This window comes from Phyllobates terribilis, unplaced genomic scaffold (genome assembly GCF_046119375.1).
Source record: "Phyllobates terribilis strain yellow unplaced genomic scaffold, ASM4611937v1 Scaffold_2__4_contigs__length_985480577, whole genome shotgun sequence".
Lineage (NCBI taxonomy): Eukaryota > Metazoa > Chordata > Amphibia > Anura > Dendrobatidae > Phyllobates > Phyllobates terribilis.
The window spans coordinates 920,781,273-921,357,988 of NW_027362762.1; positions in this window are offsets into that span (position 1 = coordinate 920,781,273).

Consider the following 576,716-nt stretch of genomic DNA (forward strand, 5'->3'; position numbering starts at 1 on the left):
ACACATTTTGCGCTTCAGTGTTTTTAGGTCTTTTAATTAACAACCAGAAAGAGAAAAAAACTAAAAACAATAATTTTATTCAAATAACAAGTTAAAAGCACTACAACTAAACACCACTACAACTAAATACCCCCAAAAAAGTCCATACACTAGATGGGATACTGATTTGACACAATGTAATAATGGTATTGGAGGGGAGAAGGAGGGAAGAATGCCTGTCCTAACCCTAAGGTCATCCTTTGCTGACAACGAAGGTTGGAACCCTAATAAAGCAATATGGCGCCCCTGTTGAACGTCAAGTATCCTTTGACTAACCCTTATGTAAAGCTAAACTGTCCCTATAGATTAGTGTTAGTCCAGGATCTGTGATCATGAAGGGACGACCTTAGGGTCAGAATAGGGATTCTTCCCTTCCTCTCCCCTGCAATATTATTATTACATTGGGTCGAATTAGTATCCCATCTGGTGTATTGACATTTTTTCTATCTGGTCCTCTGGTGTTTATATTTGTTTAGTTGTAGTGATTTTAACTAGCTATTTGAATAAAGTTATTGTTTTTAGTTTTTTTTCTCTCTTTCTGGTGGTTAATTATTAAGTGCCCCTGACATATACATCTTCTTTGGTTGTTTTAGATCTTTTTTGGTTGGATGTTTCTATGGTTACTGAAGAACAATTATCAGCATTTCTTAATTTTTTAAACTTTTATTGGCAAATACATAACATTTATGGAAAGACTAAATATTTATAGTGTTGACCCTTATAGACTTCTGCTCTTCGCCCTGGCAGCTGGATACCAGCGTCTGGGCCAAATCCTGACTAATGGCGGTGTAAAGTGGTGTGGAGTGTTAGACATGGGCGAGGTACTCGTCTTTCATGCCCCGGCACATTACATGAAGATGGGGGTCCTTGCTGGGTGTGTGGGCTTTGTCTACAGGGATGATGCGCCCTTGCAGGCCGCATGATGCCAGTGACTTTGGGTGGCCAGGAACAGATGGTGTAAAGTCCAATGAGGGAGACCACCAGCCAACAATAAACAGTTTTTTACTGGACAGCAATTTAGTGGGAACTACGTACAATAGATAGTGGGTGCATAACTTCACTAACTTTTCCTTTACAACATGGAGCATCTTCACACACAGTCTCTCTACGGGTATGTGCACACTATCAGTATTTGCTGATGATTGGACGCAGCACACTTGCACTGCATCCAATCCGCAGCAGCCAGATGTTACAGCATAGTGGAAGGGATTTCTAGAAATCCCATGTCCACTATGCGTCTCCGTACACCAGCGAAAACTGACATGCGGCGCGTCTTTCCAGACCGCAGCATGTCAATTTCTCCTGCGGGTCCAGATGCGGGCTTTCCCCATAGACCTAACCTCTATGGGGAAAGTCCACATGTAAAAAAAAAAAAGCCTCCACTCATTAGCATGTTGAGCGGAAGCCGCCGCCTCCGGCTTCTCTGCAGGCGGTGAGACATCGTGTGCACATACCCTACCTTTTCCAGGCTTAATTTTTTTCTGCACCCAAGTTCTTCTGCCTTCACCACCACCCAATACAGTCCAGTTAGTGAGAGTCCTATTCTTCACCCCGCGATTCTGCATCCTCCTTTCCCTTAAGGGAACTAGTTTGCCACTATGGCCATTACTTTGCTTCTCTGCTTGCTGATGCTTTGAAACTACCGCCCAGGAAACTCTCTTTGTCTCACGTTCCTTGTCCCTTCCTGGCCCGTTATCTCTTTGCCTGCTAACTTGGGGCCATACTGCTAAGCATGCTGTCCCAGGACCCGTGTCCGGTAAATCACTCTGTCCTTCCATACCTTTTCCTTTCTCTGCTCAGAATCATGCTATCCACTGCCTCGGTCTCCACTCACTTTGGAGGCACCCAACTCATGCAGCACTGCTGAGTACTCAGACCAAAAGTCTGCTCTAACTGCAAGCTAGGCCCTGTCTCACTCAATACCAGGAAGTTTTCTCTGATCTTGCTACATAGCCACTACCTCTCTGGGCTAGTCCCAACTTTTAACTCTATTTGTACCTACTCACTACCTGTTGCTGGGCACAACACAACTCTATCACATAACAATGTAAAACACAATGCATCACATCACAGCCCATATCAACAAGGGGGAGCGTGGACACAAATTCCATCTTTCTACAGCGTACCCATTCTTGTCAAATCAGTGCTTGGAGTTTATCATAATTTCCGTGTTTTTGTTTGTCTGTCCATTGTTTGAGGATTGACCACAGGTTCTCAATGGGATTTGAGATCCGGAAAGTATCCTGGTCATGTACCAAAAATGTCAATGTTTTGTTGGCTGAGTACACCTCAGTACTGTTCAACTTTCCTATTTTTAAAAGTTAGAAGGTATGAAGTTACTACTCAGAGAGCAAATACTTGAATAGTGCACTTATATTTCCAGTTTTTGGCTTTGATAAAGGAACGAAAAAACAAAAACAATGGCATTGTTGGATTCATTATGTGATGGACACCAGTGGTGCCAGAGGGACCCCATTGACTATAATAGAGTCCGTTGGGCTTCCGTCATGTTGTCTGACTTGACTGTGAAAGATATGTCTGCGGATGAGCTATATCTCCAGTTTTTCTGACAGATATGAACCTACTCTTACTAACTAGAGCCTCATATTATAGTCATAAGTACTGTAAAATACTTGAAAATGGTCACAAATGGCAACACAGGAACCCCACACATCTGTAAGGTTGCATCGATTGGGCTTTGACCCAAATAACTGTAAACATTTGCATTTTGTTTCCATTATCGAGCCTGATGTACCGTTATAATGAGCATCAAGGAGTCTAATGTCTTACAACAGCTTCATCTGCCACACTCACATTGAAGTGCAAAAGTCTTATTCATATGAAACAGCTGATTTCCACATCACACGGACCTCGTCTTTTCATTTGAAAATCCCATTTGAATTATTAATGACGAGTGTTATTAGACTGAATTAATGTAACTCCAATCCATTCTTTGAATTTTAATAGGATGTAAGAAGTAATATTTCTACAGAAAGCAACAGCAGCGATGGGACAAACATCTGTTCCCCTGTAAAGAGGAAATTGTCACTTTGCTTGTGATTTACTAAGAACATTGTATATCTACAAGAGCTGAGAAAAAAGATTCACAGGGCCCTGGTTAGGTGGCCACGTCGGTAGTCTGTGGTTCCTGGGCAAAGTCATGCGAACCTTTTCATACCCTGCAGTATGATGTTACTCTGGACCTACTAATAGTAAGAAAAGCCAGGAAGGACGATAGGAGGATGATCATCGGGTTCTGATCCGGTAACCATATACTACCGAAGTGGCCACTGGCCAAACTCTAACATTTACAGTACACCTTTGGCATAATATTCTTGTTACAATACTGGTTTAGCATGGCTAGAATCCAATGGTTGGATGAGCATGAGTAGCACTATCTGCATAGATGTTGGTAAGGAAACCATTCCTTTTGGTTACCCGAATCTGCAAATTTCATCCCTCGGCAGATTTCATGGTGAAGGCTTGAATATCCTGTTACGATGCTGGTAGAGCACAGATGAAATCCAATGCCTGGAGGAGCACGATCAGGACACAGCAAGAGGTAGTTAACGTTCTTGGAAGTAGCATTTGGAATAGTAGGAACAATCCAGGGAGGAGTGGGAGCAGTCTGGGTAATACAATTCTCTGCAGCTGAAGATTGCAACTAGACTAAATGTTAGACACAATACTCAAGCAATGAGTGAGAATTCCATGTGGTTTTAAGTGAGCCCAGACAGGAAACAAGATGGCTTCCACAGGTTCAACATCGGCCATCTTACTAAAGGCCGATTGCAGAAACACAATAACAGCCTCCAGTGGTAAGAAGTGGAGATGCAGCATAATTTATCAAAGTGAATAATAGCAGCCACTAGTGGTCAATCTGCAGAAGGACAATAGAATCGTGACATTACTCCCCCTTTCAACAGCAGCATTTGGACAATGCTTGACTTGGTTTTTATGGATATCTTTGGTGAAACTATTTAAGCAGTCGGGGAGCATTAATATTTTCAACAGGTTACCAGGAATTATCCTCAGGATCATACCTCTGCCATTTAATTAAATACTGCAACCTTTTTCTGAATATTCTGGATTCCAGGACCTTTCAACAGTGTAATGTTCTTGTCCATCCACTTGAACAGGAGGAGGAAGACAACGACCTGGAAAAGGATTTGGAACAAATGGCAGTAGAGAGACATGGAACACTGGATGTATCTTCATTATCCTGGGAAGTTGAAGACGAAAGACTACTGAGCTAACTTGTCCAATGATTTTGAAAGGACCAATACATTTTTGGTCTATTATTGGTGAATGCATATGAAGTCTCACATTCTTGGAGGAAAGCCATGCTTCCTCTCTCATTTGGAAGCTTGGAGAAGGTCTGCAAGATTTCCTTATATTATCCATGGGCAAGTCTTAACATGTCTTAGCGTTTCCAGATTCTGTTGCAGGGATTTTATTCTGTCAGTGACTGCAGGAATAGGCATTTCTCTGGGAAAATTAGGAAGAATACTTTGATGAAAACCCAAATTTGTGAAGAATGGTTTCCGTGCGGTCAAAGTATTTTGAGAATTGTATGAAAACTCTAAAATATGAAGCAAATCAACCCAGCCATCATGAAGATGGCAAATGTAGCAACAGAGATATTGCTCTAAGGTTTGGTTAGTGCGTTCCGTCTGACCATTAGCATTAGATTGGGGGTGTAATGCAGAAGATAAGCTGACATCAATAGGCAAGGCTGCACAAAGATTCTTACAGAATCTTGATGTAAATTGAACCCCACAATGAGAGACGACTTCTTCTGGAGATTCATGAAGACGAAACACATTCTGAATTACGAGATCGGCAGTTTCCTTAGCAGAGGGAAAACCAGTACCGGAAACAAAATTTGCTACTTTGATGGGTTGTTCAGCCATGACTAAGATGGAATTCTTCCCCTTTGAAACTGGTAGTTCAACAATAGAGTCCATAGACATAGAGCACCAAAGACGCGATGGAATTGACAAAATCTTCAATAAACACATTGGTGATGTTCATTGAGTTTTATACATGGCACAGGTGCCACAGGAAGAAGCATATTCTTTAACATCTTTTTGGTAATTGGGCCACCAAAAGAAGTAGGACAGAAATTCTTGTATTTTTTTTCAAATTCCTTTGTGCCCTGCTAACTTAGAGTTATGGATCAGTTTTAATAACTTTAGTTTCACAGTTTCTGAATCATAGATGCAATGATTACGAGTCCATACCTTATTTTGGAAGGTAAGAGATATATATGTCATGCCTCAGGATTTGATCCGGGGGTCCTGTGTTCTCCTGTCGGCATATCTATCCACTGAGCCACAGCAGTATATGTTGCTGTCCAGGTGATGATTACTTTTTGACTTTTGGTCCATTCCTTTTGGCCAGCAGGTGTTTTCCATGTGTTATCTAGCCTGTCCTATCACACTGCAAGTGCTTCTATTTAAACTCCACTCCTTCCTGTGTTCCCTGCTGGTGGTAGTCTTTAGTGGATTCTGCTTTGAGTATCAAGACCATTCAGATAAGTTTACTGCTGGGGTTTCTTATATGATGCACTCTCACTCCGTTTCTTAGGAGGTACGAGATACATTTGACAGTGTATTAGGGAGCCAGGTCTGAGTAGTCATCTGTAGTTTTTCCTGCAGGGGTTATCCAGATTGTGCTGAAGCCAGGTGGGTTTTTCGTGCAGTTTGCTCATAGTTAGTTCTTTTTACCCCGTGTTTACTACCACGTGTGCATAACAATATCATCTGGTGGGTGAAGAAGAATTCCCATATGCTTCCCATATGTCTTCAAGCAGGTCTTTGTTAAGTATCACCCCAAGGAAGTTGCATTCAGATACAATAGTTGTTGGTGTTGCTAATGGAGAGGGATCTTTGGAGAACATCCTAGCTAAAGCATCAGCTTTTCCATTATGGGAACCAGGTCAGTAAGAGATAAAGTTAAATCGGTTAAGAAAAAGACTCCATCGAGCTTGACGTAAAACAAACACTTGGCAGACCTGATAAATTCAAGGTTACGATGGTCAGATAGAACAACAATTTGTTGGGCTACTCCTTCCAGATGACTTCTCCATTCATTGAAAGCAGAAATAATGACCAGGAGCTCCTTGTTCCCCACATCATTGTTCATTTCTGACATGGTCAAACTTGGGGAAAAATAAGCACAAGGATGTACAGTAACCAGTTCTTTTAATTCAGTTTTATTTTTTAGAAAGAATGGCCCAGACTGCACCATCCTAAGCATCCACTTCTACAGTAAAGCCATGTTCAGGATTGGGATGAATCAGTATAAGAGCTGTAGTGAACTTCGTCTTCAGGCAAGAAAAAGCATCTTGTGCTTGAGGAGGCCAAAGAAATGGTATACCTTTCCTTGTTAACTGGGTGATTCTTAATGAAATGTCTGTAGAAATTAGCAAAGCCCACAAAGCGGTGTATCTCTTTCACGTTTTTGGGGTTTGGCCAGTCAATGATGGCTTGAATCTTGCTAGAGTCCATTTGTAACCCTTTTTTAGAGATTATATAACCCAGAAACTGGATCTCTGATGAAATTCACATTTCTCCAGCGTAATGTAGAGATAGTTAGTTCTTTGACATTCCAACACTAATTTTCACATGATATTCAAGGTTCTGATGTACTTAGAATTAGAAAAGTACTCAGAATTAGAAAAGATTAGTATATCATCCAGATAAATGACCACAAATTAATCAAGCAAGTATCTTAAAATGTCATTCACAAAATGCTGAATCATTGTAGGAACATTGCAAAGTCCAAATGACATGACTACATAAATGTCCATAACATGATCTAAATTATGTTTTCCATTCATCACCTGATCTAACATGAACCACGTATTATGCTCCTCAAAGTTCCAGATTCGTGAACATCTTTGCTTGACAAACTTTGACCAGCAATTCAAGGATCAAAGCCAGAGGGTAACGATTCCTTACAGTAATTTTATTCAATTCTCTGTAATCAACAAATGGTTTTAAGAAACTATCTTTCTTTTTGACAGAAAATATAGGCGCACTTGCTGGTGATGAAGATGGACTAATAAACCCTTTCGCTACATTTTCATCTATATATTCTTTGAGGGCTTTTAATTCCTGCTCTGCCAGTAAGTTAAAGAAGTTGTCCACAACTTTTACATTGATGCCCTATCCGTATCACACGGCACCCCTGCCGATCAGCTTTTATCTGCCTCCCATTCAATTGAATAGGAGGCGGATGTACAGTACACCGCGGCGGCAACTACCACTTGACGGTGGAGCCCCGCAGGTGAGCACTTCCGGCCCCATAACAGCTGATCGACGGGGGTGCCGCGTGCGGGACCCCGGCCGATAATACATTGATACCCTATCCTATGGATAGGGCATCAATGTAAAAGTAGTGGACAGCCCCTTTAATGCTTCCAAAGGGTATAGCTGCTCCAGGCAAAAGATCAATTGGACAATCATATGGGCGTTGAGGAGGGAGCTTATTGGTGTTTTTCTTGTCACACACATCAAAAAATTCTTTATATACGGGTGGCAGTTTAGAAGATTGTCCAGAATCCTCTACAATCTCTTAATTTGGGAAGTCTGTGGGGAGTGGACAGCAAATGGAAAAGACACTTCTTTGGTTTCCCGGTAATTGTGGGATTTTGAGCTTGTAACCATGGCAACCCCAGGATTATTGGAAAATGTTGAGATGAGATTAAAGAAGCATAAGCCTTCATGTTGATTAGGTTCCATAACTATCTCTTAGGGTTCAGTTTCTTGATTCACTGGTCCTGAGCTCAGTGGGGATCCATCAACAGTTTCCATAATAATGGATGATGGTCTGTTCTAAATTGTCATCCCATGAATTTTGGCAAAAGAAATGTCCATAAAATTTCCGTTTGCTCCCGAATCAACCAAGCCAAGTGTGAAAATCAAGAGAGAATGTGAAATTTGATAGAAATTAAGCATAGAGAGTCTTTGTTTTCTTTTTTAGCATTAGGTGCAATAGAAGAAATTGAATGGATGATGGCATTCACTGGAGGCACTGGTTCAGATGAGACCGATGCTTCGTCAGAAAAGTTGGGATCCGTTACCACTGCCACCGTTTTAAGTAGTCAACTGGGACAATTAATAAGGAAGTGGTCTCAGATTAAGTGGCAAAAACCTAGTCACACATTCCATTTAACTGGACATTTCAGAGTTTTATTCTTGGGATAAGTGTTGGTCTCAGCGGTTGAACAGAATGGCCAATTTTTAACAAAGAGTGAAACTCCAAGACCCGGTAAAGGAAATGTGTTGGGTTAGGATCTATGGATTAGGACCTATGACCGGATTTTTTATCCCTGCAGACCAAGATGAGTATACAGAGGTGGTTTAGGGAGTGTGCATGTCTATATTGCTAGTTTACTGTTGGTTGCACAAAGCACATTTGCTCTTTACAATAGTTTGATGCACCTATTAAGTCTAGGCTTATGTGTGTGCATATATTACTGGCTGCGAATAGCTGTGCACTGCAACATGCGAGGTTTGTTTTGTATGACTGGAGATTCCTTGTCCATTGCAAAAATCATGCACTTTTACATGTGAGGCAATTTTTTGCCTAATTATCTTATACCCTTAGTCTTCTTTTTGCTGATTTAAACTACCATTCTGTAGGGTCAATAAGGGACTATAGCAATGTCAGACGATGAGGAGTGGGGGCGCCATTTTATTTAATATTATTAATGTGACAACTCCTGTGGCCACGTAGGGACAGCTAGGCTGGGGGTAAAAGAGGGTCAGATATAAAGTGGTGTGAAAAAGTGTTTGCATGTTTGTCACACTTAAATGTTTCAGATCACAAAACAAATTTAAATATTTGAAAAAGATAACACAAGTAAAAACAAAACGCAGTTTTGAAATTAAGGTCTTTGTTACGAAGGGAAAAAGAAATCCAAACCTACAGGGCCCAGTGTGAAAAACTGATTGCCCCTCCTCCCTTAAAACACCAATGAACTGTGGTTTATCACATCTTTGGGAATCTGAGTTCAATTTCCCTAGCCACACACAGGCCTGATTACTGCCACACCTGTTCTCAATCAAGAAATCACTTAAATAGGAGCTGCCTGACAAAGTAAAGTAGACCAAAAGATCCTCAAAAGCTAGACCTCATGCAGCAATCCAAAGAAATTCAAGAACAAATGAGAAACAAAGTAATTGAGATCTATCAGTCTGGAAAATGTTATTAAGCCATTTCTAAAGCTTTGGAACTCCAGCGACCCACAGTGAGAGCCATTATCCACAAATGGCGAAACCATGGAACAGTGGTGAACCTTCCCAGGAGTGGCCAGCCCACCAAACTTACCCAAAGACCGCAGCGACGACTCATCTAAGAGGTCACAAAAGACTCCACAACAACATCCAAAGAAGTGCAAGCCTCACTTTCCTCAGTTAAGGTCAGTGTTCATGACGCCACCATAAGAAACAGACTGAGCAAAAATGGCATGCATGGCAGAGTTCCAAGACAAAAACCACTGCTGAGCAAAAAGAACATAAAGGCTCGTCTCAGTTTTGCCAGAAAACATCTAGATAATCGCCAAGACTTTTGGGAGAATACTCTGTGGACTGACGAAACAAAAGTTTAACTTTTTGGAAGGTGTATGTTCCATTACATTTGGCATAGAAGTAACAGCATTTCAGAAAAGGAACATCCTACCAACAGTAACATATGTTGGTTGTAGTGTGATGGTCTAGGACTGTTTTGCTGCTTCAAGACCTGGTAAACTTGCTGGGGTATATGGAACCATGAATTCTGCTGTCTTCTAAAAAATCTTGAAGGAGAATGTCTGGCGATCTGTTCATGACCTCAAGCAAAAGCGCACTTGGGCTATGCAGCAGGACAATGATCCGAAAGATACCAGCAAGTCCACCTCTGAATGCCTTAAGAAAAACAAAATTAAGACTTTGGAGTGGCTTAGTCAAAGTTCTGACCTTAATCCAATTGAGATGCTGTGGCATGACCTTAAAAAGATGGTTCATGCTTGGAAACCCTCCAATGCGTCTGAATTACAACAATTTTGCAAAGATGAGTGGCCAAAATTCCTCCAGAGCTTTGTAAAAGACTCATTGCCAGTTATCGCAAACACTTGATTGCAGTTATTACTGCTAAGGGCCCAACCGGTTATTAGGTTTAGGGGCAATCATTTTTTCACACAGGGCCCTGTAGGTTTGGATTTCTTTTTCCCCTAATAATATAAACCTTCATTTAAAAACTGCATTACATGTTTACTTGTGTTATCTCTATCTAATATTTAAATTTGTTTTGTGACCTGAAACATTTAAGTGTGACAAACATGCAAAAGAATAAGAAATCAGAAAGGGGGCAAACACTTTTTCCCTCCCTACAAGATGACACGCCCCCTGGGCCGTGGGGTACTCGGTAGCCGGGCCGGTCGTTGCTAGGGGAGATGTCACAGTGGCGGTGACCCGGTCCGTGACCCAGGGCGGTCAATAAAAGGGATTATTTACAGGGGATTTATAGTTCTTATATAATGTTTGTGACGCTGACTAGCCCAGGGGATGGGGATGACTCGGTACCCGGGCCTTTGCCTGGCCTTTGGGGATATCGCGGTGGTCGGCTCCAGGGCCCGTACTCTTGGGTCACTCTTTAAAAAGGGGCTAATAGATTTCTTAGTATTATGAAAGTTCGTGACGCCACCTATGGCTTCTGATGAGAATCACCAGCGCTGCGCAGTCCACTGAGGCCGATGATAAGGCAGCTCAATGGTATAGCTCCCCACAGGTAGAGCTGGGCCTCAGGGCAGAGTACGGAAAGGGGAATGCAGGGCAGGCGAGACCCAGCCGGGTCAGAGCAAGAACAGGAACGGACACGATAGTCACTTCAGCACCTTTTACTGATGGAAATTTAGGCACATCCCGGAGCACTGTTGGGTGAAGGGTGCATATCAGGATCCTCCCCAATGAGCATGTGTAGGGCTTCCTGTTTCTTGCCTCTGCGTAGTAAGTTTCTGACCTGCCTGGAGCTAGGCCTAACTTTTTCTCTGTCCTGCGCTGGCTGACGTTGTGGTAGGGCCTTCTCTTGGAATACACGCTCCTCAGCTTGCGGGGCCTATGCGTTTCCCGGCTTTATTACATATCAGCACTTTAGCGATCCTGGGACTTGTAGTTCTCCAGGGATTCCGGTTATGCCTTACTGGGTCATAGAGATCCCAGTAAGCTCGGACCCGGTGTCCGGTAACTTCTTCGGGGTGAGCTAGTTAAGCTCCTCTGCCCCCTATGTACTAACTCTCCCCTCGTCTTTGGCCTACTCGGGCCCTCACTAGGCTATACACACTAACGGCAGCTTGCCGCGCTTCACCGATCTTATGGCGCCAACACACCTAAAGCTCCAACTGAGCTATAACTGAGTCTAGACTAGACTTACCTCTGCAGACAGACTTCTACAGGAACCAAACTGAGAACTCTGTCCCTCTCTGGCTGTGAGCAGGAACTCTGTTCTGGCTAGACTGAACTGCCTGGCTCCACTTTCCCTACTTATATCCCTAACGGGCTCCCTCTGCTGGTCTGAGGTGGAAGGTGGAGATGTGTGAATGTTTATGGGGGCCTTTTGTGGAGGAATCCATCAATGCACTCTTCTAGGATCTGTGATACCAAGCGCAGCTGGGCGTCACATTTCCCCCTAGCAAAGCTCAGCACTCCCGGGCTGAAGTACATTTTAAAACAACAATAGGAAACATGAACAATCTTCCCTTTATGGGAGGCACCAAGCTTAAACGTTGAATAGCAATATAAACTAATACAAAGCGTCCTCAGAATTCAAGTCTCTTGTGGTTAGGTTCCCAGACAGGATGTTCATCTTACAGGGTAGAGTACTTGGTGGTTTGAGGGACCTGTCCCAAACCCTCAACGTAGGCCCTGGGGTGGCTGCAGGGCATAAAGATCCCGAGTTGGACCTCCAAGAGAGCCACTCCAGACAGGTTTTCCTTCTGAGGTCACCTAAAGGGGCACTCCAGGGAGCGCAATTATATACAAAAAGCAGTTTTTGGGCTGCACATAGTCCTTAGCCACAGAGTTCTTAGGTAAGCAATAAAGGAATTAATAAGGTAAAGTGTCCATATCACTTGAATTGTCTATTAACAAAGCAAAGCACAAAATAATACACATTTGCATGAAAATACACAATTAATACAGATTTTTACAATTTAATACTCGAAGGGTAACTATCTACATTTTCAGAAATGTGACTATTTTACTGAGTGTATCTGACAGGGGTTTTACCTCGCGTGCTACGTGTTGATCTGCGTAGTACCGGGATGCGTGAAGTGCAAGTAGGTACACTACCTACCAATGTGTCAGTACTAGGTGTGGAGGGGCTACATACAGTTAGGTCCATATATATTTGGACAGAGACAACATTTTTCTAATTTTGCTTCTAGACATTACCACAATTAATTTTATACAAAACAATTCAGATGCAGTTGAAGTTCAGACTTTCAGCTTTCATTTGAGGGTATCCACATTAAAATTGGATGAAGGGTTTAGGAGTTTCAGCTCCTTAACATGTGCCACCCTGCTTTTAAAGGGACCAAAAGTAATTGGACAATTGACTCCAAGGCTATTTCATGAACAGGTGTGGGCAATCCCTTTGTTATGTCATTCTCAATTAAGCAGATAAAAGGCCAGGAGTTGATTTGTGGTGTGGTGCTTGTATTTGGAAGGTTTTGCTGTGAAATAAATATGCTGTCAAAGGAGCTCTCCATGCAGGTGAAACAAGCCATTGTTAAGCAGCAAAAACAGAAAAAACCCATCCGAGAAATTGCTACATTATTAGGAGTGGCAAAATCTACAGTTTGGTACATCCTGAGAAAGAAAGAAAGCACTGGTGAACTCATCAATGCAAAAAGACCTGGGCACCCACGGAAGGCAACAGTGGTGGATGATCGCAGAATAATCTCCATGGTGAAGAGAAACCCCTTCACAACAGCCAACCAAGTGAACAACACTCTCCAGGAGGTAGGCGTATCAATATCCAAATCTACCATAAAGAGAAGACTGCATGAAAGTAAATACAGAGGGTTCACTGCACGGTGCAAGTCACTCATAAGCATCAAGAAGAAAAAGGCTAGACTGGACTTTGCTGAAAACCATCTAAAAAAGACAGCACAGTTCTGGAAGAAAATTCTTTGGACAGATGAAACCAAGATCAACCTCTACCAGAATGATGGAAAGAGAAAAGTATGGCGAAGGCGTGGTACAGCTCATGATCCAAAGCATACCACATCATCTGTAAAACACGGCGGAGGCAGTGTGATGGCTTGGGCATGCATGGCTGCCAGTGGCACTGGTTCACTAGTGTTTATTGATGATGTGACACAGGACAGAAGTAGCCGAATGAATTCTGATGTATTCAGAGCCATACTGTGTGCTCAGATCCAGCCAAATGCAGCCAAACTGATTGGTCGTCATTTCATACTACAGATGGACAATGACCCAAAACATAAAGCCAAAGCAACCCAGGAGTTTATTAAAGCAAAAAAGTGGAATATTCTTGAATGGCCAAGTCAGTCACCTGATCTCAACCCAATTGAGCATGCATTTCACTTGTTAAAGACTAAACTTCAGACAGAAAGGCCCACAAACAAACAGCAACTGAAAACCACCGCAGTGAAGGCCTGGCAGAGCATCAAAAAGGAGGAAACACAGCGTCTGGTGATGTCCATGAGTTCAAGACTTCAGGCAGTCATTGCCAATAAAGGGTTTTCAACCAAGTACTAGAAATGAACCTTTTTTTTACAATTATTTAATCTGTCCAATTACTTTTGGTCCCTTTAAAAACAGGGTGGCACATGTTAAGGAGATGAAACTCCTAAACCCTTCATCCAATTTTAATGTGGATACCCTCAAATGAAAGCTGAAAGTCTGAACTTCAACTGCATCTGAATTGTTTTGTTTAAAATTAATTGTGTTAATGTCTAGAACCAAAATTAGAAAAATGTTGTCTCTGTCCAAATATATATGGACCTAACTGTAACTGTATTGACCTCTCTACTAGACTTGCAAGCATACCATTGGCTGGGCCTTCTTTCTCTGTTCCTACCGGGGATCCTTCTTCCGGGGATTCTGCTTGAGCAGGCACTTCTGCAGCACTTATAGGTTCTTCTTGCTGTGGGTAGAAGGCAATTACAGGGATGACTACTGCTCCTCCTATTTGAGGCCAATCTGCCGGGAAATCTCCTAAGTCAGTGTGGATCACTGTTTCTTTAGGCCAGGTGTTTCAAGTGGTCCTCGTACGTTCTGGAGTAAACTATTACATCGTCCAAGTAAAGTAACACAGTCTCGAAGTTGCGGTGTCCCAGGCAGCACTCCATCAATCTCTGGAACGTTCCAGGGGCATTGCAGAGTCCAAAAGGCATACTGTTGAACTCGCAGAGTCCCATCGGGGCAGTGAAGGCCGTCTTTTCCCGATCCTCCTCAGCCACAGCTACTTGCCAGTACCCACTAGTGAGGTCAAGGGTGGAAAAGTAATTTGCAGATTTTAAGGCAGCTAGGGACTCCTCTATGTGTGGTAAAGGGTATGCATCTTTATGTGTAATGCGATTTACTTGTCGGTAATCCACGCACATTCTCATGCTCCCGTCCTTTTTCCTAACTAGCACTAGGGGAGCTGCCCAGGGACTACAACTATCCCTTATTACCCCCGCCTTTCTCATGTCGTGGAGCATTTCCTTAGCCTTCTGGTAGTGAGCTGGTGGTATAGGCCTGTAACGTTCTTTGATGGGTGGATGGTCGCCTGTAGGGATATGATGTTGAACCCCCTTAATCCTCCCGAAGTCAAGTGGATGTTTACTGAACACCTGCGAGTATTCTTGAACCACCCGGTGTACACCCTGTTTTTGATGAGCAGGAGTGGTGTCTGTCCCAACATGGAGCTGTTGACACCAATCCTCCACCTGGGTTGCAGGGTCATAATCCTACACTTCATCTGGTGAGCTTAAGGACTCCGCCTTGTGAATGCAGTTGTTATTTACAGCATGTAATTTGGCAACAGTGGCATAACGTGGCAATCTGACCTCATCTTCCCCACAGTTGAGAAGACGGACGGGCACCCTCCCATTGCATACATCTACCACTCCCCTGGCGGTTAAGAGCGTGGGTCTATGCTCGGAGCAAAGGGGTTCTACTACCGCCTGGTAGCTCTGTCCTCTAAGACCTATAGCAGCTCGACACCAGATGAGCATTTCACTCATTGGGGGGATGACAATGGGTATTGGGTCCGTTACCTGCACATTACCGATTTCACCTTCTGTTAATCTTACTTGCTGTTGGTACATCAGGACTCGGATCTCCTTCTGCAGTGCCCTCCTCTGTCTTGGTCTGGCAGTGTCAGCTATCTGTTGGAGCAAGAACACAACTTCTCCCAAACAGTTACCAACAATATTAGTGCCAAGTACCATATACGGATTGGTGTCATCAGGATTAGTCTCTACTACAATTAGCCCCTGGTCCTTCAGCTCCACTCTCCCCACCTTTACAGTCACATTCTTAACCCCGATTAGGTTAAGGGGGAGTCCGTTTGAGGCATAAACAGAAAGATTTGGAGCTGGCGGACGTAGGTCGTCCATGGACCAGAACCTCTTGCAGAGGACGTCAGGCATGATGGTTACCTGAGATCCTGTGTCCAGCAGAGCGTGCGTCGGGATCCCGTCCAACACAATGGACAGGAAAGGTCTTCCTCCGACGAACCTGTTGTACCCGTCTGATGGGCCTGGTGAGTTTACTCCTGGGTGTCGGCCCTCGGCCCCAGGGTTTTCTCGTTTAAAGGACAATTCTGGGCGGTGTGTCCGGTCTTGCGGCAGCGGTAGCAGGTAGGGTCCTTCTGTGGACGGCGCTGGTCACTGATCCTCGAAGAGGGTGGTGTTGGCCTCCTCCTCCTTCGCATCCAGGGGACATCCTCAGGGCTATCGTCTAACAGGATTTTCCCTCCTTCCTCGGGCTCCGTCCTCTGCTGCAGAGCACTCAGCACAGTGGTCAGGGTTTTGCTCAACTGACACACCTCAGAGCGCAGACTGTCCAATTCTCTAGGGGAGGTTGTTGGAACCTTAGCTTCAGCAGCCACTGGGGAAAAGGTGGGTGTAGCAGGTACTGGGGTAGCCCCACCCTGGTAACATTGGATGGCATTTGTTTCCAGGGGCTGCAGTCCTTTTATAGCCATGTCCTTAAGATTGTCAAAGGTGGCATCTGGATGATCCAGGGACCACCAACGCACAGTCCTGCTCTCCTCTGGAGACCTCAGTCCCCGGACAAACTGTTCCTTCAGCATTTTGTTCTCATTTTCGATGCTGGTCGGACTAACCTGTTTCAGAGCCCGCAGGGCCCCTTGTAGACGCCAGGCGTAGTCCCGAACATTGTCCTCCGGCTGTTGAGAACAGTTGTAGAACCTAATCCGGAGATCCGCCTCAGTAAGATCCTCAAAGACAGTCTGTAGCTTTTGAAATATTGCGGACACTGACTCCTGGTCTGCGGCCGACCATGTTTCTACTACCCGTTCCGCAGCACCAGTCAGTTGTCCCAATACAACAGCGGCTCTTTGTTTGCCTGTCATAGAGTACATGTCTAAGATACCGCATATCTTCCGTTTGAATCCAGACAGGGTATCTGGTTTGCCGTTGTACTGGGGAAGCCACTTTGCTCCAGGAATGTACGGTAAAGTTATAGGAATGACAGGGGTTACAGGCGCTGCTGGTGGAGCGGCCGCCTCGGCCTGCTCGGCGTCGGGCGCGGGTTGGACATCAGGGCCGTTTACCGGTTTTCCGGCGTTGTGCTGTTCGTCGGACATTCTGGCGCCCCCCTAGCTAACCGTGGCCTACCTTCTTGTTTTTCTTCCGGTAGGCCTCAGCTCCGCAGGTGACGGTCGTCTTCAGGACCTTGCATCCCTTGCGTCCTACGTCAGAGCGTTTGGCGACGCTCCTTACAGGACCTGGCGCTTCCTGGTTTGACGTCGAGGCGTGGGGCGTGTCCAGGGCTTCGCGCTCTTTTGCAGGTACGCCCCTCAGTTTCCCGCGGTTACGTCCTTATTCTCGCTCGGCGGCCCAACAATGGCGGCACTCTTCACCACAGTCAAATATACAGTTAACTTCAATAAAGGCGCACAGTACCCGGTGGCAACGGGCATATCACTCCGTCGTTGCAGCGGGCATGCGTATCCTGTTCGTGACGCCAGGAAGAGATGACTAGCCCAGGGGATGGGGATGACTCTGTACCCGGGCTTTTGCCTAGCCTTTGGGGTTGTCGCGGTGGTCGGCTCCCGGGCCCGTACCCTGGGGTCACTCTTTAAAAAGGGGCTAATAGATTTCTTAGTTTTATGAAAGTTCGTGACGCCACCTGTGGCTTCTGGTGAGAATCACCAGCGCTGCGCAGTCCACTGAGGCCGATGATAAGGCAGCTCGATGGTATAGCTCCCCACAGGTGGAGCTGGGCCTCAGGGCAGCGTACGGAAAGGGGAATGCAGGGCAGGCGAGACCCAGCTGGGTCAGAGCAAGAACAGGAATGGACACGATAGTCACTTCAGTACCTTTTATTGATGGAAATTCACGCACGTCCCGGAGCACTGTAGGGTGAAGGGTGCATATCAGGATCCTCCCCAATGAGCGGGTGTAGGGCCTCCTGTTTCTTGCCTCTGCGTAGTAAGTTTCTGACCTGCCTGGAGCTAGGCCTAACTGTGGTAGGGCCTTCTCTTGGAATACACGCTCCTCAGCTTGCGGGGCCTATGCGTTTCCCGGCTCTGTTACGTATCAGCACTTTAGCGATCCTGGGACTTGTAGTCCTCCAGGGATTCCGGTTATGCCTTACTGGGTCATAGAGATCCCGGTAAGCTCGGACCCGGTGCCCGGTAACTACTTCGGGGTGAGCTAGTTAAGCTCCTCTGCCCCCTATGTACTAACTCTCCACTCGCCTTCGGCCAACTCGGGCCCTCACTAGGCTATACATACTAGCGGCAGCTTGCCGCGCTTCACCGATCTTATGGCGCCGGCACACCTAAAGCTCCAACTGAGCTATAACTGAGTCTAGACTGGGCTTACCTCTGCAGACAGACTTCTGCAGGAACCAAACTGAGAACTCTGTCCCTCTCTGGCTGTGAGCAGGAACTCTGCTCTGGCTAGACTAAACTGCCTGGCTCCACCTTCCCTACTTATATCCCTAACGGGCTCCTTCTGCTGGTCTGAGGTGGAAGGTGGAGATGTGTGAATGTTTATGGGGGCCTCTTGTGGAGGAATCCATCTATGCACTCTTCTAGGATCTGTGATACCAAGCGCAGCTGGGTGTCTCAACGCCACCTGTGGTATGCGGCTAAAGGGAGCCGCCGCTGCGGAACAGGACCTCTGGAGCTGTTGTTAATGCAGCAGAGTTGGTTTAGCTCTCCACAGGTAGAGCTTAGCTCCAGGGCAGTGTATATGTTGCTGTTATGGAAGTAGCACTTGTGGTGCAGTGTAGTGCAGGGGGTGATGGTGCAGCAGTAATAATTGACAGAGACAGTAGGGTGCAGTCTTCCGGATTTATTCACAGTTCTTACTTTGCTCCTGGTTACAACTGCAGATGATAACTTCCCACGTCGTGCTGCGTTCACCGGTCAGGGGTTCAGCCAACCCTCAGGTACCTCCAGAGTACATAACGGGACCCCCTTCTGTGTGTTCCTTCTGGCCGTCTCCCTGCACCTCAAACCCAGTGTCCCAATCGAGTGGCCGCAGGCCTTGTCGGGCGATGTCTTCTCTGTCCCCTGGGCCCTCTATGGCTACCTTCTCGGTGAAATAGATGTGGTTTTTGGGCTGCAGCACTTGAAATGCTGCACCCTCCGGTTACCTAGTTGAATATTGTAATTCTCACTAGTTAGGGGCCGGTCCCCTCTGCGACCCGATCCCTCCATCGCCTGGTAGACTCGGGTGTACGGGTGGCCTCCAGCACTGCCCGTACCCCTGGGATCCTTTTTTCACTCCTGGAGCCTTCTCTCTGCTCCCGTTCTTTCCTTCTCTCCTTCTCCTGGGCCTCCTCACTCAGGCCAGCTCTTTCCTGAGCAGAGCTTCTACAGAGCTCCTGCTCCTCTCACTGTCCTCCTCTGACTGAACTCAACTCCCAAGATGGCTTCCCTCTTTATACTATTCCTAACAAGTGCTACCCTGATTTACTTCCTCCACCCACACCCACTACATGGTTCCCCCTACTTTGGTTCCCCCCACTCTAGCCAGGGACAGGGCTCAGCAGGAAAGCGACGTATCTTGCCCCTCCAGCTGGTCTGGAGTAGTGTAGTGTTGGATGCAGGTGTTAGGGTCCCAGGCAGCACTCTATCCTTACTTGAGAGTGAGATACCACACCTCTGGGTGAGATGCAGTACCTCTGTGGCGACTCAACCCGCAGGGGCGCCACACTTACATTATACAATCTCTATATCTCATTATCTCATACATATATTTTTTATTCTTCACTAATTTGGGGTATTGTTCTAAGCTATCAGAATAAAAGATACATTTCCTCCAACATTATAATAAATTCCCATTTTAAAAATAAAAAATCAATGTCAGACACCAGCTGTGCAATCGCAGCCAGGTAAATCTTAATCTCAAATGCCGCAACATTCAGACTAAACTTACATTAAAATGTAGTCCGGGTATTGTGTCTCCACTAACAAGTGCAAAGAATGTCTGTGTGCACTTCTCCCTACCCTGATCCTTTTTACTAATAAGTCTCTCCCTGTCACTAATGTCCTAACTCTCTATGTGCCAAACCAAGCGTCATCTGAATGGGGAGTGCAAGGAAACTGGGCGTAGCTCGCAATTAAAACCTTGTATGGAACAGCTGAAGGAATAAGGAGGCTGAGCCCTGGAGGGGATCTGCCATTCACAATAGGTGATGTCACAGCTCACCTCCTCCTGTACAATGACTGACTGATAACTCCTCTATATACAGTAGATTACAAAGGATTCGCCATTCACAATAGGTGATGTCACAGCTCACCTCTTCCCCCTCCTGTACAATGACTGATAACACCTCTATATACAGTAGATAACATAGGATGCACCATTCATTATAGATGTCACAGCTCACCACCACTGGCATAGAGGGAAACTGTATCTACCCTGTGTGTCATTTCTCCCAGGAAGTCCTGTAATTGAGCTTGTTGCAGAAGCAATGGCAGCCCGTCCAACATCAACTTGCACTTGTCGGAGGTGATTTGACACACACATCTTTCTTTGCGCATTTAATTTCTTGAATACAGAGTTGGACAATGGCCTGATCTGTAATGCGTTTTGAGAAATAACATGCATAAGCATGGCCGATCCACATTAAAAAAGCAGCCATAGAGTGTCCGGGAACCTTACCCCACACTTTTCTTTTAGCCAGGGCTGCTTTTCGGCAGGGTTGGGCGGGCCCACCAGAGAACCGGAGACTCCTCCGGCGGGCCCTAGCTTCTGCTTCAGGAGAGTTCATAGTGCCGAGGTGAGGCCATGATGATGATAGAGGCCACCATCTGCTTAGCTTTCTGTTACTTGGAATGCAAATGCAAGTATGCAGCCACCCACCCACCCACCTACCCACAGGCCGCAACACTAAACTGCCAGATTTCTGGGCAGCTCTTTGCACTTGAAATATGGCCTTTTAAGCTCGTGGAGGCGGAAGCTTTTCATAACCACATGCAGGCGGCGGCCGGGTGTCCATACTCGGTCCCCAGCCGCCACTATATTTCCCGGTATCGCCTCCGCCTTCCACAAGCATGGGTCCCACAACATTACCCGTGCCCTCCCCAGTGCACTTACTGGGAAGGACCGCCTAACCACAAACACGTGGACAGGTGAATGTGGCCAGGGATGGTACGGAGCCAGTCCACAACTTTTTTTGCTAAGAATTGTATTTAGCTCGGTGAAAGGACTGGCATAGAGGGAAATCGTATGTACCCTGCTTGTCATTTCTCCCAGGAAGTCCTCTAAAGCTGCTTGCACTTGAAATGTGGCCTGAACATTACTGCTTGTACTTTTCTGTGGGAATTTGCTTGCCTCCTACCAGCCTGGAATATTTTCAGCAAACTATGGTACGACGCCATGGTATTAGCACTGCCCCCATTACCAGTAGCGAAGCCATCCCCAATTTCCTTCTCAGGAATTTTATTTGGTAGACTGAGTGGCTGCCCAAATACATTTTCTCACAAAGGAGCTGAAGATAGAGTGGCAGTAGGTGCAAGTTTCTCCAGCCTGTTAGATATTAGAGGGTGAACGGCAGCACATTGGATCATTGGTTAGCACTGAAGCCTTGCAGCGCTGGGATCCTGGGTTCAAATCCCAGCAAGGACAACATCTGCAAGGACTTTGTATGTTCTCCCCGTGTTTGCGTGTGTTTCCTCCTCAGTAAAAAAGCAGCCATAGAGTGTCCAGGAACATTCCCACATACTTTTCTTAGCCAGGACTGCTTCTCGGCAGGGTTGGACGGTCCCACCAGAGAATCCTCTAGTGTGCCTTGGCTTCTACCTCAGGAGAGTTCATGATAGCGCTAACTTTGCAGCTGCTATGAGGCTCTTGAGCAGGTGAGAAAGGTTAGCCCTCAGAATCAAATCCTCTGGTGGGCACAATGTTTTTCAATCTGAAACAGCTTCTCAGCGAGAGTTGTATTTCACCACAGCCATATTCTTTAGCTCGGTGAAAGGACTGGCATAGAGGGAAACCGTATCTACGCCGGCTGTCATTTCTCCGTCACCAGGTTCCGCTCATTGTCACACACGACCATGCCTGGCTGTATGTTCAGCGGTGAGAGCCACAGATCAGGCTGCTGTGTTACAGCTTTCAACAACTCTGCAGTGCTGAGCGGTTTGTCAATTAAGCATTAAGCATGTTTTCTTCAGCACAGCCTGTTGCCTCTTGGCCACGGCAGTGCTGCAGTGCTGTCAGCTTGTGACTGATATGGTCATTTTGGAGATGGAGGGGGAGGTGCATGAACTGAACAATGTGATTACATTGAGGTGAAATTGGTGCCGCTGTTTTTTATACTAAAGAAAGATCCTATTGTTTTGTTTTTTTAACATTATTTTTTAAGACAAATGCATTCACCGGGAAATGTCATTTTAACATTTTACAACCTTATCTGGCAATGTGGTGTGTGATACCTCATCAGACACATCCTTTTTTATTTATGATGGAGGGACTCTGAAAGTCATAAAGCATATTTATATAGGGACATCAGATGGCCCTTACTATTCTTAAAAGGCCAGCAGTCGGCCCTAGCTATTGTTAGAGAGCCATCAGCCGGCTATGCTTTGTTGTTCCCATTATTAACAAGTGGGTCTCCTATACTGTTATTGTATATCCAGTGAATGCAAGGGCTGCCAAAAATTTGGACGCAACCCAATACCCCTTTGAAGAGACATAGAGGAGGGTCTCAGTAAAAAAAATGTTCCAATTATAAAGGAGCGGGTCTCCTATAGTGGTAATGCCCATGCTGTGACTGCAAGGGCTGCCAAAATTTGGGAAAAACCCCACTAAGAATTTAAAGACACATAGAGCAGGGCCACAGTAACAAGGTACGACATGTTCCCATTAGAAAGGAGAGGGTCTGCTATACAGTTATAGAGTATGCAGAGAGTCCAACGGCTGAGCAATTTTAGGAAAAACCCCACTAAGAATTTAAAGAAACATGGAGCAGGGCCACAGTAACAAGGTACGACATGTTCCCATTAGAAAGGAGAGGGTCTGCAATACAGTTATAGGGTATGCAGTGAGTCCAACGACTGACCAATTTTAGGAAAAACCCCACTAAGAATTTAAAGACACATGGAGCAGGGCCACAGTAACAAGGTACGACATGTTCCCATTAGAAAGGAGAGGGTCTGCTATATAGTTATAGGGTATGCAGAGAGTCCAACGGCTGACCAATTTAAGGAAAAACTCAACTAAGAATTAAAAGACACATAGAGCAGGGCCACAGTAACAAGGTGCGACATGTTCCCATTAGAAAGGAGAGGGTCTGCTATGCAGTTATAGGTATGCAGAGTCCAACGGCTGACCAATTTTAGGAAAAAACCCACTAAGAATTTAAAGACGCATGGAGCAGGGCCACTGTAACAAGGTACGACATGTTCCCATTAGAAAGGAGAGGGTCTGCTATACCGTTATAGGGTATGTGTGGCGCCCCTGAGGGTTCGACCGCCACAGGGATGCTGCACTTTTCTAATGGAGTGCAGTGTTCCTCCTCTGAGGTAAGAACAGTGCGATGGTCAGGACCCTTCCTTCACATCCAACACCACACTTCTCCCACCAGAGGGGGCTAAAAGGCACCAGGTGCTGCCCCTACTGGAAGTTGGGAGACTGGGGAACCAAAGATAGGGGAACCAATTAGTGGGTGAGGGTGGAGGACTCACATTTAGGTTACATTTAATAATTCATATTTAATACACAGCCATTTTGGCTCGCTGTTCTTTGACTGCCTTTTGATCGTGATCTTCATCACTGAGCGTGGATCCTGTGTGGTCCTGCAGTGGATGGAGTCACAGCCCTCGTACCCTGGCCTTGGGTCAAGGGGCAGGTTGCAGATAATGAATATCTCAGCCCGGTCAAGGACCATGACCAAGAAGGCCCAGAGCTTAAGAGTTTAGCTCCACCGCAAGTGGATCACAGGGAGGATGCAGACGGAGCGGTGTACGCCACCTGTCCTCTCTATGCTGATCTAGTCAGAGGGATTCCGGCTGCAAAAGGGATTCCGGCCCCCGACACCTGATCTTGCTACTCTACGTCCTGGTCAGGGAAGCCTGGGTAGGCCCTGAGGATCCCACTGGGTAACGGAAGGAGCGAAGTCGCCACCCGGACCCTTTTTCTGAGTGAAGTTCAGAGGGAGACCCGGCCTATCTACACACACAGACAGGAAAGAACTCAGTCTGAAGTCTAGGAACACTCTGGTGCGGGGTCCTGATTAAGCACTTGAAATACTCAGAGGTTGTCGGACCCCCCCGTCTCTGGTGACCGCAGAACTCCGCAAGGAGCAGGGAGTCGCCTTCCTACTGCCATCTCTTTCGTGAGTAAAAACTCTGGAAGTTCACCCCTATGGCCACCGGACTCTTTATTCTGCACTGCACCGCACTATGCGGCACCAGACCTCCTAGACTACTACCTCCTCCATCATGCCCTTCTGCCCTGAGGCCCTGCTCCGCCTGTGGGGAGTAGTAACAATGACGGCTGCCATAACACCATGCCTCGGCGGACTGCAGCAGCGCAGGTGGCCTTCACCAGGTGCCACAGGTGGCGTAGTCGAAATCAGCCACTCAACCCGGATAAGCCCATACCATCCTTTTTAATGTGACGGCCCTGGGCAAGGAGCGGGTCCGGGCCATGGCTGCACCCCACCTCTCCATCACAGGACCCGACTCCGAGTCCCCCATCTCCCAGGCTAAAGGGGCTTACAGAAGGCTTTGAGGCGTCACATACTTGGCGTAGTCGGCAGGATCGCGTGCCCGCAGCAAAGGAAGGAATTACCCATTGCTACCGGGTACTGTGTGCCTTACACCTTGGACTGTTGTTTTTTCACTTAAAATGGCGCCCACCCAAGAAGAACAGGCGTCATAATGCTGTGAAAAGACGGTCTTTAAACACCTCCCATCGTGGTCCAGGCTCCTACATGGCGCTAAAAGTGTGGACCGCCCCTTCCATCAGAGACTGTCTGCGGGGTAATGCCCATCAAACCGGATGGGCTGAACGAAGGCGGGCCTGTCAGCATACCGCCTAGGAACCGCCCCGAAAGAGGAGAAAAAAGAAAAACAACATGGTGCGGCCATTGCAGTTGGAGTTTGGCGGTCTTCAGGAGCGGACATGGACGCTTCTGGAGCGCAACCAACGGAGCCTTCCGAACCCGGTCCATGTCCTTCTCCCGGAAGGGAGCGAAGTGGCAGAGTTCTTACAGCGGACGATATAGAGTTTCTCCACCGGGAGGCCCCGGGTCTTGTGCGGAGACTGAATGAGGCCCAGAAGGCGGCGTCTGCTGCATGGCGGGAAGAAATGCTGCTGCGCATCCGGACCCGCCGCCAAGGAGCTGAAGCTCAGGGAGAAGCGGTGACAGAGGTCGCGAGCAGCCCTGAGGCGGGTGAGTGTGCTACCCCTGCCCTGGCTGCTGAGCCTACCGTGCCCATACTGGACCTCATGACCGAGTATCTCCTGCCCGGCGCGGTCACCTGGGAGCAGGTCTTTGCCCCAGAGCTGCAAACTTCGGCAATCAGCGGAGATCTGCATTGCCGCCCAACTCCCGAATCGGAAGCGCCTGAGGCTGCTGGGGTGTCCACCGACCCCAACCCGGACTGGTCCACACTTTCAGAGGACCCGCAGCAACCCCTTATGACACCGCTACCCGCACCGACAGTCACCTGGCCGTAGGCTGAGGAGTGGGCCTGGGACAACCAGGGGGGGGACCTGATGGGCTTCCCCCAGGAGTCCCGGGCTGAAGCGCAGAGGATGAGCGAGCGGTGCCATGAGCAGATTCTCCAACTCAGCCGGGAGCAACGCCAGAGGGGGAACCGCTGCGAGCTCCTCGAGGTGCGCGCCAAGGCTGCCAAGTCCCGGGCCCGACAGGAGGAAGCTACCCGTCCGAGCCCCCATGTGGAAGGGCAAGTTGTCTGCTTCCACCATGAGGCGGGGTGGGGGTTCATAAGGAGTTCCCATCATGAGGACGACGTTTTCGTCAGCCGGCGGGACGTTGAGGCGTGTGTGAAAAAGGGACACCCTGGCCGGAACCTCTTCCCGGGTGATGTAGTTACGTACACCCGCCACCACGGGGTGCAGGGGTGGTACGCCCTGGATGTCCACATGGTGTCCGGGAGCGAAGCCTCCTCGCGCTCAGCCTCAGAGGACCGGTCAGCCTCCGTCTGGAGGAATGAGCCTTTTCCCAGGAGGGAACCCGAGAGTTAAGCAGCCCCGGCGACTGTAACTTGTTATAATGTTGATGTTTACTTTTATGTTTTTGACTTATATCCCCAGTTTCTAGAGACATTGGTCCCTGCAGACTTGCAGCAGACAGACTCTTACCCTGTAAATAGTTTGCATCTCTTTAGGTGCTCCTTATTGGTTTTATGTAAAACCGTGTATATGTCTACCTCAGACCTCAGAAGAAAAACCTGTCAGGGTGGCTCTCTTGGAGGTCCAACTTGGGATCTTCATGCCCTGCAGCCACCCCAGGGCCCACGTTGGGGGTTTGGGACAGGTCCCTCGCGCTTCTGAACTGACTCTTCATCCTTGCACTTTAACCCGCCTGTCTGTGCATAAAATGTCTCTGAAAAATGCTAGCACTTTTATAATTTTACACTTTTATACGTTTGTGCTCTTTTATTATGTATGCTGTTTGTAACGTTTAAGAAGATGTGCCTCCCATAAAGGGAAGATGGTTTATTTTTAAATAAAAAGAACTCTACCAGGTATTACTCTTTTGCAGCCCGTGGACGTGCTGTGTTTCACCAGGGGGGAATGTGACGCCCCTGAGGGTTCGACCGCCACAGGGATGCTGTACTTCTCTAATGGAGTGTAGTGTTCCTTCTCTGAGGTAAGAACAGTGCGATGGTCAGGACCCTTCCTTCACATCCAACACCACATTTCTCCCACCAGAGGGGGCTAAAAGGCACCAGGTGCTGCCCCTACTGGAAGTTGGGAGACTGGGGAACCAAAGATAGAGGAACCAATTAGTGGGTGAGGGTGGAGGACTCACATTTAGGTTACATTTAATAATTCATATTTAATACACAGCCATTTTGGCTCGTTGTTCTTTGACTGCCTTTTGATCGTGATCTTCATCACTGAGCGTGGATCCTGTGTGGTCCTGCAGTGGATGGAGTCACAGCCCTCGTACCCTGGCCTTGGGTAAAGGGGCAGGTTGCAGATAATGAATATCTCAGCCCGGTCAAGGACCATGACCAAGAAGGCCCAGAGCTTAAGAGTTTAGCTCCACCGCAAATGGATCTCAGGGAGGATGCAGACGGAGCGGTGTACGCCACCTGTCCTCTCTATGCTGATCTAGTCAGAGGGATTCTGGCTGCAAAAGGGATTCCGGCCCCCGACACCTGATCTTGCTACTCTACGTCCTGGTCAGGGAAGCCCGGGTAGGCCCTGAGGATCCCACTGGGTAACGGAAGGAGCGAAGTCGCCACCCGGACCCTTTTTCTGAGTGAAGTTCAGAGGGAGACCCGGCCTATCTACACACACAGACAGGAAAGAACTCAGTCTGAAGTCTAGGAACACTCTGGTGCGGGGTCCTGATTAAGCACTTGAAATACTCAGAGGTTGTCGGACCCCCGTCCCTGGTGACCGCAGAACTCCGCGAGGAGCAGGGAGTCGCCTTCCTACTGCCATCTCTTTCGTGAGTAAAAACCCTGGAAGTTCACCCCTATGGCCACCGGACTCTTTATTCTGCACTGCACCGCACTATGCGGCACCAGACCTCCTAGACTACTACCTCCTCCATCATGCCCTTCTGCCCCGAGGCCCTGCTCCGCCTGTGGGGAGTAGTAACAACGACGGCTGCCATAACACCATGCCTCGGCGGACTGCAGCAGCGCTGTTGGCCTTCACCAGGTGCCACAGGTGGCGTAGTCGAAATCAGCCACTCAACCCGGATAAGCCCATACCATCCTTTTTAATGTGACGGCCCTGGGCACAGAGCAGGTCCGGGCCACGGCTGCACCCACCCTCTCCATCACAGGACCCGACTCTGAGTCCACCATCTCCCAGGCTAAAGGGGCTTACAGAAGGCTTTGAGGCGTCACATATGCAGTGTTCCAACGGATGACCAATTCTAGGAAAAACCCCACTAAGAATTTAAAGACACATAGAGCAGGGCCACAGTAACAAGGTACAACATGTTCCCATTAGAAAGGAGAGGGTCTGCTATACAGTTATAGGGTATGCAGTGAGTCCAACGACTGACCAATTTTAGGAAAAACCCCACTAAGAATTTAAAGACACATGGAGCAGGGCCACAGTAACAAGGTACGACATTGTTCCCATTAGAAAGGAGAGGGTCTGCTATACAGTTATAGGGTATGCAGAGAGTCCAACGGCTGACCAATTTTAGTAAAAACCCCACTAAGAATTTAAAGACACATAGAGCAGGGCCACAGTAACAAGGTACAACATGTTCCCATTAGAAAGGAGAGGGTCTGCTATACAGTTATAGGTAAGAAGTGAGTCCAACGGCTGACCACTTTTAGGAAAAACCCCACTAAGAATTTAAAGACACATGGAGCAGGGCCACAGTAACAAGGTACGACATGTTCCCATTAGAAAGGAGAGGGTCTGCTATACAGTTATAGGGTATGCAGAGCGTCCAACGGCTGACCAATTTTAGGAAAAACTCCACTAAGAATTTAAAGACACACGGAGCAGGGCCACAGTAACAAGTACGACATGTTCCCATTAGAAAGGAGAGGGTCTGCTATACAGTTATAGGTATGCAGAGAGTCCAACGGCTGACCAATTTTAGGAAAAAACCCACTAAGAATTTAAAGACACACGGAGCAGGACCACAGTAACAAGTACGACATGTTCCCATTAGAAAGGAGAGGGTCTGCTATACAGTTATAGGGTATGCAGTGAGTCCAACGACTGACCAATTTTAGGAAAAACCCCACTAAGAATTTAAAGACACATGGAGCAGGGCCACAGTAACAAGGTACGACAAGTTTCCATTAGAAAGGAGAGGGTCTGCTATACAGTTATAGGGTATGCAGAGAGTCCAACGGCTGACCTGTTCCCATTAGAAAGGAGAGGGTCTGCTATACAGTTATAGGGTATGCAGTGAGTCCAACGGCTGACCAATTTTAGGAAAAAACCCACTAAGAATTTAAAGACACACGGAGCAGGGTCACAGTAACAAGGTACGACATGTTCCCATTAGAAAGGAGAGGGTCTGCGATACAGTTATAGGGTATGCAGTGAGTCCAACAGCTGACCAAGTTTAGGAAAAACCCCACTAAGAATTTAAAGACACACAGAGCAGGGCCACAGTAACAAGGTATGACATGTTCCCATTAGAAAGGAGAGGGTCTGCTATACAGTTATAGGGTATGCAGTGAGTCCAACGGCTGACCAATTTTAGTAAAAACTAGTGTTGAGCCACCCCCGTAGTGTTCGAGTTCGGTTCGGTTCGTCGAACACCCGTGTGTTCGCCGAACTGTTCGTCGAACACCTTCGAACACCGTTAAAACCAATGGCAGGCAAACAAAAACACATAGAAACACATAGAAAACACCTTCAAAGGTGTCCAAAAGCTGACAAACTGCTCAGAAGACAAAACTAACACATGGAAAAGTGACAAGTACATATAGTCATGCGAAAAGAAAAGAGGTGGAGGAGTAAAAGGAGGGGGAGACACAGATATAGGCATGTCATGCCCTTCTAAAATCCAAAAAGTGAGAAGCCGACACGTTCAGTCCGCTCCTGCCCGTGCCACCTCCGTGTCGCCGGGTTTGTGCCAGAGCCGCGGTGAACCCTGACGGCCAGCCCCCCTCTGCCAATACTGGTGCCTGTCCGCTGGTGGGTCGAGCGAGCCCCCCTGTGGTGGAGGCAGCTCTAAGCTTTTTAATTTAAATTGTCTCTCTAATTTGAATAAATACACTTTAAATCCATTTACAAGGATCTATTGGAGGGCAAGTCTCATGCCAGCAGCCGCGTAATTCCAGCTCCAGTAGCGTCCACTAAAGCTGCTGCAATTAAAAAGCTTTTATAAGGATCGAGCTCGGCTGTCCACCGCAAGGCATCCTACTGCCAGTCCGAGCCCCTATGCCTTGGGGTGCCTCCTGATGCTCTTCACTGAGTATCCCGTGGTCCCGAAGCATTTCCTTTGAAAAAATGAAGTGTCCAAACTACAGGTGGTGTAGCTTGCTTAACAGCCGGGATAATCCGCTGACTAGCAGACCCTGCTACTAGGTACAAAGTATTTCCTGGGCTAGATGCAGTTAAAAATTTGTAATTAGATACTCTCGTTGGATGCTGAGAAAGCATTCCATAGAGTCTCCTGGCACGCCATATATGATTCTCTTAAAAAGCTTGGGGTAGGGGTCTAGGGGACCCTTTTATAGCCAAAATCACGGCCCTGTATCGCAATACGTCACCTAGGCTGAAGATAAATGGAACTGTAGCACCCTGAGGGCTCGGTTGCTACAGAGGTATTGCACCTCACCCAGAGGTGTGATATCTCACTCTCAGGTAAGGATGTAGTGTGGATCAGGACCCGACACCTGCATGCATTACACCACATTGCCATGGGGCAGGGCGACCAATATGCCCCTGAGATGGGCACGACAGTCCCTGTCCCTGGCTGGAGTGGGGGGAGGGAACACTGAGGAAGGGGAACCCTGTAGTGCAGGAGCAGGGAGGAAGCAGTTCCTGGGTGCATTGAGAAGGGAGTATAAAAGGTGGGCACCATCTTAGTTCAGTGCAGAGAAGTCTGAGCAGAAGTGGCAGGGAGCAGGGGCTCTGCATGAGCTCTGCTCCGGAGGCGGGCCTAGTAACAGAGGCCCAGGCCTGGAAGAGGGAGAAGGAAGGAAGAGGAGCGGAGAAGGCTCCAGGAACGAGGAACGAAGGGATCCCAGGGGTGCGGACGGGCGAGTCGCCACCGCACGCCCGAATCCACCTGCGTGGAGGGGTCAGGCCAAAGGGGGAGACCGGTCCCCGAAACTAGTGGAGGCAGGAAATGACCCTCAGCTAGAAACAGGAGGCTGTGACATTTTATGTGGCGCAGCCCCTCGCTACACCCGCTAGGAAGGCACCACATAGGGTCAGGGAAACTGGCGCCAAGTTTACCAAGAGGAGGCCCGAGGCAGCCGGACAGAAGGGTTGGTAAGAAAGGCCAGACAAAGGACACACAAAGGGGGTCCTGTGAAGCGCTCCAAAGTTATCTGGGAGTTGTCTGAGCCCCTCACCTGGTGAGCACAGTACGACGTGGGCAGCCGTTACCTGCAGACGTGGTCTGGATAATAAGAACTGTGAGTAAAGGCCCTGGACTGCATCACTGACTCCGTGTCGTTACTGCTGCTGCCCTGCACCATCACCCCCATCCTCCGCATACACTGCCCTGAGGCTATACTCCTCCCGTGTGGAGTTATGCTACGCTCTGCTGCACCCACAACACCAGCCTCAGCGGTCTGCACTCTGACCGCAATCCACGGGTGGCGTAGTCGGACATTTAAACATCAAAACCACATAAATAGTTCCGCCACTGGTTTGACCGCCCTGAGCCACGGAACCGGGTCGCCGCCACGGAGACTACAACCACCAGCATCCACCAAAAAGGGTCCGGCTCCGGGTGTCCCAAGGCCCAGGGGGCGCGTCAGAACATTTTCATCACCTTTCACAATCACCAATGGGACAAGGCAGGGATGTTCTCTGTCCCCTCTCTTATACATCCTAGTGACGGAGCACCTGCTCTCATCAATTCGCCATAACCCCAATATTAGGTGGATTGAGGTGGGAGGCACCGAGTACAAGTGCTCTCTATTTGCTGATGATGTCCTAGTATATATCACTCAATCGCATATATCCATCCATGCTGTTATGGCTGAAATAGATCACTTTGTTACATGGTCAAATTTTAAAATCAATGCAGCGAAGTCTGAGGCCCTCGATGTCTCCCTCCCCAAATCCATATAGGATTCCATCCAGTCCAACTTTCCCTTTGCCTGGCCCTCACAGGGTATCAAATACTTAGGAATTCCTATTCATAGAGACCTCTCCCATCTATGTTATCTTAATTTTGGGCCCTTTATTGAACAACTCCATACAGACCACGGTTGGCAAGTTAGAACTGTAAGATTCACTACGTGAACCACTGGTGTTTTGTGGAAAAGCACATGTACACTGTGTTCCAAATTATTATGCAAAAAGTGTTTAGGAGTGATAAGGGAAGAATTTGTTTGTTTGTCAGTTAAACTCATTGATGGTGATGTGTGTCAGGGCTCTTTATATCACTGTAAGCAATTGCAGACACCTGTGCTAATTAGTTTGGCAGGTGTGTCCAATGAAAGGCAAGACTACTTAAGAAGGCTGTCTCACATTATTAAGCAGCCTACATTTTCTGCCAAAATGGGAAAGAAAAAGGATGTGTCGGCTGCTGAGAAGCAACAAATTGTGGAGTGTTTAGGTCAAGGCATGACTACAATCAACATTGTGCGATGATCAGGATGAAGTGTCTTGGCAATCAAGAAGTATGTAGCTGATTCACAGTACACACATGTGCGTGCTGATAAGGGCAATTTGAGGACTCTTTCCTACAGGCAATTACGTCAGGTTGAAAGAGCAGCGGCAAAAAAGCCTTGTCATAGCAGCAGACAAGTTTTTGAAGCTGCTGGTGCCTCCAACGTCCCCCGAACAACAAGATGCAGGGTCCTTCAGAGGTTTGCAGCTGTGCATACGCCATCCTGTCGACCTCCTCTATCCACTTCACACAAGCAGAAACGGCTCCAGTGGGCCAAACATTACATGAAGACTGATTTCAAAACTGTTTTGTTCACGGATGAGTGCCGTGCAGCGCTCGATGGTCTAGATGGATGGAGTGGAGGATGGCTGGTTGATGGACACCCCACGCAAACACGGCTACAGCGCCAACAAGGAGGAGGTGGAGTAATGTTTTGGGCTGGAATCATGGGGAGAGAGATTGTCGGCCCCTTTAGGATCCCTGAAGGCGCTAAAGATGAACTCCATAATGTATGTGGATTTTCTCAAACAGCACTTCCTGTCATGGTTCAAGAAGAAGAACCGTGTATTTCACAGCAAGATCATTTTTCTGCATGATAATGCACCATCTCATGCTGCACATAAAACATCTGCATCTCTGGCTGATATGGGCATAAAAGGGGACAAACTTATGGTGTGACCCCCATGCTCCCCTGACCTCTACCCCATTCAGAACCTTTGGAGCATCATTAAAAGGAGTGTCTATGATGGCGGGAGGCAGTTCACATCTAAGCAACAGCTCTGGGAGGGTATTCTGTCCTCATGCAAAACAATTGAAGCAGAAACCATCCAAAACCTGACAAATTCAATGGACGAGAGAGTTCAGAAGCTCCTTTCGAAGAAGGGGTCCTATGTGAAAATGTAACATCACCTAGAATAAAGTTTTGAGTTGAAAACTGTTTGATTTCAGTTTCTAACAACCTGCTAATGCTTATAATTTAAAAAATTACCATTTTTTTGGTCTTTATTAAAATGAAAAGGTTGATCGAAAAGTTTGGGGGATCTAAGAGTGTGGCAACCCAGTAGTCATGATTACTTCGAATTCTGACAATATGAGGGTCATGCTGCAGGTAGTGCAGCAAGAAGGCACTTATGTGTCTTGCGCATCTCAGAGCCCCAAAATTATTTTCCGGGCTAGATGCAGCTAAAAATTATTATTAATTTTAAATCTGGTGAAGCTTTAGTATAGATGGCCTAATAGGATCAGTGCTGCACACTGCTACAAAGCCCAAATTATTTTCCAGTCAAGATACAGATAAACATGATTAGTAATTTTAAATCTGGTGGAGCTTATTATAGATGGCCTAATAGAATCAGTGCTGCACACTGCTACAAAGCCCAAATTATTTTCCAGCCAAGATACAGATAAACATGATTAGTAATTTGAAAGCTTAAAACGGTTGGTAGGGTGATTTTAACCAATCATCAAGCTTTTACTCTCCCCAGGATGACACAGGGGTAGAAAAGTCGTTTCGGATCCATGATTTGTTCATCTTTATGAACGTGAGTCTGTCTACATTATCAGTGGAGAGCCGCGTGCGCTTATCTGTCAGCACACCACCAGCAGCGCTGAACACACGTTCACACAGAGCGCTGGCTGCGGGGCATGACAAGATCTCCAAGGCGTAAGTGGCTAGCTCCGGCCATTTATCCAGATTGGAAGCCCAAAAAGAGCAAGGGTCCAGTGACACAGTCATGGCTTCAATGTTTACTTGGAGATACTCCTGTACCATCGTCTCTAGGCGTTGACTATGTGTCAGACTTCTTGTCTCCTGTGGCCTTGCAAAGGATGGGCTAAAAAAGTGGTGAAATGATTCCGCAAAATTGATGTTACCAGCAGATACTGTGGTTCTGTTACGGTTTGAGTGCTGAACACTTGACGGTCCCACGGTTGGCAAGTTGGAACTGTGAGATTCACTACGTGCACCACTGGTATTTTGTGGAAAAGCACATGTAAGATTCTGCAACAGTCTCTGCTGATACTCCTGCATGCGTGCATCCCTTTCTATGGCAGGAATAATTTCTGCAAATTTACTTTTGTACCGGGGATCTAACAGTGTGGCAACCCAGTAGTCAGGATTATTTCTAATTCTCACAATTCGAGGGTCATGTTGCAGGTAGTGCAGCAAGAAGGCACTCATGTGTGTTGCGCATCCAGGAGCACCAAGTCCCTGTTGTGTTGGTGGCGAGGTAACAATCATGCTTCCTTCCTCTGTCCTCTCCCCCCAACCTCGCACAACAGAAATGTGATCAAGGTCTCCCTCATCTGATGAGTCTTCCATCAGTTCGTCCTCCACTTCTTCCTGGGCTCCTGCACCTTCCTCACTAGTTTGGCTGCTACCATGCGCCCTGGTAAAACCATCTCCCCCACCCTCACATGCCTGCCGCCTTGGTGCTGCCGACCGTCTGGACCTTGCAGATGTTAGCCCTTCCGCATACAACTCCTCCTCCTCTACTTCCTCCACCTCCTCTTGTGCCACCACCTGACTCCGAATTCTGTTTAACATGTGCTCCAGCATGTAAATCACCGGAATAGTCATGCTGATAATGGCATCGTCAGCACTAAACATCTTCGTCGCCATTTCAAAACTGTGCAGAAGGGTGCATAGGTCCCTGATCTGAGACCACTCCTCCAGCGTGATTTGCCCCACCTCTGGATCTCGTTGGCCCAGGCTATACGTCAGAACGTATTGCACCAGGGCTTGTCGGTGCTGCCACAGTCGCTGCAACATGTGCAGAGTTGAATTCCACCGGGTAGGCACATCGCATTTTAGCCGGTGAAGTGGCAGGCCCAACGACTTCTGTAGAGATGAAAGTCGCTGAGCTGCGGGATGCGAACGGCGGAAGTGAGCACACAGCGACCGTGCCCTCTGCAGAAGGCCATCTAGTCTTGGATAGTGGGCTAAAAATTGCTGGACAACCAGGTTCAACACGTGAGCCATACAAGGCACGTGTGTGACATTGCCCCGGCGAAGGGCCGCACCCAGGTTTGCAGCATTGTCGCACACGGCCTTCCCTGGTTTCAGGTCCAGTGGAGACAACCATTCATGAAATTGGTTCTCCAGAGCTGACCACAACTCCTCAGCTGTGTGACTCACATTTCCCAGACATTTCAATGTAAAAACCGCCTGATGACGTTGAGCCCTACTGCCAGCATAGTAAGGAGGTGTGCAGGATCCCTTCTGCGCAGTTAGAAAGCTTGTGGCATGACCAGACAGGCTTTGGGTGCAGGTGGAAGACCGAGAGGAGGTTGAGGAGGCAGAAGCAGTGGAGGAACTTTGACATAAAGAGGATTGACGCACAACTCGTGGGGACGGCAAGACTTGGACAGCAGCCCCTTGTCCTGCTGTCACCATAGTTACCCAGTGCCCAGTCAGCGACATGTAACGCCGATGTCCATGCCTACTCGTCCAAGTGTCTGTGGTGAAATGCACCCTGTCACACACAAAGTTTCTCAAAGAAGCGGTGATGTTGTGTGCGACATGCTGGTGGAGCGCAGGCACACCTTTCTTTGAGAAGTAGTGCCGACTGGGCATCTGGTACTGGGGCACTGCGACGGACATAAGGTCTCGAAAATCCTCTGTGTCCACCAGGCGGAAAGGCAGCATTTCTGTAGCCAAGAGCTTGCAGATGGTGAAATTCAACCTCTTAGCTTTCTCATGGCTAGGAGGAAATGGTCTTTTACTTTTCCACATCTGAGGGACCGAGGGCTGGCTATTGTGCTTAGACGGGGTTGATAAGGGTGTCCCCGGCAAACTGCCGGTCTGTGAGGAAGATGCAGGCGGACATGTTAGGTTGCCTTGATCCAAAGGTGGTGCTATCGATGTCGGACAGCGCTCAACACCAGCTGGTGTTACCACCTCCAAAGAAAATGATGACCTGCCAATCACGCTGGCTGTTGCGGGTAAAGAGGTGGCAGGTCTGCGCCCCAAAACAGGTGTGACTGCTGTCCCCCCAGTCACAGAGGATGAAGAGGCCGCGGATGCACAAGATATGGCAGACGGTGGTTGGCCCGGCCGGCTAGGCCGCATTGTAGCACACTGAGCTTCCCACTGCAACTTATGCTTCATGTCCATGTGCCGGTTCATGCATGAAGTACTCAAACTATGTATTTTTTGGCCTCTACTTAGCTTTTGCTGACAAATGTTACAGATAACACGAGTTGGGTCATCTTTATCGATCTGAAAAAATGCCCAGGCTATGCAAGGCTTAGCACCCATGCGACCTGAAGAGCCACCACGACTTGTGGTGAGAGGCAGAGTTGTGTTTGAGGATGCAGTTGTTGACGTGCTTCCAGTACTACGTCTCTGTCCAGGAAGGCGCAACCTGACCTCGTCGTCACTAGCATCTTCCTCCACCTCCTCTGCTGACCTCATCTCTTGGCTGACTGTGGGTTTACAGTAAGTGGGATCTCCAACCTCATCATCATCACCCTGTGCGTTATCACACCCGTTGTCCTCAGAGCCAACCTGTTCCTGCCCTGACAAAAAACTAAAGTTGTCGCTCCAATCAGGTATTTGAGTCTTATCATCGTCTTCCTCATTGTCTCCACCAACAGGAGTTACAGTTTGGGAATGAGGGTCTACATTATGGTCAGAACCTTCTGCGTCTGGTCCTGGATCTGACTCATAAAGATTCTGGGCATCAGTGCAGATCATTTCCTCGTCTGGATTCACAGAAGCGCTGGAGTCGACCTCTGATTCCCAGGCTATAGTATGAGTAAACAGCTCTGCAGACTCAACCATCTGTTCTACCTCATACTGAGACGGGCAGCTGGAGATTTGGGAGCTGTGAGGAAGCAAGTGCGATTGGGGTGACACCTTTGAGGACTGGAGTATTTGTGATGTTGAAGTTGATGTGGAGGAGAGCCCACTTAAAGGAGCACTTGATATCCGTTGAAGCACCTGCTGTTTTTGTGCCTCATCTGGAATTTGTAGCGATTGGCGTGGCCGTAAGAAAGGGATCTTATCACATTGTCCGCTAAAAGAAGTAGACATTTTAGTTTGGCTGGAAGATGGTCTATCTTCTGCAGATGTTACTGTTGCTTTAACACCTACCCCACGGACACAACCTTTTTTCCCCTTCCCAACACGCCTATTCCCCTTTCCACCAGCAGCAGGCCTTTTTCCACTCATTTTGGTGGTTAACTAATTAACAACTCTGGAGTTGTTTGCACAAAAAAACAATGGATGGGAACCGAGCAGAGCTGAGTGGCCAAACTGTGGTATTAGGCCAAAACTATTGGCTGGGTTAGATGCAGAAAAAAATTATATTCAATTTGCAACCTGATGGAGGTCAGTATAGATGGACTAATAGAGAAAGTCCCATACACTGCTAGAAGGCCAAATATTTTTTCAGATCTAGATGCAGATAAAAATTATTTTTAATTTGCAACCTGATGGAGGTCAGTATAGATGGACTAATAGAGAAAGTCCCACACACTGCTAGAAGGCCAAATATTTTTTCAGAGCTAGATGCAGATAAAAATTATTTTTAATTTGCAACCTGATGGAGGTCAGTATAGATGGACTAATAGAGAAAGTCCCACACACTGCTAGAAGGCCAAATATTTTTTCAGAGGTAGATGCAGAAAAAAATATATTCAGTTTGCAACCTGATGGAGGTCTGTATAGATGGATTAATAGAACAAGTCCCACACACAGCTAGAAGCCCAATATTTTTTCAGAGGTAGATGCAGAAAAAAATATATTCAGTTTGCAACCTGATGGAGGTTGTAACGGGTCTGCGAGGCGGAACCTCTGAGCTACTATACAAGGGGGCGGTCCTTGTAAGGGAGCGGGTGGCGACCAGGGTAGACGGGCAGGCAGTCACAGCAGGTGACTGGGACAGTCTCTGAATGAACGGACAGGAGGTCACGGCAAGTGACCGGGGCAGTCTCTGGATGAACGGGCAGGAGGTCACAGCAAGTGACCGGGGCAGTCTCTGGATGAACGGGCAGGAGGTCACGGCAAGTGACCGGGGCAGTCTCTGGATGAACGGGCAGGAGGTCACGGCAAGTGACCGGGGCAGTCTCTGGGTAAAGGATTGGTACGACCTGTGGCGGCAGATGATAGACGTGAGCTCCCAGGTGAGCAGGCGAGAGTCTCTGGATAATCGGGTGGTCACAGCATGTGACGGCGGAGCCTCCAGGAAGACCAACAGACAGGTAGCAGATGAGCGCTCCCAGGTGAGCGGGCAGGAGTCTCTGGACAGGCGGGTGGTCACAGCACGTGACGGCAGAGCCTCCTGGTAGGCTAGCAGACAGGCAGCAGATGAGCGCTCCCAGGTGAGCGGGCAAGCTGGTCCTTAGACAGACTGACAGGAGTTGGAAGGCAGACCGTCGGACCTCAGGCAAGCAGGCAGGTAGAAGATGTGCGCTCCCAGGTGAGCGGGCAAGCTGGTCCTTAGACAGACTGACAGAAGTTGGAAGGCAGACCGTCGGACCTCAGGCTAGCAGGCAGGTAGCAGGATATCAGGCAGGAATTAGACAGTAGACTGGCAGGAATCTGGCAGGTATCTGGCAGGTAACTGGCAACGGGACCTGAGGGCTGAAGCAGAGTAGTGAACAGTGCTACAACATTGCTCGGGCACCTCCATTTTGGAGGAGGTGCCTTTTATATGGGAGGTCCTCCGGCAATTGGCCGGGGACTCCTTAGGACGGCGCGCGCGGTCCCTTTAAGAGAGGGGGAGCGCGCGCGCGCGCGCCCTAAGCACACTGCTGGGGAAGGAGCGCGTGCCGGAAGCAGCGGGGAGAGAAGCGCTGGAGGACGCCGCGCCAGGAGCGGGGAGGTGAGAGGGACGGCATCTCTGCCTAGAACGGGGCAGAGACGCCGATGCTACAGTACCCCCCCCTTTAGGCCCCCTCTTTTTTTGGCCAGGAAGAAATTTCTCAAGGAGAAGCGGGGCGTTGATGTTCTCCCTGGGTTCCCAAGTTCTCTCCTCAGGACCAAACCCCTTCCAATCTACCAGAAAAAAGGTTTTTCCTCTTACCCTCTTGGAGGCCAGAATACTCTCTACCTCAAAGATGTCATCAGCGGAAACCGGAGCAGGAGGGGCACCTGGATTTTTGGAAAAAAAGTTAAAGACAACGGGTTTGAGGAGAGATACGTGGAATTAGTTGGGGATCCGTAGGGTGGCCGGGAGTTTTAATTTGTAGGCCACAGGGTTAATTTGCCTGAGGACTTCGAAGGGGCCTATGAATCGAGGACCCAACTTGTAGGAGGGTACTTTGAGCCGCACATGTTTGGATGAGAGCCAAACCTTGTCTCCCGGACGGAATTGGGGCGGATCCAGACGTCTCTTATCAGCATATCTCTTCATCCGCTCAGAGGAGAGAAGAAGAGCGGACCTGGTGCTCTCCCAAATAGTAGAAAATTCGCTGACAAGAGACTCCGCAGCAGGGTTGTCCACAGAAACGGAGACAGGAAGTGGAATCCGGGGATGTTGGCCACCGACTATAAAGAACGGGGATTTGGAAGAGGACTCGCTCTCATGGTTGTTATAAGAGAACTCGGCCCATGGTAGGAGATCCACCCAGTCCGAGTGGTGAGCATCAACGGAGTGCCGGAGGTAGCTGGACAAGATCTGATTGATCCGCTCCACTTGACCATTGGACTGAGGGTGGTAAGCGGAGGAGAAATCCAGGGTAATGTCCAGCAGCTTACATGTGGCTCTCCAGAAGCGAGAGGTGAACTGAACCCCACGATCCGACACGATGTGGAGGGGCAGACCATGGAGACGGAAGATGTGGCGGATAAAGTCTTTAGCCAGCTCGGGTGCAGACGGAAGACCAGGCAGGGGAATGAAGTGGGCCATCTTAGAAAAACGGTCAGCGACAACCCAAATGACAGTACAACCGGCAGAAACTGGAAGGTCGGTGATAAAGTCCATAGCGATGTGTTGCCAAGGAGCAGCAGGTACAGGAAGGGGCAGGAGATGGCCGGCAGGTAGATGTCGGGGAACTTTGTTACGGGCACAGGATGAACAGGCCGCGACAAAGTCTACCACGTCCTTACGCAGGGTAGGCCACCAGTAATGCCGGGTAATAAGTTGGAAGGTCTTCTTTTGGCCAGCATGGCCAGCTAGTTTAGAAGAATGTCCCCAGCGAAGAACCCTCTCCCGATCTGGCACAGCTACGAACGTCTTACCGGGTGGAAGACGAGTCAGATCCAAGGGGGCCACATTCATCACCTTGGAGGAGTCGATGATGTGCGTAGGTTCCTCCTCTTGATCGGAGGACAGGAAGGACCGGGACAAGGCATCAGCTTTGACGTTCTTGTCCGCCGGACGGAAATGAAGAATGAAGTCGAAGCGGGCAAAAAACAACGACCACCGGGCCTGGCGAGGATTGAGTCTCTGGGCATTTTGGAGATATGCCAGGTTTTTGTGATCCGTGTAGATAATTACCGAGTAGAGAGCCCCTTCAAGCAGATAGCGCCACTCTCCCAGTGCCAATTTGATGGCTAGCAATTCCCGGTCTCCAATGGAGTAGTTGCGCTCCGACGAGGAGAAGATTTTGGAGAAGAAGCCGCACGTTACCATTCTCCCGGTAGAAGACTTCTGGGTGAGCACCGCTCCGGCTCCGGAGGAGGAGGCATCAACCTCCAGGTAGAATTGTTTATTACAGTCCGGACGGTGCAGGACGGGAGCAGAGGCGAAGGCTTTCTTTAGGGAAAGGAAGGCCTCCTCGGCTTCAGGCGACCATGTCCTGGGGTTAGCCCCCTTACGGGTAAGTGCAGATATGGGAGCAGTCCGAGACGAGAAGTGTGGGATGAAAAGACGATAATAATTAGCGAAGCCCAGGAATCGCTGTATCGCCTTCAAACCTTCAGGACGAGGCCATTTTAGAACGGAAGAGAGCTTCTCGGGATCCATTTGCAGACCTGTTTGGGAGATGACATAGCCCAAGAACGGAAGGGAGGTCTGATCAAAGAGGCACTTCTCGTATTTGGCGTAAAGGTGGTTCTGCCGAAGCCTAAGCAGGACCTGACGAACATCCCTCCGGTGTGTGGGGAGATCCGGAGAGAAGACCAAGATATCGTCCAGGTACACCACCACGCAGGAGTACAGGAGGTCACGGAAGATGTCGTTGACTAGTTCCTGAAAGACCGCGGGAGCATTACAGAGACCGAAGGGCATCACAAGGTACTCGTAGTGACCGTCCCGGGTATTGAATGCCGTCTTCCACTCGTCTCCTTGACGGATACGGACCAGATTATACGCTTCTCGTAGATCCAGCTTGGAGAAGATCCTGGCGCCCTTGAGACGGTCAAACAATTCGGAGATGAGTGGCAGGGGATATTTGTTTTTTACCGTGATGAGATTGAGTCCTCTGTAGTCAATACAGGGACGTAGAGAGCCGTCTTTCTTTTTGACAAAGAAGAATCCGGCTCCAGCCGGGGAGGTAGATTTTCGGAAAAATCCCCTAGCCAGATTCTCTTCAATGTACTCAGACATGGCTCGGGTCTCGGCTGCAGACAACGGGTAGATACGCCCACGGGGAGGAGTGGTGCCAGGTACCAGGTCGATCGGGCAATCGTATGGCCTATGGGGTGGCAACGTCTCAGCTTCCTTCTTACCGAAGACGTCCGCATAGGGCCAGTAGGGAGCCGGGAGACCAGGTAAGTTAGCTGGAGTAGGCTGAGGGCGAAGTGGACGGACCGGGACCAGGCAGGTCCTAGGGCAGTCAGGACCCCATCGGAGTACTTCACCGGACCGCCAGTTCAATACGGGTTCATGTGTCTGGAGCCAAGGTAGACCTAGCAACAGGGAGTGAGAAAGTCCGGACAGCACATGGAATGAGATCTCCTCAGAGTGCAGCATTCCCACCTGCAGGGTTATGGGTTCGGTGACGAGCAGGATGGTCTCCGAGAGAAGTCTTCCATCCACGGAGGCGACTGACAATGGTTCAGCCAAGGACTTGGTGGGAATATGGTATCTCTCTACCAGAGACTGGGAGATGAGGTTTCCAGCAGCTCCAGAATCCAGATGGGCGAGTTCAAAGAGACGGTTTTCTCCATAAGCAATAGAGACCGGTAAGGTCAGAGACGGAGAGGGCTTACTTTTGTCTAGGACGACCTCTCCGAGTGGTCCTAGACACTGGAGTTTCCCGGCTTTTCCGGGCAGGAACGGATGAAGTGCTTCATACTGCCACAATAGAAACAGCTTCCCTCGGCTCGGCGAGATTCTTGGCGAGAACCGACCATCTTGGTCTGGTCGACCTGCATAGGCTCAGGAGAGTGTAGCTGAGGAGAGACGGAGGGAGTGACGGGTTTCTGAAAAGTAGGAGCTAGACGTGGAAACCTCCTCTCACGGGTGACCTCTTTGGCACGCTCCTGGAACCGCAGGTCAATCCGGGTGGTAAGAGTTATTAGGTCATCGAGAGTGGTAGGAATGTCCCGACCGGCAAGTTCATCTTTAATACGGCCGGACAGACCCTCCCAGAAGACGGAAACCAGAGCGTCATTATCCCAGGCCAGCTCCGAGGTAAGGGTACGGAACCGTATGGCATATTGGCCCACGGTGAGACTTCCCTGACGGAGGCGTAGCAGAGATGATGCGGATGAGGTCTTCCGTCCGGGTTCGTCGAAGACTTTCCGGAAAGCCGTGAGAAAGGCAGGCAAGTCGGACACCAGGGGGTCTCCTCTCTCCCATAGAGGATTTAGCCAGGCCAGGGCCTCTCTGGTGAGATGGGACATGATGAAGGCAATTTTGGCCCGGTCGGAGTTAAACTGGTGAGACAGGAGTTCAAAGTGCAGGGTGCACTGATTTATGAAGCCCCGAGCCTGGGCGGAGTCGCCTCCGAAACGAGGAGGTGCAGAAAGCCGGGGTCCGGGGTAGGATACCATGTTATTAGTGGGCAGTGGAGCTGCCGGATTGCGAGTCATGGCACTGGCGGTGGTTGCAGGCAGAGCAGTCAGAGTGTCCAGGCGAGAATTGACATTCCGCAGGTGACCCAGGATGGACTCCTGTTGGGACCTCTGACGGGACAGTTCATGACACAGGTCCGAGAGCGAGGGAGCTTGGGTGCCACCGGGTTCCATGGCCCGAGCAAACTGTAACAGGTCTGGGAGGCGGAACCTCTGAGCTACTATACAAGGGGGCGGTCCTTGTAAGGGAGTGGGTGGCGACCAGGGTAGACGGGCAGGCAGTCACAGCAGGTGACTGGGACAGTCTCTGAATGAACGGACAGGAGGTCACGGCAAGTGACCGGGGCAGTGTCTGGATGAACGGGCAGGAGGTCACGGCAAGTGACCGGGGCAGTCTCTGGATGAACGGGCAGGAGGTCACGGCAAGTGACCGGGGCAGTCTCTGGATGAACGGGCAGGAGGTCACGGCAAGTGACCGGGGCAGTCTCTGGGTAAAGGATTGGTACGACCTGTGGCGGCAGATGATAGACGTGAGCTCCCAGGTGAGCAGGCGAGAGTCTCTGGATAATCGGGTGGTCACAGCATGTGACGGCGGAGCCTCCAGGAAGACCAACAGACAGGTAGCAGATGAGCGCTCCCAGGTGAGCGGGCAGGAGTCTCTGGACAGGCGGGTGGTCACAGCACGTGACGGCAGAGCCTCCTGGTAGGCTAGCAGACAGGCAGCAGATGAGCGCTCCCAGGTGAGCGGGCAAGCTGGTCCTTAGACAGACTGACAGGAGTTGGAAGGCAGACCGTCGGACCTCAGGCAAGCAGGCAGGTAGAAGATGTGCGCTCCCAGGTGAGCGGGCAAGCTGGTCCTTAGACAAACTGACAGAAGTTGGAAGGCAGACCGTCGGACCTCAGGCTAGCAGGCAGGTAGCAGGATATCAGGCAGGAATTAGACAGTAGACAGGCAGGAATCTGGCAGGTATCTGGCAGGTAACTGGCAACGGGACCTGAGGGCTGAAGCAGAGTAGTGAACAGTGCTACAACATTGCTCGGGCACCTCCATTTTGGAGGAGGTGCCTTTTATATGGGAGGTCCTCCGGCAATTGGCCGGGGACTCCATAGGACGGCGCGCGCGGTCCCTTTAAGAGAGGGGGAGCGCGCGCGCGCGCCCTAAGCACACTGCCGGGGAAGGAGCGCGTGCCGGAAGCAGCGGGGAGAGAAGCGCTGGAGGACGCCGCGCCAGGAGCGGGGAGGTGAGAGGGACGGCGTCTCTGCCTAGAACGGGGCAGAGACGCCGATGCTACAGAGGTCAGTATAGATGGACTAATACAACAAGTCCCACACACAGCTAGAAGCCCAATATTTTTTCAGAGGTAGATGCAGAAAAAAATATATTCAGTTTGCAACCTGATGGAGGTCTGTATAGATGGATTAATAGAACAAGTCCCACACACAGCTAGAAGCCCAATATTTTTTCAGAGGTAGATGCAGAAAAAAATATATTCAGTTTGCAACCTGATGGAGGTCAGTATAGATGGACTAATACAACAAGTCCCACACACAGCTAGAAGCCCAATATTTTTTCAGAGGTAGATGCAGCAAAAAATATATTCAGTTTGCAACCTGATGGAGGTCTGTATAGATGGATTAATAGAACAAGTCCCACACACAGCTAGAAGCCCAATATTTTTTCAGAGCTAGATGCAGAAAAAAATTATATTCAATTTGCAACCTGATGGAGGTCAGTATAGATGGACTAATAGAATGATGCTATGCCCAAAAGATTTTACTTCACTAGGTGCAGTAAAAAAATTGGTATTCTATACACAGGTGGTATATCTTGCAACACAGATAGGCTACTCCACTGACTAACACACTCTGCAATAGGCCAAAAAGGATTAGCTTTGCTAGATTCAGCCAAATACTGTGAAAAAAACTTGCACAGCACTGGCACAGACCTGCCTGGCAAAAACTGATAGGAACTGATGTAACCTAGTCCTGAAAAGGACTCCAATTACAATTAGTCTTTACTCCCACAATCTATCTATTTAAGAGCACAGACCTGCCTGATAAAAGTCGTAGGAAATGCTGTAACCTAGTCCTTAAAAGGACTGCAATCACAACTATTCCCTACTCCCAAGCTATCTGTAGATTTGTGCGAAAATTGGCTTGAAATTAACAAGGTATAGCGCACACAGCAACAGCGGTGCCGTCTAACACGCAGCTGCAGCAGTGAGAAAATGGTGGCGACGGGGAAAATGGATTGGTCTTATAGGGCAAGGACATGTGACATACACTGCCAATGACACATGCCCTTGCTTGTGTGAAAAAAAGCACTTCGCTCCGTGTGTGCGCTGCTGATAGGCTGACAGATTGCACCTCCCCACTGTAAATGCGGGAAAGAGAAAAAAAAAATGGAGATCTTCATTGTTCCTGCAGAGATCCATCCCCTGCCCCTCCCCCCACCCCGCTGTACACTCAAACTGCATATTAACATTAATTTTCATCATTACTAAGAAAAAATCCAGTTATGATTTTGGTGCACGAACAGTTATCGAACATAACCTGGAACAGCCGAATTTTTCTCAAATTGTTCGTGTTCGCCGAACGGCTCGAACACCGCCCAAAACAGCTCGAATTTGAGATTGGCGAACAGTTCGAGTAGAACAACGCTCATCTCTAGTAAAAACCCCACTAAGAATTTAAAGACACATAGAGCAGGGCCACAGTAACGACAAATTCCCATTAGAAAGGAGAGGGTCTCCCATAGTGTTGGCCTACGCAGTGAATGCAAGGGCAGCCAAAAATTTGAGCCACTTCAATGCCCTTTGGAAGAGACGTGGAGGAGGGCCTCATAAAAAAATGTTCCCCTGGGCTGACAAACATTTACCCCTGGGGGGCTATACATGAACATACTGTATAAAAAAATTTTTTTACGGGCATCATAAACACCCTTTAAAAAAATTATGTGGATGTTGCATCATGGACCACGGTCACCCTGGTGATATGGTGGTGGAGGATGAGGAGAAGGAGGAGAACAAGAGCAAATAGACAAAATCAGGAAGCTTATACCCGTGTGTGGGTGTGAAAAGGTGCATGGGAATACAACTCCCAAGAAAAGACACTGGATTGGAGTTTATGTTAAGCTGCTATCATTCGGTGGTATTGAGAAGTCTGGACCAATCCAGCCCTTTTTCATTTTTATAAGAGTCAGCCTGTCAGCATTTTCAGTTGACAGGCAGAAGCGCTTATCAGTTATAATTCCACCAGCGGCACTAAAAACCCGCTCTGATAAAACGCTGGCGGCAGGGCAGGCCAGGACCTCCAAGGCATAGAGAGCCAGTTCATTCCACGTATCCAGCTTGGATATGACGCACCCCTGGGCCTGTGTCGCGCAGCGTTGCGCACGCGGGAGCTTACCCGGAGCCGGATCTGTTGAGGGTAGTAGTCTCGTGGCGGTGACCCGGTCCGTGCCCAGGGAGTCAGACTAAGTGGCGCTGTATTAGCGGTAGATGTTGGACGACTACGCCACCCGTTGAATGCAGCTATGGAGCTGCCGCTGCAGGGCAGACCGCTGAGGCCAGTGGTAGGATTGTGCAGCGTGATAGTATAACCCCCAACGGGAGGGGTATGGCCTCAGGGCAGCCGACATGGACGATGGGGGTAGCAGGAACCACTCGGAGACGGTACGGTGTAGTTCAGGGTCTTTACTGGTGACAAAGATAGACCCTCCCGGAGTACTGGCTAGCGATTGGGGCCTGGTCAGTCCTTGAGCAGATGGGATCTCCCCTGGCCAGGCGGAGTTGTAGGCCTCCCAAACTAACTGTACTCTTCTGGCTACCTTGCTAGAGGCGGGTAAAAGTAGCCCACGTCCCTGAGTGTGCCGTGTGGTGCTCACCCGTATGGCCGGTGACTCGGGGCCTTCTAGTAGCTTCCGCTCCACGACGGCGGTGCTGGTCCCATGCGTGTGACCGTGCCTTCAGGTTTCTTGGCCAGAGGACCTGGAATCCCCTGCCTGACGGATTCTGCTGCTGGGTAGGAGTTAGTCCCCACAGCCTCGGACTCCGGGTCCGGTAAGAAATCTTCTCAGTCAGGGCGAGCTCTGCAGCTGCCAGCCCATGACTCCTTGTAACACTGCTCCCACAGAGCTCCTGATGTTCTGTTCCTATATTTGCTTCTTTTCTCTGTCTCTACTTCTTCTCTACTCACTAACCCTGCCTCAGCCCCAGGTTTATATAGGGGAAGTCCTTCCCCTCCCAGGACTGGGCAGGAGGTGTGGCATGCATAGGATTCCTGACCAAGAGACCTCCCACCTGCTCTCAGACATAACATTGCTGTTACTGTGGAAAACCAGACCCCTGGGGTGCCACATTCCCCCCTAGTGAAATTTAGTACTCCGGGACTAAACATATTTTAGAAAAACATAACAAGATATAACAATAACAATACAATAAAGAAACACATAAAGGTGGTCACGGCATGTCCGTAACCGGGTGCAGTCTTTGAAGAAAGCAAGGTGTCCATTTCACCAAAACAGGGAGACGTAACCAGGTAGGGGTCTGTCCTGCCCCGAGTCCTTAACAGTCTTTAGTCCGTCCTGGGTTACGCTCCAACTATGTACACAGGATTCCCGGTAAATCCACCAAAGACTCCTATAAACAACTAGAAACACATAATTATACACAAGCAACAAGAAAAACAGGTAACCACAAATAAAACAATTTATACACTTCAAATCCTCCAACGTGCGGGTAACTGGCCTCTAGTGGCCCTAGTGGACCTACAGAGCTGACTGTCTGGCCCTGAACTACAGGGTGTAGGAGCTGTTAAGGGTAAACTGGGCAGCGGTCTACGGGCCCTTTGGCTCACTAGGGATATGGCAGGCTCACTGCAAGCAGAGGGTTGATCCTCCTGGTCTGCTGGTGTGGGGTCTTCTGCCTCCTGGACCGGCTGTTCTTCCAGCTCTACCTGTTGCTCCGTAGGTGCTTGGGATGCTGGTTGGAGGAAGGTGAGTACGGGTACCACAACTGCACCATTGACTTGAGTCCAAGACCGAGGGAAGTCTCCGAGCACAGTACTAACCATATCTTCCCTTTCCTCTACGGGTCGATGGTCTTCTTGTTCCTCTTCAGGGTTCCGTAGCTGTTCAGGACACTTCTTCAGGTGATCCCGGGATACAATGGCTGTGGTCTCCCCTCCGTCTTTACTGATGGTACAGACCTTCGGGTTCTCGTGGCTTGAGGGCAGTACGGTGTACGGGTCCTTCTCCCACTGGTCGTCCAACTTGTGGAGCCGTCTTTTCCTCTTCAAGACCTGCTCTCCGGGCACCAGGGGAACAGCGGGAGCATACTGGTTGTAAGTTTTCTCTTGTCTCTCCCTAGCCTGACAGAGACTTCGCTCCACGCTCTCCTGTACTTTCCGGTACTGCTGCTGCCTCTCTGTGTCCCAGTCTGCTTCTGGTGAAGTGTCCTCGGGTGTCAGGACTCCCATTTCCAGGTCAACAGGTAACTTACCAGGTCTCGCCCTCATTAGGTAAGCCGGGGTACAGTTGGTGGAACCTACCGGGATGTGGTTGTATAGGTCCACCAGATCGGGCAGCTTCTCAGGCCACAGACTGCGTTCTTCCAGGGGCAACGTTTTCAGAAGATCCATTACCACCTGGTTCATTTTTTCACAAAGTCCATTAGTTTGCGGATGATAGGGTGTCGTCCTTATCTTCCGGCAGCCATACAGATTGCAGAATTCCTGGAAGACCTCCGCTTCAAAGGCAGGTCCCTGGTCCGTCAGCACTTGGTCCGGGTACCCGTGTGGATGGCAGAAGTGCTGCTGGAAGGCTCTAGCTGCTGTTTGAGCCGTTAAGTCCTTGACAGGGACGACAACCAAGAACCGGGAGTAATGATCCATGATGGTTAACGCGTAGACGTAGCCACTTCTGCTTGGGGTCAGTTTTACATGATCCAAGGCTACCAGTTCCAACGGCTGCCGGGTGACGATGGACTGCAGGGGAGTCTTCTGGCTGGCACGGTCCTTCCTCCTCAGGTTGCACGGGTTAGTATCTCTGCGACAGTCCTCCTCCCAGGTGGCCAGGACTTTAACCCCCTTTGGGCTGCCCCGGTTAATTGGGCCACCAGGATGCTCACTTTTTGCTCCTCGGTGAGGGGGTACAACTGGAAGAGGCTATCCAGCTTTTCTCTAAAGTCATGCAGGGTATGTGACTCCCCTGAGTACTGGGGTAGCCAGGCTGCCCCCGGGATATAGGGCATGGTGAAAGGCATGACCGCAACAGCGGTGGCGCTGGCGGGGGTTGAAGCGGTGAAGCTCTCCTCCGTATCCGACATCCTTCTCCCCCCTAGTGGACCGTGGCCTACCTTGCGATGATCCTCTTCCGTAGGCCGCGGCTCCGCAGTGGATCGTCAGGGTTGAGGACCTTCCGTCGCGCTCCTGTGACGTCGGCGTCTGCTGGGCTCCTTCCAGGACCTTACGCAACGTCCGGACGTGAGGCGGGGCTTCAGTTCTCGCGCGCTTTTGGAGTCCACGACCCTCTTCTTCCTGCGCGGCGTCTGCAAGATGGCGTCCAACGGCGGGAAAACTCCACGGAAGGCGGGAAGAAGGCTGAAAATGGCGCCGGATGGCGGGAATCTTCACCGATGGCGGGAAGAAGGCTGAAGATGGCGCCGGATGGCGGGAATCTTCACCGATGGTAAGTTTAAAAGTCTCTTTTTTCAGGCACGCAGTACCCGGTGGTTGCGGGCACGGAATCCTGCCGACTACGCCAAAAGTTGACGCACCCCTGGGCCTGTGTCGCGCAGCGTTGCGCACGCGGGAGCTTACCCGGAGCTGGATCTGTTGAGGGTAGTAGTCTCGTGGCGGTGACCCGGTCCGTGCCCAGGGAGTCAGACTAAGTGGCGCTGTATTAGCGGTAGATGTTGGACGACTACGCCACCCGTTGAATGCAGCTATGGAGCTGCCGCTGCAGGGCAGACCGCTGAGGCCGGTGGTAGGATTGTGCAGCGTGATAGTATAACCCTCAACGGGAGGGGTATGGCCTCAGGGCAGCCGACGTGGACGATGGGGGTAGCAGGAACCACTCGGAGACGGTACGGTGTAGTTCAGGGTCTTTACTGGTGACAAAGATAGACCCTCCCGGAGTACTGGCTAGCGATTGGGGCCTGGTCAGTCCTTGAGCAGATGGGATCTCCCCTGGCCAGGCGGAGTTGTAGGCCTCCCAAACTAACTGTACTCTTCTGGCTACCTTGCTAGAGGCGGGTAAAAGTAGCCCACGTCCCTGAGTGTGCCGTGTGGTGCTCACCCGTATGGCCGGTGACTCGGGGCCTTCTAGTAGCTTCCGCTCCACGACGGCGGTGCTGGTCCCATGCGTGTGACCGTGCCTTCGGGTTTCTTGGCCAGAGGACCTGGAATCCCCTGCCTGACGGATTCTGCTGCTGGGTAGGAGTTAGTCCCCACAGCCTCGGACTCCGGGTCCGGTAAGAAATCTTCTCAGTCAGGGCGAGCTCTGCAGCTGCCAGCCCCTGACTCCTTGTAACACTGCTCCCACAGAGCTCCTGATGTTCTGTTCCTATATTTGCTTCTTTTCTCTGTCTCTACTTCTTCTCTACTCACTAACCCTGCCTCAGCCCCAGGTTTATATAGGGGAAGTCCTTCCCCTCCCAGGACTGGGCAGGAGGTGTGGCATGCATAGGATTCCTGACCAAGAGACCTCCCACCTGCTCTCAGACATAACATTGCTGTTACTGTGGAAACCAGACCCCTGGGGTGCCACAGATACCCAATAATTATAAGGCACAAAGGAATCACAGAGGACGTTGGTACGGTCGGCAAGGTACTCCCTCAGCATCTTCCCAAACTTTGTACTCCTTGTGAGAGTACCCCTCGCCTCAGGGCTTGTCCGATGGGAGGGTCTGAGAAAACTCTCCCAGAACTTTGACAGTGTTCCCCTGCCTCTGCTGGATTGAAGTTGTGTCTCTCTCGCCTGTACTCCTTGGTTGTCCGGCGAAGTGTGCCCTCTGCCGTCAGCGTTTTCAGATGGGAATTTTTTTAATAGTTCCGCAACAAGGGCCTTATGGTACTGCCCCATTTTTGTACACCTGTCCGCCTCAGGAATAAGAGATATAAAGTTCTCCTTGTAGCGTGGGTCTAGAAGTGTCACCAACCAGTAATGACTGTCACCCAAAATTTTGAGAAAGCGAGGGTCATGGGAAAGGCAGCGTAACATAAACTCAGCCATGCGTGCCCGACTACTAACAAGCAAGACTTCCGTGTCCTCACCAAGAAGATGACTGACCATGTTCTCCTCCTCCTCGTCCTCCTCCTCTCTGTCCTCTGGCCATCCATGCTGAACAGACGGTATGACAGCTGTGCAGGTAGTACAGTCTATAGTGCATGAAACTAGCTCCTGTCCTTTCTCCTCCTCCTCTTCCTCATTGTCACCCAATCCACGTTGGGATGAGATGAGGCTTGGCTTTGTGTAATCACCCTGTATGGTTCCTTGCTCCATCTCATCGCATCGTGCTCCGGCTGCAAAGTATTCTCTTTGATTGTGAGCAGAGAGTGTTTCAGAAGACAGAGAAGCAGGATGGTAACGCTAATTATGGCGTCATCGCCGCTCACCATCATGGTGGAGTTCTCAAAGTTTTGGAGGATGGTACATATGTTTGACATCCATGTCCACTCCTGAGGTCTTATGTGTGGAGCCTGAACTGAATACCGACGGCCTTATTGATGCTGGCACTCAACAACTGCCCTCTTCTGCTCACAAATCCTTCCCAACATCTACAGTGTAGAGTTCCAACGCGTGGGGACATCATACACCAGTCTGTTAGCCGGAAGCTGCAAACGCTGCTGAAACACTGCAAGGGCAGCGGAAGCTGTAGCTGACTTTCTAAAATGGGCACACAGGCGGCATACTTTAACAAGCAGATCTGGCAGCTCCGGGTAGGATTTGAGAAACTGCTGAACTACGAGGTTAAGCACATGGGCCAGGCATGGTACGTGTGTGAGCTCGCCTCACCTCAGAGCCACCACCAGGTTCCGGCCATTGTCACACACGACCATGCCTGGCTGTAGGTTCAGCGGTGTGAGCCACAGATCTGCCTGCTCTATCAGAGCTGTCCACAACTCTTCAGCATTGTGCGGTTTTTCACCTAAGCATATTAGCTTCAGCACAGCCTGTTGCCGCTTGGGCGAGGCAGTGCTGCAGTGCTTCCAGCTTGTGACTGATGTGGTCATTTCGGAGATGGAGGCTGAAGAGGAGGAGGAGGCTGAGGTGGATGAGGTGCAGGAGCTGTAGACCATGGGGGCAACCCTGATTAACCTAGGGCCAGCAATCCTTGGCGTCGGGAGGACGTGTTCCGTACCAAGGTCCGACTGGGTCCCAGCTTCCACTATGTTAACCCAGTGTGCCGTCAGCGAGATGTACTGTTCCTGCCCACAAGCACTTGTCCACGTGTCCATAGTTAGGTGGACTTTACCGGTAACTGCGGTGTTGAGAGCATGGCTAATGTTTTGGGATACATGCTTTTGTAATGCGGGGACGGCACACCGGGAGAAATAGTGGCGGCTGGGAACCGAGTACCGAGGGATGGCCGCCGCCATCAGGTTGCGGAATGCTTCCGTCTCCACGAGCCTAAAAGGCAACATTTCGAGCGCAAGCAGTCGTGAAATGTGAGAATTTAGTAGTGTGGCCTGTGGTGCATTGGCTGCATATTTGCGCTTGCGTTCCAAGGACTGGGGTATGGACAACTGAACGCTGCGCTGGGACAAGGACATGGACGTGCTTCCTGATGCTGCTACTTGAGAGTGTGCAATGACAGGTGCAGGGCAGGAGGCATCTTCGCATGCACCATGGACAGGGAATGGACTTGCATGCACAACAGCGGAAGAAGCAATGGTGCCACCCGCAGACACTGTTCCTGTACCCTGGGGTTTGACCCACAAAGTCGGGTGCTTTGCTACCATGTACCTGATCATGCTGGTGGTGGTCAGGCTTGTCGTTTTGCCACCCCTGCTGATGCAGGCCTGGCAGGTGGTACAAATGGCCTTTTTGGGGTTATCGGCAGAGTCTTTAAAAAACAACCAGACTCGGGAAGACCTAACAGTTGTACTGGCAACTTCCTTCGTGTTGGTGTTACGGGGAACTCTTGCCTGCCTTCTGTCTGCGGCCACCACACTGCTTCTTCCTGCCTGTTGGGGTGCTCTGCCTACCTCCCCCTGTGTGCTGCTGTCCTCACTCTGCATGTCCTCCTGCCAGGTTGGGTCAGTTACTATATCATCCACCACCTCGTCTTCCACTTCCGCACCCTGGTCCTCCTTCTGATTTTCTGGCAATTGTGTCTCATCATCGTCCACCTCTTGTGACACTTTCCCACCGTCTCCTTCATGTGACCATGGCTGCTCAAATATTTGGGCAATGCTACACGCGATCTCCTCTTGCCCCGCTTCAAGTGGACTGGGCGAGAGGCCCGAATATATAAATGGAAAAGTGAACAGCTCTTCAGAGTGTCCAAGTGTGGGATCACTTGTCTCTGGGTACTCGGCACGGTGGGAGGAAGGAGGATCAGGGTGAGGAATATGCGGTCCAGACTCACGGCTACTGAGACTTGACCATGTGGAAGACAGGGTGGTGGTGGCTAAGTGACTGGAAGCATTATCCGCTATCCAACCAACAACCTTTTGACTCTGCTTAGGGTTCAATAGTGGTGTGCTGCGGTCTCCTAGAAATTGTGACAGGAAGGTCAGGCGAGAAGATGTGGGTGTTTGTTGTGGCACAATTTCAGCTTGCCCACGGCCTTGTCCTCAGCCTCTGCATGCACCATTAGCATCACGTCCAGTTCCCCGTCCCTTGCCATGTGCCTTGCCCATTTTAAATGGAGGACCGTATCTTCCACGCTCACTACAAATGACTGAGTTTGGAGCAAACTTATATGTGATCCGTGTGATGGAGAAAACAGAGTTTTAAATACCTGGCCTGTAGGTAAGTAGTTTGAACAGCAAACTGCGGTGAATTGCTTCACTGACACACTAAAGGGAATTTTTAATGGAGGCCAGAAATGGCAGTATTTTCAGACAACGTATATGTTATCCACTTGACGGAGAAAACACAGTTTTAAATAGCTGGATTTCTAGCACTCTAATATGGAAAGGACCTGGCTGTATTCTGTAGTGCCAACAAGCAAATGGCGCAGAAAAAACAGTGTTCTCTGGATTGCTTTTTAAGCAAATAATGAGGATTAAGATCCAAAGAAAAGTATTCCTGGCCCCTGAGACCTGGGCCTTTGTATCGAAATATCTAACAGCAGGAGAAGGCAGAATTGGAATGGAGCCTCTTGTTCTATATGCACTGCAGTCTGCTATATACACTGCCTGCCTATACACCCTGCTTGCCTGATATCTCTGCAGATGGATTAGTCCTCAAAACGACTGTTTGTTAAGATGGATATGTGTAATGTACGTTTTTTCTCCCTACACTACCTAATACACGATCGAATCTCTCCCTGACACAGCAGAAGGTCTCCCTACACTGTCTGATCCGGAGTGACTGTGACGAGCATGGCGGCGCCAGGTCTGATATAGACCTGATGACGCTGATCGGCCAGCCAATCACTGTAATGCCCACAACCAACATGGCTACGGCATTACAGTGCATGGCAGGCAATCCTTGCATGTTCATTGGCTCTCTAAAGAGCGCCAAACATGCAGGGAGGGTACCCGAGTTCCCGCCCGAGCAACCCGGAAATACTCGGCGAGCGCCGAGCATCTCGAGCAGTGAGATGCTCGGGCGAGCACCGAGCAATAGCGAGCATGCTCGCTCATCACTAGCAGGTAACTATTACTGTGCAAAATTATTAGGCAACTTAATAAAAACCAAATATAATCCCATCTCACTTGTTTATTTTCGCCAGGTAATCCAATATCAGTGCACAAAATTTAGAAATAAACATTTCTGACATGCAAAAACAAAAACCAAAAAATTAGTGATCAATATAGCCACCTTTCTTTATGATGACACTCAACAGCCTTCCATCCATAGATTCTGTCAGTTGCTTGATCTGTTTTCGATCAACATTGCGTGCAGCAGCCACCACAGCCTCCCAGACACTGTTCCGAGAGGTGTACTGTTTTCCCTCCCTGTAGATCTCACATTTTATGATGGACCACAGGTTCTCTATGGGGTTCAGATCAGGTTATAGGATCCAATTTAAATTGCTTGTTCTCACCCACAAAACTCTCCACAGTGTGGCACCCCCCTACATCTCTTCCCTCATTTCTGTTTATCGGCCTACCCGTTCTCGACTAACATCCGCAAGCAACTTTCGACTAACATCCGCACTAATCCGTACCTCCCACTCCCGGCTTCAAGACTTCTCCCGAGCTGCACCTATTCTTTGGAATGCTCTACCCCAAAAAATTAGGATGAACCACAACTTACACAGTTTTAGGCGCTCCCTAAAAACACACCTGCTTAGGGCAGTCTATCACCTTCCCTAATCGAAGTCCTTTTATCTTCTTATAGCCCATTCCCTATTTCTCTAAACATAACTCTCCACCGAACCAAAAAGCACTACAGATACTGGCTGGTGATGAGCTCATGCAGCCTTTATCTATCCTTCATCCCCTCAAGATGGCTGGACCATCCTTGTAAATAAGCCATTGTACTTTGTGTCACCCCCACCTCATTGTAGACTGTAAGCTCTTACGAGCAGGGTCGTCATTATTTTTGCTGTAATTATTGTAACTAAAGATTATTCTTATTATTATTAGGTGAACAAGGGGGCCATGTCATTATTTTTACTTCTTTTAGACCTTTACTGGCCAGCCACGGTGTGGAGTAGATGGATGCATGTGATGGAGCATTGTCCTGCATGAAAATCATGTTTCTCTTGAACGATACCGACTTTTTCCTGTACCACTGCTTGAAGAAGTTGTCTTCCAGAAACTGGCAGTAGGTCTGGGAGTTGAGCTTCACTCCATCCTCAACCCAAAAAGGTCCCACAAGTTCATCTTTGATGATACCAGCCCATACCAGTACCCCACCTCCACCTTGCTGGCGTCTGAGTCGGAGTGGAGCTCTCTGCCCTTTATTGAACCAGGCTCTGGCCCATCCATCTGGCCCATTAAGAGTCACTCTCATTTCATCAGTCCATAAAACCTTTGAAAAATCAGTCTTAAGATATTTCTTGGCCCATTCTTGATGTTTTATCTTATGTTTCTTGTTCAAAGGTTTTCAGCCTTCCTTACCTTGGCCATGTCCCTGAGTATCGCACACCTTGTGCTTTTTGATACTCCAGTAACGTTGCAGCTCTGAAATATGGCAAAACTGGTGGTGAATGGCATCTTGGCAGCTTCACGCTTGATTTTCCTCAATTCATGGGCAGTTATTTTGATCCTTTTTTGGCCAACACGCTTCTTGCGACCCTGTTGGCTATTTGCCATGAAACACTTGATTGTTCGGTGATCACGCTTCAAAAGTTTGGAAATTTCAAGACTGCTGCATCCCTCTGCAAGACATCTCACAATTTTGGACTTTTCAGAGCCCGTCAAATCTCTCTTCTGACCCAGACTAGAGAAACTCCACAGCAGGTAAATTCTACACAAAGTTACAGACTGTACATCTGCTTTAATCATACCGTCCCAGATTTAGTGGGACTGTCCCGATTTGAGGGCTCAGTCCCGCTACATCAGGGCTTTGTCCCGACTTCAAATACTTACCCCTCTCCAATGTCGTCATGGCTCCTCCTACTATGGTTTGCAGGGCTGCATCTATCTGCATAAAAACAAATTAAACAAACTATTCTCTTGGGATCTGGCTCCCCAAGACTTAAACTCGCTGGCAGCAGCTCTAGCTATGAGCCACAGCCAATAATGATAAATTGGAGAATTTGGTAATCTTGAGCTGTATTGTAGGCAGTGAACCCAGAAGCAGATTATACAGGTGCATAGACATACATTATATATAGCAGTGTATTTCTATGTCCCTGGATTCAACAGGTGAAGAAAAGTCAGATTTTTTTATTACTATAAGGGTATGTGCCCATGATGTGTACCAGCCTGTGGCCCCAATGCTCCGGAATAGCCATGCGGCTTCCTCTCATTATGGAAATGAGCGGTGCACATTTTTTTTTTCACCTGTGGACTTTCCTTATAAAGGTTAGGTCTATGGGGAAAGCCAGCAAGTGGACCCGCAAAAAAGGAATTGACATGCTGCAGTCTGGAAAGACGCTCCGCATGTCAGTTTCCGCGGGTGATTCACAAGTGCCCAGATACGTATAGTGGACATGGGATTTCTACAAATCCCATATACTATGCTGTAACATCTGGACGCATTACACACAGCGTCAAAATTGCAGCTGCTCCGGATCGTGTGCACATACCCTAAAACTATTAAAAATAATAATAAACAATTACAAAAATGTAATTTTCTTATTTTCTGTACCTTTTTTCTGAGACTTAAACCCACAACCTCTATAATTGCTGACAAGAGCTAAAGCTATTGTGCCACAGGCTCCAGTGATGTCAGTAGGAGAATTTTGTATATTTGATCTGTACTGCAGGCAGTTTATACTGATACATAGAGATACATTGCATAATACAGTGTATTTCTATGTCTCCATATTCTAGAGGGAGAATAAAAAAATGTTTTTCTTCTCATAAAATTACTAACAAATAATGAAAAACAATTACAATAACTTCATTTTTAATGCACTTTTTTTAAATAATAAACATCACAAATCAGCAAATAACAGACATATTTGGTGTCATTATAATCATAATGATCTGTACAACACAGTGATCAGATCGGTAATTGGCATAAGAAAATGATATTTTTTCTTTATTAAACTCATATCAAGTAATAAAAATGTAATTCTGAGAGCGTGTTCATACGTAGCGTAAATGCTGTGTATTTTCTACTGGGATTTCTGCACGTTTTCTGCACCACAAAATGCAATAACAATCTTTTCTGATTATTGTGTGTTTGCTGCATTTCTTTTATTCGCTTCCCCTTTATTTTATGCGTTTTTGGTGCAGATGTGAATCTGTGTTTTTAATGCTTTTTTTAATAATACAGAAAAGCTTTGATTCTGTGCTTAAAAATGCAACGGTGTTTTTTTTTTAGTATGTGGCCATAAGTTTTTTTGTAAATACCTTTAGTTGTATGTATTGCCTGTGAGCGGCGCTATCACTGGCCACTCACAGGCATCACGTGACCGTTGGCTCTTTATTCCGCTGATGTCACGTCAAGTGAGGCGTGACATCAGTGATGTGGTTCCCGGGGTGGATGCTGGGCTGTGGGCGGGGTTTCCCAATGAATGAGGAGAGGGAGAGCGAGCGGTGGACGCTGGGTGTGATGCGCGGGGTAACCCCACCTACAACCCAACATCCTACGTTTAATGCAGCACTGAGTCAGGCCTGGCTGCAGCCGGAACTTGATGTGACATCAGCAGATGTCAGCGCCGGCTGCAGCCGGGGGTGACGTGATGCCTGTGAGCGGCCAGTGATAGCGCAGCTCACAGGCAATACATACAACTAAAGGTAATTACAAAAAAACTTATGGCCACATACTAAATACATTGGACCAATTCAAAAAAGTACTGGACAACCCCTTTAAGGCAATGTTCAAATATAACATGAATGCAGCATTTTTTAGGCTGCTTTTTTTGCCCAGAAATCCTGGTGTGTTTAACTGCCCAAGGAAAGTGGATGTGATTTCATGAAAACTGCACCACCTGTGGTCTAAAGACGCTGCGGAACTTTGCGGTTTTGGTGCTTTTTTTCTCACTTCATGTGGGCGTCACATGATTCGTCTATGCACCTGTTTCTGATTGGCAGATTGTACAGTCATGGCCAAAAGTTTTGAGAATGACACCAAAATTATATTTTCACATGATCTGCTGGCCTCTGGTTTTTATTAGTATTTGTCTGATGTTTATATCACATACAGAAATATAATTGCAATCATATTATGAATACTAATAGGTTATATTGACAGTTAGAATGAGTTAATGCAGCAAGTCAATATTTGCAGTGTTGCCCCTTCTTCTTCAAGACCTCTGTAATTCTCCCTGGCATGCTCTCAATCAACTTTTGGACCAAATCCTGACTGGTAGCAGTCCATTCTTGCATAATCAATGCTTGCATTTTGCCAGAATTTGTTGGTTTTTGTTTGTCCACCCGTCTCTTGATGATTGACCACAAGTTCTCAATGGGATTAAGATCTGGGGAGTTTCCAGGCCATGGACCCAAAATCTCTATGTTTTGTTCCATGAGCCATTTAGTTATCACCTTTGCTTTATGGCAAGGTGCTCCATCATGCTGGAAAAGGCATTTTTGGGCGCCAAACTGCTCTTGGACGGTTGGGAGAAGTTGCTCTTGGAGGACATTCTGGTACCATTCTTTATTCATGGCTGTGTTTTTAGGCAAGACTGTGAGTGAGCCGATTCCCTTGGCTGAGAAGCAACCCCACACATGAATGGTTTCAGGATGCTTTACAGTTGGCATGAGACAAGACTGGTGGTAGCGTCACCTCTTCTTCTCCGAATAAGCTGTTTTCCAGATGTCCCAAACAATCGAAAAGGGGATTCATCAGAGAAAATGACTTTGCCCCAGTCCTCAGCAGTCCACTCCCTGTACCTTTTGCAGAATATCAGTCGGTCCCTGATGTTTTTTTCTGGAGAGAAGTGGCTTCTTTGCTGCCGTCCTTGAAACCAGCCCTTGCTCAAAGAGTCTCCGCCTCACAGTGCGTGCAGAAGCACTCACACCAGCCTGCTGCCATTCCTGAGCAAGCTCGGCACTGCTGGTAGTCCGAGCCCGCAGCTGAAACAGTTTTAAGATACAGTCCTGGCGCTTGCTGGTCTTTCTTGGGCGCCCTGGAGCCTTTTTGACAACAATGGAAGCTCTCTCCTTGAAGTGCTTGATGATGCGATAGATTGTTGACTGAGGTGCAATCTTTGTAGCTGCGATACTCTTCCCTGTTAGGCCATTTTTGTGCAGTGCAATGATGGCTGCACGTGTTTCTTTAGAGATAACCATGGTTAACTGAAGAGAAACAATGATACCAAGATCCAGCCTCCTTTTAAAGTGTCCAGTGATGTCATTCTTACTTAATCATGACTGATTGATCGCCAGCCCTGTCCTCATCAACACCCACACCTGTGTTAATGGATCAATCACTAAAACAATGTTAGCTGCTCCTTTTAAGGCAGGACTGCAATGATGTTGAAATGTGTTTTGGGGGTTAAAGTTCATTTTCTGGGCAAATATTGACTTTGCAAGTACAGTAATTGCTGTTAAGCTGATCACTCTTTGACATTCAGGAGTATATGCAAATTGCCATTACAAAAAATGAAGCAGTAAACTTTGGAAAAATTACTATTTGTCTCATTCTCAATACTTTTGGCCATGACTGTATATCAGATCGGAGAGATTTCATTAACACTAGCTCAAATTAAGGATGCAGGACAGAGATTGAAACCTGTAGCTGCTACACGTTGGCCATATTCATGGAATTCATATGAAATCATATTTTTAATTCTTCTTCAATAAAGTTCATGTTTTTAATTGGAGCTGAAAATTCACCGTTTTCTACTTGCATATGTCTCAGCCTTAAACTTTCACCAGGGCTGTGGAGTCGGAGTCGTGGAGCTGGAGTCGGAGCCCATTTTGGTGGAGTTGGAGTCGATATAAAATGGACCGACTCCGACTCCTAAAATATATAATAAACTGCGTACAGTAGTTCAATGCAGTTTATGGGGAGTATTTTTTCTTAAGAATTTGGAAAAGTTCTGTAATGTCCTATAAATGTCTGTCCTATTCCTGATCTAAGGGTTTAGACTTTTAGCTGAGATGAATCTGTGCTACAGTAAATTTATCACTTAAACATGAGCCATGTGTGAGGGGGTCGGTGTCGTGCAGTCGGAGTCGGTGTCATGAAAATTGAGGAGTTAGAGGTTTGGCTTACCGACTCCACAGCCCTGTGTTTATCCATCCTTCTGGCTCTGTGTTTTCTGATGTTCCTGTGTCACATAGATACCGCGACAGAGTGGGGTCAGACGATCGCAGCGTCTGGTAACACATACACCTGCGGTAGTTAGAACGGCTTTACCATCCTATTAGCAGTTCTGACTTTCTTTGCTCTGGTGCTGCAAGGGTTAAGCTGCTAGTTTTGCTACCCCTGCTGATGCTGGTCTGGCAGGTGGTGCGAATGGCCTTTTTGGGCTATCTGCAGAGTCTTTAAAAAAATAACCAGACTCGGGAAGACCTAACAGTTGTACTGGCAACTTCCGTTGTGTTGGCATTGCGAGGAACGTTTTCCCGCCTTGTGTCTGCGGCCACCACGCTGCTTCTTCCTGCCTGTTGTGGTGCTCTGCCTCCCTCCCCCTGTGTGCTGCTGTCCTCGCTCTGTATGTCTCCCTGCCAGGTTGGGTCAGTTACTATATCATTCACCACCTCGTCTTCCACTTCCACACCCTGGTCATCCTTCTGACTTTCTGGCAATAGTGTCTCATCATCATCCACCTCTTGTGACAGTAATTTCACTTTCCCACCGTCGCCTTCATGTGACCGTGGCTGCTCCAATATTTGGGCATCGCTACACGCGTTCTCCTCTTGACTCGCTTGAAGCTGGCCGGGAGAGAGGCTCGAAACTACAAATGGAAAAGTGAACAGCTCTTCTGAGTGTCCAAGTGTGGAATCAGTTGTCTCCAGGCACTCGGCATGGTGGAAGGAAAGAGGATCAGGGTGAGGAGTATGCGGTCCAGACTCACGGCTACTGAGACTTGACCGCGTGGAAGACAGGATGGTGGTGGTTCTATCTAAGCGACTGGAAGCATTATCTGCTATCCAACCAATAACCTTTTGACACCGCTCTGTGTTCACTAGTGGTATTCTGCAGTCTCCTATTAATTGGGACAGGAAGGTCGAGCGACAAGATGTGGGTGTTTGTTGTGGCACAATTTCAGCTTGCCCACGGCCTCGGCCTCTGCATGCACCATCACCATCACGTCCAGTTCTCCGTCCCTTGCCACACACCTTGCCCATTTTTAATGGAGGACAATATTTTCCACGTTCACGAGAAATGGCTGATTTTGGAATGCAGTTATATGTGATACGTCTGACAGAGAATCACAATTTTTAATTGCAGGCCTGTAATTTACTAATACTATTCTTCACACACACCTAGTGTGAATAGCTTGACTGACACACTGCAACGGAATGAAAATTGAAGAAATGTCAGATTTTGGAACACTCCTATAGGTGTTATGTCTGACAGAGAACCACAATTTTAAATAGCAGGCCTGTAATTTGCTAATACTATCCTTCACAGACACCTAGTGTGAATAGCTTTCCACGTTCATGACGCACCCCCAGGGCAGTGGGATACTCTGTGTCCGGGCCTATGGATGCTGGGGGGGGGAATATGTCACAGTGGCTGGCCCGTTCCGTGGCCCAGGGCGGTCAACAAAAAGGGGATAGTTTATATGGGATTTGTAGTTTGATTGTGACGCCACCTGTGGTTTCTGGTAATTTGTACCAGCGCTGCTGCAGACCTCTGAGGCAGTTGATAGGCAGCTAGGATGGAACAGCTCCCCACAGGTGGAGCGGGCCTCAGGGCAGTGTAGAGTTTGATGGTGGGTGGTGATGCTGGGGCTTGTAGTGCAGTCGGGATGTCACAGCAGGAGTAACTGACAGAGACAGGGGATTCGCTTCAACACCTTTACTGGTGCAGATGTCAGGTACGGTCCAGGGTACTCAGTAGGAAGGGTGCACTTCAGGACTTCTCCCCAGTGAGCGGGTATAAGGCCTCCTGGTCCGTGTCTCCCTCGCTCTAAGCTCCTGGCCAGCATGCAACTGGGCCTAGCTTTTTGTGTCGTGTTGTTCCTTCACCTGTCGCTTGGTAGTAGGACCTTCCGCTGGCAACCACTATCCCTTGGCGCCGGGGCCTTCGTGGTTTCTGGTCCTGTAATGGGTTTAGCTTCAGGTCGGCCAGGAACTTGTAGTCCTCCTGGTATGCCGGTGATCCCTCCTGGGTGTAAAGGGACCCTGTAGGCGCGGACTCGGTGTCCGGTTTGTATACTCGGGGGGGTGAGCCTATGATGCTCCTCTGCCCCCTCAACTCCTCTCTCCTATCCTCTTTGCCTTTGGCCACACTCGGGGCCCTCAATACAGCAGCAGACGTGCTGCGTCTTTGCTGCTCTCAGCGTCAGCACGCTCTCACTGGCTGCCTGGCTCCACCCTCCATATATATCCCTATCCGGGCTCCCTCTGGTCGTATGAGGTGGAAGGGTGGAGGTGTTTGTATGTAATGAGGGCCTCTTGTGGAGAAGTCCGTCCATGCACCCTTTTGCACCCTTTTGGGTCCTGTGGTACCTGTGAACAGCAGGGTGCCACATTCCCCCCTAGTACAATTCAGTACTCCAGGACTGAAGCATTTTTTTTTTTTTTCAAAACATAGTAACATAGTAACATAGTTTGTAAAGCCGAATAAAGACTTGCGTCCATCAAGTTCGACCTGTTAGTTCTGTAATTGCTAAAGTTCATCCAGAGGAGGGCAAAAACCCCAAATGATTTAGCCAATCTTCACCTGAGGAAAAATTCCCTCCCGACTCTGAAACCAGCAGTCAGAATAAATCCCTGTATCAACCTACTATTTTATTTTATTTTTAAATATATGCTGAAATCTGCCTGGTATCTAGAAATGCATCCAGTCCCCGCTTGAACTGGTGTAGTGAATCTGACATTACCGTCTCCTCCCTCAGTGAATTCCATATTCTCACTGCTCTTACCGTAAAGAACCCCTTCCTATGCTGGTGCTGAAACCTTTTCTCTTCCAGTCTTAGTGAATGCCCTCTTGTTACCGTAATATCCCTCCTTTTGAACAAATCCCGGGCAAGATCTCTATACTGTCCCCTAACATATTTGTACACATTTATTATGTCCCCCCTCAACCTTCTCTTTTCCAGGCTGAATAGTCCTAGTTTTGCCAACCTCTCTGGGTATTGCAGTCCCTCCATTCCCTTTATTAATTTTGTTGCCCTCCTTTGTACCTTTTCAAGCTCATTTATATCCTTTCTATATATTGGGGCCCATAACTGAGCACAGTATTCCAAGTGTGGTCTGACCAGTGCTTTGTACAGTGGAAGAACAATGTTCTCATCCTTTGCAGCTATACCTCTTCTGATACATCCCATTACCCTGTTTGCCCTTACAGCAGCGGCCTGACTTTGGGCACTCCAATTAAGTTTGCTATCAATCAAGATGCCCAAGTCCTTCTCCATCTCTGAATTCCCCAATGATTTCCCATTCAGTGAGTACTGGTGACTTCCATTTTTCCTTCCCATATGTATGACCTTACATTTCTCCTCGTTAAACCTCATTTGCCATTTAATGCTCCACCTACCCAGCTTATCCAAGTCCCTCTGTAGGTCTGCACTGTCCTCTTTTGTATTAATTGTTTTACATAACTTTGTGTCATCTGCAAATATTGATATTTTACTATTTTATTTTACAGGTAACAACAATAACAATAACAAGTATAATAATAATAATAATAATAATAATAATAATAATAAAGTTACAGCATGTCCCGTAACCAGGTGTCCATTTCACCGAAGAAAGTGTAACAAGGGTAACATGAGGGACCCGCCTGAAAACCCTCAACGTAGGCGTTGGGCGTGGCTACAGGGCATAAGTGATCCAGGTGCTGGACCACGTCATCGGCCACGCCAAACGGGTTTTTGTTCTGTGGTCTTATAATGGGGCACTTTTGATGAGTGCAACTATTTACAAATAAAGTTTTTGGCTGCTCACAGTCCTCAGCCTACAAGTCTTTATACCCTTACGGGTAACTAAATGCACATATTATTTCTGTTCATACAGTAAACAATAGACAATACCCAACTGGGTAACTATTTATACTTTAGGCATTTTGTATTTTAATCCCTAAACCTGGCAGGGATTTGGCCTTGTGTGCTGCGTGTGGACCTTCGTAGCACTGGGGTGTTACTAGTGTCTGTGCATGCACTTTCTGTTAATCTAGCAGGTGTACGTGCTGGTAGATTATAAAACTGCCTTAATCTCTCTATGGGACTGGCAAGTGCACTGTCCACTGGGCCTTCAGGCTCTGCTTCAACGGGTGATCCTCCTCTGACTGGGACTCTTCCTGTTCCTGAGCAGGTTCCTCTAGGGCGCTCACAGGGTTTCCAGCTTCTTCCAGCCAAAGTGACCTGCTTGGTCGTGGTAGGCCTCCAACACCATCTGGATATCCGTCCTGGGTACAACAATCTGCCACACCATTTCATGGGTCTTGGGGTTGACATACCTTCTGCACAGCTTCTCTCTGTAGATGAACAGCCGGCTTCTCTCATTCCACAGGTGCTTGGCTTGTGGAGGAGCATCCTTCTCCAGGTGAGAACCTTCTTGGGTTATCAGTCTTTTGATGAGGCTGACAACCGGGTCACTGTCCTGGGTCTCCTTCCAGCTGTGATGAGGTAGAGGGTTTGGCGTCCTACCCTGACATCTTCTGGAGGCGTGTTGCTCGTGGACCATTCAATTTCTGTAGAAAGCAGGTAGTTCAATTTCTTCGAGATCATCCACTTCATCCTCGGTGTCTGACTGGTGAGGCATCCTTGACAAGGCATCAGCATTGGTATTTTTGTGACCTGCCCGGTACTTGATTGTGAACTGATAATTCGACAGTCTGGCCACCCAACGCTGTTCCATAGCTCCCAACCTGGCTGTCTCCAGGTGTGTCAAGGGATTATTGTCAGTAAAGGCTGTGAATTTCATTGAGGCTAGGTAATGCTTGAACCTTTCAGTGATAGCCCAGACCAAGGCCAGGAACTCCAGCTTGAAGGAACTGTAATTCTCTGGGTTCCTCTCAGTAGGGCGAAGCTTCCTACTGGCATACGCAATTACCTTTTCTCTGCCATTTTGCTTCTGCGACAACACAGCTCCCAGTCCCTCGTTGCTGGCGTCGGTGTACAGCAGAAAAGGCTGGCTGTAGTCAGGGTAAGCCAGGTTAGGACTTCTTTCATTACTGCAAAGGATTCAGCCTGCTCTTTGCCCAACTGGAATGGGGGACTCTTTCCTCTTTTGGACTGTCCTACCAGGAGGTCTTGTAGAGGTGCTACCTTTTTGGTATAGTCCTTTATGAACCTCCTGTAGTACCCGACCAGTCCCAGGAATTTCCGTACTTCTTTGATGCTTCTTGGTTCAGGCCACTTCTGGATGGCAGTGACCTTCTCCGGATCTGGCGCTACTCCCTCTAAGCTGACCACGTGTCCCAGGTACTGAACCTTCTGCTTGAGCAATTGGCATTTAGAAGGTTTTAGTTTCATCCCATACCGGGACAATACTTCAAATACCTCCGCCAGGTGCTTCAGATGGTCTTCATACGTCCTCGAGTACACGATAAAGTCATCCAGGTACAGCAGCACTGTCTCAAAGTTCCAGTGTCCCAAGCAACATTCCATCAGCCTCTGGAACGTTACGGGTGCATTGCAGAGTCCAAACGGCATGCTGTTGAACTCGCATAATCCCATCGGGGTGGTGAAGGCTGTCTTCTCTCGGTCTTCCTCAGCAACAGAGACTTGCCAGTACCCACTAGTGAGATCCAAAGTAGAGAAGTAATTGGCAGATTTTAGTGCAGCCAGGGATTCCTCTATATGGGGCAAAGGGTATGCATCTTTATGTGTTATTTGATTAATTTGTCTATAATCTACACACATCCTCATGCTACCGTCCTTTTTTCTGACCAGGACCAGGGGTGCTGCCCAGGGGCTACAGCTATCCCTTTCTACCCCTGCCTTTTTCATGTCATGCAACATTTCCTTGGCTTTTTGGTAATGTGCTGGTGGTACGGGTCTGTAACGCTCCTTAATGGGTGGATGGTTAACGGTGGGTATGTGATGTTGTACCCCTTTAACCCTTCCAAAATCAAGTGGGTGTTTACTAAACACTTGTTCATATTCCTGAACCACTCTGTAGACACCGTGTTTTTGATGGACAGGAGTGGTGTCAGTCCCAACATGGAGCTGTTGACACCAATCCTCCAGCTGAGCTTCGGAGTCATTGTCCTCCACTGTGTCTGGTGGGGTCAAGGAGTCCACTGTGTGTATGGCATCATTATTGACAGTATACAATCTGGCAACAGTGGCGTATCTTGGCAATTTAACTTCCTCCTCCCCACAATTTAGGAGACGTATGGGTATCCTCCCATTGCGGACATCAACTACCCCTCTAGCAGTTAAGAGTGTAGGTCTGTGCTCTGAGCTAATGGGCTCCACTACCACCTGGTAGTTCTGTCCCTTGAGACCTATTGCCTCCCTACACCAAATCAGCATTTCACCCATTGGGGGAATCACAATGGGTATCGGGTCTGCCACCCGTACATTACCAATCTCACCACCTATTAGCTTTACCTGTTGCTGGTACAGGAGAGCTCGAATTTCTCTCTGGAGCACCTTCTTCTGCCCTGGTTTCGCAGTGTCAGCAATCTGTTGGAGTAAAAACAACACTTCTCCCAAACAGTTACCAACATTATTTGTGCCAAGTATCATATACGGATTGGTATCACAAGGGTTAGAGTCTATAACAATTAGTCCTTGGTCCTTTAGTTTCACTCTCCCCACTTACACCGTCACGTCCTTAACCCCTACTAGGTTAAGAGGATGGCCGTTAGAGGCATACACAAAGAGGTTCGGGGCTGGCGGGTGGAGTTCATCTATGGACCAGTACCTTTTGTAGAGGACATCAGGTATGATGGTTACCTGTGAGCCGGTGTCCAGTAACGCAGGTGTTGCTATGTCGTACCAGCTTGATGGGCCTGGTTGAGTTACTCCTGGGTGTCGGCCCTCGGCCCCAGGGTTTGCCCGTTTAAAGAACAGTTCCGCGTGGTGTGGCCTGCCTTGTGGCAAAGGTAGCAGATGAAATCTCTTGGAGGGCGACGTTGGTCGTTGGTCCTCCCACGGGGTGGCGTTGTACTCCTACGGGGTGGCATTGTCCTCCTTCGGGGTGGTGTTGTCCTCCTTCTTCTCCTCATCCAGGGGACATCTTCAGGACCGTCGGCGAGTAGGATCCTTCCTTCCGGTTCGGGCTCCGTCTGTAGCTGCCGGGTGCTCAGGACAGTGGCCAGGGTTTTACTTAGCTGACGCACTTCAGAGCGCAGGCTGTCCAGCTCGCTAGGGGGCACTGTTTGCATCTTTGTTTCAGCCGTTAATGAAGGATCAGTGGGTGCTGCGGGCACTGGGGTGGCCCCACCCTGGTAACGCTGGATAGCAGTCCCTGATGTTTCCAGGGGCTGAAGGCCCTTAATAGCCATGTCTTTCAGGGTGTCAAAGGTGGCATTTGGATGATCTAAGGCCCACCACCGTACTGTTCTGCTCTCCTCCTGGGACCTTAACCCCCCCATGAATTGTTCTGTCAACATTTTATTCTCATTTTGTATGCTGGCTGGACTAACCTGTTTCAGGGCCCGGAGGGCCTCTTGTAGATGCCAGGCATAGTCCCGGATACTGTCCTCAGGTTTCTGGGTACAGTGGTAGAACCTCATCCGAAAATCTGTCTCAGTGCGGTTTTCAAAGACAGTTTGTAGTCTCTTAAAGATAATGGATACTGATTCCTGGTCTGCGGCTGGCCAGGTTTCAACTTCCTGCTCTGCAGCACCTGTCAATTGTCCCAGCACAACAGCGGCTCTCTGCTTACCAGTCATTAAATACATGTCCAATACACCGCATATCTTTCACTTGAATCCAAACAGGGTGTCTGGTTTGCCATCATATTGGGGAAGCCATTTTGCTCCAGGGATATAGGGGAGGGCCATGGGTATTAACGGAGTCATGACCCCTGCTGGTGGGGCGGCCGCTCCGGCCTGAGCAGCGCCGGGCGCAAGTTGAGCATCAGGAGCGTTATCCGATGCTCCGGCGTCTCGCTGGTCTTCGGCCATGGTTGCGCCCCCGTAATGAACCCTAGCCTACCTCCTTTACTTTTCTTCGGATAGGCCGCAGCTCCGCAGACGACAGTCTCCTTCCAGGACCTGACGCTTCCAGGTTCTGCGTCAGAGCGTGAGGCGGGGCTTGAGCTTCGCACTTCTAGCAGTCACGACTCTCCGATTCCCGCGGTTACGTCCCTCTTCTTCCCGCGTGGCGACGCGGTAATGGCGGCGATGTTCACCACAGTTTAAACACAGTTCAAATACGGCACACAGTACCCGGTGGCAATGGGCACGAAATCCTGTTCGTGACGCCAGAGATGACGCGCCCCCAGGGCAGTGGGGTACTCTGTGTCCGGGCCTATGGATGCTGGGGGGAATATGTCACAGTGGCTGGCCCGGTCCATGGCCCAGGGCGGTCAACAAAAAGGGGGATAGTTTATATGGGATTTGTAGTTTGATCGTGACGCCACCTGTGGTTTCTGGTAATTTGTACCAGCGCTGCGGCAGACCTCTGAGGCTGTTGATAGGCAGCTAGGATGTAACAGCTCCCCACAGGTGGAGCGGGCCTCAGGGCAGTGTAGAGTTTGGTGGTGGGTGGTGATGCTGGGGCTTGTAGTGAAGTCGGGGTGGCGCAGCAGGAGTAACTGACAGAGACAGGGGATTCGCTTCAATACCTTTACTGGTGCAGATGTCAGGTACGGTCCAGGGTACTCGGTAGGAAGGGTGCACTTCAGGACTTCTCCCCAGTGAGTGGGTATAAGGCCTCCTGGTCCGTGTCTCCCTCGCTCTAAGCTCCTGGCCAGCCTGCAACTGGGCCTAGCTTTTTGTGTCGTGCCGTTCCTTCACCTGTCGCTCGGTAGTAGGACGTTCTGCTGGCAACCACTATCCCTGGTAACGCTGGGGCCTTCGTGGTTTCTGGTCCTGTAATGGGTCTAGCTTCAGGTCTGCCAGGGACTTATAGTCCTCCTGGAATGCCGGTGATCCCTACTGGGTGTAAAGGGACCCTGTAGGCGCGGACCCGGTGTCCGGTTTGTATATTGGGGTGAGCCTATGATGCTCCTCTGCCCCCTCAACTCCTCTCTCCTTTCTCCTCTTGCCTTCGGCCACACTCGGGGCCCTCAGAACTCGCGCTGCGTCTTTGCTGCTCTCAGCGTCAGCACGCTCTCAGACTCTCTGACTCTCTCTGACTGATCTACTAACTGACTGAACTGCCTGGCTCCACCCTCCATATATACAGTGCTGGCCAAAAGTATTGGCACCCCTGCAATTCTGTCAGATAATACTCAGTTTCTTCCTGAAAATGATTGCAATCACAAATTCTTTGGTATTATTCTCTTCATTTAATTTGTCTTCAATGAAAAAAACACAAAAAGAATTGTTCTAAAGCCAAATTGGATATAATTCCACACCAAACCTAAAAAAGGGGGTGGACAAAAGTATTGGCACCCTTTGAAAAATCATGTGATGCTACTCTAATTCCTGTAATTAACAGCACCTATAACTTACCTGTGGCATCTAACAGGTGTTGGCAATAACTAAATCACACTTGCAGCCAGTTAACATAGATTAAAGTTGACTCAACCTCTGTCCTGTGTCCTTGTGTGTACCACATTGAGCATGGAGAAAAGAAAGAAGACCAAAGAACTGTCTGAGGACTTGAGAAACCAAATTGTGAGGAACCATGAGCAATCTCAAGGCGACAAGTCCATCTCCAAAGACCTGAATGTTCCTGTGTCTTCCGTGCGCAGTGTCATCAAGAAGTTTAAAGCCCATGGCACTGTGGCTAACCTCCCTAGATGTGGACGGAAAAGAAAAATTGACGAGAGATTTCAACGCAAGATTGTGCGGATGGTGGATAAACAACCTCGACTAACATCCAAACAAGTTCAAGCTGCCCTGCAGTCCGAGGGTACAACAGTGTCAACCCGTACAATCCGTTGGCGTCTGAATGAAAAGGGACTGTATGGTAGGATACCCAGGAAGATCCCACTTCTTACCCCGAGACATAAAAAAGCCAGGCTGGAGTTTGCCAAAACTTACCTGAGAAAGCCTAAAACGTTTTGGAAGAATGTTCTCTGGTCAGATGAGACAAAAGTAGAGCTTTTTGGGAAAAAGCATCAACATAGAGTGTACTGGAAAAAAAAAGAGGCATTCAAAGAAAAGAACACGGTCCCTACAGTCAAACATGGCGGATGTTACCTGATGTTTTGTGGTTGCTTTGCTGCCTCTGGCACTGGACTGCTTGACCGTGTGCATGGCATTATGAAGTCTGAAGACTACCAACAAATTTTGCAGCATAATGTAGGGCCCAGTATGAGAAAGCTGGGTCTCCCTCAGAGGTCATGGGTCTTCCAGCAGGACAATGACCAAAACACACTTCCAAAAGCACTATAAAATGGTTTGAGAGAAAGCACTGGAGACTTCTAAGGTGGCCAGCAATGAGTCCAGACCTGAATCCCATAGAACACCTGTGGAGAGATCTCAAAATGGCAGTTTGGAGAAGGCACCCTTCAAATATCAGGGACCTGGAGCAGTTTGCCAAAGAAGAATGGTCTACAATTCCAGCAGAGCATTGTAAGAAACTCATTGTTGGTTACCGGAAGCGGTTGTTCGCAGTTATTTTGGCTAAAGGTTGTGCAACCAAGTATTAGGCTGCCAATACTTTTGTCCGGCCCTTTTTTGGAGTTTTGTGTGAAATGATCAATGATTTAATTTTTGCGTCATTCTCTTTTGTGTTTTTTCCTTGCAAGCAAATTAAATGAAGATAATAATACCAAAGAATTTGTGATTGCAATCATTTTCAGGAAGAAACTGAGTATTATCTGACAGAATTGCAGGGGTGCCAATACTTTTGGCCAGCACTGTATATCTCTAATGGGCTCCCCCTGGTGGTATGAGGTGGAAGGGTGAGGGCCTCTTGTGGTGAAGTCCGTCCATGCACCCCGGGTCCTGTGGTACCTGTGCGCAGCAGGGTGCCACATTCACATCCTACGTTGGTTTTACTAGTAATAATTCCATTTTGCCATGCACTTGTGTATAGAACTTTTTACTCTGTATCCCTAACTTTGTCATTTGTACAAGGCTTCACCCTCTAACTGTTCGCCGAGGATGGCTTTTCTTAAGAGGTGGAATATGTGGCATCCCGGTACCCGTTCTACTGCTTCTAAATGAGAAAGTTGTATTTTTCCAGTAGATTTGCTCCATTGTGTGTACTGAGTTAGGGGATATAATACATTGCATTGTAAATTGTACTTTCCTTCCATCTGCTGTCCAATGTGTGTATATGAAGTAATAATTAATCTCCACATAACAGGTGGCCATAGCAACGGCTGGGAGGAACCTCCCAGCTCAGAGCTCTCACTCTGACTGAACACTGGTACTGACCAGTTGTGGACGGTTCCTCAGGAAGATTGAGGAGACACATTATTCTCTCAGAGAAAAGATTTCAATGCCAGTCTATGCTGAGGGGACATTTTTCCTCACATAATCTCCTTCACAAAAAGAGTGAAGTGTCTTCTAGTCAGGAGAGATAAAGCTGTACATGGACTCTCCTGCTCTCTGGTTCTCCTGATCGCTTCTAGCCAGGACCAGATCCACGTGGCTGCCACGCTACCGACTTAGCTTAAACCTACCCTCTGCGAGAGGGAATGGTGGGCTAAAAAAAACTGTGAGTACATCCCCTCTTTAGTGGGTTTCCACAGAGAGTCAATCTGTGAAGGTCCCTCCATCAGGGTAATATTTCTTGGACTGCGCATAGCATTTCCTCTACTAGCAAGCGAAGAGAACTCTGCTCCAGCCGCCCTGAGTGGCCATAACAATGCTTGTCTCATGACTAGAAAACCATAACTTCCATATACACAATATAATGTGAACTTTGCCTGGAATAGAGACAGCACCCCGTTACCTCCTTCAGTATAATTGTTATGTTTCCAAGTTCACCTGCGTGTCTGGCTGCTTGAGATTGCACAAACATCACGGGCATTCCAGCAACCTGCACGCAGACACCACTGCTACAGGAGTGCCCCTGGGGGGTCCTATACCATCCACAAGTGTCACCTCCCACTTTTGAAATTGTTGTGGGCACGAGGGAAGTGTTGAGGGGTCCAGCGACCCACTCCAGCTACCGTGACATAATTATCTGCTGCCAGTGAGGCTACACACTCCAGCTGGCCCTTCTACAACATCTGATGCCTCCCCAGTTGCCCACCACAATAGCAAGGTACGAGACCCTGGCATCTTCACCATTTGGGGTAATTTGGGGGACAGAGAAAGACTAGAGCATCCCAAGTTCGAAGGATCGGGAAGGTGCCCACAGTCCCTTGTTACTAGGTAACATCCTGCTCCACTTGTCTGCCTGCCGTCTTGCATGCTGTCCTGGTCCTGCTGATCCATATGCGATCTTGCAAGTCCTTTCCATTGTGCCATCGCCTTTAGTTTGTGTTGCTCACTGTGATCTACAGGTTAGAGAACCCACCTCACAAGGTGAGCCCACAGCAGAAAACTCTCGAAATAACTGTTTTAAGGCACTTTTTTGTCAGGTTCTGCTTGGCCTGGGAGATTTGATGACTTTTTCAGGGAGTGTTTCAGATATTTTCGGGGAGTCGGAAAATACGTCAGTACCGTAGAACATCAAAATTACTAGTGATATCACATACAATCACTAAGTCTTAAGCTAATCTCCTGAGTAAAAAAGGTATAATAATATTTGGAAAAGTGTGGGGGTACATTCAGGGGTGGATTAAGAGTAGCAAGGGCCCCGGGCAGTTTAGAAAGCGCGCCCCCCCCCCCACACTTATCACGTGACATGTCACATGATCCCCTGTAATAGATCATGTGATAGTTCACGGGAAATTAATTTGGCTGCCTCATCTGAGAGCAGCACAATAATGGGGCAGATACCCTGATTCCAGCGATGTGTCACTTTTTCAGCTGCTTGTTGTCATTTTGAGAAAATCATCGTTTTATCTGCTGCAGATCTAGCAGCTCTCTGAATGCTGCGCTCTGTATAGCCCCGCCCACACCACTGATTGGCAGCTTTCTGCCCATACTCAGTGTACATAGAAATCTACTGATCAGTGATGGGGGTGGGGTCCTACAGAACTTACTAGTCATCTAGTGATAATTACCTTCTGACAAATCAATGATTTTATCTAAACAACACTAAGCAGCCCAGTAAGTGACACATTACTGGAATCAGTGCCTCTAACCCTACATTATGCTGCTCTCAGATTAGGTGGCAAAAACCTGATGACAGATTCCCTTTAAAGGAGCTGTAAACACAAAAAAGTTTGTATTAAAAAAAATACAAGCCATTTGTGAAATTAACTTTTTTTCATTGTTAATTCACATTAGACTGTATCTTCAACACTTTTGTCAGCAGGTCTTATTACAGACTCTGAATAGGGCAGCTCTCTCCCTCTCCCTCAGCAGAATGTCACAACATGGTTAAAAAACGGGATCTTTTATGATTTTTTTCATAATAAATAAAAAAGGACATGCAAGTCCTCCAAACTATTTTCCGTTTCTCTATAGGGGAGGTCCTAAATCTTTCTTGTTCTTTAGTTGATCACATGTCAAAAAGGCAAAGCTTTTACTATAAACTCGCCTAAAAAAATATACACTTGGAGAGTAATATCATCATCTGCATGTAAATATTCCTTGACTCTAAGGGCTCGCTCACACTGTCGTATAACACAGCCGAATGCTATGTGATGTTTTATCGGATAGGACTCGGGCCTATGTTATACTATGGGACAGTGCGATTATTGGCATGAGAAAATAGTCTCATTCGATATTCGGACCATGTGCACCCATACAAGTCTATGGGTGCACGTAAAACATTGGACTGCACTCGGATGTCATCCAAGTGCAGTCCGATGAATACTCACAGAGACTATGGAGAAGATGGAGAAATTAAGTTCTCCATCTTCTCCATATCTGTGCTGCGAGAGAATCGGATCACACTCAGTTGAAGCTCTGACAGAGTTTGAGCCGAGTGTCATTAGCATAATTGGCCCTATTCTCTTGCATGAGAGAATATATGGCTTAGTGAGTGGACCCTAAAACTGAATAGTAGTGACGGACAGGCACCTCACAAGCGGGATCCATGTAGCTCTCAGATGTCATGTAGGTAGGGCTTCATTCCATGGGGTAGGGCTTAATTTCAAGGTATATAAAAAAATGGACTTCAAATAAAAATTAAATGAACACAAAAAGCACTAATTGAATTATTTTTCTCATATTTATGTTTGCAGCCCCTTTAAAAACCCTTTGAGGACCAAGGCACATATATGTCCCATAGTTTTAAACTGGAAAAAAAATTGATTGAATAAAATTTAAGGTCCTTGAAGGTTTAAGTAGGTCATAAATTCATATGAATACTTGCTCATACAATTGCACATGCCAAAAGATGAAGAAGAACAGAATAAAAATATGAAATTAAGTGGAGCACTTACAGGTATTCAAGGTGAAAGAGACCAGCAAAGGCATCGTCTCGAATGACAGTAAATGAGTTAGAATTCAGCAAGCTGAAAATGAAGACAGCAGGTTAGAAGCGAACCAGACTTTATGGTGCTCAGAATTAGTCAAGCAGAATTTATTGACTGCTCTTGCAAAGCACTGAGACTCCCGCTGTGTATAGATGGCGCCCTGCGGCCTCCCGCTGTGTATAGATGGCGCCGTGCGGCCTCCCGCTGTGTATAGATGGCACCGTATAGATGGCTACGTGCGGCCTCCTGCTGAGTATACGTGTATAGATGGCTACGTGCGGCCTCCTGCTGAGTATAGATGCCGCACGGCGCTCCCCCCAGAGACAGCAGGAGGCCGCACAGTGCCATCTATACTCAGCGGGAGGCCGCACGTAGCCATCTATACACAGCAGGAGGCGGCATGGCGACATCTATACTCAGCGGGGGGCCGCATGTAGCCATCTATACACTGCGGGGGGCGCACGTAGCCATCTATACACAGCGGGGGCCGCACGGCGCCGTCTATACACAGCGGGGGGCCGCACGTAGCCATCTATACACAGCAGGAGGCCGCACGGCGACATCTATACTCAGCGGGGGACCGCACGTAGCCATCTATACACAGCGGGGGGCGCACGTAGCCATCTATACACAGCAGGGGGCCACACGGCGCCGTCTATACACAGCGGGGGGCCGCACGTAGCCATCTATACACAGTGGGGGGCCGCACGTAGCCATCTATACACAGCGGGAGGCCGCACGTCGCCCCCCCCAGAGACATCAGGAGGCCGCACGGCGCCAACTATACTCAGCAGGAGGCCGCATGCAGTCATGCACACACACAAACATATACAGACACGCATAAACACATTTGAAACACAAAAATACATACAAACAGACATCACACAATGACATCTGCCCACACACACACACACACACACACACACAAACAGACAGACATCACACACACACACCTGCCCACACACACACACCTGCCCACACACACACACCTGCCCACACACACACACACCCGCCCACACACACATGCCCACACACACACATCTGTGTGTGTGTATGTATAGTGTGTGTGTGTATAATGTGTGTGTATGTATAGTGTGTGTGTGTGTATTATTTGTGTGAGTGTGTATAATTTGTGTGTGTGTATTTTTTTTAAGTTAAAAACAAGTAAAATGCATGTGGCATCAATATCAAGACTCCAGATATAAGGGCCTATTCACACTGAATTTTGCAATGCATTCATCTCCCCTTTCCAGGCTTCTATCTAAATCCCTGAAAAATGGCATTCAGATGGGCCTTGACATCGCCATTGATTTGAACAAAGGCAAACCGAGGCTAAAGTCTGAATCTTTAGGCTCCATTTGCTCTGCTTTCAGATGTCTCATTTCAGACAGCACAATCCTGAATTTCAGGGATTCAGTTGTAAGCCTTGTGTAAAGACCTGAATGCAGCGCTGAATGTAGTGTGAATAGGTCCTTACATCCTACACCACCTCAGGGGATTGTTGTTATAGAGTATTGCCCCTGGGTGGCCGCAGTTATGACCACCACCAGGGCTCGCGGTCACCCACCCTAGCTTTGGTATTCTGGGGAGCTGGTATAATGAATATCTGAGAAGAGCCCTAGAGAAGCCAGAACATTGGAGAACCAAGAGGTGGTGGCCTCAAGTCTGGTGTAGTGTCCAACAGGGCAAGACTTTCTAACCTGCCCACACACACACACACACACACACCTGCCCACACAGACACACACACACACCTGCCCACACACACACCCACACCCACACACCTGCCCACACACATACCCACCTGCCCCCAACCTCCACACACACCCACCTGCCCCCCCCCACACACACACACCTGCCCCACCCCCCACACACACACCCACCTGCCCCCCCCTCCCCACACACACACCTGCCCCCCCCCACACACACATCTGCACACATACACACATCTGCCCACACATACACACTCACCATCCCCCGGCTCCATTCCTCCTGCCTGCTCTCTCTCTTCTCCGGTGCAGCACTGCAGGCCGGGGCGCACTGCGTGACGTCAGAGCTAGGAGACACGGCCGCGCACAGGGCCGTGTCTCCTAGCAGTGACGCGGCCGGGCCAGCACAGGGAAGTTAACTGCTGCAGTGCTGGCCCGGCCGATGAAGAAGTAGCGGCGGCCGCTGCTGGGGGAGCGGTACGGGGCCCCCCCTCCCGCCACTGCTACCGGTATGTGCCGCAGCGGCCCGCACATATAATGAGGGCAATCCGGCATTAGACACCCCGCCCGGAGCCGCGGGCCCCCTGCAGGCTCGGGGCCCCGGGCGGTCGCCCGGATGCCCTCATTATAATCCGCCTATGGGTACATTTATCTTGGGTACTAATGTACTTTACCCCTCCCTTGTCCAGGCTACACCTTTGATTAACATCATCCCAGTTTTGTTTATTCACTTCCCTCTTTCAAGGAATCTGATTTTTTACCAATAGCAGAATGCTCATACATGTCATGGACAGCCCATGACTTTCAATTAATTTTCATTCTTTTAGGCAACCCTTGTAATAGACATTGCTTTAGACAAAACCTATTTGTCAGAATAAAAAACTGACCATAAGTGTCCCATTGCTAGAACCCCAATCGATCAGTTGTAAGGAAACCCACTAGTTGTGTTTAATTTCTCTGCAGCACCCTGCAAGTAATAAGCATTATACTCTTTTCATATAAATTAGTGGGTTGTCATTGTAATGTAGAATAGGACAGCTCCTCCGAAGCGAGAGACACTCTTTGTAACTGGTCATCTTTTTGGTTAAAAAATGAGGATGCTGAACAGGGAGTCCCCTCTATTAACTCAAAATTCTCTGAAAGGGTAGCTAAAAATTGTTTTTCCAAATTGGATAAACCCTTTAAATGGTTTGAAAGACTTTTGATATGTTCTGGCCTCCATTCAGTATTTCTCAGGTCCTGAGATGCACACACAGATTGTTTCAGTGAGCACAAGCAGAGCAGATGGGGCAGATGCACACGGCTGATCCTAAAGTCTATCAATCCGTACACCGCTCTGCTTACGCTCAGAGGATTAACTGTGCAATTTTGTCTGTTGCTTTAAATCGAGATGGTGCAGATGTTAGAACCATGTCCCACACCAAGTAAAACTACAGAACAGTGGTTGTAATACAGGTGCATCTCACTAAATTAGAATATCATCAAAAAATAATTTATTTCAGTTCTTCAATACAAAAAGTGAAACTCATTATATAGAGTCATTACAAACAGAGTGATCTATTTCAAATGTTTATTTCTGTTAATGTTGATGATTATGGCTTACAGCCAATGAAAACACAATAGTCATTATCTCATTAAATTAAAATTATTAACAAAAAACACCTGCAAAGGCTTCCTAAGCGTTTAAAAAGATCCCTTAGTCTGTTTCAGTAGACTTCACAATCATGGGGAAGACTGCTGACTTGACAGATGTCCAGAAGGCAGTCATTGACACACTCCACAAGGTCCCAGAGTTCCAATTTTCATTTGGAAATCAAGGTCCCAGAGTCTGGAGGAAGAGTGGAGAGTCACACAATCCAAGCTGCTTGAGGTCTAGTGTGAAGTTTCCACAATCAGTGATGGTTTGGGGAGCCATGTCATCTGCTGGTGTAGGTCCACTGTGTTTTATCAAGACCAAAGTCAGCGCAGCCGTCTACAAGGAAATTTTAGAGCACTTCATGCTTCCCTCTGCCGACAAGCTTTTTGGAGATGGAAATTTCATTCTCCAGCAGGACTTGGCACCTGTCCACACTGCCAAAAGTACCAATACCTGGTTTAAAAACAACAGTATCAATGTGCTTGATTGGCCAGCAAACTTGCCTGACCTTAATCCCATAGAGAATGTATGGGGTATTGTCAAGAGGAAGATGAGAGACATTAGACCCAACAATGCAAACAAGCTGAAGGCTGCTATCAAAGCAATCTGGGCTTCCATAACACCTCAGCAGTGCCACAGGCAGATCGCCTCCATGCCACATTGCCGCATTGATGCACTAATTGATGAAAAAGAAGCCCCGACCAAGTATTGAGTGCATTTACTGAACATACATTTCAATAGGCCAACATTTCGGATTTTGAAAACATTTTTCAACCTGTTGTTATAAAGTATTCTAATTTACTGAGATAATGATTTTTGTGTTTTCATTGGCCATTATCCATAATCATCAACATTAACAGAAATAAAAACTTGAAATAGATTACTCTGTGTGTAATGACTCTATATAATATATCAGTTTCACTTTTTGTACTGAAGAACTGAAATAAAATAACTTTTCGATGATATTCTAATTTAGCGAGATGCACGTGTATATCAAAAGTTTTTCTTAAAGTTTAATTACCGTTCACCTAACACCTACTCATATTGTACATTACTAGTGATGAGCGAGCACTAAAATCCTTGGGTACTCATTGTTCTAGTTGAGCAAATTGGAATGCTCGAGTGCTCGGAGCGAGTAACGAGCCCAATGTAAGTCTAAGGAAAACTTGAGCATTTTTCCGGCGGCTCCCCCCGGTGGTCTGCAGAGGGCCTAAAAATTGCCCAAATCGATGGGAACAGTGCTCAAATGACATGGGAACAGAATGGGGAAGAACCCTGAAAGCATCTCTGACTCCCAGGTCACTGCTGTCAACAACGTTGTCAGAGGTATTACGCCACTTTTACGGACTCACAATAAAACATCCAAAAACTAAACCAAAATGGATTTTCCTGTGAAATATGTTATGGAACATCCTTTCCAGGGTAATGACTTGTATATAAGGCAAAATAAATAACATAAAACAAAAATGCTTCTCCACACCTTGGGCTGTGTTCACATGTAGCGTTTTTGATGCGTTTTTGAACTTTTGCATTGCTTTCAACGGTGAAAAAACATTTATCAGTAAATAATTTTACTACCTTATCTGGCCATGTGGTGTGTGACACATCATCAGACACATCCTGTTTCATTTATGATGAAAGTGACTGCAACAGCTGCCAAAAATTTGGAGGAACTCCAATTCCCTTTGCAAGAGACATAGAGGTTGGAGGGCCTCCTGCAAAAAATGCTCCTATTGTTAGGAAGTGTGTCTCCCATGCTGTTTGCCTATGCAGTGAAGCAACAGCTGCCAAAATTTGGAGGAACTCCAATGCCCCTTGAAAGAGACATAGATATGTTGATATGGTACATATGGTGGTGATATGGTGGTGGAGGATGAGGAGAAGGAGAAGGACAAGAGCAAGTAGACAAAATCAGGAAGCGTATACCCATGTCTGGGTGTGAAGACAGAGGTGCATGGGAATAGAGTTAGACCTCCCCCAAAAAAAGACACTGTATTTGAGTTTATGCTACGCTGCTAGCATTCGGTGGTGTTGAGAAGTCTGGCTCAATCCAGCCTTTGCTAATTTTTATAAGAGTCAGCCTGTCAGAATTTTCAGGTGAAAGGCGTATGTGACTGTGACGGATCAACCCTGTACTCCAAGATTTTGCCACATGGGGGTTGTCGTAGTGCCTATGCAGCTGATGGGACATAATGTTATAAAGTGGGGTGAATATTGTGGATCGCATATTGTTGGACATTCTGTGATGTGACCGAAGAACTCTTGGCCCTCACCTTCCTGTGCTCACTTAGCAGTGGCAAACAGACAATGTGCTGATTAATGGGTTGTTGCATAACTGCTGTCTGGGAGCCTACTGTGGGTATTGTCTGGTGAGAACAATGAGTGCTAAAAATAGCCTGTGTGATTCTCTATAAAACCTGCTTGCGAGAATAAAAGTTAAGTTCATCTTGGAGACACTGTGCGATAGTCATATTTTATATATCCCAGTGTAAGAAAAGCCTTTCCATGTCAGGGGCCTGCAGAAGAAGATTGGACATCTGCGGATGGGGTAACTAGCTCCCGTCACACTGGTGGCAGCGGTGGGATGCGGTCCATCTTCTTCAGGAACCAAGGACTGAATGGAAGACATCTACCAGAAGCTAAAGAGAAATAGGTTGAAGGACCTTGTGGAAGCTCGAGGGTTAGCCACCAGCAACAAAACAAAAGTGGATTTGATAGCAGCCATTATGGAGCTCGACAACGCAATAACCTCCAACGGGAACGTGGAAGAGATTGAATTCCAGAGGGAGGTAAAGAGCAGACTGGCACTTTATGCTCCCAACCCGGCAGTACAGATCATAGATAAGGTGATAGCTGATGTGCGTACTGATCTGGATAAAAAGATGGCGATGGAGAGGGCAGAGCGGATGGAGCTAGCCAGGATGGAAATGGCAGAGCGGACCAAGATAGAGCTAGCCAAGATGGAGATGGCGGAGCAGCGAGAGGAGATACAGCGAGCAGGGGGAGCCTTGGCTTCCTCCCCGGTACCAGCAGGGGTAAGCCACAAAAAGATCCAATACAATGCCTTCCGACAGTTGGGGGAGGCAGAGGAAGACATTGATGGCTTTCTGCAGGACTTTGAGCGGCAGTGTACCCTTCATAAAGTGGAGCCGGAGGATTGGGTCCAGATTCTGGCCAGCAAGCTGACAGGCCGGGCAGCGGATGCCTATCGCACTGTATCGGATAAGGACTGTATGGACTATAAGCGAGTCAAAGAAGTGATCTTGGCCCGGTATGCACTAACACCACAGGCATACCATCAAAAGTTCCGCAAAACCACAAAACGGGAAACGGATACCCACGCTGAATGGGCCTGTAAACTATGGCGGTCACTGCTACAGTGGGTACAAGGTAGCAAAGCAGACACAAGGGAGGACGTCCTACAGCTCATCGCGTTAGAACGATTCTTTACTGGGTTAACTCCCGAGACGCAAGAATGGCTTCGGGACCGACGACCGACGACTCTTGAGGAGGCCGCACGGCTGACCGATGAACATTATGATGCCAGGAGGGCCCAATTGTCAGGGTACAAAACTGTCTCAAGGGGCCCTCCCATGGGTCTGGAGGCCCCTAAACCACAGAAGCTTGGCGGGGGACCCACCAATACCTAGTCCTACCAGAGTCCTCCTGGGGTGCAATGCCACACCTGCCGTCAGCTGGGTCACCTGCAGAGACACTGTCCCAACCGGACCCAGCGCACCCAGTGGCCAAAACCGGAAACGGCTACCTTCAACTGGGCCGCTGTACACTGCTACCAAGGCGAAGCCGACCCGGCATCGGTGGCTATGGCTAATTATGGGATGGAAGAGATAGAGGGAGTGCTGCATGAAGTGGGCCCTGTGCAGGCAGCCCAGGCGGATAATCGACAACAACATCAACAGTCGGTGTGGATTAATGGGAAATGGCTGCAGGGATTAAGAGATTCCGGAGCTACTCTGACCCTTGTGAAGTCGCATCTCGCCCAAGACCAAAAGACGGGTCGGACAGTGGCGGTCCGTGTAGCAGGGGGAGCCATACATCGACTGCCCACGGCCAAGATTCACCTGAACTGGGGGGTCGGGGATGGCCTTGTCGAGGTCGGCATGATGAAGGGTTTGCCTGCAGATGTCCTGCTGGGAAATGACTTGGGGCCCATGTTGTCTTCCTTCTCGGTCGCCCCCCTGGCTGAGACATATCCTGTGACTACCCGGAGACAAGCTCGAGCTGCGGAGGCGGAATCACACTCGGAGGAGGCCCAGGTAAGACACTACAGCCCTTCGCGTATTCCCATAGCCAGACACATTTCATGGGACACCCCAGCAGAATTTAGGAGGGAGGTACTAGAGGATCCCTCATTGCAGAGGTATCGTGGGAAGGCACAGGAGGGGAGAGGGGTACTGGAAGGTGAACAGTTTATATGGCATCAGGGACTCCTCTACAGGGTTACAGAGCAGACACATTCAGGGACGAGCCCCACTGTAAAACGACAGCTGGTAGTTCCCAAAAAGTATAGGCAGGAGTTGCTGCGAATCTCTCATGACATACCCTTGGTGGGGCACCTTGGAGTCAGCCACACCAGGCATCGTCTGACACAAAACTTCTTTTGGCCAGGGTTATCCCATGATGTTTGTCAGTACTGCCAGACCTGTGACAGTTGCCAGCGCATTGGCAAGAGGGGAGATCGCTGCAAGGCCAAATAGCGGTCGACCTAATAGGGCCGTTAGCCAAACCCAGTCCATCAGGGAAAAGGTATATATTGACAGTGATAGAATACGCCACGCGGTATCCAGAGGCGGTTGCTTTACCTAACATACTGGCAGAGACGGTGGCGGCTGCCCTGCTCCAGGTTTTCTCACGGGTTGGATTTCCCCAGGAGATTATCTCGGATCAGGGCACCCAATTTACGGCAGAGGTGACCAGCCAACTGTGGAGACTGTGTGGTGTAAAGTCCATTAGAAGCGCCCCATACCACCCGCAAACCAATGGGTTGTGTGAGCGCTTTAACGGAACGTTAAAACAACTCATTGGGATGTTCACCTGGACCTACAGGGACTGGGAGAAATTCTTGCCGCACCTCCTGTTCGCCTATCGGGAGGTGCCCCAAGAATCTACGGGGTTCTCCCCATTTGAACTGTTATATGGGAGGCGGGTGAGGGGGCCCCTAGACTTAGTGCGAGAACTCTGGGAAGGGGAGGAAACCTTAGCAGGAACCCCTATCGTGCCCTTCGTGCTGGAACTCCGGGACCGCCTGCAGGAGTTGACTCAGGCGGCCCAACGGCGCCAGCATGTATGGTATGATCAGAGGGCTAGAGAACGCACCTTCGAGATAGGACAGAAGGTCCTGGTACTAGAACCGGTTAGGCAGAACAAATTCCAGGCCGCATGGCAGGGGCCTTACCGGGTAGTGGGGAAAATAGCTGACACCACCTACAATGTTGCCGATTGTGACTACCCCAGGGTTATCCGCATGTTCCACGTGAATATGCTGAAGCTCTACCGGGAGCACCCTGAAGAGGTAGCTGCCATCTGCGCACCCGAAGCAGAGGATTTAGCCGAACTCCCCTTGCCTGATGTCTTAGGTGAGAGGACTCAGTCGAAAACCTGGGACCAGGTACACTTAGAAGAAAACCTAGGGGTCCGGGAGAGAGAGCAGGCAACTCTCAGAGAGACTGGAGTTCACCCGACTTGCACAACACAAGGTTGAGACACAAGATCAGACCCCCCTGAGACAACCCCCCTTCCGTGTCCCGGAGTCTGTACGTTAGACTTCATCATCCACTATAGACCCGGCAAGCAAAATGGTAACGCCGATGGACTAAGCCGACAAACTGACCTGCTACCAACCTCATAAATCGTGGACCTCCTGCAGCTGATCCGTCGGGGAGCAGACTTGGTAGGCCGATCCTGTCTGGGTAGAGGGAGCATTGTGACGGATCAACCCTGTACTCCAAGATTTTGCCACATGGGGGTTGTCGTAGCGCTTATGCAGCTAATGGGACATAATGTTATAAAGTGGGGTGAATATTGTGGATCGCATATTTTTGGACATTCTGTGATGTAACCGAAGCACTCTTGGCCCCCACCTTCCTGTGCTCACTTAGCAGTGGCAAACAGACAATGTGCTGATTAATGGGTTGTTGCATAACTGCTGTCTGGGAGCCTACTGTGGGTATTATCTGGTGAGAACAATGGGGCTAAAAATAGCCTGTGTGATTCTCTATAAAACCTGCTTGTGAGAATAAAAGTTAAGTTCATCTTGGAGACACTGTGCGATAGTCATATTTTATATATCCCAGTGTAAAAAAAGCCTTTCCATGTCAGGGGCCTGCAGAAGAAGATTGGACATCTGCGGATGGGGTAACTAGCTCCCGTCACAGTGACTATCAGTTATAATTCCACTGGCGGCACTAAAAACCCGCTCTGACAAAACGCTAGCGGCAGGGCAGGCCAGGACCTCCAAGACGTAGAGAGCCAGTTCATGCCATGTGTTCAGCTTGGATACCCAATTATTATAAGGCACAGAGGCATCACAGAGGACATTGGTATGGTCGACAAGGTACTCCCTCAGCATCTCCCGCAACTTTTCCCTCCTTGAGAGAGTACCCCGCGCATCAGGGTTTGTGCGATGGTAGGGTCTGAGAAAACTCTCCCAGAACTTTGGCAGTGTTCCTCTGCCTCTGCTCGATTGCATGTGTGGCTCTCTTGCCTGTACTCCTTGGTTGTCCAATGAACTGTGACCTCTGCTGCCAGCATTTTTAGATGGGAATTTTTTTAATAATTCCGCAACAAGGGCCTTCTCGTACTGCACCATTTTATTAGACCTATCCTGCAATAAGAGACAGAAAGTTCTCCTTGTAGCATGGGTGTAGAAGTGTCACCAACCAATAATGACTCACCCAAAATTTGGACAACGCGATGGTCAAGGGAAAGGCAGCGTAACATAAACTCAGCCATGTGTGCCAGACTGCAAAGAGGCAAGACTTCCGTGTCCTCACCAAGAGGACGACTGACCTTGCTCTCCTCCTCCTCCTCCTCCTCCCTGTCCTCAGGCCATCCATGCTGAACAGACGATACGACAGTTGTGCAGGCAGTACCGTCTATAGCGCAGGAAACTAGCTCCTATTCTTCCTCCTCCTCCTCCTCATTGTCAACCAATCCACATTGGGATGAGATGAGGCTGGGCTGTGTGAAATCACCCTGTATGGTCCCTTGCTCCATCTCATCGGGCTCCGCCTGCAATGCATCCTCTTTAATTGTGAGCAGAGAGCGTTTCAGAAGACAGAGAAGTGGGATGGTGATGCTAATTATGACGTCATCGGTGGTCACCATATTGGTGGGGTCCTCAAAGTTTTGGAGGATGGTACATATGTCTAACATCCATATCCACTCCAGAGGTCTTATGTGTGGAGTCTAACCTGAATACCGACGGCCTTGTTGATGCTAGTAGTCAACAACTGCCCTTTTCTGCTCACAAATCCTTCCCAACATCTGCAATGTAGAGTTCCAACGCGTGGGGACATCGCAGATCAGTCGGTGCTTCAGCACAGCCTGTTGCCACTTGGCGAAGGCAGTGCAGCAGTGCTTCCAGCTTGCGACTGATGTGGTTATTTCAGAGATGGAGGCTGAAGAGGAGGAGGTGCAGGAGCTGAAGAATGTGGGGGCAATCCTGGTCGACCCAGGGCCCGCAATGCTCGGCGTCGGGAGGAAGTGTTCCGTTCCAAGGTCCGACTGGGTCCCGGCTTACACTATATTAACCCAGTGTGCTGTCAGCGAGATGTACCGTCCCTGTCTGCAAACACTTTTCCACGTGTCCGTGGCTAGGTGGACTTTACCAGTAACTGCGTTGTTGAGGGCACGTCTAATGTTGTGGGACACATGCTCGTGTAATGCGGGGACGGCACACCGGGAGAAATAGTGGCGGCTGGGGACAAGTACCGAGGAACGGCCGCTGCCATCAGGTTGCAGAAAGCTTCCGTCTCCACGAGCCTAAAAGGCAACAGTTCGAGCAAGCAAGCAGTCGCGAAATGTGTTAATTTAGTAGTGTGGCCGGTGAGGCATTGGCTGTGTATTTGTGCTTACATTCCGAGGACTGGGGAAGGGACAACTGAATGCTGCGCTTGGACAAGGACGTGGACGTGCTTGCTGATGGTGCTCATTGAGAGTGTGCAACGACAGGTGCAAGACGGGAGGCATCTTGGCATGTGCAATGGACAGGGGATTGGAGTGCATGCACAACAGCGGAACAAGCAGTGGTGTCACCCGCAGACACTGTTGCTGGACCCTGGGGTTCAGCCCACTTAGTCGGGTGCTTTAATGCCATGTGCCTGATCATGCTGGTGGTGGTCAGGCTGCTAGTTTTGCTACCCTTGCTGATGCTGGCCAGGCAGGTGGTTCAAATGGCCTTTTTGGGGTTATCTGCAGAGTCTTTAAAAAATAACCAGGCTTGGGAAGACACAGTGGTACTGCCAACTTCCGTCGTGTTGGCGTTACGAGGAATGCTTTCCCGCCTTGTGTCTGTGGCCACCACACTGCTTCTTCCTGCCTTTTGTGGTTCTATGCCTCACTCCCCCTGTGTGCTGCTGTCCTTGCTCTGTATGTCCCCCTGCCAGGTTGGGTCAGTTACTATATCATCCACAACCTCGTCTTCCACTTCTGCACTCTGGTCCTCCTCATGACTTTCTGGCAATTGTGTCTCATAATCATCATCATCCACCTCTTGCGACAGTAATTGCACTTTCCAACCATCACCTTCATGTGACCGTGGCTGCTCCAATATTTGGGCATCGCTACACGCTTTCTCCTCTTGACTCGCTTGAAGCTGGCCGGGAGCGAGAGTCCCGAATCTACAAATGGAAAAATGAACAGCTCTTCGGAGTGTCCAAGTGTGGGATCAGTTGTCTCCGGGCACTCGGCATGGTGGGAGGAAGGAGGATCAGGGTGAGGAATATGCGGTCTAGACTCATGGCTACTTAGACTTGACCATGTGGTGGTGGTGGCTAAGTGACTGGAAGCATTATCTGCTGTCCAACCAATAACTTTTTGACAATGCTCTGTGTTCAATAGTGGTGTTCTGCGGTCCCCTATTAATTGGGACAGGAAGGTTGAGTGAGAAGATGTGGGTGTTTGTTGTGGCACAATTTCAACTTGCCCATGGTCACGTCCTCGGCCTCTGCATGCACCATCACGTCCAGTTCCCTATCCCTTGCCACCCACCTTGTCCATTTTTAATGGAGGACAATATTTTCCCCATTCACGAGAAATGGCTGATTTTGGAACGCAGTTATATGTGATACGTCTGACAGAGAACCACAATTTTAAATTGCAGGCCTGTAATTTGCTAATACTATCCTTCACAGACACCTAGTGTAAATAGCTTGACCGACACGCTGCAATGGAATGAAAATGGAAGAAATGTCTGATTTTGGAACACTCTTACAGATGTTATGTCTGACAAAGAACCACAGTTTTAAATAGCAGGCCTGTAATTTGCTAATACTATCCTTCACAGACACCTAGTGTGAGTAGCTTAACCGACACACTGCAACAGAATGGAAAAGGAGGCCAATATTTTCCACATTCAGTCCAAATTTCTGGATTTTATCGCTGAAATATGGAACAGATCTGACTGTATTCTGCAGTGAGAACAAGCGAATGGGGCACAAAAATGGTGTACTCTGGATTGCTTTTTAAGCAAATAACCAGGTTAAAGATCAAAAAAAACTTTTCCCTAGCACCTGATATCTGGAGCTATGTCTACAAATATCTGTAAGAACAGCAGCAGCTGGAACATTTAATTGACCCTCTTGCTATATGCACTGCAGTCTGCCACATACGGGAATTGGATGTTTCGTCCCCAGCGGATTGCCCCCAGCAGTTCGCCTCCAGCAATTCGCCCCCGGGTACATTTCTCCCCTGCACATTTCGTCCCCAGCATTTAGCCTTCAGGATGTTTTGCCCCCGCACATTTCACCCCTGCACATATTGCCCCCAGTTCGCCCCGGTCCGGGGGCGAAACATGTGGGGGTGAAATGTGCTAGGGGAATCTTCCTGGGGGCGAAATGATAGGGGGCGAAATGTACCTGGGGGCGTACTGCTGGGGGCAAATTGCTGGGGGCGAACTGCTGGGGGCGAAACTTCCTATAACCGCCACATACACTGCCTGCCTGCCTAATTCCTTCTATTACCACTGAATATATGCAGCTGGATTAGTCCTCAGAAAGACTGTTAGTTCAGATGGATATAGATATATGTTGTGGAATACCTATACCAACAGGATGTTCAATGGACCCTCTTGTGCTTGGGGGTGGGGTTAGAACAGTCAATATAGTAAGAAGGAATAGAGGTACAGAAAGATACATAAAATGCATGTACACTAATGCCAGAAGCCTCACCAACAAAATGGAGGAATTAGAATTAATTTTGTTGGAAAATAATTATGACATGGTGGGGATATCTGAGAGATGGCTGGACAAGAGACATAACTGGGCAGTTAATTTACAGGGCTATAGTCTGTTCAGAAATGAACGTACAAACAAGCTAAGGGGGGAGGGGTGTTTATATGTAAAATCATCCTTAAAACCTGTCTTGCGGGAGAATATATGTGAATCTAATGAAAATGTAGAGTCCCTGTGGGTGGAAATAAGGGGAGGGGGAAAAAATAATAAATTACTGATAGGGGTTTGTTATAAGTCTCCAAAAATAATGGAAGCAGCGGAGAATATCCTCGTAAAGCAAATAAATGAAGCAGTGACTCAAGGAGAAGTCATTATTATGGGAGACTTCAACTACCCTGAAATACATTGGGGGACAGAAACCTGTAGTTCCAGCAAAGGTAATAGGTTTTTGACAACTATGAGAGACAATTACCTTTCACAACTGGTTCAGGTCCCAACAAGAAGGGGGGCACTGCAAGACCTAATATTAACCAACAGGCCAGACCGCATATCAAATATACGAGTTGGGGGTCACTTGGGTAATAGTGATCACAAAATAATAAGTTTTCATGTATCCTTTAATAAGATGTGTAGTAGATGGGTTACAAGAACACTAAACTTCAGGAAGGCAAATTTCCAGTGGTTGAGAGATGATCTTAGTGCATTAAACTGGGACGATATCCTGAAACATAAAACTACACAAAGCAAATTGGAGGCATTTATTAGCATCCTGAATAGGACCTGTGCACAATATATACCCTATGGGAATAAACATGCAAGAAATAGGAGGAAACCACTATGGCTAAATAGAGCTGTAAGGGGCACAATAAGTGACAAAAAGAAAGCATTTAGAGAACTAAAGCAAGTAGGTAGTGATGAGGCATTAAATAAATATAGAAAATTAAATAAATTCTGTAAAAACCAAATCAAGGCAGCAAAGACTGAGACAGAGAGACTCATTGCCAGAGAAAGTAAAAATAATCCCAAAATATTCTTTAACTACAAAAATAGCAAGAAACTAAAAAATGATAGTGTTGGCCCCCTTAAAAATAGTCTGGGTGAAATGGTGGATGAGGATGAGGAAAAAGCCAATATGCTAAATAATTTTTTTTCAACAGTATTTACACAAGAAAATTCATGACAGAAAACATGATCAGTGATAACAAAAATTTTCCATTAAATGTCACTTACTTAACCCAGCAGGAAGTACGGCGGCGTCTAAAAATCACTAAAGTTGACAAATCCCGGGGCCCAGATGGGATACATCCGCGAGTACTGCAGGAATTAAGTAACGTCATAGATAGACCATTATTTTTAATCTTTAAAGATTCCATAATAACAGGGTCTGTACCACAGGACTGGCGTATAGTAAATGTGGTGCCAATATTAAAAAAGGGGACAAAAACTGACCTTGGAAATTATAGGCCAGTAAGCTTAACCTCTACTGTGGGTAAAATCCTGGAGCGTTTCCTAAGAAATGCTATACTAGAGTATCTGAAGAATAACCTCATGACCCAATATCAACATGGGTTTACGAGGGACCGTTCCTGTCAAACTAATCTGATCAGCTTTTATGAAGATGTAATTTCCGGATTGGACCAAGGAAAAACAGTGGATGTTGTGTATATGGACTTTTCAAAAGCGTTTGAAAGGTTGATACATAAAATGAGAACAATAGGGATAGTGGAAAATATATGTAAGTGGGTTAAGAACTGGCTCAGTGATAGGAAACAAAGGGTGGTTATTAATGGAACACACTTAGACTGGGTCACAGTTAACAGTGGGGTACCACAGGGGTCATTATTGGGCCCTCTTCTTTTTAACATATTTATTAATAACCTTATAGGGAGCATACAGAGTAGTATTTCAATATTTGCAGATGACACTGAACTCTGCAGGGTAATCAATACAGAGGAGGACAATTTTATATTACAGGAGGATCTATGTAAACTAGAAGCTTGGGCTGATAAATTGCAAATGAGCTTTAATGGGGATAAATGTAAGGTAATGCACTTGGACAGAGGAAATAAAATGTATAATTATATGCTTAATTGTAAAACATTGGGCAAAACTGTCAATGAAAAAGACCTGGGTGTATTGGTGGACGACAAGCTCACGTTTAGTAGCCAGTGTCAGGCAGCTGCTGCAAAGGCAAATAAAATAATGGGATGCATTAAAAGAGGCATAGATGCTCATGAGGAGAACATAATTTTACATCTATACAAGTCACTAGTACAACCACACTTAGAATACTGTATACAGTTTTGGTCTCCGGTGTATTAGAAAGACATAGCTGAACTAGAGCTGGTGCAGAGAAGAGCGACCAAGGATATTAGAGGACTGGGGGGTCTGCAATACCAAGACAATTACTCTTGGGGTTATTTAGTTTGGAAAAAAGAAGGCTTAGGCGTGATCTTATTACTATGTGCAAGTATATGAGGGGACAGTACAAAGACCTTTCTACTGATCTTTTTACTCTGAGGCCTGAGACGGGGACAAGGGGGCATCTTCTACGTCTGGAGGAAAGAAGGTTTAATCATAATCACAGACGGGGATTCTTTACTGTAAGAGCAGTGAGACTATGGAACTCTCTGCCGCATGATGTTGTAATGAGTGATTCACTACTAAAATTTAAGAAGGGCATGGATGCCTTTCTTGAAAAGTATAATATTACAGGTTATATATACTAGATTCCTTGATAGGGTGTTGATCCAGGGAACTAGTCTGATTGCCGTATGGAGTCAGGAAGGAATTTTTTTCTCCAATGTGGAGCTTAGTGTTTGCCACATGTTTTTTTTTTTGCCTTCCTCTGGATCAATATGTTAGGCCATGGGTTGAACTAGATGGACTTAGTCTTCCTTCAACCTTAAAAACTATGTTACTATGTATCATGCACTGTAGTCTGCCACATACTCTGCCTGCCTGCCTAACTCCTGCTAACACCACTGAATATATGCAGCTGGATTAGTCCTCAGAAGGACTGTTAGTTCAGATGGATATATACAGGGTGGTCAAAAAGTAGGTGGACAGAAAGTATAATAGAATGTTCCTGTGCTGAGATAATCTTATAGATGTGCCCCTGCTGTGTACTGTGTAATGGCTGTGTCTGACCGTGCAGGAACATGGTCTGATCATACCACATCTCCTGGACGGGGTGGGGGGAGAGCAAAAGAGTATACAGACATTACAGCACGGGATCACAGCTGATTCATTTTGTGAGGTAAAACATTTCCCTGCCTGTTTTTAAGCAATGTTTTTCTTCAAAGAAAGAATCAGCTGTGATTCCCGTGCTGTAATGTCTGTATACTCTTTGCTTTCCCCCTGCCCAAGTGATGTGGTATGATCAGACCATGTTCCTGCACAGTCAGACACAGCCATTACACAGTACACAGCAGGGGCACATTTATAAGATTATCTCAGCACAGGAACATTCTATTATACTTTCTGTCCACCTACTTTTTGACCACCCTGTATATACTGTATATGTTGTGTAATACCTATACTAACTATGAAGAAGCAAAACTCTTCCTGACGCAGCAGCACCTCTCTCTACTCTGTCTGGCTCCAGAGTAGACTGTGACGAGCTTGGCGGCGTCAGGTCTGATATAGACCTGATGATGTGCGGCCAGTCAATCACTGTAATGTCCACAACCAACATGGCTATGGCATTACAGTGCATGGCAGGCAATCCCTGCATGTTCATTGACTCTCTAAAGAGCGCCAAACATGCAGGGAGGGAACCCGAGTTCCCGCCTGAGCAACCCAGAAATACGCGCCGAGCTTGTCAAGCACCGTGATGCTTGGGTGAGTACCGAGCAGTGGCAAGCACGTTCGCTCATTACTATACATTACCCTTTCAGATTAAAGTGTACCTACTACCTATCATTTCAGATGACTTTTAGAATAGGCTGGGTGTGTTCATGAGTAATAATACCACTTCTGGTCATTGTGTGACTTGTTGCCTCCATTTTCACCAGTTTTCAACTCTGCAGGCTCTATCTCCTATTTTCAGTTGTCTCTGAGCTGGTGGATGGAGACTAGTTGCTATGATGTCTCCTAAACACAATACACACTGAAAGGAGAGATTCCTGCTCTTCTGTCTCTATTTAGCTCATAATTGTAATCCGGAGCATGGGAGACATTATATAGCAGTACTGAGCAGTTTAGCTGTGAATCCATAATTGGGGTGAGATAGAAGACCTACTATAGTAGAAAGCAAAATTTCCTATCTGTTTTTCTGCTTCACTCATTCTCACTCCTCTGCCCTCTCCCCTTGTAATTATTTATTATGCTTACTTATATAGCGCTATCATACTCCACAGCGCTTTACAGATATCATCAACTCTGCCCCCATTGGGTTTCACAAGCTAATTTCCCCAATGTCTTTGGAGTGTGGGAGGAAACCTGAGTACCTGAAGGAAACCCATGCAAAAACATGGGAAGAACATACAAATTCCTTACAGATGTTGTCCTTGGTGGCCCCTCTGTATTGACTTTAATAGACAGCTGTAACCTGATTTCTCAGTGAGATGATGGTCCATCTTGTTTTGCCCAAGATGTATTTCAGCCATTTTTCAGAGTGATTGATGGTGGCCTTGGTGGCCCCTCTCTATAGACTTAAATAGACAGCTGTAACCAGATCTCTCACTGAGCTGGTGGTCCATCTGGTTTGCCCAAGATGTATCTTAGCCATTTTTCAGAGTGATTGATGATGGCCTTGGTGGCCCCTCTCTATAGACTTAAATAGACAGCTGTAACCTGATTTCTCAGTGAGCTGGCGGTCCATCTTGTTTTACCCAAGATGGATTTTAGCCATTTTTCAGAGTGAATGATGAGTTCAGGAGGCAGGAGAGAGGGGAACAAGAGGTTTATAAGTGGAGAAAGAATCAGATTTTACTGATATATTTTACATATTTTCTTTTATATTTGCTTGTACTATTGATATATGCAGTTTGTTGAAATGACAATGACCATTTAATGCCCTATATTTTGCTCTGGCATGCTACCTTGACCCTATATTTTTTATTATAGGTTGCAAGCTTGTAGAATAAGTAACATCCAGTGAGTTGCAAATGAAGCGGATTGACAGCTATTGGGTTCGTGCACAGTATTCCTTAATGCAATTTTCCGCATAAACACATCTTTGTGATATGTTTTCTGGCATCGGTATAAGGCTGCATGTATTTTTTATATTTCCATGACAACCTTTGCTGGAACGAGAGATAAAGATGCTTCTGTAATGTATTCAATATTTCTTTGTACACTGGCTGAGCAAAGGTGACATGATTTCCCAATCACATAATGAGCATAGGACTGATTCACCGAACAGACCTCCACCGCAGGGGCTGCCAAGTGTTCCTGCCAGCCACCAATTCCCCACTCATTATCTTGTGCTATGTTTCAACAATATTTTAAATTGAATTGGCAAGTCAGATTCAGCCGTCTGTAGGTGCAGAAACGAAGTACCTCCTGTGTGTAGCCTGTTGTAGGTCAGAAAGAATCCCCCCGGAGTAGATGTGTGACCCCTGTAACCTTTCTCTACTTGTGAATGTTGGATGCCGCCCTTATTACTGGATAGCACCAAACGATGTGTACAAAAATGAAAAGTCGCATTTGCAGAACGAAAAATAAGATCCGAGAAGAATAAGACTCCACAGCTGAAACTAGGGGGAAAATATGACTGTCAAATTCAGTCCATAGATGTGGGAGAGCTGATAATGTTATACAGGTGACCAGACATCTTAGGTAACTGTTCTCATGACCCTTACCCTTACACATGCATGCCAAGGGAGCATATAGATTTAGCAAGCATACATTGACATTGTGCTTACGTTACTTGCGTAGCTTGGGCGCCCATTATAGTCTGAAGGGGGCTCCATCAGAGAAAATAACTATACCCAAGACCTCAGCAGTCCAATCCCTGCACTTTCTGCAAAGTTTTTTTTCTCTGATGAAGCCAACTTCAGACTGTTTGGGATATCTGGAAGAATGGATGTTTGGAGAAGAAAAAGGTAAGCGTTGCCATGAGTCCTGTGTTATGCCAACAGTGAAGCATCTTGAGACCATTCATTTATGGGAGCTTTTCACCCACGGAGTGGGTCCACTCAAAATTTTGCCTAAGAACACAGTCATAAAAAAAGAATGGCATGTATACATCCTCCAAAAGCAACTTCTCCCAAAGATCCAGGAGCAATTTGGTGATGTGCAATGCTTTTCCCAGAATGATGGAGTCCATTTCACAAGGCAAAACTGAATGCTAAGTGGCTCCAGGAACAAAACATTGACATTTTGGATCCATGGTAGAGAAACTCCCCAGACTGCAATCCCGTTGAGAATCTGTAGTCAATCCTCAAAAAGAAGATGGACAAAGAAAACCTCAGAAATGTTGATAAACTCCAAGAATAGATTAGGCAACAATGGGTGGTCATCAGCCAGGTTTTGGCCCAGTAGCTGATTTCCAGCTGCTGGGGCGAAGGGCAGAAAGTTTGAAATATAAGGTTCAACCCTGTAGAGAAGGAGGAGAAGGAGGCAACTGCATAAAGTGAGAGACACAGACACATACAAAGGCTGATGCTGCTCCTAGCAAGTGTTTTATTATCTCACCCAGGGCTGGATTTACGCCAAAACATTTCATTAATGCGGAATAATGTCCTCCATGATGTTGTTGTTCTGAGAGTGTGTGCGAGAGAAATAGGGGAGCAGGATCTACTCTTCTCTGTGTGCTGCATATAGGAGATATAGCTGCTAGACTTCTCCAGATTCTTTCTCCTTCTCCTCATCCATAGATTTTTATGGGCTGCAGCTGTAAGGATTTCTAAGTGAATCTGGTAGTTTGTCTCCTTTTTGCTTCGTTTGTGAGGATGTTCGCAGTGAATTTAGAGTCAATATTTACAGTGTACTTATCATTTCAAGTGACTTTTCAGAATAAGTTGTTATATGGGTTTACACAAGAAATAACACTATATCTGGTTCTGAAGCAGAATCAGTAGCACAGCAATACTGAGAGGTGTAGCTGTGAATCCAGCTTTGTGGCGATATTTTGTCTCCTCTCTGCCTCATTTTCGCTGATTTTATCAGTGAATTTAGAGTTAATATTGACTTTACAGTGTGTAGGGTGCCTCAGCGAGGTAGTCGTGGGCGAGTTGTAGCCCCTGCTCACTTTGACACCCTACAGACAATTTGTGTCCTCCCTCTTATGTGTGGCTATGCATGTAACATTCTTCACTAACTTCACACCATCCAGTCACGGCTGTCTCCAGACATTTATCTTCTGGGACCAGGGCAATAATAATTTCAGTGGACACAAAGTTATTAACCATAACTGGGGTTTTACTTGGGGGAAAGGTTAATTACAATATTTACAGTCTGGTAGATTGGATAAGGCCCAACAGGTTCTTGTCTCCCATACAGGTGCTAAAATCATCTTCAGCCCTGGTGCCCTCTTTAGGTGAAGCATCTCTCTGTTTCTATTCCTTAGCCTAAGAGACGGTTCCTCACCAGCAACAGTGTGCCAAGATCCTGTATCTCCCTCACGGCTCATCCTGGAGTCCTATTTTCCTCTGCTACCTGCAGACTAGAAGTGCCCCGGGTCCTCAGTACCTCCGTTCAGTTTCTCCGGCCGGCTAATGGGACTCCTAGAGGGTAGCTCCTGTCTACCCTAGCAGCCAATTTCCCTGACTGTCCGTACATAAGAGTTTCTGTCACATCCCTAACAGGGCTTCAACTGAGTCAAAAATAACGGTTGCAGCTATTTTTAGCACACCCAGATGGCTTAGCAACTGTCTTGCCTCTCACTGACAACTGTGCCCAGCAGTGGCATTTTATGGCTGATAAAAATTACTGCAGCCCCACAAGGAATTATATCTAACCTCTAGACATGCCCAATGTCTATCCCTGTCACTACGTTTCCCCCTTACTCCACTGACTGCGCCACTGAAATTAACCCCGTAACTTGACCTAATAGCAGTTCAGAGAGTGCCTAACTATGGGGATATGTAATTCTAATTACTTCAGTCCCAGGGGAAGATTACACCCTTCCTCACTATTACAAGTGTACCTATCATTTCAGGTGAATTTTCTAAAAAAGCTGTTATATGTGTCTGTTTACACAAGGAACAACACTATTTCTGGTTCAGAAGCAGAATCAGTAGCATGGAGGATATTACACAGCAATACTGAGCAATGTAGCTGTGAATCCAGCTCTGTGGCAAGATAAATGCTTAGTAAAAAAACAGCAGGAAAGCTGTATCTCTTTTCCTTTCTCACTCTGCTCTTTCCTCCTCCTCCTTTCTCCACAGACTTCATTAGGCTGCTGTAATATGATCAGTCAGTGAGCTGGCAAGCAAACAAGATGGATATGAACTGTTTTTCAGAGTGAATGATGAGTTCAGTGCAGGAAAGTGGCTCATTTGTGAACAAAGAAGCATATTTTCCTAATAAGATATATTGCAAAGTTTCTTATATTCGCTTGTACTATTGATTTATGTTGAATGTTTCTGTAGAAATGGCAGGGCTAATGTCATGCTCCACTAAGGAGCCAGACGGATGGGAAGGGAAGCACTGCAACTAGGGAAAGATCAAAGGGGCACTCCTGAATCTTTGTGACGCGCCCCTGGGCCTGTGTCGCGCTGCGTTGCGCATGCGGGAGCTTACCTGGAGCCGGATCTCTTGAGGGTTGTAGTCTCGTGGCGGTGATCCGGTCCGTGCCCAGGGAGTCAGACTAAGTGGCGCTGTATTAGCGGTAGATGTTGGATGACTACGCCACCCGTTGAGTACAGCTAAGGAGCTGCTGCTGCAGGGCAGACCGCTGAGGCCGGTGGTAGGATTGTGCAGCGTGATAGTATAACCCCCAACGGGAGGGGTATGGCCTCAGGGCAGCCGACGTGGATGATGGGGGTAGCAGGAACCACTCAGAGACGGTACGGTGTAGTTCAGGGTCTTTACTGGTGACAACGATAGACCCTCCCGGAGTACTGGCTAGCGATTGGGGCCTGGTCAGTCCTTGAGCAGATGGGATCTCCCCTGGCCAGGCGGACTTGTAGGCCTCCCAAAACTAACGATACTCTTCTGGCTACCTTGCTAGAAGCGGGTATAAGTAGCCCACGTCCCTGAGTGTACCGTGTGGTGCTCACCCGTATGGCCGGTGACTCGGGGCCTTCTAGTAGCTTCCGCTCCACGACGGCGGTGCTGGTCCCACGCGTGTGACCGTGCCTTCGGGTTTCTGGGCCAGAGGACCTGCAATCCCCTGCCGGTCGGTTTCTGCTGCTGGATAGGAGTTAGTCCCCACAGCCTCGGACTCCGGGTCCGGTGATAACTTCTCAGTCAGGGCGAGCTCTGCAGCTGCCAGCCCCTGACTCCTTGTAGCACTGCTCCCACAGAGCTCCTGATGTTCTTTCCTATATCTGCTTCTCTTCTCTGTCTCTACTTCTTCTCTACTCACTAACCCTGCCTCAGCCCTAGGTTTATATAGGGGAAGTTCTTCCCCTCCCAGGACTGGGCAGGAGGTGTGGCATGCACAGGATCCCTGACCAAGAGACCTCCCACCTGCTCTCAGACATAACATTGCCGTTACTGTGGAAACCAGACCCCTGGGGTGCCACATTCCCCCCTAGTGAAATTTAGTACTCCGGGACTAAACATATTTTTAGAAAAACATAACAAGGTATAAACAATAATAATACAATAAGAAAAACACATAAAGATGGTTACGGCGTGTCCACAACCGGGTGCAGTCTTTGAAGAAAAGCAAGGTGTCCATTTCACCAAAACAGGGAGACGTAACCAGGTAGGGGTCTGTCCTGCCCCGAGTCCTTAACAGTCTTTAGTCCGTCCTGGGTTACGCTCCAACTATACACAAAGGATTACCGGTAAATCCACCAAGGACTCCTATAAATAACTAGAAACACATAATTATACACAAGCAACAAGAAAAACAGGTAACCACAAATAAAACAATTTATACACTTCAAATCCTCCAACGTGCGGGTAACTGGCCTCTAGTGGCCCTAGTGGACCTACAGAGCTGACTGTCTAGCCCTGAACTACAGGGTGTAGGAGCTGTCAAGGGTAAACTGGGCAGCTGTCTACCGGCTCTTTGACTCACTAGGGATACGGCAGGCTCACTATAAGCAGAGGGTTGATCCTCCTGTTCTGCTTGTGTGGAGTCTTCTGCCTCCTGGACCGGCTGCTCTTCCAGCTCTTCCTGTTGCTCCGTAGGCACTTGGGATGCTGGTTGGAGGAACGTGAGGACGGGTACCACAACTGCACCATTGACTTGAGTCCAGGACCGAGGGAAGTCTCCGAGCACAGTACTAACCATATCTTCCCTTTCCTCTACGGGTCGATGGTCTTCTTGTTCCTCTTCAGGGTTCCGTAGCTGTTCAGGACACTTCTTCAGGTGATCCCGGGATACAATGGCCATGGTCTCCCCTCCGTCTTTACTGATGGTACAGACTTTCGGGTTCTCGTGGCTTGAGGGCAGTACGGTGTACGGGTCCTTCTCCCACTGGTCGTCCAACTTGTGGAGCCGTCTTTTCCTCTTCAAGACCTGCTCTCCGGGTACCAGGGGAACAGCGGGAGCATACTGGTTGTAAGTTTTCTCTTGTCTTTCCCTAGCCTGACAGAGACTTCGCTCCACGCTCTCCTGTACTTTCCGGTACTGCTGCTGCCTCTCTGTGTCCCAGTCTGCTTCTGGTGAAGTGTCCTCGGGTGTCAGGACTCCCATTTCCAGGTCAACAGGTAACTTACCAGGTCTCGCCCTCATTAGGTAAGCCGGGGTACAGTTGGTGGAACCTACCGGGATGTGGTTGTATAGGTCCACTAGATCGGGCAGCTTCTCAGGCCACAGACTGCGTTCTTCCAGGGGCAATGTTTTCAGGAGATCCATTACTACCTGGTTCATTATCTCACAAAGTCCATTAGTTTGCGGATGATAGGGTGTCGTCCTTATCTTCCGGCAGCCATACAGATTGCAGAATTCCCGGAAGACCTCCGCTTCAAAGGCAGGTCCCTGGTCCGTCAGCACTTGGTCCGGGTACCCGTGTGGACGGCAGAAGTGCTGCTGGAAGGCTCTAGCTGCTGTTTGAGCCGTTAAGTCCTTAACGGGGACGACAACCAAGAACCTGGAGTAATGATCCACAATGGTTAACGCGTAGACGTAGCCACTTCTGCTTGGGGTCAGTTTTACATGATCCAAGGCTACCAGTTCCAACGGCTGCCGGGTGACGATGGACTGCAGGGGAGTCTTCTGGCTGGCACGGTCCTTCCTTTTTAGGTTGCACGGGCCACAGTCTCTGCACCACCTCTCGATGGTTCCTCTCATGCCTACCCAGTGGAACCGCCCACGCAGCAGGAACTCCAGCTTCTTCCATCCGAAGTGTCCAGCCCCGTCGTGGTATGCTTCCATCACCATGGCTGCGTCTCTCCGTGGCACCACTACTTGCCAGATTAGTTCATGCGTCCGGGAGTTAACCATTCTGCGGCACAACTTCCCCTTGCAAAGGAACAGTCGACTCTTCTCAGCCCACAGTTGCTTGGCTTCCTCCGGAGCGTCTGGGTCAAGGCGAGCCTCTGGCCGAGTCAGCATCTCCTTCACCAGCCGGACGGCAGGGTCACTGTCTTGCGTTTCCTCCCAGTTGTAGTGAGGCAAGGGGTTAAACGTAGCGGCTTGCTTACTCCTTACCCGATGGGAATACTGGATAGTCCCATGACGGTGGAACGCGGGGAGTTCGACTTCTTCCAGTCCCTCTGGATCTTCTCCTACGTCCGGTAGGTTTGGCATCCTGGACAGGGCGTCCGCGTTGGTATTGGAGCGTCCTGCCCGGTATTTGATTGTGAACTCGTAGTTGGACAGACGGGCCATCCATCTCTGCTCTAGGGCACCGAGTCTTGCAGTGTCCAGGTGTGTCAACGGGTTGTTATCCGTGTACACGGTGAACCGGGAAGAAGCGAGGTAGTGCTTAAAGCGTTCGGTGACTGCCCACACCACTGCCAGGAACTCTAGCTTAAATGAGCTATAATTCTCAGGGTTTCTTTCGGTGGGTCGCAGTTTTCGGCTGGCGTAAGCGATTACTCGTTCTTTCCCCTGCTGGATCTGGGACAGCACGGCTCCTAGCCCGATGTTACTTGCGTCGGTGTAGAGGATAAAGGGCTGGCTGTAATCAGGGTACGCCAGGATTTCATCCCCCGTGAGGGCCATCTTCAGCTGGCGGAAGGACTCTTCTTCTAACTTCTCCCATCTGAAGGGTGACTTCTGGTTCTTGGCCTTCCGGGACTGGCCTATCAGGAGGACCTGCATAGGAGCTGCCTTTTTGGTGAAACCGGGGATGAATCTGCGGTAATAGCCTACCAACCCGAGGAACTGCCGCACTTCCTTTACACTGGAGGGACTTGGCCATTCCTTAATTGCGGTGATCTTATCAGGGTCGGGAGCCACTCCATCAGCGCTCACCACGTGTCCCAGGTACTGCACCTTTGGTTTCAGGAGGTGACACTTGGAGGGTTTCACCTTTAGGCCGTAGCTTGCCAGAGCTTCGAACACTTCCGCCAGGTGTTTCAGGTGGTCCTCATACGTCTTGGAATATACGATGACATCGTCCAGGTACAACAGGACCGTCTCAAAGTTTCTGTGGCCCAGACAACACTCCATTAATCGTTGGAAGGTTCCTGGTGCATTGCAGAGTCCGAACGGCATGCAGGTAAACTCGCTAAGTCCCATCGGGGTGGTGAATGCGGTCTTCTCCCGGTCCGCCTCTGCTACAGGAACCTGCCAGTACCCACTAGTGAGATCCAAGGTAGAGAAGAAGTTAGCAGATCTTAAAGCAGCCAAAGACTCCTCTATCCTTGGTAAGGGGTACGCATCCTTGTGTGTGATATGGTTGATTTTCCGGTAATCTACACACATCCTCATGGTGTTGTCTTTCTTTTTGACTAAGACTAGTGGAGCTGCCCAGGGGCTACAGCTATCCCTGATCACCCCAGCCTCCTTCATGTCTCTAAGCATCCCCTTGGCGTGTTGGTAGTGTGCAGGGGGTACGGGTCGATACCTCTCTTTTATGGGAGGATGGTCTCCCGTGGGGATGTGGTGTTCTACCCCCTTGACTCGCCCGAAGTCTAACGGGTGTTTACTAAACACTCTCTCGTACTCTTGCACCACCCGATAGACTCCCTGTTTCTGGTGTGAGGGAGTGGAGTCAGTACCCAAATGTAGTTGCTGACACCAGTCCTCCATTGTTTTCTGAGAGCCGTTACCTTCCTCCGGGGAAGATGGAGGCAAGGGTTCTACGGACTGTATGGAATCTTGATTGATGGTATACAATTTGGCTAGCGTGGCATACCGGGGCAGGTACACTTCCCTCTTCCCGATATTTATTATGCGAACGGGCACCCTCCCATGGCGTACATTGACCACCCCCCGTGCTGTCAAAATGGTGGGCCTACTGTCTGAGTAAACTGGTTCTACCATTGCCTGGTAATCTCTACCTCTCAGACCAATAGCTGCCCGGCACCAAATCATCATTTCACTTTTCGGGGGCATGGCAATAGGGAAAGGGTCACACATTCGCACGCTACCAATCTCACCACCGGAGAGTTCTAGCTGTTGCCGTCGCATCAGTGCCCGGATCTCTTTCTGGAGCACTCGCTGCTGGCCGGAGCTGGCGTTCTTGGCAACCTGCTGTAAAAGGAAAATCACCTCTGCAAGACAATTTTCAATTACATTAGTTCCTAGAGTTATCTTTGGGTGACTCTCGTGTTTGTCAATGTCTACAATGATCAGTCCCTGTGCTGCCAGTTCGACTCTACCGATTTTAATGGTCACCTCTTTAAATCCAATCTGTGGCACGGGCTGACCATTGCTGGCGATGATACTCAAGTCGTCGTCAGGGTAGTGGGTGATATCCGAGTCATTCCAGTACTGCTTGAAGAGCACGTACGGGATGGTGGTGACCTGTGACCCGGTGTCCAGTAGGGCACTCATAGGAATGCCATCCAGTACCACGGGTAAGACTGGACGTCCTCCCACATATTTGTCGCGCCAGTTCGATGGGCCTGGTGATCTTTTTCCTGGGGGTTGGCCCTCTACCCCAGGTTGTGCCAGTTTAAAGGACAGTACCTTGCCATATGTCCGGGTTGATTGCAGCGGCGGCAGATGGGTCGTCCGTCCTCGTTGTATCGGTCGCTGGGTCTTCCTCTGGCCGGTGGGGTCCTCCTTGGTCGACGCCACGGGATATCCTCCGGTCCGGATGCCAGCTGGATCTTCCCTGGAGTGGAAACCTGTAAAGACTGCACAGTTCGGGTTAGCGCAGCAACGCTTTTAGCTAGCTCTTGGACCTGATGGTGCAGGTCTGGAGCCGGGTCATTGTTCAAAGCCTGCGCATCAGCTCCCACAGGCCCTGCCGACAAGGGCGCCGCCTCCTGGTGGTAAGTGGTAGTGGGGCGTCTGGGGGTCACAACGCCACCTGGTGCCGGTTCTCGAAGCACCCGGATGGCTCTGTCCTTGAACTGTGCAAATCCCAGATGAGGGTCCTGTAAGGCCATTGCCCGCAACTGGGTTCGGTGGGCATTGCAATATAAACCCTCTATAAATTGTTCAGTCAACAGCCTGTCCTCGTCTCCCACGCCGTCAGGGTCGGTCTGCTTAATGGCTCTCAGGGCCTCTTGTAGGTTCAGGGCATAGTCCCTTATACTCTCATGTGCCCGCTGTTTGCACCCGTAGAATCTAAGCTTGATCTCGGCTGAGGTGCGGGTATCAAAGGTGTCCCTCAGCCGGGTTAGTATCCCTGCGACAGTCCTCCCCCCAGGTGGCCAGGACTTTACCTCCCTTTGGGCTGCTCCGGTTAATTGGGCCACCAGGATGCTCACTTTTTGCTCCTCTGTGAGGGGGTACACCTGGAAGAGGCTATCCAGCTTTTCTCTAAAGTCATGCAGGGTTTGTGACTCCCCTGAGTACTGGGGTAGCCAGGCTGCCCCCGGGATATAGGGCATGGTGAAAGGCATGACCGCAACAGCGGTGGCGCTGGCGGGGGTTGAAGCGGTGAAGCTCTCCTCCGTATCCGACATCCTTCTCCCCCCTAGTGGACCGTGGCCTACCTTGCGATGATCCTCTTCCGTAGGCCGCGGCTCCGCAGTGGATCGTCAGGGTTGAGGACCTTCCGTCGCGCTCCTGTGACGTCGGCGTCTGCTGGGCTCCTTCCAGGACCTTACGCAACGTCCGGACGTGAGGCGGGGCTTCAGTTCTCGCGCGCTTTCGGAGTCCACGCCCCTCTTCTTCCCGCGCGGCGTCCTCAAGATGGCGTCCAATGGCGGGAAAACTCCACGTATGGCGGGAAGAAGGCCGAAGATGGCGCCGGATGGCGGGAAAACTCCACCGATGGCGGGAAGGAAGCGGAAGATGGCGCCGGATGGCGGGAATCTTCACCACAGGTAAGTTTGAACAGTCTTTTTCAGGCACGCAGTACCCGGTGGTTGCGGGCACGAAATCCTGCCGACTACGCCAAAAGTTGACGCGCCCCTGGGCCTGTGTCGCGCTGCGTTGCGCATGCGGGAGCTTACCCGGAGCCGGATCTCTTGAGGGTTGTAGTCTCGTGGCGGTGATCCGGTCCGTGCCCAGGGAGTCAGACTAAGTGGCGCTGTATTAGCGGTAGATGTTGGACGACTACGCCACCCGTTGAGTACAGCTAAGGAGCTGCTGCTGCAGGGCAGACCGCTGAGGCCGGTGGTAGGATTGTGCAGCGTGATAGTATAACCCCCAACGGGAGGGGTATGGCCTCAGGGCAGCCGACGTGGATGATGGGGGTAGCAGGAACCACTCAGAGACGGTACGGTGTAGTTCAGGGTCTTTACTGGTGACAACGATAGACCCTCCCGGAGTACTGGCTAGCGATTGGGGCCTGGTCAGTCCTTGAGCAGATGGGATCTCCCCTGGCCAGGCGGAGTTGTAGGCCTCCCAAAACTAACGATACTCTTCTGGCTACCTTGCTAGAAGCGGGTATAAGTAGCCCACGTCCCTGAGTGTACCGTGTGGTGCTCACCCGTATGGCCGGTGACTCGGGGCCTTCTAGTAGCTTCCGCTCCACGACGGCGGTGCTGGTCCCACGCGTGTGACCGTGCCTTCGGGTTTCTGGGCCAGAGGACCTGCAATCCCCTGCCGGTTGGCTTCTGCTGCTGGATAGGAGTTAGTCCCCACAGCCTCGGACTCCGGGTCCGGTGATAACTTCTCAGTCAGGGCGAGCTCTGCAGCTGCCAGCCCCTGACTCCTTGTAGCACTGCTCCCACAGAGCTCCTGATGTTCTTTCCTATATCTGCTTCTCTTCTCTGTCTCTACTTCTTCTCTACTCACTAACCCTGCCTCAGCCCTAGGTTTATATAGGGGAAGTTCTTCCCCTCCCAGGACTGGGCAGGAGGTGTGGCATGCACAGGATCCCTGACCAAGAGACCTCCCACCTGCTCTCAGACATAACATTGCCGTTACTGTGGAAACCAGACCCCTGGGGTGCCACATTTGCCCTGTGAAACCCTGAGCTCCCTGACGGCCCTAAATGGGTTCTTTCACTCTGTGCGGTGATCACGTTCCTAATCACTGTCTTGCCCTAAGCACGGCCCTGACTAGTGCATGGGGCAGCAGGAATGTGATTCCTGCTCTATAATACAGAAACAAAGGGAAACAGACAAGGGTAAAAGAAAGCAGCAATTACCCTAACTGCACCCTGACTAAGGAATGATATATTACAGGAGAGGAAGGGAGGCAAACCAAAAAGGGAGATAAGGAGTAGGATAACACCAAACAAACTTCCAGACATCAACCTCCAGAGATGACTCCTCAATGGCTTCTCTTTCCACAGCTCACAGTTCCAAACAGCCACGCAAGCTATCACTGGCAACTACTAAAGCTAAGAGATGAGTACTTATACCAGAGGGGAGTGGAGAACTCAGAACTGCTGAGATATCTCAGGAAGGAGAGCTCTAGGAGACACACAGAGCTGTTTAACCCTTACAACAACAGAGCAAGGGAAATCTGCACAGCTTAACCCTTGCAACACCAGAACAAGGGAAATCTGCACTGCTAACTGGAAGGCAAAGGAGATCCATCCCAGTACAAGTGTATGTGTAGCCAGACGCCATGATCTTTTGACCCATCTGTCGCGGTATCACAGTGACAGATTATTTCAGCAACTGTATGGAAGTATTATTTGACCAATGTATGGCGGTGCAATATACACATTATACTGTATGATTTAATTATACATTGTATGACCGTATACCATATGAAACGCATAAACAGAATGTACTGTACCAACAAAAGCCCTTCTAACATAATGCCGGCCCCGAGTGAATCAGCAAGAATATAAGTTTCCAGCTCCCACCCAGTAGCAAATGTCATGTGTGCGGCAACTACTGATATCCCGACCATTCCCAGCACAATGCAGCAGCATTCAATATTCAATATCCCGCATAGCCATATAATTTCCTCTAAACTTAAATTAGCGTTTTCTGACAATTTCAATGAAGGGTTTACATAAAACACATAAAGAGAAATGATTCATTTTTTCAGGTCTTTTCGTCTGTAATTTACATAATGTGAATATTTCCAGTGGTAATTACATGTACTGCAGTACTAAGTGAGCATTCTGTGTCAGTCCCGGTAAACACAAGTGTCACGAGTCTCGAGTAATTGACGCTAAGAATACGTTCCATTCATTAAGATGTTCGCCATCTGAATTCCACCACAAGATTTACTGTTCCCCTGCATGAGAAATGTAACATGACAAGTTTTCCCACAGTAATTAGCACTTTTGTTCTTTGCTGAGTACTTACTCTCATTCTGTATTTAGATCGGGGCTGGTACTCACTTGGAGCAAAATTCGATTTCATGGGGACAATGTGTTATGTACCCCCTTATTCTCTGATGTGCACTGGCAGGTTTGGAGTTAATGGCGGTGTATCTCATCAAATACCACAAAAAAGGAGAAAAATATAATATATTTAACAAGCAGGGGTGTGACTTAAATTGTTGGGTAGAAATAGAAGTCGACCAAGCCCTTGTGCCTGAGGAGACACCAATGTTTAAGGAAGAATATTTTGAATGTCCCAAAATTTGCAGATTATAGCATATTCAAATTTTTGGGAATTCGATTCCACCAAAATGGTTTTATATAGACCAGAAAGGGGTTAAACAAATATATAAAATATCATACTCACCTCACCCCTCCCTGCCGCTGCAGCTTTGTGCCGTTAAATAAAAAATTAACCCAATCGGTAAACACCGTAAACGAAAAAAAAATCAAGAATGCCAAAAGTACGTTTTGTTGGTTGCTGCAGTTCCACAATATATGTTGTAACAAGCGATCAAAAAGTCACATTTATCCCAAAATGGTATCAATAAAAACTTTTGTCCAGCCCCATAAAAAATAAGCCGCCACAAAACTCGACCGAAAATTACTGTCCTTGGTAAATGGCAACACAACCACCCCCCCCCCCAATTTTTTTTACAAGATTTTTTTTTTCACCACTAAAATAATAAAAAAACTGGTTTGAAGTCGTCATAATTGTACTAATGTGCAAAATCATATTGCGAGGTCATTCTTACCACAAAATGACAAAATGAACACCGTGAAAACAATTCCAAAAAAAACAATGTCAGAATTGCGTTGTTTTCCTGATTTCACTGCATTTTTTTTCCATTTTCCAGGACACTATGGTAAAATGAATGGTGACATTCAAAAATACAACTCATCCTGCAAAAATCAAGCCCTCATATGTCTATTTGGTCAGCAAAAAATAAACAGTTATGGCTTTGGGAAGAAGGGGAGGAAAAAAATAAAAACTCAAACGGCGCCTTCCGGACTCGCGGTCTCTTAACACAGGCGCCGCACGCAGATGCTGAATCAGGTATGTGAACATAATAGGACAAAAGGGGTATTTAACATCAGCCTCAGCCTTCTGATGAAGCTTGAGGCGAAACGTGCGTCAAGGGGTACTGGATGACACATTACTAAGGTGGGTCTGCATGCTTGAGTCTGTTATACTTTCTATTGGATCTCGGAGGATCAAGGTAGTGACTGACTGACGTATTGTTACTTTACAGCACTAAGCGCACTAAGCACTTTATTCTTATTAGTACGATGTGTCAGTCTATTGTATCTATACCATATCTATACCATCTATACCATCTTTAATTCTTATACGGTCATAGGTGAATGATCTGCTAATTGACCGACCTGTACATTGGTATTGCATGGCACTATCGCAGTTTAATCTTACTATTACCAGCTGTTTTGGCGTGCTCCATAGAACCCTACCTGTTTACATAGGATATTACACTTTGTTTACAAGATACCCTATGCAGCTTTATGGTTCCCACCACCATGGATGATGTCCTGGATTTTTTGCACTGATTCCCTTATACCGTATGTGCTTTTGTGATTATCATTTACTTGTATAAAGATTTTGAACCACTAGGTGGCACCTAAATACCTGGTCTATAGGAATCATTGCATTTTGTTACTTGAAAAAATTAGTAAGTCTTTACGTTATGGCTAACTAATTATGATTATGTATATTATTGGTCAGACATGATTTAGAACTTTTAGCCAGACTGCATCTATGGAATGTTAGTTTTCATCCAGTGTACTGTTCTTTCATGGTTCATTGTCCCGGAATATGTGTTTTTTATTGCTTTTCAAGGTAATGTCCATTTAAAAGGCTGCAAAGAAAAAATGTTCCAAATATCATCAGGAAATGCTTCAGTAAAAGAAAAACTCAACTTCCCAAAGTAGGAGTGCTTCCTAAACCAGAATAAACTATATCTCTGTGGAAGTGGCAAATAGGATTAAATGGAATCAGTGCTGACTGCTGATATATAACTGCAGTGTATGAATGGATGACAAACGGCTACAGTACAGTACAGTAGTGTTCACTCCATTACATAATCTGCCATCTAGTGGCCAAACAACAGAATACTGCTTAATAGTATTATTTCCTTTTTTTTGTAGTTTTTTTTCTAGTTTTCCTAGCTATATGATTAGATCAAGTTACATAAATTACAGAAAACAGATGAAGTCTGAGACTGATATAATGCATAGTTTGTGTTCTCCAGGTTTGTTTTATGGAAAGCGCAGCTACGTTTGCTCTGAAATTTACAAAAAAAAAAAAGTATATTCTTGTACCGTGTTAGCCAGTAGATAGAAAAATATTTAGATTTGAGAGTCCTCAGTGGTTGATACCTTTTAATGGCTAACTGAAAAGATGGTAACAAATTGCAAGCTTTCGAGACTACTCAGGTCTCTTCATCAGGCATAGTATACCACAAAATCTGAAGAGTCATATATTTATACACAATAAGACACACAAGAGAAAAAAAAATGCAATAGGTAAGACAGGTGATGAAAAGCAGAGTTATTATGGAAGAAATAAACAGTTCTGGCTATAAATATTTTAGCAGTTAATAGATAAGGAGTGTGAAGGTTTTATTGTCCTGTGTCCAGTGTTGTGATGACCTCACAGGTCTGAGAGTCTGAGGAGCACGTTCCTTAGTTGATGTAGAATGACATAAATCCATGCGACACATTCATTCCTGCTCTGAAAGTGTTAAAGGTCATCATCAGTTTATATTCTGAGACTCTTCTTTCTCTTTGAGATTTGAAGTTACCTTTTAATACCAGTAATTTCATATCTTCATGCTGTGATCAGGGGAACAAAAATGCTTGGCTACAGGCAGATCTAATCTTTTTTCTTTTATTGTGTGGCGATGATGATTCATCCTTGTTCTAAGTTTTTGCCCTGTCTCCCCTACATAAAACACCCCAGTTGGACATTTGGTGCATATAATTAAGTTTACTACATTAGATGTGATAGCTGAACGTACCTGGGATCTTGTAGTCCTGATGTGAGTTGGGGTCTCCTCATCTTGTCTGTGGTCGTTATAAACGGACAGGTTTTACATTTTTTCTGGTTGCAAAGAAAGGTTCCTGTAGCTGGTGGAGATGACAGGGAGCTTCTGACAATGATGCTTCTTAGATTTGGGGGCTGCCTGAAACACAGAAGTGGGGGATCTGGAAATATTGATTGTAATCGGGCATCTTTTTGTAGTAAGGGTTGTAGTTTCTGTGCAGCTCTTCTTAGCGCCTCCAGATTTGGATTGTAGGTGACTACTAGAGGCACCCGGTTGCTTTCTTGTTTAGTTTTGTAATGTAGGAGATGACTCCTCGATATTCTGGTGGCTCTTGTAATCTGGTTCTCAATTGTTCTCGGATGGTAGCCCTGTTTCAAAAAGGTCTTTCTGAGGCCATCACGGTGTTTGTCTCTATCCATCTGGTTGGAACATATCCGATTGTATCTGATGGCTTGGCTGTAAACAATAGAGTTTTTTATGTGTTTTGGATGGAAACTCTCCCATTTAAGGTATGTAGGACGGTTGATTGGTTTCCGGTACAAGGATGTCTCTGTTTCATTGTTCCGTAGCTTGATGATGGTGTCCAAAAAGTTAATTTCAGTACAGGAGTAGTTGAGTGTTAGGTTGATGGTGGGATGAAATTGATTAAAGTGTTGATGGAACCTCTTCAGCTGTTGCTCAGACCCCGTCCAGATGATCAAAATATCGTCAATGAAACGATAGTAGGCCAGAGGCCTGATGGGACATGAGGACAAAAAGTCACTTTCAAGCTTGGCCATGAAAAGATTTGCGTACTGTGGAGCCATTTTACTTCCCATCGCTGTACCAGTCTCCTGTAGATATATGTTGTTATCAAATTCAAAGTAATTGTGGGTGAGGATGAATTCTGTAAGTTTGACCACAGAATCAGCAACAATTCCTGTATTTTCTATGAAGATTTTGCAGGCATTTAATCCATCCTTGTGTGGGATATTAGAATACAAAGATTACACATCCATGGTGGCCAGAATGGTTCCTTCTGGTAGAGGACCTACTGCTGTTAGTTTATTCAGTAGGTCTGTCGTGTCCTGAATGTAGCTGGGTGTACTCTTTACCAGGGGTTTAAGAACACACTCTACCTATCCAGAAACTTGCTCAGTAAGGAGCCCACACATGAAATAATTGGTCTTCCTGGATTTCCAGATTTGTGGATTTTGGGGAGCATATAGAATGTCCCTATTCTTGGACTCTCTGGTATCGGGTCATCGGCTCTTATGGATTCGTCAGGCAGACAAGATACCAACTTGTTTAGTTGCTTGTAATAGTCCTGTGTAGGGTCAGACTCCAGTTTTTTGTAGTAGCGCGTGTCCACCAGTTGTCTGTTTGCTTCCTTCATGTAGTCTGATGTTTTCATCATGACTATTGCACCACCCTTGTCAGCAGATTTAATGATGATTTCTTTGTTGGTTTTCAAAGATTGTATGGCCTTTCTCTCCTGGGCACTGATGTTGGATGCTTGTCTCCTGTTTGTGTCTAAGATGGTGGATTTTATCACATGTCTGAAGGAGTCTATATATGTATCCAAATGAGGGTTTCGTCCAGGTGGAGGTGTCCAATCTGACCTCTTCTTGGTTGTCAAAATCCCTTTTCCTTCAATTAGGGTCGGTTCTGCATCTTCTGTAGCATTGAAGTATTCCCTCAGGCGCAGTCTCCTGAAATAATTTTCCATATTAGATGCTTCTGTGTCTGGAATGGAGTGGTTGTCCAAATTGTCAGGTTTTGGCTTTGTTTTAAAACTGTTTGTATAGCGTCCTGAGTTTAGGCGCAATCTGTGCAGCTTCTTTTCCTTGTTATGAATCAGAAGGGTCCGTAGTTTGTTATAGTATTGCTGTAACTTTTGCTCTGTGTTTTCTGTAAGTGTTTTCCTCCGAGACCACAGACAAGATAAAGATCCCCAACTCACATCAGGACTATAAGTTCCCAGGTATGTTCAGCTGTATCACATCTAATGTAGTGTACTTAATTATATGCACCAAATGTCCAGCTGGGGGTCTTTATGTAGGGGAGACAGGGCAAAAACTTAGAACAAGGATGAATCATCATCGCCACACAATAAAAGAAAAAAGAATAGATCTGCCTGTAGCCAAGCATTTTTGTTCCCCTGATCACAGCATAAAAGATATGAAATTACTAGTATTAAAAGGTAACTTCAAATCTCAAAGAGAAAGAAGAGTCTCAGAATATAAACTGATGATGACCTTTAACACTTTCAGAGCAGGAATGAATGTGTCGCATGGATTTATGTCATTCTACATCAACTAAGGAACGTGCTCCTCAGACTCTCAGACCTGTGAGGTCATCACAACACTGGACACAGGACAACAAAACCTTCACACTCCTTATCTATTAACTACTAAAATATTTATAGCCAGAACTGTTTATTTCTTCTATAATAACTCTGCTTTTCATCACCTGTCTTACCTATTGCATTTTTTTTTCTCTTGTGTGTCTTATTGTGTATAAATATATGACTCTTCAGATTTTGTGTTATACTATGCCTGATGAAGAGACCTGAGTAGTCTCGAAAGCTTGCAATTTGTTACCATCTTTTCAGTTATCCATTAAAAGGTATCAAACACTGAGAACTCTCAAATCTAAATATTTTTAAAAAAAAAAATGTACATTTTGCCTTTATTAAAGCATTCTACCTAAAATTTAACTTGCCTAAAGAGCGATGTTCTGGATGACCTCTAGTGATCTCTATTCTAGTGACTCTATTCTAGTATTCTAGCGACCTCTATTAGTCCTGGATAACATATAAGCATAAAATAAATGTAAAGATGTAGGAACTCAGAATGCAGATTATTGATCTCTTTTCCTGTATATTTTCTTTGTTTTGCAGAAGATTTCATATACTGTTGTTATGATCCACCTCTACTACAGTGGCAGCTGTTGCTCAGTGCATGGGTTGACTCCATCTGCCCACTGTCCCTCTTCTCTCCATGCACTGTCACATGGCCACTGATGCTCTATTCTTGCTGGGACCTCTAAAATTGCCACTAGGGCACGCTCTCAGCCCCCTAGTCACTGAAAGGGCCAGTGCATATCGAAACTTATCTCCCCAACTAATGGTCTGTAGATACAGATTTTTTATCATATTTTTCCCTAATTGTTCTTCACTTAATCAATAAGGTTCTTAGATTTCTTTCTCTACAAAAGTGATCTTCTGAGATGTCTTTTGTTACAAACCCGGCTTGAGTCTTAACATTGATTCTTGTCTGCAGCATGCCCTGTATTACTGTTAGTTTTTAATTTTTTTAAAAAAAATATGTATATTTGTTTTCAATAAAGTAAAATATGAAAAATAATTTAAAAAGGTTTGGTATTTCTTCTTTTAAACTCTGGGGGGAGCAGCTGCTAAAATTTGCCATGAAAACCTAGTGTACAACTAGCTCACATTACAACTGCAGTAAATGTGGGCGGGGTCTGGTCACATGGGTGTGACAGCACTCCTCTCCTCCCCTTATGGGTGTTTGCAAAAAGATAAGAAAGGATGATGTTTAGGATCGCAGTGAGGAGCCATTTTGTTGGTGACTGCAAAGTGATACTGACAAGTAGACAGTGTCACCGAGTGTGAGGGGTGTGTGGAGAGGTCCTACTCCACTCCCCTATAGACCTGTTTAGTAACTATGTGTGTTGCAGTCATCATAAAATATGTTATTATGATATGGCCATTAGATGGCAGCAGGTTGCATATTTATACTACTGTCTCCTGTATGTAGTTGGGATACAGGGAGTTAACTAGTTTGGGCCACCCCCAGTGCCAGGGACTGAAGGATTACTGGGAGTTGAGTCCCACCATCTTAGTTAAGGGAGTTAAGAAGTGACAGAAGTAAGAAGTAAGAAGAGAGGTATCAGGAGAACGGGAGGAAGAACGAGGACGGGTATGTGTGGGAACATGGAGGATTAGCAGCAACGGGCACACTAAAGTACAATCTACACTCATTCACTCATTAAGTCAATTTGTGGACTCTGGCCTCTCTCAGCCAGTGGGCATTATTGAAAAAGTCAGGACTGGGGCAGCCTCAGTGGCGAGGTGATCCCTGATATATAGTCTGGCAGCGGGAGCCGTGGGATGAAGCAGAAGCTTCCCCACATGTAATTCCAGAGGCAATTTCCCCTAGGGCTGAGACACACAGTGAGGAGCACTGTGTGGGGACTGTGACTGCATCCTAACACCAAGTGCCGTTATACACAATCTGTGTTGTATCTGTAATCCCCTGTTTTCCAAGGCCGTGCTGGTAAAGTAAACTGGACTATGTTATTTTTAAAGTACTGTGTCGTCTCTCATTCAAGGCTCAGAACTGCATTTGCCTGAACAAAGTATGACAGTGAGCAGAGACTCCCACCAAGTACAGCACCCAGTACAGCAAACCACACACACCCTGGGACAAGCAAGTCTCCATATTCCTGTAGCGGGCCAGGGTGAAGAAAACCTACCACTGACTACCACTCTGCCCCCCTTTACATGAGGATGGTCTGCAGCACCGCTTCTGTTAGATGGTACTGCTCACTGAATCATAAGCTGGCGTTAGATACGAGGAGTGTATCACTTGAGCAATTAGATATGCTTAGAGTAACATGCTGGGATTGGATACTGGGCTAAGTGTAGTTTATCACATGATGGGATTAAATTATAAGGTGGCTAATGGTGGCGTAGTCGATGGGAGGTACAATGTGTCACAGAGATGGCTGTCCTCTGTGATGTAACCCAGAGTGTTTCTCTAGTGCACATAAGCACTAAGAGGTTCGTTTGGTGCACCTGGGACCAGGTTACGGGTAGCTGAGAGAGTTGGGCGGGTCTAGCTACCCACATACCTCATCTCTGGGTGTGGTTAACAGCCTATATAATGGAGGCTGTTGTTTGGCACATGTGCTGTGTGTTTGGAGGGAGAAGGCCTCCTGTGTATGTTTGTCTCCAGACCAAGCCAGGATACTGGACGGTACCCCAGCCTGTGTGCCACACAGGCCTGGCTGAGCAGAGACCTGCAAAGGACATTTTACTTTGTTTTACTGATCTAAAGGCTGTTTGCGTTTTTGTTTGGCTTCTGGGTTTATGATGTAATAAACCCACATGAACTTTTAAAGGAACAAGCCTCCTGTTTCCCTCCCATCACACCCAAGTGAGTAAAACCCCTACAATTGGTGTTAGACCTGAGGGCAGCATTCTCAGCAGAGACATGTGACTGCTACAGAAACAACTGCATATCCTGGGTTAAGTCTGTCTCAAGCCAGCAAGCATCGACCAGACAAAATGGAGGACCTGCTGAAACACCTGGTCCAGTCGCAGCAGCACCAGCAGAAGACCAACAGGCTGTTGTTACAGCAGATACAGCAGCACCAGCAGGAACAACAGCAGCAGATGAAGCTTCTGGCAACTGCCATCCAGGGCAGGACGAGTGCCCCAACCCCAAGTCCGGCTGATGATGCCCACGTCCGGAAGGCAGTAAGACGGGCCTTGCAGAAAATGACACCGGGGGTGACGTTGAAGCCTTTCTGACGATGTTTGAAAGGGTCACAGAGAGGGAGAAACTTTCGCCAGAACAGTGGGCAGAGGTACTGGTGCCATACTTGACGGGAGAGCCCCAGAAGGCGTACTGCGATTTAGCTTTGCAGGACATCAAAGAGTATGGCAAGCTAAAAACGGAGATTATCGCATGCTTGGGGGTGACAATCAGAGAGCAGCATGTTCACAGCTGGGCATATCACTGGGACCAGCCACCTCACTCCCAAGTGTTTGACATGTTTCACCTGGTCCAGAAGTGGCTGCAGCCAGAGTCCTCTACGCCTGCGCACATGGTAGAGCGGGTGGTGATGGACCGGTTTGTGCTCTCCCTGCCGAGGGCCATACAGGCTTGGGTTGCCCAGGGTGATAACCGGAATGCCGATGAACTGGTCAGACTGGTCGAGAGATACCAGGAGGTTTAAGGTTCCTTGCGAAGGCAGCCCACTCCATATTGGTGGTACCTAACAGGGAGTGGCGGCCCAAAAGAGGGAGGTGCATCCAAGGTCCTAAGGGGCAGGGGAGGTGGTGCTCAAGGTCCCTACAGGTGATGTTTTTGCTGAAGGTGCCACGGTCCAGGCCATATAGCCGCCCGTTGTCCCCTGACCTCTGAGCAGATGGACTGCAGCATAGAACGCCGTTGTTCATATTATGCGTATCCGCCCTGCAGTGTGAACTGTCCACCCAGCGAGGGGCCTCAAGCGTGTCCCGTGAAGGTGAACGGGTGGGAGGTAACAGAACTGCTTGACTCCGGGAGTCTGGTTACCCTTGTGAGGGCCACCCTTCCTCTCAAACTGATCCCGGGGAAAAAAGTCGGCATTCGGTGCATTCATGGTGATGCTAAGGACTACCGTATGGCCAGAGTGGACATTGAAATGGCCCACGGTCCCATGAGCTTGGCGTCGTTCAGGACTTGTTGCACCCTATTATTATAGGCCGGGACTTTTGTTTATTTTGTGATCTGTGGGGGAAGGGTTCTGGGTTCGCTGGTTCGGATACGGAACCAGTTAACCCTAATGAGGTATCACCACACCCAGAGTCAGACAGATTTCCCTTTTGTGACCTTGTGGGAGATGAGGCGGTAGTATCCCTTGAGTCTGACATTCCAGAGTTAGGGGTGACCAGGAGAATTTTGGGTCTGCCCAACATAGGGACCTAACTCTGAAGGAAGCCTTTACTTTTGTCACCGTCATAAATGGGGTTGCACAGAAGCCGGGGGCCGAAACAAGTTTTCCCTATTTTATGATGAGTGGGGAGTAGTGTTCAGCGAGCATGCTCGACACTGCTCGGTACTCGCCTGAGCATCACGCTACTCGGGATGTTCGGCAAGCACCGAGCATTTCCGGGTTACTCGGGCGGGAGCTCGGGTCTCTGCCCTGCACGTTTGGCGCTCTTTACAGAGCCAATGAACATGCAGGGATTGCAAGCCAGTCACTGTAATGCCGCAGCCATGCTGTTTGTGGGCATTACAGTGATTGGCTGGCCGTACAGCGTCAACTCGAGTATTTAAAACCGGGCGCCACCATCTTGGACACAGTCGCTCCAGATCAGCCAGTGTAGGGTCAGTGCTGCTGAGTTAGGGAGAGATATATAGTGCGAAATAGGTAGTGTAGGGTCTCTAAAGGCTGCCAAATCAAACAAACAGTACTTCTCAGAACTAATATCCATTCCAGATATCAGGCAGGCAGGCTGTATAGGAGACGCAGTGGTTATACCAGGGAATGCTGCATTACAGTCCTGTGTGCTCCTGTTGGTCAAATTGCTAGACTTATCACCCCGGTCTCAGGGACCAAGAAAAATCCTTTTTTTTTTTATCTAAATCCTGTATTTTTTTTTTTTCCTCAGTCAGACTGTCCAAATATGCGTCTTATTAACCTTTTGGTATTCCCTCCCCCCCAAAAAAAAAAAAATGAGTGTGTCTGTGACTGTTCAGACACCAATATATCTGTTTAAAAGAGTCTGGTGTAGGCCAGAAAAATAGAACTGTGGTTTTGCAATTCCACGGGTCAAATCTCTGTATTATCCTGCTTTTGGCATTTTTTGCCGTAAAAAAACCTGTAATAGTGTCTCCCTGACTGGTCAGACACCAATATATCTGTTTAAAAGTGTCTGGTGTATGCCACATAACTATAACTGTGGTTTTTCAGTTCCACGGGTCAAATCTCTGTATTATCCTGCTTTTGGCATTTTTTGCTGCAAAAAAAAACTGTAATAGTGTCTCCCTGACTGGTCAGACACCAATATATCTGTTTAAAAGAGTCTGGTGTATGCCACATAACTATAACTGTGGTTTTGCAGTTCCACGGGTCAAATCTATGTATTATCCTGCTTTTGGCATTTTTTTGCCGTAAAAAAAACTGTAATAGTGTCTCCCTGACTGGTGAGACACCAATATATCTGTTTAAAAGAGTCTGGTGTACGCCACATAACTATAACTGTGGTTTTGCAGTTCCACGGGTCAAATCTCTGTATTATTCTGCATTTTGCATTTTTTGCCGTAAAAAAAAGCAATAATAGTGTCTCCCTGACTGTTCAGACACCAATATATCTGTTTAAAAGAGTCTGGTGTAGGCCACATAACTATAACTGTGGTTTTTCAGTTCCACGGATCAAATCTTTGTATTATCCTGCTTTTGGCATTTTTTGCCGTAAAAAAAACTGTAATAGTGTCTCCCTGACAGGTCAGACACCAATATATCTGTTTAAAAGAGTCTGGTGTAGGCCAGAAAAATAGAACTGTGATTTTGCAGTTCCACAGGTCAAATCTCTGTATTATCCTGCTTTTGGCATTTTTTGCCGTAAAAAAAACTGTAATAATGTCTCCCTGACAGGTCAGACACCAATATATCTGTTTAAAAGAGTCTGGTGTAGGCCACATAACTATAACTGTGGTTTTGCAGTTCCACGGGTCAAATCTATGTATTATCCTGCTTTTGGCATTTTTTGCCATAAAAAAAAACCTGTAATAGTGTCTCCCTGACTGGTCAGACACCAATATATCTGTTTAAAAGAGTCTGGTGTATGCCACATAACTATAACTGTGGTTTTTCAGTTCCACAGGTCAAATCTCTGTATTATCCTGCTTTTGGCATTTTTTGCCGTAAAAAAAACCTGTAATAGTGTCTCCATGACAGGTCAGACCCCAATATATCTGTTTAAAAGAGTCTGGTGTAGGCCAGAAAAATAGAACTGTGGTTTTACAGTTCCACAGATCAAATCTCTGTATTATCCTGCTTTTGGCATTTTTTGCCGTAAAAAAAACTGTAATAGTGTCTCCCTGACTGGTCAGACACCAATATATCTGTTTAAAAGAGTCTGGTGTAGGCCACATAACTATAACTGTGGTTTTGCAGTTCCACTGGTCAAATCTATGTATTATCCTGCTTTTGGCATTTTTTGCCATAAAAAAAAACTGCAATAGTGTCTCACTGACTGGTCAGACACCAATATATCTGTTTAAAAGAGTCTGGGAAGTATAGGAAGGCTGGTTCAGAACCGGCATTATTGGAGCACGACAGATCCTCTGACCGCCGGGGGAGTGTATGCTCCAGTAATGAGGGGGAGGGGGGAAGTGTAGGGCAGGCTAGACAGGTCCTGGTAGTGGGTGACTCTATTATTAGGGGGACAGACAGGGCAATCTGTCACAAAGACCGGGATCGCCGAACGGTGTGCTGCCTCCCAGGCGCTCGAGTCCGGCACATCGCGGATCGGGTTGACAGGTTACTGGGAGGGGCTGGCGAAGACCCAGCAGTCATGGTCCACATTGGCACCAATGACAAAGTGAGTGGTAGATGGAGGGTCCTTAAAAATGATTTCAGGGATCTAGGTAGGAAGCTTTGGGCAAGGACCTCCAAGGTAGTTTTCTCAGAAATACTACCAATCCCGCGAGCCACACAGGAGCGCCAACGGGAGGTTAGGGAGGTGAATAAGTGGCTAAAGAGTTGGTGTAAGGCAGAAGGGTTTGGGTTCATGGAGAACTGGGTCGACTTCGCGGTCGGCTACAGGCTCTACCGTAGGGACGGGCTGCACCTCAATGGGGAGGGTGCAGCCGTGCTGGGGAAGAAGATGGCTAATTGGTTGGAGGAGTATTTAAACTAGAGACGGGGGGGGGGGGAACCAAGGAAATAGGTGGGATGTGAGGCAAGCAAGGGGGAAGGGGATAAGTGAATATAATGAGGGTGGAGAGGGGGGTGGGGATAGCACAGTTAGATCATTAGAGAAGAGTAGGATGCTAAATAACCCCAAAATTTTATCTTGCATGCTGACCAACGCAAGAAGCCTGACCAATAAGGCGGATGAGCTACGGGCGCTTATATCGGAGGAGAGGTATGACATCGTAGGTATAACAGAGACTTGGCTAGACGATAGCTACGACTGGGCGGTAAATTTATTAGATTATAGTTTATTTAGAAGGGACCGGAAACAGGGGAAAGGCGGAGGAGTCTGCTTATATGTAAAGTCATGTCTAAAGCCCAGACTAAGGGAAGATATAGGAGAGGAAGAAGAGGGGGTCGAGTCCATGTGGGTAGAGATAGAGGGAACTAAAAATAATAATAAAATATTACTGGGGGTCTGCTATAAGCCACCCAATATAACAGAGGAGAATGAGAAACTGCTATTAGGACAAATAGACAAAGTAGCAAAAAATAATGAAGTGATTGTAATGGGGGATTTCAACTACCCGGATATTGACTGGGAAACTGAAACCTGTAGATCTCAGAAAGGAAAAAGGTTCTTGACAAATATTAAGGATAATTATCTCTCCCAACTAGTGCAGGAACCAACAAGAGGGAAGGCCGTGTTGGACTTAATATTGACTAATAGGCCTGATAGAATAACTGAGGTACAGATAGGGGGGCACCTAGGTAATAGCGATCATAATATTATCAATTTCAAAATGCCCTTCAGAAGGGTTATCAATAAGGGAACAACTAAAACATTAAACTTTAGGAGGGCGAAGTTTGATCAACTGAAAGAAAGCCTTCAACTTATAGACTGGGACAAAGTTCTTAATCAAGGAAATACGAATAGTAAATGGGAAACCTTCAAAATAATTCTGAATACTCAGTGCGAGAGGTATATACCGTATGGGAATAAAAGGGCCCGAAATAAGAGGAAACCAATATGGTTGAATAAGAACGTAAAAGGGGCGTTAAATAGCAAAAAAGAGGCATTCAAGAGATTAAAACAGGAAAACAGTAAGGAGGCACTAATGTGTTACAAGGAAAAAACGAGAACCTGCAAAAAACAAATAAAAATAGCAAAGGAGGAAACAGAGAGACGTATTGCTAGGGAAAGTAGATCAAATCCCAAACTGTTCTTTACGTATATAAATAGTAAAAGGATTAAATCGGATAATATTGGACCGATAAAAAGTGATGAAGGCAAAATCATAGAGAAAGATGAGGATAAAGCTAACCTATTAAATACATTTTTTTCGTCAACTTTCACAAAGGAAAAAGAACTAACAGGTGAAATGAGAAGGGACAAACTTAATCCTCCACTAAGTATGACAAATCTATCCCAAGCTGGGGTACAGAAACGCCTCAGTAACATTAAAATAAACAAATCACCAGGACCTGATGGCATACACCCACGGGTACTAAGGGAACTAAGTAATGTGATAGACAGACCGTTATATCTCATATTTAAGGACTCTTTTGAGACTGGGTCTGTACCACTTGATTGGCGACAGGCGAATGTAGTGCCAATATTCAAAAAGGGAGCAAAAAGTGACGCCGGAAACTATTGGCCGGTGAGTCTGACGTCCGTTGTGGGCAAAATTTTTGAAGGCTTTATTAATGAGGCAATTATGGAGCATCTTAATGCTAATAATCTATTAACCCCGAACCAACATGGATTCATGAGGAATCGCTCCTGCCAAACAAACCTGATTGACTTCTACGAGGAGGTTAGCTCTCGAGTAGATCAGGGGGAACCAGTGGATGTCGTGTATCTCGACTTCTCAAAAGCGTTCGATAGCGTGCCACATAATAGGTTGGCATACAAAATGAGAATGATGGGGCTGGGGGAAAATGTTTGCAAGTGGGTAGCTAACTGGCTAAAGGATAGAAGGCAGAGGGTGGTTATAAATGGAATATACTCAGATTGGGTAAGCGTCACTAGTGGGGTACCACAGGGGTCTGTACTAGGCCCAATGTTATTTAATATCTTTATTAACGACATAGTCAACGGGTTAAATAGTAAAATATCAATATTTGCAGATGACACAAAGTTATGTAAAACAATTAATACAAAAGAGGACAGTGCAGACCTACAGAAGGATTTGGATAAACTGGGTAGGTGGAGCATTAAATGGCAAATGAGGTTTAATGAGGAGAAATGTAAGGTCATACATATGGGAAGGAAAAATGGAAGTCACCAGTACTCACTGAATGGGAAATCATTGGGGAATTCAGAGATGGAGAAGGACTTGGGCATCTTGATTGATAGCAAACTAAATTGGAGTGCCCAAAGTCAGGCCGCTGCTGTAAGGGCAAACAGGGTAATGGGATGTATCAGAAGAGGTATAGCTGCAAAGGATGTGAACATTGTTCTTCCACTGTACAAAGCACTGGTCAGACCACACTTGGAATACTGTGCTCAGTTATGGGCCCCAATATATAGAAAGGATATAAACGAGCTTGAAAAGGTACAAAGGAGGGCAACAAAATTAATAAAGGGAATGGAGGGACTGCAATACCCAGAGAGGTTGGCAAAACTAGGACTATTCAGCCTGGAGAAAAGAAGGTTGAGGGGGGACATAATAAATGTGTACAAATATGTTAGGGGACAGTATAGAGATCTTGCCCCGGATTTGTTCAAAAGGAGGGATATTACGTTAAGAAGAGGGAATTCACTAAGACTGGAAGAGAAAAGGTTTCAGCACCAGCATAGGAAGGGGTTCTTTACGGTAAGAGCAGTGAGAATATGGAATTCACTGAGTGAGGAGATGGTAATGTCAGATTCACTACACCAGTTCAAGCGGGGACTGGATGCATTTCTAGATACCAGGCAGATTTCAGCATATACTTAAAAATAGAATAAAATAGTAAGTTGATACAGGGATTTATTCTGACTGCTGGTTTCAGAGTCGGGAGGGAATTTTTCCTCAGGTGAAGATTGGCCAAATCATTTGGGGTTTTTGCCCTCCTCTGGATCAACTTTAGCAACTACATAACTTACAGGTCGAACTTGATGGACGCAAGTCTTTATTCGGCTTTACTAACTATGTAACTATGTAACTATGGTGTATGCCACATAACTATAACTGTGGTTTTGCAGTTCCACTGGTCAAATCTCTGTATTATCCTGCTTTTGGCATTTTTTGTCGGAAGAAAAAACTGTAATAGTGTCTCCCTGACGGGTCAGACACCAATATATCTGTTTAAAAGAGTCTGGTGTATGCCACATAACTATAACTGTGGTTTTGCAGTTCCACGGGTCAAATCTCTGTATTATCCTGCTTTTGGCATTTTTTGCCATAAAAAAAACCTGTAATAGTGTCTCCCTGACTGGTCAGACACCAATATATCTGTTTAAAAGAGTCTGGTGTACGCCACATAACTATAACTGTGGTTTTGCAGTTCCACGGGTCAAATCTCTGTATTATCCTGCTTTTGGCATTTTTTGCCATAAAAAAAACTGTAATAGTGTCTCCCTGACTGGTCAGACACCAATATATCTGTTTAAAAGAGTCTGGTGTACGCCACATAACTATAACTGTGGTTTTGCAGTTCCACGGGTCAAATCTCTGTATTATCCTGCTTTTGGCATTTTTTGTCGGAAAAAAAAACTGTAATAGTGTCTCCCTGACTGGTCAGACACCAGTATATCTGTTTAAAAGAGTCTGGTGTAGGCAAGAAAAATAGAACTGTGGTTTTGCAGCTCCACGGGTCAAATCTCTGTATTATCCTGCTTTTGGCATTTTTTCCCGTAAAAAAAACATGTAATAGTGTCTCCCTGACTGGTCAATTGCAAAAAGAACTTCGGCACTCCATACATGAAAATATAAGAAATATTGTATCTAGACTAATGTCACTTTGAAAAATGAAGGTTTTTTGCGCATAATTTGGCCAATTTATGTGTGCCCATCAACCACGACAAGGTCACCTTCGTATGATGGGAAACTACGCTACTCTACCACTGGATATGCCACTCATGGGCTGTAAGCCTGTATGGACAATATGTCTATGCTTGGGCTTTTAACCTACAATATTGTCCATACAGGCTTACAGCCCAAGAGTGGCATATCCAGTGGTAGCGTAGCGTAGTTTCCCATCATACGAAGGTGACCTTGTCGTGGTTGATGGGCACACATAAATTGGCCAAATTATGCGCAAAAAACCTTCATTTTTCAAAGTGACATTAGTCTAGATACAATATTTCTTATATTTTCATGTATGGAGTGCCGAAGTTCTTTTTGCAATTGAGATTACTCTTTTCTTCAGAGCACCCGAATAGACCAGTGAGCGACCCCTCTCTTTTTTCTATTAATCATTTTTGGGATCCCGCTCCTGGAGCATTGCAGCAGGTACGTGTTCACACTATTAGAAGTTTGACAGCCTTTTTTCTGACCATGTGTCCCTCCCATTCAGTCACAGGTGGTTTTAACTAGCTCTACCAGCCCATACATTGTAGGTTAAAAGCCCAAGCATAGACATATTGTCCATACAGGCTTACAGCCCAAGAGTGGCATATCCAGTGGTAGCGTAGCGTAGTTTCCCATCATACGAAGGTGACCTTGTCGTGGTTGATGGGCACACATAAATTGGCCAAATTATGCGCAAAAAACCTTCATTTTTCAAAGTGACTTTAGTCTAGATACAATATTTCTTATATTTTCATGTATGGAGTGCCGAAGTTCTTTTTGCAATTGAGGTTACTCTTTTCTTCAGAGCACCCGAATAGACCAGTGAGCGACCCCTCTCTTTTTTCTATTAATCATTTTTGGGATCCCGCTCCTGGAGCATTGCAGCAGGTACGTGTTCACACTATTAGAAGTTTGACTGCCTTTTTTCTGACCATGTGTCCCTCCCATTCAGTCACAGGTGGTTTTAACTAGCTCTACCAGCCCATACATTGTAGGTTAAAAGCCCAAGCATAGACATATTGTCCATACAGGCTTACAGCCCAAGAGTGGCATATCCAGTGGTAGCGTAGCGTAGTTTCCCATCATATGAAGGTGACCTTGTCGTGGTTGATGGGCACACATAAATTGGCCAAATTATGCGCAAAAAACCTTCATTTTTCAAAGTGACATTAGTCTAGATACAATATTTCTTATATTTTCATGTATGGAATGCCGAAGTTCTTTTTGCAATTGAGATTACTCTTTTCTTCAGAGCACCTGAATAGACCAGTGAGCAACCCCTCTCTTTTTTCCCTGACTGGTCAGACACCAATATATCTGTTTAAAAGAGTCTGGTGTAGGCCACATAACTATAACTGTGGTTTTGCAGCTCCACGGGTCAAATCTATGTATTATCCTGCTTTTGGCATTTTTTGCCGTAAAAAAAACCTGTAATAGTGTTTCCCTGACTGGTCAGACACCAATATATCTGTTTAAAAGAGTCTGGTGTAGGCCACATAACTATAACTGTGGTTTTGCAGTTCCATGGGTCAAATCTATGTATTATCCTGCTTTTGGCATTTTTTGCCATAAAAAAAAACTGTAATAGTGTCTCCCTGACTGTTCAGACACCAATATATCTGTTTAAAAGAGTCTGGTGTATGCCACATAACTATAACTGTGGTTTTGCAGTTCCACGGGTCAAATCTCTGTATTATCCACTTTTGGGTCTTTTTTACATAAAAAAAACAGTTTGTGTGTCGCTGACTGTTCAGCCCCAAATATATCTATTTAAAAAAGTCTGGTATACGCCAGTAAATTAGAACTGTGGTTTTGCAGTTCCACGGTTCAAATCTCTGTATTATCCAGCTTTTGGCCTGTTTTACGTTAAAAAAACAGTAATAGTTTCTCCCTGTCTGTTCAGTCACAAATATATCTGTTTAAAAGATTCTGGTGTAGGCCAGACAAATAGAACTGTGGTTTTCCTCCTCCACGGTTCTAATCTCCTTTTTATTACCCTTTTTCCATTGATAGTGCGAGTGTAAGCTATTTTACTTCATTTACAATGGGCAAGGCGCGTGGCAAGGGACGTGGAACTGGTCGTTCTGGAGATGGTGCGTGTAGAGGACGGGGCCGTGGCCAAGGTGAAAATGTGCCACAACCAACAGCCACATCTTCTCGCTCCCACTTCTTGACCGAATTACTGGGGAAGCACACTACAACACCAGTATTGCGAACTGATCAGTGTGAACAGGTTATTAATTGGATAGCAGATAATACTTCCAGTTACCTGGGCACCACCACCTCCGGTCTGTCTTCCACACGGTCAAGTTTTAGTAGCCATGAGTCTCGACAGCATACTCCTCCTCACCCTGTTGCTCCTTCCTCCCACCATGCCAAGTGTCGTCAGACAGCAACTGATCCCACACTTGGACACTCTGAAGAGCTGTTCACTGGTCCATTTCCATATTTGTCCCCCTCGCCTGCTCCGCTTGAAGTGGAGGAAGAGGAGATCCCATGTAGCGATGCCCAAATATTTGAACAGCCACGGCCACAGGAAGTCGACGCTGGCAATTTGTCACAAGAGGTGGACGATGACGAGACACAATTGCCACGAAGTGAGGAGGAGGATTGTGGTGCGCAAGTGGAAGAGGAGGAGGTGGTGGATGATCTAGTAACTGACCCAACGTGGCAGGAGGACACGCAGAGCGAGGCCAGCAGCACACAGGGGGAGGGAGGCAGAGTACCCCAACAGGCAGGAAGAAGCAGTGTGGTGGCCGCACACAGAAGGCGGGCAACAGTTCCCCGTAACACCAACACGAGGGACATTGCCAGTACAACCGGTAGGTCTTCCAATGTCTGGAATTTTTTTAAAGACTCTGCTGATAACCCCAAAAAGGCCATTTGTACCACCTGCCATGCCAGCATCAGCAGGGGTGACAAAACTACCAGCCTGACCACCACCAGCATGATCAGGCACATGGCAGCAAAGCACCCGACTTTGTGGGGCGAACCCCAGGGTCCACGACCAGTGTCAGCGGGTGTCACCACTGCTACTTCCGCTGTTGAGCGTGTGATAGAACCCCCTGTTGTGCGTGCAAGGCAATCCCCTGTCCATACTGCATGCAAAGATGCCCCCTCCTCTCAGTCTTCACTTGTTATGGCAGTTTCTCAAGAAACAGCATCAACGTCCACGTCCACGTCCCACCGCAGCGTTCAATTGTCCATATCCCAGAGCTTTGAACGAAAGCGCAAATTCGCAGCCAATGCCCCACAGGCCACAGTCCTAAATTCGCACATTTCACGACTGCTTGCGTTGGAAATGCTGCCTTTTAGGCTGGTGGAGATGGAATCCTTCCGCAACCTTATGGCGGTGGCCGTCCCTCGGTACTCGGTCCCCAGCCGACACTATTTTACCTGGTGTGCCATCCCCACCCTACTCAAGCACATGTCCCAAAACATCTGCCGTGCCCTCAACAACGCAGTTACTGGGAGAGTCCACCTGACAACGCACATGTGGACAAGTGCTTGTGGCAAGGGACGTTACATCTCCCTGATGGCACACTGGGTAAACATAGTGGAAGCCGGGACCCAGTCAGACCTTGGGACGGAACACATCCTCCCCACACCGAGGATTGCGGGCCCTATGTCAGTCAGAGTTGCCCCCACAGTGTACAGCTCCTGCACATCATCCTCCTCCTCCTCCTCCTCATGTTCAGCCTCCATCTCAGATATCACCACATCAGTTACAATCTGGAAGCACTGCAGTACTGCCTCAGCCAAGCGGCTACAGGCTGTGCTGAAACTCATAAGCTTAGGTGATAAACCTCACACTGCTTGTGAGTTGTGGACAGCTGTGAAAGAGCAGGCAGATCTGTGGCTGAGACCGCTGAACCTACATCCAGGCATGGTCGTGTGTGACAATGGCCGTAACCTAGTGGCGGCTCTGAGGCGAGGCAAGATCACACACGTACCATGCCTGGCTCATGTGCTTAACCTCATGGTTCAGCGGTTTCTTAAATCGTACCCTGAGTTGCCAGATCTGCTCGTCAAAGTACGCCGCCTGTCAGCTCCTTTTCGCAAGTCGGCTACACCTTTCGCCGCCCTTGCTGTGTTGCAGCAGCGTTTGCAGATTCCGGCACACCGACTGGTGTGTGATGTCCCCACACTTTGGAACTCTACCCTCCCTATGTTGCAAAGGATTTGTGAGCAGAAGAGAGCAGTTGTGGAGAACCAGCTGCAACAAGGCCGTCGATATTCAGGTCAGACTCCACACATAAGACCTCAGGAATGGACCTGGATGTCTGACATATGTACCATCCTGACAAACTTTGAGGAGTCGACCAAGATGGTGAGTGGCGATGACGCCATCATTAGCGTCAGCATCCCACTTGTCTGTCTTTTGCAACGCTCTCTGCAGAGAATTAAAGAGGAGGCATTGCAGCCAGAGTATGATGAGATGGATCAAGAAGTCGTAGCGGGCGATTACACACAGCCCAGCCTCATCTCATCCCAACGTGCATTGGGGGACAATGAGGGAGAGGAGGAGGAGGAGGAGGAAGAACAGGAGCTGGTTTCATGCGCTGTAGATGGCAGTACCTGTACAACTGTCATACCGTCGGTTCAGCGTGGGTGGCCTGAGGACAGGGGGGAGGAGGAGGAGGAGAGCATGGTCAGTCGTCATCTTGGTGAGGACACGGAAGTCTTGCCCTTTACCAGTATGGCACGCATGGCTGACTTTATGTTACGCTGCCTTAACCGTGACCCTCGCGTTGTCAAAATGTTGGGTGACAGTTATTACTGGTTGGTGACACTTTTATACCCCCGCTACAAGGAGAACTTTCACTCTCTTATTCCTGAGGTGGAGAGGTCTACAAAAATGGGGCAGTACCAGAAGGCCCTTGCTGCTGAACTATTAAAAAAATTCCCATCTGAACACGCTAGCGGCAGAGGTCACAGTTCATTGCCCAACCAAGGCGTACATGCGAGAGAGACGCAACTCCAATCCAGCAGAGGCAGGGGAACACTGTCAACATTCTGGGACAGTTTTCTGAGACCCGCCCAGCTTACAGGCCCTGAGGCGCGGGGTACTCTCACAAGGAGTGGAAAGTTTCAAAAGATGGTGAAGGAGTACCTTGCCGACATTCCAGCATCCTCCGTGATTCCTCTGTGCCTTTTAATTTTTGGGTATCCAAGCTGGACACTTGTAATGAACTCGCTCTGTACGCCTTGGAGGTCCTGGCCTGCCTTGCCGCTAGCGTGTTATCGGAGCGTGTTTTTAGTGCCGCTGGGGGAATTATAACAGATAAGCGCACTCGCCTGTCAACTGACAGTGCTGACAAGCTGACCCTTATCAAAATGAACAAGGACTGGATTGGGCCAGACTTCTCATCACCACCAAATGACAGCAGAGTAACATAAAGTCAAATCCACTGTTTTATTTCGGGAGATGTATTCCTATGCACCACTTCACACCCACACATGGGTATACGCTTCCTCATTTCGCCTGTATTTTGCTCTTCTCCTTCTCCTCAGCCTCCACCACCACTATACCACCAGGGTGACCTTGGTCCGTGTTGCCAGCATTGCAAGTTCCTCCGTCCTAATTTTTGGCAGCTTTTGCATGGAAGGCTGAGGAAAAGACTATGGGAGACCCACTCCCCAATAATGGGAATAATGTTTTTAAGATGCTGTACTGCATGGCTCTTGTTTGCCAGCATTGCAAGTTCCTCCGTCCTAATTTTTTACAGCTTTTGCTTGGAAGGCATAGGCAAAGACTATGGGAGACCCACTCCCCAATAATGGGAATAATGTTTTTAAGATGCTGTACTGCATGGCTCTTTCAAAGGGCATTTAAACCGTCTTGTTAAGCTACTGCAACCTCCACATCTCTTCCAAGGGGCATTAAAACCGTCTTGCTAAGCTACTACGACCTCCACCATTTTTCCCAGGGGCATTGATATTGTCTTTTTATTCCACTGCAACCTCCACGTCTCTTCCAAGGGGCATTAAAACCGTCTTGTTAAGCTACTGCGACCTCCACCACTTTTCCCAGGGGCATTGATATTGTCTTTTTATTCCATTGCGACCTCCACGTCTCTTCCAAGGGGCATTAAAACCGTCTTGTTAAGCTACTGCGACCTCCACCACTTTTCCCAGGGGCATTGATATTGTTTTTTTATTCCACTGCGACCTCCACGTCTCTTCCAAGGGGCTTTAAAACCGTCTTGTTAAGCTACTGCAACCTCCACGTCTCTTCCAAGGGGCATTAAAACCGTCTTGTTAAGCTACTGCGACCTCCACCACTTTTCCCAGGGGCATTGATATTGTCTTTTTATTCCACTGCGACCTCCACGTCTCTTCCAAGGGGCATTAAAACCATCTTGTTAAGCTACTGCAACCTCCACGTCTCTACCAAGGGGCATTAAAACAGTCTTGTTAAGCTACTGCAACCTCCATGTCTCTTCCAAGGAGCATTAAAACCGTCATGTTAAGCTACTGCGACCTCCACCACTTTTTGCAGGGGCATTGATATTGTCTTTTTATTCCACTGCGACCTCTACGTCTCTTCCAAGGGGCAATAAAACCGTCTTGTTAAGCTACTGCGACCTCCACCACTTTTCCCAGGGGCATTGATATTGTCTTTTCATTCCACTGCGACCTCCACGTCTCTTCCAAGGGGCATTAAAACCGTCTTGTTAAGCTACTGAGACCTCCACCACTTTTCCCAGGGGCATTAATATTGTCTTTTTATTCCACTGCGACCTCCACGTCTCTTCCAAGGGGCATTAAAACCGTCTTGTTAAGCTACTGCGACCTCCACCACTTTTCCCAGGGGCATTGATATTGTCTTTTTATTCCACTGCGACCTCCACGTCTCTTCCAAGGGGCATTAAAACCGTCTTGTTAAGCTACTGCGACCTCCACCACTTTTCCCAGGGGCATTGATATTGTCTTTTTATTCCACTGCGACCTCCACCATTCTTCCAACGGGCATTGCATTTCATCCTAATTTTAGTCAGCTTTTGCTTTTCAATGCATAGGCGAACACTAAGGGAGACCCACTCCCCAATAATAGGTAGAAGGTTTTTAGTATGCTGTAATCCACGTCTGTTTCAAGGGGCATGCAGTTCCTCATAATTTTTGTAAAGCCTTCCATTCACTGCTTAGGCCAACAGTGCACAGGAGACCCAGTTGCTATAAATGGAAAAAACGGTTTAGTTAAGGCCCTCTGACCTCCATGTCACTTCCAAGGGGCATTGGAGTGCCTCTAAATTTTTGTTAGGCATTGCACTCACTGCATGCCCTATAACTGTGTAGCCGAACCGCTCCTTTTGCTACAGAAACATATCCTACAAGACATGTGTGGTTGACTGGCCTGATATTGATGTGAATAGTCCCTGTTCCTCCTGCTCTTTCTCCTTTGCCACCACCTCATCCATCATTCATCACCTGAAGCTTTGTTTTAACGGGAGTCATAGAACTGGGATAGTAGCAGGAAAACATCCAGCAATCCTCGGAGGAGGTAGGATATGCACCAAAATGCTTACCACCTCAGGCCTAGCCCCTACTACATACATGCGCTTGCATTCCAAGAAAACAAAGCAGACGCTAACTTCTATCATCATCATCATGCTCCTCACCTTGGCACTCTCAACTCCCCTGATGGAGAAGCCAGGGCCCACCGGAGGAGTCTGGTTCTCTGGTGGGCTCGTCCAATGCTGCCCTAAAGCAGGCCAGGCTAAGAAAAGTGTGGGGGAAGTTCAGCGGAGAAATAGGGGCGGCTGGGGACCGTTTATGGACACCCGGCCGCCCCCTGGCGGCTGGTGACCGAGCGTGGACTCCCGGCCGCCGCGTGGCTGGGGACTGAGTATGGATACCTAGCTGCCGAAGCAGCCATGAGGTAGTGGCCAGCTTCGGCCTCCTCCAAACTAAAAGGCCCCATTTCACGTGCAAGCTAGCAGTATGGTATTGTAGCCTGGGGGTGGGTGGGTGGCAGGTTGCACACTTACGCTTGCATTCCAAGAAAACAAAGCAGATGCTAACTTCTATCATGATCATCATGCTCCTCACCTTGGTACTCTCAACTCCCCTGATGGAGAAGCCAGGGCCCACCGGAGGAGTCTGTTTCTCTGCTGGGCTCGTCCAATGCTGTCATAAGGCAGGCCAGGCTAAGACAGGTGTCGGGGAAGTTCAGCGGAGAAATAGGGGCGGCTGGGGACCATTTATGGACACCCGGCCGCCCCCAGGCGGCTGGGGACCGTGTGTGGACACCCGGCCGCCCCCTGGCGGCTGGGGACCGAGCGTGGACACCCGGCTGCCGGGTGGCTGGGGACTGAGTATGGATACCAGGCCGCTGACGCAGCCATGACATGGTGACTGGTGTCTGCCTCCACATGCCTAAAAGGCCCAATTTCAAGTGCAAGCAAGCTAGCAGTATGGTATTGCAGCCTGGGGGTGGGTGGGTTGCAGGCTGCATACTTGCACTTGCATTGCAAGGAATGGAGGAGGTACAATTGAACACTGCTCTGGGAGAAGGACTTGCATGGGGATAGTTGCAAGTCTGCATCTTCTGATGCGGCAAGGATCACTTCTGATGGGCACGCTTTTAGGCAGTGACCTGGGTGTCAGAGATGCTTCCAGGGGTGTTCCCCATGCTGTTTCCATGTCTTTTCAGCACTGTATGCATGTGTCACACAGCACATGGCCAGATAAGATTGTAAAATGTTAAAATGACATTTCCCGGTGAATGCATTTGTCACGGTTGAAAGCAATACAAAAGAGCAAAAACGCATAAAAAATGCTACTTGTGAACATAGCCCAAGGTGTGGAGGAGTATTTTTGTTTTTAGTTATTTATTTTACCTTATACACAAGTCTTTACCCTGGAAAGGAAGTTCCTTAACATATTTCACAGGAAAGCACTTTCAGTTTCGTTTTTGAACGTTTTCTTGTGAGCCCGTAAAAGTGGCTTAATACCTCTGACCACGTTGTTGACAGCAGTGACCTGGGGGTCAGAAATGCTTCCTGTGGCGATGCCCATGCTGTCCCCATGTCTTTTGAGCACTGTCACTATCGTTTTGGGCACTTTTTAGGCTTTCTACAGACTGCCGGGGGTGCCTCCACAAAAATGCTCGGGTCTCCCATAGACTAACATTGGGCTCGTTGCTCGGGTCGAGCACCCGAGTATCAAGGTGAGCTCGGCCTGAGGTTCGAGCACCCGAGCATTTTAGTGCTCGCTCAACACTAGTGGGGAGTTGTTGTAACGGATCACGAAAGTGAGGGAGTAGCTGATGGAACAGTTAATAGTGCTGGGACCCTATAGGCGGAATGTGTTGGACATAGCCCATTCACATATCTTGGGGGGACATCTGGGAGTGGAAAAAATGCAGGAACGGATCGTGCAGAGGTTCTATTGGCCCGGGTGTCACCGGAAAATATTAAACTATTGCAGGTCCTGCCCTACATGTCAGTTTACCGCCCCCACCTCTCACTTTCGAAATCCTCTCGTACAATTGCCCATTATTGAAGTGCCTTTCGAGAGAATTGCTATGGACTTGGTTGGTCCCCTGGTTAAATCTGCTCGTGGGCATCAGTACATATTGTTCATCCTGGATTATGCCACACAATATCCTAAAGCAATTCCCCTGAGAAACTTCTCCGCAAAGAGTATAGCCCACAAATTGGTCCATGTTTTTCCCCGGACAGGTTTACCAAAAGAGATCCTGACCAATCAGGGAACACCTTTTATGAGTAAGGTGATGAGGGAGTTATGCAAGGTCCGGCAAATCTCCCAGTTGTGGACTTCAGTGTACCATCCTCAGATAGATGGCCTTGTGGAAAGGTTTAATAAAAGGCTGCAAAGTATGCTGAGGAAAGCCATAGAAAAGGATGGTAGAGACTGAGACTGTCTCCTACCGTATCTGATGTTCTCCATCCGTGAGGTTCCACTGGCCTCTACGGGGTTCTTGCCATTCGAACTTTTGTATGGCTGACATCTGCGAGGTCTCCTGGATATAACCAAGAAAACCTGGGAAGCTGAAGTTATTCCCCACAGAAGTGTCATCGAGCACGTGGCATTGATGCAGCAGAGGATTGCGAAGGTGATGCCCATTGTAAAAGGACATCTCCTCCTGGCACAAGAAGCTCAGGCCAGGGTCTACAACCAGTCAGCCAGAGTGAGGCAGTTCAATCCGTGAGACCGAGTCCTTGTGCTAATTCCTACTGTGGAGAGCAAGTTCTTGGCAAAATGTCAAGGGCCGTATGAGGTGGTGGAGAAGCTTGGTGATGTGAACTATAAGATTCATCAACCAGGAAGATGGAAACAATATCAGATCTACCATGTCAACCACATCAAGCCATGGCAAGACAAAGAGCCGGCTGAAACTCCATGCTTGCTGGGCAAGCCAGAAGGAGAGGTTGGAGGTGTCACCATAGTGGAGACGCTGTCGAAGGCCCAAAAACAGCATTGCCGGGAGTTGCTCCAGAAGAGCAGGGACCTGTTCTCGGAATTGCTGGGGTGCACAAAGGTCGTAGAGCAGGAAGTTCTGATGGAGCCACATAAACGTGAAGCCCTATCGCATTCCAGAGGCCCGACGAGAAGTTATCTCCAAAGAGGTGGAGCGTATGTTGAAACTCGGGGTCATTGAGGAATCTAAGAGCGGTTGGTCGAGCCCGATTGTCCTGGTCCCAAAGCCTGATGGTGAATGGAGATTCTGCAAAGACTATCGGAAGTTGAATGAAGTCTCCAAGTTCGACGCATATCCACTGCCACACGTCGATGAGCTGATCAAGAGACTTGGGCCAGCATAACCACCTTGGGTTTGATGAAGTGATATTGACAGATCCCCATGGCACAGGGAGCCAAGGAGAAGACTGTGTTTTCTACACCGGACGGATGCTTCCAGTATGTCTGGATGCCGCTTGGACTGCAAGGGGCCCCTGAAACCTTCCAGAGAGCTATGGATCGAATCCTTGCACGCCATAAGCAATACGCCGCGGCATACCTGGTACGATATTGTTATCCTCAGCCCGGACTGGGAGAGTCATCTGGAAAAGTTCCAGGCAGTGTTTGATGCTCTAAGGAAGGCGGGTTTTCAATAAACCCGAAGAAATGTGCCATGTGGAAAAAAGAAGTCAAATACCTGGGATATGTAGTGGGTAGAGGCGAAATCAAACCCCAAATTAGTAAAGTGGAGGCAATCCAAACCTAGCTGAGACCGCTGTCAAAAAAACAAGTTAGAGCCTTCCTGGGGATCGTCGGATACTACAGGAGGTTCATCCCAAACTTTGCCATGATGGCCGCACCCCTGACTGACCTCCTTAAAGGGACGAAATCGGCAATGGCCAAATGGTTTGAAGAGGCAGAGACGGCCTTTCAACAAATGAAAGGGGCTCTGTGTAAGCAACCAGTCCCGGTGGCCCCCGACTTTAAGAAAGAGTTTATACTCCAAACAGATGCCTCAGATGTCTGTTTAGGAGCAGTCTTTCCCAGGAGATACACGGGGAGGAGCACTCTGTTCTCTACCTGAGTAGGAAGCTGTCCTCATGTGAGAGGAATTATTCAGTCATAGAGTGAAGTGCTTGGCTATAAAGTGGGCGGTGGACACATTACGGTACTATCTGGTAGGACGTAAGTTTAGATTGGTATCCGACCATGCCCCACTCAGATGGATGAGGGAAACAAAGGGTAAAAAAGCTAGGGTCACTCGCTGGTTCTTAGCCCTACAAGATTTCAACTTCCATGTAGAGCATAGAGCAGGGAAGCTACATGGTAATGCCGATGCCCTCTCGAGAATCCCTTGTCTGATAGTAGAAAGTGCCAAGCCCCATGGCTTTAGGTAGAGGGGGAGGTATGTAAGGTGGCTAATGGTCATGTAGTCAATGGGAGGTATGTGTCACAGAGATGGCTGTCCTCTGTGATGTAACCCGGAGTGTTTCTCTAGTGCACGTAAGCACTAAGAAGTTCGTTTGGTGCACCTGGGACCGGGTTACGGGTAACAGAGTTGGGCGGGTCTAGCTACCCACATACCTCACCTCTGGGTGTGGTTAACAGCCTATATAATGGAGACTATTTGGCACATGTGTTGTGTGTTTGGAGGGAGAAGGCCTCCTGTGTATGTTTGTCTCCAGACCGAGCCAGGATACTGGACGCTACCCCAGCCTGTGTGCCACACAGGCCTGGCTGAGCAGAGACCTGCTAAAAACATTTTACTTTGTTTGATCTAAAGGCTGTTTGTGTTTCTATTTGGCTTCTGGGTTTATGATGTAATAAACCCACATGATCTTTTAAAGGAACAAGCCTTCTGTTTTCCTCCCGTGGTACCCAAGTGAGTAAAACCCCTATAAGATATTCAGCTCAGCGAAGTGTGTCACACAGGATGGGATTAGATACACAGTATCTAATGTATGCAATGTGTGACCCTGCTCAGTTTACTTCTATGTGAGCAGTAGGGTAATGTGTGACATGCAGTAGCATAGCTACTGGGGGGCAGAGGGGCCCACCCAGAGCTTTGCTACTGTAAATTGTATTGGCGTGCGCTGATGCAGTTAAACTCTGTGGAAGAGCAGGGAGACATGATCTCCCTGCACTACCACTCGGCCACTGTGGGCACATGATCTCCCTGCACTACCACTCGGCCACTGTGGGCCCGTGAGCCTCGGGGATGGGTTGGGAGGCCCAGCTCAAGGCCCCCCACCCGTCATCACAAATTCAACTGTATCTGCTGGATGCCGATACAGTTTAAAGCAATGATGAATGATGGAGCGTGAAGCTGCTACCTCTCCCATCAATCGCCCTCTGCATCTGACATCACTGACGCAGACACTGACAGCAGACGCAATGACGTCACTACATGGCGTCCGCTGTGCTGTGATGTGTGGTCACTCACTGCAGAGACCTGAGCAGCAGGGGAACGAGGAAGAGAGGTGAGTATTGTGTATATAAATATATACATACAGTGGTGTGAAAAAGCATTTGCCTCCTTCCCTATTTCAAATTCTTTTGCATGTTTGTCACACTTAAATGTTTCAGATCACAAAACTAATTTAAATATTAGACAAAGATAACACAAGTAAACACAAAATGCTGTTTTTAAATGAAGGTCTTTGTTATTAAGGGAAAAATAAATCCAAACCTACAGGGCCCTGTGGGAAAAAGTGATTGCCCCCCCCCCCCCTTAAAACATAAATTAACTGTGGTCTATCACATCTTTGGGAAGCTGAGTTCAATTTCCCTAGCCACACGCAGGCCTGATTACCGCCACACCTGTTCTCAATCAAGAAATCACTAAAATAGGACCTGCCTGACAAAGTGAAGTAGTCCAAATGATCCTCAAAAGCTAGACATCATGCTGCGATCCTAAGAAATTCAGGAACAAATGAGAAACAAAGTAATTGAGATCTATCAGAGTGGAAAAGGTTATAAAGGCATTTCTAAAGCTTTGGGAGTCCAGAAAATCACAGTGATAGCCATTATCCACAAATGGTGAAAACGTGGAATAGTGGTGAACCTTCCCAGGAGTGGCCAGCCAGCCAAAATTACCCCAAGACTGCAGTGACGACTCATCTGAGAGGTCACAAAAGACCCCACAACAACATTTAAAGAACTGCAGGCCTCACTAGCTTCAGTTAAGGTCAATGTTCATGATTCCACCATAAGAAAGAGACTGGGCAAAAATGGCATGCATGGCAGAGTTCCAAGATGAAAACCACTGCTGAGCAAAAAGAACATAAAGCTTTGTCTCAGTTTTGCCAGAAAACATGTTGATGATTGCCAAGACTTTTGGGAGAATACTCTATGGACTGGGGAGACAAAAGTTGAACATTTTTGGAAGGTGTATGTTCCATTACATCTGGCATAGAAGTAACACAGCATTTCAGAAATGGAGCATCATACTAACAGTAAAATATGGTGGTGGTAGTGTGATGGTCTGGGGCTATTTTGTTTCTTCAGGACCTGGAAGACTTGCTGTGGTAAATGGAACCATGAATTCTGCTGTCTACCAAAAAATCCTGAAAGAGAAAGTCCAGCCATCTGTTCGTGACTTCAAGCTGAAGCACACTTGGGTTATTCAGAAGGACAATGATCCAAAACATACAAGCAATTCCACCTCTGAATGGCTTAAGCCAAACAAAATTAAGACTTTGGAGTGGTCAAAGTCCTGACCTTAATCTAATTGAGATGCTGTGACATCATGACCTTAAAAAGGCGGTTTATGCTCGGAAACCCTCCAATGTGGCTGAATTACAACAATTTTGCATAGATGAGTGGGCCAATATTCCTCCGGAGCGTGGTAAAAGACTCATTGCCCGTTATAGCAAATGCTTTATTGCAGTTGTTGCTGCTAAGGGTGGTCCAACAAGTTATTAGGTTTAGGGGGCAATCACTTTTTTCACACAGGCCCCTTTACGTTTGGATTTATTTTTCCCTTAATAATATAGACCTTCATTTAAAAATTGCATAATGTGTTTACTTGTGTTATCTTTGTCTAATATTTAAATTCGTTTTGTGATCTGAAAAATTTAAGTGTGACAAACATGCAAAAGAATAAGAAATCACGAAGGGGACAAACATTTTTTCACACCACTGAGTGTATATATATATATATATATATATATATATATATATATATATATATATATATATTTTTATGGTCGAGCATTATAATGTATGGAGGCCCATGGGGAGTGAATTATAGTATATGGAGGCCTATGGGGAGTGCATTATACTATAATGAGACCTATGGGGAGTGCATTATGCTATATATAGACCTATAGGGAGTGCATTATACTATAAGGAGGCCTATGGAGAGTGCATTATACTATAATGAGACCTATGGGGAGTGCATTATACTATATGGAGGCCTATAGGGAGTGCATTATACTATATGGAGGCTTATGGGGAGTGCATTATACTATATGGAGGCTTATGGGGAGTGTATTATACTATATGGAGGCTTATGAGGAGTGCATTATACTATATGTGGGCTTATGGGGCATGCATTATACTGTATATAGACCTATGGGAAGTGCATTATAATACATGAAGGCCTATGGGGAGTGCATTATACTATATGGAGGGTTTTTGGGAGTGCATTCATCTACATATAGACCTATGGGGACTGCATTACACTATATGGTGGCATATGGGGTGTGCATTATACTATATATAGAACTTCTATATTTCTGCTAATCTACTGCACTGAATGAACTGCCCTGATCTCGTGCTAGTCTACTGCATTCACTCAACTCCAACTGCCCTGACCTTCTGCCAGTCTACCGCATTGAGTCAACTCTGCCTTCCCTGATCTCCTGCTAGTCTACAGCATTCAGTCAACTCCAACTGCCCTGACCTTCTGATAGTCTATTGCATTGTCAACTCCAACTATTCTGACCTCCTGTTAGTTTACCATATTGAGTCAACTCCAATTAATCTGACCATGACTCATTAGACTATGCTTCATGGTTGACGTCTTAGCCCAAGATTTTGGATTTATTCATCTGTCAGCAATTGCTTTCAGACACTACTCTGAGCTCGTGTCCAGATCCCTGTCAAGGAGGTTGAATATCAGGTAGTCGCTCAGTGTTCACATTTAGGCTGTGTGCCCACTATGCGTTTTTCAAGCGTTTTTGATGCGGAATTTCCGCAGCGTAAACGCTTGCAAAATGCTTGGTAATCCGTGCCCCATGATCCCCAATGAAAATCTGCATGTTCTGTGCCCTTGCGGAAAAATCCGCAGCATGTCCATTATTTGTGCTTTTCTGCATGCGGATTTGAGGTCCCAATGCATTTGAAAAACGCAAGTCAAATCCGCATGTAAAAACACTGCAAAAACGTGTGTAAAATCCACAAGCGTTTTTGACTGCCAAGAACATGCAGAAACGCTGCAGAAATTTTCTGCTTCATTTCTGCATCGTGGGCACATACCCTTTGGCTATGTGCCCACGATGCAGAAATGCTGCATATTTTTTCCGCTTCTCCCTGGCAGGAAAAACGCATGCGGTTTTTACATGCATTTTTCCCGCCAGGTAGAAGCGTTTGTCAAGCGTTTTTGCATGTATTTCTGCATGCGGGTTATCAAGCGCTTTTCCAAGCGATTTTAGCATCACTTGGAAAAGTGCTTGACAACTTGGTCACACTATATAAATCCATGAAAACGGCATGGATTTATAGTAGTGTGATCAAGTTAGTTTAAAAAAAAAAGAATAAGAATGGTAAAAAATAATAAAAAAAAGATTATACTTACCTTCCGATGTCCTCCCGGTGTTTTCTCCGCTGCGTCCGGTGTCTTGGGCGGCTTGCGGTAGTGTGAAGGACCTGCGGTGAAGTCATTGAGTCATGTGACACGTCACTTGGTGTCATTGAGTCATGTGACACGTCACATGACTCAATGACGTCATGTCAGGTCCTTCACAACACCGCGACCCATACAGCAGACCAGACGGAGGGGAGAAAACACTGGGAAGACATCGGAAGGTAAGTATAATCTTTATTTTTTATTTTAAATAATTTTTTTAACAGGTTCTATGGTACCCCGGTCTGGATGAGAGTCTCCTCTCCTCCAGACCCAGGTACCATCCGCACATTGAACCGTGTGATATCCGCATGTGCAGATGCAGTGATGCGGATGTCACGCGGTCCAATGAAAGTCAATGGCAGCGATTACGCTGCGTGTCCACAAAATTAATGGACATGCTGCGGATTTTTCCGCAATGATAATCCGCAGCGGAAATTTCCGCAGCATGTGCATAGCACATGCGGATTATCATTTGGGACCATGGGGCACTTATTACCAAGCGTTTTTTAAGCGTCAAAAACACTTGAAAAACGCATAGTGGGCACGCAGCCTTAAGTTTAGACCCACATCAGATCCACTTCAACTCAAGGGTCTCAATACTCCCAGGTAGAACTTGTGTCAGGTGTATTATACTAAATCTGTTCTAATGCATCACAACCCAAGGATAAAGATATACTCCCCAGGTTAGAAGAGAATCATGTGGAAGAATTTTGATTGAAAGTTATATCTTTAGTGAAAACAAATATTAATTAACAGGGATTGCCTCATAGTGAGGGACACTTAACTCGCCTGGAGATGTGGGGGTCAAGCAGCAAGATGGGTTGTGATGTGTGATATTAGCGAAGTGTCATGCACTCATTGTAGTATTTAGTCCTGTGTATTGATCTAAAATTGCTGTAAGTCAGAAAGGCTGAAATTCACAGACATTTATAAGAATCAATTGTTGAAGTTGCAACTATCTACCTCTGTTTATTCAGTTGCCTTTTTGAAGAATGTTTGTAATCACCAAGCGCATTGCCTCTTAGAAACTCATCAAGCTTGTTGCGCGATTAAAGTTATTCTTGAATATTCCTGAGTACTGAACATTAGTGATGGGAGAACCCAAACGCTAAAGTTCGGCGTCCATACCAGACATGGATTTCTCATGGAAGTCCGTGTTACTGTTTGGGTTCGGCAGCCCGAATAAACCTTGTTGAAAGGATGCAGTGCAGCCAATCAACGAGCTTTTCAGGTATAGGTACTTCTGACCCCATCACAGCCATGCCAAGTATTAGTATGGCTGTGATTGGCATGCACACCATTTCAAAAAATAAATAAAAAAAGATGTGGAGTACCCCCTATTTTTGATAACAAATGCAGGTAAAACAGACAGCTACAGGCTGCAGCCCTCAGCTTTATCTTGGCTGGCTATCAAAAATAGAGGGGCCACCATACCGTTTTTTAAAATTATTTAAACAAATAATTTAAAAAAACGGTGTGGGGTCCCCCCATTTTTGATAACCTTACCAGTCAAGGTAAAGCAGACAGCTGGGGGCTGGTATTTCAGGCTGGGAATGTCCATGGTTATTGGGCCCTTCCCAGTCTAAAAATAGCAGCCCGCAGCCACCCCAGAAAATGTGCATCTATTAGTTGCTCCAATTCTGGAGCTTTGCCCAACTCGTCCCGCTTGCCCTGGTGTGTTGGCAAAGGGGGTAGTATTTTGAGGTTGATGTCAGCTGTGTAATGTCCACTGACATCAACCACAAGGGTTAGTAAAGGGCCGGCATCTATCAGACACCCTCTTTACTAACCCGGTAAGTGAGTAATTAAAAAAAAACATAAACAGACAAGAAAAAAATACTTTATTTGAATAAAGACTCCCCCCACCCACCCTCTTCCACCAATTTATTATTAAAAATGCTCCCACGAAGCTCCAATGGTAATCCAAAAAGGAATTGGACTCCATCACTCCCTCATTTACCAACTTATTAAAAATAAATTCAAGAAGTTCCGACGGTAATCCAAGAGTGTAATGTCCCACAACGTCCATCGAATCTTATGGAGTCTCGTTCTGAGAAAGTCCTCAGAACAAGTCTTCATAGTTCACACCCGTTCAGCGGCAAGCACGGAAATTTTCACGCTCATGCCTGCCGCTGACCGCAAGTGACCCTATTGAGCCTCGTTCTGAGAAAGCAGCTCAGCAGACTGGAGCAGCAGCCACTGCTGGGTCTCGCTCTGTGCTCCATGCAGCGTGTCCAAACTTTTGCATTGGTCCATTTTCTTTTCTGTAATTTTTAAAATGTGAAAAATGAAAATATTATATATATATATATACCGTACAGACCAAAAGTTTGGACACACCTTCTCATTTAAAGATTTTTCTGTATTTTCATGACTATGAAAATTGTACATTCACACTGAAGGCATCAAAACTATGAATTAACACATGTGGAATTATATAACCATCAGTTGTGTTGTGCAGAAGTCAGGTGGATACACTACTGAATAGACTGTTAGAATGTGTATTATGGCAAGAAAAAGGCAGCTAAGTAAAGAAAAATGAGTGGCCATCTTTACTTTAAGAAATGAAGGTCAGTCAGTGCGAAAAATTGGGAAAACTTTGAAAGTGTCCCCAAGTGCAGTTGCAAAAACCATCAAGCGCTACAAAGAAACTGGCTCACATGAGGACCGCCCCAGGAAAGGAAGACCAAGAGTCACCTCTGCTTCTGAGGATAAGTTTATCCGAGTCACCAGCCTCAGAAATCGCATGTTAACAGCAGCTCAGATTAGAGACCAGGTCAATGCCACACAGAGTTCTAGCAGCAGACACATCTCTTCAACAACTGTTAAGAGGAGACTGTGCAGCAGGCCTTCATGGTAAAATAGTTGCTAGGAAACCACTGCTAAGGACCGGAACAAGCAGAAGAGACTTGTTTGGGCTAAAGAACACAAGGAACGGACATTAGACGAGTGGAAATCTGTGCTTTGGTCTGATGAGTCCAAATTTGAGATCTTTGGTTCCAACCACCATGTCTTTGTGCGACGCAGAAAAGGTGAACGGATGGACTCTACATGCCTGGTTCCCACCGTGAAGCATGGAGGAGGAGGTGTGATGGTGTGGGGGTGCTTTGCTGGTGACACTGTTGGGGATTTATTCAAAATTGAAGGCATACTGAACCAGCATGGCTACCACAGCATCTTGCAGCAGCATGCTATTCCATCCGGTTTGCGTTTAGTTGGAGCATCATTTATTTTTCAACAGCACAATGACCCCAAACACACCTCCAGTGATGGGGTGCTACGCCAGATGACCTGGCCTCCACAGTCACCAGACCTGAACCCAATCGAGATGGTTTGGGGTGAGCTGGACCGCAGACTGAAGGCAAAAGGGCCAACAAGTGCTAAGCATCTCTGGGAACTCCTTCAAGATTGTTGGAAGACCATTTCCGGTGACTACCTCTTGAAGCTCATCAAGAGAATGTCAAGCGTGTGCAAAGCAGTTGTGGCACCCCAGGGGTCGGGTTACCACAGTAATAGAAATTTTATGTCTGAGAGCAAGTGGGAGGTTTCTCTGGTCAGGAGCCCTAAGCATGCAACACCGCCCGCCCAGACCTGGGAGGGGAGGAATCTGCCCTTATAAACTGGGTCTGGGGCGGGATTAGGTGAGTCAGAGCCTGGAGACAGTTCCAGACACAGGGAAAGTGTCAGCAAGGAGCTCTGTAGAAGCAGGAGCCAGTGCCAGGGGCTGGAAGCTAGATAGCTCGCCCTGACTGAAGACATTAAGACCGGACACGGAGTCCGAGGCTGTGGGGACATCCAGGTCCAGCAGCAGAATCCAACCGGCAGGGGATTCCATGTCCTCTGGCCAGAGAAGCCCGGAGGCACGGTCACAAGCAAGGGACCAGCACCACCATCGTGAAGCGGAGGCTAACAGAAGGCCCCAAGTCACCGGCCGTACGGGTGAGCACCACACGGTATACTCAGGGACGTGGGCTACTTCTACCCGCACACAGCAAGGTAGCCAGGAAAGAGTGCAGATAGACGGGGAGGCCTACAACTCCACCTGGCCAGGGGAGATCCTGCTAGCTCTCAGACTGACCAGGCCTCTACTGCTAGCCAGTACTCCCGGGAGGGTCTGCTTTATAACATCAGTAAAGACCCTGAACTGCACTACACGGACTCTGAGTTATTCCTGCTGCGCTCGTGCACCATCACTCCCATCATCCACACTAACTGCCCTGAGGCTATACTCCTCCCGTGGGGAGTCATCTCGTTCTTAGCTGCACACACAACACCGGCCTCAGCGGTCTGCCTTGCAGCGGCGGTCCCCACTGGGTGGCGTAGTCGAACTATTATCTCACTAATAAGACTGCCACTGAATTGACCACCCTGGGTAGGGACCGGGTCAGCGCCACGGAGACTACAACCCCCAGCGATCTGGCTCCGGGTATTCCCTGCACAACACAGGCCCAGGGGGCGCGTCAACTTTGGCGTAGTCGGCAGGATTCAAACCAACCCGCCCCAACGGGTATTGCGTGCCTGAAAAAAAAAAAGCCTTTTGCACTTACCTGAGAGAAGTTTCCCGCCATCTTGGGTCGTTTCCCGCCATCTTCTGCCGTCTTCCCGCCATCCGCAGCCGCTTCCCGCCATCGGACGCCATCTTCGGGACGCCGCGCGGGAAGAAGAGGGGCGTGGACGCCGAAAGCGCGCGAGATCCGAAGCTCCGCCCTACGCGCTGATGCAGCGCAAGGTCCTGGAAGGGAGAGGGAGCGACGCTGACGTCACAGGAGCGCGACGCAAGGTCCTCAACCCCAACGATTGACTGTGGAGCCGCGGCCTACGGAAGATGATCATCGCAAGGTAGGCCACGGTCCACTAGGGGGGAAGGAGGATGTCGGATACCGAGGGGAGCTCCACCGCCACACCGGCCGCCAGCGCAACCGCTGCTGCGGTCATGCCATTCACCATGCCCTATATCCCGGGGGCAACCTGGCTATCCCAGTACTCAGGGGAGTCACATACCCTAAGTGACTTTAGGGAAAGACTGGATAGCCTCTTCCAGGTATACCCCCTCACGGAAGAGCAAAAAGTGAGCATCCTGGTGGCCCAGTTAATCGGGGCAGCCCAAAGGGAGGTAAAGTCCTGGCCACCTAGGAAGAAGAGGACTGTCAGAGAAATACTAGCCCGGCTGAAAGACACATTTGATACCCGAACCTCAGCCGAAATAAAGCTCAGATTTTACGGGTGCAAACAACGGGCACACGAAAGTATAAGAGACTATGCTCTAAACCTACAAGAGGCCGTGAGAGCCATTAAGCAGGCAGACCCTGACAGCGTGGGGAATGAAGACAAGCTGTTGACCGAACAATTTATTGAGGGTCTACTGTGCAATGCCCACCGAACCCAGTTGCGGGCAATGGCCTTGCAGGACCCTGACCTGGACTTTGCACAGTTCAAGGACAGAGCCATCCGGGTTCTCCGAGAACTGGCAACAGGTGGCGCTGTGACCCACAGGCGCCCTGCTATCACTTATCACCAGGACTCGGCGCCCTTGTCTGCAGGGCCTGTGGGAGCTTATGCGCAGGCTTTGAACAATAACCCGGCTACAGACCTGCACCATCAGGTCCAAGAGCTGACTAAGAGCGTTGCCGCGCTAACCAGAACTGTGCAGTCTTTACAGGTCTCTTCTCCAGAAAAGATCCAGCTGGCATCCGGACCGGAGGACGTCCCGTGGTGCCGACTGAGGAGGACCCCACCGGCCAGAGGAAGACCCAGCGACCGATACAACGAGGACGGACAACCCATCTGCCGCCGCTGCAATCAACCCGGACATATGGCAAGGTACTTTCATTTAAACGGGCACAACCTGGGGTAGAGGGCCAACCCCCAGGCATAAGATCATCAGGCCCATCGAACTGGCGTGATAAATATGTAGGGGGACGTCCGGTCTTGCCTGTGGTACTGGATGGCATTCCTATGAGTGCCCTACTAGACACTGGGTCACAGGTGACTACCATCCCGTACGTGCTCTTCAAGCGGTACTGGAATGACTCGGACATAACCCGCTACCCAGATGACGACCTGAGCATTATCGCCAGCAATGGTCAGCCCTTGCCACAGATAGGATTTAAAGAGGTGACCATCAAGGTCGGTAAGGTTGAACTGCCGGCACAAGGACTGATCATTGTGGACATTGACCGTCGCGAGAGTCACCTAAAAATAACCCTAGGTACTAACGTAATCGAAAACTGTCTTGCAGAGGTGATTCTTATTTTGCAACAGGTTGCCAAGAACGCCAGTTCCAGCCAACAGCGTGTCCTCCAAAAAGAGATCCGGGCACTGATGAAACGGCAACAGGTGGAACTATCTGGTGGTGAGATTGGTAGCGTGAGAATGTGTGAACCGTTCCCTATTGCCATGCCCCTGAAAAGTGAGATGATGATTTGGTGCCGGGCAGCTATTGGTCTAAGAGGTAGAGACTACCAAGCAATGGTAGAACCCGTCTACTCAGACAGTAGGCCCACCATTTTGACAGCACGGGGGGTGGTCGATGTACGCCATGGGAGGGTGCCCGTCCGCATCATAAATATCGGGGAGAGAGAAGTATACCTGCCCCGGTATGCCACGCTAGCCAAATTGTTCACCATCAACCAGAACTCTGTACAGGCCGTGGAACCCTTGCCTCCATCTCAACCAGAGGATGGTAACGGCTCTAAGAAACCAATGGAGGACTGGTGTCAGCAACTGCATTTGGGTACTGACTCCACTCCCTCACACCAAAAACAAGGAGTCTATCGGGTGGTTCAAGAGTACGAGAGTGTGTTTAGTAAACACCCGCTGGACTTCGGGCGAGTAAAGGGGGTAGAACATCACATCCCCACGGGAGACCATCCTCCCATAAAGGAGAGATACCGACCCATACCCCCTGCACACTATCAACACGCCAAGGGGATGCTAAAAGACATGAAGGAGGCTGGGGTAATTAGGGACAACTGTAGCCCCTGAGCAGCTCCACTAGTCTTAGTGAAAAAGAAAGACAACACCATGAGAATGTGTGTAGACTACAGGAAGGTCAACCGTATCACACACAAAGATGCGCACCCGTTACCAAGGATAGAAGAGTCCTTAGCTGCATTAAAATCTGCTAACTTCTTTTCTACTTTGGATCTCACTAGCGGGTACTGGCAGGTTCCTGTAGCAGAGGTGGACCGGGAGAAGACCGCATTCACCACCCCGATGGGACTCAGTGAATTTAACTGTATGCCGTTCGGGCTCTGCAACGCACCAGGAACCTTCCAATGGTTGATGGAATGCTGTCTGGGACACCGGAACAATCTTGTAGCTAGTTGCACATTGTGCCTCTTGCGAACACGGCCGCGGAAGAGAAAACCTGTCTGGCGTGGCCTCCTTGCGGCCCAAAGTAGCTAGCTTCTGCCTTGCAGCCACGCCCAAGGCCAACGCAAGGGGTTTTCTTTGGACAGGCCCCCTACCTTGCTTAAAACTTCACCTTGGGTGATATGGACACCCGGTTACGGAAACGCCGTGACCACAAAATGTACTTTTTCATGTTGTCTTGTTATTGTTATACCCTGCATTTATGTTTCTTTAAAAATATGTTTAGTCCCGGAGTACTAAATTTTACTAGGGGGGAATGTGGCACCCCAGGGGTCTGGTTACCACAGTAATAGAAATATTATGTCTGAGAGCAAGTGGGAGGTTTCTCTGGTCAGGAGCCTTAAGCATGCAACACCGCCCGCCCAGACCTGGGAGAGGAGGAATCTGCCCTTATAAACTGGGTCTGGGGCGGAATTAGGTGAGTCAAAGCCTGGAGACAGTTCCAGACACAGGGAAAGTGTCAGCAAGGAGCTCTGTAGGAGCAGGAGCGAGTGCCAGGGGCTGGAAGCTAGATAGCTCACCCTGGCTGAAGACATTAAGACCGGACACGGAGTCCGAGGCTGTGGGGACATCCAGGTCCAGCAGCAGAATCCAACCGGCAGGGGATTCCATGTCCTCTGGCCAGAGAAGCCCGGAGGCACAGTCACAAGCAAGGGAGCAGCACCGCCATCGTGAAGCGGAGGCTAACAGAAGGCCCCAAGTCACCGGCCGTACGGGTGAGCACCACACGGTATACTCAGGGACGTGGGCTACTTCTACCCGCACACAGCAAGGTAGCCAGGAAAGAGTACTGATAGACGGGGAGGCCTACAACTCCACCTGGCCAGGGGAGATCCTGCTAGCTCTCAGACTGACCAGGCCTCTACTGCTAGCCAGTACTCCCGGGAGGGTCTGCTTTATAACATCAGTAAAGACCCTGAACTGCACTGCACGGACTCTGAGTTATTCCTGCTGCGCTCGTGCACCATCACTCCCATCATCCACACTAACTGCCCTGAGGCTATACTCCTCCCATGGGGAGTCATCCCGTTCTTAGCTGCACACAAAACACCGGCCTCAGCGGTCTGCCTTGCAGCGGCGGTCCCCACTGACCGCAATCCACGGGTGGCGTAGTCGGACTATTATCTCACTAATAAGACTGCCACTGAATTGACCACCCTGGGTAGGGACTGGGTCAGCGCCACGGAGACTACAACCCCCAGCGATCCGGCTCCGGGTATTCCCTGCACAACACAGGCCCAGGGGGCGCGTCACAGTCATCAAAGCAAAAGGTGGCTACTTTGAAGAACCTAGAATATAAGACATATTTTCAGTTCTTTCACACTTTTTTGTTAAGTATATAATTCCACATGTGTTAATTCATAGTTTTGATGCCTTCAGTGTGAATGTACAATTTTCATAGTCATGAAAATACAGAAAAATCTTTAAATGAGAAGGTGTGTCCAAACTTTTGGTCTGTACTGTACATTTGCCTAAAAATACAAAGGAAATTTGTCATAATTAACTTTGGGCCTTTTGGAGATCATTTAATCTTCAACTTGCTTAACTGTTCACAATAACAGTAATTTTGACCAGGGGTATCCAAACTTTTACCTGCCACTGTATGCTTCTATATATTAATACACTAGACAGTTTGTTAAATGAATGATTAGATGCTGTAATTTTTTGTATCTAGTGAATTGAGTGTATTTTGTCAACTACTACTGATATAAAGGCGGGTGGGGAGACCACTCCTGTACAGGGACCTAGTGGAGGATTTCCCTGTGGGTCAGTGTGAGTCTGGAGGAGGGAGTTAGTTGAGGGGTCAGGCTGAACAATATTTGAGTTATATTAGAATAATTTTAGGATAAAACGGTGGGAGAGGCTTCTGCTGCTCAAGTTTCTGAAAGCCAAGCTGATCTTCCACTTATAGTAGATTTGTATAGAGATGTTTCAGCTGTGAATGCAATATAGCTTAGTGTAAAGGTCACAAATCTTTTTTGGTTTTAAACGAACGACAAAAAAGCTCATGAGATGGTGTTTAGTCACATTAAATATTAATGGGGCTGTCTCATCAGATTGGAGCTACTGTTTCAAGCAGCTACTTGCAGTGGGTCCAGCTCCTGGGATCAACAATCAGCAGATGCCAAAAGAAGCTTTTAATAGCCAAGTGTTTCCCTTACTTTGGCCAAAGCACGGGAAATGAAATATTACATGGAATATACGAACAGTCTGTTCTGCTCATAGAGAGAAGTTGCTGACCAGTTGACACCTCTCTACAATGCTGTATGCACATAGTCATGAGTTTTCTTCATAAGGCAACCTCTTCGACAAGAAAAAAGTCTTGATGCTAGAACCAATAGCTGTGGAGCCACATGCAGGCAGCCTAAGAGCCACATATAGCTGCCAAGTTAGTGGTTTGCAAACAATAGTATAAAGTGGAACAAGTGAGCCTTATAGGGAATGAACGGTGAAAACAAGTTATCACCGATTCACAGGATAGGAGATAACTTATTGATCGGTTGGGGTCTGACCACTGGGATCCACACTGACTGGCAGATTGGGGTGTGACGCCCAGCTGCACTTGGTATCACAGATCCTGGAAGAGTGCATTGATGGATTCCTCCACAAGAGGCCCCCATAATCATTCACACATCTCCACCTTCCACCTCAGACCACCAGAGGGAGCCCGTTAGGGATATAAATAGGGAAGGTGGAGTCAGGCAGCAGTTAGTCTGGTTCAGCAGTTGAGTCTAGTAAGTCTGTTGAGAGAGTTCCTGCAGTGGAGAAGCCTGAGAGAGGTTAGCCTGCAGTGGAGCACAGTCCAGACTCAGTTGTAGCTCAGAATATAGAGCTTTAGGTGTGCCAGCGCCATAAGATCGGTGAAGCGCGGCAAGCTGCCGTTAGTGTGTATAGCCTAGTGAGGGCCCGAGTAGGCCAAAGGCGAGTGGAGAGTTAGTACATAGGGGGCAGAGGAACTTAACCGGCTCACCCTGAAGCCTTTACCGGACACCGAGTCCGAAGCTTACCGGGATCTCTATGACCCAGCAAGGCATAACCGGAATCCCTGGAGAACTACAAGTCCCAGGATCGCTAAAGTGCTGATACGCAAAAGAGCCGGGAGAGACATAGGCCCCGCAAGCTGAGGAGCGTGTATTCCAAGAGAAGGCCCTACCACAAGGTCAGCCAGCGCAGGACAGAGACAAAGTTAGGCCTAGCTCCAGGCAGGTCAGAAACTTACTACGCAGAGGCAAGGAACAGGTGGCCCTACACCCGCTCATTGGGGAGGATCCGGATATGCACCCTTCACCCTACAGTGCTCCGGGATGTGCCTGAATTTCCATCAGTAAAAGGTACTGAAGTGACTATCGTGTCTGTCCCTGTCCTTGCTCTGACCCGGCTGGGTCTCGCCTGTCCTGCATTCCCCTCTCCGTTCGCTGCCCTGAGGCCTAGCTCTACCTGTGAGGAGCTATACCATCGAGCTGCCTTATCATCGGTCTCAGCGGACTGTGCAGCGCTGGTGATCCTCACCAGAAGCCACAGGTGGCGTCACAAACTTTTAATAAAACTCATAAACAAACCAATCCCTTTTTAAAGAGTGAGCCCAGAGTATGGGCCCGGGAGCCGACCACCGCGACATCCCAAAGGTACAGGCCCGGGTACCGAGTCATCCCCATCCCCCTGGGCGAGTCAGGGGCACTGAATGGAGTGACAGTGCGCATGTGGTCCAGTGGCGACATCAGTGGTCTGTGACAATCAGACGGGAAACCATCACCACAGAAGAGGCCGAGAGCTGTCAGATGCCAGAGAATGCCTGAACTGTTAGGAAGACATAAGCAGCACCAGTAGAAGACTGTAAGCAGCGCCAGTAGAAAACTGTAAGCAGCGCCAGTAGAAGACTGTAAGCAGCGCCAGTAGAAATCTGTAAGCAGTGCCAGTAGAAGACCTTAAGCAGCTCCAGTAGAAGACCGTAAGCAGCTCTAGTAGAAGACCGTAAGCAGGTCCAGTAGAAGACCGTAACCAGTGCCTGTAGAAGACCCTAACCAGTGCCAGTAGAAGACCATAAGCAAAACAAGTAGATGACCAGATCCGAACCAGGCTCTGGAGGTGATCCGGCTGTAGCAGAGGACCGTTCCTGTGGGCCGTTACTTCCAGCGTAGACATGCGGTACAGGGTGTGGGCTGGTGCCGTGCTTCAGAGAATGGAAACTACCGTGACTCGCATATCTAGGACTTGCAGCGTAGCAGAAATACCAGTGACCCCCACTAGGGCCAGTGTAACAATCAGAGGAGCTTACAGAGACTACGACAGGGACAGACCTAGTACTGAGAGTGACGCCCGTTAAGCTGAGACATAAAGACATTAATAGTCGTTGAACTGCTAGATATTAAGAACAGTATATGTAATAGAACATTGCATAGATATTATATTTAGTCGCATCACTGTGTTCTGATAGTGTCATAACATATTTTATTGACTTTTCTACTGTTACCCATAATATAGTGCTTACTTGTATATATACTGATAGATAGATTTTCTTTTTGTGTTAGTGAAATAAATAGTGTTGGTTTAGTACCACTGTCTCCTCATTGTCTGCGCTGTAGCATCCAAGTAACCTGCTTCCAACCTGCTGCAGTCCCAGCGTTGCTTCTGAATTGTAGGCTCATTGCGATGTCATCATTGCGGTGTGACGCACACATCATGTCGCGACAGGCCTACTAGTCACAAGATGCGCTGTGAATGCTCGCAGGTAGGTGTCACGGCCACGGACAACTGAAGTGGCCGCTGCACCAGGGACCAGCAATTCGATGTGCTCATCTCTGATAGCACAGCATTGCGCTGCAGGTCACGCGCCCCTATGTGTATATGGGTTACATTCAGTATCAGTTCACAACATCATCACCTCCAATCACTCCTCTAGAATATAAATAGCCTCCGTTGATTGCATACCTGACATTTTTGTTTTTTTTACGCCTACTGCTATTTTTGTATCTGGGTTTATTTAACATGTACTCAGGTCACAAGAGTATTCACTTATAGGGGCTATTATGTTTTTCTAAGACACTGCGGGGGTGCAGCTAGCTAACTCTCATGCCCATTGTGACGGACAGGACGCTTTATTGTACCGCCCCGGCACCAGCATTTAGTTCCACAGCTGAATGACGCAGAAAATGTCAGCGTATTGGAAAGAATGTGAACATTAAACAAGATAAAGCAGCGATGATGGAGCCATGCCGAATATGCAACACTGTTTGTTACCTAAATTATTTGTTGGCATGCTGGATATGATTCATAACGTGAAGTAACACAGTTCACTCACTCATCAGTCACCGGCAGGGAGGGGAGCGGTGGAGGGGGATTAACATGTGGAATGAATTGCGCTCAACACATAAATAATCACCATCATATTTTATACCCAAATATCCTGCAATTGCTGCAGCTGGAACAAAAAAATCAAGAATCTGAAGGGAATTTCAATTAATAAAGTGATTTATATTCGGTTGCATATTCTCATTTGTGAAATTTGTGAACAAACATCCAAAACGAAAGTGAGGTCAGCGCTTTAACCCCTCCTGCACCATGCATGAAATCTAATTTTTACAGGATAACTGGACATTGGCGTTGAGTTCTAAAAATCACAATTTTGCCATTATTTTTTCATTAATCTTTTTTTTTTTTTTTTCAATGTACGTTTTTCTTAAAATGTTGCATGGATGTGTAAAATACTTTGCAATGCTGTATATCTGCTGATCAGTCTTAGAATTAGACTGTTCAAAAACTGGAAAGACGACAATGTAATTCAATATTCTGGCCAGCAGGGGGGCCAGTTCCTGTTTCAAATCTGGCTTTTTTTTTTGTTAAAATAATTTTACAACATAACAATAAATATTCTAACAGTTACCTGACGGAAAAAAAGGATAGGAGAAGCAAGCTGAGAAAAAACTTTAGTGAAGGGGAGGAATAAAAAACAATGGGAGGGGTAATACAAACAAACTGGGGTAATACCCAAAATGATTCTCCCTTTCCACCTGCAACTTGCAGCAGGCTGTTTTCTCTCTGTAAATCCTGATTTCTCTTTTCTGTAGGATGTCTCTGCTCTGAAGGATGTCTCTGCACACCATCTCTATAGATGTAGTTTATCCTCTGCAGGCCATCTTTCTTCTCCAAGCTTTCTCTTCTAAACAGGTTGTCTCTTGAAAGGACCCTGCTCATCACAGTTATGCTCCTGTTCTACACAGTCGTGCTCCTGCTCTGCAAAGTCGTGCTCCTGCTCTGCACAGTCATGCTCCTGCTATGCACAGTCATGTTCCTGCTCTGCAAAGTCATGCTCCTGCTCTGCACAATCATGCTCCTGCTCTGCAAAGTCATGCTCCTGCTCTGCAAAGTCATGCTCCTGCTCTGCACAATCATGCTCCTGCTGTGGCGCCCTGCTGCGCATTGGTGCCACAGAACCCAGAAGGGTGCATGGATGGACTTCTCCACAAGAGGCCCTCACACATTCACACACCTCCACCCTGCCACCTCAGACCAGCAGAGGGAGCCCGTTAGGGCCCGTTAGGGATATATATAGGGAGGGTGGTGCCAGGCAGCTCAGTCTCAGTTCAGTTTAGTAGTCAGTGAGAAGTTAGTCTCTCAGTCAGAGAGGGAGAGAGCTCAGAGTTGAGCTGAGAGCGTGCTGACGCTCAGAAAGCAGCGAAGAGGCAGCGCGCTGGCTGCTGTGCTTAGGCAAGTCAAGGCCTACAGCACGTGTGAAGGCCTAGTGATGGCCTTGAGTGGGCCGAAGGCGAGAGGAGAAGGAAGAAGTAGCATACCAGGCTCACCCCGATATATATACCGGACACCGGGTCTGCGCCTACAGGGACCCTTTACACCCAGTAGGAACCACCAGAACCCCTGGAGGACTACAGGTCCCAGGTTCACCAAACGCTGACTACAGTACCAGGGCTAGGAGTCACGGAGGCCCCAGCATCCAGGGAGAGTGATCTCCAAGAGAAGGCCCTACCACCAGGTCAGCAGGTGCAAAGAGAGACAGTAACCAAGCTAGGCCTAGTTCCAGGCAGGCCAGAAGCTTAGTGAGTAAAGCAACAGATCAGGAGGCCCTATACCAGCTCACTAGGGAGAGTCCAAAAGTGCGCACTTCGCACGGAGTACCCTGGACCGTGCCTGCACCATCACAAGTAAAGGTACTGAAGCTTACCCCCGTGTGAGTGTCCGTCTTTCCTCTGGGACCATCCTGCCGTCTCTCCCCTGCACCACCATCCATTATACCCCATGCTGCCCTGGAGCTAGCTGTGGAGAGCCACACCATCCCTGCTGCCATAACACCATCTCCAGAGGACTGCTCCGCAGCCGCGGCACCCCTTAGCCGCATTCCACAGGTGGCGTCACGAACTTTCCAAATCCCCTATAGATATCCCCCTTTTTACTGACCGCCCTGGGTCACGGACTGGGCCAGCTACCGTGATATCCCCCAGCAACCGGAGGCCCGGCTGCCGAGTACCCCACGGCCCAGGGGGCGCGTCACTGCTCTGCAAAGTCATGCTCCCGCTCTGCACAATCATGCTCCTGCTCTGCACAGTCATGCTCCTGCTATGCACAGTCATGCTCCTGCTCTGCAAAATCATGCTCCTGCTCTGCACAGTCCTGCTCCTGCTCTGCAAAGTCATGCTCCTGCTCTGCACAGTCATGCTCCTGCTATGCACAGTCATGCTCCTGCTCTGCACAGTCATGTTCCTGCTCTACAAAGTCATGTTCCTGCTCTGCAAAGTCATGCACAGGCTCAGCACAGTCATGCTCCTGCTCTGCACAGTCATGTTCCTGCTCTACAAAGTCATGTTCCTGCTCTGCAAAGTCATGCACAGGCTCAGCACAGTCATGCTCCTGCTCAGCACAGTCATGCTCCTGTTCTGTACAGTCATGTTCCTGCTCTGCAAAGTCATGCACAGGCTTGCACAGTCATGCTCCTGCTCTGCAAAGTCATTCTCCTTTTCTGCACAGTCATGTTTCTGCACAGCACATTCTCCTGTTCTGCACAGCCATTCTGTTCTGCACAGTCATGTTTCTGTACAGCACAGTCATGTTTCTGCACAGCACAGTCATGCTTTTGGGGCAGGAAACCTAGCTATGCAATAACAAACTTGCAAGTCCAGGCGGTAACAGGACGGAACACAGCAGGGAACGTGAGCCGACGAGAGTGCCCCAGTGGTAATTCCAAGGCATTGGCCAGCAGATAAGTTGAGTAATGGCCGTTCTGGCCTAGTAGCTCTCCTAAGGGGAAAAGGGCATAAAACCGCTGGTTGAAGTACAGGACTCTCACTTACTGACTGTAGTATCATTATTGGGGAAAGAGAAGTTCCTGAAGTATTGTGCTGGGTTATGGTGAAGAGAGAGGACTAAGCAAGGCTGAACTGATTCATTCCTGGAAGGACGGAGAGAATATGTATAAAGAAGTTCCATGTACTAAGAGAAACGTTCATGAAGTTATGCACCCACTATCTGCTGTATATAATTTCCACCAAGCTATTGTTCAGTAAAAGACAGTTTATCCTTAAATGGTGGTTTGCCTCATTGAAGTTTACAAGACCTGGTCCAGGGCAGTCGAAGTCATCGGCATCATGCGGCCCGCAGGAGCGTAACACCTCCATAGTTAAAGTCCACATACCAAGCCAAGACCCCATTTTCATGCAGCGTGCTGGTGTGTACAACACGAGTACCTCGTCCACAGCTACCGCCCCATGCCACGTTACGCATGCTCCTGCTCTGAACAGTCATGCTACTGCTCCGCACAGGCATGCTCCTGCTCTGCACAGTCACAGTCATGATCTTTCTCTGCAGAGTTATGCTCCAGCTTTGCACAGTCATGCTCCAGCTCTGCACAGTCATGTTCCTGCTCTGCATAATCATGTTCCTGCTCTGCATAGCCATGCTCCAGCTCTGCACAGCCATGCTCCTATTTTTCATGGTCATGCTCCTAATCTGCACTGTAATACTCCTGCTGTCTGCAGTTATTCTCCTGCTCTCCACAGCCATGCTCTTGCTCTGCGCAGTCACGTTCCTGATTTGCACAGTCATGCTCATGTTTTGCACAGTCATGCTCCTGCTCTATATAGTCATGCTCCTGCTCTGCACAGCCATGCTCCTGCTCTGCATAGCCATACTCTTGCTCTGCACAGTCACATTCCTGATTTGCACAGTCATGCTCATGTTTTGCACAGTCATGCTCCTGCTCTGCATAGCCATGCTCTTGCTCTACACAGTCATGTTCCTGATTTGCGCAGTCATGCTCATGTTTTGCACAGTCATGCTCCTGCTCTACATAGTCATGCTCCTGCACAGCACAGTCATGCTCCTTCTTTTGCAAAGTCATGCTCCTGCACAGCACAGTCATGCTCCTGCTCTGCTACTTCTCCAGCAGAGTCCAGCACATTGCAGCCAAGTATATGTCTGAAGTTCCTCACTGTGATTTATATAACAGCTTCTCTTGCCTCCTGAGCTTTTGACAAGCTTTTAAACCACATGCCATTTATCTTGTAAGTGGATTGGGTCATGTCAGAGATGCTCTCTCAGGCTAATTTGTGTGCAGCTTCAAAGCTTGATTCCTCAGCGCTGGCACATTGGATTACTACAGGACAGGCATCATTTTTTATAGCTGTACTAGAACCTATACAGCACTAGATTAAATAGTAAAATCGTTCTGACACATTGTCTTTAATTAAAAAAATACATAGCCTACTGTTTTATGATTGAGTTCAATATCTGGTGCCTGCAGGCTGTCAAAACTTTTATCATTTTATCTTGTCCTGCAGGGAATTTGGAGCTATAATTAATTGGAGCTTGTAGGGCTATAAATAGAGGTGAGAGATTTTTAATCAAATTTGTTACAAATTCGTAGAAAAATTCAGATTTGTCAAATTTCGAAATTTGATTTGCAAGAATTCAGTCGGCCGCTGTTTTGCTTGACTCTTTCAATGGCTAATAAAGAGTTAAAGTGAAATATCTTTAAAATCATCGTCCCTCACCTGTTATGCCGCCTCCACTGCTGCCGCACCTCACTCTTGATGGTCTTACTCGACAATCCTATTTTCTTCCCTCACTCTATTCAGGTTTTCCTAGTCTTGTATTGTGATCTTTGTTGCTCGACCTCGGATTTGCCTTGATCATCCGTTTGCGTAGCCTTTTTGTCATGATCCACTACCTTCTTGGAATTCTCATTCCAGAATGTTCCCTGACTGCTCCTTTGTCTCGCCCCTCTGTCTATGACTTACCCTGTTGGCTTTTGACCTTGGACCTCTTGACTACTCAGCCTCACGGCTTGTCCGTGAGTAGTGACTAGCATAACAATATCAAGTTCAAACTTCTGACATTGACCTACAAGGTCGTCCATAATCTGTCTTCTCCATCTTTCTCCAAACTAATCTCCCGATATCTTCCAATACACAAACTCCGGTCCTCCCAAGACCTCCTTTTCTTCTCCACACTTGTACATTCCTCACTCAATCACCTTCAAAACTTCTCCCAAGTATCCCTTATCCTCTGGAATTCTGTGCTGCAACATATCCGATTATCCACCACATTCAAAACTTTGAGATGGAACTTGAAAAACCATCTCTTCAAGAAGCAGGCAATTACCCCTTGCCACCTCACCACCATCAGAGCTTTTGCATCCCCAACCGTCTTCAGTCTGTCATTGTTAGTTTGTACACCGTAATTTATATTTGTATTTTGTGTGTACGCCATTCTCATGTACAGCACCATGGAATCAAAGATGCTATATAAATAAATAAATAATAATAATATACAATGGATGCAACTTTATTTTTCCCTGGATGTGTCACAAAATGTTAATGTTCCCCTTAATGAACACCAGATTCTCAGTCATTTTTGGCAGTTTCTATTTAGTGGTCATTTTGGTATGGAAAATAGTTTTATCTCTCCAAGTCCCAGATTCAATAGAATTACAAGTTTACATTTGTTTATTTGCAGGATGAGAGGTAAGGGGTTATACCTACCTTCACAAACATTTTTGCTGTAAAAAGGACCTGTCACTTTCCATAAATTGTATGTCATTTTATACCTACTGTAAAGCCCTCTGTTCTGTTGTTTTTCTTTTGTTCCTATCCCTCTCTGTTCCTGAGAGATGGCTCCCTCTTCCCTGTATGTTCAATGTCCTCTTGTTTTACAAGTGGGTGTGATCATGGACTTCTCTCTTTAGGACGACATCCAGTTGGATAACAAGACTAGATTTATATAGATGTAAAAGGGGCCACATGTCAGGAAGGAAGAAGGTCAGGATAAAAAGAAAAACAATGCTGGATTCAGGAGAACCATAGCATTTACACCAGATAAATAAATTACATATTTATAACAAGTGACAGGTTGTCGTTAAGATCCATTAAAAAAAAAGACAAGCAACCGAGTAAATCTATTTGATTAAAAAATCCTGCTGTGTATACAGCTCCTATGAAGATTTTTGTGACTCCACAGTGACGGATCATTAACAAGCCCATGGGTTTCTTCACACAATCGGCCAACTCTTCTATAATTTGTAGATCAAGCAGAAAAGTGGGTAGATATAAGAGTACTAGGTGGATGCAGTGAAGCTGGCACGGCAGCAGACTCAGCTGGTAAGTAATGTTTGTTATGATATTTTAAAGCATTACCAATCCAATTTTGTCCAATTGGAGAAGACTTGTTTACATTCTCCCATACACATTAGATAGCTGTTCGGCCAACAACTACTCTCTTGACTCCTGCATACGTAGGAACGTTTGGCTCAGCACTGCTGTGTTTATTATGAGGCAGTGGCTCACCTCCGAAGAGAAAAAAAAGATTGGCCGTTGAAATTCAACAGGCTGGATTGTTCCCTCCCTCCAACATCATCTGTCGGCGAAGAGTCAGGAGGCCTGCCTGTAAGCATTAGACTGTTGGCCAAACCTGCCAATATCAGCTGTGTATGAAGGCCTTAAGAAATTTAGAGGATTGTAGTTGTATGACAAAGGTCCTTATTGGTTGCCACCAAGATGTTTCCCATTACAATGCAGAATGATCACTTACATAGTGGAAAAGTGGACAGAAAAAAAGCCTTTACTTACACACAATCATTATAAGGCTCATTTTGAGTTTGCTAAAAGACATGTGGGAGACTCCACAATTGTATGAAGGAAGGTGCAGTGGTGAGATGAGACCAAAATGTAAATATTTTGGCCACCAAAGTAATCACTATGTCTGGCGCCAAACCAACACAGCTCATCACCCCAAGAACACCATCCCCACAGTGAAACATGGTGGTGGCAGAATCATGCTGTGTGGATGTTTTTCAGCAGCAGGGACAAGGAGAATGGTCGAAGGGAAGATGGATGATTTGAATTACAGGGATATTCTTGAGCAAAACCTGGTTCAGTCTGTCAGTGATTTGAAACTGGGACGGAGGTTCACCTTTCAGCAAAACAATGATACAAAGCATACTACTAAAGCAAAACTCCAGTGGTTTAAGGGAAATGTGTAAATGTTTTGGAGTGGCCTAGTCAAAGCCCAGACCTTAATCCAATTCAGAATCTGAAGTCAGACTTGAAGATTGCTGTTCACCAAATGAAAACATCCACCTACTGTCTCCTTTCCCACTCCTGTAGAATGTAAGCCCGCAAGGGCAGGGTCCTCTTCTCTCTGTACCAGTCTATCATTGTTAGTTTGTTTACTGTAAGAGATATCTGTATTTGGTATGTAACCCCTTCTTATGTACAGCGCCATGGAATCAATGGCACTATATAAATAAATAGCAATAATAATAATATCTGTGTCTGTATGCGTATCTGTGTGTATGTGTCTATATATCTGTATGTGTGTTTGTGTATGTTTGTATAAGTGTGTGTGTATGTGTCTATGTATCTGTGTATGTTTGTGTATCTGTGTGTCAATGTTTATGTGTGTATATATGTTTATGTATGTCTGTGTATCTGTATGTGTTTGTGTATCTCTGAGTTTATATGTATGTATGTGTTTGATTGTGTATCTGTGTGTGTATGTATGTATATATATGTTTCTGTAGGTTTGTGCATCTGTATGTGTCTATGTATGAGTGTGTGTGTATCTTTGTGTGTGTATTTATACTGTCCCCATGCACGTTAACACGGTGTGTAGTGAGACATGTAGCTAAACCCCCGTCTTCTTTAAGAAAAGAGGCCGTGAAGTTGTAACCTTCTTTTATTGATTGTAGATTATGACAGGAAAAGGTGAAACTATGAGATGTAATAACAGGAGTATTTCAGAATATAACTGTACAGTGCATAAATACAGATAGTGTGCAATACACAGTATGACATGAGGTAATAAAACAAGGTGATGATTACCTATCTAATACAGCAAGCATACTTATAACAGCACAGCATTGTAACACAAACAGGTGCTTCTCACAAAATTAGAATATTGTCAAAAAGTTAATTTATTTCAGTTCTTCAATTTTAAAAGTGAAACTCATATATTATATAGAGTCATTACAAACAGAGTGATCTATTTCAAGTGTTTATTTCTGTTAATGTTGATGATTATGGCTTGCAGCCAATGAAAACACAAAAGTCATTATCTCAGTAAATTAGAATAATTAATAAAAACACCTGAAAAGGCTTCCTACGCGTTTAAAAAGGTCCCTTAGTAGTCTGTTTCAGTAGGCTCCACAATCATGAGGAAGACTGCTGACTTGACAGATGTCCAGAAGGCAGTCATTGACACACTCCACAAGGAGGGTAAGCCACAAAAGGCCATTGCTAAAGAAGATGGCTATTCACAGAATGCTGTATCCAAGCATATTAATGGAAAGTTAAGTGGAAGGAAAAAGTATGGCAGAAAAAGGTGCACAAGCAACCGGGATAACCGCAGCCTTGAAAGGATTTTTAAGAAAAGGCCATTCAAAAATTTGGGGGAGATTCACAAGGAGTGGACTGCTGCTGGAGTCATTGCTTCAAGAGCCACCTCACACAGACGTATCCAGGACATGGGCTACAAGTGTCGCATTCCTTGTGTCAAGCCACTCATGATCATCTTACCTGGGCCAAGGAGAAAAAGACCTTGACTGTTACTCAGTGGTCCAATGTGTTGCTTTCAGATGAAAGTAAATTTTGCATTTCATTTGGAAATCAAGGTCCCAGCGTCTGGAGGAAGAGTGGAGAGGCACACAATCCAAGCTGCTTGAGGTCTAGTGTGAAGTTTCCACAATGAGTGATGGTTTGGGGAGCCATGTCATCTGCTGGTGTAGGTCCACTGTGTTTAATCAGGGCCAAAGTCAGCGCAGCCGTCTACCAGGACATTTTAGAGCACATCACACTTCCCTCTGCCGACAAGCTTTTTGGAAATGGAAATTTCATTCTCCAGCAGGACTTGGCACCTGTTTACACTGCCGAAAGTACCAATACCTGGTTTATAAACAACAGGATCACTATGCGTGATTGGCCAGCAAACTTGCCTGACCATAACCCCATAGAAAATCTATGGGGTATTGTCAAGAGGAAGATGAGAGACACCAGACCCAACAATGCTGACGAGTTGAAGGCTGCTATTAAAGCAATCTGGGCTTCCATAACACCTCAGCAGTGCCACAGGCTCATCACTTCCATGCCACGCCGCATTGATGCAGTAATTGATGCAAAAGGAGCCCCGACCGAGTATTGAGTGCATTTACTGAACATACATTTCAGTAGGCCAACATTTTGGATTTTAAAATCATTTTTCAAGCTGGTGTTATAAAGTATTCTAATTTACTGAGATAATGACTTTTGTGTTTTCATTGGCTGTAAACCATAATCATCAACATTAACAGAAATAAACACTTGAAATAGATCTGTCACAGGTGTGTCAGAAGTGACAGACAGTCACCCTGCAGTTGGTTGCAGGAGATCTCTACGTTTGGCATTACAGACATCTTCTTAGAGGCTGCCTCTAGGACCCTACCTTCCTCTGGCTAATTAACTCCCTAGTCTGGGTGTATAAATAACTGCTGTGTATCAGAGGGAGGTGCCGGCGATATTCATTACTACTTGTGAATGCTTCATCCTCTCTGGAGCTTGGGGAAGTGTGCGCATTTGTCTGGAGTCATGTAAAGCTAAGCAATTTCCCCCTGTTTGTGTACCCTTGTTTCCCATGATTAAGGCTAACACCTAGCTGAAATGTGTTGGGACTACCATGCTCTGTGGATTAGTACTCCGTGTGTTGTCCTTGTGACATGGCTGCTTTTATATGTTTCCAATAAAAGCTATATTTTAATGAAGATCCGCTGGATACCTGGTGCTCTCTTTTTCCTTGTTGTCTAGTGTTTAGTAGAGATCAACTAGTGCTCATCTCCTCCCTTGCCTAGCCATAGCCATACGCCAGGGAAAGACAGGGCGAGGCACGCATGCGGCGATTGGTGAAGAGCCAATACAGGGACGTTAGGGGAGACAGGGTGATGCTAGATCAACCTAAGAGGTCTCCACTTCCCCATTTCTCTAGAGTCTGGGCTCCCTTTCCCTTTTTGCTTTGTGTTGAGCTAAGTCTTTCCCACACCTTGCTCGCCAGCCGAGCATATTTTGAGAATGGGAAAAAAAAAAAAAAAGAGAGACTGACATTTTTGTTTTTTTGTTTTCTTCTGTGTGTTTTTGGGCTTGGACCTTTTTTTTTTTCCTTTCTCCCTTGCTATGGGTTCAGTTGCAGAGCTCGCAGAGTGGCTGAACAGGCTGTCTCTGGAGGTGAATGACCTCCGCTGTGAGGTTCAACAGCAGCATCAGCGGTTACAGGTCGCCAATGTGGGAGCCTCTGCAGGTAGGCCTGTCCAGCTTGAACCCAAGGTTGCCCTCCCGGACAGGTTTTCAGGAGGTAGGGACAAGTTTTTTGTTTTCAAGGAGGCCTGCAAACTGTATTTTAAACTTTGTCCCTATTCCTCCGGAAATGAGGAGCAACGAGTTAGAATTGTGATCTCCGTACTGCAAGGAGATCTTCAGTCATGGGCGCTTTCTTTACCGCTGGACTCTGTTTGTCTCCAGTCTGCGGAGGTTTTTTTTGGGGCTCTGGCCCTCATCTATGAGGACCTTGACCGAGTTGCCTTGGGTGAGTCTAGGCTACGTCGCCTTCAGCAGGGGAATCAGTCAGTGGAGACATCCAGTTCGGATTGCGTAGATGGGCAGCGGATTCCAAATGGAATGGCTCAGCCCTTAGAATTCAATTTTGTGAGGGCTTACTGATAGGTTGAAAGATGCCTTGGCAGCATATGAAACCCCTCAGTCCTTGGGGGCTGCCAATCGTTGGCCATACGTCTTGATAGACGCCTTCGGGATAGACGGGTGATAAAACCTTCTCTGGGGACTTCTTGTCGGGGTTATGTGCCTCTGCCGGGAATGGGTCTGGGGGTGAACCAGTACTGGAGGAGGTGGAGGAATCCATTCAGTTAGGTGGTGTCTATGCATCATACATCTCCCTGGAGATTCACAAGAAAAATGGCGTATGTTTTTTTTGTGGGAAAAAGGGACGTTTTGTTGGGACCTGTCCTTCTATTCCTAAACAAAAGGAGACTCGATTAACTCTTGTTAGTCTGGAGTTGGATAAACAAGGGGTGCATTTGTGGCCAAACTGCAGTTCCTGCTAAGTCCTGACAGCAGAGGTGGTGTTAGAGAGCAAAACCGAGAAAATTTCTGGTTGTTGACAGTAGAGCCAGAGTCAGCATGGTTGATGCTGAGTTTGTGAAAACTCATGGTCTTGCTTGCTATACTTTAGATAAACCTATTTCCATTTTCGCCATCAACTCGGCGCCACTTGCACAGAAAGCATTTACGCAAATTGTACATAATGTAAAACTGAGGGTGGGGTCAGTTCATTGTGAAATAATCCCTTGCTATGTCCTGGACTATCTTCCCACACCGATTATTTTGGGTATTCCGTGGCTTATTAAACATAACCCATTGGTGGATTGGCAAGCCGGGGAGATTATTGAATTTGGAGATTACTGCCATGAGAACTGTTTAGATATTTCCCTTGCTACTGTCTCTACGGAAATAGTACCTGCTTTTCTGTCTGGCTTTGAGGACGTTTTTTCTGAGAGGTGGTGTCAGGATTTGCCTCCTCATCATGCTTATAACTGTCCTATTAACCTGACCCCCGGAGCTAAACTTCCGAAGTCCAGATTGTATAATCTTTCTGGCCCTGAGAGACAAGCATGAAAGAAGGATTTCATTGTGGAAAGTCTGGAGAAGGGACATATCAGACCCTCATCTTTGCCCGTGGTGGCAGGATTCTTCTTTGTAAAGAAAAAAGATGGCGGTCTACATCCCTGTTTAGATTTCCAGGATTTAAATCAAATTACTATCGGTGATCCATACCCTCTTCCTCTGATTCCTGATTTGTTCAGCCAGGTTGTCGGAGCTAAGGTATTCTCCAAGTTGGATTTAAGGGGAGCCTACAATCTGGTTAGAATCAGAGAAGGGGACGAATGGAAAATAGCGTTCAAAACCCCGGAAGGACATTTTGAGAGTCTGGTTATGCCTTTTGGTTTGACCAATGCACCTGCAGAATTCCAGCATTTCATAAACTATATTTTTCATCATTTAGTACTGTCACGGGTGTGTCAGAAGTGACAGACAGTCACCCTGCAGTTGGTTGCAGGAGGTCACTAAGATTGGCATTACAGACATTTTCTTAGAGGCTGCCTCTAGGACCCAGCGGCTACCTTCCTCTGGCTAATTAACTCCCTGGTCTGGGTGTATAAATACCTGCTGTGTATCAGAGGGAGGTACCGGTGATATTCATTACTACTTGTGAAGGCTTTAGGAAAAGCAGTACTACTTCCTCTCTTGAGCTTGAGGACATGTGTGCATTTGTCTGGAGTCATGTAAAGCTAAGCAATTTCCCCCTGTTTGTGTAACCTTGTTGTCTGTGCTCATCTCATCCCGTCCCTAGCCATAGCCATACGCCAGAGAAAGACAGGGCGAAGCACGCGTGCGGCGATTGGTGGAGAGCCAATACAGGTACATTAGTGGAGACAGGGTGACGCTAGATCAACCTAGGACGTATCCACTTCCCCCTTTCCCTAGAGTCTGGGCTCCCTTTCCCTCTTCCCTTTGTGTTGCACTAAGTCTTTCTCACACCTTGCGTGACAAGATCACTCTGTTTGTAACGACTCTACATAATATATGAGTTTCACTTTTTGTATTGAAGAACTATATATAAATTAACTTTTTGATGATATTCTAATTTTGTGAGAAGCACCTGTAGATAGTGGCTTACCAACTATGCTTGGAGCTGGCTGTTTCCAAGGAGCACAATATAAAAAACAAGTGATAAGGTGTTTCTCCTCAGAAGTATACAGGAAAAATGTCTGCTGATCTTTCACAGTGTCAAAACAAGACCATAATGCAACAGGAATAATCCCACAATGCCTTAGGAACTTCCCATAATATATAGCAAACTGAAACTAGAGTGAATACATTAAATTGCCATAAGATGGTTCTGTTACCAAACAATATAAAAAACAGACAGGATTCGAATTACATAAAAAAGTGGTAACTGCGATAGACACAATATTATACCTCACAACTTTTGAAGAAGTGAAAGAGGGACAGACTATTCTCCTGGCCACACTCAAATCCACGCCCATTTACCATTTCTTTCTCCCCTGGCAAGAGTAGTTGTCAAGGGGGCACTGGTAATGAGGGGCACTCAGCAGGCGCCTGAGACTACAGGGTGCAATCCCAATTCCAGGACTTTCCGCTGTATCCGGGACAGTTGGGACTAGAGATGAGCGGATGCATCCCGGGTCTCTGGTCCAGCATCCAGGTCTCTGTTACCTTGCGGCTGAACAGAAGGCCATGAATCTCTAACGTTCCGGTGTCCCTGGCCGCTTTTGATCACCCAGGGCAGCGCAACGTCATCTCTGCATCCTGTTCATCTCTAGTTGGGACCTCTGGATTATTTTTTGCTCCTTCATTCACAGTCGGAGGCGCCAGAACATTCTCATCTTTATGTAGCTTCACTATACGACATCTTGCTTTTTTGTGTCTGTAAGGCCGTGTTCACGTGTCGCAATCCTGGTATGCATGGCCCCCTTATCCCCAATCCTGGTAAGCATGGTCCCCTCATCCCCAATCCTGGTATGCGTGGCCTCCTCATCCCCAATCCTGGTATGCATGGCCGCCACATCCCCAATCTTGGTATGCATGGCCCCCTCATCCTCAATCCTGGTATGCATGGCCCTTTCATCCCCAATCCTGTTATGCATGGCCCCCCTATCCTGGTATACATGGCCCCCATCACTGAACACATGAAAAAAATAAACACTTCTACTCACCTTCCTTCCCTCTGCTCCAGCGCTGCGTCTTCTCTGCCAGCAGCTCACCTCAGCATCTGAGCAGCGCATGATGTCACTGCCATGCGCCCTTAGATGCTGAGGTGAACTGCGGCGACATTCACTCCTCCTCCTGGGTGTGGAGAGGAGTGAATAGTCATTCTCCTTAATAGCGCGCACTGTCAGCACTGCCACAGCTCCTGCTGCAGCTCAGTGATCCTGTTTTTCCGCTAGTAAAGGTAATGAATATTCACTCTTCTCCACGCCCATGGGAGTGGAGAAGAGCGAATATTCATTCTCTCTAATAATGGGCACACAGGATCGCCCAGCCACTTCAGGAGCCGGCGGTTGCAATTGACAGTGAGCTGCCTGCAACAGAGGATACAATCCATCGTGTCTTCTCCTCAGGGTCCCTCCAGCAGCAGCTCCTGTGTGCTGCTTTGTGTGGCTGCTATCTGAGACCCTTGTCCCTGCTTCTTCAGTGCTGTGTGACTGCTGCAGGCGCACATGGATTGAGAGAGCATCCACACAACGGAGCACACGGGAGCTGCTGCTGAGGTGATTGCAGTTTTGCTGCTGAAATTATTACCTCAGACTAGTCCAGGAAAACACCAGAATCATGATATGTGGTGAGTTCGCTCTCTGAACCACTGGAAGAAGAGGAGGCGGAAGGGGCGTAGCCTGATACAAGGATGGGGCGTGTCGGGCTGTCGGCTGCTTCTCACTGTGCGGGAAAAGTAAGGTCCCAGCCGAGACTGTGAGGCAGAGTCTTCAAATCGGGATTGTCCCGCAGTATGCGGGATGGTTGGGAGCTATGCAAAATTACTAAACTTTCTAGATAGGTGAATTTACTGCTAGGACAGAACAATATGTGTATATGTGTCAAATTATGTTTTTATATTGATGTATTTGACTCGCCCAGGGGGATATGGGGGACTCGGTACCCGGGCCTTTACCTTCTGTGGGATGTCACGGCAGTCGGCTCTCAGGCCCGTACCCTGGGTCACTCTTTAAAAGGGGGGTTTTGTTACTTGATGGGATGAATAACAGTTTTGTCTCGTGACTAGTGTTGAGCGATACCTTCCGATATCAGGAAATATCGGATCGGATTGGATCGGGCCGATACCCAAAAAGTATCGGATATCGCCGATTCCGATACCGGAAACCAATGCAAGTCAATGGGACACAAATATCGGAATGAAAATAAACCCTTTCTTTCCTTGTAGGTTAATTCTACATGAAGGAAAACAACTAACAATAATGTAGAATGTATTGGGGGAGGTGGTTGTGTAGCGCCCCGAGGGCTCGGCCGTGACAGGGGTATTGCACCTCTGCCAGAGGTGTGATATTCCACTCCCAGGTAAGGATGGAGTGTGGACCAGGGCTCAGTTAGCTGCATACAGCACACACACCCCATTTCCGAGGGACAGCTCAACGGTGCTCCCACTAGACAGAAGTGCAGGCACGACCGACTATGTCCCTGCCTGGAGTGGGGAGGGGGGTGGAACACCCAGTGCTGTAGGAGCAGATAGGGGTTGGTTCCTGAGCGTAGGAAGGAGCCCATTGGTTGCTGGTCACCTGGGCTCATGGTCAGAGGGAGGTATAAAAGGTGGGCACCATCTTAGTTCTGAGTCAGTTTAGCCAGAGGAGAAGACAGGGAGTAGAGGCTCTGTAGGAGCTCTACTCCAGGAGGGCCTAGTGAGAGGCCGAGGAGGAGGTGAAGGGGAGCTGGGATTTTGGCTCATCTCAGCTCCAAGAGAACGGAACAGAAAGGAACAGAAAGGAACAGAGAAAGAGAAGGAGAGACAGAGAAACAGAAGGGCTCAGGAACAGGAAGGTGGAAGGGACCCTAAGAACCCACGAGAATCCAGGGTGAAGGGTCAGGCAGATTAAGGGTACCGGATCCCAAGTTGGTGGAGGAGAAACAACCCTCAGCCAAAGACCGGTCGTCGTGATCATCTATTGGTGCGACACCTCATCAAATCTGCTAGGAAGGCACCATATAGGACAGCGGAGGACGGGGCCCACGTTTAACCGCACAAGTCCGCGGCAGCCGGACAAAAGTGGGTCACTGGTGAGGCAGGCCAGAGAAAGGATTAAAGGGGGTCCTGTGCCATGCTCTTGACTGCTTGGGAGTTGACCGAGCCCCGAACCTGGTGGACGCAGCACGGCTCGGGCGGTCACTGCCGACGGAAGTGACCCGGAACAAACGAACTGTGAGTAAAGACCCTGGACTGTAACTTGTTGTCCGTGTGCTTCTTTGCTCCTCCGGCACTACCGGTACTGGGACCTTCACCACCATCACTCCCACCATCCACTACACTGCCCTGGGGCCGCACTCTTCCCGTGGGGAGTCACACTACCCTAGCTGCACACCTCATCAGCCCCAGCGGTCTGCATGCAGCGGCGGTTCCTAATAACCGCAATCCACGGGTGGTGTAGTCGGACATTATTTGAAGCACGTAGCAGACTACCATTGGCCTGACCACCCTGAGCCGCGGGACCGGGCTGCCACAACTACTACCCCCATCGTTCCCCTATCGCCCGGATCCGCGTGCCCCACGGCCCAGGGGGCGAGTCAGTTGCCCAAATCGATGGGAACAGTGCTCACAGTGAAACATGAAAAGCCGGCAATTCAGCAGCGGCATATAGAAAGAATAGAGCTTCACACATAGATTAGATAGATAGAAACATGTCAGTCAGATATATAAGAAGTACAGTGACAGTGTTGCTTACTGTACTTGTCATTTAGTGTAAAGGATTTATTTAAAAAATAATAGTGTTTTCATGCACTGTCTCTTTAAAAAAGCCGGCCGGCAATTCAGCAGCGGTACCCGAAAATTTCTAACAGAAAGAATAGAGCATCACACATAGATTAGATAGATAGAAACATGTCAGTCACATATATGATAAGTACAGTGACAGTGTTGGTTACTGTACTTGTCATTTAGTGTTAAAATAAAGGATTTATTTAAAAAAAAATTGGCGTGATTTTCCCCGGAATTTTAGTCTCTAGCGGAGGTTAAGCAGATGGCTGGGGCAGATGTTTGAAGCCTGGGAAGGGGGTAATACCCACAGAGCTTCCCAGGCTACTAATATCAGCCCCCAGCTGAATATCTAGCCTTTACTAGCTATTAAAATGGGGGACCCCCCCAAAAAATGATGTGGGGTCCCCCCTATTTTAATAGCTAGCAAAGGCTAGGCAGACAGCTGGAGGCTGATATTAATAGCCTAGGAAGGGTGCCATGAATATTGGCCCCCTCCCAGGCTAGAAACACCAGCCATCAGCGGCCCCAGAAATGGCGCATCCATAGGATGCGCCAATTCTGGCACTCAGCCTCGCTCTTCCCACTGCCCTGTAGCGGTGGCAGTGGGGTAATAGGGCTGGGCTTGATGTCAGCTTATAATGCCAGCTGACATCAAGGCCAGGTTAGTAATGGAGAGGCGTCCATAAGACACCCCTATTACTAACCCCATAGTCAAAATTAAAAAAAACACAAACACCCAGAATAAAGTCCTTTAATTGAAATAAAGACACAATTCTTTATTGTTCTAAATTAAACCATACTTACCATCACGCCCATTCCAACTGAAGCCAACGATCTCCTGGAATAAAAGAAAAATAATAAACCATCATCATCCTTACCTTTCGATGGTTCCCAGGACAGCTCCAGTTCTGCTACATCGAGATGACAGACTGGACCGCAGCAGAACGCTGCCATCCAGCTTGCCATGCCGCAGACACTGAGAAGCGCAGGCATGCTTGCGCTCCTCAGTGTCTGGCTGTGACGGCATCCAGATGAGCTGACAATGAACTCAGCTCACCTCATGCACGTCACTGACAGCGTGGGAGAATTCTCCTGCGCATGCGGTGAGCGTGAGAGACTCGGCTCATCTGGATGCCGTCACAGCCTGACACTGAGTAGCGCAAGCATGCCTGCGCTTCTCAGTGTCTGCGGCATGGCAAGCTGGACGGCAGTGTTCTGCTGCGGTCCAGCCTGTCATCTCGATGTAGCAGAGCTGGAGCTGTCCTGGGAACCATCGAAAGGTAATGATGATGATGGTTTATTATTTTTCTTTTATTGCAGGAGATCGTTGGCTTCAGCTGGAATGGGCGTGATGGTAAGTATGGTTTAATTTAGAACATTAAAGAATTGTGTGTTTATTTCAATTAAAGGACTTTATTCTGGGTGTTGTGTTTTTTTTTAAATACTTTACTAGAAATTCATGGCTGTCATGTCTAATATTGGCATGACCCCATGAATTTCGGGCTTAGGGCCAGCTGATAATACCAAACTGGCCCTAACCCCTTTATTACCCAGTGAGCCACCGTACCCGGGCCCTGGATGAGTTGGGTACAGCGCCAGAAGATGGCGCTTCTATGAACGCGCCATTTTCCGGGGTGGCTGCGGACTGCAATTTGCTGCGGGGCGGGTGGGGGGCAGAAAGCTTGGGCCTCCCTGCGCTGTGGATTCCAGCCCCCAGCTGCCTAGTTGTACCTGGCTGGACACAAAAATAGGGCGAAGCCACACGTATCTTTTTTTTTAAAATTATGTCATGAAATAATTTTTTAAAAAAGGGCTTCCCTATATTGTTGTGTCCGGCCAGGTACAAATAGGCAGCTGGTGGTTGGGGGCAGCCCATTCCTGCCTGCTGTACGAGTACCTGGCTGGACACAAATATTGGGCGAAGCCCCACATCAATTTTTTTTTCATTATTTCATGAATTTCCTGAAATAATTAAAAAAAAATTGACGTGGGGCTTCGCACTATATTTGTGTCCAGCCAGGTACAGCAGGCAGGAACGGGCTGCCCCCAACCACCAGCTGCCTATTTGTACCTGGTTGGACACAACAATATAGGGAAGCCCTTTTTTTCTTAATTATTTCATGAATTTCATGAAATAATTTAAAAAAAAAATACGTAGGGCTTCGCCCTATTTTTGTGTCCAGCCAGGTACAACTAGGTTGCTGGGGGCTGGAATCTGCAGCGCAGGGAGGCCCAAGCTTTCTGGGCCCCCCCCCGCAGCAAATTGCAGTCCGCAGCCACCCCGGAAAATGGCGCGTTCATAGAAGCGCCATCTTCTGGTGCTGTACCCAACTCATCCAGGGCCCTGGTGCGGTGGCTCACTGGGTAATAAAGGGGTTAGGGCCAGCTTGGTATTATCAGCTGGCCATAAGCCTGAAATTCATGGGGTCACGCCAATATTAGACATGACCGCCATGAATTTCCAGTAAAGTATTTAAAAAAAACACAACATCCAGAATAAAGTCCTTTAATTGAAATAAACACACAATTCTTTATTGTTCTAAATTAAACCATACTTACCATCACGCCCATTCCAGCTGAAGCCAACGATCTCCTGCAATAAAAGAAAAATAATAAACCAACATCATCCTTACCTTTCGATGGTTCCCAGGACAGCTCCAGCTCTGCTACATCGAGATGACAGGCTGGACCGCAGCAGAACGCTGCCATCCAGCTTGCCATGCCGCAGACACTGAGAAGCGCAGGCATGCTTGCGCTCCTCAGTGTCAGGCTGTGACGGCATCCAGATGAGCCGAGTCTATCACGCTCACCGCATGCGCAGGAGAATTCTCCCACGCTGTCAGTGACGTGCATGAGGTGAGCTGAGTTCATTGTCGGCTCATCTGGATGCCGTCACAGCCTGACACTGAGAAGCGCAAGCATGCCTGTGCTTCTCAGTGCCTGCGGCATGACAGGCTGGATGGCAGCTTTCTGCTGCGATCCAGCCTGTCATCTCGGTGTAGCAGAGCTGGAGCTGTCCTGGGAACCATCGAAAGGTAAGGATGATGTTGGAAGCTGTTTATTTCAATTAAAGGACTTTATTCTGGGTGTTTTTTGTAACTTTGACTATGGTGTTAGTAATTGTGGTGTCTTATAGATTCCTCTCCATTACTAACCTGGGCTTGATGTCAGCTGGCATTATAAGCTGACCTCAACCCCAGCCCAATTACCCCACTGCCACCGCTACAGGGCAGTGGGAAGAGCGAGGCTAAGTGCCAGATTTGGCGCATCCTATGGATGCATCATTTCTGGGGCGGCTGATGGCTGGTGTTTCTAGCCTGGGAGGGGGCCAATATTCATGGCACCCTTCCTGGGCTATTAATATCAGCCCCCAGCTGTCTGCCTAGCCTTTGCTAGCTATTAAAATAGGTGGGACCCCACGTCATTTTTTTGGGGGTCCCCCATTTTAATAGCTAGTAAAGGCTAGGTATTCAGCTGGGGGCTGAAATTAGTAGCCTGGGAAGATCCGTGGGTATTACCCCCTTCCGAGGCTTCAAACATCTGCCCCAGCCGTCTGCTTAACCTCCGCTAGAGACTAAAATTACGGGGAACCCCACGCCAATTTTTTTTTAAATAAATCCTTTATTTTAACACTAAATGACAAGTACAGTAACCAACACTGTCACTGTACTTATTATATATGTGACTGACATGTTTCTATCTATCTAATCTATGTGTGATGCTCTATCTTTCTGTTCTAAATTGTCGGGTACCGATGCTGAATTTCCGGCCGGCTTTTTTAAAAAGACGGTGCATGAAAACACTATTATGTTTTTTAAATAAATCCCTTAACACTAATTGACAAGTACAGTAACCAACACTGTCACTGTACTTCTTATATATGTGACTGACATTTTTCTATCTATCTAATCTATGTGTGAAGCTCTATTCTTTCTATTCTAAATTGTCGGGTACCTGTATATGCCGCTGATGAATTGCCGGCTTTTCATGTTTCACTGTGAGCACTGTTCCCATCGATTTGGGCAACCACTGTAATGCCACAACCACCATGGCTGTGGCATTAACGTCTTAAAAAAATATTAATTCCTGCTATTCCATTTAATTGTAATGTAAGGGAGATAATGTAATGTCAGCGCTTGAGCAGGAGAATTCTCCCACGCTGGGATGGCATTCTGATGACAGGCTGGATCGCAGCTGTGCGCTGCCATCCAGCTTGTCATCCTTCAGAGACACTGCAGAGCGCAGGCATTATGGGAACTTCCGATTCCGGTATTCGATATTGTAAAAGTATCGGAACTCAGTATTGGAACTCCGATACAGCGAATATCGGTCGATACCCGATATTTCAGTATCGGAATGCTCAACACTACTCGTGACGCCACCTGTGGTTTCTGGTAATGGGTACCAGCGCTGCTGCAGACCTCTGGAGCAGATGTTGGGGCAGCCTGGTTGGTGCGGCTCTCCACAGGCAGAGCACAGCTCCAGGGCAGTGTAGGTGCAGATGGTGATGCTGGGCGTTGTAGTGTTGGAGGGATAATGTGGTGGAAATAACTGACAGAAGCAATGGGGTGCAGTCATCCGAGTTTACTCACAGTTATTTATGTTCTTTAGATGGCACTGTACAGGTGTCAGTCTCCCACGTCACGCTGCGTTCACCAGGCAGGGGTTCAGCACTCCCTCAAGTATATCAGAAGCACTTAACGGGACCCCCTTTCTGTATGTTCCTTTCTTAGCCGACTTCCCGCGCTGGGTCTTCTCCCTCCTGCCCTGCGCCTCGCCACACAAAGTCCCGAACGGGTACCTTGAGATCCCTCTGGGCAACTTGAAGTTCCCAGACCTGACTTGGTGCCCTTTTCGGCGGCTTAGGTGCGAATTTGGCAACTGCACCCTGAAAGTGCAGAAGCCTCTGGTTTTCCAGCCGAGACTTGAAGTAACACGGCTGGTCCAGGGACCGGTTCCCTTCTTGTGGCCTGATCCCTCTGACACTTGGCAGATTCGGGCATACGGGTGCCATCCTGCACTCAACGTACCCCCTGGGATCCCTTCTATTCCTGGAGCCTTCCTCCCTGACTTCCCTCTCCTCTCTTTGGGCCTCGCTTACTAGGCCCCACTCTGGAGTAGAGCTCCTTAGGAGACTCTGCTCCTCTCCTCTTCTCTCTCACTGTATCCACTCACTAACTAACTCTAACAAGATGGCTTCACCTATATATACACCTCCTATTCAAGTGCTCCCCTGGTCTACGTCCTCCACCGACACCCACTACTGGTTCCCCCTCACTTTTGGTTCCCCCCACTCCAGCCATGGACGGGGCGGCAAAGAAGTGCATAATGCCCTTCCAGCTGGCCTGGAGTAGTGTAGTGTTGAGTGCAGGTGTTGGGGTCCCGTGCAGTACTCCATCCTTACCTGAGAGAAGGAGATGCCACACCTCTGGGTGAGATGCAGTACCTCTGTGGCGACTGAACCCTCAGGGGCGCCACATTCCCCCCGGGCAAAACTCAGCACGTCCACGGGCTGGAACAGAGTATAGCACAGTATATTACAGACTTGCAATTTTTAGAATGCATTCACATATAAGATTACAAACAAATGTTTTCTTCCCTTTATGGGAGGCACTTTTTCTTAAACGTTACTGGTTACTTTTTATCAAAAATGTATTAAACTTTCTTCAAATATATAAAACATTTTTCATATAAGACATTCTTCTTAAAATTACAGTGAGTCCCATAACCAGGTGTCCATCTCACTGGTGAAGGTGCAAAATGAGCAGCATGAGGGACCCGTCTGAAAACCCTCAACGTATGCGCTGGGCGTGGCTACAGGGAATAAGGAATAAGTGAACCAGGTGTTGGACCACGTCTTCGGGCACGCCAAACGGGTTTTTGTTCAGTGGTCTTTTAATATAAAACCAATAGGGGGCACTTTAATAAGTGCAACTATTTACAACGGACAGTTTCTCGGTTATTCACCATCCATAACCTGCTGTCTCTATACCCTCACGGGTAACTAAATGCACATACTATTTTCCAGTTCACACAAAAACAAATTTTAAATTTTCCTACTGTACCCTTATGGGTAACTATTTACACAGTGTCCACTCACTCTTACTCAGTAGTGGTATCCCCGCCTGGGGTCATCAGCCTCAGGCTGCAGGGGCAAGTCCTCCTCGACCACACGATGCACTTGGAGAGCATACCACCCGCGTTCCCCGTGGTGCCTGGTATAAGTGACATGGTCACCGGGGTAAAGGTTTCGGTCGGGGTGGCCCTGTTCCAGGTGGGGCTCGACATCCCGCCGATTAACAAAAATGTCTCTGTCGAATCGCGGATCACGGATAAAGCCCCATCCAGCTTCTAGATCGAACTTTACTATTAGTCCCTATGCACAGGGACTAGGCCGGACAGACTCTGCTTGATGGACGTGGGTTTTGGCGGCCTTGTTCCTGGCCTCCAATTGTTCCCAGCGCACCCGCCGGGTGCGCCGTTCCTTTGCCAGCTGCAGGAGCCCCTGTCTGCAGAACTCCCTCTGCAGAGCTTGGGCCTGGGTCTCCTGCGGGAACCCCATCAGGTCCCCCCCCCGGTTGTCCCACCTAAATACTTCTCCTTCTTGGCAGGCAGCCGGGGGTGCTGGTGCGGGCACTAGAGGGAGTTGTTGCTGGTCCTCATACTTTGCGGACCAGTCAAAAGAGGGCGCTCTGTACACCCACTCGGGTGCCGGGGCTGGTGGTTCTGGGAGGGAGCTGAGCAGCAGGTCCGCGGAGTCGGCGCCCGGGGTTGGCGGTTCCGGTCTCAGGAGTTGCTCCAGGGCGTACGCGGCCGGGGATGGAGGGTTCTGTAGGAGGCCCAGGAGCAGGCCGGCGCTTCCAGCGCCCTGGACAGGGGAACTTCTCCTACCTGCTCCTGTGCTGCACATGGTCTCCTGACGCTCATCAGGCTCCGCCGGGGCTGGGGTGCCGCTGGTGGCATGCCGCGCTGGCTGACGCCTGGCTGTGATCTTCGCCAGGAGCTCCTCCTTCCATCTTGCGACCACCGCTTGCTGGGCCATCTCTATTTGCTGGCTCAGCTCCTGCTCTTCAGCCTGGAGGAATTCGGCATCCTCCGGGGACAGCTTAGATATCGCTCCCTCCAGGGTGAGGGGGGTCGCTAGTTGCTGCAGGCCAGAGGCGGAGGCTTGGTCCTGGCTTCCGTCCATGCTGGCTGCCGGGTGCGGTCTGTCTAGACTGGTGAAGACCACACCCTGTCTCCACTGCTTTTCTCTTCCGCCTCTCCCATTTCGGGGGCGGTTCTATGGCAGCCTGTTGTCAGTCACTCCTAGGAGCGGCCCCCCCACTTTGATAGACACATCTACATTAATGGTCACTGTTGTTTGGGGCGGGCCTCGCTTTTGGTGCCATTCTGGGACCCGGCCCACGATGGGAGGTGATTCCTTGTTGTCTTTGAGTATGCACGTAATGGCGCCCATTCTTCTGGGGCGTGCGCCAAATTCAGTGTTGAAAAACAGTCTCTAGGCACACAATACCCGGTGATAACGGGCACGAAATCCTGTTTGTGAATCCAGGAAGAGTATGACTCGCCCAGGTGTGGCGCCCATGAGGGTTCAGTCGCCACAGAGGTACTGCACCTCACCTGAGGTGTGGCATCTCCTTCTTTCATGTAAGGATGGAGTACAGCCTGGGACCCCAACACCTGCATCCAACACTACACTACTCCAGGCCGGCAGGAAGGGCAAGATGCACTGTGTTCTGTTGAGCTCTGTCCCTGGCTGGAGTGGGGGGAACCAAAGAGAGGGGGAACCAGTAGTGGGTGTGGGTGGAGGACGCAGAACAGGGGAGCACTTTTATAGGAGGTATATATAAAGGGAAGCCATCTTAGGGAGGCAGTGCAGTACTGTGCAGTGAAGTGAGCAGTACGGAGAGGAGGGGAGCCGAGTCTCTTCAGGAGCTCTGCACCAGAAAGGGGCCTAGTAAGATGGAGGCCCAGGAGTGCGAGGGGAGTCAGGCAGGAAGGCTCCGGTAACAGAAGGGATCCCAGGGGGTGTGGTGAGTGCAGGACGGCACCCGTATGCCCGAATCTGCCAGGCGTCAGAAGGGGACCGGCCCCTGAACCAGCCGTGTTACTCCAGGTCTCGGCTGGAAAAACCGGAGGCTTCTGCACTTCCATGGTGCAGTTGCCACAGCCTCACCCTAGTCCATGAGGATGGCAGCAAGTAGGTCCGGGAACTCCAGGTTGCCCAGAGGGACTTCAGAGCACCCTATCGGGACTTTGTGTAGGGAAGCGCAGGGCAGGAGGGAGAAGGCCCAGCGCGGGAAGTCGGCCACGGAAGGAACATAAAGACAGGGGGTCCCGTTAAGTGCTTCTAATATACCTGAAGGAGTGCTGAACCCCTGCCTGGCAAACGCAGCACGACGCGGGAGTCTGACACCTGGACAGTGTACCTGAGGAACCTAAAAAGAACTGTGAGTAAACTCGGATGACTGCACTCCACTGTCTCTGTTGGTTATTTCCATCACTCCACCGTGCCTGCACTACAATGCCCAGCATCAACATCTGCACCTACACTGCCCCGGGGGCCTGCTCTGCCTGTGGGGAGCAGAATCATCCCAGCTGCCATCCTATCACCCCCGGAGGTCTGCAGCAGTGCTGGTAACTATTACCAGAAACCACAGGTGGCGTCACGAAACGAACCAAAAACATTAAAATCCCTTTTAAAGACTGACCCAGAGGACGGGCTCGGGAGCCGACTGCCATGACATCCCACAGAAGGTCAAGGCCCGGGTACCGAGTCTTCCCCAATATTCCCCTGGGCGAGACACAGGGAAATATGGGGGACTCGGTACCCGGGCCTTTACCTTCTGTGGGATGTCACGGCAGTCGGCTCCCGGGCCCGTACCCTGGGGTCACTCTTTAAAAGGGGGGTTTGTTACTTGATGGGATGAATAACAGTTTTGTCTCGTGACACCACCTGTGGTTTCAGGCAATGGGTACTGTGGCGCCCTGCTGCGCACTGGTGCCACAGAACCCAGAAGGGTGCATGATGGACTTCTCCACAAGAGGCCCTCACACATTCACACACCTCCACCCTACCACCTCAGACCAGCAGAGGGAGCCCGTTAGGGACATATAAAGGGAGGGTGGAGCCAGGCAGCTCAGTGAGTTAGGCAGAGAGTTCCCACTGAGACACAGAGAGGGACAGAGCTCAGAGTTGAGCTGAGAGCGTGCTGACGCTCTGAGAGCAGTGAAGAGGCAGCACGCTGGCTGCTGTGCTTAGGCGAGCCAAGGCCTACAGCACGTGTGAAAGCCTAGTGAGGGCCCTGAGTGTGGCCGAAGGCGAGAGGAGAAGGAAGAAGTAGCGAGGGGGCAGAGGAGCATACCAGGCTCACCCCGATATATATACCAGACACCGGGTCCGCGCCTACAGGGACCCTTAATACCCAGTAGGAACCACCGGAACCCCTGGAGGACTACAGGTCCCAGGTTCACAAAATGCTGATTGCAGTACCAGGGATAGGAGTCACGGAGGCCCCAGCGTCCAGGGAGAGTGATCTCCAAAGAGAAGGCCCTACCACCAGGTCAGCAGGTGCAATGAGAGACAGTAACCAAGCTAGGCCTAGTTCCAGGCAGGCCAGAAGCTTAGAGAATAAAGCCACGGATCAGGAGGCCCTATACCCACTCACTGGGGAGAGTCCAGAAGTGCGCCCTTCGTCCGGAGTACCCTGGACCGTGCCTGCAACATCACCAGTAAAGGTACTGAAGCTTACCCCCGTGTGAGTGTCCGTCTTTCCTCCGGGACCCTCCTGCCGTCTCTCCCCTGCACCGCCATCCATTACACGCCCCCACACTGCCCCGGAGCTAGCTCTACCTGTGGAGAACCACACCATCCCTGCTGCCGTATCACCAGCTCCAGAGGACTGCTCCGCAGCGGCGGCTCCCCTTAGCCGCATTCCACAGGTGGCGTCACGAACTTTCCAAATCTCCTATAAATCATCCCCCTTTTTCATTGACCGCCCTGGGTCACGGACCGGGCCAGCCACCGTGATATCCCCCATACCGGCATCTGTAGGCCCGGCTGCCGAGTACCCCACGGCCCTGGGGGCTCGTCAGCCTTGGTGTCACGAACAGGATTCCATGCCCGTTGCCACCGGGTACTGTGCGCCTTAAAAGACTGTAGTACTCACTGTGGTGAAGGTTTCCCGCCATTCCCGAGATTTCCCGCCATTGTCCGCCATCTTCCTGTCGCCGCGTGGGAATCGGAGGCGTAACCGCTGGAAGCGCGCAAAGCTCAGGACACGCCCCGCCCCTGATGTCGAACCAGGATGCGTCAGGTCCTGGAACGAGTCCAGAGGACGCTCTGACGTCAGACGCGAGTGACGCAAGGTCCTGGAAGAAGACCGTCGCCCGCGGAGCTACGGCCTACCTGGTTAAGAAAGTGAAGAAGGTAGGCTCCGGTTCACTAGGGGGGCACAACCATGGCCGACGACCAGCAAGCTGCCGGGGCACCGGTTATCGCTTCTGATGCCCAACCTGCACCCGGCGCTGCACAGGCCGGAGCGGTGACCCCACCAGCAGGGGTCGTGATCCCGTTAATACCCATGGCCCTGCCGTATATCCCTGGAGCGAAGTGGCTCCCCCAGTATAATGGCAAACCAGACACCCTGCCTGGATTTAAGAGAAAAATATGCGGTGTACTGGACATGTATTCTATGACCGGCAAGCAGAGAGCCGCTGTTGTGTTAGGACAATTGACTGGTGCTGCAGAGCGGGAAGTTGAAACCTGGCCAGCCGCAGACCTGGAATCGGTATCCATCATCTTTAAGAGACTGCAAACTGTGTTTGAAAACCGCACTGAGACGGATCTCCGGAAGAGGTTCTACCACTGTGTCCAGAAACTTGAGGACAGTATCCGGGACTATGCCTGGCGCTTACAGGAAGCCCTGCGGGCCCTGAAACAGGTTAGTTCAGCCAGCATACAAAATGAAAATAAAATGCTGACGGAACAGTTCATCCGGGGGTTGAGGTCCCAGGAGGAGAGCAGAACTGTACGGTGGTGGGCCTTAGACCATCCAGATGCCACCTTTGACACCCTTAAGGACATGGCTATAAAGGGTCTGCAGCCCCTGGAAACAACAGATACTGCTATCCAGCATTACCAGGGTGGGGCCACCCCAGTGCCCGCAGCACCCACTGCTCCTTCATTGACGGCTGAAACAAAGATGCAAACAGTGCCCCCTAGCGAGCTGGTCAGCCTGCGCTCTGAAGTGCGCCAGTTAAGTAAAACCCTGGCCACTGTCCTGAGCACCCTTCAGCTACAGACGGAGCCTGAGCCGGAAGGAATGATCCTACTGGCCGACAGCCCTGAGGATGTCCCCTGGATGAGGAGAAGAAGGAGGACAACACCACCCCGGAGGAGGACAACGCCACCTCGTAGGAGGACAACGCCACCCCGTGGGAGGACCAACGACCAACGTCGCCCTCCAGGAGATTTCATCTGCTACCGCTGCAACAAGGCAGGCCACACAGCGCGGAACTGTCCTTTAAACGAGCAAACCCTGGGGCCGAGGGCCAACACCCAGGAGTAAATCAACCAGGCCCATCAAGCTGGTATTACCGGTTCGTAGGAGGAAGCCCTTTCCTGTCCGTCGTGCTGGACGGGATAGCAACACCTGCATTACTGGACACTGGCTCGCAGGTAACCATCATACCTGATGTCCTCTTCAAAAGGTACTGGTCCGTAGATGAACTCCAGCCGCCAGCCCCGAACCTCTCCGTGTATGCCTCTAATGGCCTTCCTCTTAACCTAGTAGGGGTTAAGGACGTGACAGTGAAGGTGGGGAGAGCGGAACTAAAGGACCAAAGACTGATTGTAGTGGAGTCTAACCCTGGTGATACAGACTTGTATATGATACTAGGTACAAATATTGTCGGTAACTGTTTGGGAGAAGTGTTGTTTTTGCTCCAACAGTTTGCTGACACCGCCAAACCAGGCAGAGGAAGGTGCTCCATAGAGAGATACGAGCCCTCCTGTACCCATTGTGATTCCCCCGATGAGTGAAATGCTGATTTGGTGTAGGGCAGCAGTAGGTCTCAAAGGACAGAACTACCAGGCGGTAATGGAGCCCATTAGCTCAGAGCACAGACCTACACTCTTAACTGCCAGGGGGGTGGTTGATGTACGCAATGGGAGGGTACCCGTACGTCTCATAAATTGTGGGGAGGATGAAGTTAAATTACCAAGATGCGCCACTGTTGCCAGGTTGTACACTGTGGATAACAACGCCATACACACAGTGGAGTCCTTAACCTCACCATATACAGTGGAGGACAATGACTCCGAAGCTCAGTTGGAGGATTGGTGTCAACAGCTCCATGTTGGGACTGACGCCACTCCTGTCCATCAAAAACAAGGTGTATACAGGGTGGTCCAGGAACACGAGCAGGTATTCAGCAAACACCCACTTGATTTTGGGAGGATTAAAGGGGTACAACACCATATACCCACAGGTGACCATCCACCCATCAAAGAACGTTACAGGCCCATACCACCAGCACACTACCAGAAAGCGAAGGAAATGTTGCATGACATGAAGAAGGCCGGGGTAATAAGAGATAGCTGTAGCCCCTGGGCTGCTCCCCTGGTCTTGGTCAGGAAAAAGGATGGAAGCATGAGGATGTGTTTAGATTACAGACAGGTAAATCGCAAAACACATAAAGATGCATACCATTTGCCCTGTATAGAGGAATCCCTGGCTGCACTAAAGTCTGCAAATTACTTCTCTACCCTTGACCTCATTAGTGGGTACTGGCAAGTAGCAGTTGCTGAGGAGGACCGGGAGAAAACGGCCTTCACTACCCCGATGGTACTCTGCGAGTTCAACAGTATGCCGTTCGGACTCTGCAACGCCCCTGGAACATTCCAGAGATTGATGGAGTGCTGTTTGGGACACCGTAACTTCGAGACCGTGCTGCTATACCTGGATGACGTGATAGTGTACTCCAAGATGTATGAGGACCATTTGAAGCACATGGCGGAAGTATTTGAGTCGTTGTCCTGGTATGGGATGAAATTGAAACCTTCCAAGTGCCACCTGCTCAAACAGAAGGTTCAGTAGCTGGGGCACATCGTCAGTCCAGAAGGAGTAGCACCAGACCTGGAGAAGGTCACAGCCATCCAGGAATGGCCAGAACCAAAGAATCTCAAGGAGGTACGTCAGTTCCTGGGACTAGTCGGGTACTACTGGAGATTTGTGAAGGACTACACCAAGAAGGCAGCGCCTTTACCAGATCTCCTGGTAAGGCAGTCCAACAGAGGCAAGAACCCCCCCTTCTAGTGGGGTAAAGAGCAGGCTGAGTCCTTTGCAGTGATGAAAGAGATCCTGACTGGCGAAGAGATCCTGGCCTACCCTGACTACAGCCAACCTTTCCTGCTGTACACTGATGCCAGCAACGAGGGACTAGGAGCTGTGTTAAGCCAGAAGCAGTATGGCAAAGAGAAGGTGATTGCCTATGCTAGCAGGAAGCTTCGTCCGACTGAGAGGAATCCGGAAAACTATAGCTCCTTCAAGTTGGAGCTCCTGGCCTTGGTTTGGGCCTTCACTGAATGATTCAAGCACTACCTAGCCTCCACTAAGTTCATGGCCTATACTGACAACAAGCCCTTGACACATCTAGAGACAGCCAAGTTGCCAAATTGGGAGCCATGGAACAGCGTTGGATGGCCCGGTTGTCAAACTATCAGTTCACCATCAAGTACCGGGCAAGCCACAAGAACGCCAACGCCGATGCCCTATCCAGAATGCCTCACCAGTCAGACACTGAAGAAGAAATGGATGACCTGGAGGAGATTGAGCTACCTGCCTTCCACAGAAATGGGATGGTACACGAGCAGTGCACCTCCAGGAGGTATCGTGGTAAGACACTAAACCCTTTACCTCATCACAGTTGGAAGGAGACCCAGGACAGTGACCCGGTTGTCAGCCGTATCAAAGAACTGATAACCCAGGAAGGTTCCTCCCTGGAGAAGGACGCTTCTCCACAAGCCAAGCAACTGTGGAATGAGAGAAGCCGGCTGTTCATCTATAGAGAGAAGCAGTGCCGAAGGTATGTCAACCCCAGGACTCATGAGATGCTATGACAGATCGTAGTGCCCAGGACAGACATCCAGATGGTATTGGAGGCCTATCACGATCAAGCAGGGCACTTTGGCTGGAAGAAGCTGGAAACCCTCCTGAAGAATCGGTTTTATTGGGTTGGAATGCGGAGTTCCATAGAGAGGTGGTGCCGGGATTGTGGACCCTGTAGCCTCAGAAGAAAAACTACAGCAGCTAGAAAGCACCCCTGCAGTCCATCAAGACTACCCAGCCCCTGGAGATCGTTGCCCTGGATCACGTCAAGCTGTCACCTAGCAGGTCAGGCTACTCGTATGCCCTGACCATGGTGGATCGCTACTCCCGGTTCCTGGTGGTAGCCCCCGTCAAGGATCTGACGGCAGAAACTGCAGCAAGAACGTTTCAAGCATACTTCTGCAGGCCCCATGGATACCGGGAAAAGGTGTTGACGGATCAAGGCCCTGCCTTTGAAGCCGAGCTGTTCAAAGAGTTTTGCCATCTGTACGGGTGTAAGAAGATCCAGACTACACCGTACCACCCCCAAACCAATGGGTTATCTGAAAAGATGAATAACATAGTCATCGACCTGTTGAAGACCTTACCTCTAGAAGAAAGAAACCAGTGGCCAGACAAACTACCTGACCTGGTAGATCTATACAATCACATACCTGTGAGTTCCACCAATTTAACTCCAGCGTACCTCATGAGAGCAAGACCCGGAAAGTTGCCTATGGACCTGGAGCTTGGAGTGGTAGAGCCAGAAGCAGATATGTCCACTGAAGACTGGGATGCGACTCGACAGGAGCAGTACAGGAGAGTACAAGCCTGTGTCGAAGACAGTCTAAATAGGGTGAGAGATAAGCAGGAAGCGCAGTACAACAAAAGTGCACCAGCCGAACCCTTGACACCTGGAGAAGTTGTGCTGAAACGAAAAAGGAGAAGGCACAAGCTTGACGACCAGTGGGAAAGGGAGCCTTACACTGTGTTGGATTCCAGGTTCGACAATAGGAAAACCTGTCTAATTAGCAAAGACGGAAGAAGAACAACTGCAACGGTATCAAGAGACCATCTGAAGTTGTGCCCAAGTCCGCTTAAGCCCCAGGAGGAAGTGCCTCTCACCGTACCGGAGGAGCCTAAAGAAGAAGTACTCCATACTGTCTTAGGAGATTTCCCAGCAGATTGGCCTCAACTGGATGGAGCGGTAATAATACCTTTGCTACACTTCTACCAACAGCCAGAAGACTCTCCACTGCAAGTAAGACCTGTAAGCGCCCCGGAAGAGCCTGCTCAGGAAGAATCCCCGGAAGAAGGATCACCGGTGGAAGCAGAGCCAGTAAGACCAGTAACCAGTGTACTTGCCAGTCCCGTAGAGAGGTTAAGGCAGTCTTGCAGTCCACCAACACATACAGCTGATAGAGCGGAAAATAGCGCACTACACGCATCCCAGTACTACGTAGGTCATCGCATAGCACAAAAGGCCAGACCCCTGCCAGGTATAAGGAGTAAGTTAAAAATACCTGCAGTGTAAATAGTTACCCAGCAGGGTATTGCATAATGTTTATTGTATAAACTCAAATGAAATATATGTGTTTATTTAGTTACCCGTGAGGGTACAAGGATTCGTAGGCTGAGGACTGTGAGCAGCCCAAAAACTGTTCATGCACATAGTGGCATAGTGCCTTTTAGTGACCACTGAACAAAAACCCTTTTGGCATGGCAGAAGACGTGGCCCACCACCAGTATCACCTATGCCCTGCAGCCACGCCCAGGGTCTACGTTGAGGGTTTTCGGACGGGTCCCTCGTGCTGCTCATCTTCACCATTGAGATGGACACCAGTTAATGGATCTCACTGAGACTTTAAGAAGAGTGTTTTGTATATAAGAAAATGTATTAATGCTATTATTGTATTATAATGTTACCTGTAACATTCAAGAAAAGTGCCTCCCATAAAGGGAAGAAATGTTAATTGTTTAACCTGTTTTTGAGAAAAATGCTTCAGTCCAGGAGTACTGAGTTTTACTAGGGGGGTGATGTGGCGCCCTGCTGCGCACTTGTGCCACAGAAACCAGAAGGGTGCATGGATGGACTTCTCCACAAGAGGCCCTCACACATTCACACACCTCCACCCTACCACCTCAGACCAGAAGAGGGAGCCCGTTAGGGACATATAAAGGGAGGGTGGAGCCAGGCAGCTCAGTGAGTTAGGCAGAGAGTTCCCACTGAGACACAGAGAGGGACAGAGCTCAGAGTTGAGCTGAGAGTGTGCTGACGCTCAGAGAGCAGTGAAGAGGCAGCACGCTTGCTACAGCATGTGTAAAAGCCTAGTGAGGGCCCTGAGTGTGGCCGAAGGCGAGAGGAGAAGGAAGAAGTAGCGAGGGGGCAGAGGAGCATACCAGGCTCACCCCGATATATATACCGCACACCGGGTCCGCGCCTACAGGGACACTTAATACCCAGTAGGAACCACCGGAACCCCTGGAGGACTACAGGTCCCAGGTTCACCAAATGCTGATTGCAGTACCAGGGCTAGGAGTCACGGAGGCCCCAGCGTCCAGGGAGAGTGATCTCCAAAGAGAAGGCCCTACCACCAGGTCAGTAGGTGCAATGAGAGACAGTAACCAAGCTAGGCCTAGTTCCAGGCAGGCCAGAAGCTTAGAGAGTAAAGCCAAGGAACAGGAGGCCCTATACCCGCTCACTGGGGAGAGTCCAAAAGTGTGCCCTTCGTCCGGAGTACCCTGGACCGTGCCTGCAACATCACCAGTAAAGGTAGTGAAGCTTACCCCCGTGTGAGTGTCCGTCATTCCTCCGGGACCCTCCTGCCGTCTCTCCCCTGCATCACCATCCATTACACCCCCCCACGCTGCCCTGGAGCTAGCTCTACCTGTGGCGAGCCACACCATCCCTGCTGCCGTATCACCAGCTCTAGAGGACTGCTCCGCAGCGGCCCCTTAGCCGCATTCCACAGATGGCGTCACGAACTTTCCAAATCCCCTATAAATCATCCCCCTTTTTCATTGACCGCCCTGGGTCACGGACCGGGCCAGCCACCGTGATATCCCCCATACCGGCATCCGTAGGCCCGGCTGCCGAGTACCCCACGACCCTGGGGGCGCGTCAGGTACCAGCGCTGCTGCAGACCTCTGGAGCAGATGTTGGGGCAGCCTGGTTGGTGCGGCTCTCCACAGGCAGAGCACAGCTCCAGGGCAGTGTAGGTGCAGATGGTGATGCTGGGCGTTGTAGTGCTGGAGGGATAACGTGGTGGAAATAACTGACAGAAGCAATGGGGTGCAGTCATCCGAGTTTGCTCACAGTTATTTATGTTCTTCAGATGGCACTGTACAGGTGTCAGCCTCCCACGTCGCGCTGCATTCACCAGGCAGGGGTTCAGCACTCCCTCAAGTATATCAGAAGCACTTAACGGGACCCCCTTTCTGTATGTTCCTTTCTTAGCCGACTTCCCACGCTGGGTCTTCTCCTTCCTGCCCTGCGCCTCGCCACACAAAGTCCCGAACGGGTACCTTGAGATCCCTTTGGGCAACTTGAAGTTCCCGGACTTGACTTGGTGCCCTTTTTGGCGGCTCAGGTGCGAATTTGGCAACTGCACCCTGAAAGTGCAGAAGCCTCCGGTTTTCCAGCCGAGACTTGAAGTAACACGGCTGATCCAGGGACCGGTTCCTTCTTGCGGCCTGATCCCTCTGAAACTTGGCAGATTCTGGCGTACACCGTACCCCCTGGGATCCCTTCTATTCCTGGAGCCATCCTCCCTGACTCCCCTCTCCTCTCTTTGGGCCTCGCTTACTAGGCCCCACTCTGGAGCAGAGCTCCTTAGTAGAGATGAGCGGTGTTCGACTAGAACTGTTCGCCAATCTCAAATTCGAGCTGTTTTGGGCGGTGTTCGAGTTGTTTGACGAACCCCAACGATTTGCAAAAATTCGGCTGTTCGAGGTTATGTTCGATAACTGTTCGTGCACCAAAAGCGTGTCCTGCATGTCTGGCGCTATTTAGAGCACCAATCATGCAGGGATTGTCTGCCACTCACTGTAATGCCACAGCCATGGTGGTTGTGGCATTAGAGTGATTGCCCAAATCAATGGGAACTGTGCTCACAGTGAAACATGAAAAGCCGGCAATTCAGCAGCGGCGTACACCGGTACCCGACAATTTAGAACCGAAAGAATAGAGCTTCACACATAGATTAGATAGATAGAAACATGTCAGTCACATATATAAGAAGTACAGTGACAGTGTTGCTTACTGTACTTGTCATTTAGTGTAAAGGATTTATTAAAAAAATATATTAGTGTTTTCATGCACCGTCTCTTTAAAAAAGCCGGCCGGCAATTCAGCAGCGGTACCCGACAATTTAGAATGGAAGGAATAGAGCATCACACATAGATTAGATAGATAGAAACATGTCAGTCACATATATAGTAAGTACAGTGACAGTGTTGATTACTGTACTTGCCATTTAGTGTAAAGGATTTATTAAAAAAAATATTAGTGTTTTCATGCACCGTCTCTTTAAAAAAGCCGGCCGGCAATTCAGCAGGGTACCCGACAATTTAGAATGGAAGGAATAGAGCATCACACATAGATTAGATAGATAGAAACATGTCAGTCACATATATAATAAGTACAGTGATAGTGTTGGTTACTGTACTTGTCATTTAGTGATAAAATAAAGGATTTATTTACAAAAAATTGGCGTGGGGTTCCCCGTAATTTTAGGCTCTAGCGGAGGTTAAGCAGACGGCTGGGGCAGATGTTTGAAGCCTGGGAAGGGGGTAATACCCACGGAGCTTCCCAAGCTACTAATATCAGCCCCCAGCTGAATACCTAGCCTTTACTAGCTATTAAAATGGGGGACCCCCCAAAAAAGTGACGTGGGGTCCCCCCTATTTTAATAGCTAGCAAAGGCTAGGCAGACAGCTGGGGGCTGATATTAATAGCCCAGGAAGGGTGCCATGAATATTGGCCCCCTCCCAGGCTAGAAACACCAGCCATCAGCCGCCCCAGAAATGGCACATCCATAGGATGCGCCAACTCTGGCACTTAGCCTCGCTCTTCCCACTGCCCTGTAGCGGTGGCAGTGGGGTAATAGGGCTGGGGTTGATGTCAGCTTATAATGCCAGCTGACATCAAGCCCAGGTTAGTAATGGAGAGGCATCTATAAGACACCCCCATTACTAACCCTGTAGTCAAAGTTAAAAAAAAACACAAACACCCAGAATAAAGTCCTTTAATTGAAATAAAGACACAATTCTTTATTGTTCTAAATTAAACCATACTTACAATCACACCCATTCCAGCTGAAGCCAACGATCCCCTGCAATAAAAGAAAAATAATAAAGCAACATAATCCTTACCTTTCCATGGTTCCCACGACAGCTTCAGCTCTGCTACATCGAGATGACAGGCTGGACCGCAGCAGAAAGCTGCCATCCAGCCCGTCATCCCGCAGACACTGAGAAGCGCAGGCTTGCTTGCGCTCCTCAGCGTCTCTCTGTGACGGCATCCAGATGAGCCGAGTTCATGTCCAATGAACTCGGCACACCTCATGCACGTCACTGACAGCGTGGGAAAATTCTCACGCTGAAGCGCTGAGTGCAGGAGAATTCTCCCACGCTGTCAGTGACGTGCATGAGGTGAGCTCATGTCCAATGAACTCAGTTCACCTCATGCACGTCACTGACAGCGTGGGAAAATTCTCCTGCATTCAGCGCTTCAGCGTGAGAATTCTCCCACGCTGTAAGTGACGTGCATGAGGTGAGCTGAGATCATTGGACATGAACTCACCTCATGCACGTCACTGACAGCGTGGGAAAATTCTCACGCTGAAGCGCTGAGTGCAGGAGAATTTTCCCACGCTGTCAGTGACGTGCATGAGGTGAGCTGAGTTCATTGGACATGAGCTCACCTCATGCACGTCACTGACAGCGTGGGAGAATTCTCCTGCACTCAGCGCTTCAGCGTGAGAATTTTCCCACGCTGTCAGTGACGTGCATGAGGTGAGTTCATGTCCAATGATCTCAGCTCACCTCATGCACGTCACTGACAGCGTGGGAAAATTCTCCTGCACTCAGCGCTTCAGCGTGAGAATTCTCCCACGCTGAAGTGCTGAGTGCAGGAGAATTTTCCCACGCTGTCAGTGACGTGCATGAGGTGAGCCGAGTTCATTGGACATGACCTCGGCTCATCTGGATGCCGTCACAGCGAGACACTGAGGAGCGAAGCAAGCCTGCTCTTCTCAGTGTCTGTGGGTTGACAGGCTGGATGGCAGCGTTCTGCTGCGGTCCAGCCTGTCATCTCGATGTAGCAGAGCTGGAGCTGTCCTGGGAACCATCGAAAGGTAAGGATGATGTTGGTTTATTATTTTACTTTTATTGCAGGAGATCGTTGGCTTCAGCTGGAATGGGCGTGACGGTACGTATGGTTTAATTTAGAACAATAAAGAATTGTGTCTTTATTTCAATTAAAGGACTTTATTCTGGGTGTTTGTGTTTTTTTTCACTTTCACTATGGGGTTAGTAATGGGGGTGTCTTATAGACGCCTCTCCATTACTAACCTGGGCTTGATGTCAGCTGGCATTATAAGCTGACATCAACCCCAGCCCTATTACCCCACTGCCACCGCTACAGGGCAGTGGGAAGAGCGAGGCTAAGTGCCAGAATTGGCGCATCCTATGGATGCGCCATTTCTGGGGCGGCTGACGGCTGGTGTTTCTAGCCTGGGAGGGGGCCAATATTCATGGCACCCTTCCTGGGCTATTAATATCAGCCCCCAGCTGTCTGCCTAGCCTTTGCTAGCTATTAAATTAGGGGGGACCCCACGTCATTTTTTTGGGGGGTCCCCCATTTTAATAGCTAGTAAAGGCTAGGTATTCAGCTGGGGGCTGATATTAGTAGCCTGGGAAGCTCCGTGGGTATTACCCCCTTCCCAGGCTTCAAACATCTGCCCCAGCCTTCTGCTTAACCTCCGCTAGAGACTAAAATTTAATAAATCCTTTATTTTAACACTAAATGACAAGTACAGTAACCAACACTATCACTGTACTTATTATATATGTGACTGACATGTTTCTATCTATCTAATCTATGTGTGATTCTCTATGCTTTCTGTTCTAAATTGTCGAGTACAGATGCTGAATTGCCGGCCGGCTTTTTTAAAGAGACAGTGCATGAAAACACTATTATTTTTTTAAATAAATCCTTTACACTAAATGACAAGTACAGTAAGCAACACTGTCACTGTACTTATTATATATGTAACTGACATGTTTCTATCTATCTAATCTATGTGTGAAGCTCTATTCTTTCTGTTCTAAATTGTCGGGTACCGCTGCTGAATTGCCGGCCGGCTTTTTTAAAGAGACGGTGCATGAAAACACTAATATTTTTTTTAATAAATCCTTTACACTAAATGACAAGTACAGTAACCAACACTGTCACTGTGCTTCTTATATGTGTGACTGACATGTTTCTATCTATCTAATCTATGTGTGATGCTCTATTCCTTCTTGTCTAAATTGTCGGGTACCGGTGTATGCCGCTGCTGAATTTGCCGGCCGGCTTTTTTAAAGAGAGTGTCTTCTGAGCAGTTTGTCCGCTTTTGGACACCTTTGAAGGTGTTTTCTATGTGTTTTTGTTTGCCTGCCATTGGTTTTAACGGTGTTCGACGGTGTTCTAAGGTGTTCGACGAACCGAACCGAACCCGAACACTATGGGGGTGGCTCAACACTACTCCTTAGGAGACTCTGCTCCTCTCCTCTTCTCTCTCACTGTATCCACTCACTAACTAACTCTAACAAGATGGCTTCACCTATATATACACCTCCTATTCAGGTGCTCCCCTGGTCTACGTCCTCCACCCACACCCACTACTGGTTCCCCCTCACTTTTGGTTCCCCCCACTCCAGCCAGGGACGGGGCAGCAAAGAAGTGCATAATGCCCTTCCAGCTGGCCTGGAGTAGTGTAGTGTTGAGTGCAGGTGTTGGGGTCCCGGGCAGTACTCCATCCTTACCTGAGAGAAGGAGATGCCACACCACTGGGTGAGGTGCAGTACCTCTGTGGCCACTGAACCCTCAGGGGCGCCACATATTTATATATCACAGTGTGTATTTGTGTGTTTTTCTGCAAGTATATTTGTACTATGTGTCCATTTTCATACATCTACCCTGTTATGTTTGTTCCACTACTTGTTTTTTGGGCTTAGTGCTAGTAAAAGAATGACACCATGTTGAAGGATACATCTGATAGATATCTATCAGCAATGTATTTGAGCAGTGCTATAGAAGCCCTGTGGGTGTAGTGTTGAGTCTAAGGCTGCGTGCCCACGTAGCGTTTTTCAAGCGTTTATGCTGCGGAATTTCCGCAGCGTAAACGCTTGTAAAACGCTAGGTAATCCGCACCCTATGGTCCCCAAGGGGATTCCGCATGTTCTATGCACATGCTGCGGATTTTTCCGCAGCGTTTATGCTGCGTACAAAAATCCGCAGCATGTCCATTAATTTTGCGGAAGCGCAGCGGAATGGCCGCCATTGACTTGCATTGAGACGCATAGAATGCGCGTCTGTACATTTCTACAAGCGAATTCTATGCGTCTCTATGTGCGGATGGTACCCAGTTCTGGAAGAGAGGAGACTCTCATCCAGACCTGGGTACCATTGTACCTGTAAAAAAAAGAATAAAATAATAAATAAAGTTTATACTCACCTTTCCGAAGGCTTCTCTGCATGCCGGCATCACTGAAGGACCTTCGGTGACGTCACAGTCATGTGACCGCAGGCCCTTCACCGCTCTGTCTCGCGATATGCCGGCAGCCAGGAACCAGCCAGGAAGCAGCGCTGCAGCCACGCCGGGACATCGGGGGTGAGTATAACTTTATTTTATTTTATTTTTACGGTTCACACTGTATAAATCCATGCTGGTTGCATGGATTTATACAGTGTGACCTAGTTGTCAAGCACTTTCCAAGTGATGCTATCGCCTGGAAAGCGCTTGTCAATCTGCATGCGGAAACGCATGTGGATCCGCATGTATTCTGCAGGAAAAACACATGCACAATCTGCATGCTTTTTTTCTGCCAGGGAGATGCAGAAATGCTGCAGAAATTTTCTGCTTCATTTCTGCATCGTGGGCACATAGCCTTATGGGGCTGCCATGTCGATTCTACACATATATTTTGTTTTGGGTGTAGGGGTGTGACGCGCTCCTGGGCCTGTGTCGCGCTGCGTTGCGCACGCGGGAGCTTACCCGAGCCGGATCTCTTGAGGGTTGTAGTCTCGTGGCGGTGATCCGGTCCGTGCCCAGGGAGTCAGACTTAGTGGCGCTGTATTAGCGGTAGATGTTGGACGACTACGCCACCCGTTGAATGCAGCTATGGAGCTGCCGCTGCAGGGCAGACCGCTGAGGCCGGTGGAAGGATGGTGCAGCGTGGATGGTATAACCCCCAACGGGAGGGGTATGGCCTCAGGGCAGCCGACGTGGATGATGGGGGTAGCAGGAACCACTCAGAGACGATTCGGTGTAGTTCAGGGTCTTTACTGGTGACAAAGATAGACCCTCCCGGAGTACTGGCTAGCGGTTGGGGCCTGGTCAGTCCTTGAGCAGATGGGATCTCCCCTGGCCAGGCGGAGTTGTAGGCCTCCCAAACTAACGATACTCTTCTGGCTACCTTGCTAGAAGCGAGTATAAGTAGCCCACGTCCCTGAGTGTACCGTGTGGTGCTCACCCGTATGGCCGGTGACTCGGGGCCTTCTAGTAGCTTCCGCTCCACGACGGCGGTGCTGGTCCCATGCGTGTGACCGTGCCTTCGGGTTTCTTGGCCAGAGGACCTGAAATCCCCTGCCTGACGGATTCTGCTGCTGGGTAGGAGTTAGTCCCCACAGCCTCGGACTCCGGGTCCGGTAAGAAATCTTCTCAGTCAGGGCGAGCTCTGCAGCTGCCAGCCCCTGACTCTTTGTAACACTGCTCCCACAGAGCTCCTGTTGTTTCTTCCTATGCTGCTTCTCTTCTCTACTTCTGGCATGGCCCAGGAGCTGGGCCCAGCCGGAGCCACAGCTCCCTGTCAGCCCTCCTGGCTGAACTCTCCCTCTCAACCCTCTAACCCTGCCTCAGCCCCAGGTTTATATAGGGGAAGTCCTTCCCCTCCCAGGACTGGGCAGGAGGTGTGGCATGCATAGGATTCCTGACCAAGAGACCTCCCACCTGCTCTCAGACATAACATTGCATTACTGTGGAAACCAGACCCCTGGGGTGCCACATTCCCCCCTAGTGAAATTTAGTACTCCGGGACTAAACATATTTTTTTAGAAAGACATAACAGGGTATAACAATAATAATACAATAAGAAAAACACATAAAGGTGGTCACGGCATGTCCGCAACCGGGTGCAGTCTTTGAAGGAAACAAAGGTGTCCATTTCACCAAAACAGGGAGACGTAACCAGGTATGGGTCTGTCCTGCCCCGAGTCCTTAACAGTCTTTTAGTCCATCCTGGGTTACGCTCCACTAACTGTACAAAGGATTCCCGGTAAATCCACCAAGGACTCCTATAAATTACTAGAAACACATAATTATTTACAGGATATGGCCGCTCTCAGTCCTCGGCCAGTGGGGATAAGGATTGGCTGCTCACAGTCCTCAGCCTGGTAAGGGATAGGGGATGGCTGCTCACAGTCCTCAGCCTGGTAAGGGATAGGGACACACGGGGAACAATTCACTAATCCCAACGGGGACCATATTTTAATTAGCAGCAGTCCTTGTACCCTAACGGGTAACTATGTACAGCTCTTTATTCACGCTACTTCCCTTCAGTAGCTATGTCCTCTTCGTGCTCCCTCCTGAGGGTAGTCCTCAGACCCGTCCGGGTCCTCTTGGCTTTCCTCATATTGGTAGTACTGCAGCTCCTCCTCGGTTAGCTGGGTTAGTATCTCTGCGACAGTCCTCCTCCCAGGTGGCCAGGACTTTACCTCCCTTTGGGCTGCCCCGGTTAATTGGGCCACCAGGATGCTCACTTTTTGCTCCTCTGTTAGGGGGTACACCTGGAAGAGGCTATCCAGCTTTTCTCTAAAGTCATGCAGGGTATGTGACTCCCCTGAGTACTGGGGTAGCCAGGCTGCCCCCGGGATATAGGGCATGGTGAAAGGCATGACCGCAACAGCGGTGGCGCTGGCGGGGGTTGAAGCGGTGAAGCTCTCCTCCGTATCCGGCATCCTTCTCCCCCCTAGTGGACTGTGGCCTACCTTGCGATGATCCTCTTCCGTAGGCCGCGGCTCCGCAGTGAATCGTCAGGGTTGAGGACCTTCCGTCGCGCTCCTGTGACGTCGGCGTCTGCTGGGCTCCTTCCAGGACCTTACGCAACGTCCGGACGTGAGGCGGGGCTTCAGTTCTCGCGCGCTTTTGGAGTCCACGCCCCTCTTCTTCCCAAGCGGCGTCTTCAAGATGGCGTCCAACGGCGGGAAAACTCCACGGAAGGCGGGAAGAAGGCTGAAAATGGCGCCGGATGGCGGGAATCTTCACCGATGGCGGGAAGAAGGCTGAAGATGGCGCCGGATGGCGGGAATCTTCACCGATGGTAAGTTTAAAAGTCTCTTTTTTCAGGCACGCAGTACCCGGTGGTTGTGGGCACGGAATCCTGCCGACTACGCCAAAAGTTGACGCGCCCCTGGGCCTGTGTCGCGCTGCGTTGCGCACGCGGGAGCTTACCCGGAGCCGAATCTCTTGAGGGTTGTAGTCTCGTGGCGGTGATCCGGTCCGTGCCCAGGGAGTCAGACTAAGTGGCGCTGTATTAGCGGTAGATGTTGGACGTCTACGCCACCCGTTGAATGCAGCTATGGAGCTGCCGCTGCAGGGCAGACCGCTGAGGCCGGTGGAAGGATGGTGCAGCGTGGATGGTATAACCCCCAACGGGAGGGGTATGGCCTCAGGGCAGCCGACGTGGATGATGGGGGTAGCAGGAACCACTCAGAGACGATGCGGTGTAGTTCAGGGTCTTTACTGGTGACAAAGATAGACCCTCCCGGAGTACTGGCTAGCGGTTGGGGCCTGGTCAGTCCTTGAGCAGATGGGATCTCCCCTGGCCAGGCGGAGTTGTAGGCCTCCCAAACTAACGATACTCTTCTGGCTACCTTGCTAGAAGCGAGTATAAGTAGCCCACGTCCCTGAGTGTACCGTGTGGTGCTCACCCGTATGGCCGGTGACTCGGGGCCTTCTAGTAGCTTCCGCTCCACGACGGCGGTGCTGGTCCCATGCGTGTGACCGTGCCTTCGGGTTTCTTGGCCAGAGGACCTGAAATCCCCTGCCTGACGGATTCTGCTGCTGGGTAGGAGTTAGTCCCCACAGCCTCGGACTCCGGGTCCGGTAAGAAATCTTCTCAGTCAGGGCGAGCTCTGCAGCTGCCAGCCCCTGACTCTTTGTAACACTGCTCCCACAGAGCTCCTGTTGTTTCTTCCTATGCTGCTTCTCTTCTCTACTTCTGGCATGGCCCAGGAGCTGGGCCCAGCCGGAGCCACAGCTCCCTGTCAGCCCTCCTGGCTGAACTCTCCCTCTCAACCCTCTAACCCTGCCTTAGCCCCAGGTTTATATAGGGGAAGTCCTTCCCCTCCCAGGACTGGGCAGGAGGTGTGGCATGCATAGGATTCCTGACCAAGAGACCTCCCACCTGCTCTCAGACATAACATTGCTGTTACTGTGGAAACCAGACCCCTGGGGTGCCACAGGTGTAGTTCGCTTTAATAATGAATGATCGTCTCTTTAATAGAACAGCCAACTGAAGCAAACTGACAAAAGGTTTATGCAGTTTAATCAATTTTGCTCTAGTGGAAAAAGGAAAACATGTCCCCTGTACCGAGCTATTCTAAAAAGGTCTCAAAATAGAGTTTCTGGAATTAATCATCAAAAAGTAAACCTAAGCAGCGGCTTCTGTCAGTATGATGTAGAGAGCACAAATTCCAGCACATTGCACTGATTTAGGCCCTTGTAGTAGATGTTTATGCAGAATATGTGCATATGGCATTTTCTTTTATTTTGTTAACGGCCTTCGTCACGATCTTAAGCCATGGCAATTTGATGGATGAACACTCTGTAGGAAGATCGATCTTGTGCAAGCCTAAATAGGTCCCCCAGGGTCATTTCCGACGTTATTTTGATTGTATCAAGCCATCGGGTTGCTGGTCTTTCTCTTCACTTTGTTCCTTCTATTCTTCTAACCATGATGTCCTTCTCCAGTGATTGCTCTCTTTGTATGATGTGTCCAAAGTAGTCAAGTCGTAGCTTGGTGATCCTTGCTTCCAGTGACATGTCTGGCTTGATTTGTTTCAAAATTGATGTTTTTTCTTCTTGCCATCCATGGTATTGATAATATCCTTTTCCAGCATCACATTTCGAAGGTGTGGATTCTTCTTCTGTCTTGTTTCTTTATCGTCAAGGTTTCGCATCTTTATGTTACCACAAAAAAGACCAGACTATGTAGAAGCCGTGACTTTCATCAGTGAAATGTTTCTCAATTTGAAGACTTTGTCCAGTGACTTCATTGTTGATCGGCCCATAGCTATTCTCCTATTGACTTCTGGTGTCATCGATGCATCCTGAGTGATTATTGAGTAGGTCTGTTGCCGTCCATCTTAAATGTGTCCCAGTCGTACCTGGCAGCAGTCAATATCTTTGTCTTCTTTGTATTGAGTAGGAGTCCCATGTTCGAGCTTTCCATCTTGACACTTCGTAATAAGTCCTTCATTCCATCTACACTTGTTGCTATTTTATACCTGAAGTGCCCTTTCTGACATCTTTTTGGATGGCTTTTGCTGGGAAATACCCGATATCTTAAAGGGAATCTATAAAACCTGAGAGCAGTATGATGTAGGGGCAGAATCCTGATTCCAGTGACGTGTCACTTATTGGGCTGCTTAGTGCAGTCTTGATAGAATTCCTGTTTTCTCTGGTGTAGATGAAGCAGAGCCAAGACTTCTAGGCTGTGTATAACCCCACCCACACCTCTGATTGGCAGTTTCTTGTGTACTCAATACATTGACAGCATGCTGTCAATCAGTGTAGGAGGCAAGGTTACACAGATTAGCTGGACTGACTTGCACGATACACCTAGTCCTGTAGTGATAATCTCCTGTTGATAAAACACTGATTGTAGTTTTAATACAACACCCAGCCACTTTCCTGGAATCAGTGTTTCTGCCCCTACATTATGCTGCGTCCAAATTGCATAGCAAAAATCTACTGATAGATTATTTTTAAACACAGTGAATTTTTTTACTACAATCCTTTTGGGTTCAGATTAGTTGAAGTGGTTCATTTTTGAACTTTATTAGCCCCAAAGTCCGTGTAAATCTAAGAAAGTCCCTGCCTATGCTAAATGAAATTAGGAATTTACTGTGTATTGTAGATTTGTTCCAAGGAACAGCCAAGTGTGTCACTTCTCAAAACTTATAGTGGTAGAGACACGGCTCTATACAAACAGTCCATCATCTGGTACAGAGAATGACAGATCTTCTCCCTCAAGTTAATTCTGTTTATGTAATGTGAATCTCGCTGCTAAAACAAGAGTCTTGGATGACGTTTTATTGTGCAATTTGTACTCTTTGGCTTTACTTTATGTCTTTGAATTATTGAGCATTAGTACATAGTTTTCACTCTATTACACTAAATATTACCGTCTCGTATTACTGTGAGCGGCTGTCAGTCAGCTCATCATCCCGTACCAAGCACTGCCTACGTAAATGCTGGAAAGCTTCTAGATCCAGGACATGTCAGCCATGCGTGACCCATAGAATTTTTTTTTCCTTCTTTTACACAGACACTAGTTTTTCTCTTTTCTTTTTTCTAGTCCCATCACTATATTTTTTATATTTCCCAAATTGTGATACAATTAAACAAATTTTCATGAGAATTTAGCAATATTTGATCTTCATTTCATCACTATTTAAAAAAAAATGGTGTACTGAGCAAACAACTCCTTATATGCAAAAAATAAATATACCCCGATTTTAATCAGCACCTTAAAGAGAATCTGTCATGTACCCCAAAGCTATTGACCTGCAGATATAGGGTTAATCTGCAGGTTCATAGCTGGCAAGTCTGGGAGTATGGGAACCAGTGGACCCCTATTGTGGACAGTATATCTCCAATATATTTATCATCTGTGTATGGACCAGGCGATTTTTTTAATTTGCGCATTTTTTTTTTAATTTTTCCCTCCAAGAGCCATACATTTTTAATACTTTTCTATCGACATAGCCGTATCAGGACTTGTTTTTTTTGCAAGGCAGAATTGTGATTTTGTGGGACACCATTTATTTTACCATACAATGTAATGAAAAATGGAAAGAATTCCAAGTGAGAAGAAATGGTGAAAAAAATGCATTTCCGCCATTGTTTTTTTTTGGGGGGGGGGGGTTTGTGTTTACGGTGTTCATTGCATTGTAAAAATGACCTGGCATCATTATGTAAAGGATGACAAAAAAATCAGAAGTTTGATGTTTTCATTGATATAATTTTGAAATACGTATTATGCTTTGAAAGATTTTTGTTGTATTTTTTTAGAGAAGTGTAGTAATGAAAAAACGCAATTCTGGTGGAACAGTTTTTTTCTCTGTATAGTATTTAAAGTAAGGGTTTATTAATTTTATATTACGATAAATCAGACTTGTACGGACAATATAAATCATATCAAATATGTCAATATTTAAATCTTTCTTTATTTTTAATGGGAGAAAAGTGAGGAAGATCTAAATGCATATGTCACGACACAGCTGTCGAAAGATCCGGGACCAGGGGCACCTACCCTGTCCCTAACGCTAGGGGGCACCCTAGCTCACCCTATTCCCCTGGATTTCTCTGAAGGTGAGGATGCTGGGGGTTCCGCCCTCATCCTGTCTCCTAAATAAGCCCTCCGTCTATTCACCTTCCCCACCCGGGGAAGAGGGGTGCTATTGTGCACCGTAGTATACTAACCCAACGAACAGGGCAACACAGACAAGGGTAAACAGAAAAACTCCAGGCACACAAAATATTCACTCACATATAACAGAGGAATGCACCAGGGTGTGAAGGTAAAGGAATAAACCAAAGTAGAGAAGGTTAAGGGATAATCACGCATGCAAACCAAACAACAGTCACTGATTACACCAACTCTCCTTCTCATTACAACGCCTCTCCCTCCGTTAGCCATGCAGCAAAAGCTAGCTCTGACAAGGATTAGTATCAGGGCCCAGATCATAAAGGGAAAAGGAGTTGCTAACCGAGCTCAGTTGTGAGCACAGGGATTTCCAACATGGCCGTTTAACCCCTGTTCTGCCAGAAGAAAATAAACACTTTTAAAATGACAGAGAAGTACTTCTTCTCGGAGCTGGAGTAGGAGCCATCCGACGCTGTGACCCTCTGTCTCCACACTGTTGTGGTAACCCTGTGATAGTATAGTATTTATAGTATATGTATATATACTATATATATGTCATTTTTGTTTTTTAATTAATAAAACGTTTTAAGTAGCTTTTTAAATGAACGTAGTAGTCCCCTTAGGGCAGGGTTCCCCAACTCCAGTCCTCAAGGCCCACCAACAGGTCATGTTTTCAGGATTTCCTTAGTATTGCACAGGTGATAATTCCATCATCAGCACAGGCAATAGTTACATCACCTGTGCAATACTAAGGAAATCCTGAAAACATGACCTGTTGGTGGGCCTTGAGGACTGGAGTTGGGGAACCCTGCCTTAGGGGACTTAAGCCTGCAATTCTTTGATCCGATGTTCTATATACCGCAATACCACAGTGTATAGTGTAAATTATGGTCTCTTGCGAAGCTCATAAATGCAATAAAACCGCATATGTATTTTTTTATCTAGATTTACTCCATCTCATTCAAGTGAATGGGGAAAATCTGCAATTAAATCGCATATTTACTGCAAGAGAAACTGACATATTGGGATTTAAAAATCAGGCGGCAGATCAGTTTCCACAGGGTAAAAAAAAAAAAGAACATTTTTTATATGAATCCTATCATCTTTACCGAAACTGTAATACGCTACTTTTTTTTAATGCATGAAAATACGCAGTGGAAAAAAACGCATCAAATACTCGTGGGAACTCAGCTTCACAGATTTTTTTCCCAGGAGCTTCAAGCTAAGCCTCTGCTTAGAAATGAAAAGGTTAAACTATTTCATATGATTTTCATTTTTCTGCCCTCACTTCTTATTGCTCGCACAGAGGAATAATGCATTTTGTTATAATTAAAAACATTCTGCATTAATGTCCGAGACAGTTTCTAGACGTTATAATTATGTGTGCTGTGGTTCAGTATTAAAACTGAAAGTGTTCGCTTTGTGGATTGTTCTCATTGATCTAGAATTTGTAGAATAGGAATTGTTTTAATTTCAGCCCGAAAACAAAGATCTTTATTCTTACTTCAATCCAGACTTGTGACTCACAAACAATGCGCCATCACATAAACTTTTCCAAACTCATTCTTTTTCCAGTGAATGAGATAAACAGTGCACTTCCAGTTCATGGAAAGCAGAATAGCCTGGGTTCATTAAAGGGGTATTTCAATCTCCAATATCCTATCCCAATATGTAGTAGGTGTAATAATAATAATAATAATAATAGCAAATACCTCCAATTAGAAATGTAGTATAGTTTTTCTGATTTGGTATGTCGCTTACCCCATGTGCAGGGCATTGCAGGACCTTAGGTATCCATGGTTACCGCTACTAGCAACTAGCTAACTGTCACTATATCAGTGGTTGTAACCATGGATACCCAAGGTCCTGCAATGCCCTGCATATTGGGTAAGTGACATAGCGAATCAGAAAAACTATTCTACATTTCTATTTGGAGGTATTTGCTAATATTATTATTATTACACCTACTACATATTGGGATAGGATCTTGGAGATGGGAATACCCCTTTACTTCTGATGTTGTCCACGCCAACGAGGCAGCTTGAGTAAGATGTGCCATATTCATTAAGAGATGCAGGCCACTTAATGAATTGGGCGTATCCTACAAATTCCATATGCCTTAGCAGAAATGTACTGGAGTACATTTCTGGAGTAAGTTACACCACTGAAGTAGCATAGCTTTTCATGAATTTGACGGGTGGGCTTAGCTGTTCCCCGTCCCGCCCATGCTCTGCCCACTTGGCGTCCAAGTTTTTGTGACTTTTGAAGGTATTTTACACTACAAAACTGGCATAAACACCTTCATGAATAGGAGCCAATGTATTCTGGCATTCAGAAAACAACATAGCAACATGCACTCAATAGCCACTTTATTAGACACACCTGCACTTTCACAATTAGAGCCTCAATGCATGGAAATTAGACATGAGACCCTAAGAGTGCAGCAAAAAATCAAGTGAACAAGGTTCCTGTACATCAGTTTTAATGTGAACTACAATGGAAATATCAAGTCATCTGACTGACATCAAATAAGGCATGGTCATCAGTGCTAGACTAGCTGAGCACAGTATTTAAAAAATGACGATCTTATGGAGTTTTCTTGCGCAACGTGTCAAGAGTATAATGACTAGTATAGACAGGGGAAAACATCTTGTGAAAGGGAATCTTGTGGATGCACACAGTCAACCAAAAAATTTGGAGGAGGATGTGAGCAATTGTTCTGAACAGACAGTGCATAGTCAAGAAAATTGTAATAATTGTAATGCGTTGGAACATTCAACTCGTCATTCCCTAGCATGGATGCTCTATAAGAGCAGATGACTAGTTGAAGTGCCCTTGTTGTCTGCCAGAAATAGGAAGTTACAACTCTTGTGGGCAAATAAGCAAAAATTGGATCAACGAGCTGTGAAAAAAATCCTTAGAGGAATCCATCCACATGTCTGTTGTGCCATGCTAATGAGAGGGTCAGAATTTTGGGCAACAGCTTGAATTGATGAACCCTTCATGTTAGGTGTCCGCATCTCAGGCTGGTGGAAGTGGAATATGTGAAGCTGGCCACAGACTAAAGACTATTGGACCAATGGACATGGAGTCCACGGCTAAGGGATGCAGACTTTTTCCAGCACGAAGCACCGCATAAGTCAATCTTGTTTTATTAGAGATTTGCTTGCTCCTCAGTTTAAGGTGCACAATAAAATGTTAATGGATTGGGAAGGGCACCGTGGGAGACACAGTTCACACGTACACATACCATGCTCATCTGGACCCCGCATCCATGAGGTGGAGGGATGCGGGCTGGATCTTATGTATACATAAGAACAGACACGAAATTGGTAATCAGGTAAAGCTATCATTCCATTACTCTCATTAGTGTTTCAAGGGCCTCAATTAAGCCATTGTTCTCCCAGCCACTAGCTCCATTATGTGGATGTGGATAGTAAACCCAGTGAAGACATCACCACCGGGGATCTCACATGCAGTCCCAGGTGAAGGGGCTCGGTCTCAGAAAAATACCTCCACCAATGCACAGTCAGCTTTGGGGGGGAGTGTTTCCCGAGGGCCATGCTTAATGCCGGGGGGGCAGCTTGGGGTACTTAGGACACTGACAAGGGAATGGGGGGTTCTTGCCAGCTGGAGCTGGATATATGCGCTAGGGTCATAGTATACGTCATCTTAAGGAGCATAGGCAGTGACTGCCGACTGTTCCAGAGGGAGATACGAAAGCTGTAGGTCAACCAAAAGTTGGAAGACAGTGGGTATTGCCTGGTACAGGGACAGTGGAACTACCGGCCCCTGGTTGGAATCTTGTGGACTGGAGGCATCTCATTGTGGCCATCAACTTGAAGTGGGTGTAAGACCATGGATGAAAGAAATAAAAATAGTTGCATTGTTAACCTGCCTAGGTGATTAATACAACCCATAACCACAGATCCTCACATGGGTAAAGTTTTCTGGGCACATACATGGTCCCCTGATACCTGTGGTTGGATGTTTTTTTACAGTAAGAATTACCTCAGCATTGTGGCAGACCAAACTCATCCCTTTATGGGACTTCCGTGTTGGGCAGCAATGTGGCTGCGGTATTAGGTTCAAATCCAATCAAGGATTGCTTCCAGCAACATGACAGCATGCTTTCCTTTTTCCTGGATGTCACAGTTTCCAGATTTTAACCAGGTTGTTACACACCTGTCACAGGTCCCGGCTCTACTCCCTTCAACTCGGTCCACTGCTGTCTGTTGTGCTCCATATTATATCAGGTTTTGCAGGTTGCCTGGAGTGTGACTTCATATCCCTAGGCCTTTTAAGGCCTGTACAGACACACACTTGTGTCTTCGGATTGTTATTCAAGACTTTAGTTTGTTACTCTCCTCTTCCTGTGCACATTGTGTTACTGGCTTCTATCCTTGCTGTCCTGCTGACTTCCCTGCATCCATTCTGCTGTTGTTCCCAAGATTCCTGAGGGTGTCTTGTCCTCACTCTCCACGTCTGGGGCTTAGTGGGTCTACTTCACAAGGTGAGCCGTAATACAGACCTCAACCCAGATCATAATCCTGTATCTCTGGGACAATGTAGAACAAGGTTCAGATCAAATCTGTACCTCCACCCAATTTGCAGCAAGTGAGAGTTATCCTTCCACATAGGACAATATTCCTGCAGAATAATTTCATCACCTAGTGGAATCTCAAGGCCAAAGGACGTCCAGCTACCTACTAGAAGGGTGTCGCTAATAAAATGGAAATACGATGTGGATCAAGCAGCTATAATTCTATTTAAGCATTTGCACCTTTGCAGACAATATTAGATTACAGCTATAGAACTGGTAAGTGGTAAACAGGAGCAATGACACATCATTAATATCATGTTTGCAGATCTGATGCAATGTGATGCTATCACTTATTGTGAAACTATGATTATCAAAATAAAGCTTTTGTAATGAGGAACAACGACTTCAATCTTAACGTCTGGTCAAGGTCATCACTATGTTCCACCATACTTAATTGCTATGTGTTGGGAATTCTGAAATGTATGAAGAGAACTTCTAATTGGATAAGATGGGAAGTAGCTGAGAGATGACAACCATATATGTGAGCCATGATATTCTCAAATAATTTGTCCCATCCAGTGGTAGACACAGACAGAAAAGGGCCCATGTGCATGATTACTATATGAGTCCCTTGTAGTGTTGAGCGATACCTTCCGATATCGGGAAATATCGGATCGGATTGGATCGGACCGATACCGAAAAAGTATCGGATATCGCCGATTCCGATACCGGAAACGAATGCAAGTCAATGGGACATAAATATCGGAATTAAAATAAACCCTTTCTTTCCTTGTAGGTTAATTCTACATGAAGGAAAACAACTAAGAATAATGTAGAATGTATTGGGGGAGGTGGGGGAGACAATAAAGGCATAGAGGTTTAGCCCAATCAAATGGAATAGCAGGAATTACTATTTTTTTAAGATGTTCTGAGTTACGGAAATATTAACTATGTTAAGTATTTTTATATTTTGTCAGATATTTATGTTTCACTACTTCCATGCTCTTCACCTTCTTTTTTACTTCTCCCACACTTTCTCCTTCATCATCCTCAGCATCTTTTTCATCCACTTCTTCTTCACCTTCTTCTTCTTCACCTTCTTCGTATTATTCTTTTTTTTACATTCTTCACATTCTACTTCTTCATGTTCTTCATATTCTTCTTCTTCATCATATTCTTATTTGTGACAGGCATTCCTGTAGTTGTTATCTATAAAAGGTTGGACATTACACCTTTCGTTCTGCCCGTCACAAAAGATTCACAACAGGATTTGTCCGCGTTCAGTTTGGCCTGCAGCAGCAGGTCTTTTCCAGGGGCACCACGAGGAGGAACGGACTCACCCCCATACACTGCTTAGTCATATTCTGCTTATAATTTAGATATTATCTTTTGCTCTGAATTTTAATCTTATGCTTAATGTTCTTCCGCTTTTTGTTCTGCAGCTTCTTTTATTTCTGCTTCTTGGTTTTCTGTCTCTTGTTCTTCTGTATCTTGGTACTTGTCTTCTCTTCTTTGTCCTCTTGGTCAACTTCTTCAGGGTCATCTTCTTGGTCTTCTTCTGGGTGGTCTTCAGGGTGGTCGTCTTCCGGGTCCTCGTCTTCGGGTTCCTCGTCTTCTTCGGGTTGGTCTTCTGGGTCCTCGTCTTCGGGGTCCTCGTCTTCTTCGGGGTGGTCTTCAGGGTCCTCGTCTTCTTCGGGGTGGTCTTCAGGGTCCTCGTCTTCTTCGGGGTGGTCTTCAGGGTCCTCGTCTTCAGGGTCCTCGTCTTCTTCGGGGTGGTCTTCAGGGTCCTCGTCTTCAGGGTCGTCGTCTTCGGGGTCCTCGTCTTCTTCGGGTTGGTCTTCGGGGTCCTCGTCTTCAGGGTCCTCATCAGGGAGATCCAGAGTGATTACCAAGAACCATTTCAAAAAGCTTGAACTTGGAAATGTAGCAGAAAGTACAAGAAGGCTGAGGAACTACCGAGGACCAGCTGATGGTACTGGAACCCGGATGGGTAGCAGAAGGTACAAGAGCCAATGGAACTACCGAGGACCAGCTGATGTTACTGGAACTCGGTTACTAAGCAGGAGGTACCTGTGCCAGAAAGCACTACCAAGGACCAGCAGACGTTGGTGGAACTTGGATACCGAGAAGGAGGCACCTAATCCAAAGGCACTGCCGAGAACCAACTGACGGTACTGGAACCCGGATGGGTAGCAGAATGTACAAGAGCCAATGGAACTACCGAGGACCAGCTGATGTTACTGGAACTCGGTTACTAAGCAGGAGGTACCTGTGCCAGAAAGCACTACCAAGGACCAGCAGACGTTGGTGGAACTTGGATACCGAGAAGGAGGCACCTAATCCAAAGGCACTGCCGAGAACCAGCTGACGGTACTGGAACCCAGATGGGTAGCAGAAGGTACCCATGTAAAAAAAAGTTCAAGTCCGCGAGCCGGCCGCAGTTACCAAAACCCACAGTCCTACAGGGGGTGCTTGTCCTATTGGCACTATGGAACCAGCCTTCATTGCCAGATCCCGCAGCCCACATAGGAGTCACCTAAACTGCAGGCACCATAGAGTCGGCTAACCCGACCGCAACACGACAGGACAACGCATTGGAGGCAAAGTGACGTTGACACTAACCGGAAACAGCTGGCGTGCTGGAACCAGGCTGGGCAGGAGGGAGTACCCGTGCCAAAGACACTGCCGAGAACCAGCTGGCTGTGCTGGAACCCAGGGTAAATAATAAAAACAGAGTGGAGTCAGAGGCCTAATTGGAGCAAGTTTTAAATAAGTAGCACAGTGAATGTGGACAGAGCAGGAGAAATTGCCGTGAACACAGCAGGGGAACAGCTGACGTTACTGAACCCCAATAACACCGCAGCAAGTGTTGACTGTGCAGACGGCACTTCTGAGCGCCAACTGGCGGTGCTGGAGCCCAGGGATAAGAATAAAAACAGAGGAGCCAGAGGTGTAATTGGAGCAACTTTAAAATGTGTAGTACAGTGGATGTGGACAAAGCAGGAGAAATTGCCGTGAACACAGCAGGGGAACAGCTGACGTTACTGAACCCCAATAACACCGCAGCAAGTGTTGACTGTGCAGACGGCACTTCTGAGCGCCAACTGGCGGTGCTGGAGCCCAGGGATAAGAACAAAAACAGAGGAGCCAGAGGTGTAATTGGAGCAACTTTAAAATGTGTAGTACAGTGGATGTGGACAAAGCAGGAGAAATTGCCGTGAACACAGCAGGGGAACAGCTGACGTTACTGAACCCCAATAGCACCGCAGCAAGTGTTGACTGTGCAGACGGCACTTCCGAGCGCCAACTGGCGGTGTTGTAGCTCAGGGATAATACTGAAAACAGAGGAGCCAGAGGTGTAATTGGAGAAACTTTCAAATCTGTAGTAGTGAGAATGTGGACAGAGCAGGAGAAATTGCCGTCCGCACAGCAGGGGAACAGCTGACGTTACTGAACCCCAATAACACGGCAGCAAGTGTTGACTGTGCAGACGGCACTTCCGAGCGCCAACTGGCGGTGTTGGAGCTCAGGGATAATACTGAAAACAGAGGAGCCAGAGATGTAATTGGAGAAACTTTCAAATCTGTAGTAGTGAGAATGTGGACAGAGCAGGAAAAATTGCCGTCCGCACAGCAGGGGAACAGCTGACGTTACTGAACCCCAATAACATGGCAGCAAGTGTTGACTGTGCAGACGGCACTTCCGAGCGCCAACTGGCGGTGTTGGAGCTCAGGGATAATACTGAAAACAGAGGTGTAATTGGAGAAACTTTCAAATCTGTAGTAGTGAGAATGTGGACAGAGCAGGAGAAATTGCCGTCCGCACAGCAGGGGAACAGCTGACGTTACTGAACCCCAATAACACGGCAGCAAGTGTTGACTGTGCAGACGGCACTTCCGAGCGCCAACTGGCGGTGTTGGAGCTCAGGGATAATACTGAAAACAGAGGAGCCAGAGGTGTAATTGGAGAAACTTTCAAATCTGTAGTAGTGAGAATGTGGACAGAGCAGGAGAAATTGCCGTCCGCACAGCAGGGGAACAGCTGACGTTACTGAACCCCAATAACACGGCAGCAAGTGTTGACTGTGCAGACGGCACTTCCGAGCGCCAACTGGCGGTGTTGTAGCTCAGGGATAATACTGAAAACAGAGGAGCCAGAGGTGTAATTGGAGAAACTTTCAAATCTGTAGTAGTGAGAATGTGGACAGAGCAGGAGAAATTGCCGTCCACACAGCAGGGGAACAGCTGACGTTACTGAACCCCAATAACACGGCAGCAAGTGTTGACTGTGTAGACGGCACTTCCGAGCGCCAACTGGCGGTGTTGTAGCTCAGGGATAATACTGAAAACAGAGGAGCCAGAGGTGTAATTGGAGAAATTTTCAAATCTGTAGTAGTGAGAATGTGGACAGAGCAGGAGAAATTGCCGTCCGCACAGCAGGGGAACAGCTGACGTTACTGAACCCCAATAACACGGCAGCAAGTGTTGACTGTGCAGACGGCACTTCCGAGCGCCAACTGGCGGTGTTGGAGCTCAGGGATAATACTGAAAACAGAGGAGCCAGAGGTGTAATTGGAGAAACTTTCAAATCTGTAGTAGTGAGAATGTGGACAGAGCAGGAGAAATTGCCGTCCGCACAGCAGGGGAACAGCTGACGTTACTGAACCCCAATAACATGGCAGCAAGTGTTGACTGTGCAGACGGCACTTCCGAGCGCCAACTGGCGGTGTTGGAGCTCAGGGATAATACTGAAAACAGAGGAGCCAGAGATGTAATTGGAGAAACTTTCAAATCTGTAGTAGTGAGAATGTGGACAGAGCAGGAGAAATTGCCGTCCGCACAGCAGGGGAACAGCTGACGTTACTGAACCCCAATAACACGGCAGCAAGTGTTGACTGTGCAGACGGCACTTCCGAGCGCCAACTGGCGGTGTTGGAGCTCAGGGATTACAGTTCAGGTGGTAGAAACATGAACAGAACAGGAGACCTGGATACTGTTGCCAACCAATTATTTATTCTGGAAGAGGACTGGCAAATTCATGAGAGATCCAGGCCTTGTTCATTTTGAGAAAAGTAAGCCGGTCAACGTTATCGGAGGATAGTCGCATGCGACGGTATGTTAGTACACCACCTGCGGCACTAAAGACGCGTTCCGATAATACACTAGCAGCAGGGCAAGCTAGCACCTCCAATGCATACTGACTAAGCTCTGGCCATGTATCCAGCTTACAGACCCAAAACTTGAAGGGAGAAGAGCCGTCTGGGAGTACACTAAGAGGGCAAGACATGTAGTCTGTCACCATCTGACGGAAACGTTGCCTCCTGCTGACTGGAGCCGTCTGTGATGGTGTAGACATTTGTGGCGGCGGGGACACAAAACTTTGCCACATTTCGGCCATACTGATCTTGCCTTGTGCTGAGGCGCTGCTTCTGCTCCCTCTTTGTGCAGAGCTTCCTCCACTGCCTCGACGCACTGAGCTGCTTTGTAAAGCACAAGCAGCACTGCTCTCGGTTGGAATGGAGAACATGATGGAATGCACCAGTGCGTCTTGGTACTCCCGCATTTTACGCTCCCGGTTCAACGGTGTTATGAGGCTTTGTAAGTTGTCCCAGTAGCGAGGATCTAGGAGGGTGGACACCCAATAATCAGCCGTGTTGAGAATGTGGGCGATGCGGCGGTCGTTTCTCAGGCACTGCAGCATGAAATCAACCATGTGCTGCAGACTGCCAACTGGCCAAGAAACGCTGTCCCCTGCTTGAGGCGTGATCTCTGCCTGCTCTGCATCACCCCACCCTCGCTCTAGATACTGACTACTAGAGCATTGTGTACCTCCCTCCTCTGGACAGATGTCTTCCTCATCCATTGACTCCTCCTCATCCTCCTCACAAAGTGTCCCCTGCCTAGGCCTTTGTGAGGAACCACATTGCGCAGACTGTAGAGAAGCAGATGGCATTTGTGACTCCTCATCCTCCACCTCTTCCAAAACCTCGTCCCTTAGTGCTTGCAGTGTTTTTTCAAGCAGGCAGATAAGGGGGATAGTCATGCTGACTAGTGCATCATCTGCACTCGCCATCCGCGTGGAATAATCGAAGGCACGCAAAACGTGGCAAATGTCCTTCATAGAGGCCCACTCAGTGGTGGTGAAGTGTGAACGACGCGCACTGCGACTTGTTTGCGCCTGCTGCAGCTGGTGCTCTATTACTGCTGCCTGCTGCTCACACAACCTCTCCAACATATGTAACATTGAATTCCACCTGGTGGGTAGGTCACATATGATGCGATGTTCCGGAAGACGTAATCGGCGCTGCAGAGCTGCAATGCGTGATCTTGCATTGCTGGAATGCCGCAAGTGAGCGCACTCTATGCGGACCTTGTGAAGCAGTGCATCAAGATCCGGATAGTCCCTCAAAAAACTCTGCACGACCAAGTTGAGCACATGTGCCAGACATGGGATGTGAGTGAGGTTGCCTAGGCCCAGAGCTGCCACCAGATTTCGGCCATTGTCACACACTACCATGCCTCGCTGGAGATTCGCTGGCACAAACCACACGTCGCTCTGCTGCTTGATGGCATTCCAGAGCTCCTGCGCTGTGTGGCTTCGATTCCCCAAATAAATTAATTTTAATACGGCCTGTTGACGTTTGGCCACGGCTGTGCTCATATCGGTCATCATAACAGGTAACCGTTCACGGGTCGATGTGGAGGTAGACCGTGACGGCTCCTGCAGCGCTGATTCAGAGGAACTGGAGCATGAGGAGGAGTCAATGTGTACAGACTGGATTCCTGCAATCCTTGGAGTTGGCAGAACACGTACAGCGCCACTCTCAAGATTTGTACCCGGCTCCACAACATTTACCCAATGGGCAGTGAGGGAAAGGTATCGTCCCTGTCCATGCTTACTGGTCCACGCATCGGTGGTCAGGTGGACCTTGCTACTGACGGCGTTTTGTAGCGCATGTTTAATTTTTCCCTCCACATGATGTTGCAAGGCAGGGACGGCTTGCCTGCTGAAATAAAAGCGGCTGGGCACGTTGTATTGTGGGACTGCCAATGCCATAAAGTTACGGAATGTGTCAGTCTCCACCAGCCTGAATGATAGCATTTCAAGGGCCAGTAGTTTAGCAATGCCAGCATTCAGAGCCTGTGCTCGGGGGTGGTTTGCCGAGTATGGGCGCCTTTTCTCCCATGCCTGTGCTAACGATGGCTGTAGACTGGCCTGGGAGTGTGAGGATGACTGGGAAAGTGGTGCTGTGGGTGGAATTACACTGTGTCTCTGTACAACAGTGCCAGAGATTCTTCCATGGCGATCCTGTGAGGAAGCCGAACCAGCTGTGTGTGAGCTGGAGGAAGAGGCTACAACACGAGCTGAAGAGGTGGTAGGTGGCGCTGTAGGTTGGCCTAGGTCTTCAGTGTGTTTTTGTAACTCCACCACGTGCTTGGTCCGCACATGTTTCCACATATTTGTGGTATTGTGGTTGCTGACACTTTTCCCTCTTTTCACCTTCTGATTACACAGCTTGCATTTGACAAAGCAAATGTCATCTGCAACTGTGTCAAAAAAGGACCAGGCACTGCAAGTCTTGGGAGCGCCCGCTTTGGATTTTGGAAGAGCCATGCTCCTAATGGGTGCCGAAGTGGAGGCTACAGGCAACCAAGTCTGCCCCCTCCCTCTCCCTCCTTTTTGGGCCGTTCGGGGAATCTCTTCCTCAGAGCTGCTCCCACCACCTTCCTGTCCCTCACGCCATGATGGGTCAAGGACCTCATCATCTACACCACCCTCTTCAAACAACTGCTTCTCCTGGGTAGTCTCGACAGCACAGTACGCACCAGAAAGTGGCACCTGAGTCTCATCATCAGATGCGTACTGAGGTGTGCTGCTGACCATAGGCACTGGCCCACCCGCCTCTTCAGATTCAGAGAGACAAAACGGTTGCGCATCACTGCATACTACCTCTTCTTCAAATTCTAGAATTCTGCTTGGCTGGCCCCCTCTTTCCAAGCCAAGAGATTCAGAGAAAAGAAGTAGAGATGGCTCCTGTCCAGGGCTCTCTGACTGCCTGGGCAATTTGGCAGGTGGTGAAGAGACAGATGGGTGCTCTTCAGTGCTCAGGACCTGAGAGGATCTGGAACTAATTGAAGTCGATGAGTTAGCTGCCATCCATCCGACAACGGCTTCAATTTGGTCCTCGCGCAGCAGTGGGGTACGGCTAGCTCCTACAAAGCTGCGCATAAAGGACTGTTCCCTGGTAAAACTGGGGGATGCTGAGTCACTGGTGCCCGCAGCAGGCACAGAATCCCCACGTCCTCTCCCTGCAGGCACAGAATCCTCACGTCCTCTCCCTGCAGAAACTCCACGCCCACGCCCACGCCCACGCCCACGACCACATGCCTTACTCCCTGCCTTCTTCATCTTGGTAGACTGATAAAGATAGGCAGAAAAGTACTAAGGGCTTAGTGCGCTTATTCCTGAACAGCTGCTAACAGGTATAAGAAACACTAATTTTATAAAGTGTGGACTAGACTTTAATATGAGCTAATGTGGCCTACACAACTGTAAAGTGGAGTGTTTGGTGAACTTTATTTAGGTTTTTTTTGTCACAAAAAGACACTGGATGTGCCTAAAGATGTAATAACGATAGTATCACAAACTTTTTGTAGCTATTACAATGTAGGAAGGTAACCTACAATGCAATAGATGAGGCTGCAAAAAATAGGCTAATACTAATCTGGCTGGGGCTGCAGGGCCCAATGCTGCAGAAAGGCTCCTCTATCTACTCCTATATAGTGTGTTTGGAACCAATTTAGCTGAATACGGATGGAACCACCACACTAATAGGAGATATCAGGAAAATTTATGAATTGGCAATAAAGGACAATGTATGAGGCAGTGACACACACTGAGTGCACTACAACCAGACGGGGTTGAAGCACACACTACAGGGTGAGCTGCACTCACACACCAGACCTTGCAGACAGCGGTGAACAGTACAGATGCAGAGCACTGTGCACTAGCGCTGCAAGACCAAAAAAATTTCTCTATCTACTCCTATATAGTGTGTTTGGAACCAATTTAGCTGAATACGGATGGAACCACCACACTAATAGGAGATATCAGGAAAAATTATGAATTGGCAAAAAAGGACAATGTATGAGGCAGTGACACACACTGAGTGCACTACAACCAGACGTGGTTGAAGCACACACTACAGGGTGAGCTGCACTCACACACCAGACCTTGCAGACAGCGGTGAACAGTACAGATGCAGAGCACTGTGCACTAGTGCTACAAGACGGAAAAAAATTTCTCTATCTACTCCTATATAGTGTGTTTGGAACCAATTTAGCTGAATACAGATGGAACCACCACACTAATAGGAGATATCAGGAAAAATTATGAATTGGCAAAAAAGGACAATGTATGAGGCAGTGACACACACTGAGTGCACTACAACCAGACGTGGTTGAAGCACACACTACAGGGTGAGCTGCACTCACACACCAGACCTTGCAGACAGCGGTGAACAGTACAGATGCAGAGCACTGTGCACTAGCGCTGCAAGACCAAAAAAAATTCTCTATCTACTCCTATATAGTGTGTTTGGAACCAATTTAGCTGAATACGGATGGAACCACCACACTAATAGGAGATATCAGGAAAAATTATGAATTGGCAAAAAAGGACAATGTATGAGGCAGTGACACACACTGAGTGCACTACAACCAGACGTGGCTGAAGGACACACTACAGGGTGAGCTGCACTCACACACACAGACCTTGCAGACAGCGGTGAACAGCACAGGGAACTGTGCACTAGCGCTGCAAGGCACAGTGATTTAGAAAGCAGCTTGGGTAAAGCAGTATAGAGCAAATAGGTAGCTAAAACTGTCCCTCAGAACAACAGCGTCCTATCCCTAACTGAATTCACAGCAGAGTGAGCTCAAAATGGCGGCGGCGGCTTTTATAGTGCATCATGACATCATTTCAGCAGCCAATCACAGCCATGCCATTAGTTAAGATGCCTACATGCCTAACAGGATGTGCCCACACTTCTTAGGATCCTCATTGGCTGAATAAAATGAAAATGGCTCATTGCATTATGGGAACTTCCGATTCCGGTATACGATATTGCAAAAGTATCGGAATTAAGTATCGGAATTCCGATACCGCGAATATCGGCCGATACCCGATATTTCAGTATCGGAATGCTCAACACTAGTCCCTTGCAGTCCAATAGTTCGACTGTATCTATGGCAGAAACTACTTGCGGCTTTGGAGGTGGAGGTGGTCCCCTTACCTCTTGGGTCCCTGTGTGGCTACAGAGGTTACATCAATGATATGTCCACCCTTGGTCTCATCTCTTTCTGAATTCAGGTGCAAAAGGGATCAGGACGTACTGTATCTATAGGGTGTACATAGACCCTGATGTCCAAGGTAGATTCAAATTCCATCTTCCAAATAAGACACCAGTATTATAAATGGCAGATGGTTAGTGGGTCTGCTATTAGTTTTGCATTGGCTTTGATGGGGTGCACATTTTAAACGAGGATAATTATGATTCTTGTATTCAGGACTTATTGGAAATTAAAGGGTTTTTAATTACAGTATTTTATGAGAAAGTGGATGCATACATGTTATTTAGTAATGACTATTGAAACACCAATCTTGTAACAGGTTTTCTATTATGGTGTATTGATATAGTAGAGGTGGGTTCCTCACTTAGAACCTGCACAAAAAAGGTCCACTAAGCTAGGTTGTGTTACTCACTTGCATCGACATCAGTGACAAGCCCTGCTCCTTTTTATGGAAGCCTCCCTTTTCTCTGCTCCACGCTGGGTTTCTCAAGTAGTCCATTGAACTCCTGTGAAATCACCACCCAATCCCTATTAAGGCCGACTCAGAGCTATGTGTGTCTGAAGATTCAATATGCTTTGTATTTAGTTATCCTGTGCCTCACCATCCATTTCTCTTAGCTGGCAATCATCTTTTCAGCAAACTAATTATTTCACAACCATCTGCCTTTACTTCTGGCTCTTTGTCTGCTTTAAGCAAAACAAACTTTTCTCTGATGCTGTTCACACTACAAACACTGCTACAACACTGTGTATCTTATCTATAAGCAAGTATTAATTTTCCTATTCATTAATATGGCCTAGGTCCTTGCCAATACCCTCTGTCTGCTGATAGCATGCAACTCTTTCTTTTGCTATCTGTTTGTTGCATGTTCTGGATTGTCTTACATCTGCATTTCCTGTTCATGTCTACACTCTTGGATCCTTATGGATCCTTGTCTTCTGGTCTTTTCTACACCACTTGTCTGCCTGTCATATAGCATACCTGGCTGTACTACTCCTCATTATTCTATGAGCTATCCGGCAAGTGCAACCCGCGGTGCCATCACCTTCATTCCATGTCGCTTTCCCGGCTTTGGGAATCCGCCTCACCAGATGATCCCTTAATAGAATGCCTTTGGCTCAGGCATACTTACTAACATTTTAACAGCCAAAATAGCAACATTTATGCCTTGTCCACAAAAACTCCCGCAAACAACCACTTTTCGGCTGCCTTTACATTAATTTGGCCCCTTTTTTGTTCCAGTTTATGTAATTGTCCAGGCAAGATCATGACTGTTGACATGTTGAATCTGGGGACCCGGACTTTTCCATTACTTATACAATGTTCCATTTATTTAAAATTTTAATATGTAATACTACATTTTCTCTGCAGTGACCAATGAGCCGGAGGAAATTGTATAGTATCATAATAATACTGTGTAGTAACCCAGTTATGAGGGTAACGTTTTTTGATAATGCTCCCTCCTTGATGTCTCTTTATTTTAATGTTTATACTCAGGAATTTGCTGAGACAAGTCTGGAAGCTACAGGTTGACTTTGATTGATTATAATCATAATATTGGATGACTGATTGTCGAGTCTTCCCTTAGATTAATATTGAAATATAATAAATATAATTTCATACGACAAGACCTTCTGCTAGACATGCTGCACTTTAGGCGCAAGTGTAAAAGTTCAATTCTTGGATCCGTACCAATTTGACATTGATGCCATATTCTTTAAAGTACCACCTGCATTTATAGTGAAATTGGGATACATTTCTAAGAAGTGTAATTTTCTCCTTCATCAGTCCAGATCGTAGAACAGGTAGTGCAAGAAAAACATGTACAAAATGTACTAAAAGTACAAAAAGATTGCAAAATACATTTATGGTACAAGGTTATGAGCTATTTAACCCCATAATGATCATATTATTTTGGTATTAAATGACAAGGCACTTTTTTAGCCAGATGACTTTTTTTTTACTGTGATACCAAAATTAATTTTACTTATTTATTTTCCTTAAAAAGCCAGCCTTGCTTTTTAAAGTGGAAGACCACCACCTATGGAGTGGAACACATCCTCGGCACACTGTTTAGTGGCCGCTGCCGAGTACGGCATATTAACTCCTATTCCAATGGGTATGGCATGTACGAGTCCAAACATGGCTTCTTAAAAGAGTATTCCACCACAAAGATATCCTTAGAATAGGTCATGAATATCAGATTGGTGGGGGTCTGTCACTGTGCACCCCTACCAAATAGCTGCCAAATGGATTAGAGCTGATCTACAGTCCCCAGTAGTGGCAACTAGACAGTGCGTCGGAGCTGTGGTCTTCCACTTTTAGTAAATAGGTGGAGTTTCCAAATTACTTGTATCCTTATTCCTAACTTCTTAAATGCTACTGTCATGAGGGGAATTTAAGATGTTAAACTGTTGCAATTGAAGTCAACGATGAACGCACTCTTACTCTTCGGTACTGGCTGTATAAGTCAGCCAGCACCCATGCTGTATAGAGAATACTCCACTCCTCAGCCCCCTCCAAATAGTGATGGCTCATCATAGTGCTCGTCTCCAGGGAATTAACATTAATTAAATACATTGTATTCAGGAATGGTGATAAGGGCAGCAAAAAGGTATCTTGCTGGTCAGCATTCAACAAAACGCTGGCCCTTTCTAATGGTTTTAAGGCTTCGGATGTTAAAAGCGTTCTCTGAGAATGAAATAAAATGGTGTCCCTGATATAATTCAAACTGCAACCTATCCCAGTCAAGTGTCAGGACAGACTGCAGGCTGAAGACATACTGCTCCCTAGACCTGTGTCTCAACTGATAAGAGCTGTATCACACATACATTGGCTGCCAGGAGCCTGGCTGTGATATATGAAGAATTATATGTATTCCTCACTGAGCACAATGGGGTGGTTGTCTGCAGATCCATCCTCTTCAAAGTTTTCCAGTTGGGCACAGTCAGTCTTTGTGCACTGCTATAAACTTGTCAAGTTAACGAAGGAGAAGGAGAATGAAGCTGGAGATCTCCTTACCGAGCACAACGTGGGTTAAAACGTATCTCTTCACATATCACAGCCATGCTCCCGGCCGGCCGACTGAGATATATATGATACATCTCTTGTCAATTGAGATACAGGTCTCAGGAGCAGTACTGTACATCTTCAGTCTGCAGCCTGTATTGACATGTGTTTAGGACGGGCTGCACCATTTTATCTCATTCTTGGGAAATCCCTTTAAGAAAAATGTCCATTTAATCAATAAGTGGAGACCTAATGAAACACTGGTGGATGTGGACCCACAGCGCCACAGACCGGACTTACCCTGGAGGGGCGTAACTAAGTTACTAGATCCCCTGATGGTGAGGATAGGCTTTGCCGCTGGTAGCCACCAGGTACACTCCAGGGCAGTCTCCGGGTCTGCAGCAGCTGACCGGAGGGTCAGAGGCGTGGATGCGAGGTACTGAGGTGCGAGACAGAGGGGTGTAGTCAGATGGTCCGAGGTCGGGGTAGGCAGCACATGATCAGTAAATGTAGCCGAGGTCAAGAGCCGAGAGGTCAGACAGGAAGAGTAAACAAACCAGGTCAAAAACGGGAGGCGCTGGGGACGCATGCGAGTTACTGCTGTGACACATTTTTACACAAAATATATTTGTTTCAGAACTTTTCATCAGTTTTCATCTAAAAATTAGAAATTGTATGAATTCTTTGCCCTTTGGCTCTGGCCATCACTTCTCTAGGAAATAGTTGGAGCTTGGCTAAAGGGACATTTCTGTCAGTAACTGCAATTGAGTGAATGTGAATATAAGTGTTTCTAACATGTAACGTCAAGTAGTTCCAAAATCTACTTATATTGAAAAATCCTGTAGACATACAGTATATCCCAATAGCTGTGGGAATTTCCAAATACCGCACACAATGATCGTTTGATAACACCCAAAACAGATACCACAGAAAAGCAAAACATTACCGTCATGCATGCAAACCTCAAAGCTACCTACTGCTTCTGAACCGAGCGCTACCTCTGCAGAAGCATGCCCATAGGATTCATTATGAATGCAAATACCATATAGTGTTACATGATCTCTCTGAAAAGATAAAGCCCAGAGCGAATGTGTAGTCAGGGTTAAAGCTGATCTTTTTGACAGATTCAAGAATAATTATAAATAATAAAGTTTGTAAGGATTTTCCTCTTTTTCCAAGAATGACACAATGACTGTCAGCTTGATTTCTTCATTAATCTCATACTTAAGGGCGTACACACATTGAGGCTGCTCGGGGGCGCCCGAAGAAAGGGAGTATGGTGCTAAATGGTTCCATCCCCTTTGCTTCTGGGTGGCTTAAACATGTTAGAGGTGACTGACTACAATCTCTAGAGGACTGCATCTTTAGCAATTAAATCGGTTTTCCAAAAATTTCTAGGAACAACCAAAACTGCTACTTTGAAGAGCCACATCTTAAATGGAGCAGAGGTGCGCATGCTCTGTCTCTGATCCATTCATTGTCAAAAGGTCTTCAGGGAATAAGATAATCATGACCTGCTTCTGAATTCGAACCCTTGATTCTGTGTTCTTTGGTCGGCGTCTCTTTCCGCTGAGCCACAATATATACACCTTTTTTTTGGTGTTTTAGTTATGTTATTTTTGTTTCTGTCGGTTTTGAGTAACAGGTGTTTTTAATTTACTCTGCTTGTCTGTCCTTTCTTCTTTCGGGTGCAGCTTTAAATACCTTCCCCTACTGGTGTTTCCTGCTGGTGATAGACTTTGTTGGATTCATTCACTTTGCTGTAGTTTGTGTTGTTTGCAGTAGTTTTGTGTGATTCCTTTATTCCTTGGGGAACTCTTATTGGGGAACTGTTTTTGTAGCGATCCTAGGAGCTTCTAAGGACATTCAGGGTAGGCTGTCGTGGAGTGTGGGGACCATTATGTTATCTTAGGATGCCAACCTCCGCGGTCAGGCAGGAACAGACCTGGGTCATAGAATAGTTTTTTGAATTTCCTAGCCTGAACAGTGACCCGTCAGGTTCAGATATTGGTCTTCCTGGTTTGTACGTTTCCCATGTGAATGTTCTTTTGTCAGTCAAGACATTATGATCAGCCCACTCCATTTGTTGTGTGCCGAGAAGTCATCATAGACGCCCTGATCGGGCATTTGCAGACTTTGTCTTTGGAAGTGGCAAACGTCAAGCAGCAATAACAGCTTGCATTTTCCACCGCTCCACAGGTTTTATTCCACTCTTATCAGTCATCTGAGCCTAAGGTAAAATTATTAGACTGTTTTGACGGGAACCAAAGTAACATTTCCATATTTTTTGCTTCATGTAAATTGTATTTTCTTCTCCTCCATACCTTGTCCGGGGAAGACCGTCAATGTGGGTATAGTTTTGTTGCTGCTTCGTGGAGACCCTTAGGCTTCGGCATTTTTTTGCCAGAGGATTCTCCAGTGTTTTCCTCTGTTGATGCTTGTTTCTCTGCTCTTGGACTCATTTATGATGATCCAGACAAAATTTTGGTTGCTGAATCAATGATCAGTAGGTTGATTCAAGGAAATCCTAAAGTGGAGGACTACTACTCTCAGTTCAGATGCTGGGCGGTGGAGACCTCCTAGAATGACCCAGCTCTCTGCAGTCAATTCTGCCAGGGTCTCTCTAGTAAAATATGTGATATGATGGTTTACAGTTCCTATTCATTGTTGCTGGATGAGGCCATGTCTCTGGCGGTGCGTCTGGACCGACATCTTAGGGATAAGGACACATTTGAGACTGTTTCTGTGTTTACTCCTTCTCATCCTATTGAGGCAGGTGAACCCATGCAAATTTGGGCCTTCAGAAAGTCCAATGAGGGAGTTGAATGTGAAACACCAGCTTTTTTCTGTTTATCCTGCGGTCGAATGGGTCATGTTATGATTCAGTGTTTCAAATTCAACAATGAATTTTTTAGGTAAAGGCAAAAAAAAACCATTAAGCTGTAAGGACACTGATCCTAACAGTTTAAAGTTTTATCTCATGCCTACTATTGGTTATTTTCTACAAGTATCTTTGGTTACCAAATCTGGAGTTATAAGTACCTCTGCATTTGTTGACTTAGGTTTCGCCTTAGAGTTCATTGACAGTGATTTTGCTATTGAGTGTGGGTACACACTGTCAATTCTCGGTCATTGATAATTCTCCCCTTACACAAAGTCATGTTACTTCTAACAGGACCGGCTCCAGGTTTTTGTGGGCTCTGGGCGAAAGAGTCTCAGTGGGCCCCTTTAACACATACCACAATTTATGATGCACAGATACGGCAGAGAAATATATATATAGTACAAGGCCAAAGATTTCACTTTTTACATTACATGAGTGATATCTATTGTAAATTTTACAATAGCTCAGAAACCGGCGAATCCTTGCAGTGCACAGTGCAGACCGGACAGTATAGTCCTCCATACCGTATTATGGGCCCCATATATTGCTCCATACAGAATAATGACCCCACATAGTCCTCCGTACAGTATTATGGGCACCACATAGTCCCCCATACAGTATTATGGGCCCCATATATTGCTCCATACAGAATAATGGACCCCATGTAACGCTCCATGCAGAATACTGGTCCCCATATAACACTCCATGCAGAATACTGGTCCCCATATAACACTCCATGCAGAATACTGGTCCCCATATAACGCTCCATGCAGAATACTGGTCCCCATATAACGCTCCATGCAGAATATTGGTCCCCATATAACGCTCCATGCAGAAAACTGTTCCCCATATAACGCTCCATCCAGGATACTGGTCCCCATATAACGCTTTATACAGGATACTGGTCCCCATATAACGCTCCATACAGGAATGGTCCTCATATAACGCTCCATACAAGATACTAGTCCCTATATAACGCTCCATACAGGATACTGGTCCCCATTTAACACTTCATACAGGATACTGGCCCCCACATAATGCTCCATAGAGGATACTGGCCCCCTTATAATGCTCCATACAGAATACTGGCCCCCACATAATGCCCCATGCAGGCTGTGCCCCCACATAATGCCCCATGCAGGATGTCACTTCCCCCCATATGATGCCCCATGCAGGATGTCACTCACCCCCACCCCCCCATTTAATGCCCCATGCAGCATGTCACTCCCCCCCATATAATGCCCCATGCAGGATGTCACCCCCCCATATAATGCCCCATGCAGGATGTCACTCCCTCCCCCATATAATGCCCCATGCACAATGTCACTTCCCCCCATATAATGCCCCATGTAGGATGTCATTTGCCCCCCCCATATAATGCCCCATGCAGGATGTCACTTGTTCCCCCCTCATATATGACCCATGCAGGATGTCACTTGTCCCCCCCTCATATAATTCCCCATGCAGGATGTCACTCATCCCCCCCATATAATGCCCCATGCAGGATGTCACCCCCCCATATAATGCCCCATGCAGGATGTCACCCTCCGATATAATGCCCCATGCAGGATATCACTTCCCCCCATATAATGCCCCATGCAGGATGTCACTTGTCCCCCCATATAATGCCCCATGCAGGATGTCACTTGCCCCCCCATATAATGCCCCATGCAGGATGTCACTTGTCCCCCCATATAATGCCCCATGCAGGATGTCACTTGTTCCCCCCCATATAATGCCCCATGCAGGATGTCACTTGTTACCCCCCCCATGTAATGCCGTATGCCTCAATACATATAAAAAAACAAACAAATACTCACCTCACCTATCCTCAACTGCTGCCACTGCTCTGGACTCCTCACCCGCGCCAGCGTCTTCCCGCTCTGTGCTGTGACTGCTCAGGAGAGAGCGTGGTGTAAAGACATCACCGCGCCCTCTGACCTGAGATGTTACAGTGCAGAAGCCACGGAAGACACCGGAGCTGCTGCGGAGGCACGGGGAGAGATAAGTACTGTGCTGGCTGCCGGGGCCCTGAGCAAGCGGGGGGGGGGCGCTGGCACCGGCACCGCATCGCTCACAGGTCCCATAGCGTGCAGGAGTGCCTGGCGACGAGTGGGCCACCCCGCGGCTCAGGGCCCCAGCACTTGCCCGGTTGCGCTGGGTGCTGATGCCGGGCCTGACTTCTAAGGTTCAGAATGTGTGCATGAGAGTGGGAGTGTTACTCACAGAATCAGTGTCTTTCATGGTCTTTTCTTCATTACCAGCTAAAGTTGTGTTGGGTATGCCCTGGTTGGCGAAACACTATCCTTCCAACAATTGGGAAAATCGTGAGGTTAAGTCTTGGGGAATTTTTTTTCCAATTGTTTGTCTAAATGTGAAGTTCTTCCTCCACATAGGTCAGATGATTATTCTATCAAAGTTACCTCATGGGCCAAAATGCCTAAATCCTGTCTGTTTAATCTCTCTCTTCCAGAAAGAGATGCCTTGAAAACATACACTCAGAAGAGTCTCTTCAAGGGTCAAATAAGGCCTTCCACCTCATCAGTCGCCGTGGGATTTTGCTTTGTCAAAAAAAAAGATGGAGGTTTGCGTCCTTGTTTTAATTTTAGAGAGATTAATAAGATGACTGTATGTAACCCTTACCCTTACCTCTTATTCCTGATCTGTTTAATCAACTAGCGGATCTGAGAGGGGCATATAGCCTTATACGTGTGTGCCAAGGTGATGAGTGTAAGACTGCATTCAATACTCCCGAGGGTCACTTTGAGAATTTGGTGATGGCATTCGATTTGACCGAATACTCCTGCTGTATTTCAAAACTTCAGAAATTACATTTTTTCTTCTTTAGTGGGTAAATTTGTGGTGATATACTTGGATGATATTTTGATCTACTCAGGTTATGAGGAGCATCGGTAGCATGTTCGACAAGTTCTTCAGGTTCTTTGTGAAAATCATAATCAAACTAGAGAAGTGTTAGTTTGAGATGCACCAAATTCAGTTTTTGGGTCAAATGGTTTCTGCTGAAGATTTTCAAATGGACCCCGTTAAGGTACAGACCGTCCTGCTAATCTTAAAGTTTTACAGAGGTTTTTGGGTTTTGCTAAATATTATTTTAAGTTCATTAAAAACTTCTCAGTCACAGTCAAACCTCTTACTGATAAGACTAGAAAAGGTGCTGACTTTACCACTTGGTCTTCTGAGGCTGTTGATGCTTTTGCTAGCCTTTTCAAAAGCTCTGGTCCTCAGTCAACACGATGTTTATTTGCCTTTTGTGGTTGAGGTAGACTCCTCTTCTGTAGGGATGGGTGCTGTTCACACAGAAGAAGGATGGTTACTTTCATCTTTGTGCTTTTTCTCGCGGTAATTCTCACAAGCAAAGTCCAACCATGATATAGGCGATCAGGAACTCTTGGCGGTTAAGAGAGTTTTCAAGGAAGGGAGACATTGGTTGGAGGGGGTTAGGCATAAAGTAATGGTCTTTACTGTTCACAAAAATTTACTGTATGTTGACGCTGCTAAGTGCCTGAATACTAGACAATCCCAATGGGTTCTCTTTCACTCGGTTTGATTTCTCTGTGACTTATCTCCCTGGTGCTAAGAATGCTAAGGTGGATGCATTACCACATAGTTTCGTTCCAGAGTTGAGGGACGAAAATCTTATCAAAATTCTTAGTGAAGGGGTGGTGGTGGTGGGTGCTTTGGGTATCGATCTCAGACCGCGCATTATGGATGCTCAGGATGGGGCACCGGAGGGCTTGCCCTCTAGCAAGTTTTTTTGTGCCTTCCTCACTTTGCACTGATCTTCTTAATGAGGTACATTATTCAGTGTTGGCTAGAGATTCTGGTTCCAGGTCTTTTTGGTGGCAAAGTGCACGAAAAGATGTGGATGAGTATGTCCTTAAGTGCAGGATTTGCACCAGGCCCCGGCAGGGTTTCTTTTGTCTAACGGGGTTCTTTCTCGACCTTGGATCCACTTGTCAATGGATTTTGTCACGGATTTACCTAATTTTGGTGGTAATGCTGTGGTATGGGTGGTGGTTGACGGTTTTAGCAAGATGGTTCACTTGGTTCCTCTACCAAAATTGCTTACGGCTTGTAGTAGATCTGCTCATTCAGCTGCTTCAAGAGGTATTCACAGGAACACTTTCCATTTAAGTTTTCAACTGGTTTATTAAAACGAACTGCATAACCCAGTGCCAAGTTAAGTAAATAAACACTGCCCTTCTGGTATAACGGGGAAAAACAAAATAACATAAAGTACAGTCTGTGTGACTGCGGAGATCTGCTCGCTCAGCGAAAAACATACGGTTCAGTTCTCTTTTACACAAGCACAGCTCTGGAGATGTCATCTCCAGACACAACGAATACTGAAGAAATCCAAAGGCTTCACATTTAGCTTCTGAACCACACCCTGAAGTGGAGATATGGTGAACAGCCCACTGTTCAGCTGTTCACTAAACCCAGCCCTTAACATGGCCGATTAACCCCTCTCAGCACTTAGTATGCTGGGGCATTTTTGCCCGGTTCATATCACTGAGGCTAACATCCTGAGTGACACATATCTACCCTCCAGTATTTTACCAGTGACATTCTCACAGGCTAAACATTTAACTACTTTATCTCCCCATCGTTAAACTACATGGTGTTCCTAAAAACATTATTTCCGATATAGGGGTTCAGTTTGTGGCTAGCTTTTGGCGTAGCTTTTGCTCTAGGTTGGAAATTAAGCTTTCATTCACTTTAGTTTATCATCCTGAGACTAATGGTTAGACCGAGAGAGTGTACCAGGAATTGGAACAATATTTAAGATGTTTTCTGTAATCTAATCAAGAGGATTGGGTGGATTTTCTTCCCCTGGCTGAGTTCGCATTCAATAAGCGCACCTCCACTGCCACCGGTGCCTCATCTTTTTGTTGTTGTTGGGGTTTTCATCCAGTTTTCAGAGATTTTTATGGTTTGCAGTCTGCAGTTCCAGAAGAGGAAAGATATTCTTCTCGTTTGGTTAAGGTTTGGAGAGAGGTTAAAAGAGGCCTTTTGACAACTTGCAATCAGACCAAGAGAACTGCCAATTGCAGACGAAGGAGGGCTCCTGTCTTTAGAGTGGGAGATTTTGTCTGGTTATCCTCTAAAAATCTCTGTCTTAAAGTTCCATCCAGAAAATTTGCTCATAAATTAGTTGGACCGTATAAGATAATCAAGATCATTAATCCAGTAATGGTTAAGCTCCAACTCCCGGTTGCATGGAGGATTAATAATTTCTTCCATGTTTTGCTTCTTAAAAAGTTTGAAGGGATGCTGGGTCCTCGGGACAGTATTGAGGTAGACTTGGAAGAAGACAAGGAGTATGAGGTGGAATGAGTCTTGAAATCCGGACAGACTTCAGTTTCTTGTTAAATGGAAGGGTTTTGATCCAGAGGATAACTCCTGGGTGGGTGAATGCTAAAGACCAACATGTCGATCGCCTAGTGAGGGAATTTTATCTGTGCCATCAGCAGTTGGGGATCTCGGTAAGTCCAGTGGCCCCTCCTTGAAAGGGGGGCACTGTCATGCTTCTCGATTTGAACCCTTAATTCTGTGTTTGGCATCTCTTTCCACTGAACCACAACATATACACCTTTTCTTTGGATGTTTTAGTTATGTTAGCTTTGTTTCGTTTGGTTTTGGGTAACAGGTGTTTTTCATTTACTGTTTGTTAGTGATGAGCGAGTATATTCGTTACTATTCGCTATTCTCACGGATAGTACAGTATTCAGGTTACTCGTTATATTGCGAGTACTTGTGTACTCGCCTCGCTATATTCGAATGTCCCGCCCTGCACTTTTGGCGCCTCCTTTGCAGCCACTAAACATGCTGGGCTTCTTAACCAATCATAGTAATGCCGCAGACATCTTGGTTGTGGCATTACTGTGATTGGCTGGCCGCCCAGCATCATAGGGTCTATTTAAGTCCTGCCGCAGCCATTTTGTGCACATTGAGTCCGGAGCCTGCGTTCTATAAGCATAGGGAGAGATCGCTGAGCTGCTAGGGAGAGTGTTTAGGCCTCTTGATAAAACAAAAGCCCTTTTAAGGGCTACCTGCAGTGTATACTAGGTTAGTGTTTAAAGGAGCCGCTCACTAGCTCCATAATACCACCAAAAAAATAGCTCTTTTCAGAGCTAAAGACACACAACAAAGTCAGAGTACTGGGAGGGACAGATTGTGTATTAGGTAGGGAGAGGTTAAAGTTTCTTCCAGTGTCCATCTTAAAACAGCTCTTGTCAGAGGCAAAGCAATATTTTTCCACCACACAGAGTAGTAGCATTTTGTGCTGCCTTTTTTTTTTTTAAAAGCATCGGTCTATTTTCCCCACTGTTTTAGGGGTCAGAGCCTGGCTTCTGCTGTCCACATTAGTGCACTTAAAAAGGCGGTTAGTGCCCAACGCAAAGTAGTAGTCCAAACATTTTCCACTGCCTGCTACCAAGCACGCACCAGCCCATTTTCCCCGCTGTTTTTGGGGTGACAGCCTGCCTTCTGTCCACATTAGTCCACTTAAAAAAGCGTTTAGTGCGCTACACAAAACAGTAGTCCAAACATTTCCTACTGCCGGCTACAAAGCACACACCAGGCCATTTTCCCCGCTGTTTTTGGGGTGACAGCCTGCCTTCTGTCTACATTAGTTCACTTAAAAAAGCATTTAGTGCGCTTCACAAAGCAGTAGTGTTACGATACTGCAACTAAGAACTAGGACAAGAGGGGGAAAGTTGTCCCTGCACTAGGTCTAATCTGTAGCCCTACGATGGAGTGGGCAACCTATTCCTGGTGAATAGACCCACCTACTTTTCCTAGACTACACTCAATAGAAGACCGAAAAGAAGAGGGAAGGGAACCCTGAAAAATCTAATGGCTGGGATAACAAACAGGTGACCTCCTAGCAGGAAAAGAGGAAGCTGCAGTAGCGAAAAATGACTAAAAGGAATCTCAGCAGGCAGAACTAGAAGATCCCAGAACTGCACAAAACTAAACACAGAAGCACTACTATCAAACCTCCTGGCCAGAAAACTAATGGATAAACACTGTTGTCCGGCAAGGACTAGGAGGCAGGTGGTGGGTAATAAAGGGTGATACAATCACCTGAGCAAAACAAACCCAACACTAGGGGAAAAGACCAGCAGCCAGAAACCACAACAAAATGGCGGATGGTCAAAAAGACACAGATTCTAACAAGTAGTCCAAACATTTCCTACTGGCTGCTTCTAAGCACGCACCAGGCCATTTTACCCACTATTTTGACTGTGACAGCTAGCTTGGCTTGTGCCATCAACATCTGAAAATCTGTCAACAAAACCCAAAATGCCAAAAAAAGCCTGTTGTTAAGGGATGTGGACGTGGTGTTGTCAGTGGTGCGCAAGAAGGCACTCAGTCTGTGTCAGGTCAGAAGAAGCTTGATGCATCCACTATGTTTCTGGAAAAATTTCCCTGTCTTGAATGTAAACATGTGTGGAAGCCAGAAGAGCGAGAGCCGATTCTGTCTTGGATAGCAGACGAAGCCTCTACGCATTTGCCAAGCAGCAGCAAATCTTCCACGACCACACAGTCTACTGTCGATACACAAAAGGCTGGCCCATCTAATCCTGAAGCTGGTTCTTCTTCCTCCTGCCATTATCAGTCACAGGAGACATGTAATCCCAAGCTTGGCCACTCCGAGGATCTGTTTGGTACATATCCTTTAGTTGGCTCTGGCCTATCACCGTGCAGCAGTGAAGAGGGACAAGAGGAGGTGGCGTACGTTGATGCTCAAGTATTTGAGGACCTACGGCCAGAAGAGAGCCACTTGGAGGAACGTCATTTACTGTCTCCAGAGGTGGAGGATGATGATGATGAGGCACAGTTGCCCTCAGGTCTGCCTACAATGTCAACTGGGAAGGCGGATGAGATGGAAGACGAGGTGGTCGATGATGAGTCCACTGATCCAACGTGGACCGTTAGCACGCATAGCCATTACAGCAACACAGAGGAAGATGGATATGTAGCACCAACACAGGCACCAAGGGGTCGTGGTTTGCCCAGAGTGAGAACTGGGTCAACTGTTCCCAAGAGCATCCCCGCTGTGCACCAAGTCAGGGCAAGGGGGCGTTCAGCTGCTGTGTGGAATTTTTTTTCTGAAAGTCCTTAAGAGAAAAACATTGCAGTCTGTAGCATCTGCTATACCAAGTTGAGCAGAGGCAAGGGCAAAGGCAACCTGAGCACCACCAGTATGCGAAGCCACATGGCAGCCAAGCACCCCAGTATGTGGGCAGAACACCAGGTTACCAAATCTTCGTCTGCGGGTCAAATCAATGCCATGTAGCCTGGGCTATGTCCTTCAGAATCTGCTGTTCAGGAAGCAGGCGCTCATACCTCCTGCCCACAAGCCGCGGTTGCTCACACACAACAAACATTAACCACATCCACTTCCTTGTCCCAGCAAAGCGTCCAATTGTCCGTGCCTGAGAGCTTGGAAAGAAAGCGTAAATACCCAGCCACACACCCACAGGCACAAATACTAAACTCGCACATTGCCCAATTGCTAGCTGTGGAGATGTTGCCGTTTAGGCTTGTGGGAACACAGTCTTTCCGTGATCTCTTGGCTGTGGCTGCCCCACGATACAGTGTTCCCAGCCGCCACTGTTTTGCCCGGTGTGCCTTCCTTGCGTTACAAAAGCACATGTTAAACAATCTGAACTGTGCTCTCAACAACGCCGTAACCGGGAGGGTCCACCTAACAACAGACACCTGGAAAAGTTGTTGTGGACAGGGACGATACATTTCTGTCACGGCACACTGGGTGAACCTGGTGGATGGTGGGACAAAGGCGCAAACTGGAACATCACACATCCTACCCACAAGAATAGCGGGCCCAACTTCTTTCAGGGTTTCTTCATATTCCACTTCCTCTCTCCCCTCCTCCTGCTCCTCATCCTCTGCTGAATTACCCTCCCCATCACTGCCAAGCTGGGACCTGTGCAGCAGCGCCTCGGCAAAGCCGCAACACGCTCTGCTGAAGCTGATCTGTTTAGGTCAGAAAGCACACACTGCAGTAGAGCTGTGGCAAGCTTTAAAACAACAGACAGATCAATGGCTCTCCCCGCTGCACCTCCAACCCGGTTTGGTCGTCTGCGATAATGGGCGTAACCTGGTTGCTGCTGTAAAGGTCGGCAAGCTGGTACACGTGCCATGCATGGCTCACGTGCTGAACCTAGTTGTTCAGAAATTTCTGAAAACTTACCGTGACTTGCCCTACCTACTTGAGAAGGTGCACTGTATTAGTGTCCATTTCCGCCATTCCTCTACCGCTTTTGCTGCTCTTACAGTGCTGCAAAAGTGCTTGAATTTGCCAAGTCACCGACAAATTTGCGACCTGCCCATGCGGTGGAACTCAACATATCATATGTTGGTGAGGATTAGTGAACAGCAGAGGGCAGTAGCTGAATACCAGCTTCAACATGCCCATCAGACTGAGAGTCAGCCACCACACATAACAACTGTCGAGTGGGTGTGGATCATTGACATTTGTGAGGTTCTTGAGAACTTTGAGTACTGCACCAACCTCGTGAGCGGTGATCAGGCTATTATTAGCATAACCATCTTGCTGCTGTGTCTCTTGAAACAATCACTGCATAATCTCAAATAGGAAGCTTTGAGTGTCCAGCATGTTGGTATGGAGACAGATTTCCCAATGGGTGATACTACCCAGACCAGCCAATATTCTGCAGCAACATTGAGTGATGAGGAGGAAGATGAGGAGGGAGAGGACTTGTTTTTCTGTGCTACCGAGGGGACTCGTAATGCGCCAGAGGGGACACCCAACCCAAGCTTCATGTCTGTCCAGCCTCCATGGGCTGGAGAGGAAGAGGAGGCGAGTCAGCGTGAGGAGAGGATGGGTGCTGTTTCTACTGTTGGGGACACAGAACATTTGCCTTTTTGCAGCTTGGCCCACATGGCACAGTTCATGTGTAAGTGTCTGTGGCAAGACCCTCGCGTGATACACATTTTATCCAACAACCTATACTGGTTGGCCACCTTTCTCGATCCATGGTACAAGGAGAAATTTCCTTCTCTCTTTTTAGAGTCACCAAAGAGTTTAACAATGGAATCGTTCAAGAGGGCCGTTGTAGATCAGTTGCTGAAAACATCACCCTCAGACAATGCTTTTGGCAGAGATAGCGGCTCTTTTCAATACCAGGGGATAATGGGGAGAGACAAGAACACCAGCTCCAACAGAGGTGGGGGGAAAATGTGCACAAATTGGGCAAGTTTCAATAAACCAGCACAACAGCAAGGGCTATCTGTGCCTGTAACAATGGCAAGGAGGGATAAGTTGCAGAACATGGTCAAGGGGTACTTAAGTGACCATACGTGCGTCCTTTCTGACGCTTCAGTTCCCTTTCATTATTGGGTGTCTAAGGTGAACAATTGGCCCGACCTCTCCTTATATGCCTTGGAGGTGCTGGCCTGTCTGGCTGCTAGTGTGGTGTCTGAGCGTGTTTTCAGTTCCGCTGGGGCAATCATCACTGATAGGCGCACACGCCTCTCCACAGAAAATGCAGACTTACTTACTCTGATTAAATTCAACAAGGACTGGATATCTCCACAGTTTGTAATCCCTCCAGATGACAGCAAGCCAACCTAAATTCACCCTCTTCCCATAAAAACCCATTTCTTTCCTTCGTCAGCCTAACTACTATTTGTGATTGGAGGCCCTTGGGATGGTGGCTTCCTGCGTCAACCATGACTCAGCCCATAGGGCTAATTTTTACAAACCCTATGCACATTGTGCAGTGGACAAATCTGGAATGTACAGAGGTCCTACCAAACTAATATTTGTCATTGGAGGCCCTTGTCACAGGTTGTGCCACATTGTGACTGAGATAGGGGATACATATTCAATAGAAATGTACTATCAGTCACCCTATTTGGCAAAAAACATGCATGGCTTGTGCCACATTGTGACTGAGATAAGGGATACATATTCAATAGAAATTTACACTGACTGTTGATGACCGACTGATGGCCCTCTGAAAACTTGAATTGAGGGCCACAACTACTACAGTACTCCATCGTAGATAATGTTTGTCAAGGGAGGCCTTTGTCATGGAATCTCCCTGCACCTATGACACAGCCCCCAGGAGTAATATTTGGAAATAGGATGCACATTTTGCACTGGACCAAGTAGTACAGTATCAAGAAGTCTTCTCTTCCTATATAATCTGGGGAATATTGACATTCAAAATCTCTGAGCCATTTGGAGAAGATTCTCCAACCAATCCTGGAGGGGGGGGCACCATATATCCTTTGTCCTTTGACTTGCACAAGTGATATATTTGAGCTCGTCATCCCGTTGACTAGTGCAGCTTTATTTTTCTGGTTCACAGAGTTCAGCCATACCTGAGGGTCGCAGGCCGCACTCACTGCTACCTTCTAGTACTACATGTCTCTTGGCCTTTTTCTCTGTAGTCTCTGTCCTTAAATGAGTTAAATAATAGCGCGAGGGCCCTACAATATGAATAAGTGAGGGCACTCTCAAATGTACACAAGAGGGACCTCCAAAATTTCTAGAGGAGGGCACTTCAAAATGTATGTTACAGGGCCACACGAGGGCTCTCACAAAACTCAGCTTTCCTGCCTACTGCAGGCCCTCTGAACATTTGAATTTAAGGCCGCAGTATAACATAGTGGTGGAGGAGGAGGAGGGTCAAGCCCAACGCTACAATGGGCACATTGTAAACTGCTATGGAATATGTATTCCACTATCTGAGTGTGAATGATGGAGGGACCGCCCAAATGTCTAAGTAACAGCTGTCCCTCCAAAACTCATGTTACAGAGCTACCTGAGGCCTCTCAGGTCAAAGATCAACATACCTACTAGTATGTTCTAGCTGTGCTTGTAAAGTGCTGGGGAATAGCGACCTAAAAATGATGTATGACAGAGGGACCTACGAAATGTATAAGTCAGGGCCCTCCCAATTGTAAAAGGCGAAAAAAAGCCACAACAGTATGTGTGAACAAAGGCTAAAAGGGATATTTTTTTGGTTTCTCTGGTTTATTTAGCCTTATATACAAGTGATTATGCAGGAAAAACTGCTTCTTTACCTTTCTGGCCTGTTAAATGCAATTTAGGTTAGGTTTGGTAGTTGGTCTTGTGTGTCTGTAAAAGTGGCGTAATACTGCTACAAACTTATTCCCACAAACCATATCTGAGTCAGAAATGCATGCAGGCACATTCTCCAGGCTCTTCCCATTCTGTTTCATCACTTTCCCATCCATTTCAGCCTTTTCCTCAGGCCCCCAAGCCCCTTTGTAGGGTCCAGCAGAAAATTACTCTCATTTCCCATTGACTTACATTGTACTCTCTATTCGGAACAAATACGCGATTATTACAAAGTACTCGTTACGAGTATAGTGATTATAAATGTTACGGTACTCGCTCATCACTACTGTTTGTCTGTCCTATCTTCTTTCAGGTGCAGCTTTAAATACCTTCCCCTACTGGTGTTTCTTGCTGATGATAGACTTTGTTGGATTCATTCACTTTGCTGCAGTTTGTGTTGATTGCAGTAGTTTTGTGTGTGATTCCTTTATTCTTTAGGGAACTGCTACTCTAGGATCCTAGGAGCAGCTAAGGACATTCAGGGTAAGCTGCCATTGAGTGGGGGCACCATTACATTATCTTAGAGTGCCAACTTCTGGGGTCAGGCAGGGACAGACCATGGTCAGAGAGAGGTTTTTTTTCCTAGTCTGAACAGGGACCTGTCAGGTTCAGGTATTGGTCTTCCTGGTTTGCACGTTACCAGTGTGATTGTGCTTTGTCAGTCATAACAATCACAGCTGTAATCCAGGTCATATACTGGCAGCTCAAGTTCACCATTTTCCTGCAGTGCCACCACAGGGAAAATCAAGTATTTCATGCTCCTCGTTAATTTTATCGATTGCCCATTTTAAACTGTTCTCCCAAGTGAGGGTTTTCAAGACTCTTTGTTGCTGCTCTTCAACCCTGGCCAATGGATGAATAGAGGGCCCTCTTCTATGAAGCATAAACCCCTAATAAAGTGTTCACTAATGTATATAAAAAAACACGAAAAATCAACATTCCTATAAGGAATAATTATTTTATTCTGGTTGAAAGTTTTCTTTTGAAAAGTCTCTATTTTAAAAAAATAAATCTAAATCTCCAATGAGAATTATTTTGTCTCCAGTTGCGTAATTTGGAATTGACAGATGAGAGAAGAACAACATGTGGTCGTCTTCTGAAGTTATAATTTATCCCAGCTCCCAATTGTGTAACAATGAGCAAAATATATTAATATGCAATTCAGATTTCAACCCACTTCAGGACTTTCTCCATAAATGTTTGTAGATGTCAATGAGATTATAACTCATTAATTAAAAAGAAGGGCTTTTCAGTGCTGTTTGCATCTGTACCCAAGGGGTAAAATGTAACTTACATAATAAATTTGTTCTAGGAAAGTTCTAGTAAAGGGAGCAATTCTGAAAATACCAGTTTACAGGGGTGGGATTCAGCAGCTTTGGGAAGATTCTTCTGATGCAGATGTTAAAATCACAGTTGGATTGCAGAATTGATTGCGTCCAAATCCCACCAGTGCTCGTTCTGCTGTCAGTTAGTAATAGACGTATAAGGCACTTCCAACTCCCCTGCTTTACGTGCTATCCCTTCCGCCTTTCTCCACTGTCTGGCAGCTGCTGGACTATTCACAAGACTGACAGCCAGTTGATAGTCTTCTGCATTTGACGTCAGCACTCACACTGTATAATTCATCAGAGATTAACGCATTACCGGCTCCTCTGCCCAACTGGACACTAGACAATTCACCTACCCCTATACCATTTGTTTTGAACTGACTATATCCATTTGCTTTGCCCTGTCTAGGACTTCAGCCTTATCTAATACCTGCTTTCGATTAGGTTTACACAATGCTCCCATCACTTAAAGTCTACTTTAGGAATGGCCTACATGCTTGCAATGTCCACAGCTCCAACGGGACATTATCATTGGGGTGCAATGCAAATATGATGCTGCACTAAGGCTATAAATATGTAGAGGTGACGGGCAATTAGGAGGAGGGCAAATCTCATGTCCGGTACCCACAAACTACCAATATGACTGATGGACTGAATACTTCTAGTTAAAGAGGTTGTCCAGGATTATCACAAAAGTCTGTAGCCACTCAGTGTGACTGGAGACTTGTGAATCCTCACACCACATGCAACACAGGTTGTCAGAATTCTCCAGTGAGAGTGGCAAGACTGAGCGGTCATGTGATCACAAGTATGCGATATGAATGCTCACTGCCACATTTTGAGTAGACATGCGTGACCTCACTCATTTCACTTGTATAGTCTCAACACCGGCACCAGAGACTTTTCACAGCACACACTGCGCACGGTGTAAGGATTCACAAAACTTTTGTGATGAGCCTGGACAAACACTTTAATTCTTATTTTTTGCCCATATTAGCCAAACCCAACTCAGCATTCATTTTGTAAGAAAAGTCAGTATAAACCCTTTAAAAGAGTCAGGCCTTTTCCTTTTGGAAAAGATTTGGGTTTTGTTTTACATTCTAAGTCATGTGACAAGGAAAGGATGGATAATGACCGATATTGGGGAGTTTCGGCTGACAATCTAATGTGTATGATTGTCGTAGGAGATAAGGATCTGGCATGCCAGATTTTGACTGATGATGCTTTTGTTCTTGGTGAGACAAACCGCTACCAGAGAGATGAAGGAGTGGGGCAGGATAGCTGATGGCAAAACAATCGGCTGAACCATTGTTTGGCCAACAGTTATCTAAAGTGTGTCGGAGAGCTTTCAACCCTAAATTGTCACTTACAGTTCAAATCTTCATACTCATAATTAACAGGTAGTGAACACAAATCAAATAACATTGCCTTTACCTGGCGCCAAAGATAAACCTGTCAGTAGGACATGTCATAAACCAATGATCAATATGGTTCCTTCTTTTGGGATCCAGGGTTATCAGAGATCTCCACTTATCAAGAAAATAGAGATCCCATTACCCAGTGCCACCAGATGAGCTTGTCCAGCCACAGATTGAATGGAGCTTGCTTGACTCATGTTTTCAATACAGTTAACTTAGAGAGAGATAGACATAAAATGATAGACTTACAGTGGTGGCCAAAAGTATTGGCACCCCTGCAATTCTGTCAGATAATTCTCAGTTTCTTCCTGAAAGTGATTGCAATCACAAATTCTTTGATATTATTATCTTCATTTAATTTGTCTTCAATGAAAAAACACAAAAAGAATTGTCCTAAAGCCAAATTGGATATAATTCCACACCAAACCTGAAAAAGGGGGTGGACAAAAGTATTGGAACTGTTTGAAAAATCATGTGATGCTTCTCTAATTCGTGTAATTAACAGCACCTGTAACTTACCTGTGGCACCTAACAGGTGTTGGCAATAACTAAATCACACTTGCAGCCAGTTAACATGGATTAAAGTTGACTCAACCTCTGTCCTGTGTCCTTGTGTGTACCACATTGAGCATGGAGAAAAGAAAGAAGACCAAAGAACTGTCTGAGGACTTGAGAAACCAAATTGTGAGGAAGCATGAGCAGTCTCAAGGCTACAAGTCCATCTCCAAAGACCTGAATGTTCCTGTGTCTTCCGTGCGCAGTGTCATCAAGAAGTTTAAAGCCTATGGCACTGTGGCTAACCTCCCTAGATGTGGACGGAAAAGAAAAATTGACGAGAGATTTCAAACAAGTTCAAGCTGCCCTGCAGTCCGAGGGTACAACAGTGTCAACCCGTACTATCCGTCGGCGTCTGAATGAAAAGGGACTGTATGGTATGGTAAGATACCCAGGAAGACCCCACTTCTTACCCCGAGACATAAAAAAGCCAGGCTGGAGTTTGCCAAAACTTACCTGAGAAAGCCTAAAACATTTTGGAAGAATGTTCTCTGGTCAGATGAGACAAAAGTAGAGCTTTTTGGGAAAAAGCATCAACATAGAGTATACAGGAAAAAAAAGAGGCATTCAAAGAAAAGAACACGGTCCCTAAAGTCAAACATGGCGGAGGTTCCCTGATGTTTTGGGGTTGCTTTGCTGCCTCTGGCACTGGACTGCTTGACCGTGTGCATGGCATTATGAAGTCTGAAGACTACCAACAAATTTTGCAGCATAATGTAGGGCCCAGTGTGAGAAAGCTGGGTCTCCCTCAGAGGTCATGGGTCTTCCAATGACCCAAAACACACTTCCAAAAGCACTATAAAATGGTTTGAGAGAAAGCACTGGAGACTTCTAAGGTGGCCAGCAATGAGTCCAGACCTGAATCCCATAGAACACCTGTGGAGAGATCTCAAAATGGTAGTTTGGAGAAGGCACCCTTTAAATATCAGGGACCTGGAGCAGTTTTCCAAAGAAGAATGGTCTACAATTCCAGCAGACCATTGTAAGTAACTCATTGATGGTTACCGGAAGCGGTTGTTCGCAGTTATTTTGGCTAAAGGTTGTGCAACCAAGTTTTAGGCTGAGGGCGCCAATACTTTTGTCTGGCCCATTATTGGAGTTTTGTGTGAAATGATCAATGATTTGATTTTTGCTTCATTCTCTTTTGTGTTTTTTCCTTTCAAGCAAATTAAATGAAGATAATAAGACCAAAGAATTTGTGATTGCAAACATTTTCAGGAAGAAACTGAGTATTATCTGACAGAATTGCAGGGATGCCAATACTTTTGGCCACCACTGTAAAAGGAGAGAGACATAGAGACATGCTTTTTGATAGGTTGAGATGGCCATGTACTCCTGAGATGGGATAACCCAATCATATCATTATTCTAAAACTCTACCCATGAGAGGAGCCATTTAGTGGAATATACACTGCTCAAAAAAATAAAGGGAACACTTAAACAACAGAATATAACTCCAAGTAAATCAAACTTCTGTGAAATCAAACTGTCCACTTAGGAAGCAACACTGATTGACAATCAATTTCACATGCTGTTGTGCAAATGGAATAGACAATAGATGGAAATTATTAGCAATTATCAAGACACACACAAAGTTGGATCAGCCTGTAGTGTGTTTTTCCACTTTAATTTTGGGGGTGACTCCAAATCCAGGCCTCCATTGGTTGATAAATTTGATTTCCATTGATGATTTTTGTGTGATTTTGTTGTCAGCACATTCAACTTTGTACAGAACAAAGTATTCAATGAGAATATTTCATTCATTCAGATCTAGGATGGGTTATTTGAGTGTTCCCTTTATTTTTTTGAGCAGTGTATATGGCATTGCATAAATGATGATTTACTTTTATTGTGTTTTTCAATTAATTTTTATAATGCATTATGCTATAATTATTATTATTTATTATTATAGCGCCATTAATTCTATGGCGCTTTACATGTGAAAAAGGGGTATACATAGCAAACCACAAGTACAATAGTTTGAACAAAAACAAGTCACCGACTGGTACAGGAGTAGAGAGGACCCTGCCCGCGAGGGCTCACAATCTACCAGGGATGGGTGAGAATACAGTAGGTGAGGGTAGAGCTTGTCGTGCAGCAATATGGTGGAGCGGTGGTAACTGCAGGTTGTAGGCTTGTCGGAAGAGTGGGTCTTCAGGTTCCTTTTGAAGGTTTCCACAGTAGGCGAGAGTCTGATGTGTTGGGGTAGAGAGTTCCAGAGTAGCGGGGATGGACGGGACTGTGGAAATTATCACATTTGCTTCTTCTTCCAAATATACAGTGCCTTGAAAAAGTATTCATAACTAGTGAACTTTTCCACATTTTTTCATGTTACACCCATAAGCCTTAATGTATTTAATTGGGATTTCATGTGATATACCATCACACAGTAGCAAGTATTTGTGAAGTGTAAAGGAAATGATACATGGTTTTCTAAATAGTTTAACAATATAAATCTGAAAATTGTGACGTGCATTTGTACTCAAGTCTTCCTACAGATTCTCAGTGGGATTTAGGTCTAGACTGCGACTGGGCCATTCACACTCATGAACATGCTTTGATCTTAACCATCCATTGTAGGTCTGGCAGTATGTTTAGGGTCATTGTCCTGCTGGAAGGTGAACCTACGACCTGGTCTCAAGTCTTTTGCAGCATCTAACAGGTTTTCCTCCAGGATTGCCCTGTATTTAGCTCCATCCATCTTCCCATCAACTCTGATCAGATTCCCTGTCCCTGCAGAAGAAAAGCATCCACACAGCAGGGTGCTGCCACCACCATGTGTGATGGTGGTGATGTTGTTTTCAGGGTGATGTGCAGTGTCTCATCTTACCAGAGGACCTTCTTCCACATGCCCACTGTGTCCCCTACATGGCTTTTTGCAAATTGCAAATGGGACTTCTTATGGCTTGCTTTAAAAAATGACTTTTTTCATGCCACTCTACCATAAAGGCAGATTTGTGGAGTATATGACTAATAGTTGTCCTGTGGAGAGATTCTCGCACCTGAGCTGTGGATCTCTGAAGATCGTCCAAGTTAGCAAGGGCCTTTTGGCTGCTTCTCTAATTAATGCTCTCCTTACTTGAGATGTCAGATAAGGAGGATGGCCATGTCTTGATAGTTTTGCAGTTGTGCCACGCGCCTTCATTTATGGATGATGCATTGAACAGCGCTCCATGAGATATTCAGTCATTTTTTTAACCTAACCCTGCTTTACTTTTCGCCACAGTTTTATCCCTGACCTGTCTGGTGTGTTCCTTGGTTTTCATGAAGGCGTGTGATCCCAAATGCTCTCAAACAAACCTTTGAAGCCTTCACAAAACAGTTATAGTTATGCTGAGATCAAATTACACTCAAATGGACTCAAATTCCTAATTATGTAAGTTCTGGAGGCAGTTGGTCACTCAGGATTTTATGTGGGGGTATCAGACTACAGGGGGCTGAATATAAATGCACATTACAATTTTCAGATGTACTGTATATTTTAAAAATGTATCATTTCCTTTACACTTCACAAATACTTGTTACATTGTGTTGGTATCTAATATATATAATTGTCTTATCCCGTCTGTCTGTCTGTCCAGGAAATCCCGCGTCCCTGATTGGTCCGGCCGCGACCAATCAGCGATGCCAGATTTCAGAAAAAAGATGGCGGCCGATAGCGGCTCATCTACCGCACGGAGGTCAGCGGCGATGCAGCTGGGAGATGACCGACACCAGCCGGTCATCTCCCGGCTGATCGCAGCAGAACTACCCCGACTGGCGGCGCCGCTGACCTCCACGCGGCTACCGTCGGGAGATCAGCGGCTAGGACCACTGATCTCCCGACGGTAAGTGTGAAGGGAGGACCGGGGTGCGGCGGCGCCGCCAGTCGGGATGCTTCTGCTGCAAGCAACTGGTCATCTCCCAGCTGCTCGCAGCGGAAGTACCCGCACAAGCAGCGCCGCTCCTGGGCCCACACTAATACGACGCTGATTGGTCGCTGCAGACGGCTGCGACCAATCAGCTATATTGGCGCCAAGTCTAAACACCGTTCTGCGCCAATCAGCACAGCGGTTTTTAAATTTGGCGCCAATATTGCTGATTGGTCGCGGCCGGCATTTGCGACGGTAGCCGCATGGAGGTTAGCGTTGCCGCCGGTCGGGGTATTTCGGCTGCATCGCCGCTGACCTCTGTGAAGAGCGGTATTTAAAGTTGCGCCAATATCGCTGATTGGTCGCGGCCATCGGCTGCGACCAATCACCTATTGGCGCCAAATTTAAACACGCTCTCCAGCCCTCACTAACACGGTTCGCTGATATTGGTGCCAAATGTAAAAACCGCTGTACTGATTGCTCGTGGCCGCCGGCCGCGACCAATCAGCGATATTGGCGCCAAATTTAAAAACCGCTGTGCTGATTGCGCCCGGTGTACCGCATACATATTCTAGAATACCCAATGCGTTTGATGCCACCATCTAGTATCACATAAAATCTCAATAAAATACATTTAAGTTTGTGGGTCTAACTTGAAAAAATGTAGAAATGTTCATGGGATATGAATAATTTTTCAAGGCGCTGTATATTTCTCCTTCTACTGGTTTCTGTGCATGCTTTGGAGCTATTATCCACACTATAGCCTACGTACATCTACAATAAAGCGAATCCAAGGCACCAGAGTTACTTTCAAAATGCTTAATCAAAATGTAAATAAGGCAGAAAGTAATTTTTCAGTTACAATTAGCCTTTGTCAAGACAATAAATACAAGAAAAAAACAAGTTATTGATGTTTTTATAATGCAGTACATTTTGAGAGTAACTCTGATGTCTTGGATTCTCTTTACTAGGGACATTTGGTTCTGCAGCCATGAAATCCCGAGGAGGCTGTTTTATGAACCCTTATTCAGGGATCAGACTGAAATACGGAGTCTAACAGGTGAGCATGACATCTTATAGTCCCAATAACTATGATACGACTGGCCTACCGGGGTACCTGAAGGCCAAGGTTCTGGCACAGCAATGGGTCTCAAAGATCTAGCAGAAGACATTTCCATTTGAAAATGACTTTGTCGAAGTCACTTGCCCTTAGGATCTATTTTTTTATGGGATGGAAGAGATAACCTATTAGAATTTGAAGAGGTTATGTCTCATTCTTTGAGTATCTACTTAACAGACAATAGGGCACTAGATGCTGTAGGACATTAATTATCTAGGAAAGCCACTTAACAAATCTATAGAATTGTTTCCCAAAGACATACAGCAGAATGAAAAGATTGGACTGGTAGAAGACTGTGGATTGAGCGACTTCTAGGTTTCACTTGCTGTGTACGAATGTTTATAGAGTCTGGAGTGAGTCATCTTTCCACTTAGCTGGAATGTGCACCCTGTCTGGAGGCGATATTCACATGTGTATCAATCCCTCTTCAATCTCCGCTGCCATATAATTCTAGGAATTCCTTACGGACTTACTAGCTCCTAGAAATGAACATGTTTTAGCGCTAATATTTTACTGTGACAGTGAAAAGTTGCACGTACAGCTGCTTCTAAATGTATACATCTCCCCTCATTATCTCCCAAGGCTGAGATTCTCAATTAAAAGCTATGGGTTTTTGAAGTCACAGCCAATGGAAGACTATACTACACATCCTACATTTTGTATTGATTTAGAGTATTTTACTGCAGGCATGAAATTATAGCCGCACCAAAAGAGTTAAAGGGTTATTCCCAACTTGGCAAGTTTTCAGCTCCATCGGCAGAGGTGTATAAAATCCATCCCCCCGCCATGCTGTCTGCCTTTTATTTACATTTGTGACAGAATGGCTGGTGGTAAAGAGCTCACTGATACCAGCGAGATCTTGTGATAGAACACCACCGATGTAATAAATAATTTCATAACATTTCTTCATCAGCCATGAGTAGAAACCACAGCAACTCAGCCAGAGTCAGACCATGCAAAGTTACTGAGCGAGGTCACCGAGTGCTGAGGACTGAATGCAGAAAAGTCCTTAACTGCAGAGTCCAAACCTCCACTGGCATTAATATCAGCACAAGAATTGGGCCCCCGCCTGAATCTTCATGGCATTGGTTTCCATAGCTGAGCAACTGCATGGAAGCCTTACCTTACGAAGCACAAAGCCAAGCATTGGACAGAGTGGTGTAGAACAATTGATTTTGAAGCAATAGAAACGTGTTTAGTTAGATGTTGACTCACGCTTCTCTATGCAAGGAGAATGTTACCTTCCTGATTGCATTGTGCCAACTCCACAGTTTAATGGTGGGGGAATAATGTTATGGGCTTGTTTTTTAAGGTTTGGGTTCAGCCCCTTAGCTCCATTGAAGTGAAATATCAATGTCTCAGCATACAAGACATTTTGGACAATTTTAGCTTGCAGCTTTGTAGGAACAGTTTGGGGAAGGTTCAGTACCCAGTGCTCAAATCACTCAATAAAACATCGGATAGCACTCGTCCGAGTTATACGCTTGTGTGAGCGAGCGTAAGGGTTTAGAATGGGAGAACATAAAAGCTCCTGTAGTTAGAATGTGTAGATTTACCAATGCTTTTCTCCATGTAGTGTAATTTCTGTTAACAATAGAACATTGGAAGCAATTATTGAAAAATTAAGTGACAGGGACACTTCCTGTAGGAAATAGTGTAATGCTGAAGTTGATATGCAGATTGAAATACTTCATAATGAATTCCAGTGCTCCTCATTGATGACAGATTTTAAAAGTGATTTAAAAAAACATATGACATTATTGCATCATGATTTCTCAACCTAATAAGGAAATATACTGAATAGACATGAATCAACTTGTGTCTCATTATCTAAATGAAAAGTGAATGAGAGACAGTGGAACTCGCACTGCATGACTTTCAGTACTAGGAAATGTGGTTACAGCTATTGACGATATAGACTGGAAGTCTACTGTAACTTATTCTGGGGAAAACACTCAGGTCCAAACTCTTCATTGGTTTTGCTCCTTTTCTTGTGGATTAAAAATGGTTCTCATATTTACTTTTATGTTTGCGCTTTACTAATTAGTACAATTTACACCTTTTTCTATGTTAACTTTAGATAATTTTGTCTGTTTTTTTTTAAATGTGGGCATGGTTTTTCATATCCAGATGGTTACATTATTTGATATTGTTATAGCAGAAGATGAGGTCCCTCAAGTTTAAAGGCCCCATCTATGCTATATAAGTCTGACAGTTACTTTATGTCAAAACAACACCAGCTAAAATGTTCCTTCCTTGTATCAATAGAGACTAACGTGTCCTTGCTAGCCATCAGAATGTATCTGATTAAATGTGTCTAATCAAATGTGTCCGATTAAATGTTTCAACACAAGCACGAGAATAGAAATCAGTCTTTGTTTGCTAAATTGTATAATCGGACCATATATGGTAAATCCGTTTCCTGCCTTCAGGGTGTATATAAACCCTATGCTTTGTAATAAAGTTAGAGCTTGTTTGACACATACATCCTGTCCTGTGTCTCATTCTCTCCGATATCGTAATCCAAGGATAGAAGACCCAGAAAGCAGTGACGTCAGCTGGCGCCCAAACAGGGACCTTGAGTTAATCTACCCAGGGGTGCTCGACCGGTCCGAGACGTGGGACGAGTGAAGCTCTCTGTTGGTGATATATACAGTGCTGAGGTAAGAATAACTGTTATATTCTACCTAATTATATCACTACATAGAAGAGACTCCCTCACCCCCGAGCGGTCGGCTCCCCAGGTAATTCACAGATTGTTGTCTGGCTCAGGTCCCTTTGAACCAGTAGAATCCCCTCAGATAAATTGTCAGTCCTGCCTTCTATCCTTTGGAAAAATTTAAGAATGAAAGTATGGATCCAATGATTGTGTTGTGGGTGTGTATCGGGATCGGTGTTTTTGGTCTGTTTTTCTGGTTGGCGTATAAGTCCTGGAGGGCAAGTAGTGGAATGGTTCAGAAACCTTTGTGGCCCATTGTCTAAGTGACTGAGGAGTCTACTCTAAGTGAGGAGAACCGAAAGAATGGGGAACCAAAATGCCAAGGAAGGCATTACTGCCAAAGACTTAGTAGTATGCAGAGAAGGGAAACAGGCACTGATTGGAATTGACAAAATATTGTGTAAAGCGGGAATGAATGAAAATGGAGAGATGAACGGAGAGAAATGGAAATCCTTCTTTAACTCCTACCATGGATGGCTGAAAGATAAGGGTCTGTTGAAGATAGTGGATGTATGGATGAATGCATGCGCTCATTTTGAAGGAAAGATTGAAAAATTAGGAGACGGATGTTACAGACTGACAAAAACCGGAATGACAGATTTTTCTCCCTATCCGCTCCCGACGTCACTCCCACCCCAGTACCAGAATTCTCAGGAACCCAATTGCTGGGTTTGCCCCAGATGTGGACAGCAGAACCCCTTGACAGTAGACATCTGTGTGGCATGTGGAGGACCGAGACCCCACCCAGCTAGTCTATTCCCAATGAGAACGGTAGTTGTGCCAGAAGCACCAGGAGCAGCAGGAGTAGCAGCAGCAGCAGCAGGGGGGGGGTGCAGGAGTTCCAGGTCAGGAAGCTCGCACAATGTTAATGTATAGACCATGGAGTCCTTCAGAGCAGTTGGCGTTGATTTCCCAGTTGCCAGATCCGTCCCAGTCCCCGATGGGTTTTGCCAGAAAGGTAAGAACCATACAGGATACGTACAATGCAACTAGGTTGGATTTACAAGGGGTAATTAAGGGAAAATTGTCAGATGAAGCCCGCTATGATAGGTTGATAGATGAGACAAAAAAACAGTATGCCAATAGAACTGAACCCGTAGATGCAGAACCTAATGATGCAGCAGCTGGAGTCCTATTCGCAGCAGCGTTGGAAAAGGCATGTAAAGACAGACAGGCAGAGAGGCAGGTTACACTAGAAGACCGGGTTCAAGGTAAGGAAGAAGATCCCAAAGACTACTTTTGGGCACTAAGGAGAACTTGGTCAGAAATGGGATTTATTCCCGAAAATAAGACTAGTGAGAGGGTATTAGCAAGTGATTTCATGAATGGACTAAAGAAGGAGATTGCAGAGAAGGTAAAAGCAAGTAGACCAGACTGGAGATCAGTGAAAGCAGAGGATTTGGCTAGAATAGCCCAGGGGGCACAGCATGACATAGCGCAGGCAAAGAGAGCTGCCAGAGTACACATAGTAGAGACTACCCCTAGAAACAACAGAGACAAAGGACGGACTGCAGGAGGGGGACAGAGACTATGTTACGGATGTAAAAAGCCAGGACATTTTAGAAAGGACTGTAGGACTAACCCGTATCCAAATGCTCAGAGTACGGGTCCTCCAGCCGACCAAACAACACCCCCATAGGATGAGGTTAGCTTGCACATGAACCCCCTCATCTCCTTACCCCCAACTCCCAGTTGTATAGTGCAGGTGAACCTACCAGGGGGATATGAAATCGATTTTCAAGTAGATACGGGGGCCGACAATTCAGTAATTACACAAGGTGATTGGCTATACACTGACATTGATTTTTCACATCTTGTCATTGCCACCCCCTTCAATTCCCCGTCTGTCCTGCTCCCTGTCACCAAGAGAATTCCCCTGCAAATTCAAGGAGCTACTGTACATAGCCAGCTCATGGTATCGCCCCGAGGCCAATGTAATCTTTTGGGAAATGATGTGTTGTCCCAATTACAAGCACATATTGAATATCATCCCGATGGCACTGTCACCATGACCCCAGGTTTAAAACCAAGTACCCTTTGCAAAATTATGTCACTAGATATTGCCAGCATAGAAGAGACAAATGAGTTTCCCCCGATATTGGAGCATGCTGTGCCACATGATTTTTGGGCCTCAGACAAAACAGATGTTGGTAGGTTAAGAGTTCAACCAGTAATGGTAAAATTAAAACCAGGAGCAATCTTACCTCAACAGAGGCAGTATCCCCTTAGCTCGGCTCAGGAGAATGCCATAGCCCAACTAGTCCAAAAATTACTACACAGGGGAGTCCTAGTCAAAACCCAGTCCCCTTGCAATACTCCCCTGTTCCCTGTAAAGAAAAAGAGTGTGCCAGGACAACCAGCCGCATATAGAATAGTCCATGACCTCCGGTTGGTTAACAAAGCCACAGAACTTCTAACACCAGTTGTGCCCAACCCGCATACTCTTCTGTCACAGATGCCTTCTAACTCTCTTTGTTTTACAGTGGTCGATTTGGCAAATGCATTTTTCAGTGTACCATTACATCCTGACTGCCAGTACTTGTTTGCTTTCATGTTCCAGGGCAGTCAATATACATGGACAGTGTTGCCACAGGGTGCCCAGAATTCACCCACAATGTACACTGCAAGACTGCAGGAAATACTGGAAGGATGGTCTGAACCACATATCGTTGTTTTGCAATATGTCGATGACCTGCTCATTTGTGCCCCTTCTAGGAAACAATGTCATAGTGCAACCATATCGCTTATGTTGTTTCTCTATCACGCTGGCTGCAAGGCATCGAAAGATAAGCTTCAGTTTTGTAAATCTTCAGTCACCTTTTGGGGACATTACATTACACCAGGAGCCCGTCATTTAACAAATGCACGCAAACAAGCAGTACAGGCATTCACCGTCCCTAACAATGTTGCAGCCCTCAGAACTTTTCTTGGACTGGTCTCCTATTGCAGACAGTGGATTCATGCCGTCTCTGTTTTAATGCAGCCCCTCTATGACTGTCTTACCCCAACACCTTTTGTACTAACAGCAGAGGCAATAGACTGTTTTTATTCTCTCAAAAACCGTATTTTGGCTGCTCCAGCTTTGGGTACCCCTAACTATGAGCTCCCATTTACTCTGTACCTTCATGAACAAGCTGGACATGCAGCAGGAGTTTTAACTCAAACACACGGTGTTAATCAGAGACCTGTTACCTACTTTAGTGGCAGATTAGACGCGGTAGCCAGAGGTGCGCCATCCTGCATACGTGCTCTGCATGCTGTTGGACTATTACTCCATAAATCCGGAGACATTGTTCTTGATCACCCGCTCACCATTAACACCTCATGATGTCTACACTATATTGAACCAAGTGCAACCCGCTCACCTCTCAGCAGCACGTCATCTCAGGTTACAATGTGCACTGTTAATGCCTCCCAATGTTTCTTTACAGAGGTGTACTACCCTGAATCCAGCAACTTTGTTACCTCTCTCGGATCTAAAGGAGGGGTCAGGTACTGTGCTTTTTAAGGAAGATCCAAGAGAGGAAGTTCCTCATGACTGTGTACAAATGATGGCACAAGAAACAGCAGGTTTACCTACTGTATTTGAACATGAATTACAATATGCAGATTTTGAATTTTTTGTAGATGGATCCCGTCACCAGGACGATTCAGGTACTTTCCATACTGGATATGCAGTTGTCTCCCTCAATGCAGTAATCAAGGCAGAACCAATGCTCCCACACCAGTCGGCTCAAGAGGCCGAACTTAGGGCCCTAACCGAGGCCTATAAACTAGCAGAAGGTAGTATTGTTAAAATTTACACGGATTCTAGGTACGCATTCGGTATATCGCATGATTTTGGTCCCATATGGAAGTCAAGAGGTTTCCTGACGGCAGCAGGACACCCCATAAAGAATGCTGATGCGGTCCAGCAGTTAATTGATGCACTACAACTACCCAAAAAAGTAGCTGTCATAAAGGTAAGAGCACATACCAGACGCACCGACCAGGTGAGTAAAGGAAACGCGATGGCAGATGCAGCAGCAAAAACAGCAGCCTGTAAGCCGCAACAAGGGCCCACAGTACCTCAGTTAAGTGCCCCTTAAAACCCCTTTGTGTCGGAGGACATCTTATCCCAATTGCAAGCTCAGGCTCAAAAGGAGGAGGTTGATAAGTGGTTAAAGGAAGGTGCATGCCTGAATGAAGCAAATGGGGCAAGGGGGAAAGGGACACGACAATGCCTTCCAAGGGCACTGTACCCAGCGGCTGCCCAGATGCTACATGGACCGGTACACCAATCTAAAACGGCTGTGATGAGTGTGATGCAGAAACATTGGGTGGCACCAGAATTCTCCACCTGTATAGAAAGCCTGATACAAGGGTGCATGATATGTGCTACACATAATCAGGGTAGAGTAGTTAAAACACCACCCAAACACACCCCTCGGCCCCTCTATCCATTCCAGAGACTGCAAATTGATTATATTCAGCTGCCAAAGTCAGGATCATGGGAATATGTGTTGGTCTGTATTGATTTGTTCTCAGGATGGCCAGAGGCTTTCCCAATTGCCAAAGCCACGGCTGCGGCAACCGCAAAGAAACTGCTTGCGGAGGTGGTCTGCAGGTATGGGGTACCAGAAGTAATTGAGAGTGACAGAGGTACACACTTCACAGGTGAAATAATGAATGAAGTCATGTCAGCTCTAGGAATTCAACAAGCATTCCACACCCCATATCACCCGCAAAGTAGTGGTAAAGTGGAAAGACTGAATGGGACATTGAAATTAAAAATTCAGAAAGCCATGGCTGAGACAGGAAAACCATGGCCGGACTGTTTACCGCTTGCTCTGTTTTCAGTAAGATACACGCCTAATAAAAAGACTGGACTCTCTCCATATGAGATATTGTTTGGCAACGTACCCAGAAATGAACAACCCTGTGCTAAGTTCCTACGTGAGGGCTTTACACAAAGAGATTAAGCAAATACATGATAATGTCTTCAGTTCTCTTCCAGATTCAGATCAAGACTCTAGCAGCCATACGCTGCAACCTGGAGACTGGGTGGTTATAAAAAGACACGTGAGGAAAAGCCTAGATCCACGGTTTGACGGACCCTTTCAAGTTCTGCTGACCACAAGTACAGCCGTTAAGCTAGAGGGAAAAGAAACCTGGATCCACGCGTCCCATTGCAAAAAGATACTAGGAGAACCGGCGGACAAAGAATGAAGACATTGTTTATACTTACCTGCATACTTACAACCACAGGTACATGGACTAGGTTGAGCACCACAGATGGAGACGACAATAGATTCATTAAACACCATCTTGCTCTAATCGATGGACTAAAGGAGCAAAACCAGACTATTGCTAATTGTTGGATATGTACACATGCCCCTGTGACGTCCACTAGCATACCCTTTCTCGCTGTCCCAGTCTCATGGGAAGAGATAAACTTTTGGGTGAACTGTTCAGATACTTGGGCCAATAATGCCACCCAGAGACTATGGAATACCACCATTGGGATTCCTGTGGTAGGGTGGACAGAATTTCCCTGGTGGCAAGGGAACCTGACGGGTCAAATAATTCCCAGGTTGTATATAGCATTTAAAGGAGGGTAGTGGGTACCTCGTAACAACAAAGAGGAATGTGTCAGATAATAGGGCCCGCATGCTGCCATTATATAGACAATTCTAGTGTATTGACGCTGAAACATAAGTTAGAAGACGTGGTAAAATTAAGGAGACTTTATGATGAGGCTAACCTCAAGAATCAGGATTCCTGGTGGGCAAACACCTTTTCCTTTTTAAATCCCGTTAATTGGTTTAGAGGTATCGGTGGGTGGTTGGCTGGTATAATGCAAGCTATTTTTCAGGTTTTGATAATGTGTCTTGCGGTTTATTTGGTTTTTAAGTTTTTTCTAATGTGTATTCAGCGTTGTACTAAAAGAAAATATAGAAATTCATATTGATAAATGAAGGAACAAAAGGACGGAATGTTATAGCAGAAGATGAGGTCCCTCAAGTTTAAAGGCCCCATCTATGCTATATAAGTCTGACAGTTACTTTAGGTCAAAACAACACCAGCTAAAATGTTCCTTCCTTGTATCAATAGAGACTAACGTGTCCTTGCTAGCCATCAGAATGTATCTGATTAAATGTGTCTAATCAAATGTGTCCGATTAAATGTTTCAACACAAGCACGAGAATAGAAATCAGTCTTTGTTTGCTAAATTGTATAATCGGACCATATATGGTAAATCCGTTTCCTGCCTTCAGGGTGTATATAAACCCTATGCTTTGTAATAAAGTTAGAGCTTGTTTGACACATACATCCTGTCCTGTGTCTCATTCTCTCCGATATCGTAATCCAAGGATAGAAGACCCAGAAAGCAGTGACGTCAATATAGTCGCACTATATATCTCACTTAGTCATACCAAAGATTTAACGGTAATATGTGAGAGCTTGAATAAAACAACATATACATCTAACAGTATTGAATTCATAATAGATCTACTTAAAATTGTGTTGTATAACAATTACTTTCTATTTAGTGATAATTTATACATACAACAACAAGGGACCACGATGGGTGCCAATTTGGCGCCTATTTATGCTAATCTGGTTATGATGTCATTGGAGGAGGTCCTCATCTATGTATCCCACCACTTTTCTCATTTGCTTAAGTGGTGGAGGTGCATAGATGATGTTCTCCTCCTTTGGACCGGCTCTATCTCTGAACTATATGAATTTCATAATTCTCCTAACAAATTTGACTCAGATATTAAGTTCACGCTGTCTTATTAGACTAAAGAGCTACAGTTTTTGGATGTACTGGTTTCATAAAATTCTGGTTAACTAACCACTGAACTATACAGGAAACCCACTGGACAGAAATAATGTATTAAGATTTGACAGTCATCATTCCAGAAAAATGATTAATTCATTACCCTATAGTCAATTTTTTTCCTGTTAATAGAGTAATCAGTGACATAGATGTTAGGGATGCATCACTTTTGACCATGTTGGATAAAATCAAGGACAGGGATTATCCTGGTTTGATGATAAATAAATGTAAGGAAAAAGCAATGAACACTGATCGGATTACTTTATTGACGGCTAAATCCCACAAAAAATAAGACGCATCCTATTTGTTTCAACATATAGTGAGGAAAGTCATGAAATAGCTAAAGTTGTCAAATAACATTGGCCGATGTTGGGTAAATGTTGCTTGCTCTCCTCAGTGACTCGCACTGCCGTCAATAAGCTGAGCTGAGTCCATGTTACATGAACTCAGTTCAACTCATTGACGTCAGTGTGAGCGTGGGAAAGTTCTCATGCTCGCTGTGCCGACAAATGACGATGAGGTGAACTGAGTTCATGTAACATGGACTCAGCTCAGCTTATTGACAGCCCGCGTGTCACTGAGGAGCGCAAGCATGCGAGTGCTCCTCAGTGTCTCTGCAGGATGTCAGGCTGGATTATCGCGTCCAGATACTATGCAGTCTGCCATCTAGATGTAGCAGAGCTGGAGCCGTCGTGGGACACATGGATTCCGTTCTGCATGTTGGAAAGGTGAGGATGAGGTTGGTTTATTATTTTAATTTTATTACAGGCGACAATGGATTCAGATGGAATGGGCATGATGGTAAGTAGAGTTTAATTTAGAATATTAAAAGAGTCAGTGTCTTTATTTCAAATAAAATATTTTATTCACGGTGTGGGTGTATTTATTTTACATGACTTCCAATATGTGGTTAGTAATGGGGGTGTCTTATAGATGCCATTCCATTACTAACCTGGGCTTGATGTCAGCTGGCATTATGAGCCTATAACCCCACTTGCCACCACCACAGGACAATGGAAAGAGCGAGGGTAAGTGCCAGAATTGGCGCATCCTATGGATGCGCCATTTCTGGGGCAACTGAGTGCTAGTGTTTCTAGCCTGGGAGGGGGGCAATATTCATGGCCCTTTCCTAGGCTATTAATATCAGTCCCCAGCTGTCTGCATAGCCTTTGCTAGCTGCTAAAATCAGGGGACACAACGTCATTTTTTTTCTGGGGTCGCCCATTTTAATAGCCAGTAAAGGCTAAGTATTCAGCTGGGGGCTGATATTAGTGGCCTGGGAAGCTCCATGGGTATTACCCCCTTACCAGGCTTCAAACATTTGCACCAGATGACTGCTTAACCTCTGCTAAAATATAAAATTACGGGGGACCCCACGCCATTTTTTTTTAAATAAATTCTTTAATTTAACAATAAATGACAAGTACAGTAACCAACAAAGTTACTGTACTTATTATATACAGTTTCTAACAATACAACCCTTCTATTAATATATTGGTGTGTGTGGGAGGAATTACCTCCCACAGGCACCAAAAAATGCCGACTCATAATAAGCATATTAAATGAGAAACAAGGAGTTTTTACGGCATAAAACGTGTATAAATTTTATTACATAATTGGTATAAAAGAGTATGCAAACAGTAATAGGAATAGGGTGCATAGGGATAGCAGCAACAACCACCGGTACAAGTAGTTCTATATTTCAATAGGGCTCACATGTTCCACAGCAAGTGGGTACAGAAGGAATATAACTCTGCTATATTGAGTAACAATTGGATCAATCATAAATTCAATATATAACTTGTCAGTATAATTCTCACTAAATAGCTTAAGTTTCCAACAAATAATTTACCCATACACTATACTAGTGTTTGATATATGGTAAAAAGCAGATATCTATTGCGAATGATAGACCTAAATGTCGCACAATTTTTTAAAGTTCAGCATAAGAAGAATGTATGTGGCAATTAGGGCAATACATCGCAAGTGTTACCAGGTGAATACACAGCACAAGCACCGATGGTTGTAGGAGCGCAGTAGCGTGCCCCGACGCGCGTTTTGCGACCACCAGGGGCCGCTTCCTCTTTTATACCAATTATGTAATAAAATTTATACACGTTTTATGCCGTAAAAACTCCTTGTTTCTTATTATATACAGTACAGACCAAAAGTTTGGACACATCTTCTCATTTAAAGATTTTTCTGTATTTTCATGACTATGAAAATTGTACATTCACACTGAAGGCATCAAAACTATGAATTAACACATGTGGAATTATATACTTAACAAAAAAGTGTGAAACAACTGAAAATATGTCTTATATTCTAGGTTCTTCAAAGTAGCCACCTTTTGCTTTGATGACTGCTTTGCACACTCTTGGCATTCTCTTGATGAGCTTCAAGAGGTAGTCCCCTGACGAAGGACCCCGCGTCCGAAACACACGTCGGGGTTGCTCAGCATTCAGATATAGGACCGTCCATCAGGTATGCCAATCAGCATTTCTTTTTTCTGTAATGAGCCCTCTACATCATTTACATTGATCATCAAATCTTTTTTCCTCTTTTTTATTATGAGGTTATCACACATCAGTCATCATTCATTACGGGTACTGTAGTGGTTTGGTAGCGTCACATCATCATTAATTACTGGTCTGTATGGGGTGCCCATTAGTATCGCACTATCGGTATGTTTATTGAATTATTTATATTTCTATATTTATTATCATCAAAGTACTAATTTTTTTGCGAATTTAATGGGCACAACATACCATCAATTGTGCATCTATTGATGGTGCCTTAGTTTCCATACACCACCACTTCTTATAGTCTTTGGTGGTGCTTTGGTTCTTATATATTATTACGCTTCGCATTGGCTGGTAGTACCTGTTTTTTATACACCTTATATTGATATTGCTTTCATGTACATTCTGTATTTGATCCACTATTATGACTTATATGTCTAATTTTTGTAATTGAATGTGGGCATTCTTGTGCTTGTAGTGTCACTTTTTAACCAGTACTTTAATAAAGGTTTTTTATGTATACCAATTTACGTCATACTGATAATTGGACCCGACGTTCGGTGGTTCTCTTGTTTGTTCTATTCTATGTGTGTAGATCTATTCTTTCTGTTCTATATTGTCAGGTACCGCTGTGTCGTAACTGTATGCGGTTGATGAATTGCCGGCTTTTAAAGAGACGGGTGCCTGAAAATCGGACGGCACTTGCATGGTCCGAGTGCCGTGCAATTTTTTTTTCACGCACCCATTGACTTGCATTGGAAATTCTCGTCCGAGATACATGTTGTGATTTTTTTCTCAGCCCGATTTCAGCTGAGAAAAAAATCGCAGATGAAATGTCACTCATTGATTAACATTGGTCCGAGTGCAATCCGATGTTTTATCGGATTGCACTCATCTGTTTTACTCGCAAGTGAGTATGAGCTCAAAGGCAACAACATGATCAAGGGTAATTAATTTAAACATCCAATCACCCACAATACTTTTCCTATAAACCATTTTCTTCTTTGCAATTCAGATTATGTTATTTATATTCTTTAATGTCCATGCAAATTTTGGTATGTAGGAGAGACTACCTGCGGCTTCAAGACTAGGATTATCCATCAGCGTTATACTATTCATAAAAAACGCCTTGATTTGCCCGTATCTAAACATTTCACTGAATTTAAGCACACTGAAAAACAGTTGAAGTTTTGTATAATTGATCATATAACTCCCCTTAGAAGAGGAGGAGATTGAGGTAAAATGCTAAAAAAGAAAGAATTGATGTGGATTTCCAAATTAAACACACTGAGACCGAATGGCCTTAATGTGGAGTTCAAAATGACTTGCATCTTATAATGAGATGTGTTTTTTGCCCTTGTCTCTTCAATATTTTCCTCTACAATCCTGCAGAGTATTTTATAGGGATTTTTAATCCTCTTTTCTTTTTTTCTATAAAAAGATATATCCTATGTTGGACATCACTTATCTATATGATCTTATATAAGAAACAATATTCTTTGAAGACCATGCGCCCCTTCAATAAATATTTACTTTATTTTGTCATATTTGGGATGTGCATCACTGTTTCCAATTTTGGCTTTTGTTATATATTCCTGTACGCTCCCTGTACTTAGGGTTATCGTACCCTTCATGGATTGTTAGTTGAGTACTGTGTCTTTAACAAGATGCAGTCCCCCTCCCATAGCCACGTCTCTCACATGTACCAGCCCCAGTCTCTTTAGGTTTCTTTAGGATTCCTTGGGTTATCTTTATACTTACTTTGGAGGTTAGGATCTATTTTTCCCATTTACCATGTGATGATGCTACTGCCATTAGATTTGCCCTAACATCATCTATCTTTTTATCCTTGTCTTTGTCTTCCTCTGTATGTGATGATGCGTAGTAACTCATTCCTTCGACTGGGTGAGTACGCGCATGTGAACTTTAATCTTCTCCAAGATGGTGCCAGGTACCCCAACCTGTTATCGCGCATACACGAAAATGCATTATACACCTGATCTTTACTCTGTTATGCGCATTTGGTTAATCAGAACGACAAACAAACCGGTTTTAAACTATAATGGTTCTTTACTCTATAGGGCAAGTCATCCAAGGATAATTTAATTACTGCAATTTTCTGCACCTTTTCTTTACTTGAACTATTAAGCAGTATTGCACTTTATTGCACATTATGATGCTATATTTTCATTCATTTACAGGTACTTTATTGTATATGCACAGTATGTGGCTATTTATCTAAACACTGTATACTTATTTTGCATCTGCATATTTTTATATACTTGCAATTGATGCACAATCACTTGTTTAATTGTCTTGACTTTAAATATATGGCATGTGTATCTTATCACTACTTGAGGTAGGTTCACACTTCAGATCTGAAACGTTACCATCACCTATTATCTAATAAAACACATTTTTTTTGCCAAACTTTTTTGGTGTGCTGCCTCCAAGAGTTGTTTTCTATCTATCTATCTATCTATCTATCTATCTATCTATCTATCTATCTATCTATCTATCTATCTATCTATCTATCTATCTATCTATCTATCTATCTATTTATCTATCTATCTATCTATCTATCTATCTATCTATCTATCTATCTATCTATCTATCTACAGTATATTTATATATCCATGTCTATCTATCTATCTATCTATCTATCTCCCTCTTTTTCTGTATTCAAAAATAAAAATGAAAAAATAAAGACATTTGGTATTGTCGAATCCATAAAAGTATGATTTAACCAAACATAAAATTATTGAAAACTCTATGTGAAATACCTACGAGAAATAAATATTAAAACACGAACATTACCATTTTTTTGGTTGCCAGACCCCCCCCCCCCACAAAAATTACAATAAAAAGCAATTAAAACTACAAATGTACCCCAAAATTATATAACTAAAAACTATAGCTCAACATGCAAAAACCAAGCACCTAAACAGCTCCATCGACAGAAAAATAAAAGAAGTTACAGGTTTCAGAATATAGCGACACAACATTTTTTTTACAAAGTTCAGAATTTTTAACCACTAAAATATAAAAAAAAATATGTTTGGCATCGGCCTAATCTTATTGACCTGGAGAACCATGCTGCCAGGTCATTTTTACAGCATGATGAATGCCGTAAAAGCAAAACCCAAAAAAACAATAGAAAAATTGCATTTTTTTCAACATTTCAGAGCACTTTTCAAAGCTTTGAACTCCTTTAGAATATCTTGTTAAGACTAATAATGAGGAAGTTCAAAGGTTAGAAACGGATAATAACTTCAAGGTCTTATGGACCTTGTACATAATCTTTTTATGGAATATACACTGATGAAGATTAGTGATGGGCGAGCACTAAAACGCTCGGGTGCTCGTTGCTCGGGTCGAGCAAATTGGGATGCTCGGGTACTCGATTCGAGCAGTGAGCCCAATGTAAGTCTATGGGAAACTTGAGCATTTTTCAGGCGGCTCCCCCCAGCGGTCTGCAGAGGGCCTAAAAATTGCCCAAATCGATGGGAACAGTGCTCAAATGACATGGGAACAGCATGGGGAAGACCCCTGAAAGCATTTATGACTCCCAGGTCACTGCTGTCAACAACGTTGTCAGAGGTATTACGCCACTTTTACGGACTCACAATAAAACATACAAAAACTAAACCAAAATGGATTTTCCTGGGAAATATGTTAAGGAACATCCTTTAAAGGGTAATGACTTGTATATAAAGCAAAATAAATAACCAAAAACAAAAATATTCCTCCACACCTTCGGCTATGTTCACACATAGCGTTTTTGATGCGTTTTTGCACTTTTGCATTGCTTTCAACCGTGACAAATGCATTCACCGGGAAATGTCATTTTAACATTTTACAACGTTATCTGGCCATGTGGTGTGTGAGATATCATCAGACACATCCTGTTTCATTTATGAAGGAGGAACTCTGAAAGTCACAAGGACTATTTTTATAGGGCCATCAGGCGGCCTTTACTATTCTTAAAGGGCCAGCAGTCGGCCCTCACTATTCTTAGAGAGTCATCAGACGGCTATGCTTTGTTGTTCCCATTACTAAAGAGTGGGTCTCCTGAACTGTTATTGCGTATGAAAAATTAGGATGCACCCCAATACCCCTTTGAAAATTTGGACGCACCCCAATACCCCTTTGAAGAGACTTAAAGGAGGGCCTCCTGAAAACAATGTTCCCATTATTAGGAAGTTCGTCTCCCATACTGTTTGCCTATGCAGTGAATGCAAGGGCTGCCAAAAATTTGGACCTACTCCAATGCCCCATGGAAGAGACGTAGAGGAGGGCCTCCTGAGAAAAAATGTTCCCATTATTAGGAAGTGGGTCTCCCAATGTGTTTGCCTATGCAGCGAATGCAATGGTTGGCAAAAATTTGGAGGCACTCCAATGCCCTTTGGAAGAGACATAGTGGGCCTCCTGAAAACAATGTTCCTATTATTAGAAAGTGGGTCTCCCATAGTGTTGACCTAGGGTTCGCAATCCTCAGCATTGGGAGGATGTGTTCCGTCCCAAGGTCCGACTGGGTCCCGGCTTCCACTATGTTTACCCAGTGTGCCGTCAGGGAGATGTACCATCCCTGGCCTCAAGCACTTGTCCGTTGTCAGGTTGACTCTCCCAGTAACTGCATTGTTGAGGGCACGGCTAATGTTGTAGGACACGTGCTTGTGTAATGCGGGGATGGCACACCAGGAGAAATAGTGGCGGATGGGGACCGAGTACCAAGGGATGGCCACCGCCATCAAGTTGCGGAAAGCTTACGTCTCCACACGCCTAAAAGGCAACATTTCGAGCGCAAGCAGTCGCGAATTGTGGGGATTTAGTAGTGTGGCCTGTGGGGCATTGGCTGCGTATTTGCGCTTGCATTCCAAAGACTGGGGTATGGACAACTGAATGCTGCGCTGGAACAAGGACGTGGACATGCATTCTGATGGTACTAGTTGAGAGTGTGCAACGACAGGTGCAGGGCAGGAGGCATCTTCACATGCGCCATGGAAAGCGGATTGGCTTGCATGCACAACAGCAGAGGAAGCAGTGGTGTCACCCTCAGACACTGTTCCTGGACCCTGGGGTTCAGCTCACAAAATTGGGTGCTTTGCTGCCATGTGCCTGATCATGCTGGTGGTAGTCAGGCTGGTAGTTTTGCTACCCCTGCTGATGCTGGCCTGGCAGATGGTGCAAATGGCCTTTTTTGTGGTTATCGACAGAGTCTTTAAGAAACAACCAGACTCGGGAAGACCTAACAGTTTTACTGGCAGCTTCCGTCATGTTGGTGCTACGGGGAACAGTTGCCCGCCTTCTGTCTGCGGCCACCACACTGCTTCTTCCTGCCTGTTGGGGTGCTCTGCCTCCCTCCCCCTGTGTGCTGATGTCCTCGCTCTGCATGTCCTCCTGCCAGGTTGGGTCAGTTACTATATCATCCACATGTCTTCGGAGTGTCCAAGTGTGGGATCAGTTGTCTCTGGGCACTGGGCATAGTGGGAGGAAGGAGGATGAGGGTGAGGAATATGCAGTCCAGACTCATGGCTACTGTGACTTGACCATGCGGAAGACAGGGTGGTGGTGGTGGTGGCTAATTGACTGGAAGCATTATCTCCTATCCAAACAATAACCTTTTCACACAGCTCTGTGTTCAATAGTGGTGTTCTGCGGTCCCCTATTAATTGGGACAGGAAGGTTGAGCTAGAAGATGTGGGTGTTTTTTGTGGCACAATTTCAGCTTGCCCACGGCCTCGGCCTCTGCATGCACTATCACCATCACGTCCAGTTCCACATCCCTTGCCACATGCCTTGCCCATTTTAAATGGAGGACAATATCTTCCACACTCACTACAAATGGCTGAATTTGGAGCAAACTTATATGTGATCCGTGTGATGGATAAACCACAGTTTTAAATAGCTCGCCTCTAGGTAATTATTTTTAACTGCAAACTGGTGTCAATAACTTCTCTGACACACTGAAACAAAATTTTCATGGAGGCCAGAAATGGCTGAATTTTCAGCGCAGTTATATGTGATCCATGTGATGGACAAACCACAGTTTTAAATAGCTGGCCTGTAGGTAACTATTTTTAACAGCGCTGACCTCGTGTCAATCAGTTCACTGACACACTGCAACAAAATTTAAATGGAGGCCAGAAATGGCAATATTTTCAGCGCAATTATGTATGATCCGTGTGATGGACATACCACAGTTTTAAATAGCTGGCCTGTAGGTAACTATTTTAGCAGCAAACTGGTGTCAATAGCTTCACTGACATACTGAAACAAAATTTTAATGGAGGCCAGAAATGGCAATATTTTCAGTGCAATTATATGTGATCCGTGTGACGGACAAACCACAGTTTTAAATAGCTGGCCTGTAGGTAACTATTTTTAACAGCGCTGACCTCGTGTCAATCAGTTCACTGACACACTGCAACAAAATTTAAATGGAGGCTAGAAATGGCAATATTTTCAGCGCAATTATATATGATCCGAGTGATGGACATACCACAGTTTTAAATAGCTGGCCTGTAAGTAACTATTTTTAGCAGCAAACTGGTGTCAATAGCTTCACTGACACACTGAAACAAAATTTTAATGGAGGCCAGAAATGGCAATATTTTCAGCGCAATTATATACGATCCATGTGATGGACAAACCACAGTTTTAAATAGCTGGCCTGTAGGTAACTATTTTTATCAGCAAACTGGTGTCAATAGCTTCACTGACACACTGCAACAAAATTTAAATGGAGACCAGAAATGGCAATATTTTCAGTGCAATTATATGTGATCCGTGTGACGGACAAACCACAGTTTTAAATAGCTGGATTTTTAACGCTGTAATATGGAAAGGACCTGGCTGTATTCTGCAGTGCCAACAAGCAAATGGCGCAGATAAAAAGTGTTCTCTGGATTGCTTTTTAAGCAAATAATCAGGATTAAGATAAAAAAATATATTCCTCGCCCCTGATACCTGGGGCTATTTCTACAAATATTTGTAAAAGCACCAGCAGACAGAACTGGAATGGACCCTCTTGCTATATGCACTGCAGTCTGCTATATACCCTGCCTGCCTGCCTAGCACTGATATCTGTGCAGCTGGATTAATCCTCAGAAGGACTGTTAGTTGAGATGGATATGTGTCTCTAATATAGTCTGTATTCCTACAATTACTAGAAACAAGCAAATCTCTCTCTAGCTCAGCAGCAGCTCTCCCTACACTGTCTGATTCCGGAGTGACTGTGACTAGCATGGCGGCGCCAGGTCTAATATAGACCTGATGACGCTGTGCGGCCAGCCAATCACTGTAATGCCACAACCAACATGGCTGCAGCATTGCAGTGTGTGGCAGACAATTCCTGCATGTTGGTTGGTGCTCTAAAGAGCACCAAACATGCAGGGAGGGGACCCGAGCTCCCGCTGAGCAACCCCGGAAATACTCGGCGAGCGCCGAGCATGCTCACTCATCACTAATGAAGATGTTTTTAAGAATTTTGGGATAAACATCGATTTTATCTACACACGTACTGGATCCCCTACTACCTTGGTTCCTTCTGCGTGGGGTTGACTCTCCAAAATGCTCCTGTGTACTGTGTTTCTTGTGATTGATGGCCGATACTAGGGTGAGCTAAAGAATCTTTCTCTTCCTTTTTATAAATGGTGAACTAAGAATACTATTATTAAATAAGACAGAAACCCAGAGAGCGCTCAGGGACAAAGTGAGAGTAAAGGGAAAAGAGGGTGGGGAAATATGCCATGATAGCAGCAGTACGTAGTCTATCTATTCTGAAGAAAGAAAAAACAGAGTAAGGAACACGTATAACAGACATGAGATTATAGAAAATTTGAAATGCCAAATGGCCTGTTCAAACCCCTTGGCTTTAGAGTTTGTAATTTGTAGATCCAGAAAAACTTTCCTTTTGAATAGTCTGACCCAATCTCCCCTTTGTCTGGGTGCTTCAATCTGTTCAAGGACCTGAAACCTGAGTTGAGCGGTGGTATGGGTCATTCTGTGACAGTGGTGGGAGAGTGGTTGATGTAACTTCTTGCATCTTATATTGTATTTATGCTGATAGATTCTGTCTTAGATTTGCTGTATAGTCTCACCTATGTACATTAAGCATTTAATGGCATAGACTACAAATCTGGAATTGCAGGTAAAGAAACCCCAAATAGTAATGCCTATTCCCGTGTGAGTCTGGTGAATCTTTTCACATTTGAGGACATTGTTGCATTGAAGGTAATTCAGGCAAAGGAACGTGTCCTTCTTTTGTGATTTAAGGAATGTTTGGGTTGGCACTTTTTGTGTTGAGCCCTCATTAGCCCTCAGTAATTTATCCCTCAAGTTAGATGTTCGCCCGAAGCATGGGAGAAAAGATGACTGAAACTCCTAAACTGAAGGATATCCTTTACTCAAGATAGACCAGTGTATATGAATTAGCTTATGTACCCATTACAGGCAGGATGGAAGGTGAGAACAAATGGGATACTTGATTGTGTTGTAGTGGCCTTTCTGGGTGTCCATGAAGTCTTAATTATTTGAAGGGCTTCTTACGGTACCCTCTCTGGGAAAAGTTACATATCATCTCATTCAAGCAGACATCTGTTATCTTGTCTTCTGAAACTATCTTGCTAACTTGCTCAATTTGTAAGACAGGAATAGATTTCTTTCTGGCAGTAGGGTAAAATGCAATAGGTTGTTTTGATAGTTTATTTTAATATACAAATTAATGGATAAATTGTTTTCTCTGTTTTGACAATGGTGGTGTCTAAAAAGTTGAAACTGTGGGGATCTGAGTAAGGGTTCGTGGACACGACCATATTTTCGGCCGAGTGCTATCCGTTAAAAAAAACGAACAATGTCAGACCAATGTTATTCAATGTGGCAGTGTAGATAAGCAAATCTGTGTGTGAAAAGACCACATGCATGATTTTCTTCTAGAAATCCGATGAGACTCACCCATTCATGTCTATGGGTCAAGTAAAAAAAAAATCGGATGACGTACAGAGCCAAAGTATAACATCAGATTTTTACGGATACATTGCAGTTTGTGTCATAAACTGTAAATGGTCTTGTAAATTATTAATAGCTACTGCTGTAAAAAAAATGGATTGTATACGAACTGCACATGAATGACAAGTGAGAAAAAATAGTCCCACTTTTCTGGATGCAACTCTGAATGATTTGTTTACACTATTGTGTGAACCTACCCTAAAGGATAAACAGGAACTCTGACCCGATGTTTTTAAGATAAGTATAGAAAGTCTTAAGGGTGGCCAATATGGCCTCCCATTTGCAAAAAAAGTAATGTAGCAATGCCATATAATGGAATGTGACTGATAGAGTTCACTAGAGAAAAAAAAAATGTTCTTCAAAGTATAATATGAAGCAATTTTCATATGAGGGACCACATTGGACCCCATTGCAGTCTCCTACAACAGCAAGTAGAAGGTGTTCTGAAAGAAATAAAAATTGTCCTTGAGGACAAGACTAATAAGATCTATGGAAAAAGCCTTCATTTTGTTGTGAAAGCTGTATTTTTATAATAGTGCTCAATCTGCCTACAAGCCCTTCTCGTGTTCAATTTTAATATTTAGAATTCCTTTATAGACAGCTACCTTTCCAACATTCTGACATTAATCTTATTGTCCATTATTTAAACACATGGACACAATTGTTGGTACTCTTCTGGTAAAGTACACTGACGAGCAAAAAGGTAGCAATGTTTTGAACTTTTTACTTTCAGGCTCCATATCTCTCCATTCAGTACTGCGTTCAATGTGAGACTACCATAATTTTATAGATAATCATCTTGACTATCTCATACATAGATTTCGCTTGCAACTATTTAGCATATGATTAGTTATGCAGATTCTTGTTATGTCACTGCATTGTTACTGTTTTGCTCCTGGTGGTGGAAAAATCTTTTTCTTACTGTATACTAGAAATTACAACCTATTCTCACATTCCCTTTCCCAAGAAAAGAGAAACAACATCATCCAGCTCATTGATAATGCTCTCTCGGCCAAGAATGTTGCCAAACTGCATTATGGGAATGTCATGACAGTTGTAAGAATTCGAAATGAAGTCAGTCCATCCATTCCAAAGCCCAGAGGTGTACGTATTGGCAAAATATTGGAGTCAACAAGTCGGCTCATCACAAGGTTTATAAGTTCTGGCGCGACAAACATGGCAGAGGAGGTGGTTCGCATGCTTTGTGATAGTGAGATCACAGATATCCATGCAAGCACCGTGCGATGCATGTTACACAAGTCTGAAATGGTGGTCCAAAAAAGGTGAAGAAGCTTCAACTTCAATATCGTCATAAGAAGCTTCGGTTCAAATTTGTAAAAAAAAGTACGAAAAGTGAACAGTAGAAGACTGTAAATGGGTGATTTGGAGCTATGAGTCAAAAGTGAACAGTCTAGGCTCTGATGGTTGCAAATGGGTCTGAGAGAAACAAGGGAAAAAGGGGCTCAGGAAATTGAAGGAACTGTTAAGTTCGGTAGAGGAAGCCTGATGATATGGGGTTGTCTCATGGCCAAAAAAAGCATTGGATACTTGACCAAGATCGATATTGGCCTCAATGCTGAGCTATATGTGAGTATCCTACAAGACGAGTTACTTCATACACTTGACTACTATGGGTATGAAAAGGACGACAGAGTATTCGAGCCGGACAATGACTTGAAGCATTTGATGAGATTGGCGAAGAAATGTTTCAATGACAATATAATAAAAATTTTAATTTAGAGTTTTAGGAGCAAAACAGTAACAATGCAGTGACATGACAAGAATCTGCATAACTAATCATATGCAAAATAGCTGCAAGTCATATTTATGTATGAGGTAGCCAAGATTATTGTCTATAAAATGATGGTAGTCTCACATTCGAAGCAGTAGTAGATGAAGCAGTAGTGGATGGTGAGATATGGAGCCTGAAAATGAAAAGTTCAAAACATTTTAAACCCAATAAAAATAATTGAAAACAAAAGTTCAAAACATTGTTACCCTTTTGCTCGTCAGTTTAAAAAAAACCTCAGTGGTCACGGAAATAGCTTGAAACTGACAAATGTAATTTTCCATTTAAATTTACTGAATATCAACTAATGAAAGGCAGGCATTGCATTTGAATTGTGGTTCAGCAACAACAAAAAACTAATGACAACATTTTGTTGCACATTCTTTTGAGACAATCACTGCAAACAAATGATTTCTGTAACTATCAATGAGACTCAATCTGCACCCGTCCACAGGTATTTTGGCCACTCCTTGTGACTAAACTGCTACACCTGTCTCAGGTGTGAAGGAGTCTTCTCCAGACTGCAGTTTTAGGCCATGTGCCCACGTAGCGTTTTTGTAGCGTTTTTGTAGCGTTTTTGCGGCATTTTTACAGCCGCGAAAATGCCACGAAAATGCTTGTAAATCCGTCTGCCATGCAAAGCAATGTGAATTCGAATGTGCTGTGCACATGATGCGCTAATTAGCGCGCCGAATTCGCATTGCGTTGCAAAACGCAGCATGACCATTTCTACCGCGATTACGCTGCAAATTGGCGGCCATTGGGGAACATTGAAACGCAGCAAACCCGCAGGTATATGTGGATTTGCTGCGTTTCAATTAAATTCAATGACCGCGAATTTGCAGCGTAATCGCGGTGCGTGTGGTACCCAGGATGAAGAGGAGACTACAACTCTTCTTCATCCCGGCTACCACGCGGTGAAAAAAAGAAATAAAAAAGTTAAAAATAAAAAAAACCTGTATATTCATCTCTCCAGTCTCCTCCCGGCAGCAGCGATCCTCTCTACTCGGCGTCCCGCGGTGTACTGGCAGGACCTGCAGTGATGTCATTTAGTCAGCTGATGTTCACACGACCGTTGAGGTCAGCAGTCAGGTGATGGTCGCGTGACCATCAGCTGACTAAATGACGTCATCGCAGGTCCTGCCAGTACACCGTGGGACGAGGAGGAGAGAGGATCGCTGCCGCCGGGAGCAGACTGGAGAGGTGAGTATACAGGTTTTTTTTATTTTTAAATTTCTAATTCTTTTTTTTATTACTATAGATGCAGCATTTAAAGCATCTAAGTTGGTCACACACTATAAATCCATGCCGGTTGCATGGATTTATATTATGTGACCAACTTGTCAAGCACTTTTCCAAGTGATGCTCAAAATCGCTTGGAAAAGTGCTTGAAAAAAACGCATGCGAAAACGCAAGTAAAAGCGCTGAAAAGCTTCTCTCTGGCAGAAAAAATGCATGTAAATCTGCATGCGTTTTTTTTCTGCCAGAGAGAGGCAAAAATGCTCTGCATCAAATCTGCTACGTGGGCAAATAGCCTTAAGCTGCTTCCACAGATGTTCAATAGGATTTAGATCAGGGTTCATAGAAGCCATTTTAGAATAGTCCAATGCTTTGCTGTTAGCAATTCTTGAATGCTTTTAGCTGTGTTTTCGGTCAATATCCTGTTGGAGGCCCCATAATCTGAGACTCATATCAAGCTTTCTGACACTGGACAGTACTTTTGGCTCCAGAGTGATTTGATAGTCTTGAGATTTCATTGTACTCTGCACAGATTCAATACACCCTCTGCCAGATGCAGCAAAACATATCCGAGCCTCCTCCATATTTCACAGTAGGTACAATTTATTTTCTTTGTATGCTTAATTTTTCTATCTGTGAACATAGAAAGCCAAAAGCTCTAGTTTTGTCTCATCTGACCAAAGGACATTCTCCCAAAAGCTCTGTGGCTTGTCAATATGCATTTTGGCAAATTCCAGTCTTGCTTTCTATAACTTGCCTTCAACAATAGTTATTATTATTTATTTATATAGCGCCATTGATTCCATGGTGCTGTACATAGGAAGGGGTTATATACCAAATACAGATATCACTTACAGTAAACAAACTAACAATGATAGACTGGTACAGAGGGAAGAGGACTCTGCCCTTGCGGGCTTACATTCTACAAGAATGGGGAAGGAGACAGTAGGTTGAGGGGTTGCAGTAGCTCCGGTGTTGTTGAGATGGCAGCAAGCAAGGTCATGGCAGGCTGTAAACTTGTTTGAAGAGATGGGTTTTCAGGTTCCGTCTGAAGAATCCAAGTGTGGCGGATAATCGGACGTGTTGAGGCACAGAATTCCATAGGATGGTGGATATTCGGGATAAATCTTGGAGGCGATTGGGCGAGGAACGAATAAGTGTGGAGGAGAGAAGGAGGTCTTGGGAGGACCAGAGATTACATAAGGGAATGTATTGGGAGATTAGTTCAGAGATGTATGGAGGAGAAAGGTTATGGATAGCTATGTAGGTCAGTGTTAGTAGTTTGAACTGGATACGCTGGGCAATTGGGAGCCAGTGAAGGGATTTGAAAATGGGAGTAGCAGAGGAGTAGCGAGGCGAGAGATGGACCAGTCGTGCAGCAGAGTTAAGGATGGACTGGAGGGGTGCGAGAGTGTTAGCAGGTAGGCCACAGAGGAGGATGTTGCAGTAGTCGAGGCGGGAGATGATGAGGGCATGCACAAGCAGTTTAGTAGATTGAGGGTTGAGGAAAGGATGGATTCTGGAAATATTTTTGAGCTGGAGGCGACAGGAGATGGCGAGAGCTTGGATGTGGGGTTTGAAGGACAGGGCAGAGTCAAGGGTTACTCCGAGGCAGCGGATTGCCGGTACAGGGAAAATTGTGATCTCATTTATTGTGATAGAAAGAACAGGTGGGGAAGATATGCGAGATGGGGGAAAGATGATGAGTTTAGTTTTGTCCACATTGAGCTTGAGGAAGCGGTAGGAGAAGGAGGATATGGCTGTTAAACATGATGGGATTCTGGTCAGCAGAGAGGTGATGTCTGGGCCAGATAGGTAGATCTGGGTATCATCAGCATACAGATGGTACTGGAAGCCATGGGATTTTATGAGCTGTCCCAGGTTAAGAGTATAGATTGAGAAGAGTAGGGGTCCTAGGACAGAGCCTTGAGGGGCTCCAATAGAGAGGGGGCGTGGTGAGGAGGTAGTGTGGAAGACACTAAATATGCGGATGGAAAGGTATGAGGAGATCCAAGAAGGGCAAGGTCTTTGACACCAAAGAAAGAGAGGATCTGTAGTAGGAGGCAGTGGTCAGCTGTATCGAAAGCAGAGGACAGGTCAAGAAGAAGGATTACAGAGAATTGTCTGTTAGCTTTGGCTGTAAGTAAGTCATTGGTGATTTTGGTAAGGGCAGTTTCGCTGGAATGGTGGGGGCAGAAACCTGATTGTCGGTTGTCGAAGAGAGAGTTAGAAGAGAAGTGGGAGGAAAGTTCAGCGTTAACGTGTTGCTCAAGTAGTTTGGAGGCAAATGGGAGCAGCGATATGGGGCGGTAACTGGACAAGGTGGTGGGGTCGAGGGATGGCTTTTTGAGGATGGGCGTGATTGTGGCATATTTGAAGGCAGCAGGGAAGGCACCAGCAGTTAGTGATAGGTTTAAGAGGTGAGTTAAGGATGGGATGAGTGTGGGGGTGACGTTGAGGTGGGATGGGATGAGGTCAAGTGCACAAGTGGTGAGGTGTGATTTGGAGAGGAGACCAGTAAGGTCTCTTTCCATGATGTTGTGTAACACAAGACTTTAGATGCATTGACACAGAAGCACAGAGCAGCCAATACAGGGTTAATAAACAGGGAAAGTTTATGATAACAAGATGAATCTCCACGCAGGGAGTAACAGGGGAAAATATGGGGAAATAGCAGGTATGAGTCTGTAACTGACAGTTTACAGTTTAAATAGATGTAGCAGAGTCAAACCGGTAACAAACGACAGTTTTTTCACTTACCTGACTAGTATCCTCTACAAGGCAGTTGCCAGCTGGTGCTGGTGACGCTGTCTTCAGGCTTCCTTGCCCAAACAATGCTCCATCTTCTGGCGGCAGCGGGCGGTCTCCGGTTTTACCCGCTGAGCCCCTAGTCCATAACAGTGCACCTCACGTGCTCAGCTCCACGGACCCTGCGTCTCTTCTCCCTACAGTCAGCTTGACTCCTCCGGTCCACTGCACTCGGATCCCTTGCTCCAAGTCCTGTAGCTAGGAGCCTGGACCCTCTCACACTGCTCTGCTAAGCAGAACCCAGCTCCGCTTTCCCGCGCAAACGTCCTCGTCTCTCCCTCTCTCTCGTCACACCAGGAGTCCCTCTGTCACCTGACCTCCCAGCTCTCTCTCTCGACACACCCGCTGGTTCCCTGTCACATGACTCCTCTGCTTGCAGTCTGTCTTCCCCCTGCAACAAGAGGTACGGCCCCGGCAGTTCCGGATCCCTTGCTCTGAAAGTACTTACACCCGGTCTTCCCCCTTACACTCCCGCTCTCCTTTAACTCGCCATTCCATGGGTGAGAGTTCCTTCATCAAATGTTCACATTCTTGGACTTCCTGGACAATACGGTACCATATGAATTGATCTTGTTCGTAACGGTGAGGATGCACTCCTGCTGTTGTCCGTTCTGACTGGCGTAACTCAGTTTGACCAATGGGGGGGTGCAGGGTCACTCGGATTTCCAATCTCCGCCTGCCCGGTAGCTTCAACCGATGTTGTTCCCTCGCCACCTGCACTGGGGACTGCAGGTAATCGAGTGCGGGGGCTCGGAGGTAGAATCAACAACTCTTCTTCGTCCACATCGTGGCTTGGGGCAACTGTTACAGGACCCTCTCTAGAAGCAGGTGATTCTTCTACATCCTCGTCATCTTTAGACAGACAGGGTCGCAGCATACTACGATGAACCACTCTGGTAGGGGCTCCTTCAGCCCCCTCGGGTTGAACTTCATACACAGGTCCTTCAACGCCAATCCTGCGCTTCACTCGGTGCGGGGTCCGTTCCCACCGCCTACTCAATTTGCTCCGGGGCCACCTGTCCCCAACCAACACCCGCTCCCTGGGCCTCAGAGCTGTCCCTCGAAGAGGCAATGTCTCATGATGTTTGAGCTCCTGAAACTTTTGTTGTACCAACTGTCGGAGGGTCTGCAGTCGATGCTGATGTTCTCGGACCCAGGAAGACAACCCCGTCCGTGGGTAGTCCTCCTTGGGGTCAGCTTTAACTCAGTGATCTCTCGCCCCTTTCATCCGAACAGCAAGATATAAGGAGTGAACCCCGTCGTACTATTCACTCGGTTGTTGTAGACCCATATGTCCAGCTCGGCCATAAACTCAGGCCATCATACCTTCCGATCTTCCTCCAACGTGCGGAGCATTTGGATCAGTGTCCGATTAAAGCATTCACAGACCCCAATTCCTTGAGGGTGGTAAGGAGTAGTTCGTGACTTCTCAATCTTGTACAACCGGTGCAGCTCTTCCATCACCCGGCCTTGGAAGCAGGAGCCTTGATCGGAATGAATCCTCTTTGGGCAGCCGTGCACCCGCATGAAGTCTCGGCAGATGGCCTGCGCAGCTGACTCGGCGGTCTGGTCTCTGGTCGGGGTCACTACCGCAAACTTGGTGAAGTGGTCTGTCATTACCAGGCAATGTTCATACCCGAGATGCGCTGGTCCAACAGTCAAATAGTCGATCATCAGCACCTCCAAGGGGGCAGAAGTCACAATAGTTTGTATGGGGACCCGCTGCTCCAGGGGCTTTACCAACTCACAGCTCCGACATCTTCGACAAGTGTCTTCTATTGTTGCTTGCAGTTGGGGATGATACACCAGCCTCTGCAACCACTGAAACATCTTCACTGGTCCGAAGTGAGCCCCTCGTTCATGAGCCTCCTTAGCCACTACTCCGACCAACTTCTCTGGGATCACCACTTGCCAGATGGTCCCGAACTCTCACAGTAGCTGCACCCATCGGTACAGCAGCCTGTCTCGCAAACACAGTCTCTCCCATTGTCCCAGCATTTTCAGTGCTCCCGAGGACAGGGTACTCCTCTCTTCTCGACTGGGGACTTGCCGCAAAGCCACCCATTAACGTAATTGAGCAACTTCTCTGTCAGTCTGTTGAAGTCGGATCCAGTCATCTCTTGGCCGTCCTAGCACTTGTTCTTCCGACGTCTCTCCGATCTGTCCCTGCGCCACAGCCAGCGGTCCCACGAAACTTTGAAAGCTAGGGGTCTCATCCTCCTCCAAATCTTCATCGCGGTCATGATCAGGCCGTTCATATGTCACTCTGGAGAGGGCGTCGGCGTGAGTATTCTCTGCCTTAGGCCGGTAGTCGATCTTATACCGGTACCTAGCCATGCGGGCCACACACCGCTGTTCCAGGACCCCCAATTTCGCATTCTCCAGGTGGGCCAGCGGGTTGTTATCTGTTCTCACCAGTACTTCGGACCCGGAAAAATGCTCCAAAAACTTCTCGGTCATTGCCCAAACCAGAGCCAGCAACTTTAATTTGAAAGAGCTATAATTATCTGGGTTCCTCTCGGAGTCGTGAAGGGAGCGGCTGGCGTACGCAATCACGCGCTCTTTCCCCTCATGTACTTGGGATAACACGGCTCCCAGACCATGTAGGCTCCCATCAGTGTGGAGTATGAAGGGTTGGGAGAAATCCGCATAGGCAAGTATTGGGGCCTCGGTCAGGGCCATTTTTAGGGCATGGAAGGCCTCTTCCTGGCTGCTTCCCCACGGAATCGTCTGATTCTTGGAGCCCGCCGGCACTCCCTTAAGTAGCTCCAGCAATGGGTTGGCTATGCGGGTGAAGTTCTTCACGAATCTTCGGTAGTACCCGGCAAGTTCCAGGAAGGCCCGAACGTCCTTCACTGTCTTCGGGGTAGGCCACTCCTGTACAGCGGCCACCTTTTCCTGGGTGGGCCTGACTACTTCACCGGACACAGTATGACCGAGATATTCGATCTGTTTGTGGAACAGGTGGCACTTCTGGGGCTTCACCTTTAGGCCATGACTCTGTAGGCGACTCAGTACTTGCTCCAGTCGCTGGAGGTGCTCCTCGAAGGTGGCGGCATAGACAATTATGTCGTCAAGGTAAATCAGTGTCGCCTCGAAGTTCAAATCGCCCAGGCACCTCTCCATCAGATGCTGGAATGTCCCGGGGGTGTTAGTCAGGCCGTAGGGCATCCGATTGAACTCGAACAGTCCCATGGGTAATATGAAGGTCGTCTTCGCATGGTCATGTTCGGCCACGGGCACCTGGCCAGATTCAAGGAGGAGAAGTATCTTGCCTTCCCTAAGGCCGACAGGGACTCTTCGATTCGGGGTAGTGGGTAAGAGTCCCGTACTGTACAGGCATTCAGTCGTCTATAGTCCACACAGAACCGCAGGGTCCCCTCTTTCTTCCGGACCAGGACAATTGGGGCTGCCCACGGACTCTGACTCTCCCGTATCACACCATTCTGTAACATATGGGTTAGCATCTCCTTAACCTCTTTATACATCTGGGGAGGTATCTGCCGGTATCTCTCCCGCACTGGGGCAGCGCTCCCAGTAGGAATCTCGTGGGTAATGGCTTCGGTGCAACTAAAATCATCCTCATGGCGAGCAAAGACTTCCTGGTACCGCTACAGCACCTCCTCAACCTGCTGCACCTGTAGAGGTGTAAGTCCCGTCAATTCAGCCCGCATTCGTTCTAGGATTCTTCGTCCCCCCTTCGCACTAGCCCAGTGGGGTTCCAGCGGCATGGTGACCGCCAGAGTCCAGGGGTCTCCTCGTACAGCGGACAGCTGTACCACATCAGGTCGCACCAACTTCTCTGGCATTCCCAGAATCTGGGCTATTTCCACCCTGGGAGGGAGTGTGAGATCATCTTCGCCCAGATTAACACACTGCACTATAACATTGCCACCCTGGACGATGGCCAGTGTCCGAGCCACCAAGAGTCTGGGGGGTACTTTGTCCATCGATGTTGGTTCTATCTGAACTTTGACCCCCCTCATGAGGTGTACAGGCCCGTGCGGGTAATGTTAGTACAGTTTGTCCGGGCGGTAAGGTGAGCGCCGTAGCTGCTGGCACTATTATTTTCCCCAGGATCTTCCCTTCACTCGACGTCTCCTGAGCCTGGGCAGCTCGGATTAGTTGTTGAAAGACCCTCCTTTGGGGAGTTCGTGGGTCCCACTGGTCTAGAGGAATCTCTTTCGGCTCACTAAGCAGGATTTGCCTGATCTCTTTCAGCACATTCATTCTGAGGGTCACCGGGGGTCCACTTCCGGTTCCCCCTGCGACCAGGACGTCTCCTTTTTTCCCCACATCTTTTCCACACACTCGTATCTTCATCCACAACACCCCTGCGACCGGTATGGGTAATTGATTAGCTGCCGTGAGTCTAATTACTGGTCCCCATTCAGGCCACGCTATCTCTGGAAATCGCTGTTGAAAGTAGGCTTCCGTCATCATAGTCACCTGGGATCCCGTGTCAACCAGGCAGTGAACAGCCCGACCGCTTATTTCGGCCCAGACAGTCGGGCTGCTGTAAACTTGGTCCTTGGGACTTCCTCTTTTTCTTTCCCCTTCCTCAGGCTGTGTCCCCCGAACACGGAGCCCGCTAGTTTAACGGCTGTCGCGACAGGGGCCGCCCTCGGCTAGCACAGCCCCTGGCGTAATGTCCTGCGCCTCCACACTTCCAGCAGGTAATGTCTCTGTCTGTGTAGGGCAGCCTCCTTCCTCTATGGAACTCTCCTGCAGGGGGGGGGTCCTGAATTCAATTCTTTCCATAACTGGGGCAATCGATCTGGGTATCTCTGGTGTCGGGGCAGGGGTCTTTTTGAGACTGGACCATTCATCCCGCATCTCCTGTATCTCCTTCTGCATCTCTCGAGCCCATTCCGGTTCAGCTGCAGGCGGGGTGGGTACCTCATTACTCCGGACCATCCCTGCCAGGGCCTTCACCCCCATCTCCTGCTCTCTCACATGTGCCTTCGCCCCCACTTCTAGAATAGTCATACTCATACGTGGGTTGGCGCGCAAGCGCTCCCGCAAGGCCTGCTTCAGCTGCACATTCCTGAGGCCTGCCACAAACTGGTCCCTTAAGATCACATCAGGGGGGCCCATTCCCAAATTCCCCATGTCGTCTTTTATAGTGATATAGGCATGCACCCTCTCTAGGGCATTAGCATACTGCGTCACAGTCTCCCCCTCCTGCTACACTTGGTGAAACAGTCGTATCCTCAGCTCTCCTACATTGGTGGGATCCCCATGCATTTCCTCCAGTATCCGCACCACTTTTTCTAAAGTATAACGGTCATGGGGAGGGTGGTACATCACGGACTGTCGAGCCTCGCCGTCCAGGGCCAGTAAGGCTATTTCGGCTTGCATAGCTGGGGTCATCGGGTGCATACATAACATACTCCTAGCTCTCTCAATCCAGTCCCACAGCATCATATTGTCCCCGGTGAACTTTGGGAAATTGCTGAGCATGGCCCCCAGCAGCAAGATAGATTTAGGGGCTCCCAGGATGGACTGCTCTGCAGTGTCTGTGTCTAACGACTGCAATCCTGCCGACTATGCCAAATGTAACACAGGTACTTTAGATGCAGTGACACAGAAGCACAGAGCAGACAATACAGGGTTAATAAACAGGGAAAGTTTATGATAACAAGATGAATCTCCTTGCAGGGAGTAACAGGGGAAAATATGGGGAAATAGCAGGTATAAGTCTGTAACTGACAGTTTACAGTTTAACTAGATGTAGCAGAGTCAAACCGCTAACAAACGACAGTTTTTTCACTTAGCTGACTTGTATCCTCTACAAGGCAGTTGCCAGCTGGTGCTGGTGACGCTGTCTTCAGGCTTCCCTGCCCAAACAATGCTCCGTCTTCTGGTGGACTCCGGTTTTACCCGCTGAACCCCTAGTCCATAACAGTGCACCTCACGTGCTCAGCTCCACGGACCCTGCGTCTCTTCTCCCTACAGTCAGCTTGACTTCTCCGGTCCATTGCACTCGGATCCCTTGCTCCAAGTCCTGTAGCCAGGAGCCTGGACCCTCTCACACTGCTCTGCTGAGCAGAACCCAGCTCCGCTTTCCCGCGCAAACGTCCTCGTCTCTCCCTCTCTCTCGTCACACCAGGAGTCCCTCTGTCACCTGATCTCCCAGCTCTCTCTCTCGACACACCCCCTGCTTCCCTGTCACATGACTCCTCTGCTTGCAGTCTGTCTTCCCCCTGCAACAAGAGGTACGGCCCCGGCAGTTCCGGATCCCTTGCTCTGAAAGTACTTACAGCCCGGTCTTCCCCCTTACACTTGGAAAGGGAGGTTATGGGGGAAGGGCAATGATGTGGAAAACAAAGGGGTTGTGGTGGTCGGACAGTAAAAACTTGTCGTGTTTGGTCAATCTTGCTTTTGAAGTGTATGGCAAACTCCTCAGCAGAGATGATGGAGGTTTGAGGGGGCAGTGGAGGGTGGAGGAGAGAGTTAAAAGTGTTGAATAGCTGTGTGGGGTTGTAGGATAGGGAAGATATGAGGCTTGTGAAGTATGCCTGTTTAGCAGAGGTGAGTGCTGATTTGAATGTGAGTGTTGCTTGTTTGAATGCAGTGAAGTCATCTTGAGTATGTGTTTTCTTCCAATGCTGCTGCACAACCCTGGACGCTTGTCGAAGTTGTTTAGTGAGGTTGTTGTGCCAGGGTTGCCTGTTGACTCGTCGCGCTCTACCATGCACAAGAGGGGCGACCGAGTCAATAGCTGATGCGAGAGTGGCATTGTAGAAAGCAGTCGCGCTTTGTGTCATGGAATGAGGATATGGATGTCAGTAGTAGAATAGAGTATGAGAGTGTGTGCATGTCTAGATGTGCAAGGTTTCTGCGGGGGTGTGCTAGTTGCTGGACATGGGTGACAGGTGAGGGTGACAGGGATGAAAAGGTGAGTAAATGGTGGTCAGATAGGGCTAGGGGGAGGTTGTGAGGTTAGATAGGGAGCAGAGTCGGGTGAAGATGAGGTCTAGTGTGTGTCCGTCTGTGTGGGTGGCTGAGGAGGACCACTGAGTAAGTCCAAAGAATGAAGTAAGCAACAGGAGTTTGGATGCTGTTGACTGGCAAGTGTCAGTGGGGATGCTGAACTCGCCCATGATGATTTTGGGAATGTCAGCAGACAGAAACAAAAGAAGCCAGGTGGAGAATTGGTCAATAAAGACAGTGACCGAGCCTGGAGGTCGGTGTATGACAGCCACTAGTAGGATGGAGGGAGAGTAGATGCGGACAGAGTGGACTTCAAAAGAAGGGAGAATAAAGGAGGGTAGAGGAGGAGTAGGGGGGCTAAAGGTGCAGTTGTTAGAGAAGAGAAGATTCACTCCTCCACCATGTCTGTTTCCAGGACGAGGAGTGTGGGTGAAGTGGAGGCCACCGTAACACAGCGCAGCAGGGGAGGCAGTATCGGAGGGTGTCAGCCATGTCTCTGTGATGCCCAGGAAGGAGATTGAGAGAAGCAAAGAGGTCGTGGACAAAATGGAGCTTGTTGCAGACAGAGCGGGCATTCCAGAGTGCTCCAGAGAGAGGGAGCAGGGGGGTGGGCGTCAGGGGCATGGATTTTACGTTAGAGAGGTTGCAGTAGTTTGCAGTTGGTTTGAAGCGATAGGTGGGGGAATTGATGGGAGGTGCAAGCTGTGGGGGTCCAGGATTGGGAGATATGTCACCAGCAGTGAGTAGAAGCAGAGAGAGGGAGAGCAGGTGGGAGAAGGAGAGTGTCCGTCTTTTTTTATGTTTTGGTAGGATAGATTTGAGATTGAGGAGCAGGTCTGCAGATGAGGTCAGGTGGGGAAGTAAGAGGGAAGAAGAGATGATTATTTGATTAGAGGGTGTTGGGGTTTGGGGATAGCAAAGGAGAGTAAGGATTAGTAGTGCAAAGACAGTAAGAGCATATGTAAGCATAATGAATGTTAAGTGTGAATGAGAAAGAGAATCTAAGTACAAGTAGTAAATAGTTATTCATACCTTCTGGTCACTTCTGGCTCATTTCTGGCTTATTTCATTTTTTGACCCTTAAAAGCGACCCTGCATAGCCAGACCAGTCTGTACCAGACTTGGCTTGCTTAATTTATGGAGCTCTGAACAGCACATGAGGTGTGTCAGGTGTGTGCAGGAGGGGAAGAGCCACAGGAAGACTGCTCACAAAAGCATGGGTGGAAGGGAGGGGGTAATTAGGAAACAGAGGCTAAATGTATTCAGGAAACAGACAGTTAGGGTCCAGTGTGTATTGGGATCAAAGGATTGAGGTGATAAACGTGCAGACGTTTCCTCCTCAGACATCTTCCATGAAGTCCACTTTGGCCAAGACAGCAACAGACAGTGCGATCTGACACTGATGTACATTGACCTTGAAGGTCACCTCTAATCTCTTTGGAAGTTCTTCTGGCGTATTTAGTTTCTATTCGTATTATCTGTCTATTCATTAGCAGCAGGGATCCAATATATCATTGAAAAGTAGCTATTAATAGATAATTTTAATTCGGGGTACAACAGGGAAATCAGGGTGCCCTTGTATCCATGCCTCCTCCTGAATATATGGACGGCCTCTTCAGAAGACTACAAGTGGTGAGATTGTACCATTTTTAGTATTGCACTGGTTCACTTTTGCACTTTATATACATTTTTTGTGTCTGTTTAGATGGCTATTTGTTGGTTTAGCTGCAGTTTTAAAATTATCTATTAAGTTACTTTTTAATTATATTACACAGCATGATATCAAACAGCACAGTGACTACTTTTCACCCTTAAAATCGGCAGGCTGACTGATTACAAGTTTGTAGACACCTGTGAGGCTTAGCTTCTCTGAACTTTCAACAAAAAATGCAATAAAAAATGATCAAAACAACACATGTACCAAAAATAGTATATAAAAAATGACAACTCGCCAAATAAAAAAACAAGACCTCACAATGCATCATGGATGGAAAAATACAAAGTTATGGGTTTCAGAAAACGGTGACTCGAGATTTACGAGCATGCTTGGGTGTTTCCCGAGTATCTTCGGCGTGCTCGGGTGTTATGTTTGAGTTGGGCTCTGTGCATGATTTGCGACTGTTTGACAGCTTTAATACATGTGAGGAATGCCTGTTTGTTAGGCATTCCTCACATGTATTAATGCTGTCAAACAGTCGCAAATCATGCACACACAGTGACTCAAACATAACATTCGAGCACGCAAAAGATACTCAGAAAACATCCGAGCATGCCCGCCGAAAAAGTTAACAGAACACGCTTGCTCATCACTAATTGCCATAATTTAAACTGCAAAATAAACACAGAGAAAACAAGCACAAGATTCTTTTTAATACTTTGTTCAAATTACAGGTTGTCTCACAACATGCAAGCTCTCGTACGACTATGTGTGCAGAAAAATAAAAAAGTCATAACTCTTGGAAGAAGAAAAAAAATTGCAAAAAAAATAAATAAATTACCTGGTCGGAAAGGGGTTAAAAAATTTTTTTTTGCAACATCTAACAAAGGGATTAAATATTCAGGAAAGGGTAAAGCACTTTTAAAATAGGACCATGTTCAGATATCACATTTTCCCCCAGATACTTCCATTGGATGACGTTTTGTGCTTGTCATCTGTCAGAGGTCGTAGCTAAAAACAACTATAGTAATAGCAACAGAATCAGCAAACTTTCTGCAATAACAATCAGTCATCATCACATCCCATCACTTATATAAAGAGTCTTTCATTTAATAAATGTGATGAATCAGTCACTAGCGTTTCGGTTGGCTGACCCAAGAACAGATCCTGAAACATGACATATGTGTTGTCTTAGGTTCTCTAGTCAGTGACTAAGATAACAAGGAAAATGTCACCTGTAAGAAATAGATACAGAACATTAGCATCTCCGAGAATATGACCTCATTTACACTTAGGGTAGTAGATGCAGTATGGTCTGTCCAACAATATAGTATAAAAAATCCTAAAAAAAAGTGGCTTATTTTGGGTTCACATATGGCCGGTACTGGGTCATTGTTTCCATAAGGCGTTTGGCAATAACTCTTGATGGCAACTGGTGGAGGACTTGACCTCATGTCTTCAATGGATTGTTCCCTCCAGTCCAGTGCATCAGGTGCATTAGTTTTCATATCACATTGCGAACCCACCAGGGAGCGACACCTGAGGTAAAATGGTAAAACAGCTTAATCAAAACTGATGCACTTTTACATTAATTTTGCCATCAGTTCTGATCACTTGAATTGTATGATGCTCAAATAATTCAGCCTGATGCAACAGATATATGTGAACCCGGCCGTAAGAGAGTAGTTACAACCACTGGAAAAAATTATGGAATCACCGGACTCAGAGGATGTTCATTCAGTAGTTTAATGTTGTTGAAAAAAAGGAGATAACAGACATGGCACAAAACTAAAGTCATTTCAAATGGCAACTTTAGGGCTTTAAGAAACACTAAAAGAAATTAAGATTAAAAATGTGGTACTCAGTAAAGGTAATTTTTTTCAGACCATGCAGAGGGAAAAAATTATGAAATCACTCAATTCTGAGGAAAAAATTATGGAAGCATGAAAAACAAACACACAAACTAACACTCCAATACATCACTAGTATTTTGTTGCACCACCTCTGGCTTTAATAACAGCTTGTAGCCTCTGAGACAAGGACTTAATGAGTGACAAACAGTACTCTTCATCAATCTGGCTCCAACTTTCTCTGATTGCTGTTGCCAGATCAGCTTTGCAGGTTGGAGCCTTGTCATGGACCATATTCTTCAACTTCCACCAAAGATTTTCAATTGAGATCGGACTATTTGCAGGTGATGACATTGACCTTATGTGTCTTCTTTCAAGGAATGTTTTCACCATTTTTGCTTTATGGCAGGATGCATTATCATCTTGAAAAATTATGTCATCATCCCCAAACATCCATTCAATTGATGGGATAAGAAAACTGTCCAAAATATCAATGTAAACTTGGGCATTTATTGAAGATGTAATGACAGCCATCTCCCCAGTGCCTTTACCTGACATGCAGCCCCATATCAATGACTGTGGAAATTTGCATGTTCTCTTCATGCAGTCATCTTTATAAATCTCATTGGAACGGCACCATACAAAAGTTCCAGCATCATCACCTTGCCCAATGCTGATTCGCGATTCATCACTGAATATGACTTTCATCCAGTCATCCACAGTCCACGATTGCTTTTCCTTAGCCCATTGTAACCTTGTTTTTTATTGTTTAGGTGTTAATGATGGCTTTTGTTTAGCTTTTCTGTATGTAAATCCCATTTCCTTTAAGCGGTTTCTTACAGTTCGGTCACAAACATTGATTCCAGTTTCCTCCCATTCATTCCTCATTTGTTTTGTTGTGCATTTCCTGTTTTGGAGACATATTGCTTTAAGTTTCCGGTCTTGATGCTTTGATGTCTTCCTTGGTCTACCAGTATGTTTGCCTTTAACAACCTTCCCATGTTGTTTGTATTTGGTCCAGATTTTAGACACAGCTGACTGTGAACATTGCGTGATTTTGCAACATTGCGTGATTTTGCAACATTGTGTGATTATTTATCTTCTTTTAAGAGTTTGATAATCCTCTCCTTTGTTTCAATTGACATCTCTCGTGTTGGAGCCATGATTTATGTCAGTCCACTTGGTGGAACAGCTCTCCAAAGTGTGATCACTCCTTTTTAGATGCAGACTAACGAGCAGATCTAATTTGATGTAGGTGTTAAGTTTTGGAAATGATAATTTACAGGGTGATTCCATAATTTTTTCCTCAAAATTGAGTGATTCCATAATTTTTTCCCTCTGCTTGATCTAAAAAAAATTACCCTTACTGAATACCACATTTTTAATCTTGATTTATTTTAGTGTTTCTTAAAACCCTAAAGTTGCCATTTGAAATGACTTTAGTTTTGTGCCATGTCTGTGATCTGCTTTTTTTCAACAACATTAACCAACTGAATGAACATCCTCGAAGCCCGGTGATTCCATAATTTTTGCCAGGGGTTATATACGTGCTGCAGTGGAAGCAAGTTAAATGTCTGCATTTATTGGGGTCATATTGCTGATAAAATTACCTGTGAAATAATTCAGACTGTTATAAAACAACCCTGGAATAATACTTACCTTTACGGTGCCTTGAAAAAGTATTCATACCCCGTGAACTGTGCTACATTTACTCACTTTACACCCACAAAGGTAAATGCACTTTATTGGGATTTTATGTGATACCAACACAAAGAAGCAAGTATTTATGGAGTGCAAAGGAAATGATACATGGTTTTCTACATATGTTAAAAATATAAATTTGAAAATTGTGACGTGCATTTGTATTCAGCCCCCCGGAGTCAATACGTTTTAGGACTACCTTTTGATGCAATTACTGCTGCAAGTCTTTTGGGGTCTGTCTATACCTGCTTTGCACATCTAGAGATAAGATTTTTTCCCTTTTCATTGCACACTTGCTCTCGCTCAGTGACATTGGATGGAGGGGTCTGTGAACAGCAATTTTCAAGTCTTGTCACAGATTCTCACTGGAATTTTGGTCTTGACTGTGACTGGGCCATTCACACGTATGAATATGCTTTGTTCGAAACCATCCATTTTTAGCTCTGGCAAGTTTTTTTAGGGTCGTTCTCCTACTGTAAGGTGAACCTACAGTCCCGTGTTTTGCAGCCTCTAACAGGTTATCCTCCAGGATTGCCCTGTAATTAACTCCATCCATCTTCCCATCAACTCTGAAAGCATCCCCACAGCTTGATACCACCACCATGTGTGACTGTGGGGATGATGTTTTCAGAGTAATGTGGAGCATTATTTTTCTGCCACACATAGCAGTTTGCATTTAGCCCAAAAAGTTCTACTTTGGTCTCATCGGAGCAGAGCACCTTCTTTCACATGCTAGCTTTGTCTTCTACATGGCTTATCGCAAACTGCAAACTGAATTTCTTATGGCTTGCTATCAAAAATGCCCTTCTTCTTGTCACACTTCCATAAAGGCCAAATTTATGGCATATACGACTAATAGTTGTCCTGTGGACACATTCTCCCATCTGAGCTGTGCATCTCTGAAGCTCCTCCAGAGTGACCATGGACCTCTTGGTTGCTTCTCTAATTAGTGATCTCCTTGGTTAGGATGTCAGTTTAGGTGGACGACCATGTTTTGGTAGGTTTGCAGTTTTGCCATACTCCTTCCATTTTTGGATGATGGATTGCTCCATGAAATGTTCAGAGCTTGGGCTAGTTTCTTATAATCTAGTCCTGCTTTACTCTTCTCCACAACTTTATCTATCCTTTATCTGTCTGGGATGTGCCTTGATTTTCATGATGCTGTTTGAACAACAAACAGCATCTAATGTTCTCAAACAGCAACTAATGTTCTCAAAAAAAACTCTGAGATCTACTCTCTCCAAAAATGAGACATGCTCTCCTTTAAATGGAAACTGTTAGGTACTACTAAACATAGTAGTATGGTTGTCCAGGTCTTAGAGCAACAATAAAAACAATAATTGTATTGTACACATGTGAAAGAGAACGGTCGGCAATAAATGTGACAATAGGCAGAAACAGCTCCAAATTTTTCCCTGAATTCGGTTCTTGTAGCCTTCATTGTATTCTTTGTGATTTTCCTTCTATGCTTTAGTTCTCTCTGCCTTCAGTAAGTCTCAAAATAAATATATGTGAAATGTTACCCATAATAACCTGCAGGATTATGCTTCTATGGTTTATCTATCCGGATAATGGATTCCATGAAAGAAACAGATGCAGCCAGCTGTGTGTTAAGGATAAAAATCCCTATGATAAATAGTATGGGGGCTCTGAAGAGGTCAAGGAGGGTCCGGATGTGTCTTGGATGCAGATGTGGAAGATATCTTAGCTTCCTCAGAATATTCTCCACTCGATTCCATTATAATGAATGTAATGCGCATAAACAACTCTATTGAAATGATAATGGCTGATTTTAGATTTGATTTTATCTGAAAGCAAATGATCATCTTTATTATAATTGCCTTTTATTGTTATTTATTTGTGATTTATACATTAAGATGATCAGTCAAATAAAGCACCTTTGTCATGGAAACATTTGTTTATTCAGTATATGCATATTTGGAGAAATTTAAGTTGTATTATATTGTTGGCTGATTTGTGTTTGCTTCTATTATTTATAAAGGCCTACTTTTTCCTATATTTTTGCTTGCGAAGCTGCAGACTCAGAGCTCAGTGGGTGTTCCCTGTAAAGGATGCTCCTTCATTCTCTTCTTAGCATGCTGTTTGCCTTTGTCTCTTCCTTCTTGCTTTCTCACATTGACATAGCTGGGTGAGCTGTGACTTCTGGGAGAAGCTGCAGATCAGGGGTCTCTTCAGGGACATGTAACATGCTATTTGTGAATATTCATGTGACGCTAATCACTACTCACCGGCAAGTCGTGAGCCTGGGTACTCAAAAGGTCCGGGATCAGATACCAAGAGGGCTCGTCATAAACAAAGGGGTAAGGTAAAGGTTAGGTCACAGTCTGAGGTCAAAAGGTAGCGGATCAAGACAAAAGGGCAAGGCAAATGGATGGTCAAAGGCAATGTCCAAGTTTGGGCAACAAAGATTAAATACAGTAACACAGAGAACAGAGCAAGCGTACACCATTTGAGCTAAGCTATAATTGGCACTAATTGACGGCAGCGAGCCAGCTAAATAGCCAGGTGACCCCTCGAATAGCAGACACATGGTGGAAACTCCAACACGTCCCGGCCCTGATTGGACAGCTGAACTGTCATTCAACACACTGACAGTTCAGCATGCCCCAGCCTGCGACTGGACGACTGAGCTGTCCATCACCATAATTACAGCTCAGTGCGCCTCTGTTCTAGATTGGACAGCTGAACTGTCACTCACTGTTTCCAGACACACCTACAGGCAGAAATGTGACAGTACTCCCTCTTCTAAGGAGGTGCATCTGACCCCCTGGTTTCCCAGGAAACCTATGATGGAAGGCCCTGACTAGACGATCAGCCTTCACAGAACGAACTGGAACCCAGGATCTCTCTATTATGGGTCTGCATCCCCTCCAATGAATGAGATATTGGAGAGAATTTCGAACCCTCCGAGAATCCAAACCTCCATTGACAGAAACAGGAGGAGGCGGATACGAGGCAGACAACACCATTAGAACAAACTCTTTCAACAAGCATATAAACCTTAATCTAAAAGCCACCAGAATAATTACCTCCAGAATCTCATACAGGCCAATAAATTTAAGACCCAACTTCGCTGATGGTACTTTCAGCTTAATATTTATGGAAGATAACCAAACCTTATCACCTACTTTAAAGATGGGACCTGATGGACGTTTCCTATCAACGTTCCGTTTTTTGTGAAGCTAAGCAAGCCTAAAATTCTTCTGAACCTCCCTTCAGACATCCCCCAAATTTCTATATGACAACCTCTACTCCAGGACACCCAGAACTCATCCTAGAAAATTCTCCAAAATGGGGCCAAAATAACCACAATTGCAAAAAAAGGCGAAGTTTCAGTGGACTGACTGACCCGACTGAAAAAGGCGAACTCAGCAAGAGGCACAAATAAGGACCAGTCCTCCACACACACCTATAGGCAGAATCATGACAATTCGGGGAGCGTTTTCAGGACACTCTAAGGCTATGTTCACACATTGTGTTTTTGCAGTTTTTTTCTGCAAATTTAAAAACGGGTTTTACAGTGCCAGCAAAAGCTATGAGACTTCAGGAATCTCATTCACACACATAGGTTTTTTATTCCTGACTGTTTTGTCAAACAGCTGCGTTTTTGCAAAATGCAGCGTGTCACTTCTTTCAGCGTTTTTGCAGCATTTTTCACTTATAGAAAGCAATGGGTAGTGCAAAAGCGCAGCAAAAACTGCAGGTATCAGGTTTTGCTGCATTTTTGGTGCCAAAACCTGAGGAAGTTGAATCATGTTTTTTTTATGCACTAAACTTTCTCAACATGCACAAGAGACAAATGTACCCTGACATAAAGGCAGTAAAAAAACGCAGTAAAAACCCAGCAAAATCTGCTTTTTTGACGCGGCTTCTTTACTGCCAAGAGAACAGATTTTGCCTGCAGAAAAAATGCAGCAAAAACGCAACATGTGAACATGTCTGTTTGCAAAAATAGACTGTGCATATTTAACATGTGACATTGGAGCTGTAGGATATTTTGAGTCAAGGCAATTTTTAAATTTGCTACAATACTTATTTTAAATGTATTGGAGTAAAGAAAGAGGAATTGAAAAGGTACAATAGTCATATTAAAGAGTATGGACACCTTTAGGAGCAGTTTTTTTTTCATGCAAATATTTTGGGCTAAAAATTGTTTCATTAAATATTTTGCACTGTGGCTTTCTCAGGCTCTTTGTTTCCCTGCATATTTCTATATGCAGAATGAGTTAACTGAGAATCTCTCAGTGAGCTTGTTATAAGCTGATTTATGGCCACATCATAGTTTGATAAGCTTTCATGTGATCTGTGGCACTGAATCAGCACAGAGATTGGAAAACGACACATACTGTAAGAATGCGCTCACTTATGGTCCAAGCACAACACCTTTAAATTCTAAAAACAGAATGTCAGAATAAAGACAGCAATAAAAAAATAAAAAAATGCAACATTTTTGCATACAGTGCTATGAGTGATACCACCCCAAGGGCTCATACATGTAAGGGGAGATTTCGGGTGACATCTATATCAGCGCTCCTAAACACCTTACATAGGGGTGCCCGGGTGCGGTTACGTTTCTGTTAAGGACACCTTCAGACTATGTTCTGTCATGATTAGTGCAGCACCAGACCAGATGAAGAAATAAAATAACTTCCTGATGAAAAAAAAACTTTGAAAAAACTTTAAAAAAGCAAAAGTTTTTTTTGGGTGCATTTTATGCTGTTTTTGTGTATGGGCTGCTTCAATTGATTTATTCATTGAATTTGTAGTAAAAAAGCTCAAGCATTGACAGATCGATTCTTTTTACACATTGAAAACAAGACACGGAGTAAAATAAAAAATGGCGCCACATGCACTATAGGGGTTATTTTTCATTGATTTTAATGGGAAGCTTATTCAAAGTGTATTTGGAGCGAGTTTTCAGAAGAGTTTTAGAGCGGACTACACTCTAAAATCCAAGTAAAAAATGTGGACATATTATTGGTTTTCACAGTAGCCTTCTATTGTCTCCTGTTATAAGCACAGCTTTTATCCATGAAGAATAACAGCTCTAAATAGGATTTTCTCTTGCAGACCTGCTTCATGTGGTTTTACTATGACGTCTCACTCAGTGGGGAATTCCAAAGTTTTCGAGAAGGCATGTTATACCAAGCCAAGCGGCTGTAATTCTCCATAGCGTTATTCACATTGTGCTCAGGTTTTACTGTCCAGATATAAACTGAAAAAATATATATATTTAAAATAAAAAATGTATATGTATAAATACTATAATGCCGAATCCATCAGCTACAAAGTTACTTGTGTAATTATCTTTTCACATGTGATTTTTATGTAATCCTGTGCAATAAATCACCAGCCTTACAGTGAAGCTCAGTCATGCGGGATTAACAACATTTTATATTTATGAGCCATGTAATGTGAAAGGGAAAGAAAAAAAATGTTGGCAACTCGATTAGACTAGGTTCATTTTTATATTGTATTCTGCTCGATATATACACATGAATTACAGAAAACTGTATTCAGAAGTATATGACAATGTATCCATAGATTAAAAAAAAAAAGTAGTTGACCACATCGTTTTTGTGTTCCCCCAAAAAACGAATAAAACCCTTTTACATTTTTTCTCAATTGGAGACATATTGAAAATAAAAACAATACATTTCAATTGTTAAGACTGAGCCCTCAAACCAGCTGAAATGTACAACCTGCACAGCACAGGTTCCTATACAGACTAGGCAAATCCCTAACTTGACTCTGATTTGTCCCTGCCTAACCGCGGAGGTTGGCATTCTAAAATTACACCATGGCGCCCCCACTCAGAGTCAGCCGACCCTCAGTGACCTTAACTGCACCCTCAACTATACACAGAGTGTAACCCAAAACAACAACAACAACAGAATGTAATGCACATAGACAGAGAATGAAGCACATGGCTAAGGATGTGTTCACACAGTCATACATGAAAGACAGAAGAAAAAGAAAGGAACCCAAAAAGACCTTTGGTATACGTGGAAGCCCCCAGACCCTAAATGTAAAAAAATGGGAAGAGTACTGGGAAGGGGAACACATAAACAAACCGCAGGAGAAGCAATAGAGAAAATCTCAGCAATATAATCCTTGACTTGGGAGCTGGGACTTCAAACATCCATCTAACTTGGAATATAGACAGCAAATACTGCATGTGCCGGGAGAGTATAAATAGACCCTCCCAAGATTTGATAGGGCAAAAAAGCAGCAAAGCAAAAGAAAGATAAGAGCATTATTAGCAGGTGGACAGAGACAACACAGGCTGCAGTCCAACAGAGAGGGAAACTGACCCACTGCCAGGAGTCACCGGATCGAGCCATGATATCAATGTGACAAAAATAAAATAACATAGGAGAAGAATAAAAAGACTTTTACTTTATGTTTAAAAAAAAACAAAAAGCTTATATAGATGTCAAGTTGTCAATGATAAATGTCAACTTCGAAAATTCAGATGAAGTTCAATGTATGAGTCATGCATGCATATGTTTTGCCTTACAGTTATATGAAAAAGTTTGGGCACCCCTATTAATCTTAAGCTTAATGTTTTATAAAAATTGGTGTTTTTGCAACAGCTATTTCAGTTTGATATATGTAATAACTGTTGGACACAGTAATGTTTCTGTCTTGAAATGGGGTTTATTGTACTAACAGAAAATGTGCAATCTGCATTCAAACAAAATTTGACAGGTGCATAAGTATGGGCACCCTTATCATTTTCTTGTTTTAAATACTCCTACCTACTTTTTACTGACTTACTAAAGCACTTTTTTTGGTTTTGTAACCTCATTGAGCTTTGAACTTCATAGCCAGGTGTATGCAATCATGAGAAAGGCTACTTAAAGTGGCCACTTGCAAGTTGTTCTCCTGTTTGAATCTCCTCTGAAGAGTGGCATCACGGGCTCCTCAAAACTACTGTCAAATGATCTGAAAACAAAGATTATTCAACATAGTTGTTCAGGGGAAGGATACAAAATGCAGTCTCAGAGATTTAACCTGTCAGTTTCCACTGTAAGGAACATAGTAAGGAAATGGAAGAACACAGGGACAGTTCTTGTTAAGGCCAGAAGTGGCAGGCCAAGAAAAACATCAGAAAGGCAGAGAAGAAGAATGGTGAGATCAGTCAAGGACAATCCTCAGACCACCTCCAGAGAGCTGCAGCATCAACGTGCTGCAGATGGTGTCACTGTGCATTGGTCAACTATACAACGCACTTTGCACAAGAAGAAGCTGTATGGGAGAGTGATGCGAAAGAAGCCGTTTCTGCAAGCACGCCACAAACAGAGTCGGCTGAGGTATGCAAAAGCACATTTGGAGAAGCCAATTTCTTTTTGGAAGAAGGTCCTGTGGACTGATGAAACCAAGATTGAGTTGTTTGGTCATACAAAAAGGCGTTATGCATGGCGGTAAAAAAACACAGCATTCCAAGAAAAACACTTGCTACCCACAGTAAAATTTGGTGGAGGTTCCATCATGCTTTGGGGCTGTGTGGCCAATGCCGGCACCGGGAATCTTGTTAAAGTTGAGGGACGCATGGATTCCACTCAGTATCAGCAGATTCTTGACAATATTGTTCAAGAATCAGTGATAAAGTTGAAGTTACGCAGGGGATGGATCTTTCAGCAAGACAATGATCCAAAACACCGCTCCAAATCTACTCAGGCATTCATGCAGAGGAACAATTACAATGTTCTGGAATGGCCATCCCAGTCCCCAGACCTGAATATCATTGAACATCTGTGGGATCATTTGAAGAGGCTGTCCATGCTCGGCGACCATCAAACTTAACTGAACTAGAATTGTTTTGTAAAGAGGAATGGTCAAAAATACCTTCATCCAGGATCCAGGAACTCATTAAAAGCTACAGGAAGCGACTAGAGGCTGTTATTTTTGCAAAAGGAGGATCTACTAAATATTAATGTCACTTTTCTGGTGAGGTGCCCATACTTATGCACCTGTCAAATTTTGTTTGAATGCAGATTGCACATTTTCTGTTAGTGCAATAAACCCCATTTCAAGACAGAAACATTACTGTGTCCAACAGTTATTACATATATCAAACTGAAATAGCTGTTGCAAAAACACCAATTTTTATAAAACAATAAGCTTAAGATTAATATGGGTGCCCAAACTTTTTCATATAACTGTATACGTCCAATTCACTAATGTAACTTTAACCTTAAATGTTTACTGTCGTTTCAATAAACTTTGGATAAATCAATAGTATAAGCGACAATAATAAACTTTATAATACATCTTATCAAAGAAATCTGCGTCTTTTTCCATTTATGACATAAACCAACAGCAAGATGATTAAGAACAAGACTAGGGGTTTGTAGAAAATATCCACAAAAAATAGAAGAAAAAAACTCTTAGAAATTGACACTACTTAATTATTAAAAATCACCTGTTTTTAAATAAATGCAATAATATTACCTATGTCAAAAAATTATCTAAGATTAGGTCCAAAAATTAAGGGCTGAGGTAGAAAAATAGGGAGATCAAGAAGGATAAGTAATAAACCAATGATAGCAGAGAATGCCAAGTAATTATATCTAGCATACAGGCCCCAAATTACACAATTTACAAAATTCCATACATTACAATAAAAGAAGAGGGGACAGTAAAAATACAGAGATAAAAACAGAAAGCTATCACTGGGTAGAGATACCACTACCTTACCATAGAGTCTGGGACCCTAAAGCTGGCCATACACATTAGACTTATGTCGGCTGAACCAGCCAATATCGACGGGCTTGGCCGACAGTCTAATGGTTATGGGGGCGCGCGACAAATAGTGGTCAGGAGTGATGTCGATCAGGCATGTTTGAGTTTGAATTGCCGATTACATTGTTCACCCTGAGATAAGCCGCCGGCCAAATGATTAGTAACACAAAACCCGCAAGGTATGACATTCGTATAATAAGGAGGTCAGTTTGGGACACATGCCTCCGATGACCCCACTCAAGCATCTCTTCAAAGTAGTAATATCAAAAAGGAGAGAATTTGGAGTTTTAATTGATTTAAAAATTTAACAATCTTTATTAAATATAAATGTTAAAAGTACACAAAAAGCTTTTGACCGAGTATCCTGGCTTTACCTACATAAACTGTTACAATTTCACAATTTTGATCCACAATTCTGCAAGGCTGTCAAACTAATATATAAAAAACCTACATCCCGACTTTACATAAACAATACATTTTCTGAACATTTCCAAATACAACGAGGCACAAGACAGGGATGTCCACTGTCCCCATTAATATTTAACTTAGCATTAGATCCTAACTTTACAAAATCTACCCGCCTTCCAAGGAATCATGGTGGGTAATTCATGAGTTAAGCTACTAGCCTTTGCTGATGACATATTGTTGTTCATTGCTAACCCGACTCAAGCCATTCCAGCTATAATGAGGATACTGGACTTATATGGGAAAAACACTGGCTTTAAGGTGAATTATAGCAAATCAGACGCTTTAGCATCGTTTCGTTCGGACAGAATAACAGACACAACATTCCCATTCCAATGGAGTGAGGAATCCATTAAATACTTGGGCATACGTCTTCCATCAGTTCCTTCAAAATTATATTCTATTTTTAATAATCAGCCTCCTGAACTCATGGAAACACTTTACACTATCCTTCTCAGGTAGATGTTATCTGACAAAAAAGGTCATCTTCCCAAAGTTATTGTACTTATTTCAAACCCTTCCATTGCTATTGACACAACCAGACATTAAACAATTAAATGCAACATTTAGGAGATTCATATGGGGCGAAAAGGGTAGAACGCGGATAGGTTTACTCAAGTTACAACTGCCCAAGAGGGAGGAATCAATCTGGCAGCGAACTTTAGATATATAGTGGATTGGATCCGTGGACCTCCCATTTTGCCAACGTACAATTAGAGAAACAGTTGAGTCCCCGGGTATCATTAACCACCCTGATCCACCAAAGTAATGATGAAATCCCTGATGATATCAGAGAACATCCAGTCCTATGGCAAACTATCTTGACATGGAGGAGAGGAAGGAAAATTTGTGGAGGGTCATGGAATACATCTCCCTTTCAGACATTTCTAGGCAACCCAAACTTCATGAATAACTGTCCACCTACATATTATGTAACCTTGGCAAAACAGGGATGCACCATGGTGGCCGACATGCTGGACCAAAAGTTCTCTCTACTACCTTTTGCAACAGCAGGTAACGCTTCCCCCTTTTTAGACATAGGCCTTTCCTCTTTTGGGCGCAGCCTAGCCCAAAAATATATTAGTGGTAGGAAAGACAATCCTCAGTTGAATAACATGGAGGTTTCTCTTAAAACCTCAAGGTTGCAAATTACTTCAACGAGCAATGTATACTCTATACTACGTCAATGCTGGTCATGGGAGGAGAAGAACAGTGGACCTTCCAAATGGGTAAGAGATATCCCAGGATTTGAAGGGGGAGACTTTTTCAATGCTACGATATCACAAAAGAAATATATCCCCTATTATAGTTACACAAACATGGCTCTATTAATTCTTCATAGGACATACATAACCCCGGAAAAACAGGCTAAAATGACACCTACAACATCGTATATATGCTCAAAATGTGGAATACACAATACGGACATACTTCATCATGTATGGAATTGTTCAAAGATGCAGAATCTGTGGCATGAGATACACATAGAAATACAGAATACCCTAAATATTACATTTCCACTTACCCCGCAATGGGCAATCTTTAACATACTGGGGGAGCCCCAGCAATCTTTGCCCAAACATACAAAAGAAGCTCTGGTAATATGGGCATCAGCAGTTAGGAAAAGTATACTACACCATTGGCTGAACCCTAATGTACCATCCAAATCATTGATACAGACAAAAATAATGTTCTTCTTCAAAATGGAATGGCTAGAAACATTAACTGACAAGGAAAGATTAACGGGGAGATTCCTCACAACTTAGTCTTTCCTTATTCTCACATTATCACTGGCTATCAAAGATAGATTGAGAGTCCAACTAAAGGACATCAAATGGTATCTCCTTAAATACATTGAAGGTTATGTCTCGATTCCATCAATTCTAGTTTTTTTTTTTGGGGGGGGGGCGCACAGAGGGGAGGGAGGTGGAGAGGGGGTAGGGAATATAGAATAAGTAAGGTTTGAATAAAATTCTGATTGTACTAAGTTAAATGCATATCAACATGGAATGTAAATGACAAAAATACATAAAATTCATGATATGCTATTGGATTAATCTGTATTGCTTGAAAACAATAAAAAAAAGTTTAAAAAAAAAGAAGTACACAAAAATACAAAACATGAAAAGATGCTGACACACAAAAAGGTACTGACAACTCAATCCCGTGGTTCACAGGTATCACAAATCACACCAAAAGTGGTTAGGTATGCTTCCAGGTATGGACTTTCACTAGGAAAATTAGCAAATGTATAATAGAATGCAAAATGACTCATGCATAGTGATTGCCTAGATGACATGTCCAACTTAAAGACTCCCCCATGATGAAGCAGCACATTTGAGCAGGGAAACGCGCGTCGGGGATCACTGGGGGTCTATTTTTTTTGCTCACAATCTCCTCCCAGGTCATTCTGGTATGTTCCAAACTTTCCCTTGTGCACATTATCCTTTTTGCAGTCTAGTGCATACTAATGTGGAGACCTTTCCGTTCTTTTTCATATGCATACAGATTTATTGATGGAAGCTGGTAGCCATTGTGATAGCCTGTCTTCCACTACGATGTATTTATTATAGATAACAACTAGTGTTGAGCGAGCATGCTCGCTACTGCTCGGTGCTCACCCGAGCATCTCACTGCTCGAGATACTCGGCGCTCGCCGAGTATTTCCGAGGTTGCTCGGCGGGAACTCGGGTCTCCTCCCTACATGTTTGCCTGCCACTCACTGTAATGCCGTAGCCATGTTGGTTGTGGCATTACAGTGATTGGCTGGCCGCATAGTGTCATCGGGTCTATATCAGACCTGGCGCCGACATGTTCGTCACAGTCACTCCGGAATTAGACAGTGTAGGGAGAGGTGCTGCTGCGTCATGAAGAGATTTGCTTGTGTATTAGGTAGTGTAGGGAGAAAAACCATACATTACACATATCCATCTTAACAAACAGTCCTTTTGAGGACTAACTAATCCATCTGCAGAGATATCAGGCAGGCAGTGTATATAGGCACGCAGGCAGGGTATATAGCAGACTGCAGTGCATATAGCACAAGAGGCTCCATTCCAATTCTGCCTTCTGCTGCTGTTAGATATTTCTAGACAAAGGCCCAGATCACAGGGGCCAGGAATACTTTTCTTTGGATCTTAATCCTCATTATTTGCTTAAAAAGCAATCCAGAGAACACCGTTTTTCTGTGCCATTTGCTTGTTGGCACTGCAGAATACAGCCAGGTCCTTTCCTTATTACAGCGCTAGAAATCCAGCTATTTAAAACTGTGTTTTCTCCATCAAACGGATCACATATACGTTGTCAGAAAATACTGCCATTTCTGGCCTCCATTAAAAATTTCTTTCAGTGTGTCAGTGAAGCAATTCACAGCAGTTTGCTGTTCAAACTACTTACCTACAGGCCAGGTATTTAAAACTCTGTTTTCGCCGTCACACGGATCACATATACGTTGTCAGAAAATACTGCCATGTCTGGCCTCCATTAAAAATTTCCTTTAGTGTGTCAGTGAAGCAATTCACACCAGTTTGCTGTTCAAACTACTTACCTACAGGCCAGGTATTAAAAACTCTGTTTTCTCTGTCACACGGATCACATATAAGTTCGCTCTAAACTCAGTCATTTGTAGTGAGCGTGGAAGATACTGTCCTCCATTTAAAATGGGCAAGGCACGTGGCAAGGGACGGGGAACTGGACATGATGGTAATGGTGCATGCAGAGGCCGAGGACAAGGCTGTGGGCAAGCTGAAATTGTGCCACAACAAACACCCACATCTTCTCGCCTGACCTTCCTGTCCCAATTTCTAGGGGACCGCAGCACACCACTATCGAACCCAGAGCAGTGTCAAAAGGTTGATGGTTGGATAGCGGATAATGCTTCCAGTCACTTAGCCACCACCACCCTGTCTTCCACACGGTCAAGTCTCAGTAGCCGTCAGTCTGGACCGTATATTCCTCACCCTGATCCTCCTTCCTCCCACCATGCCGAGTGCCCAGAGACAACTGATCCCACACTTGGACACTCTGAAGAGCTCCCCCGGTCCACTTGAAGCGGGGCAAGAGGAGATCGCGTGTAGCGATGCCCAAATATTTGAGCAGACACGGTCACACGATGGCGACGTGGGATAGTGTCACAAGAGGTGGACGATGATGAGACATAATTGCCAGAAAGTCAGGAGGAGGACCAGGGTGTGGAAGTGGAAGACAAGGTGGTGGATGATATAGTAATTGACCCAACCTGGCAGGAGGACATGCAGAGCGAGTACAGCAGCACGCGGGGGGGGGGGGGGGGGGCTGACTACCCCAACAGGCAGGAAGAAGCAGTGTGGTGGCCGCAGACAGAAGGCAGGCAACCGTTCCCCATAACACCAACACGAAGGAAGTTGCCAGTACAACTGTTAGGTCTTCCTGAGTCTGGTTGTTTTTTAAAGACTCTGCCGATAACCCCAAAAAGGCCATTTGCACCACCTGCCAGGCCAGCATCAGCATGGGTGGCAAAACGACCAGCCTGACCACCACCAGCATGATCAGGCACATGGCAGCAAAGCACCCGACTTTGTGGGCTGAACTCCAGGGTCCAGGAACAGTGTCTGCAGGTGGCACCATTGCTTCTTTCCGCTGTTGTGCATGCAAGCCAATCCCCTGTCCATGGTGCATGCGAAGATGCCTCCTGCCCTGCACCTGTCATTGCGCACTCTCAAGTAGCAGCATCAGGAAGCACGTCCATGTCCTTGTCCCAGCGCAGCGTTCAGTTGTCCATATCCCAGTCCTTGGAACATAAGCGCAAATATGCAGCCAATGCCCCACAGGCCACACTACTAAATTCTCACATTTCGCGACTGCTTGTGCTCGAAATGTTGCCTTTTAGGCTTGTGGAGATGGAAGCATTCCGCAACCTGATGGCGGTGGCCGTCCCTCGGTACTCGGTCCCCAGCCGCCACTATTTCTCCCGGTGTGCCGTCCCGCATTACACAAGCACGTGTCCCAAAACATTAGCTGTGCCCTCAACAAGGCAGTTACCGGGAAAGTCCACCTAACCATGGACACATGGACAAGTGCTTGTGGGTAGGGACGGTACATCTCGCTGATGGCACACTGGGTTAACATAGTGGAAGCCGGGACCCAGTCAGACTTTGAGTACCTCCCGACAAAGCAGAACGTGAAACGCGCGTTGGGGTACGAGGCAGTGTGGTCGTTCATAAAATGGCACATGGTCTGTATGGGTACTCTGGTGACTTGGATTCTTAATAAGTTATGGGGGTCATAGCATGTCTGTCTGTTATACTTATGACCTAAATCTACGGTGCTTTATTTTTTATATCTAAATGGCTGCTTTATCTATAACCTAAATCTGTGATGTTTTATTCTTGGGTATATCATCTATATTATCAAATTACTTAATAACCCTCTGAGATAATTTTATATTATGTACCTGTGATTTCTATACAAACTCCTGTGATTACACTAATGATATGACTAATTGTCATTAATTGTTACCTCTTCAGCTATATACATGCCAAAAAATACGCTATTTATGTAACCATACTATGTGTATTACATTTCTATCAAATATCATATTGATTCATATTACATGAATTAATCATGTTGCCATAATATACTGTCATCTTGAACCACACTGCCCTAGTCTTTTTTAATGGGTCTCTTTTTTAGGGGCAATTTTTATAACAAGGATGTCTGTTTTTGTGTATTGTTATCCTTGATGCAATAAACTTACAAATTTTGATACATATCTGAATCTCTTTATTATCCTTGGATGAGGAATGAGAATTACTATAAATGATATTGGTTATCCTCATTTTCAATTTGAAATAGTGTGTAATATTTGAAATGAGCTTGACTGTTCAATTAAGTGTATTCATAGTGGAAGCCGGTACCCAGTCGGACCTTGGGACGGAACACGTCCTCCCAATGCCAAGGATTGCGGGCCCTAGGTCAATCAGGGTTGCCCCCACGGTCTACAGCTCCTGCACCTCATCCTCCTCAGCCTCCTCCTCCTCTTCAGCCTCCATCTCCGAAATGACCACATCAGTCACAACCTGGAAACACTGCAGCACTTCCTCGGCCAAGCGTCAACAGGCTGTGCTGAAGCTAATATGCTTAGGTGACAAACCACACAATGCTGAAGAGTTGTGGACAGCTCTGAAAGAGCAGGAAGATCTGTGGATCACACCGCTGAACCTACAGCCATTCATGGTCGTGTGTGACAATGGCCGGAACCTGGTGGCGGCTCTGAGGCGAGGCGAGCTCACACATGTACCATGCTTGTCCCATGTGCTTAACCTCGTGGTTCAGCGGTTTCTCAACTCCTACCCGGAGCTGTCGGATCTGCATGTTAAAGTACGCCGACTGTGTGCCCATTTTAGAAAGTCAGCTACAGCTTCCGCCGCCCTTGCCGTGTTTCAGCAGCGTTTGCAGCTTACGGCTCACAGACTGGTGTGTGATGTCCCCACACATTGGAACTCTACACTGCAGATGTTGGGAAGGATTTGTGAGCAGAAGAGGGCAGTTGTTGAGTACCAGCATCAACAAGGCCGTCCGTATTCAGTTCAGACTCCACACATAAGACCTCAGGAGTGGACATGGATGTCAGATATATGTACCATCCTCCAAAACTTTGAGGACTCCATCAAGATGGTGAGCGGCGATGACGCCATAATTAGCGTCACCATCCCGCTTCTCTGTCTTCTGAAACACTCTCTGCTTACAATCAAAGAGGATGCATTGCAGGCAGAGCACGATGAGATGGAGCAAGGAACCATACAGGGTGATTACACACAGCCAAGCCTCATCTCATCCCAACGTGGATTGGGTGACAATGAGGAAGTGGAGGAGAAGGAGGAAGGACAGGAGCTAGTTTCATTCAATATAGATGGTACTACCTGCACAGCTGTCATACCGTCTGTTCAGAGTGGATGGCCAGAGGACAGAGAGGAGGAGGAGGAGAGCATGGTCAGTCATCCTCTTGGTGAGGACACAAAAGTCTTGCCTGTTAGTAGTCTGGCATGCATGGCTGAGTTTATGTTTCGCTGCCTTTCTCATGACCCTCGCGTTTTCAAAATTTTGGGTGACAGTCATTACTGGTTGGTGACACTTCTAGACCCACGCTACAAGGAGAACTTTATATCTCTTATTCCTGAGGCGGACAGGTCTACAAAAATGGGGTTGTAACCAAAGGCCCTTGTTGCAGAACTATTAAAAAAATTCCCATCTGAAAACGCTGGCGGCAGAGGGCACACTTCGTTGGACAACCAAGGAGTACAGACGAGAGAAACACAACTCCAATGCAGCAGAGGCAGGGCAACACTGTTAAAGTTCTGAGAGAGTTTTCTCAGACCCTCTCATCGCACAGGCCCTGAGGCACAGGGTACTCTCACAAGGAGTGCAAAGGTTTGGAAGATGCTGAGGGAGTACCTTGCCGATCGTACCAAGGTCCTCCGTGATTCCTCTGTGCCTTATAATTATTGGGTATCCAAGCTGGATTTGTGGAATTAACTGGCTCTCTATGCCTTGGAGGTCCTGGCCTGGCCTGCCGCCAGCGTTTTATCAGAGCGGGTTTTTAGTGCCGCTGGTGGAATTATAACTGATAAGCGCATCCACCTGTCAACTGAAAATGCTGACAGGCTGACTCTTATAAAAATGAACAAGGGCTGGATTGGGCCAGACTTCTCAACACCACCGAATGATAGCAGCGTAACATAAACTCAAATCCAGTGTCTTTTCTTGGGAGGTGTATTCCCATGCACCTTTTCACACCCAGACATGTGTATACGCTTCCTGATTTTGGCTATTTGCACTTGTCCTCCTCCAACTCACCAGGGTGACCGTGGTCCGTGATGCAATGCCCACATAATTTTTTTAAAGGGTGTTTTATGATGCCCGTAAAAATTTTTTTTTATACAGTATGTTCATGTAAACCCCCAAGGGGTAAATGTTTGTCAGCCCATACACTTAGAGCATGGGCATTACAAGTATAGGAGGCCCGGTCCTTTCTAATGGGAGCATTTTTTTTATGAGGCCCTCCTCCACGTCTCTTCCATGGGGCATTGAAATGCCTCCAAATTTTTGGCAGCCCTTGCATTCACTGCATAGGCCAACACTATGGGAGACTCTCTCCTTTCTAATGGGAATTTGTCGTTACTGTGGCCCTGCTCTTTGTGTCTTTAAATTCTTAGTGGGGTTTTTCCTAAAATTTGTCAGCCGTTGGACTCCCTGCATACCCTATAACTAGTGATGAGCGAGCATGCTCGCCACTGCTCGGTACTCGCCCGAGCATCTCAGTACTCGAGATGCTCAGAGCTCGCCAAGTACTTGTGCGAAGCTCGGGCGGGAGCTCGGGTCCCCATCCTGCATGTCTGGTGCTATTTAGAGCACCAATCATGCAGGGATTGTCTGCAACTCACTGTAATGCCACAGCCATGGTGGTTGTGGCATTACAGTGATTGCCCAAATCGATGGGAACAGTGCTCACAGTGAAACATGAAAAGCCGCAATTCAGCAGCGGCATACACCGGTACCCAACACGCGTGCAAGGATGCCTGCGCTCTGCAGTGTCTATGAAGGATGGCATGCTGGATGGCAGCACTCAGCTGCCATCCAGCCTGTCATCTCAATGCCATTACAACGTGGGAGAATTCTCCTGCGCTCACCGCATGCGCAGGAGAATTCTCCCACACTGTCACTGACGTCCATGAGGTGAGCTGAGTTCATTGGACATGAACTCGGCTCATCTGGATGCCGTCACAGCGAGACACTGAGGAGCGCAAGCATGCCTGCGCTTCTCAGTGTCTTCAGCATGGCAACCTGGATGGCAGCTTTCGGCTGCAATCCAGCCTGTCATGTTAATGTGTGTCACCCAGGGGAATATAGGGGACTCGGTACCTGGGCCTTTTACCTTGTTTAGGAGGTCACGGCAGTCGGCTCCCGGGCCCGTACTCTGGGTCTCTCTTTAAAAAGGGGTTTTAGTGTACAGTTTGTCTCGTGACACCACCTGTGGTTTCCGGTAATGGTTACCGGCGCTGCAGCAGACCTCCGGGGGGTGATGGGATGGCAGCTGGGATGTTTCTGCTCCCCACAGGCAGAGCAGGCCCCCGGGGCAGTGTAGTTGCAGATGGTGGTGATGCTGGGGCTTGTAGTGCAGGAGAGATAGCGCAGCAGGACTAACTGACAAAGACAGGGGATTCACTTCAGTACCTTTACTGGTGCGGATGTCAGGTACGGTCCAGGGTACTCGGTAGGAAGGGTGCACTTCAGGACTTCTCCCCAGTGAGCGGATATAAGGCCTCCTGGTCCGTGTCTCCCTCTCTCTAAGCTCCTGGCCAGCCTGCAACTGGGCCTAGCTTCTGTGTTGTGCTGTTCCTTCACCTGTCGCTTGGTCGTAGGACCTTTTTCTGGCAACCACTATCCCTGGACGCCGGGGCTTTCATGGTTCCTAGTCCTCTCAAAGGTTTAGCTTCAGGTCGACCAGGGACTTGTAGTCCTCCTGGTATGCCGGTGATCCCTACTGGGTATAAAGGACCCTGTAGGCGCAGACCCGGTGTCCGGTTCGTGTCTTGGGGTGAGCCTATGATGCTCCTCTGCCCCCTCAACTCCTCTCTCCTCTCCTCTTTGCCTCCGGCCACACTCGGGGCCCTCAATACAACAGCAGACGTGCTGCGTCTTCACTGCTCTCAGTGGCAGCACACTCTCTCTCAGACTGAGACTCTGACTGAACTGCCTGGCTCCACCCTCCATATATATTTCCCTATCAGGGCTCCCTCTGGTGGTATGAGGTGGAAGGGTGGAGGTGTTTGTTTGTAACAAGGGCCTTTTGGGGAGAAGTCCATCCATGCACCCTTTTGGGTCCTGTGGTACCTGTGAACAGCAGGGTGCCACAAATGTAGCAGAGCTGAAGCTGTCCTGGGAACCATGGAAAGGTAAGGATGAGGTTGGTTTATTATTTTACTTTTATTGCAGAAGACATTGGCTTCAGCTGGAATGGGCGATACGGTAACTATGGTTTAATTTAGAACATTAAAGAATTGTGTGTTTATTTCAATTAAAGGACTTTATTCTGGGTGTTTGTGTTTTTTTTAACTTTGACTATGGGGTTAGTAATGGGGGTGTCTTATAGACGCCTCTCCATTACTAACCTGGGCTTGATGTCAGCTGGCATTATAAGCTGACATCAACCCCAGCCCTATTACCCCACTGCCACCGCTACAGGGCAGTGGGAAGAGCGAGGCTAAGTGCCAGAATTGACGCATCCCATGGATGCGACATTTCTGGGGCGGCTGACGGCTGGTGTTTCTAGCCTGGGAGTGGGCCAATATTCATGGCACCCTTCTTGGGCTATTAATATCAGCCCCCAGCTCTCTGCCTAGCATTTGCTAGCTATTAAATCAGGGAGGACCCCACGTCATTTTTTTTTTGGGTCCCCCATTTTAATAGCTAGTAAAGGCTACGTATTCAGCTGGGGGCTGATATTAGTAGCCTGGGAAGCTCCATGGGTATTACCCCCTTCCCAGGCTTCAAATATCTGCCCCAGCCGTCTGCTTAACCTCCGCTAGAGACTAAAATTATGGGGAACCCCACGCCAATTTTTTTTTTAATAAATCCTGTATTTTAACACTAAATGATAAGTACAGTAACCAACACTATCACTGTACTTATTATATATGTGACTGACATGTTTCTATCTATCTGATCTATGTGTGATGCTCTATTCTTTCTGCTCTAAATTGTCGAGTACCGATGATGAATTGCCGGCCGGCTTTTTTAAAGAGACAGGTGCATGAAAACACTATTATTTTTTTTTAATAAATCCTTTAGCACCAAATGACAAGTACAGTAGCCAACACTGTCACTGTACTTCTTATATATGTGACTGACATGTTTCTATCTATGTAATCTATGTGTGATGCTCTATTCTTTCTGTTCTAAATTGTCGGGTATCTGTGAATGCCGCTGATGAATTGCCGGCCTTTTTAAAGAGACCGGGTGCATGAAAATCGGAGGGCACTAGTGTGTTCCAAATGCCCTGCTATGTTTTTTATGCACCCTCCTATATACCCTGCCTGCCTGTCTGCCTATATATTTTGCCTGCCTGACGTTTAATTGAGCACTGTTCCCATCGATTTGGGCAATTTTTGACCTTCTGCAGACCGCCGGGGGGGACCGCCAGAAAAATGCTCGAGTTTCGCATAGACTTACATTGGGCTCGCTGCTCGGGTCGAGCACCCGAGTATTCCAATGTGCTCTACCTGAGCTTCGAGCACCCCCATTTTAGTGCTCGCTTATCACTACGTATAACTGTATAGCATACTCTCTCCTTTCTAATGGGAATTTGTCGTTACTGTGGCCCTGCTCTATGTGTCTTTAAATTCTTAGTGGGGTTTTTCCTAAAATTGGTCAGCCGTTGGACTCACTGCATACCCTATAACTGTATAGCAGACCCTCTCCTTTCTAATGGGAACATGTCGTACTTGTTACTGTGGCCCTGCTCTGTGTGTCTTTAAATTCTTAGTGGGGTTTTTCCTAAAATTGGTCAGCCTTTGGACTCACTGCATACCCTATAACTGTATAGAAGACTCTCTCCTTTCTTATGGGAATTTGTCGTTACTGTGGCCCTGCTCTATGTGTCTTTAAATTCTTAGTGGGGTTATTCCTAAAATTGGTCAGCCGTTGGACTCACTGCATACTCTATAACTGTATAGCAGACTCTCTCCTTTCTAATGGTAATTTTTCGTTACTGTGGCCGTGCTCTATGTCTTTAAATTCTTAGTGGGGTTTTTCCTAAAATTGGTCAGTCTTTGGACTCACTGCATACCCTATAACTGTATAGCAGACTCTCTCCTTTCTAATGGGAACATGTCGTTACTGTGGCCCTGCTCTATGTGTCTTTAAATTCTTAGTGGGGCTTTTCCTAAAATTGTTCAGCCGTTGCACTCACCGCATACCCTATAACTGTATAGCAGACTCTCTCCTTTCTAATGGGAACATGTCGTACTTGTTACTGTGGCCCGGCTCTGTGTGCCTTTAAATTCTTAGTGGGGTTTTTCCTAAAATTGGTCAACATTTGGACTCACTGCATACCCTATAACTGTATAGCAGACTCTCTCCTTTCTAATGGGAACATGTCGTACTTGTTACTGTGGCCCTGCTCTATGTGTCTTTAAATTCTTAGTGGGGCTTTTCCTAAAATTGTTCAGCCGTTGGACTCAGTGCATACCCTATAACTGTATAGCAGACTCTCTCCTTTCTGATGGGAACATGTCGTACTTGTTACTATGGCCCTACTCTGTGTGTCTTTAAATTCTTAGTGGGGTTTTTCCTAAAATTGGTCAGCCGTTGGACTCACTGCATACCCTATAAAAGTATAGCAGACTCTCTCCTTTCTAATGGGAACATGTCGTACTTGTTACTGTGGCCCTGCTCTGTGTGCTTTTAAATTCTTAGTGAGGTTTTTCCTAAAATTGTTCAGCCTTTGGACTCACTGCATACCCTATAACTGTATAGCAGACTCTCTCCTTTCTAATGGGAACATGTCGTACTTGTTACTGTGGCCCTGCTCTATGTGTCTTTAAATTCTTAGTGGGGCTTTTCCTGGAATCGCCGGGTCCGAAACAACCCTGTCTATAAAATTGTCTCACTAATTAACTCCTTCTGTGCACACCGGAAAAAAAATAAATAAAAAATGGAGCAAAAACCTATGCTTTTTCATCATATCGCCAAACAAAAAGTGTAATAAAATGCGATCAAAAAGCAAAATGGAAATAAAAATGGTACCGCTGAAAACGTCATCTTGTTCCACAAAAAAAAAGCCGCCATACAGCTCCATCAGCCGAAAAATAAAAAGTTATAGCTCTCAGAATAAAGCGATGTAAAAAAATATATTTTTTCTATAAAATTGTTTTATTGTGTAAAAGCGCCAAAACATAAAAAAAAATACGGTAAGTGTAGTATCACTGTAAATGTACTGACCCGAAGAATAACGCTGCCTTACCACTTTTACCCCACGCAGAACGGCATAAAAATAACCTCAAAAACAATTCCTGAATTGTTGGTTTTTGTTCATTTTACCTCCCAAAAAACGGAATAGAAAGCGATCAAAAAATGTCACGTACCCAAAAATGGTACCAATAAAAATGTCAACTCGTCCCGCAAAAAAACAAGCCCTCACATGACTCTGTCGGCCGAAATATGGAAAAATTCTAGCTCTCAAAATATGGCGATGCAAAAACTAGATTTTGCAAAAAAAAAGCGTCTTTTAGTGAGTGACAGCTGTCAATCATAAAAACCCGATATAAATCTGGTATCGCTGTAATCGCACCGACCCGAAGAATAAAGTAATCTAATCAGTTATATCACACTAGGAACGGCGTAAAAAAATAAATAAAACCAATTCTTCACCTGCTACTGATTTGTTTATTATGTCTCCCAAAGATCGCAGTAAGGCTCTGCTCACATTTATCCTGCGCTCTGCGCTGCGCACTTAAACCAGAGTTTCCGTGTAAATCTCTGAAATACGTGATTCAGACCGAACCCATGAGGGAAGATTCCCTGTAATGAGGCAGATATAGACCACTGTGGATGCTGTCTGGCCTGTGATCCCACGGTGTCAGTTTTTTTAGGCGTGCATAAAAGTGCGGTTGGCCACAATTTTGTGCACTTCTGAAAAAAAGGACACCGCTAAACAGAGGCCAGACAGAGTCCAGAATAACTCTGCTGCCTCATTATAGTGAATGGATCCCGCATTTAATGGAAACCCCGATGTAAGTGCTCAGCCTAGAGCGCCGGATAAATGCTATGTAAAATGTTCCCAATAAAAGCTTCAACTCAGTCCTCAAAAAAATCTAGTCCCCACTCAGGTCCGTCATCTGTTAAAAATATACGGGACTTCCAAGTTACTGGTAGTAGAAAGGCTCTAGAAAAGTGAAATGGCCCTTGCCCCCCAAAAGAAATTCAGAAAATGTTGTGCTCCCAAATCCAAATGCCTCCCTCCCTTCTGAGCCCTACAATGTGCCTAAACTACATTTACGGTCCACATGTTTGGCATTCCTGTAATGATGAGAGCTTGCCTAATTTACAGGTGCATGTCTCCAGAAGCACAAGTTGGGCACAACGTACTGGTCACTACAGCGTACTGGTCACTTCAACGGCAGTTTGAAATTTTCACTCAGCAACATCCACTGCTGCTTGTTTCTGGAAAAGACCCATGGAGTCAAAATCGTCACTACACCTGTAGGTAAATTCCCAAAGGGGTATAATTTCCAAAATGGGTCACTTGAGGGGGTATTCTGCTCTTCTAGCACATAGGGGCTGTGTATATGGAGTCTGCAAACTATTCTACAATAATTTGTTCTCCAATTGTCAAATAGCGCTCCATCCCTCCCAGATCTCGCCGTATGGCTAAGCGGTATGGTACAGCCACATATGGGGTATTGCCATGTTTAGAAGAAATTTTGTGACACATTTCGGCACCATTTTTACCCATTGCCCTGTGTGAAAATGTAAAATCTGAGGGTAAAACATTTTTTTGTGGTAAAAATATAATTATGTTTTCTTCACTGCCCAATGGTATAAATTTAAAAATTAAAAAATACTCACTACTTCCCTAGATGAATTCCTTGAGAGGTGTAGTTTACAAAATGGGGTCACTTGTGGGGGTTTCTGCTGTTTCGGCATGTCAGCGACTCTTCAGATGTGACAAGGTGTCTGCAACCTATCCCAGCCAACATAGCGCTCCTTTCCTTCCGAACCCTACCGTACACCAAAGCCGTGGTTTTCCCCACATATGGAATATCGACGTACCCAGGAGAAATTGCACAACAAATTTCATGGTGCAATTTCTCCTGTTACCCTTATGATAATGCAAAATTAGGAGATGAAAAACATTTTTTGTGGGAAAATTGTGAAAATTTTATTTTTACGGCTCAATATTATAAACTTCTGTGAAGCACCTGGGAGTGCAAGGTGCTAACCACACATCTAGATAAGTTCCCTAATGGGTCTAGTTTCCAAAATGGTGCCACTTGTGGGGGGGTTTCCACTGTTTAGGCACATCAGGGGCTCCCCAAATGCGACATGGCGTCCGCTAATTATTCAAACAAATTTTACATTCAAAAAGTCAAATGGCGCTCCTTCCCTTCCGAACCCTGCAGTGCGCCCAAACAGTGGTTTTCCCCCACATATGGGGTACTGGCATACTCAAGAGAAATTTCACAGTAAATTTCATGGTGCAATTTCTCCTGTTACCCTTATGATAATGCAAAATTAGGGGATGAAAAACATTTTTGTGGGAAGAATGTGAAAATGTTATTTTTACGCCTTAATATTACAAACTTCTGTGAAGCACCTGGGGGAGCAAGGTGCTCACTACACATCTAGATAAGTTCCCTAAGGGGTCTAGTTTCCAAAATGGTGTCACTTGTGGGGGGTTTCCACTGTTTAGGCACATCAGGGGCTCCCCAAATGCAACATGGCATCCGCTAATTATTCAAGCAAATTCTACATTCAAAAAGTCAAATGGCGCTCCTTCCCTTCCGAACCCTGCCGTGCGCCCAAACAGTGGTTTTCCTCCACATATGGGGTATCAGCGTGCTCAGGAGAAATAGAACAACAAATTTCATGGTGCAATTTCTCCTGTTACTCTTATGATAATGCAAAATTAAGAGATGAAAAACGTTTTTATGGGAAAAATGTGAAAATGTTATTTTTACAGCTCAATATTATAAACTTTTGTGAAGCACCTGGGAGTTCAAGGTGCTCACCACACATCTAGATAAGTTCTCTAAGGGGTCTAGTTTCCAAAATGGTGTCACTTTGGGGGATTTCCACTGTTTAGGCACATCAGGAGCTGTCCAAACACAACATGGCGTCCGCTAATTATTCAAACAAATTTTACATTCAAAAAGTCTAATGGCGCTCCTTCCCTTCCGAACCCTGCAGTGCGCCCAAACAGTGTTTTTCCCTCACATATGGGGTATCAGCGTGCTCAGGAGAAATTGAACTTCCAATTATGTAGTCCATTTTTTCCTGTTACCCTTGTGAAAATAAATAAATTGGGTCTAAAGTAACATTTTTGTGAAAAAAAGTTAAATGTTCATTGTTTTCTTCCACATTCCAAAAATTCCCGTGAAGCACCTGAAGGGTTAATAAACTTCTTGAATGTGGTTTTGAGCACCTTGAGGGGTGCAGTTTTTAGAATGGTGTCACTTTTGGGTATTTTCTATCATAAAGGCCCCTCAAAGTCACTTCAAATAAGATGTGGTCCCTAAAAAATGTTTTTGTAAATTTTGTTGGAAAAATGAGAAATCGCTGGTCAACTTTTAACCCTTAGAACTTCCTAACAAAAAAAAATGTTGGTTCCAAAATTGTGCTGATGTAAAGTAGACATGTGGGAAATGTTATTTATTAACTATTTTGTGTGACATATCTCTCTGATTTAAGGGCATGAAAATTCAAAGTTTGAAAACTGCAAAATTTTCAAAATTTTTGCCAAATTTCCAATTTTTTCACAAATAAGTGATATCAAAGAAATTTTACCACTATCATGAAGTACAATATGTCACGAAAAAACAGTCTCCGAACCAGGGAAATCCGTTGAAGCGTTCCAGAGTAATTACTTCATAAAGTGACAGTGGTCAGAATTGGAAAAATTGGCCTGGTCACGAAGGCGAAAACAGGCTTTGGCGTGAAGTGGTTATCTTAGTGGGGTTTTTCCTAAAATTGGTCAGCGTTTGGACTCACTGCATACCCTATAACTGTATAGCTGACCGTCTCCTTTCTAGTGGGAACATGTCGTACTTGTTACTGTGGCAATGCTCTGTGTGTCTTTAAATTCTTAGGGGGGTTTTTCCTAAAATTAGTCAGCCGTTGGACTCACTGCATACCCTATAACTGTAGAGCAGACTCTCTCTTTTCTAATGTGAATTTGTCATTACTGTGGCCCTGCTCTATGTGTCTTTAAATTCTTAGTGGGTTTTTTCCTAAAATTGGTCAGCCGTTGGACTCACTGCATACCCTATAATTGTATAGCAGACTCTCTCTTTTCTAATGGGAATTTGTCGTTACTGTGGCCCTGCTCTATGTGTCTTTAAATTCTTAGTTGGGTTTTTCCTAAAATTGGTCAGCCGTTGGACTCACTGAATACCCTATAACTGTACAGCAGACTCTCTCCTTTCTAATGGGAATTTGTCGTTACTGTGGCCCTGCTCTATGTGTTTTTAAATTCTTAGTGGGGCTTTTCCTAAAATTGTTCAGCCATTGAACTCACTGAATACCCTATAACTGTATAGCAGACCCTCTCCTTTCTAATGGGAACATGTCGTACTTGTTACTGTGGCCCTGCTCTGTGTTTCTTTAAATTCTTAGGGGGTTTTTTCCTAAAATTGGTCAGCCTTTGGACTCACTGCATACCCTATAAAAGTATAGCAGACTCTCTCCTTTCTAATGGGAACATGTCGTTATTGTGGCCCTGCTCTATGTGTCTTTAAATTCTTAGTGGGGTTTTTCCCAAATTTTGGCAGCCCTTGCAGTCACAGCATGGGCATTATAGGAGACCTGCTCTTTTATAATGGGAACATTTTTTTTACTGAGACCCTCCTCTATGTCTCTTCAAAGGGGTATTGGGTTGCGTCCAAATTTTTTGCAGCCCTTGCAGTCTCTGGATATGCAATAACAGTATAGGAGACCCACTTGTTAATAATGGGAACAACAAAGCATAGTCGGCTGATGGCTCTCTAACAATAGCGAGGGCCGACTGCTGGCCTTTTAAGAATAGTAAGGGCCGTCTGATGGCCCTATAAAAAAGGCTTTATGACTTTCAGAGTCCCTCCATCATAAATAAAACAGGATGTGTCTGAATATGTGTCACACACCACATTGCCTGATAAGGTTGTAAAATGTTAAAATGACATTTCCCAGTGAATGCATTTGTCACGGTTGAAAGCAATGCAAAAGTGAAAAAACGCATCAAAAACGCTATGTGTGAACATAGCCCAAGGTGTGGAGGAGTATTTTTGGTTTTGGTTATTTATTTTGTCTTATATATAAGTCATTACCCTGGAAAGGATGTTCCTTAATATATTTCCCAGGAAAGTTAATTTTGTTTTTGTTTTTGTATGTTTTATTGTGAGTCCGTAAAAGTGGTGTAATACTCTGACAACATTCTTGACAGCAGTGACCTGGGAGTCAGAAATGCTTCCAGGGGTCTTCCTCATACTGTTCCTTTGTCATTTGAGCACTGTTCCCATCGATTTGGGCAATTTTTAGGCCCTCTGCAGACCGCCAGGGGGAGCCACCTGAAAAATGCTCGAGTTTCCCATAGATTTACATTTGGCTCGTTACTCTGGTCGAGCACCCGAGTATTCCAATTTGCTCGACCCGAGCAACGAGTACCCGAGCAATTTAGTGCTCGCTCATCACTAATAACAACAGAAAATCGCCATACATAATAGTTCATCAAAATAGAGTGGGCAGTACCCTGTGAGTGAACAGGCTGCTGTCCCTATGCAAGCTGAGCAGGCAAACTTAATAAAAAGAGGAGTATAGCACAGCAAAATTTTGCATACAAGTGACAATGTTTTATTAAACATAAAAATCACAAAATTGATAGATTACAGACAAGGAGGTGTTGCCAGGTGATATTATGCATCGAGGTAAGATAAATGGAATGAAATTCATAATGATACTGGGAGACGATACAATTGCGCTATGCCCATAAAAGCCACACTGTAAATATTAAATATTGATTTACAAAAAATTATTATCATCAACAAGGCAGAGCTAGAATCACAAATGTGTCATAAATGCCCCAGAGTGTTAATAGAAGAGCCCACTCTCCCCTATGGCCACATAAATGGTGAATGGAAACGAGCACATCAAAAAATAAAAAAAAAGGTCAAGGCCTATAGCTCATTCAAAACCATGTATCAAAAAGAAGTGGCAAGAGGAGAGGTAACCTACCAAGTAAGCACAGCTGGTCACATGGGGAGCATGGAGGTTAGGAAAAAGGGGTGCCCAAAGCACGTTTCCCGGCGTCCCAAGCCGCTTTCTCAAGGGCAGAGAGTGTATGTTGGTGGTTACCCATGATCTCTCTATTTATCCTCACTGACACTTAAGGATCCGGTCACGTGGTCGGCGCGGCGCGCACCCGGAAGTGGCCAGCTGAAGCCGAGGGCGCGTCACACGGACCACATGATAATAAAGTGAATGACGCCACAGTGGCGCAAGGTGGTAAGAACATGTCGCGCGCACACCCCAGCCGTCAGACCGCCTGATGCGCATGCGCGGGAAGTGGATCCCACACAGGAGCAGAGCGGCCAAATACGGCCGGGCGCACGCGCACCATGTCCCCACCGCACGCACGCGCACGGCGTCCAGGAGACAGCAATAGGTGAGGTCAGATGGCAACATATAGCCCTATTGAATGGGAGATGGAATGGAAAGGAAAGGGATAAAAATAAAGGGCATGGCCAGAAGGAAACAAGATGACAAGAGCATATAAAACAGTCAAACACAATAGGCTCATGATAATAGCATATGTATATAAAACGCGTCATCTTGTCCTGTGAACACATGTCCATAAGGGCCACCAGTCCAATGTAAACATCCGATTTCCACCATTGTCCATAATGGGCAACAATCACAAAACTTCAAGTATACAGATGTGCTCTGACAAAGGAGGAGAAAAAAGAGAGAAAGCAATAAAAATGCACAAAATTAAAGTTAAAATCACATAAAATACAGATCCCCCTTGAGATCACCTCCCTCACTTCTGACAAATAAGAAATAAATGTAGGGATGAGCATGTACAGGGTCAGCTGCTAAAGTCACAGAAATGAGAAGAAACTCAAGGACTCATTGAGGCCATTAGGTGTCATCGTGTTTAATCGCATAATCCATTGTGCCTCCCTCTGGGCCAGCGCTTTCCTAATGTTGCCCCACCGAATCCCCATATGTATCACATCGATACCACACACCATAAAAGAACGAGGGTTACAGTTATGTTTGGCCCTAAAGTGACGTGGGATAGTCTTAAGTAGCATTGGGTCTTCTGCTGAGCTGGCTGCCCCAGTGTCCATTACATGCTCACGTGTACGTACCCACAGTTCCCTAGATGTCAGACCGACATAAATTAGAGGGCAACTGCAGGTAGCGTAATAAATGACATTAGATGTACCACACGATATGTGATGTCTAATGTCAAATGATCTATTACCATCTGCAGAACAGAAACTCGTGCATCGAAGGACATTGGGGCAAGCCGCACAATGACGACACCTAAAACTACCCATAGTCGGACCCCTTGAGCCGAAGGGGCATGGTACCGGTGATACATAGTGGCTATTAAAAAAAATATCTCCGAGATTGCGGCATCTACTGGGTGTCATGGATGGAAAGTCCCTGAGGCATCCCCTCAGGGCGGGCTCCATCATCAAGATCTCCCAGTGTTTATTTAGAATCATTCTCATATTAGACCATTTGTGGTTATAGGTAGAGATGAAACAAATCGTTTCCTCCCCCTCTGCCAAGGGTTTCCTGGGGTGGAGGAGGGAGACACGGGGGGTCCTCCTTGCCCTGTCGTATCCCCTTTTGATAAATCTCTGACTATAACTACGTTGTGTAAATCGGTGTTTCAGGTCTTGTGCCTGACGTTCAAAATTTTGTTCTGTAGAGCAGATCCGCCTCATCCTTAGGAACTGTCCAACCGGGACAGCCCCAATGGTTGCTGGACTATGGGCAGACCCAGCGTGAATCAGTGAGTTAACAGCAGTGGGCTTCCTAAAAACATCTGTCTGGATACTCCCATTGGTGTCAACATTAAGGGAGATGTCCAGGAAGTCCACTCTTTGGGTATCAAAGACATATGTGAATCTTATATTATACTGATTCACGCTGAGAGAGTCCATGAACTCCCTGAGCTGCTGGACCAAGCCCCGCCACAAAAACAAAATGTCATCAGTATATCTAAGCCAGCACAGCACATGTCTGACGGCCGGCACGCCCTCCCCTCCAAAAATCTCTCTCCCCCACTGCCCAAGGAAGAGGTTGGCATAGGATGGCGCGCAGGCCGCCCCTATGGCTGTGCCACGCTTTTGAAGATAAAAGTAATCCTTGAAGACAAAAAAATTGTGGGTTAGGACAAACTCCAGCAGCTCTAGGATGAGTTCACACATGGGGCTGTCCAGGTTGGAGGCCCCCAAGAAGAGGCGGACCGCATTTAGACCATCTATGTGGTCAATACTAGTATATAAGCTCTCAACATCAGCAGTGACGAGGAGAGTTCCTTCATTCACAAAGACCCCGTCGACCCTGGTAAGGACGTCCGTCGAGTCCTTTACATAAGATGGCAAGGTCGCCACCATTGGTTTCAAATAGTGGTCAATAAATTTGCATATGGGCTCACAGAGACCCCCGATGCCCGACACGATCGGACGTCCCGGTGGGTCGATGGGGTCCTTGTGGATTTTTGGTGAGAGATAAAAGGTCGGGATCCTGGGGAAGGCGACCGTCAATCCCTCCAAAACCTTCTTGGATATGATTGAATCCTCAAAGGCTCGCATCAGAATGTCCTGAAGTTGTGACGAGAAGGAGGCCAGCGGACAGGACGTTAATTTAGTATAAGTATGTGGGTCCCTCAATTGCCGGAATATCTCAAGTTCATATTTCTGGCTAGGCCAGATCACGATATTGCCCCCCTTGTCCACCGCCTTAATAACTACGTCACTGATTGTTTGAAGTTCTTGTAACGCCTGACGATACCTATGTGTCAGGTTATCAAATCTGCGTTTCGTAGATAACTTCATAAAGTCCTCAGTGACGAGACTAGTAAAGATATCTTCTGCTGGGCAAAGGGACAAGGGGGGGAACCTCGTAGATCTAGGCATAATGGATTGAGGGAACCCACCTAGCGGAAGATTGTTCTGCTCATCCGACAATTCCTCCAAATATCTCAAGGCCTCCTCCTCATCCACCATGGTACCCAGAACAACAGAACCCTTGTGATGCAACTTCCTCAAAATGAGTTTGCGGGAAAAAAAGATGTAAATCCTTTATCGCTGAAAAAGAATTAAAGGCGTTAGTAGGAGAGAAAGAGAGCCCCCTCCCCAGGACCTCGACCTGTGCCTTAGTCAGTATATGAGAGGACAAATTGAGTACCTGGAGCCCCCCTTGTCCGCCGCCTTAATAACTACGTCACTAATTGTTTGAAGTTCTTGTAACGCCTGACGATGTCTATGTGAAAGCGGCTTGGGACACCGCGAAACGTGCGTTGGGCACCCCTTTTTCCTCACCTCCATGCTCATTCAAGATCGAGAACCAGGTCGGCACAAACTAATATATCCCAAGAGAAGACCCATTCTACCACTTTACAGGATCCTAGTTTGACAACATCTACTACCCTCAGTAAGATGCAGACCAGACAGTCTAACAAGACGAAAGGTCCAACGTCTGCTGGCCCTACTGTCTCCTCTCAGGGAGGGCTCCAGGTAATCAATTTTTCCTCTCATATACTGACTAAGGCACAGGTCGAGGTCCTGGGGAGGGGGCTCTCTTTCTTTCCTACTAACGCCTTTAATTCTTTTTCAGCGATAAAGAATGAGTCCTTGAGTTTCTCCTCATTTCTGTGACTTTAGCAGCTGACCCTGTACATGCTCACCCCTACATTTCATACATGGTTTTGAATGAGCTATAGGCCATGACCTTTTTTTTATTTTTTGATGTGCTCATTTCCCTTCACCATTTATGTGGCCATTGTCGCAGAGTGCATCTTCTTACAGTCACCGCTGTACTTACGAGAGTTTCAATCAGCAAGATATCTTGAGTAAACAGTATTTACTTCATACTGGTTAAACAAGAGATACAATTCAGTGTCACACAGTCCGTGTGCTGCTGACATAACACATTCAGGAAAAAAAGAAAAAAACACAGGAAGTAAAAGCAACCAACAATTGAGAGCTTTCCTCCCCTCATTACAGCAAGCATATAACTTTACACACTATCGTCATCTGCTGTCTGGTTAGTATAAAGTCCTCCTTTCACTTATAATAAGTTCTAATCTGTTGCATATGCCAACACCCTTTCTCAACAGTAAGGACTTATTCAATCAAACCCAACTTTTTTATTAGTCTCTGGTGTTTATCAGCATTCAACGCCTTCGTGAAGATGTCTGCTGTCATTTCTTCAGTAGGACAATACTCTAACTTCAAGACTCCTTGTTCCTGATGATCTCTCAAGAAATTATATTTCACATCAATATGCTTGGTTCTTGGATTGACTCTTTCCATCTGAGCAAGAACAAGACATCCTTGATTGTTCTCTTTCAGTTTTGTTGGTTACAACTGTGGTTGTCCTAATTCTGTCAACAATTGTCTTAACCACAGTACTTCTTGACTCGCATGTGCTGCGGCAACATATTCTGCTTCTGTTGAAGACAGTGTCACAATTGACTGTTTCTTACTTGTCCAACTTATTGGTCCACCTGAGAGAAAAAAAATATGTCCACTGGTAGATCTTCTGTCAGTTGGATCTCCAGCCCAATCTGCATCAACATATCCTATTAAAATGCAATTATCACTTGTGGGTAATTTCAGCTTAACATTGCTAGTTCCTTTCAAATAATGCATTACTCTCTTCACGGCATTCCAATCAGCTTTATTTGGTTTTGATACCTTTCTACTCAGGATTCCTACTGCTGCTGCGATGTCTGGTCTTGTAACGGTCGCTAGATACAGTAGTTTTCCTATTGCTGTTCTGTATTCTTCATTATTTGGTAGCATATTTTTTTCACAGTTCATCTCTTTGAGATAATTAGTTTCCATTGGAGACTTTACTGTTTTTGCATCCGCTAATCCAAATTTTTCTGTTATGTCTTGAATCATTTGATTTTGATTCAGTAGGAAACTTCTGTCTTCTTCTCTTTCTACCTGTATTCCTAGGTGCTGTTTCACATTTCCCAAGTCTTTGATTTCAAAATGTTGCTTCAGGATTTTTAGAATGTTTTCTTTATCCCTTTCTTGTTTAAAACCAATCAAAATGTCGTCAACATATATGAGTACATAAATCCATCTATTAATCAGCCTTTTTGTGTACAAGCATGGATCAGCTTTGCTTCTTTGAAATTTTTCATTTGAAGTACTTCCGTGATTTTGTCATTCCACGCTTTAGCTGCTTGCTTTAAACCATATATGCTTTTCTGTAGTTTTCAAACTTTGTTTGGATTTCTTTCATCTTTGAATCCTGGAGGTTGTTCCATGTAAATGTCTTCTGTTAAATCTCCATTCAGAAAAGCTGTCTTTACATCCAGATGTCTCAGTTCCATCTGTTTCTTTGCTGCAACTGTAAGTAAAGTTCTTATTGTAGTGTGTTTGACAACTGGAGCAAATGTCTCATCATAGTCTTCTCAATATTTTTGAGAATACCCTTTAGCTAAGTATCTTTCAGCTGTGCCATCTGTTTGGTATTTTACTTTAAAAATCCATTTACATCCTATGGCTTTTCTTCCTTCTGGCAAATCTGTTAGTGTCCATGTATATGAATCATGCATGTATTTAATTTCTGTTTCTGTTGCTTCTATTCATTTATTAGCTTCTTCTTCAGGAAGTTTAGATATGTCTTCCCAAGAGGTAGGCTAATAGATTTTTCTTATGCTTGTCTTGTATGAGAGACGTTTTGGTGGTTTTCCTTTGTTCTCTCTCATTGAACGTCTTGGTTCTGTGTCTGTTTGTAGTTGTGATTCTTCACTTTCAGTATTTTGTTCTTCATTGATTTCTACTTCTTTCTCATGAGATATTTCTTCAGTTATGTCACTATTGTTTTTCTCATTTTTTGTTTCAACTGAAATCATAATGTTTTCATTTAAATCTTCAATGAATGTCACACTGTTACTCACCGTAACTCTGTCTGTTTTGGGATCTAGGATTCTATATCCTTTACAATTTGCACTATATCCAACGAATATTCCTTCCATGGATCGGTTTTGAAGTTTGGAACGTTTTTCTGTTGGAATGAATATAAAAACTTTAGATCCAAAAACTTTTACATGATTGACACTTGGTTTCATACCTTGCCATAGTTCATATGGAGTTTTCGTCAGTTTTCTGGAAAAAAAGTCAGTTCTGTAGATATGTAGCTGTCATTGCTGCCTCACCCCAATATTTCTCTGGTAGTTTGGAATCTGTCAGCATACATCTTATCATTTCTATTAGAGTTCTGTTTTTCCTTTCTGCTACTCCATTTTGTTCAGGTGTGTATGGAACAGTTTTCTGGTGTTCTATTCCATTTTGTCTTAAGTAGTCTTCTATTCTGTGACCTGTAAATTCACCTCCATTATCACTTCCTTTGAAATTTGTTACTTGATCTTGTTACATAGTCTACAAGTTTATCAAAAACTTCACTTTTGTTCTTAATTAAGTATGCGACTGTGTATCTTGAGTAGTCGACTATAAAAGTCAACATGTATCTATGGCCTCCTGATGTAGTCACTTTCATGTCCACATACGTCAGTATGCACCAAATCAAGTGGTCTTTCGCTTTTCATCTCACTTTCTTTTGGAATAAATATCCTTGTGGCTTTGGATTTTATATAACATTCACATCTTACGGTAATTGAGCAATCTTATATCTTTAAATCTTTTGTCAATTCTTTTCTCTGTAGTTCCCTTATACTGTCAGGGTGTCTATGTCCTAGATGTCTATTTCACAAGTGAATACAGATTTTGTGATCATGTGTACATACCTTCATCTGTTCCTTTGGTGTGTCAAAATGATATAATTGTTCATCTGCCTTGACTTTGGTGATCACCTTATTTCCTGCAATAATTGGACACTCATTGTCTTTGAATTTTACTGTAAGTCCTTTTGCTGTTAAACGTTTCACAGATAATAATCCGCCTTCCAATTTTGGAACATACAACACATCCTGTATAAGTATCTTTGAATCTTGTCCGAACTTGTGTGAACAATTTAGCATACCTTGTCCGATACCTTCTGCGGTTATTTTGCTTCCATCTGCAAGATAAATGGCTTCTTTCTTATCTAAATCAAGATCAGTAAACAAATTCTTGTCACTTGTCATATGACTCGTTGCTCCTGAATCAATAAACCAACCAAGTGATGATTTCTTGTCTGTTACGTTAAATGTGCCATTCCAATTATTCTCACATGAATCGGAAATTGTGTTTTTTACTTTCTGTGTATGCTTTTTATGTTGTAATTTTTCTTGTTCTGCTTTCCATATGGTACAGTCTTTCTTTAAATGACCTTTTTTCTTACATCTGAAGCATTCTCTTGTCTCTTTATTATAGGGTTTTTTAAACTCTGTAGCTTTAAGAGCGTTTTCACTGTCCTTGTTATGAACTGCTACAAGCACTAAGGAAAGAAAGGAAAACTGTCCCTACAATAGGCCTAAGCTGATTCCCTACGATGCAGCGGGGGACCTGTTCCTTGTGAACAGACCCGCCTAAGTCCTCAGCTAGTCTGAACGCAGACCTATAGATAAAGGGAGGGGTACCTAGAAGAACTAAGGACTGGGATATAGTTGGACACCTCCTAGCAGAAATTGTAGCAGAGCAAAGACAAACAAACAAAAAGTACTAGTGGTCTAAAGACCAAGCAAACTACAGAGTTAGGTACAAGGCACCTGGCTAGCTTAAGAGTAAAAGTAACACTGAAGTCCAGCAAGGCCAGAAGGGCGGAGCTGGATTATATAAGCAGAAAGTCATGTGACCAACAAAATAGAAAAATAACTAACAGGAGGGTTCTAACAGTACCCCCTCTTCTATGAGGATCCTCCGGATCCTCCAGGCCCAGGTCTGTCAGGAAACCTCCTGTGAAATGCTCTGATAAGTCTAGGAGCAGAGACATCATCCGCCTTTACCCAGGAGTTATCCTCGGGACCGAAACCTTTCCAAGTGACGAGATACTGCAATCTCCCTCTATGCCCTCTAGAATTAAGAATGCGAGAAATTTCATATTCACCATCTTCCACCACCGGAGGAACGGAGACAGTGGCGTCCCTATCCGAGACCTCAGCTTTTTTCAATAAGGAAACATGAAACACCGGATTAATCTTCCAGGAGGTGGGAACCTCCAACCTAACATCAGATTGGTTAACGACCTGAAGTACCTTAAATGGCCCTACAAATTTCGGGCCCAATTTCTTAGAAGGAATCCTCAACCGCAGATTCTTAGAGGACAACCAAACCATGTCACCAACCGTAAACAAAACCTCTTGACGTTTCCTGTCAAAGTACCTCTTAGATTTTTCGTTAGCCTCTTGAAGGTTACAACGTACATCAGTCCAAACTCTCTCCAAATCACCGGAAAAATTCTCCTCCTCAGGCACAGCCGACACCAATTTGGAGAATGACCCAAACGACGGATGTCTCCCAGTACAACAAAAAAAAGGAGAACACCCAGCAGAACAGGATGCATGGTTATTAAGAGCAAATTCAACAAGTGGCAGAAACTCAGACCACCCCTCTTGATTGTCAGCCACAAAACAACGCAAAAACTGCTCAACATCCTGGTTCTTTCTTTCTGTCTGTCCATTAGACTCAGGATGATATCCAGATGAAAATGACAAATGAACTCCCAACCTGTCACAAAAGGCACGCCAAAAACAAGCCACGAACTGAGGTCCCCTATCCGAAACAATGTCGGTAGGAACGCCATGGAGTCTGACAATTTCCTTAACAAAAGCCTTAGCGAGTGTCTTAGCGCAGGGCAGTTTGATGAAAGGAACCAAGTGACACATCTTGCTAAAACGGTCCACGACCACCCAGATGACAGTGAAACCCTCAGAGGCAGGAAGGTCAGTAATAAAATCCATAGCAAGATGCGTCCAAGATGCACTAGGAACCTCCAGAGGGCAAAGCAACCCCCAGCAGGAGCATGTGAAGACTTAGATCTAGCACACACAGTACATTGACGCACCCACTTAATGACTTCCTTCTGCCACCCAGGCCACCAAAAACTGCGACCTACAAGTCTCTTAGTCTCAGAAATTCCTGGATGACCTGCCAACCGAGACTCATGACACTCCACAAACAAATCTCTCCTAAAGTTCCTAGGCACAAACAACCTCCCATGGGGAGTGTTAGACGGGGCATCCTCCTGGGCTTTCAGAATCCCATCTTCCAAAACGGAGTCAAATGCTGCTATCACAACACCTTCCTGTAAAATGCTCTCCTCCTCCTCGGTACCAACCATGGGAGAAAAGCTGCAAGATAAAGCATCAGCTTTTACATTCTTGGTACCCAGGATGTAAGTAACAGAAAAATTAAACCGCAAAAAAAAAAGGGCCCACCTAGCCTGACGGGCATTCAAGCGCTTGGCAGCATCAAGATAGATCAGATTCTTATGATCAGTGAAAACCTGAATGGGAAATTTAGCACCTTCCAAGAGATGACACCAATGTTCAAATGCGAGTTTAATAGCCAGCAATTCCCGATTACCAACATCTTAATTAAGTTCGGTCTCAGAAAATTTTTTTGAAAAAAAGGCACAGGGATGTACTGCATCCTTGTCTTCCTGAGACAAAACAGCCCCGACCCCCACCGAAGAAGCATCAACCTCGACCAAAAAAGGCTTGGTCTCATCAGGCTGCATAAGGATGGGGGCAGAACTGAACCTCTCCTTGAGCTACACAAAAGCTTCAATGGCCTCCGTAGTCCTCTGAACCGTATTCGCACCTTTCCTGGTGAGATCGGTCAGCGGCTTAACAATTATAGAAAAATTCTTAATGAATTTTATGTAATAATTGGAAAAACCCCAAAATCTCTGTATCGATTTCAAACCAATAGGCCTAGGCCATCCTGCACCACCTGAACCTTCACCGGGTCCATCTCAAAGCCCTCGCTGGAGATAATGCAGCCCAAAAAACTAATTCTCTGCACAGCGAACTCACATTTCTCCAGCTTAGCAAAAAGCGAATTGTCACTTAACAACTGCAATACCTCACGTATGCTCTGCCAATGAGACTCCAGATCCGGCGAATAAATCAAAATGTCATCCAAATACACCACCACATTCTTACCAATCAACGGTCTTAGGATGTCATTAATAAGGTTCTGAAAAAACGCTGGTGCATTGGTAAGACCAAAAGGCATAACCAGATTCTCAAAATGACCCACCGGAGAGTTAAAAGCAGTTTTCCATTCATCACCTTCCTTCATATGTAACAAATTGTATGCCTCCCGGAGATCAATTTTAGAGAACCACTTGGCCCCCACTAACTGGTTGAACAAGTCAGGAATTAATGGCAGTGGGTAGGAATTGCATACGGTAATTTTATTAATTTCGCGAAAGTCCAGACATGGACGTAAACCGCCGTCCTTTTTTTTTTGCAAAAAAAAATCCAACAGCCACAGGAGACTTAGAAGGCCTAATGTGACCGGCGGCCAAGCTTGTCTGTATGTATTCCTCCAAGGCCTTTCTCTCAGGGATAGTCAGATTAAATAAGCGACTCTTGGGAAGAGTAGCTCCAGGAACAAACTCAATGGTGCAATCATAGTCCCTATGAGGTGGCAAAACTTGCGACTCCTCCTCAGAAAAAAACTTCTAAAAATCCTGAATAGGTACAGGTAATTCCCCTCTTTCCACAGCAGCAATGCGACCGTTACAACATTTATCATGACACTTAGGACTCCAAGACTTAATTTCATCGGTAGACCAGTCCAGTACAGGATTGTGCAATTTTAACCAAGGTAACCCCAAAACCACTGGAGAAGGTAAATTATTTAATACCGCCAAATCCAAATTCTCTTGGTGAATACCTTTAATGGTTAGGGGAAATTCAAAAACCTTGAGAGTAATACATTTCAAGGGAGAGCCTTCAACAGCAACCACAGAAATAGGAGATGACAAAAGTTTGGATTCTAATTTAAATTTTTCCAAAAATCCCTTATCAATCACATTGAGTGTAGAACCACAATCCACAAATACCCGAAATTCAATCAACTCCTCCTGGAATGAGGTGCTTCCAGAAAGAAATACTACTTTTGAGTTTAAACAAGCTATACGGGCGTAACTGACCTCTTTTTTTTTTTCTTTGTTCAAACGAAGCACACAGTTCTTAATAAAGTGGTCAGATTTACCGCAATAAAAACACAATCCCTTAGCAAACTTGCGGTCTTTTTCCTGAGAGTGGGGTGACATCGCCCCAATCTCCATCGGTTCTCCACCTTCCCAGCAGACCCTCTGAAAACTAGGAGCTGCCATAGCAGTAGATTTCTCCTCATTAATCCTAGCACGCAGTCTCCTGTCCACACGTATAGCTAATTGCATTGCCTCCTGCAAGGTTCCAGGTTTTGGGAAGGCAATCACCAGATCCTTAACCCTTTCACCTAGACCAGCAAGAAACAGATATTTTAATACTGAGTCATTCCATTCCACTTCGACCGACCATCTTCTGAAGTATGTACAATAATTTTCCACATCACCTGATCCCTGCTTCAAACGTCTTAATTCCGTTTCAGCAGATGAGACTCGATCAGGATCATCATACAACAACCCCATAGCAGAAAAAAAATCTTCCAGAGATCTAAAACATGGATCATTAGGTTGTAGAGAAAAGGCCCATCCCTGTGGTTCTTTACGCAAAAGTGACATTATAAACCCAATGCGCTGTGATTCATTCCCCGAGGATCTGGGTCTTAAACAAAAATATAATAAACAAGCATTTTTAAAGGAAAAAAAATCCTGCTGTTTACCATAAAAAAAATCTGGCAGTCCTACCTTTGGTTCGACAAAATGCGCTCCAGGACAGCTACTCACGTGTTGCTGGAGCTCGGCCACCTCCAAAGACAGTCCCTGCAGGCGTTGAGCCAACTCCTGAACCGACACCATGCTGAATCTGGATTACTTTCCTTAGAGTGTTTTATTTTTGGCTGGACTTACTGTTATGAACTGCTACAAGCACTAATGAAAGAAAGGAAAACTGTCCCTACAATAGGACTAAGCTGATTCCCTACGATGCAGTGGGGGACCTGTTCCTTGTGAACAGACCCGCCTAAGTCCTCAGCTAGTCTGAACACAGACCTATAGATAAAGGGAGGGGTCCCTACAAGAACTAAGGACTGGGATATAGTTGGACACCTCCTAGCAGAAATTGTAGCAGAGCAAAGACAAACAAACAAAAAGTACTAGTGGTCCAAAGACCAAGCAAACTACAGAGTTAGGTACAAGGCACCTGGCTAGCTTAAGAGTAAAAGTAACACTGAAGTCCAGCAAGGCCAGAAGGGCGGAGCTGGATTATATAGGCAGAAAGTCATGTGACCAACAAAATAGAAAAATAACTAACAGGAGGGTTCTAACAGTCCTTTTCGGTAGAAGAATCATTTCTTTGTTCTTTTTCTTCTCTGATATTCATCTATTAGTCTTGTTTTCACAAAATCTAATGCAATGTCAGTTTCTGGTCTCGTCTCAAGGGCATTTATCAAGGCTGTATACGAATCTGGTAAACTGCACAATAATATAGCTGCTACATGACTTTCTTTAATGTCTTCACCAATAGATCTAAGCTGTGATATCACTTCCATCATTGAGAATATGTGCTTCTGCATGTCGTCATTTGCACTCAATCTCATACTGTAAAGCTTTCTTAATAAAAATAACTTGTGATTCAAGCTAGGTCTTTCATACAGTTTTCTTAATTCTTCCCACATTCCTTTAGCTGTTTCTTCATTTCTTATATGTTTTAATTGAGCATCATCCACTAATAAGCTAATGGTGGCTCTCGCTTGTCTATTCTTCTTATCCCATGTCTGATTATCTTGATCTGGTCTTTCTGTAACAATTACTTCCCATAAATCATCCTTAGAAAACAACATCTCTACTTTGAATTTCCATAACTGATAATTTTCACTATTCAGTTTAGCTACTGTGAATTTCAGTTCTGTGTTACTCATCATCTTTATATAGTCTTACTTGTTTAGAGAGTTGTACTGAAGATATTCTCCTGTTTTTCTTGCTGATAGTTCCTGTATGTCCTGCCTGTGTTGAATTCTCTGTAATTATATCCAGCTCCTGGGATCATGAATTCCTTTGTCACTCTGTATCTGGATTTATTTCCTTCTGTTTACAGAGCTTATCTGTGTGCTCCGTTATCTGTGGTTATAAACCAGGATCCTCTTGTAGTGCGGGCCTGTAGTGTCTGGGTTCCGGCCTGGGCTTTAGTGTCTGGGTTCCGGCCTGGGCCCATAACCTGTCGCAGAGTGCATCTTCTTACAGTCACCGCTATACTTACGAGAGCTTCAATCAGCAAGATATCTTGAGTAAACAGTATTTACTTCATACTGGTTAAACATGAGATACAATTCAGTGTCACACAGTCCGTGTGCTGCTGACATAACACATTCAGGAAAAAAAGAAAAAAACACAGGAAGTAAAAACAACCAACAATTGAGAGCTTTCCTCCCCTCATTACAGCAAGCATATAACTTTACACACTATCGCCATCTGCTGTCTGGTTAGTATAAAGTCCTCCTTTCACTTATAATAAGTTCTAATCTGTTGCATATGCCAACAGCCATAGGGGGGTGGGGGGGGGGGGTTCTTCTATTAACACTCTGGGGCATTTATGACACGTTTGTGATTCTAGCTCTGCCTTGTTAATGATATTAATTTTTTGTAAATCAATATTTAATATTTACAGTGTGGCTTTTATGGGCATAGTGCAATTGTGTCGTCTCCCAGTATCATTATGAATTTCATTTCATTTATCTTACCTCAATGCATAATATCATCTGGCAACACCTCCTTGTCTGTAATCTATCAATTTTATGATTTTTATGTTTAATAAAACATTGTCACTTGTATGCAAAATTTTGCAGTGCTATGCTCCTCTTTTTATGAAGTATTTATCATATCTTTAAGCGGGACATGTTGTCATATACTCAATCGCTATGCATGAGTCAATTTGCATTCCATTATACATTTGCTAATTCTCTAGCACAAGTCCATACCTAGAAGCATATCTAACCACTTTTGGTGTGATTTGTGATACCTGTGAATTAAGTTGTCAGTACCTGTTTGGTTGTCAGCTTCTTTTCATGTTTTGTATTTTTGTGTACTTTTAACATTTATATTTAATAAAAATTGTTACAGTTTTAAAACAATTAAAACTCCAAATTCTCTCCTTTTTGCCGGCCAAATGATGTATGAGAGAGTTGGTTGACAAGGCTTTCAGCGGAACGATCTTTCAGCCAATAGCCAACTAATATGTATGGCCTGCATAAGAGTAAGCAGCAACGTGGCGTTCCAGCTCAATGTTTAAAATGATGAGTCACCATACAGACTATAAGTCTATGGTGTGGTGTGCGTTCAACCACAGTATGCATGGCAAACTGTAAGAAGAGAAGGCAGAGATAATGATGTCAGCTTCTTAACAATGTTGTCTTTTTTCCTGCATGAGTCATCACTGCAAAAGTCTCTGGCAGGGGGGAGGGGTAGAGTAGCTGGGTCAGGAGATGAAGAGGGAGATGACTCATGCAGGGAAAAAATACCTCCTGTTTCTACCTAGAGCAGAGAAAAGAGAAGAATTAACTGGGTAGAAAGGGAAAATGAGCAATTGTAAGCACTGTAAGATTTCTTCTCACTCAGTTGCATTTTGAGGTAGGCACTGGAAGCGGTTGCAGTAAAACGGACAACAAAACAAAAACAGCCTTTTCCAGCACAAAGGGAAAACATAAAGTAAATAGTCCATACAGTAGTGTGAGTTCTCCAACTCGGGTTAGTGTCCAGCTCTTCAGTCCTTAGTAGGGATGAGCGGACCCGTGGATGTTCGAGTTCTAGTACCTTTCTGTCCAAGAACTTTACCCAAACTTGAACATGAATCCGAACCCCATTGAAATGTATAGGGACCCAAACTTCGGAGCTGGAAAATTCTCTTTCTCTCTCTCTCCTTCTCCCCGGAACTCCGAACATTGAAACGGTCTTCCGGGAGAATTCCATGTTCATCAGCACCAGACACTAAGTTCAGGTTCGCTCATCTCTACTCCTTAGCAAAGACAAGCAGCACTGGAGGTCTACACATCTCCACTTACAGACATTGAATGAGACAACTGGTCTCCTTTTTATCTGCCGTGCCACACCCTGGGATGGGGATATGTGAGCAATCAGTCCCATTCATCTCTCTGACTGCTTGTACCGTAAATCCGGTCCTAACACTCCCTATTAACTCTCTCAGCACTATACTTGCTGTAGCCTGTTTTTCCAGGCTTACATCACTGAGGCTACCAACCTCAATGATACATATCTCCTCTTGATGACCTGTCCAGCTGCCATCTTATAGTACACAGTGCTATATAATATAATGACTGCAATATATTAAGAGGTTAAAAACTTTGATGGGAGGAGGAGTGCTTCTTTAATGGCTCTTTCTAAAGATAGGTCATCAATATTGTTTTCACAAAAAATCCCTTTAAGGTGTTTAGAATACGACCAGGTGTGTGATCCAGTGGTGAATTATATAATAATGAATGAATTAAATTGCATTGACTCCTTAAGGCCAAAACACAGAGAAGAAATGCTCAGTAACCGTACAGGTGTATCAGTGAAGTATGCCGTATACAGAGAGCATCAGGCTTACACAACCTTACATCGCCTGGAGCTGAGATACCTCTAAAGGTTCATACACACTATTATATTAAAACCATTAAATAACAAGCATCACACTGACACGATTATCACTTATCAGAATAACTCCTTCAGTGACAAGTAGCATTAGCACTTATACGGTTGATATCAACCAAGCTTTCTAGATGAAAACCTGCCTTAAAATAAATCTCCAGCAGTTATTATCATGTCATATAGGGTCCAAATCTGTGTTCTGATTAGTTTCTTACTTTAACTTTATAGAAGTTGAGGCTCTATTTTTCTAGTGCAGGACTCTGCATAGGCATAAAAATAAATGATAATATTTTGGAAACCTGAGGCCTCCACTAGAGGGAGCTCATTAATACATAAGTATGCAGTAAGCTCCTAAGCTTCCCTTAATGGTGGCTGCAGTCAGTCAGAATTTTTTTTATTCAAGCTGGAGTGGTGCTTTAAGCATAAGATCTCTACCCCCGGTCATATACTCACCCTCCGGCGTCTTCACCATTTTTCAGCGCCAGTCCGATCCCAAGGCGCCGTCTTGTGGCCGGAATTCAGAAGCTACGTCACATGCTCTCAATACAAGTCTAAGACAGCCAGAACGAGGCCAGAACGGGGCTCTCATAGACTTACATTGATTGGTGACCTCTGGCTCGCTCCATGAAACACTGGAGCAGCCGGCAGGTCACAAATTGCAGGAGACCGACCGGAGCAGCGGCAAAAACAGATGAAAATGCCTGGAGGTGAGTATCTAAGGATAGGGAATAACTTCTAAACTTGGTATAAGTCAAAATTAAAGGGAATCTGTCACCAGGTTTCTGCTTATCTGAGAGCAGCCTGATTTAGGGGCAGAGACTCTGATTCCAGCAATGTGTCACTTAATTTACTGGATGCAGCAGTTGTGACAGTATCAGAGTTTTTAGATGTAGAATGAAGCAGAGATCATAAAGCTGCCCCCGCCCACACCATAGCTCTCTATGTAGATTGTCTATTGACAGTCAACTGCTTATCAGAGGAGGGAGCGTAGACAGTCTAGCAGTCACACAAGCTGTAGTCCGGGCAGTGATAATTTCCCAGTAATAAAACCTACATTGTAAGTAAACAACAGCACACAGCCTAATAAGTGACACATCACCAAATTCAGTGTTTCAACCCCTACCTCATGCTGCCCTCAGATTACATAGCAAAAACCTGCTGACAGATTCCCTTCAAGTATACTTAGGTCTACACCTTTTGTGAAGTATTGATGTTCAATACTGTTTATTTCAATGGAATTGAGCTGTAATGCCAAACACAACCCGTAGACAGGTGTGGATCAGGTTTTGGAAGAAATCAGCCATGTTTTTTGAATACTGGAAAACCCATTTCATTTGTATAGTTTTATGGAGTGTATTGTGTAAATCAATTATCTTAATAATAATAATAATTTTACAGAGCAAAATTTCATTGCAATTAATGGCCTCTTATAATTAATTCATTGTTATTAGAGAATCTTAGAAAATTTGCTTTGCTTGCACTTGTCTAGTATAGAATTTATTATTATGGATCTATACATCCTTCCTGTAATATACCGGTCTCTTCTCCATCTTTCTCAGCTTGTGACCATTGAAGCCAAAGCGATTCAGTGGCCACTGTAATTTCTGACCACAAAGGAAGAAAAGGAGAGCAGACCGGCGGGGGGACACGGGCAGCCGAATAGAGGACCGGCTGGCCATCAATAGCTGAGTATATGCTATTTTTTTTTTTTTTACAACACTGGGGTCATATATAACCTTAAGGGGCAGAAAAAAAATTAATTTATAGTGAAACTAGTGCTTCACTCGTCACTAGGTCCTGATTACCAGATATTTAGGATTGCGGGCAGTCATTGAAAAGTATATAGAAGTCTCTTGTAATAGTAGCGCACCTGCAGTACCAGGGTGAAATATGCTCTTCGTTTTCTCCGTCTTCTTCTCCTTACATATCTCCCCTTTAGAGATTGTTCTCAGTTTTGCACAGGATGACATGAAGCTTCTTTTTTTAACTTTCCATTATCCGCAGGTTAATACGCTTTGACCTTGCTCTATGATACACAGGCTTGAATTACAGCTTTCACAACTTTTTGTTTGGGGTGGAAGAGTTCATGGTGTATTTTATCTCTCTGCACGCTCCACTAGCTGGATGTCATCACACATCCTAGGTGACAACACCTTCATTTTCTCCTCCAGTTTGGCATTAAGAAACTTGTGGAGCGTTTCCTGCGCTCACCTATCCTTGACTTTCTCTATTCTTCTCAACATTTGCTGCGCGGTGAAGAAACTCAGTGTATTCCATATTTACTTTTTACTTCTGTCGGCTAACCATGGCTTTTACAGTGATCCGCCACTCATAACTGAGCTTTTACCCAAAATGTCAAAGTATATTTTCTCAGAAAAATTAAACATGGCTGAAATCGTGTAGCCCGGCACTGATTTATGCTGCCCATAACAGCAGGTGACAGCTTCCCTTTACATGCCCATAAAATACAATGATACAAGTATGCATAATAATAATAAGAAGAAAAATAATTTTTATTTTTATATAGCGCTAACATATTCCGCAGCGCTTTACATACATTATCGTCGCTGTCCCCATCGGGGCTCACAATCTACATTCCCTATCAGTATGTCTTTGGAGTGTGGGAGGAAACCCACGCACACACGGGGAGAACATACAAACTCCTTGCAGATGTTGTCCTTGGTGGGATTTGAACCCAGGACCCCAGCACTGCAAGGCTGCAGTGCTAACCATTAATATTACCTACCAATAGTATTATAAATAACCCTAATTACCAAGTGCCATTTATAATACTATGCCCCTGGTAATCTATCTGCTCTTAGCCACCATGCTTCCCAAACTTTTCCCCATTCTTCGCAAAATTTTCCCCATTTTTCCCAAAATTTCCCCCATGCTTCCCAAACTTTTCCCCATGCTTCTAAAACTTTTCCTCATGCTTCTCAAACTTTTTCCCATTCTTCCCAAACTTTTTCCCATTCTTCCCAAACTTTTATGCCTGCTTCCCAAACTTTTCCCCATTCTTCCCAAACTTATCCCCATTCTTCCCAAACGTTTCCCCATTCTTCTCAAACTTTTCCCCATTCTTCCCAAACTTTCCCCCATTCTTCGGATCAGAATGCTGTTTTTAGCGCTAAGGGTGCAAGTATTTCCCCTCTATTAGATACACATTTCCCTATGATGAAATACAATATAACAGCGGGATGGATACAGCGGATGACCATTTTTTAAGAAAATTGTTTTAAAGAGTTAAATGCAATTTTAATTTTTTATCAATAGGTGGCAGCAGAGATTCACTTTTGAAAGTACATGGCTGCTCCTCTGTGGGTGGCAATGGCTAATTCTTCCATCATACTAATGAAACCGGAGGATCCATTTCTATTGTCAATACGAAGGACTCAGCAGTACATTTTGGAACTAATTTTTTAACCCAAATTGTTGGGATGCTTTCTCCTAATTATAAACTTGCAACTGGTTTTATGTAGATAAAGATTTGTTTTCTAAGTCCAGACATTGACGACATGTTGGATTCTCTACTAATTTTAGGGCAGGCTGCAATGTTTGCAATCAGAAGATGGCCAGAGCTAAAACTAGCAGTAAAGATGTCACCTTCTTAACATCTTGGCAAATTTGTAGAACTCTTTATATTAAGATTTGTTATAACTTGTGGGAAAACTAGACCAGACCCCAAAATCCCTTAAGACCCCAGTCCCCTAAACTCATACAGACACAAAATCAAACCCCTAAAATAAATACAGAGTCCAGACCAGGATGACTAAAATTAATTCACACCCCATACCAGACCCCTAAAATGAATCAATCTCTAGAAAAGACCCCTAAAATTATTCACACCCCTGACAAAACACTTAAAATATATCAGAATTCAAATAAGGCTCTTAAAGGAAATCTGTCAGCAGGTTTTAGCTATATAATCTGAGAGCAGGATGATGTAGGGACAGAGACCCTGATTCCAGCAATGTGTCACTTATTAGGCTGTGCAATGTTGTTGTAATACTATCAGTGTTTTATCAGCAGTGGATTATCACCATGGGCTATCTCCAACATGCCTCCTTGTCCAACTCTGCCCCCTGATTAGCAGCTTACTGTCAATATACAATGTACACAGAAAGCCTGGTGGGGGCGGGGGCAGCTTTCTGAGCTCTGCTGCATGCTACATCTAAAAATTCTGATTGTGTCACAATGGCTGCACCCAGTAAATTAAGTGACACATCGCTGGAATCAGGGTCTCTGTCTCTATCATGCCTTTCAGATGTGGTAGCCAAAATCTGTTTACAGATGCCTTTTAACTGAATATGTAAAGCTATTAAAAAAATAATGAAATTATATATGTGATATGGATTTCTGTATTGTTAGAAACTATAGTACATTTTCTTTATTCAAGTTAATTAACCATCTTTGCGAATTATAGAACCTCAGGATCAGTAACATAACATCGACATCATGGGCCCCAAAGCAAAATCACCAAAATGTCCCCCAACTATAATGGGTTTTTAATTGTAATGGTTCTCTCCCAAGGGCTAAAGTGACTTTTTGGGCCCCCCAAATCTCCAGGGGTGAGACAGCAACCCTTCACTTATTATAGTTACACCCATGCTCAGGATGTGTCCTTATAGGAAACCTTTCACCAATTTTTCATGTTGAACTGGACAAACACAATGTAATAGTTGCAGCAGAGTGGAATTTTTTTTTTATGCCCCTCCATGTGGAGATATTAGCATAAGCATGCAGCAACACTCAAAGGAAAGAAGAACATGCCCCCAGCATAGCTTAGAGCAGATTTCTCAGTGTATGAGATGTATAAAAGACAGCTCTGATCTCCTGGTCTAACCTCCTGCGTGATTAGAAAGCACAGACGATGAACAGTCTAACGGTATGCGCACAAGTTCAATATTTGCAATAGAAAAATCTGCTGCAAATACTGATGTGTTGCAGAAAAAATGCTGTATAAAATTTGTGCGTTTTTACATGAGTTTTTGATGCTTCATGTTCCTATTCATTAAAATTAGTGAAAAACGCTGCAAAAAGGCTGAAAGAATTGACATGCTGCTTCAAATCTCCAAGAAAATAATAAACAACATGTGCAAGAGATTTCAGAAATCTCATTCACTTTGCTGGAACAGTAAAATGCTGCAATTTTCAAGGCAATGATGAGCGGAAAAATTGCAATGTTTGAACATAACCTAATACCTTTCAGATAAGGTCCCTGTGTGAAGAAGGTCAGCACAGCTGAGTTTAGCTGTGTCACATTACAAACTCTTACCTCAGCTCCCCTTTTCTCATAGCACAGTCACCTCCGTTGTACTTCCTTTTTTTCACACTGTCTGTCCATACATGTGTCACTTTCACACTTAAAGGGAACCTGTCATGTCCTAGTTGCTATGTACACTGCCCCCATTGGTTTGTTAGTGATGCAGTGTTCATCACTAACAAGCTGGTTTCATGAAAATCGGTGGTAGTATAATGATGTTATAACGTTTTATATACTTTGTCCTACCTGCTCGTATTCAGTCATAGGGGTGTGATTCTCAGATTCAGTCATGGGCAGTTGCCGCATTCAGTCAGTGCTGGTGCCGCCCATGACATTTGAATACTGCTCCTTGCAAGCGCTATGTTTGTGGGGCGCATGCGCATTTGCACACGTTGGGCCACTGGTCCGGCGCTTGTGCACTGAGGCTATGTGATTACCAGCTTCAGTGCGCACGCGCTGTGACCTGTGGCTCCCGGCGCGTGCGCAGTCAATGTATCTTGTGGTCACAGCACGTGCGCACTGAAGCTGGTAATCACATAGCCTCAGTGCACAAGCGCCGGACCAGTGGCCCAACGTGTGCAAATGCGCATGCGCCCCACAAACATAGCGCTTGCAAGGAGCAGTATTCAAATGTCATAAGCGGCGCCAGCACTGACTGAATGCGGCGCCCGCCCATGACTGAATCTGAGACTCACACCCCTATGATCGAATATGAGCAGGTAGGACAAAGTGTATATAATGTAAAAAATCAATATAACACCACCGATTTTCATGAAAACAGCTTGTTACTGATGCACATTGCATCACTAACAAACCAGTGGGGGCAGTGATGATAGTAACTAGGACATTACAGTTCCCCTTCAAATCTCTTGTGCTCAACTTGTACTTGCTCTGCAGTGAGATTAGAGCAGGCTGTCATTACATTTGACACAGTAGCCCAGAACATATAGGTTACTCCTGTATGAGATATAATGACGGCCTAATCTCACTGCAGAGCAAGTACAAGTTGCCCTGAGCACAGCAGACATAAGTGTGATTACATCTCGCACACTGATGAAACCTGCTGAGAAAACTGATCTAAGCTATGGTGAGGGCGTGTTCTTCTTTCCTTTGAGTATTGCTGCCTGCTTATGATTGGTCAGGATTATACAGGGGGAAGAAGTACACGCCCCCCCAGTGAAAACTAGCTGATATCACCCACTTGGACTTAAAGAAGTTAACTCATTAGGTGCCAAATACTTTAATTGCTAATTTCTCTGCAATGACGAGGTAAGTGTAAAAAAAAACACGTTTTATTCCGCTCTACGGCCACTATTACATTGTGTCCAGCTGAACATAAGAAATTTGGTGAAAAGTCCTCTTTGCTGGGCCTGACTATTGGTCATACTGGCAAGCTCTGGACACCATCTATTCTGCATTGTGGTTATATTATTACATGCATTGTTGTGCTGCAGGGAAGACACAAGAGACCTTTGTACCTGAATTTTAAAGCAAAAATGTAGCCATTCCCCAAATACCTTAGGCTATTGCCTACTGCTGTGTTCTAGGGTCAAATGTCACTAGTCCTTTAATGCCTTGCAGGCTGTGTCTCTAATTCTAACTTCCACCTTTACAATGTGAGGATATAAAACTTGGCATTCACAAATCTAGCATCTCTCTGTCTGTTTCTCTGTCTCTCTCGGTCTCTCTCGAGTTGGAGGGTATGGAAATGGTTGCATAAAGATGGAAAACCTGGGGGCTTTTATACAGCACCCAATGATTGTATGTGTAAACAGGCGCTTGAGATTCAGAAGATGAGGACACAGCGGGAACGTAACCAAGGATTATTTATGACTCTAGCACAGCAATTTGAGTGATTCAGATACAAGGTTAGCAGATTATTAGAGTGCGACAAAATATTTTACAGTTTAAATGTAAGTCACTTCTTGAGATTGAAGCAGCGATAACGGATATAACAATTAAACCCTAAACATTTACAATACTGTAGATACAAGCGGCTCTATTCTCTTATTCTGTCCTATGGAGCAATACAGTCAGTCATGTATCACGTTCATTACTCTGTCACTCTGGTAGTAATGACACACACCGTCCTGGCCCTAACGGGGGTCTATACTACTGAACCGTTAATCCGCAAGTCCCTTCTTGGTGAGTCGCTTACAGCACACGTTGCGCTGTCCGTCTCTATCCCCTGAAAAGTGGACCCGGTTCCCTGTGTACTGTACTTCTGCTCCTCACGTCATGGATCTCTAGGATGTCCCTCTAACACATCCTTGTTTCTTGTGGTTCTGGTCACTCGATCCTCCACTCTGGTCTAGTCACTCATTTTCTCTCTCGGATCTGGTCACCTGTTTTTTCTCTCGGATCTAGTCACTCGGTTCTTCTCTCGGTTTGGGTTTCGGTCTGGTCACTTGATTCTTCACTCGGATCTGGTCAAATAGAGGTTATTTTCCATTTGAAATGGAGCCTGTAGGCAAAAAAAGGATCCTTCTTAAATAAAAGAGAAACGGATGGCTAATTAACAGATCTGTTGTACATGGACTTCAATGTGTGTCTGCACAACTTTTTTGCCTACGGATTTCTACTGGATCCATTCTCACGAATAACGACTGGACATGTGAACATAGCCTAGGACAAAGACAGCCTCAAAATTGTTCTTTCATGGAGAAAAAGAAGTATAGATTAAGAGTTGGGCTTGTTCATGCTCTCTTTTTTGTGATCTTGGGGAATAGGAGTCCTAGGGGAACTCACACTGCCTGAGTGTTCTTCCATTTCATAGGACCTCTTATAAAGTATGTATACCCTACAGCAGGGGTCCCCAACCTGTGGCTTCGGAGCAACATGTGGCTTGTGGGCCCATGATGTGTAGCTTGTGGCTATTTTAAGCTAGATGCATTCGAACCAAGTCTAGCAAACATCTATGAGGAAAAAGTCTCAAGATGGTGACTATTGTGAGTAGCCCTGCCTAGAAGAGAAGATGTTAGTACAGGTTGTGGAGAAAAGATAAATATAGTAAACTGAATATAGGATAATATTGCCAGATAGAGGTCATTGAAGCTGGCTGAAAAAGTGTGGTGAGCGTTCTTGATGCGAAAATACCAAATGGGGGTAAAGTGGAAACTCCTGGATGGTAAGTATAATGCCTATAAGGAAGGCACAAGGTCTTAACGTGGCTTCTGTGGAGGGAGATTTGGCTGTTAGTGGGGGACTCTGGGTCACTACTGGGGAAGGAGGGCGCTGGATATGGCTCATGGGGGAGGAGGGCGCTGGATGTGGCTTATGACTATCTCTCAAAGCTTAATGTGGCTCTTCAGGTAAGAAAGGTTGGGAACCCTACAGCATAATACTGTGTCTTGATATTACTCACCTTACTTCCCAGAGCCCTGAGATCTATCACTCGCAAAGGTTATTACCCTAAAACAACCCCCTTCATGTGCCCTAAAATTGTGTATAAATTCCATAGAGAAAGTTCCTCTGCTCACAAATCTCCTTCGGTCTGATGGATATGCTCTAAGAGTTTTTCCAATTAGAGACATTAGTGTCATACTGATTGACTTTGCTCCAGTAAAGCTCCACTCCCAACTAGAATATCTAATAAAGCTTTAGAACAAAGCCACATTTCTTACAGCTACCATGTTCTAGACATTAGTGGTGGTCCTGCTGACATGACATCACTGCCAGTACATATGTGTAAATGGTGCAGCCCCTGGCCACCTGCCTCATTTTCCGTATTTGACAGTTGGGTAGAAAGCTTTACTCATTCTGTAATTATTAGTCTGTAGGTAAGCTGTCTATGAGTATGGTTACACTCACCCCCTCCTCCTGAGTGATGGATGTTTTGGAGTTTAGGTTTATATGAATTACTATTGAGGACTACATGTTAGGGACTGAACAGAGGATAAGGAAGGATGATAGTTGAGAGGGATTGTTTCATCACAAACAACTCTTTTAATATAGGAGCCATGGTTTCAGTTCCCGAGAGACCAGGTAAACGGTTGATTTTGGGAAACCAAGGCCAGGCAGCCATTTCAGATGAACAGTTGTCAATGGCTTTCCAAAGCCCACTAGAACAAAAGCCAAAGATAATATTTTTGAATCCTGGGGTAACAGTTTTGATTGTTATCTTTTTAAAGAGTTGTTACCAAGAATATTCATGACTTAACCTTCCCAAAAATAACATCCATGAAAAAAGAAATATGGCTGATATCCAACAATTACATCACCAAAATTTCTGTGTCCAAGAAACCCTAGTGTGTAAAGTGAGTCAGACAGAAATTTTTAAAGGGGTTTACATCTTTATTGTTATGTGTTGGGGACAAGATTTTGTGGCACTATTATATAAGTATTACAGATTACTCTACTGCACTTATTAGTGCCGCCTTCCTCACATATTGCACAGTCTACACCTGTTCTGAAAATGGCCACTAATGAGGGACACATGAACAGACCTGTCCACCAGCCACCTCTAATCGTAAAGCAGAAGCAGCTTTTTCATGTGAAGCATTTTTCGATTGAAGGAGGCAGATGGACAGGTCCGATCACATATTCATCAATCAGAAGCCATTGTGAGAACAGGTGAGTTGTGCAGTCTGTGAGGAAGGAGAAGACCCCGTAATACTTATAAATTAGTATTGTGACTGTAAATGTAGATATAAAATAGACAACCCCTTTAAATATTGAAATGTTATAAGACCCATAAAGAACATGGTCTCATAAACAATATAGGCAAGACTAGGCATGTTAAAAAATCAAATGATAATAATTTAGCATGGCAAGTAGTTGGTGGAGAGCTCTTGCTAGTTAAGCTTATCAGGGGCGGATATGTGGCACCCCAGGGGTCTGGTTTCCACAGTAACAGCAATGTTATGTCTGAGAGCAGGTGGGAGGTCCCTTGGTCAGGAATCCTATGCATGCCACACCTCCTGCCCAGTCCTGGGAGGGGAAGAACTTCCCCTATATAAACCTGGGGCTGAGGCAGGGTTAGGGAGTTCAGAGGGAGAGTTCAGCCAGGAGGGCGGACAGGGAGCTGTGGCTCCGGCTGGGCCCAGCTCCTGGGCCATGCCAGAAGTAGAGACAGAGAAGAGAAGCAGCTATGGGAAGAAACAACAGGAGCTCTGTGGGAGCAGTGTTACAAGGAGTCAGGGGCTGGCAGCTGCAGAGCTCGCCCTGACTGAGAAGATTTCTTACCGGACCCGGAGTCCGAGGCTGTGGGGACTAACTCCTACCCAGCAGCAGAATCCGTCAGGCAGGGGATTTCAGGTCCTCTGGCCAAGAAACCCGAAGGCACGGTCACACGCATGGGACCAGCACCGCCGTCGTGGAGCGGAAGCTACTAGAAGGCCCCGAGTCACCGGCCATACGGGTGAGCACCACACGGTACACTCAGGGACGTGGGCAACTTATACCCGCCTCTAGCAAGGTAGCCAGAAGAGTATCGTTAGTTTGGGAGGCCTACAACTCCGCCTGGCCAGGGGAGATCCCATCTGCTCAAGGACTGACCAGGCCCCAATCGCTAGCCAGTACTCCGGGAGGGTCTATCTTTATCACCAGTAAAGACCCTGAACTACACCGCATCGTCTCTGAGTGGTTCCTGCTACCCCCATCATCCACGTCGGCTGCCCTGAGGCCATACCCCTCCCGTTGGGGGTTATACTATCACGCTGCACAATCCTACCACCGGCCTCAGCGGTCTGCCCTGCAGCAGCAGCTCCTTAGCTGTACTCAACGGGTGGCGTAGTCGTCCAACATCTACCGCTGATACAGCGCCACTTAGTCTGACTCCCTGGGCACGGACCGGGTCACCGCCACGAGACTACAACCCTCAACAGATCCGGCTCCGGGTAAGCTCCCGCGTGCGCAACGCTGCGCGACACAGGCCCAGGGGTGCGTCAGCTTTTGGCGTAGTCGGCAGGATTTCGTGCCCGCAACCACCGGGTACTGCGTGCCTGGAAAAGACTGTTCAAACTTACCAGTGATGAAGTTTCCCGCCATCCGGCGCCATCTTTTGCCTTCTTCCCGCCATCCGCGAAGTTTTCCCGCCATCCGGCGCCATTTTCAGCCTTCTTCCCGCCTTCTGTGGAGTTTTCCCGCCGTTGGACGCCACCTTGAAGACGCCGCGCGGGAAGAAGAGGGGCGTGGACTCCGAAAGCGCGCGAGAACTGAATCCCCGCCTCACGTCCGGACGTTGCGTAAGGTCCTGGAAGGAGCCCAGCAGACGCCGACGTCACAGGAGCGCGACGGAAGGTCCTCAACCCTGACCATCCACTGCGGAGCCGCGGCCTACGGAAGAGGATCATCGCAAGGTAGGCCACGGTCCACTAGGGGGGAGAAGGATGCCGGATACGGAGGAAAGCTTCACCGCTTCAACCCCCGCCAGCGCCGCCGCTGTTGCGGTCATGCCTTTCACCATGCCCTATATCCCGGGGGCAGCCTGGCTACCCCAGTACTCAGGGGAGTCACATACCCTGCATGACTTTAGAGAAAAGCTGGATAGCCTCTTCCAGGTGTACCCCCTCACAGAGGAGCAAGAAGTGAGCATCCTGGTGGCCCAATTAACCAGCGCAGCCCAAAGGGAGGTAAAGTCCTGGCCACCTGGGAGGAGGACTGTCGCAGAGATACTAACCCAGCTAACCGAGGAGGAGCTGCAGTACTACCAATACGAGGAAAGCCAAGAGGACCCGGACGGGTCTGAGGACTACCCTCAGGAGGGAGCACAAAGAGGACATAGCTACTGAAGGGAAGTAGCGTGAATAAAGAGCTGTAAATAGTTACCCGTAAGGGTACAAGGACTGCTGCTAATTAAAATATGGTCCCCGTTGGGATTAGTGAATTGTTCCCCATGTGCCCCTATCTTAAACCAGGCTGAGGACTGTGAGCAGCCATTCCTTATCCCCACTGGCCGAGGACTGAGAGCGGCCATATCCTGTAAATAATTATGTGTTTCTAGTAATTTATGGGAGTCTTTGGTGGATTTACCGGGAATCCTTTGTACATAGTTGGAGCGTAACCCAGGACGGACTAAAGACTGTTAAGGACTCGGGGCAGGACAGACCCCTACCTGGTTACGTCTCCCTGTTTTGGTGAAATGGACACCTTGCTTTTCTTCAAAAACTGCACCCGGTTGCGGACACGCCGTGACCATCTTTATATGTTTTTCTTATTGTACTATTATTGTTTATACCTTGTTATGTTTAAAAATATGTTTAGTCCCGGAGTACTAAATTTCACTAGGGGGGAATGTGGCACCCCAGGGGTCTGGTTTCCATAGTAACAGCAATGTTATGTCTGAGAGCAGGTGGGAGGTCCCTTGGTCAGGAATCCTATGCATGCCACACCTCCTGCCCAGTCCTGGGAGGGGAAGAACTTCCCCTATATAAACCTGGGGCTGAGGCAGGGTTAGGGAGTTCAGAGGGAGAGTTCAGCCAGGAGGGCTGACAGGGAGCTGTGGCTCCGGCTGGGCCCAGCTCCTGGGCCATGCCAGAAGTAGAGACAGAGAAGAGAAGCAGCTATGGGAAGAAACAACAGGAGCTCTGTGGGAGCAGTGTTACAAGGAGTCAGGGGCTGGCAGCTGCAGAGCTCGCCCTGACTGAGAAGATTTCTTACCGGACCTGGAGTCCGAGGCTGTGGGGACTAACTCCTACCCAGCAGCAGAATCCGTCAGGCAGGGGATTTCAGGTCCTCTGGCCAAGAAACCCGAAGGCACGGTCACACGCATGGGACCAGCACCGCCATCGTGGAGCGGAAGCTCCTAGAAGGCCCCGAGTCACCGGCCATACGGGTGAGCACCACACGGTACACTCAGGGACGTGGGCTACTTATACCCGCCTCTAGCAAGGTAGCCAGAAGAGTATCGTTAGTTTGGGAGGCCTACAACTCCGCCTGGCCAGGGGAGATCCCATCTGCTCAAGGACTGACCAGGCCCCAATCGCTAGCTAGTACTCCGGGAGGGTCTATCTTTATCACCAGTAAAGACCCTGAACTACACCGCATCGTCTCTGAGTGGTTCCTGCTACCTCCATCATCCACGTCGGCTGCCCTGAGGCCATACCCCTCCCGTTGGGGGTTATACTATCACGCTGCACAATCCTACCACTGGCCTCAGCGGTCTGCCCTGCAGCAGCAGCTCCTTAGCTGTACTCAACGGGTGGCGTAGTCGTCCAACATCTACCGCTGATACAGCGCCACTTAGTCTGACTCCCTGGGCACGGACCGGGTCACCGCCACGAGACTACAACCCTCAACAGATCCGGCTCCGGGTAAGCTCCCACGTGCGCAACGCTGCGCGACACTGGCCCAGGGGTGCATCAGATATATCATTGCTGCAACCTGTGCAGCCGTATTTGGGGACCAAGAGATAAGAGGGCCTACTTCTACCTCCAATGCAGGTGAAATTGTGAATTATGATGAGCTATTGGACTTCAAAGGACCCATATATTGTTCTTGCACAACGGCCCTCTTCTGTCTGTGTTAGCCAGTGAAGCTTATTATGGGCATTGTAACGTGGCCTATGCTAAAGAAGACTCATCATGTAGACAGGTTCCATTTAAAGGAATATAAAAAATAAATAAGTAAAGGAATTGGCATTATAATTAAATAGATAAATGCTGTTTAATTAGCATATCACCCTTGTTTAGTCCAGGAAGGTAATCACTATTGAATTTAAAAGGCTGTAGTCTTGTTACATTAACAGAAACCTGTCTATTAATGTTACTAGGACAAGTGCCTGTGAGAATGTGGAGTAGGGAGCTCCACTGCTGTGACCTGGAAATAACTTACAATGCATACTGTCAAACTGTCTCCAGGACACAACAATCACCCAGCATTCAGAAAGACATGACACAGCAGTGTGAGCAGCCTCTTCTTACCTCAGCACCCCAAGTATCACCAGTCTTAGATAAGATAGACAGGGTGGACTGCAGTGTGGGCAGCCTCTTCTTACATCAGCAGTCCTGGTACTTACAATATTAGATCAGAGAGACAGGGTGAAGAGCAGTGTGAGCAGCTTCTTCTTACCTTACCAAGATTGTTGTCTCCAGTATTGGATCTGAAAGATAGGGTAGACAAAAGTAAGAGCTGCCTCTCCATACCTCAATAACAATGTTATCTCCATTATGAGATCAGAAAGACAGGGTGGACAGCAATGTGAACAGCCTCTTCTTACATCGGCAGTCCTGATATCTACAATAATAGATCAGAAAGACAGGGTGGACAGCAGTGTTTGCAGCCTCTTCTTATCTTACCAATAATGGTATCTCCAGTATTAGATCTGAAAGACAGATAAGACAAAAGTATGAGCTGCCTTTCCATACTTCAGTAACAATGTTATCTCCATTATGAGATCAGAAAGACAGGTTGGACAGCAGTGTGAACAGCCTCCTTTTACCTCTGCACACCTGGAATCTCCAGCATTAGAGAGCAATGTGAACAGCCTCTTCTTATCTCAACCCTCCTGGTATTTCCAGTATTACAACAGAAAGACCAGGGTGGACAGCAGTTGGGTAGCCCGCATGATCTAATAGTGTGAGAGTGACCAATATTTTGGAAGCTGGCATGATGCACTACACATACCTGTGTGATTGGCACCCATTTCTTATCTCAGGATTCTTGGTATCTCGAATATTAGATCAGTATATCCACTGGGAGCACATTTACATATGAGGGGCGCTGGGGAGTGAGGGGGTTCCCTACTGCACATGCTCAAAGGCATGTGTCGTATTAACATTCTATCAGAGGGTTTCTGTTAGTATAACAATGTGACGGTCATTATAATTCTATAATGATTTTCTCCCCAAACAAAACAAGTGGGATTTGCTTATTACAAGTATTTAGGAATTTAGTTATAATGACAATTCCTTTATTTTTTTCTAATACCGGGGAATTCCTTTAAGCTACACACAATCTTAGTAAATGAAAGCTTAATGTCACATTAGCAGTCCCATCCCCCATTCTTCCCAGTCCTGTGCATAACTCAGTATAAGAAATAACATTATTTGAGCAGACACTTTCCATTGCAGCAGAGTTCACATGATCACCGAGAAGGTGAGAAGTATATCGTCTACATAAGCTGTAACTCTTGACCTTTACATTTACGACTGAAATCATTTTACTTTAAAGTTCCCCCGAGCCAGAAAAATCTGCTCCGAACTGAACCTGAGCAAGAAAATTCTGAGAAACCACCCACCTAGTAAAGACACATTCAACTATTTAGAAGGGGAAACAAAGGGAAAAAGTTCACAAGGTCTTTACCAGTGATTTCTGGTAGTCAGGGGATGCTGGGAGTTATACTTTTGCAACAGCTGGGCAGTCTGAGGTTGGTACCAGCTGGTTTACACAATGGATGGTTTCTTTACATAAAAAGATTATGAAGGGAGCTAAGACAATCAGGGCTCACGCACTTGCCAGTGTGCACAGTGACTACCAAACTTTCAAACTTTTAGCCAAGTAGGGATGACCTACTTATTAACCCTCAACTACCAATGTATACTTTTTAAGCTTCCTAAAAAAATGATACATTCCAAAACGCACTTTTAAAAAATACAACTAGTCTAGTTAATAATTGATTCTCGTTCATCTACATCAACATAAAAATAAAAAAGTGAAAATACATAAAGAAGGCTTGATCTTTAAATGAGAATCTGTTAACAGATTTGTGCTTCTCATATTGAGGGCGGCATAAAATAGGGACAGATACCCTGCTATTCTTGCAACATGTCACTTATTTAGCTTCTTGTCGTAGTTTTGATACATTATCTCTTTTAGCTGCAGCAGCTTTGCTAGTTTTCTCAATGAAGAGCTCAGTCTAGTTTGGATACCGCCATTGATTGACAGCTTTCTGCCTACACTGTGCATAGGCAGAAAGTTGTCATTCAGATGTGGGTGGGTAGCAGGGATAGTTGATGAATATCCAGGACTATATAGTAGGAGTTCAACACTGAAAGTACTAACAGAGCTGTTTTTATTAAAACTACAGCAAGGAGCCCAGTAAGTGACTCAGCACTGGAATTAGGATCTATGCACCTATTTAACACTGCTCTCAGATAGGGAAGCAAAAGTCTGGTGATAGACTATATAAAAAAGGTTCCAAATATTTAAAAATAATAAAATCATCATTACTTAACCACCAACCCTCTGCTACTGCCTGTGATTGCCTCGGCCAATCACTGGGCTCAGCAGTCTTGCGCTATTGACCAAGGCATGACTGCTGAGCCCAGTGATTGGATGCAGCAGTCAAATGTTGTCCATACCTTGACATGACCGCTGAGCCCAGTGATTGGATGCAGCAGTCACAATCGCCTCCAAGACTTCTCCCGAGTATCCCCCATCCTCTGAACTTCTGTGCCCCAACATGTCCGATTATCCACCACATTCAGAATTTTCAGGCAGAACTTGAAAACCCATCTCTTCAAGAAAACTTACAGCCTGCAAAGACCACCTGCCAACTTAACACCCGTGGAACTGCAAAAACCCCCACACCTACTATCCCTTTCCACATTACCCTGTAGACTGTAAGCCCAAAAGGGCAGGGCCCTCTCCTTTCTCTTCCAGTTTGTCATTGTTTGTTTGTCTATTGTAATTTTTTTGCATTTTGTATGCAACCCCTTCTCATGCACAGCACCATGGAATCAATGGTGCTCTAAATATAAATAATAATAATAATAATAATAATAAGGAAGCTGATTTATTTTTTATCTGAAAATATATTCTACATTTCTTATATTTGCCTGAACTATTGATTTATGCAAAATGTGTTGAAAGTACAGTTCCATTTTAAGCTCCATGCATAATCAGTATGCAGTAAGCTCCCAAGCTCCCTCTAGTGGTGGCTGCAGACAATAAAAGAGTTCATTTTTCAATTTATGTCGATGTACATCTGCTATGTACTGTTTTCTCATTTTTAATGTATTTGAAAGGTGCTTGCTCTCTTGCCCAATAATACAGAATTCTGTCTGTCTTCATTGTGCACCTTAGCAGAGCTAATTTTTGCACTGATATAGCAGGTATTACAATATAGATAGCAAAAAGAGAAATTGGAAAAAAAAGCATTGCCTTTAATCCTTCATTCTCGAAAGGTAAAGAGTTTTGTGCAGTAGCGTAGATACCGTGGGGGGCAGAGGGGGCGGTGGCCCCGGGCCCCGCGCTCTGAGGGGGCCCACACAGAGTTACACTAGTGTAACTGTATCTGGCGTGCACAGCACGCCGATACAGTTACACTCCAGGACAGAGCAGGAAGACTGGATGTCCCTGCACTGCCCGGCGGCTACTATGCGGCCCTTGAGCAGGAGGGGGGGCCCCCGGTGCTAGCTTCGGGCCCCTCCCGTCTGTCACCGCACGTTCACTGATGAAAGAGGGAGCGCGACGCTCCCTCTCCCATCAGTCCCCCCTCTGCGTCTGACATCAGTGACGTCATCACTTGGCGCCTGGCCCGCTGTTCTGAAGATGTGCGGGCCGGGCGCGACATTCAGTGTAGCGAGGAAACGAGGAGGAGAGTGAGTATTGTGCTATTCATTTTTTTGCCGGGGGTGAGGGAGGGTGACATTATACTACAGACTCTGCCTATGAGGGAGGAGCACGTTATACTACAGACTCTGCCTATGGGGGGGCACATTATACTACAGACTCTGCCTATGAGGGGTGCATTATACTACAGACTCTGCTTATGGGGACGACGACATTATACGACCCACCCTGCCTATGAGGGGGGGGCAAAATTATACTAAATACTCTACCTATGAGCATAATACTACATACTTTGCCTATGGGGGGGCATTATACTACATACTCTGCCTATGGGGGGGGGCATTATACTACAGACTCTGCCTATGAGGGGGACGATGACATTATACTACAGACTCTGCCTATGAGGGGGGGCGACATTATACTACATACTCTGCCTATGGGGGGAGCGACATTCCACCTTTGAATGATTATCCCTTTAATCCAGACAGTCACACGACACACAATACTTAATATATAACATTTCCCTCATGTCTACTTTACATCAGCACTATCTGTAAAATGTTCTTTTATTTTTTTACGATATTAGAAGCTTTAAAATTGTAGCAGCAATTTTTCATTTTTTTCGAGGAAATTTTCAAAACGTATTATTTTTTTAGGTACCTTTTCAGTTTTGAAGTGACTTTGGGGGACCCATATATTGGAAAACCCCCAAAAGTGATACTGTTTTAAAAAGAGTGTCTCTTAACATATCCAAAACTGCTGTCAAGTAGTTCATTAACCCTTCAGGTGCTTTTCAGGAATTAATACAAAATGGCATAACAGGAAAGAAAAATGTTATTTTCACCACCTAAATGTTGGTAACTTCTGGACAGGCTCCTATAGCCGACAGACTCCAAGGCCATTATTTGGCCATGGCGACCATCAGGACCACACAATCATGAACTCAAGTTGCCTATGGGGGTTGAAGATGGAGCCCCCACATCTAGATGCCAGAGTCACTATTGACTGCAGCTTCAAAGGGGTTTATTGGCTATGGTCGGTGCCAACACCAATTGTGGCTGATGCTAAAGGATCTCATCTATAGGGAACAGCTGACAGCTGCGGCATTTTCACCCATCGGGGGATTCTATTCTCTTATACCTCAGGGTGGTCTATGATGACTTTAATAGAAAAGTAACTTGTATGCACCTATGTGATGGAGAACCCCAGGCTATTCCCCTTTTGTGCCCAGCCCAAAAACGTACACTACATTATGTACTTAGATAAGTAAATTCTGGAATTGCAATTCATGAAATACGCTAATATTTTAATGAAAGTGAACCTGCACTACCAGAACACCATGTTAATAGGAAGAATGTCAAACACATCCTTATAAAGTTTATACCTATTATTTCTAAAAGTTCCCTTTGTCCTGACAGCAGTGAATGGGTCAGACATCGCATATTACATTACATACCCAAAGTCCCCATTTAATGAACGTAAGTTGGGCAGCAGCTTTCTGCGAATTAAGTTTGTGACCACTTAAGACATAAATTACCCCCGTTCTGAAATAGAAATATCTCATTAACAGGTTAAATGATCTTTTTGAGACTTTCCTTTCCCCGTGGAACCTTCTCCCTGCTTCCGCTACTCATACATAACACCATAAGTTCTTACCTAATATTTTCCAGTAACTATGGGAGATACCTTCATACACAACTATATTATGTTACAGTGGAAAATAATATACTCTGTAATGTATGGAAAAGTAACCTATTGTAAGTCAGGCGACGAAAAGTTAATGACGTGCTCCGCTCAGAGAAATCTTTCAATATAAGCTATTAATTTGGGATTTTTATGACATGAGTGCCCTGCACAAAACATTAGCCTGATGATAGGCAGCATCTGACTTCTCCAATCCCATCCCAGTATACTATACCAGGCTGTTCAGTAGGAAATGGGTGCTGGCACATATAGATGCACTGCAACCCCGTTGATTCACTACCATAGTGGACCCGCTGAAGCGCAGGACTCGCGCGAAACGGCCGTTGTCCTCTTACCCCCCGCACCCCAGAACCTGCACCACTCCTCCGCAGTGTAATCCCGAATAAACAGGACTATTAGCAAGCAACACTGTTGGTGAGTGCATTATCTGTTCCTTTTCTATAGCTTTTATGGCTCTACCATTAGTGTCCAATAGATGTAGGTCGAACTAGAATGGGGTCCGGATGTGCACTCTCATGGAAGCAGCTCATGACTGAGCATCAGTAACACTATTTGTTTCTTTGGGTGTGATACAAAATGTCAAGCTTGAGCATATCATGGAACGGTCTGTAACGGGTCTATAATGGTGGCCTACAACAGGACCAGTTTGTGACAGTATCCCCATAACAGGATCAGTATGCAACAGTGCTGTCAGAAAAAGTCTGTAACAGTGACCATAAGTATGTATCAGTGTTTACATAAAAGAACTATTCTATAGTATTGCTCCCATATCAAAACCAGTCTGTAATAGTATTAGTAACCACAAAAAATAACCACTCTGTACCAGTGCCCCCATAAAATACCCTGTTTGTAATAGTCCCTCATAACAGAACCAGTCTGTAGAAATTACCCCACATAAATAACCTCACAACAGAAGCAGTCTATAACAGTGCCGCCATAACAGTAACAGTCTGAACCAGTGCCCTATAAGAGAATCAGTCTGCATCAGTGTCACAATGACCGAACAACAGAACCAAACTGTAACAGTGCCCCTGACGCGCCCCTGGGCCTGTGTCGCGCTGCGTTGCGCACGCGGGAGCTTACCCGGAGCCGGATCTCTTGAGGGTTGTAGTCTCGTGGCGGTGATCCGGTCCGTGCCCAGGGAGTCAGACTAAGTGGCACTGGATTAGCGGTAGATGTTGTACGACTACGCCACCCGTTGAATGCAGCTAAGGAGCTGCTGCTGCAGGGCAGACCGCTGAGGCCGGTGGTAGGATTGTGCAGCGTGATAGTATCACCCCCAACGGGAGGGGTATGGCCTCAGGGCAGCCGACGTGGATGATGGGGGTAGCAGGAACCACTCGGAGACGGTACGGTGTAGTTCAGGGTCTTTACTGGTGACAAAGATAGACCCTCCCGGAGTACTGGCTAGCGATTGGGGCCTGGTCAGTCCTTGAGCAGATGGGATCTCCCCTGGCCAGGCGGAGTTGTAGGCCTCCCAAACTAACTGTACTCTTCTGGCTACCTTGCTAGAGGCGGGTATAAGTAGCCCACGTCCCTGAGTGTACCGTGTGGTGCTCACCCGTATGGCCGGTGACTCGGGGCCTTCTAGTAGCTTCCGCTCCACGACGGCGGTGCTGGTCCCATGCGTGTGACCGTGCCTTCGGGTTTCTTGGCCAGAGGACCTGGAATCCCCTGCCTGACGGATTCTGCTGCTGGGTAGGAGTTAGTCCCCACAGCCTCGGACTCCGGGTCCGGTAAGAAATCTTCTCAGTCAGGGCGAGCTCTGCAGCTGCCAGCCCCTGATTCCTTGTAATACTGCTCCCACAGAGCTCCTGTTGTTTCTTCCCATAGCTGCTTCTCTTCTCTGTCTCTACTTCTGGCATGGCCCAGGAGCTGGGCCCAGCCGGAGCCACAGCTCCCTGTCAGCCCTCCTAGCTTAACTCTCCCTCTGAACTCTCTAACCCTGCCTCAGCCCCAGGTTTATATAGGGGAAGTTCTTCCCCTCCCAGAACTGGGCAGGAGGTGTGGCATGCATAGGATTCCTGACCAAGAGACCTCCCACCTGCTCTCAGACATAGCATTGCTGTTACTGTGGAAACCAGACCCCTGGGGTGCCACATTCCCCCCTAGTGAAATTTAGTACTCCGGGACTAAACATATTTTTATAAAAACATAACAAGGTATAAACAATAATAATACAATAAGAAAAACACATAAAGATGGTTACGGCGTGTCCGCAACCGGGTGCAGTTTTTGAAGAAAAGCAAGGTGTCCATTTCACCAAAACAGGGAGACGTAACCAGGTAGGGGTCTGTCCTGCCCCGAGTCCTTAACAGTCTTTAGTCCATTCCTAGGTTACGCTCCAACCATGTACAAGGATTCCCGGTAAATCCACCAAGGACTCCTATAAATAACTAGAAACACATAATTATTTACAGGATATGGCCGCTCTCAGTCCTCGGCCAGTGGGGATAAGGAATGGCTGCTCACAGTCCTCAGCCTGGTTTAAGATAGGGGCACATGGGGAACAATTCACTAATCCCAACGGGGACCATATTTTAATTAGCAGCAGTCCTTGTACCCTTACGGGTAACTATTTACAGCTCTTTATTCACGCTACTTCCCTTCAATAGCTATGTCCTCTTTGTGCTCCCTCCTGAGGGTAGTCCTCAGACCCGTCCGGGTCCTCTTGGCTTTCCTCGTATTGGTAGTACTGCAGCTCCTCCTCGGTTAGCTGGGTTAGTATCTCTGCGACAGTCCTCCTCCCAGGTGGCCAGGACTTTACCTCCCTTTGGGCTGCCCCGGTTAATTGGGCCACCAGGATGCTCACTTTTTGCTCCTCTGTGAGGGGGTACACCTGGAAGAGGCTATCCAGCTTTTCTCTAAAGTCATGCAGGGTATGTGACTCCCCTGAGTACTGGGGTAGCCAGGCTGCCCCCGGGATATAGGGCATGGTGAAAGGCATGACCGCAACAGCGGTGGCGCTGGCGGGGGTTGAAGCGGTGAAGCTCTCCTCCGTATCCGACATCCTTCTCCCCCCTAGTGGACCGTGGCCTACCTTGCGATGATCCTCTTCCGTAGGCCGCGGCTCCGCAGTGGATTGTCAGGGTTGAGGACCTTCCGTCGCGCTCCTGTGACGTCGGCGTCTGCTGGGCTCCTTCCAGGACCTTACGCAACGTCCGGACGTGAGGCGGGGCTTCAGTCCTCGCGCGCTTTCGGAGTCCACGCCCCTCTTCTTCCCGCGCGGCGTCTTCAAGATGGCGTCCAACGGCGGGAAAACTCCACGGATTGCGGGAAGAAGGCCGAAGATGGCGCCGGATGGCGGGAAAACTCCACCGATGGCGGGAAGGAAGCGGAAGATGGCGCCGGATGGCGGGAATCTTCACCACAGGTACGTTTTGAACAGTCTTTTTCAGGCACGCAGTACCCGGTGGTTGCGGGCACGAAATCCTGCCGACTACGCCAAAAGTTGACGCGCCCCTGGGCCTGTGTCGCGCTGCGTTGTGCACGCGGGAGCTTACCCGGAGCCGGATCTTTTGAGGGTTGTAGTCTCGTGGCGGTGATCCGGTCCGTGCCCAGGGAGTCAGACTAAGTGGCGCTGGATTAGCGGTAGATGTTGTACGACTACGCCACCCGTTGAATGCAGCTAAGGAGCTGCTGCTGCAGGGCAGACCGCTGAGGCCGGTGGTAGGATTGTGCAGCGTGATAGTATCACCCCCAACGGGAGGGGTATGGCCTCAGGGCAGCCGACGTGGATGATGGGGGTAGCAGGAACCACTCGGAGACGGTACGGTGTAGTTCAGGGTCTTTACTGGTGACAAAGATAGACCCTCCCGGAGTACTGGCTAGCGATTGGGGCCTGGTCAGTCCTTGAGCAGATGGGATCTCCCCTGGCCAGGCGGAGTTGTAGGCCTCCCAAACTAACTGTACTCTTCTGGCTACCTTGCTAGAGGCGGGTATAAGTTGCCCACGTCCCTGAGTGTACCGTGTGGTGCTCACCCGTATGGCCGGTGACTCGGGGCCTTCTAGTAGCTTCCGCTCCACGACGGCGGTGCTGGTCCCATGCGTGTGACCGTGCCTTCGGGTTTCTTGGCCAGAGGACCTGGAATCCCCTGCCTGACGGATTCTGCTGCTGGGTAGGAGTTAGTCCCCACAGCCTCGGACTCCGGGTCCGGTAAGAAATCTTCTCAGTCAGGGCGAGCTCTGCAGCTGCCAGCCCCTGACTCCTTGTAACACTGCTCCCACAGAGCTCCTGTTGTTTCTTCCCATAGCTGCTTCTCTTCTCTGTCTCTACTTCTGGCATGGCCCAGGAGCTGGGCCCAGCCGGAGCCACAGCTCCCTGTCAGCCCTCCTAGCTGAACTCTCCCTCTGAACTCTCTAACCCTGCCTCAGCCCCAGGTTTATATAGGGGAAGTTCTTCCCCTCCCAGGACTGGGCAGGAGGTGTGGCATGCATAGGATTCCTGACCAAGAGACCTCCCACCTGCTCTCAGACATAACATTGCTGTTACTGTGGAAACCAGACCCCTGGGGTGCCACACCCCCCCAACAGGATAAGTCAGCAATAGTGACCCCAAAAAGAACTACTCTGTGACAGTCTCCAATAATAGAACTAGTTTATAATTGTGACCTCATAAAATAAATAGTCTATAACAGTGCCCCCGTATAAGAAACAGTTGTTACTTTGCCCCATAAGGTCTGTAATATTGACCCAACAATAGAACCAGCCTGTAACAGTGACCGATAATAGAACCAGTCTGTAAGAGTCCCCATAACAAAACCAGAGTGTAATTGTACCTCAGGGGTGGGGAACCTTTTTTCTGCCGAGGACCATTTAGATATATATGATATCATTCGCGGGCCATAAAAAAATATCAAGTTAAAAAGTAGCTTGTTATATTTGGTCAAACATTTAATTAACTCCACCTTAACGTGATGGCTTGAGCTGCTTCTCTTTGGTGAGACTTGTGATGTTAGGTAGTATTGACGATGTTGCTACTTGCAGTTCTTTTTCCGAGTTTGCATCGGCCTGGAGCGCAGGTGACTCTTTGTGATGATGAGTTTTGTACAGAACTGATCACAACAGTAAGTTGAACACAGATGTATATTTCACTGCAGGTCTCCACGAAGTCGGAAATTTATCACTGCTTACATTACATTTATAGAACTCAATCAGTGGGAGATCTGCTGTGTACATCACATATGGGACACCAAGGCAGCTTTATATACATCACATTGGAGACACTGAGACTGTTGTATACATCACATAGAAGACACTGCTATATATACACATCACATAGGATACACAGAGACTTTAGTATATATCAAATAGGGTACTTTGAGACTGCTGTATATACTTCACATAGGAGACACTGAGACTGCTGTATGTACACTGAAACTCTGGTGTATACACATTACATTGGAGATACTGAGACTACAAAATGTACATCACATAGGAGACAATGAGACTGTTGTTGACATAGGAGACACTGAGGCTGCTGTATATAAAGTACAGACCAAAAGTTTGGACACAGCTTCTCATTTAAAGATTTTTCTGTATTTTCTTGACTATGCAAATTGTACATTCACACTGAAGGCATCAAAACTATCAATTAACACATGTGGAATTATATACTTAACAAAAAAGTGTGAAACAACTGAAAATATGTCTTATATTCTAGGTTCTTCAAAGTAGCCACCTTTTGCTTTGATGACCGCTTTGCACACTCTTGGCATTCTCTTGATGTTAATTCATAGTTCTGATGCCTTCAGTGTGAATGTATAATTTTCATAGTCATGAAAATACAGAAAAATCTTTAAATGAGGTGTGTCCCAACTTTTGGTCTGTACTGTACATCACATAGGAAACACTGAGATATACTTCACTGAAACAGATGCATATTTCACTGCATATCTCCTCAAAGTGGGAAATTCATCTCTGCTCATGTAACATTTATAGAACTCAAGCACTGAGAGATCTGCTGTATACATCTCATATGAGACATCGATGCTGCTGTATATACATCACATAGGAGACACTGAGACTCTTGTGTACATCACATAGAAGACACTGAGACTGCTATATACAGTGAAGGAAATAATTATTTGATCCCTTGCTGTTTTTGTAAGTTTGCCCACTGACAAAGACATGAGCAGTCTATAATTTTAAGGGTAGGTTAATTTTAACATTGAGGCTATGTGCCCATGATGCAGAAATGATCAGGATTTTTTCCTGAGCGTTTCTGCATCTCCCTGGCAGAAAAAAACGCATGCGGATTATACATGCGGATTGTACATGCGTTTTCCTGCCAGGGACATGCGGAAGTGAAGCGTTCTTCACTTGCATTTCCGCATGCTGGTTCACAAGCGCTTTCCAAGCGATTTTAGCATCACTTGGAAAGTGCTTGTCAACTTGGTCACACTATATAAATCCATGCAAACGGCATGGATTTATATAGTGTGACCGAAAGAATGGTAAAAAATAAAAAAATAAATATATACTTACCTTTCAATGTCTCCCGGAGTCTTGCTTCCCTCCGTTCTCCCTTGCCGGCAGCGGTACACTGAAGGACTTGCCAACGTCAGCGTCGCGTGACCCGTCACATGACTATGACGTCAGGGCAGGTCCTTCAGTCCATCGTGAACTGCCAGCATGCGAGGAGGAGTGCACCGCGGGCCGCCAGAAGGTAAGTATATATTTATTTTTTATTTTATTCTGTTTTTTTTACAGTTTTCTATGGTACCCAGGTCCGGAGGTGAGTCTCCTCTCCTCTAGACCTGGGTATCATCCGCACATTAGAACGCATGGAATGCGCATCTACATATACAGTGATGCATAATCCATGCGTTCTAATGCAAGTCAATGGTGGACAAAACGCGTCACTTCCACAAAATAATTGGTAGTGCTGCGTTTTTTCCGCAATGATGATCCGCAGCGGAAATTTCCGCAGCATGTGTACAGCACATGTGGATTGTCATTGGGGAACATGGCAGGCCTTCTACCATGCATTTTTTAAGCGTTTCTGCAGCGTTTTTGCTGCTGCAGAAACGCTTAAACGCATTGTGGACACAGCCTGAGAGATAGAATATCCAAACAAAATCAAGAAAATCATATTGTATAAATTAGATAAATTTATTTTCATTTTGCAGTGAGAAATAAGTATTTGATTCCTCTGGAAAACAACAATTAATACTTGGTGGCAAAACCCTTATTGGCAAGCACAGCAGTCAGACGTTTTTTGTAGTTGATGATGAGGGTTGCGCACATGTCAGGAGGAATTTTATTCCACACCTCTTTGCAGATCATCTCTAAATCATTCAGATTTTGAGGCTGTCGCTTGGCAACTCAGAGCTTCAACTCCCTCCATAAGTTTTTTATGGGATTAAGGTCTGGAGACTGGCTAGGCCACTCCATGACCTTAATGTGCTTCTTTTTGAGCCACTCCTTTGTTGCATTGGCTTTATGTTTTGGGTCATTGTCTTGCTGGAAGACCCAGCCATGACCCATTTTTAATGTCCTGGCCGACGGGAAGGAGGTTATCACTCAGGATTTTACGGTACATGGCTCCATCCATTCTCTCATTGATGCGGTGAAGTAGTCCTGTGCCCTTAGCAGAGAAACACTCCCAGAACATAATGTTTCCATCTCCATGCTTGACAGTGGGGACGGTGTTCTTTGGGGCATAGGCAGGATTTCTCTTCCTCCAAACACGGCAAATTGAGTTAATGCCAAAGAGCTCAATTTTTGTCTCATCTGACCACAGCACCTTCTCCCAATAACTCACAAAATCATTCAGGTATTCATTGGCAAACTTCAGACGGGTCTGCACATGTGCCTTATTGAGCAGGGGGACCTTGCGGGCACTGCAGGATTTTAAACCTTTAAGGAATAATGTGTTACCAATAATTTTCTTGGTGACTGTGGTCCCAGCTACCTTGAGATCATTAACAAGTGCCCCAAATGTAGTTTTAGGCTGATCTCTCCCTTCCTCATGATCAAGGATACCCCACGAGGTGAGATTTTGCATGATGCCCCAGATCGATGTCAATTGATAGTCATTAGTGTTGAGCGAGCACTAAAATGCTCGGGTGCTTGAAGCTCGGGCCGAGCTCACCGTGATACTCGAGTGCTCGACCCGAGCAACGAGCCCAATGTTAGTCTATGGGAGACCCGAGCATTTTTGCGGCGTCACCCCTGGCAGTCTGTAGAAAGCCTAAAAAGTGCCCAAAACAATAGTGACAGTGCTCAAATAACATGGGGACAGCATGGGGATCGCCCCAGGAAGCATTTCTGGCCCCCAGGTCACTGCTGTCAACAACGTGGTCAGAGGTATTAAGCCACTTTTACGGGCTCACAATAAAACGTTCAAAAATGAAACTGAAACTGTTTTCCTGTGAAATATGTTGAGGAACATCCTTTCCAGGGTAAAGACTTGTGTATAAGGTAAAATAAATGACCAAAAACAAAAACACTCCTCCACATCTTGGGCTATGTTCACAAGTAGCCTTTTTTATGCGTTTTTGCACTTTTGTATTGCTTTCAACCGTGACAAATGCATTCACCGGGAAATGTCATTTTAACATTTTACAACCTTATCTGGCCATGTGCATACAGTGCTGAAAAGACATGGGAACAGCATGGGGAAGACACCTGGAAGCATCTCTGACACCCAGGTCACTGCCTAAAAGTGTGCCCATCAGAAGTGATCCTTGCCACATGAGAAGATGCCGACTTGCAACTATCCCCGTGCAAGTGTGGCACCCCAGGGGTCTGGTTTCCACAGTAACAGCAATGTTATGTCTGAGAGCAGGTGGGAGGTCTCTTGGTCAGGGATCCTGTGCATGCCACACCTCCTGCCCAGTCCTGGGAGGGGAAGAACTTCCCCTATATAAACCTAGGGCTGAGGCAGGGTTAGAGAGTAGAGAAGAAGTAGAGACAGAGAAGAGAAGCAGATCTAGGAAAAGAACATCAGGAGCTCTGTGGGAGCAGTGCTATAAAGAGTCAGGGGCTGGCAGCTGCAGAGCTCGCCCTGACTGAGAAGCTATCACCGGACCCGGAGTCCGAGGCTGTGGGGACTAATCTTTACCCAGCAGCAGAAACCGCCCGGCAGGGGATTTCAGGTCCTCTGGCCAAGAAACCCGAAGGCACGGTCACACGCGTGGGACCAGCACCGCCGTCGTGGAGCGGACGCCACTAGAAGGCCCCGAGTCACCGGCCATACGGGTGAGCACCACACGGTACACTCAGGGACGTGGGCTACTTATACCCGCCTCTAGCAAGGTAGCCAGTAGAGTACAGTCAGTTTGGGAGGCCTACAACTCCGCCTGGCCAGGGGAGATCCCATCTGCTGAAGGACTGACCAGGCCCCGATCGCTAGCCAGTACTCCGGGAGGGTCTATCTTTATCACCAGTAAAGACCCTGAATTACACCGCATCGTCTCTGAGTGATTCCTGCTACCCCCATCATCCACGTTGGCTGCCCTGAGGCCATACCCCTCCCGTTGGGGGTGATACTATCACGCTGCACAATCCTACCACCGGCCTCAGCGGTCCGCCCTGCAGCGGCAGCTCCTTCGCTGCATTCAACGGGTGGCGTAGTCGTCCAACATCTACCGCTAATACATCGCCGCTCAGTTTGACTCCCTGGGCACGGACCGGGTCACCGCCACGAGACTACAACCCTCAACAGATCCGGCTCCGGGTAAGCTCCCGTGCGCGCGATGCCGCGCGACGAAGGCCCAGGGGTGCGTCACAAGTCCTTCTCCCAGGGCAGTGTTCAATTGTACCTCCCCCATTCCTTGCAATGCAAGCGCAAATATGCAGCCAACCACCCACCCGCAGGCTGCAATACTATACTGCTAGCTTGCACTTGAAATGGGGCCTTTTAGTTTGGAGGAGGCCGAAGCTGGCCACTACCTCATGGCTGCTTCGGCAGCGAGGTCTCCATACTCAGACCCCAGCCGCCACTATTTGTCCCTGTAACCTTCCCCACACTTTTCTTAGCCTAACCTGCTTTAGGGCAGCATTGGCCGAGCCCACTAGACAACCAGACTCCTCCGGTGGGCCCTGGCTTCTCCATCAGGGGAGTTGAGAGTGCCAAGGTGAGGAGCATGATGATGATGATAGAAGTTAGCATCTGCTTTGTTTTCTTGGAATGCAAGCGTAAGTGTGCAGCCTGCCACCCACCCACCCCCAGGCTGCAATACCATACTGCTAGCTTGCTTGCACTTGAAATGAGGCGTACATCACTAACACAATTTTTCATTAAAATTAGTGGTAATATAATGAGAATATAACATTTTATGTACTTTTAATCATACCTGCTTGTTCAGTCATATTGGTGTGATTCTCATATTAAGTCATGGGTGGGCGCAGCATTCATTCAGTGCTGGCGCCACCCACGTATTTGAATTTTGCTCTCGGCGAGCGCTGAAGTTGTGGGGCACTTGTGCAGTATCACGGCCAGGCAGTAAAGCTTCCAGCGCTGGGAACCACACATGCGCTATAATGAGCGGCTCCCCGCGCCTGCGCAGTGAGGCTGTGTACTTTCTAGCTTCACTGTGACGAGCGGCTCTGTCGGGAGCAGCTCGTCTTAGTGCATGCACAGTAAAGATGGAAAGGACACAGCCTCTCTGCGCAGGCGCTGAGAGCAGCTCATCATAGCGCATGCGCGGCTCCCAGTGCTGAAAGCTTTACTGCCTGACCGTGATTCTGCGCAAGTGCCCCACAACTTCAACGCTCGCCGAGAGCTAAATTTAAATACATGGGCGGCTCCAGCACTGACTGAATATTTTCCACCATTTTTGTTCGGGCCATTTTCATTAGTTTGTTTTAGTTTTGTATTGTCTTTTTTCTGTTGCACCACAATTCAAAAGCAATGTCTGATTTTCATTAGTTGATATTCAGTAAATTTAAATAGAAAACTACTTTTGTAAGTTAATCCAGTGACCATTGTGGGTTTTTCTTACTTGACCAGAAGGGAACAAATAATTTTGTCCATCTATGCACATCCCATAGGATACGCTGAGACTTCTGAATACATCACATAGGAGACACTACGACTTTTGTATATGCATAACATAGGATATACTGAGACTGTTGTATGTACATCACGTAGGAGACACTGAGACAGTTAGTCTCAGTGTCTCCTATATGATGTATGTACAGAACTCTGAGACATGGAGACTGCTGTATATTCATCACATAGGAGACTTTATGGATGCTGCATTCATCACAAGATGGAACAGGACAGGAGTGCAGAACGCGCTAAAGCTACCCACAATGGCCATTGCCAGCGTCAGGACGTAATCCTGCATTGTGTGCACTACGAAGTTCAGTAGTGAACTTTGTGGACTTGTGCATGCACTCTAGGGAAAGATTAATGGGCCGAGAGCAGGGAAATAGGACCCCGCAACCCAACTACTAAATCTACCTGAGGGCCGGATCACATGACATACCCTACAATACCCTCTAACAGATCCAATTTGCAACAGTGACCCCATAAAAGAACTAGCCTGTTTTTATAAAAATACTTAAGAGCCATCCCACCATGTCAAGGTGACCCTACTCGAGACGTTCCTAACCTCTAGTACTAAAACCTACTTTAGTTTTTTTGCACTCTGTGCAAATAAGGGCATGGCATCCTTTTCTTTCAGCTGGGCATTACATTTATATAGATCCCCATGGCTGGGTGTCCAATAGTCAGGGTCACGGTCCCTTATTCACATTTATGCCATTTGACAAATGGTAAAGTTTTAATGCTAGAGGTTAGGACCATCTCGAGTAGGGTCACCTAGATGCAGTGGGATGGATTTTACGTTTTTTTGAAAAAAAGAATGTTTACTAAGTACCCTATGTTATTTTCATACACTGTTGCCATTTATTAACTTACTGCAGGGTATTTACTCAATTTGTTTTTTTCCTAGGTTTTGTCATAAAATAACCAGTCTGTAACAGTGACCCCATAAAAGAACCAGTCAATAACAGTGGCTTCATAAAAGTACAACAGTTTACTTAAACCCCTTGCATATATTGACCTGTCTTTCTTGCAGCCTTTTCTGACCCTATAACAAAACCAGTCTGTAAAAGTGCCCCCTTAATAATACATATCAATAAAAATGCAATTATAACAGAACCAGTCAATGGCAATATCCCCATAAGAGAACCAGATTTGAACACTGCTTCCATAAGAAAACTAGTGTCCCTATAATAAAATTATTCTATAACAGTATCTGCATATAAGAACCAGTCTGTATGTTGATGCCGTAATAAAACCAGTTTGCATTAGTACAGTTAATATAAGCAATTTACAATACTGATAAAGTAGGATAAGATCTATAGGAGAACCATGATCTGGTGGCACCATACTTATTCCTTACACCTGTGCCCTAAGGTACATGAACCACAATTAACAAATTGGAAGTTATGTTAGCCAGGTTTTAAGGTGGTAAAATGATGTGACATACTGTAAGTCCATGGTCTTCCCTATTTATTCCAAACAAATCCTCCTGAATATCTCGGAGATGCCAGTAAAGTTAATTGCTCCACTGATCACTTTTCATTTTACGCGTAACCTCACTGTAGTCAGCAAGTTGCCTGGGAAATGACTCCAAACAGACATCAATGATTCCAGCCTCTCGTGCTCTCTCAGACGGTGTCATAAATGACTGGCATATTTTTGTACATATTTAGAATCTACATGCATTGATTTCCAGCTGTAGCTCCTACAATTAATGAGACATTGCCTCTAATTTAGCTTAATAATTATCCTAAGAGATTCCCTGTGGAGCGTAACAAAACCTTCTAGGACATGAAGGTTATTTTTATCTTCACGGTTCCCCTTCTCGTCACCTTGGAGAATTAATTAATGTGCTTACTAAAAGGGGTTAACTGTTTTGCACAATCATGTTTTGTTATTAGATTCCCAAAGGCAAACTAATCAATGGATGTCCTGCTGTTGAGACTCCCCAGTAATCAGCAGTAATCTGTCTGGAAATCTGGAAGCAAGTGATCAATTTCCCTGCAGCGCGCCCAAAGGGGAAATGAAACATTACACTTTTTGTCATTGAAATCAGTGGGTTGTCCATTTTGTACGCAAATGTCCTCCAGATATGGAGATGTTCTTTGTAGCTAAGTCTCTGCTTTGGACTTTAGATAATGGATGAATATTTTAGAGAATGGATTTTGTAAGCTAAAGAACCTCTATAATTATCTAGCCATATGGGATACACGGTTAATATAAATTAAGGCGTACCTGCTTTGGTGACATGTTATTGACTTTTTATGAGACCTGGGTTTCTTACATCAAAAATCCAATCTAAAAAACCCAAACTCAATGCTTGGGGAGATGTGCTTCAAAGCCAAAAGCCTCGTTCCTATCAGATACTTATGCTCTACAGATTCTAGATTCTAGATTCTAGACCACTGGTGTACAACAATTTCTGGCCCGAGGACCACATTGTGAGACCGAATCAATCCCAAAGGTGCAATAAAACAAAAAGGGTTATTAATATCTGATATACTTATATCATGTTCAAATGTTGTATGCAAATGTCTGAAAGGTGTAGGTCCACTTTGAGGACTACCACCCATAGTAAAAAACAGGGCCACCTTCTTCTGTGCTTGCATCCCAGAAAGGAAGAGACTGTGAATCTCTCTTTATTGTAGTTAAAGGGGTTGTTCGGGACTTTAACATTAATGGCCTATCCTTAGGATAAGTCATCAGTGTCTGATCAGTGGGGATGCAATATCCGGTACCCCAACTGATCAGCTGTTTCCGGTGTCGGCGGTGACTTAAATTACTCAGTTATGGAGCTGACCAGCACAGCTCTGTTGTCCAAATAGTGGCCGCAGCTGGGTACTGTATAGCAGCCATCTTTTTAAATCAATAGGGGGTGGATGTGCAGAACAACCTCATCCTATGAACTAGAAGAAAGACAGACACATGCATGACCACCCCACTTTTTTTTGTATAGCCACATAAAGATAAGAAATCCCTTAAGTGCCGTTATAAGAGTGTCCCAGAGATGATCATAAAATGCACCATTTAGTTTAGGTGCCCATGATGCAGAAATGCTGCAGAGCATTTGTGCATCTCCCTGGCAGAAAAAACGCATGCAGATTTTACATGCGTTTTTTCTGCCAGGTAGAAGCGTTTGTGAAGAGTTGTGAACATGCGATTTCGCATGCGGGTTGTCAAGCGCTTTCCAAGCGATTTTAGCATCACTTGGAAAAGGGCTTGACAACTTGGTCACACTATCTAAATCCATGCAACCGGCATGGATTTATATAGTGTGACCAAGTTACGATGCTGCAAATGCAGCATCAATAGTATAAAAAAGAATAAAAGTGGTGAAAAATAAAAAAAAAACATTATACTCACCTTCTGATGGCCCCCGGTCTCCTGTACGGTGTGTCCAGTGTCTTCGGCGGCTCGGGGTGGTGTAAAAGGACCTTCCATTACGTAATTTAGTCATGTGACAGGTCATGCGACCTCCGACGTCAGCGGTCTCGTGACCTGTCACATGACTAAATGACGTCATCCCAAATGTACGGCCATGGAAGAATTGCAGAGGATTGTATGGGGCAGCTATTTATCATGTTTTCTCATGTGGTTGAGAAGGTATGCAGTGGTGTTTGTTCATGGTCATGGAAGTGGAGATGCTCCAAGAGTACTAATCCTCCTGAGTGGTACACCCTTAGCTATAATAATAATAGTACAGCACAGTGTGCAATGTATTCATATTACTTTCTTTCTAATAATGGGAATGCGCTTTTGGATACATTGATTTAAGGTGATTTTTTTTATGAGACAGTTCATATTTTATGCACGCTCCGGACAAAGAAATGAGAGTTCTGTCGAAAGCTCGTCTAAAAAATGAACTGTTAGTCTAAATATAAACTTATATTACTCAACTTTGTGCTAATAAACAGAGAGAGGATGTTCTGAATTCACAGAAACATGGCTGATGTCTGAACTTAGCCAGAATGATCCAGAACAAACGTGTATGTGATCCCAATGTTCTGTCTTGGCTTTTCACATGTAGCAGTGCTTAGTTATCATTGGGGCTTAACTTATACTTACAGAATTAAGAACTATACACATAAAGTATGCAAGTGTTTTCCACATTTGTTAATGAAAATATTTTAGAAGGAAAAATATTTCTAGGATCTGTCTTTTTAAAGCACCATTCCAGCATTTTTTTATTCCAGCACTGGAGTGGTGCCATTAATGTAAGGTCCCTGCACCTAGTATTATATTCACCATCTGTTGTTTTCAGCTCTTCCCGGTGGCGCCATCTTGTAACCGCAACTTCTGACTGATCGGACGTCAGAGTTTACAGTCACAAGCTCTTAATATACTCGTTCTGGCCTCATTCTGGCTCTCATAGACTTACACTAAATAGAGACACAGCGAGCACTGGAACGATCCGGGAGGTCACAACGTGCAGAAGATGACGGGAGTGGCGCCGATAAAAGATGAATATGGCAGCTGGTGAGTATGGGACTAAATTCAGGTAACTTAGATTAGTGGCACCACTCTAACGGTAAAATAAAAAAAACACTGGAGTGGTGCTTTAAAAGGTGAAAACAAGGGTAGAATGTAGCTATGTAGGGGTGCAGCGGTAGCAAATGCTTGTTGTTTGAGACTGGCATTATAAGTGCCATATGACAGGTTGAGGTTCCTGTTACAGATTTTACATTAGGTCTCAAGAGCTTCCAGTTACTCCTGTGCTGAAGGGATTGTCCCACTCCAAACTCTAAGCAGCCGCACATTTCCAGCATGAGGTGAGGTGGCTTTTTTAAATCGCATGTGTGTGGCTCCCCTGCGGGTTCAGTCACCACAGAGGTACTACATCTCATCCAGAGGTGTGGTATCCCACTCTCAGGTAAGGATGGAGTACTGCCCGGGACCCAAACACTTGCATCCATTACACTCCACTTCAGAGGGAAGGACGAGATTGCTCCTAAGGTAGAGCACAATCCCTGGTCCCTGGCTGGAGGGTGGAACCATGTAGTGGGTGTGGGTGGAGGAAGTAGTTTAGGGGAGCACTTCAGAAGGAGTATAAAAAGTGAACCATCTTGTAGGAGTCAGGTCAGTCTGAGAAAGAGAGAGAGAGTTGGGAGCAGGAGCTCTGGAGGAGCTCTCCTCAGGAGGAGAGGAGGACGAAGCGGGCCTAGTCTGGGAGGCCCAGGAGGACTGGCAGGATGAGGAAGGGAGCAGAAGGAAGGCTCCAAGAGGAACAGAGGGGATCCCAGGGGCACGGGAAGTGCAGGAAGCCACCCGTTTTCCCGAATCTGCAGGAGCGTGGAGGGATCAGGCCGCAAAGGGGACCGGCCCCTAACTAGTGGAGAACTACAAGGCTCAGCTAGAAACTGGAGGCTTCTGTACTTTCAGGGTGCAGCTGCTCACAACCGCTACTACATCGCTAAAAAGGTAGCCGCATAGGATTCAGGGAACTGCAGGTTGCCCGCCAAAATCCGAGGTTACTGGCTTGGGGCACTGGTTGTGAGGCGCAGGGCAGGAGGGTGAGAGCCAGCGCAGGAAGACGACCAAGGAAGGCACACAGAATGGGGTCCCGTTATGTACTCCTGAAATACCTGAGGGATTGCTGAACCCCTTCCTTGGTGAACACAAGACGACGTGGGAGGTTACCCTAGTACTGGTAGCCTGGAGTTCAACAACTGTGAGTAAAGCTTGAAGACTAGAGATGAGCATTGTTCGACTCGAACTGTTCGCCAATCTCAAATTCGAGCTGTTTTGGGCGGTGTTCAAGACGTTCGGCGAACACGAATGATTTGAGAAAAATTCGGCTGTTCGAGGTTATGTTCGATAACTGTTCGTGCACCAAAATCATAACTGGATTTTTTCTCAGTAATGATGAAAATTATTGTTAATACGCAGTTTGAGTGTACAGCGGGGCGGGGGGAGGGGCAGGGGATGGATCTCTGCAGGAATAATGAAGATCTCCATTTTTTTTTCTCTTTCCCGCATTTACAGTGGGGAGGTGCAATCTGTCAGCCTATCAGCAGCGCACACACGGAGCCAAGTGCTTTTTTTCACACAAGCAAGGGCATGTGTCATTGGCAGTGTATGTCACATGTCCTTGCCCTATAAGACCAAGCCATTTTCCCCGTCGCCACCATTTTCTCACTGCTGCAGCTGCGTGTTAGACGGCACCGCTGTTGCTGTGTGCGCTATACCTTGTTAATTTCAAGCCAATTTTCGCACAAATCTACAGATAGCTTGGGAGTAGGGAATAGAGATGAGCGTTGTTCTACTCGAACTGTTCGCCAATCTCAAATTCGAGCTGTTTTGGGCGGTGTTCGAGCCGGTCGGCGAACACGAACAATTTGAGAAAAATTCGGCTGTTCGAGGTTATGTTCGATAACTGTTCGTGCACCAAAATCATAACTGGATTTTTTCTCAGTAATGATGAAAATTAATGTTAATACGCAGTTTGAGTGTACAGCGGGGCGGGGGGAGGGGCAGGGGATGGATCTCTGCAGGAACAATGAAGATCTCCATTTTTTTTTCTCTTTCCCGCATTTGCAGTGGGGAGGTGCAATCTGTCAGCCTATCAGCAGCGCACACACGGAGCGAAGTGCTTTTTTTCACACAAGCAAGGGCATGTGTGATTGGCAGTGTATGTCACATGTCCTTGCCCTATAAGACCAAGCCATTTTCCCCGTCGCCACCATTTTCTCACTGCTGCAGCTGCGTGTTAGACGGCACCGCTGTTGCTGTGTGCGCTATACCTTGTTAATTTCAAGCCAATTTTCGCACAAATATACAGATAGCTTGGGAGTAGGGAATAGTTGTGATTGCAGTCCTTTTAAGGACTAGGTTACAGCATTTCCTACGACTTTTATCAGGGACGTCTGTGCTCTTAAATAGATCGGTTGTGGGAGTAAAGACTAATTGTAATTGCAGTCCTTTTCAGGACTAGGTTACATGAGTTCCTATCAGTTTTTGCCAGGCAGGTCTGTGCCAGTGCTGTGCAAGTTTTTTTCACAGCATTTGGCTGAATCTAGCAAAGCTAATCCTTTTTGGCCTATTGCAGAGTGTGTTAGTCAGTGGAGTAGCCTATCTGTGTTGCAAGATATACCACCTGTGTATAGAATACCAATTTTTTTACTGCACCTAGTGAAGTAAAATCTTTTGGGCATAGCATCATTCTATTAGTCCATCTATACTGACCTCCATCAGGTTGCAAACTGAATATAATTTTTTTCTGCATCTAGCTCTGAAAAAATATTTGGGCTTCTAGCAGTGTGTGGGACTTGGTCTATTAGTCCATCTATACTGACCTCCATCAGGTTGCAAATTAAAAATAATTTTTTTCTGCATCTAGCTCTGAAAAAATATTTGGGCTTCTAGCAGTGTGTGGGACTTGGTCTATTAGTCTATCTATACTGACCTCCATCAGGTTGCAAATTAAAAATAATTTTTTTCTTCATTTAGCTCTGAAAAAATATTTGGGCTTCTAGCAGTGTGTGGGACTTGTTCTATTAGTCCTTCTATACTGACCTCCAGCAGGTTGCAAATTGAATATAATTTTTTTCTGCATCTAGCTCTGAAAAAATATTTGGGCTTCTAGCGGTGTGTGGGACTTGGTCTATTAGTCCATCTATACTGACCTCCATCAGGTTGCAAATTAAAAATAATTTTTTTCTGCATCTAGCTCTGAAAAAATATTTGGGCTTCTAGCGGTGTGTGGGACTTGGTCTATTAGTCCATCTATACTGACCTCCATCAGGTTGCAAATTAAAAATAATTTTTTTCTGCATCTAGCTCTGAAAAAATATTTGGGCTTCTAGCAGTGTGTGGGACTTGGTCTATTAGTCCATCTATACTGACCTCCATCAGGTTGCAAATTGAATAAAAAAATTTTCTGCATCTAGCTCTGAAAAAATATTTGGGCTTCTAGCGGTGTGTGGGACTTGGTCTATTAGTCCATCTATACTGACCTCCATCAGGTTGCAAATTAAAAATAATTTTTTTCTGCATCTAGCTCTGAAAAAATATTTGGGCTTCTAGCAGTGTGTGGGACTTGGTCTATTAGTCTATCTATACTGACCTCCATCAGGTTGCAAATTAAAAATAATTTTTTTCTTCATTTAGCTCTGAAAAAATATTTGGGCTTCTAGCAGTGTGTGGGACTTGTTCTATTAGTCCTTCTATACTGACCTCCAGCAGGTTGCAAATTGAATATAATGTTTTTCTGCATCTAGCTCTGAAAAAATATTTGGGCTTCTAGCGGTGTGTGGGACTTGGTCTATTAGTCCATCTATACTGACCTCCATCAGGTTGCAAATTAAAAATAATTTTTTTCTGCATCTAGCTCTGAAAAAATATTTGGGCTTCTAGCGGTGTGTGGGACTTGGTCTATTAGTCCATCTATACTGACCTCCATCAGGTTGCAAATTGAATAAAAAAATTTTCTGCATCTAGCTCTGAAAAAATATTTGGGCTTCTAGCGGTGTGTGGGACTTGGTCTATTAGTCCATCTATACTGACCTCCATCAGGTTGCAAATTAAAAATAATTTTTTTCTGCATCTAGCTCTGAAAAAATATTTGGGCTTCTAGCGGTGTGTGGGACTTGGTCTATTAGTCCATCTATACTGACCTCCATCAGGTTGCAAATTAAAAATAATTTTTTTCTGCATCTAACCCAGCCAATAGTTTTGGCCTAATACCACAGTTTGGCCACTCAGCTCTGCTCGGTTACCATCCATTGTTTTTTTGTGCAAACAACTCCAGAGTTGTGAATTAGTTAACCACCAAAATGAGTGGAAAAAGGCCTGCTGCTGGTGGAAAGGGGAATAGGCGTGTTGGGAAGGGGAAAAAAGGTTGTGTCCGTGGGGTAGGTGCAGAAGAAAGACCATCTTCCAGCCAAACTAAAATGTCTACTTCTTTTAGCGGACAATGTGATAAGATCCCTTTCTTACGGCCACGCCAATCGCTACAAATTCCAGATGAGGCGCAAAAACAGCAGGTGCTTCAACGGATATCAAGTGTTCCTTTAAGTGGGCTCTCCTCCACATCAACTTCAACATCACAAATTCTCCAGTCCTCAAAGGTGTCACCCCAATCGCACTTGCTTCCTCACAGCTCCCAAGTCTCCAGCTGCCCGTCTGAGTATGAGGTAGAACAGATGGTTGAGTCTGCAGAGCTGTTTACTCATACTATAGCCTGGGAATCAGAGGTCGACTCCAGCGCTTCTGTGAATCCAGACGAGGAAATGATCTGCACTGATGCCCAGAATCTTTATGAGTCGGATCCAGGACCAGACGCAGAAGGTTCTGACCATAATGTAGACCCTCATTCCCAAACTGTAACTCCTGTTGGTGGAGACAATGAGGAAGACGATGATAAGACTCAAATACCTGATTGGAGCGACAACTTTAGTTTTTTGTCAGGGCAGGAACAGGTTGGCTCTGAGGACGACGGGTGTGATAACGCACAGGGTGATGATGATGAGGTCGGAGATCCCACTTACTGTCAACCCACAGTCAGCCAAGAGATGAGGTCAGCAGAGGAGGTGGAGGAAGATGCTAGTGACGACGAGGTCAGGTTGCGCCTTCCTGGACAGAGACGTAGTACTGGAAGCACGTCAACAACTGCATCCTCAAACACAACTCTGCCTCTCACCACAAGTCGTGGTGGCTCTTCAGGTCGCATGGGTGCTAAGCCTTGCATAGCCTGGGCATTTTTTCAGATCGATAAAGATGACCCAACTCGTGTTATCTGTAACATTTGTCAGCAAAAGCTAAGTAGAGGCCAAAAAATACATAGTTTGAGTACTTCATGCATGAACCGGCACATGGACATGAAGCATAAGTTGCAGTGGGAAGCTCAGTGTGCTACAATGCGGTCTAGCCGGCCGGGCCAACCACCGTCTGCCATATCTTGTGCATCCGCAGCCTCTTCATCCTCTGTGACTGGGGGGACAGCAGTTACACCTGTTTTGGGGCGCAGACCTGCCACCTCTTTACCCGCAACAGCCAGCGTGATTGGCAGGTCATCATTTTCTTTGGAGGTGGTAACACCAGCTGGTCTTGAGCGCTGTCCGACATCGATAGCACCACCTTTGGATCAAGGCAACCTAACATGTCCGCCTGCATCTTCCTCACAGACCGGCAGTTTGCCGGGGACACCCTTATCAACCCCGTCTAAGCACAATAGCCAGCCCTCGGTCCCTCAGATGTGGACAAGTAAAAGACCATTTCCTCCTAGCCATGAGAAAGCTAAGAGGTTGAATTTCACCATCTGCAAGCTCTTGGCTACAGAAATGCTGCCTTTCCGCCTGGTGGACACAGAGGATTTTCGAGACCTTATGTCCGTCGCAGTGCCCCAGTACCAGATGCCCAGTCGGCACTACTTCTCAAAGAAAGGTGTGCCTGCGCTCCACCAGCATGTCGCACACAACATCACCGCTTCTTTGAGAAACTCTGTGTGTGACAGGGTGCATTTCACCACAGACACTTGGACGAGTAGGCATGGACAGGGGCGTTACATGTCGCTGACTGGGCACTGGGTAACTATGGTGACAGCAGGACAAGGGGCTGCTGTCCAAGTCTTGCCGTCCCCACGAGTTGTGCGTCAATCCTCTTTATGTCATTTTTCCTCCACTGCTTCTGCCTCCTCAACCTCCTCTCGGTCTTCCACCTGCACCCAAAGCCTGTCTGGTCATGCCACAAGCTTTCTAACTGCGCAGAAGGGATCCTGCACACCTCCTTACTATGCTGGCAGTAGGGCTCAACGTCATCAGGCGGTTTTTACATTGAAATGTCTGGGAAATGTGAGTCACACAGCTGAGGAGTTGTGGTCAGCTCTGGAAAACCAATTTCATGAATGGTTGTCTCCACTGGACCTGAAACCAGGGAAGGCCGTGTGCAACAATGCTGCAAACCTGGGTGCGGCCCTTCGCCGGGGCAATGTCACACACGTGCCTTGTATGGCTCACGTGTTGAACCTGGTTGTCCAGCAATTTTTAGCCCACTATCCCAGACTAGATGGCCTTCTGCAGAGGGCACGGTCGCTGTGTGCTCACTTCCGCCGTTCGCATCCCGCAGCTCAGCGACTTACATCTCTACAGAAGTCGTTGGGCCTGCCACTTCACCGGCTAAAATGCGATGTGCCTACCCGGTGGAATTCAACTCTGCACATGTTGCAGCGACTGTGGCAGCACCGACAAGCCCTGGTGCAATACGTTCTGACGTATAGCCTGGGCCAACGAGATTCAGAGGTGGGGCAAATCACGCTGGAGGAGTGGTCTCAGATCAGGGACCTGTGCACCCTTCTTCACAGTTTTGAAATGGCGACGAAGATGTTTAGTGCTGACGATGCCATTATTAGCATGACTATTCCGGTGATTTACATGCTGGAGCACATGTTAAACAGAATTCGGAGTCAGGTGGTGGCACAAGAGGAGGTGGAGGAAGTAGAGGAGGAGGAGTTGTATGCGGAAGGGCTAACATCTGCAAGGTCCAGAAGGTCGGCAGCACCAAGGCGGCAGGCATGTGAGGGTGGGGGAGATGGTTTTACCAGGGCGCATGGTAGCAGCCAAACTAGTGAGGAAGGTGCAGGAGCCCAGGAAGAAGTGGAGGACGAACTGATGGAAGACTCATCAGATGAGGGAGACCTTGATCACATTTCTGTTGTGCGAGGTTGGGGGGAGAGGACAGAGGAAGGAAGCATGATTGTTACCTCGCCACCAACACAACAGGGACTTGGTGCTCCTGGATGCGCAACACACATGAGTGCCTTCTTGCTGCACTACCTGCAACATGACCCTCGAATTGTGAGAATTAGAAATAATCCTGACTACTGGGTTGCCACACTGTTAGATCCCCGGTACAAAAGTAAATTTGCAGAAATTATTCCTGCCATAGAAAGGGATGCACGCATGCAGGAGTATCAGCAGAGACTGTTGCAGAATCTTACATGTGCTTTTCCACAAAATACCAGTGGTGCACGTAGTGAATCTCACAGTTCCAACTTGCCAACCGTGGGACCGTCAAGTGTTCAGCACTCAAACCGTAACAGAACCACAGTATCTGCTGGTAACATCAATTTTGCGGAATCATTTCACCACTTTTTTAGCCCATCCTTTGCAAGGCCACAGGAGACAAGAAGTCTGACACATAGTCAACGCCTAGAGATGATGGTACAGGAGTATCTCCAAGTAAACATTGAAGCCACGACTGTGTCACTGGACCCTTGCTCTTTTTGGGCTTCCAATCTGGATAAATGGCCGGAGCTAGCCACTTACGCCTTGGAGATCTTGTCATGCCCCGCAGCCAGCGTTCTGTCTGAACGTGTGTTCAGCGCTGCTGGTGGTGTGCTGACAGATAAGCGCACGCGGCTCTCCACTGATAATGTAGACAGACTCACGTTCATAAAGATGAACAAATCATGGATCCGAAACGACTTTTCTACCCCTGTGTCATCCTGGGGAGAGTAAAAGCTTGATGATTGGTTAAAATCACCCTACCAACCGTTTTAAGCTTTCAAATTACTAATCATGTTTATCTGTATCTTGACTGGAAAATAATTTGGGCTTTGTAGCAGTGTGCAGCACTGATCCTATTAGGCCATCTATAATAAGCTTCACCAGATTTAAAATTAAAAATAATTTTTAGCTGCATCTAGCCCGGAAAATAATTTTGGGGCTCCGAGATGCACAAGACACATAAGTGCCTTCTTGCTGCACTACCTGCAGCATGACCCTCATATTGTCAGAATTCTAAGTAATCATGACTACTGGGTTGCCACACTCTTAGATCCCCCAAACTTTTCGATCAACCTTTTCATTTTAATAAAGACCAAAAAAATGGTCATTTTTGAAATTATAAGCATTAGCAGGTTGTTAGAAACTGAAATCAAACAGTTTTCAACTCAAAACTTTATTCTAGGTGATGTTACATTTTCACATAGGACCCCTTGTTCGAAAGGAGCTTCTGAACTCTCTCGTCCATTGAATTTGTCAGGTTTTGGATGGTTTCTGCTTCAATTGTTTTGCATGAGGACAGAATACCCTCCCAGAGCTGTTGCTTAGATGTGAACTGCCTCCCGCCATCATAGACACTCCTTTTAATGATGCTCCAAAGGTTCTGAATGGGGTAGAGGTCAGGGGAGCATGGGGGTCACACCATAAGTTTGTCCCCTTTTATGCCCATATCAGCCAGAGATGCAGATGTTTTATGTGCAGCATGAGATGGTGCATTATCATGCAGAAAAATGATCTTGCTGTGAAATACACGGTTCTTCTTCTTGAACCATGGCAGGAAGTGCTGTTTGAGAAAATCCACATACATTATGGAGTTCATCTTTAGCGCCTTCAGGGATCCTAAAGGGGCCGACAATCTCTCTCCCCATGATTCCAGCCCAAAACATTACTCCACCTCCTCCTTGTTGGCGCTGTAGCTGTGTTTGCGTGGGGTGTCCATCAACCAGCCATCCTCCACTCCATCCATCTGGACCATCGAGCGCTGCACGGCACTCATCCGTGAACAAAACAGTTTTGAAATCAGTCTTCATGTAATGTTTGGCCCACTGGAGCCGTTTCTGCTTGTGTGAAGTGGATAGAGGAGGTCGACAGGATGGCGTATGCACAGCTGCAAACCTCTGAAGGACCCTGCATCTTGTTGTTCGGGGGACGTTGGAGGCACAAGCAGCTTCAAAAACTTGTCTGCTGCTATGACAAGGCTTTTTTGCCGCTCCTCTTTCAACCTGACGTAATTGCCTGTAGGAAAGAGTCCTCAATTTGTCCTTATCAGCACGCACACGTGTGTACTGTGAATCAGCTACATACTTCTTGATTGCCAAGACACTTCATCCTGATCATCGCACAATGTTGATTGTAGTCATGCCTTGACCTAAACACTCCACAATTTGTTGCTTCTCAGCAGCCGACACATCCTTTTTCTTTCCCATTTTGGCAGAAAATGTAGGCTGCTTAATAATGTGAGAGAGCCTTCTTAAGTAGTCTTGCCTTTCATTGGACACACCTGCCAAACTAATTAGCACAGGTGTCTGCAATTGCTTACAGTGATATAAAGAGCCCTGACACACATCACCATCAATGAGTTTAACTGACAAACAAACAAATTCTTCCCTTATCACTCCTAAACAATTTTTGCATAATAATTTGGAACGCGGTGTACATGTGCTTTTCCATAAAACACCAGTGGTTCACGTAGTGAATCTTACAGTTCTAACTTGCCAACCGTGGTCTGTATGGAATTGTTCAATAAAGGGCCCAAAATTAAGATAACATAGATGGGAGAGGTCTCTATGAATAGGAATTCCTAAGTATTTGATACCCTGTGAGGGCCAGGCAAAGGGAAAGTTGGACTGGATGGAATCCTATATGGATTTAGGGAGGGAGACATCGAGGGCCTCAGACTTCGCTGCATTGATTTTAAAATTTTACCATGTAACAAAGTGATCTATTTCAGCCATAACAGCAGGGATGGATATATGTGATTGAGTGATATATACTAGGACATCATCAGCAAATAGAGAGCACTTGTACTCGGTGCCTCCCACCTCAATCCACCTAATATTGGGGTTATGGCGAATTGATGAGAGCAGGTGCTCCGTCACTAGGATGTATAAGAGAGGGGACAGAGGACATCCCTGCCTTGTCCCATTGGTGATTGTGAAAGGTGATGAAAATGTTCTGACGCACCCCCTGGGCCTTGGGACACCCGGAGCCGGACCCTTTTTGGTGGATGCTGGTGGTTGTAGTCTTCGTGGCGGCGATCCGGTTCCGTGGCTCAGGGCGGTCAAACCAGTGGCGGAACTATTTATGTGGTTTTGATGTTTAAATGTCCGACTACGCCACCCGTGGATTGCGGTCAGAGTGAACCGCCGCTACAGGGCAGACCGCTAAGGCTGGTGTTGTGGGTGCAGCAGAGCGTAGCATAACTCCCCACGGGAGGAGTATAGCCTCAGGGCAGTGTATGCGGAGGATTGGGGTGATGGTGCAGGGCAGCAGCAGTAACGACATGGAGTCAGTGATGCAGTTCAGGGCCTTTACTCACAGTTCTTATTATCCAGACCACGTCTGCAGGTAACGGCTGCCCACGTCGTACTGTGCTCACCAGGTGAGGGGCTCAGACAACTCCCAGATAACTTTGGAGCGCTTCACAGGACCCCCTTTGTGTGTCCTTTGTCTGGCCTTTCTTACCAACACTTCTGTCCGGCTGCCTCGGGCCTCCTCTTGGTAAACTTGGCGCCAGTTTCCCTGACCCTATGTGGTGCCTTCCTAGCGGGTGGAGCAAGGGGCTGCGCCACATAAAATGTCAGAGCCTCCGGTTTCTAGCTGAGGGTCGTTTCCTGCCTCCACTAGTTCGGGGACCGGTCTCCCCCTTTGGCCTGACCCCTCCACGCAGGTGGATTCGGGCGTGCGGTGGCGACTCGCCCGTCCGCACCCCTGGGATCCCTTCATTCCTCGTTCCTGGAGCCTTCTCCGCTCCTCTTCCTTCCTTCTCCCTCTTGCAGGCCTGGGCCTCTGTTACTAGGCCCGTCTCCGGAGCAGAGCTCATGCAGAGCCCCTGCTCCCTGCCACTTCTGCTCAGACTTCTCTGCACTGAACTAAGATGGTGCCCACCTTTTATACTCCCTTCTCAATGCACCCAGGAACTGCTTCCTCCCTGCTCCTGCACTGCAGGGTTCCCCTTCCTCAGTGTTCCCTCCCCCCACTCCAGCCAGGGACAGGGACTGTCGTGCCCATCTCAGGGGCATATTGGTCGCCCTGCCCCACGGCAATGTGGTGTAAAGCATGCAGGTGTCGGGTCCTGATCCACACTCCATCCTTATCTGAGAGTGAGATATCACACCTCTGGGTGAGGTGCAATACGTCTGTAGCAACCGAGCCCTCGGTGCTACAGTTCCATTTATCTTCAGCCTAGGTGACGTATTGTGATACAGGGCCGTGATTTTGGCTATAAAAGGGTCCCCTAGACCCCTACCCCAAGCTTTTTAAGAGAATCATATATGGCGTGCCAGGAGACTCTATGGAATGCTTTCTCAGCATCCAACGAGAGTATCTACTTACAAATTTTTAACTGCATCTAGCCCAGGAAATACTTTGTGCCTAGTAGCAGTGTCTGCTAGTCAGCGGATTATCCCGGCTGTTAAGCAAGCTACACCACCTGTAGTTTGGACACTTAATTTTTTCAAAGGAAATGCTTCGGGACCACGGGATACTTAGTGAAGAGCATCAGGAGGCACCCCAAGGCATAGGGGCTGGGACTGGCACTAGGATGCCTTGCGGTGGACAGCCGAGCTCGATCCTTATAAAAGCTTTATAACTGCAGCAGCTTTAGTGGACGCTACTGGAGCTGGAATTACGCGGCTGCTGGCATGAGACTTGCCCTCCAATAGATCCTTGTAAATGGATTTAAAGTGTATTCATTCAAATTAGAGAGACAATTTAAATTAAAAAGCTTAGAGCTGCCTCCACCACAGGGGGGCTCTCTCGACCCACCAGCGGACAGGCACCAGTATTGGGAGAGGGGGGCTGGCCGTCAGGGTTCACCGCGGCTCTGGCACAAACCCGGCGACACGGAGGTGGCACGGGCAGGAGCGGACTGGCCGTCTCGGCTTCTCACTTTTTGGATTTTAGAAGGGCATGACATGCCTATATCTGTGTCTCCTCCTCCTTTTACTCCTCCACCTCTTTTCTTTTCGCATGACTATATGTACTTGTCACTTTTCCATGTGTTAGTTGTGTCTTCTGAGCAGTTTGTCAGCTTTTGGACACCTTTGAAGGTGTTTTCTATGTGTTTCTATGTGTTTTTGTTTGCCTGCCATTGGTTTTAACGGTGTTCGAAGGTGTTCGACGAACAGTTCGACGAACAGTTCGGCGAACACACGGGTGTTCGACGAACCGAACCGAACTCGAACACTACGGGGGTGGCTCAACACTAGTAGGGAATAGTTGTGATTGCAGTCCTTTTAAGGACTAGGTTACAGCATTTCCTATGACTTTTATCAGGCAGGTCTGTGCTCTTAAATAGATAGGTTGTGGGAGTAAAGACTAATTGTAATTGGAGTCCTTTTCAGGACTAGGTTACATCAGTTCCTATCAGTTTTTGCCAGGCAGGTCTGTGCCAGTGCTGTGCAAGTTTTTTTCACAGCATTTGGCTGAATCTAGCAAAGCTAATCCTTTTTGGCCTATTGCAGAGTGTGTTAGTCAGTGGAGTAGCCTATCTGAGTTGCAAGATATACCACCTGTGTATAGAATACCAATTTTTTTACTGCACCTAGTGAAGTAAAATCTTTTGGGCATAGCATCATTCTATTAGTCCATCTATACTGACCTCCATCAGGTTGTAAACTGAATATAATTTTTTTCTGCATCTAGCTCTGAAAAAATATTTGGCCTTCTAGCAGTGTGTGGGACTTGTTCTATTAGTCCATCTATACTGACCTCCATCACGTTGCAAATTCAAAATAATTTTTTGTCTGCATCTAGCTCTGAAAAAATATTTGGGATTCTAGCAGTGTGTGGGACTTTCTCTATTAGTCCATCTATACTGACCTCCATCAGGTTGCAAATTCAAAATAATTTTAATCTGCATCTACCTCTGAAAAAATATTTGGCCTTCTAGCTGTGTGTGGGACTTGTTCTATTAGTCAATCTATACTGACCTCCATCAGGTTGCAAATTAAAAATAATTTTTGTCTGCATCTACCTCTGAAAAAATATTTCGGCTTCTAGCAGTGTTTGGGACTTGGTCTATTAGTCCATCTATACTGACCTCCATCAGGTTGCAAACTGAATATAATTTTTTTCTGCATCTAGCTCTGAAAATATATTTGGCCTTCTAGCAGTGTGTGGGACTTTCTCTATTAGTCCATCTATACTGACCTCCATCAGGTTGCAAATTAAAAATAATTTTTATCTGCATCTAGCTCTGAAAAAATATTTGGCTTTCTAGAAGTGTGTGGGACTTTCTCTATTAGTCCATCTATACTGACCTCCATCAGGTTGCAAACTGAATATATTTTTTTTCTGCATCTAGCTCTGAAAAAATATTTGGGCTTCTAGCAGTGTGTGGGACTTGTTCTATTAGTCCATCTATACTGACCTCCATCAGGTTGCAAACTGAATATAATTTTTTTCTGCATCTAGCTCTGAAAAAATATTTGGCCTTCTAGCAGTGTGTGGGACTTGTTCTATTAGTCCATCTATACTGACCTCCATCACGTTGCAAATTCAAAATAATTTTTTGTCTGCATCTAGCTCTGAAAAAATATTTGGCCTTCTAGCAGTGTGTGGGACTTGTTCTATTAGTCCATCTATACTGACCTCCATTATGTTGCAAATTCAAAACAATTTTTTGTCTGCATCTAGCTCTGAAAAAATATTTGGCCTTCTAGCAGTGTGTGGGACTTTCTCTATTAGTCCATCTATACTGACTTTCATCAGGTTGCAAATTAAAAATAATTTTTATCTGCATCTACCTCTGAAAAAATATTTGGGCTTCTAGCTGAGTGTGGGACTTGTTCTATTAGTCCATCTATACTGACCTCCATCAGGTTGCAAACTGAATATAATTTTTTTCTGCATCTAGCTCTGAAAAAATATTTGGCCTTCTAGCAGTGTGTGGGACTTTCTCTATTAGTCCATCTATACTGACCTCCATCAGGTTGCAAATTCAAAATAATTTTTATCTGCATCAAGCTCTGAAAAAATATTTGGCCTTCTAGCAGTGTGTGGGACTTTCTCTATTAGTCCATCTATACTGACATCCATCAGGTTGCAAATTAAAAATAATTTATATCTGCATCTAGCTCTGAAAAAATATTTGGCCTTCTAGCAATGTGTGGGACTTTCTCTATTAGTCCATCTATACTGACCTCCATCAGGTTGCAAATTAAAAATAATTTTTATTTGCATCTTGCTCTGAAAAAATATTTGGGCTTCTAGCAGTGTGTGGGACTTGTTCTATTAGTCCATCTATACTGACCTCCATCAGGTTGCAAATTAAAAATAATTTTTATCTGCATCTAGCTCTGAAAAAATATTTGGCTTTCTAGAAGTGTGTGGGACTTTCTCTATTAGTCCATCTATACTGACCTCCATCAGGTTGCAAACTGAATATATTTTTTTTCTGCATCTAGCTCTGAAAAAATATTTGGGCTTCTAGCAGTGTGTGGGACTTGTTCTATTAGTCCATCTATACTGACCTCCATCAGGTTGCAAACTGAATATAATTTTTTTCTGCATCTAGCTCTGAAAAAATATTTGGCCTTCTAGCAGTGTGTGGGACTTGTTCTATTAGTCCATCTATACTGACCTCCATCACGTTGAAAATTCAAAATAATTTTTTGTCTGCATCTAGCTCTGAAAAAATATTTGGCCTTCTAGCAGTGTGTGGGACTTGTTCTATTAGTCCATCTATACTGACCTCCATCATGTTGCAAATTCAAAACAATTTTTTGTCTGCATCTAGCTCTGAAAAAATATTTGGCCTTCTAGCAGTGTGTGGGACTTTCTCTATTAGTCCATCTATACTGACTTTCATCAGGTTGCAAATTAAAAATAATTTTTATCTGCATCTACCTCTGAAAAAATATTTGGGCTTCTAGCTGAGTGTGGGACTTGTTCTATTAGTCCATCTATACTGACCTCCATCAGGTTGCAAACTGAATATAATTTTTTTCTGCATCTAGCTCTGAAAAAATATTTGGCCTTCTAGCAGTGTGTGGGACTTTCTCTATTAGTCCATCTATACTGACCTCCATCAGGTTGCAAATTCAAAATAATTTTTATCTGCATCAAGCTCTGAAAAAATATTTGGCCTTCTAGCAGTGTGTGGGACTTTCTCTATTAGTCCATCTATACTGACATCCATCAGGTTGCAAATTAAAAATAATTTATATCTGCATCTAGCTCTGAAAAAATATTTGGCCTTCTAGCAATGTGTGGGACTTTCTCTATTAGTCCATCTATACTGACCTCCATCAGGTTGCAAATTAAAAATAATTTTTATTTGCATCTTGCTCTGAAAAAATATTTGGGCTTCTAGCAGTGTGTGGGACTTGTTCTATTAGTCCATCTGTACTGACCTCCATCAGGTTGCAAATTGAATATAATTTTTTTCTGCATCTAGCTCTGAAAAAATATTGGGCTTCTAGCTGTGTGTGGGACTTGTTGTATTAGTCCATCTATACTGACCTCCATCAGGTTGCAAACTGAATATATTATTTTCTGCATCTACCTCTGAAAAAATATTGGGCTTCTAGCTGTGTGTGGGACTTGTTCTATTAATCCATCTATACAGACCTCCATCAGGTTGCAAACTGAATATAATTTTTTTCTGCATCTAGCTCTGAAAAAATATTGGGCTTCTAGCTGTGTGTGGGACTTGTTCTATTAATCCATCTATACAGACCTCCATCAGGTTGCAAACTGAATATAATTTTTTTCTGCATCTAGCTCTGAAAAAATGTTTGGCCTTCTAGCAGTGTGTGGGACTTTCTCTATTAGTCCATCTATACTGACCTCCATCAGGTTGCAAATTAAAAATAATTTTTATCTGCATCTACCTCTGAAAAAATATTTGGGCTTCTAGCTGTGTGTGGAACTTGTTCTATTAGTCCATCTATACTGACCTCCATCACGCTGCAAATTCAAAATAATTTTTTGTCTGCATCTAGCTCTGAAAAAATATTTGGCCTTCTAGCAGTGTGTGGGACTTTCTCTATTAGTCCATCTATACTGACCTCCATCAGGTTGCAAATTAAAAATAATTTTTATCTGCATCTAGCTCTGAAAAAATATTTGGGCTTCTAGCTGTGTGTGGGACTTGTTCTATTACTCCATCTATACTGACCTCCATCAGGTTGCAAACTGAATATAATTTTTTTCTGCATCTAGCTCTGAAAAAATATTGGGCTTCTAGCTGTGTGTGGGACTTGTTGTATTAGTCCATCTATACTGACCTCCATCAGGTTGCAAACTGAATATATTTTTTTCTGCATCTACCTCTGAAAAAATATTGGGCTTCTAGCTGTGTGTGGGACTTGTTCTATTAATCCATCTATACAGACCTCCATCAGGTTGCAAACTGAATATAATTTTTTTCTGCATCTAGCTCTGAAAAAATATTTGGCCTTCTAGCAGTGTGTGGGACTTTCTCTATTAGTCCATCTATACTGACCTCCATCAGGTTGCAAACTGAATATAATTTTTTTCTGCATCTAGCTCTGAAAAAATATTTGGCCTTCTAGCAGTGTGTGGGACTTGTTCTATTAGTCCATCTATACTGACCTCCATCAGGTTGCAAATTCAAAATAATTTTTTGTCTGCATCTAGCTCTGAAAAAATATTTGGCCTTCTATCAGTGTGTGGGACTTTCTCTATTAGTCCATCTATACTGACCTCCATTAGGTTGTAAACTGAATATATTTTTTTTTCTGCATCTACCTTTGAAAAAATATTTGGGCTTCTAGCTGTGTGTGGGACTTGTTCGATTAGTCCATCTATACTGACCTCCATCAGGTTGCAAATTGAATATAATTTTTTTCTGCATCTAACCCAGCCAATAGTTTTGGCCTAATACCACAGTTTGGCCACTCAGCTCTGCTCGGTTCCCATCCATTGTTTTTTTGTGCAAACAACTCCAGAGTTGTGAATTAGTTAACCACCAAAATGAGTGGAAAAAGGCCTGCTGCTGGTGGAAAGGGGAATAGGCGTGTTGGGAAGGGGAAAAAAGGTTGTGTCCGTGGGGTAGGTGTTAAAGCAACAGTAACATCTGCAGAAGAAAGACCATCTTCCAGCCAAACTAAAATGTCTACTTCTTTTAGCGGACAATGTGATAAGATCCCTTTCTTACGGCCACGTCAATCGCTACAAATTCCAGATGAGGCACAAAAACAGCAGATGCTTCAACGGATATCAAGTGCTCCTTTAAGTGGGCTCTCCTCCACATCAACTTCAACATCACAAATACTCCAGTCCTGAAAGGTGTCACCCCAATCGCACTTGCTTCCTCACAGCTCCCAAATCTCCAGCTGCCCGTCTGAGTATGAGGTAGAACAGATGGTTGAGTCTGCAGAGCTGTTTACTCATACTATAGCCTGGGAATCAGAGGTCGACTCCAGCGCTTCTGTGAATCCAGACGAGGAAATGATCTGCACTGATGCCCAGAATCTTTATGAGTCGGATCCAGGACCAGACGCAGAAGGTTCTGACCATAATGTAGACCCTCATTCCCAAACTGTAACTCCTGTTGGTGGAGACAATGAGGAAGACGATGATGAGACTCAAATACCTGATTGGAGCGACAACTTTAGTTTTTTGTCAGGGCAGGAACAGGTTGGCTCTGAGGACGACGGGTGTGATAACGCACAGGGTGATGATGATGAGGTTGGAGATCCCACTTACTGTCAACCCACAGTCAGCCAAGAGATGAGGTCAGCAGAGGAGGTGGAGGAAGATGCTAGTGACGACGAGGTCAGGTTGCGCCTTCCTGGACAGAGACGTAGTACTGGAAGCACTTCAACAACTGCATCCTCAAACACAACTCTGCCTCTCACCACAAGTCGTGGTGGCTCTTCAGGTCGCATGGGTGCTAAGCCTTGCATAGCCTGGACATTTTTTCAGATCGATAAAGATGACCCAACTCGTGTTATCTGTAACATTTGTCAGCAAAAGCTAAGTAGAGGCCAAAAAATACATAGTTTGAGTACTTCATGCATGAACCGGCACATGGACATGAAGCATAAGTTGCAGTGGGAAGCTCAGTGTGCTACAATGCGGCCTAGCCGGTCGGGCCAACCACCGTCTGCCATATCTTGTGCATCCACGGCCTCTTCATCCTCTGTGACTGGGGGGACAGCAGTCACACCTGTTTTGGGGCGCAGACCTGCCACCTCTTTACCCGCAACAGCCAGCGTGATTGGCAGGTCATCATTTTCTTTGGAGGTGGTAACACCAGCTGGTGTTGAGCGCTGTCCGACATCGATAGCACCACCTTTGGATCAAGGCAACCTAACATGTCCGCCTGCATCTTCCTCACAGACCGGCAGTTTGCCGGGGACACACTTATCAACCCCGTCTAAGCACAATAGCCAGCCCTCGGTCCCTCAGATGTGGACAAGTAAAAGACCATTTCCTCCTAGCCATAAGAAAGCTAAGAGGTTGAATTTCACCATCTGCAAGCTCTTGGCTACAGAAATGCTGCCTTTCCGCCTGGTGGACACAGAGGATTTTCGAGACCTTATGTCCGTCGCAGTGCCCCAGTACCAGATGCCCAGTCGGCACTACTTCTCAAAGAAAGGTGTGCCTGCGCTCCACCAGCATGTCGCACACAACATCACCGCTTCTTTGAGAAACTCTGTGTGTGACAGGGTGCATTTCACCACAGACACTTGGACGAGTAGGCATGGACAGGGGCGTTACATGTCGCTGACTGGGCACTGGGTAACTATGGTGACAGCAGGACAAGGGGCTGCTGTCCAAGTCTTGCCGTCCCCACGAGTTGTGCGTCAATCCTCTTTATGTCAAAGTTCCTCCACTGCTTCTGCCTCCTCAACCTCCTCTCGGTCTTCCACCTGCACCCAAAGCCTGTCTGGTCATGCCACAAGCTTTCTAACTGCGCAGAAGGGATCCTGCATACCTCCTTACTATGCTGGCAGTAGGGCTCAACGTCATCCGGCGGTTTTTACTTTGAAATGTCTGGGAAATGTGAGTCACACAGCTGAGGAGTTGTGGTCAGCTCTGGAGAACCAATTTCATGAATGGTTGTCTCCACTGGACCTGAAACCAGGGAAGGCCGTGTGCGACAATGCTGCAAACCTGGGTGCGGCCCTTCGCCGGGGCAATGTCACACACGTGCCTTGTATGGCTCACGTGTTGAACCTGGTTGTCCAGCAATTTTTAGCCCACTATCCCAGACTAGATGGCCTTCTGCAGAGGGCACGGTCGCTGTGTGCTCACTTCCGCCGTTCGCATCCCGCAGCTCAGCGACTTACATCTCTACAGAAGTCGTTGGGCCTGCCACTTCACCGGCTAAAATGCGTTGTGCCTACCCGGTGGAATTCAACTCTGCACATGTTGCAGCGACTGTGGCAGCACCGACAAGCCCTGGTGCAATACGTTCTGACGTATAGCCTGGGCCAACGAGATCCAGACGTGGGGCAAATCACGCTGGAGGAGTGGTCTCAGATCAGGGACCTATGCACCGTTCTGCACAGTTTTGAAATGGCGACGAAGATGTTTAGTGCTGACGATGCCATTATCAGCATGACTATTCCGGTGATTTACATGCTGGAGCACATGTTAAACAGAATTCGGAGTCAGGTGGTGGCACAAGAGGAGGTGGAGGAAGTAGAGGAGGAGGAGTTGTATGCGGAAGGGCTAACATCTGCAAGGTCCAGACGGTCGGCAGCACCAAGGCGGCAGGCATGTGAGGGTGGGGGAGATGGTTTTACCAGGGCGCATGGTAGCAGCCAAACTAGTGAGGAAGGTGCAGGAGCCCAGGAAGAAGTGGAGGACGAACTGATGGAAGACTCATCAGATGAGGGAGACCTTGATCACATTTCTGTTGTGCGAGGTTGGGGGGAGAGGACAGAGGAAGGAAGCATGATTGTTACCTCGCCACCAACACAACAGGGACTTGGTGCTCCTGGATGCGCAACACACATGAGTGCCTTCTTGCTGCACTACCTGCAACATGACCCTCGAATTGGGAGAATTAGAAATAATCCTGACTACTGGGTTGCCACACTGTTAGATCCCCGGTACAAAAGTAAATTTGCAGAAATTATTCCTGCCATAGAAAGGGATGCACGCATGCAGGAGTATCAGCAGAGACTGTTGCAGAATCTTACATGTGCTTTTCCACAAAACACCAGTGGTGCACGTAGTGAATCTCACAGTTCCAACTTGCCAACCGTGGGACCGTCAAGTGTTCAGCACTCAAACCATAACAGAACCACAGTATCTGCTGGCAACATCAATTTTGCGCAATCATTTCACCACTTTTTTAGCCCATCCTTTTCAAGGCCACAGGAGACAAGAAGTCTGACACATAGTCAACGCCTAGAGACGATGGTACAGGAGTATCTCCAAGTAAACATTGAAGCCATGACTGTGTCACTGGACCCTTGCTCTTTTTGGGCTTCCAATCTGGATAAATGGCCGGAGCTAGCCACTTACGCCTTGGAGATCTTGTCATGCCCCGCAGCCAGCGTTCTGTCTGAACGTGTGTTCAGCGCTGCTGGTGGTGTGCTGACAGATAAGCGCACGCGGCTCTCCACTGATAATGTAGACAGACTCACGTTCATAAAGATGAACAAATCATGGATCCGAAACGACTTTTCTACCCCTGTGTCATCCTGGGGAGAGTAAAAGATGGATGATTGGTTAAAATCACCCTACCAACCGTTTTAAGCTTTCAAATTACTAATCATGTTTATCTGTATCTTGGCTGGAAAATAATTTGGGCTTTGTAGCAGTGTGCAGCACTGATTCTATTAGGCCATCTATAATAAGCTCCACCAGATTTAAAATTACTAATCATGTTTATCTGTATCTTGGCTAAAAATAATTTGGGCTTTGTAGCAGTGTGCAGCACTGATCCTATTAGGCCATCTATACTAAGCTCCACCAGATTTAAAATTAATAATAATTTTTAGCTGCATCTAGCCCGGAAAATAATTTTGGGGCTCCGAGATGCGCAAGACACATAAGTGCCTTCTTGCTGCACTACCTGCAACATGACCCTCATATTGTCAGAATTCGAAGTAATCATGACTACTGGGTTGCCACACTCTTAGATCCGCCAAACTTTTCGATCAACCTTTTCATTTTAATAAAGACCAAAAAAATGGTCATTTTTGAAATTATAAGCATTAGCAGGTTATGAGAAACTGAAATCAAACAGTTTTCAACTCAAAACTTTATTCTAGGTGATGTTACATTTTCACATAGGACCCCTTGTTCGAAAGGAGCTTCTGAACTCTCTCGTCCATTGAATTTGTCAGGTTTTGGATGGTTTCTGCTTCAATTGTTTTGCATCAGGACAGAATACCCTCCCAGAGCTGTTGCTTAGATGTGAACTGCCTCCCGCCATCATAGACACTCCTTTTGATGATGCTCCAGAGGTTCTGAATGGTAGAGGTCAGGGGAGCATGGGGGTCACACCATAAGTTTGTCCCCTTTTATGCCGATATCAGCCAGAGATGCAGATGTTTTATGTGCAGCATGAGATGGTGCATTATCATGCAAAAAAATGATCTTGCTGTGAAATACACGGTTCTTCTTCTTGAACCATGGCAGGAAGTGCTGTTTGAGAAAATCCACATACATTATGGAGTTCATCTTTAGCGCCTTCAGGGATCCTAAAGGGGCCGACAATCTCTCTCCCCATGATTCCAGCCCAAAACATTACTCCACCTCCTCCTTGTTGGCGCTGTAGCCGTGTTTGCGTGGGGTGTCCATCAACCAGCCATCCTCCACTCCATCCATCTGGACCATAGAGCGCTGCACGGCACTCATCCGTGAACAAAACAGTTTTGAAATCAGTCTTCATGTAATGTTTGGCCCACTGGAGCCGTTTCTGCTTGTGTGAAGTGGATAGAGGAGGTCGACAGGATGGCGTATGCACAGCTGCAAACCTCTGAAGGACCCTGCATCTTGTTGTTCGGGGGACGTTGGAGGCACCAGCAGCTTCAAAAACTTGTCTGCTGCTATGACAAGGCTTTTTTGCCGCTGCTCTTTTAACCTGACGTAATTGCTTGTAGGAAAGAGTCCTCAATTTGCCCTTATCAGCACGCACACGTGTGTACTGTGAATCAGCAAACATACTTCTTGATTGCCAAGACACTTCATCCTGATCATCGCACAATGTTGATTGTAGTCATGCCTTGACCTAAACGCTCCACAATTTCTTGCTTCTCAGCAGCCGACACATCCTTTTTCTTTCCCATTTTGGCAGAAAATGTAGGCTGCTTAATAATGTGAGACAGCCTTCTTAAGTAGTCTTGCCTTTCATTGGACACACCTGCCAGACTAATTAGCACAGGTGTCTGCAATTGCTTACAGTGATATAAAGAGCCCTGACACACATCACCATCAATGAGTTTAACTGACAAACAAACAAATTCTTCCCTTATCACTCCTAAACACTTTTTGCATAATAATTTGGAACACAGTGTACATGTGCTTTTCTGCAAAACACCAGTGGTTCACGTAGTGAATCTTACAGTTCTAACTTGCCAACCGTGGTCTGTATAGAGTTGCTCAATAAAGGGTCCAAAATTAAGATAACATAGATGGGAGAGGTCTCTATGAATAGGAATTCCTAAGTATTTGATACCCTGTGAGGGCCAGGCAAAGGGAAAGTTGGACTGGATGGAATCCTATATGGATTTGGGGAGGGAGACATCGAGGGCCTCAGACTTCGCTACATTGATTTTAAAATTTGACCATGTAACAAAGTGATCTATTTCAGCCATAACAGCATGGATGGATATATGTGATTGAGTGATATATACTAGGACATCATCAGCAAATAGAGAGCACTTGTACTCGGTGCCTCCCACCTCAATCCACCTAATATTGGGGTTATGGCGAATTGATGAGAGCAGGTGCTCCGTCACTAGGATGTATAAGAGAGGGGACAGAGAACATCCCTGCCTTGTCCCATTGGTGATTGTGAAAGGTGATGAAAATGTTCTGACGCGCCCCCTGGGCCTTGGGACGCCCGGAGCCGGACCCTTTTTGGTGGATGCTGGTGGTTGTAGTCTCCGTGGCGGCGACCCGGTTCCGTGGCTCAGGGCGGTCAAACCAGTGGCGGAACTATTTAGGTGGTTTTGATGTTTAAATGTCCGACTACGCCACCCGTGGATTGCGGTCAGAGTGAACCGCCGCTCCAGGGCAGACCGCTGAGGCTGGTGTTGTGGGTGCAGCAGAGCGTAGCATAACTCCCCACGGGAGGAGTATAGCCTCAGGGCAGTGTATGCGGAGGATGGGGGTGATGGTGCAGGGCAGCAGCAGTAACGACACGGAGTCAGTGATGCAGTCCAGGGCCTTTACTCACAGTTCTTATTATCCAGACCACGTCTGCAGGTAACGGCTGCCCACGTCGTACTGTGCTCACCAGGTGAGGGGCTCAGACAACTCCCAGATAACTTTGGAGCGCTTCACAGGACCCCCTTTGTGTGTCCTTTGTCTGGCCTTTCTTACCAACCCTTCTGTCCGGCTGCCTCGGGCCTCCTCTTGGTAAACTTGGCGCCAGTTTCCCTGACCCTATGTGGTGCCTTCCTAGCGGGTGTAGCGAGGGGCTGCGCCACATAAAATGTCACAGCCTCTGGTTTCTAGCTGAGGGTCGTTTCCTGCCTCCACTAGTTTCGGGGACCGGTCTCCCCCTTTGGCCTGACCCCTCCACGCAGGTGGATTCGGGCGTGCGGTGGCGACTCACCCGTCCGCACCCCTGGGATCCCTTCATTCCTCTTTCCTGGAGCCTTCTCCGCTCCTTTTCCTTCCTTCTCCCTCTTCCAGGCCTGGGCCTCTGTTACTAGGCCCGCCTCCGGAGCAGAGCTCATGCAGAGCCCCTGCTCCCTGCCACTTCTGCTCAGACTTCTCTGCACTGAACTAAGATGGTGCCCACCTTTTATACTCCCTTCTCAATGCACCCAGGAACTGCTTCCTCCCTGCTCCTGCACTACAGGGTTCCCCTTCGTCAGTGTACCCTCCCCCCACTCCAGCCAGGGAGAGGGACTGTCGTGCCCATCTCAGGGGCATATTGGTCGCCCTGCCCCACGGCAATGTGGTGTAATGCATGCAGGTGTCGGGTCCTGATCCACACTCCATCCTTACCTGAGAGTGAGATATCACACCTCTGGGTGAGGTGCAATACCTCTGTAGCAACCGAGCCCTCAGGGTAATACAGTTCCATTTATCTTCAGCCTAGGTGACGTATTGCGATACAGGGCCGTGATTTTGGCTATAAAAGGGTCCCCTAGACCCCTACCCCAAGCTTTTTAAGAGAATCATATAAGGCGTGCCAGGAGACTCTATGGAATGCTTTCTCAGCATCCAACGAGAGTATCTAATTACAAATTTTTAACTGCATCTAGCCCAGGAAATACTTTGTGCCTAGTAGCAGTGTCTGCTAGTCAGCGGATTATCCCGGCTGTTAAGCAAGCTACACCACCTGTAGTTTTGACACTTAATTTTTTCAAAGGAAATGCTTCCGGACCACGGGATACTCAGTGAAGAGCATCAGGAGGCACCCCAAGGCATAGGGGCTGGGACTGGCAGTAGGATGCCTTGCGGTGGACAGCCGAGCTCGATCCTTATAAAAGCTTTTTAACTGCAGCAGCTTTAGTGGACGCTACTGGAGCTGGAATTACGCGCCTCTGGCATGAGACTTGCCCTCCAATAGATCCTTGTAAATGGATTTAAAGTGTATTCATTCAAATTAGAGAGACAATTTAAATTAAAAAGCTTAGAGCTGCCTCCACCACAGGGGGGCTCGCTCGACCCACCAGCGGACAGGCACCAGTATTGGGAGAGGGGGGCTGGCCGTCAGGGTTCACCGCGGCTCTGGCACAAACCCGGCGACACGGAGGTGGCAAGGGCAGGAGCGGACTGAACGTGTCGGCTTCTCACTTTTTGGATTTTAGAAGGGCATGACATGCCTATATCTGTGTCTCCCCCTCCTTTTACTCCTCCACCTCTTTTCTTTTCGCATGACTATATGTACTTGTCACTTTTCCATGTGTTAGTTGTGTCTTCAGAGCAGTTTGTCAGCTTTTGGACACCTTTGAAGGTGTTTTCTATGTGTTTCTATGTGTTTTTGTTTGCCTGCCATTAGTTTTAACGGTGTTCGAAGGTGTTCGACGAACAGTTCGACGAACAGTTCGGCGAACACACGGGTGTTCGACGAACCGAACCGAACTCAAACACTACGGGGGTGGCTCAACACTATTCAGCACTCAAACCGTAACAGAACCACAGTATCTGCTGGTAACATCAATTTTGCGGAATCATTTCGCCACTTTTTTAGCCCATCCTTTGCAAGGCCACAGGAGACAAGAAGTCTGACACATAGTCAACGCCTAGAGACGATGGTACAGGAGTATCTCCAAGTAAACATTGAAGCCATGACTGTGTCACTGGACCCTTGCTCTTTTTGGGCTTCCAATCTGGATAAATTGCCGGAGCTAGCCACTTACGCCTTGGAGATCTTGTCATGCCCCGCAGCCAGCGTTCTGTCTGAACGTGTGTTCAGCGCTGCTGGTGGTGTGCTGACAGATAAGCGCACGCGGCTCTCCACTGATAATGTAGACAGACTCACGTTCATAAAGATGAACAAATCATGGATCCGAAACGACTTTTCTACCCCTGTGTCATCCTGGGGAGAGTAAAAGCTTGATGATTGGATAAAATCACCTCAACAACCGTTTTAAGCTTTCAAATTACTAATCATGTTTATCTGTATCTTGGCTGGAAAATAATTTGGGCTTTGTAGCAGTGTGCAGCACTGATTCTATTAGGCCATCTATAATAAGCTCCAGCAGATTTAAAATTACTAATCATGTTTATCTGTATCTTGGCTGGAAAATAATTTGGGCTTTGTAGCAGTGTGCAGTACTGATTCTATTAGGCCATCTATACTAAGCTCCACCAGATTTAAAATTACTAATCATGTTTATCTGTACCTTGGCTGGAAAATAATTTGGGCTTTGTAGCAGTGTGCAGCACTGATTCTATTAGGCCATCTATACTAAGCTCCACCAGATTTAAAATTAATAATAATTTTTAGCTGCATCTAGCCCGGAAAATAATTTTGGGGCTCCGAGATGCGCAAGACACATAAGTGCCTTCTTGCTGCACTACCTGCAACATGACCCTCATATTGTCAGAATTCGAAGTAATCCTGACTACTGGGTTGCCACACTCTTAGATCCCCCAAACTTATCGATCAACCTTTTCATTTTAATAAAGACCAAAAAAATGCTCATTTTTGAAATTATAAGCATTAGCAGGTTATTAGAAACTGAAATCAAACAGTTTTCAACTCAAAACTTTATTCTAGGTGATGTTACATTTTCACATAGGACCCCTTGTTCGAAAGGAGCTTCTGAACTCTCTCGTCCATTGAATTTGTCAGGTTTTGGATGGTTTCTGCTTCAATTGTTTTGCATGAGGACAGAATACCCTCCCAGAGCTGTTGCTTAGATGTGAACGGCCTCCCGCCATCATAGACACTCCTTTTGATGATGCTCCAGAAGTTCTGAATGGGGTAGAGGTCAGGGGAGCATGGGGGTCACACCATAAGTTTGTCCCCTTTTATGCCCATATCAGCCAGAGATGCAGATGTTTTATGTGCAGCATGAGATGGTGCATTATCATGCATAAAAATGATCTTGCTGTGGAATACACGGTTCTTCTTCTTGAACCATGGCAGGAAGTGCTGTTTAAGAAACTCCACATACATTATGGAGTTCATCTTTACCCCTTCAGGGATCCTAAAGGGGCCGACAATCTCTCTCCCCATGATTCCAGCCCAAAACATTACTCCACCTCCTCCTTGTTGGCGCTGTAGCCATGTTTGCGTGGGGTGTCCATCAACCAGCCATACTCCACTCCATCCATCTGGACCATCGAGCGTTGCACGGCACTCATCCGTGAACAAAACAGTTTGGAAATCAGTCTTCATGTAATGTTTGGCCCACTGGAGCCGTTTCTGCTTGTGTGAAGTGGATAGAGGAGGTCAACAGGATGGCGTATGCACAGCTGCAAACCTCTGAAGGACCCTGCATCTTGTTGTTCGGGGGACGTTGGAGGCACCAGCAGCTTCAAAAACTTGTCTGCTGCTATGACAAGGCTTTTTTGCCGCTGCTCTTTTAACCTGACGTAATTGCCTGTAGGAAAGAGTCCTCAATTTGCCCTTATCAGCACGCACACGTGTGTACTGTGAATCAGCTACATACCTCTTGATTGCCAAGACACTTCATCCTGATCATCGCACAATGTTGATTGTAGTCATGCCTTGACCTAAACACTCCACAATTTGTTGCTTCTCAGCAGCCGACACATCCTTTTTCTTTCCCATTTTGGCAGAAAATGTAGGCTGCTTAATAATGTGGGACAGCCTTCTTAAGTAGTCTTGCCTTTCATTGGACACACCTGCCAAACTAATTAGCACAGGTGTCTGCAATTGCTTACAGTGATATAAAGAGCCCTGACACACATCACCATCAATGAGTTTAACTGACAAACAAACAAATTCTTCCCTTATCACTCCTAAACACTTTTTGCATAATAATTTGGAACACAGTGTACATGTGCTTTTCCACAAAACACCAGTGGTTCACGTAGTGAATCTTACAGTTCTAACTTGCCAACCGTGGTCTGTATGGAGTTGTTCAATAAAGGGCCCAAAATTAAGATAACATAGATGGGAGAGGTCTCTATGAATAGGAATTCCTAAGTATTTGATACCCTGTGAGGGCCTGGCAAAGGGAAAGTTGGACTGGATGGAATCCTGTATGGATTTGGGGAGGGAGACATCGAGGGCCTCAGACTTCGCTGCATTAATTTTAAAATTTGACCATGTAACAAAGTAATCTATTTCAGCCATAACAGCATGGATGGATATATGTGATTGAGTGATATATACTAGGACATCATCAGCAAATAGAGAGCACTTGTACTCGGTGCCTCCCACCTCAATCCACCTAATATTGGGGTTATGGCGAATTGATGAGAGCAGGTGCTCCGTCACTAGGATGTATAAGAGAGGGACAGAGGACATCCCTGCCTTGTCCCATTGGTGATTGTGAAAGGTGATGAAAATGTTCTGATGCACCCGCTGGGCCTTGGGACACCCGGAGCCGGACCCTTTTTGGTGGATGCTGGTGGTTGTAGTCTCCGTGGCGGCGACCCGGTTCCGTGGCTCAGGGCGGTCAAACCAGTGCCGGAACTATTTAGGTGGTTTTGATGTTTAAATGTCCGACTACGCCACCCGTGGATTGCGGTCAGAGTGAACCTCCGCTGCAGGGCAGACCGCTGAGGCTGGTGTTGTGGGTGCAGCAGAGCGTAGCATAACTCCCCACGGGAGGAGTATAGCCTCAGGGCAGTGTATGCGGAGGATGGGGGTGATGGTGCAGGGCAGCAGCAGTAACGACACGGAGTCAGTGATGCAGTCCAGGGCCTTTACTCACAGTTCTTATTATCCAGACCACGTCTGCAGGTAACGGCTGCCCACGTCGTACTGTGCTCACCGGGTGAGTTGCTCAGACAACTCCCAGATAACTTTGGAGCGCTTCACAGGACCCCCTTTGTGTGTCCTTTGTCTGGCCTTTCTTACCAACCCTTCTGTCCGGCTGCCTCGGGCCTCCTCTTGGTAAACTTGGCGCCAGTTTCCCTGACCCTATGTGGTGCCTTCCTAGCGGGTGTAGCGAGGGGCTGCGCCACATAAAATGTCACAGCCTCCGGTTTCTAGCTGAGGGTCGTTTCCTGCCTCCACTAGTTTCGGGGACCGGTCTCCCCCTTTGGCCTGACCCCTCCACGCAGGTGGATTCGGGCGTGCGGTGGCGACTCGCCCGTCCGCACCCCTGGGATCCCTTCGTTCCTCGTTCCTGGAGCCTTCTCCGCTCCTCTTCCTTCCTTCTCCCTCTTCCAGGCCTGGGCCTCTGTTACTAGGCCCGCCTCCGGAGCAGAGCTCATGCAGAGCCCCTGCTCCCTGTCACTTCAGCTCAGACTTCTCTGCACTGAACTAAGATGGTGCCCACCTTTTATACTCCCTTCTCAATGCACCCAGGAACTGCTTCCTCCCTGCTCCTGCACTACAGGGTTCCCCTTCCTCAGTGTTCCCTCCCCCCACTCCAGCCAGGTACAGGGACTGTCGTGCCCATCTCAGGGGCATATTGGTCGCCCTGCCCCACGGCAATGTGGTGTAATGCATGCAGGTGTCGGGTCCTGATCCACACTCCATCCTTACCTGAGAGTGAGATATCACACCTCTGGGTGAGGTGCAATACCTCTGTAGCAACCGAGCCCTCAGGGTAATACAGTTCCATTTATCTTCAGCCTAGGTGACGTATTGCGATACAGGGCCGTGATTTTGGCTATAAAAGGGTCCCCTAGACCCCTACCCCAAGCTTTTTAAGAGAATCATATATGGCGTGCCAGGAGACTCTATGGAATGCTTTCTCAGCATCCAACGAGAGTATCTAGTTACAAATTTTTAACTGCATCTAGCCCAGGAAATACTTTGTGCCTAGTAGCAGTGTCTGCTAGTCAGCGGATTATCCCGGCTGTTAAGCAAGCTACACCACCTGTAGTTTGGACACTTAATTTTTTCAAAGGAAATGCTTCGGGACCACGGGATACTCAGTGAAGAGCATTAGGATGCCTTGCGGTGGACAGCCGAGCTCGATCCTTATAAATGCTTTTTAACTGCAGCAGCTTTAGTGGACGCTACTGGAGCTGGAATTACGCGGATGCTGGCATGAGACTTGCCCTCCAATAGATCCTTGTAAATGGATTTAAAGTGTATTCATTCAAATTAGAGAGACAATTTAAATTAAAAAGCTTAGAGCTGCCTCCACCACAGGGGGGCTCGCTCGACCCACCAGCGAACAGGCACCAGTATTGGGAGAGGGGGGCTGGCCGTCAGGGTTCACCGCGGCTCTGGCACAAACCCGGCGACACGGAGGTGGCACGGGCAGGAGCGGACTGGCCGTGTCAGCTTCTCACTTTTTGGATTTTAGAACGGCATGACATGCCTATATCTGTGTCTCCCCCTCCTTTTACTCCTCCACCTCTTTTCTTTTCGCATGACTATATGTACTTGTCACTTTTCCATGTGTTAGTCGTGTCTTCTGAGCAGTTTGTCAGCTTTTGGACACCTTTGAAGGTGTTTTCTATGTGTTTCTATGTGTTTTTGTTTGCCTGCCATTAACGGTGTTCGAAGGTGTTCGACGAACAGTTCGACGAACAGTTCGGCGAACACACGGGTGTTCAACGAACCGAACCGAACTCGAACACTACGGGGGTGGCTCAACACTATTGAAGACTGCACCCCACTGTGTCCTGGAATTATTATCTGCGCCATCCCCTGCACTACACTGCACAGCAACATCTACCTCATTAATCATCACTTCACCGCCTTGGAGTTTAGCTCTACCTGTGGAGAGCTGAACCAACTCTGCTGCGTCACCATCATCTCCAGAGGATCTGCACTGCAGTGGCGGCTCCATATAGCCGCATACCACAGGTGGGGTCACGAACATTAAACTATAAAAACTATAAACCCCTTTTATTGACCGCCCTGGGTCACGGACTGGGTCACTGCCACTGTGACATCCCCTGCACTGACCGGCCCGGCAGCACTGAGTACCCCATGGCCCAGGGGACGCGTCATACTTGGCGTCACGAACAGGATATGAACCGACCTGTTGTAACTGGGTACTGTGCGCCTAGAGACTGTGTTGTATACTGAATGTGGCGCCCGTCCCAGAAGAACGGGCGCCATTATGTGCATCATCAGGGACAACAAGGAACCTCCCATCGTGGGCCGGGTCCCAGAATGGCGCCAAAAGCGTAGCCCGCCCCATGCGCCTTTGGCCATATACCTAGACTTGTCCATCAGTCTGGGGAAGCCGCCCCAGGTGTGGCCGACAGCAAGCAGCCATGGGACCACCCCAGAAAGGGCAGAGGAGAAGAGAAACCTTGGAGACAAGACGGAGTCTCCAGCAGTGCAGACCGGCAGGTGCGATGGAGGAAGACCAAGCGGTGACTCCGGCTCATGGCCTGCAGCCTGCAGCTGCACCCCTCAACCTGGAAGGGGTACTGGCTCAACTATCTCTAGAGGATACGAGCTTTCTCCGTGACGAGGTACAGGAGCTGGGCCGGCGGATGGAGGAGGCCCAGCAGGCTGCCATTACCATTTGGAGAGCCGAGCTACTGGAGAAATTGCTGACCCGGCAGAAGTCCACGCTGCATGTCACCAGCAGTGCCCCTGCCCCGGCGGAGTCTCTCCTGGACCAGGAGGTACCGAGCAGTGCTGGAGCAGCTGCAGGAGAAGGTAACGACGACACCCCTGTCCCGGGCGCTGAGAGCGCCGACCTACTCCTAGGCCCTTTGCCAGAACCTCCTTCCCCGGTTACTTACCACGCCGATCTGCTCCTAAGCCTTGTACAGGAACCCCCTGCCCTGGGTGCCTGCAGCAACAACCAGCTCCTGGGCCCTCTACTGGAACCTCCTCTTGCCGCACCCACATGGGTGTATGGACGCCCTGCGTGGGACTGGTCAGCCAAGTTTGAAGACCAGCAGAGAGCCCCTCTAGTGCCCACGCCTGCGCCCCTGGTTGCCTGCCAGGGAGGGGAAGCCTACCAGTGGAACAACCCAGAGGGTAACCTCATGGGGTTCTCGAGGGAGACGGAGTTCGAGCCCCTCAGGAGAAAGGAACACTGCAGGCGGGAACTCCTTCAGCTAGAGGCGGAGCGGTGGACCCGGCAGATGCGCTGGGAGAGGATGGAGGCCCGCAATATGGAGGAAAAAACCCGGCCCGCAAAGCAAAGACGGTCACACCCAGTCCCTGTGCAGAAGGGACTGTTGTGAAATTCGACCTGGACTCTGGGTGGGGCTTCATCAGAGAGCCACATGCCGCCAAGGATCTCTTTGTCAATAGGAGGGACATGGAGTCCCACCTCCAGCAAGGACATCCCAGTCGAGACTTGTACTCTGGTGACCGTGTCACCTATACCCGGCATAAGGGAGAGCGTGGGTGGTATACCCTCCATGTGCACAGGGTAGTGGAGGAGGAAAAGGACATGCCCCTGCAGTCCAAGGCTGATGACACGGCTGGTCCAGCCTACAGGCTGGGAGCACCAGGAGGGAGCACCACCGTTGAACTCCCTGTTTGAAAACTGTACTGTATATAGTTACCGGGAAGGGTAAAGCAGGAATGTTGCGTGTTTGAGAAGTTTTGTTTATTTACCTATTGTACCCGGTTAAAGCACAAAGAGCTGACAGGCTGAGGACTGTGAGCAGCCAAAAACTTTTAACTGTACATAGTTTGCACTTCTTAAGGTGCTTCTTATTGGTTTTATACAGACCACAGAACAAAAACCTGTTTGGCGTGGCCGAAGACGTGGTCCAACAGCTGGATCACCTATGCCCTGCAGCCCCGCCCAGGGCCTACGTTGAGGGTTTTCAGAGGGGGCCCTCAAATTGCACCTTCTTCAGTGAGATGGACACCCGGTTATGGATCTCACTGTATTGAGCTGAAAATTGTTTTATGTGAAAAATGTTTTATTAATGTGAAGAGAATTTTATTGGAAAAAGTTTTATAATGTCTTGATAAAGAAACATGTAACGTTTAAGAAAATGTGCCTCCCATAAAGGGAAGAAAAGTTTTGATTATTCTAAAAATTTTTGTATGTCTAAAGTACCTTGTTTTTACTCTGTTCCAGTCCCCGAATGTGCTGTGTTTTACCAAGGGGGTATGTGGTGCCCCTGCAGGTTCAGTCGCCACAGAGGTACTGCATCTCATGCAGAGGTGTGGTATCCCACGCTCAGGAAAGGATGGAGTACTGCCCGGCACCCAAACACTTGCATCCATTACACTCCACTTCAGAGGGAAGGGCAAGATTGCTCCTAAGGGAGAGCACAATCCCTGGTCTCTGGCTGGAGGGTGGAACCATGTAGTGGGTGTGGGTGGAGGAAGTAGTTTAGGGGAGCACTTCAGAAGGAGTATAAAAAGTGAACTATCTTGTAGGAGTCAGGTCAGTCTGAGAGAGAGAGAGAGTTGGGAGCAGGAGCTCTGGAGGAACTCTGCTCAGGAGGAGAGGAGGACAGAGCGGGCCTAGTCTGGGAGGCCCAGGAGGATGGCAGAACAAGGAAGGGAGCAGAAGGAAGGCTCCAAGAGGAACAGAGGGGATCCCAGGGGCGCGGGAAGTGCAGGAAGCCACCCGTGCACCCAAATCTGCAGGAAAGTGAAGGGATCAGGCCGCAAAGGGGACCGGCCCCTAACTAGTGGAGAACTACAAGGCTCAGCTAGAAACCGGAGGCTTCTGTACTTTCAGGGTGCAGGTGCTCACAACCGCAACTACATCGCTAAAAAGGTAGCCGCATGGGATTCAGGGAACTGCAGGTTGCCCGCCAAAAACCGAGGTTACCGGCTTGGGACACTTGTTGCGAGGCACAGGGCAGGAGGGTGAGAGCCAGCGCAGGAAGACGACCAAGGAAGGCACAAACAATGGGGTCCCATTATGTACTCCTGAAATACCTGAGGGATTGCTGAACCCCTTCCTTGGTGAACGCAGGACGACGTGGGAGGTTACCCTGGTACTTGTAGCCTGGAGTTCAACAACTGTGAGTAAACCTTGAAGGCTGCACCCCACTGTGTCCTGGAATTATTATCTGCACCATCCCCTGAACTACACGGCACAGCAACATCTACCTCATTAATTATCACTGCACCACCCTGGAGCTTAGCTCTACCTGTGGAGAGCTGAACCAACTCTGCTGCATCACCATTAGCTCCAGAGGATCTGCACCGCAGTGGCGGCTCCATATAGCCGCATACCACAGGAGGCGTCACAAACATTAAACTATAAAAACTATAAATCCCTTTTATTGACCGCCCTGCGTCACTGCCACAGTGACATCTCCTGCACCGACCGGCCCGGCACCGAGTACCCCACGGCCCAGAGGGCGCATCACATGGATAACCTGGCCTTAATTCGACAGCATAGATTCTCCACTCAGGAATGGCAAAAGTAATGCAAATGGACACCAGCAACAGTTCAAGTGAATTTTAGTCACTGAGAGCTTGTTGGTTACAATGTCACTTTAAGAGGTAACACGCTTTAACAGAGGTAGGCGGTTTGTTTAAAGTTAACATCGGCGATCCTTTGCTCATACTTGTAACATTTTGCTGTCAAACACTTCAGCAACACTTCTTTCACCAGACTAATTTTTTTTTTCTCCTTCACATCTACAGCACTAGTCATGGTCATTTTCATGGTCACCTCTTTTGGCACTTATGGCATGCTGTACCTTTTGTCTAACAGCTTGCTTGTTCTTGCGTCATACTCGGTACTGCTTTACAGTTCCTCACATACACAGACAATTGTTTTTGCTGTGTCAACGGACATACTTCACTCAGGAATAAACTTCTATGCTTAATTTTTTGGTGGCAATCCTTGCTCTTTTTTTGTATTGGCAGCTCTCTCATCTAGGAGGATTAGTCTTTTTCTTCTGGGGCAGAAAACAACTTCTTACATGCTCCTATATGGGATGTCTCACCAAGTAGCATGCGTTACTCACTCCCACTTGCTAGCTACCTAAGATGCAGACATCCTCCCAGCTTCAGCCTGCAGTTTATCGCAAAATTCCCTATGGCTCAGCCAATTTACACCTAGATCTCTCACACACATAGGAACATGGACAGACATGCTAATGTGGTGCCCTGCTGCGCATTGGTGCCACAGAACCCAGAAGGGTGCATGGATGGACTTCTCCACAAGAGGCCCTCACACATTCACACACCTCCACCCTACCACCTCAGACCAGCAGAGGGAGCCCGTTAGGGATATATATAGGGAGGGTGGAGCCAGGCAGCTCAATTTAGAGTGAGTTCAGTTAGTGTTCAGTCAGACAGAGCTCAGAGTTGAGCAGAGAGCGTGCTGACGCTCAGAGAGCAGCGAAGAGGCAGCACGCTGGCTGCTGTGCTTAGGTGAGCCAAGGCCTACAGCACGTGTGAAGGCCTAGTGAGGGCTTTGAGTGGGCCGAAGGTGAGAGGAGAAGGAAGAAGTAGCGAGGGGACAGAGGAGCATACCAGGCTCACCCCAAGATATATACCGGACACCGGGTCCGCGCCTACAGGGACTCTTTATACCCAGTAGGGACCGCCGGAACCCCTGGAGGACTACAGGTCCCAGGTTTACCAAACGCTGACTACAGTACCAGGGCTAGGAGTCATGGAGGCCTCAGCATCCAGGGAGAGTGATCTCCAAAAGAAGGCCCTACCACCAGGTCAGCAGGTGCAAAGAGAGACAGTAACCAAGCTAGGCCTATTTCCAGGCAGGCCAGAAGCTTAGCGAGTAAAGCAACGGATCAGGAGGCCCTATACCCGCTCACTGGGGAGAGTCCAAAAGTGCACCCTTCGCCCGGAGTACCCTGGACCGTGCCTGCACCATCACCAGTAAAGGTACTGAAGCTTACCACCGTGTGAGTGTCCGTCTTTCCTCCAGTACCGTCCTGCTGTCTCTCCCCTGCACCACCATCCATTACACCCCATGCTGCCCTGGAGCTAGCTCTACCTGTGGAGAGCCACACCATCCCTGCTGCCGTAATACCAGCTCCAGAGGACTGCTCCGCAGCGGCGGCACCCCTTAGCCGCTTTCCACAGGTGGCGTCACGCACTTTCCAAATCCCCTATAAATATTCCCCCCTTTTACTGACCGCCCTGGGTCACGGACCGGGCCAGCCACCGTGATATCCCCCATACCGGCAGCCACAGAGGCCCGGCTGCCGAGTACCCCATGGACCAGGGGGCGCGTCAGCCTTGGCGTCACGAACAGGATTCCGTGCCCGTTGCCACCGGGTACTGTGCGTCTTAAAAGACTGTAATACTCACTGTGGTGAAGTTTTCCCGTCATTCCCGAGATTTCCCGCCATTGTCCGCCATCTTCCTGTCGCCGCGCGGGAAGAAGAGGGGCATAACCGCGGGAATCGGAGAGGCGTAACCGCTGGAAGAGCGCGAAGCCCAGGAGACGCCCCACCCCTGACGTCGAACCAGGAAGCGTCAGGTCCTGGAAGGAGTCCAGAGGATGCTCTGACGTCAGACACGAGCGACGCAAGGTCCTGGAAGAAGACCGTCGCCCGCGGAGCTGCGGCCTACCTGAAAAAGAAAGTGAAGAAGGTAGGCTCCGTTTCACTAGGGGGGCGCAACCATGGCCGACGACCAGCAAGCCGCCGGAGCACGGGTCGTGACTCCGTTAATACCCATGGCCCTGCCGTATATCCCTGGAGCGAAATGGTTTCCCCAGTATAATGGCAAACCAGACACCCTGTCCGGATTCAAGAGAAAAATATGCAGTATGCTAGACATGTATTCTATGACTGGTAAGCAGAGAGCCGCTGTTGTGTTGGGACAATTGACTGGTGCCGCAGAGCGGGAAGTTGAAACCTTGCCAGCCGCAGACCAGGAATCAGTATCCATCATCTTTAAGAGACTGCAAACTGTGTTTGAAAACCGCACTGAGACGGATCTCCGGATGGGGTTCTACCACTGTGTCCAGAAACCTGAGGACAGTGTCCGGGCCTACGCCTGGCATGGACAGGAAGCCCTGCGGGCCCTGAAACAGGTTAGTCCAGCCAGCATACAAAACAAAAATAAAATGCTGATGGAACAGTTCATCCGGGGGTTGAGGTCCCAGGAGGAGAGCAGAACTGTACGGTGGTGGGCCTTAGACCATCCAGATGCCACCTTTGACATCCTTAAGGACATGGCTATAAAGGGTCTGCAACCCCTGGAAACATCTGATACTGCTAACCAGCGTTGCCAGGGTGGGGCCACCCCAGTGCCCGCTGCACCCATTGCTCCTTCACTAACGGCTGAAACAAAGATGCAAACAGTGCCCCCTAGCGAGCTGGACAGCCTGCGCTCTGAAGTGCGTCAGCTAAGTAAAACCCTGGCCACTGTCCTGAGCACCCTGCAGCTACAGGAGGAGCCCGAGCCAGAAGGAAGGATACTAGTCGCTGACAGCCCTAAGGATGTCCCCTGGATGAGAAGAATAAGGAGGACAACGCCACCCCGTAGGAAGACAACGCCACCCCGGGGGAGGACAATGCCACCCCGTGGAAGGACCAACGTCACCCTCTAGGAGAATTCATCTGCTACCGCTGCCAGAAGGCAGGCCACACAGTGCGGAACTGTCCTTTAAACTAGCAAACCCTGGGGCCGAGGGCCGACACCCAGGAGTAAATCAAGCAGGCCCATCAAGCTGGTACCATCGGTTCGTGGGAGGAAGACCTTTCCTGTCCATTGTTCTGGATGGCATCGCGACACCTGCCCTGCTGGACACTGGATCTCAGTTAACCATCATACCTGATGTCCTCTACAAAAGGTACTGGCCCGTAGATGAACTCCAGCCGCCAGCCCCGAACCTCTCCGTGTATGCCTCTAACGGCCTTCCTCTTAACCTTGTAGGGGTTAAGAATGTGACAGTGAAGGTGGGGAGAGCGGAACTAAAGGACCAAGTACTAATTGTAGTGGAGTCTAATCCTGGTGATACAGACTTGTATATGATACTTGGTACAAATGTTGTCGGTAACTGTTTGGGAGAAGTGTTGTTTTTGCTCCAACAGATTGCTGACACCGCCAAACCAGGGCAGAGGAAGGTGCTCCAGAGAGAGATACGAGCCCTCCTGTACCAGCAACAGGTAAAGCTAATGGGTGCTGAAATTGGTAATGTACAGGTGACAGACCCGATACCCATTGTGATTCCCCTGATGATTTGGTGTAGGGCAGCAATAGGCCTCAAAGGACAGAACTACCAGGCGGTAGTGGAGCCCATTAGCTCAGAGCACAGAATTACACTCTTAACTGCCAGAGGGGTGGTTGATGTACGCTATGGGAGGTTACCCATACGTCTCCTAAATTGTGGGGAGGATGAAGTTAAATTACCAAGATACGCCACTGTTGCCAGGTTGTATACTGTAAATGATGAGGCCATACACACAGTGGAATCCTTGACCCCACCAGAAACAGTGGAGGACAATGACTCCGAAGCTCAGCTGGAGGATTGGTGTCAACAGCTCCATGTTGGGACTGACGCCACTCCTGTCCATCAAAAACAAGGTGTACACAGGGTGGTCCAGGAATACGAGCAGGTATTCAGCAAACACCTACTTGATTTTGGGAGGATTAAAGGGGTACATCACCATATACCCACAGGTGACCATCCACCCATCAAAGAACGTTACAGGCCAATCCCCCCAGCACACTACCAGAAAGCGAAGGAAATGTTGCATGATATGAAGAAGGCAGGGGTAATAAGAGATAGCTGTAGCCCCTGGGCAGCTCCCCTGGTCCTGGTCAGGAAAAAGGATGGAAGCATGAGGATGTGTGTAGATTACAGACAGGTAAATCGCATAACACATAAAGATGCATACCCTTTACCCCGTATAGAGGAATTCCTGGCTGCATTAAAGTATGCAAATTACTTCTCTACCCTTGACCTCACTAGTGGGTACTGGCAAGTAGCAGTTGCTGAGGAGGACCGGGAGAAGACGGCCTTCACTACCCCGATGGGACTCTGCGAGTTCAATAGTATGCCGTTCAGACTCTGCAATGCCCTGGAACGTTCCAGAGATTGATGGAGTGATGTTTGGGACACCGTAACTTCGAGACCATGCTGCTATACCTGGATGACGTGATAGTGTACTCCAAGACGTATGAGGACCATTTGAAGCACCTGGCGGAGGTATTTGAGTCGTTGTCCCGGTATGGGATGAAATTGAAGCCTTCCAAGTGCCATCTGCTCAAACGGAAGGTTCAGTACCTGGGGCACATCATCAGTCCAGAAGTAGTAGCACCAGACCCGGAGAAGGTCACTGCCATCCAGAAATGGCCGGAGCCAAAGAATCTCAAGGAGGTACGTCAGTTCCTGTGGCTGGTCGGGTATTACTGGAGATTTGTGAAGGACTACACCAAGAAGGCAGCGCCTTTGCAAGATCTCCTGGTAGGACAGTCCAACAGAGGCAAACCCCCCCCTTCCATTGGGGTAAAGAGCAGGCTGAGTCCTTTGCAGTGATGAAAGACAACCTGACTGGTGAAGAAATCCTGGCCTACCCTGACTACAGCCGACCTTTCCTGCTGTACACTGATGCCAGCAACGAGGGACTAGGAGCTGTGTTGAGTCAGAAGCAGTATGGCAAGGAGAAGGTGATTGCCTATGCTAGCAGGAAGCTTCGTCCGACCGAGTGGAATCCGGAAAACTATAGCTCCTTCAAGATGGAGCTCCTGGCCTTGGTCTGGGCCATCACTGAACGATTCAAGCACTACTTGGCCTCCAGTAAGTTCACGGCTTACACTGACAACAACCCCCTGACACATCAAGAGACAGCCAAGTTGGGAGCCATGGAACAGCATTGGATGGCCCGGCTGTCAAACTATCAGTTCACCATCAAGTACCGGGCAGGCCACAAGAACGCCAACGCCGATGACCTATCCAGAATGCCGCACCAGTCGGATACTGAAGAAGAAGTGGATGACCTGGAAGAGATTGAGCTACCTGCCTTCCACAGAAATGGGATGGTCCACGAGCAGCGCACCTCCAGGAGATATCGTGGTAAGACATTAAACCCTTTGCCTCACAACAGTTGGAAGGAGACCCAGGACAGCGACCCGGTTGTCAGCCGTATCAAAGAACTGATAACCCAGGAAGGTTCCTCCCTGGAGAAGGACGCTTCTCCGCAAGCCAAGCAACTGTGGAATGAGAGAAGCCGGCTGTTCATCTATAGAGAGAAGCTGTGCCGAAGGTATGTCCATCCAAGGACCCATGAGATGGTATGGCAGATCGTAGTGCCCAGGGCAGACATCCAGAAGGTATTGGAGGCCTATCACGATCAAGCAGGGCACTTTGGCTGGAAGAAGCTGGAAACCCTCCTGAAGAATCGGTTTTATTGGGTTGGAATTCGGAGTTCCATGGAGAGGTGGTGCCGGGATTGTGGACCCTGTAACCTCTGAAGAAAGGACTACAGCAGTCAGAAGGCACCCCTGAAGTCCATCAAGACAAACCAGCCCCTTGAGATCGTCGCCCTGGATCACGTCAAGCTGTCACCCAGCAGGTCAGGCTACTCGTATGCCCTGACCATGGTGGATCACTACTCCCGGTTCTTGGTGGTAGCCCCCGTCAAGGATCTGACGGCAGAAACTGCAGCAAGGACATTTCAAGCCTACTTCTGCAGGCCCCATGGATACCCGGATAAGGTGCTGACGGATCAAGGCCCTGCCTTTGAAGCCGAGCTGTTCAAAGAGTTTTGCCATCTGTACGGGTGTAAGAAGATCCGGACTACACTGTACCACCCCCAAACCAATGGGTTATGTGAAAAGATGAATAACATAGTCATCGACCTGTTGAAGACCTTACCTCTAGAAGAAAGAAACCAGTGGCCAGACAAACTACCTGACCTGGTAGATCTGTACAATCACATACCTGTGAGTTCCACCAATTGTACTCCAGCGTACCTCATGAGAGCAAGACCCAGAAAGTTGCCCATGGACCTGGAGCTTGGAGTGGTAGAGCCAGAAACAGATATGTCCACTGAAGACTGGGATGTTACCCGACAGGAGCAGTACAAGAGAGTACAGGCCTGTGTCGAAGACAGTCTAAATAGGGTGAGAGATAAGCAGGAAGCACAGTACAACAAGAGTGCAGCAGCCGAACCCTTGACACCTGGAGAAGTTGTGCTGAAACGAAAGAGAAGAAGCCACAAGCTTGACGACCAGTGGGAAAGGGAACCTTACACTGTGTTGAATTCCAGATTCAACAATAGGAAAACCTGTCTAATTAGCAAAGACGGAGGAAGAACAACTGCAATGGTATCAAGAGACTATCGGAAGTTGTGCCCAAGTCCGCTGAAGCCCCAGGAGGAAGTGCCTCTCACCATACCGGAGGAGCCTAAAGAAGAAGTACTCCATACTGTCTTAGGAGATTTCCCGACAGATTGGCCTCAACTGGATGGAGCGGTAATAATACCTGTGCTACACTTTGACCAGCAGCCAGAAGACTCTCCACTGCAAGTCAGACCTGTAAGTGCCCCAGAAGAGCCTGCTCAGGAAGAATCCCCGGAAGAAGGATCACCAGTAGAAGCAGAGCCAGTAGGCCCAGTAACCAGTGTACTTGCCAGTCCCGTAGAGAGGTTAAGGCAATCTTGCAGTCCACCAACATATAGAGCGGAAAATAGCACAAGCATCCACACTACACGCATTTCAGTACTACGTAGGTCATCGCGTAGCACAAAAGGCCAGACCCCTGTCAGGTATAAGGAGTAAGTTAAAAATACCTGTAGTATAAATAGTTACCCAGTAGGGTATTACATATTGTTTATTGTATAAACTGAAATTAACCATATATGTTTATTTAATTACTAGTGTTGAGCGATACCTTCCGATATCAGGAAATATCGGATCGGATTGGATCGGACCGATACCGAAAAAGTATCGGATATCGCCGATTCCGATACCGGAAACCATTGCAAGTCAATGGGACAGAAATATCGGAATGAAAATCAACCCTTTCTTTCCTTGTAGGTTAATTCTACATGAAGGAAAACAACTAAGAATAATGTAGAATGTATTGGGGGAGGTGGGGGAGACAATAAAGGCATAGAGGTTTAGCCCAATCAAATGGAATAGCAGGAATTAATATTTTTTTTAAGACGTTCTGAGTTACGGAAATATTGACTATGTTAAGTATTTTTATATTTTGTCAGATATTTATGTTTCACTACTTCCATGCTCTTCACCTTCTTTTTTACTTCTCCCACACTTTCTCCTTCATCATCCTCAGCATCTTTTTCATCCTCTTCTTCTTCACCTTTTTCATCTTCTTCTTCTTCACCTTCTTCGTATTATTCTTTTTTTTTACATTCTTCATATTCTACTTCTTCATCTTCTTCATATTCTTCTTCTTCATCATATTCTTATTTGTGACAGGCATTCCTGTAGTTGTTATCTATAAAAGGTTGGACATTACACCTTTCGTTCTGCCCGTCACAAAAGATTTACAACAGGATTTGTCCGCGTTCAGTTTGGCCTGCAGCAACAGGTCTTTTCCAGGGGCACCATGAGGAGGAACGGACTCACCCCCATACACTGCTTAGTCATCTTCTGCTTATAATTTAGATATTATCTTTTGCTCTGATTTTTAGTCTTATGCTTAATGTTCTTCCGCTTTTTGTTCTGCAGCTTCTTGTATTTCTGCTTCTTGGTTTTCTGTCTCTTGTTCTTCTGTATCTTGGTGCTTGTCTTCTCTTCTTTGTCCTCTTGGTCAACTTCTTCAGGGTCATCTTCTTGGTCTTCTTCGGGGTGGTCTTCAGGGTCGTCATCTTCGGGGGTCCTCGTCTTCGGGGTCCTCGTCTTCTTCGGGTTGGTCTTCTGGGTCCTCGTCTTCGGGGTCCTCGTCTTCTTCGGGGTGGTCTTCAGGGTCCTCGTCTTCTTCGGGGTGGTCTTCAGGGTCCTCATCTTCTTCGGGGTGGTCTTCAGGGTCCTCGTCTTCAGGGTCGCTGTCTTCGGGGTCCTCGTCTTCTTAGGGTTGGTCTTCAGGGTCGCTGTCTTCAGGGTCCTCGTCAGGGAGATCCAGAGTGATTACCAAGAACCATTTCAAAAAGCTTGAACTTGGAAATGTAGCAGAAGGTACAAGAAAGCTGAGGAACTACCGAGAACCAGCTGACGGTACTGGAACCCGGATGGGTAGCAGAAGGTACAAGAGCCAATGGAACTGCCGAAGACCACTGGAACTCGGTTACTAAGCAGGAGGTACCTGTGCCAGAAAGCACTACCAAGGACCAGCAGACGTTGGTGGAACTTGGATACCGAGAAGGAGGCACCTAATCCAAAGGCACTGCCGAGAATCAGCTGACGGTACTGGAACCCGGATGGGTAGCAGAAGGTACCCATGTAAAAAAAAGTTCAAGGCCGCGAGCCGGCCGCAGTTACCAAAACCCACAGTCCTACAGGGGGTGCTTGTCCTATTGGCACTATGGAACCAGCCTTCATTGCCTGATCCCGCAGCCCACATAGGAGTCACCTAAACTGCAGGCACCATAGAGTCGGCTAACCCGACCGCAACACGACAGGACAACGTATTGGAGGCAAAGTGACGTTGACACTACCCGGAAACAGCTGGCGTGCTGGAACCAGGCTGGGCAGGAGGGAGTACCCGTGCCAAAGTCACTGCCGAGAACCATCTGACGGTACTGGAACCCGGATGGGTAGTAGAAGGTACAAGAGCAAATGGAACTACCGAGGACCAGCTGACGGTACTGGAACCCGGATGGGTAGCAGAAGGTACAAGAGCCAATGGAACTGCCGAAGACCAGCTGACGGTACTGGAACTCGGTTACTAAGCAGGAGGTACCTGTGCCAGAAAGCACTACCAAGGACCAGCAGACGTTGGTGGAACTTGGATACCGAGAAGGAGGCACCTAATCCAAAGGCACTGCCGAGAACCGGCTGACGGTACTGGAACCCGGATGGGTAGCAGAAGGTACCCATGTAAAAAAAAGTTCAAGGCCGCGAGCCGGCCGCAGTTACCAAAACCCACAGTCCTACAGGGGGTGCTTGTCCTATTGGCACTATGGAACCAGCCTTCATTGCCTGATCCCGCAGCCCACATAGGAGTCACCTAAACTGCAGGCACCATAGAGTCGGCTAACCCAACCGCAACACGACAGGACAACGCATTGGAGGCAAAGTGACGTTGACACTACCCGGAAACAGCTGGCGTGCTGGAACCAGGCTGGGCAGGAGGGAGTACCCGTGCCAAAGACACTGCCGAGAACCAGCTGACGGTACTGGAACCCGGATGGGTAGTAGAAGGTACAAGAGAAAATTGAACTACCGAGGACCAGCTGACGGTACTGGAACCCGGATGGGTAGCAGAAGGTACAAGAGACAATGGAACTGCCGAAGACCAGCTGACGGTACTGGAACTCGGTTACTAAGCAGGAGGGACCTGTGCCAGAAAGCACTACCAAGAACCAGCAGACGTTGGTGGAACTTGGATACCGAGAAGGAGTCACCTAATCCAAAGGCACTGCCGAGAACCAGCTGACGGTACTGGAACCCGGATGGGTAGTAGAAGGTACAAGAGCAAATGGAACTACCGAGAACCAGCTGGCGGTGCTGGAACCCAGGGTAAATACTAAAAACAGAGTGGAGCCAGAGGTGTAATTGGAGCAAGTTTTAAATCAGTAGTAAAGTGGATGTGGACAAAGCAGGAGAATTTGCCGGACACACAGCAGGGGAACAGCTGACGTTACTGAACCCCAATAACACTGGATCAAGCGTTGACTGTGCAGACGGCACTTCTGAGCAGCAACTAGCGGTATTGGAGCCCAGGGTAAATATTAAAAACAGAGGAGCCAGAGGTGTATTTGGAGGAGGTTTTAAATCAGTAGTACAGTGGATGTGGACAAAGCAGGAGAAATTGCCGTCCGCACAGCAGGGGAACAGCTGACGTTACCGAACCCCAATAACACGGCAGCAAGTGTTGACTGTGCAGACGGCACTTCCGAGCGCCAACTGGCGGTGTTGGAGCTCAGGGATAATACTGAAAACAGAGGAGCCAGAGGTGTATTTGGAGGAGGTTTTAAATCAGTAGTACAGTGGATGTGGACAGAGCAGGAGAAATTGCCGTCCGCACAGCAGGGGAACAGCTGACGTTACTGAACCCCAATAACACGGCAGCAAGTGTTGACTGTGCAGACGGCACTTCCGAGCGCCAACTGGCGGTGTTGGAGCTCAGGGATAATACTGAAAACAGAGGAGCCAGAGGTGTAATTGGAGCAACTTTAAAATCTGTAGTAGTGAGAATGTGGACAGAGCAGGAGAAATTGCCGTCCGCACAGCAGGGGAACAGCTGACGTTACTGAACCCCAATGACACGGCAGCAAGTGTTGACTGTGCAGACGGCACTTCCGAGCGCCAACTGGCGGTGTTGGAGCTCAGGGATAATACTGAAAACAGAGGAGCCAGAGGTGTAATTGGAGCAACTTTAAAATCTGTAGTAGTGAGAATGTGGACAGAGCAGGAGAAATTGCCGTCCGCACAGCAGGGGAACAGCTGACGTTACTGAACCCCAATGACACGGCAGCAAGTGTTGACTGTGCAGACGGCACTTCCGAGCGCCAACTGGCGGTGTTGGAGCTCAGGGATAATACTGAAAACAGAGGAGCCAGAGGTGTAATTGGAGCAACTTTAAAATCTGTAGTAGTGAGAATGTGGACAGAGCAGGAGAAATTGCCGTCCGCACAGCAGGGGAACAGCTGACATTACTGAACCCCAATGACACGGCAGCAAGTGTTGACTGTGCAGACGGCACTTCCGAGCGCCAACTGGCGGTGTTGGAGCTCAGGGATAATACTGAAAACAGAGGAGTCAGAGGTGTAATTGGAGCAACTTTAAAATCTGTAGTAGTGAGAATGTGGACAGAGCAGGAGAAATTGCCGTCCGCACAGTAGGGGAACAGCTGACCTTACTGAACCCCAATGACATGGCAGCAAGTGTTGACTGTGCAGACGGCACTTCCGAGCGCCAACTGGCGGTGTTGGAGCTCAGGGATAATACTGAAAACAGAGGAGCCAGAAGTGTATTTGGAGGAGGTTTTAAATCAGTAGTACAGTGGATGTGGACAGAGCAGGAGAAATTGCCGTCCGCACAGCAGGGGAACAGCTGACGTTACTGAACCCCAATGACACGGCAGCAAGTGTTGACTGTGCAGACGGCACTTCCGAGCGCCAACTGGTGGTGTTGGAGCTCAGGGATTACAGTTCAGGTGGTAGAAACATGAACAGAACAGGAGACCTGGATACTTTGGCCAACACTTATTTATTCTGGAAGAGGACTGGCAAATTCATGAGAGATCCAGGCCTTGTTCATTTTGAGAAAAGTAAGCCGGTCAACGTTATCGGAGGATAGTCGCATGCGACGGTCTGTTAGTACACCACCTGCGGCACTAAAGACGCGTTCCGATAATACACTAGCAGCAGGGCAAGCTAGCACCTCCAATGCATACTGACTTAGCTCTGGCCATGTATCTAGCTTACAGACCCAAAACTTGAAGGGAGAAGAGCGGTCTGGGAGTACACTAAGAGGGCAAGACATGTAGTCTGTCACCATCTGACGGAAACGTTGCCTCCTGCTGACTGGAGCCGTCTGTGATGGTGTAGACATTTGTGGCGGCGGGGACACAAAACTTTGCCACATTTCGGCCATACTGGTCTTGCCTTGTGCTGAGGCGCTGCTTCTGCTCCCTCTTTGTGCAGAGCTTCCTCCACTGCCTCGACGCACTGAGCTGCTTTGTAAAGCACTAGCAGCACTGCTCTCGGTTGGAATGGAGAACATGATGGATTGCACCAGTGAGTCTTGGTACTCCCGCATTTTACACTCCCGGTTCAACGGTGTTATGAGGCTTTGTAAGTTGTCCCGGTAGCTTGGATCTAGGAGGGTGGACACCCAATAATCAGCCGTGTTGAGAATGTGGGCGATGCGGCGGTCGTTTCTCAGGCACTGCAGCATGAAATCAACCATGTGCTGCAGACTGCCAACTGGTAAGAGAAACGCTGTCCCCTGCTTGAGGCGTGATCTCTGCCTGCTCTGCATCACCCCACCCTCGCTCTAGATACTGACTACTAGAGCATTGTGTACCTCCCTCCTCTGGACAGATGTCTTCCTCATCCATTGACTCCTCCTCATCCTCCTCACAAAGTGTCCCCTTCCTAGGCCTTTGTGAGGAACCACGTTGCGCAGACTGTAGAAAAGCAGATGGCATTTGTGACTCCTCATCCTCCACCTCTTCCAAAACCTCGTCCCTTAGTGCTTGCAGTGTTTTTTCAAGCAGGCAGATAAGGGGGATAGTCATGCTGACTAGTGCATCATCTGCACTCGCCATCCGCGTGGAATAATCGAAGGCACGCAAAACGTGGCAAATGTCCTTCATAGAGGCCCACTCAGTGGTGGTGAAGTGTGAACGGCGCGCACTGCGACTTGTTTGCGCCTGCTTCCGCTGGTACTCCATTACTGCTGCCTGCTGCTCACACAACCTCTCCAACATATGTAACGTTGAATTCCACCTGGTGGGTAGGTCACATATGATGCGATGTTCCGGAAGACGTAATCGGCACTGCAGAGCTGCAATGCGTGATCTTGCATTGCTGGAACGCCGCAAGTGAGAGCACTCTATGCGGACCTTGTGAAGCAGTGCATCAAGATCCGGATAGTCCCTCAAAAAACTCTGCACGACCAAGTTGAGCACATGTGCCAGACATGGGATGTGAGTGAGGTTGCCTAGGCCCAGAGCTGCCACCAGATTTCGGCCATTGTCACACACTACCATGCCTGGCTGGAGATTCGCTGGCACAAACCACACGTCGCTCTGCTGCTTGATGGCATTCCAGAGCTCCTGCGCTGTGTGGCTTCGATTCCCCAAAGAAATTAATTTTAATATGGCCTGTTGACGTTTGGCCACGGCTGTGCTCATATTGGTCACCATAACAGGTAACCGTTCACGGGTCGATGTGGAGGTAGACCGTGACGGCTCCTGCAGCGCTGATTCAGAGGAACTGGAGTATGAGGAGGAGTCAATGTGTACAGACTGGATTCCTGTAATCCTTGGAGTTGGCAGAACACGTACAGCGCCACTCTCAAGATCTGTACCCGGCTCCACAACATTTACCCAATGGGCAGTGAGGGAAAGGTATCGTCCCTGTCCATGCTTACTGGTTCACGCATCAGTGGTCAGGTGGACCTTGCTACTGACGGCGTTTTGTAGCGCATGTTTAATTTTTCCCTCCACATGATGTTGCAGGGCAGGGACGGCTTGCCTGCTGAAATAAAATCGGCTGGGCACATTGTATTGTGGGACTGCCAATGCCATAAAGTTACGGAATGTGTCAGTCTCCACCAGCCTGAATGATAGCATTTCAAGGGCCAGTAGTTTAGCAATGCCAGCATTCAGAGCCTGTGCTCGGGGGTGGTTTGCCGAGTATGGGCGCCTTTTCTCCCATGCCTGTGCTAACGATGGCTGTAGACTGGCCTGGGAGTGTGAGGATGACTGGGAAAGTGGTGCTGTGGGTGGAATTACACTGTGTCTCTGTACAACAGTGCCAGAGATTCTTCCATGGCGATCCTGTGAGGAAGCCGAACCAGCTGTGTGTGAGCTGGAGGAAGAGGCTACAACACAAGCTGAAGAGGTGGTAGGTGGCGCTGTAGGTTGGCCTAGGTCTTCAGTGTGTTTTTGTAACTCCACCACGTGCTTGGTCCGCACATGTTTCCACATATTTGTGGTATTGAGGTTGCTGACACTTTTCCCTCTTTTCACCTTCTGATTACACAGCTTGCATTTGACAAAGCAAATGTCATCTGCAACTGTGTCAAAAAAGGACCAGGCACTGCAAGTCTTGGGAGCGCCCGCTTTGGATTTTGGAAGAGCCATGCTCCTAATGGGTGCCGAAGTGGAGGCTACAGGCAACCAAGTCTGCCCCCTCCCTCTCCCTCCTTTTTGGGCTGTTCGGGGAATCTCTTCCTCAGAGCTGCTCCCACCACCTTCCTGTCCCTCACGCCATGATGGGTCAAGGACCTCATCATCTACACCACCCTCTTCAAACAACTGCTTCTCCTGGGTAGTCTCGACAGCACAGTACGCACCAGAAAGTGGCACCTGAGTCTCATCATCAGATGCGTACTGAGGTGTGCTGCTGACCATAGGCACTGGCCCACCCGCCTCTTCAGATTCAGAGAGACAAAACGGTTGCGCATCACTGCATACTACCTCTTCTTCAAATTCTCGAATTCTGCTTGGCTGGCCCCCTCTTTCCAAGCCAAGAGATTCAGAGAACAGAAGTAGAGATGGCTCCTGTCCAGGGCTCTCTGACTGCCTGGGCATTTTGGCAGGTGTGAAGAGACAGATGGGTGCTCTTCAGTGCTCAGGACCTGAGAGGATCTGGAACTAATTGAAGTCGATGCGTTAGCTGCCATCCATCCGACAACGGCTTCAATTTGGTCCTCCCGCAGCAGTGGGGTACGGCTAGCTCCTACAAAGCTGCGCATAAAGGACTGTTCCCTGGTAAAACTGGGGGATGCCGAGTCACTGGTGCCCGCAGCAGGCACAGAATCCCCACGTCCTCTCCCTGCAGGCACAGAATCCTCACGTCCTCTCCCTGCAGAAACTCCACGCCCACGCCCACGCCCACGACCACATGCCTTACTCCCTGCCTTCTTCATCTTGGTAGACTGATAAAGATAGGCAGAAAAGTACTAAGGGCTTAGTGTGCTTATTCCTGAACAGCTGCTAACAGGTATAAGAAACACTAATTTTATAAAGTGTGGACTAGACTTTAATATGAGCTAATGTGGCCTACACAACTGTAAAGTGGAGTGTTTGGTGAACTTTATTTAGGTTTTTTTTGTCACAAAAAGACACTGGATGTGCCTAAAGATGTAATAACAATAGTATTACAAACTTTTTGTAGCTATTACAATGTAGGAAGGTAACCTACAATGCAATAGATGAGGCTGCAAAAAATAGGCTAATACTAATCTGGCTGGGGCTGCAGGGCCCAATGCTGCAGAAAGGCTCCTCTAACTACTCCTATATAGTGTGTTTGGAACCAATTTAGCTGAATACGGATGGAACCACCACACTAATAGGAGAAATCAGGAAAAATTATGAATTGGCAAAAAAGGACAATGTATGAGGCAGTGACACACACTGAGTGCACTACAACCAGACGTGGTTGAAGCACACACTACAGGGTGAGCTGCACTCACACACCAGACCTTGCAGACAGCGGTGAACAGTACAGATGCAGAGCACTGTGTACTAGCGCTGCAAGACCAAAAAAATTTCTCTATCTACTCCTATATAGTGTGTTTGGAACAAATTTAGCTGAATACGGATGGAACCACCACACTAATAGGAGATATCAGGAAAAATTATGAATTGGCAAAAAAAGGACAATGTATAAGGCAGTGACACACACTGAGTGCACTATAACCAGACGTGGCTGAAGCACACACTACAGGGTGAGCTGCACTCACACACAGAGACCTTGCAGAAAGCGGTGAACAGCACAGAGAACTGTGCACTAGCACTGCAAGGCACAGCGATTTATAAAGTAGCTTGGGTAAAGCAGAATAGACCAAATAGGTAGCTAAAACTGTCCCTCAGAACAACAGCATCCTATCCCTAACTGAATTCACAGCAGAGTGAGCTCAAAATGGCGGCGGCGGCTTTTATAGTGCATCATGACATCATTTCAGCAGCCAATCACAGCCATGCCATTAGTTAAGATGCCTACATGCCTAACAGGATGTGCCCACACTTCTTAGGATCCTCATTGGCTGAATAAAATGAAAATGGCTCATTGCATTATGGGAACTTCCGATTCCGGTATACGATATTGCAAAAGTATCGGAATTAAGTATCGGAATTCCGATACCGCGAATATCGGCCGATACTCGATATTTCAGTATCGGAATGCTCAACACTATTAATTACCCGTCAGGGTATATACAAAGGACTTGGTGGCTGAGGAGTGTGAGAAGCCCAAAAACTGTCATGTACATAGCTGCACTCCCTGGAGTGCCCCTTAAGTGACCACGGAACAAAAACCCGTTTGGCGTGGCCGAAGACGTGGTCCAGCACCTGGATCACCTATGCCCTGCAGCCACGCCCAGGGCCTACGTTGAGGGTTTTCAGGCGGGTCCCTCATATTCTTTCTTCGGTGAAATGGACACCAAGTTACAGGACTTGCTGTAACTTTATTGTTATTTAAAGTTGTAATTATTGTATTATAATGTTACCTGTAACGTTCAAGAAAAGTGCCTCCCATAAAGGGAAGAAATGTTATCTGTTAACCTGTTTTGCAAAAATGCTTCAGTCTAGGAGTACTGAGTTTTACTAGGGGGGGAATGTGGCGCCCTGCTGCGCATTGGTATCACATAACCCAGAAGGGTGCATGGATGAACTTCTCCACAAAAGGCCCTCACACATTCACACACCTCCACCCTACCACCTCAGACCAGCAGAGGGAGCTCGTTAGGGATATATATAGGGAGGGTGGAGCCAGGCAGCTCAGTTTAGAGTGAGTTCAGTTAGTGTTCAGTCAGACAGAGCTCAGAGTTGAGCAGAGAGCGTGCTGACGCTCAGAGAGCAGCGAAGAGGCAGCATGCTGGCTGCTGTGCTTAGGTGAGCCAAGGCCAACAGCACGTGTGAAGGCCTAGTGAGGGCCTTGAGTGGGCCGAAGGCGAGAGGAGAAGGAAGAAGTAGCGAGGGAGCAGAGGAGCATACCAGGCTCACCCCAAGATATATACCGGACACCGGGTCCGCGCCGACAGAGACTCTTTATACCCAGTAGGGACCACCGGAACCCCTGGAGGACTACAGGTCCCAGGTTTACCAAACGCTGACTACAGTACCAGGGCTGGGAGTCACGGAGGCCCCAGCATCCAGGGAGAGTGATCTCCAAAAGAAGGCCCTACCACCAGGTCAGCAGGTGCAAAGAGAGACAGTAACCAAGCTAGGCCTAGTTCAAGGCAGGCCAGAAGCTTAGCGACTAAAGCAACGGATCAGGAGGCCCTATACCCGCTCACTGGGGAGAGTCCAAAAGTGCACCCTTCGCCCGGAGTACCCTGGACCGTGCCTGCACCATCACCAGTAAAGGTACTGAAGCTTACCACCGTGTGAGTGTCCGCCTTTCCTCCGGGACCGTCCTGCCGTCTCTCCCCTGCACCACCATCCATTACATCCCACGCTGCCCTGGAGCTAGCTCTACCTGTGGAGAGCCACACCATCCCTGCTGCCGTAACACCAGCTCCAGAGGATTGCTCCGCAGCGGCGGCATCCCTTAGCCGCATTCCACAGGTGGCGTCACAAACTTTCCAAATCCCCTATAAATATTCCCCCCTTTTACTGACCGCCCTGGGTCACGGACCGGGCCAGCCACCGTGATATCCCCCATACCGGCATCCACAGAGGCCCGGCTGCCGAGTACCCCATGGCCCAGGGGGCGTGTCATTAATGCTATCTACATTTCCCAGAAATTCATCCTTTACTTTAGACATCACTCCTGCTACTCAGTGACAACCTGTCCAGGTATGTGAGATCTTGGGCATTTCTCATGGAAAATGTAAATGGAGCATTGTATTTGGCTAACTTCAGCTATCCCATAGAGATTGAATGGAATGGGGTTGAACATGCACAATGCCACTCCATTCAACAGGGAAACAAAAATACCCTATTCTAATAATCGGTAAGATCTCAACATTCGGAACCCCACCGATCTAGAAGCTATAATCTATCCTGTTGATACTGGAATACTCATTTAAGTTTATTGTTATGCCTGATACTTGAACATGTGCCTATTGTTCGTTTGTTGTAAAAGCTAATGAGCTCAGTGTCACTGTGCACCAGGAAGGTTTCCTAGCTGTCAGCATGCAAGAGAGGTTGCTGAGAGTCTGATGCTGAGGGGTAGAGGATAAAAGAGATTAAAAGGAGGAAGGTTGGTGTCAAAATGCAGTGTGCTTAGTGACCAAATATACAAATTACCTCTTCAGAGAGGAAGAGGACTTTAACTCTAGTGCCACCTCTTGGAAGTAGCAATCTTAAAAGTCAATATTAACTCTTAACGAGCCTTATACATGACTTAGGATAAAATCCAAAGTAAAATTTTAAATTGCAGACACTTGTTTCAGGATTTTGCCCCTACTAAGTGCAAAGCTTGAGATCTGACCAAGTGATGTGCCAGAGAGTAATGTGTAGCTGCCATAGTAAGAGGCAGCGGGTTGGAGACATAGGTTATGGGGACAGTCAGCGCCTACAAGATGCTGAACAGCAAAGTTATAGTATAGCTACCATTACACAAGCCAACATCCAAAGTTGGAGAGACCATAATACTGAGAGGGGCTTTCTCCCCTAAAGTTTACATTGAGCCATATGTATGAAAGTTTGTGAAAGTGAGTAAACTTGAAGAAGGGCATTGCCAAGCCCAGTAAGATCTAGCTGGATAGGTCTGTGTAAAAGTGAATTATCCCGTCTACTATATAACAAGTTAAGATTAAAGTGTGATACTGTGTTTTCTACTGTAAAGTTGATATCTAAGTTAAAGTTGCAGGTATACTGTTAATGAAATCTCTATCATTACATCTTCATTGCAGACTCCTTCACTCGTAGCTTTTCATAGAAAGCTTCAAGATTTTATTATGCTTTTTAAAGAATAAGTGCGTTCTCTTCAGTGAAAATGTTGCGTTGATATCATCTTGCAGTTTTTGTATTTGGCTAATCTTATGTAATGCTAGTGGTTGCGCATGGATGAGGACATTTATCTAGCCTGTGGACACATGCTGTGACTTCACTGAACATATATGGCTTTGCAATTATATTGTGTTTATGGCTAAACCATAAATCAAGCAAGCGCATCCGTGAAGCGAGCAGTGTAAGAATAACACATGACGCAGGATCTGGTTGAATAGATTATTGCTTCAAAGTTTGGCTATAAACAGAAGGGACATTATTAGGGTTGGATGATGCATATATATATATGTTATTGTATAGCACACAGAGCATGTGATTTGGCATTTTGAAGAGACAGATAATTATTAATGAAGTATATCTGTAACTCTCACTACAGCTGCCACTACACAGTTGTGATCACTTACTTTCCAAAGATTCATTTTTTTCCCTTGCCCTGTATCTGAATACCCCTGCCATGTAGAGTAAATTCTAGGCACCACTCTTTACAAGATTTATCATAGAAATTCCCCTGCCATCATTTATATTGCCAAGACTAATACGTTGTAACAAATGCTCAGCAGTGCAAGCATGACTAGGTCACTCACAATGGTCACCTACTCTTTCAATGTTTACTCTTCTCATTGCTGCACATCTACTTTTACATTCGCTCCAATCATAGAATGACCCGTGACTATCACCCTTCATCATCCCACCATATCTTTCCGAGGCTTCTCCCATGCTGCACCTGTTCTCTGAAATGCTTTGCCTTTGATCATGAGTCTTAAGCTAGTCATACACACCAGCTGAACCTAATGATATCAACGGGTTCAGCTGACGGTCTAACGTGTATGGTGGTGCCGGCCAAATGATGGTCAAAAGTGATATCGATCAGGCATGCCCGTTTTCGGACTGCGAATTGCATTGTTCTCCTAGAGATAAGCTGCCGGCTGACGTGTCAGTCAGTGGCTTTCTCATAGAGAACACAAGAGCTCTCGGACACAGTGAGCGCTCGGACGAAAGAGCTCTACTGTGTATGGGAGAGTCAGCTCAGGTGGCTGTATCTTTCGGCTAAAAGCCATCTAATGTGAATGGCTGGCTTTAGGCTCCATGAAGGGCTATGCGCACAGAGCCTGCACTGCGTATTCTGTTATATGGGGCCCAACGATTGACACCATGGTACTAACTTTTCTGCTCATATTGATAAACATTGGCATTTTATCGAACAAACCAGATGGAAAAACTTCCATATGCCTTCAAATTAAATCAGAAGCATGATGCAGTACAGTGGATACCGATAGACCTAGCTTTGTATACAGAGATGTATTACACCTTGTTACAGCCCTAACTCTAAAATTACAGCTTACAGCTACAACCTGGTGGCCACTCAAAAAGGTCACATTTTACCGAACTGCCTAAGCCAAGTTAGAATTTCTAACCATTAGATTAATCTAAGTTATACATACATTAAAGGGGAAGGAACTTAGATTTCGATGGCCTATCCTTAAAATAGACACTTGGCACCTCCACCAATCAACTCTTTGAAGCTTCAGTTGCACTCAAAGTACAGAGCTGGAAGAGTAAAGCGCCGTTCACCGTGTAGTAGTTATTCTCAGGTACTACAGCTGAGACCACATTCATGTTAGCGGGAGCTTCACTGCAGCACCTGTTGCCATATGTCCAAACCAGAATTTGATCGTTGCAGCCAGGGAAGTTAAGTAAGTTTTGGGGGCATATACTGAAATGATAAATAGGTTTGTATTAGGAAGGGCTGAAATGGAAGATATTGTACTAACATTCTGAAACTGAAGAACATGTAGAATAGCAGCTTTCAGTAATATTCAATTTTACAAATATCTTGGCAAGCACTCAATGCACTGATCAAGAAAGTTAAAGGTGGTGATCTTCAGAATGACCTCAAAATTGCCATTTCATTGGAAAGCCAGTGCACATTAAGAACACATTTCCATCAGCTTCAGACAATTCTAGGAACGGTTTACAGCAAGAAATTACTGTGTGTTCTTAGCACAGGGAGGAGCTCGGGGTAAAGTCGTTGGGCTCCTTGATTTGTATCTGCTCTATGTACTTCCAAGTGTCTATGTTTCCAATTTAGAGAATTACAGTACAAGATTTGCAAAGAAGGCTTTACGTACATAATGTTCAATTTCATCGTGCTTAGTCATCTTTAATATCTTATTACCATGAAATCTAAACTGAACAGCCCGAGATTTTCCATATTTATGAGACAGGGTAATTAGATTACTATATACATGAAGAACATATATTGTCCCAACCAGATGACTGATTTAATAGTGACATGTACAGAATAATCAGTGAAAACCAAGTTAGTGAGCATTGTTACTATCTTGTAATATGCTTGAGAAATGTCTTCCTCAGTGTCGGATATTATTGTCTTCTAAGGCGCCATTCATACTGGAATTTGGGCACATACGTATGTCCGCTAATAGTACTTTTTTTTCAAACACTTAGTGCATGGTAAACATTATTTTGTGGAAAACAGTTAGAAACGATGTTCTGATGGACACCAGCGAGATACACGGCGAAAGGACATTATTTTTGTATATGGTTGTTTATTAAAGGAGTCTGGCTGCCCAAACTAACAGTATAAACTATGTCTTGCCCACTGGATTTGCATGTCCCTGCCCCATCACTGGTGATTGACAGTGCTGACTTGCTTACACATGGTGCCTGCTCTAGAAATGCCAATACTGTCAATCACCATTAAGGGAGACAAAACCAGTGGGCGGAACGGAAGACTGCGCCTCTTGGCCCCGCCAAGCATATTTGATTAATCTCCCATTTCAGCAGAATAGGGGCAGCATTTTTTAATGAGACTATATCCCCTATAAGGCTGGAGTAAGTTCAGAGAAGAGCTACCAGGATGGTTAGCGGACTGCAAACTATGTCCTCCGAGGATCGGTTAAAAGATCTGGGAATGTTTTGCTTGTGACGCGCCCCCTGGGCCGTGGGGTACTCGGTGCCGGGCCGGTTGTTGCTAGGGGAGATGTCACAGTGGCGGTGACCTGGTCAGTGACCCAGGGCGGTCAATCAAAAGGGGAATTATTTACAGGGGATTTAAAGTTCTTATATACAGTTCGTGACGCCACCTATGGTATGCGGCTAAAGGGAACCGCCGTTTCGGAGCAGATCCTCTGGAGCTGGAGTGAATGCAGCAGAGTTGGTTTAGCTCTCCACAGGTAGAGCTTAGCTCCAGGGCAGTGTAGATGTTAAAGATGTTGCGGTGTCGTGCAGGGGGTGATGGCACAGCAATAATTTCACAGAGACAGTGGGTGCAGTCCTCAGGGTTTACTCACAGTTGATAAGTTCCTCAGGTTACACTTTCCAGATTGCGACCTCCCACGTCGCGCTGCGTTCACCGAGCAGGGGTTCAGCAAACTCCCAGGTGTTTCAAGAGTGCCTGACAGGACCCCGTTCTATATGACCTTCTCTGCTGTCTTCCGGCGCTGGCTCTCACCCTTCTTGCCCTGCGCCTCGCCAAACAATGTCCCAAGCCGGTATCCTCAGGTCTTTCTGGGCAACCTGGAGTTCCCTGGATCCTATGTGGTTACCTTTTTGGCGACTTGAGTGCGGATGTGGCAACTGCACCCTGAAAGTACAGAAGCCTCCAGTTTCCAGTTGAACTTTGTAATTCTCACTGGTCAGGGGCCGGTCCCCTCTGCGGCTTGATCCCTCCACCACCTGGCAGATTTGGGCATACGGGTGGCCTCCAGCACTGCCCGTACCCCTGGGATCCCTTTCACATTCCTGGAGCCTTTCACCTGCTCCTCTCTCCTTCCTCCTCTCCTTCTCAGTCTGTCCTGGGCCTCTCTCTAGGCCCTCCTCCTGAGCAGAGCTCCTACAGAGCTCCTGCTCCTTTCACTGTCCTCCTCTAACTGATCTGTGCTTTCAAGATGGCTTCTCTCTATATACTATCCCTAACAAGTGCTCCCCTGATTTACTTCCTCCACCCACACCCACTACATGGTTCCACCTCACTTTGGTTCCCCCCACTCCAGCCAGGGACAGGGCTCAGCAGGGGAGCGACGCATCTTGCCCCTCCCGCTGGTCGGGTCTGGAGGGTCCTGGGAAGCACTCTATCCTTACCTGAGAGTGAGATACCACACCTCTGGGTGAGATGCAGTACCTCTGTGGCGACTGAACTCGCAGGGGCGCCACACTTGCAAAAAAGAAGGCTAAGAGGAGATTAATAGCTGTCTACAAATATGTGAAGGGATGTCACAGTGTAGAGGGATCATCCTTATTCTCATTTGCACATGGAAACATGAGACGCAATGGAATGAAACTGAAAGGAAGAAGATACAGATTAGATATTAGAAAATACTTTTTGACAGTGAGGGAACAGGCGGCCACGAGAGGAGGTGAGTTCTCTTTCAATGGAAGTCTTCAAACAGAGGCTGGACAGAAATGGTCTGTCTGAGATGGTTTAGTGAATCCTGCATTGAGCAGGGGGTTGGACACAATGACCCTGAAGGTCCCCTCCAACTCTAACATTCTAGGATTCTATGGGCTTAGTTTATGCTGTCAGTTTGGACTGATAATCCGCCTGTGAAATCTATAGGAACATCCATTCTCTGGGGAATGGGATGTAAAGCCAGACTTAGCTAGTGATGATGAGACATTTCTAGAGCAGACCTGATGGGGAATCCATCCTAGAAGTTCATAGCTAATGTAATTACAGTAAGGCTCATGCACAGAGTTGTATTATGGCACTGTGTTATAATACTCTGACAGAGAAATATGAGTTTTTTTCTCTTTCTATTTGCTTTTATCCGAACCCAAAATATGTGGCATGCTTCATTCGAAAGCATAAAGCTGACTTATTACTGGAGGAATTGCATCTCCTACATACGCCATCTGATGAAGCATGATATTGTAACACATATACAGTGTCTATTTTAGGACATGATCAGATATCAAAGTCAAACATCGGAATAATGTCAGTTTGAGGCTAAATACCCTGTCTGAGAACTGACTTTGATATGTGACTTTGACATCTGACTTTGATAAGTGACTTTGACATCTGACTTTCATATGTGATTTTGATAAGTGAATTTGACATCAGGCTTTGATATTTGACTTTAATATGTGACTTTGACATGTGACTGCTATCTGATGTTGGCATCTGGCTTTGACATCTGACTTTGATATCTGACTTTCATATGTGCCTTTGACATGTGACTTTGATAAGTGACTTTGACATCTGATTTTGACATATTGGGGCTTAAAACCAAAACTCTATGTCTAGAAGCCAGTACACTTACCATTGAGCTATGCACTTAGTTGAAGAAACTTAGGCATTCTATTTGGTTATGTGATTTTCAGTGCAAACTAGTCTGAAGCTCATTGGGACTTTCTCACAGACATCCTCCAAGCCAAATTCAAATGATGTGTGACTTTGATATCTTACTCTGATATCTGACTTTCTTCAAATATCAGAATCACAATGACTTTTAGACACCTTGAGTATTTTCATAGTTATCCTATAAGCCAAGAAAAACTGCCAGCCACTATCATTTGAACCGATGGCTGAATGGTAAAGCTTCAGCCTTATAGAGTGGAGCTTCTGGATTTAAATCCCCGAAGCAATTTCTTAAACTGAGTGTATAGCTCAATGGTAAGCGTACTGGCTTCTAGACATAGAGATTTGGGTTCAAGTTCAGCAGCATACAGTGTATTTTTGTATTATTATTATTATTATCAGTTGTAAAAATCAGATGTCAAAGTCAGATGTCAAAGTCACATGTCAAAATCACGTTTTGAAAGTCACATATCAAAGTCACATATCAAAATCAGTTCTCAGACAGGGTGTTTAGCCTCAATCTGACATTATTCTGATGTTTGACTTTGATATCTGATCATGTCCTAAAATGGACACTGTACAGTAAGGTGATTCCTCAATTTTCAGGATCATTGAAGGTTTTAGAGGTCAAAATTAAGGTACATGTTAGTCATATGCTAGTGACATGCCATGATTTTATAAGATGGGAATACCCACACTTTTATAGAACCGAATAGTAAAAGTTTCAAAGACAGTTCTGCTAGTGTATTACTGCCTCCAGCAAAGAATTTGTCACAAAAATGAAACTAAAGTAGGCCATGCACAAGATATCTTTCAGTTGAATGCATACTATCGAGAGATGAACGGATCTATTGAAATTCAATACTGCGTTTGCCAAATGTTCCCCGGGAATTTGATTTGCAGCAAATAAATTTGTGCAGATCTCAAAACTGGAAAGGTTGTAATTGCTTGGAAAATACACATGAGGGAAAGGAGAGAGAAAGAGAGAGAGAGGACCCCAGTGAACATAAGAGTTTACACTCTGCAGAAGACAGAGAGAGGACCCTGCTGACCATAAGAGCTTACATTCTACAGAAGAGAAAGGACCCTGCTGATCACAAGAGCTTATGTGGCACCCCGGGGGTCCGGTTGCCACAGTGGCATTGCTTCCCTCACAAGAGGTGATGCCATGCCTGGAAGCAAGCAGGGGTCCCCTAATCAGGTTTTACTAAACATGCAACACTTTCCTGGCTCCAGACAAGCAAGGGGAGCTCCTCCCCTTAGCAACTGGGATCTGGGGGCGGGGTTAGTGAGACTTTGTGTGAGAAGTTGAAGTCAGGACATCGAGGAGAGAGGAGCTGGGGACTAGAGCTGCGCGGCAGCTCACCCCAGAAGAACCAGCACAGAAGAAACGGACACGGGAGTCCGAGGCTGTGGGGCACCAAAGGCCCAGCAGTAGAAACCGGAGGGCAGGAGACTGCAGGTCTCCTTGCCTCATCAGACACCCAGAGGCTCAGCAGCACCACAGGGTCCAGCACCGCCACGTGGGAGCGACGCACTAGCAAGACCCGAGCTTCCTGCCATACGGGTGAGCACAGAAACGTTGCACTCAGGGAAGAGGGCCACCGCACAGCTACAAGCAGCAGTGCCAAAGAGATTAGTGGAAAGGGTAGGCCTCCAACTTCACCTGGCAATGAGGATTCTTTACTTGCTTCCAGGCTGCCCGGACTTCCACTTCTAGCCAGTACCCTAGTCCCGGTTTGCCTAATCACCGCCAGTAAAGATAAGAGGAAACCGCCATTAAGTTGTGGACTGATTATTGCTGCGCCATTAAACCCTACACTACAACGCCCAGCATAACCCATAACATCTACACTGCCCTGGAGCTAAGCTCTACCTGTGGAGAGCCACACCATCCCTGCTGCAGTAACATCAGCTCCAGAGGACTGCTCCGCAGCAGCGGCTCCCCTAGCCGCAATCCACAGGTGGCGTCACGAACTTTATACAATCACTATAAATCCCCTATCAATAACCCCTTTTTATTGACCGCCCTGGGTCACGGACCGGGTCACCGCCACTGTGACATCACCCAGCATTTACAGGCCCGGCACCGGGTACCCCACGGCCCAGGGGGCGCGTCACCTACACTCTACAGAAGAGAGAGAGAGGACCCCCTGATCATAAGAGCTTACACCCTATAACAGAGAGAGGACCCTGCTGACCATAAGAGCTTACACTCTACAGGAGAGAGAGGACCCCTCTGACTATAAGAGCTTACACTCTACAGAAGAGAGAGAGAGAGGACCATAAGAGTCAGTTGAATCTCAAAATGTTCAAATTCATGTGAAACAGCGAATTTCATGAAATTCAACTCGAACTTGATCCTCCAACAGATCTAGCCGCTCATCTTTGATGATATCTCAACCAAGCCAAGTTCCCTTTTTGCCACAACATTTTCATCAAGAGAAAGTTTAGATGTTCCGCCTATAGGTTATCTTGCCGACAAATTTGCTGACTTTTTGCTTCAACTGGCTGTAATATGGCAGCATTTCACTGATAGCCCCGAACCCCAAGGGTGCTTTTAAATGGTAAAATTAGTTTTCATTCCTGTTTAATAAAAAAATGTGATGATCATGGTCAGGCAATGCAGCATCTGCAATCTATGCAAGCCACCTGGAATACCTTTACACAAAATAATGCATGTAATAAACCTTCTGCCAAAAATGGAATTTGCCATCTCTAAAAGGGTGCGTTCCAAATGAAGTCCCATTCAGCCGCCTTAATCTTTCCGCATACACAACAATGAATAGACGTGGCAAACATTGAAAAGATGGATAGTTTGTATACTGTCAGAAGAAATTAGACACCACTCCCCAGAAGGAGCACTTCACTCCCCTGCATATAACATTAGAAAATCCAGCAATAACTGAGTTTAGTTACAATCCAGCGTCTCCGTTAAGATTTACGTAATAGTTGCATTCTCCATATGTGCCGTCCTTAGGGAGAGCGGGAATTATCTCATGAAGGCTGAGAAATTTCTTAGAAAAACGTTCTTTTTGATGTAAATGAAGGCAGGGCTGCCGTCTACACCGGGCGCTATCACTTTCAATTTTAATAAAAGTTAGGCTTGATGGAAAAAATTGTGGCTACAAATTACATCGATGCTATACTGCTCAGCTGAAAAATATCATCTTACCTTTCATATGGTTTTTATGTGCTGTATATTCTGTAAGTACTGCGTGGGTTATATGCCCGTGCTTAGCAATAGGCATATCCTTCCTGCCTTCTTATATTGTATTCTGTTATGTTTGACAACATGTCTATATACAAGTAGCAATCTAAAGCACCATTTAAAGGGATTGTCTACTTTGGACAAACCCTTTATGTTAGAAGGAACACCTAACAGTAAGCTGATCAAGACCTTCCTTGGCAAGTACACAAAGTAAGAAAGCCAGCAGCAAATTTTTCAGTTTCTCTGTAGTGCCCCTAGTGGATTAATTAAAAATTACACAGAAGAGATTAAAAATGATTTGCATTCAAATGAGATCTAAATGGGACCCCTTTTATTAGCTTATAATAGATGAACTAGGTATTTAATATAAAACTTTCAAAACCAGACAATCCTCTGATTGATGTGGGTTGGGTGATATCTGCACTATTAAGGGCAAAAGGTACCATAGAGACAGGGCAAAAAAGATGTGGGCAATTACTTTTTTCCTGATCATTCTGTTCTGTCTCACTTGATGAAATGTATCCTAGAAGCCCTTGATCTGGAAAAGATGCTCTTATGCAGCACGGATATATGATGTTGGTGCAGCAGAATGATCCAAATGGAACTAGGGAGGCCAATGCAGCAGAATGGTATCCAATCTAGCAGAGAGAAGTCTTGGCAAATGGCACAGCAGAGTTGAAGGGTTACCTAGTTATGTAGTATAGCTGGTTTTGTCATGGACTCCTATAGACTTCAGAGTCCCGGTGCAGTGACATCATCGCACCTCGCCGGGACACTAATGTCCTGTGCGTGCGATAACAGCACGTCAATCTGCCCAAGCTTTGCAGGGTTGACTTGTCAGGATCCTGGATTAGGTGAGTATATGATGTCTTTTATTTTACTTAAAACATGGGGTGGGACTGTGGGTGCATCATGAAGTATGGGGGACCCTCATAAAATGAAGGGATACTGTGGGACGACCCCTCATACAATATGGGAGATAATGCAGCTAGTATACAGCGTGGGAGCTAATGCTGGGGACCTTATACTGAGTGGAAACAAAAGCGGGGGGGGCCATTATACAGTGTGGGATTTAATGCCAAGCCCATTATACAATTTGGTAACTAATGTCGGGGCCAAAAGACAGTGTGGGAGCTAATGGGGGGGGCCAATATACAGTGTGGGAGCTAATATGGGGGCCATTATACAGTGTGGGTGCTAATGTGGGGGCTATTATACAGTGTGAGAGCTAATGTGGGAGCCATTATACCATGTGGGAACTAAAGCATGTAGAGGCCATTATACAGCATGGGAGCTAATGTGGGGGGCATTATACAGTTTGGAGCCTACTTTTGGGGCCATTATACGATGTGGGGACTACCGTGGGGGCCACAATACAGCGTGGGAGCTAATGGAGAAGCCATTGTGGCGCCCCTGAGGGTTCGACCGCCACAGGAATGCTGCACGTCTTTAATGGAGTGTGGAGTTCCTCCTCTGAGGTAAGGCCAGTGAGATGGTAGTTACCTAGCCTTTTGCATCCAACACCACATTTCCACCAGAGGGGGCTAGTATGCACTAGTTGCGGCTCCCCTGGTTACAGGGAGACTGAGGAACACAAAGTGGTAGGAACCAGTTAGTGGGTGTGGGTGGAGGAGCAGTTAGTTAGTGACACTTCTAATTTCATATTTAATAGAATGCCATCTTTGATCTTGGTTCTTTCTTTCTGGTCCTTCAATCTTTGATGGTTCAAGCCTGGTCCTGTGTGGACCTGTCCTTCTTAGTGGTCGGACTGGGCTGTCATGAACTGTCTGTGATGTGACTTCCCTCCGGGAGCACAGATCCTGTGTGGGCCTGCACCGGCTTGGGACAGAGCCCTCGTACCCCGATCTTTGGGACGAGAGGTAGGTTGCAGACAAGGAATGTCTCAACCCGGCAAAGGACCAGGATCAAGAAGGCCCGGGAGCTTTAGAGTGGGTCTCCCTAGCAAATGGGTCCCGGGGAGGATGCAGACGGAGTGAAGTACGCCACCTGTCCTCGCCTACCTGATCTATTCAGAGGGATTCCGGCTGCAAGAGGGGTACCGGCCCCCGACACCCGACCTTGTACTCTATGTCCTGGACGGGAAAGCCCAGTTAGGCCCTGAGGATCCCACCGGGCATCGGATGGAGAGGAATTGCCACCCGTGCCCTAGTCCAGAGAGGAGCTCAGAGGGAGACCTGGCCTATCTACTACACATGCACAGACGGGAAAGGGTGAAGTCTGTAGTGCAGGAACACTCTGGTGTAGGGTCGCTACCGAACACTGGACCTCCTCGGAGGTAGTCGGACCCCCGTCCCTGGTGGCCGCAGGACTCCATGAGGAGCAGGGAGAAGCCTTGCGCTGCTTAAGAGAACTGTGAGTAAAGCCTTGGAAATTCATCCCTATGGCCTCCGGACTGTTCATTACGCGCCATACCAAGCGACGCGGTGCCTGTACTCCCCACACCACTACCCCACTTCTATCCTGCCTTGCCTGCCCTGGGGCCCTGCTCCGCCTGTGGTGAGCAGCGTGAACTTTAGCCGCCATGACACCGGGCCTCAGCGGACTGTAGCGGCGCTGGTGGCCCTTCACCAGACACCACAGGTGGCGTAGTCGTTAATCAGCCACTCAACCTGGAATAGCCCACACCATCTCTTTCTAATGTGACGGCCCTGAGCACGAGTCGGGCCCGGGCCATGGCTGCATCCCATCTCTTCAATGCAGGGCCCGACACCGAGTCCCCCATCACCCAGGGTAAAACACGGGCTTTCTGAGTAGAGGCGTCACAACCTGGCGTAGTCGGCAGGATATCGTGCCCGCAGCAACGGAGAAGAGTGCCCATTGCTATCGGGTACTGTGTGCCTAACACCTAGAACTGTTGTTTTACACTTAAAATGGCGCCCGCCCAAGAAGAACAGGCGCCATTATGCTGTGAAAAGACTGTCTTTGTACACCTCCCATCGTGGGCTGGGCTCCCGCTTGGCGCCAAAAATGTGAACTGCCCCTTCCATCAGAGACTGTCCGCGGGGTAATGCCCGTCAAATTGGATGGACTGAACGAAGGCGGGCCTGTCAGCATTCCGCCCAGGGACCGCCCCGAATGAGGAGGAAGAAGAAGCAAAGCAACAAGGTGCGGCCATTGCAGTCGGACCTGGGCAGTCAACGGAGGCAGACATGGATGTCTCTGGGGAGCGAGACCATGCAGCCACTGAACCCGGTTCAGGCCCTTCACCCGGTTCAGGCCCTTCACCCGGCAGAGAGCAAGGCGGCAGCGTATTGACTCCGGGAGATATTGAGTTTCTCCACATGGAAGCTCTGGGACTTGCAAGGAGACAGAAAGAGGCCCAGGAGGCAGCGACGGCAGCGTGGAAAGCGGAGATGCTGCAACGTATCCGAGACCGTCGCCGAGGAGTGGAGGTTCCAGGACTAGTAGACTCAGAGGTCGAAGTGGAGAGTGACCTAGCGGCGGGTGAGTCTGCAACCCCTGCCCCGGCTGCAGAGCCAACGGAGACTATCCTGGACCTCATGGCGGAGTACATAGTCCCCCACGCGGTCACCTGGGAGCAAGCGCTAGCTCCTGAGCTGCAATCGGTAGCCATCGGTGGGGACCTGCGCTGTCGCGAAAGCTCAGAAATGGAGGTGCCTGGAGCTGCGGAGGAGGCTACCGGCTCCAACCCGGACTGGTCCGCATCATCCGAGGACTTGCAGCAACCCGTCCTCACCCCGCTACCTGCACCAGCGGTGACCTGGCCCGAGGCCGAGGAGTGGGCCTGTAAAAACCAGGGAGGCGACCTAATGGGCTTCCCACTGGAGACCCGATCGGAAACGCGAAGGAGGAGCCAATGGTGCAGCAACCAAATCTTCCAGCTAGCACGGGAGCAACGTCGGCGGGAGCAACACTGCGAGCGCCTCGAGGTCAGGACCAAGGCTGCGAAGACTCGGGCGCGTCAGGAGGAGGCCACTCGTCCCAGTCCCCGATATGAAGGCCAGATCGTACGTTTTCACCATGGAGAGGGCTGGGGGTTTATCCGGTGTCCCATGTTCCAGGACGATGTGTTCGTCAGCCGGCGGGACGTCGAGCCGCGCCTTAAGAAGGGACAACCCGGCCGGAACCTCTTCCCGGGCGATGCTGTGACTTTCACTCGCCACCAGGGGGAGCAGGGGTTGTACGCCCTGGACGTCCGCAAAGTGTCTGGGAGTGACACCACCCCGCCCTCAGGCTCAGGTGACCGGCTAGCCTCTGTCGGAAGGAATGAGCCCTTCCCTCCACGACAGCCCCAAGTCTAAAGCAGCCCCCGGCTGCTGTTGTTGTTTAAGGTTTAGATAAATGCTGCTATTTTTGTGTTCTTTTTCCTCGATACAGAGACTTTGGTACCTGCGTACTATGGCAGGCGGCGGACTGCATTGTAAATAGTTATGCATCTATTTAGGTGCTTCCTATTGGTTTTATACAAAATCGTGCCTTCCTTCTACCTCAGACCTCAGAAGCAAAACCTGTCTGGAGTGGCTTGTGTGGGGGTCCAGCTCCGGATCTTCATGCCCTGCAGCTACCCCAGGGCCCACGTAGAGGGTTTAGGGCAGGTCCCTCTTGCTACTGAACTGACCGTCGTCACCTTTAAGCAGTCCGCTGCCTTGGTCAAAAAGTCTCTTCTCTTAATTTATAATTTTGCACTTTTATATATTTGTATTTTTATAATTTTATACTTTTGCACTTTTGTATTCTCATAACTGTTATGCAACGTTACAAGAAACGTGCCTCCCATAAAGGGATGATAGTTTTATTTGTTGTTATAAAAAGAATTTTCCAGGGTGTTGCTTCCTTTGCAGGCCGCGGACGTGCTGTGTTTTACCAGGGGGGAATGTGGCGCCCCTGAGGGTTCGACGCCACAGGAATGCTGCACTTCTTTAATGGAGTGTGGAGTTCCTCCTCTGAGGTAAGGCCAGTGTGATGGTAGTTACCTAGACTTTTGCATCCAACACCACATTTCCTCCAGAGGGAGCTAGTATGCACTAGTTGCGGCTCCCCTGGTTACAGGGAGACTGGGGAACACAAAATGGTAGGAACCAGTTAGTGGGTGTGGGTGGAGGAGCAGTTAGTTAGTGACACTTCTAATTTCATATTTAATAGAATGCCATCTTTGATCTTGGTTCTTTCTTTCTGGTCCTTCAATCTTTGATGGTTCAAACCTGGTCCTGTGTGGACCTGTCCTTCTTAGTGGTCGGACTGGGCTGTCATGAACTGTCTGTGATGTGACTTCCCTCCGGGAGCGCAGATCCTGTGTGGGCCTGCAACGGCTTGGGACACAGCCCTCGTACCCCGATCTTTGGGAAAGAGAGGTAGGTTGCAGACAAGGAATGTCTCAACCCGGCAAAGGACCAGGATCAAGAAGGCCCGGGAGCTTTAGAGTGGGGCTCCCTAGCAAATGGGTCCCGGGGAGGATGCAGACGGAGCGAAGTACACCACCTGTCCTCGCCTACCTGATCTATTCAGAGGGATTCTGGCTGCAAGAGGGTTACCGGCCCCCGACACCCGACCTTGTACTCTACATCCTGGACGGGAAAGCCCGGTTAGGCCCTGAGGATCCCACCGGGCATCGGATTGAGAGGAATTGCCACCCGTGCCCTAGTCCTGAGAGGAGCTCAGAGGGAGACCTGGCCTATCTACTACACACGCACAGACGGGAAAGGGTGAAGTCTGTAGTGCAGGAACACTCTGGTGTAGGGTTGCTACCGAACACTGGACCTCCTCGGAGGTAGTTGGACCCCCGTCCCTGGTGGCCGCAGGACTCCGCGAGGAGCAGGGAGAAGCCTTGTGCTGCTTAAGAGAACTGTGAGTAAAGCCTTGGAAATTCATCCCTATGGCCTCCGGACTGTTCATTACGCACCATACCAAGCGACGCGGTGCCCGTACTCCCCGCACCACTACCCCACTTCTATCCTGCCTTGCCTGCCCTGGGGCCCTGCTCCGCCTGTGGGGAGCAGCGAGAACTTTAGCCGCCATGACACCGGGCCTCAGCGGACTGTAGCGGCGCTGGTGGCCCTTCACCAGACACCACAGGTGGCGTAGTCGTTAATCAGCCACTCAACCCGGAATAGCCCACACCATCTCTTTTTAATGTGACGGCCCTGAGCACGGGTTGGGCCCGGGCCACGGCTGCATCCCATCTCTTCAACGCAGGGCCCGACACCGAGTCCCCCATCACTCAGGGTAAAACACAGGCTTTCTGAGTAGAGGCGTCACACCATCATACAGTTTGAAGGCTACTATGTGTCATACAGTGTGGGAGCCATTTTACAGTGTGGATTCTACAGTGGGGGTCATCATACAGTGTGGGGACTATTGAGAGGACCATCCTACACTGTGAGTGTCTTTATACAATGTGGCAGCTACTCTGGGGGGTGGGCTGTTAAACTGTGGGAACCATTATACAGTGTGGGGACTATTGTGGGAGCTACTGTGGGCGGCAGTCATAAACTTTGGGGACTACTTAGGGGCCATTACACAATGTGGGAGCTAATGTGAGGGACGTTATACAGTTTGGAGGCTACTGTGTGCGCAAGTTGGGAATAGATGGGGACGGTGCTGGAAATGTGAGAAGTCAAATGTGTCTTTGTTGTAATCTCTGCAGATGAGTCCTGGCTGGAGGAGTTGTCATGTCGAACTGAGCAAGATGGAAAAGACAGGAAAAGTGAATGAGTCCATCAGAAAGAACTTTAGCTGTAAGTCACTATCTGTAACTGTACTATGATCTCTTACATGTTCTGCAGCACTAGTATATACCACTATATGGTCACCATATAGTGATAATATCAGTGTTGGTCTTTGTGTAGAGATTTATTTTCAGTATCAGCATGGTCATCTGCTAAGGTTGCCCTATACCCACAATTTGTTACGATACTGGCATAGTACTGCTGTAAACCAGTGGCCAAAGGAGCACGAGCAGGAACAGCAAGCGGTAGTAGAAGTTCTTGGAGTTAGTAAAGGAGTTGTTGGAAACAATCCGTAGATAGTTACGAACAGTCTGGGTAAGAATGTTCAGGAGCTGGAGACTGGAATTAGGCTAACTGCTAGATACAATACTACAGCAATGAGTAAGAGATCCATGCGTCTTTAAGCAGGTCCGAACAGGAAACATGATGGATTTCACAGGTTCAGAATCTGCCATCTTAGTATAGGGCAATTGCAGAACACAACAGCAGCCTACAGTGGTAAGGAGTGAGACTGGAGCACAATTATTAAGGTGAACAATAGCAGCCACATGTGGTCCAACTGTAGAAGGACAACAGGAATTCTAACACAATAAGGGTGCGAAAGCACAGTTGTAATCAGGGTTACCGGTTAGGGGCCCACTCAGATGTTTCGCCCCCTCTGAGCTTTACCCCTAGCTGCGCTTCTGGATAAAGCAAGGTTATCGAGCAACCTACAGCAGAGGATTACCCTCTGCTTAATCACTAGGGCTCATTCTTGTGTTCAATCCTTTGGTGCGCAGGTTTGATCCTGGTCGCGATATGAATTTATGAAGACGTGGAAAAAGGTGAAGGCACAAGCACAGAATTTGTACAAGGAGTCTTTACTGTACTGCACTGAGGATGTAATGCTCCCTAGTGCAGAATTACATGGCCAGGGGTTGAATCCCCCTAGAGTATTTAAAGGTAGAGGCCTTATGCACCTCTACGGGAGGCCTAAAATAGCTCCACACAAGACATGTCCATGTCTACGGTATTGAGATCTAAAAATGACAAGATTTTGTATAATTGGACTTTTCTTTAAAATACTGTGTTCTCACTGATTACACAGAATATATAGTAAACTTTTCATGTTTTAAAAACCTTTTATAAAAACTTTGTAAAATTGTAAAATTTGATCTTTTTTTACCAGATAAGAGATGGCAAACTAGGCAACTGCTCAAGGTCCCAATCTTTTAGGAGGTCTTTAAAGGAAGGGACCCCTAAGACAATTGACATCTACAATTAACATCTTCACTACCCTCAACCACAAGGATTTTAACATTTGAAGAAAATGTTTTAAAAACTGGCGAGCAATAGGGTCAGGGGAGGACAAACCATTAGTGCAACCTGTGCAGTCGGAGAAGTGCCCAAGTAGTAAAGGGGCCCACTTCCTCCTTCAAAGTAGCAAGCGTCTCCGATCCCAGACACATAAGGCTATGTGCCCACTATGCAGAAATGCTGCATATTTTTTACACTTCTCCCTGGCAGGAAAAATGCATGCGGTTTTAACATGCGTTTTTCCCGCCAGGTAGAAGCGTTTGTCAAGCGCTTTTGCATGCATTTCTGCATGCGGGTTATCAAGCGCTTTTCCAAGCAATTTTAGCATCACTTGGAAAAGTGCTTGACAACTTGTTCACACTATATAAATCCATGCAACCTTCATGGATTCATATAGTGTGATCAAGTTAGTTAAAAAATAAAGACTAAGAATGGTAAAAAAATAAAAAATAAAGCTTATACTCACTTTCCACTGTCCTCCCGGTGTTTAGTCTGCTCCGTCCTGTGTCTTGCATTGCTCGCGCTGCTGTGAAGGACCTGCGGTGACGTCATGCAGTCTGTCACATGACTGAATGACGTCACCGCAGGTCCTTCACAACAGCGCGAGCAATGCAAGACACAGGACGGAGCAGACTAAACACCGGGAGGACAGTGGAAGGTGAGTATAAGTTTTATTTTAAATTCTTTTTTTACAGTTTCTAAGGTACCCAGGTCTGGATGAGAGTCTCCTCTCCTCCAGACCTGGGTACCATCCGCACATAGAAGCGCATAATATCTGTGTGTACAAATGTACTGACACGGATATTATGCGTTTCAATGCAAGTCAATGGCGGCGATTACGCTGCGTGTCCGCAAAATTAATGGACATGCTGCGGATTTATGAGCGCAGCATAAACGCTGCGGAAAAATCCGCAGCATGGGCACTGACATTGCGGCTTGTCATTGGGGACCATGGGGGACGGATTACCAAGCGTTTCCCAAGCGTTTATGATAAACGCTTGGAAAACGCATAGTGTGCACACAGCCTTAAGGGGTGCATTATGATGAGCTTTTTGACTGTCCATATTCTATTGAGCATAGGGGCCTTTTTCTGTCTGTTTCCACCTCTGAATAGGAACCTATTTTGATTGTTGACCTCAGCTGTATTTTTTTTATATTTGATCCCTGCAGCAGATTTAATCTGTGACTTATACTGAGCGGTGGTGAAGTTTTTTTTTTTTCTTTCAAAATATTGATATAAAAGCTGATAAGAGAAGCAACGAAGTGTGCAAAATGAGGTTATATAACTGCATAATCTGGCATGTACAGACCTGCTTCTCTAGGATAAATGCCTTCCTGTTTACACACTATATATTTAATGTGAATGTCCAATTTTCAGAAGCTTTACAACTTAATTCTTTATACAGTTCCTATGAGTTATGTATTGTATAATGAGCCGGGAGAAACAGCTGTACTGTTCTTTATTACAGGTCCCCGGTGAAGTGCTCTGGGCCCAAACACAAAAATTGAACTGGTAGCAATGTAGCCCAAAACACCTAGGACTCTTGTAGAACAAGATAAAGGGAGCTGTCAATCAGTAAACAGAGATGGTGGGGTACGTAGTACCCTTCAAGGCAAATAATAAACTTGACATAATGTTTTACGGTCCTGATGCTTTGTGATTACAGGAGCCAGGAAAGGAATGGGTTAACTGTGTTGGGAGCGATGATCCAACTTGTTATTGGGGCCCTACTGAGAGGATATGAAATATACACCTATTTCCACACCCTGCAGTCTACTGGGAATAATTCACATACCTAATAAATAGATTTTTTGATAAAAAATAGTTTGAGCTATTTTTAAATGGTTTTCCAATATTGATGACCTATCATTAGGGAGCAGAGAGACAGCATTATAGATTGGGGTGAGACGCAGTGCCCGGACAGGTTGGCAGCTCTCCCTACCTAAGTGTGACAGCTGCATAGAAATACATGTGACGCACCCCCTGGGCTGTGGGGTACTCGGTGCCAGGCCGGTCGTTGCTAGGGGAGATGTCACAGTGGCGGTGACCCGGTCCGTGACCCAGGGCGGTCAATAAAAGGGAATATTTACAGGGGATTTATAGTTCTTGTATAGAGTTTGTGACGCCACCTGTGGTATGCAGCTAGAGAGAGCCGCCGCTGCGGAGCAGGTCCTCTAGAGCTGTAGTTAATGCAGCAGAGTTGGTTTAGCTCTCCACAGGTAGAGCTTAGCTCCAGGGCAGTGTAGACGTTGCTGTTATGGTGTAGTGCAGAGGATGGCGTAGTTAATAATCAGTCCACAACTTAATAGTGGTTTCCTCTTATCTTTACTTGCAGTGGTTAGGCAGACCGGGGCACGGGTACTAGCTGGTAGTAGAGGACCGGGCGGCCTGGAAGCAAGTTGGGGGATCCACCTAGCCAGGGGGAGTTGTAGCCTTCCCTTTTTCACTACTTCTTTGGCCCTGCTGTTTGTAGCTATGCTGCGGCCCTCGTCCCTGAGTAAAACGTCTTTGTGCTCACCCGTATGGCAGGCAGCTCGGGCCTTCCTGGAGTGTCGCTCCCACGTGGCGGTGCTGGGCCCTATCGTGCTGCTGAGCCTCCGGGCGTCTGATGGGGCCAGGAGACCTGCAGTCTCCTGCCCTCCGGTTTCTGCTGCTGGGCCTTCGGTGCCCCACAACCTCGGACTCCGGTGTCCGGTTCTTCTGCGCGTTCCTCTGGGGTGAACTGCCATGCAGCTCCACTCCCTAGGTCCTTCCTCGTCGACGTCCTGACTTCAACTCCTCTCTGCTCTCCTCACACTAACTAACCCCGCCTCCAGATCCCAGTTGCTAAGGGGAGGAGCTCCCCTTGCTGGTCTGGAGCTAGGAAAGTGTTGCATGCTAGCAAAACCTGATTAGGGGACCCCTGCTTGCTTCCAGGCATGGCATCACCACTTGTGAGGGAGGCAGTGTCACTGTGGCAACCGGACTCCTGGGGTGCCACATTCCCCCCTAGTTAACTTCAGTACTCCCGGACTGAGGATGCCTTTTAAAATTAACAATCAACAATAACAATTCACATTACAAACAGTTTACAAAATCTCAAAAAACAAAAACTACAAAAAGCCAACAAAAACGTTCAACAGTCACTGCGGCGCTTAGTCTTTACGCCACAATCCGGGTAACTGAAATTTGGCTGGTGGGAACCGCATCAACCCACTTTGTGTATCGTCCCTGGGCGTGGCTTCAGGGCACTCTTTCGGTGGGCCTGGTCTTCGGCCACTCCTGCGGTTTATTTTCTAGGCCAATTTGTAACTATATCCAACATTGTCCTGACCACACCTAGTCCTGTGGTCCAATTGTCCATAAATTTAACAAATATACAGTATATATTTCTAGCATTATTTAACGATTACAACTATTTATAACATACTCTTTAGTTCTCTTACACTTTAGTTCCTCCAGCGAGCAGGGAGCTGACCTTTAGTACTCCGGGTCGATCTGCGTAGTACATTTGTTGTCACTGACCTACCCTGGTCCCTAGTGTCTACCCCTGGTGTGGTGGGTTCAGTGTGAACTACACTACGGGTAGTCTGAGGTAACACCGGTAGGCCGGGTAATCTCCTACGAATTCTTTGACTCACCCTGGGTACGACAGGTTCACTGCTAGCAGAGGGTAGATTCTCCTGATCTGCTGCCGATGAAGCATCTGTCTCTGGGGCGGACTGGTCTTCGAGATGTTCTGGAGCCTCTGCAGCTTCCGGTGAGGCTGCTTGGAGAAAGGTCAGGACCGGTACCACAATTGCTCTGTTCACCTGCGTCCAAGACCTGGGAAATGCTCCAAGGACTGTCTGGACCGTTTCCTCCACTTTTTCTGTGGGCTGAGGGCTGTCTTGGTCTTCTTCTTTGTGTTTCAATTGTTCAGTGCATTTCTTCAGGTGGTCTCTTGAGACTGCCGCTGAAGTTTCTCCTCCATCTTTACTGATGAGGCACACCTTGGTGTTATCGAAATTTGAGGGTAGGACGGTGTATGGCTCAACCTCCCACTGGTCATCTAACTTGTGGACTCGTCTTTTCCTCTTAAGTACCTGTTCTCCAGGTAATAAGGGAACTGCAGGTGCATGCTGATTGCAAGTTTTCTCCTGCTTCTGTCCCGCCTGGGACAAACTTCTCTCCACGCATTCTTGCACCTTGTGGTATTGTTGCTGCCGCTCTGTATCCCAATCTGCATCTGGTGATGTCGTCTCTGGTGTTACAACTCCCATGTCTAAGTTGATGGGTAGCTTACCAGGTCTTGCTCTCATCAGGTAAGCGGGTGTACAGTTGGTGGAGTTCACCGGGATGTGGTTATATAGGTCCACCAAATCTGGTAACTTCTCTGGCCACAGGCTACATTCTTCAAGGGGCAACGTCTTCAACAGGTCTATTACCACCTTGTTCATCTTCTCACACAACCCATTGGTCTGGGGATGATACGGCGTCATCCTGATTTTCTTACAGCCGTACAAGTTACAGAATTCCTGGAACACCTCTGCTCCAAAGGCTGGACCTTGGTCGGTAAGCACCCGTTCAGGATAACCGTGCGGGCGACAAAAGTGCTGTTGGAATGCTTTGGTTGCCGTCTGAGCCATCTGGTCTTTCACTGGCACTACTACCAAGAACCGGGAGTAGTAGTCTACTATGGTGAGAGCGTAGACATAGCCTGACCGGCTTGGGGCTAGCTTCACGTGATCCAAGGCTACCAGTTGAAGTAGTTGTTTGGTGATAATGGGCTTCAGGGGAGCCCTCTGGCTATCACGGTCTTTTCGTCTCAGGTTGCATGGACCACATTCTCGACACCATCTCTCGATTGCTTTCCTCATGCCAACCCAGTAGAATCGCTCACGTAGCAGGACTTCCAACTTCTTCCACCCGAAGTGTCCTGCTCCATCGTGGTACACTTCTAAGACCATTGGCGCATCCCGCCTTGGGACTACCACCTGCCAGACCAGTTCGTGTGTCCGGGAGTTGATACTTCTTCGACACACCCTTCCCTCATAGATGAACAGCTTGCCCTTCTCCTTCCACAACTGTTGGGTCTCCTGTGGAGCATCTGGACCAGGGTGCGAGTCAGCTTGTGTCAGCAACTCCTTTACCAGGTGGACAGTTGGGTCGCTATCCTGCGTCTCTGTCCATCCATGATGGGGCAATGGGTTGAACGTGGCCTCTCTGCTGACGGAGCGCTTGTCCCTCACACAGTGGGAGCACTGGATCACCCCATGACAATGGAAAGCGGGTAGCTCTATCTCCTCCAGATTTTCCGGGTCTTCTCCCCCATCTGGCAAGTTAGGCATCCTGGACAGCGCATCAGAATTAGTGCTTTTATGCCCCGCCCGATACTTGATGGTAAACTCGTAGTTAGACAGTCGGGCCATCCATCGTTGCTCTAGGGCACCAAGCTTCGCTGTCTCCAGGTGCGACAGCGGGTTGTTGTCTGTGAAGACTGTAAATCTGGAGGAGGCGAGGTAGTGTTTGAAGCGCTCTGTTACAGCCCAGACTATGGCTAAAAGCTCCAACTTGAAGGAACTATAGTTGTCGGGGTTCCTTTCCGTATGACGGAGCTTCCTGCTGGCATAGGCAATCACTCTCTCTCTGCCCTGCTGTACCTGGGACAGCACCGCTCCCAATCCCACGTTGCTGGCATCCGTATGAAGTATAAAGGGTTGGCCAAAGTTGGGGTAGGCCAGGACTTCGTCTCCAGTAAGAGCCATTTTCAGTCGAGTGAAAGATTCGTCTTCTGGTTTACCCCATTTGAACGGAGGTTTCGGGTTCTTGGCCTTCTTGGACTGGCCCACTAAGAGGTCCTGCATGGGTGCCGCTATCTTGGTGAAACCCTTGATGAGTCTCCTGTAGTAGCCCACCAGCCCGAGGAACTGCCGCACTTCCTTGATAGTGGAGGGTCTTGGCCAGTCCTTGATCACAGTGACTTTTTCTGGGTCTGGTGCTACACCTTCGGCGCTTACCACATGACCTAGGTACTGCACCTTGGGCTTCAATAGGTGGCACTTGGACGGCTTTACCTTCGGGCCATAACGAGATAGGGCTTCGAACACCTCGGCCAGGTGCTCCAGGTGGTCTTCATATGTCATTGAGTAGACGATTATGACGCGCCCCCTGGGCCGTGTTGAGGGGAAACCCGGAGCCGGATCTGGATAGGGGTAGTAGTCCTTGTGGCGGTGACCCGGTCCGTGCCCAGGGTGTCAAACTCAGTGTGTGGCAGTCTTGATAGGTGTTGTTTGAGTGTCGACTACGCCACCCGTTGATTTGCAGCTATGGAGCTGCCGCTGCAGGGCAGACCACTGAGGCCGGTGTAGAATTGTGCAGCGTGATAGTATAACCCCCAACGGGAGGGGTATGGCCTCAGGGCAGCCGACGTGGAGGATGGGGGTAGCAGGAACCACTCAGAGACGGTGCGGTGTAATTCAGGGTCTTTACTGGTAATAACGATAGACCCTCCCGGAGTACTTGCTAGCGAACGGGGCCTGGTCAGTCCTTGAGCAGATGGGATCTCCCCTGGCCAGGCGGAGTTGTAGGCCTCCCAAACTGACTGTACTCTTCTGGCTACCTTGCTAGAAGCGGATATAAGTAGCCCACGTCCCTGAGTGTGCCGTGTGGTGCTCACCCGTATGGCCGGTGACTCGGGGCCTTCTAATGGCTTCCGCTCCACGATGGCGGTGCTGGTCCCACGCGTGTGACCTTGCCTTCGGGTTTCTGGGCCTGAGGACCTGAAATCCCCTGCCGGTCGGCTTCTGCTGCTGGGTAAGAGTTAGTCCCCACAGCCTCGGACGCCGGGTCCGGTAAGAAAGCTTCTCAGTCAGGGCGAGCTCTGCAGCTGCCAGCCCCTGACTCGTAGTAGTATTGCTCCCACTGAGCTTCTGCTGTTTCTTCCTATGACTGTTTCTCGTCTCTACTCTCCTTGACTCCTCACCCTGCCTCAGCCCCGGGTTTATATAGGGGAAGTTCTTCCCCTCCCCAGACTGGGCAGGAGGTGTGGCATGCACAGGATCCCTGACCAAAGGACCTCCCACCTGCTCTCAGACATAACATTACATTACTGTGGAAACCAGACCCCTGGGGTGCCACAATTACGTCGTCTAGGCACAGCAGGACAGTTTTGAAGTTTCTGTGTCCTAGGCAACACTCCATTAACCGCTGGAAGGTTCCTGGGGCATTGCAGAGCCAGAATGGCATGCAGTTGAACTCGCTGAGGCCCATTGGTGTTGTAAACGCGGTCTTTTCTCTGTCCGCCTCTGCCACAGGAACCTGCCAGTACCCACTGGTGAGATCCAAAGTGGAGAAATAGTTAGCTGATCTCAATGCTGCTAATGATTCCTCAATTCTGGGTAATGGGTAGGCGTCCTTACGTGTAATGCGGTTAATCTGCCCGTAATCAACACACATCCTCATTGTACCATCCTTCTTTTTAACGAGAACTAATGGAGCTGCCCAGGGGCTACAACTATCTCTGATCACCCCAGCCTCGTTCATTTCCCGTAACATTCCTTTGGCACATTGATAGTGAGCTGGGGGTACAGGCCGGTACCTCTCTTTAATGGGCGGATGATCTCCTGTGGGGATATGATGTTGGACCCCTTTTACCTGCCCAAAGTCTAGTGGGTGTTTGCTGAAGACTCGCTCATATTCTTGGACCATCCAGTATATTCCATGCTTTTGGTGCAAAGGGGTGGAGTCAGTGCCTACTTGTAGCTTCTGACACCAATCCTCCATCTGCCCCTTGAAGCCGTTATCCTCCACCGGTTTGGATGGAGGCAAGGGTTCCACTGCCTTTATTGCATTGTTACTGACAGTGAACAGCTTAGCAAGGGTAGCATACTGGGGTAAATGGACCTCTTTCTCCCCACAATTCAGGATGCGTATCGGTACTCTCCCCTTGCGGACATCGACTACCCCCCTGGCTGTCAAGATGGTGGGCCTACTGTCAGAGTACACGGGTTCTACCAGGGCCTGATAATCTTGACCCCTGAGACCTATTGCTGCCTGACACCATATTAACATTTCACTCCTACGGGGCATTGCAATGGGGAATGGATCACTCATCCTGACACTGCCAACTTCTCCACCAGACAGCTCTACCTGTTGTCTTTTCATCAGGGCTCTGATCTCCTTCTGCAGAACTCGCTGCTGACTGGAACTGGCTGTCTCTGCGACCTGCTGCAACAAAAGAATAATTTCCCCAAGACAATTCTCTATCACATTGGTGCCTATAGTTAACATAGGATAACTTTCTCGGCGATCAATATCAACAATAATCATTCCTTGTGATGGCAGTTCTACTCGGCCAACTTTTATGGTCACCTCTTTATACCCAACCTGAGGCAAGGGCAGACCATTGCTGGCATAGATACTAAGATGTTCATCTGGACGGCGGGTAATGTCTGAATCAGTCCAGTATTGTTTATAAAGGATATATGGCATCCTTGTCACCTGGGACCCAGTGTCCAGCAGTGCGTTCATCGGGATGCCATCAAGCACGACAGGCAGGACCGGTCGTCCTCCCACGTACTTGTCTCGCCAACTTTGTGGGCCTTGTCATCTTACTCCTGGGGGTTGGCCCTCTGCCCCAGGGGTTGCTCGTTTAAATTACAGAATCTTGCGTAGTGCCCCTCCTTTTGACAGCGGCGGCAGATGGGTTGTCCGTCCTGGTCTTAGCGGTCGCTGTTCCTTCCTCTGGTCGGTAGAATTCTTCTCTGTCGTCGCCACGGGACGTCATCTGGGCTGGAAGCCAGCTGGATATTTTCCTTTGGAGACACTTGCATGGCCTGCACGGTTTTAGTTAGTGTAGCCACACTTTTGGTCAGCTCCTGGACCTGAAGGCGCAGGTCTGCAGATGTGTCATTGTCTAGAGTTTGCGCGTCAGCCTCCACAGGTGCTGGGGTAAAGGACGCTGCCTCCTGGTGGTATGTGATAGCTGGACGCCGGAGGGATGCAGTGCCGCCTGGGGTTGGTTCTCGCAGCACCCGGATGGCTCGGTCTTTAAATTGCGCAAAGTCCAGATCAGGGTTTTGCAGAGCCATAATGCGCAGCTGTGTCCGGTGAGCGTTAGACAGGAGCCCCTCAATAAACTGCTGTTAGCAACCTGTCCTCGTCTCGCACACTGTCGGGGTCTACCTGTTTAATGGCCTGCAGCGCCTCCTGCAGGTTTAGAGCGCAGTCCCGTACACTATCCTGCACCCTTTGTTTGCATCCGTAAAACTTCATTTTAATTTCTGCTGCGGTGCGGGTGTCAAAGGTATCCTTCAACCGGGCCAGTATTTCTTTTACAGTGCCTTTGTCACTGCCCGGCCAGGACTTCACCTCTCTCTGGGCTGCACCGATTATCTGTCCTATGAGGATGCTGACTTTTTGCTCCTCAGACAGGGGGTACACTTTAAACAAACTGCGCAGTCTCTCCTCAAAGTCGTTCAGGGTGTGCGACTCCCCTGAGTACTGGGGCAACCTCTCCGCCCCTGGTATATACGGCATCGATAACGGCATTACAGTGGCGGCGGCCGTGGCTGAATCCTCTCCTCGGTTGGGCATCCTCCTCCCCCCTAGTGAACCTCAGCCAGGTCCTGGGCATCTGCTGACATACCAGTATGCTGCTCTGCAGGCGGAAGGATCTCTTACCCGGCGGTTCAAGATCGGGGCCTCATGCGTCCCCTCGGCTGACGGCAAATGACGTGATAACACAGTTCAGTACAGTCTATGGCACACAGGACCCGGTTATACCGGGCTTCGTGAATCCTGTTCGTGACGCCAAGTTGACGCGCCCCCCTGGGCCGTGGGGTACTCGGTGGGGGGCCGGTCGTTGCTAGGGGAGATGTCACAGTGGCGGTGACCCCATCTGTGACCCAGGGCGGTCAATAAAAGGGAATATTTACAGGGGATTTATAGTTCTTGTATAGAGTTTGTGACGCCACCTGTGGTATGCGGCTAGAGAAAGCCGCCGCTGCGGAGAAGGTCCTCTGGAGCTGTTGTTAATGCAGCAGAGTTGGTTTAGCTCTCCACAGTCAGAGCTTAGCTCCAGGGCAGTGTAGACGTTGCTGTTATGGTGTAGTGCAGAGGATGGCGCAGTTAATAATCAGTCCACAACTTAATGGCGGTTTTCCTCTTATCTTTACTTGCAGTGGTTAGGCAGACTGGGGCACGGGTACTAGCTGGTAGTAGAGGTCCGGGCGGCCTGGAAGCAAGTTGGGGGATCCACCTTGCCAGGTGGAGTTGTAAGCCTTCCCTTTTGCGCTACCTCTTTGGCCCTGCTGCTTGTAGCTATGCTGCGGCCCTCGTCCCTGAGTAAAACATCTTTGTGCTCACCCGTAAGGCAGGCAGCTCGGGCCTTCCTGGAGTGTCGCTCCCACGTGGTGGTGCTGGGCCCTATCGTGCTGCTGAGCCTCCGGGCGTCTGATGGGGTCAGGAGACCTGCAGTCTCCTGCCCTCCGGTTTCTGCTGCTGGGCCTTCGGTGCCCCACAACCTCGGACTCCGGTGTCCGGTTCTTCTGCGCGTTCCTCTGGGGTGAACTGCCATGCAGCTCCACTCCCTAGGTCCTTCCTCGTCGACGTCCTGACTTCAACTCCTCTCTGCTCTCCTCACACTAACTAACCCCGCCTCCAGATCCCAGTTGCCAAGGGGAGGAGCTCCCCTTGCTGGTCTGGAGCCAGGAAATTGTTGCATGCTAGCGAAACCTGATTAGGGGACCCCTGATTGCTTCCAGGCCCTTGTGAGGGAGGCAATGCCACTGTGGCAACAGGACTCCTGTGGTGCCACACATGCAGCTGCCCGCTCGGGTCAGGATAGCCGCCAGCCAGTCCAGGCCATTCCCCATTCGATTTATAAGGCTGTCTGACTTTTCGCTTAGGAAAAATCTTCAATATCAAATCTGAGGCAGTCAAACTCCTGCTTTCCCCATCAATCAACTGATTGATGAGGCCGCAGCATACCAGGAGTATTACAGCTCTCTACGTGTGGATGGGAGAGCGCTTGCAGTGCCATTTATGGCCACTACACTATATATGGTACTGTACCACTTCCAGTAGGGTCCCCTTTGATCAGCTGTTTGGTGAAGTAGGCGGAAGTTGGACAACCATCAGTTTTATATAGACCTAAGAATAGGTCATCAATGTTAGAGACCTGGAGAAAACTTAAAGAAATGGCTGAAAATGGGGGTACCAGGAATTAAACCCCTCATCAACTTAATATTGTCGACCTATCTTAAGAATAAGTCATTAAAGAAGTTGTCCACTATTAGGACAACCCCTGTCATACCCCGCGCATGGCCAATTTTTTCACAATGAACTAGACAAATGATGTTTTAGGCGCTGCAAATCAGAATAAAAGTTTTTTTTGTTTTTTTTCCTCTCTGTTGCAAATATATTAGCAAATTAAACATTTAGTACCTAATAAGAGTTATCAGATAGTGTTCACTAAGGGCATGTACTTCTTCTCCCTGTATGATGTTGACCAATCATAAGCATCCAGCAACAAACTAGAGAACGTTCCCGACAATAGCTTGTAGCAGTTTCTTAGTGTGTGAGATGTAAGGATACAGCTCTGGTCTCCTGGTCTAATCTCACACATAATTAGAAAATGCAGCTGAAACTCAACTGTGCTGCCCCTTCGTTCCCAGGGACTTTATCTGAAAGGTGATAGTCATCTGTGCTTTCTAATCATGCAGGAGGTTAAGGCCCTGTCACACATAACGAGATCGCTAGCGATCTCGTTGATGCGTCACGGTTTTCGTGACGCAATAGCGATCTCGCTAGTGATCTCGTTATGTCTGACAGGCAGCAACGATCAGGCCCCTGCTGTGAGATAGCTGATCGTTACAAAGCTCCCTGGACCATTCCTGGGTCGTTGCGCTCCCGCTGGGCAGTGTGCATCACTGTATTTGACACCTTATCAACGACCTCGTTAGCGATTCAGAACTGAGACACGTAGGCGTACATAAATTGGACTTTTCCGCGCCCCTCGTCCTCGATTGGTGGTTGCTACTGCGTCCTTGTTTTTTGGATCCCACCAGCGTTCTCCGGCTGTGACTCCACTTTGAAGAAATCAGACATCTTTAGCGTGGTAGATATTGTTTGGGGTCTCAAATGAGTTTCCATTTTTAATTCATTTATAGGACATCTACCAATTGTCTGCTATCATTGCTCTTCAGGGAGGGAGGGCTTGGCTTCTATCTGTATATATATGCTTTTCCATGGGCAGATATTTTAGGGGTCTCGTGCACACACACCCACACAGCACGTTTTCTGACACGCTGTCCTGGCCAACCGCTTCAGAGCTTTTCACACGCCAATTAACATGAAGCTTAAATCAATAGACTCTGTTGTTTTGGCCTGTTGCACGCTTCACAACTTTCTTCGTCGATGTGATGCAATTACGTACTGTCCGCCTGGCTTCATGGACTCTGTGGACCGAGCCAATGGGGAAGTGGAGCTCCGTGAATGGCGTGCAAACGATCCTGCAATTGCAGGCCTTCAACCAGTGGGACATGGCAGAAACACCCATGATGCGAAGACCTGCCGCGAAAACTACTGCCAGTATTTTAACGGTCCTGGTGCTGTTCCTTGGCAGCATCAGAACCTATAGTGGGCAACTACTCATGTTTCTACACTACTGACATTTCTGTACTGATGTGTCTAATAAACTGTGTGTTCTACTATGCAAAAGCTTTGTTTCTCATTCCTTCAGTAGTAGCAGTAGTCACCGCAGTAAGCAGTCCATATATATATATACATATGTATACACATGCGTATACAGATACATACATACATACATACATGCATATACATTCGTGTACTCGTATGTAAACAGATTCATCCATGTACTCATACATATTTTTAAGTACATAAATATATACACACACACTCATATACACATACAGATACAGATAACTATATATACACATACATACTCTCAAACATACAGATATGCATACACATAAATGGCCATTTACATCTCTATACAGTTATATGAAAAAGTTTGGGCACCCCTATTAATCTTAAGCTTAATGTTTTATAAAAATTGGTGTTTTTGCAACAGCTATTTCAGTTTGATATATGTAATAACTGTTGGACACAGTAATGTTTCTGCCTTGAAATGAGGTTTATTGTACTAACAAAAAATGTGCAATCTGCATTCAAACAAAATTTGACAGGTGCATAAGTATGGGCACCTCACCAGAAAAGTGACATTAATATTTAGTAGATCCTCCTTTTGCAAAAATAACAGCCTCTAGTCGCTTCCTGTAGCTTTTAATGATTTCCTGGATCCTGGATGAAGGTATTTTTGACCATTCCTCTTTACAAAACAATTCCAGTTCTGTTAAGTTTGATGGTCGCCGAGCATGGACTGCCCTCTTCAAATGATCCCACAGATGTTCAATGATATTCAGGTCTGGGGACTGGGATGGCCATTCCAGAACATTGTAATTGTTCCTCTGCATGAATGCCTGAGTAGATTTGGAGCGGTGTTTTGGATCATTGTCTTGCTGAAAGATCCATCCCCTGCGTAACTTCAACTTTGTCACTGATTCTTGAACATTATTGTCAAAAATCTGCTGATACTGAGTGGAATCCATGCGTCCCTCAACTTTAACAAGATTCCCGGTGCCGGCATTGGCCACACAGCCCCAAAGCATGATGGAACCTCCACCAAATTTTACTGTGGGTAGCAAGTATTTTTCTTGGAATGCTGTGTTTTTTTGCCGCCATGCATAACGCCTATTTGTATTACCAAACAACTCAATCTTGGTTTCATCAGTCCACAGGACCTCTTTCAAAAAGAAATTGGCTTCTCCAAATGTGCTTTTGCATACCTCAGCCGACTCTGTTTGTGGCATGCTTTCAGAAACGGCTTCTTTCGCATCACTCTCCCATGCAGCTTCTCATTGTGCAAAGTGCGTTGTATAGTTGACTGATGCACAGTGACACCATCTGCAGCAAGTTGATGCTGCAGCTCTCTGGAGGTGGTCTGAGGATTGTCCTTGACTGATCTCACCATTCTTCTTCTCTGCCTTTCTGATGTTTTTCTTGGCCTGCCACTTCTGGCCTTAACAAGAACTGTCCCTGTGTTCTTCCATTTCCTTACTATGTTCCTCACAGTGGAAACTGACAGGTTAAATCTCTGAGACAGCTTTTTGTATACTTCCCCTGAACAACTATGTTGAATAATCTTTGTTTTCAGATCATTTGACAGTAGTTTTGAGGAGCCTATGATGCCACTCTTCAGAGGAGATTCAAACAGGAGAACAACTTGCAAGTGGCCACTTTAAGTAGCTTTTCTCATGATTGCATACACCTGGCTATGAAGTTCAAAGCTCAATGAGGTTACAAAACCAAGAAAAGTGCTTTAGTAAGTCAGTAAAAAGTAGGTAGGAATATTTAAAACAAGAAAATGATAAGGGTGCCCATACTTATGCACCTGTCAAATTTTGTTTGAATGCAGATTGCACATTTTCTGTTAGTACAATAAACCTCATTTCAAGGCAGAAACATTACTGTGTCCAACAGTTATTACATATATGAAACTGAAATAGCTGTTGCAAAAACACCAATTTTTATAAAACAGTAAGCTTAAGATTAATAGGGGTGCCCAAACTTTTTCATATAACTGTATATATTCATATAAATATATGGACATCCATACATCTGCACAGGAACAATGCACACACCAGTGTTCCCGTCTGACCGGAGACGCAGTAGCGATCCCATCTGACCGGAGACGCAGTAGCGATGTTAAACCAAGGCCGCCCAATCAGAACGCAGTAGCGTCCACCAATCAGAGATGAGGGGGAGCGGAAAAGTGATTTTATGCACGCCTTTGTGACACAGTACAGTCCCTATCAAGGTGTGGATCGTTGAAATAGCTGCTGTGTGAAAGCGTCCCAACGACCGCCGAGATCGTTAGTTAGATCGCTGGGGCGGCCGAAATCGTTGGTAAGTTCTGCATGTTTGACAGCTCCTCAGCGATCACGAAACGACTCTCCAGTGATCCCAAAACCGTGACGCACTAACGATCTCGCTAGCGATCTCGTTATGTGTGACGGGGCCTTTAGCCCAGGAGATCAGAGCTGTACCAATAAACATAGGCGGATTATAATGAGGGCAATCCAGGCGACCGCCCGGGGCCCCGAGCCGGCAGGGGCCCGCGGCTCCAGGCGGGGTGTCCAATGCCGGATTGCCCTCATTATATGTGTGGGCCGCCGCGGGACATAGCGGTAGCAGTGGCGGGAGGGGGGGGGCCCGGACCTCTCCCCCAGCTGCGGCCGCCGCTACTTCTTCATCGGCCTGGCCAGCACTGCAGCAGTTAACTTCCCTGTGCTGGCCCGGCCACGTCACTGCTAGGAGACACGGCCCTGTGCGCGGCTGTGTCTCCTAGCTGTGATGTCACGCAGTGCACCCCAGCCTGCAGTGCTGCACCGGAAAAGAGACAGAGCAGGCAGGAGAAATGGAGCCGGGGGATGGTGAGTGTGTGTGCATATGTCTTTGTCTGTGGGCAGATGTGTGTGTGGGCAGGTGTGTGTGTGTGTGTTTGTGGGCAGGTGTCTGTGTGGGCAGGTGTGTGTGGGCAGATGTGTGTGTGTGTGGGCAGGTGTGTGTGTGTGGGCAGGTGTGTGTGTGTGTTTGTGGGCAGGTGTGTGTGTGTGTGTGTAGCCATCTATACACGTATACTCAGCAGGAGGCCGCACGTAGCCATCTATACGGTGCCATCTATACACAGCAGGAGGCCGCACGGCGCCATCTATACACAGCGGGAGGCCGCACGGCGCCATCTATACACTGCGGGAGTCTCAGTGCTTTGCAACAGCAGTCAATAAATTCTGCTTGACTAATTCTGAGCACCATAAAGTCTGGTTCGCTTCTAACCTGCTGTCTTCATTTTCAGCTTGCTGAATTCTAACTCATTTACAAAGACGATCCCTTTGCTGGTCTCTTTCACTTTGAATACCTGTAAGTGCTCCACTTAATGTCATATTTTTGATTCTGTTCTTCTTCATCTTTTGGCATGTGCAATTGTATGAGCAAGTATTCATATGAATTTATGACCTACTTAAACCTTCGAGGACCTTAAATTTTATTCAATCAAATTTTTTTCCAGTTTAAAACTATGGGACATATATGTGCCTTGGTCCTCAAAGGGTTTTTAAAGGGGCTGCAAACATAAATATGAGAAAAATAATTCAATTAGTGCTTTTTGTGTTCATTTAATTTTTATTTGAAGTCCATTTTTTTATATACCTTGAAATTAAGCCCTACCCCATGGAATGAAGCCCTACCTACATGACATCTGAGAGCTACATGGATCCCGCTTGTGAGGTGCCTGTCCGTCACTACTATTCAGTTTTAGGGTCCACTCACTAAGCCATATATTCTCTCATGCAAGAGAATAGGGCCAATTATGCTAATGACACTCGGCTCAAACTCTGTCAGAGCTTCAACTGAGTGTGATCCGATTCTCTCGCAGCACAGATATGGAGAAGATGGAGAACTTAATTTCTCCATCTTCTCCATAGTCTCTGTGAGTGTTCATCGGACTGCACTTGGATGACATCCGAGTGCAGTCCAATGTTTTACGTGCACCCGTAGACTTGTATGGGTGCACATGGTCCGAATATCCAATGAGATTATTTTCTCATGCCAATAATCGCAGATCTGCACTGTCCCATAGTATAACTTAGGGCCGAGTCCTATCCGATAAAACATCACATAGCATTCGGCCGTGTTATACGACAGTGTGAGCGAGCCCTTACAGTCAAGGAATATTTACATGCAGATGATGATATTACTCTCCAATTGTATATTTTTTTAGGCAAGTTCATAGTAAATGCTTTGCCTTTTTGACATGTGATCAACTAAAGAACAAGAAAGATTTAGGACCTCCCCTATACAGAAACGGAAAATAGTTTGGAGGACTTGCATGCCCTTTTTTATTTATTATGAGAAAATCATAAAAGATCCCGTTTTTTAACCATGCTGTGACTTTCTGCTGAGGGAGAGGGAGAGAGCTGCCCTATTCAGAGTCTGTAATAAGACCTGCTGACAAAAGTGTTGAAGATACAGTCTAATGTGAATTAACAATGAAAAAAAGTTAATTTCACAAATGGCTTGTAATTTTTTTAATACAAACTTTTTTGTCTTTATAGCTCCTTTAAAGGGAATCTGTCATCAGGTTTTTGCCACCTAATCTGAGAGCAGCATAATGTAGGGTTAGAGGCACTGATTCCAGTAATGTGTCACTTACTGGGCTGCTTAGTGTTGTTTTCATAAAATCATTGATTTGTCAGAAGGTAATTGACTAGTAAGTTCTGTAGGACCCCACCCCCATCACTGATCAGTAGATTTCTGTGTACATTGAGCATGGGCAGAAAGCTGCCAATCAGTGGTGTGGGCGGGGCTATACAGAGCACAGCATTCAGAGAGCTGCTAGATCTGCAGCAGATAAAACGGTGATTTTCTCAAAATGACAACAAGCAGCTGAAAAAGTGACACATCGCTGGAATCAGGGTATCTGCCACTATATTGTGCTGCTCTCAGATGGGGCAGCACAATTAATATTGTGCCAAATTAATTTCCTGTGAACTATCACATGATCTATCACAGGGGATCATGTGACATGTCATGTGATAAATCAGGTGTGGGGGGGGGCTGCGCCTTCTAAACTGCCCGGGGCCCTTGCTACTCTTAATCCACCCCTGCCAATAAATATCACACACTAAGAAATCTGCTCTAAGCTATTGTGGGGCGTGTTTTTCTTTCTCCATTGTGTTGTTGCCTGCTTATGATTGGTCAACATCATACATGAAGAAGAAGTACACACCCCTAGTGAACAGTATCTGATAACTCTCATTAGGAATCAAATATTACAGTGGGGGCGTGTTCTTTTCTGCTGTATTGCTACTTGCTTATGATTGGTCAACTCATACACAGAGAAGTACCAGTGAAAACTCTGATAAAACCAACTTGGACTTAAGAAAAGTTAACTAATTAGGTGCCCAATACGTTGATTGATAATTTCTCCGCAGCACAGGTGCAATCTTTAAAATATAAATAAATAAAACATTTCATTCCTCTCTGCATCCACTATTACATTGTGTCCAGTTCAACATGCAAAATTTGATGGTTGTTTCTTTTTAAGCTTCAGGAGACAAAGTTGTATACAGTTATAGATGAAAAGAGCCAAAAGGACACACAAGGAGAAAGCAACACAGATATCTCCTCTAACCATGATGGAGACTATGTTTGTAATATGCAACAGGGGGCACAATATGTACCAAAATATTTCGCTCTCTCTGTAATCTCCACTGTTTGGTAATTACATGTATTTTGTGACTTTGTATCTGTTCTCAGAAATCCTGCAGCTCCAGACATGGATCCACGCTGCTGTAATTGTATATGCATGCCCGATAGAGGGAAAAGCGCAGCGGTGTGCAGTGATAGAGGAAGGCTGGGCTCTCCCCTATAGTCATTAAAAATACTCATGCCTTTTAAGGGTAAAACACCCAGCACGCACAGCTTTTACTACAGCCTTTAAAAGGTTTTCCAGCTCCCTCTCCACCATGTCTTTGAACTGTACAGCTTTACACATATAGAAATCAGAAACAACTAGGTCCTCACAGACCAGCAGCCACAGACACAAGATAGCAAAGGCGATAATCACATTTTATTTGTTTGCCGTATTTCTCATCTTTGTCCTCGTTTCAACTTTATGAATGCAATGCAAACAGCAGAGAAGACTGACATGTAAGCTGTAGATGATAAGGAGTGGGAGAAAAAGACCATTTAAAGGGCATTAAGGGTCTGGGTAAAGCTGCACGACAACATTACTGAAGTGGACACTATTATGCTCGTCCATAGTGGTTGTTGCACAGTGTTGGAGAAAGTGATAATGACTTTGTATATCTCTGGAGAGACCTCAGATCCAAATAAACATAAGTGTCAGGATCAGGACAATTTCAATTTGAATAAAATCTGCCAAAAACAAATTTTTGGGAGATTTGCTCATCTCTATAATAAGCATATTATTGGTCTATGTGCAGAATGAATATCACACAGACAGCACATGGATCCATGTTCAGATCAGGGGCGTACATAGAAATCATGCGGCCCTATAGCAGAAGTTCTGATTGGGTGCCCCCCCCCCCAAAAAATAAATAAATAAATAATTGTTGAGGTGATAGAAGAGCAGATCTCACAACTTTCCAGCCTTTACATAGTAATTTTCCTCCTGCTGAAGTCCTAGAGTCCTCTTTCATTGCCCCCGCAAAGTATTATGCAAACAAAAGTGGCCCGCCCCTCCCCAAACACAGTATGATACCCCCATGGTGAATTCCTCCACATGCACATTATAATGACCCTAATGTACCCCATCTCAACTCTCAAGGCATAGTATTGTGACCCCAACACAGTATGATCCCCCAACTGTGACCCCCACACACCACCATGGTTCTCCACACAATATAATGCACCCCCATAGTCCTCCATACAGCATAATGCACCCTCATGGTCCTCCATACAGCATAATGCACCCCCATGGTCCTCCACACAGAATAATGCACCCCCATGGTCCTCCATACAATAAAATGCACCCCCATGGTCCTCCATACAGTATAATGCATCCCCATTGTCCTCCATACAGCATAATGCACCCACATGGTCCTCAAAACAGTATTATGCATCCCCTTGATCCTCTATACAGCATAATGCACCCTCATGGTCCTCTATACAGTATAATGCACTCCCATGGTCCTCCACAAAATATAATGCACCCCCGTTGTCTTGCACCCATATATAATGCGCCCCCCATGATCCTCCACACAATTTAATGTGCCCACCATGATCCTCCAGACAGTATAATGCACACCCATGGTTCTCCACACAATATAATGCATCCCCATTGTCCTCCATACAGCATAATGCACCCACATGGTCCTCAAAACAGTATTATGCATCCCCTTGATCCTCTATACAGCATAATGCACCCTCATGGTCCTCTGTACAGTATAATGCACTCCCATGGTCCTCCACAAAATATAATGCACCCCCGTTGTCTTGCACCCATATATAATGCGCCCCCCATGATCCTCCACACAATTTAATGTGCCCACCATGATCCTCCAGACAGTATAATGCACACCCATGGTTCTCCACACAATATAATGCACCCCCATTGTCATCCATACAGTATAATGCACCCCCATGGTCCTCCATACAGTATAATACACACCCATAGTCCTCCATACAGTATAATGCACCCCCATGGTCCTCCATACAGAATAATGCACTCCCATGGTCCTCCATACAGTATAATGCACTCCCATGGTCCTCCAGACAGTGTTATTATTATTATTATTTATTATTATTTATTATTATAGTGCCATTTATTCCATGGCGCTTTACATGTGAAAAAGGGGGTAAACATAGCAAATACACTTACAATAATCTTAAACAAAACGAGTCAGCGACTGGTACAGGAGGAGAGAGGACCCTGCCCGCGAGGGCTCACAATCTACGAGGGATGGGTTAGGATACAGTAGGTGAGGGTAGAGCTGGTCATGCAGCGGTATGATGGAATGGTAGTTTCTGCAGGTTGTACGCTTGCCGGAAGAGGTGGGTCTTCATGTTTCTTTTGAAGGTTTCCACGGTGGGCAAGAGCCCGATATGTTAGGGTAGCGAGTTCCAGAGTAGGGGGGGATGCACGGAAGAAATCTTGTATGCGATTGTGGGAAGAGGAGTTAAGAGGTGAGTAGAGAAGGAGATCTTGTGAGGATCGGAGGTTGCGTGTAGGTAAGTACCGGGAGACTAGGTCACAGATGTATGGAAGAGACAGGTTGTGGATGGCTTTGTATGCCAAGGTTAGGGTCTTGAACTTGAGTCTCTGGGTAATGGGGAGCCAGTGAAGTGATTGACAGAGGGCGAAGGCCGGGGAGTAGTGGGGGACAGGAGGATTAGTCAGGCAGCAGAGTTTAGGATAGATTGGAGGGGTGCAAGAGTGTTAGAAGGGAAGCCACAGAGCAGGAGGTTGCAGTAGTCGAGGCGGGAGATGATGAGGGCATGCACTAGCGTTTTTGCAGCGTCTTTGCTGAGGAATGTGCGGACGTGAGAATGTGAGATAGCAGACAGATATTGTGGGATTCTGGTTAGTAAGGAGTTGATGTCGGGTCCAGAGAGGTAGATCTGTGTGTCATCAGTATAGAGGTAATACTGAAAGCCATGAGACTCTATGAGCTGTCCCAGGCCAAAGGTGTAGATGGAGAAGAGCAGGGGCCCTAGAACTCAACCTTGGGGGACACTGACAGATAAAGGGCGAGATGAGGAGGTGGTGTGTGAGAGGGAGACGCTGAATGTCCGGTCTGTTAGGTATGAAGAGATCCAAGATAGGGCCAAGTCTGTGATGCCAAGAGAAGAGAGTGTCTGTAGTAAGAGGGAATGATCCACTGTGTCGAAGGCAGATTACTGGTCCAAGAGGAGGAGGACAGAGTAGTGTCACTTGGATTTGGTGGTTGGTAACTCGTTGGTGACTTTAGTCAGGACAGTTTCAGTGGAGTGATGCAGTCGGAAGCCTGATTGTAAGCGGTCGAAGAGGGAGCAGGAGGAGAGGTGGGAGGACAGTTCAAGGTGGACGTGTTGTTCTAGTAGTTTTGAGGCATAGGGGAGAATTGATATGGGGCGATAGCTAGACAGAGAGGATGGAACAAGAAAGGGTTTTTTGAGGATGGGTGTGATCGAGGCATGTTTGAAGCATGAGGGGAAGACGTCAGTTGTTAGTGACAGGTTGAAGAGGTGGGTTAGGGCTGGGATGAAAACTGTGGTAAGGTTAGGGATGAGGTGGGATGGGATTGGGTCGAGTTCACAGATGGTGAGGTGTGATTTGGAGAGTAAAGAGGAGATCTTGTGTAATGATGGAGACCTTGGTTTTGGAGGAGGAAGGGTTGGGTAGATAGGCGGAGGGGCTGTGGGGTATAATGCACCCTCATGGTCCTCCATACAGTAGTATGCACCCCCATGATCCTCCATATAGTATAATGCACCCCCATTGTCCTCCATACAGTATAATGCACCCCATGGTCCTCCATACAGTATAGTGCACCATTATGGTCCTCCATACAGTATAATGCACCCCCATGGTTCTCCATACAGTATAATGCACCACATGGTCCTCCATTCAGCATAATGCACTCCCATGGTCCTCCATACAGTATAATGCACTCCCATGGTCCTCCAGACAGTATAATGCACCCCCATGGTGTTCCTTATAGCATAATACACCCCCATGATCTTCCATACAGAATAATGCACCCCCAAGATCCTCCACTCAATATAATGCACCCCCATGGTCCTCTATACAGCATAATGCACCCCCATGGTCTTCCACACAATATAATGCACTCCCATGGTCCTCCATTCAGCATTATACACACCAATGATCCTCCACGCAAAATAATGCACCCCCATGGTCCTCCATACAGTATGATGCACCCCCATGGTCCTCCATACAGTATAATGCATCCCCATGGTCCTCCATACAGCATAATAGCCCTCCCCCATGGTCCTCCACACATTATAATGTACCCCCATACATTATTATGGCCCCTGGCTACTGATTTAAAAAAAATAAACACAGTACTCACCTCTCATTGTTTCCACCTGATGCTCCAGTCTCCTGAGCGTGGGGTGTGAAGCGCCGGACATCTCAGAGCCACAGGCGCCCTCCAATAATGTAATCGCGCCCTCTGCTCTTACATGTCAGACATCTACATCATCATTGCTCGCACTGGACCTCACATCCAGCCGTCAGCACGAGCAATGATGATGGAGGAGGGAGCATCAGCAGACACTTCCACCCCCATCGTTCTGTGCGGGCGGCGGCCGGGTGCTAATGGGCGAACCCCCCGGTGCATGGGTCCCACAGCTGTGGTGTGGCCTGCCGCCATTGGCGGTACGCTAGTGGTTCAGATGAGTGTTTTTTCCACAGTAGTATGTTACCATAGAACTCAATGTGTATTTTCCAAAAAATAGGCTCCTGAACATGAACAATATATGGGCACTTTGCAGTACAATAGTTCATCATAATGCACAATTCCACTTGTTTTAGGGAAGAGTCACACGGTCATATAAATCGGACAGAAATCGGAACTCAATGTTTAAACTGTAAGGTGGCTATCCGACCCAAGTGTGACAGCTTGTATTTCTATACAGCAGTCACACTCGGGTCAGGAGAGCTGCCGGCCAGTCCAAGCATTGTGTTACGATCCCTGTCAAATATATACGGCCGTCTGACTCTTCTCTTATAAGTAGAAATGATTTCCCTTAGCCCTTGGCCCTCTGAGTGACTGCAGCAATGATATGTCTACCAGGGGTGTAACAATTGCGGTTGCAGAGGTCATGTCTGCAATTGGGCCCATGCGAGTGAGGGGCCCGCCGACAAAAGAACAAACTTCAACTGCATGTGCATCCTCAGACGCACATTCAGTTGAAGTGTAGCGGTGCAGAGACCTGTCGGGTCCGTGCACAGCAATACATACTGCCGACCAATCAGAGGCTAGCAGCTAACAGCGCCGTGCACGTGACTGGGGGCGCATGGCAGTGATGTCATGCGCTCCCATCACTTGCACGCTGAAGTCAGCTGCTGGCTTCAGGAAAGGACGCCACGTGGTGTGAGAGCGGAGGGAAGGTGAGTAGAATCATTTCTTTTTTTTCTATGCATTAGAGAACAGCGGCAGATGGGAGACATATACCAGGAGAATCATATATATACCATATATACCATCACTTGATTCATTTTTTCAGTAGATATTCCACGATGAGCAGGACTGTATATATATACAGTATATACCAGGATTGGGCCCAGGATAAGGGACATATACACCAGGATGGGGAACGTACAGTGGGGAAAATATGTATTTGATACATTGCCCATTTTGCAAGTTTTCCCACCTACAGAGAATGGAGAGGTCTGTAATTTTTATCATAGGTACAATTCACCTATGAGAGACAGAATCTTAAAAAAAAATCCATAAAATCACATTGTATGTTTTTTACATAATTAATTTGCATTTTATTGTATGAAATACGTTTTTGATACAATAGAAAACCAGCACTTAATATTTGGTACAGAAACCTTTTTTTGTAATTACAGAGGTCAGACGTTTCCTGTAGTTCTTGACAAAGTTTTCACACACTACAGTAGGGATTTTGGCCCACTCCTCCATACAGATCTTCTACAGATCTTTCAGGTTTCGGGGCTGTCGCTAGTCAACATTGAGTTGCAGCTCCCTCCAAAGATTTTCTACCCCACGAGGCGAGATCTTGCATGAAGCCTCAGACTGAGGCAGATTGACAGTCATCTTGTGTTTCTTCCATTTTCTAATAATTGTGCCAACAGTTGTTTCCTTCTCACCAAGCTGCTTGCCTATTGTCCTATAGCACATCCCAGCCTTGTGCAGGTCTACAATTTTGTCCCTGGTGTCCTTAGACAGCTCTTTGGTCTCTGCTATGGTGGAGAGGTTGCAGTGTGATTGACTGAGTGTGTGGACAGGTGTCTTTTATACAGGTAATGAGTTCAAACAGGTGCAATTAATACAGGTAATGAGTGCAGAGTAGAAGGGCTTCTTAAAGAAAAACTAACAGGTCTGTGGGAGCCAGACTTCTTGCTGGTTGGTAGGTGATCAAATACTTATTTCATGCAATAAAATGCAATTGAATTATTTAAAAATCATACAATGTGATTTTCTGGTTTTTATTTTTAGATTTTAGATTCTGTCTCTCATAGTAGAAGTGTACCTACGATAAAAATTACAGACCTCTCTATTCTTTGTAGGTGGGAAAAGTTGCATAATCGACAGTGTATCAAATATTTATCTTACCCATTGTGCATACCAAGATGGAGGACATATATGTATATATACCAGGATGGGCCAGGATGAGAGACATATATACTAGGATGGAGGACATATATATATATATATCAGGATGGGGCCAGGGTGAGAAACATATATAGTAGGATGGAGGAGATATTTACTAGGATGGGCCCAGTATGGGGAGCATATATACCAGGTAGAGCATAAGATGGGGGACAGTACTACAAAATGGGGGAGGGGGTGCAACTTCTATGTCCTTACGGGATTATAGGATTTAGAACGCTACAAGGGCCCATACTTCTGACCAACATGCGGGGGGCATGGGCCCAGGTCCAAATTTTGCACTAGGGCCCATTGGGCTCTAGTTACGTCATTGATGTTCATCAATGCTTTTAATGGATCCATTGCAAAGATTACATAAGAAAGTGAATTGGGCATTTTAATTATTTATATTTTTAAATTGTGGATGAAAAAAAGCTATTTTTCATGTGCTCATCTGCAGCCAGATAGATGATGACGTCTTGTAACCAGAATATTCCTTTAAAAATTAATCCTAAAGGAAACCTGTCAGCGTGGTTTTACATATAGATGAAGTACTCTGTTTAGGTGCTTGCTCTTCAATAAAAATGAACACCACTAACACCTTTTTTGTAGATATCGATGTGTCATTCATGAGAAAACTAGTGTAGAAGTCATATGCGAAACAGACTAAAAGTTCACTGGGGGCGTGTCAATATACATGGAAGGAGCTGCTCAAGTGTGCTAACATCCTCCCCAATGCACTTCCAACCTGATTTGCAAATTGCCTTCTACACATCGAATCTCTACAAAAAAGGTGTCATTTTTATTGAAGAACAAGCACCAATGCAGCCATACTACTACCTTATACGTAAAAACATGCTGACTGGTTTTCTTTAACTGTTGTGCAGACATGGTTTTGGTCACTAGATGGCACTGGTGGCAAGTAGGAATTTTCAGTTGCATTGTAGAAAGTGAACAAAATAGTCCAATTTCTAATATAATTGCTAAATTATACTTTAAATACTGATTTTGAAAATGAAGACACTTTGGTTTTGCTCCAGGTTTTTTCCTATCTACAATACCATTGTGCAATAAAGTAGGGCACTATACATAGTATTGCATTACAGTCCCATCACTCTATATGTGTTTATAAATATGGATATTATATAATAAAAAATGACGTTGCTATGTACTGATCTAGTATCAAATATCCACATGTATTTCCATCTCTAATCTCTATCCTCAGCTCTCATATCAGGGTACATGGTGAAACTGTTAGAAGGTGCGGGTCCAACTTGCGGATTTCCAGTTGGTGTATGGATCTTAGAGGCAATGCTCATTATTATAATGGAACATAATAACATGTAATAATAATTTTAATTATATAGCGCCAATATATTCTTCAGCACTTTAGAATTAAGCTGGGACATATACAGACAATAATTTCAATACAAGGTAAGACAGTTTAAACAGTAACATTAGGAATGAGGGCCCTGTTCGCAAGCTTACAATCTATAAGTGAATAGGGCAGACACAATAGGTGAAAAGTGTGTTGCACAGCTTCTGAATCTCCACAGTTGCGGTAGAAACTTCACAGAGCAGATTACATGGGATAACAAGCTTTTACTTCTCAGAACATGAGGTAAAGGAAAAAACACACAGTCACATAGTACTGCACCAAGAAGTAAGAACAAAACAGAAAAAGCAAGAGAGACTTTTTTTCTTTTTACAATGGAGTAAACAAGGAAACTTTACACAACATCGCCATCTACTGATCAGCATAAAGTCCTCCTTCACACAAGCAAAGAAGTCCACAACTGTTGCATATACCAACACCCTTTCTCAACAGTAAGGAAACCCAATTTCTTCATTAGTCTCTGATGTTTTTCAGCATTCAATGCCTTTGTGAAAATGTCTGCTGTCATATCTTCAGTTGGACAATATTCTAATTTCAGGATTCCTTGTTCCTGATGGTCCCTCAAGAAATGATACTTCACATCAATGTGTTTGGTTCTTGGGTTAACTCTTTCCATCTGAGCAAGAACAAGACATCCCTGATTGTCCTCATTTAGTTTTGTTGGTTCCAACTGTGCTTGTCCTGGGTCTGTTATCAATTGTCTTAACCATAGAACTTCTTGACTCGCATGTGCTGCTGCAACATATTCTGCTTCTGTTGACGACAGCGTTACTATTGGTTGTTTTTTACTGGTCCAACTAATTGGTCCACCTGAGAGAAAGAAAAGATGGCCACTGGTAGATTTTCTGTCAGTTGGATCTCCAGCCCAATCTGCATCAATGTATCCAGTTAAAATGCATTTATCACTTGTAGGCAGTTTCAGTTTAACATTGCTGGTTCCTTTCAAATAATGTATTACTCTCTTCACAGTATTCCAATCCGCTTTATTTGGCTTGGACACTTTTCTACTCAGAATTCTTACTGCTGCTGCAATGTCTGGCCTTGTAACAGTCGTTAGATACAGTAATTTTCCTATCGCCATTCTGTTCTCTTCATTATTTGGTAACACATTTTTCTCACTACTCATCTCTTTAAGATAATTAGTTTCCATTGGAGACTTTGCTGGTTTTGCATCCTTTAATCCAAATGTTTTGGTTATGTCTTGAATCATGTGATTTTGGTTAAGTAGGAAACTGTTAACTTCTTCTCTTTCTATCTGTATTCCTAAGTACTGTTTCACATTTCCCAAGTCTTTGATCGAGAAATGTTGATTCAGGATTTTTAGTATGTCCTCTTTATCCCTTTCTTTTTCAAAACAAACTAAAATGTCATCAACATATATGAGTACATAGATCCATCTGTCCATTAGTCTTTTTGTGTACAGGTAAGGATCAGCTTTCCTTCTTTTTTCATTTGTGAGCACCTCCGTGATTTTATCGTTCCACCCTTTAGCAGTTTGTTTTAAACCGTATATACTTTTCTGTAATTTGCAAACCATGTTTGGGTTACTTTCATCTTTGAATCCTGGAGGTTGTTCCATGTAAATATCTTCTGTTAAACTTCCAATCAAAAATGCTGTCTTTACATCCAGATGTTTCAGTTCCATTTATTTCATTGCTGCAACTGCAAACAAAGTTCTTATTGTAGTATGTTGAACAACTAGAGCAAATGTTTCATCATAGTCTTCTCCATATTTTTGAGAATAACCTTTAGCTATGAGTCAGCTGTGCCATCTGTTCGATACTTTACTTTAAAAACCCATTTACATCCTATAGCTTTTCTTCCTTCTGGTAATTCTGTTAGTGTCCATGTTTTTGAGTCATACATGGATTTTATTTCTATTTCTGTTGCTTCTATCCATTTATTGGCTTCTTCTTCAGAAAGTCGAGATATGTCTTCCCAAGAGGTAGGCTCATAAATTTTACTTGTACTTGCCTTATATGAAAGGCGTATTGGTGGTTTTCCTTTGTTTTCTCTTATTGAACGTCTTGGTTCTGTGTCTGCTTGTAGTTGTTTCTCTTTACTTTCAGCATTCTGTTTTTTATTAATTTCAACTTCTTTTTCATCAGATATTCCTTCAGCTATATCATTGCTGTTTTTCTCATTTTTTGTTTCCAGTGAAATCATAGTGTCTTCATTTAGATCCTCAATAAATGTCACACTGTTACTCACCATAACTCTGTCTGTTTTGCGATCTAGGATTCTACATCCTTTGCAGTTTTCACTATATCCAACAAATATTCCTTCCATGGACCTATTTTGAAGTTTGGAACATTTTTCTGTTGGAATGAATACAAAAATTTTACAACCAAAAACTCTTAAATGATTTACACTTGGTTTCATACCTTGCCACAGTTGATATGTTTTTTTTTTCAGTTTTCTAGAAAAAAGTCGGTTTTGTAGATATGTAGCTGTCATTGCTGCTTCACCCCAATATTTCTCTGATAGTTTGGAATCTGTCAGCATACACCTTATCATTTCAGCCAGAGTTCTGTTTTTTCTTTCTGCTACTCCATTTTGTTCAGGTGTGTAAGGAACAGTCTTTTGATGCTCTATACCATTTTTTTCTTAAGTAGTTTTCTATTTGGTGTTCTGTGAATTCAACTCCATTATCACTTCTAATGACAATTGGCTTCCTCTGAAACTTGTTATTCGACTTTGTCATGTAGTCTACTAGTTTATTGAAAACTTCGCTTTTGTTCTTGATCCGACTTTGTCACTTAGTCTACTAGTTTATTGAAAACTTCGCTTTTGTTCTTGATCAAGTATGTGACTGTATCTTGAGTAGTCATCTATAAAAGTTACCATATATCTTTTGCCTCCTGATGTAGTCACTTTCATAGGTCCACATACGTCAGTATGCACCAAATCAAGTGGTCTTGTGATTTTTGTTTCACTTTTTTTTAGGAATAGATATCCTTGTGGCTTTTGATTTTATACAACATTCACATCTTACGGTAATTGAGCAATCAGATATCAATAGATCCTTTGTCAATTCTTTTTTTGTAGCTCCATTATACTTTCAGGATGTCTGTGTCCTAGACGTCTATGCCACATGTGAATATAATTCTTGTGATCATGTGTACACAACATCATCTGTTCCTTTAATGTGTCTAGATGACATAATTGTTCATCTACCTTGACATTAGTTATTACCTTGTTTCCTACTAGGATTGTACACTCATCATCTTTGAATTTTACAGTAAGTCCTATAGCTGTTAGACGTTTTACAGATAACAATCCTCCTTTTAATCCTGGAACAGATAACACATCCTGTACAAGTATTTTTGAATCATGCCCAAACTTGTTAGAACAGTTTAGCATTCCTTGTCCAACACCTTCTGCTATTATTTTGCTTCCATCTGCAAGATAAATGGCTTCCTTCTTATTTAAATTAAGTTCAGTAAAGACATTTTTATTACTTGTCATGTGACTTGTTGCTCCTGAGTTAATAAACCAACCCAAAGATGATTTCTTATCAGTCACTTTAAATGTGCCATTCCAATTATTTTCACATGAATCAAAAAATGTGTTTTTCACCTCCTGTGTATTCTCTTTATGATGTAGTTTCTGTTGTTCTGCTTTCCATATAGTACAGTCTTTCTTTAAATGTCCTTTTTTCTTACATCTGAAACATTCTCTTGTCTCTTTATTATAGGGTCTTTTTGATTCTGTAGCATTAAGAGCATTTCCATTATCTTTTTCAGTAGAAGAATCATTTGTTTGTTCTTTCCTTCTTTGATATTCATCTATGAGTCTGGTCTTCACAAACTCTAATGTAATGTCTGTTTCAGGTCTTGTCTCTAGCGCATTTATCAAAGCAGTATATGAGTCCGGTAAACTGCACAATAATATTGCTGCTACATGGCTTTCCTTAATATCTTCACCAATTGATCTCAGTTGTGATATCACTTCCATAACAGAGAATATATGCTTCTGCATGTCATTGTCTGAACTTAGTCTCATACTTAGCAGAAATAACTTGAGATTTAAGCTGGGTCTTTCATGTAGCTTTCTTAGTGCTTCCCACATTCCCTTTGCTGTATCCTCATTTCTTATGTAGATTAATTGAGCATCATCCATTAATAGGCTGATGGTAGCTCTTGCATGTCTATTTTTTCTTTGTTGATTATCCTCAACAGGTCTATCTGTAGTGATTACTTCCCATAAATCATCTTTAGACAATAACATTTCTACTTTGAACTTCCATAACTGATAATTCACATTATTCAGCTTAGCTACTGTGAGTTTTAGCTCTGTGCTACTTGTCATCTGTAACTTGTCTTACTTGTTTGGAGAGAATTGTACTAAAGAATTCTTCTGCATTCACCAGGGTCTTGCTGAGAGTTACGGTGTCCTGGGTGTCTGGGGTCCTCGGTGCCTGGGCCCATAACCTGTTGCACAGCTTCTGGATCCCCACAGTTGCAGTAGAAACTTCATAGAGCAGATTACATGGGATAACAAGCTTTTACTTCTCAGAACATGAGGTAAAAGAAAAAATGCACAGTCACACAGTACTGCACAAGGAAGTATGAACAAAACAGAAAATACAAGAGAGACTTTTTTTCTTTTTACAATACAGTAAACAAGGAAACTTTACACAACATCGCCATCTACTGTCAGATCAGCATAAAGTCCTCCTTCACATAAACAAAGAAGTCCACAACTGTTGCATATACCAACAAAGTGCTTGTTATTTCAGGTCTAGCAATTATAATAAATAGGGATTTTCATATAGAGCTGCATGATCCAGTCAGCCAATATGTTTAAGAGCAATTGTCAAGTGCAGTTATCGTGTGCATGGAGGGTGTGGAGACAAATGAATAGGAGTGAGCAGATTCTGAATAATATTTAAAGGAGGGAACAGGGGAGAATTAGGTTAGTGAGTTGAGGTGATAGGTTTATTCACTGGCCAAATATTTCTTGACCTAACTGTACATGACATAAATATCTGATCAATACGGATCCCACCGCTGGAACTCGCATCTATCTTAGAGAGATGAATGAATGTGTGCCTCTCTCCAGTGAGGTCTGAAAACAGCACAAAATGCCTCTGCGCAGCACAACATTACCACCATGGCGATGCCAAATAACTGCCACAGTATTGCACTAAATACCTCCTCAGCAACACAAAACACCACAGTGCAACCAAAAATATGCACTAATAAACCAATCTCCTTTCCCATCCACACCACTTACTGGTGGCATCATCATCATCATCATCATCATCATCAGTTATCTGATTCCAGCCCCCTTATCACCTGTCATGTCCCATGATTTAGGAATCAAACAGTATTGTATTGTTATTATCATTGTGTTGTTGTTATGCTGCCTTGCAATAGGGTTTACCCCTTTTAGAAGTTGCCCTCTCTCTCTTCTCCATGTGACTCTGATGTAGCTCTGATATCAGTAACGCTTCCCTTCTTCTTCCCCATTCTATATGTCAGCCATGTTAAAAAGCACATATGTCTGCATCTCTGGTTCAAAATAAGTTATTTTTACCTACTGTAATTGTGCATAATTACAAGAATTCAGCTGGAAAATAAACCTTCTTCTGGAATCTTCACACGTGCCTCCTGCAGTCGAGTTCAAGCTATGTGGTGAAATCAATTTGTGAGTAATGGTACATAGAGAGCCACAGAAACAGTCTCTCAAGTGCTACACACACTCGGCCTAGTTATGGAGTCAGAATATCACCCCTCTCCACACCCATCACCAATGGTAGCAGCATAAATACCCCTCTTCATAGTATTAGCAGCTCAATCTCCCAACAGATAGCAGATCAACACTTACCAATGCTGATAGCTGAGTAATCTCTCCCCTCTCCCCACTGGCAGCAGATCAACTCCCATGCAATCAACACCACCCCACCCCCACTGAGAGCAGATCAATGCCATTCCTTTCTTCTGGTGTCAGCATTTCCTGTAATTTACTGGCACTGCCAATACGCTGCTAAGGCCAGCAGTCATATGATCATTAAATCTACACTGGTCCTTTAAATTGTCTAGCCACGGAGATTTCACTGATAATGCAGGGCAGGCATTATCAGTGCAATCGATCAACAGACTGATCGGCCCACCAGGAATGTGCCCAGTCCGGGCTTGCATCATACAATACAGTTTAGATCACTGCTGTCTGCTGAAGATAATTCCTTCCAGCATAAGCCTGCAGCTGTTGTATTTTACAATACACCCAATCCAAGCATTTGCAGAAATGGACCACTGTGTTTCCCCACAATGCTATAGAAAAGAACTTATCTAACCTGACACTGAATTGACACTCTTGTCTTGGGTCCTGGGTACAAATTCTTTAATGAACATATTGACATCAAGTCTGTATGTTCTGCCCTTTATTTGGGTGGGCTTCATTTAGGTACTGATTAGGGATGAGCGAACCTGAACTGTAAAGTTTGGGGTCTGTACCGGACACCTAATGTCCGGTACTAAACCCCAAACGCATACTTTTAACAGGATATCCAGTTTGCTGTACTGATTTGGATGCCTAATGTTGTTGAAAGGCTGAAGAGCAGCCAATCAACAAGCTTTTAGGATGTGGGCACTTCCAGAGCCATCACAGCCAGACCAAGTATTGGCATGGCTGTGATTGACGGGCGCACCACATGATCCGGCCTGTACAAATGCTGGATCATGAGTGCTGCTCACATTCTGCTCTGATTAGTGTAGGGACAGGGCGCTGCTGGAGTAAGGGACAGAATTAGACTGTTACTCTGCAAAAAAGCCGCTGTGATTACTCTGCGACCATATCTGTGGGAGTATTATTTTATTCTACCGCTGGGTCTATATGATTAGTGTGTCTAAAAATTGTTCTACTATGCAGCCATCTTTTAGTGAGTAGTGTGTCTAAAAAAAATTCTAGTATGCAGACATCTCTTTCTTACTTGTGGGCTGAATTTTTTTCATTCTACTGCTATGTCTATACATGTAGTGTTTTATAAAAAAAAAAAATTCCACTATGCAGCCAACTCTTTCCCATTTGTGGCTGGAAAAATAATTTTATTCTACCGCTTTGTCTATATGATTAGTGTTTTTAAAACGTGTCACTACTATGCAGATGTCTCTTTCTTTGGGCCGAAAAAAAATATTTTATTCTACCGCTGGGTCTATACCATTAGTGTGTCTAAAATAAATTTCTGCTCTTCAGCCATCAGTTTGTGAGTAGTGCTTCTAAAAAAACTATTTTAGTATGCAGCCAACTTTTTTCCCATTTGTGGGCCTAAAAAATGATTTCATTCTACAGCTCTGTCTTTACGAGTAGTGTTTCTAAAAAAAAATTCTACTATGCAGCCGTCTTTTTGTGAATAGTGTGTCTAAAAAAAAATTCAGCCATCTCTTTTCCATTTGTGGGCCAAAAAGACTCTGTGTGTACTGTGCCAAAATGCCTCTGGGAGTAGTGTGCCAAAAAACCTCTGGGAGTAGTGTGCCAAAAAGCAACTGGCAGTAGTGTGACAAAAAGCCTATGAGAGTACTGTGCCATGAAGCCTCTGTGTATACTCTGCAACCTTGCCTCTATGTGTACTGTGCCAAAAAGCCTGTGTGTGTAATGTACGTGTCTGGATGCAATGCACAGATAACACAAGGCAATGACAGTCAGTGATCGATATAGTTCTATTAAAATGCAGTAGTAATTTTACAGTGAAATTAAAATAATTCTGAACTATTAGTGATAATAACAAGGTAAATCAACAATGTAACGAATAACAATAAGCTTGGAATATCAAATAAAGTCTTTCACTATATAACGCTAATGTTCCCTTAACAAACTTGGTGCGCCCATTCGTGGGAGTTACCACATAAGTTTTTTCTGCAGTTCTGGCCCTAGCAGGGGTCACCAAGTTTTCCCGCTAGGCCGCAAGTCTCTCTCTGATGTAGTCTATCAAAGCCCGTTAAGCCTCCCATGCACCAACCGGCCCATTCCCAACCTGCAATCCTAGTTCCTGCCGACCCCGGTACTGTAGATTATATATCTGGAAGTGACAGCCTTGCTCACGTGCGCTGTCCCTCCGCAATAGCAGGTGTGCCTTGCCTGTCGCAGTCTCCTCACTGATCTTCTCGACTTGCCTGTTGGTGGAAGTCTCTTAAGATTGTAGCTGAACAGACTAGGCCTCAGCTCCTGACAGGCAACATCTGTTCTCTGATGATTAACCTGCGCATGGCGTGGATCCTGGTCCTGACCAGCACAGGAGGAATTTGGAGTCCTCCTGAGCGGAATACGGGTCTTGCCAGGCGGAAACCGGCACCTTGGTGGCATAGACTTCCCACTGAGGCCTGTCATGCTGGCCTCAGTGACATCCCTGGAGCGCGTCTGCTCCACTGTCTTGTCTTGCGCCAAATCTCTCTGCCGTTTGGTGAGCAGGCCTTTTATATTCAGGAACTCTGGACTGCCACTCACCTGATAGGGTCCAGCACCCAAATCTGCTCCCCCTGAAAATCTTCTGGTGCAAATTTGTTCCTTCTCACTTCGCCTGACCAGCAGATGACAGTCTTTCTCCACTAATGTGACCTCCCACACGGATTCTTCAGGGATATCTCTACTTCTCCTTACACGTGTATTCTGCAACCCTGCCTCTGGGAGTACAGTGCAAAAAAGCCTCTGTGTGTACTGTGCCAAAAAGCCTCTGGGACTAAGTTGCCAAAAAGTTTCTGTTTGTACTATACCCAAAAGCCTCTGAGAGTACTGTTACAAAAAGCCTTTGTTTTACTGTACCAAAAAGGCTCTGGGAGTATTGTGCTAAAAAGTTTCTGTGCGTACTGTGCTAAAAAGCCTCTGTCTGTACCCTGTCTCTGGGAATATTGTGCCAAAAAGCTTCTGTATACACTGCAACCGTGTCTGTACGAGTAGTATGATTAAAAAATAATTATACTCTGCTACTGTGTCTGTACGAGTTGTGGGCCTTAAAAAAAGTAATACTCTGCACCCATGTCTGTGGGAGTACTGTGCCAAAAAAACTGTGTATACTCTGCATGCCCCTCTGTGGGAGTACTCTGATAAAAGACTCTGTGGGGGTACTCTGCAAAACACTTTTTTTTTTAATTTAGTTAGGCCCCAAAACATTGTGAATGGAAAATTGAACAAACAAACTGCGGTGGAGTCTAACAATGGCTGGGTGCATCTGGTATACTTCTATATTCAGACAAAGGTCCGGACAAGTCCTCTAGGGTCCATGCGTGGTTCATTTTAATGAATGTGAGCTTGCCCACTTTGGCTGTGGACAGGCACATGCGCCTGTCTGCGATCACATCTCCTGCTGTGCTAAGCACTTTCCACAGGGAGACCAGCACCTCCAAGGTATAAAGTGCAAGCTCAGGCCATGTGTTCACTTTGGAGATCCAGAAGTTAAATGGGCCAGACCCATCACTCAAAATGTGATGTGTGGATACACATTCTTCCAACATGATGTGGAAACTGTCATGCTCATAGATTTGATTCCTTGAGCTTGTGTTCTGTGGTTGGCATCTCTTTCTGCTGAGCCATAGGAGACACACCTTTTCTCTGGGTGTTTGGGTTCTGTTTTCTATCTGCAGTCTGTCTAGCTTAACACAGGTGTTTTCAAATGTCCATCTATACCTCTTTTAGGCCATGGCCCCACTATCAGTGTTTGGTCAGTATTCGGTCAGTATTTTTTTTCAGGAGTGGGAGCCAAAACCAGGTGAGGAACAATCACAGCAAAGGTATAATAGAAACAAGTGCACCAATTCTGCATTTATCACCCACTCCTGGTTTTGGCTCCCACTCCTGAGAAAAAATACTGACCAAATACTCATAGTGGGGCTGTGGCATTAGTGTCTAACCTATTAATGCCCAGTGAGTTGCTACACAGGCGTAACCTAAACTCTGCCTCTTGCTAATAGGGACCGTATCCGATGGTGGTGGTGGATTTTGTGAAGTGCTGAGTTAGGTTTTTCGACATTTCTGGCATGCTAACCATCCCTTCCGAGGTGGTGCCGGTGCCACAGTTGCATTAGCGACTTCATTCTCCTCTGCTTTGTGCTTCCACTGAGCCCCTGCTGTTAGGTGAGGACACCGGCAGTAGTCCGTCTTCCAGCGTGCACATGTATTCCCGCATTTTCCGATCTCGCTCTAGTGACGGAAGTAAGGACGGTGGGGATCCAGCAGGGTGGCTGTGACGAAACAGCTTCTTATCTTAATCAGCCAGACGTCTAGATTTGTTAAGCCAAGAGAAATGCACTATTGTGTTTGTGTTGACTTTAGAACTTGTGTGTGTTTCTTTGGTGGGTCAAGAAGGACAGACCAGCATTTGTGTAACCTTGATTGCTGTCCGCTATTGATCTGTGAACAATGATGTTTGTTACTATGCTAATTGCATATTTTACTAAAGTCAGCTAGATGTTTATTTACAACAGCCTTCATTCTATACAAACTATGTAAATTGATTAAATGCACAAACAATGAGATCTGAGCCCTGTGGAATAGTATCATCCCTTGTCCTGTGGATGTGTGCTTGACAGAAGAATTGTAACTATTTGGGGGACATGTGCCTTTGTAGCAGAGAGAGTTAAAAGGGAGAATCAAAGGTCAGACACACTCTTCAGGAGAGTAGCTTGGTAGCATGGCTCGATCCAGAGGGACACAGATTTGTATTCTACATGATTCCTGCCTAAGGGTACACAGCCCTGACTGGAAGGATACGGCTCTGCTCCATTGACCATCAAAGAACCCATGGATACATTTGGAGAGACGAGGATGGGACAATGAAGTCACGTGGCCCCATGGATATGTTGCTTGGGGTTGCCAGGTTGGACCCTCTGGTTGCCTGGAACCCATGTAGACATTCGGAGAAGCCAGATTGGGATCAGCTGGCCATCTGGCCCCATGGAAACTCTCGGAGAGGCCAGGGTGGGACCCTCGGGTTTCCTGGCCTTGTACCTCGATGAACTGTCAGCTACCTAAGCTTGAGGCCTCCTTCTCTCTGTGGAAGCCTGCCAAAATCGGGATGCCACTGGTTGAGGTAGCTGGCCCTGGAAGTCCGAAAGTCGCAGTTGTTCTATCCCCGGGGGACCAGCGGAAGGGTGAGACTGTGTAATGTTGTACCATCTTGGGTATTTGCTGAGAATGTTCTATGTGTTTATTGTCCATTTGGTGGTTCAATAAAGTATTGCCACACTGTTTTTTACCCTCACTCTGTGTTGTCTGAGTTGTATTACGCCCACGGAAGACCCCAGGTCTTCACAGTGGCCACATAGTAATCAGCACTTGGAACAATCAGGCCAACTCGAAGGTGTTGCACAGGTACAGCAGCATGTATTGTCTCATGTGTGCCAGGCTGCCCAGAGATAGCAACAAGCTATCCTCTGTGGGAGGTGTATCGGCTGGGTCCTCTGCATCATCTGTATTCTTTGTATCTCTCCAGACATGCTCCAGTTATGCCCGTGAGCTGCTTTGAGTGTCACCCTGTTGTGAACACGGTTGTCTCTCATTCTCCAAAACTGTCCCCTGGCTGGACATTTGTGTACCTGGCTGCTGTTGGTATAGGAACCCATCCTCCAAAGCATGTGTGGACACCTGGCCAGATAATGGTGTGAATGTTCCCTTTTTCTCCTACGCTTCCTCCTGTGCTACCACCTCATCCATCATCGCCTGAAGCTTTTTTTTCTAGGAGGCAATGAAGTGGGATAGTAATGCTGATGATGGTATCATCAGCACTAGCAATGTTCATGGAGTACTCAAAACAGTGTAACACGGGACACAAGTCCCTCATGGAGGCCCATTCATTGGTTGTGAAGTGGTGTTCCGCAGAGTGACTCACCCATGTGTGCTGCAGCTCAAACTCCAATGGTGCCTGCTGCTCCTCGCACAGTCTCTCCAGCATGTGCTGGAGTTCCACCTTGTTGGTCCATCGTATATAAGGCAATGAGCGAGAAGGCAGAAGTGAAGCTGCAGCACAGACAGGCGAGCAGCAGAAGGGTGAGAACGCCAAAAGCACGCTCAGACGGCCTGCACTTTCAGCAGAAGCTGTGACATTTCTGGGTAATTATTGAAGTTCTACACTACCAAATTCAACACATACGCCAGGCAAGGGATTTGCGCCAAACTGGCTAGGCCTGGAGCTGCTATGAGATGTCGACCATTATCACACAGGCAGGGCTTGTTGTTTTATCCCCATTCACAGCTCCTGAGTGGTATGAGATTTTTGCCACAAACAGATGAGTTTCTGAACAGCCTGCTGTAGTTTACCCCTGGCTGTGCTGAAGTTGGTGGTGCAGCTGTCACGCTGACCAGATGAGGAGGCGTTGGAGGAAGTCGAGTAGGAGGAGGCAACATGGACAGAGAAACATTGAAAAATCCTCTGTAGTGGTAGCACATGCACCAAAACGCTTTCTACCTCAGGCCCAGCTGCCACAATGTTTACCCAGTGAGTAGTCAGAGAGATATAACGTCCCTGTCTGTGCTTACTGGTCCATGTATCAGTGGTTATGTGGACTTTTACACTGATGGCATTACGCAGTGCACACCTGATTTTGTCTGCAACATGTTCATGCAGGGCAAGATGATCCGGTTCCTGGTAACCCAAATAGCATCCTGAAACCAGTTCATAAGGCACTAAGCCTCCTGGATGTACCCAATGGGTACAATAGGCTCACTCTGTGAATATAGTTCTTCAGGTCGTCCTCCAGGGTGACCAACAGGCACTGTGCAAAATGGCAATCCCAGAAGACATGCACAGATTTTTCCTCCTCGAAGGGGCACCTTGGGCAGTACTGGGTTGTACAGGTTCCAGGCATTCATGAATGACTGGACAAACAGCCCGTCCTGTATCGCCATCCATGACAAGTGTGACGTGCCCCCTGGGCCGTGGGGTACTCGCTAGCTGGGCTGGTCGATGTTGGGGGATGTCACGGTGGCAGTGACCCGGTCCGTGACTCAGGGCGGTCAATTAAAGGGGAAAGTAAAAGGGGAATAAGGTTTTTATAGAGATAATGTTCGTGACGCCACCTGTGGTATGCGACTATATGGGGCCGCCGCTGCGATGCAGATCCTCTGGAGCTGATGGTGATGCAGCAGAGTTGGTTCAGCTCTCCACAGGTAGAGCTAAGCTCCAGGGCAGGATATAGTGATGCTATGAGGTAGATGTTGTTGGTGCGGCATAATGCAGGTGATGGCGCAGATAATGATCAAGGACACAGTGAGGTGCAGTCTTCAGGCTTTACTCACAGTTCAAAGCAGTTCCAAGTCACCGCTGCAGCCGGGAGTGACCGCCCACGTAGTCCTGTGTCCTCCGGGGTAGGGATCCAGTCTCTCAGGTACCTCAGGATCACTTAAACAGGACCCCATTCTATGTACCTTTCCGGTCGTCTCACTGCGCTGACTCTCACCCTCCTGCCCTGGGCCTCACAATCAGTGTCCCAAGCCAGTGGCCTCGGGTCTTGTCGGGCGACTTGCAATCCTCTGGACCCTATGTGGCCACCTTTTCAGCGATGTAATTGTGCATTTTGGCTGCAACACCTTGAAAATGCTGCAGCCTCCGGTTGACTAGCTGAGCCTGGTTGTTCTCCACTAGTTTTGGGGCCGGTCCCCGTCTGCGGCCTAATCCCTCCACGTCCGTGTGAATTCGGGTGCTTCCTGCACTTACTGTGCCCCTGGGATCCCATCTGTCTCTGGAGCCTTTCCCTCTGCTCCCATCCTCTCTCGCTCTCCTCCTGGGCCTCTCGCATTAGGCCCGGCTCTTCTCTCTCCTGAGCGGAGCTCCTCCTGAGCTCCCACTCCTAACTGTCTCTCCTCTGAACTGTCTGCTTCTAGATGGTTCCCCTCCTTCTTATACTCTTCCTGTCTGTGCTCCCCTGACTACTTCCTCCACCCACCTCCTCTACCTAGCTCCACCCTCCAGCTAGGGACCAGGGACTGTGCTCTCCCTTAGGAGCAATCTCGACCTTCCCTACTGAAGTGGAGTGCATTGGATGTGGGTGTGTGGGTCCCGGGTAGTACTCCATCCTTACCTGAGAGTGGGGTACCACACCTCTGGATGAGATGCAGTACCTCTGAGGCTACTGGACCCGCAGTGGCGCCACAAGTGCTTGTGCCTGTTGGTCAATCTGTCTGACAAGACATTTGTCCACATGGTTTTTAACCTGTCGGCATGGAGTCCTGGAATGTTCTCCTCTTCATCCTTGGCTCTGATGAGTTTGTGGAAAGTTTTTGGTTTCCACAAGTCAGGCTTGAGTCTCTCCAGTTGGTGTTCTCCACGAAACAAACAATGTCTCTGTAGAATCATGGTGTCGTTCAGTTGTAGGGCTAGAGGCTGTCCCACTTGTCCCATCCGAGTCACCTCCAAAGAGGAAGCAGAAAGAAGCGAGACATGGACCTGCCTGCAGAGCCTCTCTTGACTTGCAGTCCGGCGAATGCAGTCACACACGAAGGAGGTCAGCAGGAGGGTGGGAATATTGGGGACACCCTTCCCACCCTTGCATGGCTCATTGTACATGATGGTCCACTTCACTATGTCCACTTGGAGCCCCGGACAAAGCAAAACACTGTCTTTGTAATGGCCCTGCACATGGTGACAAGTGGGGGCCAGGCCTGGGCCATGTACTGCAGAACCGGGAAGTACCTTTATACGCAGGACATGCGCTTTACCCTCGTAAGTGAGGCATCTGAGGCTGCTCTGGTCACTCGGTGGCACTGCACTAAACCAACGGTTACCGCTGGATGCCATCAGCGTGTGTTTGCTTAGCTTGTAGATTGCTGAGACTAGTTGTCCTTTTCATGTCTTCCTCTGTTTCGCAGCAGTGAGCTGCTATGTAATTAACTTTGTGCTGAAAGCCATGGGTTGGCTTTCTTCTATATAAACCCCAGCAAACAGTCTCCAGCTAACAGTTATTAGTTAGTTCACCTAGACCTGCGCTCTCTGTTACTTTGCTCCTGTTTGCTATCTTGTGTTTCCCGGTGTCTGACCTCAGCATGAATTTTGAACACCTGCTTTTGTTTCTGATGTGACTTCTTGGTATTGACTCATGAAGACCCTTCTTACCTGTGGTTCGCTCTTTTGGTCAGCAGCCCTTCCGTGGAAGCAATCCAGTGGACCCCATTGAAAGACCACATCCACAGGGGTTAAAGGGTGAAGGTTGGGTTTTTTTCTGGCATGTGCCAGACGGAGTGGCTTGTGCCAAGTCCATCTGTCCAAGATTGTCTTTTTGAGCCTGTGGCTTCAGACAGATGTAACACTTACTATCTTGGGAATAACCCATCCATCAGCTGAAGGTACTGTATTTGATCTACCTTTGGTTGTGGTGGTGACGCGCCCCCTGGGCCGTGGGGTACCCGGAGCCGGGCCTGTAGATGCTGGGGGTTGTAGTTACCGTGGCGGTGACCCGGTCCGTGACCCAGGTGGTTAATCTAAGGGTAGTTTATGTATATCTGTTATGTATAGTCCGACTACGCCACCTGTGGAATGCGGTTATTGGGAACCGCCGCAGCGGAGCAGTCCGCTGAAGCTGGTGGTATGTGCAGCAAGGTAGTGTAACTCCCCACAGGAAGAGTGTAGCTCCAGGGCAGCGTGTACAGATGATGGTGGTGGTAGTGCAAGGTATCAGTAATGACAACACGGAGTCTTTGCAGTGCAGTCCCAGGGTCTTTACTGTTGGCAATTATAAGGGCCCCAACGGGAGTACCGGCTAGTGATGAGGGCCTGATCAGTCTGGGAACAATCCTAGAGTCCTCCTGGCCAGGTGAAGTTGTAGGCCTGCCGTTCTGACTAGACTCTTTGGCTATCCCACTTATAGTCGTGTTGTAGCCCACGTCCCTGAGTGTAACGTGCTGTGCTCACCCGTATGGCTGGCGACTCAGACTTTGTGTATTACTCGCTCCTCTGTGGCGGTACGGGTCCTTTCGTGTGGCTGTGCCTCCGGGCTTCTGATGGGCCAGGAGACCTGCAATCTCCTGCCCTGCGGTATCTGCTGCTGGGTATGCAATCCCCACAGCCTCGGACTCCGGTGTCCGGTCCTCTTTGGATACTATCTAGGACGAGCTAACTCCAGCTCCAGTCCCTGGCTCTTTACTCCTTCGTGTCCTACTTGACTCCACACACTGACTTAGACTTAGACTGACTAACCCGGCCTCCAGATCCAGTCATAGAGGGCAGGATCCTCCCCTTTCTGGTCTGGGGCAGGAGGTGTTGCTTGTGATGTGTTCCTGACCAGGAAACTCCTGTTTCGCTCCCAGATGTGGTATTACTCCCACTGTGGCAACCAGACCCTCTAGGGTGCCACATTCCCCCCTAGTAAATTTCAGTACTCCGGGACTGAGCATATTTTGCAAAAATATAACAGATAACAATAAGCAATAGCAATAACAATACATGAACATATTTACAGGCATTACAGTGTTTTTAGGTCACGGTATCATCCTTAACCCCTTAAGCCCCGCGGGTGGTTTGCACGTTAATGACCGGGCCAATTTTTACAATTCTGACCACTGTCACTTTATGAGGTAATTACTCTCGAACGCTTCAACGGATCCCCCTGATTCTGAGATTGTTTTTTCGTGACATATTGTACTTCATGATTGTGGAAAAATTTCTTCGATATCACTTGCGTTTATTTGTGAAAAAAACGGAAATTTGGCGAAAATTTTGAAAATTTTGCAATTTTCAAAATTTGAATTTTTAAGCCCTGAAATCAGAGCGATATGTCACACAAAAGAGTTAATAAATAACATTTCCCACATGTCTACTTTACATCAGCACAATTTTGGAACCAAAATTTTTTTTTGTTAGGGAGCTATAAGGGTTAAAAGTTGACCAGCGATTTCTCATTTTTCCAACAAAATTTACAAAACCATTTTTTTAGGGACCACATCACATTTGAAGTCACTTTGAGAGGTCTTTATGACAGAAAATACCCAAAAGTGACACCATTCTAAAAACTGCACCCCTCAAGGTGCTCAAAACCACATTCAAGAACTTTATTAACCCTTCAGGTGCTTCACAGGAATTTTTTGAATGTGGAAGAAAAAAATGAACATTTAACTTTTTTCACAAAAATGTTAATTTAGACCCAATTTTTTTTATTTTCACAGGGGTAACAAGAAAAAATGGACCCCAAAATTTGTTGTGCAATTTCCCCTGGGCACGCAGATACCCAATATTTGGGGAAAAAATACTGTTTGGGCGCACGGCAGGGCTCGGAAGGGAAGGAGCGCTATTTGACTTTTTGATTGTAAAATTTGCTTGAATAATTAGCGGACGCCATGTTGTGTTTGGAGAGCCCATGTGTGCCCAAACTTTGGAGCTCCCCCACAAGTGACCCCATTTTGGAAACTAGACCCCCCAAGGCACCTTTCTAGATGCATAGTGAGCACTTGGAACCCCCAGGTGCTTCACAAATTGATTCGTAACAATGAAAAAGTGAAAAAAAAAACACTTTTTCATTTGTATGAATCAATTTGTGAAGCACCTGAGTGTTCCAAGTGCTCACAATGCATCTAGATAGGTGCCTTGGGGGGTCTAGTTTCCAAAATGGGGTCACTTGTGGGGGAGCTCCAATGTTTGGGCACACAGCGGATCTCCAAACGCAACATGGTGTCGCTAACAATTTGAGCCGATTTTCCGTTAAATTTGTTAGAGGACACCATGTTGCATTTAGAGAGTCCCTGTGTGCCCAAACATTGGAGCTCCCCCACAAGTGACCCCATTTTGGAAACTAGACCCCCCAAGGCACCTATCTAGATGCATAGTGAGCACTTGGAACCCCCAGGTGCTTCACAAATTGATTCGTAACAATGAAAAAGTGAAAAAAAAAACACTTTTTCATTTGTATGAATCAATTTGTGAAGCACCTGAGGGTTCCAAGTGCTCACTATGCATCTAGATAGGTGCCTTGGGTGGTCTAGTTTCCAAAATGGGGTCACTTGTGGGGGAGCTCCAATATTTGGGCACACAGCGGCTCTCTAAATGCAACATGGTGTCCGCTAACAAATTTAACGCAAAATTGGCTCAAATTGTTAGCGACACCATGTTGCGTTTGGAGAGCTGCTGTGTGCCCAAACATTGGAGCTCCCCCACAAGTGACCCCATTTTGGAAACTAGACCCCCCAAGGCACCTATCTAGATGCATAGTGAGCACTTGGAACCCCCAGGTGCTTCACAAATTGATTCGTAACAATGAAAAAGTGAAAAAAAAAACACTTTTTCATTTTTATGAATCAATTTGTGAAGCACCTGGGGGTTCCAACTGCTCACTATGCATCTAGATAGGTGCCTTGGGGGGTCTAGTTTCCAAAATGGGGTCACTTGTGGGAGAGCTCCAATGTTTGGGCACACAGGGACTCTCTAAATGCAACATGGTATCCGCTAACAAATTGAATGGAAAATCGGCTCAAATTGTTAGCGGACACCACATTGCGTTTGGAGAGCTTCTCTGTGCCCAAACTTTGGAGCTCCCCCACAAGTGACCCCATTTTGGAAACTAGACCCCCCAAGGCACCTTTCTAGATGCATAGTGAGCACTTGGAACCCCCAGGTGCTTCACAAATTGATTCGTAATAATGAAAAAGTGAAAAAAAAAACACTTTTTCATTTTTACGAATCAATTTGTGAAGCACCTAGGGGTTCCAAGTGCTCACTATGCATCTAGATAGGTGCCTTGGGGGGTCTAGTTTCCAAAATGGGGTCACTTGTGGGGGAGCTCCAATGTTTGGGCACACAGGGACTCTCTAAATGCAACATGGTATCCGCTAACAAATTGAATGGAAAATCGGCTCAAATTGTTAGCGGACGCCACATTGCGTTTGGAGAGCCCCTCTGTGCCCAAACTTTGGAGCTCCCCCACAAGTGACCCCATTTTGGAAACTAGACCCCCCAAGGCACCTTTCTAGATGCATAGTGAGCACTTGGAACCCCCAGGTGCTTCACAAATTGATTCGTAATAATGAAAAAGTGAAAAAAAAAACACTTTTTCATTTTTACGAATTAATTTGTGAAGCACCTAGGGGTTCCAAGTGCTCACTATGCATCTAGATAGGTGCCTTGGGGGGTCTAGTTTCCAAAATGGGGTCACTTGTGGAGGAGCTCCAATGTTTGGGCACACAGGGACTCTCCAAATGCAACATGATATCCGCTAACAATTTGAGCCGACAATTTGTTAGCGGATATCATGTTGCATTTGGAGAGTCCCTGTGTGCCCAAACATTGGAGCTCCCCCACAAGTGACCCCATTTTGGAAACTAGACCCCCCAAGGCACCTATCTAGATTCATAGTGAGCACTTGGAACCCCAGGTGCTTCACAAATTGATTCATAAAAATGAAAAAGTGTTTTTTTTTTCACTTTTTCATTTTTACGAATCAATTTGTGAAGCACCTGGGGGTTCCAAGTGCTCACTATGCATCTAGAAAGGTGCCTTGGGGGGTCTAGTTTCCAAAATGGGGTCACTTGTGGGGGAGCTCCAAAGTTTGGGCACAGAGGGGCTCTCCAAACGCAATGTGGTGTCCGCTAACAATTTGAGCCGATTTTCCATTCAATTTGTTAGCGGACACCATGTCGCGTTTGGAGAGCCCGTGATGTGCCTAAACAGTGGAGCTCCCCCACAAGTGTCCCCATTTTGGAAACTATACCCCTCAAAGATTTTATTAAGGTGTATAGTGAACATTTTGAACCCAGAGGTACGGCACATTATTTGTTTACATTAGGTCATCATATTGAATAAGTTTTCATTATTCTTGAGCGCAAGTGCTCGCTACTTGAGTTTGCATCGGGTACTCAGGTATGCACCATGTACAGCGTGTGCTCGAGTGACATGCTCGAGTCCCTGCTCCGCATGTTTCACGGTTATTAGACACCCAAAAAAAAACATGCGGGGATCGCTCGTGCATGGCAGGCAATCCCCGTAAAGTTTTTTGGCCGCGAAGCATATGGGGCAGAGACTCGAGCATGTCACTCAAATACCCACGATACTAAATGCATACCAGAGCACCCGATGCAAACTCAAGTAGCGAGCACTTGCTCTCAACACTAGTCGCCATATCGTCATCTTTTTTTCTTACTTTTGAAAAAAATCCCAACCCCAGCCCTAACCCTAGCACAACCCTAGCCCCAGCACAACCCTAGCCCCAGCACAACCCTAGCCCCAGCACAACCCTAGCCCCAGCACAACCCTAGCCCCAAACCCAGCCCTAACCCTAGCCCAATCCTAACTCAAGAGTTTATTTTTGACGCCGTTCCTTGTGCGGTATAAGTGATTAGACGACTTTATTCTTCGGGTCGGTGTGATTACAGCAATGCCAGAATCATATGGGGTTTTTATGACTGACAGCTGTCACACACTAAAAGACGCATTTTTTGTAAAATCTAGTTTTTGCATCGCCATATTTTGAGAGCTATAATTTTTCCAAATTTTGGCAGACAGTCATGTGACGGCTCGTTTTTTGCGGGATGACTTGACGTTGTTATTGGTGCCATTTTCAGGCACGTGACATTTTTTGATCGCTTTCTATTCCGATTTTTGGGAGGCAGAATAAACAAAAACCAACAATTCAGGAATTGTTTTTTTTTTTTTTTTTTTTATTCTGTTCCGCGTGTGGTAAAATTGATGAGGCAGCTTTACTCTTCGGGTCAGTACGTTTACAGCGGTACCACATTTGTATAATTTTTCTATGTTTTGGCGCTTATACACAATAAAAGCTATTTTATAGAAAAAAATATTTTTTAGTATCGCTTTATTCTGAGAGCTATAACTTTTTTATTTTTCGGCTGATGGAGCTATATGGCGGCTTGTTTTTTGCGGGACGAGATGACGTTTTCAGCGGTATCATTTTTATTTATATGCGTCTTTTTTATCGCGTGTTATTCCACTTTTTGTTTGGCGGTATGGTGATAAAGCATTGTTTTTTGCTTGGTTTTTTTTTTTTTTTTTTACCGTGTTCACTGAAGGGGTTAACTAGTGGGACAGTTTTATAGGTCAGGTTGTTCCGGACGCGGCGATACCAAATATGTGTACTTTTATTGTTTTTTTTTTATTTTTTTTATAATAATATTTATTGATGGGTACATTATATTTTTATTTTTGGTGTATTATTTTTTTTATTTTTTTATAATATTTTTGCACATTTTTTTTTTTTTTTTTTTCCACTTTCACACAGTTTATACACTTTATTACTTTGTCCCACTCTGGGACTTTCACTTTTTTTTTTCTGATCGCCTGCATGGCACAGGAATGGAGCACCATCCCTATGCCATGAAGGCTGTCAGAAGTGCACAGTGTGAAGATTGCTTGGAGATGCACTGCGCATGTCCAAGCAATCTTCCTGCTCTCTGGTGACCCGGATGTTGTCATGACGACATCGGGTCGTCATGGCAACACCCGGGAAGCCTTTGCAGACTGCGCTGGAAGCCGGAAGAGGAGGTGAGTATCGGCGATCACCTCCCCTTGCCCCCGCAATGCCGCGATCGACTTCGATCGACTTCGATCGCAGCATCGCGGGGGTTAATGTGCTGGGAGCGGTGCGTGACCGCTCCCTGCACATAGTACCGGGTGTCAGCTATGACAATCAGCTGACACCCGGCGGCGATCGCGCCCGCACAGCCTGTGTGCGCGCGCGATCGCCATGACGTACTAATACGGGTCTGGCTCTTAAGTCCCAGGGCACAGACGCGTATTAGTACGTCAGATGTTCTTAAGGGGTTAACCAGGTGTACATTTGAGGGACCCATCTCAAACCCTCCACGGAGGCCCTGGGGTGGCTACAGGGCATTGATGATCTGGATGTCGGACCACGTCTTCAGCCACCTCCAAGGGTTTTTGTTCTGTGGTCTGGCACAAAGGGGAACTTTATATGTGCAACTATTTATAAGGGAAAGTTCTTGGTTATTCACTGTCCATAACCTGAAAGTTTTTGGACCCTTTTCAGGAAACGGGATAAACAGGTTAAATGCACTCATATAAAATATTTCAAAATAGCATTGTCTCTGGCATACCCTTATGGGTAACTATATACAGCATACATTTACTTTAAACTTTACATTTTTAAATTCTCCAACGGGCAGGGGGCTGACCTCTTGTACTTCTGGTACATCTACGGAGTACACTATCTGTCAGTGCTCTACCCTGGTCCCTTGTGTCTACCCCTGGTGTGGTGGGTTCAGTGTGAACTGCACTACAGGTAGTATGAGGTAGTACTGGTAGGTTGGGCAACTTCCTACGGATTCTTTGGCTTACCGTGGGTACGACAGGTTCGCTACTAGCAGAGGGTAGATTCTCCTGGTCTGCTGATGAGGAATCCTCTGTCTCCGGGGCCAACTGTTCTTCCAACTTTTCTGGGAATTCTACAGCTCCCTGAGGGGCTGGTTGGAGAAATGTAAGGACTGGCACAACAATGGCATTATTCACTTGCGTCCATGACCGGGGAAATTCTCCGAGTACTGTGCTGATGATTTCTTCCACTTCCTCTGCGGGTTGAGGGATATCTTGGCCTTCTTCAGCATGCTGGAGCTGCTAGGGACATTTCTTCAGGTGGTCTCTGGAAACTGTTGCCGCCATTTCTCCTCCATCCTTACTTATGAGGTACACCTTGGTGTTATCATGACTTGATGGTAGAATGGTGTACGGCTCTTTTTCCCACTGGTCATCCAATTTATGGAGCCGCCTTTTTCTCTTTAGGACTTGCTCTCCAGGTGACAAGGGGGCAGCAGGTGCATGTTGATTGTAAGTCCTCTCTTGCCTTTCTTTTGCTTGGGACAGACTTCTTTCAACACTTTCCTGTGCCTTACAGTATTGCTGTTGCCTCTCAGTATCACAATCCGCATCTTGCGAGGCGTCCTCTGGTATCAGAACTCCCATATCCAGATCGATGGGCAGCTTACCAGGTCTTGCTCTCATCAGGTAAGCAGTTTTGCAGTTGGTGGAATTCACTGGGATGTGGTTGTAGAGATCCACCAGGTCTGGCAACTTTTCTGGCCACAGGCTGCGTTCCTCCAGGGGCAACGTCTTCAGTAGGTCTATCACCACCTGATTCATTTTTTCACACATCCCGTTGGTCTGGGGGTGATAAGGCGTTGTCCTGATCTTCTTGCAGCTGTGCAGGTTGCAGAACTCCTGGAATACTTCTGCTTCGAAGGCTGGACCTTGGTCAGTTAGCGCACGTTCAGGGTAACTATGCGGGCGGCAGAAGTGCTGTTGGAAAGCTCTGGCTGCTGTCTGAGCCGTTTGGTCCTTGACTGGCACTACTACCAGGAACCGGGAGTAGTGGTCTACGATGGTGAGAGCGTAGACATAGCCTGACCTGCTCGGGGATAGCTTCATATGGTCCAGGGCTACCAGTTCGAGTGGCTGCTTGGTGATGATGGGCTGCAGAGGAGCCCTCTGGCTGTCACTGTCTTTTCTTCTCAGGTTGCATGGTCCGCATTCTCGACACCACCTCTCGACTGCTTTCCTCATGCCAACCCAATAGAACCGTTCACGTAGCAGGGCTTCCAGCTTCTTCCATCCAAAATGTCCCGCTCCATCGTGGTACGCTTCCGGGACCATAGACGCATCTCGCCTCGGGACTACCACTTGCCAGACCAGCTCATGTGTCCGGGAGTTGACAGTTCTTCTACACAGCTTCCCTTCTTAGATGAACAGCTTGCTCTTTTCTTTCCACAGCTGCTTGGTCTCTTCTGGAGCACCTGAATCAGGTTATGAGTCAGCTTGTGTCAGCAACTCTTTGACTAGGCGAACAGCCGGGTCCCTGTCTTGTGTTTCTGCCCATCCATGGTGGGGCAATGGGTTGAACGTGGCTTCTCTGTTGGCAGAGCACCTGTTCTTCACACAATGGGAGCACTGCTTTATCCCATGGCGGTGGAACGCGGGGATTTCTATCTCTTCCAGCTCCACTGGGTCTTCTCCCCCGTCTGGCAAGTTAGGCATTCTGGACAGCGCATCTGCGTTTGCATTCTTGTGCCCAGCCCGGTACTTGATGGTGAATTCGTAATTAGACAGTCGGGCCATCCATCTCTGTTCCAGGGCACCAAGTTTTGCAGTGTCCAGGTGTGTCAGCGGGTTATTATCTGTGTACACAGTGAATTTGGACAAGTCAAGATAATATTTGAAGCGCTCAGTCACAGCCCAGACGATGGCAAGGAGCTCCAACTTGAAGGAGCTGTAGTTTTCTGGGTTTCTTTCTGTGGGCCGGAGCTTCCTGCTGGCGTAGGCTATCACCCTTTCTCTGCCTTGCTGGATCTGGGACAGCACCGCTCCTAGTCCCACGTTGCTTGCGTCCGTGTGAAGGATGAAGGGTTGGCCATAATCAGGGTAGGCCAGGACCTCGTCTCCTGTTAGGGTCATCTTCAACCTGGTGAAGGACTCATCTTACAGTTTGTCCCATTTCAATGGTGGTTTCTGGTTCTTGGCCTTCCTGGACTGGCCTATCAGAAGGTCCTGCATGGGTGCCGCCATCTTGGTGAAGCCTGGTATAAACCTTCGGTAGTAGCCTACCAACCCGAGGAACTGCCGCACTTCTTTGATGGCGGAAGGTCTAGGCCAGTCCTTGATTACGGTGACCTTGTCGGGGTCTGGTGCTACACCGTCAGCGCTTACCACATGTGCTAAGTACTGTACTTTGGGCTACAGCAGGTGGCACTTAGATGGCTTCACCTTCAGGCCAAAGCCAGCCAGGGCTTCAAACACTTCCGCCAGGTGCTTCAGATGATCCTCATATGTTTTGGAGTATACTATGACGTCATCCAGGTACAGCAGGACTGTCTTGAAATTCTTATGCTCTAGACAGCACTCCATCAACCGCTGGAAGGTTCCTGGGGTGTTGCAGAGCCCGAATGGCATGCAGTTGAACTCGCTGAGGCCCATCAGGGTGGTGAATGCGGTCTTTTCCTTATCCGCCTCTGCTACAGGAACCTGCCAATACCCACTAGTAAGATACAAAGTAGAGAAATAATTAGCAGATTTTAACGCAGCTAGTGACTCCTTTATCCTGGGTAGCGGGTATGCGTCTTTATGTGTTATGCGGTTAATTTGCCTGTAGTCTACACACATTCTCATTGTGCCATCCTTTTTCTTTACAGCTAATGGAGCAGCCCAGGGGCTACAACTGTCTCTTATTATCCCAGCCTCCTACATCTCTCGCAACATCCCTTTGGCATTTTGGTAGTTTGCTGGCAGTACAGGCCGGTACCGCTCTTTAATGGGTGGATGGTCTCCCGTGGGGATATGGTGTTGAATCCCTTTTACTTGCCCGAAGTCGAGTGGGTGTTTGCTGAAGACCCTTTCATACTCCTGGACCACCCGGTATACTCCATGTTTTTGGTGTTGAGGGGTGGAGTCAGTGCCCACATGCAGCTTCTGACACCAGTCCTCCATCTATTCCATGGAGCCATTATCCTCCGCCTGTTGGGATGGAGGCAAGGGTTCCACTGTCTTTATAGAATTCTGGTTGACAGTGAACAGTTTGGCTAGGGTGGCATACCGGGGCAACTGGACTTCTTTTTCCCCAATATTCAGGATGCGGACGGGCACCCTCCCATGGCGAACATCAACCACCCCCCTGGCTGTCCAAATGGTGGGCCTACTGCCAGAGTAAACGGGCTCTACCAGGGCCTGGTAATCTCTACCCCAGAGACCGATTGCTGCCCGGCACCATATCAGCATTTCACTTCTTGGGGGCATGGCAATAGGGAATGGGTCACTCATCCTGACACTACCAATTTTACCACCAGACAGTTCTACCTGTTGTCTTTTCATCAGGGCTCTGATATCTCTTTGTAGAACCCGCTGCTCGCTGGAACTGGCGGTGTCCGCAACCTGCTGTAACAAGACAATTATTTCTGCAAGACAATTTTCAATGACATTTTTTTTTTTTTAAACCAATTATTTTTATTTAGGTTTCAAAAATTTTAACAGCAAACAGTTATCAATATACATATAACAATTCACATAACGTGTAATAATACAGTCAAAACCCTCTCCCCCCTCCCGCCAATACTCCTTATGCCGGGCATACCTGGGAACATTGACAATCATATTACCGCCATCCATGCGGACCATATTTTCCCAAAAGTTCTCTCTCCATGCCTCCGCCTATAAATGCTTTCCTCTAAATGCATCACCGTACGTGTCTGAGCAATAAATTCCCTCCTAGTGGGGGGTTCCGAATCTGTCCATTTTCGTGCTATTAGTTTGCGTGCCACATATAGCAATCGCGCTATCGCCACTTTGTAATGTTCTGAGACAGGTATTCCATCCACCTCCCCCAAAACACACAGCACCGGGTTTCTGTCAATTGTACATGTATAAGCCCTCTCAATTTTGCTGACAACGAACAACCAATAAGCCACCAACCGTGGGCATGACCATAGCATGTGTAGCAGTCCGGCCTGGTCCGTGCCACATCTAGGGCAATTGGAATCTCCCCTCAAGCCCGCCTTGTACAGGCGCAGCGGTGTTTTGTATGTCCTATGTATTATGTATAATTGGGAAATCCGTGCCTGCTCGCTTAAAGAGATCTTCGGGACATATTCTAGAATCGCCTCCCATTGTTCTGTTGTGAGGGTACCCACCTCCCTTTCCCATTTACTCTTTGCAATGAGGTGATTCCCCCCCAGATAGGAGTGCAGTAGGTCATGATATAAGCTCGATATGACTCCCCTCGTCCCTCCCTTCATACACACAAAGTCTAGTACAATGTCACCCTGAACCGTCATGTCTCCCAATCCACACTGTGCCCTCCAAGCATGTCGAAGCCTATAGTATTGAAATCCCCATACCAAAGGCAAATCAAATTCTTCTCTCAATTTCTCAAAGGTCTTCAGGTCCGTTCCACTCTGCAGCTGGCACACATATCTCACTCCTTGCGCCTTCCAATTGCCCATTTGACACAGCTTATTAAGTTCCGGCAGATGTTCATTGCCCAACACCGGTGAGTACTTAGTCAGCCCGTCCACCCCCCTGATCTTTTTAATAGTGTCCCATACCTTCTGAGTCAAGCCTAAGGTAGGATATATTGCTCCCAATTTCTTAAAGGTACCATCCTCTAACGCCTGGACCAGTGGGCGTCTCCCCGACACATGTACCAGCACCCGGCAAGCTGCCCCTCCACAATCGGGCTCTCTCCATCCCCTGACATGCTGGCCTTGTACTGCCAAGAAATAGACCCAGGGATTGGGAGCAGCCAATCCTCCCTCCTCCTTCCCATTTTGCAGCGTTCCCAATTTAATCCTTGCCTGCCTCTTGCCCCATATCAAGGATCTGAAGATAGAATCAATACCCTGAAACCGTTTTTTTGGTAGCCATATCGGTGAGTTGTGCAAAACGTACAGTAGTTGTGGCATAAGGACCATCTTAATCAGGTTAGTTCTACCCGTCACCGTCAAAGCCAATTGGCACCATGCGCCTATTTTCTTTTTAAATTTCTCTAGCAGAGGAACTAAATTCAGATCCATGAATCGTGTCAATGGAAGCGCCACCCATATCCCAAGGTATTTAAATTGTGAAACCAGCTGGAGCTGCTTCCCCCTCTCATCTATCTCCTCCACTTTTATTGGTCTATCTACAGCCATGACATAAGACTTGTGCCAGTTTATCTCCAGTCCCGAAATGCTCCCAAATTGTTTAATTACATCCATCGTGCACCCCAATGTCTCTCCTGCATTTTCCAGAAATAACAGGATGTCATCGGCATACAGTGATATTTTTTCTTCCAGCCTCCCAAATTTAAATCCGACCACTCCTCTCTCAGCTCTTATTTTGGCCGCCAGGGGCTCCACTGCCACCGCAAACAATAGCGGGGACAGCGGGCACCCCTGCCTTGTGCCCCTATGTAAGTCAAACATCCCGGACCGTTCACCATTCACCTTAACTACCGCCCTTGGGGATGAGTACAATAACTTCACCCAGGCCATGAATGCGGGGCCAAATCCCATTATTTCCATGATTTTCCATAAATATTCCCATTCCACGCTATCGAATGCTTTCCTAGCGTCCAACGACATCACTATTCTCCCGCCACCATTATCAGCAGGCAGCTGCATATTAAGAAATAATCTTCTCAAGTTAACAGCCGTGGAGCGGTTGGGCATAAAGCCCGACTGGGCCTCGTGAATAACAGTATGCGCAACCCCGGTGAGCCGGGTGGCCAGGATCTTAGCGAGTATTTTGACATCCGTTGTCAACAACGATATGGGCCTATACGACTCCGCATCCATGGGGTCTTTCCCCTCCTTTGGCAGAACCACTATCACCGCTTCCTCCATTGATCTCGGTAACGCCCCCTTCTCCAAAGCCTCATCAAACACAGATTTCAATTTTGGGGCTAGCAGTTCCACCAGCTCCCTGTACACCTCCCCAGGTAGACCATCAGCACCCGGTGATTTGTTATTGGGCATAGACAGAATTGCACATTCCACCTCCTCCACACTCACAGGTTCATCCAACCTTAACCTATCTTCCTCAGACAATTTAGACAGTGAGATGCCCTCCAAGAATTCCTCTACGGCCCCCTCTGTGTCCCGTACTCTTGAATTGTACAGTGCCATGTAATATTCCTTAAAGACCTCCAATATGTCCTTTGTGTCTGTCAGAGTCGTCCCCGCTTGGTCTCTCAACCTGTACACCCTGGAAGACTCCCTCTGTGCCGCAGATATCACCGCCAACAAGCGACCCACTCTCTCTCCTTCCTCAAAGAATTGGGCTTGCTGAAATGCCCTTTTCCTCTCGGCTTGCATCATGTGCAGTTTATTAACTGCCTCCTGTGCCAATTTTAGTCTATTGTGAGCTACACTCGTTGGCGCCAAAATCATGTCTGCCTCTGCCCTTGTCAAGTCATCCTTTATTTGTTGATCTGCCAATTTAGTTTTGGTCTTACACCGTGAGATCTCACTTATAAAGAGTCCCCTCGTAAATGCCTTCATAGCCTCCCACACCACTGTAGCCTCAGCACTCCCTTCATTAACTTGGAAGAAGTGCTCTAGTTCTTTGGTTATGCCACCCATATCCACCACTTTAAGCCACGTCGGGTGAAGACGCCAACCTCCCCTCTGACCCTGAGCAGATCCCACTAGAAGCGTGACAACCATACGACTATGATCCGATAGAGTCCTCTGTAGGTATTCCACCTCCCCCACCATTTCAATGACATTAGTGCCTAAGGTTATCATGGGATGACTTTCTCGGCGATCAATGTCGACAATAATCAGTCCTTGTGCTGGCAGTTCGACTTTGCCAACCTTTATGGTCACTTCTTTGTACCCCACCTGAGGTACGGGTTGACCATTACTAGCATAAATACTCAAATGTTCGTCTGGACGGCGGGTAATGTCCGAATCAGTCCAGTACCGTTTGAAAAGAATGTAGGGGACGGTGGTCACCTTGGTCCCAGTGTCCAGCAACGCGCTCATTGGAAAGCCGTCCAGCACAATAGGTAGGACTGGTCGTCCTCCCACATATTTGTCTCGCCAGCTTGATGGGCCTGGTGGTCTTATGCCTGGGGGTTGGCCCTCTGCCCCAGGTTTTGCTGGTTTAAATTACAGTACCTTGCATAATGTCCTGTCTGGTTGCAGCGGCGGCAGATGGGTTGTCCGTCCTGGTCGTAGCGGTCGCTGTTCCTCCCTCTGGATGGTGGAATCCTCTTCTGTTAGCGCCACGGGACATCCTCCGGACTGGAAGCCAGCTGGATCTTTCCTTTGGGAGACACCTGCAAGGACTGCACAGTTTTGGATAGCGCAGCTACACTTTTAGTTAACTCTTGGACCTGATGGTGCAGGTCTGTAGATAGGGCATTGTCCAGAGTCTGTGCATCAGCTCCTACAGGCTCCGGGGAAAAGGGTGCCACCTTCTGGTGGTAGGTGATATCTGGGCGCCGGTGAGCTGTAGCGCCACCTGGTACTGGTTCCCATAGCACCCGGATGGCCCTGTCCTTAAATTGAGCAAAGTCCAAGTCAGGGTTTTGCAGAGCCATTATGCGCAGCTGGGTTCGGTGGGCACTGGACAGTAAACCCTCAATAAATTTCTCAGTTAACAGTCTGTTTTCATCACGCACACTGTCGGGGTCTACCTGTTTGATGGCCCTCAGCGCCTCCTGCAGGTTTAAAGCATAGTCCCGTACACTGTCATGTGCCCGTTGTTTGCACCCATAAAACTTCATCTTTATCTCTGCCGTAGTACGGGTGTCAAAAGTGTCCTTTAGGCGGGCCAGTATCTCTTTTGCAGTCCCTTTTTCTCTGGCTGACCAGGATTTTACTTCTCTCAGGGCTGCACCAATCAACTGGCCTACGAGGATGCTCACTTTCGGCTCATCGGACAGGGGGTATACTTTAAATAAACTGCTTAGTCTCTCCTTGAAGTCACTCAGGGTGTGCGACTCTCCTGAGTACTGGGGCAACCACGCCGCCCCCGGTATATATGGCATGGAGAATGGCATTACCGCGGCAGAGGCCGCGCCGGTGGTTGAAGTTCCCTCCATATCGGGTGTCTTCCTCCCCCCTAGTGAACCGTGGCCTACTTTCCTTCTCTTTTCTTCCGTAGGCGATGGCCTCTGTCGAGGACCTGGTGTCGCATGTGACGCACCCCCTGGGCGGTGTGTGAATACCCGGAGCCGGGCCTCGGTGTAACGCTGGGGTTTGTAGTCTCCGTGGCGGCGACCCGGTCCCGTAGCTCAGGGTGGTCAAACCAGTGGCGGATCTGTCTCTTTAGTTTTGTAATGTTTAAATGTCCGACTATGCCACACGTGGATTGCGGTAACTGAGAACAGCCACTGCAGGGCAGACCGCTGAGGCTGATGTTGTATGTGCAGCAGGGGGGTAGTATAACTCCCCACGGGAGGAGCATAGCCTCAGGGCAGTGAGTGCAGATGATGGGGGTGATGGTGCGTGGGAGCAACAGTAATGACTCAGAGTCCAGTGATGCAGTCCAGGGTCTTTACTCAAAGTTTTACACTCCAAGCCACTTCTGCAGGCAATGGCTGCCCACATCGTGCTGTGCTCACCTGATGAGGGGCTCGGCCAACTCCCAGGCACCTTTGGAACGCTTTTCAGGACCCCCTTTGTGTGTCCTTTCTCTGGCCTGTCGTACCCCACAATTGACCACGTTTCTGTCCAGCTGCCTCGGGCCTTGGCGGGCAAACATATGTTCCGTTTCCCTGGGTCCTATGTGGTGCCTTCCTAACGAGTGTAGTGAGGGGCCGTGCATGTACAATGCCACGGCCTCCGGTTACTAGCTGAGGGTAGTTGCTCTCCTCCACTAGATGAGGGATCCGATTCCCTTTTCTTGGCCTGACCCCCCTACTCTGGTAGCGGCGGGAGTGCGGTGGCTGCTGGCCGGTCCGCACCCCTGGGGTCCCTTCGGTCTTCTCCTAGAGCTTCCTCCATTCCTCTCCTCTCCGTTCCTCTCCTCCAGGACCAGGCCTTGAGACTTGGCCTGCCTGCGGAGCAGAGCCCATGCAGAGCCTCTGCTCCCTGCCTCCTGCTCTCTCTCCACTCTTCTCTTCTCTGCCTTCTCTCTGACTCTAAGATGGTGCCCACCATATATACTCCTCTATACAGTGCACCCGGGATCTAGTCTCCCCACCCACACACTACCGGGTTCCCCCCTTTCTAGGTGTTCCCTCCCCCAACTCCAGCCAGGGACAGGGACTGTTGTGCTCACTCTTGGGAGCACTATCGCCCTGTCCCCCGGAAATGTGGTGTAGTGCATGTGGGTGTTAGGGTCCTGAGCCACACTCCATCCTTACCTGGAAGTGAGATATCACACCTCTGGGTGAGATGCAATACCTCTGTAGTGACCGAACCCTCGGGGCGCTACACACGCGTCTGACGTCAGCGTTCGCTGTGGCTCCTTCCAGGACCTGGCGCTGCGTCTGTGCATGGGGTGGGGCTTTGGACTTTGCGCGTTTCCAGCAATCACGCCCCTCTTCTTCCCGCGTGGTGACTCGAAAATGGCGGACAACGGCAGGAAAACGGCTACAAATGGCGGGAAATCTTCACCACGGTATGCGACACAGTCTGTGATGGCGCGCAGTACCCGGTGGTAGCGGGCACGCAATCCTGCCGACTACGCCAAAGTTGACGCGCCCCCTGGGCCGTGGGGTACCCGGAGCCGGGCCTGTAGATGCTGGGGGTTGTAGTCACCGTGGCGGTGACCCGGTCCGTGACCCAGGTGATCAATCTAAGGGTAGTTTATGTATATCTGTTATGTATTGTCCGACTACGCCACCTGTGGAATGCGGTTATTGGGAACCACTGCTGCGGAGCAGTCCGCTGAAGCTGGTGGTATGTGCAGCAAGGTAGTGTAACTCCCCACAGGAAGAGTGTAGCTCCAGGGCAGTGTGTATAGATGATGGTGGTGGTAGTGCAAGGTATCAGTAATGACAACACGGAGTCTTTGCAGTGCAGTCCCAGGGTCTTTACTGTTGGCAATTATATGGGCCCCAACGGGAGTACCGGCTAGTGATGAGGGCCTGATCAGTCTGGGAACAATCCTAGAGTCCTCCTGGCCAGGTGAAGTTGTAGGCCTGCCGTTCTGACTAGACTCTTTGGCTATCCCGCTTATAGTCGTGTTGTAGCCCACGTCCTTGAGTGTAACGTGCTGCGCTCACCCATATGGCTGGCGACTCGGACCTTGTGTATTCCTCGCTCCTCTGTGGCGGTACGGGTCCTTTCGTGTGGCTGAGCCTCTGGGCTTCTGTTGGGCCAGGTGACCTGCAATCTCCTGCCCTGCAGTATCTGCTGCTGGATATGCAATCCCCACAGCCTCGGACTCTGGTGTCCGGTCCTCTGTGGATACTATCTAGGACGAGCTAACTCCAGCTCCAGTCCCTGGCTCTTTACTCCTTCGACTGACTTAGACTTAGACTGACTAACCCCGCCTCCAGATCCAGTTATAAAGGGCAGGATCCTCCCCTTTCTGGTCTGGGGCAGGAGGTGTTGCATGTGATGTGTTCCTGACCAGGAAACTCCTGTTTTGCTCCCAGACGTGGTATTACTCCCACTGTGGCAACCAGACCCTCTGGGGTGCCACAGTGGCACTAGGAAAAACATACTTCTTTGATTTCGTCGAGGTGGCTAGATACACAAAACCTACTGTAGTTAAAAGTGCAGTATCCAACTTCGACTTACAAACCTGATGCAACATAGTACAAGCCACCACCAAAGTCACCACCACCTACTTTTCATGCCCAAACCACTGTTCGTACTGGCTACTGACTTATTCCTGCAGTGCATGGCTAGCACACTAGTTCTTCATAGAGGGGCCTTAGGCAGCGTTTTTGGCTTCTGATGACAACGCAGATATGTTTAATCCTTCAACGATACTGAATAATCCCTGTTAAAGTTATCTGCACATCGGAAATTGTAACCGTAGGCTACACATCCACTTAAAATGTAAATGCAGGTAGTCGTGTGGACGTGATCACAGGCACATTTGCACAAGGCAGAAAAAAAGTCAAAATTTTTACCTAATGTTGATGTTTTAAAGACATAAAGACAATTCTGCTATTTGCTGCATTATAGAGACACGCGGCGTTCACCCATGACACAATATTTGATTTCTCTTTACAGCTGGAGGCCCCAGATCTGTTGCTCTGTTTGCTTTCTATCCAACATCTTCTGGATAAAACTGTTATATTTTGTATATATAGGAAGGGCAGAACAATACAATCTTGTTTGCGTGATGAATGAGGTGATGAATGGAGTCCATTGTGTCGCTGATTTTGGTTTTTGAATATCTGATATCCGTTTTCGTATGCTAGACTGAATCCTGATTTACGGCCGTTTCTTGTGGTTATCGGAGGTTGTGGCTACAGAAAACGCATGTGACTGATCCAGGGTAGGCTCCCTTAAATAAAGTTGATTCATCTGTAAAAGTATGTCTTAAAGGGAATGTGCCAACAGAAAATACAATATTGTTTATATCAGATTTGAAGTTAAATGTCCTTTTTTTGTTTTTAAAATGTTTTTTTTTTCAATTTTCAAAATCACTATCAGGTATATTTACACGGAAGGATTGCAAAGTCAGACAGGCCAATTACAATCCTATGTGCATAGCATAATAATGGCTACGTTTATACTTTTTATATGGAGCAATGTGCTGCCGAGAATGATGCTTTTTAAGTCTGCTTTAAAATCATTGCTTCCATTGAAACAACTTTTTGCTTGTTCGTTGTGTGTTGTGCTACCTTGTTATGATGGACCAATAATCAGAAATTAGTATTAACCTGTCTAAATGGGCGTTTAAAGGAGATACCCTGGAAAAAAAATTGTGAAAATGTGCCTAAACACTAACAAGCAGATAGTTGCTACCTACCTGCCTGTTGTGCCTAGTGCCATTTTTTGCCGGAACAGAGCAGTCACAAACCACTCCTGCCAGCGATTCAGCTGCCTTTGCTGACGTCATGTCGACAGACAGAGCAGCAGCTTCTTTTCCTCCCTGCTCTGTTGATGGGGTGCAACTGCCTACGTCACGCTGATTGACAGCTGGCTCCCCCAGTTAGGCAGCAGAGATCCGGCTGTCAATCAGAATGACGTCGGCAGTCCCGCTCTGTCAACAAAGAAAAGCAGAGAAGAAGCCGCTGCTCTGTTGATGCAACGTTAGCAGAGGCAGCTGAATCACTGGCAGGAGCGGTCTGTGACTGCTCAGTGCCGGCGAAGAACGGCGCCAGTCACTATAGGTGTGTAGGTAGCAACTACCTGCCTGCACATTTTTTTTTTTGCAAAGTCCCGGATATCCCCTTTAATACTAGTCTCGCACTCTTTTTCTGTACAGCTGAATTTGCAGCAGTCTCATTACCACCACAGACATGATTACAATGTTAAAGAACACCTTCAATACAGTAGATGCTGTAACACAGGATCGATCATTCATAATAGGTGATGTCGCAGCTCACCTCCAACCTTTCCCTTCATAGTGACTTTTACTCAGATTTGAGCATGCTCAGATTAGAAGCTCAGTGCACTTCTATATAAACAATTAGGGTTTGAGTCATCCTATGGCTGGATACCTTTGTTTGCTTTGCTTGAGTCAGTCTATGGGGGCTATTGGCCATGTGCCTAACGTGAAGGAGGAGCCTTAAATTGTTTAGTGACTAGTGTGAAAAGTGCAAGTGTTATTTTTTTTAATATAAATAGTATATTTAGTAATATGATAAAAAACATTAGTAAAAAATACATTTAACTTAAAAACCTGACTTAAACATTAGATCATTTTCTATCATATTGTCATTCTGTCCCTACTTTTGCTTGTTAACTGGTGAGAAGGCTGCAGTAGTCTCATATAAACCAAAAATGTGACTCTCCTTTGCTTGGAGTCCAAAATAGAGAATCAACAGGAGCCATAGTGTTTTCTCTATGGCACAAGGACAGATATAGTTACTATGTAGATATTTATTCTGGTTGCCATACTTGCAGTCAAAGATTTTTTCTATACTATGGGGAGATTAGGATTGGCCTAATAGGAAATTTTGCTTTCCACTGGATCAACATGGCTGAATTATATAATGGACTTGTGGCTATCAAAAGTAGAGTTTTTTTTTGTGAAAGTGGTTCTTTTGTTCTATTGTGTGACTCACGCGCGTCCTCTGTAAGCCCTACCCTGGGAGATGGGGGACTCGGAGTCGGGTCCTGAGATGTAGAGATGGGGTGCAGCCGTGGCCCGGACCCGCTCCGTGCCCAGGGTCGTCACACTAAACACAAAAGAGATGTGGCACCTGGTGAAGGCCACAAGCGCTGCTGCAGTCCACTGAGGCATGGTGTTATGGCAGCCGTCGTTGTTACTACTCCCCACAGGCGGAGCAGGGCCTCGGGGCAGAAGGACAGGATGGAGGGGGTAGTAGTCTAGGAAGTCCGGTGCTGCGTAGTGCGGTGTAATGCAGAATAAAGAGTCCGGAGGCCATAGAGGTTAACTTCCAGGGTTTTTACTCACGTTGGAGAGTACAGCTGCAAGGCTTCTCCCTGCTCCTCGCGGAGTTCTGCGGTCACCAGAGATGGGGGGGGGGGGGGTCCGACAACCTCCGAGTAAGTCCAGTGTTCAATCAGGACCCCGCACGTGAGTGTTCCTAGACTTTAGACCGGGTCCTTTCCTGTCTGTGTGTGTGTAGATAGGCCGGGTCTCCCTCTGAGCCCCTCTCAGAAAAAGGGTACGGGTGGCAGCTCCACTCCTTCCGATACCCGGTGGGATCCTCAGGGCCTACCGAACTCTCCTGACCAGGACGTGGAGTAGCAAGGTCAGGTGTCGGGGGGCCGGTACCCCTCTTGCAGCCGGAATCCCTCTGAATATATCACGTTGGCGAGGACAGGTGGCGTATACCGCTCCGTCTGCATCCTCCCTGGGATCCATTTGCGGTGGAGCTACACTCCTGAGCTCCGGGCCTTCTTGGTCATGGTCCTTGACCGGGCTGAGACACTCATTATCTGCAAAATCCGATAATAATTATCCGACAAACCGGCCATATTTAAAAAAGAAACCTTTATTGAAACATATATTAAAACATGATATGTGGTGGCACAAAAAAGAGCATCCACTACATAGCATAAGTGGATAGAGAATATATATTATATGTATAAGAGAACCAAAGCGTTTTACAAAAACCCAAAATCAGTTCTAGTACAAAAGGGTATAAAGGTGTCAGAATATATACAAGGCAACTAATAGCTCATCCAGTAGGTAAATGACACCAGGTAGTATTTTAGGCAACAGAGTTAAAGATATATATGTGTAAAGTACAAAGGTTTAAATGTAAAACCTAATAGATGTAGGTATGCCAAAATAGATCGGTGGTGTATAGCTAAGTTAGTGCATAATATATGGATATATTACCTTATATCAAAGTGGGGGCTTAGGACGCTGGCTCAGCTTGTGCTCCTGCTATGTATGCGGACAGCTCACCCCGACGCGCGTTTCATTTGCGTCCTTCCTCAGGGGGTGATAGCAGGTTGTGACTATGTGTGTATTAAATAGAAACTATCAGCCAATGGGGATGAGACGACTGGGTCACGTGATCGCTACGATCGCGCCGCTCCCCTGCTCCAGCCCATGGCCGGCGTCATGCAGCTAAGGAGACCGGAGCACGTGAGGGGTCACGTGTCCAGTTACCTAGGAGACGCGGTCACGTGGGAGACGCGACCGCAGGTCCTGCACTGCATAGAGATGCCGATCATGGTAGGAAGAGGAGAGCGCACGGAGGTCATGCGTCACCGCTCACCAACATGGGATGAGAGGAAAGAAAGGCAAGTATATAAATATACACCCTGATCAATGTCAGAGGAAAAATATTTAACAGAAATGATATAATATAATATAAAGTGACAACATGCTAAGGGATGAATTTATGATTATTGCTATAGAGATACTTATTATATAGGGTTGATTACCAAGACAGAATATAAATAACAGCCAATGTAAAGTGACAATGTGCAAAAGGATAAATATAATTCCTAATGTGAAAGTCAAGACAATCATATCAAGACATATAGCATTGGCACAGTATATGTAGTTCACAGAACGCAGAAAAATATAAATATATATATACATATATCAATACAAAAAATATTATATAATAATCCAGATATCAACTTTAAATCACAGATTATGTGAGTAAAAAAGTGTCAGACTAGAGTGAAATAACAATGTAAGAATGCTTATATATCATGAAAGCACAACTAAAGTGATAAAGTGCATGAATGAATGGTGTGTACAAAACATAAATGTACGGTATATAAAAATGTGTAAAAAATTATATACAATTATGTATATATATATAATAAAAGATGAATGACATGCAGATAAAAAAGTGCATAAAGTGCATGTGCTAAGAAATATATATATCAATACATAATACATACATGTTAATCAAAATAAACTTTTAAAAAAATTATTATATTCAAAATGTACGTCCACATATACCTGATATCCCATATAGACATAATACATCCATGATTAATACATCTGAAAGATTTGAGCACCTTGTCAGTGTCCATATTAGGCCAATCCTTGCACTTCAATGGAAATAAGGATGGAATTTGATAGAAAGCCTCATCACAACCATCGGAGAAACATGACTGACAGCACTAAAAATATAAAATTACAGCAATTTAAAGAAAAATAAAAAACACATAAAAGTGCGTCAATTGGACAAAGGAAGAACCAATATGGTGCAACCACTTCATAAAAATGGAGTGAAGCATAGACTTTCATTGAGACCCAGGGGATGAACCGTGTCCAAGGCCCAGATCCATTTTGTTTCTAATCTGGCCAGGCGGTTACTGACATTACCGCCCCGTATATTGGACATAATCCTGTGGCTATCAAAAGTAGAGTTTTTTTTGTGAAAGTGGTTATTTTGTTCTATTGTATGACTCACGCGCGTCCTCTGTAAGCCCTACCCTGGGAGATGGGGGACTCGGAGTCGGGTCCTGAGATGTAGAGATGGGGTGCAGCCGTGGTCCAGACCCGCTCCATGCCCAGGGTCGTCACACTAAACACAATAGAGATGAGGCACCTGGTGAAGGCCACCAGCGCTGCTGCAGTCCGCTGAGTCATGGTGTTATGGCAGCCGTCGTTGTTACTACTCCCCACAGGCGGAGCAGGGCCTCAGGGCAGAGGGACAGGATGGAGGGGGTAGTAGTCTAGGAGGTCTGGTGCTGCGTAGTGCGGTGCAGTGCAGAATAAAGAGTCCGAAGGCCATAGGGGTTAACTTCCAGGGTTTTTACTCACGTTGTAGCGTACAGCTGCAAGGCTTCTCCCTGCTCCTCGCGGAGTTCTGCGGTCACCAGAGGCGGGGGGGGGGGGTCCGACAACCTCCGAGTAAGTCCAGTGTTCAATCAGGACCCCGCACGTGAGTGTTCCTAGACTTCAGACCGGGTCCTTTCCTGTCTGTGTGTGTGTAGATAGGCCGGGTCTCCCTCTGAACTCCTCTCAGAAAAAGGGTACGGGTGGCAGCTCCGCTCCTTCCGATACCCGGTGGGATCCTCAGGGCCTACCGGAATCTCATGACCAGGACGTGGAGTAGCAAGGTCAGGTGTCGGGGGGCCGGTACCCCTCTTGCAGCCGGAATCCCTCTGAATATATCACGTTGGCGAGGACAGGTTGCATATACCGCTCCGTCTGCATCCTCCCTGGGATCCATTTGCGGTGGAGCTACACTCCTGAGCTCCGGGCCTTCTTGGTCATGGTCCTTGACCGGGCTGAGACACTCATTATCTGCAACCTGCCCCTCGACCCAAGGCCGGGGTACGAGGGCCGTGTCTCCATCCTCTGCAGGTCCACACAGGATCCACGCTCAGGGAGGGAGGCCACGTTAAGAACAGTCAAAGAACCATCAAAAGACCATGAACCAAGATGGCTGTGTATTAAATATGAAATTTAAAGTGTCACTAAAATGTGAGTCCTCCACCCTCACCCACTAATTGGTTCCCCTAACTCTTGGTTTCCCAGTCTCCCGATTACCAGGAGGGGCAGCACCTAGTGCATTCTAGCCCCCTCTGGTGGGAGAAGTGTGGTGTTGGATGTGGAGGTGGGTTCCTGACCATCACACTGTTCTTACCTCAGAGGAGGAACACTACACTCCAACAGAGAAGTGCAGCATCCCTGTGGCGGTCGAACCCTCAGGGGCGCCACATTCCCCCCTGGTGAAACACAGCACGTCCGCGGGCTGCAAAAGAGTAATACCTAGGAAAGTTTTCTTTTTATATAACAATAAACCATCTTCCCTTTATGGGAGGCACTTCTTCTTAAACGTTTCAAACTGAATATATAATATAAAAGTACAAAGGTATAAAAGTATAAAATTATAAAAGTGCTAACATTATCCAGAGACATTTATGCACAGACAGACGGGTTAAAGTGCAAGGTCAAAGAGTCAGTTCAGAAGTGAGAGGGACCTGTCCCAAACCCCCAACGTGGGCCCTGGGGTGGCTGCAGGGCATGAAAATCCCGAGTTGGACCTCCAGGAGAGCCACCCTGACAGGTTTTTCTTCTGAGGTCTGAGGTAGAAATATCCGCGGTTTTACATAAAACCAATAAGGAGCACCTAAAGAGATGCAAACTATTTACAGGGTAAGAGTCTGTCTGCTGCAAGTCTGCAGGGACCAATGTCTCTAGAAACTGGGGAAAAGCAAATTAAAACATAAACGTCAACATAATAACTTTGAACAGGTTGCAACCCCCGGGGCTGCTTAACTCTCGGGTTCCCTCCTGGGAAAAGGCTCATTCCTCCCGACGGAGGCTGACCGGTCCTCTGAGGCTGAGCGCGAGGGGGCATCGCTCCTGGACACCTTGTGGACATCCAGGGCGTACCACCCACGCACCCCATGGTGGCGGGTGTAAGTAACTACGTCACCCCGGAAGAGGTTCCGGCCAGGGTGTCCCTTTTTCAGACGCGGCTCGACGTCCCGCCTGCTGACGAAGACATCGTCCTGATAATGGGGACTCCTTATGAACCCCCACCCCGCCTCATGGTGGAAGCGGACGACTTGCCCTTCCACACGGGGGCTTGGACGGGTTGCCACTTCCTGTCGGGCCCGGGACTTTGCAGCTTTGGCCCGCACCTCGAGGCGCTCGCAGCGGATCTCCCTCTGGCGTTGCTCCCGGGTGGGTTGGAGAATCTGCTCACGACACCGCTCGCTCCTCCTCTGCGCTTCAGCCCGGGTCTCCCGGGGGAAGCCCATCAGGTTCCCCCCTGGTTGTCCCAGGCCCACTCTTCAGACTCCGGCCAGGTGACTGTCGGTGCGGGTAGCGGTGTCAACGGGGGTTGCTGCGGGTCCTCTGCAAGTGCGGACCAGTCCGGGTTGGGGTTGGTGGACACCCCAGCAGCCTCAGGCGCTTCCGATTCGGGAGTTGGGCGGCAGTGCAGGTCTCCGCCTATAGCTGAAACTTGCAGCTCCGGGGCAAAGACCTGCTCCCAGGTGACCGCGCCGGGCAGGAGATACTCGGCCATGAGGTCCAATACGGGCACGGTAGGTTCAGCAGCCGGGGCAGGGGTAGCACACTCACCCGCCTCTGGGCCACTCGCGACCTCTGTCACCGCTTCTCCCTGAGCTCCAGCTCCTTGACGGCGGGTCCGGATGCGCAGCAGCATTTCTTCCCGCCACGCAGCAGATGCCGCCTTCTGGGCCTCATCCAGTCTCCGCACAAGACCCGAGGCTTCCTGGTGGAGAAAGGCTATATCTCCCGCTGTAAGTCTGGGCCGCTTTGCTCCCTGCTGGGGGAAGAACCTGGACTGGGTTCGGAAGGCTCCGTTTGTTGCACTCCAGCAGCGTCCATGTCCCCTCCCGAAGGTCGCCAAACTCCAACTGCAATGGCCGCACCTTGTTGTTTTTCTTGTTCCTCCTCTTTCGGGGTGGCTCCAGGGCAGTATGCTGACAGGCACGCCTTCGTTCAGTCCATCCATTTTGACGGGCATTACCCCACGGACAGTTTCTGATGGAAGGGGCGGTCCGCACTTTTGTCGCCAAGTGGGAGCCTGGCCCATGATAGGAGGTGTTAGAAGACCGTCTTTCTGATGCACTATGGCGCCTGTTCTTCTTGGGCGGGCACCATTTTAAGTGAAAAATGACAGTCCAAGGTGTAAGGCACACAGTACCCGGTAGCAAAGGGTAATTCCTTCCTTTGCTGTGGGTACGCGATCCTGCCGACTACGCCAAGTTTTGTGTGACTCACGTATGTCCTCTGTAAGCCCTACCCTGGGAGATGGGGGACTCGGAGTCTGGTCCTGAGATGTAGAGATGGGGTGCAGCCATGGCCCGGACCCGCTCCGTGCCCAGGGTCGTCACACTAAACACAAAAGAGATGCTACGGGCTTATCCGGGTTGAGTGGCTGATCTCGACTACGCCACCTGTGGCACCTGGTGAAGGCCACCAGCGCTGCTGCAGTCCGCTGGGGCATGGTGTTATGGCAGCCGTCGTTGTTACTATTCCCCACAGGCGGAGCAGGGCCTCAGGGCAGAGGGACAGGATGGAGGGGGTAGTAGTCTAGGAGGTCTGGTGCTGCGTAGTGCGGTGTAATGCAGAATAAAGAGTCCGGAGGCCATAGGGGTTAACTTCCAGGGTTTTTACTCATGTTGAAGAGTACAGCTGCAAGGCTTCTCCCTGCTCCTCGCGGAGTTCTGCGGTCACCCGAGGCGGGGGGGGGGTCCAACAACCTCCGAGTAAGTCCAGTGTTCAATCAGGACCCCGCACCAGAGTGTTCCTAGACTTCAGACCGGGTCCTTTCCTGTCTGTGTGTGTGTAGATAGGCCGGGTCTCCCTCTGAACTCCTCTCAGAAAAAGGGTACGGGTGGCAGCTCCGCTCCTTCCGATTCCCGGTGGGATCCTCAGGGCCTACCGGACTCTCCTGACCAGGACGTGGAGTAGCAAGGTCAGGTGTCGGGGTGCCGGTACCCCTCTTGCAGCCGGAATCCCTCTGAATATATCATGTTGGCGAGGACAGGTGGCGTATACCGCTCCATCTGCATCCTCCCTGGGATCCATTTGCGGTGGAGCTACACTCCTGAGCTCCGGAGCTTCTTGGTTATGGTCCTTGACCGGGCTCAGACACTCATTATCTGCAACCTGCCCCTCGACCCAAGGCCGGGGTATGAGGGCTGTGTCTCCATCATCTGCAGGTACACACAGGATCCACGCTCAGGGAGGGAGGCCATGTTAAGAACAGTCAAAGAACCATCAAAAGACCATGAACCAAGATGGCTGTGTATTAAATATGAAATTTAAAGTGTCACTAAAATGTGAGTCCTCCACCCTCACCCACTAAATGGTTCCCCTAACTCTTGGTTCCCCAGTCTCCCGATTACCAGGAGGGGCAGCACCTAGTGCATTCTAGCCCCCTCTGGTGGGAGAAGTGTGGTGTTGGATGTGGAGGTGGGGTCCTGACTAGAGATGAGCGTTGTTCTACTCGAACTGTTCGCCAATCTCAAATTCGAGCTGTTTTGGGCGGTGTTCGAGCCGGTCGGCGAACACGAACAATTTGAGAAAAATTCGGCTGTTCGAGGTTATGTTCGATAACTGTTCGTGCACCAAAATCATAACTGGATTTTTTCTCAGTAATGATGAAAATTAATGTTAATACGCAGTTTGAGTGTACAGCGGGGCGGGGGGAGGGGCAGGGGATGGATCTCTGCAGGAACAATGAAGATCTCCATTTTTTTTTCTCTTTCCCGCATTTGCAGTGGGGAGGTGCAATCTGTCAGCCTATCAGCAGCGCACACACGGAGCGAAGTGCTTTTTTTCACACAAGCAAGGGCATGTGTGATTGGCAGTGTATGTCACATGTCCTTGCCCTATAAGACCAAGCCATTTTCCCCGTCGCCACCATTTTCTCACTGCTGCAGCTGCGTGTTAGACGGCACCGCTGTTGCTGTGTGCGCTATACCTTGTTAATTTCAAGCCAATTTTCGCACAAATATACAGATAGCTTGGGAGTAGGGAATAGTTGTGATTGCAGTCCTTTTAAGGACTAGGTTACAGCATTTCCTACGACTTTTATCAGGCAGGTCTGTGCTCTTAAATAGATAGATTGTGGGAGTAAAGACTAATTGTAATTGGAGTCCTTTTCAGGACTAGGTTACATCAGTTCCTATCAGTTTTTGCCAGGCAGGTCTGTGCCAGTGCTGTGCAAGTTTTTTTCACAGCATTTGGCTGAATCTAGCAAAGCTAATCCTTTTTGGCCTATTGCAGAGTGTGTTAGTCAGTGGAGTAGCCTATCTGTGTTGCAAGATATACCACCTGTGTATAGAATACCAATTTTTTTACTGCACCTAGTGAAGTAAAATCTTTTGGGCATAGCATCATTCTATTAGTCCATCTATACTGACCTCCATCAGGTTGCAAACTGAATATAATTTTTTTCTGCATCTAGCTCTGAAAAAATATTTGGGCTTCTAGCAGTGTGTGGGACTTGGTCTATTAGTCCATCTATACTGACCTCCATCAGGTTGCAAATTAAAAATAATTTTTTTCTTCATTTAGCTCTGAAAAAATATTTGGGCTTCTAGCAGTGTGTGGGACTTGTTCTATTAGTCCTTCTATACTGACCTCCAGCAGGTTGCAAATTGAATATAATTTTTTTCTGCATCTAGCTCTGAAAAAATATTTGGGCTTCTAGCGTTGTGTGGGACTTGGTCTATTAGTCCATCTATACTGACCTCCATCAGGTTGCAAAATAAAAATAATTTTTTTCTGCATCTAGCTCTGAAAAAATATTTGGGCTTCTAGCAGTGTGTGGGACTTGGTCTATTAGTCCATCTATACTGACCTCCATCAGGTTGCAAATTAAAAATAATTTTTTTCTTCATTTATCTCTGAAAAAATATTTGGGCTTCTAGCAGCGTGTGGGACTTGTTCTATTAGTCCATCTATACTGACCTCCATAAGGTTGCAAATTAAAAATAATTTTTTTCTGCATCTAGCTCTGAAAAAATATTTGGGCTTCTAGCAGTGTGTGGGACTTGGTCTATTAGTCCATCTATACTGACCTCCATCAGGTTGCAAATTAAAAATAATTTTTTTCTGCATCTAGCTCTGAAAAAATATTTGGGCTTCTAGCAGTGTGTGGGACTTGGTCTATTAGTCCATCTATACTGACCTCCATCAGGTTGCAAATTGAATAAAAAAATTTTCTGCATCTAGCTCTGAAAAAATATTTGGGCTTCTAGCGGTGTGTGGGACTTGGTCTATTAGTCCATCTATACTGACCTCCATCAGGTTGCAAATTAAAAATAATTTTTTTCTGCATCTAGCTCTGAAAAAATATTTGGGCTTCTAGCAGTGTGTGGGACTTGGTCTATTAGTCCATCTATACTGACCTCCATCAGGTTGCAAATTAAAAATAATTTTTTTCTTCATTTAGCTCTGAAAAAATATTTGGGCTTCTAGCAGTGTGTGGGACTTGTTCTATTAGTCCTTCTATACTGACGTCCAGCAGGTTGCAAATTGAATATAATTTTTTTCTGCATCTAGCTCTGAAAAAATATTTGGGCTTCTAGCGGTGTGTGGGACTTGGTCTATTAGTCCATCTATACTGACCTCCATCAGGTTGCAAATTAAAAATAATTTTTTTCTGCATCTAGCTCTGAAAAAATATTTGGGCTTCTAGCAGTGTGTGGGACTTGGTCTATTAGTCCATCTATACTGACCTCCATCAGGTTGCAAATTAAAAATAATTTTTTTCTGCATCTAGCTCTGAAAAAATATTTGGGCTTCTAGCAGTGTGTGGGACTTGGTCTATTAGTCCATCTATACTGACCTCCATCAGGTTGCAAATTAAAAATAATTTTTTTCTGCATCTAACCCAGCCAATAGTTTTGGCCTAATACCACAGTTTGGCCACTCAGCTCTGCTCGGTTACCATCCATTGTTTTTTTGTGCGAACAACTCCAGAGTTGTGAATTAGTTAACCACCAAAATGAGTGGAAAAAGGCCTGCTGCTGGTGGAAAGGGGAATAGGCGTGTTGGGAAGGGGAAAAAAGGTTGTGTCCATGGGGTAGGTGCAGAAGAAAGACCATCTTCCAGCCAAACTAAAATGTCTACTTCTTTTAGCGGACAATGTGATAAGATCCCTTTCTTACGGCCACGCCAATCGCTACAAATTCCAGATGAGGCACAAAAACAGCAGGTGCTTCAACGGATATCAAGTGCTCCTTTAAGTGGGCTCTCCTCCACATCAACTTCAACATCACAAATACTCCAGTCCTCAAAGGTGTCACCCAAATCGCACTTGCTTCCTCACAGATCCCAAATCTCCAGCTGCCCGTCTGAGTATGAGGTAGAACAGATGGTTGAGTCTGCAGAGCTGTTTACTCATACTATAGCCTGGGAATCAGAGGTCGACTCCAGCGCTTCTGTGAATCCAGACGAGGAAATGATCTGCACTGATGCCCAGAATCTTTATGAGTCGGATCCAGGATCAGACGCAGAAGGTTCTGACCATAATGTAGACCCTCATTCCCAAACTGTAACTCCTGTTGGTGGAGACAATGAGGAAGACGATGATAAGACTCAAATACCTGATTGGAGCGACAACTTTAGTTTTTTGTCAGGGCAGGAACAGGTTGGCTCTGAGGACGACGGGTGTGATAACGCACAGGGTGATGATGATGAGGTCGGAGATCCCACTTACTGTCAACCCACAGTCAGCCAAGAGATGAGGTCAGCAGAGGAGGTGGAGGAAGATGCTAGTGACGACGAGGTCAGGTTGCGCCTTCCTGGACAGAGACGTAGTACTGGAAGCACGTCAACAACTGCATCCTCAAACACAACTCTGCCTCTCACCACAAGTCGTGGTGGCTCTTCAGGTCGCATGGGTGCTAAGCCTTGCATAGCCTGGGCATTTTTTCAGATCGATAAAGATGACCCAACTCGTGTTATCTGTAACATTTGTCAGCAAAAGCTAAGTAGAGGCCAAAAAATACATAGTTTGAGTACTTCATGCATGAACCGGCACATGGACATGAAGCATAAGTTGCAGTGGGAAGCTCAGTGTGCTACAATGCGGTCTAGCCGGCCGGGCCAACCACCGTCTGCCATATCTTGTGCATCCGCGGCCTCTTCATCCTCTGTGACTGGGGGGACAGCAGTCACACCTGTTTTGGGGCGCAGACCTGCCACCTCTTTACCCGCAACAGCCAGCGTGATTGGCAGGTCATCATTTTCTTTGGAGGTGGTAACACCAGCTGGTCTTGAGCGCTGTCCGACATCGATAGCACCACCTTTGGATCAAGGCAACCTAACATGTCCGCCTGCATCTTCCTCACAGACCGGCAGTTTGCCGGGGACACCCTTATCAACCCCGTCTAAGCACAATAGCCAGCCCTCGGTCCCTCAGATGTGGATAAGTAAAAGACCATTTCCTCCTAGCCATGAGAAAGCTAAGAGGTTGAATTTCACCATCTGCAAGCTCTTGGCTACAGAAATGCTGCCTTTCCGCCTGGTGGACACAGAGGATTTTCGAGACCTTATGTCCGTCGCAGTGCCCCAGTACCAGATGCCCAGTCGGCACTACTTCTCAAAGAAAGGTGTGCCTGCGCTCCACCAGCATGTCGCACACAACATCACCGCTTCTTTGAGAAACTCTGTGTGTGACAGGGTGCATTTCACCACAGACACTTGGACGAGTAGGCATGGACAGGGGCGTTACATGTCGCTGACTGGGCACTGGGTAACTATGGTGACAGCAGGACAAGGGGCTGCTGTCCAAGTCTTGCCGTCCCCACGAGTTGTGCGTCAATCCTCTTTATGTCATTTTTCCTCCACTGCTTCTGCCTCCTCAACCTCCTCTCGGTCTTCCACCTGCACCCAAAGCCTGTCTGGTCATGCCACAAGCTTTCTAACTGCGCAGAAGGGATCCTGCACACCTCCTTACTATGCTGGCAGTAGGGCTCAACGTCATCAGGCGGTTTTTACATTGAAATGTCTGGGAAATGTGAGTCACACAGCTGAGGAGTTGTGGTCAGCTCTGGAGAACCAATTTCATGAATGGTTGTCTCCACTGGACCTGAAACCAGGGAAGGCCGTGTGCGACAATGCTGCAAACCTGGGTGCGGCTCTTCGCCGGGGCAATGTCACACACGTGCCTTGTATGGCTCACGTGTTGAACCTGGTTGTCCAGCAATTTTTAGCCCACTATCCCAGACTAGATGGCCTTCTGCAGAGGGCACGGTCGCTGTGTGCTCACTTCCGCCGTTCGCATCCCGCAGCTCAGCGACTTACATCTCTACAGAAGTCGTTGGGCCTGCCACTTCACCGGCTAAAATGCGATGTGCCTACCCGGTGGAATTCAACTCTGCACATGTTGCAGCGACTGTGGCAGCACCGACAAGCCCTGGTGCAATACGTTCTGACGTATAGCCTGGGCCAACGAGATTCAGAGGTGGGGCAAATCACGCTGGAGGAGTGGTCTCAGATCAGGGACCTATGCACCCTTCTGCACAGTTTTGAAATGGCGACGAAGATGTTTAGTGCTGACGATGCCATTATCAGCATGACTATTCCGGTGATTTACATGCTGGAGCACATGTTAAACAGAATTCGGAGTCAGGTGGTGGCACAAGAGGAGGTGGAGGAAGTAGAGGAGGAGGAGTTGTATGCGGAAGGGCTAACATCTGCAAGGTCCAGACGGTCGGCAGCACCAGGGCGGCAGGCATGTGAGGGTGGGGGAGATGATTTTACCAGGGCGCATGGTAGCAGCCAAACTAGTGAGGAAGGTGCAGGAGCCCATGAAGAAGTGGAGGACGAACTGATGGAAGACTCATCAGATGAGGGAGTCCTTGATCACATTTCTGTTGTGCGAGGTTGGGGGGAGAGGACAGAGGAAGGAAGCATGATTGTTACCTCGCCACCAACACAACAGGGACTTGGTGCTCCTGGATGCGCAACACACATGAGTGCCTTCTTGCTGCACTACCTGCAACATGACCCTCGAATTGTGAGAATTAGAAATAATCCTGACTACTGGGTTGCCACACTGTTAGATCCCCGGTACAAAAGTAAATTTGCAGAAATTATTCCTGCCATAGAAAGGGATGCACGCATGCAGGAGTATCAGCAGAGACTGTTGCAGAATCTTACATGTGCTTTTCCACAAAATACCAGTGGTGCACGTAGTGAATCTCACAGTTCCAACTTGCCAACCGTGGGACCGTCAAGTGTTCAGCACTCAAACCGTAACAGAACCACAGTATCTGCTGGTAACATCAATTTTGCGGAATCATTTCACCACTTTTTTAGCCCATCCTTTGCAAGGCCACAGGAGACAAGAAGTCTGACACATAGTCAACGCCTAGAGACGATGGTACAGGAGTATCTCCAAGTAAACATTGAAGCCACGACTGTGTCACTGGACCCTTGCTCTTTTTGGGCTTCCAATCTGGATAAATGGCCGGAGCTAGCCACTTACGCCTTGGAGATCTTGTCATGCCCCGCAGCCAGCGTTCTGTCTGAACGTGTGTTCAGCGCTGCTGGTGGTGTGCTGACAGATAAGCGCACGCGGCTCTCCACTGATAATGTAGACAGACTCACGTTCATAAAGATGAACAAATCATGGATCCGAAACGACTTTTCTACCCCTGTGTCATCCTGGGGAGAGTAAAAGCTTGATGATTGGTTAAAATCACCCTACCAACCGTTTTAAGCTTTCAAATTACTAATCATGTTTATCTGTATCTTGACTGGAAAATAATTTGGGCTTTGTAGCAGTGTGCAGCACTGATCCTATTAGGCCATCTATAATAAGCTTCACCAGATTTAAAATTAAAAATAATTTTTAGCTGCATCTAGCCCGGAAAATAATTTTGGGGCTCCGAGATGCGCAAGACACATAAGTGCCTTCTTGCTGCACTACCTGCAGCATGACCCTCATATTGTCAGAATTCGAAGTAATCATGACTACTGGGTTGCCACACTCTTAGATCCCCCAAACTTTTCGATCAACCTTTTCATTTTAATAAAGACCAAAAAAATGGTCATTTTTGAAATTATAAGCATTAGCAGGTTGTTAGAAACTGAAATCAAACAGTTTTCAACTCAAAACTTTATTCTAGGTGATGTTACATTTTCACATAGGACCCCTTGTTCGAAAGGAGCTTCTGAACTCTCTCGTCCATTGAATTTGTCAGGTTTTGGATGGTTTCTGCTTCAATTGTTTTGCATGAGGACAGAATACCCTCCCAGAGCTGTTGCTTAGATGTGAACTGCCTCCCGCCATCATAGACACTCCTTTTAATGATGCTCCAAAGGTTCTGAATGGGGTAGAGGTCAGGGGAGCATGGGGGTCACACCATAAGTTTGTCCCCTTTTATGCCCATATCAGCCAGAGATGTAGATGTTTTATGTGCAGCATGAGATGGTGCATTATCATGCAGAAAAATGATCTTGCTGTGAAATACACGGTTCTTCTTCTTGAACCATGGCAGGAAGTGCTGTTTGAGAAAATCCACATACATTATGGAGTTCATCTTTAGCGCCTTCAGGGATCCTAAAGGGGCCGACAATCTCTCTCCCCATGATTCCAGCCCAAAACATTACTCCACCTCCTCCTTGTTGGCGCTGTAGCCGTGTTTGCGTGGGGTGTCCATCAACCAGCCATCCTCCACTCCATTCATCTGGACCATCGAGCGCTGCACGGCACTCATCCGTGAACAAAACAGTTTTGAAATCAGTCTTCATGTAATGTTTGGCCCACTGGAGCCGTTTCTGCTTGTGTGAAGTGGATAGAGGAGGTCGACAGGATGGCGTATGCACAGCTGCAAACCTCTGAAGGACCCTGCATCTTGTTGTTCGGGGGACGTTGGAGGCACAAGCAGCTTCAAAAACTTGTCTGCTGCTATGACAAGGCTTTTTTGCCGCTGCTCTTTCAACCTGACGTAATTGCCTGTAGGAAAGAGTCCTCAATTTGCCCTTATCAGCACGCACACGTGTGTACTGTGAATCAGCTACATACTTCTTGATTGCCAAGACACTTCATCCTGATCATCGCACAATGTTGATTGTAGTCATGCCTTGACCTAAACACTCCACAATTTGTTGCTTCTCAGCAGCCGACACATCCTTTTTCTTTCCCATTTTGGCAGAAAATGTAGGCTGCTTAATAATGTGAGAGAGCCTTCTTAAGTAGTCTTGCCTTTCATTGGACACACCTGCCAAACTAATTAGCACAGGTGTCTGCAATTGCTTACAGTGATATAAAGAGCCCTGACACACATCACCATCAATGAGTTTAACTGACAAACAAACAAATTCTTCCCTTATCACTCCTAAACACTTTTTGCATAATAATTTGGAACGCAGTGTACATGTGCTTTTCCACAAAACACCAGTGGTTCACGTAGTGAATCTTACAGTTCTAACTTGCCAACCGTGGTCTGTATGGAATTGTTCAATAAAGGGCCCAAAATTAAGATAACATAGATGGGAGAGGTCTCTATGAATAGGAATTCCTAAGTATTTGATACCCTGTGAGGGCCAGGCAAAGGGAAAGTTGGACTGGATGGAATCCTATATGGATTTAGGGAGGGAGACATCGAGGGCCTCAGACTTCGCTGCATTGATTTTAAAATTTTACCATGTAACAAAGTGATCTATTTCAGCCATAACAGCAGGGATGGATATATGTGATTGAGTGATATATACTAGGACATCATCAGCAAATAGAGAGCACTTGTACTCGGTGCCTCCCACCTCAATCCACCTAATATTGGGGTTATGGCGAATTGATGAGAGCAGGTGCTCCGTCACTAGGATGTATAAGAGAGGGGACAGAGGACATCCCTGCCTTGTCCCATTGGTGATTGTGAAAGGTGATGAAAATGTTCTGACGCACCCCCTGGGCCTTGGGACACCCGGAGCCGGACCCTTTTTGGTGGATGCTGGTGGTTGTAGTCTTCGTGGCGGCGATCCGGTTCCGTGGCTCAGGGCGGTCAAACCAGTGGCGGAACTATTTATGTGGTTTTGATGTTTAAATGTCCGACTACGCCACCCGTGGATTGCGGTCAGAGTGAACCGCCGCTACAGGGCAGACCGCTAAGGCTGGTGTTGTGGGTGCAGCAGAGCGTAGCATAACTCCCCACGGGAGGAGTATAGCCTCAGGGCAGTGTATGCGGAGGATGGGGGTGATGGTGCAGGGCAGCAGCAGTAACGACACGGAGTCAGTGATGCAGTTCAGGGCCTTTACTCACAGTTCTTATTATCCAGAACACGTCTGCAGGTAACGGCTTCCCATGTCGTACTGTGCTCACCAGGTGAGGGGCTCAGACAACTCCCAGATAACTTTGGAGCGCTTCACAGGACACCCTTTGTGTGTCCTTTGTCTGGCCTTTCTTACCAACACTTCTGTCCGGCTGCCTCGGGCCTCCTCTTGGTAAACTTGGCGCCAGTTTCCCTGACCCTATGTGGTGCCTTCCTAGCGGGTGGAGCAAGGGGCTGCGCCACATAAAATGTCAGAGCCTCCGGTTTCTAGCTGAGGGTCGTTTCCTGCCTCCACTAGTTCGGGGACCGGTCTCCCCCTTTGGCCTGACCCCTCCACGCAGGTGGATTCGGGCGTGCGGTGGCGACTCGCCCGTCCGCACCCCTGGGATCCCTTCATTCCTCGTTCCTGGAGCCTTCTCCGCTCCTCTTCCTTCCTTCTCCCTCTTGCAGGCCTGGGCCTCTGTTACTAGGCCCGCCTCCGGAGCAGAGCTCATGCAGAGCCCCTGCTCCCTGCCACTTCTGCTCAGACTTCTCTGCACTGAACTAAGATGGTGCCCACCTTTTATACTCCCTTCTCAATGCACCCAGGAACTGCTTCCTCCCTGCTCCTGCACTGCAGGGTTCCCCTTCCTCAGTGTTCCCTCCCCCCACTCCAGCCAGGGACAGGGACTGTCGTGCCCATCTCAGGGGCATATTGGTCGCCCTGCCCCACGGCAATGTGGTGTAATGCATGCAGGTGTCGGGTCCTGATCCACATTCCATCCTTATCTGAGAGTGAGATATCACACCTCTGGGTGAGGTGCAATACGTCTGTAGCAACCGAGCCCTCGGTGCTACAGTTCCATTTATCTTCAGCCTAGGTGACGTATTGTGATACAGGGCCGTGATTTTGGCTATAAAAGGGTCCCCTAGACCCCTACCCCAAGCTTTTTAAGAGAATCATATATGGCGTGCCAGGAGACTCTATGGAATGCTTTCTCAGCATCCAACGAGAGTATCTACTTACAAATTTTTAACTGCATCTAGCCCAGGAAATACTTTGTGCCTAGTAGCAGTGTCTGCTAGTCAGCGGATTATCCCGGCTGTTAAGCAAGCTACACCACCTGTAGTTTGGACACTTAATTTTTTCAAACGAAATGCTTCGGGACCACGGGATACTTAGTGAAGAGCATCAGGAGGCACCCCAAGGCATAGGGGCTGGGACTGGCACTAGGATGCCTTGCGGTGGACAGCCGAGCTCGATCCTTATAAAAGCTTTTTAACTGCAGCAGCTTTAGTGGACGCTACTGGAGCTGGAATTACGCGGCTGCTGGCATGAGACTTGCCCTCCAATAGATCCTTGTAAATGGATTTAAAGTGTATTCATTCAAATTAGAGGGACAATTTAAATTAAAAAGCTTAGAGCTGCCTCCACCACAGGGGGGCTCTCTCGACCCACCAGCGGACAGGCACCAGTATTGGGAGAGGGGGGCTGGCCGTCAGGGTTCACCGCGGCTCTGGCACAAACCCGGCGACACGGAGGTGGCACGGGCAGGAGCGGACTGGCCGTCTCGGCTTCTCACTTTTTGGATTTTAGAAGGGCATGACATGCCTATATCTGTGTCTCCCCCTCCTTTTACTCCTCCACCTCTTTTCTTTTCGCATGACTATATGTACTTGTCACTTTTCCATGTGTTAGTTGTGTCTTCTGAGCAGTTTGTCAGCTTTTGGACACCTTTGAAGGTGTTTTCTATGTGTTTCTATGTGTTTTTGTTTGCCTGCCATTGGTTTTAACGGTGTTCGAAGGTGTTCGACGAACAGTTCGACGAACAGTTCGGCGAACACACGGGTGTTCGACGAACCGAACCGAACTCGAACACTACGGGGGTGGCTCAACACTAGTCCTGACCATCACACTGTTCTTACCTCAGAGGAGGAACACTACACTCCATTAGAGAAGTGCAGCATCCCTGTGGCGGTCGAACCCTCAGGGGCGCCACACTATCATGTCATGTTAGGTAGAAAAATCTACCAAGGGGTGGCTGTGAGGCCAACTTAATTACTTAAAAACTTTTGCCTATGTAGAAGAAATGAAAATTCCTTAAAGACTCTTTTATATTGGCAAATAATTGGCAAACGAGCATTTTGAAGAACTTGTTCCCAATCAACAATTGTAAATAGGTCGCTGTTCAGTCACCGACCGGTCTCATTTTATGTGGGACATTTAATTATCATAGTCAGCAGCACATCACCCCAAGTTAACAGTGGTTATGGTACATATGACGCACTCAGGGGATGGGGACGACTCGGTACCCGGGCCTTTGCCTGGTTTGGGGATGTAGCGGTGGTCGGCTCCCGGGCCCGTACCCTGGGGTCACTCTTGAAAAAGGGGATTGGAACTTGGATAAAATAAATAAGTAGATAGTTTGTGACGCCACCTGTGGTACCTGGTAAGGTTTATCAGCTCTACTGCAGACCTCCGGGGGGTGATGGGATGGCAGCTGAGGTGTTTCTCCTCCCCACAGGTGGAGCCGGCCCCCGGGGCAGTGTGGAGTTTGGTGGGTGGTGATGCTGGGACTTGTAGTGCAGAGGGAGAGATGGCGCAGCTGAAATAATTGACGGAGGCAGTGCAGTGCAGTCATCCGAGTTTTTACTCACAATTCTTATGTAAGTTCCACAGGTACACTGTACGGGTGTCAGCCTCCCACGTCGCGCTGCATTCACCAGACCGGGGGTTCAGCTCTTCCTTAGATGTGTCAGGCGTGCTTGGCGGAACCCCGCTTTCCTTATGTTCCTTGCTAGACCGACTTCTCACGCTGGGTCTTCTCCCTCCTGCCCTGCGCTTCCCCACTCACAGTCCCGATCGGGTGCTCTGAAGTCCCTCTGGGCAACCTGGAGTTCCCGGACCTACTTGACCCTCATGGTGACTAAGATGAGGCTGTGGCAACTGCACCATAAAAGTCAGAAGCCTCTGGTTTTTCCAGACCTGGAGTAACACGGCTCGTCCAGGGGCCAGTCCCCTTCTTGCGGCCTGATCCCTCTGACACCTGGCAGATTCGGGGCGTACGGGTGCCGTCCTGCACTCGCCGTACCCCCTGGGATCCGTTCTATAGAACGGAGCCTTCCTCCTCTGCTCCCCTCCTGGGCCTCTATCACTAGGCCCCACTTGTGGAGCAGAGCTCCTGACGAGACTCTGCTCCCTGACTATTCTCACTGACTAATCTTACTGACTGACTTGCCACCCGAAGATGGCCTCCCTTTAAATACCTCCTACTATGGTGCTCCCCTACTCTACTTCCTCCACCCACACCCACTACTGGTTACCCCTACCTTTGGTTCCCCCCACTCCAGCCAGGGACAGGGCTCAGCAGAAAGCACAGTGCATCTTGCCCTTCCAGCCAGCCTGGAGCAGTGTAGTGTTGAATGCGGGTGTTGGGGTTCCGGGCAGGACTCCCTCCTTACCTGAGAGAAGCAGATACCACACCTCTGGGTGAGGTGCAGTACCTCTGTGGCGACTGAACCCTCAGGGGCGCCACACATACAACATTCACACTGTTGGGAGAGAAGACGATAGTACTATTGTTTGGTCACCATACGGCTTTGTTGGTGTCATGGATGAGTACTGATTGACCTCTGTGTAGTTGATCTATAGTCTAATTGGGTTTTAGCTCAATGCTTTTCTAAATATATGGTTCAATGGAATCTTCTTTCTCTCATGGATATGCCATAAATGTTACTTGTGGTCATATGGTGGTCATCACTGCTTGATTTAAAAGGGTTGTCTTTTTGTGGACAACCCTTCAACCTTTTCCACAATGTGCTTCCTGATACAACCTCTTTTTGGGTTATTCAAACAACAAATGGGGTCCTACCCAACACCCAGAATCAGTACTTAGTAGGGCAGTAGCTAAGATAGCATAATCTCCTTGTGATGTGTAATCTGTATGGTAATTAGACTGATATCTATATGAGGTTCTATCTGTTGAAACAAGGAAAGGCGAAACCTTGCACAAACCGTCTTATCTCATTCTCAAGGAAGTGACTCTATAGATATTCTATTAAGTATCACTGCCTTACATTTCCTTTCCTAATTCAAGAGGTGATTGATTCTTATAAGTATCGTTCCTCTCAAGCAATCACTGCTATCTTGTTTTTGCACTGCTACGTGCTACCTCCCATTAGTGTCCACATTACAGATTGCACTTTAGAAGAATGTTTCCTTTCCTACCTTACCTCATTTCCTTCCCAAAAGCTTTGTATTTGTTTATATAACATATATTAGCCTTCGGCTACAGATGCGATGCACTGTTAAAGCTTGCTTCCCAAACATTCCAGCTTATCTGTGACGCCGTTACAGACCTATGCAGCCCTGGAAGAGCAAAAGAGGGTATTTATTAACATGGACAGCAAAAGAAATTGAATTTAAATAAGAATATTTTTCAATTATTTCAAAAGTACCAATTTAAGCTAACTATTTTCACAATAATTTATATCTTTTTAGCTTCTTTAATTTCTTATTTCTTTCTTTTTCAATTTAGAATAATAATAACTAAAATATTTACTAAAAATAGCAACGCAACAATCACATCCATTCATTTTAATGCTCGGTCACACGACCGTTATCTCCACATCTGAGAAAAATGGTCTGATTATTCTCATTAGAGTATGATCAGAAAGTTTTTCTTGGATGTGTAGAAAAAAAAGTTTCTGACTTACGCCAGCGATTTTGCTGAATTCAAATGGGCAGGGAAGGAGTTAAAAAGAATTGCAATAATCATCTGGCTATCATCCCGTTCTACCGTGCAGCCACATTCTGGTCCGATTGTCTTCTTTGGTTTCGTCACTGGTGTGCTCTTCAAGAGGCCATCTTCGGTGTCTTCTGATGCCGCAGCATTTTCCGACATTTTCTGGTCACCGGTGCTGTCCTCACTCTGCAATCCTCATCATGCATTGCACTAAATAGGCTGCAACGACCCCTTGCAATCTCATGACGTAAGTGGCGCATATTGTTATGACCCAGTCAGTCCAGGAGAAGCCAAAGGTGATAGGTGCCGGAAGATGACGGATATGGCACCAGTGAAGATCGCACCTATGATCAGACCAGAGCTTGTCTGCACAATGGGATTAATGAGGGTCATGTACGTTTTTTCATTTTTTTTTTTACATATGTTTAATATGTACTGGTATATGGAGAAAAGTCAGAGCATAGTAATGCGCATACAAATAAATTTGATGCTAATTGAATTTCTTGGCCAAATTCAAGCAAATCTGTCAAATTAGAATTCCAAAAGACTCTCTCATCACTACTCATATCTCATCTACAATAAACCAATCATGTGTAGTCTAACCCTGAATCATACTTCCTTCCATCTGTCCCTTGAGGTCCCCATAAACATTAGACTAATGGTGGCTAAACCCATTGATACAGACAAGTTCGGCCTACGGTTTAACGTGTTTTGTGGTGCGGGATGTTGATCGGACGTATCCGATTTGGGAATTCGGATAGCATTGTTCTAGAGATAGGCCGCCATCCGATGTGTCAGTTGGTGGCTTTCTCATAGAGAACATAGGAGCCCTTAGCTGAGCAGGCACTCCTGTGTTTAGGACAGTCGCCGGAGATAGGTGTTGGCCAAACGATTGTCCGTAGCATCGTTTGGCTCTCAGTTATCTGTCAGTGTTTTATATGTTCACCTTTAAGGCCCCGTCACACTAAGCGATGCAGCAGCGATCCCGACAACGATACGACCTGTCAGGGATCGTTGCTGCGTCGCTAATACATCGCTGGTGAGCTGTCAAACAGGCAGGCTCACCAGCGATCAGGGGAGCAGCGACATCGTGGAAAGGATCTTTCCACGATGTCCTGCTCCCGGTTACCAGCCTGCTGAAGCAGGAGCAGGCTCATAACCATGATAAACAGAGGGTTACTAAGTGAGCGTGTGCCCCTAGTAACCCGCTGTTTACCATGGATACCAGCCTGATCGCTGCTCCCGCTGGTCACACAAAGCGATGTGTGCTGGCTAGCGGGAGGCCAACGACCAAAAATGGTCCAGGACACTTTGCAGCGATCAGCGACCTCACAGCAGGGGCCTGATCGTTGCAAAGTGTCACACATAGCGACATCGCTGGTGAGGTCGCTGTTGCGTCACCAAAACCGTGACACAGCAGCGATCTCGCTAGCGATCTCGCTATGTGAGACGGGGGCTTTAGTTCTAACTAATCTACCAAATGTTTATGAGAAACATGTAGGGGACAAATAAAACAGAGTATGAGTGCAGGATCAGACTACACACAGTTTATTTATGGTCGGTAGTCTTGTAGACACATAGGTCTGCATAGGAGCTGAAGACACAAAACGGTGCAAGAAATTAGCCTTCTTCTGTAAAATACTTACCATTTATTCATCACTAGATGTTAGATTATTTTGCCTCCTACTGTATGTATCATATTGTGGTGCTGTGTTTCTAGTCAGTAGACATGGAGACATGTCGGTATGCATATGAGGTGTGAGTGAACAGGAAACGGTAGGAGATTTTTTAACTACGGCTAATTGCAAACTTGCTTCATTTTTCATTATAGAGGAATTGAAATAATGAAAAATGGCTACAAAAGTATACATACCCATCAGCATATTATGATTTTTATAATCCCAGACTAATTTGTGTTTACTTACAAAAAATTAGCCTAATTGTCATAAAAGATTTACCACCCTGTTCAGTACAGGATGTTAGATTATTTCGCCTGCTATGTCTAATATGGTAATGCTGTGAATTGGCCCTAAGGAAATGGACTATAAATAGAGAAAAGAAACAGCTACAACTTTTGTTCCCTGAGCCGGGGATTACACAGTGCATTGCTTCTTCTAGCACTGTATAACAATCCGACAGAATCCATTTTTTAAGGCGATTTTAACAAATTCACTGGCTGATCCTATAATTTGTTTTATTGAGGTCGGAATAAAGAAGGGGTTTTCCTTCTTTTTCACAATAGCCACATGTAGCTGGATAATCACAAAAATAAGAATAGATCATATATTCACCATTTTAATCCTCAGCGTTCCCGCATCAGTGGTGCTGCTTTTCTGTACCAAAAATAAGCCTGAACATCCAGAAAACTAAGTAATGAGGAGATATTTCGTGAGGACCTCAGACTGCAGAACTGTTCAGGTGTCCCTATTTTTGCCTGCATAGCATGGAAACACTAATGATTATGGATGAGCGAACCCGAACTGAAAAGTTCAGGGTTCGGTCCTAATGTCCGGTACCGAACTCCGAGCATGGACTTTTTACCCGAAGTCAGATTTACTGTTTGGGTTGCCAAATAAAGTTGGTTGAAAGGATGCAGAGCAGCGAATCAACAAGCTTTTAGGCTTTTGGCACTTCCGGAGCCATCACAGCCATGTCAAGTATTGGCATGGCTGTGATTGACCGGCGCACCATGGGACCCAGCCTCTATAAATGCTGGATCATGCCATTCTGCTATGATTAGCGTAGGGACAGGATGCAGCAGGAGTGAGGGACAGGTTCGGTTCTGTGCGTGTACAATTTTTCTACTCTGCACCCGTGTCTGTGGGAGTACTATACGTAAAAACAAATTTTTCTACTCTGCTCCCATATCTGTACTGTGCTGTGTACTGTGCCTTTAAGCCACTTTTTTTACATTGCACCCATGTTTGTGGGAGTACTGTGCCTAAAAAGCACTTCAAAAACTGAGGAGAGCATCAAATAAAAGACGTGGAAATGGTCGTGGTTCTGCTGGTGTAGCATGTCCATAATACAACCTGGTCCAGTGTGACCGTAATGCATCTCTTCCACAGTCCAGAACTTGACAGCATTTTTCCATGCACTCTTTGACAGATTCAAGCTTTTTATGGTGATCTGTAAGTAGAAATTCCTAAAAGCAGGGAAAATTAACTAATTTAATGACCATTCGCAGTTTTATTGTACCATCCGTGTGTATGTGGTAATTGTGGTAGGCGGCCTTATTTTCAAAACTTTTTCAAATCCAATCTATTTCACAATCTTTTTAAATTTGTCCAAAAAGTTTTTCAGAGGCAAAGTCAAGTTCTTGCTTTTTGCCATCTTGTTCTGTTTCTTGTTGTCTCATATTTGTATCATCTGTTGGAAATGAGTATTCATTCTGGTCACATACATCTTTTCCACAGTCCAGAACTTGATAGCTTTTTCACATGCACTCATTGACAGATTCATGCTTTTTATGGTGATCTGTAGACAGAAATTCCTAAAAGCAGGTAAAATTAGCTCATTTAATGACCATTCGCAGTTTCACTGTATGTCCATCAGTATGTACATGGTAGTCATGGGAAACTTTAGTGTATGATATTGGAGCTGGAATTACTGCAGCTGCTGGCACCAGACTTGCCTTCCAATAGATCCTCGTTAAAGGATTTCAAAGTAATAATTCCAATTACAGAGCCTCTGCATGGTTATTTTGTCTCACTACATCACCTGCTCGGGAGTTGGAAATTCATGTGGCTGCTGCCTTCCTTGGATGTGGTAGCTGCTTCTCAGGCTCCCTCTCTGGAATCGAAACCTGATTCTCCATTACCCATGGTCACCATGGAAGGGAGCCCGTAGGGCACTGGAGGGTGTTTGGAAGAGAGAGTGGCTTGCTGTGCGGGCAGGTCCTGAAGTGGCAGGCATCCGTAAAACACCTCATGCATGGGGAGGGAGAGGTGACTGGTCTCCAGGGGACACCACGGCCACCCTGCCTCATCACCCACTGCACCCAAAACAATGCACAGGGTCGCTCAGGAGAGGGGGTAGGACATGGGGGCCTATGCGGCGCCTGTGTCAGGCTTAGACCTGGCTCTGCCGTGGGCTGTCCTCGACCCACCAGCAGACAGGTGCAGGGATTGGGAAAGGGGGCTGTCCCTGAGGTGGAAAGCATTTTGACAAATGTCCTACCACCATCGATGTGTTTGCCGTCTTGCGCTGCTTCGAGTACTCCACAAACATGGCAAGTGCTAATGACGCCATCATTAGCGTTACTATTCCACTTCTATGCTTACTTGACAAAAAGCTTCAGGCAATGATGGATGAGATGGTGGCAAAGGAGGAAAAGGAGGAGGAACAATGACCATAACAGCCAGTGGAAAGTTTTGGAGGATGAGGAGGAGGAGTAGGAAAAGGAGGAACGACCATGTTCACAGCAGGGTGGCACTGAAAGCAGCTCACGGGCATCACTGGAGCATGGCTGTGGGGATACCCAGACGATATACTTCCCAGAGGACAGCTTGTCGTTGCCTCTGGCACACATGAGCCAATACATGCTGCTGTGCCTGAGCAATGACTGCCGATTTGCAGGATTGTTACCAGTGCTGATTACTGGGTGTCCACCATGCTGCATTCCTGCTACTTCTTTCACTTGAGTGAGATCGGAAAATGCGGTAATACAAGTGCAAGCTGGTAGACATACTACTGACAGCTTTCCCACCTGACAGCGTGGGCTCAGTGGAAGTACAAGGCAGATGCGGAAGAGGAAATCGCCAACACAGCTGGGGCATCGGCCCCACCTTGGATGGGAGGGTTAGCATCGCCAAAATATGGAAAACTTTCCTCAGCATGCCACAATATCCGGCACTACCATATAATACGGTCCGTATTAGCAGGAGGCAGCAGCTGAACAACATGGTGGAAGAGTATGTGTTAACATGTCTCCATGTACTGAGTGATAGGTCTGCCCCATTTTACTTCTGGGTCTCCAAATTGGACACTTGCTCTGCCCTGCAGCAAGTGTACTGTCAAAACATGTGTTTAGCATGGCAGGAGGTGTAATCACAGACCGGAGCATCCATCTGTCCACAGTCAATGTGGGCAAGCTCACATTCATTAAAATTAACCAGGCATGGAGCCCACAAGACTTGTCTGTACCTTTGGCTGACTAGAGAAGTAGACCAGCCACACACATCCATTGTTATACTTCCCCGCAGTTTTTTAAGTTCTATTTGCCATTCCCAATGTTTTGGGGCCTCTCCGGTGCTAAAAAAAAGAACACAGACTTCTCCAGGAAGTCCATTGCAAAGTTTGGAGTTCCGGGGAAAGTCCGTTGTAGAGACAGAGAGAATTTTCCAGCTCAAAAGTTCGGGTCCCCATTGCTTTCAATGGGGTCCGGGTTCTGGTTTAAGCTCGGGTACAGTTCTGATACCCAAACTGAACTTTGGAATAAAGTTCCAGTTGGATACCGAAACCTGGACTTCCACGTGTCTGCTCATCCCTATTCTCTATATCCAAAATCAGAGACATAAGAAAGCACAGTACAGATCTACGGTATAGTATGGATTCATAATAAAGCCACGCGAGCTTAAAAAGGTATTCCCATCTCCAAGATCATATTCCAATATGTAGTAGATGTAATAATAATATTACCAAATACCTCCAATTTGAAATGTAATATAGTTCCTCTGATTTGCTATGATGCTTACCCCATGTGCAGGGCATTGCCGTAGCTTAGGTATCCATGGTTACGACTACTAACAGCTATATAACTAACTATCACTATATGAATGATCGTAACCATGGATACCTAAGCTACTTCTATGCCCTGCACATGGGGTAAGTGACATGGTGAATCAGAAGAACTATACTACATTTCTAGTTGGAGGTGTTTGTTAATATTATTATTATTATTATTATTACATCTACTACATATTGGGATAGGATCGTGGAGATAGAAATACATATTTAATCTTCATGTATTCTTCAGGTTGTGATTGGAGGAGCCTCGGAACCTCATCCTGCCATGTAATGTTTACTGCGGTTCCATGTTATGATATCCCCTATGGTGACTTGTTGTGTTGCTATATGTGAAGCCACCGGCCCACATTCTTCTCTCAACAGCTACATTATCTTCCCATACTCTGCCGTATCTGACCTCATCCAGAGGTGATAAGATAAGGTATATGACAAAAGCAGAGAGCCATCCAGCCTATATCCTACGTGACACACTACATGTCTGTGAGTGACTGCATCACGCCATCGTGTTCACAGGGTTCACTAGGCTTTGAGTAGTCACCAAGAAAACTATTGGGCCCTATAAAATATTGGACCATAATAGGGTCCCACAGAATGTTGCCCATAGCAACCAATCACAGCACAGCTTACATTGCACAGGAGCTGTTTGAAAAATAAGCGCTGAGCTCTGATTGGTTGCTATGGACAACAAGACACAGTTTTTCTCTTTAGACAATTTTAATAAGTGAGGCCCATTGTGAGATCTGATCTGTATATTTGGGACCCGATATAAAAATCTAAATCCATTCTGCTTTTAGATTAATCTGCTGGATAATCTTTTAGCCGTGAACTGGTCACAGCTGTTCTTTTCATTTTTCTCACATCACAATTGATCAATGGCACCCATCCATATAAGCATCATCTCCATTCAGACAAGGCCTTGTCCCATAAAATAAATCATACACAACGTGATATAAGAGCAAAATGACAGATGGTCGAAGCAAAATAGCATCCATGGGCTGAGTCTGTTCGGACGCTACTATTAACACCTCAGAACCTCCTCTTTTGTTCCCCTTAAAGGGGTTGTCCAGGACTTAGATACTGATGATGAATGATACTGATCCTTAAAATAGGTCATCAATATCAGATGGGAGGGGGTCTGACACTTGGAACTGCTACCAGCAGGTCCTGCTACGGCTGGATGTACGTAGCTCCATACATTGAGCAGCGGCCATTTTGTAGTACAGCTCAGCTCTCATTCAATTCATTAGGAGCTAAGCTGCAATACCCGACAACGACCATTACACAGTATAATGAGCTGTGTATGTCCGGCCCCCGCGGTATCTGCCTACAGCTGATTGTGGGAGTGCCCCCCACTGATCAGATATTGATGAGCCATCCTAAGGATAGGCTATCAATATCAAAGTCTTGGACAACTTCTTAAAGGGAATCTGTTACCAGTTACCCCATCTTAAAGCAGTATAATGAAGAGACAGAGACCCTGATTCCAGTGATGTCATGTTACTGGGCTGCTTTCTATAGTTTTGATAAAATCACTGTTTTGCCAGCAGGAAGTTATCACTAGACAACTGGTAAACTTGATGACATGTAGTCCTCCATATTCAAGAGCAGGTAAAGAGGTTGTCCACTACTTTTACATTGATGGCCTATCTTTAGGATAAGTAATCAATGTCTGATCAGTCGGGGTCCGACACCTGGCACCCCCGCCCATCAGCTGTTATTGATGGCCGCGGCAGTGGCCGCCGGAAGTAATTGCTTGCGAAGCTGGCCGTCTACTTGTAGTGGCCGCGGCAGAGTGTTACACATCCGCCTCCTATTCGAATCAATAATAGGCAGATGTGCAGTATCACCGATAACAGCTGATCGGTGGGGGTGCCGGATATCGGACCCCAGCCGATCAGACATTGATGACCTATCCTAAGAATAGGCCATCAATGTAAAAGTAGTGGACAACCTCTTTATAACAGTGATTTTATCAAAACCACAGCAAGCAATAAAAGTAAGTAACACATCACAGGAATCAGAGTCTCTGCCCCTACATCATGATGCTCTCAGATGGGGCAGCAAAAACCTGGTGACAGATTCCTTTTAATGCTGAGCATGGTCACTACTAGACACATTCACTGTTACATAGAACCTGTATTTGTGGGAGATTTCTCAAAATTACTAACTTTATACTGAATTGCCCTGGTTATACCAATCCATGGTCCAAAAAGCATATTTGCAATCACAGATAATGTGGAATATAAAACCTGTACGATAATAGCTTAAAATCCACTGAAGAGCGGGAGATTCTGATGACGTCAATAAAATACTATAAAAAGCTTGTAAAACTAATGTATTATCCAGAGTCATGATTATCCAAAAGTCAGTAATCCGTGGACTAAGCAGTCCATTTTCTTCCCAGCTTTTCTGTCTAATATTGAGGCATCAGAAAGGGATTATATCTGATTATTCTCAGTAATTTCAATGTGTGCACTCTCTGGGTACTTTACATGTGCTTATAATGTAATCCAGATTTATGGACACATATACTGTATATTCAGTACATTACAATTTGACCTACTAGGCACCGACTTAAAGGGATAATACGGGCAATAATGATGCACCCAACCTAGTGAGAGGCTTAAAGGGCACCCGACACCCAGTGCCCTCACCCATCTAGAAGTCTTATTACCCCCCCTCAGGCCCTGCACTAGTCATAAAACAGTTGTGTTACCTTTATTAAGTCAAAGAGTCACATAATGTTTAATAAGTTTGCTGTATCTCTAATTATCATATCCTACTTGTGTCTAAAGCTGTTAAGATGTTTTTCCACTATTCCACTTTTTGCCACCCCCTACTAAATAAGGAATTTCCACTTTTTGTGACTTTTTAGAAAGTTGCAATTTTTAAATCTGACAAACTTATTTGCATAATTCATAGTAAACCACTTCCACTTTACCTCCCACTTATAAAAAGTGTCAAGAGGGAAGTAAAATAGCAAAAAGTCACAAATATTTGCCCAAAAAAGATGCACAACAACTTTGTGAATTTTTGTTTCAGCAAACGGGCACAAAAGCCTTAATAAATTCACCTAATGTGTCAAGATTATACTACCTTAAAGAATCCCCATAATACTGTCAGGGTAAGAAAGAATATATATTTTTCCACTTTTATACTTTTATACGCTTTGCTTATGTACTAACCACCATTTTGTGTCTTATAACAATAAGCTTTCCTTGCTACGTGTTACTCAGATCGAAACTTATGCTAAGATGGCGCCAGTATCAGCCAAGCACCTGTTTCAGAGAAATGAAACCGAATCATCAACTGACTGTTGTCTGCCCAGAGACTGAGTTAAGGAGACGTGGACCAATCAGGAGTGGCCGGATACTAGACATTTATGGCTTACCCCGCCCCGAACACTCCATTTCCCCTCCCCATTATGTAGTGTATTTAAGTTTGTGCATGCGGAAATAAAGACGGAACATTGCTGAGATTGTGGCTTGCCAGTAGCCTTCTGAGCATGCTCTGAGTTTGAACCAGCTTGTTGTCTGACTCATTCTTTGAATGGTTGACCCATGCTCATAGCCTTAATTTGGAGTGACTGGAGGACGAGTGGAATGTCGCTACGACCCCGACAATACAACTAGATACCTCTAAATTGTACTAGATGGTGATAGACCTTCTGGGTCTCAAAGGAATGGACATTGGGCAATTACTCAGTTTTCCATCCCCTAAAAGTGATCCTGGCTTCAAAACAATCATGTACTTGTGCAGCCCTTTTTTGCCTTGAAAAATAATTCCTGTCTGAGCTTATGTCCGGACCCCCGCAAAATAGGATTTAGACGTACAGTATGCGCCGACGGAGCCATAGACTATAATGCAACCAGGTGAGGAAAATCCAGCATGAGACGTCTCCATAAAATCCAAAAATCCTTTATTTAGAAAATATTTAAAATGTGAACGTATAATAAATCACATGAATAATCACAACCCCATTAAGGGGAGGTGTGACATCTATACATCCCCCCAATGGGGTTGTGAATATTTATTTGATTTATTATTTGTTTACATTTTAAATATTTTCTAAATAAATTATTTTTGGATTTTATGAAGACGTCTCATACTGGATTTTCCTCACCTGGTTGCAAAGTATCCTCCGGAGCACTGCCGGTCTTCATGTTTAAGTAAGTGAGCTGACCCTTTTTTTTTTCTTCTGTTTCAAAACATAGATTATAATGATGCCTGCAGAGTGAACGTGTGCTCTGCCGTGCATCATTTTCAAGTGTATTTGACTACTTGAAGTCTACTACGTCTGAGTGTCCGCCTGTAATATGTGCAGAATGCAAAAATGATGCTCGGCGGTGCGCACATTAACTCTGCGAGCACCATTATGGTCTATGGCCCCATTGCGCATACATCTGAATCCCGTTTTGCGGGAAGTTCGGACGTAAGCCCCGACAGGGCCACTGAATGGCTGTCTAAAGGCAATGTGAAAGCACCCTTAGGGTAGCTACTACAGATAGTGCTGGATTCAGCCTTGGATGTTTTTGATACTATCTGATGAATCCTTACATTTTATAATGAGTTTGCCAGACCAATAACAAGTCAAAAACTCATGAAAAAAAAAGGAAAGGCAAGATCCAGCTAACATAATCTTCTGATAATTCAAAGATACATGTGAGAATATCACATTTGTTATACTCCAGAGCTGAAACTAGTTCTTTTCGTACCCAATAAAGCGCTCTTAGAATATGCTCCACCAACCTTGGTCCTTGACATTCAGCATGATAGCTATTGGATTTAGTGGGGTACTCCTCTTTGGATAGTCCACTTGTGCCCTCCCTGTCAGGACCACCAGCAATTGACTATAATCTGTAGGCAAACCTGACAGTAAGTGTTTAATTCCCCTCCCTCGCACTTCTACTTTAGGAGAAAAGAAAGGGGTTTTTCACTTCTTGACAAACCCTTCTTAAAAAGGCCCAGTCACCTGGTCAAAAGTGGCTAGTTTTTGTTCTTATTTTACTCCTGCTACTCCCCTGAATATTTAGATTTTTTTTTTTTAAGTGCACCATACGATTCCAGAGAGACCAATGTCCTTGCCCTATAGCCTCCTTCTCCAACATCACTGAAAGAGAGCTTACTCATCTCCTCTCCAAATCACACCTCACCACTTGACCTCATCCCATCCCACCTACTCCGCAACCTCACCATCACAGTTACCCCATCCCTAACCCATCTCTTCAAAGTATCACTAACTTCTGGTACCTTCCCTTCTGCTTTCAAACATGCCGCAATCACGCCTATCCTCAAAAAGCCATCCCTCGACCCGACTGCTATGTTCAGCTATTGCCCCATATCGCTGCTCCCATTCGCTTCCAAATTCCTTGAGCAGCATGTTCATGCTGAACTTTCCTCCCACCTCTGATCTAACTCACTCTTCGACAACCTACAATCTGGCTTCTGTCCCCCCCATTCCACTGAAACGGCCCTGACCAAAATTATTAACGAGTTACAGCCAAAGATAACAGACAATTCTCTATACTCCTCCTTCTAGACCTGTCCTCTGCCTTCGACACAGATGACCACTGCCTCCTTGTACTGATCCTCTCTTCTTTTGGCATCAAAGAACTTGCCCTATCTTGGATCTCCTCATACCTTTCCAACCACACGTTTAGCGTCTACCACTCCCACACTACCTCCTCATCCCGTCCTCTTACTTTTGGGAATCCCTCAAGGCTATGTCCTAGGACCCCTACTCTTCTCCATCTATACCCATGGCCTGGGACAACTCATAAAGTCCCATGGCTTCCAGTACCACCTATACACTGATGACACTCAGATCTACCTCTCTGGCCCAGATGTCACCTCTCTGCTGTCCAGAGTCCCAGAGTATCTAACAGCCATATCCTCCTTCTTCTCCTCTCACTCAAGCTCAATGTGGACAAATCTGAACTCTTTATCTTTCCTCCATCTTATGTATCTTCCCTACCTGATCTATCTATCACAATAAATTACATCATGCTTTCTCCTGTGCTGGAAATTCGCTGCCTCGAAGTAATCCTTGACTCTGCCCTGTACTTCAAACCACACATCCAAGCTCTTGCCACCTCCTGTCGCCTCCAGCTCAAAAATATTTCCAGAATCCATCCTTTCCTCAACCCTTAATCTACTAAAATTCTTGTGCATGCTCTCATCATCTCCCGCCTTGACTACTACAACATCCTCCTCTGTGGTCTACCTGCTAATGCTCTCACATCTCTCTAGTCCGTCCTTAACTCTGCTGCCCGACTAGTTCATCTCTCTCCTCGCTACTCCTCAGCTTCTTCCTTTCATTGGCTCCCAATTCCCCTGAGTATCCAGTTCAAACTACTAACACTGACCTACAAAGCCATCCATAACCTGTCTCCTTCATACATCTCGAAACTAATCCATCATGTAATCTCCGGTCCTCCCAAGACCTCCTTCTCTCCTCCACACTTATTCATTACTCACCCAATCGCCTACCCCGAATATCCTTCATCCTCTAGAATTCTGTGACCCAACATGTCCGATTTACCACCACATTCGGATCCTTCACACAGAACCTGAAAACCCATCTCTTCAAGAAAACTTAAAACCTGCAATTATCACGATGCCATCTCAACACCATCGAAGCTACTGCAGCCCCCCAAACTACTGTCTCCTTCCCTATCAACCTGTAGAATGTAGGCCTGCAAGGTCAGGGCCCTCTTACCTCTGTACCAGTCTATTATTGTTAGTTTGTTTACTGTAAGTGATATCTGTATTTTGTATGTAACCCCTCCTCATGTACAGCACCATGGAATCAATGGTGCTATATAAATAAATAATAATAATATGGACCTTTTTATTTAGTGCTAATTTTTATGGTCTTTACCAAAAGGGCGATTCTCTGGGAGTGTGTCTTTCGGCTGGTCAGCATTGTTAAATACAAGGCAATAAATGATTGATTAATTAATTAGTATACATTTTATTATATAAAAAATTCCCTCAACTCTGCAAACATTAAATGCAAGTGGAAAAATTGTGCATAAAGAAAACATAATGTGCATACAGACAAATTATTATTATATTTTTGACATTGTTTTTTTTTTCTATTTGGCCAATGACGAGCTAATGTTTTTCAATTGTTTTATGTTTAATTTATACTAATTAATTAATCAATCATTTATCCTCTTCTTCATTTATTCCCTCCTCACCCTCTTCTCTCCCACCTCAGATCTGTATTACAGGGTTGCAGCTCAGCTTGTGTCAATCAGATTGTCTTCTTTGGCATGCTGATTAGTTCTGGATAGTTTGTGTTCCTTTTTTTCTACTAATTTCTTATATACCAGAAAAGCACCCAAATAATTCACTATTTTAGATAATTTGGAGTATTCAAATTTCCTTAGGTGTGACCCTCTATTTATTTTTTCTGTTTTTATTTGGTCTGCATTATTACCCAGTGAGAAGCACCTCTTTGCTAAAAACCATAAAAATTAGCATTGTATAAAAAGACTCATATCTCTGGAACCATATAGAGGAGTCATAAAAACTAAAAACTAGATTACATATTAGAGCAGTGGGAATACAGTAAGAGCAAAAACTGGCCACTTACGACCTGGAGACAGGTCTTCCTTTACTGCTAAATTGCCCAAGATAAAATAAAAAAAAACACATCCTCACTTCCAGACCAGCACCATTCCTTCGATGTTGGTCATTTGTAATGATGAGCAAGCATTAAAATGCTCGGGTACTTGTTGGTCAGGTCGAGCAAATCGTAATGCTCGGGTACTCGACTCAAGATATGAGCCCAATGTAAGTCAATGGGAAATGCAAGCATTTTTCTGGCGGCCCTCCCCAGGGGTTTGGAGGGGCCTAAAAATTGAACTAATCGATGGGAACAGTGCTGAAATGTCATGGGAACAGCATGGGGAAGACCCCTGGAAGCATCTCTGACTCCCAGGTCACTGATGTGGACAATGTTGTCAGAGTATTCCGCCACTTTTATGGACTCACAATAAAACATATAAAAACAAAGCCAAAATGGATTTTCCTGGAAAAAACGTTAACAAACATTCTTTCCAGGGTAATGACTTGTATATAAGGCAAAAAAATACAAAAAAAATGCTCCTCCACACCTTGGGCTATGTTCACACGTAGTGTTTTTGATGTGTTTTTGCACTTTTGCCTTGCTTTTAACAAAAACATATTAACATTTTACTACGTTATCTGCCCATATGGTGTGTGAGACATGATCAGACATATACTGTTTCATTTATGAAAGAGGGACTCTGAAATTCACAAAGCCTATTTTTACAGGGCGGCCCTTATTATTGTTAAAGGGCCAGCAGTCGGCACTCACTCTTGTTAGAGGGCCATCAGCCGGCTATGCTTTGTTGTTCCCATTATTAAAGAGTGGGTCTCCTGTACTGTTATTGCATATGCAGTGACTGCAAGGGCTGCCAAAATTTGAACGCACCCCAATACCCCTTTGAAGAGACATAGAGGAGGTTGTCATTAAAAAAAATTGTTACCATTGTTAAGGAGTGGGTCTCCTATACTGGTAATGCCCATGCACTAAGTGCATGGGCTGAAAAACATTTACCCCTGGGGGTATACATGAATATACTGTATAACATACAGAATGCTAGAGGTAGGCCTCTAAAATAATTTCCTATGGGCATCTTAAACACCCTTCTAAAAAAATTATGTTGGTGTTGCATCACGGTCACCCTGGTGATATGGTGGTGGAAGATAAGGAGAAGGAGGAGGACAACAGAAAATAGACAAAATCAGGAAGCGTATACTCATGTCTGGGTGTGAAGAGGTGCATGGGAATAGACCCCCCCCCCAAAAAAAGTCACTGGACTTGACTTTATATTCTGCTGCTATTATTCGGTGGTGTTGAGAAGTCTGGCCCAATCCTGCCCTTGTTCATTTTAATAAGAGTCAGCCTGTCAGCATTTTCAGTTGACAGTCTGATGCGCCTATCAGTTATAATGCCCCCAGCAGCACTAAAAACCCACTCTGACAAAATGCTAGTGGCAGGGCAGTCCAGGATATCCAAGGCATAGAGAGTCAATTCATGCCACGTGTCCAGCTTGGATACCCAATATTTTTAAGGCACAGAGAAATCACGGAGGACGTTGGTACGGTTGGCAAGTTACTCCTTCAGCATCATCCAAAACGTTTCCCTCCTTGTTAGAGTACCCCAAGCATCAGGGCCTTAGCACTGAGAGGGTCTGAGAATACTATTCCACACCTTTGACAGTGTTCCCTTGCCTCTGCTGCTTCGTATTTGTGTCTCCCTCACCTGTACTCCTTGGATGTCCAAGGAACAGTGACCTCTGCCGCCAGCATTTTCAGATGGGAATTTTTTTAATAATTCCTCAACAAGGGCCTTCTGGTACTGCAACATTTTACCAGACCTCTCCTACACGGGAAGGAGAGATAGAAAGTTCTTCATGTAGCGTGGGTCTTGAAGTGTGACCAATCAGTATTTACTCTCGGCCAAAATGTGTACAATGTGAGGGTCACAGGAAAGGCAGAGGAACATAAAGTCAACCATGTGTGCCAGATTGGCAGCAGCATAGTCTTCTCTTTCCTGACCAAGAGGATGACTTTCCATGCTCTCCTCCTCATCCTCCTCTTCCTGGTTCTTCCTCTCCTCAGGCCATCCACGCTGAACAGACGGTATGACAGTTGTGTGGGTAGTACCTTCTGGAAACCAGCTCCTCCTCCTCTTCCTCCTCCTCATTATCACCCAATCCATGTTGGGATGAGATGAAGCTGGGCTGTGTGGCATCACCCTGTATGGTTCCTTGCTCCATCTCATCGTGCTGTGCCTGCAATGCCTCCTCTTTAAATGTATACAGAGAGCGTTTCAATAGACAGAGAAGGGGGATGGTGATTCTAATTATGGCATCATGGCCGCTCACCATCTTGGTGGAGTTTTGGAGGACGGCACAGATGTCTGACATCCATGCTCACTCATCAGCTCTTATGTGCGGAGGCTGATCTGACTAATGACGGGCGTGTTGAAGCTGGTACTCAACAACTGTCCCCTGCTGCTCAAAAATCCTTCCCAACATATGCAAGTTTGAGTTCCAATGCGTTTTGACATCGCACATCAGTCAGTGAGCTGGAAGCTGCAAACGCTGCTGAAGCACGGCGAGGGTGGCGGAAGCTGTAGGTGAGTTTTGAAAATGGGCATACTTGCAGCGTACTTTGACAAGCAGCTCAGGCAGATCCGTGTAGGTTTTGAGAAACCGCTGAACCACTAGCTTGAGCACATGGGCCAGGCATGGTACGAGTGCGAGGTTGCCTAGCTTCAGATCTGCCACCAGGTTCCAGCCATTGTCACACCCGACCTGGCTGTAGGTTCAGAGGTGACAACCACAGATCTACTTGCTCTTTTACAGCTGTCAACAACTCTGCATTAGTGTGTGGTTTGTCACCTAAGCATATTAGCTTCAGAACAGCCTATTGACACTTGGTCCAGGCAGTGCTGCAGTGCTTCCAGTTTCAGACTGATGTGGTAATTTCGGAGATGGAGGAGAAGGTGTAGAAGCTGTAGAATGTAGGAAAAACCCTGATTGACCAAGAGCCCGCAATCCTCAGCATCAAGAGTATGTGTTCCGTGCCAAGGTCCAACTGGGTCCCAGCTTCCACTTTATTAACCCAGTGTGCCGTCAGCGAGATGTACCGTCCCTGGCCACAAGCACTTTCCATTTGTCCATTGGTTGGCTGTTGTGAAGGGGTTTCTCTTCACCATGGAGATTATTCTGCGATCATCCATCACTGTTGTCTTCCGTGGGCGCCCAGGTCTTTTTGCATTGATGAGTTCACCAGTGCTTTCTTTCTTTCTCAGGATGTACCAAACTGTAGATTTTGCCACTCCTAATATTGTAGCAATTTCTCGGATGGGTTTTTTCTGTTTTTGCAGCTTAAGGATGGCTTGTTTCACCTGCATGGAGAGCTCCTTTGACCGCATGTTTACTTCACAGCAAAACCTTCCAAATGCAAGCACCACACCTCAAATAAACTCCAGGCCTTTTATCTGCTTAATTGAGAATGACATAACGAAGGGATTGCCCACACCAGTCCATGAAATAGCCTTGGAGTCAATTGTCCAATTACTTTTTGTCCCTTTAAAAACAGGGTGGCACATGTTAAGGAGCTGAAACTCCTAAACCCTTCATCCAATTTTAATGTGGATACCCTCAAATGAAAGCTGAAAGTCTGAACTTCAACTGCATCTGAATTGTTTTGTTTAAAATTCATTGTGGTAATGTCTAGAACCAAAATTAGAAAAATGTTGTCTCTGTCCAATGTTGTCTCTGGACCTAACTGTATGCAGCTGGATTAGTCCTTAGAAGGACTGTTAGTTCAGATGGATATACTGTATATCTTGCTGTAGTAAACCGCCAATTCTCTCCCTGGCTCAGCAGCACCTCTCCCTACTCTGCCTGTTTCCGGGGTAGACTGTGACGAGCATGGCGGCACCAGGTCTTATATAGACCCGATGATGCTGTGCGGCCAGCCAATCACTGTAATGCCACAACCAAAATGGCTACAGCATTACAGTGAGTGGCAGGCGATCCCCGCATGTTTATTCGCTGTCTAAAGAGCGGCAAACATGCAGGGTTGGGACCCGAGCTCCCGACCGAGCATCTCGAGCAGTGAGTTGCTCGGGCGAGTACCGAGCAGTTGCGAGGTTGCGCGCTCATCACAAGTCATTTGACCTTTCAGTATTCCATCAGAGCAGATGTCCGCTGGATTTCTGGACTATGCAGTTTTCAACTAACAGAATAATACTTGATCACACCAGGACTAACCAATATCTTCATCTCCCATCTAACATCATCAGACTGACAAAAGCCCGACTGGACCACCTAGCATTTAATGTCTTTCTTCACACAATGTAGAGGAGAAAGAAACAGCAGGATGCCAGAAGCAAGGAAGGGAAGATAAATTTAGAAGAATGGTGGTGTAAAATTTAACCAAATATAACAGGATTAATCCTCAGGGGGCAGATTGTGCTTTAGTATGTAAATGAAAGACAATAGCTTCCTTACAGAACTGTCTACTGATTTCATGGAGATTTATAGAGCCTTGAGATATTTTATGCATATGCTATGTTTTCTTTAGATCTAGATACATATCCATGAGATAGCAGAAAACCTCCACAATAATGTGTGAAAATGGTTATCTCATGTTTACCTAATAACCACCTAGAGCTTTCATGAGGGTGACAATCATAGTAGTAAGACTACTTTTGTAGAAATAGCAAATTCACCAGATTGTTTAACTGATGGCTTCATCCCCATTAGCACACACATGCAGAATAAATGATCACGCAGGATAAAATCGAATATACAAGCAAAAAGAGAAAAAGCATACATCATGATGTATGTTAGTATATTATATTAAATATTATATAAGACAGCACTGCAGCCCTGCAGGATTGGGGTCCAGGGTTAAAATCCCACCAAGGACAACATCTGCAAGAAGTTTGTATGTTCTCCCCTTGTTTGCGTGGGTTTCCTCTAGTTTCCTCCTACACTCCTAAGATATACTGATAGGGGATGTAGATTGTGAGCCCCAATGGGGACAGTGCCGATATTGTAAATTGCCTGAATTGTAAAGCGCTGCGGAATATGTTGGCTTTATATAAATAAAAAGATTATTATTATATATTTATTCAGCCCCCCTGTAGTAATAATACCCCACTTTGCCTCCTTTTAATAATAATTCTCACCTGTGCTTCCATATAATAACCCCCCCTTTGCCATCTTAAAATAATAGTGCTGCCCATGCCTAATTCTAATAATACTCCATGTGCATCCTTATAATAATGCCCCATGTGCCTCTTTACTATAATATTGGTCCCTGTGCCTCCTTATAATAATGCCCTTCAATATGCCTCCTTATAATAAAGGCCTCAATTGTGTCTCTTTATAATATTGCCCTTCACTGTGCTTCCTTATAATAATGTGTGGCACCCCAGGGGTCCGGTTGCCACAGTGGCATTGCCTTCCTCACAAGAGGTGATGCTGTAGCACCCTGAGGATTCGGCTGCTACAGGGGTATTGCACCTCAACCCAGAGGTGTGATATTCCACTCCCGGGTAAGGATGGAGTGTGGATCTGGGCTCGGTAGGCTGCATGCACTACACACATCCCATTTCCGAGGAACAGGCCGACGGTACTCCCACTTAGAAATGTGCAGGTACGACCGAGTCTGTTCCTGGCTGGAGTGGGAGGGGGGTGGTACATCCCAAGTAGTGTAGGGGCAGATAGGGGGAGCAGCCTGGGTAAAGATAGGAGCTCATTGGGTGCTGGTCACCTGAGCTCACACATAGAGGGTGTATATAAGGTGGGCACCAACTAAGAACAGGGTCAGTTGCAGAGAGAAAGTCAGCGAGCGGAGGAGAAGAGAGACCCAGAGTGAGAGAGGAGAAAGAGAGACCCAGAGGGGAAAGCAGAAGAAAGGACTCTAAGACCCCAAATTAAATCCCCGGGTGAAGAGTCGGCATCAGGGTACCGGAACCCAAGCTGGTGGGGGCAAAAACACTCCCCAGCCAGAGACCGGAGACCGTGGGCAGCGTTTGCCACGGTCACCCACCACATCCACCACGAAGGCATACCACGAGGAGGGTCAGGGAACCCAAGGCCAAGGGTCTCCCAACAGAAGGCCCGAGGGAGCTGGACCTGGGTGGATCAATAGTGGGGACGGCCAGAGAAAGGACAGAAGGAGAGCTCAGGGTCACGCTCCGGACTTATTTGGGAGTTGGCTGGATCCAGAACCTGGTGGACGCAGCACGGCTCGGGAGGTCACTCGAAGCTGGAGTGACCGGAACATCAGCAGTGAGTAAACATCCTAAACTGCATAACCCGACTCTGTCTCTGATTGCCGTCTACACTGCATCACCACAACCCCCATCCTCTGCACCTGATCCCCCTGAGGCTATACCCCACCCGTTGGGGGTTATATCACCAAAGCTGCACCTACACCACCAGCCTCAGCGGACCCTGCTGCAGCGGCGGCCACAGTGACCGCAACACAACGGGTGGCGTAGTCGACAATAAAGAACTTATAACATCTGTATGACTGCCACATACAACTGAGTTTGACACCCTGGGCACGGACCGGGTCACAGCCACTCGGAAGACTACAACTCCCACCTGATCCGGCTCCGGATATTCCCCATAAAGAATATGGCCCAGGGGGCGCGTCAATGCCATGCCTGGAAGCAAGCAGGGGTCCCCTAATCAGGTTTTACTAAGCATGCAACACTGTCCTGGCTCCAGACCAGCAAGGGGAGCTCCTCCCCTTAGCAACTGGGATCTGGAGGCGGGGTTAGTTAGACTTAGTGTGAGGAGTTGAAGTGACGACATCGAGGAGAGAGGAACTGGGGACTGGAGCTGCGCGGCCGCTCACCCCAGAAGAACCAGCACAGAAGAACCGGACACGGGAGTACGAGGCTGTGGGGCACCAAAGGCCCAGCAGTAGAAACCGGAAGGCAGGAGACTGCAGGTCTCCTGGCCCCATCAGATGCCCGGAGGCTCAGCAGCACAGAGGGCCCAGCACTGCCACGTGGGAGCGACGCACCAGCAAGGCCCGAGCTGCCTGCCATACGGGTGAGCACAGAAACGTTGCAATCAGGGACGAGGGCCACCGCACAGCTACAAGCCGCAGGGCCAAAGAGTTTAGTGGAAAGGGTAGGCCTCCAACTTCACCTGGCAAGGAGAATTCTTTACTTGCTTCCAGGCTGCCCGGACTTCCACTTCTAGCCAGTACCCTAGTCCCGGTTTGCCTAATCACCGCCAGTAGAGATAAGAGGAAACCACCATTAAGTTGTAGACGGATTATTGCTGCACCATCAAACCCTGCACTACAAGGCCCAGCATTACCCAAACCATCTACACTGCCCTGGAGCTAAGCTCTACCTGTGGAGAGCCACACCATCCCTTCTGCAGTAACATCAGCTCCAGAGGACCTGCTCCGCAGCGGCGGCTTACCTAGCCACATACCACAGGTGGCGTCACAAACTTTATACAATCACTATAAATCACATATCAATAACCCCTTTTTATTGACCGCCCTGGGTCACGGACCGGGTCACCGCCACTGTGACATCACCCAGCATTTACCGGCCCGACATTGAGTACCCCACGGCCCAGGGGGAGCGTCAACTTGGCGTCACGAACAGGATTCACGAAGCCCGGTATAACCGGGTCCTGTGTGCCATAGACTTTATTGAACTGTGTTATCACGTAGTTTGCCGCCCGCCGAGGGGGAAGAAAGAAGCCCCGATCCGGAACCACAGGGTAAGAGATCCCTCCACCTGCAGAGCAGCATACTGGTACGTCAGCAGATGCCCAGGACCTGACTGAGGTTCACTAGGGGGGGAGGAAGATGCCCAACATGGAGGAGGGTTCAGCCGCAGGTGCGGCCGCTGCCACTGTGATGCCGTTATCAATGCCATATATACCGGGGGCGGCGTGGTTGCCCCAGTACTCAGGGGAATTGCACACCCTGAATGACTTTGAGGAGAGACTGCACAGTTTGTTTAAAGTATATACCCTGTCTGAGGAGCAAAAAGTCAGCATCCTCATAGACCAGCTAATCGGTGCAGCCCAGAGAGAGGTGAAGTCCTGGCCGGGCAGAGACAAAGGCACTGTAAAAGAAATACTTGCCCGATTGAAGGATTCCTTTGACACCCGCACCGCAGCAGAAATTAAAATGAAATTTTACGGGTGCAAACAAAGGGTGCAGGACAGTGTACGGGACTATGCTCTAAACCTGCAGGAGGCGCTGCAGGCCATCAAACAGGTAGACCCTGACAGTGTGCATGATGAGGACAGATTGCTAACTGAGTAGTTTATTGAGGGGCTCCTGTCCAGCGCTCACAGGACACACCTGCGCATTATGGCTCTGCAAAACCCTGATCTGGACTTTGTGCAATTTAAAGACAGAGCCATCCGGGTGCTGCGGGAATCAACACCAGGAGGTGCTGCATCCCACCGGCGCCCAGCTATCACCTACCACCAGGAGGTGGCATCCTTTTCCCCAGATCCTGTGGAGGCTAACGCGCAGACTCTGGACAATGACCCGTCTGCAGACCTGTGCCTTCAGGTCCAGGAGCTGACCAAAAGTGTGGCTGCGTTAACCAAAACCGTGCAGGCCATTCAAGTGTCCCCCAAGAAAAAGATCCAGCTGGCTTCCAGTCCAGATGACGCCCCATGGCGGCGACAGAAGAGAATTCCACCGACCAGAGGGAGAAACAGCGATCGCTACGACCAGGACGGACAACCCATCTGCCGCCGCTGTCAAAAGGCGGGGCACTACGCAAGATTCTGTAATTTAAAACGTGCAGCCCCTGGGGCAGAGGGCAAACCCCCAGGAGTAAGATGACCGGGCCCACAAAGCTGGCGAGACAAGTACGTGGGAGGACGACCGGTCCTACCTGTCGTGCTTGATGGCATCCCAATGAACGCGTTGCTGGACACTGGGTCCCAGGTGACCACGATGCCATATATCCTTTATAAACAATACTGGACTGACTCAGACATTACCCACAGTCCAGATGAACATCTTAACATCTATGCCAGCAATGGTCTGCCCTTGCCTCAGGTGGGGTATAAAGAGGTGACCATAAAAGTTGGCAAAGTAGAATTGCCATCACAGGGAATGATTATTGTTGATATTGACCGCCGAGAAAGTCATCCCATGATAAACTTAGGCACTAATGTGATAGAAAATTGTCTTGGAGAAATTATTGCTTTGTTGCAACAGGTCGCAGAGACTGCCAGTTCCAGTCAGCAGCGAGTCCTGCAGAAGGAGATCAGAGCCCTGATGAAAAGACAACAGGTAGAGCTGTCTGGAGGGGAAATTGGCAGTGTCAGGATGAGTGATCCGTTCCCCATTGTAATGCCCCCTAGGAGTGAAATGTTGATATGGTGTCGAGCAGCAATTGGTCTCAGGGGTCAAGATACGCATCCTGAATTGTGGGGAAAAAGAGGTCCATTTACCCCGGTATGCTACCCTTGCTAAGCTATTCACTGTCAGTAACAACTCAATAAAGACAGAGGAACCCTTGCCTCCATCCAAACCGGCGGAGGATAATGGCTCCAAGGGGCAGATGGAGGATTGGTGTCAGAAGCTACAAGTGGGCACTGACTCCACCCCTTTGCACCAAAAGCATGGAGTATACCGGGTGGTCCAAGAATATGAGCAAGTCTTCAGCAAACACCCACTAGATTTTGGGCAGGTAAAAGGGGTCCAACATCATATCCCCACATGAGATCATCCGCCCATTAAAGAGAGGTACAGGCCTGTACCCCCAGCTCACTATCAATGTGCCAAAGGAATGCTACGGGAGATGAAGGAGGCTGGGGTGATCAGAGATAGTTGTAGCCCCTGGGCAGCTCCATTAGTTCTCATTAGAAAGAAAGATGGTACAATGAGGATGTGTGTTGATTACGGGCAGATTAACCGCATTACACATAAGGACGCCTACCCATTACCCAGGATTGAGGAGTCATTAGCTGCACTAAGATCTGCTAATTATTTCTCCACTTTGGATCTCACCAGTGGGTACTGGCAGGTTCCTGTGGCAGAGGCGGACAAAGAAAAGACCGCGTTTACAACACCAATGGGCCTCAGCGAGTTCAACTGCATGCCATTTGGGCTCTGCAACGCCCCAGTAACCTTCCAGCGGTTAACCCTAGAACGCATGACCATAAAAATCTACACTTTCACATACCTGGGGCCTTTTAGGCCCGTGTGCAAATAATAAATAAATGACCAACTGGAAATGACAAACAACTATATACCTGAGGAATACCTAGAGTTTCAAAATTCTAACTAAAGAAATCTTGCAGAAAATAAAAACAATTAACAGGGCGGGCCTGCGAGTCCCCAGGTATGCGTTCTAGGGTTAATGGAGTGCTGCCAAGAACTTCGAAACTGTCCTGCTGTACGTGGACGACGTAATTGTCTACTCGAAGACATATGAAGACCACCTGTAGCACCTGGCCGAGGTGTTTGAAGCCCTATCTGGTTTTGGCCTGAAGGTAAAGCCGTCCAAATGCCACCTGCTGAAGCCCAAGGTGCAGTACCTAGGTCATGTGGTAGGCGCCGAAGGTGTAACGCCAGACCCTGAAAAAGTCACCATAATCAAGGACTGGCCAAGACCCTCCACTATCAAGGAAGTGCGGCAGTTCCTCGGGCTGGTAGGCTACTACAGGAGATTTATCAAGGGTTTCACCAGGATAGCAGCACCCTTGCAGGACCTCCTGGTAGGCCAGTCCAAGAAGACCAAGAACCCGAAACCTCCGTTCAAATGGGGTAAACCAGAAGGCGAATCTTTCACCCGACTGAAGATGGCTCTGACCGGAGATGAAGTCCTGGCCTACCCCGACTTTGGCCAACCCTTTATACTTTATACAGATGCCAGCAACGTGGGACTGGGAGTGGTGCTGTCCCAGGTACAGCAAGGCAGAGAGAGAGTGATTGCCTATGCCAGCAGGAAGCTCCGGCCCACGGAAGGGAACCCCGACAACTACAGTTCCTTCAAGTTGGAGTTTCTTGCCATAGTCTGGGCTGTAACAGAACACTTCAAGCACTATCTCGCCTCCTCCAAATTTACAGTCTTCACCGATAAAAACCCGCTGACGCACAGGGAGACTGAGATGCTTGGTGCCTAGAGCAACAATGAATGGCCCAACTGTCTAACTACGAGTTTACCATCAAGTATCAGGCGGGGCATAAAAATGCAAATGCTGATGTGCTGTCCAGTATGCCCAACTTGCTAGATGGGGGAGAAGACCCGGAAGAGCTGGAGGAGATAGAGGTACCCGCTTTCCATTGTCATGGGGTGACCCAGTGCTCCCACTGTGTAAGGGACAAGCGCTCCACCAACAGAGAGGCCACGTTCAACCCATTGCCCCACCATGGATGGGCAGAAACACAGGATAGCGACCCGGCTGTCTGCCTAGTCAAGGTGTTGCTGACGCAAGCTGATTCTTACCCTGATCCAGATGCTCCACAGGAGACCCAACAGTTGTGGAAGGAGAAAGGCAAACTGTTCATCTACGAAGGAAAGCTGTGTCGAAGAAGCATCAACTCCCGGACTCATGAACTGGTCTTGCAGGTGGTAGTCCCGAGGCAGGATGCGTCAATGGTCTTAGAAGCGTACCACGATGGAGCAGGACACTTCGGGTGGAAGAAGTTGGAAGTCCTACTACGTGAGCGATTCTACTGGGCTGGCATAATGAAAGCAATCGATAGATGGTGTCGAGAATGTGGTCCATCCAACCTGAGGCGGAAAGACCGTGACAGCCAGAGGGCTCCCCTGCAGCCCATAATCACCAAACAACCACTTGAACTGGTAGCCTTGGACCACGTGAAGCTAGCCCCAAGCAGGTCAGGCTATGTCTACGCGCTAACCATAGTAGATCACTACTCCCGGTTCCTGGTAGTAGTGCCAGTAAAAGACCAGACGGCTCAGACGGCAGACAAAGCGTTCCAACAGCACTTTTGTCGCCCGCACGGTTACCCTGAACGGGTGCTTACCGTCCAAGGTGCAGCCTTTGAAGCAGAGGTGTTCCAGGAATTCTGTAACTTGTACGGCTGCAAGAAAATAAGGATGATGCCGTATCAACCCCAGACCAACGGGTTGTGTGAAAAGATGAACCAGGTGGTGATAGACTTGTTGAAGGCGTTGCCCCTTGAAGAGCGCAGCCTGTGGCCAGATTTGGTGGACCTGTATAACCACATCCCGATGAACTCCACCAACTGTACACCCGCTTACCTGATGAGAGCAAGACCTGGTAAGATACCCATTGACTTGGACATGGGAGTCCTAACACCAGAGACGACTTCACCAGATGCGGATTGGGATACCGAGCGGCAGCAACAATACCGCAAGGTGCAAGAGTGTGTTGAGAGAAGTTTGTCCCAGGCGAGACAGAAGCAAGAGAAAACTTACAATCAGCACGCACCTGCAGTTCCCTTATCACCTGGAGAACAGGTACTTAAGAGGATGAGACGAGTACACAAGTTAGAGGACCAGTGGGAGGTTGAGCCATACACCGTCCTACCCTCAAATTATGATAACACCAAAGTGTGCCTCATCAGTAAGGATGGAGGAGAAACTTCAGCGGCAGTCTCAAGAGATCACTTGAAGATATGTCCTGAACAGTGGAAACACACAGAAGAAGATCCAGACAGCCCTCGGCCCACAGAAAAAGTGGAGGAAATGGTTCAGACAGTCGTCTGAGAATTTCCCTAGTCTTGGACACAGGTGAACAAAGCGATTGTGGTACCGGTCTTGACCTTTCTCCAAGCGGCCTCACCGGAAGCTGCAGAAGTCCCAGAACAGCTGGAAGACCTAATCAGGTTTTACTAAGCATGCAACACTGTCCTGGCTCCAGACCAGCAAGGGGAGTTCCTCCCCTTAGCAACTGGGATCTGGAGGCGGGGTTAGTTAGACTTAGTGTGAGGAGTAGTGTTGAGCATTCCGATACTGTAATATCGGGTATCGGCCGATATTCTCGGTCTCGGAGTTCCGATACTGAGTTCCGATACTTTTACAATATCGAATACCGGAATCGGAAGTTCCCATAATGCCTGCGCTCTGCAGTGTCTCTGAAGGATGACAAGCTGGATGGCAGCGCTCAGCTGCGATCCAGCCTGTCATCAGAATGCCATCCCAGCGTGAGAGAATTCTCCTGATTGTTTAAAAGCCGGCGGGCGGTAAAAAGCCGCCGGCTTTTAAACAATCACACAGCCCCATACTGCTTCCCCGCAGCCTCCCACCCCGATCCTGTGCTCCCCTCGCCACCTCCCATCCCGATCATAAGTTAGGACCGGGCGGGGAGCGCAGCACCAAGGAGCGGGGAGCGAAGGACCCGGCGGGGAAGCCGGCAGTGAAAAGACTTCACCGCCGGCTTTCCCGTTCTGTGCTGCGCTCTTCCGCCGGTTATTTCAAATGAACAGCTGAGGTATCAATCAGGTGATGCCGATCAGCTGTTCATTTGAAGTAGCCGCGATGCCCTCAGAGGGTTCATGTGAGTTCATGCTTGACTGCATTGCATGAACTCACATGAACTTTCCCACGGCCGCACAGGTCAGCCACACCTCCCAGACGATCAGACCGGTCATGATTGGTGTGTGCGCGGTGTCTGTGCGATGTCTGCGGGTGTGTGCGGGTGTGCGCGGTGTCTGTGCGATGTCTGCGGGTGTCTGCGTGCAGGCAGACATAGGCCGATGTGACACTACTACTCCCATCGGCCTATGTCTGTCCCCCGTCCACTCGTGCCAGCAGGATCAGCTCAATGGGAGCAGTAGTTCCCATCTGCCTGATCCTGCTATTTAAACTGCCCCATATGTTATTTTTACCCCTATACGTGTTTTATTCTTTTAGGCCCCCAATATATATATATTTTTTTGTTTTTGGTCCCCAATAAATTTTAAATACATTTCATTGGTGGCCAGTGGTTACCTAAAATAAATTAGTTTATACATTACCTGTCCCCGCCGATCGCCACCTAAAATAAAGTAAAAAATAAAAAAATACACCTATACTCACATAGACACCCAATTCCCCGAAGCCATCGATCTCCTGCAATAAAATATAAAATAATAAACCACAACCTTATCCTTACCCCTCCATAGTAGTCCACGAGCGTCCCACGAAGATCTCCAGTTTAGAGCAATCACATAGAATGTGACCGCTCTGAACCGCTGCCGCCGCTAGAATGACGGGGCCGTAAAGCAGCCCCGTCATTGCATAAGCGGGTTCGCCGGAGTTCAGGCAGCGCTGCTCCGGTTAGCTCCTTTACAGCCCTGCTGTACCGTGAGAAATTCCCACGGTACAGCAGTGCCGTAAAGGAGGTCTCCAGAGCTGCGCTGACTGAATGCACTCCGGTGACCTCAGTCCTATGGATGCGCCATTTCTGGGGCGGCTGACGGCTGGTGTTTCTAGCCTGGGAGGGGGCCAATATTCATGGCACCCTTCCTGGGCTATTAATATCAGCCCCCAGCTGTCTGCCTAGCCTTTGCTAGCTATTAAAATAGGGGGGACGCCACGTCATTTTTTTTGGGGGGTCCCCCATTTTAATAGCTAGCAAAGGCTAGGTATTCAGCTGGGGACTGATATTAGTAGCCTGGGAAGCTCCGTGGGTATTACCCTCTTCCCAGGCTTCAAACATCTGCCCCAGCCGTCTGCTTAACCTCCGCTAGAGCCTATAATTACGGGGAACCCTACGCCAATTTTTTTTTTAATAAATCCTTTATTTTAACACTAAATGACAAGTACAGTAACCAACACTGTCACTGTACTTATTATATATATGACTGACATGTTTCTATGTATCTAATCTATGTGTGATGCTCTATTCTTTCTGTTCTAAATTGTCGGGTACCGATGCTGAATTGCCGGCCGGCTTTTTTAAAGAGACGGTGCATGAAAACACTAATATTTTTTAAAATAAATCCTTTACACTAAATGACAAGTACAGTAAGCAACACTGTCACTGTACTTCTTATATATGTGACTGACATGTTTCTATCTATCTAATCTATGTGTGAAGCTCTATTCTTTCTTTTCTAAATTGTCGGGTACCGGTGTATGCCGCTGCTGAATTGCCGGCTTTTCATGTTTCACTGTGAGCACTGTTCCCATCAATTTGGGCAACTACCTCCCCCAATACATTCTACATTATTGTTAGTTGTTTTCCTTCATGTAGAATTAACCTACAAGGAAAGAAAGGGTTTATTTTCATTCCGATATTTGTGTCCCATTGACTTGCATTGGTTTCCGGTATCGCAATCGGCGATATCCGATACTTTTTGGGTATCGGCCCGATCCAATCCGATCTGATATTTCCTGATATCGGAAGGTATCGCTCAACACTAGTGAGGAGTTGAAGTGAGGACGTCGAGGAGAGAGGAGCTGGGGACTGGAGCTGCGCGGCAGCTTACCCCAGAAGAACCAGCACAGAAGAAACGGACACGGGAGTCCGAGGCTGTGGGGCACCGAAGGCCCAGCAGTAGAAACTGGAGGGCAGGAGACTGCAGGTCTCCTGGCCCCATCAGACACCCGGAGGCTCAGCAGCACAGAGGGCCCTGCACTGCCATGTGGGAGCGACGCACCAGCAAGGCCGAGCTGCCTGCCATACGGGTGAGCACAGAAACGTTGCACTCAGGGACGAGGGCCGCAGCATAGCTACAAACAGCAGGGCCAAACAGTTTAGTGGAAAGGGTAGGCCTCCAACTTCACCTGGCAAGGAGGATTCTTTACTTTCTTCCAGGCTGCCCGGACTTCCACTTCTAGCCAGTAGCCTAGTCCTGGTATGCCTAATCACCGCCAGTAAAGATAAGAGGAAACCGCCATTAAGTTGTGGACTGATTATTGCTGCGCCATCAAACCCTGCACTACAACGCCCAGCTTAACCCATACCATCTACACTGCCTTGGAACTAAGCTCTACCTGTGGAGAGCCACACCATCCCTGCTGCAGTAACATCAGCTCCAGAGGACTGCTCCGCAGCGGCGGCTCCCCTAGTCGCATAACACAGGTGGCGTCACAAACTTTATACAATCACTATACACTGTGTGCCGAATTATTAGGCAAATGAGTATTTTGATCACATGATACTTTTTATACATGTTGTCCTACTCCAAGCTGCATAGGCTTGAGAGCCAACTACCAATTAAGTAAATCTGGGGATGTGCATCTCTGTAATGAGGAGGGGTGTTGACTAATGACATCAACACCCTATAAAAGGTGTGCTTAATTATTAGGCAACTTTCTTTCCTTTGGCAAAATGGGTCAGAAGAGAGATTTGACGGGCTCTGAAAAGTCCAAAATTGTGAGATGTCTTGCAGAGGGATGCAGCAGTCTTGAAAATTCCAAACTTTTGAAGCGTGATCACCGAACAATCAAGTGTTTCATGGCAAATAGCCAACAGGGTCGCAAGAAGCGTGTTGACCAAAAAAGGCGCAAAATAACTGCCCATGAATTGAGGAAAATCAAGCATGAAGCTGCCAAGATGCCATTCGCCACCAGTTTTGCCATATCTCAGAGCTGCAACGTTACTGGAGTATCAAAAACCACAAGGTGTGCAATACTCAGGGACATGGCCAAGGTAAGGAAGGCTGAAAAACGACCACCTTTGAACAAGAAACATAAGATAAAACGTCAAGAATGGGCCAAGAAATATCTTAAGACTGATTTTTCAAAGGTTTTATGGACTGATGAAATGAGAGTGACTCTTGATGGGCCAGATGGATGGGCCAGAGGTTGGATCAGTAAAGGGCAGAGAGCTCCACTCCGACTCAGACGCCAGCAACGTGCAGGTGGGGTACTAGTATGGGCTGGTATCATCAAAGATGAACTTGTGGGATCTTTTCGGGTTGTGGATGGAGTGAAGCTCAACTCCCAGACCTACTGCCAGTTTCTGGAAGACAACTTCTTCAAGCAGTGGTACAGGAAGAAGTTTGTATCGTTCAAGAAAAACATGATTTTCATGCAGGACAATGCTCCATCACATGCATCCAACTACTCCACAGCGTGGCTGGCCAGTAAAGGTCTAAAAGAAGAAAAAATAATGGCATGGCCCCCTTGTTCACCTGATCTGTACCCCATAGAGAACCTGTGGTCAATCATAAAATGTGAGATCTAGAGGGAGGGAAAACAGTACACCTCTCGGAACAGTGTCTGGGAGGCTGTGGTGGCTGCTGCATGCAATGTTGATCGAAAACAGATCAAGCAACTGACAGAATCTATGGATGGAAGGTTGTTGAGTGTCATCATAAAGAAAGGTGGCTATATTGATCACTAATTTTTTTGGTTTTTGGTTTTGCATGTCAGAAATGTTTATTTCTAAATTTTGTGCACTGATATTGGTTTACCTGGTGAAAATAAACAAGTGAGATGGGATTATATTTGGTTTTTATCTAGTTGCCTAATAATTCGGCACAGTAATAGTTACCTGCACAAACAGATATCCTCTTAAGAAAGCCAAATCTAAAAAAAACCCCACTCCAACTTCCAAAAATATTAAGCTTGGATATTTATGAGTCTTTTGGGTTGATTGAGAACATAGTTGTTGATCAATAATAAATATAATCCTCTAAAATACGACTTGCCTAATAATTCTGCACACAGTGTAGATCCCCTATCAATAACTCCTTTTTATTGACCGCCCTGGTTCACGGACCGGGTCACCGCCACTGTGACATCCCCCAGCATTTACCGGCCCGGCACCGGGTACCCCACGGCCCAGGGGGCGCGTCAAATGCCCCCAGTGCCTCTTTATTGTCCCCTGTGCCTGTGCCTCCTTATAATAATGCCCTTTATTGCGCCTCCTTATAATAATGTTCTCCATTGTGCCTCCTTATAATAATGCCCTTCACTATGCCTCCTTATAATAATGGCCTCAGTTGTGTCTCCTTATAATATTGCCCTTCACTGTGCTTCCTTATAATAATGCCCCATGTGCCTCTTTATTGTAATATTGCCCCTGTGCCTCCTTATAATAATGCCCTTCACTATGCCTCCTTATAACAATAACTTCTATTGTACCTCCTTATAATAATGCCCTCCATTGTGGCTCCTTATAATAATGACCTCAATTGTGCCTCCTTATAACAATGCCATTCACTGTGCTTCCTTTCAATAATGCCCTCCATTGTGCCCCCTTAAAACAATGGCGGCTACTGTGCCTCCTTATAATAATGCCCTTCATTGTGTCTCCTCATAGTAATGGCCCCTATTGTGCCTCCTTTTAATAGTGCCCTAATTGTGCCTCTTATATGAATGTTTCCATTGTGCCTTTTTATTTGAATGCCGCCATTGTGCCTCCTTATTATTATGACTCTCCATTGTGCCTCTTTATAATAATAATAATAATGACCCCCCTGTGCCTGGCAAAGAATAAAAAGAAACTAATACTCAGATCACCCTGATCTTATGAAGACCAGTGATGCACTCCTCCACTGACTCCAAGCCGGCACAGGCGGCACAATTACATTATTTAATTGCTGGATCAGCCTAAGGCCATCTGTGGAGCAGGGAGTCATTGGCTCTCACTCCATTATAGTTGTTAATAGTATCTACCTCCTGATGATACAGATACTGTAGGAGTTTTGCAGGCCTATACAACCCACTGCCAGAGCGGCCCATCTGGCATTTTCCGGAAATGCCAGATGGCCAGCCCTGCTCTGTCCTCCAGTCATGGGTACTCACTTGTGACGAGCGAGCGTGCTCTTTAAACTCAGTCATCACTAGTTCTCATCTGAACCTGTGCAGTTACCATGATTTACATCTATGTTTTGCAGCAAGGAACTTAACAATTTTTTTTTACACTGAGCTTGAACTCTGTAAAGAACTCTTGAACATGGAAAAGTCAGTAGAATGTAATATTTTAGGACTGCATTATAATCCAAATTCATGTAAAATAAGATATCAAGAATATATATTCTTGAGTTGACGGCTGCATGTCAATTTCTCTCAGAAAAACATCCAGTGGAGATAATGAGCCCTGTCCTGTAGATTAAGAACTAGAACACATAGAACCTTTCAAATATTTCATGAAAACACAGGTGCCTATGGCAAAAACATCAAAACTAGTTAAAAAAAGAATAAAAAAACCTGCATACCCTGAAGGCTTCTAGCACTCCACGGGGCAAAAGGTGAGTAAAGAACCCAGATGGTTATTTAGAGAATCTCCCAATTAATAATCTTTGCTACACATTTATCAAGTGAAAGTCATTAAAGTCTAAAACTAAAAGAAGAAAAAAAAGCAGCCTGATAATTTTAGGCTTCCAAGTCTAGTAAATGTACGCCTTAAGCATAAACATTAGGTAGTGAAGACATCATTATTGTCAGTAGTAGTCTTAGCTTTCATGGAGCTGCTGCCGTATGTGACCACCACAGCACCCACTTATTGTTGGCCAATGCTATCACTATTATATTTAGAAGTAGTATTTAATACTATAATATTTTCTTTGTAGAAGTAGTAATATTATTCATCTAGTGATCCTCCGCCATTCCCCAGGTCCCCCAGACAGTGTACTTGCTTCATCTTTCTTAGGGGAAGGCTCGTGACTAGAGATGAGAGAATCGATTTGCAGGACTCAAATTAGTAATCTGTGACTACTAGATAAGAGGCCTGCAAATATCCTAACCTCTTGGCTCTTCTTTGGATTAGCCGATCTGGCGTGATGTTGTGTCTACGTCATACCACAATGATGACTGGCTAATCAAAAGAAGAATCGGGAATGCCAGGAGGTAAAGAGATTCTCAGACCTTCCATCCAATGGTCCTAGATTACTGGCCGATGGACCAGAGTCCTGCAAATTTATTCCCCCATTTCTACTTGTAACCACTATTACCAGTGATTGGCTACAGCAATCATATGTTGGTATGACCAGACTTGGATCCTTTTGACCACTGCATATAATCGCTGCAGCCAATCACTTGTGAGTACATGTCATTCTCCACCAGAAGAGGAAGCGGGGTCACTGGGTGCATTTTTAGGAGAGGCATAGCAAGGATTTCTAGGTAAGTATGCTGCTGCGGAATTTTTTTTTGTCTTGACACTGTACTTGGTCTCTTTTTAACAAAAAAAAGGGGTGGACAATGCCATGTTCCAAGAACCACAAAAATGTTTTAAGTCCTTTTGGGGGCTTGTTTTTTGTGTGTGCCAAGCTGTAATATTTAATGGTCCATTTTGGTGTACATGTGATGTTTTGATCACTTTTTAATGCATTTTTGGTGGAGGCGAGGTACAACAACTGAAATTTATTTATTTATTTTTCATGATGGGTGTAATAATTTTAGATTTTGTATATATCACATTTTTACAGATTCTTGAAATCTTTTTACTTGTCTTTGTAATTTTAAAGAGGTAGTCCACTACAATGTATAATGTGGCCATCGATTTAAACCTTTTAAGTAAGTATTTTTGTAAATATCTCTTGTTGCCATATGTGCCTGTGAGCGGCACTATTGCCGCTCGCTCAGTCCCGATCATGTGACCCACGGCTGCAGCTGCCGGTAACATCCGCCGCTGTCACGTCAACTTCCGGACTTCCTTGCAACACCGAGGCGTGACCCAGTTGCGCGCACTCCCCATGATAGACTGGGCTGTGGATGGTGTATCACCGCATGTCACAGCCCAGTATCCAGTGTGCGCTTTCCCTTCTCTGCTTTCATTGGCCGTAAGCGCGCACTGGATACTGGACTATGATGTGTGGTGATACAACATCCACAGCCCAGTCAATCATAGGGAGTGCATGCGATTGGGAAGTCCAGAAGATGACATGACATCAGCTGCAGCCAGGGATCACGTAGTCCGGACTGAGCGAGCATCGATAGCACCACTCACAGGCACATATGTCAAGTTCATTTTTTTTATTTTTGGCAATTTTTTTTTTGGATATCACAATTTGTATTTGACGCACCCCCAGGGCCATGGGGTTACTCGGCAGCCGGGCCTATGGATGCCGGTATGGAGGATATCATGGTGGCTGGCCCGGTCCGTGACCCCGGGCGGTCAAAAAAAGGGGATTTATTTATAGGGGATTTGTGAAGTGTTCGTGACGCTACCTGTGGAATGTGGCCAAAGGGAGCCGCCGCTGCGGAGCAGTCCTCTGAGGTAGATGGTAGGGCAGCTTATGATGGAACGGCTCCCCACAGGTGGAGCGGGCCTCAGGGCAGCGAGGGGTAATGGAGGGTGGTGCAGGGGAGAGACGGCCAGGACGGTTCAGGAAGAAATGACGGACACTCACACGGGGGTTCGCTTCGGTACCTTTACTGGTCTTGATGCAGGTATGGTCCAGGGTACTCGGTACGCAGGGTGCACTTCTGGACTCTCCACAGTGAGCGGGTATAGGGCCTCCTGATCCATTGCTTCCACTTGCTAAGCTTCTGACCTGCCTGGAGCTAGGCCTGGCTTTATCACTGTCTCTCTTTCTCATTTGCACCTGCTGACCTGGTGGTAAGGATTTCTCCTGGAGATCACTCTCCCTGGACGCTGGGGCCTCCGTGACTCCTAGCCCTGTTACTGTAGTCAGCGTTGGTTGACCTGGGACTTGTAGTCCTCCAGGTGTCCGGTGGTTCCTACTGGGTGTGAAGGTCCCTGTATGCACGGACCCGGTGTCCGGTCTATACTTCGGGGTGAGCCAGGTACGCTCCTCGGCCCCCTCAACTCCTCTCTCCTTTCCTCCTTGCCGTCGGCCACACTCAGGGCCCTCACTACGGCAGCAGCAGACGAGCTGCGTCTTCGCTGCTCTCAGCGTCAGCATGCTCTCCAACAACTAACTGCTAACTGAGCTGCCTGGCTCCACCCTCCCTATATATATCCCTAATGGGCTCCCTCTGCTGGTCTGAGGTGGTAGGGTGGAGGTGTGTGAATGTAATGAGGGCCTCTTGTGGAAAAGTCCATCCATGCACCCTACTGGGTTCTGTGGCACCTGTGCGTAGCAGGGCGCCACATATTAAAAGTAAAAAATATAATTTTTTCTCCGGCCTTTTTAGACTAACTTCACATTATTTTAGGAAACACATATACATTAGCCACAATGGTCACCCCCCCAACCCTATCTGTTATATTGAAGTTTCTAATAAGCGTGTGCAAATGTCATTGTGAAGGGAGAGGAGGTCGGGTCAGCTATGACATCACCTATTGGTGGATCTTGTGTTATCAGCAGTCTATAAAGATGTTACCTGTCATTGTAATCCTGCCTTTACTGAAAAGAAAACTCCTTTAATCTCTTCCTTAAAGGACAGGAAGTAATGTACCCCATACACAGGGTCGGCGTCACCACCTGGCGCACCCGGGCAAGTGCCAGGGCCCTAAGCAAACAGGGGGGGCCCACTCGCCGTTGGGGACATTGACACGCTATGGGGCCCGTGAGTCGGGGGAGCCCGGTGCCAGTGCCTGCAAGTGGGTCCCCCCTTACTTGCCTAGGGCCTCAGAACTTGCAATACTTACTTCTCCCTGTTCCTCTGCTGCCAGGTCTCTTCCGCGTCTTCTGACTCTGTGACTTCTCAGGGCAGAGAACGTGATGACTAGAGATGAGCGAACCTTACAAGGTTCGGTTCGGATCGGCGAAAGTCCCGATATTCCCGAACCCCATTGAATTCAATGAGAGGCAAAGCCAAACGCATAGACAACACTTTCGGGAGGGAGGGGGGGGGTCAAAAGCAGTCAAAACAGTTCAAATTAGGGGCAGGCACAAGGAAAAGTGGCATAAATTGACCCAGAGTACAAATAGTATAATTGTGCAGCATGGATACATGGGACCAAGCCTCGGACAGGGCTTGGACCAGCATTTCTAGCTTAAACATTAGTGTTGAGCGAGCACTAAAATGCTCGGGTGCTCGACGAGCTCAATGTTAGTCTATGGATGACCCGAGCATTTTTGCGGCGGCACCCCCGGCAGTCTGTAGAAAGCCTAAAAAGTGCCCAAAACGATAGTAACAGTGCAACAGTGCTCAAATGACATGGGGACAGCATGGGTATCGCCCCAGGAAGCATTTCTGACCCCCAGGTCACTGCTGTCAACAATGTGGTCAGAGGTATTAATACACTTTTACGGGCTCACAATAAAATGTTCTAAAACGAAAATGAAACTGTTTTCCTGTGAAATATGTTAAGGAACATCATTTCCAGGGTAAAGACTTGTGTATAAGGTAAAATAAATAACAAAAAACAAAAATACTCCTCCACACCTTGGGCTATGTTCACAAGTAGAATTTTGTATGCGTTTTTGCACTTTTGTATTGCTTTCAACCGTGACAAATGCATTCACCAGGAAATGTCATTTTAACATTTTACAACCTTATCTGGCCATGTGCTGTGTGACACATGCATACAGTGCTGAAAAGACATGGGAGCAGCATGGGGAAGACCCCTGGAAGCATCTCTGACACCCAGGTCACTGCCTAAAAGTGTGCCCACCAGAAGTGATCCTTGCCACATCAGAAGATGCAGACTTGCAACTATCCCCGTGCAAGTCCTTGTCCCAGGGCAGTGTTCAATTGTACCTCCCCCATTCCTTGCAATGCAAGCACAAATATGCAGCCTGCTACCCACCCACCCCCAGGCTGCAATACCATACTGCTTGCTTGCTTGCACTTGAAATTGGGCCTTTTAGGCATGTGGAGGTGGAATCTGGCCACCACGTCTGGTATCCATACTCAGTCCCTAGCCGCCCGGCGGCTGGGTGTCCACACTTGGTCCCCAGCCGCTAGGGGGCGGCCGGGTGTCCATAAACAGTCCCCAGCCGCCCCTATTTGTCCCGGTGCGCCTTATACACAAGCGCGTATACCAAAACATTACCTGTGCCCTCCCCAGTGCATTTAGTGGGAAGGACAGCCTAACCACAAACACATGGACAAGTCAATGTGTTCAGGGATGGTCCATCTCACTGACGCCTTCACACTGGGTTAATATTGTGGAAGCCAGGACAAAGTTGGACACTGGGATGCAACACGTCCTCCAGACATAGAGGATTGCGGGTCCTGGGTCAACCATGCTTCAACACAATGTTCAGAAGGTAGACAGCAGCAGTGGTCGGCCTCCTACACAACGAGTAAATTATTCATGATCATGAGGCCATCCATCTCCTTAGCTTTCTGTTCCTTGGAATGCAAGCGCATGTATGTAGTAGCGGTGAGGTGGTCAGCGTTTTGGCGCATATCCTACCTTCTCCGAGGATTGCTGGATGTTTTCCTGCTACTATCCCAGTTCTATGACTCCCGTTAAAACAAAGCTTCAGGTGATGAATGATGGATGAGGTGGTGGCAAAGGAGAAAGAGCAGGAGGAACAGGGACCATTCACATCAATATCAGGCCAGTCAACCACACATGTCTTGTAGGATATGTTTCTGTACCAAAAGGAGTGGTTCGGCTACACAGTTATAGGGCATACAGTGAGTGCAATGCCTACCAAAAATTTTGAGGCACTCCAATGGCCCTTGGAAGAGACATGGAGGTAAGAGGGCCTTAACTAAACCTTTTTTTCCATTTATAGTAACTGGGTCTCCTGTACACTGTTGGCCTAAGCAGTGAATGGAAGGCTTTCCAAAAATTATGAGTAACTGCAATGCCCCTTGAAACAGACGTGGATTGCAGCGTACTAAAAACCTTCTACCCATTATTGGGGAGTGGGTCTCCCTTAGTGTTCGCCTATGCATGGAAAAGCAAAAGCTGACAAAAATTAGGAGGAAATCCAATGCCCGTTGGAAGAGTCGTGGAGGTTAGAGTTAATTAAAAACAACATTTCAATGCCCCTTGGAAGAGCTGTGGAGTTCAGAGTGGTTTAATAAGACGGTTTTAATGCCCATTGGAAAAGACGTGAAGGTCAGAGTGGTTTAACAAGACAGTTTTAATGCCCCTTGGAAGAGACGTGGAGGTCAGAGTGGTTTAACAAGATGGTTTTAATGCCCCTTGGAAGAGTGGTGGAGGTCACAGTAGCTTAACAAGATAGTTTTAATGCCCCTTTGAAGAGACATGGAGGTCAGAGTGGTTTAACAAGAATGTTTTTATGCTCCTTGGAAGAGTGGTGGAGGTCACAGTAGCTTAACAAGATGGTTTTAATGCCCCTTGGAAGAGTGGTGGAGGTCACAGTAGCTAAACAAGACAGTTTTAATACCCCTTGGAAGAGACGTGGAGGTCAGAGTGGTTTAACAAGACAGATTTAATGCCTCTTGGAAGAGACATGGAGGTGAGAGTTGTTTAGCAAGACAGTTTTAATGCCCCTTGGAAGAGTGGTGGAGGTTGCAGTAGCTTAACAAGATGGTTTTAATGCCCCTTGGAAGAGACGTGAAGGTCAGAGTGGTTTAACAAGACGGTTTTAATGCCCCTTGGAGGAGTGGTGGAGGTCACAGTAGCTTAGCAAGACGGTTTTAATGCCCCTTGGAAGAGACGTGGAGGTCAGAGTGGTTTAACAAGACGGTTTTAATGCCCCTTGGTAGAGTGGTGGAGGTTGCAGTAGCTTAACAAGACAGTTTTAATGCCCCTTGGAAGAGTGGTGGAGGTCAGAGTGGTTTGACAAGATGGTTTTAATGCCCCTTGGTAGAGTGGTGGAGGTCACAGTAGCTTAACAAGACGGTTTTAATGCCCCTTGGAAGAGTTGTGGAGGTCGCAGTAGCTTAGCAAGACTGTTTTAATGCCCCTTAGAAGAGCCATGCACTACAGCATATTAAAAACATTGTTCCCATTATTGGGGAGTGGGTCTCCTATAGTCTTTGCCTATGCTTTCCAAGCAAAAGCTGCCAAAAATTAGGACGGAGGAACTTGCAATGCTGGCAACACTGACCACGTTCACCCTGGTGGTAGAGTGGTGGTGGAGGCTGAGGATAAGGAGAAGAGCAAAAAACAGCCAAAATGAGGAAGCGTATACCCATGTGTGGGTGTGAAGCGGTGCATGGGAATACACCTCCCGAAATAACACAGTGGATTTGACTTTATGTTACTCTGCTGTCATTTGGTGGTGATGAGAAGTCTGGCCCAATCCAGCCTTTGTTCATTTTGATAAAGTTCAGCTTGTCAGCATTGTCAGTTGACAGGCGAGTGCGCTTATCAGTTATAATTCCCCCAGCGGCACAAAAAACACGCTCCGATAACATGCTAGCGACAGGGCAGGCCAGTACCTCCAAGGCTTACAGAGCGAGTTCATTCCAAGTGTCCAGCTTGGATACCCAATAATTAAAAGGCACAAAGGAATCACGGAGGACGCTGGTACGGTCGGCAAGGTACTCCCTCACCATCTTTTGAAACTTTCCACTCCTTGTGAGAGTACCCCGCGCCTCAGGGCCTGTAAGCTGGGCGGATCTCAGAAAACTGTCCCTGAATGTTGACAGTGTTCCCCTGCCTCTGCTGGATTGGAGTTGCGTCTCTCTCGCCTGTACGCCTTGGTTGGTCAACGAACTGTGACCTCTGCCGCTAGCGTGTTCAGATGGGAATTTTTTTAACAGTTTTGCAGCAAGGGCCTTCTGGTACTGCCACATTTTTGTAGACCTCTCCACTTCAGGAATAAGAGAGTGAAAGTTCTCCTTGTAGCGGGGGTCTAAAAGTGTCACCAACCAGTAATGACTGTCACCCAACATTTTGACAACGCGAGGGTCACGGTTAAGGCAGTGTAACATAAAGTCAGCCATGTTTGCCAGACTGGTAATGGGCAAGACTTCCGTGTCCTCACCAAGATGACGACTGACCATGCTCTCCTCCTCCTCCTCCCCCCTGTCCTCAGGCCACCCATGCTGAACCGACTGTATGACAGTTGTACAGGTACTACCGTCTACAGCGCATGATACCAGCTCCTGTTCTTCCTCCTCCTCCTCCTCTTCCTCTCCCTCATTATCCCCCAATGCACGTTGGGATGAAATGAGGCTGGGCTGTGTATAATCGCCCATTACGGATTCTTGATCCATCTCATCATACTCTGGCTGCAATGCCTCCTCTTTAATTCTCTGCAGACAGCGTTGCAAAAGACAGACAAGTGGGATGCTGACACTAATGATAGCGTCATCGCCACTCACCATCTTGGTGGACTCCTCAAAGTTTGTCAGGATGGTACATATGTCAGACATCCAGGTCCACTCCTGAGGTCTTATGTGTGGAGTCTGACCTGAATATCGACGACCTTGTTGCAGCTGGTACTCCACAACTGTTCTCTTCTGCTCACAAATCCCTTGCAACATGTGGAGGGTAGATTTCCAACTTGTGGGGACATCATACACCAGTCGGTGTGCCGAAAGCTGCAAACGCTGCTGCAACACAGCAAGGGCGGCGAAAGCAGTAGCCGACTTCTGAAAATAAGCTGACAGGCGGCGTACTTTGATGAGCAGATCTGGCAACTTGGGGTACGATTTAAGAAACCGCTGTACCATGATGTTAATGACGCGCCCCCTGGGCCAGTGCTGTTAGGGATACCCGGAACCGGATCAGATGGGGGTTGTAGTCTCCGAGTGGCTGTGACCCGGTCCGTGCCCAGGGTGTCAAACTCAGTGAGTGGCAGTCCTTATAGATGTTACTAGATGTTCTTTTGTGTCGACTACGCCACCCGTTGAATTGCGGTCAATACGGCCGCCGCTGCAGCAGGGTCCGCTGAGGCTGGTGATGTATGTGCAGCTCAGGTGGTATAACCCCCAACGGGAGGGGTATAGCCTCAGGGGGTCAGTTGCAGAGGATGGGGGTTGTGGTGGTGCAGCGGGGATGGAAATGAGACTCAGAGTCGGGCTGTGCAGTTCAGGGTTTGTTTACTTACTGCAGTTGTTCTGGTCACTCCGGCCTTAAGTGACCACCCGAGCCGTGCTGCGTCCACCAGGTCCTGGACTCGGCCAACCCCCAGGTGATTCTGGAGCGTGGTCCTGAGCTCCCTTTCTGTCCTGTCCTCTTCTCTGGCCTTCCCCACCAGGGATCCACCTATGTCCGGCTCCCTCGGGCCTCTTGGTGGTAAACCCTTGTCTCTGGGTTCCCTGACCCTATTCCTGGTCTGCCTTCTGGGTGGATTTAGTGGGTGATCGTGGCAGATCGATCCTGCCCACGACCTCCGGTTCCTGGCTAAGGTGTGCTGTAGCCTCTGCCAGCTTGGGATCCGGTACCCTGTTGCCAACTCTTCACCCTCTGGTCTAATTTGGGCTCTTGGAGTTCCTTCTTTCTCCCCCTCTGGGTCTTTCTTTCTCCTCTCTCTCTCTCTTGGCCTTGGAGCTGCTCTTCTCCTCTGCTCTGCTTCTCTGACTCAACTCTGACAGGCTGACCTCACTCTGCAAAAGACTGACAGACTGACCCTGTCCTAAGATGGTTCCCACCTTATATACTCCCTCTATGTGTGAGCTCAGGTGACCAGCACCCAATGAGCTCCTAGCATTACCCAGACTGCTCCCCCTATCTGCCCCTACACTACTGGGATGTTCCACCCCCCTCCCACTCCAGCCAGGAACAGACACTGTCGTACCTGCACATTTCTCTAGTGGGAGTACCATCGGTCTGTTCCCCGGAAATGGGATGTGTGTAGTGCATGCAGCTAACTGAGCTCAGTTCCACACTCCATCCTTACCCGGGAGTGGAATATCACACCTCTGGCTTGAGGTGTAATACCCCTGTAGCAGCCGAATCCTCAGGGTGCTACATTCCCCCCTGGTAAATCACAGCACGTCCTCGGGCTGTAAGATATAAACATCCACAAACATACATTTTTTTTCATAAACATAAACATATAAAACATATAAAACATCATCAGCAGCAATAAACTTTTCATATAAACATTCTTGTTTCTGGTTCCTCCGGTCACGGTGCAACTTGTGACCGGGTAAAGTGCGACAGTCTCTTTTGGAATAAAACAGTTTCCTATAAAACCGGAAGGGGGCGCTTTAGGAAGCGCAACTATATACAAGGGGATATGGCCGCTCTCAGTCCTCGGCCAGGTATTAGGGAGGATTGACCGCTCTCAGTCCTCGGTCAGTGGGAATAGGGACACATGGGGTTAACAGTTCACTCTTGGCTGGTCCCAACGGGGACTATATTTTAACTAGAACAGTTCTTATACCCCGACGGGCAACTTTATACAGTCTCTTCACTACCGTACTCAACGACGGCGTCCTCCTGCTCTTTCTTGTTGGTCAGTTTCAGTTTCAGACCCGTCCGGGTCCTCTTGCTCCTCCTCACACCGCAGCTCCTCCTCCGTCAGGCGATGCACATGGAGGGCGTAGGGTCCTTTGGCACACTTGTGCCGGGTGAAGGTGACCTCGTCCCCTAAATACAGGTCACGACCTCTGTGTCCCTCCGGTAGGTGGGACTCAACGTCTCTCCTGGTCACGAAGACGTCGCCTGGGGTGCGGTGATCCCTGATGAAACCCCACCCATGCTGCAGATTGAACTTTATCACAGTCCCGATGGTACGGGGACCATGCGCTGCACGGGGGTTTCTCCTGGTCCGGCTCTTCTGCTCCGCGCTCCTTATTTGGGCTTGTTGTTCCCGGACCCGCCTCTCTCTCCGCTCCCTCTCAAAGACCTCGAGCTGCTGGCGGCAGCACTCTGCACGCTCCGCTGCGGCTGCCCGAGTCTCCTGAGTGAACCCCATGAGGTCTTCTCCGGTGGGATCCCACTCAAACTGGGTCTCTTCTAGCGGGGGCGAGATCCTCTTCATGGGCTTTGGAGCCGGGATCAGGGGTTCGCACATGGCCCTTGCTTTTTGCAGCTCCAGCTGGATGTATTCCTGGGGCCATACGAAGGGCTGCCCATCCGGGCACGTATGCTGGGCGAACAGGTCCTCACCCAGGTGCGGTACTTTAGGTGTTATGGGCGCCGTGGTGGTAGCGGCGCCCGGGTTAACCAGGCCTTGCGACCAGGCCTGGGGCACCTTGAAAGTAAAGGGCACCGTAAGAACGGCGGCGCCCTGTGTTACTTGGCCCTGCGACCAGGCCGGGGGCTCCGCGGAGGTAGGGGGCGCTGTTGGTATTGCGTCGCCCGGGGGTACTAGGCCTTGCGACCAGGCCGATGGTACTTCCTGCTTGGCCACGCTCGGGGTCGAGGCGTGTGACGTCACAGGGGTCGCGGCTTCCGTTTGAGGCCTAGTCTGCGGCGGTGACGTTGCAGCGACGGGCACGGCAGGGGGTACTTCGGGCTCTGCGACGGGGAGCTGGGGCAGGCTCGCGGTTTCCTGGCTCGGGGTAGTGACGTCCCCTTTACCTGCCTCCATTCGTTCGGCTCCCTTCTCGGCGCCGTCTCCGGCCTTCAGTCCTCCTGCGCCATCCTCAGAGGCGGTCTGTCTCCTCGTCTCGGGTGGCGTGCTCCGCTGACGAGTCTCGGTCTGCTGGGCCATCTCTCGGCTCCACTCCGCCAACGTCTCTCGTTGCACCCAGGCCAACCTCTGTGCGAGGCCCTCCAGCGCAGTCTGTGCACACTCCCGATCTCGGGGGAGCTGTGTTAGGATCTCCAGCAGGCCTTCTGGAGTGGCGACCTGCAACAGGCTCCTGACCACTGGGTCGGTGCTGCCTGGAGTGGAGGCCCGCATCAGTCTCCTGACCACTGGGTCGGTGCTGCCTGGCTCTCCCTCCATCTCCGGGTAGGCTCTCTCTGGACTCTCTTCCAGACGTCTTGTCTCCGGGTGCGCTCTCTCCAGACTGCTCCAGGCTGCACCCATCTTCGTTCTCTTGTTCTGTCTCCGCCCACATCGTGGGTGGTCCCGGGGCAACTTCAGTTCCAGGGGCAGTTCTCTCACGCTGATGGACACTTCCAGCATCACAGTCTCTGTTGGTGGGCGCGGTTTCCGCTTTTGGCGCCATTCTTCGACCTGGCCCACGATGGGAGGTGGTCTCTTGCCACCCTCTGGCACGCCCATAATGGCGTCCGCTTCCCCAAGGCAGGAAATCCTTGGAAATGGCGGGAATCGTTTCCCAGTGGCGGGAAACTCCATGGATGGCGGGAAAAAGCTGCAAATGGCGGACAACCGGCGGGAAACGACCTGTGATGGGGCCCGATGGCGGGGACCCTCCGGAACCGGCAGGAGACTTCTTTTTAAGGTAACGGTGAACTTTTCTTCAGGCACGCAGTACCCGGTTGTTGCGGGCACGTTATCCTGCCGACTACGCCAAAGTTGACGCGCCCCCTGGGCCAGTGCTGTTAGGGATACCCGGAACCGGATCAGATGGGGGTTGTAGTCTCCGAGTGGCTGTGACCCGGTCCGTGCCCAGGGTGTCAAACTCAGTGTGTGGCAGTCCTTATAGATGTTACTAGATGTTCTTTTGTGTCGACTACGCCACCCGTTGAATTGCGGTCAATACGGCCGCCGCTGCAGCAGGGTCCGCTGAGGCTGGTGATGTATGTGCAGCTCAGGTGGTATAACCCCCAACGGGAGGGGTATAGCCTCAGGGTTCAGTTGCAGAGGATGGGGGTTGTGGTGGTGCAGCGGGGATGGAAATGAGACTCAGAGTCGGGCTGTGCAGTTCAGGGTTTGTTTACTTACTGCAGTTGTTCTGGTCACTCCGGCCTTAAGTGACCACCCGAGCCGTGCTGCGTCCACCAGGTCCTGGACTCGGCCAACCCCCAGGTGATTCTGGAGCGTGGTCCTGAGCTCCCTTTCTGTCCTGTCCTCTTCTCTGGCCTTCCCCACCAGGGATCCACCTATGTCCGGCTCCCTCGGGCCTCTTGGTGGTAAACCCTTGTCTCTGGGTTCCCTGACCCTATTCCTGGTCTGCCTTCTGGGTGGATTTAGTGGGTGATCGTGGCAGATCGATCCTGCCCACGACCTCCGGTTCCTGGCTAAGGTGTGCTGTAGCCTCTGCCAGCTTGGGATCCGGTACCCTGTTGCCAACTCTTCACCCTCTGGTCTAATTTGGGCTCTTGGAGTTCCTTCTTTCTCCCCCTCTGGGTCTTTCTTTCTCCTCTCTCTCTCTTGGCCTTGGAGCTGCTCTTCTCCTCTGCTCTGCTTCTCTGACTCAACTCTGACAGGCTGACCTCACTCTGCAAAAGACTGACAGACTGACCCTGTCCTAAGATGGTTCCCACCTTATATACTCCCTCTATGTGTGAGCTCAGGTGACCAGCACCCAATGAGCTCCTAGCATTACCCAGACTGCTCCCCCTATCTGCCCCTACACTACTGGGATGTTCCACCCCCCTCCCACTCCAGCCAGGAACAGACACTGTCGTACCTGCACATTTCTCTAGTGGGAGTACCATCGGTCTGTTCCCCGGAAATGGGATGTGTGTAGTGCATGCAGCTAACTGAGCTCAGTTCCACACTCCATCCTTACCCGGGAGTGGAATATCACACCTCTGGCTTGAGGTGTAATACCCCTGTAGCAGCCGAATCCTCAGGGTGCTACATTAAGCACATGAGCCAGGCATGGTATGACTCGCCCCCAGGGGCCTGACTATTCGGGGTAGTATATCACGGTGGCTGGCCCAGGGCGGTCAGAGCACAAAGGGGCAGCAAATACTAATAACAGTTCAGAGAATTCGTGACGCCACCTGTGGTGTCTGGTGATGGTCACCAGCGCTGCAACAGTCCTCTGAGGCAGGTGTCAAGGCAGCTAAAGATGGTACAGCTCCCCACAGGTGGAGTGGGCCTCAGGGCAGTGTAGATAGATGGTGGGTGCGCTGGGCGTTGTTGTGCAGGTAGTGGATGCAGCAGGAGTAACGGACAGAGACAGGGGGTTTTGCTTCGTTACCTTTACTGGTACAGCTGGTAGATATGGTCCAGGGTACTCTAGGTGAAAGGCGCACTTTTGGACTTCTCCCCAGGGAGCGGGTATAAGGCCTCCTGATCCGTGTCTGCCTCTGTGTAAGGTCCTGGCCAGCCTGCAACTGTGCCTAGCTTATGTGTCTTGCTTTTTCTACTCCACCTGTTGCTCTGAAGTAGGACCTCCAGTTGGTAACCACTTTCCCTGGACGTCGGGGCCTTAGTGGTTCCTGGTCCTGTATGTGTCTAGCTTCAGGTTTGCCAGGGACCTGTAGTCCTCCTGGGATTCCGGTTATCCCTACTGGATGTAAAGGGTCCCTGTAGGCTCGGACCCGGTGTCCGGTATATATACTGGGTGAGCCTGGTGTGCTCCTCTGCCCCCTTTTTGTCATTCTTTCCTTCCTCTCGCCTTCGGCCACGCTCGGGGCCCTCACTAGGCTTCAGTGCTGCTGGAGGCCTAGCTTGCCTCACACAGCAGCCTGCGTGCTGCTCTCTGAACACTAACTGTAGACTAAACTAGAAAAACTCTAGACTCTGAGCTGCCTGGCTCCACCTTCCCTTTATATATCCCTATCAGGGCTCCCTCTGCTGGTATGAGGTGGAAGGTGGAGGTGTTTGTATGTAGTGAGGGCCTCTTGTGGAGAAATCCGTCCATGCACCCTTCTGGGTTCAGTGGCACCATGCGCAGCAGGGCGCCACATTCCCCCCTAGTAAAACTCAGTACTCCTGGACTGAAGCATTTTTTGTTTGTTGCAAAAACAAGTTAAACAACATTAATATTTACAATAATAATATGGTTACAGTAAGTCCCGTAATCTGGTGTCCTTTTCACCAAAAGTACATGGTAGCATGAGGGACCCATCCGCAAACCCTCCACGTAGGCCCTGGGCGTGGCTGCAGGGAATAGGTGATCCAGGTGATGGACCACGTCTTCCGCCACGCCAAACGGGTTTTTGTTCAGTGGTCAGCAACAAGGCACTCCAGGGAGTGCAATTATTTACAGGAACAGTTTTTCGGCTGCTCACCGTCCTCAGCCACAGAGTCTTTTTATATATACCCTTACGGGTGACTAAATACAATAGAAAAGTGTCCATGTCACCTAAATTGTCCATTAGCTAGACAAAACACAACAATAAATGAATACATGAAAATTTTACAATAATAATATACCCCAGTGGTAACTATTTATACAGCAAGTATTTCTGCTTATTCGCTAAACCTGACAGGGGCCTGGCCTTTGGTGCTACGTGTTGATCTACGTAGTACAGAAGTGTAACGGTATCTGTATTTGTTACCCTGTCAGTTCTATTTGTGGGTAGGTTGCAATACTGCCTTAACCTCTCCATGGGACTGGCAAGTGTACCATTGGCTGGGCCTTCTTGCTCTACTCCAACCGGGGATCCTTCTTCCGGGAATTCTTCTCGAGCAGGCTCTTCTGGAGCACTGATAGGTTCTTCTTGCTGTGGAGGGTCTTCTGTCTGTTGGAAGAAGGGGATCACAGGTATTATCACTGCTCCTCCTATTTGGGGCCAATCTGCCGGGAAATCTCCTAATTCAGTGTGGAGTACTTCTTCCTCAGGCTCCTCCGGTTCAGTGAGAGGCACCTCCTCCTGGGGCTTTAGCAGACCTGGACACAACTTCAGGTGGTCTCTTGATACCATTGCAGTTGTTCTTCCTCTGTCCTTGGTAATTAGACAGGTCTTCCTGCTATCAAATCTTGACTTTAACACAGTGTAGGGTTCTCTCTCCCACTGGTCATCAAGTTTGTGGTTTTTCCTTTTCCTCTTTAACACCACTTCTCCTGGTGTGAAGGGTTCTGCTGGTGCACTTTTATTGTAGTGAGCTTCCTGCTTGTCCCTCACCCGAGTGAGACTGTCTTCGACACAGGCCTGTACTCTTCTGTACTGCTCCTGTCTGGTCGTGTCCCAGTCCTCAGTGGACATATCTGCTTCTGGTTCTACTACACCAAGCTCCAGATCCATGGGCAACTTCCCAGGTCTTGCTCGCATGAGATATGCTGGAGTACAATTGGTGGAACTCCCAGGTATGTGGTTGTACAGATCTACCAAGTCAGGTAGTAGGTCTGGCCACTGATTTCTCTCCTCTAATGGTAAGGTCTTCAGCAGGTCGATGACGGTGTTATCATCTTTTCACAGAGACCGGTAGTTTGGGGGTGGTACGGTGTAGTCCGGATCTTTTTACACCCGTACAGATGACAGAACTCCTTGAACAATTCGGCTTCAAAGGCTGAGCCTTGATCTGTCAGCACCTGCTCCGGGTATCCATGGGGCCTGCAGAAGTACGCCTGAAACGTCTTCGCCGCAGTTTCTGCCGTCAGATCCTTGACGGGGGCGACCACCAGGAATTGGGAGCAGTGATCCACCATGGTCAGGGCATAGGAATATTCTGACCTGCTGGGTGACAGCTTGACATGATCCAGGGCCACGATCACTAAGGGTCGAGTTGTCTTGATGGGTTGCAGGGGTGCCTTCTGGCTGCTGTAGTCCCTTCTTCTGAGGCTACAGGGTTCACAATCCCGGCACCATCTCTCTATGGAGCTCCGCATTCCAACCCAGTAAAACCTACCTTTTAGCAGGGTTTCTAGCTTCTTCCAGCCAAAGTGCCCCGCTTGATCGTGGTAGGCCTCCAACACCATCTGGATGTCTGTCCTGGGCACTACGATCTGCCACACCATCTCATGGGTCCTCAGGTTGACGTACCTTCGGCACAGCTTCTCCCTATAGATGAACAGCTGGCTTCTCTCACCCCACAGTTGCTTGGCTTGTAGAGACGCTTCCTTCTCCAGGGAGGAACCTTCCTGGGTTATCAGTTCTTTAATACGGCTGACAACCGGGTCGCTGTCCTGGGTCTCCTTCCAGCTGTGGTGAGGCAAAGGGTTTAGCGTCTTACCGCGATGCCCACTGGAGGCTCGTTGCTTGTGGACCATTCCATTATGGTGGAAGGCAGGTAGCTCAATCTCTTCCAGGTCATCCACTTCTTCTTCAGTGTCTGACTGATGAGGCATCCTGGACAGGGCATCGGCGTTGGCATTCTTGTGGTCTGCCCGGTACTTAATGGTGAACTGATAGTTTGACAGCCGAGCCATCCATCGTTGTTCCATGGCTCCTAACTTGGCTGTTTCCAGATGAGTCAAGCAGTTATTGTCTGTGTAGGCAGTGAACTTACTAGAGGCTAGGTAGTGCTTGAACCGCTCGGTGATGGCCCAGACCAGGGCCAGGAACTCCAACTTGAAGCTGCTATAGTTCACTGGGTTCCTCTCGGTCGGGCGGAGCTTCTTGCTTGCATAGGCAATCACCTTCTCTTGGCCATTGTGCTTCTGACTTAACACAGCTCCTAATCCCTCGTTTCTGGCATCTGTGTACAGCAGGAACGGTTGGCTGTAGTCAGGGTAGGCTAGGATCTCTTCGCCGGTCAGGATCTCTCCTTCATAACCTCAAAGGATTCATCTTGCTCCGCACCCCTCTGGAACGGGGGGTTTCTGCCTCTCCCGGACTGTCCTACCAGGAGATCTTGCAAAGGAGCCGCTTTCTTGGTATAATCCTTCACAAACCTCCGGTAATACCCGACTAGACCCAGGAACTGACGCACCTCCTTGAGGCTCTTCGGCTCCGGCCACTTCTGGATGGCAGTGACCTTGTCCGGGTCTGGTGCTACTCCCTCTGGACTAACAATGTGCCACAGGTACTGTACCTTTCGCTTGAGCAGGTGGCACTTTGAGGGCTTCAGCTTCATCCCATACCGGGACAGCGACTCAAATACCTCCGCCAGGTGCTTCAAGTCGTCCTCGTACGTCTTGGAGTACACTATCACGTTGTCCAGGTATAGTAGTACAGTCTCGAAGTTGCGGTGTCCCAGGCAGCCCTCCATCAATCTCTGGAACGTTCCGGGAGCATTGCAGAGTCCAAGCGGCATACTATTGAACTCGCAGAGTCCCATCGGAGTGGTGGAGGCCGTCTTCTCCCGATCCTCCTCAGCAACAGCTACTTGCCAGTACCCACTAGTGAGGTCGAGGGTGGAGAAGTAATTTTCAGACTTTAAGGCAGCCAGGGATTCCTCTATGCGTGGTAAAGGGTATGCATCCTTATGTGTAATGCGATTTACTTGTCTGTAATCTACACACATTCTCATGCTTCCTTCCTTTTTCCTGACTAGAACTAGGGGAGCTGCCCAGGGACTACAACTATCCCTTACTACCCCTGCCTTCTTCATGTCGTGCAACATCTCCTTCGCCTTCTGGTAGTGTGCTGGTGGTATAGGCCTGTAACGTTCTTTGATGGGTGGATGGTCACCTGTGGGTATATGGTGTTGTACCCCTTTAATCCTCCCATAGTCAAGTGGGTGTTTACTGAATACCTGCTCGTATTCCTGAACCACCCGGTGTACACCCTGCTTCTGATGGGCAGGAGAGGTGTCTGTCCCAACATGGAGCTGTTGACACCAATCATCCACCTGGGTTCCCGTGTCATTATTCTCCACTTCATCTGGTGAGGTTAAGGACTCCGTCGTGTGTATGGAGTTGTTATCTACTGTGTACAGTTTGGCAACAGTGGCGTAGCGTGGTAATCTAATCTCATCCTCCCCATAGTTTAGGAGGCGTACGGGCACCCTCCCATTGCGTACATCCACTACCCCTCTGGCAGTCAAGAGTGTAGGCCTATGTTTCAAGCTAAGGGGCTCTACTACCGCCTGGTAGCTCTGTCCTTTGAGACCTATTGCTGCTCTACTCCAAATCAGCATTTCACTCATCGGGGGAATCACAATGGGTACCGGGTCTGTCACCCGTACATTACCAATTTCACCACCTGTTAGCTTTACCTGTTGCTGATACATAAGAGCTTGGATCTCTTTCTGCAGCACCCTTCTCTGCCCTGGTCTGGCAGTGTCAGCTATCTGTTGGAGCAAGAACAACACTTCTCCCAAACAGTTACTAACAACATTTGTGCCAAGTACCATATTCAAGTCTGTATCATCAGGATTAGTCTCTACTACAATTAGTCCCTGGTCCTTCAGTTCCACTCTTCCCACCTTTACTGCCAGATCATTAACACCGACTAGGTTAAGGGGAAGGCCATTGGAGGCATACACAGAAATGTTTGGATATGGCGGGAAAAACTTCACCACAGTAAGATTTACAGTCTTTTAAGGCGCACAGTACCCGGTGGCAACGGGCACGCAATCCTGTTTGTGATGCCAGTTGGGATGACTCGCCCCCAGGGGCCTTACTATTCGGGGTAGTATATCACGGTGGCTGGCCCAGGGCGGTCAGTGCACAAAGGGGTAGCAAATACTAATAACAGTCCAGAGAATTCGTGACGCCACCTGTGGTGTCTGGTGATGGTCACCAGCGCTGCAACAGTCCTCTGAAGCAGATGTCAAGGCAGCTAAAGATGTTACAGCTCCCCACAGGTGGAGCTGGCCTCATGGCAGTGTAGATAGATAGATGGTGGGTGTGCTGGGCGTTGTTGTGCAGGTAGAGAATGCAGCAGGAGTAACGGACAGAGACAGGGGGTTTTGCTTCATTACCTTTACTGGTACAGCTGGTAGATACGGTCCAGGGTACTCTAGGTGAAAGGCGCACTTTTGGACTTCTCCCCAGGGAGCGGGCATAAGGCCTCCTGATCTGTGTCTGCCTCTGTGTAAGCTCCTGGCCAGCCTGCAACGATACCTAGCTCATGTGTCTTGCTTTTTCTACTCCACCTGTTGCTCTGAAGTAGGACCTCCGGTTGGTAACCACTTTCCCTGGACGTCGGGGCCTTCGTGGTTCCTGGTCCTGTATGTGTCTAGCTTCAGGTTTACCAGGGACCTGTAGTACTCCGGGGATTCCGGTTATCCCTACTGGGTGTAAAGGGTCCCTGTAGGCTCGGACCCGGTGTCCGGTGTATATACTGGGGTGAGCCTGGTATGCTCCTCTGCCACCTTCTTGTCACTCTTTCCTTCCTCTCGCCTTCGGCCACGCTCGGGGCCCTCACTAGGCTTCAGTGCTGCGGGAGGCCTAGCTTGCCTCACACAGCAGCCTGCGTGCTGCTCTCTGAACACTAACTGTAGACTAAGCTAGAAAAACTCTAGACTCTGATTGAGCTGCCTGGCTCCTCCTTTATATATCCCTATCAGGGCTCCCTCTGCTGGTACGAGGTGGAAGGTGGAGGTGTTTGCATGTAGTGAGGGCCTCTTGTGGTGAAATCCGTCCATGCACCCTTCTGGGTTCAGTGGCACCATGCGCAGCAGGGAGCCACAGTTACGTGTGTGATCTCGCCTCGCCTCAGAGCCGCCACCAGGTTACGGCCATTTTCACACACGACCATGCCTGGATGTAGGTTCAGCGGTCTCAGCCACAGATCTGCCTGCTTTTTCACAGCTGTCCACAACTCACAAGCAGTGTGAGGTTTATCACCTAAGCTTATGAGTTTCAGCACACCCTGTTTTTGCTTGGCTGAGGCAGTACTGCAGTGCTTCCAGCTTGTAACTGATGTGGTGATATCTGAGATGGAGGCTGAACATGAGGAGGAAGAGGAGGATAATGCGCAGGAGCTGTACACTGTGGGGGCAGCTCTGACTGACATAGGGCCCGCAATCCTCGGTGTGGAGAGGATGTGTTCCGTCCCAAGGTCCGACTGGGTCCCGGCTTCCACTATGTTTACACAGAGTGCCATCAGGGAGATGTACCGTCCCTGGCCACAAGCACTTGTCCACGTGTCCGTTGTCAGGTGGACTCTCCCAGTAACTGTGTTGTTGAGGGCACGGCAGATGTTTTGGGACACAAGCTTGTGAAGTGCGGGATGGCACACCGGGCAAAATAGTGTTGGCTGGGGACCGAGTACCGAGGGACGGCCACCGTCATAAGGTTGCGGAAGGATTCCGTCTCCACCAGCCTAAAAGGCAGCATTTCCAATGCAAGCAGTCATGAAATGTGCGAATTTAGGACTGTGGCATGTGGGGCGTTGGCTGCGAATTTGCGCTTTCATTCAAAGCTCTGGGATATGGACAATTGAATGCTGCGGTGGGACGTGGACGTGGACGTTGATGCTGTTTCTTGAGAAACTGCCATAACAAGTGAAGACTGAGAGGAGGGGGCATCTTTGCATGCAGTATGGACAGGGGATTGCCTTGCACGCACAACAGGGGGTTCTATTACACGCACAACAGCGGAAGAAGCAGTGGTGACACTCACTGACACTGGTCGTGGACCCTGGGGTTCGCCCCACAAAGTCGGGTGCTTTGCTGACATGTGCCTGATCATGCTGGTGGTGGTCAGGCTGGTAGTTTTGTCACCCCTGCTGATGCTGGCATGGCAGGTGGTACAAATGGCCTTTTTAGGGTTATCAGCAAAGTCTTTAAAAAAATTCCAGACTCTGGAAGACCTACCAGTTGTACTGGCAACGTCCCTCGTGTTGGTGTTACGGGGAACTGTTGCCCGTCCTCTGTGTGCGGCCACCACACTGCTTCTTCCTGCCTGTTGGGGTACTGTGCCTCCCTCCCCCTGTGTGCTGCTGGCCTCGCTCTGTGTGTCCTCCTACCACGTTGGGTCAGTTACTAGCTCATCCACCACCTCCTCCTCTTCCACTTGCCACCACGATCCTCCTCCTCAATTCGTGGCAATTGTGTCTCGTCATCGTCCACCTCTTGTGACAAATTGCCAGCGTCGACTTCCTGCGGGCGTGGCTGTTCAAATATTTGGGCATTGCTACATGGGATCTCCTCTTCCACCACTTCAAGCGGAGCAGGCGAAGGGCACAAATATGGAAATGGACCAGTGAACAGCTCTTCAGAGTGTCCAAGTGTGGGATCAGTTGCTGTCTGACGACACTCGGCATGGTGGGAGGAAGGAGCATCAGGGTGAGGAGGAGTATGCAGTCGAGACTCACGGCTACTAAAACTTAACCGTGTGGAAGACAGACCGGAGCTGGTGGTGCCCAGGTAACTGGAAGTATTCTCTGCTATCCAATTAATAACCTGTTCAAACTGATCAGTTCGCAATACTGGTGTTGTAGTGTGCTTCCCTAGTAATTCTGTCAAGAAGTAGGAGCGAGAAGATGTGCCTGTTGGTTGTGGCACATTTTCACCTTGGCCACGGCCCCGTCTTCTGCATGCACCATCACCAGAAAGTCCAGTTCCTCTTCCCTTGCCACGCGCCTTGCCCATTGTAAATGAAGTAAAATAGTTTACACTCGCACTATCAATGGAAAACGGGTAATAGAAAGGAGATTAGAACCGTGGAAGAGGAAAACCACAGTTCTATTTCTCTGGTCTACACCAGAATCTTTTAAACAGATATATTTGTGTCTGAACACTGAGCGAAACACAATTTTTTTTTATTTTTTACGTAAAATAGGCAAAAAGGTGGATAATACAGAAATTTGAACCGTGGAACTGCAAAACCACTGTTCTAGTTATCTGGCCTACACCAGACTCTTTTAAACAGATATATTTGTGTCTGAACAGTCAGGAAGACACTATTACTGTTTTTTTTAGGGAAAAAATGCTAAAAGCAGGATAATACAGAGATTTGACCCGTGGATCTGCAAAACCACAGTTCTAGTTATCTGGCCTACACCAGACTCTTTTAAACAGATATATTTGTGTCTGAACAGTCAGGGAGACACTATTACTGTTCTTTTTTTTCGGAAAAAATGCCAAAAGCAGGATAATACAGAGATTTGACCCGTGGAACTGCAAAACCACAGTTGTAGTTATCTGGCCTACACCAGACTCTTTTAAACAGATATATCTGTGTCTGAACAGTCAGGGAGACACTATTACTGGGTTTTTTTTACGGAAAAATTGCCAAAAGCAGGATAATATAGAGATTTGAACCGTGGAACTACAAAACCACAGTTCCAGTTATCTTTCCTACACCAAACTCTTTTAAACAAATATATTGGTGTCTGAACAGTCAGGGAGACACTATTACAGGTTTTTTTTTTACAGAAAAAATGCCAAAAGCAGGATAATACAGAGATTTGACCCGTGGAACTGCAAAACCACAGTTCTAGTTATCTGGCCTACATCAGACTCTTTTAAACAGATATATTTGTGTCTGAACAGTCAGGGAGACACTATTACTGTTTTTTTTAGGGAAAAAATGGCAAAAGCAGGATAATACAGAGATTTGACCCGTGGAACTGCAAAACCACAGTTCTTGTTATCTGGCCTACACCAGACTCTTTTAAACAGATATATTGGTGTCTGAACTGTCACAGACACACTCAATTTTTTTTTGGGGGGGGGGGGAAATACCAAAAGGTTAATAAGACGCGTATTTGTACAGTCTGACTGAGGAAAAAAAATACAGGATTTAGATGAAAAAAAAAAAGATTTTTCCTGGCCCCTGAGACCGGGGGATAAGTCTAGCAATTTGACCAGCAGGAGCACACAGGACTGTAATGCAGCGTTTGCTGGTATAACCACTGCATCTCCTATACATCCTGCCTGCCTGCCTGATATCTGGGATGGATATTAGTCCTGAGAAGGACTGTTTGTTTGATTTGGCAGGCTTTAGAGACGCTACACTAACTATTTTGCAGTATAAATCTCTCCCTAGCTCAGCAGCACTGACCCTACACTGTCTGATCCGGAGCGACTGTGTCCAAGATGGCGGCGCCCGGTTTTAAATACTCGAGGTGACGCTGTGCGGCCAGCCAATCATTGTAATACCCACAAACAACATGGCTGCGGCATTACAGTGACTGGCTGGCAATCCCTGCATGTTCATTTGTTCTGTAAAGAGTGCCAAACATGCAGGCGGGAGACCTGAGCTCCCGCCCGAGTAACCCGGAAATGCTCGGTGCTCGCCGAACATCCCGAGTAGTGAGATGCTCGGGCGAGTACCGAGCAGTGTCGAGCATGCTCGCTCAACGCTATTAAACGTTGATCACTAACAGGTGGATGAGTGACAGGTGTAGACCTGGTGCTCTGAGAGCTCTGCCATATTCAGGCAACACACATAAAAGAGACCCAATTTGGAGTTCAAACATTTCCAAAAATTAGGGACAGACACCAGGAAAAGTGGCATCAATTTACCCACAGTAGAAATTTTATAATGGCACAGCAGCAGTCAGGCTGCTTTTCTGCTCAGCCACCATCAAGTGGCACAAATATCAGTTTCGTAGACTACTATTGTTAGAAAAATTTAAGGATAGTAACACAGATAGTTCACTGAAAGGAAGTGTAGGTCTGTCGGTCTGGGAGCCCTACTCCTACAGGCAACACACATGAAGAAGACCCAACGTGGAGTCCAAACATTTCCAAAAAGTAGGGGCAGAAACCACTAAAGTGGCATAAATTTCCCCAGAGTAGAAATAGCATAATGGAGCTCTGACACCGCTTCTGCTATAGGCAACCCACCAGATGGAGACCCAACTTGGAGTCTCCACTTTTTACAAAATTGTGCAGTAGCAGCAGCAGGCACAGAAGCCATGACAAAGGTGTCACAGACTGCAATAACGTGAGATCAATGCAGCACACTAAAAACTACACCATCGCCTAGTCTGCCCAGTCTGAGACTGGGGTGCAAAAGTCATTGGAGATCCATAACTTGTTCATCTTGATGAAAGTTAGGTGGTCTACATTTCGTTCTAAGAGAATGCTGGCTGCCGGGCATGACAAAACCTCCAAGGCGTGACAGGCGAGCTCAGGCCACTCTTTGAAGACCAAAATGCAAGAGGGTCCAAATTCCCCCTGATGGCATTGATATTGAGCTTGACATACTCCTGCACCATCCTCTCCAGTCGTTCACTATGTGTCAGACTTTTACTCTGTTCTGCAAATGCACAGGCTGGTCTAAAAAATGTGTGAAACGACTCACAGAAATTGCTTTTGCCACTTACACTGCTACAAGACTGTTAATGTTTTCGTGTTGACGACTCTATGTTACCAGGGTTGGAAGTCTAGAACTGCGATTCACACTGTGTGCCTCACTGCTGTCTTGGGGAAAAACACTCTTAAGATTGTCTACAAGTGTGTTTTGATGCTCCAGCATGCGTGCGTACCTTTCCAGGAGGGGAAGCATCTGGCAAAATTTTCTCTTGCACCGTGGATCTAACAGAATGGCAACCCAGTAGTCAGCACAATTTCTAATTCTAACAATACGGGCATCATGTTGCAGATAGTGCAGCAAGAAAGCGCTCATGTGTCAGCGCTTCCATGAGGTCCAAGACAATTGTGTGTTAGTGGTGAGGTTACACTCAAGCTTGCTCCCTCTATCCCCTCCCGACAACCACGGACAACAGAGAGGGGAATCCATATCCTCTTCATATCTTGATTTTTGCTCACCCACCTCTTCCTCCTCGTCCTCCTTCACTTGTTCCTTGGCTCCTGCACCTTCACTAACAGTTTGTCTGGTACCATCAGCCCCCCTCGATTGCTGTAATTCACCCTCCCATGGCAACCACCTGTGCAACGACAGTCTGCAACTTAGAGATATTGTTATCCCTTCCGCATCCTCTTCTGCTTCCTCCTCTTCCCCTGGGACCACCACCTCCTCCAGCAGACTATTCAATGTGTGCTCTAGCATGTAGATGACCGCAATAGTGATGCTGATGACAGCATTATCAGCGTTAATCATCTTAGTAGCCATTTCAAAACTGTGCAGAATGGTGCAAGCGTGATTTGCACCATGTCTGTACTTCGTTGGCCCAGGCTATGCAAAATTATATACTGCATCAGGGCTCATCGCTGCTGCAACATGTGCAGAGTGACATTCCACTGTGCTGGCACATTGCATTTCAACCGGTTAACTGGTAGGCGCAAAGACCTCTGTAGCGATGTAAGTCGATGACCCGTGGGGTGCAAACGGTGGAAGTGAGCACACAATGACAGTGCTTTCTGCAGCAGCGCATCCAGGCCGGGATAGTGGCGAAGAAATTGCTGGACCACCAGGTTGAGGACGTGAGCCATGCAAGGCACGTGTGTGAGGTTGCCTTGGCCTAGGGCCACCACCAGGTTCACACCATTATTGCACATGGCCTTCCCTGGCTCCAGGTTCAGTGGAGACAGCCATTGTTCAAACTCGGCCTGAATAGCTGTCCACAAATCTTGAGCCATGTGACTGTGATCTCCAAGGCATTTTAATTTTAACACTTCCTGATTGCGGTGAGCCCTGGCAGTGCATTATGGAGGTGGAGGCCCTAGAACCGGTGGAGGAGGCTGAAGCAGTAGAGGAAGTGTTAGATACAGAGGTTTGTCCCGCAAGCCTTGGGGATTCCAAGACTTGCAGAGCAGCCCCTTCCCTGCCTGCCCCCACAGCCACCAGAGTAACCCAGTGCCAAGTCAGCGAGATGTACCGCCCATGGCCATGCTTGCTCGTCCATGTGTCAGTGGTGAAAATCACCCTGGCAGACATAGATTTTTTGCAAAGAACAGGTGATGTTGTCTGCGACATGCTGGTGTAACACAGGCATAGCTTTCTTAGAGACATAATGACGACTGGGCAACTGATACTGGGGGACTGCGATGGCCATCAGCTTTCGGAAACCGTCTGTATCCACCAAGCGGAAAGGCAGCATTTCCATGGCCAACAGATTTGAGATGGTGAAGTTCAAGCACTTTGCTTTGGCATGTGTAGGAGCAAACAATCTTTTACGTGACTACAACTGTGGGACAAAGGGCTGAGAGAGGGTGGAGTATGGTGAACATGACAAACTGCTGGACTATGGGTGAGGTGCAGACGGAGATGTTATGGTGGATTGAGAAAGATGTGTTGTGCTTGGTGTCTGAGATCGGTAAAAAATAGTAGGCATGTCCACTTGCATAACAGTTGATGGGCCCCTACTCATCCCGACTGTAGCAAGTAAACAAGTGGAGGTCCTGCTGCAGGAGACCTGTGTGAGAACACTTGCCACGGTGAAGGAGGAGGAAGAAGCAGCAGATTCGGTTGATGGGGCGGCCAATAGATTGCGAGGCCCACTAGGCAACATTTTAGTGCAGTGAGATTCCCAGACTAATGCATGTTGATAGCACGTGTGCTGGTTCATGCATGTAGTAGTCAAATTATTGGAATTTTTGCCTCTACTGATATGCAAATTGCCTCTACAGAGAAAAAGAGGACTTGAACTCTATAGCACTACCTATTAGAAGCAGCAATCCTACAAGTCACAATCAACCCTTTAACGAATCGTGCAATATGACTTAGGATAAAAGCCAAATCAGAATCTCAGTTCTCTACTGAGTCATTTTTAACAAAGTTGGCAGATAACATGAGTTGAGTCATCCTTTGCAGTCTCAAAAAAGGCCCAGGTTAGGCAACCCTTGCCGCCCCTGTGAACTGCAGACCCATGGCCACTGTTGGCCGCAGCCAGAGTTGTGGCTGAGGATGCAGTGCTTGTCGAGGTTGCATCACTCCGTGTCTGTGTGAGAAGCCGCAACGTAACCTACTTGTCTTCCTCCAACTCCTCTGATGAGCTACTCATCTGCGTGCCTCTGGGTTCTCACCAAGTGTGTCCTACAACCTCATCGTCATCCTCTCTGTTCTCCCAATCCTCGCCCTGAGAGTCACCCTCCTCTTCTTTCTGCCCTGACAGCACAGTACAGTCTGCGTGTACCTCAATCTCATCAGGATCACCTCCACCCCAGGGAGTTTGTTGGCATATGCAACAGATTAGAACTTATTATAAGTGAAAGGAGGACTTTATACTAACCAGACAGCAGATGGCGATAGTGTGTAAAGTTATATGCTTGCTGTAATGGGGGAGGAAAGCTCTCAATTGTTGATTGCTTTTACTTCCTGTGTTTTCTTTATTTCCTGAATCTGTTGTGTCAGCAGCACACAGACTGTGTGACACTGAATTGTATCTCATGTTTAACCAGTATGAAGTAAATACTGTTTACTCAAGATATCTTGCTGACTGAAGCTCTCGTAAGTACAGTGGTGACTGTAAGAAGATGCACTCTGCGACAGGTTATGGGCCCAGGCCGGAACCCAGACACTAAAGCCCAGACACTACAGGCCTGCACTACAAGCCCAGGCAGCAGGATCCCGGTTTATAACCCCAGATAACGGAGCACACAGATAAACTCTGTAAACAGAAGGAAATAAAGCCAGATACAGAGTGACAGAGGAATTCATGATCCCAGGAGCTGGATATAATTACAGAGAAATCAACACAGACAGGACATGCAGGAACTATCAGCAAGAAGAAAAAACAGGAGAATATCTTCAGTACAACTCTCTAAAGAAGTAAGACTATATAGAGATGATGAGTAACACAGAACTGAAATTCACAGTAGCTAAACTGAATAGTGAAAATTATCAGTTATGGAAATTCAAAGTAGAGATGTTGTTATCTAAGGATGATTTATGGGAAGTAATTGTTACAGAAAGACCAGATCAAGATAAACAGACATGGGATAAGAAGAATAGACAAGCGAGAGCCGCCATTAGCTTATTAGTGGATGATGCTCAATTAATACATATAAGAAATGAAGAAACAGCTAAAGGAATGTGGGAAAAATTAAGAAAACTGTATGAAAGACCTAGCTTGAATCACAAGTTATTTTTATTAAGAAAGCTTTACAGTATGAGATTGAGTGCAAATGAGGACATGCAGAAGTACATATTCTCAATGATGGAAGTGATATCACAGCTAAGATCTATTGGTGAAGACATTAAAGAAAGTCATGTAGCAGCTATATTATTGTGCAGTTTACCAGATTCATATACAGCCTTGATAAATGCCCTTGAGACGAGACCAGAAACTGACATTACATTAGATTTTGTGAAAACAAGACTAATAGATGAATATCAGAGGATAAAAGAAAGAAATGATTCTTCTACTGAAAAGGACAGTGAAAACGATCTTAAAGCTACAGAATTTAAAAAATCCTATAATAAAGAGACAAGAGTATGCTTCAGATGTAAGAAAAAAGGTAATTTAAAGAAAGACTGTACCATATGGAAAGCAGAACAACAAAAATTACAACATAAAAAGCATACACAGAAAGTAAAAAGCACAATTTCCGATTCATGTGAGAATAATTGGAATGGCACATTTAAAGTAAGAGACAAGAAGTCATCACTTGGTTGGTTTATTGATTCAGGAGCAACGAGTCATATGACAAGTGACAAGAATTTCTTTACTGATCTTGATTTAGATAAGAAAGAAGCCATTTATCTTGCAGATGGAAGCAAAATAACCGCAGAAGGTATCGGACAAGGTAAGCTAAATTGTTCAAACAAGTTCGGACAAGATTCAAAGATACTTGTACAGGATGTGTTGTATGTTCCAAAATTGGAAGGCGGATTATTATCTGTGAAACGTTTAACAGCAAAAGGACTTACAGTAAAATTCAAAGACAATGAGTGTGCAATTATTGCAGGAAACAAGGTGATAACCAAAGTAAAGACAGATGAACAATTATATCATTTTGACACACCGAAGGAACAGATGAAGGTATGTACACATGATCACAAAAACTGTATTCACATGTGGCATAGACATCTAGGACATAGACACCCTGACAGTATAAGGGAACTACAGAGAAAAGAATTGACAAAAGATTTAAAGATATCAGATTGCTCAATTACCGTAAGATGTGAATGTTGTATAAAATCCAAAGCCACAAGGATATCTATTCCAAAAGAAAGTGAGATGAAAAGCGAAAGACCACTTGATTTGGTTCATACTGACGTATGTGGACCCATGAAAGTGACTACTTCAGGAGGCAATAGATACATGTTGACTTTTATAGACGACTACTCAAGATACACAGTCACATACTTAATTAAGAACAAAAGTGAAGTTTTTGATAAACTTGTAGACTATGTAACAAGATCAAGTAACAAATTTCAAGGGAAGCCAATTGTCATCAGAAGTGATAATGGAGGTGAATTTACAGGTCACATAATAGAAGACTACTTAAGATAAAATGGAATAGAACACCAGAAAACTGTTCCATACACACGTGAACAAAATGGAGTAGCAGAAAGGAAAAACTGAACTCTAACAGAAATGATAAGATGTATGCTGACAGATTCCAAACTACCAGAGAAATATTGGGGTGAGGTAGCAATGACAGCTTCATATCTACAGAACCGACTTTTTTCCAGAAAACTGACGAAAACTCCATATGAACTGTGGCAAGGTATGAAACCAAGTGTCAATCATTTAAAAGTTTTTGGATGTAAAGTTTTTATATTCATTCCAACAGAAAAACGTTCCAAACTTCAAAACAGATCCATGGAAGGAATATTCGTTGGATATAGTGAAAATTGCAAAGGATATAGAATCCTAGATCCCAAAACAGACAGAGTTACGGTGAGTAACAGTGTCACATTCATTGAAGATTTAAATGACGACATAATGATTTCAGTTGAAACAAAAAATGAGAAAAACAATAGTGACATAACTGAAGAAATATCTGATGAGAAAGAAGTAGAAATTAATGAAGAACAAAATACTGAAAGTGAAGAATCACAACTACAAACAGACACAGAACCAAGACATTCAATGAGAGAGAACAAAGGAAAACCACCAAAACGTCTCTCATACAAGACAAGCATAAAAAAAATCTATGAGCCTACCTCTTGGGAAGACATATCTAAACTTCCTGAAGAAGAAGCTAATAAATGGATAGAAGCAACAGAAACAGAAATTAAATCCATGCATGATTCAAATACATGGACATTAACAGATTTGCCAGAAGGAAGAAAAGCCATAGGATGTAAATGGATTTTTAAAGTAAAATACCAAATAGATGGCACAGCTGAAAGATACCGAGCAAGACTCATAGCTAAAGGGTATTCTCAAAAATATGGAGAAGACTATGATGAGACATTTGCTCTAGTTGTCAAACACACTACAATAAGAACTTTACTTACAGTTGCAGCAATGAAACAGATGGAACTGAGACATCTGGATGTAAAGACAGCTTTTCTGAATGGAGATTTAACAGAAGTCATTTACATGGAACAACCTCCAGGATTCAAAGATGAAAGAAATCCTAACAAAGTTTGCAAACTACAGAAAAGCATATACGGTTTAAAGCAAGCAGCTAAAGCGTGAAATGACAAAATCACGGAAGTACTTACAAATGAAAAATTTCAAAGAAGCAAAGCTGATCCATGCTTGTACACAAAAAGGCTGATTAATAGATGGACTTATGTACTCATATATGTAGACGAAATTTTGATTTGTTTTAAACAAGAAAGGGATAAAGAAAACATTCTAAAAATCCTGAAGCAACATTTCAAAATCAAAGACTTGGGAAATGTGAAACAGTACCTAGGAATACAGGTAGAAAGAGAAGAAGACGGAAGTTTCCTACTGAATCAAAATCACATGATTCAAGACATAACAGAAACATTTGGATTAAAGGATGCAAAAACAGTAAAGTCTCCAATGGAAACTAATTATCTCAAAGAGATGAACAGTGAAAAAAATATTCTACCAAATAATGAAGAATACAGAACAGCAATAGGAAAACTACTGTATCTAGCGACCGTTACAAGACCAGACATCGCAGCAGCAGTAGGAATACTGAGTAGAAAGGTATCAAAACCAAATAAAGCTGATTGGAATGCCGTGAAGAGAGTAATGCGTTATTTGAAAGGAACTAGCAATGTTAAGCTGAAATTACCCACAAGTGATAATTGCATTTTAACAGGATATGTTGATGCAGTTTGGGCTGGAGATCCAACTGACAGAAGATCTACCAGTGGACATATTTTTTTTCCTCTCAATAAGTTGGACAAGTAAGAAACAGTCAATTGTGACACTGTCTTCAACAGAAGCAGAATATGTTGCCGCAGCACATGCGAGTCAAGAAGTACTGTGGTTAAGACAATTGTTGACAGAATTAGGACAACCACAGTTGGAACCAACAAAACTGAAAGAGGACAATCAAGACTGTCTTGTTCTTGCTGAGATGGAAAGAGTCAATCCAAGAACCAAGCATATTGATGTGAAATATCATTTCTTGAGAGATCATCAGGAACAAGGAGTCTTGAAGTTAGAGTATTGTCCTACTGAAGAAATGACAGCAGACTTCTTCACGAAGGTGTTGAATGCTGATAAACACCAGAGACTAATAAAAAAGTTGGGTTTGATTGAATAAGTCCTTACTGTTGAGAAAGGGTGTTGGCATATGCAACAGATTAGAACTTATTATAAGTGAAAGGAGGACTTTATACTAACCAGACAGCAGATGGCGATTGTGTGTAAAATTATATGCTTGCTGTAATGGGGGAGGAAAGCTTTCAATTGTTTTGTTGTTTTTACTTCCTGTGTTTTCTTTCTTTCCTGAATCTGTTATGTCAGCAGCACACGGACTGTGTGACACTGAATTGTATCTCATGTTTAACCAGTATGAAGTAAATATCTTGCTGATTGAAGCTCTCGTAAGTACAGTGGTGACTGTAAGAAGATGCACTCTTCGACAGAGTTAACGTCTGGTGACGAGAGTTTGAATTCTGCTCGGACCCTACTTTGTCCGGCCCGGATCTAACTCAAAAAAAATTTGGGAATCGGTGCAGATTAGTGATGAGCGAGCATGTTCGCTACTGCTCGGTGCTCGCCCGAGCATCTCACTGCTCGACATGCTCGGCGCTCGCCGAGTATTTCTGGGTTGTTCGGCGGGAGCTCGGGTCTCCTCCCTGCATGTTTGGCGCTCTTTAGAGAGCCAATGAACATGCAGTGATTGCCTGCCACTCACTGTAATGCCGTAGCCATGGTGGTTGTGGCATTACAGTGATTAGCTGGCCACACAGCGTCATCAGGTCTATATCAGACCTGGCACCGCCATGTTCGTCACAGTCACTCCGGAATCAGACAGTGTAGGGAGAGGTGCTGCTGCGTCAGGGAGAGATTTTCTTGCGTATTAGGTAGTGTAGGGGGGAAAACCGTACATTACACATATCCATCTTAACAAACAGTCCTTTTGAGGACTAACTAATCCATCTGCAGAGATATCAGGAAGGCAGTGTATATAGGTAGGCAGGGTATATAGCAGACTGCAGTGCATATAGCACAAGAGGCTCCATTCCAATTCTGCTTTCTGTTGCTGTTCGATATTTCTAAACAAAGACCCAGGTCTCTGGGGCCAGGAATACTTTTCTTTGGATCTTAATCCTCATTATTTGCTTAAAAAGCAATCCAGAGAACACCGTTTTTCTGAGCCATTTGCTTGTTGGCATTGCAGAATACTGCCAGGTCCTTTCCATATTACAGCGCTAGAAATCCAGTTATTTAAAACCATGTTTTCTCCATCAAACAGATCACATATACGTTGTCAGAAAATACTGCCATTTCTGGCCTCCATTAAAAATTTCCTTTAGTGTGTCAGTGAAGCAATTCACAGCAGTTTGCTGTTCAAACTACTTACCTACAGGCCAGGTATTTAAAACTCTGTTTTCTCCCTCACATATAAGTTCGCTCCAAACTCAGTCATTTGTAGTG